This window comes from Malaya genurostris, chromosome 2 (genome assembly GCF_030247185.1).
Source record: "Malaya genurostris strain Urasoe2022 chromosome 2, Malgen_1.1, whole genome shotgun sequence".
Lineage (NCBI taxonomy): Eukaryota > Metazoa > Arthropoda > Insecta > Diptera > Culicidae > Malaya > Malaya genurostris.
In genome coordinates, this window is record NC_080571.1 from 216969438 (window position 1) to 217511098 (window position 541661).

Below are 541661 nucleotides of genomic sequence, written 5' to 3' on the forward strand. Positions count from 1 at the left end.
TATGCTATAACGGTTAATCTGAGTTGTTTGATGTTTTCACGATTGTTACTCAGTTTAGTATGATTCTTTTTAAATCAAACCATGTTCCAAAACTTACAGTAAAGATCCAAAAAAGTCATGTAAGTTATTTATTTTGTTTTCTTAAAATAGCATCGTCTATATCTTCTAAACTATTATCTTATATAGCTTATGTCTTCAGGTTTGTTATTGTACTTGAGTTTATCTAAAACATTGTCCAGAACACCAAAAACGTATTTCTTCAAACCAAAAAGTTAGACTTGTTTGTGTCTTTACAGTTAGTTTGAGAACATGGCGTGTCACTTTAAAAAATCTTCATACTAAGTTGAGTAAAGACATCTAACAACTCAAATCAACCGTTGCAGCATAATAAAATAAAGTCAATTCCCATATAAACTTTAAATCTCGGCGTGGAATTATAGTTTCATCGATCGAGCTGAAATTTTGAATAGTTCTATGGGACCTGAAAGAAACACGAAAAGTTTGGTGGAGCGAGAAAACCTTTCCATCTTATTCCCATACCATACCCTAGTGATTATGTTCAACAGAGAAAAGTGTACAAAAATAACAAATTTGTATCCTTGGTTGAATGATAACAGAAAACAATTCATAGTTACAGAGAGTTCTTGACCCACGTACATAATTTATATATGTACGCACTTTCGAACGATGCCATTACCTTATTTTATGAGAATTATTCAAACTTAATGAACACAAGAATTAATGTTAGAGAGTGTGATAAAGTTTATAGAAACCACCATCAGTTTTCTTTTACTCGGGTGTATCAAACAAATTGGATTGCACTACTACACTACCGCTAATCTGCCGCTGAGAACATGCCTCCGGAGCATAACCAACTCGTTCGCTAGTTTTCTAGTATTATGCTGCAGTTCTTCAATACTCTCGCAACTTATTCTCTCGCTCTCTTTCTGACTCAACCATGATAACAAACTCTGCTGGTAGAAGCTGCTCGAAATTGTTAGACAGTTTGCCTCTTTCGATCGAATTGTATTCATATCATACATTTTCGGTTTGATGCGCAACCAAAAAAAAAACATATGATTTCACTCCGCTCTGTCATTGCAATTCGTTCTCTCTTCATTTTCCACAGCTCTCTCCAGCTCTCGCTCTCTCTATCGCACACAGCATAGACTATGACATGTTGGTCGAATTGCCTCCCCCTGGGTTTAAGCAGGTCTCGCGCCTCACGATTTTCGGATAATACGCTTTTCCTCGTGTCCCCCGCGGCGATGTTTATGAGTTCCAAAGTCTGCAACAAACCGAAACGCTCTTTTGCAGTTGGCAGCCGTTTCAGTCCCGGACACAACGCTCCACGGTACGGTTGAGATTTTCTGTTCAGTTCCGCCCTCTACGCGAGTATGTTTTTTGCCAAGAAAAAGTGAATTTTTCAAGTTTTTCTTAATTGCCAGAAAGCAGTGGATAGGAAGTGACAGATCCCTAGCAGGGCTGGTGGTCCAGATTTGATTTCCTGGATTGTGTTCGGCTGTGAAAAGGAGAGCCTTGTCCGCATAACAATACAAAAGGAAAATTCACCATTCCGCGAGTGTGAACGTTGAGGAGAAAATTGGAAGCACCGCAACCGGGAGTAAATTATCCATAGATTCGTTTTTCTTTGTGCCGTCTTCTATCGATGCTATTGACTAGTCACATCTGGTGTGATCCATTGAAAATCAGCAGGTGGCAATATTGTGCGGAAAACGTGTGAAAAATTAGTGACAACTGTGTTGACAGGAAAGAAGCTTATTTCGTGAAGAGTATTTCAGTGGATAAGCAGTTTCCAGCAGTAAACATCAATCATAAAACTACCAAACAATTACAAATTGTGGACTAACCTACATGGGACTTACCAGAAGGTATGCATTGTTGAATATTGAAACAAATCAACTTTTCATAAAGAAAATATTCTACCACAAATCTCTCCTTTGAAGCTGCCTGAAAAATCTGTCTGTTTCAGAATGTGCTCGCCCGTCAGTCACCACGAATTCGCAGTGACGCTTGTCTCCTAAAAGCAGTAGCAAACAAAAGGATTTGAAATGGAAACAGTAGCACTTGGCAAAATGGAAAAAAATTTCAATGACTGGCTATATTTTCGTTGTTGTAAAACCAACAAAACCTCATCCACGGACTGTCGGTTCAGTCCGTTGGCAAACAGTAGGAACCAACGGTCGGGAAGGGCGGCAGGGGAATGCGTTGTATAGTCAAGTGGGATAAAATCGCTTTCATTTGTCCTCGGATGCCTCATCTCACATTTCATGCTAGATTATCAAGAGGAAAATGGAGAGACTTTTTCGCTTGGTTCTTAAATGAACGCCAATTTTACTCCACATGCTTGTTGTTGCTTATTGTGACGTATGTGTGTGATTTTCTTGCTGAAAGCGGATTAAAAATATCAGGAAGAATAGCTTGTTTGCCCAACGTTTGATCAAATTATTTGTGGTATCAAATTATGGGGACGAAATCTTTTCTACAAAAGCGTTTATCAACATCGATTCTGTCTAATATTGTTTGTTTTGAATTAAATCACTGAATGCTCACTAAATTCGCAAATATATTTAAATTTGAATTTGTTTTATTCATTTTCATTTGTTGAGCATTATAGTTACAACGTGTAACCTAACTTTGCCCGAGTGAGTGCAGACTCTGGTTACTCTGATACAATTTGACGCGCAAAAAATAATTTTAAATGTATTCGATGTAATTATTTCATTTAATTTTTGAACTTTTTTTGTAAAAATAAAATAAATCCTTTTTGAACAATCAATTGTTGGCAGAAAATCGGCTTCATCCTTCTGGAATGGCTCCAATCATACTTAACGAATCTTTTACAGGTAGTTCGCTTCCAAAATATACTGTCTGAACCAATTAATGTAACTTCTGGCGTACCTCAAGGCTCTTATCTATGCAGACGACTATGCTTATGTATGCAGACGACATGAAACTCTTCATGGAAATTAAAAAAATATCAACGACGCTGTAATATTCCAGAACGAAATTAATCTATTCCACATTTGGTGCTGCAAAAGTCTACTTCAACTCAATTTTAAAAAAATGCAACTCAAAACTTTCAGTAGGAAAAACGAAACCCATTCTGTAGACATATTTTTAGGAAATCAAATAGTAGAAAAAAGTAAAATTGTACGAGAATTAGGTGTAATCATGGACTCCAAACTAACATTTGCGGAACATTATAACACAATAATCAATAAAGCAAACAGTATGCTGGGCTTTATCAAACGCTTCAGTCATAATTTCCAAGACCCATATACTATAAAATTGCTATATAGTACATATGTCAGACCTACTTTGGAATATTGCAGCCTAGTATGGAATCCATACAATATTATTCACGAAGAACGCATCGAATCTATTCAAAAACAATTTTTTTTATATGCACTTCGTAAATAAACTGAACAGCATTTCCTTTACCACCATATGAATCACGCTGAACGCCACTACCTTGCAATGCTTTCTTTTATCAGCGACATAATTTCTCAACGCATTCAATCACCTTTTTTATTATCGCGATTAAATTTTTTATACCTAGCCGTCAATTACGAAACAGGAAATTAGTTCTAGAAAGAAACACTAGAACAAATTATGCAAAATATAGCCCAATCAATCGAATAATGCGCCACTACAACAATATTGCGAACATCTTGACCTTGGTATGTCCAAAAATGAAATGAAATCCCAGCTTAGTCATAGAAATAATGCGTAGTATCTAAGTAAACATCGTAAACCTTTTAGAGTCTACATTTGCTTGTCGGAATAAATAAATTAAAATTAAATTAAAAATTAAATATGTCTTAATGTAAACGACATTATCATGAAATTTTATCAATCCTACATAGACTGTATAATTTTTATACGCAATAAATATTTCATTTAAATAGTAAAAACAATCATCAAAATAAATGTCCCCCCCCCCTTCTTCCCCTATCCAGATTTTGTTTTTTTTATAGGAATCTCGGCAAAACAATTTCCGATTATTTTACATTTCATTTGATAAAGTTACATTGTATTGGATATAATTTTAATTTCGATTGCCTTTCTTTGTTTTTCCTTGTGGATGATCCTCAAAGTTTTTCGTCCGGGGGTCGACTCTGTTAAGTAAGTGAGTCATTGCAAAAAGTGAACTTAGTTATGGCGACTTTACGTCAACCCAACTAAAATGAATAAATCGTTCAGAACTTACCCACCATCTGGGCAAAATGTAATGATTATTCCGCCAACAACAGTGATTCCGAACCAATGCACTGGAGCGTGAATAGCGAACCACTGCTCCCACTTCATTCGATGAATAGCAATGAAAGCGCCTCTTTTTCAAACAAGGAAAATAACAACAAGCAAAAAAATAAACAATTAATATTGTTAAGCTTAAATACAAAGGAGCCGAATAAAATAAACTTTATGAAAAAAAACCTTTCACAGACAACAAACATTATTATAACAGCGAAATATTTCAACAGAATCCTTGCAAAAGGAAACTATCGGCACTGAAGCAATACGTCGTTTTTGCTGTTCTGATCAGCGAAGCTAAATTGTGCACGCGTAATTTCAGTATTCCATGTAGTCTCGGAGTTGTAGTAGAGGAAAAAAAATAGTTGAAATCCGTATAACTTATTTTACATTGATTACACATGTTTTTTATCAGGTGTATAACTTTGCTTCCGCCGTTTTCCGATAGATGGCTGTACCGGCTGGCTGGTCAAAATACATAGACAATAATGCCTTCAAAGTGAGTGTGTACAGTGCCTAACGAATTGTCATCGCCATTTCAGTGACAGTTGTTCTTGTTTTCGTATTATTCACGCTCGAAAATGTCTGTTTATGTGCCCAATTCTCGCCATTTGCCATTACATTTCTGTTAGAATAAAAAAAATGCAGCTAAAGCGCATCGAATGCTCTCAGAAATTTACGGTGATACTGCGCTGAATAAAAGGACGTGTCGCGAGCGGTTTCAACGTTTTAAAAATGGTGATTTCGATGTCGAAGACAAACATGGTGGAGGAAGAGAAAATACCTTCAAAGATGAACAACTAGAAGCATTACTTGATGAAAATTCGTGCCAAACCCAAGAAGAGCTTGCCGTATCGTTGGGAGTGAGTCAGCAAGCCATTTCAAAACGTCTCAAGGTCCTGGGCATAATTAAGAAAGAAGGAAACTGGGTGCCGTACGAGTTGAAACCGAGGGACATCGAGCACCGTCTATTTGTATGTGAGCAACTGCTTCAAAGACAAAATCGTAAGGGGTTTCTACATCAAATCATAACCGGTGATGAAAAGCCCGGGCATGCCACTTCGTCGAAGGCAAAACCGAATATTCACGGCGCCAAGGTTATGATTTGTATTTGGTGGGATCAGCTCGGTGTGACTTACTACGAGCTCTTAGATCCGGGTGAAACCATCACAGGAGATCGCTACCGAACGCAACTGATGCGCCTTAGTCGCGCGCTAAAAGAAAAGCGGCCACAATATCAAGAATGACATGACAAAGTCATCCTCCAACACGACAATGCTCGGCCTCACGTCGCAAAAGTGGTCAAAAAGTACCTGAAAACGCTAATATGGGAAGTCTTGCCTCACCCACCGTATTCCCCAGATGTCGCCCCTTATGACTTCTACCTATTCCATTCGATGGCACACGGCCTGGCAGATCAACATTTTCAATCCTTCGAAGAGTTGGAAAAAATGGATTGCTTCATGGATAGCGTCAAAAGAGGACTCCTTTTTTCGAGCCGGGATCCGAAAATTGCCGGAAAGATGGGATAAAGTTGTCGCTAGCGACGGACAATACTTTGAATAAAACATCTGTAAGCACTTTTTCGCAATAAAGCTTTTAATTTAAAAAAAAAAACGGCGGAAGCAAATTGCATATTTTTTGTAAGGGTGATTTTTTATGTTTAAACGAATTTTTATTATTTAATACGAAAAAATATTTTTTGACCCAAAGCAAATTATGTTTATGGAACTCATTAAGGTGCCTAAATTAACCCAGAAGAAAACATCCCGATCGGGAGTTTCATCATTTTTAATGATGAAAGAAAGTATAGAAAATTATAATAAATGAAAGTTTGGTGTAAGTTTTTCTATCATTGTTCGTAGAAAAAGTCAGACACAGTTTTCAGTGTTAACTTTCTACTACTTAACTACTTATATTCGTGGAAAACCCCACTTTTTTAAGCAAAATCCGTATAAAATTCAATGAATGTTACCAATGTACTTGAAAATTAGTTAAATACTGAAAAATCTGATAACCCTGGTTTTGATAGGCTGATAAACCGAAACTCACAATTAAGTATAATCTCTTATTAAGGGGATAGCCATTTTAAAAGGTTTTTCTCATTGTTGATGGACCAATCATTTTATATTATTCTATTTGAACAGCACGTAAAACAAAAAAAATGACCATGACATCCTGAGGCATTTGATATTTCGAATTATCACTAACTTCACTGAAGATCTATCGTTCAGCATAAAGCAAAGAGTGTTCTTTTCTCAGTAATGAAAAAAAACAATCATTTCATATTGATTGAAAAATGCAATTTTTGTAAAGGAAATCTGGGGATTGCTTACCACCTTTTGGTTCTGACTGAAAAATCACCCGAAAATCGTAATGTTTGACAAATGGTAGAAGTATCCAAAATATGCGTTCTTGTGTTACAATTCGTATTGAACAAAGCCTAATATATGTGGTGTTTTTACTGTTGTGTTTCCCCTTAACGGATATGTCACAAATGTCCGGCTAGGAGTGTCGCAATGTCGATCGATTAATCCAGTAATCGATTAATAACCGAGACAATCGAGTAATCGATTAATTGATTAGTTCGAAACCAATGTTCGGTTATTGAACTAATTTGAAACATACAGTATCAATAATCAATAATCGACAAATTGATTACTAACCCAAATAATCGAGTAATATTTAATCGATTAGTTTAAAAAATTGACAACCCTAGTTCCGGTAATTATCTAGAAATCGTCTGAATTTCTTCATTTCAGAACTGCGTCCAGATTGGAAAAATGAATCTTTAATGTTCGAACACATGCATGACATGGTTTGAATGTCTTAGAACATATAACTGCTGCAGAGCATTATTATAATGATGCTTGAAATGCGGGTTTTATCAAATCGACGGATATTTTTTCAGTTCTATGCATATGAAATGAGAAACGATTAGTGAGGGATGGGCGAAAACAGAGCAACACTTTTGAAGCATTCAAACAGGGGCGGACTCTGAATTTCTGAATCAATTACAAAGTGTCCCTGTTGCAGGCGCTCCGACAAATGAATCCATTTATTAAATTATTAATTTCGTACTGCATGGTCTGAAAACTGGGATCCAAACTCCATCGTCGAATTCAGTCCTGCATTATCCGTATATCACTTATAAACACCAACACACCTAGCCGAGCGAAACAAAGGGACTTTCCATGGGATACATCCATACATACAAGGACGCGTACTGGCAGCGGACCACGGACCAGCTTCCCGTCCACCAGTCCGCGCTCCAGTCGATGTGGAGTGGTAGCGGAAGTGCTTTTTGTGACGCTCCGAGGCTTTGGGCGCGCAATTATCCTTTGTTAGGAAGATTTCTCTCCATTCCCGTGGAAAAGCGATCGCTGCAGGGGGAAAATTCTTTTCTCATTGCGAATGAGAGGGTGAATTGTGACATGATAGGAATCTGGTGTCGGGATCGACATTCGACAGATGGCAAAAGGTTCATCGCACAAGCAACGGTCTCTGGACTAGGCCAAGTCAAAACATACTGGATTAGGTGGGACCGCGGTGGGGCAGGCTGTTTCTTTGGCGAGTGTGTAAGTCTGTGTGTGTATGTGGATGTTTTAAGCACCTATTCAAGCGCTGCCGTTGGCAAAAAATGCGAACGTTGCGATTCATAATGGATGCCTGCACCGTATCAGAGATGAGACTAACGATTTGATTTTCTCCCCATGTGCCAACGAAGGACCTGCGAACAGACATGGGATGTTTTGTGAAGTCGGTGAATTGACGACTTACACAGTAGCGCGTAGCGGATAGATTTTTGGGAAACCGTAGATTTGAATGGCCTATCGTTGCTTTTGTTTGTGTTATTGTTGGATTAGATGCCTACTTATGGGGTTCGGATGAAAGGAAAGCGTAACGAATCTCGGAATAACATCGGAGTGGGGATGAATGCGAAAAGTTTGTTGATGGGTGAGACTCCGCTTGATTTATTGGAAATTGATAAATGTGTTTATTGAGTGAATAATGATCAGTTTTCAGCATTCCGATTTATGGTAGCAATTGTTTAGCTGTTGTGAAGTTGTGAAGTAAACAATTGACCGTATGAATAAAACGTAGCATGCTTGAATTTCGGTAGTAAATGCTACATGTGGATCGTGTTCCTGTCAAAAGCAGAGACTTTACTACACAACAACGTTCGAACATGTAGTATTTACTACAATTTTTCGGTAGGTAGCTCCAGAGGTTGCTACTCGTGTGTTTGCTGATAAAGTGAAGTAGAAAAATTAAAGAAAGTGGCATTTTTGCAGCAGTAAGTACTTTTCTTGCTTTGTGCATACTTATTCCAGCTTTTCCGGCTCCGAGTCGATGCAGCATACAATAAATGCTCAAATTCGAAGGTAGCATGAACTATATGTTCGAAATTGTTTTTTTATTCATACCAAACGTGTTTTACTCTGTGGAGTATGTTTTTGAGAAGATACTAAAAACAGCAGACTTTACTACATTTTATTCATACGGTCCAATAAGTCGTACAAGCCGAATAAAATGATGTGCCGATCAATGACTACGATGCAGATCTTAATGAAGTTTCCAAACATTCACTCGACCATCTACGATTTGCATATAGCTTTTCACGTGCTGATATATTTTTTTCAGTGATTCAAATCACCTTGATTCAAAATTATCACGATACATTTTGCAAGTATTATTAAAGACATTCGAAAAAAGGTGGACTTAAAGCAAATTGGAATGTCTTGACGACTTGACATGCGAATGTTCCGGGTAGATTCTAGTTCGTATTTGCCGACAAGTTCGCGAAGAAAGCCATGATTTGGCTAGCGGTTTGCAGTTGTGGCCCGAAAACGGAACCATTCGTCACACCCTCGACGATAATATCCCAACTTTACCCAACTCCCAACATCTTTGAATGCCAGAAAAAGCATGTGTTACCGTTTATTCGTAAGCATAGGGTCAAATTCATCTCTTGGCACGATTTGGTTTGCTACCATCACATCAAGGTGGTTCGGTTCTGAGCAGAGATGCCAGGTAGAAATTTCAAATATATTAAGACAGGGTTGCGAATGTCTGTATATCCGAAAAAAAATCTGCATTCAGCAAGTATTTCTTGTTGGCAGCAATTTCTCTATAAATTATGATACGCTAAACTGACTTGACATACAAAAAATGGCGGGTGGGTAATGTCAGACATAACTGGATGTCGTGAATACGAAAAAACTGGCACGCTCCTATCACTTATCCGAATATCAGTTAGTTGATTGATTGTATGAATTGTGCAAGCTTTCCCCTTTTTCACTAATAGAGTTTGAAGCGATGTACCTACATTAAAGTACAGATTAGTTACATTAAACAGCTACTATTCTACAGCTATATATTCCAAACTTGAAACAATTCCTTTTTAATTTGCCAATATAGGAGGCTAGGTACGACAAATTTGTAGTTTATTTTTATGGAAGCTATGATGATCGAAGATATCTGATTCTTCTTGAAATTTCAGTACGAGACAATTGCAATGGCCTGGTCTGAAATGTATCGACAATCTTCGGTATGCAAGAGTCATTTTAATAATAATAATGATAGTAATAATAATAATAATAATAATAATAATAATAATAATAATAATAACAATACAGATTAATCTATACATATATGTATCTATATATATAAAAATGCAGAGATCATTCTTTGTAATCGCATCACGTAAGAACGGATGGACGGATTGAGATGCTTTTTTTTTGTTTGATTAGTTTTTACCCCCACCGGGTTCGTACATCAAAAAAATTAGGAAAACTTACCGGAAAAGTGGAAAAAACCAATAAAGTTATTTTGTATGGACAATGGAATTTTCCACTGCAAAAGTCGCCAATGATTGCTAGATCATCGATAGGTGTTTGGCGCATAACGAGTTGTATAAGTGTTTGGCCATCGAAGAAAGGAATACTAGATCGTTGAAAGAATCATTTGGCGCGCAACGAGTTGTTTTGTGTGAATTCATGTGGTTCGTTATTTCGAGCCACGTGTTTAATTGGGTATCAACATTATTGATAGCCAAATGATTCAATGATGGAACGCATATGAGTGTTCTAGCTATACCGTAAACATGATCAAAAGTTCTGATACTGTTTACCAGAAGATGCATTGTGTGCAATGTAATCGGTTAGTTGTTTATTGTTGGCCATCGTAGGCGTGAGTTGAACAAATCACCTTATAAATAGAACGACTTTTGTACGAATTAATGATAAGATGCTGCAGTTTAAATAATGAGATCAATCATAGAGGTTTGCTTTGAATTTAGCATGCTGAAGTTCGTTCGCGTCGGGTAAATTCTGGTGGATTGAAAACCATTAGTTGTGAGATTTTATGCATTGACTCGAACGATAAGCTGCATACTGGTACAATCACTCCTCATCTTAACTCCTCTATAACAGAAAAACTGCACATTATTTTCATATAAAACTTTCTGATATAGATTCTCAGTGCCGAACTCCACCATTCATTAATTGTAGGTGGGGTACTAAACAAAATTATGTGGTGTTGACTAATGAGATGACTATTGATAAAACTATTAAACGAATGCAGTGTTCATGTAAAAGTTAATGGATACAATATTTAAAAGAATGGTAACTTGAACTTTCGAATGTCCAAGAATTACTCATTTTATCATTCGATTTTTTAACAATATCAAACTAACCATAGTACTCAAGGAGGACTAAGGATTTGAAGATAAAGTGCGGAAAATTCGACGTAACAAGGTTCATTTAAGTAAGAAGAAGATTTCTTGCATCTAAACTTTTACCGTCTACCAGAGGAGTCGAACTTAGCGATGCGAAACATCCGAGTCTCTGATATGTTAAATTTTTTTTTGCCCACCACACTCCCCCACACCAAAAAATTTACTAAATAGTTACTGACTGACCAGAAGTCATACATTAAAAGTAAAAATAAAGTTTTATCGCTAAATTGTTAATGGAATTTTTTTCCTGTGATTGTCACGCTACGAACATTCATCAAACACGATTAAATAATATCACCAGACTAGCGAGAAGTGACGAACTACAAGCCGCGAGGGCAGCTTTTGTAAATTTGTTCTAATCAATTTAAAGTAGTCATCTCAGTTATTTTTGCCTCACTTTTTATTCCATATGTCGAAACCATAGTCTGAGAGAGATCAACAATCGCTACTCGATGCACTGACTCAAAAGATGATTCGCGGTGCATTCGCTTTATTTTTGCGTAACAAAAGCTTTTAACATATTCACAATTTTTTTATGAATTCATCGCAGCCAAGTAATCAGTAAAATAATGGAAAGATACATTCACAGCATAACGTTTGACAATTCTACTGTCCGAAAACATAAATTTAAAAAAAACGGGCGAGACGAAGTTCGACGGGTCAGCTAGTGTATAAATAAAATACAGATTACCCTGTATATATGGCAACCCTGTATCGCATGGCATATTTTCACACGACCCCATACTAGTATAAAGATGTGTTCAACATCATCACATTCGCTTTCGCATTGCCGTTCGTAATTGAATGTGTTAGTGACGGTACAAATCTGCCTTTTTCCGGTTTTCGGTGCCATCTAGCTGACGGTGTCTCGTACGTTCAGAGTAGCTGCTTTAACTTAGATGACACTATTTCTCACATCACATTTCATTTTACACCTGCTAGTGGCAGCGGTGTATGGACGTCCCCTTTGTTAGAATTCCTTTCCTGTAGGCAGAACGGGAAACAGTGAAACGATATAAAAGAGAGAGTTAGTATAGCAGCAGCCAGTAATACTGAATTGGCTGTCGAGCTGTTAACAGCATCTTGTGGAATTTTTACGCAGAAACACGCACACAGGAGGAAGAGTTAAGGGCAAGGCAAAGTCCCGCTCGAACCGTGCTGGTCTGCAGTTCCCAGTTGGCAAAATCCATCGTCTGCTCCGGAAGGGAAACTACGCAGAGCGTGTCGGTGCCGGTGCATCGGTCTATCTGGCGGCAGTGATAGAGTACTTGGCTGCCGAAGTGTTGGAATTGGCCGATAACGCTGCCCGTGACAACAAGAAAACGAAAATCATCCCTCGCCATCTGCAGCTGGCCATCCGTAACGATGAGGAGTTGAAAACTCCGTCCTTTTCAGGACGACCACATCACTGTGATAAAAAAATATTTAGGATTGCTTTAAGTTTAGCCAGTTCTGTTACGCCTGGAAAGTAGAATGCGCAAATCGAGTGGAAACATTCGTTCTAACAATTTGTTCATCTCTTTCATTTGTTCAATTTGTTCAACTTTGTTTCGCACGGCATATTTGTATACTAGTATAAAGATGTGTTCAAAATCATTACTTTCGCTTACGCATTGCCGTTCGTAATTAAATGTGTGCAAATTAATTTAACTTCCATCTTGATTAATCTTTTGGTAGGAAATATAGAGATCTGAGATGGTTCTCGTGTGTGTCTTGTTTCGGTAATGGGTCTTGCTGGACTTTTTGGCTACCTTTCTACCGGTTTTCGGTGTCATTGTGCTGACGGTGTCTCGTGCATGCAGATCGGGAAACAGTGAGACGACAGGTCCTCGATGTTGCTCTTGTGTGTCTTGTTTCGGGAACAGTTGCTCAGCAAATGGTAGGAAAAATGAACCGCTCATCTTTTATATGAATGATCTTGTATAGATTCAGACATCTCGCGTTCTGATTGGCTGGTGCTTTCATGAGTTAAATCAAACAGGTTTTTCAATAGTGTACTATTGAAAAATTTCAATGTTGTTGCAATACACGTTCAAGTTAAAAATTTTCGATTCTATTGGTAGTTAGATTATATAAATCCTTCTACAGATCACTGAGCTATGAGCTTTCAAAATACGAGAAAGGCAAACGCGCCTTATGAATTATCTTCTTTGATACTCGTTTATACCAAACATTTCAGAAAAGTTTAATTTTGAACTATTTGAGAATATGTCACAGAACGGAAAATTTTATTTTAAAATTGTGATCATATTTCCGATGGCGTGTAGCAAGAATTATATTGATTCATTAGATATAACATGAGATATTCACGATCAAAATCTTATCACTCTCTCAGAGGGTAAATTTTGAAAAGGCGCCCCATAGTAAAGTAAGTCGTATTCACGACAAAAAAAAACAAGGTCGCGACAATTTCCAAAGTCTGCAAATTTTTACGAAAATCTGCGAAAAACTCGATTTTCAAAAGTCTGCACAACAAAAAATGTCTGCAGCACTATGTACGAAATTTGCAGATTCACAGACAAATCTGCAGATCTGGCATCTTTGGTTCTGAGGTGGTGGGCTGCCAACAAGTTCGATTTTGTCTCCAGGCTGATGAATCCTGCAAACTGCCCGGAATTTTGATCAAGTGGAAAATGCAGGGCAATTTTAAAGTGTCAACTTCGGCGAATCTGTGTGACAGTCATGGACATCCCTCAAATGAGGGTAAAATGGAAGAAAAGCACTTATTCCGTGTCAGTTTCCCCTGTGTGGGCGCTGATGTGCTCTATGAAAAGGAAGTAATGTAACAATTTTATGCTGTAACTATGACGTTTCAATGAAAGTACTGTAATGCAAACATTACCGGATCTTTTTGACTGATCATGATTTGTTGTATTCATTGATTTCCAGATTTTGCTATTTAAAGTTAAAGTTCTATGAAATTTTTTGATCCTATATTTGGTAGGAATTTTCCTCCTGGTGGGAAGTTTCTTCCTGCGCACGAAGAACCAGCAGATCTCAAAATTACAATACTGGTTGTTTCAACTAAAATGTTGTTGATTTAACTAACATAGGGTAAAGGCTCCCTATTTCATCTGAGCTCCTATTTCCATCTCATCCCGTCACCTCATTACTTTGAACATAAATAATATCTTACAACGTACCTGAACCAAACTGTGAAATGTTTTAAAATGACTATAAAAGCTATTGTCACACTTTCCCATTGAATGAAATGGTTTTAAATTATTCGGTGATCGTTTTTTTCATTTAAAATAAACTCACTCTTCAATTTAGGACACATTTTCGTCTCAAGATTTACAGTTCGTCATGTTTCTGATTATCTACTAATCGATTCGTCTCAAAACATGAGCACTATCTCGCACAATTACACTACCATTGAATGCTGGATAACTTCATAATTAGTAATGTTCACTTGCCACTTGTTTAATTAACGATTAAAAGCTTCAAAAATTACGCAACAAGAAATAAAAGTCTTCAAAAACATGAGATGAAAGTTTTTCACTTATTTCACTTGATTGCGCTTTGTTTTCGTCTCATTTGGTTTCGCAAAATTGCCAAGTTATCTCATAATGTTTCAAAACATAAAATGTTTTTCTTCTTCAAATTATCATAAAAAAGTATGTTTTTGGTATCCGTGACATTAGTTGAATTATATTATTGATATTAATATTTCAATAAAACTGTTTCGGCTTCGAATATTACCAGACAGAGCTTCTTTATACTATTGAAATAACCATTGTGGCAAATCTAGTAGCACTGGTTTCATGCAGCTATACGTCAACATAACGCTGTGAAGTGTGTGTGTTTCATCGGCTGTGCACAGAGATGCCAGATATTTTCATAGAAAATATGTATTACTTTGCATAAAGTGGTTTTAATCATAATCAATTATCTACATAAAAGATTTCCACTTTAACATGTGATTTGTCGTTGATTAATAAACTTTTAAAGAATCACTGCAATCAAATACTTATTGATACTCAGAGAGAAAAGTCTAATTTTTTACTTTTACTTTTTATGAACCTGAACAAATCTGTAATAAATTTAGGAAATGTGTATAAAATCTGTACATTGATTTAAATCAGTATGCGAACGCAAAAATCTATACAATGCAGATAAATCTGTATAAATAGCATCTCTGGCTCTGCATTTTTTTAAGAAGGGCTAATGCCTAAATAGTAACAATTCCGTGTTTGGTTTTATTTAAAGTTCACCAAATTAACTTTGCAATAAAATTTTGAATTTAAAGCGAAAGGTAACAAAAACGACTGAAAATTTTTTAAACGTTGAAATAATTTCAAACTGGTTCTAAAAATATCGTGTGTTGGCTCATAGTTGGCATTAGGCCGTTTTTTAAGAAGAATTCTGACATTTTGAACCTGATAGTGTAATAGTGGAATATTTTGTTTTGATTACTGTCGCCATTACTAATTTATAGAATGAATAAAGGACCAACGATAGGATGGATAAAAATCCATTGAGATGGAATTAGGAGCAGAGTTGTGAACACATCATAAGTGTTTTAGCTGTATCATGAATATTAGTTAAATTTTCAAGAAATGTGAATCAATTCTCAACGTCGAGCAAGGCGAATGAAGCAGTAATATAAAAAAGTTATAGTGATTTTAGTGGCTGAATCGGGGTTTTGAGCCGACGTTCTCGCAAATGAGATGAAATAGAGAGCCCTTACCCTGTCTGTTGATTTGTCACAGCAATTTAGGTAAACTAAATATCTGTATTCAAATGCTGTCACCTGGTTGAAAACAAAGACAGCAAAACGCAAAACAAAAATCCTCTTCAGTGCACCAGAAACGGTTGAAGTTGAAAATTTTGAATGGCAATTGAATGTCATTTAAGTGAGGGTATGCAGAAGAACATAAGAGTGTAATTGTAAAACAAGTTTTCTATTTGAATAATACACGTGACCTTATTCCTCATACGATGTAGTTCATAAAGACCTAATTCGTCAAATGACGGAAAATTTCATTTGTATTGACTTAATGTTTGATTAGCTTGAATTTTACTGGTTTCGATTGTAACTTGCATTATGCTAGCAGGTGCGTCTGTACGAATTTAAATGCACCTATTACCGACCAAGCAGTTGTGTGCTTCTGTGGCTCAGTCGATTAACAGACGTACATGCGATCCAATGATTCTCGGTTCAAGTCGCGGCGGTTGCTATCAATTATTCTTTTTTTATTTCAACGAATTTCATGTCATGGAGTTTTAGACACAATATTAAATGTTCTTCCACGTGAATTTGCGTGAACTGCGACGCTCCAGTTATGTGCATCTAATAAGATGTAAAATCACAGGGTTTTTTCGAAGTGTGCCAGTACTTAGGCAAAATTTCGTTGTTCAAGCGGTGAACGATTAACTGCTCCCTGTAGAGACTAGTAGTAAAAAAGATATTGCAATAAACGTTAGGGAGTGTTCGGTTACCAGCACCCATTTATTTTAAGCACATAACATCTGACTTAGTGCACATTATGCGGACATCTATACATCAATGGAAAGCTAAAGTCCCTAGCTAACAACTAAATATGAAACTAAGTTGGTTCATTTGATAGAAAAAAACTATATTATCAATTTAGTAAAGTGGTAAATTTTGACCATTTCAAAAAAGGTGTTCGGTTACCGGCACCCAAAAAATTTCGAATAAAATGGAAAAATATAAGCAAAAACTGCAATTGTTCAAAGAAAAAAAGATATTTTATTTTCGGAAGCGTTTTGGACAAAAGTCTTCATTATCTGATGGTGACTTCGCTTACACACTTAGAAAATTTCGCAGAATTCGGTAATTTTTTACCAAATTTTAAACAGCTGAATTAATTAATTTATTAATAGATTACCGATCGTTCGGTAATTGCTGAACTGTCAAACAGCTACCGTAAACTGTAAACCAATTGGATCTAACTGATTGTTCGGTAATTTTTTATTTGTTTGCTTTCCATATGGTTAAAATTCTGGATTTTCGAATTTCAAAAAACAACACAAATTCACAAAAACGAATGAAGGAAATTCCAGCCTGTTGTGGCTATGGTTTTATTCCACAAAAATCAAATCAAATGTTCCGGCTGACCGAAATTATGAACGCCTTCCAAAACACTGCACAATCCGTCGACTCCACCAGAAATTACCCTCGAACGATTTTTGTAGGAAACAAGTGGACAAGTGATACAAAACTATTTTCTGCCTATAAGTAAACAAAAAGCTTTTAATGGTTCTATTGTTTTAAAAACTTTTGCACCTGTATCTCAATCCATTCGATGAACTCTTCAAGATTTTTTTCGTTTGGTTAATAAAAAGACACTTACTAGAACTGTTTGACAGTTAGTTTCATGACAATCAGTTTTCACAGAAGTTCGGTTATTGGTGGATAATTTTACCATACGGACAGTATGGTTTTTACCGTACTCGGCGACTATTCAGATTTACCGTATGAATTGTATATCTATTTACAAAATTATGTAATGAAAATTTACGTAAGACGTCCGGTAAAAATTTGCATAATTATTGTAAAGGAAATCTCATGTACCGAAATATCGGTCATTTCTATAGATTTCTCGTCAAAAATATTACCGAACAAAGGAATTAAATCTTAGTGTGTAGGCTCTCTTGGCCGATGATTGGATGGTAACTCCTTTGGTGTTGATTTGGTAGGTCTTCCAAGTTTTTTTCTTAGCCGGTGAATCTTTGGCTTACTTTGTCTCGGCAGCAACCTGCATAACACTGACAATTTTTCACGATTTGTCGAAAAAAATTGCGTCCCGGTAACCGAACACCTTGAGGTGCCGAAATTGGTAGACATTTTGAAAATGACAAAAAAAAATTTTGTAGCTTCCGGTATTAAATCACGAAATAGATCGATTTCACCTTATAAATATTCAATCCACTCACCTTTCCGATTGATGTTCTTCAATTTATGGTACTATAAAAATAGTTAGAAAAAACTTTTGTGTTGATTTTCACGCAGTTAACATTTGTTTTGAACGCAACAAAAAATTTGTAATTTGTTTGCTTCGGTATTCGGCACAAAAAGAACGGGCTGCTTTTACACACACACACATGACATTTGTCGGAATGACGCTATCTGCTTTCTGTCAAAAGTTACGGTGGGGTGCCGACAACCGAACACCTTCCCCTATTAATAAAACTACCATTGTTGGTTTCTTCGAGCAATAGCGGAGAAAACTGCATTTGCGTTTTTCAATAATGGCATGAGTGGGTTTCACGCATCGTTTTTAGTACGATATACTAAATTTTTTATACACTGTTCAGTAGTAAGTACGATAAAATTTCAGCTTATTTTCGGTAGTCGGCTACCCAGAGCAATAAACGCATGATAATATTATCAGAATATTTACTAACAAACACAGGGGTGATGCACGCATGGATTTAAGCCCGGACGATCAGTTACCACAAATCTTTTCCAATTCGTAACAACTTGTTTTGAACACTTAGAACACGGCGCGCAAGTGGATGTAATTTATACGGATCTTAAAGCTGCTTTCGATACAATTGACCATGATATTCTGCTAGTAAAATTATCTAAACTAGGGATTTCAGAGTGTATTAGTTGGCTGAGATCCAATTAGTTGGCTAAGATCATACTTGACTTACAGAACTCTACGTGTTAAGCTTAGCTCAACTAAATCCTCCGGAGTACCCCAAGGAAGCAACCTAGGTTCGTTGCTGTTCATTCTGTATTTCAACGCATAGATGGCATTTCACCAGAGTGATACACGCTGGCGTCAGATTCTTGTCCACACCGAGGATGCAAAAAACGAAGCGTCGCACAAAGAGGAAAGCGCACTTCTTCTCAGTGTCGAATAGACAGCATTTGAGTGTGTGCTTGTGGTTAAAGCAGCTGGCGCGAGTGCAACACATTCTCTTCGCATGAATCGCTCACACGCGCTCTCGTCTAAATACACCCAAGTGACCACTGGCGCGTGATGGTGAGCGAACACTTCTGTGAACTTCAATTAATAGAGAGTAGATCTGTCCTACCTATGAAAAATTTGCAAGGAAAACCGTTCGTTCGATCTACTAGGATCGAGGGGCCCTATTTAGAATGACTCCGACATATGTTACATAAACAACAAGACAGTAAACGTAATGAAATGTAATACAATATCAGTTCCAGTGAAAAAGTTTGAAGTGTATGTTAAAAACCGCCGTAAAAGGCACACCGAGAATTAGGTACATTATTTTTTAATCTTTGGACCCCTCCCGAAATGAAATCCTGGGTAAGGGCTTGTTGAGGACTGCGTTTGCCTTCAAGCAATATTAGAATAAGTTGTCGAAAGGTGTCATCGAAACAAGCTGACCGTGAGAATTTCGAAATGCATGGTTATGTTCTACCATCGTACCAAACAGTAAATAAGACTCGACTATTTCATCGATAGTGTTATTCTGGAAAGAACTCACCAATTTAGCGATTTGGGTGTACTACTTAATCCAAAGCTTACGTTCAATTTGCATCGATCGACAGTAATCGCAAAAGCTAATCGACAATTAGGGTTTATCACGAAGATATCAAAATAATTTTCTGATCCGTACTGTTCAGAAGCTCTCTACTACTCCCTCGTTAGGACAATACCGGAAAATGTTTTAATTGTTTGGCATCCTAATCAGCCTGGACTCAGACTTGGAGCCTGAGGATCGAAAACGTGCAGCGCAAGTTAATCAGATTTGCATTGCGGTACCTTCCTTGGAGTGACCCGATAAATCTACCCCCGTATGATACTCGCTGATGCAAGCTGCTAAATATGGAAACTCTTCAAAGACGTCGTTGTATCCAACAGGCTGGATTTGTTGCAAAGCTTTTGAATGGAGAAATCGACAGCCCTAATCTATTGTCATCGTTATGCATCCGAGTGTCATCCAGATCTCTGCGTCATAGATCCTTACTCGTACCTCGCTTCCATCGTACATCCTTTGGACTTTACGAACCGTTTACATCAATGATCCGCACTTTTACATCTGTCGAAGAGTTTAAAACAACAAAATATAAAATAAATAAAATGTAGGAATGTAGAGAATTCCTCGGTTACTATTAGTAACATGCATGAAACTAACAATTCTTCCCTTACCATGTACATTCATTCGGACGACATTCGGACGTAGTCGGCGTCAGTATTAATCAGCATACAGGGATCGATGCAGTTTGCACAACGTAAAACAACATATTATTTCCAAGCATGTTGATGCAAAGAAAAATTTGCTACCTCAATTGGTCGTGTTCAATAACACGGGCGGTCTCTAATGCTAATGTTTTTGACAGATGATTACCGAACGGTTGTTGACTGTTGAAAAACGCAAGTGAAAATCTAAGATGATAATGTTTTGCTGATGATCGAACCGGCATCGAAGCGTGCAGTGCCTGTGTATCAAACCCGCCTTAATTGCTTATCAATAAGCTGCCAAATCGCGTAATCAAGTCATCATTATTCCATCATACCAAGGATTGTCCCGATTACCTAAAAACCGATTACGTCCTCACGGACGCTTCGAATGCTTCGAGCTCCTCCCGGAATCAATTGAACTCTCACTCTCGATGGGCGTTACTCCGTCAATCTGTTGCGCTTCTCCTGCCAAAATTAGCAATAGCCGCAGCAGTGGCGGCAGTGGCAGCGGCAACAAAATCAGCTGTAATTTATCTTTCTTTTCTCCGTTTGTTTCTTCGTTTTTTTTACGTAAATAAACGAATAATAAATCACGCCACGGAACAATTAGTCGGCTTTCAAAACGCTCCAAATCGATTTATTTATTTATCGGTCGGGAAAGGCCGTTCAACGAACGTTTCCTAAAACCATGCAACCGCGGACGGCCAACCGGCCTTGTCTTGGCAAACTCGGCGCACTCGACGCTCGAATCTCCGTGAGGCAAATCATTGTATAACAGTAAATTTACAACGTTCGACGCGGTGCGGTGCGGTGATATAAAATAAATGTGTGCATGTTGAACTGATAGTCGCCGATGGTCGACGACGCACATCGCACCATCATCGATCATCGCACGATCCACGGCCGCTGGCGGCCAGTGTGTCGTGGTCAATGCATATTCTATGCCGAACAGTCGGTCGCTCGGTCGGTCCATCCAATCCGTTGTACATACGCATCTCGTTGCTCGGATGAAGAGGGAAAAGAGAGGGAACCGGATGGCCGTTAAAATGAAAGGGGAGAAATTCATCTCTCTAGAGCATTTATTTTGTGCAGCAGCTTGGAACACGTTGAGCTGCGTATGCCGCCGCCTGATGGATTCCGCCAAGCCGACCGGGCGGGCCTGTGCCGGTCGGATCGATGCGCACTCGGTGAGTGCTCGAGTGCAGTACCCGCACTTCGTAATGCTTATTCCTATCCGTCATCGTGCAGTCAGTCGTGGCAGGCTCGGACGAAAGATAGGGCTGGGACGATGCAACGATGATTGTTCTGTGTCAGTTCATATTCACAGCTAGGCTGTCGTGTTATTGACAAAGCCTCGCAGTATAGACTACTGCGATACGATGTTTTCATGATCTTATTAGGGAAGTGAAGTAGTCGCATCCTATTCATGAGTCAGTGATGCGTAGTAGTGCATCATGGTGATAGATTAAATAAGACATATTTATGTGTGTGCAAATGGTGCAATCTCCGCAAGCATCGGGTAAATTGTCATCTGCTAGGACGCAAGCGATAAGAGCCCCTAATTATTAATGTTCTAATGACAATTCCTCATAATATACACAAAGTTAGTTTGCATCCTGCTGCATAACTGATTAATATCAAAACCACGACTAAATGATCCTCGCAGACCAATCATAGCAACGTTCGCACCGTAGTTAGAACGGCGTATGAACAATCTGTGAAAGGCACTGTTATGAAGAGCTCAAAGTCGAACGTTGATATGATGAAGCAATCCTATCTTACAAAGTATTTGCTACCTGGATAAGAAGCGAAATAGTTCCAGTCGCACTTGTAGTGTGTCTAGACCAAATAGTAACCCGCGACTTCCATAATTTGATAGTTGATGAGAATAGCTCCATCCCGAGTAGAAGTGAAGTGATTTGCAAACCAAAAACATTTTATTATTAAAATCAAACATCTTAATGGCAGAAATTAACATTATTCAGTTTGAAATAAGAATTAAAATATCAAAAAGTACGGGTTTGTAATGTCAGAGACATAACTGGATGTCGTGAATACGAATAAAACTGACACTCTTTCTTTATACTTCCGAATATCAATTAATTGATTGATTGTGTGAATTGTGCAAGCTTTTCCCTTTTTCATTACTAGAAACGATACACCTAAACTAAAGTACAGATTAGTTACATTAAACATTCTGACATACAATTAAATATTACAAGCTAATCAGTATAGTTATTTATAATAAAATAATGGTGGATCTGCAAAAAATCTTTTGTGATGGCGTTCGTGATGGAGAGTGACGAGAGTGTCGATTACTTCATTTTAGACTTGAATATTTCAGTGAAAGAAAGGATGCACGGGATTAATTTCTGGCATTCACAAAGGCCAAATCATGCAATTCTCTAAGATATTAAAAACTGTTGCGAATTTTGCACTGCGGAAATTGCACAAAACTAATCAAATTATCCCAGATTTGCACTACACTGATGGTTTTAATTACCGATTTGCAAAGAAGCAATCTTTATAGTTCTTTAGAAAACATTTTTTCGTTGTGTTTTGCTCCAATGCAAACGAACAGCAAAAGGATGATGCAATCGATCTTCTTTGAAGGGAAACTGGCTCTGCGGCCTGTGCGTTTGAGGTTTTGTCCCACGCAAAACGTCTGCGCTTTCATTGCCGACTGCTCCTCCTGGCGACCGAAGTCTAAATGAGAACACGACCAGAGCGTCTGAGGTTTTGTACCACGCAAAAGATTCGCTCTCATTACTGGCGACAGTTACTTCTGACGATCGAAGTCCAAATGAAAGCACGACCTGAACGTGTCACGCTTTATACTTGGTTTGTTCTTACTAATGTTGGTGGGAGAACCTCACCTCGACATTCAGTTCCGTCTGAAGCACTAGAAGAAATGAACGATTTACAATAAAAGTTTACTTTTTATACTCGTTCAGGAGATAATCGGAACTGATATGCGCTTTACTACCTCAAAACCGTCGTCTGGGTGCGAAAAAGGCAAGCAAACGTGATGAATTTTCCTCATTATTTCCAAAAGTTTTAGAAAACTTTATTTTTCAGTTATTTATGGTTATCTGACGCTGTTGAAAATTTAATCACAAGTTCCTGATTATATTTCCGATAGCTTGTAGAAAAAAATATGTTGTTGGGTTAGGTACATCAAGAGATATTCGCGATTAAGTTCTGCCCATTCTTGTACAGGGTAAATTTTGAAAAGGCGCCCCATAGTAAAGTAAGTCGTATTCACGACAAAAATCATAACAAAGTCTGGATGAGAAAATAGCTACACGGAGAACCCACAAATCACAAAATTACAATATTGCAATTGTTGTTTCACGCCCTGGTTGTTTCAATGGTAAATGAACGTCATTTATGTCAGTTACGTAGTGGCCTTTTCATGTAAGTGAAAGTACATAGAAGAATACAAGAGTTAATTGTAAACCAAGTTTTTCATGTACTGAATAGATTTTTCTATGGTATAAAAGTTTCAATTCCACCTGCAAAAATCAAAAAAGCTCTTCCTGCGATCTATTCTACAAGTGGAGCAAAAATTTCTTAACGCCTTGTAAACATATTGCGCGTAAGTTCCCTCTTGAGAATTTTTATCTTTTGTTGCATTTTTATTTCATCTGTGAGTTTAGTGATAACGCTATGAGCAGCTACTTTGGCAAAATTTTTATGTTCAAGCGATGAACGATTAGCTGCCCCCAAAGAAACCAGCAGTAAGAAATAACTGAATAATTGGTTAAAACGATTGAGCTATTTTTTGCTTTCATGCATACAGATAACTTTGCTGGGATTGTGTCATTGCTCAGTTGCACGAGTGACACTTCATTAAAACGTTTAATTTTTCGCTTAGGGTGTATGTCATTGCTCAACTGTAACGTTTCATTTCTCGTTTGTGGTGCCTGTCTTTGCTGGGTATCATTGCTAAATTGCCAGCACGATAAATAAAAAATAACAATTTAGAAAAAAACAACAATCGATTACATGTATCAAAATAAATTAAAAAAAAAACAACTAATTAGTTGTTTTGCGGTCGCTCACTTTTCCGTGTACAAATATAAAATTCTGTCATTGTAATATTAAAACAAGAACAAAATATTTATAGAAGACGAATTTTTTATAATGGTGGAGCACTTGTAGGGACTCACTGTCATGCGATTACCCAAATAGCATTTGTAACTTGTTACAATTTGTAGTTTTAACACATAACAGTTATTTTTGTAGGATATGTTAGTTAATTTTTATGCGTTTTTGAAACACATATAAAAATCTGTGATCACTTCTGTAAAATTCCATTTTGGAATGAAATTATTTAATGAAAATGAAATTTCTGGTCTTCCACTGTCAGTATATTCCCAACTCATTCAATTGGTTTTTGTAGTTATGCTCACTGGATTCAATTCGTCATTTTTTTTTATTTAAAAGATATTTTATTCAGGCCTATTTGCGTACAAGCTTTATGCGGCCGATTTAGCTGAGTTTTTGGATAAATTTTTTTTTTGTATTGGATCTCGTTGTCACCCTTTTTCTAGGGGAAGAGGAGCTTCCATTTCCCTCCTGCGAGGATTGAAGAGCAGTTTGCTCGTGGTTCGTCTCGTCATCCATTGTCGTGGTATTGTGGTTGATTTCGTTGCTAGTTGCTGTAGATGCGTTTTGTTGTACATTGTTTGCAGTTGCTGGTTGATTAGATGGTTGAAGCTGTTAATTGCAGCTGGTGTACTTTGTTCTATAGGGGATACGTTGGATGATTTCGTTGAAGGGGATGCTTCATTGTTGTTGGTGATTGTCACAGGTGTACTGGGGTTGCTTGGGGTTGGTGTGAAGGAAGCACCGTTGTCCTTTGGTATAGTTGTCTCCTTGTCCGGTTTATCACATGGCTTACCGTAGTGAACAGATTTTTGGCAATATTGACATATGGCCATCTGATTGTCATAGGTAACAAGTGATTTGCACGGTATTCTTGTATCCAGACCGAATGTCACATAAGAAGGTATAGGCCTCCTAAAGCGCATGCGTACCAAACGTACGCCATTTAGAATACCGGGGAAAAAATTCTTCCATTTTTCTTTTTCGATAGAGAGAATCTATCCGTATTGGGACATGGTTTTGCGAATATAAGGATCGATGACGCTTGAGGGAAGATCATGCACACGCACTTCTATAGCACTATCTTCCATATATACTGGAATGATGTACTTGATATTTTCATGCTCCACATAGTGCACATTATTATTGTCTTTAGCGAATTGAATTGCATCCAACTCTTTATAAAACTGGATGTAAACAACATTATTGATCTTATTGCATTGAAGTAAATGCACACGTTTAATGTCAAGATGCATTTGCTCTTTAAGCAAACCTTCAAGTTCTCGTATCGAAGGTCGAATTTTGCACTGCCTGAAGTCAACAATAATTGTATTCTTTCGTACCGGCGGTAGCTTTTGTTCGTTTGGTTCACTCATTTCGAGATCGTTCTATTGTTAACTACACAATACTGTACTTGATTTCTTCTGTCCCGAACGTAAGCAGTTTTGGTTTTCACCTGCAGCAATACCAAGCTCCGTTTCGAAAGCAACTGCTATAGTACATTTGACAATTGTTGGGTTGGGAACTGGGTTCGCTTCAACTTCATGCGAAAATGACTTTAATAAACCAACCACCAAACCTTTTGACACTTGCGTAAATTTGGAAATATTTTATTGAAGAACTCAAACGATATAGGTAATTATTTGAAATTTCCTACCGGTTTTCGTGGGATTCCAGAATCGATGTATCGCTGTGCCCTCTTCATGGTAACCGCATATCATAATCTTAACAACCGCATTTCCTGGCTCTCCCAAGTTCAATTCACCTCTGCTACCGTTGCTGCTTTAGCAACTGTTTGGTGGCGAATGTCAAACAAAAACCATAGAAAAACTTTGAACAAATTTTATCGGCCGAACTTTACTGAACGTGGTAGTTACAAATGGCCAAACATAATGAGACCAATAAATCTTTTTCCGGTCCAACCAAATGTCGGAGGTCGTGCCGATAGTTTTAAAGTTTGCTAGCTGTTTTTATTTCACTTTTGTGCTCTTCATCGGCGGTTGTAAACACCACAAACACATATTTTGTCAAATCCTAAAGACTGTTAGAGGAGACCAGGGCTATACTGGACAGGGGGTTAAACCGGATAGCATAATTTTTTTTTAATTTCAATTATAGAGGTTTTAACCTTAAGGTCATTCGCCTCTTCAGGCCAGAAAAATGTTCTGATCCTATGTGCAGGGTTGGGAATCGAACCCTGGTGGACTGCGTAAAAGGCGTCGACTTATCGAACAACTTAATTATTTTATAAAGATGCTATTATTTCGATTCAGGGATTGACTTTGTAAACGCGCTTTCGTGTGAACGACAGATGTCAGTTAGCTGGATGACGCAGTTTGGCGTCAATCGTGTTCATGTCAAAAAGTGTACGTTTTGACTGCAATCTTTGGGTATATTAAATTTATGTGTATCGTAGCTTTGGTCTGGTTAGAAGTTTTAAAAGTCCATTTCGTGCTGAATCCAGCAATAATTGAGTGCTTTCAATTGCGTTCTAAGTGATGCCTCATAGTTCTGATTATAATTTATAAGAGTTTTGTAATTGATTCTGCAGTAAGTGCCAGATTCATGACATAATATAATTAGTGTCTCTTTTGACAAGTAATATAATAGTTTTAAAAGCTTCTATAAAACCTTTTACCTGGACTAATAACAGAACTAAAAATAAAACAACTTGTACAAGAATAAAACCATGCACACACCCTTAATACTGCTCTCAAACATTCTCTTTTCTTTCCAGTTCAATTCTCTCATAAATCTAGTTTCGTGTGTGTGTGTGACAGTTTTATTTAGTGCAAATTCGATTATTCTATAGTAGATTCATAACACACTTGTTGTGGGCTACTTGATTTATTTTTTTTGTCAAGTGTAATTAGGATTAAGGAAAATTTTTTGGCCGCCATTTTGATGTTCTATACCATTGGTTCCCAAACTTTGTTGGTCGAATGCTTATTAATTATATTTGAATATATTTGTTTTTCTACTGCCTACCACGATGAAAAATTTAAAATTTTGGATTGAATAAACGAATTTAAAATTTTGGAATAATAAATAAAAAGAAATGCGAAAATGTAGCGGAAATGCAAGTTATTTTCCAATCCTACAAGGTTAGAAGAACAAGTTAATTCAAGATGCTATTGAACAAACATTGGGTAAGACCATATATCAAGCTCTTTGTACCGGGAAGTCTTCTGAGTTGTGTTTCATAATATCCAGAGTAGTTCAATTGGCGAATTAGTGTCACGAGGTTCCATATTTTGTAATTATTTGATATAGGATTTAGACAAAAATAGCAGAGAGTTGGAAACAACCTATTAGTTTTCGCAGGGCTTATGACAGTACCGTAAAGTGGTAGTTTTTTTGCTATTTTCCCGTTTCAAATTAAATTTTCTTGAAAACTGTGACGAATATAAAAAACCCAACTGACAATCTCTTAGAAAATTAGTTTAGATTATTCTGTGAAAATTTCAGAATGATTCCTTGACTTTAGCGGTCGGGAAAGTCTTTTTTTTCTGAAGGAAGAATTGCATAGCTGAAAATGGCAACTTTCAACTTGTTCGCTGAATATCTCGCCATGGATCAAAAATCTATCCTGACAATGTCTAGATAATTTAATTTAGATGGGATTAGTGCATAAAAACATTTAGGTTGTCGCGATAAAATTGAAGGGAAAATTATTTTTGTAAAGGTAAGTCGATTTCTATGGCGGCGCCATTTTAGTTCCCTGGTGACGTAACGAAACATGAGAAAGAAATAAAATCGGCTCAAAAAGGCTGCCAAACAAGCGGCAGCTTTCTTGGATTGTATGTGATGTAGTCAAACTTGTAACCGAAAATATCAAAACTTTCTTGGCCACCCGACCACATCGAGAGTAATTTTGCACATTTGCGAGAGAGCATGGAGAGAAATGTAATACGCACAGTAAACCACGTGGTTTTAAGCGGCCTACTGGCCTCAGCCCTTAAGAACAACAGTGTGGAATTTGGATTTAAACGACTTAGTGGTTTTTCATGATATCGCTAAGGGCTGAGGACACTACCGTAAAGTGGTAGGTTTTTTGTTATTTTCCCGTTTCAAATTAAATTTTCTTGAAAACGGTGCAGAATATAAAAAAACCCACCTGACAATGTCTTCGAAATTTAGTTGAGAATATTCTGTGAAATTTTCAGAATGATTCATTGAGTTTAGCGGTCGTGTTGTATTGTTTTTCTAACTGAAGAACTGCTGAAAATTGGAACGCTCGGAAATGCATACCTCTACTTGTTCATCGAATATCTCGGCTTTGAAGGCTTGTATCATAAATCTACCGTGACAAAGTCTAGATAATTTAGTTTAGATGCGATTAGTATATAAAAATATATATGTTATAGCGATAAAAATAAAGTCTTATATTTTTCTGTGAAACAAAGTCAGTTTCAATGCATCCGCCATTTTTTCGCTTTGGTTTCCTGCTAGGACAGGACCTGACAATTGTTAATCCACTTTTAGGACCAATTTCGGACCAGCTCGTGATTGGTTGAAACTGACATAAGCAAGTACAAGTTGTTGAAATCAAGATTACTGCAGGGTGGTAGAAAAAGTGTTGTCAGTATCGTCGGTAACAATGTAGCTTGATATTGGATATTTTATTTTTCGGGTCATCTTTTCAAAATTATTGATTTCAATAGGATTTAAGTTCAATTTGTTTTTGAATTCTGTCAATGCGGAAAGTATACGAGTACATTTAACAATCACTGGATGATACAAAGAGAAAGCCTGAAATCACGAAGTGTGATATGGACGAGAATATTGATTATGTTGGTTGAGAATAGCACCCAATCTTTGGATACTTCTGTATGTTATTATTTTTCTCAAATAGAATATGTTGAATACTTCAGTTAATAAAGCTGCAAAAATTAATTACTCAAAATTGAGTGTTTTAGAAAAATTTTATTAAGCTGTTTCAACTAAACGTTTTTTTCAAAACAAACATCTGATCAAAATGAATCCAGAGCTATATTTTTGACCGATATAACATTTGTCTAAGTGTTTTCAAATGATAAATAATTACATGTTATAAGAGGAGAAAGTTTTCAGAATGAACAATTATCTCTACTGGCAACAGTGATCGCGAGGCATTTATTATTTACAGCAGGGAGCAACCGGAATAAGAAGAGAAATATTTTTCTGGAAAAAGAAGCCAGTTGTCTGGTCCTGTCCTAGGTTTCCTGATAGCATTCTGAAAAAGGAGAGAGAAATAAAATTGGTTTGACAAGGCTGCCAAACACACAGACGTTTCATTGTATATAAACACATTTTTTATTTCGCATTCAATCTCTGTGACAGTGGAATATTTTTTCATTGTTCATTGGAATCCATCTAATGTCCAACCCATACGATAGATTTATGTTGAAAAACTTATCATCAAAATAATAAAACGTATGCTGACAACCCGGTACAGTTTGCTCATATACGAGAGAGTACAAGAGAAATACAATGCGCAAAGGAAATTGAGCGAGCCACGTGGTCGATTTAAAACTCAACACACGACCCTCTGTCCTCAGACCTTAATTCCACATCATCCATAAAAATAGCAAACCGTCAGTCAGATTTTCAATTTTCTCTTTTGCAAATTCCTTGACACAAACGTTGAATTACTTCCACTTTTCTAATGTACGGATTCATAGATCAAGATTTTTACTAACAATTATTTCCACATATTAAAAAACAAAAATACCTAAATTTAAGATATGGTGAAATTTCGAAATAAAGTTCTTCAGAGGAAATTTTAAATGTACGCAGTGTTCCTACAGATTTTGTAGTTGGACGAGGTAAAGAGATTCCGAAAATTTCCGACATCCATATTACGCTTAAAATATTCATGTGAAACTCAAATGTTCAAATTAATCACGTCACAATTGCAAGCTAATTAACGTGCATAAAGCACGTCATACCGCCTTTGACCACAAATAGCATCATGCGTGCTGTTTAATTTCGATATTTGCTTAAAGTCGCATCGAAGCGTAAAAATGTTGCTAGTGCATCTCACAAAAAATCCATGCTACTCACATGCAAAGCAGTCGATTTTGATGAATGTGGCCAAACCTACTGTTATTAATTTCTAATACTCACTGAAAGTAAGCTAATTCTAATTTTTATCTATACATTCACGACAAAAATAAAAGCGCTTGAAGTTTTTACAACTCCAACTCGTAATAAAAATCTAACTAATGTTTACTGATTGCATTCAAAACCGACATGACACACAAGAAAATGTTATCGAAATGGTAGTACATTCAGAGCGAATAATATTAATATTGATCGTAAAGCTGGTTACACAATGTTCTTGAATTTCAAATCATTTCGAAAAAGGTTCAACGCATTTAAACCTTATGAAGAATGGTCCACTTAGCAGGATTATACTCTTAGATTGGTTTTCAGTGGGCTTTCGTGGAGTTCAAAGATTTAATGCAAGATTTATTATGTAGCATTGTAGATAACTACAAATGTTTATAAATATAAAAAATGTTACTATAAAAATCTAAAAATGTAAATATCTCAGATATGTTATTGCACAAGGTGCGTTTGTTTCTTTGTTCTATAAATTCTCGTCCGATAAACCCGTATTGGTCATTAGTCGTCACTTTTTTTTTCTCTTCCAAATTCAAATCCTTTAGAGCCATGAAATAAATTAACAACCAGCGACCATACCAATGGAAATAAATTTCGATGATCTGCATGTTGTAAATAATACGAGGCAATACTTTTTTTATACTTATGATTTAAGGTAGTACAAATGGAAGTGCCTAGCGGTTTGTGTTGAACCACTAGCAGCTCAACATAAACTGCTACGCACTGATGAGTCAAAGACGAAACGTAAAATAAAAGTGATAAAGTGTAACTAATAACGATCTATTACCATATAATTGTGATTCTACACATTGTCTTTCAATAATAATAATGTCTATGAGTTTATGTCCCCCCCTATTCTACTCGAAATATTTCTCGCCAAAATATACTCAAATATTAATTTGAAATCAAGTCTTAAAAACTCTCGGTGGCAACTAAGGACCACTATTTTCAAAGAATTCTCCTGTTTTATAATAAGCTGCTGATCCATCTGCAGATTCTTGAGTTAGAAAAATAAAGCTGTCAAAATTTTAATAATTTCTATTTAAAGCATTATTTTTTCAAAATTTGAGTGAATTTTACTGAATTTAAAATTATATTGATATACATGAAATTTACAATTTGGACTATCTTTTCCAAATAGGAAGAGCATAAAAGCGATTGAAAATTCTTCAATTTTAGTTCCCCTAAGAGAAGATTTTCGGAGTTGAACGGTTTTGAAACACCATTATCGAATTTCTCGGTTGGCATAATCGAAAGCAGAAATTTCTATTGAAATTAATGATTGATTAATGATAGCTACGGAAACAGGATCTAGTATCTGAAATGGAAAATGGTATTTTCTTGAATTCCTCAATTCGATATAAAAATATTCTGAGAATAAAGATGTACCGAACAGCGAAATACGTTTGAAGTATTATTTTCAAAGATAAACTCAAAATTGCAATGTCCCATACGATTCATTGAAAAACGTTGAGTCAGTAATAATGTAATTTTATTGACCCTCTGTGAAGAGGCGGGTAGGGTCAAACACTTTTGAAAAATCATTTATTATTTTCTTCATATTTTCTTATAGTAAAACATTTGAAGGATTTTCTGTGAAATTTTCAAGCCTATTGGAACGAAACTCGGGAAGTTATTGACCTTTATCTATGGCTATCTCTTTCTACGAAGAAGCAAGAGCTCGGCGCACAGGCCCAAGATTCTACTTCGATTGACTTCAAAACTTGACAAAACATTCTTGAAATGTTTCGTTATAATAAATTATTAAAGAAAAAATATGATTTTTTGAAAATGTTAGACCCTACGGGCTCCCTGGAGTAATTCATTGTTTCCATTGATTTTATGGACTAAAACCTTTAAACGCGTTTTCCTCGAAAGCAGGTTTTGAAAGTCCGTGTCCATCGTTATTAAAAAACTACTGCACCATTTTTTTTTCAAATTTTGCCCACACTTTCTACATATAAAAAACAAGACCTCAATGTTTTTGTTGTTACTTTGGGGAGGTTTAACAACTACAAAATAGTGGATTTTTTCGTGGAAAAATAGAGTTTTCACTTTGAACAACCACCAAAAATTAAAAAAAATTAAAAAAATCAAACAGAAACGTTAGGGTCTAGAGAAACTTCTACTCTAGTTATGCTGCGTTCGTTTGTTCACTTCTGATTAGTCTGCGCTGAGATACAGTGGACACCGCAAATCACGATTTTTAAGAAGCGTTCTCAAAAATACCTCTTCACCGACTTATTTCTCAATATTTTTCCACGAAAAAATTACAAAATATTGTTCGAATGTTGCTTTTTATCATGCAAAACATTTGAATTTATTTTGTTGAACGACAATTCTGGGAAAATTCGCAAAAATGTTGATTTTTTTCATCGTTTAGACCCTACCACCCCCTTAACTAGCGTCGACTAGTCTCGAAAAAAATGCCATGGAAACAATACAAGTTAGATAAGAAGCAACCATATGTTTACATTCATAATGATTTTTTGCCACAACTGACTTTAATGCTTCGTGGGATGAGGCAATAACAAACTAAATAAATTCTAGGCAATGGTTTTAAGTAGTTATTACTTTCTTATTGTAGGAATTACTGGATATAAGGCAAAATTACTTAATATCGTTCATATTGTAACTTGATATATTTCTAAACATAAACAATCATTGTCATAGTTACGACGCATCTAGTGTTTGCTTCAAAAGACTGAAACTGACAGCTGGTCCTATTCAAATGATACATAAGAAACCGCAGACAACTCTATCTTGAGTTTATCTTTGTTATTTTCACTCAAAAGTTTTCAAATTCAGCGCTTACTCTAATCGACGTGAACAATGCATAAGGTGACATAAACCAATGGTTGTTTCTTCTCTGTTTACCTTCTTTGCTTTTAATAACTTTTTAGTTATCACGTTGATTTACAAAATAATCGTGCAGAACGAAAGCAAATATTTCCATTTTCCAACAGTTTCAAATATATAACGAATATTTGTACAATAAAGCAGATAAAATCGAGAAAGAAAGTTAACTACGACAACATGTCAATCGGCCTTTTGAAATGTTGACGTCGTTATGTAAAATTATATTCGAGATGGAACTTATGGCTGGAGTAAATTTAACTCAAACCGATACTCAAATTTTATCATATTTAAGAATTTGAAATTTAAGAATTTGAGTTATCACAACGCAATTCTTGAGTTAATTTCAATGATCGTGTAAGTTCTTTTGCAAGATTTTTTAAGGATATCGGTGGTATTCCGTCGGATCCACCTCTTTTTGAGTCGTCTAGGTGTATTTTGGACGGTTAAATATTGCTTTTCGTGTAGCTAAAGAAGTTCCTAGAGCATTATTTCGTTTTCCAGGTTTTGAAGGTTAGATTCAGCCTTGTTTCCTAATAATTCAACATAAATTTCTAAAGAACTGTTTAGTCGAAGTCAAAACATAAATACAAACTAAAATGGTTTAGTGCATTTAGCATAAACTTGGTGGTAATTCCACTAACTTGTAGACTTTATCAAAAAGGTAGAACAGTTTCAAAACAATTAACCATCCAGGTTTCTTCTTTAGGTTTCGGATAAATATTTGAAATCCATTTGTGATATTTTGAATCAGCATTTTGGAATACTTTGTGAAAAACCCAATCGATCTTTTGGAGGCATTTAGATTTGTTCAAGCTTAAAAAATACTTTTTGTCAGATAAGTTCTATAACAAATTGAACGTCAAAAGGTGCTGAATTATGAATTAAAGCCAACAGCATCAAGTTTTCTCATTCAGTAAAAACCATTCAAGCGAAGAGGTTGTGTTTCGATTGTACTGGCTCGTGAGTTAACGGCTGCTACCGAGACAATTCTAAGCTTCAGGTAGTTAAACTGCCCATAGCAAACGCAATATTCGGGGCGTTTCCCGACTGGAAAGCTAGCAACGAAGGCCATCCCGTTCATACGCACAGAGGTGTAGAGACACAGAGGTGCGAGAGCATAGAAGTGACGAGTCACAGAGGTGCCATCGCATAAAGGTGCGAAGACGAAGGGGTGCAAAGGCACAGAGGTGCTAAAGCAACCCAGTGCTGATCTACCAGGTACCAGAATTTGTACGCTGCGTAGGATCAAAAGAGACGGCATATATCGCGAGGTGCTACACTGCAAGCATCGCATTTGATCGCCACCAAGAGCAAAAGCACTGTACCTGGGGTCAGGTACAGCAAGTGCAGTGGTGTTCACAACGACGGCAGAGCAACTGAGATAGCAGTAAACGACAGAAGACTGCCAATTGGAAACAGCAAAAGACTGCCAATTGGAAATCGTTGGAAGAGCTTCACGTCGTTCTTCACGATAAAGGAACAGAGACATCAGCTACAAGGTAGATTTAATTTAATTTATTTTTTATTTCTTATATCTGAAATTTTACTAAACATAAGTTTTTATTTTGGTATTATTAATTTACAAAAAAAATTTAATGTAATGGATGATCTCATGGAAGATCATCCGAATCCGATTCCGGATACTAGTAAAAGTTTAAATACTCCGAGGGCTAAACATTATCCACAGGGTACCACTGGGCCATGGATAGTCTATCTTCGAAAAAAAGAAAAGATTTTAAACTTGATGCAAATTACAAAGGATTTGACATCACATTTCTCTGAAGTTAAAGAAATCTGTAAGGTTAATAGAGATAAAATTCGAGTTGTAGTTAACGACTTGAAACAGGCAAACGATATTGTAACCTGTAAATTATTTGCTATTGAATATCGAGTTTACATTCCATCGAAGGAGGTAGAAATTGACGGTGTTGTGACTGAAGCAAGTCTGACAGCAGATGATTTACTTAAAAATGGAGTTGGCCGTTTTAAAAACTCCATGCTTGAGGGAGTTAAGATACTCGAGTGCAAACAATTGTACTCAGCATCTATTGTCGATGGAAAAAAGTCTTATCGTCCCTCAGATTCGTTTCGCGTAACATTTGCCGGATCTGCATTGCCTAGCCATGTCTATATCGATAAAATTCGTCTTCCTGTTCGGCTTTTCGTACCGCATGTTATGAATTGCACGAACTGTAAAAAATTCGGACATACAGCTACTTACTGTAGTAATAAGTCCAAATGTATCAAATGTCAAGGGCCTCATAAGGATAATCTTTGCGATAAAGATGTTGAAAAATGTGTTTATTGTGGGGAAAGCCCTCATGATGATCTTTCAGTGTGCGCTGCATTTAAGCTGCGTAAAGACAAAATGAAGCTTTCTTTAAAAGCACGGTCTAAGCGCACATATGCAGAAATGCTCAAAACGGTCATACATGTCTCCCCTTTGGAAACCGAAAACGGTTTTTCAAATCTTGCGGAGCCAGAGGAATCTGACTCTGACGGAAATAGCGAAGATACCTCGTTTGTCACTCCTCAAGGGTCTGTTAAGAGGAGATTAACAAACCACAAAATACCAAAAAAGACACCTAAAATTATACCTTCAAAAAAAGATCCCCGTGTTAAAGCTAAAAAGCCAAATTTAAAACCAAAAACTGTGCCTCCTGGTTTGTCAAATTCACAAACCAATCCAGGAACTAGCTCAAGAAAAGACAATAATCCAGTGGGCTCCATTTCACATTCACCAACAGGATTACTGAAATTTTCGGAAATTGTAGAATGGATTTTCGCTGCATTCAATATTTCTGAACCTCTAAAGACCATCATAACAGCATTCCTTCCAATAGCTAGAACTTTTTTGAAACAGTTATCAGCTCAATGGCCAGCTCTTTCAGGTTTTGTATCATTTGATGGATAATTTATCATCCGCCGCAAATGATTCAATCACTGTCCTGCAGTGGAATTGTCGAAGCATCATGCCAAAACTTGATTCATTTAAAGTTTTGTTGCATAGTCAAAAATGTGATGTATTTGCTTTGTGCGAAACATGGCTTACATCAAACATAGCCTTAAATTTTAATGACTTTAACATTATACGTCTCGACAGAGACTCCCCGTATGGTGGAGTGCTTTTAGGAATTAAGAAATGTTATTCCTTTTATAGATTAAACATTCCTTCGACTTCTAGTATAGAAGTTGTTGCTTGTCAAATAAACATTAAAGGAAAGGACATTTGCATTGCTTCGGTATATATTCCTCCAAGAGCTCAAGTTGGACAACGACAGCTTAATGAAATTGTCGAAGCCCTTCCTGCTCCACGTTTGATTTTAGGAGATTTCAATTCGCACGGAATGATGTGGGGTTCCGTTTACAATGATAGCAGATCATCTCTAATATATAATATTTGCGACAATTTTAGCATGACGGTACTAAATATGGGTAGCATGACACGGATCCCAAGACCTCCTGCACGTCCAAGTGCATTAGATTTATCTCTTTGTTCGACTTCAATTCGACTAGATTGCACCTGGAAAGTATTTCCTGATTTACATGGTAGCGATCATTTACCAATCATCATCTCAATTAGCAGTAACAAAGGCATTGCTAATTCAGTTAATATTCCATATGATTTGACAAAAAATATTGACTGGATTAAATACCAAAGTAATATTTCAAGTGTCTTAACTTCAATGGAAGAGCTTCCCCCACTTGAAGAATATGACTTCCTCGTTTGTTCGATTCTGGAGGCCGCAGAACAAGCCCAAACCAAACGATTTCTTGGTCCATCGTCTAACAGAAGACCTCCAAATCCTTGGTGGGACAAAGAGTGCTCAGATGCTAAACACGCGAAACAAAATGCTTTCAAGACGTTTTTAAAACGAGGAGGAGGAACTCCTCAGAATTTTGAAAAATTCTTGGTTTTAGAAACCAAGTACAAGAACATACTTCGGGTTAAGAAATGCAGCTATTGGAGACATTTTGTGGAAGGTTTGTCAAGAGAAACCTCAATGAGCACTCTTTGGAATACGGCCAGACGAATGAGGAATCGTAACGTAGGAAATGAGAGTGAGGAGTACTCGAATCGATGGATATTTGATTTTGCGAGGAAAGTTTGTCCAGATTCCGTTCCTACGCATAGCATTGTTAGGGAGTCTTCTTCAAATGATGATTCCATTGATAGCCCCTTTTCAATGATGGAATTTTCCATAGCACTCATGTCTTGTAACAATAACGCTCCTGGATTGGACAGAATTAAATTCAACTTGGTGAAGAATCTGCCCGACCTCGCAAAAAGACGTTTGTTGGAATTGTTCAACAAGTTTCTTGAGCAAAATATTGTTCCACCTGACTGGAGACAAGTGAAAGTTATCGCCATTCAAAAGCCGGGGAAACCAGCTTCCAATCACAACTCATATAGACCCATTGCGATGTTGTCCTGCATCAGAAAATTGTTCGAAAAAAATATTCTACGACGTCTCGACACTTGGGTCGAGACGAACGGTTTGTTGTCAGATACTCAGTTTGGCTTCCGTAGAAATAAAGGGACGAATGATTGCCTTGCATTACTTTCGTCTGACATCCAAATTGCCTTCGCTCAAAAGCAACAAATGGCATCTGTATTTTTAGACATTAAAGGAGCATTTGATTCAGTTTCCATTGATGTTCTTTCAGACAAGCTCCACCAACATGGACTCCCAGCGGTTATAAATAATTATTTGCACAACCTTTTGTCAGAGAAACGCATGCATTTTTCACATGGCGATTTGGCAACAATCAGAATTAGCTACATGGGTCTCCCGCAAGGCTCATGCCTCAGTCCGCTCCTCTATAATTTTTACGTGAATGACATTGACAGCTGTCTAGTAACCCCATGTACACTAAGACAATTGGCAGATGATGGCGTGGTTTCAGTTACTGGATCCAAAGCTATTGATCTGCAAAAACCATTGCAAGATACCTTAGATAAATTGTCCGTTTGGGCTGTTCATCTTGGTATCGAATTCTCTGCGGAGAAAACAGAGCTGGTCGTCTTTTCAAAAAAGCATGATCCCGCGCAACTTCAGCTTCATATGATGGGAAGAATAATCGAACAGGTTTTGACTTTCAAATACCTCGGGGTGTGGTTTGATTCCAAATGCACGTGGGGAGGACACATTAGGTATCTGATAACGAAATGCCAACAAAGAGTAAATTTTCTTCGAACAATAACAGGGTCTTGGTGGGGTGCTCATCCGCAAGATCTAATAAAATTGTATCAGACAACGATACTTTCAGTGATGGAATATGGATGCGTTTGTTTTCGTTCCGCTGCAAATTCTCATATTATCAAACTTGAGCGAATTCAGTACCGTTGTTTGCGAATTGCTTTAGGCTGCATGCATTCGACACATACAATGAGTCTTGAAGTTCTGGCGGGAGTTCTTCCATTAAAAGATCGATTTTGGGAGCTTTCATCACGCCTGCTAATAAGATGTGATGTGCTGAATCCCATGGTAATTAATAATTTCGAACGACTAGTCGAGCTTCGATCTCAAACAAAATTCATGACAGTATATTTTAACCATATGTCACAGGAAATCAACCCTTCAAGATATATTCCTATCCGTGTCAGCCTCCTAAATGTACCTGACTCAACTTTATTTTTCGACACATCCATGCAGCGCGAAGTGCGTGGAATCCCGGACCACCTACGCTCTATGGAAATCCCAAAAATATTTTCAAGTAAGTTCAGGCATATTAACTCTGAGAAAATGTTTTACACGGACGGATCGCGAATGGAAGAAGCGACAGGGTTTGGTATGTTCAACAATAATGTTTCGGCCTCATTCAAGCTTCAAGAACCTGCATCTGTTTATATAGCAGAGTTAGCAGCAGTTCATTATAGCTTGAATGTAATCGTCACATTATCTCCAAACCATTATTTCCTCTTCACAGATAGTCTGAGTGCAATTGAAGCCATTCGCTCAAACGCTGCTGGCAAAAATGAACCGTTTTTCTTGGGTAAAATAAAACAGTGTCTGAACGACATATTGAATAATAATTATCTAATCACAATAGTTTGGGTTCCGGCTCATTGCTCCATTCCAGGCAATGAAAGAGCCGATATTTTAGCCAAACGTGGTGCTATTGAGGGTGAAATTTATGAGAGACCGATTGCTTTCAACGAATTCTATAGCGCGTCTCGCCAAAGAACACTTGCCAGCTGGCAAGCTTCTTGGGATAAAGATGATCTGGGTCGGTGGATGCACTCAATTATTCCTAAAATATCGACAAAGGCATGGTTCAGGGGACTGGATGTGAGTAGAGATTTCATTCGTGTGATGTCCAGACTCATGTCCAATCACTACACGTTAGATGCACATCTCCTTCGAATTGGACTTTCCGAGACTAATCATTGTGCTTGCGGCGAAGGTTACCGCGATATTGACCATGTTGTTTGGACATGCGTGGAGTTTCGTGATGTCAGATCTCAACTAATAAATTCCTTGCGTACCCAAGGTAGACTATCCAATGTCCCAGTTCGCGACATTCTTGCTTGTCGTGACCTTCCATACATGAAACTTCTTTATCATTTCATTAAATCCATTGGAGTTCCAATTTAAATTTTATTTTATGTTAAACTGTTTTCTCTTCCATGAGTTCAACCAATAGCCAACTATAGGATATTGAATATAAGTGGTGAACTGATACAAACAATCCTGAAATAGTTATAAGATCATGTACAAAATAAATGTATTTTATTTAATGTAATTTAAAATAGCAACTCGCTTGATAAAAACAGTGTTTAGATTAACTAATGAGTACCAACATACTAATATGATATTCGAAATGTATTAGGTTTAAACTACTATGTATTGTGGATACCACGGCGAAGAAAAACTTATGTATATTGCCTATGAAATAAACGTATTTATGAAAAAAAAAAAAATCAAGTTTTCTATCACAAACTCAATCAGTCTGGAAATTTGTTGTCATATTTCTTATCCTTGCTCTCGGTTAACTGCGTTGCAGGAAATCCGACTGTATCATTACTATCTCATGTTCCATTTCCAAAAGCGTGTTATTATTCCGGACTTCCAAAATTAGTGGGCCACACAGACTAAACTGTAAATCATATTCCATTCGCCAATTAAACAATCGACGAAGAAACAAGAACTGATGCAAAATGGAACGATTTTATTTATGACATTAATGACTATCGTCACGCGGTCGTGCATTTCTGTACCACCCGAGCAGGTTGTCATTTGCTACCATATTTTCCATCGTGTACCACAAGACACAGTTCTCCTCCATCCATGCATGGTCCACGGAACCTATTTTGATTACGGATCATTGTTAAGTTGCAAAGTAGACGATGCCGTCACCGCCGTTACCCGCGACGAAGACGAAGATGACGACGTCGACATCGACAAACTCGGCGCTACGAGACTGCTGTTGTTTGTAAACAAAGGTGAACCGGCAATGGTTTGTTTGGCTACGCCTGGCAGCTGCTACCGGACCGATGAGTTTGCCTTCCCCGGTTGGCACTCCGTCGCCGGTGTTATTTCGACGGTCATGGGTTTCACTGGATTCCGCGTTTTTCGTCATTCTTTTCGCCTCTTGTTTTGATCTTATCGTCCGTCTTACTTTCCCGTGCTTGATGGTTCCGCTGGGCGGGGTGCCCACAGCAGCGTGCGAGGTTGTGGTTTCAGTTTTCCATTTCCTCTTGAGCTTCGGGTGGTGAAGGTTAGATAACAGATTATGGATGAGTGTTTCCGATTAAATCATTTTCGCTGTTGCGATTGCTGATTTTGTTACATGTCATTTTTTATTATTATTGAAAAGAAAACCAACCAAAGCAACGGTTGTGGGTTATTGTGGCCGACCAAAATCATTTTTTTCCGAGCCGTTCGCATATCCTGATTCGGTGATACGGGGAAAGTTGGTAGGGTAATTAAAGCACTGGATCTATTAGGTAATATTCGAATGCTGACTGGATAGGATTTTGAGTTTCAGATTGGTTGGTATCATTTGATAATCAGCAATCAACATAAACGAACAGAAATCAGTACATGCGTGATTTATTGAAACATTTGTTCAGAACTCTGTATATATTAACGCCAGTTTAGTAGTTGAATTTGTGATCAAACAAAAAAAACACAAACTTTTTTACCCCATCTATCCCTATAATCGATTCTGAAAATATCCTTATTTTCATTGGTTTTCAAGGAATATCGATAAAGCGAAGGTCGCCAGCTTGGATTTTGGAACAACCTCAAACAGGCCCGTGCGCAGGGGGGGGGGGTTGGGGGGTTTGGGGGTTTTAACTCCTCCCATGAAGAATTTTTTTTTAAATTGAGTTTCATGAACAATGGAGTACTTATTATATTAAAGTGCAAATAACTTGACAATTCATATTTTTTGTCAATTTATTATCCAATTTATAAACTGACATAATTTGAACCCCACCCACCCCCCCCCTCTCCCCGGTTTAATGATTTCTGCACACGAGCCTGTCAGAATTCGTTTTACATTGTCAATATAGTGGATGAGGCGCCTTTTCGCATTTTGAACACCCCCCTCTCCCCTTGAAACCCTCCCCCCCCCATGGATGATTCCTGCGAAATGCGAAAGTCGATAGGTCGCCATCTTGGATTTCGAAATAATCCCAAAAACTTTTCAACCCTTGTTCAGCAGACTCAAACAAATGGCCCGGATATTCGCATTTGCTAACTAATTTGCTAATGAAAGAAGTATGAGTGAATATTTTTTTTCTGTATTCTGTTTGATTTTAACATAATATTTAGACCTGAATTAAATTCTTGATAAAAAATGTGAACTATTTGACAAATGTTTGATCGTAGCACTCTTTTAGTTTTTATCTGTTCAGTTTTATTTTCTTTCTTATAAATCAAGAATTAAATGGAAGGAAAAGGCGAATGAACAAAACTGTAAAAACTCTTAAATACAAAAATAAGTTTAAAAATTCACATAAAAATCGCATAACTTGAAAAATTTGCATAAAAAACACAAGTTTGATTGTATTCGTACCCGGAAGTACCGGGAATAGTGGTAAAAAACGCCTACAACGGAACAGAAAGCTTAAATTTTGAATAAATTACTATTCTTATCAGTCCCGAAAAGACATCTGTGTGTTGATAATGCAATTAAAAACAGCTGTTCCTTCTTATGTGGTCTTCGGTAAGAGCACAAGTTGTCCATACAAATTGCTGATCACTTATGTGAAATAGTAAACTTCTTGTCAATATTGTCATAACTATATCGGAGATAAATTCGGTTCAATTATCGTGAACACAACACCCTTATGGACGGTTAAATGCGTCCACACGTGACTCACAAGCCCTTTTATTGAGAAAAAATATGATACAAGCTGTTATTCTTCTGTTTTCTCTTCTTAAAAGAAAGCTTTACCATTTGAATTAGTACGTCATCGTAAAGGTTCGCTAAATGTCAGTGTGTGTATGTAACATTTTTGTGTACTCACTTTCTGTGGAAATGACTGAAACGATTTTTACAAACTCAGATTCGAATGAAAGGTAATGAAACCTTATAAAAAATTTCAGAATTTCATCTTGATTCGATTTTAAGTTCCGGAATTACAGGCTGATTAGTGTAAAAATTTTAATTTCAATTTACTTATGTACTTTCCTCAGAGAACGATTTTCACAAACTTAGGTTCAAATACAAAATCTTATGATCTCATATAAAACTCCTGGATTTCATCCGGATCTGACTTTCGGTTTCGAAATTAGATGATGAAGAGTGTCAAAAATTTTACACCGCCATTTAAAGCGGCGAAGCAGAAAACGTTAAAAAACATTTAAACTGGGTTCAAAACTATTTCAATCGGTAATCATTGCTAGTAGATGGCCAATCAAACCGACTCCGGCTATTCTGGTATCCGGTGTTCGATTCCGGAAATAGTGATAATATACACACAGACCTCCGTTTACGAGCACTTTTTGACGTTACATCTTTTTACAAATCAAATCTCAAATAATGTAACCTTTTTCAAGAAGCAAATCCCAAATAACATATTTTTTTAGAACCTGCTTTTTCCATACGATGAATACGATTTTCGGTTCATTTATATTCCACGGAAACTACTATAACATGGGTACTTTTGGAATTGCTTAGATGTTGAAGTTGGGATTCCACTTGTAATACTCTTCTCGCCACTCTTCTCGGCGTTCTTGCGACATCCAGTGCTCGATTCCGTCCCGCTCTAGTTTTACTAGTTATAGACAAACGATCCTTTATTACATACATTAGGAATTTTTATTACACCAACCGTTAATTTGGTCACATTCATCAATTTCGACAACTTGGCGTGCGAGTAGTATGGATATTCGTGATACACAAGCAAAATTATGACGGAACGCTACCCTTGCTTAGATGCCATTTCCACAACCGGGAAGCAAACATCAAAATCAAATAGTAGGCATGATGTTTGTTGAGCTCGAATGCGATAAAGCGTACTTAACAAATTTGTACTTTAATTTAAATAAAGTCATTTTGCAATTGCATCGCGATCAATTCTATTAAGCAAAATAACTATTGAGTTTTGCATACAACACAATGATCACTTCGTCTTTTAATCTTTTCTTTCTACTTTACATTTTTAACACAAGTTAATAGAAAAAATTCTAAACCGAATAATATAATTTTTGTCAAAAAATTAAAAATAATATATCCAAAATGGACATTCGATCAAAAATTTTTGAGGATCACTGCTCTAGATGAAAGATTGAAATTTTTAACGTATTTCATCCTGCAATTTCGAAACCTGAAGTTGGATCCGAATATAATTCAATAATAAGTTAATACTGAGAGAATAGATTAATACCATTAAGAGCGTTGAGCACTTAATCCCTGTTAGGGGAAAATGCAACTAAAAGAATAAAGTGTTTTGATTTCCTAATGAAGCGCTCGTGGCTTCGAGGTGGCTTCTTTAATCACAGCAATTTATTTCCTAGTGAAGAAACTGTGACAATGGCCAAGTTCGTTTGCAGTTTGTCTCTAGATTTATCTGTAAGCCAACCAAACGCTTTTCGCTCTCGGCATTCCACTCGGTCTATATGGGTGCAAAGAAAAAAAACCTCTTAGCTATGACCGCAATGGCACAAATAACAGAGACCATCATCGCTCATTTCAAATATGTAGGACTGCGATGGGCACGGACCAAAAGGATTCCGCCGCTTCGAAGAAAGCTCATTCTTGGAAACCGATCGAAGCAAGGGTGCTTCAGAAATACCTTGAAGCTGAACGCCAAGCGACTACCCATCCATCACAAATCGAAAGTTGTTTGCAGTTAGTCAGTTTCAGCACTTTGGTTCTAGTTTTTTTTGTGACTTGAATAAATGCGGTGAATATCCTACCGCTGCTTCGCCAATCGGTCAGTTTCGGGGTGAACGACTCAGTTTCCTAATTGGGAAACCTCTTGAAATTCTTAAGCAACATTTAAGATGTGATTATAAATCATGATACAAATCAAATTTCACATTCAGCTACGATCAATCATTCGCATTCCTGTTGAGTTTCGTCAGAATATAAAAGTTTCAGCAAGCTGCTCCGTCTCGTCAAAACTAAATTTTTTTCTACCAATGCAAGGGGGAAAATTGTTGCAACCAATAGTGTTTCGTGCGAAAGAGTTGAACGTTCGGGGTTGCGTTTTCAAAATCGAATCGAAGCCCGTTTATCAGTTCGAGGACTGCGTCTGCAGTAGTTCAGTGCGAAGGCGGAGGAGGCTGAACGGCCACCTCGTCTGACTTGCCTCAAGGTCTCAATGTTTCACTTTTTCTCGGTTGGATGGTGGTTTAAATGAAGAACCGTCGAACGAACAGTGGTTCGCTGTGGTTTGCTACACGTCCTGCATGAACGTTGCATGTCTACAGCGCAAATGTGTGTGGCGATGAGGAAAAACCGGGTCAGGGTCCTTCCGCAGAGCGCTGCCACACACATCCGGTTGGCGACTTTTGCCCGTTGACATTTTCATTGCCACCGAAAAGACACATGATGTAGAATCGATTATTACTGCTGTTGTTTTGCCGCCTTCGAATGCAGGCGATGCAGAGCACTCAGATGAGACACGACGATACAGCTCGTATGCTTCGTATCGAGTCCTGCTGGGTGTGTGTAACTTATCGGCATTGATCTTCCCTTCGTTTGATAGTAGTGCACTGCACTTTCCCATGTACGAGAGACTTGTTCGATCGGTGCGGTGGTAGCCTTGGTGACAAATTGCCTCCAAGTATCCTGTCGCACCGTAATTTACCGTTGGCAGAATTAATCTGACAATCTGAACCGCCATAAATTTTGTATTTTTATTCGTCTTCACGTGACTACCTGTTTCGCACCAACCAAACGGCACGAATGCATGCGGTTATGGTGCGGCGGTGGCGGTGGCGGTGGCACAGCAGCGGCCATTACTCACTGCACTTGATCGGAGTATCTGTCTCAGCCGTTGAGGTATTGCCACTCGTTGGTCATTAGGAAACCGTCCGTCACCATACCAGCGGTGGAAGAAGTAGTTTGTTATGGAGAGAAATTGTTCAGTGACAGTGATGGGGAGCAACTGTAACTAGAAAACTTGCAATTATAGGGAAAATTACGGAAGCAACTGGATGGACTGTTTCTGCTGTTGGCATCGTAGAGCACACAACTGTGCAACGGTTACTGATTGCAGATTATTTATTTTTGCTATAACTTGTGATAACTGATATTAAAATCTGAATATTCGTGAAATGGACATTGGGTTTCCAACTGAGATATCTTTCGTCCGTCATGAGTTCCGTAGATTTTAGATGATTTGTAGGTTCGAAACATGCAGTTTTTTCACTATTGTAATTTCATTGACATGATTCCGATATGAATCAGATTTTTACTTTGAAATCGTCTCACTCTACTATGGGAAGCCTTTTCGAAATTTAGCCCCTGAGAGAATGATGAGTTTTTGATCGTGAATATCTCATCTAACGTATCGTATTTAACGTATCAACACACTTTTTGCTACATGTTTTCGGAAATATGATCAGCATTTAAGCAGTTTTAAGTTCAGACATAAGCACAAATAATTCAAAATTTAAGTTTTCCGAAAATGTAGAGCATCAACGAGTATCAAGGGGGAAAGTTCGTGACACCGGTTTCTCTTTCTCACACCCGCGACGACGGTTTTGAAGTAGTAAGCGACATTTAATTTCTGCGTAATTTACTGGGTAATTATAAAAGCTTAACATTAGATATATTTCATTCATTCTAGCCTGCACAGTAAAAGAAAGTGCCTCATTTCGGTTGGTTTAGGTCCAGAGCTCAGTTCCAATTCCAGTATCAAGAATTTTGTTTCAGATTTCACTTTCAAATGGAGGAGCAATATTTTGCTGTTTCTGCATTGTACATTCGAGAAAAATGACAACAATATAGTGGAGCATTGAAGTGACTTAATTAAACGATTCTTTTGAGAGCCAACATTCAGCTCGGGTGAAATGCACCAACGAGTTCATTAAATTAAATTCACAAATTGGTTCTTCTCAAAGCCATAAACGAACTCTTTCGTTAATCCGAAATGAAGTAATCGACCGCCCATTTGACAAAAAGCTGCAAACGGAATCACGTAAACGGAAAACCCTTAACAAAAATTACTTCTGTACTGAATCAATCCGCACTGAGAGCTGTTCTGCTGCGGGACGGACTTGTTTCGTGCAACGTTTGTAATGTGAGTTTCGCGCCGTTTACATTGTAGCAAAATACACCGAAAAGTAATCAACAAAAAAAAATTACAAATCAGTTTTTTTAAGAGGCGGGTAGGGTCTAACTCTTTTGAAAAATCGTTTTTTTTTCTACGTTGTATTTTATTATAGTGACTGTGACAATTCAAGAATATTCTGTGAAATTTTCAAGCCAGTCGAAACAAAACTCTGGAAGTTATGGGCCTTCACCTTTGCTTATCTCATATGCGAAGAAGAATTTCTATTGGATACTAATCAGATTCGCTTGCAAATACTAACCCGCTCGTACTTTCTTCTTTCCTCCGTCTTCCATCATCTTTTCGATCATTAATTAGATCTACATGCCGATTCAAACCCCGTTGTTCGACCACGCTTACTTTCCACCCCCTCCACCTACCTTCATCATCCATTTACCTATCCCTTTTTCTCCGCCAGTTGAAGCAAGAACTCTATTGCTGCCATGTAGTGCTTCGTGTCATCAACTAGATTTAGGGTTATAGGTTTAGTTTTAATTATTAGTTTTTATTGTTAGTGTTAAGCCTTATTGTATCTGTTGGATCGTTGTAATCTGTTGATACGAAAGATTAGGAGGTTTTATGCCTGCTGGAGAGAGAGATTGCCAAATTTCATCTCCATCGGGCTTTTCCCTGCTCCCAAAAATAACCAAAAACGCAAGAGCTCTGCTCAATTGAAATTAGTACTTCAGAAATATTGTGAAATATTGTTACATCACCTCCATAATTATTTTTGGCATGTCATTTCTATAAGTAATCTTATATCTATTCACCTTCAATCACTTATTTTTCGGAACCTCTCTTTGTAGTTTAGAACTCCAAGCTGTTTATTTTATGTAACTATACGCTACTGCTTGATGAATCTTCAGAAAAGACATCAGTTTAGAACATGTATCCAACAAATTGATGTTTTTCTTTTGAATCTCTGCTCAACGATAGCGGAACTAACTGCTTTTTCGTTTTGTCACAATAACCGTTTTCCTAAAAATGTAAATTGCCCCTTAATGAAAATAATCAGTTCATGCACCTTCAACCATTCGAAGAAAAATCCATTGCCGGTACCATGATTAAAAAAAATATGAAATCATGAAACATTTCTTCTCATGAAATCATATCTATTATTCGTGATTCCATGCGCAGCAAGATTGATATCATGAACAATAACTCGTCTCACATGAAAATTTTCATGATATGAGTCATTTTTCTCATGAAATCATGAATAATTGGCATGATTTCATGGAGTGACTTGTATCATGATTTTATGATTTTCCAATCATCGTACTGGGAATGGGGTTTTATCGATGCATCTCTGGTAGTTTTAAATGTAATAATGTTTTGTTTAAAAAATTTGAAGATTCCTGAAAAGTGTGTAACCAATCAATCAAAAAATCTTTAAAAATGTCTTTATATGAGTCAACATTGATGCCAAATATTAAAAATGATAATATGTGTACTTCGAAAATTAAGAACGGGAATAAATGAAATGCAATATTTTCACTAACGTATTAGACGAAAATTGAAAACTAACCTGCGTTTTTCGAATTTTAATTTTTTAGGTGCTGATGGATGGTAAGGAGTGTATCGAAAATAAGCTATCCACAAATTTTTCTTTCAAATTTTGATCGCATTTTTTGGACGCTTGAGCCCAAGTTTTCTTGAACTTCTGCATGTTCCCAGCTGCCTTACCAGTCTTCTTGAAGACCCTCTTCACGATTGCCCAGTAATGTTCGATGGGTCGAAGCTGAGGGCAATTTGGTGGATTGATATTTTTCTCAACGTAATTTATATATTTTTCCGCAAGCCAATTGAGAGCAGTTTTGCCATAGTGAGCCGATGCTAAATCCGCCTAAAACAGTGGAGGTGTACTATGCTTCTTATATGAAGGCAGCAATCTCTTCTGGAGTCAATAAGATCCATAGATTTCTGCATTTATAGTTCCGGTAGTGTAAAAAATAGTGACTTCAAACCACAGGAACATATTGCTTGCCATACCAGTACCTTTCGACCGAATTTCTCCACTTGAATCGACCTGTCCGCATCGCTCACATTCTTCAAATTCGTGGAATTCACATTACTTTCTCAGAGAATGCTGAGCCGATGGTCTAAAGACTGTCCCAGAAAGTATGGACGCACTTTGATTTCGCTGTAAATAATTCACAAATGTTAGATATTCAAATTTTATTCGATATACTGATAACATTAGACTACAACAACAGAATATTATTCTCAAAATTTGCTACTTAGCCATTGTAGACTAGCTGGCGCACCTTCTTGCGAATGTTCCTCATTAAATTCCGTACAGACTTCTTGGCAACAAGTTTTGACACTTTTTCCCAATCTTTTTGATCTGTTGAATGGTTTCGGCTGCCGAGACATGTTTTCTAAGATGTTAATGCCCAAAATTCCTCAATTGGTCGAAGTTGTGGGCAATTTGGTGGATTCATGTCTTTTGGGACGAAAGTGACATTTTTGGTAGTATACCATTCTACCGTTGATTTTCGAGTAGTGGCAAGAAGTAAGATCTGGCCAGAAGACAACAGGATCCTTGTGGCTTCGAATCATGGGTAGAAGTCGTTTTTGTGAACATTCCTTGATGTATATTCCACTGTTCATTGAAGCAGTGGTGATGAAGGGTTTCGAAATCTTACCGCAGCTACAAATTGCTTGCTAGATCATAGCTTTCTTACCAAAGTTTTCGACTTCAATCGATGTCTCGAACTGGTTTAACACTTGCCCTTCTCGCACCGTATAATATTGTGGTCCCGGCAAGGATTTGTAATCGAGTTTCACGTAGGTTTCGTCATCCATGATTTTGCAGTTCAAATTTCCAGCAAGAATCGTATTGTACAGCTTTCGAACCCTCGGCCTGATCGATGCTTCTTGTTTTGAACTACGTTTTGGTTGTTTCTGCACGAAGAACATTTGACTTCGAAGTGCCCACTTTTTTGGCCACATCCCGAACTGAAACCTCCTTCTTTGGCTCGAACGCCTTCAGTATACGTTTATCCAACTGAGGGTTAGCAGGACCTTTTTTTCGACCCGTTTTCGGTTTATCCTCAAAGGTGTTATCCTCACCGAACTTCCTGATTGCATTTCACACGGCTTTTTCACTTACTCCTTTCATTTTTGCTATCTTTCTCAGTGATAGTCCGCGTTCTGTGCACCATTTGTACACAATTTTTCGACGTTGTTCTGCTGAAAGTCCACGCATTTGGAAACAAACTAATGAAAACGAATAAACAACTGCTCAAGTGGTTAGAGAAGAGTGTAAAAAAAAGGACGCAGCCATAAAAATTGACAGATTCTGAACCATTGCAAAATAGCAGCGGTTTTTGGTTGCGTCCATACTTTCTGGGACAGTCTTCATAACGATACATTAATTTGAAAAAAATCTCTTATTTTTTTGAACTTAAAGTTAAAATGGAAGATTGATCCAACTCGGCGGTTATTATTAATCCGAGGCGCAGTACAAAAGCTGCAGATATTAGCCTTTCTTGTATATAAAAGCCTAGTTTCTTATACCATTCGACTCAATTCGTCGAGATCGGAAAATGGCTATAATTTTCTGTGACAAATAATAACATTAATTCTTACAAATCTTCTAACAAATTTGGGTTTAAATGAAAGCTCTTACTATCCCATACGAATTTTGCAAATTTTGTTCGAATCTGATTTCCGATTACAGAACTACAGAGTAATTCGTTGAGAAAAAAGGAGGGTGAGTAATGTCAGAGACATAACTAGAGTACGTGAAAACGAATAAAACTAACCAGCATCTTTTACACGATCAATAATCGTTTGTATAAGTTGATTGATTGCTTGCATTTTGCTACTTTTACTGCTTCGCTTTCAGAATCGTAACAGTGCATGCTGATCAAATATGAGTAAAAAACACAACAAATAATATTACTGTTCTTTTTATTTTTGTACATTGATTACCTATTCGCATAGATCTTTGGGAATATTTAAATAGCTCTAGAACAACGGTTGGTGAATGGTATGATTCAATGGTAATATCAGAACTCAGTGGTAAAATTTAGGTTCAGAATTCAGTAGCATAATTCAAATCAAGAATTCAGTTCATGAAGTTATCTCCAGAATTCTGGTACCGAACTCATTTTCAGGAACTCTGAACTTGAATTCGGAACCTTATTTAGGAAATTCACTTCCAAAATTTAGCTCCAGAATACAAAAAGTTTGAGAAAACTTCTGTTTGAACTATTTATGGCTGTCTCACACTCCGTATAAATAAATTAAGCATAAATTCCTAATCATAATGCTGATGGCATGGAGGAACGATTATGTTGTTGCGTTCAGTACAAAGCGAGATACTCATGATTGAGTTCTACCCATATTTTTTTAATTTTGCTAGGCCCTCAATAGTCAATAGTTGCAAGGCCCTAAATAGTATTCACATTTTCAAAAGGTTATTTCTACAAGTGAAGATGTGAAGCGATGGGAATTTTTGAAAACCAATAAATTAGCTCTTCTATTTTACTCTTCCTTCGGTTATACTCAACCATTCCCGTTTCGATTGCACCGTAAGTAGTGACGGGACCAATTCAGAGATGACGGGACCAATTTTCACATACTTCACAAATTCAGATGACAGGTGTTTTTGGTTCATAAGTACTTGATGGATTTATTTAGGGGTAGTTTGTTTATTTATTTGTGTACTGGTTTGGGCTTAGTGCACCCTACTATTTTCTTATTGTTACGTTTCGTCTTCGACTCATCAGTGCATTAGCAGGTGGCGTTAGCAGTTCAACATAAACTGCTAATGCAGTTCGTGTTGGCATCTTATCCGACACAGAAAGTCGCTTACGGTCGAGACGACAAAAGCTAAGACAATACAGTATAGTGAACAATAATGTATTCAAAATGAGCAAATACGATTTACAAATTCAATTTATATTTATTTGAAGCGATGCAAAGCTAGACCGGCATCAAGTGAAAGTCTTACTAAAAGTACGAATGCATCTAGATGTATGATCTATGTGAAATGCAATAAAAAAAGGCTTGTAAATCAGTGTATATCATACTTAAAAAATCCAATGAATATATCATGAATGCAAAATCCCTGTGTACGTTGTGTACTTCTGTTGTTCCACAGAAGTTCGTGTACATGAATTTCTCTGAGTCGTCAGTGATCATTACATTCGAAAAAATATGTCACAGTACGGAGAAATTCTTTCCATCAAAAGAGAATTCTGACGGAATTTATCCCCGGTTATGGCACCAGAATGGCGTTACGTACGCTACTAACAAGGTAATTCCATCTTACGTAATTTGTGATCAAGGCGAGGTGCATCTTTGTAAATCGCTGGTTACCTACGAGAATCACCAGATTACGTGCCAGTTTCGTGAACTGTTGCTAGGTTGAGCAAGCTACCATAACAATTAATCCGATAAATCTATGTTCGATAAGTAGCGACACAAAGATACTACATGATATTTTAATTCGCTTGCCTCAAGTGTCCACGATAGGTAGATGATAGCTAATACATTCTTCAGTCAATATCAAATCGAAAAACCTACCCAAAACGTTTTTGTATTTATTCTTAATATGAAAATATTCGTGGATAGTAACTACACTGAAATGAGTTACACAACTCACACCACGGCATGTTCGAAATACGTAGATAATCCTGCAGACCTTGCATGTTCACATTCCAACACTAATCGGTTTCTCGGAAGAACTCAACGTTCGAAACGAAAATCACAAACACGTCATTTTCGTCTCGAAGCCCCCGAAATTTAGCGCATTGGTAATCAGGCAAAAAAAAATAATTTTATTCCACGCATCCAAGATAAGAGAAAAATTGCAACACTGCCACGGTTGTTATCTTTCGCGGGGCGCTTATCGGATTCCGAAACCGGTTTGTGTGTTTGTGTATTTTTTTTGCCTTGTTTACCGTTTCACTTTCAGGCCCGGTAATCAGCTGTTCGTACGTTGCTATCATTAGTGTTCGTCGCGTAAACAGGCTAATCTTCACAACTCAGGAGGTGATGAGGAAAAGATTATTCCGTTAACAAACGCACACACACACGCGCGCGCGATACATTGGCTGGTGGAGGTAACGAACGGTTGGATTTGCTGAGGCATTTATTACACGATGGTAATGAAGCAAAATGTTGTATATCGAATGCAGTTGCTTTGAAGAAAAATGACTTATTAGCTCCATGATTGAATGTTGACGATAAGAAAAAAGCCAACTGAAGATTATCAACAATCAGTACATTTGTGTCAAAGTTTATAGTAGATCTAAGAGTAAATGTCCCGTCAAATAACGAATAATTCTTTTTCAGAACTAACTTCCCCGTTACTGGGAATACCTGAGGCATGACATTCCTACTGCGACAATGAAATCTTGAATCTGCATTCATCGATTATTTACTCAGTCATTAATATTTGTATTTAAATTGTGTGCATTCGAATACCCGCACTGCTACAAATGATCAAATGAATAATGCAACTAGGTTGTGTTGTGATTGTGACTCTGCACCTGCTCTCTGTGCTGGAAGGAAACGTTAATGACGAGAAGAAACTCGGTATGCGGCCAGGAAGAGTTCGTTCATTACACTTCTACGCCTTATCGGTTTGTGATGATGAATCGGACAGTCGTTTGAATTGGCAAACATGGTATGAAGTTGGCAATTACCATTGGAAAATATTAAATTTATAATCTTCAGAGAGAGTCATAATGCAGTCGAGGGATAAGCTCATTACCTGTAACGAGTATAATTTTCTTTACACGCTTCATTTTCGAAGGATTTTTTTGCTGAGTGCCGAGCTAAATGACATATTAGAATAAAATGGTTAATATGGTTATTATTCGATTACAGAGAACCATTTATATGCCTGTCGGGTCAGTAAAACTTTCTACATTTGGGTGTGGGGTTGCAAATCGCATGTAGAGAAACAGCCCAATCAATCGAAAGTTCCACAATTACTGGAAACATTCACTTTGTTGCGATAACCTCTTCATTCGTGCGAAATTACTTACCGATGAGCAGATTTTTAGATTTGCAAACAGCCAGTAGTCGCTGAGAGCCAAATCTGGTGAATAAGGTGGATGTAGGAGCAATTGGAAGTTCAATTCATGTAGTTTTGCCACTGTTTTTATTGATTTGTGACATGGTGCGTTGTCTTGATGAAACATTTTTTTTTCTTTACCCTATGCTGCCGTTTTTTTTGCAATTTTAGCCTTCAAAACCGCTATAACGCTATATAATATTCACTGTTAATAATATTTCCTTTCTCAGCAAAGCCTTGGTATTACATTCCTGTTGTGGAACTTGACCTTCTGTTTCAACAAACTAGTTCCGCGTGAGCTTTCTTCCTGCATAGAAGCCGATCAATGTATTCAAGAAGCTGCATAGAAGTTCGTTCAGTTGCCTATTTTTATATCATTTATTTATACCCGGCATTAACCTAATTTCGGTCGTTCGCCGGATGTTCAGTTGCCTGATCTGCATTTTCAAGTGTGGATAATTACTTAAAAGTGTGTTTTATCCACCCAACAGTAAAATGATACCTTTTTTTTACTGATTCGCTTGCTTTCTGAATCAATATTCGTTGTCACTCGGAAATTGTGGTGAGAAAGAATGGTAATCAATTGCAATAATAATATAAATAGGACAAGCAACCAAATTCTACATGTTTTTGAATGAATTAAAATATTATTAAATACAATAATTTCTCGAATATATTTGAGTAATATGATATTGAGATTTATTTTATGGTGGTTGTAATTGAACGTAATTACAATCAATTTGGTTATAAAATATACGGGTTATCACTTTAAATTGAAAGATTTTCCTGAATTTCCGAACAACTATGTTGCCAAAACGAAACCGTGCTAAAACCAAACAAAAGGGTAGTGGAGACCGGGCTAGTTGGCCAAAGGGACAGGGTGGCCGAGTGACTTTTCTGAAAAGGCTATTATATAGGCACAATGGTGACATTTATTTTGATTTTGGTGGTGAGTTAGGTGACCGATGCAATTTCAAATATTTTTGCATTGTCGTTTGCGCAGGAGCACGTTTTTTTCTTTTTTCGGCGCTGGTAAGTAAATTTCAGTTTTTGTAAAGTAATACGTGTAACGCGGATCAATTTAGTCGCAGTCGCCGTTTGTGCTTCGCCACGACCTTAGCAGATGAAAAATGTCATAGGTTTCATGACATTTTCTTTCGTGAATTTCGCCGTTTGCTCTCATCGATAGCTGTTCTACTCTTTTCAATCTGAGAATGGAACAATAAACAGTAGCTCCTTCCAAATTCAACAACTTTCGAGAGAGAGTCGCCAACAGGGCTCAACTTTGAAATTCGTTTTATGTCGATTCTCATGAGGTGTAGAATACAGAAATATCGATATCTCCGTTAATTAAAGGTGATTTTTTAGGATTTGGTTAAAAAAAATACAAAAATGAAAAAAATATGAAATCTCAATTGGAATCGATAGAACAATCAATATAATTTAATATTTGGAGATGATTTCATGCAAATGTTGGCCGCGGTTTCGATTTAGATGGCCCATGCGCAAATTCCATTTTTGGCACACTCTCCCCAACATATCGGCCGGTTTTCACGAATAATGGCACCGGCCCATAATCCACACCAAACAGTGACTTTTTTAGAATGCATTGGTTGCTCTTGCAATACTTTTGACTGGTTTTCACTCCAGATGCGGCAATTTTGATTGTTGATTTATTCACTCAACCAGAAATGTGCTTCGTCGCTGAAAACAATTTTTCGATAAAACAGTGGATCTTCCTCCAACTTTGACAGCGCCCTTTTTAAATTAAATTTTAGATCAAACGACGATTCTCGATTCAATTATAGACCAAACTGAACAAGTTTGATAATGACACAAGACACGATTCGCACGTGTACTGTCAAACACAGTGTTGCCAGAAAGATACCAGCAAAAAAATCACTCTTTGATTAACGGATTCTTACAATATTTGGAAACATATTTAGTATTCATGGTCGATTGAAAACTGCAATTTTTGTCATAAAAGTTTGTATAACTCCAAAATAAACATCCGATCTAAAAACATAAACAATAGCGAATATACTGCTAAGAAGACCTTTCATTTGCAACTAGTTTGATCAAAATCGGTCCAGCCATCTCTCAAAAACACACCTCTTTATTTTGCACACACATACAGACATTTGCTCAGTTCGTCAAACTGAATCGGCACAGTTTTCCAAAATTTGAGCGAATGTTATACCAAGTTTTATATTGATAAAAAACGTGCTTTATTCATCTAGTAGTGATCTTTCATTCCATTCGATAATTTTTCATCGATCCACATGTTTTTGCATCAAAAATTGTGACTAGAAAAACTAGTCATTAATAGCTTTGTTAAAACACATAGGACAAAATATTTTTTTTAAATAATCAGTACAGTTTGAAAAAGTATACGAATATTTTCGAATATATTTGAATGATACAAAAATGTGTTTTCTCAGTGGTTGTATTTGAAGATAGTTACTACCTTTTTTATTTTTATTACAATAAGACTCTCCGGGCCCTATTTCTTATATCTATAAAAAAGTAAAATGGTGAAAACGGGCTACTTGAAATGCCATTTATTAACATCGTAGGCTGATTACACCAAATCAGTTCCTTTTATCCGATTTTTTGTTAGATGAGAGCACGTAAGAAGTCTTCACAACATCCGTATATGCTTACTAGTTTTGCTTAGTGTACCCAAAAGTTCAATTTAATCTTCACTTTTGCCAATTTGCTCAAGTAATACATACAAACACAATGTTATAATTTTAGATATTTACCTGTTTCGCAAATTATCAAACCAAGGTCTTGTGGTCCTACCAAAAATTTCTGCATATTTCCGTATTCAACTAAAATTTATACCGTCGTTTAAAGTACGATGTCAAAATCATACAAAATCTTCAAAATTTGAATAAAAGCTAGTAAAGTTTGTACGTCATGTTAGTTGATGGCCATACTAATCGACATGGATTATACCGGTTCTCGGGTTTCGGTGCCAGATGTACCTACAATAGCGCAACTCACTTCATTTTCTCGGGGATAACCAAACCGAGCAGAGAACTGTTTTATTCTGTAAGTTATACTACACGGCAGAAAAAATCTGTGAATTCGCTTCTCGACGGATGGACATTTAGGAGCGTCGCAATTGAACTAAGTTTACAGCCTAAAACATGTAAAAATATGTTATGTCAGTAATTTTATACCTAATTTAAGTGAATTTGACATCAAAGCAGACAGAAAGCTCACATTTAAATGGTAATCGATGTGATATCAAGTCGCAACTACAAAAAATGCGGCATGCTTTGTTTTATTTCATGTGTAATTGTCATTTTTTTTTTAAATGTGGTTCATGCATAAACAATTTCTTTCGTTTCTTTCAAGAATCGAAGAGAAACACGTTGAATAGAACACCACAGTATTATATTTGAGAACATGATTGATGTGAGAAAGGCATCATTACACCACTAGGGGGATTGAAACAGATTTTCAGAGCGGAGTTTTTTAAAAAAAACTTGTTGATATTATAAGCTACTAAGCATTTGTTTTGGGGTATCTAACCAAGCAAATGTTTGCAGTATTTTCTGTTAGCTGAATTCAAATAGAAAACCTGTTGTGATCCACCCAGAGGTGTAATTACGCCTGTCCCATACCAATCATACTATTGTATATAACACTGTGATATTCTTCAAAATAATTTACTTTCATTCTTGAAAGAATAACCGGAATCGGTTTGTTTGACCGTCTACTGATAATGACTACCGATTCAATAAATTTTGACGTCGATTTAGAAAGTTTGTTGGGTTTTATGTTTCGCTTCTTTAAGTGAAGGTAAACAATTTTTAACACACATTACCCTATAACTTCGTAAATGGAAGTCGAATCCGGATGAAATTCAGTTTGTAAAAATTGATAACGCCATCTCTGGGAAAATTGAGTGAGTAATTTTAAATTGGTAGTTCTACACTAAGGAGTGTATCGAAAATAAGCTATCCACATACATTTGTGTTGTACGCATGTTTTTGTGATGTTTTTATGCTCAGATCACAGCATACTGTGCGTTTGACTGTCAGCTTTCGTTTGTTCACTTGTTTGTCTGGTTGAAATTCTGCGTTTTCAAAATGTCACGTATTGAAAAGGAAGTGAAAATTAGGATTCTGGACACATGGCTAAGTGAGAAGGGTATTACTAAGCGAAAATTGGCGGTTTAGAATTTATCATGCGAGTGTTAAAACCATCATTAATAGGTTTGGGGAACACTATTCTTTGGCTGAGTTACCAGGAAGAGGCAGAAAACCCGGTTCTTCCAACCCGAAACTGGACCAGAAAGTGGTATCTCTAATCATGAAGAACAAAACAATGTCAATATGTGATTTGGACAGAAAAGCAGGAACGAGTGTCGGAATGATCTAGCGTATCAAAAGACGAAATCACCTAAAGACCTACAAGAGGCAGAAAATCTCACAACAAAGAGTAGAACAGAAGAAGCGAGCAGCAACAAGGACCCGGAAATGGTATTCGCGTCTTTTGCAATGTTCGGATGGACGAGTCTTTTGCAATGTTTTGATGGACGATGAGACTTATGTAAAGAAAAACTCAAAAACCCTTCCAGGTCCACAGTTTTTTACTGTCGTTGTTGGTGAGGATGTGAGCGATGCGGACAGGTCGATTCAAGTGGAGAAATTCAGTCGAAAGGTACTGGTATGGCAAGCAATATGTTCCTGTGGTTTGATGTCAACCATTTTTTACACTACCGGAACTATAAATACAGAAATCTATCGATCTGAGTGTCTCCAGAAGAGATTGCTGCTTCTATATAAGAAGCATAGTACACCTAGTACTGTTTTGGCCGGATTTAGCGTCGGCTCACTATGCCAAAACCACTCCCATTTGGCTTGCGGAAAAGAATATAAATTTCGTTGAAAAAATATCAATCCACCAAATTGCCCTCAGCTTCGACCCATCGAACGTTACTGGGCAATCGTGAAGAGGGTCTTCAAGAAGACTGGTAAGGCAGCGGGGAACGAAAAAATTTGGCCTCAAGCGTCCAAAAAATACGATGCAACACTTGTCCGGAACTTGATGAAGAGCGTTCGATCAAATATTCGAAAATTCGTGAAGGAATAACTTAAATTTCGTCCGGTTTTCATTTTGCTCAAGCTTAACCTCGTACAATATAGGATCAATTTTTAGATTGAATAAAATATCGTTTTTTATCATAATTTGTAAGAAAAATGCGTGGATAGCTTATTATCGATAGACTCCTTAATCACCCAGTAATTCCGCAACCGGAAGTTGGATCAGAATGAAATTCAGGAATTTTATGTGGGACTATATTCAGTCATCTCCGAAAAAAATTTGTACACATATTTTCATTTTGCTGTACATTTTGCCCCATAACTCCGAAACCGAAAGTTGTTTGGGATCGCAATACCTTTTATTTACATCTAAGTTTATGAATATTGTCTTAGCCGGAAAAAGTTTGAGCACTTATATTCATATTTTTGTGCACATTTTACCCCATAATCTCGAGATCTGAAGTTGGATCAAAATAATATTTTTGTTTGAATCTAAGTTTGTGGAAATCGGTCCAGTCATCTCTGAGAAAAGTTACATACATACACTCACAGACATTTTGCGAACTCGACGAACTGAGTCGAATGGTATATGACACTCGGCCTTCTGGGCCTCGGTTCAAATGTCAGTTTTCACAGTGATTGCACAACCTTTCTGTATGAGAAAGGCAAAAATATCTAAACGAATTCGTAGATTATTAATCAATAATGTGAGGTATTCAAAAATATCCTTTCGGTGAAATTTACCTCCCGATGAAATTACTCTTTTGGCGGAAAGACTTTCGGCTAAATGTCGTTTGCAAAACGATTTTCGGTGAAATTGCATTCTGTCAGGCACATACCCAGAGGGGGGGCCCAAAGGAAGAAATAGAAACTAAATAAAGTTTGATACGAAGCAAACAGTGTCAAAACTAAATAATATGGAGGTTAAATCCAGGGCACAATAAACGACAATGATAAAAAGACAATAAATTGTATTGGATGAAATATAAAGAAAAAGAGGAAAGAGAAAGTGCGCATGATTACCATAGTTGGACAAGATTCGGCTGATGAGAAAGTTATCCTGCCGCTGGAACCCGCACATAGTTATTTAGGAGTAGAAAGACGAACGCAAGCGCACTTCGAGTACATGTTTGGCTGGATTCATTATTACATGTTAGAGAACAAAATGATTACTCGACAATGGATTGAAGTCGTGCTTCGAAGCGGCACGAGTGCCTAAAAGGGAGACCCAATGGGTCGGAAAGATTATGATGCGGGTTTTCTGGGATTTTCATAGTATATTTTTGGAAAACTACCTCAATGCAAGTATTAGCTGAGCAATTCCAGGAATGAGTAGACGAAAAAGTGACAAAATCAGAATCGACCTTCTCCGATTTGGATGAAACTTCGCACATGGCTTCAGTATGACAAACCATAAGTTTTAAATCGATTGAGAGGTCAATCCGACTCACGACTGATTTTTAAGAAGGGCGTATATATTTTTGCACAAAAATTGCCTTTTTCAAATCGTTGTAACTCGGAAACCGTTAATTGTACAAAAATGGCGTTCAGGAAGAAGTTGTAGGGAATCGATTGGGCACTCTAAAAAAATATACACTGAAAAAAATTTTTGATTTTTTTTCTCAATAATTACAAAATAATGTGAAAAAGTTGAATGAAAAAAAAGCATGGTTTCAATTTTTTTTGATAATTTTAATTTCAAAGCTGTTATTAAAACCTACAGATTGATGGCTATCTCATCCGTGCCCTTTGAAAAATGAAGAAGTTACAGCTAAAACAGTTAGTTCTTCTCGTTGTAATTCGGAAACCGTTCATCGTACAAAAATGGCGTCCAGGAAGAAGTTGTAGAGAATCGATTGAGCACTCTAAAAAAATATACACTGAAGAAAATTTTTGAATTTTTTTTCTCAATAATTTCAAAATGAATCAAAAAAATAAATAAAAAAAATCAGAGTTTCGATTTTTTTTTTGATAATTTTTATTTTAAAGCTCCTATTAAAACCTACAGATTGATGGCTATCCTATCCGTGCCTTTTGAAAAATGAAGAAGTTACAGCTAAAACAATTTACAGATATATTAGAAATTTCAAGTTCTCGTTAAAAGATAATCATTTAAACAGTAGAATAATATTCTACAGGTTAAAGGCAATAAATTTTTTCATGATATCCTTTCTTCTAAAAGTAGCTGTTTTTGAGATACTTGGATATTTAATTATAACACCATTTTTCATATTTCCATGAATTGTTTATTTGCTTGCAATATCTACAATTATTACATGTACATGAATAATTTTTAATTATATTTCAGATTTAAGAAACCACCATCGTTACAAGACTGTATTCGAATGAATTGTATGACGTAGTATTCATACAATTTCCAAAAACTTAAAACCTTAAATATAGTTAAGAATTATTCATGTACATGTAATAATTGTAGATATAGCAAGCAATGTACGGGTCTGCATTCTGCGAAACGATCCGTTCCCGCTCCGCTCTTCACCCTACACTGATTAAAAAAATAAATTTGAAATGTACGGTTAAGCTTAATTCAGAACTTTTAACTCACTATATTAGGAAAAAGAGACTTCTAAGGATACCGATACATAGTAAAACTTTGAACATCGATTGTGCAGAACGTCCGTAAAGGCATTTCTTTCCGGTGCATTTTATAAAAGTGAACCCAAAGTAGAGTCAAACTTTACGCCTGCCTAGTAGATGGTAATTGGAACAGATTCGTAACTCCAGCAACTCTAGAGTATCGTAAGATTCTTCAAACTAGGACACACTGTTTCACAGCGTACGCATATTATGCACCTGTCCATCAAACTCGCCTGTCCAGGAGCTTTCGTATCATGCCGTCATAGCTCTCAAAACAATTTACCTGATTGTAGCTGGAGCCCCAGGAGAAAACGTACACCTGGTAGTTAATGTCCGCTTGGTGCGATAACGCTTCGCAGACAAGGGACTTAATTAATTTTGTCGCCTTTCATTATTTCCAAGAGCGCTGTTCCGCCGTCACACGCAACATTGCATCACTGGTTCCAATCGGCAGAAAGCAGAAAGCACCACTCACTCACACAAAGGGTTCGGTGTCTCATCCCACAGTCAGTAGGTACAAACCTGTTACAGGAGAAAAGCAAGTCTCATAATTGGACTCGTGTCGCCGCTCAATCGTTCATGGGGTCATGAGGAAGCAGATGATGAAACTGATCTGGACAAACTCTCGACGCAAAGACCTCGGTCGCCATTCGTGGAAGGTCCCGTTATTCTCGCTAGACTACAACGACCTGCATCGAAAATGGCGCATTAGATGTGCGGTTGTTCATCGCGTTCGAGGCAAAGACCTTGTCCCGATCGAAATGAAAACAAACCCCGCCACGCTCAGCCGGGTTACAAAGAACGACGACGACGACGTGGTTGTTGATGATGACGAGAAGACTAATCGACGGCAACCAAAGTGTGTGAGAGCGAACAAGAAAGAGAGTTGAGTGCAATGTACTGATTAACTGAGTCATAGCTAGACCCTGTTTAGGACCATCCTCGAGTGCGTTCAAATCTCATCTAATATTTGCACTCGGCAATTGTCTTCACGTAGTAAGTGGATCAAACGAAACCAAAAATGCAAACAAATCAAAAATCCACCAAACTTTCTTCTGCAGCATCTTTCAAACTTTCGCAATTTCAATATGTTTTATTGCAATACCCTATGCACAAATGCATGTCGTCAATGCAACCAAGTATCAGTACAATTATAATTACAGAGATCGATCTAGTTTCTACGTCGACTGCCCTAAAGGCTTGGAATAACTGCATAACTGTATCGTTAGCAAATTGATGTGCAGCACGGCCGCCTTCCTCCGCTTTTTTTCTTCGCGCAATCTGAAAAACTATTTCTTCAACGATATGGCAGTGCCTCTTCGCTTCAGCAAAACAAGAAAGACAACTTGAAAGTAAAATCTTTTAACCCTCCTTGCGCAGTAAAAAGCGTAGGTACACAGGAGAAGAACAAGAAGAAGCAGAAGCAGACGAAGAGATATTGCCTCAACGATGGATGAGGCAAACTTGAACTTACCTGAGTGTCCGGCCGGGTGTGAAGGGCCCGTACCGGGTGGGCCCCCGTACCGAACGGGTTGAAAAAGGAAATAAAACAAGCTCAGAAACTTGAAAAACAAGTTGCACCTTATGAATGTTTAACTAGTTGCCCGGTGGGTCTTTCTCCAGGTTTCCACGGCCGCCGTGTTTAGCCGCTCTTCGGATTTGACGAGGATGAAAAAAGGCAAAATAGAGACAACTTCTATTGCGTCCTTCGATTTTGCTTAGGCGCAGGGTTGTACCGTCATGAAATCTCTGGATAGGTCCGAAGGGGACAAGTCGATAACCGTTTCTATCACATATGGCCTATGGTCTGTGAATTGACCGTACAAATTCAGTATTATTTATGCTATAAATATTTCAATTCAAGTAAATCTAGCGAGTTATTCCTATCCACGGAACTGGTTTCCTCTTTTGCATCCTACTTGAATGTCAAATAGCAATGTTAGATGTTGAACAACAAACAATTATTGACCGTTTAAAAGCTATTAAAAAACTGTTAAATGCGGTCAAATCAACCGTCTTGAACTTTATCGAGAAGTTTTCAAAAGCCGGAGGTCGCAAAAACGACAAGAAACTAGCTGTTTCCAGCGGAACTCTAACCTCTTCGTCCGAAATGCGCAAGTTAACTGAAAGTGTCATCTATAACCATTCATCGAGATAAAACACGCGCAAAACAGTCGAATTTCGAGAAGCTGGTAACTCCAAAATGTGACGATAAACCAAAGTCATTCCCAGAGCTGTACATAAAGGGCACTGACGAAGATTGATTGCGGGATGATGAAACGTACGTCACGAAAAACTTTAGACACATGCTTTCCGGGTAGAAATACTTTACGACAACTGAAATAGGGAAGCAGAGATTTTCAAACAAAATAAGCTGTCGAAGTTCGCAAATAAATCACAGGCAATCTGTTTGAAGCCTACATCCCAATTGGGATCATCAACCAGAAGATTACCTTCCCTCAAACATCATAACTGATTCACTTTATTTTAGCGGAGTTTAGCTTCGTGCCATTACAGAATATAAGCCCTGAAGAAGCATGTCGCAATTAACGTCCAGTTGATGACCAAGAATATGAACCTTCCAAACACACAAGAGCTCAGCCCCATAGAGAAATTTGAGCCATCTGAATTGAACTGAATCTGGTAATTTAACCAATTGAATTATATCTTTATTGAACAAAAAACGAAAAAGACACAAACAATTCGTTTAGAGTGAGCTTGAGCTTGAGCGACCACCCCTGGTTGCTACTCCGTTACTGATCGGGATTAGCTGAAATTGTACAGAGAGTTTCTAGATGATCCGACCTGGGACTGGTAAATCATCCTTCAATGTACATCTTCTGGTAACCCCAGAATTCATTGATCAGTACCGGCGCCGGCCAGGCCCGAACGTAGATCGTCTAAGGAATGGGAAGGGATGTTAGTCCAACACTTGTTGTTACTAGAGGCCGTATATACTACTGCGCACTCCACAAGTGTCACGGGAGAAGGACATTTGTTAGTAAAAATTTCAGTATCGGTATTATTCGTGCGTGACTCAGTATGTTTCGGTTTCAAGATGCTCGGATGCACCACTAAACTCACTGACTTCCCGACTGAACGTTTCAACAATAACCCGATATTGAAGTCCCGGGAAGTCTTAATTCACATCTCTTATTCGAGGAAACAGAAGAAAAATTTGCAGTACTATCGCGTAAAAAATAAAAACTTCCCAATTTTTTTATAAATGAAATTACGTAATATAAAATAAACGAGTCAATAGGATTTAGACAAAATAGTTGATTCATTGCATTGGCATATTCTAAACAGTTGTTATAAAATCATTTAAATCACCAAATAAAGGTCAACAAATTTCACGCGCGTCTTAATTTTTTATTATTTCCAATTTTTAATTTAAATTATTTATTAAAATTACTAATTGGTTATATTGGTTGATCTGGGCAGCCGGCCGGCCGGTTCATTTTTTTCCGCCGGATTCCACACGCCATCTAGGCTAGTACTGTCCGGAGAGAGATAATAGGTACTATCAATCTCCTAGTGGACCCTAGCCCCTAAACAATTCGTTTAGAGTGAATGTAAAAACAGTTTGTATATATAAAAACCTGTTTTAATCCTCCTAGTGGTAGAATGATGCCTTCCTCATTTTAATTTCTTCCTTTATATTGCAATAGAAATTCTCCAGAATACTACAATTTAAAAAAGCTTAGTATTTTTTTTGAAGATTTCTGTTACATAATACAACTACATTGATATACTACATTTCTATTTAAGTTAGTTAAAATCTATTCAATCATATGGGAGAAAGTTAAGTGAGCTCTATTTTATCACATTTGATTATTTTTGTCGGAACTTCCGGAACCGAAAGCTGAATATCGGCATAGTGATATTCGTCCCGGGTTGGCGGTTCAATGCATAGGACGCTGGTCTTGCAAGCTAGTTCGTATGTTCCAGCCCCGACCTGGAAGGATTCTTAGTGTCAGTAGGATCCATAGTACTAGCCATGCAATGATTCTATACACTTGAAACAGAAAGGCCAAATTCCACAAAAGGAATGTAATGCCAGGACTTCGCTTTGATATTCGGTTCATTAAACTATACATTAAAACAACATTCAAATATTTTTTTTTAAAGATATTTTTTATTCAGGACTTTTTGCGTACAAGCTTTACGGGGCCGATTGAGCCGATTTTTTAAATAATTTTTTTTTTGAGTTGGATCTCGTTGTCACCCTTTTTCTAGGGGGAGAGGAGCTTCCATTTCCCTCCTGTGAGGATTGAGGGGCACTTCGTTCGTGGTTCGTCTCGTCATCCATTGCGGCATCGATGGTATTGTTGTTGGTTTCATTGCTAGTTGCTGGAGATGAGCCTTGTTGTACATTGTTTGCAGTTGCTGGTTGGTTGGATGGTAAGTTGTTAACTGCAGCTGGTGTACTTTGTTCTATATGGGATACGTTGGATGGTTTCGTTGAAGGGGATGCTTCACTGTTGTTGGTGACTGTCACAGGTGTACTGGGGTTGCTTTGGGTTGGTGTGAAGGAAGCACCGTTGTTCTTTGATGTAGTTGTCTCCTTGTCCAGTTTATCACACGGCTTACCGTAGTGAGCAGCTTTTTGGCAATATTGACATGTGGCCATCTGATTGTCATAGGTAACAAGTGATTTGCACGGAATTCTTGTATCTTGACCGAAAATCACATAAGAAGGTATAGGCTTCTTGAAGTGTATGCGTAATAAACGTACGCCATTTAGAATACCGGGGAAAAAGTTCTTCCACTTTTCTTTTTCGATAGAGAGAATCTCTCCATATTGGGACATAGTTTTGCAAATATATGGATCGATAACGCTTGAGGGAAGATCATGCACACGCACTTCTATGGCACTATCTTCCATATATACTGGAATGTTGTACTTGATATTTTCATGCTCCACATAGTGCACATTACTAGTGTCTTTAGCGAATTGAATTGCACCCAACTCTGTATAGAACTTGATATAAACAACATTATTCGTCTTATTGCATTGAAGTAAATGCACACGTTTATTGTCAAGATGCATCGCTCCTTAAGCAAACCTTCAAGTTCTCGTATCGAAGGTCGAATTTTGCACTGCCTAAAGTCAACAACAATTGTATTCTTTCGTGTCGGTGGTAACTTTTGTTCATTTGGTTCACTAATTTTCGAGGTCTATTGTTCACTACACACTACTGTATTTGGTTTCTTCTGTCCTCAACGTAAGCGGTTTTGTTTATCGACTGACTTGGATGAGATGTAAAACCGAACTGCTGAACCAACAAATTTGTTCATGATTCTCTAAGAAGATATGAATTTTGTAAAACAAATGTTCCGGTAGTCGGACTTGGATAAAATTCAGCAGATCATTTATTGGACTATCAATGGTTTGTTTGGTTACAGAATCTCATGGTCTGCAAGCTAGAGAAATTAACTAGCCAATATAAAGAGGTAGCTGGAATTCTTGAAACTGCATTTTTATACTAAGCATCCTACCTCCTACTTCTGAGTTTAAACCGAATGAAAATTGGGATAATCTTATGGTATCCTAAGACCTTTCATTTGAATTTGAGTTTGAAGAAATCGGTTTAGTTATCTTCGAGAAAAGTGAGTGACATTATTTCATATTGTTGGTGCATATCACACTGTATTTCCGGAACTGGGAGTCGGATTCAAATGAAATTCAGGAGCTTTGTATGGGACCATAAGGACTATCATTTGAATCTGAGTTTAAGAAAATCGGCTTCACAAGTTTAGATTCAAAAGAAAGGTCTTGTGGTTCCATACATAATTCCTCAATTTTATTCGTATCCGACAGTTCCGAAATTATGGAGTAAAATGTGCTAAAAAAATAAAATATGGACATCAACTTTTCTCGAAGATGACTGAACCGATTTTCACAAAATCAGATTCAAATGAAACGTCTTATAGTTTTTTAATGAATCCTGAAACTCGTCTTGATCTGATTTCAGGTTCCGGAATTACGGGGTGATTAGTGTAAAAATTCCAATTTTAATTTACTTACTCACTTTTCTCAGAGATCGCGTAAACGATTTTAACAAATTTAGATTCAAATGAATGTTCTTATGATCCTATACAAATGTTCCTAACTTCATCTGAAAATACGTTTGAAAATTTTATAGCATCGTTAAAGGGGTGATAACAAAAAACCGCATTTTTTCTAAATTTCTCTCAAAACTTATCAGAGGACGGTCAAACAAACCGATTTCGGAAAGACCGAAATCAGCATTTTGGCGAAAAATATTAGTTGATTTTTTTATTTTAGTTAGTTAATTTTTGATAAAACTAAAAATATCTTCCTTTTGCTAACTTAGATTTTTTAAATCTCACTCCCTGAATAATGTTAAACTAGTAGTTGTACTAGCTACTTTTTAGTTAAATTCATCAACGTTGAACGTGCTGTCATTTCTTAGCAAAGACATACTTAATTTCCATTAAATTACTTTTTAGTTGAATTGGAAAAATAAAATGTTGTTTTCAACCAACATGAATGCAGCTAACAGATCGGCTGAAAAGTTCGTATCGTTTCTATGAGAGGGCGCCACTAGAATTAAATCCATACCATTTTCAGTTAGTACCAACCTTCAAAAGATACGTGTATAAATTTGACAGCTGTCTGATTATTAGTTTGTGAGATATTGCATTTTGAGTGAAGCTACTTTTGTTATTGTGAAAAAAAATGGAAAAAAGGAATTTCGTGTGTTGATGAAACACTACTTTTTGATGAAAAAAAGTGCCACCGATACTAAAAAATGGCTTGATGAGTGTTATCCAGACTCTGCACCGGGCGAAGCAACAATTCGTAAGTGGTTTGCAAAATTTCGTACTGGTCATATGAGCACCGAAGACGATAAACGCAGTGGACGTCCAAAAGAGGCTGTTACCGATGAAAACGTGAAAAAAATCCACAAAATGATTTTCAATGACCGTAAAGTGAAGTTGATCGAGATAGCTGACACTCTGAAGATATCAAAGGAACGTGTTGGACATATTATTCACGAATATTTGGATATGAGAAAGCTTTGTGCAAAATGGGTGCCGCGTGAGCTCACAATCGATCAAAAACAACAACGAAAAACCATGCTGAAATTGAACGAATTGGGCTTCGAATTGCTCCCTCATCCACCGTATTCTCCAGATTTGGCCCCCAGTGACTTTTTCCTGTTCTCAGACCTCAAGAGAATGCTCGCTGGTAAAAAATTTAGAAGCAATGAAGAGGTAATCGCTGAAACTGAGGCCTATTTTGAGGCAAAGGACAAATCGTACTACAAAAATGGTATCGAAAAGTTGGAAGATCGCTATAATCGCTGTATCGCCTCTGATGGCAATTATGTTGAATAATAAAAACGAAATTTGGCAAAAAAATGTGTGTTTCTATTGAACGATACGAACTTTTCAGCCGAACTGTTATATAGCGCACTGTCACCGAATAAACGTTAACACAGTAATGACTACTAGCCACCAGTGATGGCATTTCACCAGAGTGATACACGCTGGTGTAAGATTCTTGTCTGCACAGGGGATGCTAGAAGCGTTCATCACACAAAAAGAAAAGCGAACTTCATCTCAGTGTTGAATAGACAGAATTTGATTGTGTGCTTGTGGTTAAAGCAGCTGGCGCGAGTGAAACACATTCTCTTCGCATGAATCGCGAACACTTCTGTGATTAAATTTTTAAATTTATAGAAGGTAACGTAGGCCTTACTATGACAATCTTTTTCGCAGCAAGGAAAAACTAAATCCTAAGGATGCGCTTTTGCTGAACATGCGTGCCCCACGCTTCTCTTATGCGAACCGTACACCAGAGTCTTCACCGGCGTGCACTTTTTCAGAGAAAATATCTGCATCCACCTCAGAGAATTTCAGAGCTCTGCTCTAGCAATTCTGAGTGATCCAGTGGTCGAGTAGAAAGAAAATAAACACTCGCTCTCATGATGTGTGCCCACTTTATATAACAGTGGTGTATATGTGTGAAAAAGAAGAGCTCTCGTTGATGTTGTCAGTGCGATGGGAGAAATTAAACTTGCTCTTCGTCACACAGAGGAGATGGACATCTCAGCTAGCCACTAGATGGCAAACTTCTACCGAAAAGGATTTCGCAGTTACTGTCGTCTTTCCTATATTGGCAGGTATAAATACAACAGCGGCTTCCCGTGTTGTATTCACGGAAAAAGACATAAACGAAACATTGATTTCTTTTTCATAAAATGTTTCTACTCATGACATCGACCCTCTTACCGAAAACTTTGAGCACTCGGAAAGCACACACCGAATACAAGTAGTAAGTACTCCGGACGGCGTAGCCCGAGCAAAACATACCGTGAAATAACAAGAAGCTACAGAGAAGAGCAACCGTCTACTACGAGTATTCTACATAAAATGTGAAAGATCTTATTTTCTTGATCCAAAACTAAGTTTTGAACAAATATAAACCTAGCTTTCTTTTTGTTTCGATTGAGTTTTTGACTAATAAGCTTGATAATTAACCAATTTCACAAAATAAGTTTCCAATGAGAATTGCGCGTTGAAATAAAATTTTGCTGGTTCGTGTCAAGGATATTTGCCAACTAAACATATTCTCTAAAAACCCTTCTTAATCCAGCTAGTGGTGTGATAATGCCTTTCTCTTTCTTCAAATCAGTCTCATGAAAATATACTTCATACTTTTATTAAATAATTTCGGATACTAATTTTTATTTACCAATGACAATTTCGTGTTGGATTAAAATTTTGCTGGTTCGTGTCCAGGATATTTGTCAACTGAACATATTCTCTAAAAACCCTTCTTAATCCAGCTAGTGGTGTGATAATGCCTTTCTCTTTCTTCAAATCAGTCTCATGAAAATATACTTCATACTTTTATTAAATAATTTCGGATACTAATTTTTATTTACCAATAACAATTTCGTGTTGGATTAAAATTTTGCTGGTTCGTGTCCAGGATATTTGTCAACTAAACATATTCTCCAAAAACAAAAGTTTTTTTTCCACAAAGTAAATTCTGAATTTCAACTAATTCAATAGTTATTTTGGAAATTTGGTTTTTAAAATCAACTAATTCAATAACAGTACACTGAAGTCTTTTTTATGCGAGTTTACGTACCGCATAAAAAAACCGCATAACTCTGAAACTTTCGCATAAAAAAAACCACATAACTCTGAAAATTCGCATAAAAAAAGTGGCATAAAAAACCACATAAAAAAAGACCTTGGTGTAATACGAATTAGACGCAGAGCTAATTTCGGTCGTTCCGTGTAGCAATCATATGTTCTCACTTACTTTTGTCAGCGATGGTGTAAATACTTCTTGAAAGACCCTTCATTAGGAATCAATTTGGTCACACAAATACAGACACGCAGACATACATTTGCTCAGTTCGTTTTCCAAAATTTGAGCGAATTCTGCACCTATTTTTTCCGCTCAATTTTCTCGGAGATGGCTGAATCGATTTCAACAAGCTTAGACTTATTTGAAAGCTACAATTTGCTCATTGATCAAGTTCGAAGTGAGTATAAGTATAAGTGGCGTAACCGACTAACCGCATTTTTTTCATCGTCTCAATTACCTTGAAGGTGTCCTAACGAATTTCAAAAACTTTGGTATATTAATATCCACAATTTTATTTATATTTAAAAACTACAAGGTCGTTGATCAAGTTTGGAGGGCTATGGCGAACATTTCAGGTTCAGTAGATGTAATCTTATATGTGACGCAATCGACAAATGCGTCAGAATTTCTCGGAGAAGCCTGAAACGATTTCAAAAATCTTGGACGCGTTTGAAAATCTTGTGATTTTTCATCTTATAAAATGCACATAAGTGGAGTGCCATACTTCACACAAACTTATATTCAAGAACATGTAGATTTGTGTGATTTGGTTTGTAATCGAATAAAAATACAACAGATGATCGATAGTTACAGTGCGGCTTGAACCGAGAAACATTAGATCACAGAGTACGCCGCTAATCGACTAAACCGCAAAAGCATATATCTGCTTTATGAATAATTGATACATATAAATCCATACAGCGGCACTTGGTAGCCGAGTGCAAATTATACTCGAAATCAGTAAAATTCTGTACGAATGTATCGTTTGAAGAATTATGTTACCTGTAAATTTCATAATTTTTTTCTGTGTGCTATTAGATTGTTTGATAAGCTCACAGTACTAATGTCCAAGAACATAATCTTACGAATTTATTTGATGATAATAAAAAGAAAAAGGTATTTTCAGATCACTAAGATAGGATTATCAGATAACACGAATTCACGACGATTTACGATTTGCTAAGACGTTAGTGCGAACGCCAGAAAGAAAAATTAATTTGACAGGTGATTTAATCCCTCATACATAATCATTTCATTTTTCGTGACTTAATGTTAGATTAGCATGGATTTTACTTGTTGAGACTGTAACTTGCTTTCTGCTAGCAGGTGCGACTTTATGAAATTAAATTAAACCAACCAAGCAGATGTGTGCTTCTGTGGATCAGTCGATTAACAGATGTACATTGTGACCAAATGGTTCTCGGTTCAAGTCGCGCGGCGGTCGCGCAAATCAGTATTCATTTTTTTTATTTCAATTAATTTCATGTTATGGAATTTAAGACACAATATTGAATGTTCTTCCACGTAAATTTGCGTGAACTTCGACATTATGTACATCTAATAAGATGTAAAATCACAGGGTTTGAGGTCGGTTCAAATATGCGTTAATCTTGCAGATTTGTCCCTGACATGACCTACTCCTACACACCAAAATATGTTGAATAATACAGGTGACTTAATTCCTCAAATGATGTAATTCATTAAGACCTCCTTTGTCAAATGACGGAAAATTTCATTTATAATGACTCAATGTTAGATTAGCCTGAATTTTACTGGTTTCGACTGTAACTTGCATTCTGATAGCAGGTGCGACTGTATGAATTTGAATGCACCTTTTACCAACCAAGCAGATGTAGGGTAAAGTGGTATAATATGTCCCCCTTAAGAAAACATTGAGATATTTCCAAGGGGAGAGTCGCTTAACACAAACTATATTGTGCCTCTAAAAAAACACGTGATATACTGTGAGTCTAAGTGTGCCACGCTGTGCCCCATGAAACAGCTACTTGTCAGAAATGAGCCCTTCGTGTGCCGCAACTGTGCAACTGTATGAAAACTAAAGTGCCTATATTGATAAATGCACCAACGCATTGTGTTAATGTGTGATTGGCACATTGTTCTAAGCGTCCTCCCCTTGGATATTTCTAAATGTACTGATATATTTTCTTCGAGAATGTATGTATTTCTTTGCTATACGTCTGAGGAACATAATTTTCAATGATTTTGGAAGAAGTAATGAGAATTGATTGATACAAACACATTTTCCAAAACGACCACATTCTCAGTTTTTTCGCTTGCCGTTGGCATAATGCCCCAGCAACCGTATAATATGCCTCACAACAAATCAGTGGTATGCCCCACAACAATGATGCAATATGCCCCTTGAAATGTCGGTATAGAAGAAAAGCAGATAAAGAAGATATTATTTGCATCAGAAATCAATTGCATAATCAATTAATTACAATTGGAAACCAACATTTTTAACCTTCCAACGCTACTTTTTGTTTTAATAACCGTTATAAATCTTTAAAACAATATTTTAACCCGAAGCGTACTGTTGAATCGAAGGTGGGGCATAATGTCCATAGAGTGATTGTTATAAGAAAATTCGTATATCAAAGAAATGGCTTTGTTATCTTGTAACAATGCTAATAGAGACATTAGCATTGTTACAAGATAATCACTAAGCTGCAACCGACCATTAGACGTTTTACACGATTAAAATGCTTGTTTAGTCGAAGCAAAACCTTACATCGAAAAGCTATCTAATGACATTTTCAGTTTTTTTTTTCATATTTTCCAGCAAACCACAACTGCTAAACTTGCATACCAGAAAGATCTTACGAAAAGATAACATTAGAGACGAAACTTTTGTTTAGAAAAGTCTTGAATACTTAAAAAAGGAAGGGGGGCGTTTTGGCCAGCAGCGGCGCTTTATAACACTTTCCCCTATGCTTCTGTGGCTCAGTCGATTAACAGACGTACTTGCGATCCAATGATTCTCGGTTCAAGTTGCGGCAGTTGCTATCAGTATTCTTTTTTTATTTCAACGAATTTATGTCAAGGAATTCGCTCCATTTATGTGCATCTAATAAGATGTGAAATCACAGGGATTTTTTTAAGTGTGTACACACCAAACAATTTGAATTTTACAGTTGACTTAATCCATCATACGATGTAATTCGTAAAGACCTAATTTGTCAAATGACGGAAAATTTTATTTGTCATGACTTTAGATTAGCATTAATTTTACTTTTTGAGACTGTAACTTGCGGCTTCTGCTAGCGGCATCTGTGGCTCAGTCGATTAACAGACGTAATGTGTGATTCATAGATTCTCGGTTCAAGTCGCGCAGCGGTCGCAATCAGTTTTCTTTTTTTTTATTTCAATGAATTTCATGTCATGTAATATTTCAGTACAACAAAAGTTTAATCCAAGACTTTCGGTTCACGACATATTCTTTAGTTCCTTCAACAATTCGATTACACGGATCTACAAAGCGCTGTTCACAACACCTATCAGTATACTTATTGTTTGATTCTTGAATGAAATACATTCGCTGCATACCATATGGCCTTCCTGTTTCGTGGACTTCAAATAATAGGTTTTAAATAGCTTTAAAATATTTCCTTGTTTTTTCGCGCGGTGTATCAACTGTTTATAAATTTATCAGGACATTGATTCATATAAATGATCCTAGTATAATTACATTTAGCGTTGTGTGATTAGCTTTCCAGTGCTAGGTCATTGTTTTGTTTGACTGTAACATAAAAGTTAGCCTGATTGCTGTTGAAAAACCGACACCCAAGAACCGGACATTCTAGCTATCATTTGTAAACCCAGCGCTTCAACCTTGCTTAATTGACTAATGCAAATATGTTCCATCCAGTCGACAATGACTGCAACCCTTACCTATGAAGTGCATCTAATCCGTATGACAACTTTTCTCGTTTCTCACTCACTGCATATTTACTTCTCAACTTCCTGATGCAATAATCAGCTTCGAGTAGCTCTTCATCGCCGTAGAGAGTAGTTGGTGTGAATGAGGTTCAGTTTTTCTTGGCAAAGGAAAAAAAAACATACATATGTCATTGCAGCGTTCCTGGTAGGTTGGCATACCCCGCTTTCAACGAGGACCGACAGTAGCTCGTTTTTAATTCCATGAAGCAAAAGCGATCCTTGGTACACTAGAAGCATCAGCTTTGGCAGGAAATTTTCGTTGATTTCAACTATGCCCCAAAGCGATGGCAACGAGTGAGACACTTGGTTTACGATCACTTCCCCCGACATTGCCATTAATTTTATTTTTAGCATCACTGTTGATTCCACATCACGGCATCATGGCAGCATCGGAACACAGGCATGCAAAATTCATTTCCACAGCAGCAGGATGCTTCTCAATCAATCTGCCATGGGCAAACTCACTCGAGTGGGTAACATGCGGTATGACGGCCAGGAGCCCTGGTGCCCGTGAGGTCCAGCAGGACCGCACGGTACATGCGCGTTAGAGCCACAGTTTGCTGGCATGGTGTACGAATCATGCGAACATGCTTTCACTGCACTGCTTGGCCGGTTGCAAACACTGCTCGTGAAGGGTAGGCTTTTGGGCGCCACCAAAATTAGACTGGACTGGGTGTCGGATGCCGGAAAGCAGGACCCATGCCACCTCACCGAACACATCCCCAACGGCAGAACAGATAATCTAAATTGATGCCTGTTTTTATTAGTTGTCAAAACGGGTGAATGAGGTTGAAGGACGTCGCCGATGAACTGTGGATGGAGTCATTAGACAACTTTATGACAAGGGTTCCGAATAAATTAATCGGTATTTATAGTCCGATTCATACATGTTTTAATTCTAATAGCTTTGGGGGAAAATTCATAGAATTGCACTTTTCGTGTTATGTCATTTTTCGCTAATTGGTTCTGTTTTCTATCTATTTTCAGGTAAATGATGAACCTCACAATCAGGTTTGTTTTAATCTCATAAATCCGATTACTATCGAAGCATTATATGAATATTATCGTTTAGAATTGAATAAGTCACTATTTTATGTTACGTTATTCAAGCAGTAAATTTTACGATTATGTAATTTATTAGTGACAACTTCAAACGCAACGTTGGTTGTAATCGAGATTATAAGGGGTACCAAAACCGCGTATGCATCCCTCGTTCGGTATCATGCCGGAAATATCATCATATCATTGTGATGCAATCAGTGTGGGTGAAAAATCAAAATTTCGAAAATAGTGACTGAATTTTTTCCAAGTGATTTTCAGAATAAAAATCATCGATCAGGAAACTAATTAAAGAAAAGTTCACTACTGATTTTTTTGCAAACGCGATTCTAAGTTCACACATTGAATATATCTGATATGATTCTTGAACAGAAGATTTTTGGGGACGTAAATTTTCATAGTCGATATATCTGAACCGGACTCTTTGTGAAAAACATGATGATTGAATTCGTCGACGAACAAAAACTGGACCTTTTGGAAAATGTTCAGTGCGCGTAGGGTGGATCAATAATGATGATGTATGCGAAAATTATTCAACAATACCGTGCTGGTGGAGTAATATCACCAACAAAATCAGCAAGAGCTGTGATTAATTATAATATATTAATTAATTATTTAATTGTGGTTTTGCTGATTATTAGCCAATTTTGCTAGAAGTAACAGAAGCACAGGCTATCGCTACACCAATTCAAACGCTGCCCCCTGCTGTGTGTTCGAGACATGCTGTGACTGCTGCGCTCCTGTTACTTCTATAAATCAAATTCAAGCTAAATAGTATTTTATTAGCTTTAATCTAAATACAGTAGTTTATCAACCATCTGGAAAGAAAACAGCCATTCGTCACTATAATCACTATTCGGAATGTGAAATAAAATATTGTTGTTCATATTGACCACAAAACGTGCATCGACAATATAGCAGTCATTATTTCTTAGTTGTGAATTTATTCAGTAGAGATTTTTTCATTAATGAAAATATAATAATTAAATCCTGCACGAATCACTTCGGTGTGGAACTGAAGCATAGTGGAAGGTTCAGCATCGAAATATCATCGGAGACTCTTCTCCCTTTCAATTATCTTTGTAGCGATATTTCTGTGGATGAAAATTCATCATCTCGTTTCGCTGACAAAACAAAATTCAAATTTTGATTTGAATTTTTTGGCACTAAATTTTTTTAGGCACTCAATTTTTTTAGAGAATCTCTTGAACTGATTTTTCACGAGCGATAATGAAATGAACTTTTTTTTATCGTGCTTTTCCCAACACTGGATTCAATATTTGAAATTCCATAAAACCATTGTGATGGAATACCTGATGCTGAACATACTTGAGTGGTGATTAAACTATGTTAATCGCTTTTCGTTAGGGTTGTCTGCATTTAACTAGGTATCTAGTTTAAGTACTGAAATATCTACGAGGCGTAGGAGATGCGCATTGTTTTGTCTAAGGGAACTAGTTCTGTTATTAGGAATAATTTTGAATCAGTTTGGTAATCTGCTACTTAGTGAATACTTTCAGCTCTTTGAATTGTGGTTCAAAGATATATACCTTATGATAAAAAAAGAACCGGAATTTTCATTTTAAAATTCCCGCGCTTGTCCAATCGGTAAACTTTTATTCTCTCAACGTTGGCAACACATTTATACACATTCTGTCAAATTTTGACGCATATCGTACGATTAGCTTTTGTTTGGCGTCTATACAAAGAAGTTGAAAAATTTTCGTGTGGCGATTTTTATAATGGATGAAAATTTAGAACAACGTGCGTGCATCAAATGTTGTGTTGCAAATGGATTTAAGTGTTCCGAAACGTTGAAAAGGCCTTTGGTGAATCGTGTCTAGGACAAACACAGGCATACGAGTGGTATAAACGCTTCAAAGGTGGTCGTACAAGCTTGGATCATGATGAGATTCCTGGCCGCCCAACAACATCTGTTACTGAAGAAAACATTGAATCGGCGAAGCAAATCGTGTTGCAAAATCGTTCTGTACCGATTAGAGAGATTGCTGTATTGTTGGACATCTCTTATGGATCAGCCGAACACATTTTAACTGATGTTTTGGGTTTGAAACGCGTCGCTTCTCGGCTGGTGCCAAAAAAGCTGAATTTCATTCAAAAACAGCGTCGTGTTGATGTGGCCAAATAGATGATTTCCAACGCAGATAGTGACCCCACATTCATCGAATGCATCATAACTGATGATGAGGTGTGGATCTATGAATATGACGTCGAAACCGCACAACAATCTACCGAATGGCGCTTCGAAGGCGAGCCGTTGTTTTCAATTTTCATCCATTATAAAAATCGCCACACGAAAAATTTTCAACTTCTTTGTATAGACGCCAAACAAAAACTAATCGTACGATATGCGTCAAAATTTGACAGAATGTGTATAGAAGTGTTGCCAACGTTGAGAGAATAAAAGTTAACCGATTGGACAAGCGCGGGAATTTCAAAATGAAAATTACGGTTCTTTTTTTATCATAAGGTAGAAAGATTTATACAAAACGTTCGTTTATGATTTCGTAATGAGAAAATTTAAAAATTTTTTGAACTGATAACATATGGATAGTGTTTTCTTCGGAGCCGCAGCTTTTGATTGGGCATGTTTTGCTACCCAGATATAAATTACTAAACAAAACAATTAAAAAAATTTTGTCTTTAGTAGATTGCGCATACAAAATTATAAAGCATAAACAATACATTGAAGAGCATAGATATACGTAGTGTTCTAAAAATAACACCCATGAGTCAAAGAACAAAAGGCATGCAAACATTTCTTTCAGACTGTAAACAGTATTCTTACGCAATGAATTTAAAGATGTAGAACCTGTTTGGTCTAACGCAAAAGTGTTGACAACACAATGTAGTTTTTAGAACACAAAAACACTAGGGGATCGAAGCATGGTTCGAAATTCGCTAACAAATTTGAATGGGAAGCAAAACTCCTGGAATAAGATTTTGTTAATAAAATATGAGTTATATTATTTTGAATTTAAAAATCTATTCCTTATCCACCTAGTGGTGTGATAATGCCTTTTTTTTAGTGACACAGTCTCTTTAAAATATTTTCGTTCTGTTTATTAAGGTAATGTCAGACACTAAGGGTGTAGCCGGGTTTGCCTAAAAACTGCCCCCAAACAGAAAAAAACATCGATATATGCTGTCTGAAAGATTATGTTATATTGAAGATGATTTTCCCAAAATTTAGCCCTTTAACTGCCATATTGGTGGAGTTAAGGTGGTTCTTCTGATTTTCATTCTATTTAAATTCTTCAAAAGCCTCTTTAGCAAAAAAATTGAATAAAATAATAATACTTAGTATCATATAAAATGAAAAAAAATGTTCAAAATTCTCGAATTTCTTTTTATTTGCACTTACAATTTTTGTACCATTCTAGATTTTAAATAAAAAATAAATCATTTATGAATACATTACGCTGTTTTTTTTTCAGATTTTTAAAAAATGTGGAAGGGTATAATATCAGACTTTAAAATAATACATCATTCCAAAAACCATGCGTCTCCATCAAACTATCATCATCAGATGGAGACGCATGATATTTATTTCTTTAAAAAGTCAGACAGATTTGCCATAATTCCTAAAATATTCCGGATTTTTTTCAATTTTTTTTTCTAAAGAGGTTTTTGAAAAATTTAAATAAAATAAAAAACAGAAGAACCACCCTAGCTCCACCAATATGGCAGTTAAAGGGCAAAATTTTGGGAAAATCATCTCCAATATAAACCCTTTCAAACAGCATATATCATTTTTTTTTTGTTTTGGGGCAGTTTTTATATGCAAACCTCATGGCATAAGATTTTGTTTGACACCAATTTATTAAGAATCCTCAAAAGTATGCTTCAGCAGTTATGTCACGTATTTGGCAACATTTTTCAAACCAAGCGTATCAGCAACATTTGATCACCTTTTCCAGATCACACTCTGAAATAATTATGCGGATGGAAAAAAAATCGGACGATTACGTCACGTGTATGATTATATTTTCGAAACTTCACATATCAGCCATATTATCATTGAAATCGACCCACAGCCTGAAATTGTTGATATCGATTAATCCATATCCGAGAAAATTGAGCGGTGATGAGTATTGACGTTTACGTTACTTATAGAATCATATCTCCGGAACCAAGAGTAACAGCCATTTTATCTTCGAACTTCATCAATGACCCAATAGTAACCTTCAAACAAGCTCCAGTTTCTTGAAATCGGTTCAGCCATCTTCAAGAAAATTGAACATTGAAAAAACAATGTTTTCAGCATTTTCGACACTTATACCATTATATCTCTGGAACAATAGGTTACAACCATTTGATCTTGAATCAATGGCTTGATCAATGGCTCAATAGCAGCTTTCAAACGAACGTAAGCTTGTTGGAATCGGTTCAGACATGTACTAGAGAATTGAGCGATAAAAAACAACGCATTTTGTTGATTACTTCACTTATACCACAATATCTCCAGAACCAGAAGTAACTGCCATTTGATTTTCGAACTTAAGCAATAGCCCAACAGTAGCTTTCAAACGAGTCAAAGTTGGTCGAAATCGGTTCAGCCATCTTCGGTTACGTCACTTATACCAAACTTGATCAATACCACAATAGTAACTTTCAAATGAACCTAAGCTTTTCGAACTCGGTTCAACCATCGCCAAGAAAATTGAGCAGTAAAAAAAAACAACGCGTTTTGTCGGTTACATCACTTATACCAGCATATCTACGGAACCAGAAGTCACAACCATTTGATCTTTAAACTCGATCAATGGCTCATAGTATTACATTTAATAAACGTTTTGTTCAATTTTAAATCCCATCGGATCTAAACTCTGGAACTTATGGGTCTTTATCTATTCTTATCTCGTACTGCGGAGAGGCAAGAACTCGATGCACAGTCCCAAGAGTTCTGCCTGTGGTTGACTAGAAAATTTGACAAAATATTTTTGAAATGTACAAAGAAAGTACGGGTGTGTAATGTCAGAGACATAACTGGATGTCGTGAATACGAACGACTACGACACTCTTTCTTTATACTTTCGAATATCAATCAGTTTTTTTTTTTTATTCAATATTATAGTATAATTTTAAGGCACACTGCTTAAGCTCTAAGATGCCAAGGGTATTTACTAATCTTAATTACGACTAACTTAAAACTAGAAAAGTATCATTATGTAATGTAGCGGAAGCGGATTCTCGAGAAGCTATCGGTAGTGGCCGGTGAATTGAATATCGCATGAGGGTCTTCCATATGCCGTTGGCGAAGATCCATGTTGGCCGCATCCTTCGGTCCGTGTGGGTCCGCGGGAAACACCCCCAGGCTACGAAGGCCCGGCGGGTGGCCCGCATGCCGGTTTTCGACTGGGGCGGCCTTCCGTGGACGATGATGGTGATGTTACGGAAGAGAATGAAAAAAAAAGTAAATATAGTGGAAACGGGGTAAAAAGGGGATGTGGGAACAAAATGTTTGAAAACGATAAAGATCTAATTAGTTGCCATCGAGATGGTGAAGAGACAGGGAAGGGGTAACGAAAAAGTTAGTGACAAAAAAAGATCTTGTTAGTTCCAATGAAGATGGTGGACAGGGACGGGGATCGAGAGAATCGGGCGGATGTTAGTGTCGAACCTGTAGGTGGAGTTTATACTTTCTGAGCGAGGGATAACACATTACACTTGTATATCAATGTGTTTAAGGTACTGGTATATGAGAAGCATATATAAACTATCCCGACTCGCCAACACATCCCGAACCGGAACCTCAGGCGGTCTACCTCGGGCCCTAAGGGATTCCAGTAGCTTCGACCTGGCGTCACGATACTCTACGCACGACCACACGACATGCTCGATGTCCTGATAACCGTCGCCACAGGTGCAGAGACCGCTCTCCGCAAGCCCAACACGCCGGAGATGTGCGTTGAAGGTGTAGTGATTTGACATGAGCCGCGACATAACACGAATGAAATCGCGACTCACGTTCATCCCCCTGAACCAAGGTTTCGTCGATACCCTAGGGATAATGGAATGTAGCCATCGTCCCAGTTCGCCATTGCTCCATGATGTTTGCCAACTTTCGAGAGTTTTCTGACGAGAGATACTGAAAAATTCATTGAAGCAGATTGGTCTTTCATAAATATCACCTTCTAATGCGCCCACCTTAGCCAATGAGTCTGCCTTTTCATTGCCTGGAATGGAACAATGCGAAGGGACCCAGACTAACGATATTAAATAAGACCGTTCAGATAAAGTTCGCAAGTGTTCCCGTATTTTCCCCAGGAAATATGGGGGATACTTTCCTGGCTTCATTGCCCGGAGAGCTTCTATTGAGCTTAGACTGTCCGTGACAATGAAGTAATGGTCTTTGGGCAAGGTTTCAATGATCTCAAGGGTGTACTGAATAGCAGCTAATTCTGCGACGTAAACTGAAGCCGGATCATTGAGTTTGTGAGAAGCGGTGATGTTTTGATTGAAGATGCCGAAGCCTGTGGACCTGTTGATGTTTGAACCGTCAGTGTAAAACACCTTTTCACAGTTGACTGTTCTAAATTTATTATAAAAAATATTTGGGGCCACTTGAGGGCGCACGTGATCCGGGATTCCACGAATTTCTTCTCTCATGGATGTGTCGAAAAACACAGTAGAATCAGAAGTATCCAAGAAATGAGCACGATTGGAAACAAACGAAGAAGGATTAATATTCTGAGCCATGTAATCAAAATACAAGGACATAAAACGGGTCTGAGAATTGAGCTCGACAAGCCTTTCGAAGTTTTCAATCACCATCGGACTCAAGATGTCGCATCGGATTAGCAATCGATATGAGAGATCCCAGAATCGGTTTTTCAACGGTAAGACGCCCGCGAGCACTTTGAGACTCATCGTATGAGTCGACTGCATGCAACCTAAGGCAATACGCAAACAACGATACTGAATTCTTTCCAGCTTGATGAAATGAGTGTTCGCCGCGGATCGGAAGCAAAAGCATCCGTATTCCATCACGGACAATATCGTTGTTTGGTATAACCTGATCAGGTCTCCTGGGTGGGCACCCCACCATGATCCGGTTATTGTACGAAGAAAATTGATTCTCTGTTGGCATTTTTGTTTCAGATACCTAATGTGACATCCCCAGGTGCCTTTGGAGTCGAACCAGACCCCGAGATATTTAAATGTGAAGACCTGAGCTATGGTTTCACCCCCTAGTTGAAGCTGTAATTGTGCTGGTTCTCGCTTCCTTGAAAATACAACCAGCTCAGTTTTCTCCGTAGAGAACTCGATACCCATTTGAAGAGCCCATGTCGACAAGTTGTCGAGGGTATCTTGCAATGGTCCTTGGAGATCGGCAGCTTTGGGTCCTATAATGGACACAACGCTGTCGTCGGCAAGTTGTCTTAGCGTGCAAGATGTGTTGATACATTCATCAATGTTGTTCACGTAAAAGTTGTATAAAAGGGGGCTTAAGCATGAGCCCTGAGGAAGACCCATATAGCTGAATCGTATTGTCGACAATTCACCATGCGCGAAATACATGTATTTCTCGGACAACAGATTATACAAAAAGTTATTCAAAATTGGTGAAAGACCATGCTGATGCAACTTCTCAGATAGGATGTTTATGGAAACTGAATCAAAAGCCCCCTTGATGTCTAGGAAAACTGACGCCATTTGTTCTTTACGAGCAAATGCCATTTGAATTTCGGTTGAGAGCAACGCAAGACAATCGTTCGTTCCTTTGCCCCTGCGGAAGCCGAATTGTGTATCTGAAAGTAAGCCATTAGTCTCGACCCAATTGTCTAGACGAAACAGAATCATTTTTTCGAACAATTTCCGGATACAGGAAAGCATAGCAATCGGCCGATACGAATTGTGATCGGAGGCTGGTTTCCCTGGTTTTTGAATGGCGATAACTCTTACTTGTCTCCAGTCATGTGGGACAATATTATCCTCAAGAAGCCTATTGAATAAATTCAATAAGCGCCTTTTGGCAGAGTCAGGCAAATTTTTCAACAAGTTGAATTTGATTTTGTCTAACCCCGGAGATTTATTGTTACACGATAAAAGCGCAAGTGAGAACTCGACCATCGAAAAAGGTGTTTCGTTTCTGTTTGATGAAGCGACGCGCATGATTGTCTGTTCCGGAACAGAGTCAGGACATACTTTTTTAGCGAAATCGAATATCCAGCGGTTAGAATATTCCTCGCTTTCGTTTGTGGTGTTTTTGTTGCGCATTCGTCGGGCTGTGTTCCAAAGAGTGCTCATTGATGTTTCTCTCGATAATCCGTCTACGAATCGACGCCAATAACCGCTTTTCTTCGCTTTAATCAAGCTTTTCATTTTAGCGTCTAATGCCGCGTAGTTTCTGAAATTATCAGGTGTTCCGTTTTTCCTAAACTCGACAAATGATGAAGTTCTCTCCGCGTTTAATTCTGAGCACTCTTTGTCCCACCACGGGTTGGGGGGACGGATGTTAGTTTTCGCGCCGGGTACACGTTTCGTCTGAGCTTGAGTCGCGGTGTCGAGAATCAAGCCAGCCAAAAACGTGTACTCTTCCTCCGGAGGAAGTTCTTGTGTTGTTTCTAGATTCTCAGATATCAAATTTGCGTAGCATTTCCAATCAATGTTTCGTGTGAGGTCATACGAAACATTGATTGTTTCCGATGGTCTTAATCCGGTGGCGATTGAAATTACGATAGGCAGATGATCGCTACCGTGGGGATCAGGGATTACCTTCCACGTGCAACCCAACCGTAGCGATGTCGAGCAAAGGGATAAGTCCAGCGCACTTGGTCTTGCTGGTGGTGCAGGAATTCGTGTCATTTCCCCCGTATTCAAGATTGTCATATTGAAGTTGTCGCAGATATCATGGATCATAGTTGATCTGTTATCGTCGTGAAGACAGCCCCATCCCGTACCGTGTGAGTTAAAGTCTCCTAAAACCAACGTCGGTGCGGGAAGAAGCTCTATGATATCATTGAGCCGCCGATGCCCAACCGAGGCTCTTGGAGGAATGTAGATGGAAGCAATGCAAAGGTCCTTGCCTTTGATTGTAACATGACATGCGACAACTTCAATACCTGGTATCGAGGGGAGGTTAATGCGATAGAAAGAATAGCACTTTTTGATCCCCAAAAGTACTCCTCCATAGGAATCATCTCGATCCAGACGAATAATGTTAAAATCGTGGAAGTTTAAGGGTATTTCAGAAGTTAGCCAAGTTTCGCACAATGCAAATGCGTCACATTTCAGATTATTTACTAGAAATTTGAAAGGATCTATTTTTGGGATGATACTTCTACAATTCCACTGTATAACAGTGATTGTATCCGTGACCTCGGTGGGTGTCTTAGCCATCGAAGGATACGATCGCTGAAAGAAGGGGCCATTTTGCAGTCAACTGCTTCAAGAATGTTTAAACTGTAGGAATAAAAGCCATTATCAGGCTTTTAAGAGGTTCTGAAATATTGAAAGTAGACATGATCCAGTCCACAATATCAGAGAATTTAACAAACCCAGTATTTGGTAAATTTTCTGACTGATCTTTAGGGACTTTCGGGGGTTTTGAAGTCCCAGGAAGTGATGGAAATTCTTGCTCGGAATTTAATTTTCCAAGGCCTGGAGCTTTTTTCTCTGGTTTTTTGCCATCACTACCAGTTGTTGTAATTTTTCGGAACCCATCAGAGGACATCTTCGAACCCTTACTAGGGAGCTTTTGAGAAGATTTATTTCTTCTCTTTCTAATTGATGAGCTATGAGGGACAGCCGAAGATGTACCTTCGAGGGGGTCATCATATTCGCTCTCGTCAGTTGACAAGTAAGCGTAAGGATTTTCGGTAGGTGGCGTAGCACATTTCAACATTTCTGCAAAAGAGCGTTTGGAATGTTGCTTGAGTGAACGCTTCATTTTATCCTTACGCAATTTGTACACGGGACAATCAGAGAGGTCATGCGGCCCCTCCTTACAGTAGAGACACTTTTCATTGTCTCCACTGCAGGAGTTATCCGCATGACTCCCTCCACACTTTATACACCGGGATTTATTGCAACAATGGGATGCTGTATGTCCCAATTGTTTGCAATTGGTGCAGTTCATGACCCGCGGCACAAAAAGACGAACAGGTAAACGGACTCGGTCCAGGAGGACGTAATTAGGCAAAGCCGAGCCAGCGAAAGTCACCCGATACGAGTCTGATGGGATATAGGACTTAGTCCCATCCTCAGCGGTCGATACTGAACGCAATTGCTTGCAGTCCAGTATCTTAACGTTCTTGAGTAGGGGGTTTTTAAAACCACCTGCCCCATGCTTAAGAACGTCCTCGCAAGTCAGACTCGGATCGGTGATCACGCCGTCTATCTCGACTTCGCGAGCTGGTACGTATACGCGATACTCCCGCGTGAAATGCTCACTTCGAACGATCTCATTAGCCTGTTTTGCACTGGCTAACAAGACCCTAAGCTTGTCCGGGCGTACTTTCTCAATTTTTTGTACAGTATTGTATCGCGAGGACAGGTCATTAGAAAGTCTTAGAAGGTTCAATTTTTTACCGTTGGCTTTGGTCCGGATGTAAACCGCATACGGTCCGGCCGGGAGTGCAAGCCCATCGGGATAGCTTCTAATGCGAGATTTATTGCCATCAGAAGCATCCATTTGATCATCTAGGGGAAGGTCAGGCAATTCTGTGCCTTTTGTCATGGCACGGAAATGTGTCCGTGCGGGTAAATATTAGGGGGCAATAAAAATCTAAAGGTACTGAACAACAGGGAAAAGAAAAAAAATACTTAGCTTTAGCTCTCGAAGGGTGATCGGCCGACAAGGCCCGGTCCTAGGCAACCGGTGAATATTCCAGTTCAATAAAGTGCAAAAAACCTCTTTGAGGAAAAAGCACTTTGTTTTTAGTCTCTCACTACACTGAATATCAATCAGTTGATCGATTGTGTGAATTGTGCAAGCTTTCCTCTTATTCACTACTAGAATTTGAAACGATACTCGTAAACTAACAGATTAGTTACATTGAACATTTTGACACACAATTGAATATTACGAAATAACCAGTATAGTTCTTTATGATAAAATAATGCTGGGTCTGAAAGGAACCTTTCATTAATGGCTACTAAGTCGGTGCTATGCATTTTATAGAGCAAATCAGCAGAAAGTTCAGCTACAAACTACAAGTGGTTGAAAAATGGGCCGTATACAGTATAGTGAAGAAAGTTTCGCATAATTCTTTGGGTATACAATTATTGTTCTAAATAGAATTATACAGAATTTTGATGTCAATTATTTCGTTTCGGATTTAACTGTTTCAGTGAAAAAAGTTATCAAAATGCCGTACGAGATAAATTTCTGGCATTCAGAAGGGCCAAATTGTGTAATTCTCTAAGATATTAAACACTGTTGTGAGTTTTGCCCTGCGAAAATTGCACAAAGCTAATCATATTATCCTGAAAACTGGCTCTGTGACCTAAGCGTTTGAGGCTTTACACCACGCAAAAGGTCTACTTTCATTGCCGACTGCTCCTCCTGACGACCGAAGTCCAAATGAGAGGACGACCTGACTGATGTTGGTGGGAGAACCTCACCTCGACATCCAGTTTCGTCTGTAGCAATAAGAGAAATGAACAGTTTATATTCAAAGATTACCTTTTCTATTTGTTCAGTAGATTCTGATATGTACTACCTCAAAACCGTCGTCCTTGCGCGAAAAAGCCAAGCAAAAGTAAAGAGTTTTCCGCGTTGTTTTCAAAGTTTTAGAAAACTTCATTTTTGAGTTATTTGTGGTTATCTCACATTGTTCAAAATATTATCCTAAATTTCTGATAATATTTTTGATGAAATGGCGAAAGAATTTTGTTGCTGCCTTTAATACAATTCGAGATATTCACGATTAAGTTCTGCCCATTCTTCCATATGGGTAATTTTGAAAAGGCACCCCATAGTAAAGTAAGTCGTATTCACGACAAAAAAAAAACAATTTTTCGAATATGTTAGACCCTACCCGCCAAGAAGAGCGCCGATTTTGTTAAAGCATAAACTTTTTCGAAAACACGTTCCAAAAGTCCATCAATCATTTTCAAATTTTGCACACACTTTCTACTTATAAAATACCCAGTCCTAATGTTTCCTTTTTGCGTTTTTGTTATTTTGGAGAGATTTTACAGTTACAAAATGGCCGATATTTTAGTGAAAAATCACAGTTTTGACTTTGAACGACTATCAAAAATTCAAAAATAAAAAATATCAACTGAAATCTGGCATCTAGAAAAACATTTATTAGAACTACGTTGGTCTGATTTTTTGACTTTTGATAGTTCTGCGCTGAGATACAGTAGATACCGCAAATAATGATTTCTAAAACGCGTCCACGAAAATACTTTTTCACCGACAAATTTTGCAATATTTTTCCATGAAAAGAATACAGAATCCGGCGGAAAAAAAATGAACCAACAATAGATCCACTGGATTCCTGCTTCCATGTCGTAAAAGACGACAATTGCAGGAGTTTCTTTTTCCTTTCAGTTATCAGAAATTTTCAATGTTTCACTTCTGATTACTCTATTTTTCTAAATTATCTCTTCATTCAACCTGTCAATTTCCGTCTAACTTCGAAAAAAATTTTTATTTTGAATGTTTTCTTCATCCATGTTATTGATTGTCTGTCAGGATTATAAATTGAATGATAAAAAAATAAATAATCTAAAACTATTGCGCAAATCCTTTGATATTACAAAGTTAATAACAGAGATAACATATATAGATATATTGAACAAGTAGTAAAAAAACCATTGATATTAATATTTCAAACAATAAATTAAGATTTTTCTTGGTAGCCGGCTGCCCAGATCAACCAATATAACTAATTAATAATTTTATTAACTAATTAAAATAATAAAGCGGAAATAATAAAGAATAATAAATAATAAATAATGAATTTATAACAACTGTTTAGAATATGTCAATGCAATGAATCAAGTATTTTGTCTAAATCCTATTCACTTATTTTGTAACACGTAATTTCATTTATAAAAAATAAGTAAGTTTTTATTCGTTACGCAATAGTATTGCAAATCTTTCTTCAGTTTACTCGAATAAGAGCTGTGAATCAAGACTTTCCGGGACTTCAATATAGGATATTGTTGAAACGTTCACTCGGGAAATCAGTGAGTTTAGTGGTGCATCCGAGCATCTTGAAACCGGAACATACTGAGTCGCGCGCGAAAAATACCAATACTGAAATTTTTACTAACAAATATCCTTTTCCCGTGACACTTGTGGAGTGCGCAGTAGTATATACGGCCTCTAGTAACAACAAGTGTTGGACTAACATCCCTTCCCATTCCTTAGACGATCTACGTTCGGCCCTGGCCGGCGCCGGTACTGATCAATGAATTCTGGGATTACCAGAAGATGTACATTGAAGGATGATTTACCAGTCCCAGGATGGATCATCTAGAAACTCCCTGTACAATTTCAGCTAATCCCGATCAGTAACGGAGTAGCAACCAGGGGTGGTCGCTCAAGTTCAAGCTCAAATTTTGCAATATTTTTCCATGAAAAGAATACAGAATATTGTTCGAATGATGCTTTGTATCATGCCAATTTGGTTTGAATTTATGGTTTTGAACGGAAACAATAAAAAAATCACAAAAATGATGCTTTTTTTTCATCCATTGAACCCTAGTACCTGCCGCCAACCCCTTCACTATTTCACCAATAGTAAATTATTATTCTGGTATGCTTTTTGCAACCATCCTCAGTGTAACAGACTTAGAATTGATACACTAATGAAGGAAAGCATGCCGAAATACTAGTATTTGTGTTTGTTACTTTTTCGTGACATTCGGGGCGAAATAGTAAAGAATATTGTCTATTTTCTCGGAAATTTCTTACCGATTTTGACCAACTAAGATGCAAATGAAAGGTCATGACATTCTTTGAAAAATCCCCGAAAAGTTGATCCAGATCCGACTTTTGGTTCCGGTATTACAGCGCGATAAGTGCAAAATTTTCAATTTCATGAGGATGTTTTCAAAAGTGATAGCGAAATGAGGTTCAAATTTTTATGAATTTTACTACTAAATTCATGCAGTGGGCAGCCCTTATTAGTTAGCGAATATACAAACATACTTTGGGACTACTAGTCCCCGGTCTCCGCTTCCGAAAGCACCGGTAACTCACTTCGATTTCTCAGCAACGGTTAAATCGAATTTCACAAATCATGATCCAAATTGAAGCTCTCTGTGCCATAAAAGATACGGTGCAATTTCATCCAGATCCGACTTCCGGTTCCGTAAGTCTAGGGCAATGAGTATCGAAACATTCAAACTGTCATACGGAATGGTGCAAAATCGGGACATATTGGTACGTGCTGGTACGGAAGAAGAAAAAGCTACCGCCTAGCACACAGCGTGCTTTGCTTAATTTTGTATAGCGTGCAAGGTTACCATATTCCATATTCTACACTACATTGACATAACTGTTTACAAATTGAAGAGGTGATGGAAGTTTATACCAAATAAAGTTTTTGATTTTATTTAATTGACAGAATTTTCTAGTGATGTTTTTGAAAATATAAGTAATATGAGAAAGGCATCATTACACCACTAGGTGGATTAAAAAAGGTTTTTGTGTAGTTATCAAAGGAGCTTGAGGCGCAGTTTAGAGGTGCTCGGTTCACATTGAAGAAAATACTGATTTTATTAATTCATACATCTTCATTGGGCGAACGATAGAAAAGAAAATATATCAACAATTGGATGTAGCTTCTGGATGCTTGCTTCCAATATAAAACAAATATTAAAAATAGATCTACGTCGACCATGAGAAGGGTAAATGTAGAACGCTCTGTTCAATTGTCTTCTACGATAAATTTCATCGCATCCGAAAATAATTAGATAGGAGGAACAGCTCCAGCTATTGGAGAAGTTTTTCAAGTTCAAGTGATGTCTCTGCAGAAAACTTTTCTCGCAATCAAATTGCCTTTCTCAATCTGTCGCCAGTCGTACTGTAGCGCCCGTCAGCAGCTTTTTCTATACACGAAACTCCCGAGAGGTGGCAACCCTAGAGATTTTGATTGCATTTTCTCCATTATATCATCACACAATCAAATGCATGCCTAATGCATAGATGCAAATTTGACAACACACTCAAAATTAGCAATTAACAGCCATGAAGCACAGCGGCATCACCCCAAATCTCCAATTACGTGTAAAATCAGCCCCGTTTCATCTCATATCACTCGACATCAATACCCAGCAGAAAAAAAAATTGCGAGCAACTGAGCGAACATTATTTGCACAAATAATTAACAATTTGCAAACGCAACACAAGCAAGACCCACATGAGAAGTCGGTAAACTCGTTATTATTATTATCACATGCCAGTGAGCCGACAGTGCGGCCAAGCGGCATTCGTCCAGCACACACAAACACATTAACAGGCAATCGAAAGCACCATTTTATCTCGGTTGCATCGCTGGCCATCCTCGGTAGCGTAAGGTAATCAGTGTACATACTGGTCTGGTCCGGGGCTGGTAGAAGGCGAAGGAAAAAAGTGAAATTATTGAACAACGTTCCACACTGGCCCCGATAGGAAATACGGAGGAGCAGCGTCAACGCCAAGTCAGCGACTCACTGCAATTGATAACATGATCCCAATAAATGCTCATTCACACGTTATAAACTGTGGGTGAGTGACACCGACTCCGGTTGGTTCAACAAATCCAACGCGTTCGAGAGTTCATGGATTACGGCTTGCCTTGAAATGTGGTCCCGAAGCAGGTGTAGACCCCGGACGGTTCACGATAAAACGATAAAGGAATGATTTGTCCTTCGAGCGATTATTCGAAACGCATGTGTTTTATTGATAAAGAAATATTCTGTCGGTATGACTAAAACAAGGTCAGTGCAAAAGCATTGAATACGTTGACGTTAGCGATGCTTGTTTTTTAAATAGGAATAGTCGAAAATCGAAGCTACTTGGAATCAGGCTAAGAGTAGACCTTGCGAGTGTGTGTTTAATATTTCTACACGATCGAAAATTTCAATCAGCATATTCAAGTAAAATTCACACACTCGAACGTTTCCATGTAATCATAAAACCCAGACGCTTTAGCTGATACGGCACTGTCGATTTTCGTGTCTACAGAACGGTCATGGAAAAACTGCACCAATTGTGACTTTGACAGTCCTCAGAAATTCATATTATAGTTATTCATTTATTTGACCTCAACCATTTGATCATTAGCCGAGGTCCCTTAGAGAAACAAAAATGTTGATAAACCTTGCATTCATCATTCAATTCAATTTTTCAAATTGTTTTCTATAGTAATAAGCATCAAAGTTTTTTTATAGTAAGAAGCATCAAAACGATCTTGTATATTTTCCTTGTATACGAAAATAGAATTGCCATTAAAGTCTCATCAGCCCCACATGCTACTGTAAAACTGATATAAAACCACAGAAGGCGAAAAATTCAGCTGTAATAATGAAAACGATGATTGTTTGACTTCTGCACTAACGATGCTATTATAAAACACAATGTAAAGAGGTAAAAATAGCAAGACCGAAAACAGGGGTGGTATTATGTATTTCGATTCGACTAAAATTTTATCGAATCGACCACGTTTCATATTATGGTTCTCGATTCAAAGTCGATCATCGAGCTTCGTTCGACTTCACTCGAAGAAGTATTAGATTATCGAGAAGTTTTGGCATTATGGAACCAAAACAATCGAGCTCATAAACGACTTAACTCTATAAGACATGGTCGAAAAGCTTATTACTATCGAGTATGAGTTTTCAAATACGTTTCCCTTTTATTTAAAGGTAGTTATCGATAACATCTTAGGTATTCATAAACATATTAGTATTGATAATCTTTCTATTTAAAAAGTTCGAACTGTTTAAAAAGCATAATAATTGAAAGCTGCGTGGTATTTATTTAAAATAACAAAAGTAAGTCGAAATTAACCTATGCCCTGTAACTATAGTTTGTAATCAAATTTATTAATCCTGTAGACAGAAAACGTCGCTCGAACGGATTGTGGGAAAAAGCTTATTCGCTTGATAACAATGAGCCAATAATGTCTTTACCCATATATCTAACTCAAATAAATTGAAAAATTTGTCCAAACACCTTGAAGGTATTTAGAATATGCCAAAAGCATCACAATCTCGTACTATTAGCGCGTATTTGACTCTTCAATAGTGCCTAAAGAGATTATGAATACTACAAAGAATGGGTTGCTCCTGGTATATTAAAGCTAAAGCAATATCTCCTAATAAAGATGAGAAAATACTACAATGAAAGCTGCAGAACCTAAAAGCCTTTGATTAAAACTATACATATGGATGACGTAAATTGCATTAGGCATGCAACAATACAGGAAAAACACAAAAAAAAAATTATAATAATTTCAAAAATTCATCTATAAATTGTATACAAGACCACGCTTTAATAAATTCTTAACTTTTTCAAATGGAGTGGAAACGAATCTGCTTCTTGATTTAAATTTCGGAAATGTGTTCATGTTAATTTCGTGGCAACTTAAAACCGCAGTATTACAAACATTTTTCATTTTTCAGTACTTGAACCGAATAAATGTAATCGAAAATACCAAAACAATAATTCACAGTTTAATTTTTTTTTCATGATTGCAATGTATAGAGGTTTGTTTACCTTTGTTTGTTATGACAGTTCGAGCAGCGTCAGTCGAAATCTAGTACCACATTGTTAGGATCTCGATCACGAGATCGAAAGCGATATGTAATGCCACAATTTAGTCGAATCGACTTCAAAAATAATCGTTTCGAGCAACTCGATTCGAGATGCATAGTGTCAGCCCAGCTTTGCTAATGCTTTGTTTAAACGGGGCTACCACGTTTGACATTTGTTGTTTGGCATAATGGTTATTTGACATAACACTCATTTGGCGTAACAGATCAACATGCTGCTTAATAGAATTTGTTCTAATTTACTGAGATTTTGAAAGGTCTAACGAGGCTACGCCTCATCGTTTTTGATGACGTGCTGCCCGACCTCGCTGCCACTCGTTCGGACTTAACTGAGGGACAGCCCCTAGTTTTGGATAATCCGGGCAAACGCTCGCAACTAGACAAAGGTGACGATCTGAATCATCTATGACGAACATAATATTGTGCTAGCACTATGTGAGTTGCTTATATAAAATGATAGTGTGCTATTTACTACAGAATTTAAAAAATAAAAAATTTAAATGCTATTTCATCATCGAAATATTTGAACCGAGTTTTCCTTGCAAAACATCACTCGATCGAAAAACAAACAAAATGTCACATTAGAATAAAATATTGCGAGTCCAATTATTATTATGACAAATGGTATTCTGCCAAATGACCATTATGGAAAATAACCATTCCAATAAACTTGAATGGGTGTCGTAGATTCCTTAATGCAGGTGTAATTTTGTTTAACAAATATAAACATTATTATATATTACAAAAGTGATCAGTAATTGAAGTAGTACAAGAATCAATTATGCTTCAGTTCAATTATGGAAAGGATTTGGATTATATCGAATCATTTGATCGACACGTTTCATAATTTTTAAAATTCAGCATTGGTATTAGAGGCAGCAGAGCAAAATACACGTTAAAATGTGCTTTTGATTAATAATTTTGCAAATTTAGCAGATGGCATTGATTCCATCAAAGGTTGTATTGTGCAATTTTCTTATTCTTGTCTAGAAATTCTTTAAAAAGTCCAAAAAAAATTATCCCGATCCGATTTCTGGTTCCGGTATTACAGTGCGATAAGTGAAAAATATCAATTTCATGAGTATTTTTTCACACGTGATGGCGAAACGAGGTGCAATTTTCTTAAAAACTTACTGGAAAATTCATATAGTTAGCAAATCGTGTTAGTTGGTGAATATATAAATCTACTTCGGGACTAGTGGTCCACGGTTTTCGGTTACGAAAGCACCGATAATAGTGGAGAAAAAACCCAAAAACGGTATTGCAAACATCATCAGATGATCATTACTGAATTCAATGAATGAGATATGGAACGACTTGAATAAGATGTTGATTGCATTGCACTCCAATACCCGGGTGTGGAGAAGCCGGTAGGGCTCAACAGAGCTCTGTTAGATTGAACATGTGAGCAAATCACTGATAGCTGCCAAACGATGTTCATCCAGTTTACTCTGTGAGCTTGTGTCGTGTTCGTGTGCGACCTAATGGGTGAGATGATCTGTGAGTGAAGTGTGAAAAGAAGTGCATGCAAGAGTGGTAATAAAGGCCACCGTTTCAGCTCGGGGCTAACGATCGACCAATAATAGAGATAAAAGTAGGGTAACGGTATCCCCTTTATATCACTTCCATTAGCCATCTCATATACGAAAACCATTAGTTACAGTGAGATCTGTTATCTATGTTCGATAGATTGACTTCAAGAGTAAGATGAAATTAGGAGCATTTGTTTCGCGTCTTTATAACAGCAGTATTGAACAATTTTCGAACTACTTTTTCTGTGGAATTGCTTCACAAAACTGAAGCAAAAATATTGTGTATATTATCACAATTCATTGATTGATAGTCTAGTAATCTGAAAAATTACTAATGAGATGAATATTGGTACGTCAACCCTAGTTAGAATCTATTAGAATAGAAATACTAACTCGATGTTAAAATGTTTGCTTGTGGAAAACATGTGTGTATGTATATAAGTATGTATGTATGTATGTATGTATTTATGCAGGGTTTTTTTCTCTTTTTTTTATTCGAAGATTTTTTTTTAAATTTATTTGTTGAGTAGGCCCCTACATTTAGCTCCTATGGTTGATATTTTATCCTTGATGCGTCTTGAACCTAGAATCTTTCTCTTGGCATTCTTTGTTGAAGTGCAGCTTCTTCTATTTAAGCCATGCCGAATATATTTGAGAGTAGTGCTTAATGTTCAATTGAAATCTTATTGCTAATTTGTTCATAAATTTCTCTTCAACAATGCTGCCTACTCGAAATATTTGATAATTCGATTTTGAACGACATTCGATTTGCAATGAGTAGAATTAGCCGACTAAACAAGTGAAAAAAAGTTAGCTTTCAAAACTTCCATTTCAGAAATTCGATGGAGTTATTCATTTGTTTTATAAAGTTTTGCTTTTCGTCAATTCACTATATTCTAATCAGTCCTATTATTTTTTTCAAGCTTTCGTCATGCAAACTGAGTAGTCAAGATTTTTCAGAAAACGAAAACGAAAGCAATATAATAACGTTATACTTGTTCGATAGTTGCACTAAATTAATATTTACAACATAAAATCATCAATGCTTGTAAATTTTATATTAACGCTCAATAACCACATCGAGCCAACTATGATGCTACGTAATTGCAGCGTTTTTATGCATTTAAATTTCAAATATATGGCTTAAACGTAATGTTAAGGTTACAATACGGTATTTATATCGTGCTTGAGTTGATATCATGTCAGTTCAGTTAAATTCCTTAAGGTCTGAGGACAGAGGGTCGCGTGTTGAGTTTTAAATCGACCACGTGGCTCGCTCAATTCCCTTTGCGTATCGTATTTCTTTTGTACTCTCTTGTATATGAGCAAACTGTACCGGGTTGCCAGCATACATTTTATTATTTTGATGAGAAGTTTTATCACATTAATCTATCGTATGGGCTGGACATTACAGGGTCCGGCACTCGAAGTGTAACCAACTTCAGACCGCTCGCGCACGGGCATCAGCTCTCTAGAAATTTGCTAAATGACAGTTCGGAGTTGTATTGTTTACAAGCGCAAGAAAGCATTTTGCCAAAACTGAACGCGAAAAAAAAAATCTTGACTTGAGAGAGCGAAGGAGTTGCTTCGTTTGGCCGAAAGCGGTCAATTTCCGAACATTGTATTTTCTGACGAGAAAATTTTTCCAATTGAGCAACTCGTAAACTCTCAAAACGATAGGGTTTACTTGACCGACCGTTCATACGAGAATTTGAGTCATCGATTGGCCACCAGGCGGCAGCACCCGCAACAGATAATGGTTTGGGCCGCTGTAACCGCAGATGGGCGCTCTCCAATCGTTTTCATCGAGCCTGGCGTCAAGGTAAATGCGACATATTATCGGGAAAGTATTCTGGAGGTTGCTTTGAAGCCGTGGGCAGACAAACATTTCGGTGGCAGACCATGGACGTTTCATCAGGACTGGGGACCGTCTCACAAAGCTCGAGTGAACCAAGAATGGCTGAAAAACAACGTTCCGAACTTCATCACGTCCACACAATGGCTCTCGAATTCACCAGATGCGAATCCAATGGATTATTCTCTTATTCCATTTTGGAGAGCAAAGTCCGAACTAAAAGATACACCAGTCTCGAGGCGCTGAAAAAAGTTATTGTCCGCGAGTGGGCCTAAATACCTGCAAGTCACATTCGGCAACTTGCGATTCGTTTTTTGACCGTCTCAAGGCCATAGTCAAGGCAAAAGGTGGTCGTATCGAGCAAAAGTGAATTGATTCTGAATTTTGTATTACTTTTACACATTTTGTACTTTGAATTAAGTAAAAGTAATTTTCCAAACTGAATTTATGGCCTTTTAAATTGGTTACACTTCGAGTGCCGGACCCTGTACATGGATTCCAATGAACAATGAAAAAACATTCAACTTTCACAAAGATAGACTGTCTGTGTGTTTGGCAGCCTTGTCGAGCCAATTTTATTTTTCTCTCCTTTTTCAGAATGCTATCAGGAAACCAAAGCGAAAAAAATGGCGGATGCTTTGAAACTGACTTTGTTTCATAGAAAAATACAAGACTTTATTTTTATCGCGATAACACATATGTTTTTATGTACTAATCGCATCTAAACTAAATTATCTAGACTTTGTCACGGTAGATTTATGATACAAGCCTTCAAAGCCGAGATATTCGATGAACAAGTAGATGTATGCATTTCCGAGCGTTCCAATTTTCAGCAGTTCTTCAGTCAGAAAAAAAATACAACACGACCGCTAAACTCAATGAATCATTCTGACAATTTCACAGAACATTCTCAACTAAATTTGGAAGACATTGTCAGGTGAGTTTTTTCTATATTCTTCGCCGTTTCCAAGTAAAATTAATTTGATATGGGAAAATAGCAAAAAACCTACCACTTTACGGTACTTTCCTCAGCCCTTAATGTCTATGGTTACTTGGGTAGGTCATTGCCTTGCTCGATTTCCGCATCAATCTGCAACTCCTTAAGGAAGGAGTAAGGGATAATTCTAATCAAAAAACTCTTTTTTTGTAATTCTTTCCGGAGAAACATCTTAAGCAAAATTATTCAAACCTGTTTACTTCGTCTCGCCTGAAATTATTTTTTTAAATTTATGTTTTCGGACAACAGAGTTGTCAAACGTTATGTTTCTTTCCATTATTTTACTGATTACTTGGCTTACAATAAACGAATTACGAAGAAATATCATCATGAAGTATTGTGGATATGTTCAATGCTTTTGTTACGCAAAAACTAAACAAATGCACCGATTGCCATCTCATCCTTCGAGTTAGTGTATTGAACAGAGATTGTAGATCTATCTTAAACTAAAGGTTTGACATCTGACTGGTCCTAGTACGACCGTGAAAATTGGCGACTGCGTTACTCCATCATTCATCGTGAGCATCGTTCCTCGGGGAAGCCATCCAGGACCATTCATACAGGGTCCGGCACTCGAAGTGTAACCAATTAAAAAGGCCATAAATTCAGTTTGGAAAATTACTTTTACTTAATTCATAGTACAAAATGTGTAAAAATAATACAAAATTCAGAATCAATTCACTTTTGCTCGATATGACCACCTTTTGCCTTGACTTGATGGCTTGAGAAAGCGAAGGAGTTGCTTCATTTGGCCGAAAGCGGTCAATTTCCGAACATTGTATTTTCTGACGAGAAAATTTTTCCAATTGAGCAATTCGTAAACTCTCAAAACGATAGGGTTTACTTGACCGACCGTTCATACGAGAATTTGAGTCATCGATTGGCCACCAGGAGGCAGCACCCGCAACAGATAATGGTTTGGGCCGCTGTAACCGAAGATGGGCGCTCTCCAATCGTTTTCATCGAGCCTGGCGTCAAGGTAAATGCGACATATTATCGGGAAAGTATTCTGGAGGTTGCTTTGAAGCCGTGGGCAGACAAACATTTCGGTGGCAGACCATGGACGTTTCAGCAGGACTCGGCACCGTCTCACAAAGCTCGAGTGAACCAAGAATGGCTGAAAAACAACATTCCGAACTTCATCACGTCCTCACAATGGCTCTCGAATTCACCAGATGCGAATCCAATGGATTATTCTCTTTGGGCCATTTTGGAGAGCAAAGTCCGAACTAAAAGATACACCAGTCTCGAGGCGCTGAAAAAAGTTATTGTCCGCGAGTGGGCCAAAATACCTGCAAGTCACATTCGGCCAAACGAAGCAACTCCTTCGCTCTCTCAAGTCATCAAGTCAAGGCTAAAGGTGGTCATATCGAGCAAAAGTGAATTGATTCTGAATTTTGTATTATTTTTACACATTTTGTACTTTGAATTAAGTAAAAGTAATTTTCCAAACTGAATTTATGGCCTTTTTAATTGGTTACACTTCGAGTGCCGGACCCTGTATTTCTCCTATATCTATGAAGCTATCATTCGTCGACGATTTCAAGCTGTTTCATCTTATCTGAGAGACTCAAATTTCTTGCAGTCACAGTTGGATGTATTTTCTAACTGGTGCATCGTCAACAGAATTGTTATGAACGCCTCTGAATGCTCCGTTATCTCCTTCTCTAGTAAACGAACCACGATCATATATGATTACACTATTTCGCAAGCTGTACTAAAACGGGAGACATCAATTAAGGATCTAGGAGTGTTATTGGATTCAAAACTTAGTTTCAAAGATCACATAGAATATACCCTCTCTAAGGCATTCAAGATGCTAGGTTTCATCTTTCGCATCTCAAAAAATTATATTGCGCTCTAGTTCGCTCTACACTGGAGTATACTGTTGTTGTTTGGGCACCATATTACCAAACTGATAAGCTGCGCATTGAAACTGTCCAGCGCAAGTTCATTCGTTTTGCTTTGAGTCGCCTGCCCTGGAGAGATCCATTGAATCTTTCAATCTACGAAAATCGATGTAGGCTCGTACACTTCGATTTGCTATCTGTCCGCCGTGATACACTGAAAGCTGTTTTCGTCGCGGACCTCATCCAATCTCGAATTGATTGTTCAGATCTCCTACAACAGCTAAGTTTTTACATTCATCAGCGTAATTTTCGGTTTAATCCCTTTCTCAGAATTCCTCATGGTAGAACTAACTATGGCTTTAATGAACCGTTTTCGAGTGTGTTTCGCGTATTCAATACTTGCGCTGATGAATTTGATTTCAATTTATCTCGTAACTCCATTAAAACCCGTTTTCTTCGAATTTTTTCCCACTAGTTTTATTAAGGTAATTAAACGATATCAATAGTTGTTAGTTAGCTTTGTAGTTTAAATAAGGGTAATCTAAGATTTCGATATGTATCATTTGGACAAATGTTATCTGCTGATACAAAAGATGAGAAGGTTTTATGCCTGCTGGAGAAGGAGAATAAAAATCTCAGCTCCAGCGGACTTTTCCCTTGCTCCTAAATAAACAAATAAACAGATGGATGAAAAAGAGATGACCAAGATAAATACTTTAAATTGATCCCACAAATTTCCAAAAGCAGCCCTCGGGGATTGTTGTTTGTCATTGCATGTTAAGACTTACTTGTACTGAAGACGTTCAAAAATTTAATAGCAAATCCTTAGGGATTATCGAAAGTAATAAATAGGTTTTGAACGGTTGTCCATAACCTGCTTCACCGCTAGTGATATTACTTAGTCGTGTTTGATGAATGTTCGTAGCATGATAATGACAGGATCAATTTTCGATTAACGAATTAGCGATAAAATGAAAAATTCTTGGACATTCGAAAGTTCAAATTACCCTTTTATTAAATATTGTGTCCATTAATTTTGACATGAACGCTGGATTCATTCAAGAATTGTATCAAAAGGCCTTTCATTCGTCGAACCATCACATCGTTTTGCTTAGTATTCAGTCCTGAGAATCAATAATCTGTTCTAGCGGAGTGAACATGAGTAGTGATTATACCAGTATTCTTCTTATCGTTAAAGCCAGTGTACTAAACAGCAGATCTCACAACTAATGGTTCTTACATGCCACGATTTTCCTTCAGATATGATATTCATGATTCGCATAAGGTAATTCGTCAAGTAATTGAATTGAAAAATTGAAATGATTTGGCTTAAACAGCTTACAAATCTGTATAAAATGTTCAAAACGACGAATGTAACAATGAGAGATTCTCTTTGTTTACTTTCTCTTTGGATTATTACGGTACTCTTAGCAATCCTTCATACTACCGATAATAAAAACTAAAGCTATCATCATTGAATCTGCACTGAATAAATTACCGACAAAAAGCAGGAATGTTTCGCAATAATCGAAAGAGAAAGTAAGAAAAGAGAATCTCTCATTGTTACGTTCATCGTTTTGAACATTTCATACAGAAATGTCATGAATAGCATCCTAAGCAGACCGTTTTGAAGTAAACCACTCTTGAAAATTTACCCGAATCGGTTGAACAAACTTCAGCATACTAAATGCTAGGAAAATATTTTCATCTGAACTCATTATTTCAACAGCAGAATCCTATCATTGATACGTAAAAAAAATCGTTACATTATTTGATTTGTTCAACTCACGTCCACGATGGCCAACATTATTCATCTAACTACATCTACAGGTAAAAGATATTAAAACTTTTGCTTCTGTTTACGGTATAGCTAAAACAGTCATGTGCATTCTACCATAAGTTCATTTACAAGTAATGATTTTGATACCCACGTGTTTCCAAATGACGAATTAATCATGCATGTAAAATCTCCACCCAAATCTACTCGTTGCACGCCAAACGATTTTCCAAAGATCTAGTATTCTTTTCTTCAACGGTGAAATACTGAGCATCTCCTTGCGCGCCAAACATCAATTGTGCATATAGCCTTTGTGTAAGTTTTGTCTATTAAAATGTCTGTGAATGCTCCACACAAAGGTTTTGAAATATTGCCACCTAGTATGAGAATCATCGAGTTGAATCATCTATTCGATTTTCTGCGATAATTGTCAACTTGCGATTTTCTCTTGGGAAATTCCACACAGCAACGATTATTATCAGACTGTAAATTTTTTTTAAGGGCGTGAAATACTCAGAGTATGAAGTGGAGCGAAGAAATGTAGCAAAATTCTCTCAAGGTTCATGCATTGAGAGACTCGAGTTCTTGTAGCATCTTCTACCGGATTCGAAATGTTGTATACAATATAGATAGCAATATAGCAGCTTCTGTCAAATTTTCGGCAATCACCAACACTGATTCAGTTTTCGTTTCGAAAGGCACCCAAAAATTTAATTCGCACTACGATTTTTCAAAGATGTCTACATTGGTTTTCAAACATGTTGAAACAAATGTAAACTATACTGCTACTCAGGTGAATTTGTCTGACTTCGGCTACACCGAATTTCGAATTCTGGTTCCAGTATCGAATCGTTTCTCAAAACTCAATCGTTTTCTCAAAAAAGCCAAATCGAATTTCAGAAACAAAAGTTCAATTTAAAATAAATCCAATTTTATCCAATTCTGACTTCCGATTCTGGAATTGTAGGATGATAAATTTTTAATATTCAAAGCGATATAGAAAATGTTAATCCCAAAATGCTTTAAAGTTGGACTCAAAAATATTTCAATTTATTCGTCATATGGCCATACGAATCGGTTTGGGTTATGCTGGTTCCTGAATACCGTCCAGAGCTGGTACCTCAAATTACCGTAAACTCTAAAGTGGAACTTACTTCGACATATCATGGAATGTTTAATGGATTGTCACACGTTTAGATTCAAATTCGATTCGATTTCCAGTTCCGACATTACAGAGTAATGAGTGATTAAAATCTCAAATTGCCACTTAAAACGACGGACATTAGAATAATGTCATGAAAACTGAAACACCGAAGAATATTTATGCAAAAACCACATGCGGATTGATAAAAAAAGTATCATCTCACTGCTAGGTGGATTAAACACGTTTTTACATTATTACTTTTTTACAGTTCGTGGTATATTTATGCGAAAAACGCGATCTTACGCTAAATTTTCCATCAATTTTGAGTTGAAAAATTACCATAATATGAAAATGGAAATAATTTCAAAAACGTAGGGGGAAGCATTTTATAACAAGAAAGTATGTTCCAAGTTTGAAAAGAATCGGTTCAGTAAATTTTTAGGAAAGTGAGCAAAAAAATATTTTCGGTAACTTACACTGAATCATCGATCCCTGGTCCATAAATGTTAAACTACAAGAAAATGTAAAAAAAACGATTTTCCGAAACTGTTATATAAAACTTCCCACTCGGGAATTACCGAGTGGGTACAATTATCCAGCTATCAATACTATCTGCCGGGTCTGCTAGGAATACATTTCAAAAATGAAATATCTTTCTGCAAAATTGTTAAATATTCCGAGGCACTAGATCTTATTTTAATTATTGATTTTGAAATAAGATATTTATGAAGTAGTTGGATAAGAGCAGAGTCAATAGATCTCTCCCAATCTCTATTCAATTATTATTCTAGAACATCCGAAACCAAACACTGCATACAGAAACCATTTCAGAGTCATCATTTATCCATCAACACCAACTTCAAATGCAATCGGGTTACATGCCATTGCAATTCTGTATCAACAGCTCCGACTCGAATGACCGGCAATCTGCTTTGCATCGTTTTTCGAATACGACGAAAACATCACGTATGGACATTCACGCCATATCTACGGGCGGAAGTAAATTAATCTAAATCATAAAAACTCACCATGCACGGGTAATCATCATCGGTGGTTCTCTTCTGCTGCATCCAGACAAAACCAAACTTCACAATAATACTGCCAACAGTGCGACAAAAAGTTTCAATGCTCCCTGTTATGGTAGAATAGAGAAAAGGTAGAACGTTAATATTTTTTGTTCGTAGTGTGTAGTCAGCAATCCGTTGCGTGGCGCACAGGGAAATAATTAGAACAAATCAGTGGTCAAAAGTAAAACGAAATCTGAGTTTTTATTTCGTTATAATCGAAAAGCTTAAGACTGGAATATTGAGTAAACGTTAAATCATTTGTATGGGGTAAAGCGTCATACCTTTCACGCAGCCCGTCTGGGATCGATTCCCATCACCGGACATAGGGTCAGAAAGTCAGGAACGAATGACCCTATGTTATGCCTGAAACTACTATAATTGAAACAACAAAAAAAACATTTGTAGTCCATGAATGTTTTTGTAACATTGGATCACCATCACTAAGCAAACCAATACTTTTCAATACTTTTCTCTATTTTATTTTAAACACGCCACAGACAGACAGTAATTGATAATGTCAAAAGGTAGGATCATGTTTTTAGCTCTGCAGTTGCCATGTACACTAAGAATTGGTTCCGAGGTGTGATGAAACTTATTAGGATTTCGTATATTTAGTATTAGAATTCAGTATATCAGGCTTGACTTGAAATATTGAAATGTATAAATTCTAATTGTTATCTGGCAAATAGTATGTAATATTTGTATGTAAAACATATTAATCTATCAGTCCCACAGTGCAGTCCAGCATAATGACACGAATGACAATAAGAATAATTTTGACCATTCTACAACTCTAACTACTCAAATGTGCGACGATTGAAGCGGTCTATTGCATTTTACTACCGTCAACTGTATTGCAGTGCGTGCTTTTATCTGCTACAATATGCACAAAAATAAAATGGTAGAACGTTTACAGAAAATGAACCAATTCCAAAAATGAACGAATAAAAATTAAGCCCATGCATACCGGAAACTATTTTCTGCATGGGTTTGTCTCGTTTCGACTAACCGATTAGCTATGGAGCAGAAATGTCGTTAAACTTCTAACTATTATTTTCACTCACTGATGGACGAGTTGCGTAAAGCATGAACAACTACAAAATATGAAATTTACAGGTGATGCAACTTCTCATTCTCATTCTCAGAAAAAGGTTTTGGCATACAATGAAAACGATATCCGGCTCATTTGTGTTCCATGGAAACTATTACAATATGGGTAGTTTTGGAACGGGATTAAAGAATTGATTCCGGATAATATTGTTTGAGGCATTTTGTAAATCCAAGATGACGACTTCCGGTTTCTTGATATTCCTTAAAAACCCTTAGAATATGGGTATTTTCGGAACGGGACGTATGAGTAGATGTCGGAAAACGATGTTCGAGATGGTTCTGAAATTCAAGATGGCGACTTCCGGTTTCTTGATATTCCTTAATAACTCTTGGAATATGAGTATTTTCGAGACGGTTGATTGATGAGTAGATGACAGATGGTGTCGTTTCGAGTTCCAAGACAACAACCTTCGGTTTATCGATATGCTTTGAAAACCATTAAAATAAAGGAATTTTCGGAACAGATTGGATACAAATAAACGATGTTTGAGCTTATTTCAAAATTCTTTGTGGTGACTTCCGGTATAGTGTTTTCAAGGAATGCCAAGTTCAAGGAATACTGGTAAATTTATGTCGCCATCTTGTATTTCTAAAAAAACCCAAACATTGTTTACCGGTACGTATTTTTCACATTCGATCCAAAACTACCTATGTTGTAAAGGTTTTCAAGAAATGTCAATAAACCGAAAGTCGCCATCTTGAAATGCAGAACCTTAAACATCGTTTTCCGACATCTACTCATCAATCCCGTCCCGAAAATAATAATACTCTAAGGGTTTTCAAGGAATACCAATAAACCAGAAGCCGCCATCTTGAATTCTGAAACGACCCCAAACATCGTTTTCTTGCACTTACTCTTCACATCCGTTCCAAAAATAGCCATGGAGGGTTCCCACAGTCTTTTCGCAAATCTTTTTTTACGAACCAAATTCCAAATAAATTTTTTTTACACACTACCTCTTTTTACGAACCCCCGTTTAGTTCGTAAATGGAGGTTTCGGTGTATTTAGTTTACGTTCTTCAGTTTTGTATGAATAATCAACATTCTCTTACCTTACCAATACTCATTCAATGTTTCATTTCTTACCGTATCAAAACCTTCCAAACCTTCAGTCTTCTGAACCAGCCAATTACACCCTTGGAACATAGTATGATATTGCACATTTCTGATTTGTTTTTCATAGACGCTCCTGCATAAAACACTAATAATAAGAATAGAATTATTATTCATATCAGTTACTCTTGCTTATAAGACGTATTTTTCTTTACACGTAATATATGTAAGGACGATATGAAAAATGCTAGTTTATGAATTACAAAGAACACGGCAAACCATTAAGGGGTTTAACACACTTCAGCAATAAGACGTCAAGGCGAAATACTTGACCTATTTAAAGGATTTTCAATCATTTTCGCGTTTCAAATGAATTATTGCATGCAAATAGATTTGCACCCTCTCATTCCGCTACTCACGTAAAAGGCGATAGTACCCAGACTACGCCGTTCTATTGACCAAATGTTATCATGGCCACAAGAGGATACATACTTGTGAGCACTTCGTTATCTCACCCAGTGCGGTAAAATTTCATTTTCAATCGAATAATATAAGATGAAAATGAAACTTATGGCCGCTGACCGTCAGCGTATCGCTTCCAGAATTCATCGTCATTTGAATAATCGTACCTAGTCATTTGAAGTTTTGCTTGCTCAGTTTCGAGTGCCAAGTGGTGTAACTCCTTCATTGTCTTCGCTCTTGGTAGTAAGCAGGTTCGAACGAATAGAATTATAAATGGAGTAAAGTATTAAAAATGAAAACTGAAGGAGGAAACAATTAGTTTATTTGTATTCTGTGATTGATATTTCAGCTATCTGATTAGTCTTTCATCTATTATCTTGAACCAATTCGAATATTTACATGAACCTCATTTGAAGGCCGCTCTCACACTATTGAAAGAGATATTTTGTTACTTTAAAAGATCAACTGACGGTGGTTAAACTGAGCCTCAATTGATGAGAAACGAGTGATGAACTGAATGCTGCTCGTTCGGGCCGTCAGCAAACATTATGTGTGTCAGAGAGTGAAGTTCACTGCAGTGGAGAGATCATCAATATGTTCCACATTCAGTTTCAATTGAATTGAATGAAGTTCTACTGCACTGATCTCACCTGCTGACGACCATTTAATATGTGAGCATTCTGCCTCATGAAACCCATATGCACAGAGTCTCTCACTACGCAACGGTGGTTCTGGGTTAATTCAAATATATGTAGACACAAAATATTGTAAATCAGAACTTCATCAGTTCTAGTAAAAAAAATGATAATAAATGGAAAATGATTTGCTATTTTTGTAGAATGACACCAACATATTCAAAACAATAGCAATGATTCAAATAGTTACTTTTGTCATGGTAATCAGTAATTCATATGTACTTTTTAGTAGTTCTCAGTGTGAAACAAATTGACAAAGTTAGACGAATGAGTTTGAAGAAAAATGCAACTTATAAGAAATACTCTTAAGAGAAAATATACAGACCAGCAAAGCTTCTTGGATTCGTTGAAGCCACCGCGAAAATGTGTGAATGAAGCAACATCGAAAAAGTAAAAGTGTAATGAATGGATTTTTTTTTTATTCAATAATATAATATATTTTTAGGCACACTGCTTAAGCTCTAAGATACCAAGGATATTTTCTAATCTTAATTACAGACTAACTTAAAACTAGAATAGTATCATTAGATTATGTCGTCTCGGATTTTCGAAAATCCAGCATTCAGCTGGCGATCGGCAGTGGTCGGTGAATTGAATATTGCATGAGTCCTCCAGATGGCGTTGTTAAACATCTATGTCCGCTTCCTTTCGGTTCGTGTGGGTCCGCGGGAAACACCCCCTGGATAAAACAATTCTTTCCGTTTCGACATGGTAACTAAAAACGATGTCTGTTTTTAAAAATTTGAAATAATAGTGTTGAATTTCAAGATACAAGCGTGCTTATTGCTAGAATTCTAATAAGGTGTAGAAATCTACTACTCCACAAATAGTTGCCAAAACCTAGACCTATGACGAAAGCTAAGAACTGAATTATACAATTAAAAAGATGCAAGGAAATTAGCTCGATTTTTCCCTAACTGTTTGGCGTCTATACAAAGAAGTTGAAAAATTTTCGTGTGGCGATTTTTATAATGGATGAAAATTTAGAACAACGTGCGTGCATCAAATTTTGTGTTGCAAATGGATTTAAGTGTTCCGAAACGTTGAAAATGTTAGAAAAGGCCTTTGGTGGATCGTGTCTAGGAAAAACACAGACATACGAGTGGTATAACCGCTTCAAAGGTGGTCGTACAAGCTTGGATCATGATGAGATCCCTGGCCGCCCAAAAACATCTGTTACTGAAGAAAACACTGAATCGGCGAAGCAAATCATGTTGCAAAATCGTTCTGTACCGATTAGAGAGATTGCTGTGTTGTTGGGCATCTCTTATGGATCAGCCGAACACATTTTAACTGATGTTTTGGGTTTGAATCGCGTCGCTTCTCGGCTGGTGCCAAAAAACCTGAATTTCATTCAAAAACAGCGTCGTGTGTGCGTTGGTTGTGTCGCAGTTTTTGGCCAAAAACTCAACCAATATCATCAACCAAGCACCGTACTCTGCAGATATGTCCCCAGACTTGCGGGGAACGCGTTTTGAGACCATAGAGACCATAAAAGAGAATTCGCTGCGTGAACTAAAGGCCATACCTTCGGCGGCCTATAAAACTTGTAAGAAAAATTGGATCAAGCGTTGGCATGCATGTATTGCCACAGGAGGAGAGTACTTTAAAGGCGATAATAAAGAAATTTATTAAAAATTGAAATTTTGCGTTTTTTAGTAAAATTCCGGTTCTTTTCTGATCATGAGGTAAACCATTTATAACATTTTTTTTCATTTTTTTAAGGTTATGATAACATCAGATACTGAATGCTTCAAATAAAATCATCTCTTGGTTTTTACCAGTGTTGAAAATTTGCGGAAACTTTTTTCAAAAATTTTCCCGAAAATAAATGTTTTTGCCTTTCTTTATAGGAAGGTATTAGAATTGCTGGAAAACCGACTATCGAATGGAGTCTCGGAGACCCATATCGACTCCGCTCCTATCGACGACGACCGAAAATGATTGTGTGTATGCATGTATATGTGTATGTATGTGCATCTTTTAACGAATTTTTTCAACGCTCAATTTTCTCAGAATTGGTTTATCCGATTTCAATAAGCTTAAGCACGTTTAAAAGCTAGTATTGGGCTGTTGATCTAGTTCGAATATCTAATGACCACGAGTTCCGGTTCCGGAGATATGATGATATAAGTGACGTAACAGACAAAACACATCGTTTTTTACAGCTCTAACTTATATATTGCGAAATTTTGGGATCGTCTCTAATTTCGTAAAGCTGTAGTGCTCAAAAATGTAGGCACCATGAAAACAAAATTTGAGCTAAATTGGAAATGGGTTTAGGGTACTCACTATAGGGGAGAGACATGAGATTTCTGAAATCAAAATTTTTTTGATGCCCAAAGTCTTAGGATTTGCATAAAACGATGATATTTAGTGTCATTAAAAAAATGTATTGAAAAAATCGACTTTCTTAGACTTCTTTAATTTTTTTATGTCCCAGCAAGTCGATTTTTTCAAAAAAAAAAATGCCGAATATGTGACATAAACGCTGAAGTATCGAACTGGAATCTATCTGGATAAATTGGTGCCAAAAATGAGCCCAAATTATTGTCAGAAATTATCCTAATAAACCAAAGCAAAGTCTTGGCATTACATTCCTTTTGTGGAATTTGGCCTTATTGTTCCAACAGACTTCGCAGCCGATTCTTAGTGTACAGAATCATTGCATGGCTAGTACTATGGATTCTACTGACACTAAGAATCCTTCCTAGGTCGGGGCTCCAACATACAACAACTGGCTTGTAAGACAAGCGTCATATGCATTGAACCGCCAACCCGGGACATTCTAATAAATAAACAAACCAAAAATTTCAACGAGACTGTTTCGATGAAAAAGAAAGGCATTATCACACCACTAGCTGGATTAAGAATAGGTTTTTTCAACTGCATTCGGTTTTAGTATAAATAGCATAAAAAAATCTACCTACGTCCATATGCAACAACTTCTAGGATCATCTGAGTAAATTCTACGACTATGAAAATCCGTAAAAGATAAGAAATATTATCCTGAAGGACTATACTGTGCCACAGCAAAAACTACAACGGCTAATGTCTGTTTGTTTTGTTTGGTGTTCGTATTTTTAGAGCTACTTACTTGTTTGTTTATAGCTGTTTGAGGTCTGTTTTCAGTCATCCAAGAACTTCAGCGAAGAAAGGTCTCAAGATTTACTCGAGCAATCCGCAGCTTATGTGTGATTTTCAATGCTTTCTTGAAGCTATATATTGTTCACTTGTTTAGTTTGATCTGTTTCAGAGATATTTTCAGTTATCCAAGGACTTCAGTGAATCACGAGTATAGAACGTAAAGATTAAGTTCGTTAGTGTATTTTATTATTCTAGTAAATCTTAAGGTTTGAACTTCAGGTAATTTTTGGATGGCGTAGATCATTCATAATAAGTGTATAAATTTATATATTTATTCAGGAGTAAGGGATTCTATTTCTCCTTCTCCATCAGGCATAAAACCTCGTCATCATTTGCACCAACAGATTAAATTTATCCGAATTATACATATTACATTTATCTGAATGATACATATCATTGCACGTGGTATCACGAGTAAAAAACGAGAACAATAAGTTCGTTAATGCATTTGGTTATGGTGACAGATCTTAAGGTCTGAATTCCAGGTAGTTTTTGGAAGAACAAACACTTCTTCATAATTCGTCTCAATGATCCCACGAATTGAATTTGATACCACGAGTATGGATCACAAAACAGTAACTAATTATTGTCATAGGTTATGTTGGTAGACATTAAAGTCCTTATTTCAGGAAGGTTTTTGATGAACAAGAGCTTCCGCAGATAAAATCACAGTATGTCAATTTTCTGAATATAGTACCACAAACGAATTTCCAGACATGACAGTCACGATCTTTTTTTTGGCGCACATCTACGGTCTTCCGTGAAACTGGCACCAATGGTGATAAATTGGTTCCCATCATACATCCATAATGAAAAGGTCAAACCGTGAGAACCCTTTCGATTCGGTAGCTCATTTGTATATATTGAGATTTCATGGCACACTTTGGTTGAAATGATAACAATGCAATTAATCCCGCGCTCCACCAAGCGGTTAGTGCGGTCATTTCAGAAGGTACCGGGAACGAACCACATTTTTTAAAAATATTCATAAGCACGTACATGTCCTTATTATTTATCTTTGATAGTACTACCAGCATATACCGTACTCAAAAGCCATACAAAAATCACAAGTCACGCATTTATACACAGATTTTTTTTGCAGAGAATTCTTCGATATCCACGACCTTAACTAGATTCTATGAAACCAAACAATTCTGTAATGTACATTTCAAAATATTCAATTCACTGAAAATTGTTGGATTGTTTTGCATACGTTTAAATAAAAATTTCGTGCAATACGCAAAAACTTTTTTACGCGATCATCGCATAAATTAAATAAAAAAGATCGCGTTATTTAAAATAAAACGCATGAATAAATGCGCATACATTAAATTTGCGTGAATTTAGTTCGCGTACATTGAGGTTTTAGTGTACATTATTTCGCCTAAATAATACATATCTGGTTAAAACTGTTCTTGTTTAAACAAATTATCTCAAATCATTTTATATTGTATATAAAATAATAAATTTAAATACCTAACTAAATTGAGGATTTTCATGTTTGAAAAATAATTACACACAATATTAGATCTATTAACATGAAAAACTAATATAAAACTTTCAAACTTTAGCTAAATTAACTGCGGAGGTAAAGATATGACTTATCTTTACATGCTTTGAATTGTAAACTTAAGTAAATCATGACGCTCCTTTTAACAAGATCATTTATCTATAAAGACGCAAATTTATACGATTTTTTCTAGGTGTGTACTATACGAAAATGATGGGGGAAAATCAACCGTAAATTGAAAATAAGATTACACAATTCGAAAGCCACAGTGCTTCAATAACCAGCAGAATACCCATCGACTGAAAGAAGAAGTTGTTAAGAGCATAATCAGACAACTCAGACAAAACAATGCGTCTCTCCCATGCATCACTGACCATCCAGTAGTTAGATGTTTAGTTAGTTGCATACTTCAAGCTCGAAGAATATTTTATAATCAGTACTCAAGTTCGTCTTCAGCATTGGGTAAATTTTACCAAACTATCCGCATATGACATAACTAATAAAAAGAATATTTTTTCTGATATTCTAATATCAGATTCTAATCGTTTGTTTTTCGGTCTGTAGAGAAATTGATAGTACTATTTCGGAGAATAAACTTCCAATCTGGATGATGTGAACAATGTGAATCTTCGATTAGCCTACTAACTACAAATGAGAATATTGACCTCAAAGACAACGGATTCAATAAAGCTTCCACATCAGTTTCATTTACGAGCCGCGGCCTGTCTGATCCAATTTGAATACCGGTTATCGTCAACCAACCGATCAATTATATTAAATTAGTAGGTAGTTTTAAACTTTTAGGTTATTAACCTTCCCAGACATTCTGTCAGTGAGTAAGAAAGTGTGTGTTTATGTGCATTTCGCTGGTTCCTAGCCAATGCGCGGGGGCCTCTGTCTAACGAGTTCAATTAGTCGATGTTGATAGTTACTAGGCGGTGAAAACGTCAACGAAATTTCGCATGACATGACAGACACATAACAGTTTTTTTTCACCGGTTGAGTGGGTGTATGTTTTGGCTGCCGGATATGTGCGTGTTCGTGTACAGTTCAAAGTGGGGACCGTATTCAATTCGATGTTCCCTCATGTCAACAGCCTAATCGTAACAGCCGTCGGGCAGCCGGGCATGATGATTCATTACTCGGTAGTATTCGTGTGTCACGGCGCGTCGCGACGGCCAAACGCGGCTAAGAACCGCGGTGGGTTGGGGGTGGTTCAAAGCAGCGAAATTAGATTCACCGTTATAAAACTACGCCTGTTTCGTCGGAATCAGCTGGCGGACGACAAATTGGGGCAATAAAGATAAGGAATGGCGCGGTTTTTTTTTCGACTCCTGCTACGGGGGGGAAATTTTTGACAAGTATCTGTTGATATTAGATGGAAACGAACCAAATTAAATCGTGTCATGCGATGTTGGTGATCTATTGATGCGTGGTAAGATCGAAGATTAAATGTTCACATTTCATGCAATCTATTTATATTGACAAGCATTAGGAATGTTTGTTGTGAAGAATAACTTTTTAATCTGCCTTGTAGTGGAACGGAGTTTTCTTTACACGCACTGTTAGAAAAAATGAAAATTACGCATGACGTAAATCCAAGCAAGCCGTATTTTTATAAGTGGTGATAGATCATAAAAATATATAAAATTTAATCAGTTTGGATGTCAAATTCAGATAAATCAACAATAAAGTCAATTGCATGATTTATTTTTACATGCCAGCTGAAATACATGGAAGTTACCTTGGATTTTTGATGTTCTTCTTTTACATGAATGACGTAAAACGTTCTCTCTCTCTCCGAAGTGCTAAAAACGCTTGCAAAAAGACACATTGAAATTTTTCCTATTCATTTGAAGCCAGATGTATCTAGTGCTAGATTTCTTTATTAACAATTTGATATTATTTGAACATTGATGTCAGGTAAACGATGATAATATTCAACTGCAAGCGGAATCCAAAAGCATTTAATTTTTTGCTTTTTGGAGTAATGCAGAAGAGTCTCAACTGCTTCGAAGCGCTTGGTGTCTTAGCACCTGTTCGTAAGATTTAGGGGCCATTTTGTTCTACCATCGCTTCATTTCTGAAGCATTCCCAGCCGGTTTCCGGTAAATCGTTATAGTCACAATATCAGTGAAGTGTGTCCTGAATTTAGTGGCAGCTAGCCAAATCTCACCTAAACTATACTGGAAGTGTGTATTTGTGTGATTCAATGATTGATCTAACGTGACTTTTCAGGAACTCTTTCTTATACAGCTACGAATTCCCAGACATATTTTCTACCTTCATCAAAACAGTTCCTGGAAATTAATCAGAAAATTAAAAATACAAGATTATTAATCATAATCGATATTGTTCTCTTCAAAGAGCTCCCCATCGACTGCAACACACTTATGCCAGCGCTTGATCCAATCCTCGAAACATTTTTTATATTCAGTTTTTGGTGTGGCGCTCAGAGCCATCTACGATTTTTCCATTATCTCATCTCGAGTGCAGAAACGTGTTCCACGGAGCGGTTTCTTGAGTCGACCGAACAGGATAGGTTGCTGAATGGTATTCGTTTCGTTTTTAGCCGAATATTCTCGAATAACGATGGCATTGTGTAAAGTGGCGTTATCGTAGTGCAAGATTCACGAGATGTTCACTCACAAATCTGATCGTTTTCGGCGAATCGCTTCACATAAACGTATCATAATTCATCTGCCTCTCTCTCTTTCTCTAATAGTCAATTTGCGGTCTTCGGTCATCCATTCTTTGATTTTGTTGACGTTTTCATCGGTTTTCGATGTCGATGGCCTACCGCTTCACTAATCATCATTCACAGACTCACGGCCACTTCTGAAACGTTCGTGCCACTGATGCACAACAATTTTCTTCAGACTATCGTTGCCTCTTCTAACATCTGCAATGATATCGCAACATTGAAACCATTGTTAACGCAAAATTTAATGCAAACTCGTTGTTACAAACTCAATTCCATTTTGAAAAAAATGTACGAAATCGAGAAGGCGCACAACCTTAGATGTAATCAATACAGCATAACTGTTACAAATGTCTAGGTATCAAGCTGAAAATTTGATACAACAATAATGACAGATGGGGCAACCTAAAAAAATCGAATCGAGTGACTGAGAGCGCCACACGGCCGGCGATTCCGGGAACCTTTTCATCAAAGTAATATTAATAACTTTAGTTTATTTTGCCCACAACTGCGATCCGCTTGCCGAATCAAGCAAAATTGATGATTACTTATTACCAAAAAAATAGCTTGGCGAAATGTGAGGATTATAAAGTTTACCGAAAAAAAATCTTTTTTTCCTTATTTTTGTCCAACATCTTTGATTCATATTTGTTGTTAAACCCATCACTTGACGCTAATGCGAATTGTGCCTTTAAGCAAGTCCCGAAAACCCAAATAGAACGTATTGATTCGCATCGTCGATTTTCTATACAAACGAAAGTCGTATAGCTTCATTGCGGTTATCGAAATATTTTTTAACTAAGAATATAATTGCTATGTATAAAAATCGAACTAGAAACGCTTTCACAAATATAGTTCATCGAGTTTACTTGCACTTAGTGGTCTTTTTCTGGTGTTTCATGGAGTACTTTTCTCTCGTATCATCTCAAGCCCGTCTATTCTGTATCTAGATGTCGTCTACATACAGCTCATGACCATGACCACTCTTTGAAAGCCATTCAAGACTTGGATACTGCGTGCGTCACCCTTCATTTCTTGAGCTTGCCGAATCACATTCCCAGTCGATCGTAGCTGTCCAATCTCAGCTGTGCGTATGATAGGTGGATCTCCAAGCAGCTGTTGAAAACCGTGGTTTATTCGGTAACTTGGCCATTCATACCATGTGATACAGGTCGTCGACGAACAGTTTACCCTATAACTGATAGTTTTTTTAGATTTCACTTGGTATCTGAGAATACTTTTTTCTGCACAAGAACTATAATTTCAACATTCTTTAGAACTTTTACTAAATATAGCAAAAATGTGAAATTAAAACTGACTACAGTGTATTTGTTGAATTATTTGATTTGAACACAATAAATGTAAAATGACTTATCAGTTCATAAATAAAAACTATAAAAAAATATAAAACCTAAATATTTGTCGGGGACGGGTATAGCGTAATGGAAAAGTCTACCGCCTTTCACGCAGCCCACCTGGGTTCGATCCCCAACCCCGCATATAGCTTTTCTGGCCCGATGAGGCAAATGACCTTTAAGGTTGAAACCTCTATAATTGAATAAAAAAAGAATTATTTATCAATTTATTAGTTCTGATGCATGTTTCTCTTATTGGCCCTTCCTTATAAAATACAACTGTCCGCTGACAACATGTTCACTAATGCGTTCAAACGAACTGTTTCCCTAAATCATTACAAGCTTAATCGAGACACACGTACAGACGTGTGTAAATAATTTTAGGAATGAAATTTTTTCTTAAGCCCTGAACTCAAGTTGTAGATTTCCATCGCATGGTATTTGGTTCTAAGGCCATGTGATATGTGATTTCAGAAATAAATACCATGAGTCTCCATCGGACGATAATTTGATGGAGACGCATGGTTTTTCGAATGATTTTTTTAAGTCTGATATTATAAAAATCTGAAAAGTACATCGTGATGTACTCATAAATGATTTATTTTTCCCTAAATTTCTCTAATTTATTTTTGATGTAAGATCCAGAGTGATATCAAAATTATAAGCGCGAATAAAATAATTCGAAAATTTTGAACAATTTTTTTCACATGATATACATTTTGAAAAATTCTGAAAAAAATCAGAAAGACTTTCACATATATTAAAAAATATTCCTGATTTGTTTAATTTTTTTTATTGGTTTTTGAAAAATTTTTATAAAATGAAAATCAGGAGACTTAACTCCACAAATAAGGTAGTTACAGGGTTAAAATTTTGGGAAATTATCTCCAATACAAACCCTTTCAAACGGCTTACATAGGTTTTAATTATGTTTGGGGCCAGGCAAACCCGGCTACACCATTTCTCTCAATGATAAGCAACGTAGCATACACAGTTCGGAAAATTCTTCTGATTTCACATCTTATCAGATGCACATAAATGGAGCGTCATATGTCACACAAATTTATATTCAAAAACATGTAAAATTGTGTGATTTTAAAATTACATGACTTTAAAAGGAATGGAAGAAAAATGAAAAGATCGACTGCAGCTACGCGACTTGAACCAAAAAACATTAGATCACAAAGCACACCAGTTAGTCGACTGAGCCACAGAAGCACATATCTGCTTGACTGGTAAATCGTGCATATAAATTCATACAGTCTCACTTGCTAGCCGAGTGCAAATTACACTCGGACCCAGTAAATTTTTGTACGAATGGAATATTGCGTCATTTGAGAAGGTAAGTAGTTATAAATTGTATCGTTTGTTGATTTATGCCACCTGTAAAATTCAAAATTTCTTTCTGTGTAGTTTTCTTAGAAATTCCGCTCTGCAACGTGAGTGTTCGCATTTCAGACATTCCTGGAATCCGGGAATATTAGAAATAGTTCAAATAATCTTGATTACTATATTCAGTTTTGAACCAAGCTCAAGTATGTCCAAATCGGATGAGCCATCATCGAGAGAAATGTGCGGATACAAAATAGTGCAGTTTGACGACTTTGCCATTAATTCGATTATGTTTCCGGAATCGGATGTGTCTAATACGATCTTTTTATACATGATCCGAAGTTGCAATCTTTCAAACGAGTCTAAGATTGTCAAAATTGACTTAACCATCATTGGAAAATGCGCTGTGAATTTGATTTGTGACTTCATTGTAGCTACCAAATGAATACAAATTTGCACAAATCGGTTCAGCTATTTCTGAAAGTGCGTAGATAGATTGAAAGGGTAGAAAAAGCAATGAGTAATGTAGCAAGTATTATTCATGTCGTCTGGGGACAAATCCTTGTCCCCTGAATCGAAAATGTTCGCAAAATTTGAAATTTGCACGACATGTAAATCGATAGTACATACTATGAAGAAGACATCAAATAAATCGAATATTTGATTCAAAACCATCATCGATGTAAAACTAAATGAGAAAAAATTTAATTTTCAATGAATAAGACTGCATATCTGAATTAACGCGTAGATCTACTTTCAAAATATATTGAAATTTAAAGCACTGTGAAGTTATTTTTTTAATGTAATATTTATTGAAATATGAGTTAAAATTAAATTATTAGGATTTAAAATGGGTGTTCAGTCACAAGTGGTGACTTTCCAGCCCTATTATGTACATGATTTGGCTATTACCATGAAGACATCATTTGCTTTCACAATTCTGTGATTTTTGTATAGTGAAAATTGTAAACCTACTTGTATTGTGCAATGGGAAAAAAGAACTAATATACTTTAACTTATTGAACAATTATCAGATGATTTATTTTCATAAATTTCAATAGTTTCTCGTTTTATGTATTTTTAGGTGAATATAAACTAAAAAAAATCACGAATAAATCATTGAACATATTTTGCACATAAAATCAGTTATTTTTTCAATGAAACCAATATATTCGAAGATGATTTTGATTTAGTGTTGTATTTTTTGTTTTTGATGGAGACAATTTTCTTTTGTTTTAAATGAACAAAATTTAGCAAAACTTTTGTGACACGCTCTGAACAAAAATGAATACTGAAAAATATATGATGAAAAGGAGAGAAGGAGACAAATCCATTTACTGTTTGCATGTATTTATATTCACTGGGTGTTGTAACTGTCCTTTCTGACATTTTGTATTGATGTATTGCGCTCGATTTCTGAGTTCAGGAGCTGAGTTCAGGAACTGAGTTCAGGAACTGAGTTCAGTAACTGAGTTCAGGAACTGAGTTCAGGAACTGAGTTCAGGAACTGAGTTCAGGAACTGAGTTCAGGAACTGAGTTCAGGAACTGAGTTCAGGAACTGAGTTCAGGAACTGAGTTCAGGAACTGAGTTCAGGAACTGAGTTCAGGAACTGAGTTCAGGAACTGAGTTCAGGAACTGAGTTCAGGAACTGAGTTCAGGAACTGAGTTCAGGAACTGAGTTCAGAAACTGAGTTCAGGAACTGAGTTCAGGAACTGAGTTCAGGAACTGAGTTTAGGAACTGAGTTCAGGAACTGAGTTCAGGAACTGAGTTCAGGAACTGAGTTCAGGAACTGAGTTCAGGAACTGAGTTCAGGAACTGAGTTCAGGAACTGAGTTCAGAAACTGAGTTCAGGAACTGAGTTCAGGAACTGAGTTCAGGAACTGAGTTCAGGAACTGAGTTCAGGAACTGAGTTCAGGAACTGAGTTCAGGAACTGAGTGCGAGAACTGAGTTCAGAAACTGAGTTCAGGAACTGAGCTCAGGAACTGAGTTCAGGAACTGAGTTCAGGAACTGAGTTCAGGAACTGAGTTCTGAATTCTGGAATAGAACTTTTGACTTGGATTTCTGAACTAAATTATAGATCTAAATTCTAGGCCAGGATTCTGGACTGAACTTGAATTTAAGTTCCAAGACTCCGAACAAGATTTTAAAAACAAAATTCAATTAATGAATTCAGTTCAAATATTCAGATCTAGGTCCAGAATTCAGAATTCCAGAATTGAATTTTGGAAACTGAACTCCGAGCTGAAACTGAAGCTGAATCTGGAACTCGAGGCACATTCTGAACTCTGGAACTAGAGTTTATTTCCGAACAGATTATAAAATTACCGACGTGGCGAAGCCGTATGAGATATTACCTCATTTGCAATCAGTAAACGGAAGATACCGCAAACATTTGTCTGGTAGATACACCTAAGCAAATGCTTTGATGCTTAATAGCTAACAAAATTACTCCGTTCTGAGAAATCATGAATCAATCGTTATTGAAGAGAGTAGACTTTCTGGATTAAACGCGGGAAAATGAGTTTATCAGTTATTTTAAATATGAAATATTGCAGAACTCCATTTGTAGGTCAACAAAACCGATGTTAACGCTATCATATTTTATTTGTCTATACACTAAATCAGTTCTATTTACAACATTAACACGATTGAAGGATTCTGTCATTTCGGTGAAATGACTTTCGACAATGATCCTGACTCGAAAAATACAGTAATATTAATGGGAAAAACAGTACGTAGTATTTGGGTCGCAAACACAATACCTTATGATCAAAAAAGAACCGGAATTTTATTAAAAAAAAACGCAAAATTTCAATTTTTAATAAATTTCTTTATTATCGCCTTCAAAGTACTCTCCTCCTGCGGCAACACATGCATGCCAACGCTTGATCCAATTTTCCATACAAGTTTTATAGGCCGCCGAAGGTATGGCCTTTAGTTCACGCAGCGAATCTCTTTTATGGTCTCTATGGTCTCGAAACGCGTTCCCCGCAATGGCAATTTGAGTCTGGGGAAGAGGAAAAAGTCACACGGGGCCATATCTGGAGAGTACGATGCTTGGTTGATGATATTGGTTGAGTGTTTGACCAAAAAACTGCGACACAACCAACGCTATGTGAGCCGACGCATTCTCGTGAAATTCAGCTTTTTTGGCACCAGCCGAGAAGCGACGCGTTTCAAACTCAAAACATCAGTTAAAATGTGTTCGGCTGATCCATAAGAGATGCCCAACAACACAGCAATCTCACTAATCGGTACAGAACGATTTTGCAACACGATTTGCTTCGCCGATTCAATATTTCCTTCAGTAACAGATGTTGTTGGGCAGCCAGGGATCTCCTTATGATCCAAACTTGTACGACCACCTTTGAAGCGTTTATACCACTCGTATGCCTGTGTTTTTCCTAGACACGATTCACCAAAGGCCTTTTCTAACATTTTCAACATTTCGGAACACTTAAATCCATTTGCAACACAAAATTTGATGCACGCACGTTGTTCTAAATTTTCATCCATTATAAAAATCGCCACACGAAAATTTTTCAACTTCTTTGTATAGACGCCAAACAAAAACTAATCGTACGATATGCGTCAAAATTTGACAGAACGTGTATAAAAGTGTTGCGAACGTTGAGAGAATAAAAGTTTACCGATTGGACAAGCGCGGGATTTTGAAATGAAAATTCCGGTTCTTTTTTTATCATAAGGTACAATACTGTAAAATACAGCGCGGATACAAGCAGCATATTCTTAGCGCTTCGAATCATCCCATGGCTGGTGCTACGATCCTACTGGCACAGAAAAATCCTTTCAGGTAGGGGTTCGAACATACGACAACTGGCTTGTAAAACTAGTTTCCTATGCATCATTATTCAGATAAGAGTTTCTTTTGCATTGCTGAAGCAACATTTCACACGTCACTTTTCGGCTCTCAATTTGTCTCTCGATCAGTTCACCCACATTTCACACTGCTGAAGCTTTCCCATGACTTGTAAACGTTTGGAAATTGCAAGCTGTCGTTGCGTTTGCGTGCCATCTTCATCCAGTAATGTTTGCAATTCGGTATCATCAAACAATTTTCACTTGCCGTAGCGTGCGGCGTCGGCGAAAATTTCACCCTTTGAATTATCGAAACCGCGTTTCGCATGTTCGAAGTGTTCGAAGCACCTAAACTTCCAAAAGCGCCGGGTGGAACTCGGATACATGAAACGCAATGCTTTGCTCATATGCTCAAAATTTCGATTCGCACGACGATATCTTTGATTCGCGATAAAAACTTATTAAAGGATTAAAAATTTCAAACACGTAAGATGTCATCTACCGTAAGAAACCGGAAACTTTTCAAAATTATAACTGGTATTATTTTTTTAAATTACCCCGTAATTCTACTATTCGCTGTTTCACTATCATGTCACTATGCTTTTCGAACTACCTGTAGCAATCATCATCAGTGTATCTGTTTACAACATATTTAATAGACCTGTACTCTATGTCTATTATTTATTGAAAACATCAAAACCCAGATATATTTTTTCTAGTGCCGCTCATTTCGCTCCGGTAAGGTTTGATCACTAATTGATAATTCTAATTGAATTCGTGAGTCTCTGACCTTGTTGAAAACAAGGAACAAGAAACTAAAATCAAACAAACAAACAATGAATGGTTTTGCAATATCTGCTCTATGGTGGCACATCATTCCCAGTGTCAGAAGTGATAAGCAAAACAGAATGATAGAATGCACCGTCTAAGTGCTCCCATCAACAAGGTCTGACCTCATTGATAACGGTAAGGCCATCCCGGTAATGGCCGAAAATAAATAAATCACACAAGTTGTCACTATAATTGGAAAATTACGATCCATCATCGTCCGGTATCAGCATTCTGAAGGATGAAAAATACTGCAAATACAACTTGTGGGTGTTCCTTTTTCGCACTCTTCTGGCCAAATCTGGTTGATGTGTCTGAATTTATGAGCTCGAAAACCTATATTTGCTTGACCGCACAAATCGGGCGATAATTTTATAGCAAACCAAACCATAAACTGTCATCTGTTAGGGAATTTTGTGGCCGCCACGAGGGCTACACGATTCACAATAAAGATGTCGGCACGTCGCTTCCATCTTTTATGTTTTTGTTGTTTGTTTTTTTCCGGTTTGATAAATGAGGTTATAGGTTATGACGATAGCGATTTGATAGTGTTACGAATTATAAAATTACCAATGCTCGTCGGTTGAACTGAAAAAAAACAATAAAACAACATATCTGTGATTGCTATGATAGTGAGGCTCATCCAGGATATAGCCTAGCCTACAGAACGGGAAACATCCGGTCGAATGTGTTTTATTTTGCATTCGACAGCTTGAAAAACAAAATATTACGAACGTAGTCTAGCATCACAAAAAAATATATTCATGTTTTCGTCAAACGAAAATTTCACTAATGTTTCGTCTACACTACACAATCATGTGTTGCGCTTGCACTAACTCAAATCCATAACAAAACATCCAAACGACCGGAAGTTGCATGTCGTCCGGAACTTGACTTAATCATGGACAAGGTTCGGCTCCACCGGTACACATGCCAAATAATTCATCAAAGGTCTCGGTGCGAGTGCATATCTATAGTATTTAACGTTTTTCGGTCGGTAGTCTGCTTCTGACAGTTTCAGTGTCGTTAAATATGCTGCCATGATGGACCTGTCAACGATTGCTTCCCTTTGAGTTGTGGTTTATTCGCGCTTTTGTGGGACACTTTGCATGAAACGATGAATGAAAGCGGCCGCTCCGGGTCACGCCGTCGCTTCACGATTTTCGGCCAAAAAAAAAAAACAGTCACGAGGGGAAGAAGGTTGATTGAGGCTCGATGATGCAAGAGAGCATGGGCTGTCTGTTTCATCGTGTTTTTCCCTTTTTTCTCGCTGGTCGAAATGATTTCAATGAAACTGAACTTGACGCGTAAATTTTGCTTGCCACCTTGCTAGCTTTGTTGAATGCATTAAATGGTATTTAACACCTTCTCGTTCCGGCACGCGATTAGTCAGTCAATAATGGGAACATCAGCTGAGGGGCAGATAGAGCGGAAAAGAGTTTTTTTTGTGTGTTGGGGGATGGGGTTCCAATCGCCCAAGGTTGTGAGTGAGAAAGTTTTGGTTGCTATTCGGAGCGGTGAGTTTTTATTAAATGGGGAGGGAAAGGAGGTTTTAGGAAACACATATTTGTGATTCAGGGATGATGACAAAATTAAAACTTTCTTGTAATTGTGTTGAGTTGAATGATTAATCTCATATTCGATGCCAATGTTATGTAATGTGAATGTAGAGTGAGAAATTTTCAAACAACAATTTTTGTTACGGTAGCCTTTTTTGAACATACTTATAAAACAGATACACTGAAGAAGGATGTAAATAACATTCCGAAATACGCGTATCTGTATTGTAACGTTTGTTATGCTTCATTAAAGTATAGTGACTTTGTGAAAGTGTAATAACGTGACAGTGAAATAGTGGAATTAAATGGTACATAAATAGTTCAACTATTGAATAAAAGGACACTAAGTTGTACTGGATGACCGGAAAGAGAAACTGCGTGTACTTACCATAGTTGGTAAATATTCTGCTGATGAGAAAGTTATTTTGCCGCTGGATCCCGCACATAGTTATTTAGGACTAAAAAGACGAACGCAAGTGCATTTCGAGTACATGTTTGGCTGGATTCATTATTACATGTTAGAGAACAAAATGATTACTCGACAATGGATTGAAGTCGTGCTTCGAAGCGGCACGAGTGCCTGGAAGGGAGACCCAATGGGTCGGAAAGATTATGAAGCGGGTTTTCTGGGATTTTCATAGTATATTTTTGGAAAACTACCTCAATGCAAGTATTAGCTTGCATTAATGCAACTATTAAAGATCGAAATCGCATCGTACATGAGCATCGTTACTACGGTTAAAATCAACGGTTCAGGGTTCCGGTCACTTGCCCATCCACCTTGTTCCCCTGATTTGGCCTCTTCGAACTATTATCTGTTCCCAAACTTTAAGTCATCTCAAAGAAATCGATGTGAGTTTCGTTTTGGAATTTTAGACCAGTACTTTCGAGACCTGATACCGAAACCTAAAGTCCGATCCGAAAATATTTTGGAAACATATTAACGAGGTAAGAAAGGAATCGAACCTACCCTCGACCATGTTTTACGTGACTTTGTGAAAGTGTAATAACGTGACAGTGAAATAGTGGAATTAAATGGTACATAAATAGTGCAATTATTTTTTTGAAATGTTTTTGATTTGTAACAGAAATTTAAGTGATTTGTTATTAAAATCTAACCACTAGCAACATACTGAAAATCAATTGAAAATAAGTTTAAAATTAGTTATCAGTTCGTTGCAAAATCATACTAGAATAACTGATTTTTACACAGCATGGAAATAACTTATTCAAAGTAAATTTGTTACCAAAAACGTGCTTAACCCATCTACCAGTGAGATGATACCAGATTTTTATCAATCCACGTGTGTTTTTTGCATGAATATTCTTGGGTGTTTTTAGTTTTTATGACATTATTTTAATGTTCGTCGTTTCAAGTGACCATTTGAAATTTGAAAAACTCATTACCCTGTAATTTCGGCACTACAAGTCGGATCGAAAACAGAAAAAATGTACGAAACCATAAATGTAATCCTTTGAATCCAAGCACACGGAGAACCAGCAGACCACAGTATTACAATATTGCAATTGTTGCTTCACGACCTGGTTGTTTCAACTGAACTGTTGTTGATTTAGCTGACATATCTGTTGATTTTGTCATAATCATTCAGGTAAATGAAACTGCTGTATTCGCATGCTGTCACTTGGCTGAGAACGAAGACAGCATAACGCAAAACAAAAATCCTCTCCATTTCACCAGAAACGTTTCATTTTAAAAATTTTCAATGGCAATTGCACGTAACTTATGTCAGTTACGTAGTGGCCGTTTCATGTAAGTATGCAGAAGAATGTAAGAGTTAATTGTAAATCGAATTTTCTATGTATTAAATAGATATTCCTACAGTATAAATGTTTTAATTTCATTTGCGAGTAATGTATTTTCGGACAGTTTATGTCAATGTAACTTAAAACGATTGACGCTTAAAAATTGGTTGCTAAAGGGAAATGGTACTATTTGTATTTTATTTAAAGTGCATCTTTAGCATTAGACTTATCAGCAACATTCTTGAAAATGAAATCAAAAAAGCTCTTCCAACGAGCCAATTCTGGAAGTGGAGGAAACATTTATTAATGCTCTGTGAACATTTTGTTGGTGAATTCCCTCTTGAGATTTTAAATCTTTTGTTGCATTTCTATATCATCTGTTAGTTTAATGGTAAAGCTATAAGCAGCTACTTAGGCAAAATTTCGTTGTGCAAGCGGTGAACGATTAGTTGCCTCGAAAAAACTAGCAGAAAAAAATATTCATTACAATAGGCGTCTTAAGTTCAAACAACTGAATAATTGGTTGAAACAACTGTGACAGTTTTTGGTCTCATGCATTCAGGTAACTTTGCTGGGAGTGTGCAATTGCTCAGTTGCACGAATGATACCTCATTGAAATGTTTCATTTTCCGTTTAGGGTGTATGTCATTGCTCAATTGTGACGTTTCATTACTCGTTTGTGGTGCGTGTCTTTGCTGGGTGTCATTGCTAAACTGGTTCGTGTAGTCATGAATTACCATGACAAATAAATTGGAATTGTTTTGTGTACAGTTTCAAAGATTTTTTGGTATCGTCATCTTTTATGACGGTTTGAATTTTAAAAACTCGTTACCATACAATTACTAAGTTGAGTCATCTCGGAGAAAATTGATGCGAATGGTATATGCGAGTAAGAAGCTAAGGGTTTTCAGAAATTATTACTGTAAGCAGTTTAAATCAATATAAATACGAAATTGTTTTTAATTCGAAAATCCTGTCATCTTTCTAACACATATGTCATATTCGAACGATGGTGTTGCCAAGAACGAACCGTGCTAAAATCGAAACGAGTCATAATGCCATAAAAAAGGATGCTGTACACAGTCTATTTGGTGTTTAGAAACAACTGCATACAGTATTGAAAATCTTGTTTCACTTTGCTCCTGCGGAGAATATTGAAACATTTAAGAGTTTTATCTGAACTCAATATCCTTAGTCTGGGTTCCATCGCATTGTTCCATTCCAGGCAATGAAAAGGCAGCCAGCATCACCGAGATAGGTTCCAACCCACCAACCATAGCCGATTATGGGGCGGGTATAGCGTGATGGGTAAGTCGATGTCTTCTACGCAGCCCAACTGGGTTCGATTCCCAACCCCGCACAATAGGGTCATAAAAACTTTTCTGGCCCAAAGAGGTGAATTACCTAATGTTTAAAACCACTATAATCGAAACAAAAAACCATAGCCGACTACAATCTGGAGGCAGGATTCCCTATAATTACCAGAAAAAAAAAATTTGTCGGAAGTTATCAATTTCTAATTGACTCAAATATCTAAAAAAAAAAGAGTTTTCGTAATATAGGGAGACCGGGACTAAACCGCAAACTTTTGGAAATTGTAAAAAACATCCATTTTAAATAGGTTTTTATCCAAGTTATCTCTACCGTAGTGTACATTCACCCTTCAGCTACAATTCCCATTTGTGATTTGAAAAAATATGCATTAGTTTTCGTACCAAGTCGCGCAGAAGTGATCAACCCAAAGTCCGATATTTCTGGAACCATGGAGGTAAATCGGACTCGTTATAAGTTATTTGCTAGACACAAACATTGGAAACGAACACAATTGTGTGCTAAATTTCAAGATACCATAATTTTAACCTTTCGTGAAATTGACGTCTCAACCTCCCGGTATTTGACGTCATTAACATGATACATGAAAGCGCGTTGGAAATTCAGTCCATGGATCGAAATAACATAATTTACATAATAAATAATAATAAGATAAGAAACAATTCTTTCCAAAAATAAAAATAAAAATTGTCGGTTGAACCAAGTGATAGTTTAGTGAAAAGAGTCTCCAAAATTGAAACAATGGAAGAATCAGGTAATCTAAAGTAGGTAAAGAGAAACTCCTGCAATTGTCTCCACGACATGGAAGCAGGAATCCAGAGGATTTATTATTGGCCTTGTTTTCGTCGGATTCCACACGGCCTCTAGTCTGGTCCCAATCCCTTATTAAGATAACAATCTAAAATTGTTCCGGACGATTTAATCCATAGAGTACTGGGTTAACAAGCCAATTGTCGTCCGGGCAGTGGCGTACCGAGAAAATTTGGCGCCCGGGGTAAAATAAGATTTGCCGCCCCCATCGTTGGTTTAGTGGCTAAACTCCATTTCCGAAAAGATTACTCTGATGAGAAAAAAATGATTCCAAGGATTTATTTGCCGCCCGGGGCGAATGTCCTCTTGGACCACCCCACTCCTCCCCATAATGTACGATTCAGACGATCCGGCTTCTTCCGTCACCGTCACCGGAACGTCAGCCTCCGTCAAAATTAGTCAAATGAGTTTTCCCTTTGCGCATTCACACGATCCAGCAGAGATCCGGAACGTCAACGTCCGTCAACGGCAAGCTCCGTCAACATTTCTCCGAAAGAATATTTGACGGACTGTGATTATCACACACATGCACGATTCATATGATTACGGTATGGAGCTGACGTTTGTTATGTGTGTATTCGGTGTCAAGATCCCACTCTTAAACAAAATATACCACATCTAGGTAATTCAATTTATTAGTAGATTTGCAAAGTACGTTACGTTGGTGAGTGGAACTGTTTGTTTTGTTTTTTCCTCTTTCTAGCTAATTTTGAAAGTTATTTATTCAATTAAAAGGTAGGAAAACAACAGATCGATTGGCTTCAAAAGCTCCCAGATTTTGTATTAGTGGAATAAAATTGTGCGAAACTAAGTTCTTCAAATTCTGCGTGTAAGAAAATGACATGACGGACACGGATAGGAAACCGGATCGTGTGAATTAGAATGACGGTGACGGACGCTGACGTTCCGGTGACGGTGACGGAAGAAGCCGGACGGTCTGAATCGTACTTAATACGCTACTGCTTCCGTGCTTGGAAAATTTCTTAACACATCGATCAAAAAGTCCTCGGTCGGACAAAGTAAACAACACTTTTATAAATTTCTATTTCATTTATCACTGTATTTTTTCTTGAAGAGCAATTTAATTATTCCAACGGTGTTCCCACTTTTTTACACCTCTGGCATTACCACGATCAACCTAAAAAAACGCAACAGTCTCAGCGATGAACTCATCAATTTATGCAAATCTTTTTGCAACAAACTTCTTTTTCAACTTTTCTATACGTTTCGTCTTAGACTCGTTAGTGCAGAGCAGTTCAAATTGAACTCCTCAGTGTGAACTTAAACAGTTCTACTTGAACCGCTAAGCAGACTTAAAGCTAATGCTGTTTGCAAAACACCTTTTTAATTGGCACCGAAGTGCCATTGGCGTGTTGAACAAAAACGTCGTCATTCTTTTTCGAATCTGAGTACAGAAAATAGTGGTTGGGAGCTGAATCTCGCGAATATGATGGATGCGGTAGCAATTCGAATTTCGATTCATTGGTTTTAGCCATCGTGTCACGGTATATTTGATCAGCTGTGAGAAAACGCGGCATCAACTTTTCCAAACATTTTTAGATTCATCTCAAAGTGCTGTTGCAAAATTGTGCGTACACTTCCTTTTGATATCTTCACGATGTCTACTATTTCCTACAACTTCACTTTTCGTGTTTCCATGTCGATGATATGATCTTTTGAGACCGTTTCCGGGAAAACAACCTCTATTGGACGGCCAGAGCGCGGTACATCATCGGTGTTAGCACGATTATGTTTAAATTCCGCATACCTGTCAAAAATGGTTGACTTGCTGGTAGTAGAGTCCGAATAATGCTTATCAAATTATTTCTTTGCTTATCAATTATGTTTACATAAAAAGCAATGTTTTATAAACACAACACGTTCATTGGTTTTAAATGTCAAAAACTAAAGTGTAATTTTTTAAAAGGGATAGAGTTTGATTTAAGAAATGAACAAAAAATAGAAAAAACTGAATTTTTTTATATCGTTTATTTATACCCGGCTTTAATCTAACTTTGGTCGTTCGCCGGGTTTGTATCCAAGAATGGGGGGTTTGATATCATGGGGAGGGAAGGTATTAGTAAATTACAATATGTTATTTTACAATTAATATTTATCAGAGGCTCTAGAATTTTGATGGCCGCGGATGAACATCCTCGGGGGGTCCAGCCACCGGCGGATGGCCGCAGACTAAGTCCGTCCGGTTCTAGTTCACTGTATTATTCCGACCATCGTTTGGATTGGTATGGCTTGTTTCAACGGGTTGTTCCAACTGTCGGCCACGGGCAACATCCCGCTGTTCTCGTGCTCCATATAATGCACATTGTTATTGTCTTTTGTGAATTGAATTGCATCCAACTCTTCATAAAACTGGATGTAAACAACATTATTTGTCTTATTGCATTGAAGTAAATGCACACGTTTAATGTCAAGATGCATTTGCTCCTTAAACAAACCTTCAAGTTCTTGTATCGAAGATCGAATTTTGCACTGCCTGAAGTCAGCAATAATTAGGTTTTGCACGAACATGACATAACCTCACAAAAATTAACAAAATGAATCAATTTTGACAGCTATCAGTGGTTTGTTTATGTGTTCATTGTGTTCATTCTAATTTGAATACGTGCTAATAGATATGTAAACAAATCACTGATAGCTGTCAAAAGATGAACTTGATTCATCGGTAGTTCTTTCGAGTGGTCATTGTGCAAAACCTAATTGTATTCTTTCGTACCGGCGGTAGCTTTTGTTCGTTTGGTTCACTCATTTTCGAGGTCGTTCTATTGTTGACTACACAATACTGTACTTGGTTTCTTTCGTCCCGAACGTAAGCGGTGAAAGCGAACTGAAAATAAGCTTCGTTGCTGAACACAAATTTTCGATCAAAAAAGGTGGATCTTCCTCCAACTTTGCCAATGCCCATTCATAATTAAATTATAGATCAAACGAAGATTCATGATTGAATTATAAACCAAATTGAACAAGTTTGACAATGACATAAGACACGATTCACGTGTGATAATAATTTAATAATTATTATTGTGAAAAACACTACATTTGTCGGATCACGCGTGAATCGTGTCTTGTGTCATTATCAAACTTGTTCAGCGTGATCTACAGGGTGATTTTTTAAGAGCTTGAGAACTTTTTTAAACAATAAAACGCATAAAATTTGCAAAATCTCATCGGTTCTTTATTTTAAACGTTAGATTGGTACATGACATTTACTTTTTGAAGATAATTTCATTTAAATGTTGACCGCGGCTGCGTCTTAGGTGGTCCATTCGGAAAGTCCAATTTTGGGCAACTTTTTCGAGCATTTCGGCCGGAATAGCCCGAATTTCTTCGGAAATGTTGTCTTCCAAAGCTGGAATAGTTACTGGCTTATTTCTGTAGACTTTAGACTTGACGTAGCCCCACAAAAAATAGTCTAAAGGCGTCAAATCGCATGATCTTGGTGGCCAACTTACCGGTCCATTTCTTGAGATGAATTGTTCTCCGAAGTTTTCCCTCAAAATGGCCATAGAATCGCGAGCTGTGTGGCATGTAGCGCCATCTTGTTGAAACCACATGTCAACCAAGTTCAGTTCTTCCATTTTTGGCAACAAAAAGTTTGTTAGCATCGAACGATAGCGATCGCCATTCACTGTAACGTTGCGTCCAACAGCATCTTTGAAAAAATACGGTCCAATGATTCCACCAGCGTACAAACCACACCAAACAGTGCATTTTTCGGGATGCATGGGCAGTTCTTGAACGGCTTCTGGTTGCTCTTCACTCCAAATGCGGCAATTTTGCTTATTTACGTAGCCATTCAACCAGAAATGAGCCTCATCGCTGAACAAAATTTGTCGATAAAAAAGCGGATTTTCTGCCAACTTTTCTAGGGCCCATTCACTGATTTGCAAGCGTTGCTCGTTAGTAAGTCTATTCATGATGAAATGTCAGAGCATACTGAGCAAATAATAATGCATGAAAATCATAACCTCAAAAAATCTGAGCAAATACTAATGCATGAAAATCCTAACCTCAAAAAAATCACCTTCTATAATTTATTCATGAATCGACTTTCAATCGAACAACGCATGCAAATGAGTGCTGGCAAAGTTAGAGAAAGATCCACGTTTTTATCGAAAGGCTCATTTCTGGTTGAATGGATACGTCAAGAAGCAAAATTGCCGCATCTGGAGAGAAAAAATTAGCCTGAAGCATTGCAAGAACTACCAATGCATTCCAAAAAGTCACTGTTTGGTGTGGATTATGGGCCGGTGGCATTAAATACATGTAATACCGGCCGATATGTTGGGGAGAGTGTGAGAAAATCCAATAAAAATATCATCAATTTTCTCAAAAATTTTTGTGTTTTTTTTTTGAAAATCGAATCCTATACCTCTTGAAAAATCACCCCTTCACAAATACTTTATTTGGCTGGAATTAACGTTGCCGTAACAAGAAAACAACTTAATCACTCCAATTAAAATGTGTTGCCAAAAACGTCAACTTGTTGCTATAACGAGTTTGAGATGCAAAACTCGAATGCAAGAGGTTTTGAGATGCAAAACCCGAATGAACTAAAATAAACACTCGAAAAATAAACTTTAGTTCAACAAACCTTGACCGGGCACAGTGGTTCAAAAGCCCATTTCAACGGTCTTAATTGATAACATCTAAAAAGTCTTTTGAAAATCGGATTTATGTGGTTATTTCCCCTAAAAGTGAGATACAAATATGATTTTGTCTGAGAGTCACTATAGGTGAAAAAAAGCATGTACAAAATCATGTAGAAAGTAAATTCAGTCAAATTTTAAAATGATGTCGTACCAGTATCTTGAGTTGAATTCATGACAGCGGGTGATTTTTAGGAGGTTTAATTTTTCAAAAGGAATTTCTCTATTGTCTGAAAGTTGTTTAGGCAGTGTAACATGACGTCTCTACTCAGTGTTGTTTGGCAAGTCATCATGAATAGGTTAACTCCGAAACAATGCTTCCAAATCGTGAAATTTTCAAATTCAGTGTTTAATTGAAACTGATTATAGCGCAAATATCTTTTCAGTAATTTGGCGCATTTTTCGATACGAACAAAGCTACCGTATTTGGAGTATAGATAATCCACACGCAGTTCGAAAATTCCCGATGCATCCCAATAAATGTACTGTTTGGTGCGGTCTATGGGCTGGTGGAATCATCGGTCCTTATTTCTTTAAACAATGAGAAAGGACGACGCGTTACCGTGAAGTTACCATGATCAATGACAAATTTATAGTTTCTATACTGTTGTATTTCTATAGTTGTTAGGACACAACTTATCTAAATGTGCAATGACTATCATTTCAATTTCATGAAACAGAATAATTTTTCATGTATTCTTTTTACATAAATCCTTGTTGTTTATTTATTGTTTTTTTTTCAAAAGTGACAAGAAGTTGCAGATGAAACCAGTTACTTATATAACAACTTCAAAAGAGCTTTCAAACCGTTGTTGGATTATTCGTCTGCGATCGTCTGCAGGAAAGTTATGTTCTTTTGTTCTTACTAATATCATACATGTCGATGATACTTGCACTGATGCACTTTTGTTTTGGTACAAAAATTTGGTTGAAAAACACTGACAGCATAATTAAATGCCAATAAAGCTAATTAACAGAGCTATTCAAGAAGAACTATAACTGCGAAACTTGCTCGGCTCAAAAATTTCGTGATTCAGTCATTTTAATAATCAATTTCATTCTTCATCTGATTATAATCAAATCAAATCACTCAAAGCGCAGGAATTTCCAAGCCAAACGTAAAAATAAAACTTGTTGACATTTTCGTAATAAACGAAAATTTAAATATTTGTCAGCAGCGCATGATTCCTCAGGCAGCCTCCCCCATGAATCATTCTCCTTCCGCAGAAAAATAACAGCCAATTACCGGAACATTACCAACCGATTAAATCCGTTAGCTGACTAACGAGCCAATTCCTGAACCTTGAGCGGTTGAATCATTAAGATGATTTGTGTTTGTGTTTGTGTGTGCATGTCTCGCTTATTGAGACGAGACGATTTTCCATCTTCGACGTGCCTCTTGTTGACGTTTCGCTTGGTCAAGGCAAAATACTCGCATATTTATAGTGGACGAGTCTGGTTCGAGCACAAATCTGTTTCGCACCTGATATCTGTCAATTTCGATTATACCAGATCTTTCACTAGACACGACGAAATTCCCGCTATGCTAATTGAGTGATCTTTCTCGTGACCTGGAGCTGCCACACAGCGTGAACAGAATCAAAATAAATAGACGACGATTGACGTAAGATCAGTTTGATGCATGGTAAAATTAAACTGCGCTTGCAAGGCTGATTGGGGCGAAGTGACTGTGTCGCTTTGGCGTGGTAAAAATAGTCACTAGAAGTTGACCTACTTGCAGGCGATCTCAAATGAGCATGATGCTGTCTGATCAGCCGCATGACGACGTAAAGTAAAACTAACAAAAGTTACCACTACCAAGCATCACAGTGAGCCGGGGAGTTCGATTCCGAGAGGGAAGCTTAAGCAGAAATAACAATTCGCCAGATGATGTTACATTTACATTACCGCACCAGCAACAACAATAATCAAGACACACATACTAGAAACAGCATCCTCACAAAACTTAGATCAGCGCATTTCGGTAAAACAGCCTTGACAAAACGTTAAGCGTACATCGACACGCTGTTTTTTTTTTGTCGGATGTATGATTGAGTAAAAACATTGTTTATTTTCTTTTCAAATCTTATTCTGTGCTTTTCATAGCCAAGACACTGGCTTACTCACGTGATTAGAATCACTCTACCGATCAGCGATGGACGGTCAAATTAAGATGTGGAACGATTTTATTTTATCTGATTACTATTAGTACCACGAGTAATTCGATCTGCAATTTTGAGATTAGTCCTTTGGCATTCGATTGGCTACAACGTTGTAACTGCAATTATTATTTTACGTAACAAAAAGGGAGCGTGATTGCAGTGCACAGTGGTTTGAATCGACAAAAATGTGAACTTAATTCTCTTGCCGTTAAACCGTTCATTCGATATACATAGTTCCTTTGGAGAACTCATTCACAAAAATATACCTCGTAATTTGATCGCAATAAAAATGTGCAAAGCCTACTACGATAAAAGTTCATTTCAAAAAATTTTTTCCCTTAAGTGATAGAAAAACGATGTCTTCTACAAAGTTTTAGAACTAACGAGGAAAAACTTTGCCGAAGAAGCTATAGGTCTAACGCAAAAAGCTTCGGATATATGAAGCATTTTCGTTTGAAACCACTTAAAATCAATTTTTTGTACATAACTTTCTTCGCAATTATGTTCGAGACAATTACTAAAAACGTAAAATTACACATTTTCGTTGAAGATTGTGTACGGTTTGGCCTTTTCCCTAAAAAGTTATTTAACATTTAAACTTTTATATACACTAACTTTAACTACTAATAGGAAGCAGGGTCGCAGACCAAAAGGCGCATATACTTTTTGGAAAGCTTAAATGAAGTAATATAGTAATATAATACGAAGTGTGTATCGTGGCCCTTTTAAATTATGTGAATGAGGCAACAAAATATAGAGAGCTTTTTTGACCATTTTCTTAGCAAAAACATTTACTAAAACTTTTTTGTTTATTAAAAGGAGCTTTGTAGGAAATGTGCAAAAAATTGGAATCAGTCGTTAGTGTGCTTTGGTGCAATGGTGTTATGATTGAATATAATTTCATGATGCATTCTTGTATGCAATTGATCAAACTAAAGAAGCATCTTAACTCATTAAATTTCGACAAGTTTTACTTATTCTTTTCATAGAATATTCCTTATCCGTTCTTTTAATTCCAATACAATTCATTTCAAGGATGATATCTAACACCATTACCAGTCCGCCTAAAAAAATCGTTTAAATTTAAGTCTTCCGAGATTAATTTTTATCTGTTGAAATGTGTAAGTCTAGCCTGCTTGAAAGGCTAAATCCTTTTTGTAAGACATGATTCTACGAAATACGTTCTTATGAAAAAATAACACTGAAAAAAATAATGAAATTCACACGATTTTTAAATAAATAGAACTATGAAATGGGCATCAGTTAAATAAAAAAATCGATTCAAAACCATTCTCGATGTAAAAATTAATTGGAATACATTAATTTCAATGAATATGACCGTGTATTTAATTGACGCTTAGTTTTACTTTTACAGTATATTGACAAATGAAGCACAGTGAAGTAACTTTATATTAAATGTCCTGCTCCAAATATGCACTATTGGTGGTGAGAGCAGCGCTGCATATTATTTTTAAGAACACTAAAGAGTTGATTGATAATACAAATGCTGGAGCATTTGGTCGATAATAATATTACAATAAAATGCGTGAGTGGTTCAACGTTACATACAGGCGTACACGGTAAAGTATCAAATCAAATTATGTAACAGACTAAGAATAAAGAATAATAATTAACAAATTGTTTGGATTTACGGAATTTGTAACTAATCGTTTGCCTTATTGCAATTCTATTACATTTTCTACTGAAGTCGGTAATATCTTGCGATTTTTTTGTGATAACGGTTAATAGGACACCTATCAACATTCACTTTGAAGAGGAATTCCGAAAGACTCGGTACTCGCTGAGAATAAGTCATAATAGTAAACTATAGTGAAAAGTCTTCTCTTTCGTCTGGTGTTAAAACTAATGCTCTATTTTTTATACCTCGACTGCAATTTCTTGCAAAAGTTGTTGCCTAAAGGTAACTTATCGGTTGATATCACCAAAAAAACGCATGATATGAAGATAAACCATATTATTATTGTAAGTTTTCCTAAGAAAATGGTCAAAAAAGTTCTCTATATTTTGTTGTCTCATCCACACAATTTAAAAAGGCCACCCTACACACTTCGTAACTTTATATTAATTTTATAAGCTTTCCAAAAAGTATATGTATGTGCCTTTTGGTCTGCGACCATGCTTCCTACTAGTAGTTAAAGTTAGTGTATATAAAAGTTTAAATGTTAAATAACTTTTTAGGGAAAAGGCCAAACCGTACACAGTCTTCAACGAGAATGTGTAATTTTACGTTTTTAGTAATTGTCTCGAACATAATTGCGAAGAAAGTTATGTACAAAAAATTGATTTTAAGTGGTTTCAAACGAAAATGCTTCATATATCCGAAACTTTTTGCGTTAGACCTATAGCTTCTTCGGCAAAGTTTTTCCTCGTTAGTTCTAAAACTTTGTGGAAGTCATCGTTTTTCTCTCTCTTAAGGGAAAAAAGTTGTTGAAATGAACTTTTATCGTAGTAGGCTTTGCACATTTTTATTGCGATCAAATTACGAGGTATATTTTTGTGAATGAGTTCTCCAAAGGAACTATGTATATCGGATGAACGGTTTAACGGCTAGAGAATTAAGTTCACGTTTTTGTCGATTCAAACCACTATGCAGTGATTGCATACCCTTTCTATATGAGTAAGGTAAAACGTAAAGATGCTAAATTATGGTTCAAAACTGTTTCAATATTTCGGTTTTAACCAACAGGGAGAGGTATGCTTAAAATTTTAGACCGTCATTTTGAGCGAAGATTAAAAAAACGAAGAATTCCTATTAACTTGGGCCAGATCGGTTAACCTTTTTAACGACCAAGGGAAATATGTTTCCCATCTATAAAATTCGTTATACAGGGTCCGGCACTCGAAGTGTAACCAACTTCAGACCGCTCGCGCAGCTGACGCACGGGCATCAGCTCTCTAGAAATTTGTTAAATGTCAGTGAGGAGTTGTATTGTTTTCAAGCGCAAGAAAGCATTTTGCCAAAAGTGAACGCGAAAAAAAAATCAGTGATGGATTTAAAACGTAATAGTGTGATTGCTTTATATTTAGATGGAAAATCACAACCAGCGATTGTTCGTGAGCTCAAACACCTTAAAGTGAATAAAGTTTTTGTTTATCGCACCATAACTCGTTACAATAATACTGGTAGCATCGCAAAACGTCATGGAGGTGGTCATCAAAAGACTGCAACGTCACGTGAGGTGGTTCAAAAAGTGAAGAAGCGACTTGAACGAAATCCTCGACGAAGTGCCAATCAAATGGCAAAAGAACTGAAAATATCCGACCGTAGCATCCGCCGCATACTGAAAAATGATCTGAAGGTCAAGCCTTACAAGATCCAAAAGGCGCATGATCTCACACCGAAGCAGCAACAAGATAGACTTGAGAGAGCGAAGGAGTTGCTTCGTTTGGCCGAAAGCGGTCAATTTCCGAACATTGTATTTTCTGACGAGAAAATTTTTCCAATTGAGCAATTCGTAAACTCTCAAAACGATAGGGTTTGACCGACCGTTCATACGAGAATTTGAGTCATCGGCCACCAGGAGGCAGCACCCGCAACAGATAATGGTTTGGGCCGCTGTAACCGCAGATGGGCGCTCTCCAATCTTTTTCATCGAGCCTGGCGTCAAAATAAATGCGACATATTATCGGGAAAGTATTCTGGAGGTTGCTTTGAAGCCGTGGGCAGAAAAACATTTCAGTGGCAGACCATGGACGTTTCAGCAGGACTCGGCATGTGAATGTGCCGTGAATTGATTCTGAATTTTGTATTATTTTTACACATTTTGTACTTTGAATTAAGTAAAAGTAATTTTCCAAACTGAATTTATGGCCTTTTCAATTGGTTACACTTCGAGTGCCGGACCCTGTAGATTCTTCAATAATTAATAAATCGATGTTTTTTTTACTGAATGTTAAACAAAACTGCAACAACATGCACGAAATCTGCAGACCTGGCATTTCTGTAGCGTAGTGAAACACAATGGGACTGATATGCATAAAATTTCGCTTATTTTGGTATATTTCTAGGCATAACTGTCCCATCCCAGAGTGTTGGTTCTAGGTAGGGTATTTGATAGAAGTTTGAATTTTAATTCGCATTTCTGTCAGTTGTCTATTTTGGAATATGGGACAAACGAGCGTAGAACGGCAGTATGTATTTCCTTGCCTTTTGCTGTCAATTGGAGGTGTTTTCAGGCTCATTTCTTATAGACCAGAAATATATTTTTTGCATAGATCGACAGCCAATATAATATTAGGAAGCTGCATGGAACTGCAAGTCGATAGATAAATTCAAAATATTGAGAAAAAGTCTCTGGAGTGCCCCTTACTACCCCCTACCCCCCCCCCCCCCCCCCCCTTTTTTCACGAGGTAACCGATTTTTCAATAACTGTTATTGTTTTATAGTATTAGTATCTACGAACATGTTCGTAAAATATTTCGTCAATATTCGATTTCTTATACTATTTTCAGTTACATAAATATTTATATACCTTTTCATTGTAATGCTTCCTGAAACTTGAGTTCTTTTTCAAATTACACGAAACTTTGCAAATGGATAAACAACTGTTTTTGTGCTAGAATGAAGAAAAAATTGTTTAAAAATGTTCAATTTCACTAAATTTTGAAAAGAAATGTTAAATTAAATCTGTCAAATGGAGGGTTTATTAAAAAGTCTTTCAAAAATATGTCTAAACGTTATCGTTCTTCTTGACTATAATTTTTAAGGAATGATTATCAAGATTATCAAAAAAAAAAGTGAAAGAAATCATAAATTTTCGTTTGCGTTATCGTAAAATAATCTATTTCGAATGATTTTACGTTCATATCGATTCTGAAGCCAATGCATTAAGTTAAGCGCTAAGCACGGGGTAATCGAATGGTGCCAAAATAAGCTCATTTATAAGAACCTTGCTTTCCATAAGCCTAAGGGAACAATAAATAGACTGTATCAACCAACAACGATGTCCTTTTCAATCTATTGCTATATTGGAAATGCGAATTTATAGAACAATCAAATTTTCGTGTTAGGCAAACAGAGCCATTGTCAAATGCTCGTGATTGTTTTATTTTTTCAAATAAGAAGCATTTCTTCTTTTTAATCGCTCGTGTTCCTATAAGCATAAGCCATGTACAAATAGCTCCATCAAGAGTTTGATCATAGGCTTCTAATCAACGGTCACAATCCGGTTACTAAAAATAATATGGTCCCTGATCGATGGTGAGGTGGTCTAAATTCTAGTATTTATTTCTGCATTTCGCTGAATCAGTTGAATTTGTAAACTGAGTGATACATTATTGATTCTGTAAATTTGCGGTAACGTTCAGCTGCAAACCACGAGCCTACAGGCAATGCTTATATTTCACAAGCAAAAAACATTCAATTTCCAAGCCAGATTGCATCATCTTACATTTTTGACCAATATATTTTGCACAAATGGCGGTGGCGTGCACTCATTCGCTAACCCAGTCGCTTACAAAACGTTGCCACGGATGAGTCGCGCCTTCTAGCACCATCAGCCAAAGCCCAAAGCCCCTAGTTTGGCCTAAGTTTTGTTTGGACATGATGCCGTACCCTGGGAATTTGTATTCACTAAGAGCTATTCCCGTTGAACTTTTCTCACGTGAGTTGCTGCCAATTTGCAATTACCCGACCGAGCGAGTCTGGCTCGCATCCGCTACAAGAAAAACAAGCCAAATTTACCAATGTGCACCCGTTGGGTGGGTCAGCAAAAGCTTGACCTGGTTTTAGGTGGTTGGTTGTGCTGGAGCTTTTTTTAAACTATTTATTTCGTTCTGAAATGCGTTGGATAATTAAATTAGTCGTCAAGCAAGGTACGCTTGATATTTTCGATTCAAAGACATCAGTAAGAACATTTATTTTTTACTAGTAAAAATATTTTATTTTGTATTGGAAAAGTCTAAATGAGAAAAAAATATTGTTTCAAATAAAAAAAGTACTTACTTTTTTTAAAGTCCCTGGGCATCAGCACAATTTTGAAACAGATTGAATTGGTACCAGGGCTTGTCTGTATCCTTACTCAATGAAGAAGAATGCACACTAATGGTGCCATGGGAGATGTCTGACAAAAAGAGGCAACAATACACAGAAGCGGAAAATTTTACATTGGATACATTGTCCATGCAATACTATGCTTTGATCTGTGGAAGAGAAGCGATCTATTAATCAAATTTAATCTTTTTTGCAGTAACTTGACTATATGATGATCGAATCGTGTCCTTTTTGCTACCTTCGGGCGCCGCAAACGGCGTTGACAACATCGTCTAAAATCTGCACACCTAGTAGTTTAGTTGCATGTTAAATGTAGCACTTCGATTGTATTGTAGAATGCTTGGTACTTTTCCAGAGTATGAGTATATTTTGTCTAATGGCAAAGATAGAAACAATTAGAGCAGATTATGCAAATTAATGTTAATTGACCAAACATTTCAATATCATTTTAAGATAATTAAGGTAATAAGATTTTCCATTTACTATTCGAACCGGTTCGGATAATAAATGGTAAACTACCTTTACTTTCTAACATAACAGAGACTCGGATACTTTGCATCGGTGAGATGCCTAAGTTCGACTTCCCTGGTAGAACGTAAAAGTTTAGAGAAGCCTTAACTGCTTACTTAAATGACCCTTGTCACGTCTCACGTTTCCGCATTTTATTTTAACATCCTTGGTCTTCCTTGAGTACTACGGGCATATAATTTTCATATACTTTCTCCTCTCATAATTTCTAGTTTGTTTGAAAACTCGTTAAAAACCCGAAAAAGGTATGCTTTTTGCAATCTTCATCAGTCAACAGATTTAGAATTGACACACTGATGAAGGTTGCAAAATCCTTACCCAAATATAATGTAGAAAGTCAACAGTTCGTACAACTTCATATTATTGTCCCTTCTAGTTTTTTTTGTCTATTTTCAAACTTATCATGAGATTATGAGCTTGTGAAAATAATGATTGCACCCCGGTAAGCGATTCTTAAGGAATATGTTTAGATTTATAAAATAAATGCAAAAAAAAATGTTTTAGAACAACGCCAACACGAACACATTTTGGCAGTACCCCATGAGATTTGAAGAAAACTTTGTATACATGTAGACTTTGTCACAAAAACACACTCTGCATACTTTGTTGTTCCAAAATTGATCGAGGCTGTCTTTTGAAATCCTTTTTTTTTAATAGTTATAGCGGAGAATGTTTATAGCGGAGTTATAGTCGGTTTTTGATTTTGATAAAATTTAGTCTCAAGATAGGTGATTGAGATCACTACGAACCGTTCATACATTGCTAGATGGGCACTTTTAAGGAAGTGTAGTAGTGAGTGTAATGATGCCTTTCTCATATTATTTATATTTTCGAAAGCATCACTAGAAGATTCTCTCAAGATTTTTTCTTACAAACTTGAATAAAATCAAAAACTTCCTTTTGTATAACCTTTTCCATAACCTTTTCAATATGTAAACAGTTATGTCAAGTTAATATAGATTTCAAGGTGGCAACCTTTTCTTCCGTACCAGCATTTTGTACGCCAGTTCGAAACCGGAAGTCGGATCTGGATGCGGATGGATAATAACGAGCTATGGGACCATGATGCCTTTCTTGTGAATCTAAGTTTGTGAAAATAGGTTCAGCCATCTCCGAGAAAATCGCGTGACATTAATTGTCACATTCACATATACATACATCGACAGTTTGTGATCTCGACGAACTGAGTCGAATGGTATATGACACTCGGTCTTCCGGGTCTCCGTTCAAAAGTCGGTTTTCACAATGATTGCATAGCCTTTTCATATCAGAACAGCAAAAAATGTTTTTTTTAACTATTTCTTGTCCAAACTGAATTTTTTTATTCATCGAAAACTATACTTAAAGACTGTCCCAGAAAGTATGGACGCACTTTGATTTCGCTGTAAATAATTCACAAGTGTTAGATATTCAAATTTTATTCGACATACTGATAACATTAGCAACAACAGCAAGGTAGCCGAAACCATTCAACAGTTCGAAAAAGATTGGAAAAAAGTGTCAAAACTTGTCGCCAAGATGTCTGTACGGAATTTAATGAGGGACGTTCGAAAGAAGATGCGCCAGCTAGTCTACAATGGCTAAGTAGCAAATGTTGAGAATAAACTGGCAACAACAGAATACTATTCTCGACATTTGCTACTTAGCCATTGTAGACTAGCTGGCGCACCTTGTTGCGAACTTTACTCATTAAATTCCGTACAGACTTCTTGGCGACAAGTTTTGACACTTTTTTTCCAATCTTTTTCGAACTGTTGAATGGTTTCGGCTGCCGAGACATGTTTCCTAAGATGTGCCTTCGTTAATGCCCAAAATTCCTCAATTGGTCGAAGTTGTGAACAATTTGGAGGATTCATGTCTTTTGGGACGAAAGTAACATTTTTGGTAGTATACCATTCTACCGTTGATTTCGAGTAGTAGCAAGAAGTAAGATCTAGCCAGAAGACAGGATCCTGGTGGCTTCGAAATATGGGTAGAAGTCGTTTTTGTAAACATTCCTTGATGTATATTTCGCTGTTCATTGAAGCAGTGGTTATGAAGGGTTTTGAAATCTTTCCGCAGCTAAACTTGCTTGCCAGACCATAGCTTTCTTACCAAATTTTTCGACTTCAATCGATGTCTCGGACTGGTTTAACACTTGCCCTTCTCGCACCGTGTAATATCGTGGTCCCGGCAAGGATTTGTAATCGAGTTTCACGTAGGTTTCGTCGTTCATGATTATGCAGTTCAAATTTCCAGCAAGAATCGTATTGTACAGCTTTCGAACCCTCGGCCTGATCGATGCTTTTTGTTTCGGACTACGTTTTGGTTGTTTCTGCTTCTTATAGTTTCGAAGATTCAGACGTTCTTTAGCACGAAGAACATTTGACTTCGAAGTGCCCACTTTTTCGGCCACATTTCGAACTGAGGCCTCCTTCTTTTGCTCGAACGCCTTCAGTATACGTTTATCCAACTGAGGCTTAGCAGGACCTTTTTTTCGACCCGTTTTCGGTTTATCCTCAAAGGTGTTATCCTCACCGAACTTCTTGATTGCATTTCGCACGGCTTTTTCAAGGAGTCCATTTTTGCTATCTTTATCAGTGACAGTCCGCGTTCTGTGCACCATTTGTACATAATTTTTCGACGTTGTTCTGTTGAAAGTCCACGCATTTCGAAACAAACTAATGAAAACGAATAAACAGCTGCACAAGTGGTTAAAGAAGAGTGTAAACAACAGGACGCAGCCATAAAAATTGACAGAATCTGAACCATTGCGAAATGGCAGCGGTTTTTGGTTGTGTCCATACTTTCTGGGACAGTCTTTAACAGAAAGTCATCATCATCCGAGATTTCAACGAAACTCGATTTGTGATTTAAAACGTATACTCTCGAATACTCTATTGCTAGTTGCCTGATGTTAGCGATAATATCAGTACTTTTTGGTAAAAAAACTTTTTCACTTCAAAATGCCCTTTATTATCCACGTTGGGACAAAATTAAATTCAAATAAAGAATTGTGTTTTTGTAATTTGACTTCAAATTTCTGAGATCGATTTTTTCAGTGCTGAGCTCGATGAGTAATTTTTCCAGTATTTTTATACGAAAATTAGACACGTTTCAACAAGTATAATGATCAACTTCACCATAAATATCAAGTAGCACTTAGATTTTGTGTAGATATAGTGAGTTTAAAGAATATTAAATTCTTTATTTAGCCAACTTGACACAAACATATATTTTCTGTTTCATTGTGACTGGATCAAATCAAATATTCGTTACTGAGAAGTTGTTTGAAAACACTTGGTAAACTAAACCCCTCCGTTGCAAAATAAAATGTTCTGTAAATAGCAGAAATTTTACATCTGCTTAGCGGTTTAAATTGAACTGCCGAGTTTAGCACTAAGCAGTTCAATTTGAACTGCTCTGCACTGATGAGTCAAAGACGAAACGTAAAAATAATAAAAACGGTTATGTGCCCTAGCACAAAATTTGGCTAACCCCTAAATGACCAAACCTGCATCGGCCAGAAATAGTCGAAAACACGTTTTCGTTCGGCACGTCAGAAAAGACATTGCACTCCGTTGCAAAATAAAAAGCTGCTCTGCACTGATGAGTCAAAGACGAAACGTAAAAATAATTTAAAAAAATAATAATAATAACCCTTGGTAAGTCGCACAAGCTCCGCCTCTTACGCTTTTCAGGTTACATAGCAGTTATAATGCACGTTGCAAAGTCTTCAAATTTTTCCATGCATTTGGGTCATATAAGTGCTACTTCTGTAGAGTCCTGGAAATAACTATTTGGTTTGGGATAATTACGTTTGTATTCCAGGAAGTAGGGCGCCATTCTAGATTGGCACTAAACTGATTATTTTAACCTCCGATTGGCAAATAAATAATCTTAATAGTTCTTAGGATAACATTAAGAGCCATTAGAATAACTGATTTGGTATAATGTTCCCCATCGTAGTCCGCTTTTCGTTTTCTTTTTCTCCAATGCAAATGACCAGTAGCAGGATGACACAATCCTTCTTGTTTGAATCGAAACTCACACAGAAGAACTAGTTGTTGTTTTTGTGCGTTCAGGCTTGAGGAACGGAATACTCTCGGGTGTAGTTCCATTGTTTGGAGGCTTGCGCCACTCGATGTGTCTCTGTTCATGAATTATCATAGAAGCTAGTAAACGTGGGTCTATTTATAGATTCGGTAGATATTGATGTTTCGTTTTTGGACTTATTTTTGCACTATTTAAACAATGTTTACATTAGGCCCGTACTCAGGATTTCGTTTCGGAAGGGGCCCAAAGATTAAAAAATACTGTTACTGAAGATTGCTGATGTACCTAATTCTTGGTGTGCCTTTTACGGTTTTTTTTAACAGACACTTTACACTTTTCCACTGGAACTGTTATTATATTACGTTTCTTTAGGTTTACTGCCTTGTTATTTCTGTACCACATATCTGAGACCTTCTAAATAATTATATATCTGTTTTTGATTTCGTGACTGGTTTTCATAATAAACGTGGTATTCAAAGAGGGAAGAAGTTATTAGGAAATCAAATCTGGAATAATTTCATCACACTTTCGTGTTGTGAAATTTTGAAAATGAACCCAGATGAGCATAGTAAAGAAAGACGTAGTTCTACATCAAATACACCATTTTCGAATTCAATGAAATTCGTTTAAATGTAAGCAATTATGTTCTATATCAACCTTTCGTATATTGCAAGATGGGCATTTATAAGGGTAAAAAGTTTTTTTAACAAAATCATCAAAATTTTGAGATTATTTTTAAGTCTCAGAAAGTCGATTTTTGCAAAAAAAAAAAGTTTTCGAGGTGACACTAAATATCAATTTTTCATGTAATTCTAAGGCATTCGGCAACACAAAAAAAATCGATTGCGGAAATTTCATGATAATTTTTCAAGATAAAAAATGTTCAAAATTTAACCGTCGAGCAGCACCCCTTAGCCATATCCGATTTAGCTCAAATTTTGTATGAGGACTTGAAATTTTGAGTACTACCGCTTTACCAGATTAAAGGTGATCCCAAAATATTGGCACCCCTATATATATTAGAGCGGTAAAAACAATGTGTTTTGTCGGTTACGTCACTTATACCATCATATCTCCGGAACCGAAAGTCACAGCCTTTTGATCTTTGAACTTAATCAATGACCCAATAGTAGCATTCAAATGAGTCTAAACTTGTTAAAATTGGTGCCATCTCCGATAAAATTACGCATTAAAAAAAATTCGTTCAAAGATGCACATACATACACACACAGACATTTTCCGATCTCGTCGAGCTGAGTCGATTGGTATACGACACTATGGGTCTCCGAGGTTTCGTTCGAAAGTTGGGTTTGTCCAGCAATTCTAATACCTGATAATAGAGAAAGGCGAATAAGGTTAATAAAGTTTGGCCCTTTTCAAGAGACAGACTAGTATGCAACGTGGGTTTTTGTGACAAAGTACTCATGTCCAGAAAGTGTCATTCAAATCTGAAAGAGTGCTGCCAACAACGAACACGATTTTGTCGTCCCTGTGATGTGTTTGTAATGGCAGACCGGAGTCATGTTCAAATACTACAGGGTGATTTTTTAAGAGCTTGAGAACTTTTTTAAACAATAAAACGCATAAAATTTGCAAAATCTCATCGGTTCTTTATTTTAAACGTTAGATTGGTACATGACATTTACTTTTTGAAGATAATTTCATTTAAATGTTGACCGCGGCTGCGTCTTAGGTGGTCCATTCGGAAAGTCCAATTTTGGGCAACTTTTTCGAGCATTTCGGCCGGAATAGCCCGAATTTCTTCGGAAATGTTGTCTTCCAAAGCTGGAATAGTTACTGGCTTATTTCTGTAGACTTTAGACTTGACGTAGCCCCACAAAAAATAGTCTAAAGGCGTCAAATCGCATGATCTTGGTGGCCAACTTACCGGTCCATTTCTTGAGATGAATTGTTCTCCGAAGTTTTCCCTCAAAATGGCCATAGAATCGCGAGCTGTGTGGCATGTAGCGCCATCTTGTTGAAACCACATGTCAACCAAGTTCAGTTCTTCCATTTTTGGCAACAAAAAGTTTGTTAGCATCGAACGATAGCGATCGCCATTCACTGTAACGTTGCGTCCAACAGCATCTTTGAAAAAATACGGTCCAATGATTCCACCAGCGTACAAACCACACCAAACAGTGCATTTTTCGGGATGCATGGGCAGTTCTTGAACGGCTTCTGGTTGCTCTTCACTCCAAATGCGGCAATTTTGCTTATTTACGTAGCCATTCAACCAGAAATGAGCCTCATCGCTGAACAAAATTTGTCGATAAAAAAGCGGATTTTCCGAATGGACCACCTAAGACGCAGCCGCGGTCAACATTTAAATGAAATTATCTTCAAAAAGTAAATGTCATGTACCAATCTAACGTTTAAAATAAAGAACCGATGAGATTTTGCAAATTTTATGCGTTTTATTGTTTAAAAAAGTTCTCAAGCTCTTAAAAAATCACCCTGTATTTTTCTGGTTATGTCGATTTTAATAATTGAAGGAAAAAATCACAACATTTCACAAATAATCATTTAAATATAGTGCAAGGATTGAACAAACATTTGAAGTGTACGGTTTTTAATTCAGCATTGAAATTGGCAACTCAAAAATCAAAATAGATGAATGCGTCCGTTTAGTTTGTGGTATAATTAAACACAAGTTGATGTACTGGTCAAGGTAAAGCAAACGCCTAGACCAATGCCAATCTCGTCAAATCATCACCGTCGACATGCCCACATTTCCCCGGAAGAGAAGATGCGAACCGGCGGCCGACTGGTTCAAGTGGTTTCAATTAGCGGCAATTAGCTGATTTCGCTGAGCCGTTTTCGCTCCAGCCTTCCTATTTTCGTTATGCACCATGTTTCTTTGATGTTAACGACTTTTTTCTACCGTTGGAGAAATGTTTGCCATTCAAAACACAGTGATTGAGACGTGACTGCGTTTGCGATTGGATAAAATTTATGTAAGGATCGTGACTTCCGAAAACCAAAAAAAAAACCGTTGACGGATCGAAGAGGTTTCGTTGACTGAAAAAAAATAGACTCGGCTCTGGAACGGACGTTAGAAACAACCGAGTTGTGCATGTGTAACATTATCAAACGTGATGCGAAGAATTTCAGCATTCTCACATTACATCGAAAAAATGACTAACTGACTAGCAAAGGTTTTTCATTGCTCTTCCCAGCCCGAACTGTCGATTATTCTACCCGGTACCCGGTGTTGGCCGACAAAAGAAAATTACTAATTGTATTATGCTTCACAGTTGCAACGTGTGTTCGTCGATTATTCAAGCAGCTCACGTGCGTTCTCACCATTAGCTATTGTGAGGTGATTTTATTAGTCAAAGCAAAAAAAAATCTTTCTTCAACGGCCGACGCGTCAGCACCATCATTCAAAATCATCATCTCGCTCGCGGTATCGGGGAAGTGTGGTGGGCGGCAGGCAAAGGTGCGATCAACGGGCGAACCGTTGATGCATAAGCTGGATGCATCGTATGCTACACTACATTGTTTCAGTCGCATAACCAATACCGACGGTGTGTATGATGGGAGAAACGATTAGTTCATCGTGTTTACAAAGTTGTAAGACAAAGGAAGTGTGGTAGAATTTTATTGATGGTGGATTATGAAATTTCAAGCCGTTAGGGGATTGAATAATGCGGTGCATGCTGTTGCATGTATTCTGCTTATACTACCAACAATAGTTGTATAGAGCTTACAGCTGAACTGATCTAACCTAACCATTCTGGAAATGAATTACTAAATCAAAGAGCATTTTAACGTTTCAAGGCTAGTGTATTCGATGAGCACAAGCAGCAGTTTTTAATTTCCATGAAGAAGATCCTTCAAAATAGAGCCAGCGGATAACTTAACTTTTCCAAAAATATAAAATATTTGTCATAAAAAATAACAATTTGAATACCTTGGTCAAGCTCATCCAACAGAAACCAACATCAGTTCTTAACCGTAGACCATGTCCCTTTCGATCATTCCATCATCGACTGAAGTCTCGACAGTTTTAGAACGTTTGTTTTTTCTTTCGAAATCAAATTCAAAACTTTATGAATCAAGGTTGGCCGAATGCCGGTCATCCAACGGTGCGCAGCCAAGCGTCCTACCGCGTTAATTAGACGTTTTTATGTGTGCTCATAGATTCAATGGAAGCGTGCTCGTGGCGGTTTCTTTACTTCTTGAAAGTGAATCGGCTAGTTTAAACATGAGCCTTTCCATTTCAGGTCGATGCATGCGAGTTCCACGAGCCGCAACCGAGTATGTTTTACAAATTTATTGCTCAATTGTCGTTCATCAATATTGGTCACTATCGGTTCAACACATGCGAGCAGGAGATTAAAAGCAACCGGTATTCAACGAACGCAAAATGGGTTGGTAGCGACGGGTTTATTCCACGAATCGATTTGCAGACACATTTCATCCTATTCCAAACAAATTTGATTAATCACCTGTTTCGTAATGGTTGCATGATAATGTACCGACCAAAATTCCCTCCCTTTGTCTATCAGCGATTTTTTTTCGAACGCGCTGTATCACAGTCGGAATGAATGTGTGTTCTGTTATCAGTTGCTCGTGACATAGTCTGTTGGGATGAAATTGGTCTTCTTTCGATATTTGATTGGAAGGGCATTTTCGTTGTGGAGCTTCGAGCTTGCTAGCTATCAAGGTGAAATCAAGAGAAGGGGATTCATACATCATTTTCATCGATGTTTTAAACAACGTAATAACATCAATATGTTAAGCATTTTGTTATATTAAATTAAATTTCATAGGTTATTTAAGTAAGGTTATATCGAAAAATTTTACAACTTATGCATAATTCATAAACGAAACCAGGAAACTGTCTAATTTGGAAGTATCGAGGTTTCGTTCAATTTTTTTTTGGTTCAAGAGCTCCAGGTAATTTCCCTAAGGCCCATGCAAAAACAAACAAAAATGGTGCTCACCAAAATTAAACTGATTATTGAATTTTCCTAAAATTTCCAGGGAATTTAAATTGTTGTATTCCTTTCAAGGTTGGCTTTTATCGTATCAAATAACGCTCCCTAGCAACTCTTCACACGATTCGATCAGTGCCATCAAAGAGAGATGAATATAGGGACAGTGCACGAAGGCGTGTTTTAGTGGCACGGCGACGACAGCGCACGAGGCGGCGAATAGAAAAAATAATCCTACCATAACAAAACTTGTTATCTAAGTTTGATAGTACGTTTTAGCGCGTTTCTTGTGCGTATTTTTGTGATATTCTAAAGTTGTTGAGTGGGACATATCTTTGTTTTCTATACAGCAGAGTTAATTTTGTATCAATTACTAATATTATTTAACCTTCTGATTGCAAATATTTCTACGTGTCCATACCACATATTATTAATAATATATGAACTTTTATTAACAGCGTACTGGTCTGCAAAAAAAGTAAACGATTAATCAACCTGTCATTTCATGCAGAAGCGAAACAGTGGATGCACGCAAATCTATAAATGTAAGCGACATTATTTTCAAAGCTTCAGTCTCACATTAAACATGTCAGAGGAAGCTTATTGCTAGACAGTAATCATCACGCAAAGCGCTTTAAAACGATTTGAATCTCTATTCATTGTTGCCACATATACAGATAAATTTGTGATCATGATTCTGTTTATACAGATTACAGGTTTTTGACAAGCAATATAGAATTTGCATTTTGTTTGATTTTGAAAACGTGATTAATAATTCGAATAATTAAGTAGTTAAAAATATCAAAATATGGCATGTTTTGCACGAAGTAAATCGTTGTTGATTTTGTGATACTACCCAAAAGAAGATAAAAATTACATAAAAGGACGATAAACGGTGTTTCTACGATCCCTCTTTTGAAACTATTATAGCGAAATTTTTTATGTTGTCATAAATATTGTCAAATACATCTTATCTAACATTAGTGGAAATTAATAGAAATAAGTTGCCATTTTAAAACCGAATTTTTAATGTTTATCATCAAACCGTCATTACCACTTCATTATGAAATTCAAACGAAAAATGGTCTCTTTAAATTCGGCTTCTAATGACTTTTTCATTTAGTTGTGCTGCGATTTTTTATCATTTTCATGTACTGCTTTTTGATCTCCTGATACAGATTGATAGATTTTTCACCTGAAAAAAAAAATAAATTTTGTAACCCCGTCCCCTAACTGGTTTGCTTTGATTAATTGTCATTAAATTGCACGCGCGTGACTTATGGGAAACTTACAACTGACCCAGGGTAAATCGTGGGTGCTAAAGATTGATTTTTTATTAAAATTAGATTAACTCGGTTTATATTAAGAAAAAGTTTATCGCTTCAACCGAAATCGCAGAATCTCAAATCACTATGTTCCACATTCAAAAGAGAAATTTAACGCTATCAAAATAACTACATGCATGCAAAACTTGACCACAAACTTGGCGAAGAGTAACTTAAATACAGAAATCCATATAACTAGACGGCACACAATTGCATACTTCAATAAAGATTGATTAAAGATTGAAAAAGGTTGATCAATTCGTAGAATGATTCTTTGGGTAAAACACTTATAAAATCCACAATCTTATCCACATCATTTTCAGCTTTTCTTAAAATTAACTTTTACAATTTATTTACAGATGATTCACATTACTGCCATCAGGTGAAAAATTCACATTTTATCGCTATTTTCACGAAATTCTAAGTATGGCGAGGCGGAAAGTTCCGAAAATAGTAGGGATAGTGGACAAAATAATTATTTTTTAATGGAACGGAACGAGTAGAGTGATTATTAATCGTGGGAAACCATATGTTGTTGGTATATAAACAGGAATTTTATGTAAAAAAAACAATTTCTTGATCATACTAACCATCTCCACGTGTACTTAAAATACGTGTCTCAAAACTAACAACGAATAATTGATTTATTGAAACGTTGAACTGTTTCCGATTATTGTATTTAGCGTAAACGAATGATAACAGTACAAAGCCATGGTAGGATTATTTCGTCTTTTCGTCACGAATAGCGCTACTTGATGTCGTGCACGGTGTCTATAGTCTCAGCAACAAAAAACAGACATAGTTCATAGTGATGAGTCGAAGACGAAATGTAAACTTAAGTGAAAATGGTTATGTGCACCTAGCATAAATTTGGGGGTAAAAGTAAACTTTTTGTCGTGAATACGACTTACTTTACTATGGGGTGCCTTTTCAAAATTAGCCATATGGAAGAACTTAATCGTGAATATCTCGACTTGTATTAACGGTAGCAACATAATTCTTTCACCATTTCATCAAAAATATGATCAGGAATTGAGGATAATATTTTGAACAGTTTGAGACAACCACAAACAACTCAAAAATTAAGTTTTCTCAAACTTTGAAAACAACGCGGAAAACTCTACTTTTGCTTGGCTTTTTCGCGCAAGGACGACGATTTTGAGGTAGTCAGGCACATATCGTCAACTGATTGCGTATAAAAGGGGAACCGTGGTCAAAAATCGATCATTTCTTCTTGTGCGTTGGACGAAGACGTCGTGGGACTAGCAGCTTCGGAGAGTGCACCTTCTGCGTGGTTAAAAGCCTCAAACGCTCAAGTCGCAACTCTCATTTGGACTTCAGCCGTCAGGTGGAGCAGTAGTCAATGAAAGCAGACCTTTTGCGTGGTATAAAGCCTCAAACGCTTAGGTCGTGCTTTCATTTGGACTTCAGCCGTCAGGTGGAGCAGTCGTCAATGAAAGCAGACCTTTTGCGTTGTACAAAACCTCAAACGCTCAGGTCGCAGAGCCAGTTTCCCTTCGAAGAAGATCGATTACATCATCCTGTTGGTGGTCGTTTGCATACAACGGGAAATGGACAACAATGTGGAGTGCAAATCTAAGATAATATGATCATTTTTTTTTGCAATTTTCACAGTTATAAATTCGCAACAGTGTTCAAAATCGTTTATATCCAATCAGTGTTTAATATCTTAGAAAATTATACAATTTGGCCCTTCAAGCACGCCTTCATAAGAGGTTCTTTCCAAAACCACCAATATTTTATCATAAAGACTATACTGGTTATTTTGTAATATTTGTGTGTCAGAATGTTTGATGTAACTAATCTGTACTGTAGTTTGGGTGTATCGTTTCAAATTCTAGTAGTGTAAAAGGGCAAAACTTGCACAATTAACACAATCGATCAACTAATTGATGTTCGGAAGTATAAAGAAACAGTGCCAGTTTTATTCGTATTCACGATATCCAGTTATGTCTCTGACATTACATACCTGTACTTTTTCCCCTTCAAATTACCACAATCTGTACGGCCAGTAAGCCGAAACTTGTTTCGTTCGAGACGTCAGGTTAGACGTTACACTTCATGTGTACAAAAAAAGTGTCTTGCAAATAGCATTAACTTTACGTTTGCTCAGCGGATTATGTTGATCCGGGGGTTTGCGTCAGCAGTTCAACATAATCTGCTGACGCACTGATGAGTCGAAGACGAAACGTAAACTTAAGTGAAAATGGTTATGTGCACCTAGCATAAATTTGGGGGTAAAAGTAAACTTTTTTCCCCTTCAAATTACCACAATCTGTACGGCCAGTAAGCCGAAACTTGTTTCGTTCGAGACGTCAGGTTAGACGTTACACTTCATGTGTACAAAAAAAGTGTCTTGCAAATAGCATTAACTTTACGTCTGCTCAGTGGATTATGTTGATCCGGGGGTTTGCGTCAGCAGTTCAACATAATCTGCTGACGCACTGATGAGTCGAAGACGAAACGTAAACTTAAGTGAGACATAGTTCATTTAACATAGAATGGACAGCGAGGAATGCGAGAGCGAGTGTCTCTCAATCATCCGTCTGAGAATCACGGGTTGACACGCTACTGTGGGGATTCGCTCTGAAGCAACAAACTGTCGCTCATTCTTGTTTTGCGATCCTATTCTATACGGGAAGGTGATAGTTGTGATAGAATCATTTTACTATTGTATGGCATCACTATCGCTACATGGACAATATTGGTGCATGTTTGTATGTTTCATTATAACTCTAGTATAATTTAACGTGCTCTTACCAAATCTTGACACAAGTACTTCCAGCTCTTCAGTGATTGTATATTTCGATGGCAGGGAGTATCCCTGTCATGATGGATAGAAGATAAAACTTAGCAAATTTGGCAAAAATTGTTACTACCCAGGTAACCACTAAGTACTACTATTAGCAGTAAAATAGGCTTTTATGAGCATCAAAAATTCTTATAGCTCTGAAAACTCAGCTGTTGTAAATCAAAGTTCAACTTTCAGAATGCTCACCTGTCATAAATAAATATTATCTATGAGTAGCCCTATATTTTGCCAAAGTCAGCTCTAATTCAGTTTCAAGAGCGAATGAAATGCCAATTAACGATTGTTTGCTGTTATAATGCGGTATTAGTATGTGCTTATTGGTTACCTGGGCGTTGACTATCGTACTTTTTGCGCAACTCAGGGAAGATCATAAGAGTAATCATGTGAGGAAGTAATTGTAAGTGCCTATGAAATGGGGGTAGGTAATATACCATTATTCCAACTTCTATATGGGTCTGAATTCACTTTAAATCACCCCGAAAAAACGACTATTGAAATTTTTTGTTAAAGTGTTGGCATTCGGTTCCATTATCTATGGTGTTTTATTCTATGGTCGACATTATTTTCTAAAAGAAACATTAAAAATAAACATTCTAAAAGCAAAAAAAAATTGTTTTGTCGCTTTACCAAAACAATCATACCACTCTGCAACAAATATAAAGAAAATATTCAAAATAATCTCATTTCGAACTAAAATATGGATGATGGTAGCATAAAACCAAAATTGCTATAACCATTATATCAACAAAATGATTCGCTAGAATTAGTCGGGATTTATTTATTTTTACAATAGCTTCTCCTGCGTGTAAGAAATCATTTGAACGCTATAAAAATCATGCACACTGGAAGAAAAAGATGAATGTTTCTCCTAGTTCCAATCCTAGTAACTGAAAAAAAAAGATAAAACCGAGCCTTCAATATTTTTGTTTCAATCTTGTTATTAAAACCAAAACTGGCGTTATTGCGATTAGTGCTATTTGAAAAATGAAGGAGTATTTTTCCAAACTAATGCACAGATATTCGAATAACTTCAAGCTCTCGGTCCGAGGTAAATTATCATGAAAAAGGGTGCTGTACACAGTCTTTTTGGTACTTAGAAACAATTGTAAGTAACAGTATAAAAAATCGTGTTTCACGTTGCTCCCAAGCATTGCTTTGTCATACAGCGCTCAAAACTCCTACTGCTGGAATAGGGGGAAAGGTCGCTTATACAAAAATGTCGATATCTTCGTTGAAAATGGACGGATTTTAACAATCTATGGCTTGTTGGATTACTATTACCGTATGGAATCTAAATATAGAAACATATTCTGTTTTCAAGGTCAAATGTGACAGATACTGTCAAAAAACTGAAAATTCTGACATACAACTTCGTAATTAAAAAAGTAAATATCCGATCTCAAAACCATTCAATAGCGTTCTGGGTGACGGGGAGACCTTTCATTTGCGACTAGTTTGATCAAAATCGGTCTAGCTATCTCTGAGATTTCGACCTCTTAGTTGACAACACACAGACACGCACACACACACACACACACACACACACACACACACACACACACACACATACGGACATTTGTTCAGTTCGTCGAGCTGAATCGATTGATATATGACATTCGGCTCTCCGGGCCTCGGAAAATTTTTCTAAAGTTTGAGCGAATTCTATACCTATTTTTTATATACAGGGTCCGGCACTCGAAGTGTAACCAATTAAAAAGGCCATAAATTCATTTTGGAAAATTACTTTTACTTAATTCAAAGTACAAAATGTGTAAAAATAATACAAAATTCAGAATCAATTCACTTTTGCTCGATATGACCACCTTTTGCCTTGACTTGATGACTTGAGAGAACGAAGGAGTTGTTTCGTTTGGCCGAATGTGACTTGTAGGTATTTTGGCCCACTCGCGGACAATAACTTTTTTCAGCGCCTCGAGACTGGTGTATCTTTTAGTTCGGACTTTGCTCTCCAAAATGGCCCAAAGAGAATAATCCATTGGATTCGCATCTGGTGAATTCGAGAGCCATTGTGTGGACGTGATGAAGTTCGGAACGTTGTTTTTCAGCCATTCTTGGTTCACTCGAGCTTTGTGAGACGGTGCCGAGTTCTGCTGAAACGTCCATGGTCCGCCACCGAAATATTTGTCTGCCCACGGCTTCAAAGCAACCTCCAGAATACTTTCCCGATAATATGTCGCATTTATCTTGACGCCAGGCTCGATGAAAACGATTGGAGAGCGCCCATCTGCGGTTACAGCGGCCCAAACCATTATCTGTTGCGTGTGCTGCCTCCTGGTGGCCGATGACTCAAATTCTCGTATGAACGGTCGGTCAAACCCTATCGTTTTGAGAGTTTACGAATTGCTCAATTGGAAAAATTTTCTCGTCAGAAAATACAATGTTCGGAAATTGACCGCTTTCGGCAAAACGAAGCAACTCCTTCGCTCTCTCAAGTCATCAAGTCAAGGCAAAAGGTGGTCATATCGAGCAAAAGTGAATTGATTCTGAATTTTGTATTATTTTTACACATTTTGTACTTTGAATTAAGTAAAAGTAATTTTCCAAACTGAATTTATGACCTTTTTAATTGGTTACACTTCGAGTGCCGGACCCTGTATAAAAAAAAGGTAAAACAAATGGTTTGTTTTTTGAGAAGATTTCTGAGAAGTTTAGTTTCAAGATAAAAATAATTTATAAAAAAAATGTTGAAAAAAAATTATTGTTGAATAGTGATTTCTTAAAATTATTATTGGCTGCCGTTTACTCTAACTATGTACATATAACTTTTGTAAAGGGTTATTTTTTGCTGATATCTTTTTGCCAACACTGTTTTTGACAGATCGCGCGTAAATCGTATCTTGTGTCATTATCAAACATGTTCAATTTAGTCTATAATGTAATAATAAATCGTCGTTTGGTCTATTATTTAATCATGAATGGGCGCTGGCAATGTTGAAGGAAGATCTAATTTTTTATGAAAAAATTGTGTTCAGCGACGAAGCTCATTCCTGGTTGTATGGATACGTCAACAAGCAAAATTTCTGCATCTATTTAATTATATTCAATTTTCTCAATTTTTTTGAAAAGCAAATCCTATACCTCTTAAAAAATCATCTTTTATAAGTTGTGTCTATGAACATCTCTGTGAATGTTGCGCACACGGGTTTTGAAATATTGGGATCTAGTATCGTCTGCGTTAATTGACAACTTGCGGTTCTATCTTAGTAAATTCCACACAGCGCCGATCATTGCAAAACTGTATCTATTTTTGTCAAATGTCCGCTTCTTCCTTTTCACTCCATCCATCAAAGCTAGGTGCCAAAACAATTCAATACAAACTGTTATACACTGACGAGTCGAAGACAAAATATAAATAAAATAAAACACGGATATGTGATCTAAGTTCCGGGTTGGCGGTTCAATGCATAGGACGCTGGTCTTACAAGCCAGTTGTCGTATGTTCGAGCCCCGACCTGGAAGGATTCTTAGTGTCAGTAGGATCCATAGTACTAGCCATGCAATGATTCTGTACACTAAAAATCGGCTGTCTAAAGTTTTACTTCTCATTCCGGTTTGAGGATTTTTACTCCTTGTAAGTATGTAAGATATGGTTTCGACACAACAATCGACTGACAATTTGAACTTTAAGCGACATTTCCAATTGACATGTTGGATGATTCTCGAACTATTGCACCACTCTTTCGCTCAATATATGAGTAATATGAGAACCACATCATGATACCCTTAGGTAGATTAAAGCAGGTTTTTTTTTTAATTTGGTTAACTTTCCAGTTCTTGAAAAATCATTATACTTTATTCCTTTTGCCGAAAATTTGATTTATTTTTGAAACCCTCGTTGAAAAAGGTAATAATTTTACCTTTTTTTATATATATAAAAAATAGGTATAGAATTCGCTCAAACTTTAGAAAATTTTTCCGACATATGACATATACCATTCGATTCAGCTCGACGAACTGAGCAAATGTCCGTGTGTGTATATGTGTGTGTGTATGTGTGTGTGTCTGTATGTGTGTTGTCAACTAAGAGGTCGAGATCTCAGAGATGGCTGGACCGATTTTGATCAAACTAGTCACAAATGAAAGGTCTCCCCGTCACCCAAAACGCTATTGAATGGTTTTGATATCTGATGGTTACTTTTTGAGTTATACGAAGTTTTTTGTCAAAATTTTCAGTTTTTTGACAGTATCTGTTACAATTGACCTTGAAAACCGAATATATTTTCAGACTTAGATTCCGCACGGTAATACCTATTCAACAAGCCATAATTTGTTAAAATCCGTCCATTTTTAACGGAGATATCGAAATTTTTGTGTAAACGACTATTCTCCTTATTCTAGCAGTAGAAGTTTTGAGCCCTATCTGGTAAAGAAATGCTTGGGAGCAAAGGAAAACACGATTTTTCATTCTGTGACATACAATTGTTTCTAAGTAACAAAAAGACTGTGTTCAGCATTCTTTTTCATGACAATTTGCCTTGGATCGATTTTAGTACGGTTCGTTTTTGGCAACATAATCGTTCGAATATGCCATATGTAAACCAGATGATATCAGCATATTCGAGTTGAAAGTAATTCCATAATTATATTGATTTAAACTACTTACAGCAATAAATGTTGGAAGAACATAACTTCCATATACCGTACGACTCAGCTCGTCGAGATCAGCAAATGCGTGTGTGACAAATAATTTCACTCAATTTTCACGGAGATGGCTAAACCGTTTTCTACAAACTCAGATTCATATGAAAAGTAGTATACTCCCAAACAAGGTTCCTGAATTACGTTTGGATCCGGCTTCTGATTGCGGAACCACAGGATGATATATGAAACGAAATTAAAATAATGCAATTCATTTTTCTCGTAGATGGCTGAACCGATCTAAGATTCAAATGAAATCTAAGAATCATCTATGATTCAAATGAGAGGTCTTAAAAGCCTATAAAATTTAGTCAGATCCGATTTCTGGTTTAGGAGATACAGGGTGATTAGTATAAAAATGTCCATTTCACATAAATTAATCAGGTTGATCGGTTTGCTGATTTGGATAGTCGATTACGAAATAATTTTTTTTTCAGTTTAAGCGGTATTCAGTTTTCGATTCGGAATGTACCTCCAAATTTTAATTCGCACTACAATTTCTTAAAGATGTCTACACACTGCTCAGGTGAATTTAACTAATTTCGGCTACACCGATTTTAGAAGTTCGGTTCCAGTATCGAATCGTTTCTCAAAGCTTAATCATTTTTTCAAAAAGGCCAAATCGAACTTCAAAAACAAAAATTCAAATTAAAGGACTTAAGGTCCCATCCAAAATCGGTGAATTTTATCCGATTCTGGAGTTACAGATGATAAGTTTATAAAATGCCTACCGATATAGAAGATGTAAATTATTTGGCGTATTAATTTATGGCCATTCGAATCATTTTTGGTTATGCTAGTTCCTGAATACCGGCTCTAGAAGTACCATAAATAATTACGAAAAACTTAATTCGACATCTCATGGAATGTTCAATGAGTGATTAAAACCTCAATTTGCCGTTTAAAACGACGATAATTAAAATAATGTCATGAGATCTAAAACACCTAAGAATATCCATGCAAAAAAACACATGCGGATTGATAAAAAAAAAGGTATCATCTCACTGCTAGGTGGATTAATCACGTTTTTTGAATTCCAATGATTTGAAGAAAATGTATACTTTTTTCAAAAATCAGTCTTTAGTGGAATCGGTCTCTCCTTCCATAAAAAAAAACAAATGCATTGCTGCACAGCAATTCCATGAGAAAACGATGTACGGTTTCCTAGAATTTCGTAAAATTTGGTAGAATCGCTCTTCATCAAAAGATTAAGGTCCTAAATTTTTCATGCTTGCGTGAAAGGAATCGAATTTATGCCCGTTCCTTAATTTTGCAATATTTGCATACAGTTTTTTTTTTTCAAAAAAAAAACATGCAATTCTAATAAGGGTCAAAGAAAACTCGATCAATCAATTCAATGTTAAATACTGAAAGAGAAATCTTTTGTCCAACCCGAATGAATGAAGAAAAAATATCCCAAAGAGCAATAACAAAATAAATATTAATTTTAAATTTAAACGAACGAGTAAACTTCCGTATCTTGTCTGTTAATGTGACTAGTTCGCTGTGAGCACTGAAGTCCCTTTCGAAGCAAAATTTAATGGGCCTATTACTGGCCGTCGTTTCAACCATTTTCGGTGGAACGTTTTTCAATTTTCCCGAAGAAGTGGCTTGTTGTTTTATAAATGTATTCATACTTTTCGAAAATGTTTATGCTAATTTGCACTATTTCGATCTAGGATCGTTTTGTTCTCGCCTTTCGGACCATTCAGGGGTAATAGAATAAACCGCGATCTTTAGAAATAACACCTTTAACATTAGACCTAATTTGCCTTCTTGCCATAACGAGATTAGCTTCCAATTTGCATGACGAGAAATCTACAATCGTCTTCGCGTCGGTCGTTTCCTTCACTCAATCGGTTCCACCCTTTGTACGAAAACAGAAGATATCCGACGCCAGCCCTGTCAGACTGGGCGTTACATGCATCTTTAATAGCAGCAGTACTGGTTAAATTTAGAACGGACTTCACATAACCAAACCGCAGTGAACTGGCCCGAACTGTGCACAATCAATCAATTCGCATAGTGCGGAATTTCTTGGCATCGAATTGTTTAGTTTGAATGGCCAAACTGCGGGACGCGTAGATTTTCGCAGCATCGGACTTGTGCAACCGGAGCAATCCGTGCTTCTCCGCATGGCAATCCGCCAACGGCGGTAATCTTCAACCCCCCCGATTTCGCGCTGTCCGCAGAAATTGAGTAAAAAATAATCAATCTCGGGTATTACGAGTAAAGCAATTACCTTCGTGACCCTCGTGGCATTGTTCGTTTCCCTCTTGGCTGGTTTGAACTGTCGTAATTGGTGAGGTGACATTCCCGTGAAGCGCCAACGTTTAGCTTGAACACAAAGGGTTACCAGACCTTTGTCTAACCACAATAGATTGGCTCAGGTTTTCAAAGGATTTCGTTCGAAAACTAAATTTACAATTCACACCATTCGATGTATTCGATACATTTGAATTAACGACAACCCAACAGGTGAAGTCAACCATTTACCATTTCTTTCCGGTTCGGTAGTTTATAGACTCAACATACCGCCCACGTAACATCATTTTACGGTACTATCCTTGATGGTGCTACGAAATTCGATCCTATGATTAGATTTACGACATCGTGTTTCTCCGACAACGAACCAAGAATCGATACCATCACCGCATGGGAGTTCAGTCTGTAGGTATTTCTTCTTTTTCGTCGTCGTGAGCGGGGTACTGCATGGGAGTTCTGGTGCTGCCAGAATGCCATTCCGTGAACATCCATGAATGATGATAGCATCCAGAGTCTGCCGGTGCCTGGTGGAGATACCAGATAAGGAATAATTTATTAAATTTCTGTTTATTACTAGATTTCCAGTTAGGACTAGGTAAAAAAGACGATGGGCCCTGGGCTGCAGCACTCTAATAATTTATTACTAGAGATGCCTTCTGAGAGTTTGTTGCACATAAAGGTATAGACGTTTCTGGAGAAAAAGAACTAATTTGATTTTTTTTCTATTTCCTTTCAGGTACTTTTGAACTTCACCGTTTGATCGGAAATCATTAGCATTAATCTTCTGCCATCGGGTTGTGAAGGTGAGCAACTGTAGAATATAACAACTAGATCGAATGATCGAACTTTTGCTGGATATTAATTTATAATGTTCTCTTAATCTTGGATGGAATAAATGATTTTGAACACACTTTTTTCTTCCTATGAACCACCCGCGGTCCCATTTCAACCAGAATATTAGTTGATTTTCTGAATTCGATTGGTTAAAATTTGGTACAACTATTCGATTGTTGTTTTAAACTAAACTGTCATTTTTGTTTTTCGATTAGCAGAAACGATGGTTGAAACAACTAATTTAACTGTTTGAAAAAAAAATGCTGTCAATTAGTGAGGACACATACCTTTCAATTTCAACAAATATTTTAGTTGAAATTACTGGTGTTGTTATTGAAACAGAATTCTGTTAGTTGGAAAATAAATCAACTCGAACAATGTTATTGATTTGCGAAAATAATCAAAATATTCTTACTGATATACGTCATGATCTATTTGAAAAAAGTTCAGTATGTTGAGATACATGAAATAAATATCGTTGTTAAAATATAAACAGTATTTTATTTATTATTGCTGATTTTAAGTGATCTTAACCAAGGAATAAATTATCATTACGAAATCAGAACTGATCTGATCTCTAAATGATTTTGTTTTTTGTATGATCATGATCATGTCAAGTCGAGATCAGTAAAGATCTAAATTCTAAAAAAAAATACTTCTGATTCGATCGGAAATGATTGATGTGGAAAAACGTTTTTATTCAGCAAAAGTGCCCGAAGGGGCGAGTAAATTAGCGAAATTATTAAATTTACCTAAAATGAGTATTGAAAGATGATGCCTTTAAACGATTGAATTAAAGTTATGCACTGATAATTTTAGTCAATTTATATGAGCTTGGGTGCATCAACCGCTGGGAATTGAAATTTTGCTACGGCAATTCAAACGCGCCATTCAAACGCAGCGCGTTCTGTGTGTTTGAAACCCTTCGCTCCTGTTACTTTTATAAAATAAATTCATGTCAAAAAGGGTTTTTTGCTAATGCACACGGAAAGACCGAAGTCAGCATTTTGGCGAAAAAATTAGTTGAATTTCTGATTTTAGTTAGTTATCTGTTGAGACAACTAAAAAAATCTTACCTTTGCTAATTTCGATTTTTTAATTCTAATTCCCTTAATAATAATAAAATATTTGTTGAAATGGCTATTTTTTTTAGTTGAATTCACCAATTAAACGTGCTGTCATTTCTTAGCTAAGGCACGCTTCATATCCATTCAACTAATTTTTTAGTTGAATTAAAGAAATAAAACTTTGTTTTCAACCAACATAAATGGTTGAATTGGTTTCTGCCATTTGCAGCTATATGGCGCTCTGTCACCGAAAAAAACGTTAACACCGTAATGACTACTAGCCACTAGATGGCACACGACTATCGAAAAAAATTTCAGTCACGATTATCTTTTCTATATTGGCAGGTATAAATACGATGTTGTATTGGAGAAAAAGACATAAGCGAAACATAAACTTCTTTTTGAAAATTTTTCTTCTCAATTGCTGTTTTGTTCATTCGACTTCGCGAAATTGACTATCTCACTGAAAACTTTGAGCACTCGGAAACAAAAACCGTATACAAGTAATACACCGGACAGCGTAGCCCGGAAGGTTGGAAGATACAAAAAACATCATTTGACATCGATTTATTAATTTTTAGTTTGACGTAAAGCCGCCATGACTAAGTTCAGTTTTTGCAATGACTGAGCGGAAATATATATTGGAGAAGCCAAGTCGGTCGGGTGACGGCCAGGATGTAGACCATGTTCGATGTACGTTGCTAAGCATGTCTGTGAGTTTTAGTGTGGCTAAAGCAAGATCAGAGTGGCGAAATGGTAGCGCGTATGCACGGAATGCATAAGAACGCAGGTTCGAGTCCTGTCTCTGAGCGTATCTTTTTCCAAAAATTCATCTTTTCTGTTAGTTTTTCTTTCACTTGGCTTCTCCAATATATATTTCCGCTCAGTCATTGCAAAAACTGATCATTTGACATATAAAATTAGAGTGCAATATTCGAAACTCACTTCACTGTTCCCCGTAAAAACATTATTACGCACAATCGCTTTAAATGCGCACAAATTCTGAATAAATACACTTTCCACTAAGAGTTTACGTCATTTTTACATATCGGTTTAGAAATTTATGTATGGATATATCATAACACACGCGAAAAACATTAGAATAATTTGCAAGCAGTTTCAACAAGACTATCCTTTTTAGCTTTTTAATGGATTGTTTTGCTTTGGAACCTCTCATGAGTTTTTGGCTAATAAACTTATTAATAAAACCAGTTTCATTTTTGTTTTCTTTGTGCTGTCTTTCAGTAATGATGGTGATAGATAAATAGACACAAATTTTCTGATTTTAATAACAAAATTTGTTGTCAATGAGAATTTCGTACTGGATTGAAATATTGCTGGTTTGTGTCCAGAATATTCGCCAACTAAACACATTCTCTAAAAATAAGAGTTTTTTTCAGCAAAGTAAATTCTCAATTTTAACTAATTCAAAAACAGTAATACGAATTAGACGCAGAGCTATTTTCGGTCGTTCCGTGCATGAACATCATCATCGGTATCAAACAGCTGGAAGTAAAACAGTCTTTTGTCGCTCTACTCACTATATGCGGTGTGAAATATTTTTTTTACTAATTTCGCATTGGATATTGCTATTGCAAAGAGAATGCTGTCGAATTAACAATATCAATGTGATTACGATCCAAAGTTAGTATTTTCATGAAACTTTCATCTAACATTAATTTTTCTTAATCTGGCATTCTTTTTATTGTGAATCAAACAATCGGTTGTGAATTCGAACACGGGGTGCATCAAACAAGAACATACCTATGTTGAAACTACATAAGCCTTGCCGTAACGAAACCGGTATTTTTCCCAAATCTGATGATAAAGATACGAAATTGACAATTTTCCATGATTTTAAAAATCTCATTGATACGCGTTACCCTTATAGTTATTAATTCCTGTATGATTACTGTTAACACTGATTTTCACACTCCTCAGCGGAAATCAACGATTTCAGAAGTAGATAAATCGGCCCTCATATCTGAACTTGATCATATGCGATTCTCTTCGACAAAGATCAAAGCTGATCGAATCATCCAATGATTGACCTTTCATGAATCATTAATAATTTCTGCTCAAAATCACTATCGATTCTGTGCGAGGAAAGATCAGTACCGATTTTGATCGATGTGATTTAAAGATCACTGATCAATTGATCTTAAAAAGATCAGATCAGTAGTGATCATTATTGGGAAAAATCACAAGTGATCTTCTTTGGCAGCGATCCCACTTGGACGATTCTTTCATCTTGCTTTTCCAGCCCAGGTTATTAATAAATGTATTCTTAACTGTTATCAACTATATGTTAATGTGCGCTTATGTCTAACGCTGCGCGTAGAGCTTCTACGTATTGGAATCTTTGTTTTCATTTTTTGGGCCAAAGAACCGTTTTTTTATAAATCATGAAAGAAGATGGACATTTTTCTTTTAACATTGAATCAATCGCTAAAAGCATAAAACTTTTGCGCATACCTGAAAGATTACGAGATGATCATTCATTAACATGGATTCAACGAAAATGATTGGGTATAGACGAACGCATATACGTTTGATTGATGATATTTGGTTATTAGCAATCTTTTAAATTTCAATATCTCTCAGGAGTACAATTGTATGTGAATTGTTTGATTTTTGTAACACCAAATCAGTAAACATTATCTAATTTGTCATCAAATCTTTTTCATCTATAACAAGGTTAACTTTATCACAACACCGATAGATCAACACTTAGATGAACACTTGTTATGGAATCGTACATTTCTCAAATCGAATGAACACAATTTCACCAAACGCTTTAACCATCGATGATATTTTGAAGCGACGCGAACAGATTTCAACTAAAAAAGTCGTTGATTTTGCATTGCGATCTTTGTTTTGCTTTCAACTGTCTCCGGCATTTGACAGCATTCAAAACAACATATTTTTCAACTACTTGAATATATGCAAATCAAAAACTATATTGGTTGAATCAAAAAGAAATTAGTTGAATCAACTATCGCAAAAATCAAAAACTGCGATATCGCAATTTTATGATCGCAGGGTTCTTCGTGTAGGACTGTAGATATTTCATGTGCAGATGTGAGGTGTTCTTGAGATCATTATACTGTTGAAAGACCGGTCAAACCAATGTCAGATGAAATGGTATTTCGTTGAAGAATATTGTGATAGTGACCCTTCCGTATTATTCCTTCGATTTAGACCAACTTTCCAACACCATCGTAGCTGAAACACTCCCAGGCCATCACGGAGCTTCCGTTCCGTTCCGTTGTTTGACTGTTGGCACAAAAAATTGGAGATTGTAACCAATCAGACACCTAACTTTCGACTTCTTCGAAGAAATCGATTTTGCTGCTCAGCCAATGCGTGGCCCATCGATGAAAACAAAAAATAGTCGTAAGAGACCAAGTCTGGTGAATACGGCGGGTATTATAGTATCTCCCAGACAAGTGCTTTGATTGTATCCTGAACCGCTTTTGCTTTGCGTGGTGATTCATTGCCGTAGGTTAAAGTGTTATAATATTCCCCTGCAAAATGTACTGATATATTTTCTTCGAAAATGTGGGTGTTTCTTTGCAATACGCCTGAGGAACATAATTTTCAATGATTTCGGTAGAAGTGATGAAAATTGATTGATACAAACAAATTTTCCAAAACGACCACATTCTCAGTTTTTTCGCGTGCCGTAGACATAATGCCCCACCAACCGTATAATATGCCTCACAATAAATCAGTGGAATGCTCCACAACAATGATGCAATATGCCCCTTGGAATAGTCGATATAGAAGAATAGCAGATCTAGAAGATATTATTTGCATCAGAAATCAATTGCATAATCAATTAATTATAATTGAAAACCAATAGTTTTGATCCTCCCAATGCTACATTTTGTTTCAATTATTGTTATAAATCTTTAAAACAATATTTTAACTCGAAGCCGTAGAGAGACTGTTATAAAAAAATCGTATATCAAAGAAATTAGTTTGTTTCTCTTTCATACTGTAAATAGAGACAATAGCACTGCTAAAAGTTAATTACTAAATAGCAACCGATCATTAGACGTTTTATACGGATAAAATTATTGTTTAGTCGAAGCAAAACCTTACATCGAAAAGCTGCCTAATGATGTTTTTAGTTTTTTCTTTCATCTTTTCCAAATAAACGACAACTGCTAAACTTCCATAGCCGAAAGATCTTATGAAAAGATAGTGTTAATGATAAAACTTATGTTTATAAAAGTCTTGAATACTTAAAAAAAACAAAGGGGGCGTTTTGGCCAGCAGGGACGCTTCATAATAATTTCCCCTATAACTAAATTGCTTTGCCGTGCTTTCTGACTAATTCTAGTCGATTATCGACCAATTCATTGGTTCAATATGATCTGTTGTTATCTTTAGCGATTAGTATTAACAATTTCACCAGGTTTCTGATCCCACCAAAAACAAAGTATTGACCTCTTGTCAAATCGATCTGGTTTTGCAGTCGATGTTGATGGTTGTTCCGGATGAACCCATGATTTTTTTTTCATTTAGTATTCTTAAAATAAATTCAGTTTTCATCGCCAGTAACAATTCGATGTGAAGCTGATTTTCTTTTGTGTCTTTGAAGAAAAATTTCACTCATATTTTTTTGGTTTTCCATCTATCTGTCATTCAATTCATGTAGCACCCATTTTCCATAAGTTTAAAATGGTCAGAAATCAACAGCAGTAATATGAAAGCTAATTGATTATCTAATTCGGATCTACTGTAAATCTACCTGCATCCGTTGATAATGCCTTGAACTGGCAGTGTCTTCACACATACATACATACATACATACATAGAGATTTTAAATGGTCTGAAATTGTTCATTGGGCAACATTTAATATTGCTGCCATTCGCTTTTTTTACTAGAAATATCATCTTCATCCAATTCGGTGTCTTCAAACTTTTTTGCTTTTGATGGCAATTCGTTAGCTAACGGTTTCGAAGAACTAGTTCTTGTGAAAAAATGAATGATCAATAGTTCTTTTTTCGAGAACGGTAGATCTCTAGAAAGAAAGCTATATCACGATACCCCAGTTCCAATTCCTGCGACTTTGTTTCGTTCGCTTAACCTAGCAAAACTAAGTTCTCGTTTAGTTCTTGCACAAACATACCAACTATCAAAAGAACGAACGGCTCTGGAGAACTAGTTCTTTCAATAGAACTCTGCAGTACTGAACGGTTCTTTGTTGAAATGATCTGTTTTGCCATCTCTACTTTTGATAGAACCTGATCGCCGTGTGCCTCAAATAGCATTTGATGCTACTCTGCAGCACTTTTCTACATTCGACATTTTGTACAATTTTTGGTACAAGACGCTTGAAAAAACTGAAACTGACCCAGGGTGTTTTTTTTGCATAAATATCTGTTTATTAATCTTATTTTTGTGAATTACATCAACGTTTTACAGTACAAGTGTTTCGACCCTTTGGCCTTTCATCTTTGTTGTTCATACGATTCGTTATTAATAATAGGTGTTTTAGTTACTCTTGTTTTACATACTAATGTTTAATCATAATATTTATTTTAATTATTAATAAAATATTTACCTACTTATAACTATCCCTAACCTAATACGTGCAAATTTTGAATTATTTGTATTACAGAGATTGAGCACCTCTATTCAAATTTCGTGCAGTATTGTTCGAATTTTTGTTCTAGTATATCCCGGGAGGCCATCTCATGCCCTTCACTAGTCCTTGTCCAAGGGGGTCGATTTAGAATCATCTTTAAGATCTTAAGCTACGATCAGACCAGCCAGTTTATCTGTCACAGTTTATCTGCCACAGACAAGTAATTTTTCGGCAGTTTAAATTTGGTCTGGCAATGTGATCACACTATTCACAGTTAAATGACTGCAACAATCAAGTTTGACTGCCGACAGTAAATACTTTGACAGTTGTTATGTTTGACTGTGACAGACTTTTTGAGCATGTCTGTATTGTGATTATATTGATCAGACAAATCAAACTGGTTACAGACTTAAATATAGGGAGTGGGCTGTTTATTGCAGTTTTTCTGCACAAAGAGATCACATTGGAAGAAAGTTTGTGGGGCAGAGAACTTTTCACGGAATATTGCATTATGATAAAATATCGATCTGATCTCACAAACGGAAGTTCGTTGCGTTGCTACTTGGTGTGTTGTGTATCGAAGCAATTAAAGAAGGAATATATATGTTCTCCGTTTTTTTATCCTTTTTATAAATATCAAAAATAGGCATAGAAATCGCTCAAACTTTAGAAAATTTTTCCGAAGCCCGAAGACGCATGGTGGATTGGTTATTATTTTAGACAATTTCAAATACTGAACACAGTTTTAAAAAATATGAAACCGAAGCTCTTCGATGTATCTAAAAATAATTCATTAACCAAATATGAAGTGAGCGTGTTTTTGTTAAAATGAAACGTTTATTTTGAATGAGAAAAAAAATAGTCGAAATAGTGATCATCTTTCTGGCAATTTGTGGATACCTCGAGAATCAGACATCCCATTTCGACTTCTTCGTAGGAATTGAAATGGTGCAAAGTCAATGCATGGCTATTCGATAAAAACAAATGGTATTCATTTCATTTAAATTCATATTTGTTTTCCTTCCTTTTTTTTATCTCTGAATGATTTACATTTGAAGTGATTCTATAATAACATATTTCATCTTTGTTACAGTACTTTGGTTGTTCTGTTTGTTATTTTCTGTCTGTATCTTGGTTTTCACTGATTTAGTGTCATTTGATACAAATAGTATTAGGAAATAAATGAATACGACGGTGAGGGAGAAGCTCCCAGTCAAGTGCTATGATTGTATCCTTCCTGAACTTTGAAACTGATTTTGATTTGACCCTGCAGTATTTTTCTTCAAATACAAACATAATTCTAATGCCTTCCCCAAATCATCTCTTTCTAATACAAAATTCGACAATTTTTAAATGATGAAAATATACGATGTAAACAACTATGATGTATATTCTATGATGTATATGTATTTCTATGACTATGATGTATATTTGATATGTTTAGCAGATGTCATAATAACAACAGAAAATTGAGATTCTTTCACATCACATGTTCATTATCTACACGTTTGTGTCTTAACGCTCACATCATACGGGTATATCTGCTATTAGTAAAAAATCCAGAGTGGCACCGAGCTCGAAAGCGTGAAAAAATATGTTTCGCAATTGTTAAGTATTTTTCACGCAACAAATACATTTTCAATAGATTGTAAATGGAGTGGTAGATTCAAAAATCCGTAAATATGACAATTAAAGAGTTCAAACTTTGGGAAGGTTGTCTCCAGTCCAAGCTCTTTCAAATATGGTATAAGCGTATGAATTCGCTTTGGGGCAGAGTTCAGACTTTGACAGATCCACAATTTTATTACCAAACGCTTTGTAATCAATTCAATTATCGAACTAATGAACGAACGTTAAGCTATTGGAAATTCGGTAAATATTTACAAAATCTAGAAAAAAATTTCAATTCAGTACATTTTCTGTTACCGTTCAACATTTTTTAATTTGGAGTAATAAATACTTTTTTCATTAATTCATTATTTAATTTTTCATAACTATTTCATCCAAGTACAAAGCAAAACGTTCCAGTACTATGCTTCTGGAGATCCATTGCACTTTATCGTGAAGGAGGAACTCGGAAAATTCAGTAGTAATTTCTATTAAGAATTCTACGAAATATGCGGTAAGCTTCATTATTTCGACCGGAAATGACGAGATTGACAACGCGGTTCGATGAGAAGTTAGTACACGTGGTTGAGAGATAGAAGTGGTGTCTAATACTCGTTAATCGATTTCGATCGATTTTAAGTACTTTTTTGTAAAATAAACAATATTTGTGTAAAGAACTAAAGAGCCGCAGCATCATATCCAAAGAGCCTTGGGCTATCCTGATTCTCGGCTTCCTGTTCCTGAAATAGTGGTCATATACTCAAAAATGGAACTCACTCACTTTTCGTAGAGGTTACTTGACCGATATTCACAAATTTAGGTTCAAATAAAAAGCCAAAACTCCTGAGCTTCTAAACTTTGCGCGGATACAAGTGTTTAAAATTTCATTTTTGCCATTTCTAAAATTATAAGTATTTAAAATTTAAACCGTCGTTTCAGGTACGATGGCCGAATCATATAAAATTTTATAAAATTTACTAAAATCAATACAGTTTGTAAGTCATGTTAACAGATGGTCATTCGAATCGACTTCATTTACACCGGTTGCAGAAGTACCTGCAATAGCAAAACTGTTTCATTTTGTTAGTTGTTGGATGTGCTAATTGATTTTTTGTTGTTTTCTTTCAAGAAGCAATAAGAATTATTTCGAAGAATACCACATATATGAGAATGTGAGAATATGAGTAATACGAGAAAGCCATCAATACACCACTAGGTGGATTAAAACAGATTTTTTATTACTATCCGGTTTCTACACATTAGAAAAAAATTCATCACGAATCCAACCTTCTTGGGGAAAACCACGTGTACTCACTTCTCACACTGGTGCTAGGACGTTTTGCTTTGTGTTTGAATGAAATAAACAAGTTTTTGGTTGTCATAGAATATGTGGCACAACAGTTTCAGAAACAGTCTAATTTGTCTGTACAGTCATCAACTGTTTGTCTGTCAACTATGATCATTGTCACATATAGGCTTTTATTACCGGTGTCACTACATGGTGAAAACCAAGTGAAGTGACTGTGACCCTTATTATGGGTATCACTTCACGGTGGAAATCAAGTGAATGTAGGTCCTTATTACGGAAGACAAAAGTAATTACTTGAATGAACTTGATGTCATTATGAACATCACGCCACCAACATTTTGTTCAAAAAATTAGTTTTTTCCACCACATTGATCACTTCACTATGCGTGATACCGGTAATAGGTAAAATCAAATGAAGTGACATGTAAGTGAAGTGAATGTGAAAGTGGAGTGAGAACGGTAATAAGGGCCATAATCTGCACACTTTGACTGCATACAGATGGACAGTCAAGCCGATTTTGACTGCTTGCAGACAATTGCGAACCGATTACACCATGATACAGTCAAACTGCACAAATTTGTGCAGATAAACTGGCTAATGTAATCGTACCTTAAATCTTTCTGAAAGTGCATTATTCAGAGAAACCTGGAATGCTCTATCTGCGAGATAATATTTGATAATTTTAATAAGATACATGGGAAAATTATACCGATGCAGTTTAAACACTAGGCCATCGTGCCACACATGGCAGTCGTTTTGGACACTGATTTGTTTTGCTGGATGACGTTGTTAACCCTTGTGAGCTGGTGGATGGTGGATCTTCCTTTCCGGAACCCAAACTGTTCTTCCAGAAATATATCCTGTTCATCTGCAAAAGCAAGAATTCGCCTTTGTATTGACTTTTCAAACAGCTTGGATAGGGCAGAGAGTAAGCTGATGGGTCGATAGCTCTTGGAAAAGGAAGGATCTTTCCCCGGTTTCAAAACTGGGATAACTTTAGCTAACTTCCACATTGAAGGGAAGTAACCAAGCTCCCAGCACCTGTTAAAAAGTTTAGCTAAGAAGACAAATGAGCGAATACTCAAATGTTTCAGCTCAATGTTGAATGTGTTGTCGAAACCGGGGGCCTTCATATTTTTGGATTTTTTCACAAAAGCCATCAGCTCATACGCAGTGACTCTACTATCCTCCGGAACCAAGCTGTCTGATTGGTCAACCTCAGCTACGCTATCAGCAACAGCTCTTTCATGTGGACTAACAATGTTGAGTCCTAAATTGTGAGAACACACAAACTGCTGGCCTAGCGCATTTGCCTTCTCTACTGGTGTGATTAAAGATATTCCTTCAGCTGCGTCCTGGGGTGACATCAGAGGAGAAATAGGCTTCGGTTTTTTCTTAAGCACCTTCGTTAAGGACCAGAATGGCTTTGAATGTGGGAGAATTTCTCGAAGCTTTTGCTGGAAGTTCCTGTTGCGAAGCTCAGTTATCCTTTCCTGGATTATCCTAGTTAAGTTGTTATAAGAAGTCTTCTTATCTAGGATGCTAGTTCGTTGATACTGCCTCCGGTAGATATTTCGAAGTCGGATGAGTCTCTTGGTGACACTGTCAATTTGAAGAGAGGAACTTGGCATATGTTTTACTGGAACCGTCCTATCACGAGCGACTGTGATTGAATGCTGGAAGGAAGATAGGGCCGCATCGATTTCCATCGGGGAATCAAGTGGCAAATCGATACCCAAGTAACAATTTTTGTTACGCTAGCTTGTTTGTGACTAGTTTGCAACCAGATATTTGAGTGATTGTTACTAACATCTAACCACTTGCATGACTCAAAAAGCGCAGTTTCTACTAGTTGTTAATTCAGCTAAAAATAAGTTGTCGTTACGTTGTAATGCCATACTAGAATAACTTATCTTTTCATAACTTGAAAATAACTTGTTTCCAAGTAAACTAGTTGAAACTTAGTCACCATCGACATTATAAACATTGAATGAATCCAGAATACTTTTCTATCTTCAATAAAAAAGCAGGAGAGTGCTTTAAATCACAAACTTGATACAAGGTACAAATTTCACAACGATTTTAAAACTGTCGAGCGGAATTCAATTTTACTTAACTGTTTTTCATGCGCCTTCAATCAGAATCTGTTTATAAAGATATGAAAAATAAACAACAAAATAACGCTATGTTCAGAATGCTCAAATTAGAGTGATTTCTTATCATTTTAAATTCATATATCATGAGAGTTATAATATTATCACAATCGATGCTCAATCCCTATATTATTTTCTTCGTATTTACGACAGTGCATAGAACAAAAATGATTATTCTGCCTTTCACTATTTTCGGCAAAAAGTAGTTTGGAAAAAAGTAATCTCCTGGTTTTATTTACGTTTCATACACTTCTTGAGACTCCATATTGTATTCGCCATATTCAAGCCAACAAAGGTTAACGAAATTGCATTTTCGTTATCATAACGTTGGGAAAACCTACCGATAACTATCTGAATCAATGAAGAATTTTATGTTATAATCTCATAATATCTAAGTTATTACTACATCAATTCACATAGTAACGATTTACATATACGCTTACGTATTTTTAATGGTTTCGCAACCTTTTTTCAACTTGTAGCTAAAACTAAAACTGTGATTAAAGATATGTTAGAATCAAGTAACGATAACTTACTAATGATAGCTAGTTCAATGTTTATGTTATAAAGAAACACTGCCGTCACCTTGTTTTAACCATAACATAAAAAAACATGTTCGTGTTCTTGTTGCAACATAGTTGGGCTAAGTGGTATCAGAACTAGTTACGGGTTGCCAATATTGGAGTCTAATAAACTTATTTTCAACTAGTAGCTAGTAATAAAGTTGCGATTAAAGATATGTTTGGATTAAGTTACGATAGCTTATAATTTATTATTAATTCAATATGACAAAAAAGATGTGGTGATTTGAAACCTAAATAACTGTTTCGTAACTGGCTAGGTTATGAAGAAACATTGCTGTCACCTTGTTTTAGCCAGTATAACATAAAAAACATATTCGTGCTCTTGTTGCAACATAGTTTGGACTTAGTCGCATCAGAACTAGTTGCGGATTGCTACTTGGGTATTAATAAGTTGGTCGGTGATTTGTTGGAATTGGACCCAGTCGGTGCGATAATAGTTCTTCCGAGGTTGAATAGGCACTGTTTCTGATGAAGATCCTAACGTCAATATTATTGGAAAGTGGTCAGAAGAGACCTCGTTGAAGACAACCGGAGAGCTGTCTATGGCGATGTTGCTGATGAATATATCCAAAATGGAATGAACTCCCGATCTGGAAAGTCGCGTTGGTTGATCCGGAGCGAGGATGTTGTACTGTCCAGCTTCGTAATCTTCGGCAAGTACGAATCCGTTTCGATTCTGTCTTTTGTTTCCCCACAGCTCATGCCGTGCGTTCAGGTCCCCAGCAATGATGAATTTGTTCTGTCGTCGAGTGAGCATAGCTAGATCTCGCTTAAATGATGCACACGTACCATCTCGAAGATTGTTTTTGGCATTGAAAATGTCTTACTCTTCGCTATACGGGGCCGGGTGTCAATTAAAAGTTTCAAAAATAGTCGCGTAACCTTTTTGTGTCATAATTTTAAACGTTAATAACTCGATCATTTTTTATTGATTGTTATAATTTAACAACCAATCGATTCGGAAACTTTTAACTTTAACATGTATGACGACGTCGTTTCAGTATTTCAATAGCATACTATTGAAAAAATGGTTGGAATCGACCTATGTTTTCATCCACCAATCCCTGTTGCACAAAATGACGTCAACTTCTTGTTCGGCATAGGAGGCTTTGCGTCATCCATAAAAACACCGTATCGTTATGCGTAGTATGAAGAGAAATCAATAAATATAGGCTGCACAATATTTCTTTGCTAATGTTTGTTAATGTTTGACTGTGAATGAAACAAGTAGCTTGTCCAGTGAGCTGATGACTGGATTGTATATGCGTTCACTTGCTGGATTGTCGCTTTTGCATTATTTGTTGGTGAAATTTCCTGTTGTCTGCGCAACACCGTGTTCGCTTGAGTATCTTATATATCATCTAGATATTGAAGTACCGAATCAGCGTGGTTACCGATTCTTCTGAAATATCACATGTATTTAGCAAATTTTTGGTCGATTTTGCCATTAAAAATGCCTTACACTTCGCTTCCCGAGGCTGGGTGTCAATTTAAAACATGCTAAACTAATCGCGTAACATTTTTCTGTCATGATTTTGAACGCTTATAACTCAGTCATTTGTTGCTGGATTTATATAACTCAACAAACAAACGATTCGGAAACATTTAACTTAAACTTATGAGACAACGTCATTTGAATATTTCAATTGCATACCATTGAAAAATTGGTTTGAATTGAGTATTTTATTTTGGTTCTCTGGTAACTATCAGACCAATTTAGAATTATCGGCGATAGATTTTTCGGATCTAATTTGCAGCGCTTGTTCCTCGATGATTTGTTAATGGATTTTCCTCATCTAAATGATTCCAAAGCTTCAATATTGTAAGATTAAAAATATTTTAATTTGTTAACGGATCGGTTTGCATACTTAAATCTCCATTCCCATACGAACAAAACGTGACAATGTGACTGAACAAGTCGTTGTCCCACAAGAAATTAAACGCTTCAAAAGATTCAAAATTAAATTCTGAAACTTATTTAAAAGCGGTCTCCTCGGTTTAGTAGTATAAATGAGATCCACAGGCTCACTTATACAGAACTATTAGATGCAATATCATATAGTATCAAAGATAAACTCAAGGTAAGTTTACCTGCGATTTTACATGTATCGTTTGAATAGGAACCCTCGTAAAATTTGGTTAACCGCCAGTTTCAGTTCAATTATTATTTGCTTCAAAACAATAAGCGTCTGATGGCTACACGCGTTGTAATTTTCGGAATTTTATTGCGTATCCAATCCATATATTCCTAATATGCCAAAGCGAAAATCAATGTAAGTAACTAAATATTTTATGCGGATTGTTTCACATGTTTTCTTCCTCGTATTGTTGCCATATTATCTACCGACACTTCCCTAAGATTATCGACGTTTTTGAAGGATTAATAAAATTACACCATTACTGAGATTATATTATTAGGTTAAAACTGGGGGTAAATAAACGATATAAATCAAATCAAATTAATAAGTTTGTACGTTTCTAGAAAATTATCATCATAAAATAAAATAGTTTCATTAGTTCAGGTTTAAATCTTTAGGTTGTTTGTATCTAAAATTGAGCTTTCAAGTAACTTTGAAGTGAAGTGAAGTTTAGTGTATCATCATCAATATCATCTTTATTTTGTATTTATTATGATGACCCTAGAAACGTTTCATTTTTAATGTTATTGTGCTCGGTCGTGTCTTGAATACAACCCTCTAATTTTTTTTTTGGGGCATTACGCTGCAACGATGATGATGGGTCCCATCGTCGCTGTAATCTCAATTCCGATGGCTTCTATAATTTGCAATTTAAAGGCAGGCTGAAGCCTGTGCTGAATGGATCGTTCAATGGCAATGGCAACTCCCTCTCCTCTGGTAGTTGTCCTGTAAAGCCTGTGAATTCTGTAATTGGAAATAAAAATAGAAATTTCAGGTTTAGGATGAGTTTCAGTTAAAATAGCAATATCGGCATTCTTCTCTTGAAGAAAGTCGTATAATTCAGCAGTTTGGCTCCTGAGTGAGCAAGCATTCCAATTTACTACAAGTTACTTATTATATTCCACATTCGATGATGAATTTACCTAAGGCGTTGATTTGATCTAACCGCGTTCTGCAGTTTCCTAGTTTTGTTGTAATTGTGTCAAAAATGACGATCAGTTGTTCAGCAGAGAATAAGTCACCAGAGTCATCCTTTTCTTGTGGTTGATTATTGCCCCATCCAGGAGGGATTTTGGAGGATTTTGTGGTCCAGTGGATGAATCTTTTGGATTGCTGTGAGGAACTTGTGGCAAATTTGGAATATACCTCTTCGGTGGGAGCCGTGGGAAATTAATTTCATCCTTCTGTTGAACATTCTTGCACGTTGATTGTTTACGGGACGCCTGTTGTCGAATTTTTGTGAACTCAGCACGTTTGGGACACGGTTTGCTAGTAGATGGATGGTCGCCATCACAGTTCACACATTTTACAGCGATGGCATCTAGTAAGCAATCATTGATATTGTGTGATTCGACACATTTCCCGCACCGACTTTTCATGTGGCAATTCCTCGTTCCATGGCCGTAGTTCAAACAGTTCGTACCCTGTGTGACATCCCGATGTACCGGTTCATACTTTTGCCATTCGATGATTAGATGGAATAACGATTTTATCGTATTCAGTTGACTCATGGTGATGGAGCCCTTCTCTAGATGAACCAAGTACAGTTGATCTCGATACTTTTTGTCCGTGTTGTGTCGTTTGATTTTAAACACCATCACAGGCTTTAGTCCAGCCTCCGTCAGTGCCTGCTTTAGTTCGGCTTCCATCATGTCGGGTATTCCTCGAAGTACAACCTTCATAGGTTTGTTGGCGGCAATATTGTGTGTGAAATATTCCGCTTTTGTCTGCTTCAGGTAACATTCCTCTGCTTTGTAGTGGTTCAAAACCGGAACATTTATTTTGTAGCCTTCAGTACATAAACGGATTGTTGCCTGTAGTCATTTGCTGATCAGCGTGTTGAAATCCGAGCGTAGAGTCGGTGAGAAGCCGTTCAGGTAGAAAGGCGGCATTTTTACCTCGTTTACCTGTACATCAGTTGGCTTCAGACGCTTAGCATCCTTTGGATCCTTTTCGGATCTATGGCGCGTTTTACCCATAGCTCGGGTAGGTAGGCAGATGCGAATAAAAGATAAAACACTCGAACACAATCGAAATTACTCGTAGCAGGTTATTTGTCTATCCACATCGAGTGTTAGATGACGAATGACCCAGAGTAGTTTCATCAAACAAACACTTTTCACGAAACTGTGTTGATTTTGCACTTAGCAACGGTGGTTTGAGTAAACCTGATATAAAAACCAGGTTTGAACTGACTAGATTTTCAGTTTTTCTTCACTTCTGGTGGCGTCACCTCACTTGAGATGACGCCGATTGATGGCACAACGATTTAACTATATATACTATATACTACAAGTGAAACCCTCGCTATGTGACAACGTGGAGTCACCGAAGTACGGATGAAAAACCTTTCTTTCTCGCGAAATACTCGAATTTTCACCGCACTAACACGATACGACGTGTTCACTCGTTAAAGGTTTCACCGGAAGTGATTTTCAGTTCAAGAACGTTAAAACTAGGTTCGAAAATAGCTTCAAACAAACGGTTTGACAGCAGTTAGGGTGGAAACAGGGTTAGGTTTGGTATCAAGCGAAAATATCATTAATATTATTTTTACGTTTCGTCTTTGACTCATCAGTGCAGAGCAGTTCAAATTGAACTGCTTAGTGCTAAACTCGGCAGTTCAATTTGAACCGCTAAGCAGACGTAAAGTTTCTGCTACTGCACGTCAGAAAAGACATTGCACTTCGTTGCAAAACAAAAAGTGTTCTGTAAGTAGTAGAAACTTTACATCTGCTTAGCGGTTCAAATTGAACTGCCGAGTTTAGCACTAAGCAGTTCAATTTGAACTGCTCTGCACTGATGAGTCAAAGACGAAACGTAAAAATAATAAAAACGGTTATGTGCCCTAGCACAAAATTTGGCTAACCCCTAAATGATCATTAATATGTTTGGCATATGTCATACCAACCAAACACACACACACACACACTCGTTCACACCAAATATTCATTATCGACACATTTGTATTTTAACGCACACTTCCTACCGGTATACCTGACAAAACTGCAAGAAGTGTGATAGGTTTGGAAGGTGACATTTCGCAATGTACAAACTTTATAGCTCGTTTCGTAGCTAATGAAAATGTCTGTTGATAGCAATGCCATGGCCTACTAGTTTGGAACAACGGTATAAAACTGTATCTTATACTCCCAATCTTTCAAATTCAATCGAATCAATCTTTTTGTGAAAAAAATTATCGAAATTTTTTAAGCGATAAATTTATTTTTGACTGTAGTTTATCTTTTTTCGAAAAAATGGTGTATGAGACACTCACAGGAATCATCAGAAACCATCGTTTTACTGAAGGTAGAATGTTTCTACGTTTTGGCGTTTAGGAGTTATATGACTTTTTCGATTTTTTGTAAGGCAGTTTGAACACTAATTTTAATAAGTTGAGAAAATAACTCCCTTCCAGATTTCTCTTCAAACTTTACTTTTTTATGATTTTTCAGAAACCGTATGAGATTAGTTGACTAGTTTTTGACGCAAAAACAATCGTAATGGATGGTAGCTTATGTTGAAAAGCTTATTTGAGCAAAACTGTGCGCAATAATTAGCTCGCCAAATCTTTGGAAGACGCTTGTAAAACTGTAAAACACAAAAACTTAGAACAAAAAAGGTGATTTTTAGAGCGCCACCTTACTTTTACTCCGAAAAAATTTATGTAACTTTAGCAAATAAAGAGGTAGGAAGATGGCTTATTCAGCAACGTTGCTCGAAATAAAATTTTCTACAACTTTACTGTGAAATGCAATAATTTTTAAATTCAATTAGGAAAGTAAGAATTCAGACTTAAATCCAAACATGAATCACTCTAATGATCTTTTACGTCAAAAGATGCGCCAGTTGAATACAAACAACTTTTGTGAAACTACCAAAAAATACTATTTAATAGCGAAATTTCGGACCACTGTGCATTGGTTTCTACAGAGTTCTACGGTACAATTTTGAATTCATTCACGGAGTACAATTTTGAATTCATTCGACGACGGAGAATCTTACAATCGATAATGGTGTCTTTTAATGTCGGTACAGCAACAAATTCCCGAAAATGGATGCGAGTTTCATGTCCTTTTTATATGATAAATGTTACGACGTTATTTTTTCGCATACATAAAATTTGTTACACTTTCTCCTTTGACATCAAGATGATTCAACAAACCGTAGACTACGGACTCCGCTGAATCCTCCAGCTGGTTGCGAAATCGAGGAAATGTGAGCATAAATTGAAACATTTACTGGCACGTTGCTACACTTGCCGCGTCGACACGGATATCTCGTCAAGTGCATATTCAAAATATATTATTCCAACACCAGCAGCATGTGACGCTCACGTTGTTGTGTATGTACATATGTATGTATTGCTACTACTATATCATGCATACATTGTCGTCATAAAATTGAGTGAAGACGAAGGCTAATCACAACGTATGTACATATGTACGACTTGTCCCAACCCGTGGAGTCATGCGGCGAATTCCGGACCATCAGCTGGCATACTAATGCGATTGGATAGTAAAAAGAATTACGGTGACACGTGGGTAATCAGAACACGATTTTCTATGGATGCCTTCGGTACGACTGGAAAACACTTCACATGTGTGTTGGCAGAGTGTCAATGTTTCCTGCAGTTGCTGTAATTTTGCTTGGCTTGGGAACGTGAGTTTGGATTTTCATCGGTCAGTTTGACAATTTGCCTTCTAGAGAGATTTTCCGTTAAGATTAGCTTACTCATTACAGCAGTCGGCAGGCGGCAGCAGTGGAATGTTTTGCTTTAATAAGATTAGTAGTCGTGTGTTCTACGCCGAGTGTCTGCTCCACTCAATTCCGGCGTGTTATCTTATGCTCTTTTGTTTACATGCTGTGATGTATACATAACCCACAATAGTTGGCTCGGCAAATATTTGACTGACGCCAGCCGAGTCGAGTCTGTGTGGCCTCTTTCCTTGGTTGATCAAGCAGTAAAATATAGAGAGAATGTTCAATCTCTGTGTTGAAATTGTGTGCATATTTAGAATGCAATGAATAGTCGGCACGAAATGGTTTTATTGCCGTTTCTCTCGCACGCCTTCAAATTACCGAAAGTCAGTTTCGTTGTGTCTATCACCCATTTTTGAAAACTAAATATTTGAAAAATATCCCTAACCGCCATCATTTCCCACTGGTCGGCTCGTTGACACAAATTATTTCATACCACCATCGCGTGTTGACCCAGATACCACAGCTTTCATAAATCTTCATTCATTTCCCTCCCGATCCTAAGCCGAAACCAACTAGTGGGTTGAAGGGCGATGGAAAACAGTAAACCACAACACTAGATCAACACACTGTCGCTTCGACTGCTCAGGAAAACACGTGAATGCTGCCAATTCCAAACGACTGCCTGGGTGAACCATGACTCACTTAGCTCACACTCCAAGTCCAAGCGGAAACAGAAAAAGTACAACCGGAGTGAGAGAAACAATTCACGTTTTTCCAACCCCAGCACGGAAAACACTGCGGGAGGAGATGAACGTAGAATTGGAAGCGAGAAATGACTAATTGGTTCATTATTTTCGAAAATGTTTACCATTACAATTTCCAACGTAGCTAGGATAGCAATTATCTATCACTAGTTTCTGGACTATGAGAATAAATTGCAATTCGGATTTGAACTTTCCGGTCCTCGGAGAGTCAAATAATTGTCGCTAAAGTTTGCTACATTTGTAAAACAAGTTCCAGTTGAAAATAAATGCAAAAAAAAACAAGTTTTTATCCAACTAATGGTGTTATGATGCCTTTCTCATATAATTCATATTTTCAATAATATTACTTAGAGATTCTTCAAAACACTTTACTTTAAATATTGAATAAGAAATTAAAAGTTTGATTGCGCATACATACATACATGATCTTTTCAATTTTTAACAGTTTTGAACCAAATTAATCGGTTTAAAATGTTTAACACATCTCACTCGTTGATACTTTTATTTTAGTCTAAGTTTGTGAAAATTAACACAGCTGTTTCTGAGAAAATAAAGCGAGTCCCGTCTTTGAGTTTTCGACCACTATTTCGGGTACTTCCGAAAACGGGAGCTGAGAACCGACATACTCAACTCCCGGTTCCGGAAGTATCGGAAATAGTGATCGAAAACTCAAAAACGGAACTCGATTAAACGGATTAAAATCTATAGGAATGATTCAAAAGCAAGACAGTTGGGGACTGAACTGAAACTGAGTGACATTCATAGGCGAATTTTCACTTGAGAGCAGCTGATTCAAAGGTACCAAAGAAAGGGTTTATTATGTGGAACACATTTTCTATATAGGGGTGCAAATCAGAAACTCAAGGCAGAATACACGTAGAAACACATTTTTTTGCCAAAATTCGTTTTTATTATTCAACATAATTGCCATCAGAGGCGATACAGCGATTATAGCGATCTTCCAACTTTTCGATACCATTTTTGTAGTACGATTTGTCCTTTGCCTCAAAATAGGCCTCAGTTTCAGCGATTACCTCTTCATTGCTTCTAAATTTTTTACCAGCGAGCATTCTCTTGAGGTCTGAGAACAGGAAAAAGTCACTGGGGGCCAAATCTGGAGAATACGGTGGATGAGGGAGCAATTCGAAGCCCAATTCGTTCAATTTCAGCATGGTTTTCATCGACTTGTGACACGGTGCATTGTCTTGATGAAACAAAACTTTTATCTTCTTCAAACGAGGCCGTTTTTTCTGAAATTTCGTCCTTTAAACGCTCTAATAACGCTATATAATAATCACTGTTGATGGTTTTTCCCTTTTCAAGGTAGTCGATGAAAATTATACCATGCGAATCCCAAAATGCAGACGCCATAACCTTACCGGCCGATTGTTGAGTCTTTCCACGCTTTGGGTTCGGTTTATCGCGTGCAGTCCACTCAGCTGACTGTCGATTGGACTCCGGAGTGAAGTGATGGAGCCATGTTTCGTCCATTGTTATGTATCGACGAAAAAATCGGTTTTATTTCGATATAACAGATCCAAACACTGCTCAGAATCATCAATTCGTTGTTGTTTTTGATCGATTGTGAGCTCACGCGGCACCCATTTTGCACAAAGCTTTCTCATATCCAAATATTCGTGAATATTATGTCATACACGTTCCTTTGATATCTTTAGGGTATCAGCTATCTCGATCAACTTCACTTTCAACGTATGGATTTAATTCTAGTGGCGCCCTCTCATAGAAACGATACGAACTTTTCAGCCGATCTGTTATCAATGCCATAGACGACGGTTTTGAAGAAGTAAGCGTTATATCAAAGGGAGAGCATCGCTCTGATTGGTCAATCGATGCAAAAGCAAAACTGTTGGAAGCACGCGAATCTATAAATAGAAGTGAAATTATAGCTAACGTTTCAGTCCTACGCGTAGTATGCTAGGGGTAGGGTGTTGGTTGTTGCTAGATAGCAAGACAAAAAATGCCATTAAACGATTTGAAATTTTAATTGTTATGCTCTGATCTTGTGTCATGCAAGCTCGGATGAAATTCCATGTTATGTCGTTTCGCCTGAGAAATTGACAACTACCCTAGGGTAAATTTTGAGTGCTTAAGATGAATTTCTAATTTATATAAGACGAACTCGATTGATAATGAGAAAAAGTTTATCGCTTCATCCGAAATCGCAGAATGGTAGAGAAACTTAACGCTATAAAAATAACTGCTGGCATACAAAACTTGAACACAAGCTTGGCGAAGAGAAGCTTAAATATCGAAATTCGTATCGCAAGTATGTACAAAGATATAATTGCATACATTTGGGATATTGGTGTAATTTCGTCGGCCGAACAAACAATGTTCGGTGTTAGTTCCTAATCAAGATCAATCTAGACAGACTCTGCAATTGCAATTGCGGATTGAAGTATGACGATTGATTGAACTGTTTGATTGTAGAACATTAGAAATTTTGGTTACCTTGTTCCACATCAATGGCTCGAACAACCCCGTGAGGCTGATCCTTGTAGTTTTTCATTTTTAATTCACGTTTCAACTTCGACTCATCCGTGCATTAGCTGTTCCTATCGAACTGCTAGTTAACTTATCTGTTCAACACGAACTGATAGACAGGCGTAAATGTTATAATGATTTCAAAGTTATAATGATTGAGGACGTTCAAGAAACACTATTTGTCCAGACTGAAAAGACAATTCATGTTCCGAAACTATAGTAAGTGAAGCCATTTCCATCAAAAATCTGAGCCGAAGACTTGCACCAACCTGATACCGAAACGAAAGAATCGTTGTGGTGTTGGGCACTGAGATCGCGTGGCCATCCAATGTGCCGAGTGCCGACAAAACCACACGTGCCGATTCGGCCAAATCCTGAACGCATGCCGGTCGTTACGGAAAGGCTTTACACAGGAAATATCCCTGGCGTCATCGTACCTAAATACAGGTGTCCTACGAACAAGAACATTTCGATGAAACAGTGCATGCACGGTTGTGGGGAATAATTGAATGCGATGTTTATTTTCCTTCCAAGTGTAATCGGATCAAAGTGGATGAACAAAATCGAATTGGAGCTGGATAATTTCAACACTTATTGTTGAAAGAGGGAACTGGCGACGGAGGAAATTCAACGACAGGCGTAGAATTAAACATCGTTCAATAACAAATTCATTCCTGAGAACGTCGTAATTGTATTTAGATTTTCCACTAATCGTTTTCCTTGGGAATGTAGCTGGCCCACAAACACCCGCACGGGGCACGTGAATGTGCGAGCGGTCCGAAACGGAGATTAGCTGGATACTGCTCGGTTCAGATGCTACCGTGTAGGTCTGCGGCCAGGTTTAAGCAGTACATACTGCTGTACTGACAATGTTTGGAAAATAAATGATAGTGATATATCCTCCTTTTTGAAAGTACGCGTAAAGGAAGCCGAGAGTGGGGCGAAAACAAAAACAATGCAGCCAAAGTAAACATTCGCGGGGCACGTGTAAACGAGGTACGTTCTTCTAGAGGCCAGACAAAGTAACTAATGAAGGAAAAGGCATCCACAGCCTTTGCATGAGTCAGCGACTCTGTTCATATTTTCTGTAGTTGGATTTACATTTTACGCAGTACACGTTACGTTAGGCTTCGGTTTGTATTTTTATGTATATAATTTTTACCGGTTTCTTCGACCTCGACTAATGTAATATAAATATAAAACTTATTTATATTTTAATCTAAGGACAGGAAATCCTGTCCAAACCACGCTTGGCCTCTTCATAACTTCAGGAAGGGTTCTCAACTGAACATAATGGGAACATTGAATGAATAAAAAGAATTGCAGCACATTTCGATATTCTTCCGTTTGAACATGCTTTGAAGCGAACAGTTTGAAATTAACAACAGTCTGCGTCTACCAATATGCGATTGTATTTTGGGAGAAATTTTGTGTGGATCCATAAAAAACATCAATTTAAAAAGATGAAATCATCCCACTCAGACAATACAATGCGCATTTATCAAGCACATCTGAATGAATGATGAATGATTCGTCACCAAAAAATATTCATTTAGATTTAAATTTGGAAATTATGTTAGGGTGCTTGTAGGACCAAGAATCACATCCATAGCTAGCTACATATGTACATTACGTGATGTAATATGCCGGCAGATTTAATCAAAAAAACTCTTTCTAAGTACAAGTAAGTTTCTCTTGAATGTTCACCTAACAAGAGATGTGCCTATAATGAAAACCCTATTAATAACCGACAGGAATGTAGTATCCCTGAAATTATCTCAGTGTGATTCGTATCGTATTTTGCAATACATAAGTCGTTACAAATATTTCAAAAATCAGATTTTTACTTGCCTTACGACCCTTATTGCAGTTTACGTTTATGCATCTATGGGCATAGGGTTACTACAACTAATAAATCATATAGGGAATGGTTTCGACGTTTCAAAAATGTAGATTTCAGCGCTGAAGACAAGCCTTTCTTTGGACAACCTAAAAAATTGACAAGGTAGGAAAAAGTTGTGACAAGCGATGGTAGATACTTTGATTAATCTTCAAGTCCTTTTTATTCTGGAATAAATGCATTTTTGAACAAAAAGAAATTTGTTATCCCAGCGTTTTGGGAGAAGTTTTGTGTAGTTCCATGAACAATATCAATTTCAAAAGATGAAATCATCCCACTCAGACAACACAATGCGCATTTATCAAGCACATTTGAATAATTGAAAACCACATTAAAAAAATATTTATATAGATTTGAGTTCTCAAATTACTCAAATACCTGCGTCATTCGGTAGTGTCCGGCCCAGAAGATTCGGTCAATTTCAATATTATCTTTTCGGTCCTTTTTTGAATTTTGCAAAAATTACTTGAATCCATGTCACTTTTCACTCAGAAACGTGTACCTAGAAAAAGCTGTGTGAATTTACGTCTTTCGAGACCGACAAATTCACTGCACTCACTGACATATTTTTAAGTTCTGAAGCATGCCTACTTGAAAAAAGAGTGTTGCATCAACTGCTTCAGCCCGTAAAAATGAATCAATATGCATGAATTTGGTATTGAATCGACTATAAAAATGTGTTATTTTTTATGCTCGAATATGTCAGTCTGAAGATTCGTGAATTCACACGGATTTTTATAAGTATATAGTTATAAGGGACATTTCGACGTGAGCATTTTATAAGGTCACATAAACCAATGAGATATCTCTTTGTTAACCCACTCTTCTGTTAATAACTCGTTAATTTTCACCTTATTTGCAAAATATTCGTGTAGAATGAAAGCCAATATTTTAGTTTTTTCTAACAGTACTAGATATGTAACAAATAGTTCTAAAATAACAGATATAATCGAAAGAGAATCTGTCAATTGTTTTTAGGTTGTTTTGAAATGTTTACGTCGAGTTCTGTAAGTGAGGACAAAGAATAAAGAAGTAAGAGTATTTCGAGGCTTGAATCAGCTTGTTTTTTTAAATGTCTTTGAATTGATGCGTCAAGAACGTTCGGATATTCGAAATAAATTCTTGTTCCGTTGACATCCCTACAACCACTTCTTAGTTTTTGAATGGAAAATTCCGGTAAGTTTTATCAAATTATTACAAACAAATGTGATGATTAGCATTTTGATCTACCGGATCACATTTGGCGACATCATTACTAGGATAGTATGTAAAGTGTGAAACAGGTAGAAACAAAATCCATTGTCAATATTCGAGGTCTGCCACCTGTTGCTTCATTTGTTGAAAGCGTATGTCGCGTTGGATATTTAAATGCCATTTTCTCCATCTTAGGAAATCTCATGCATTCCCGTTCCCCTCATTTTTTTTTCAACAGTCACAAATAGACAGGCCAGTTCAAATAACACTCTCGAGGCCCGTTCAAGGTAGGGTACCGGTATCGATATTCCCCCGGACGAACTGAAGTGTTTGTCGCATTCCTCGTAATACAAATACTTCGACAGAACTGAAGCCATTCTGGAGGGATGCAATGTTACATTGCTGAATCAAACAACGTTGAATCCTACTGGTAATTATAAGTAGCTTAACTCTTTGAAGCAGCATCAATAGTTTTAACTCGTGGTACAAAGTAAATGTGGTGATGATGTAAAAAAGTTGATAATAAAAAAAATAAGAAATAGGATGCTTCAAGATAAAAACGAAATCGTTGAATAAATCATTGAAAAATCATTTTCCATAGAAATGTCAAAAGTCATATGATTTAGAGCCCATTTCCTACAGCCGTCCTACGTCATATTTCTATGAACATCAAACCAAGTACACCCAAACCTCCGTTCACGTAAGCTTTTTTTACGTTACCTCTTTTTATGTTACTTTTTTTGAGAACAAAATAACGTAATTGGTGCTGGATGTCAGGTAGCAGTAGCATCACATCCAACAATCAGCATCCAACAAGAACATCTAGAGCAACGAGGATCTACACGGCAGTGCAACGGAGATAGACAACAATTTCAAGGTAGAAGTTTTTTCTTTTCCTTTTGATTGAGTACTGTGTAGTGTTGGTTTCATTTTTTACTTTAAAGTTTGATTAAAAATTTTAATGTGATGGATGAATCCATGGACGTAAATCCTAGCATGAATCCTATACCCCCACGAACGAAAAAATATCAGGAGAGCTCTTCTGGGCCTTGGATAGTCTTTTTTAGACGTATATCAAAGCCATTAAACATTTACCAAATTTCTAAAGGTTTGACATCACGATTCTCTTCAATCAAAGAGATCATAAAAGTAAATAACGATAAAATTCGTGTTGTGGTAAATAATTTGAAACACGCGAATGATATTGTCTCTTCGGAACATTTCAATAAAGAGTATAAAGTTTACATACCCTCCAAAGATGTCGAAATTGACGGTGTTGTTACCGAAGCGAGTCTTTCGGTAGATGATTTACTCAAGCATGGTGTTGGTCGTTTCAAGAACTCTATGCTTGAGGGTGTGAAAATACTGGAGTGCAAACAACTGCAAACTACTGAGTTTATGAAGAGGGAAAAAAAGTTTATCGCCCATCAGACTCGTTTCGAGTGACATTTGCCGGGTCTGCGTTGCCGTCCCATGTCTATGTCGATAAAATTCGCCTCCCTGTTCGGCTTTTTGTTCCAAATGTAATGAATTGTACGAACTGCAAAAAATTCGGCCACACAGCTACTTACTGTAGTAATAAACCAAAATGTATTAAGTGTGAAGGGCCTCATAAAGATAATGATTGCAACAAGGATATTGAAAAATGTATTTATTGTGGAGAAAGTCCTCATGAGGATATTTCAGTATGCACTGCATTTAAAGTACACAAAGACAAAATTAAGCTTTCTTTAAAAGCACGGTCTAAGCGCACATATGCAGAAATGCTTAAAACGGTCATTGATGTCCCCCCTTTGGAAACCGAAAACGGGTTTTCAAATCTAGAGGAACCAGAGGACTCTGACTCTGACGAAAATAGTGAAGGTAATTCGTTTATCACTACCCAAGGGTCAGTTAAGAGAAAGAAGTCTTCTTCCAAATTACCAAAAAAGACACCTAAAGTTTCATCTTCAAAAAAAGATCCCCGTGTTAAACAAAAAAAGTCAAAACCAAAGACTGTGCTTCCTGGTTTGTCAAATTCACAAACCAATCCAGGATCTAGTACAGAAAAAGATAATAATCCAGTGGGCTCCATTTCACAGCCACCAACAGGATTACTGAAGTTTTCGGAAATTGTTGAATGGATTTTCTCAGCATTCAATATATCTGAACCCTTAAAGACCCTCATAATGGCATTCCTTCCAATAGCTAGAAATTTTTTGAAGCAGTTATCAGCTCAATGGCCAATTGTCTCAGGTTTTGTATCTTTTGATGGATAATTTATCACCCGCCGCAAATGATACAATCACTGTCCTGCAGTGGAATTGTCGAAGCATCATGCCAAAACTTGATTCATTTAAAATTTTATTGCATAGTCAAAAATGTGATGTATTTGCTTTATGCGAAACATGGCTTACTTCAAACATAGCTTTAAATTTTAATGATTTTAACATTATACGTCTCGATAGAGACTCTCCGTATGGTGGAGTGCTTTTGGGAATGAAGAAATGCTGTTCCTTTTATAGATTAAACATCCCTTCAACTTCTAGTATAGAAGTTGTTGCTTGCCAAATAAACATTAAAGGCAAAGATATTTGCATAGCTTCGGTTTATATTCCTCCAAAAGCACAAGTTGGACAGCGACAGCTTAATGAAATGGTTGAAGCCCTTCCTGCTCCACGATTGATTCTGGGGGATTTAAATTCGCACGGAATGATGTGGGGTTCCGTTTACAATGATAGCAGATCATCTTTAATACAAAACATTTGTGACAATTTTAGCATGACGGTATTAAATATGGGTAGCATGACACGGATCCCAAGACCTCCTGCACGCCCAAGTGCATTAGATCTATCTCTTTGCTCAACATCAATTCGACTAGATTGCACCTGGAAAATATTGCCTGATTTACACGGTAGCGATCATTTACCAATCATCATCTCAATTAGCTGTAACAAATGTATTGCTAATTCAGCTAGTATTCCATATGATTTGACAAAAAATATCGACTGGATTAAATACCAAAGTAGAATCTCTAGTATTTTGAATTCAATGGAAGAGCTCCCCCCACTTGAAGAATATGACTTCCTCGTTTGTTCGATTCTGGAGGCCGCAGAACAATCCCAAACTAAACGCTTTACTGGGCCAACGACTAACAGAAGGCCTCCCAACCCCTGGTGGGACAAAGAGTGCTCAGAGGCTAAACTCGCAAAACAAAATGCTTGCAAGACGTTTCTAAAACGGGGAGGAGGAACTCCTCAGAATTTTGAAAAACTTATGGTTTTAGAAACCAAGTACAAGAGCATACTTCGAGCCAAAAATGTAGCTATTGGAGACATTTTGTCGAAGGTTTGTCAAGAGAAACCTCAATGAGCACTCTTTGGAATACGGCCAGACGAATGAGGAATCGTAACGTGGGCAATGAGAGTGATGAATACTCGAACCGATGGATATTTGACTTTGCTAGGAAAGTTTGCCCAGATTCTGTTCCTACGCAGAGCATTATACGGGAATCTCCTCCAAATAATGGTTTTATTAATAACCCATTTTCAATGATGGAATTTTCTATAGCACTCTTGTCTTGTAACAATAACGCCCCTGGGTTGGACAGAATTAAATTCAACTTGGTGAAGAATCTGCCCGACCTCGCAAAAAGACGTTTGTTGGAATTGTTCAACAAGTTTCTTGAGCAAAATATTGTTCCACCTGACTGGAGACAAGTGAAAGTTATCGCCATTCAAAAGCCGGGGAAACCAGCTTCCAATCACAACTCATATAGACCCATTGCGATGTTGTCCTGCATCAGTAAATTGTTCGAAAAAATTATTCTACGACGTCTCGACACTTGGGTCGAGACGAACGGTTTGTTGTCAGATACTCAGTTTGGCTTCCGTAGAAATAAAGGGACGAATGATTGCCTTGCATTACTTTCGTCTGACATCCAAATTGCCTTCGCTCAAAAGCAACAAATGGCATCTGTATTTTTAGACATTAAAGGAGCATTTGATTCAGTTTCCATTGATGTTCTTTCAGACAAGCTCCACCAACATGGACTTCCAGCGGTTATAAATAATTATTTGCACAACCTTTTGTCAGAGAAGTGCATGTATTTTTCACATGGCGATTTGGCAACATTCAGAATTAGCTACATGGGTCTCCCGCAAGGCTCATGCCTCAGTCCGCTCCTCTATAATTTTTACGTGAATGACATTGACAGCTGTCTAGTAACCCCATGTACACTAAGACAATTGGCAGATGATGGCGTGGTTTCAGTTACTGGGCCCAAAGCTATTGATCTGCATAAACCATTGCAAGATACCTTAGATAACTTGTCCGTTTGGGCTGTTCATCTTGGTATCGAATTCTCTGCGGAGAAAACAGAGTTAGTCGTCTTTTCAAGAAAGCATGATCCCGCGCAGCTTCAGCTCCATATGATGGGAAGAATGATCCAACAGGTTTTAACTTTTAAATACCTCGGGGTGTGGTTCGATTCCAAATGCACGTGGGGAGGACACATTAGGTATCTGATAACGAAATGCCAACAAAGAGTAAATTTTCTTCGAACAATAACAGGATCTTGGTGGGGTTCTCATCCGCAAGATCTAATAAAATTGTATCAAACAACGATACTTTCAGTGATGGAATATGGATGCGTTTGTTTTCGTTCCGCTGCAAACTCTCATATTATCAAACTTGAGCGAATTCAGTACCGTTGTTTGCGAATTGCCTTAGGCTGCATGCATTCGACACATACAATGAGTCTTGAAGTTCTGGCGGGAGTTCTTCCATTAAAAGATCGATTTTGGGAGCTTTCATCACGCCTGCTAATAAGATGTGAGGTGCTGAATCCCATGGTAATTAATAATTTCGAACGACTAGTCGAGCTTCGATCTCAAACAAAATTTATGACAGTATATTTTAACCATATGTCACAGGAAATCAACCCTTCAAGATATATTCCTATCCGTGTCAGCATCCTAAGTGCCCCTGACTCAACTTTATTTTTCGATACATCCATGCAGCGTGAAGTGCGTGGAATCCCGGATCATCTACGCTCGACGGAAATCCCAAAAATATTTTCAAGTAAGTTCAGGCATATTGACTCTGAGAAAATGTTTTATACGGACGGATCGCGAATTGAAGAAGCGACAGGGTTTGGTATGTTCAACAATAATGTTTCGGCCTCATTTAGGCTTCAAGAACCTGCATCTGTTTATATAGCAGAGCTAGCAGCAGTTCATTATAGTTTGAGTGTAATCGTCACATTATCTCCAAACCATTATTTCCTCTTCACAGATAGTCTGAGTGCAATTGAAGCCATTCGCTCAATCGCTGCTGGCAAAAATGAACCGTTTTTCTTGGGTAAAATAAAACAGTGTCTGAACGGCATATTGAACAATAATTATCTAATCACTATAGTCTGGGTCCCGGCTCATTGCTCCATTCCTGGCAATGAAAGAGCCGATATTTTAGCCAAACGTGGTGCTATTGAGGGTGAAATTTATGAGCGACCGATTGCTTTCAACGAATTCTATAGCTCGTCTCGCCAAAGAACACTTGCCAGCTGGCAAGCATCTTGGGATAGAGATGATCTGGGTCGTTGGATGCACTCAATTATTCCGAAAATATCGACAAAGGCATGGTTCAGGGGACTGGATGTGAGTAGGGATTTCATTCGTGTGATGTCCAGACTCATGTCCAATCACTACACGTTAGATGCACATCTCCTTCGAATTGGGCTCTCCGAGACTAATCATTGTGCTTGCGGAGAAGGTTATCGGGATATTGATCATGTCGTTTGGACATGCGTGGAGTATCGTGATGTCAGATCTCAACTAATAAATTCTTTGCGTACCCAAGGTAGACTATCCAATATCCCAGTTCGAGACATTCTTGCTTGTCGTGACCTTTCATACATGAAACTTATTTATCATTTCATAAAGAAAATTGGAGTTTCAATTTAATAAAGGCCCCTTTTAAGACTTAGTTCTGATCCCAGCTGCGTCCATGAGTTCAACCAATAGCTAAATTAGAATAAAAATTATGTAATGATACAAACAAACTCGAAACAGTTTATGAAATTATCAACAAAATGTCTGAAAATAACAGCTTATTTTATAATTTATAGAAGTTAATCGTTTGGTTCAAATAATATTTCCGAGTAGATTTCATAATTAATGACGAGTTACCTAAGATGATATTTAAGCTATAAGAGAATATGTTTTAATAAATTCAAAACGTTGTGACTATGTTAGAATTAAATTAGGATAAGAATATTATGTAAAAGTGATGCTACGGCGAAGAAAAACTTATGTAAACTGCCTTAAGAAATAAACGTATTTATGGAGAAAAAAAAAATAAAAAAATAACGTAATCTTTTTTTACTGATGAAAATGATTTCCGGCTCGTTTATATTCCATGGAAATGACTACAATATGGGTATTTTCGGAACGGATTTGAAGAGTAGATATCGATGTTTGAGGTGATTCTGAATTCCAAGATGGCGACTTCCGGTTTATTGATATTCTTTGAAAATCCGAAATGATTTCCGGAACGGATTAGATAAAAAGATGTAGGAGAACGACATTTAAGGTGATTCTGAATTCCAAGATGGAATAGCCATCTGCTCCAGTTTTTCATTTTCTTTGCAAAATTATACATTATATTATACATATCCATTAAGACATATGTATAAGGAAAACATTTTTTGTGTTGAAAATTTCAAATAACGTTAACTTGTTTTACGTTGAAAATTCCAAGTAACGTAAACTTTTTCTACGTCATAATTCGATTTACGAACCCCCGATTATTACGTAAATGGAGGTTTGGATGTAGTTAGGCGAGGACCTTCCTAAGACCTTTATTAAATGGTATTATAAGTTCATAATCAAACATATTCTACGGTATTTGATAGCTATCGTCCAATGACCAATATTATTCATCTGACTTCATTCCACACAATCCATCAACTGGTGAACGATATCAGAATTTTTGTCGTGAATACGACTTACTTTACTATGGGGTGCCTTTTCAAAATTTACCCTCTGAGAGAGTGATAAGTTTTTGATCGTGAATATCTCTTGTTGTATCTAACGAATCAACATAATTTTTGCTACATGCCATCGGAAATATGATCACAATTTCATGATAAAATTTTCAATTATGTGACATAATCTCAAATAGTTCAAAATTCACTTTTCTGAAATGTTTGGTATAAACGGGTATCAAAGAGGATAATTCATAAGGCGCGTTTGTCTTTCTCGTATTTTGAAAGCTCATATCTCAGTGATCTGTGGAAGGATTTATATAATACAACTACCAATAGAATCGAAATTTTTCAACCTAAACATGTATAGCAAAAGCATTGAAGTATTTCAATAGTACACTATTGAAAAACCTGTCTTATTCGACCCATGTCAACACCAGCCAATCAGAACGCGTTCTGAGGAAGAGAACAAAATATCTGCTGCTATACAACAAATCGTTCGAGAAAAATGATCCGAAAAGTGGTGAAAATCATAGTGAGTTCCTCAATTTGGTCCTTCTGAATGCTAGAAACGAATCCCTACAGCATATTGATAGTTTCTTTCACTAAATTATGCAAATCCGAAATGAAATAATCGACATTATAATTCTGTATGCGGCTATTTTTATAGCCGTTAGGACCGCCCATTAGTGAAAAAGCTACAAACGAAATCAGGTAAAAGAAAGCTCCTAACAAAAATTGAGTTCTAATGGCTCTAAAAGTTTTCTGAAGAACTATTAGGATTTGTTGTTCACAAATCGAAAGGAAATATCCTCAGTTTAGTGCAAATCCAGAACAGTTTGGTTAGATTTGTGCACTTTTCGCTGTGTGAAATTCACAGTAATCGAGATCAAGTGAAGCCTTCTTTGTTTTTGCGAAAAATGTGGAAAAGGGAATGCTTGCATAATTCATACAATTGATCAACTAATTGATATTCGGAAGTGTTAAGGAACATGTCAGTTGTTTTCGTATTCACGACATCCAGTTATGTCTCTGACATTACCCACCCGCCTTTTTCTCCTGCCCTCAGCGGTATTTCTAGACCAGTCATATACATTCCGCCAGTCATTTATGTCGTTTTCATTTGATTTTAAACCTAAACCTACCCTAACTGCTGTCGAACCTTTTGTTTGAAGCTAGTTCCGAGCAACATTGTTGAACTGAAGATCAGGTCAGTTTCGAACCTGGTTTTTATATCAGGTTTGCTCAGATCCCCGTTGGTAAGTGCAAAACCTAAAGACTTAATTTAAAGTGTTTGATGAAACTACCCTGGGTCAGTTTCAGTTTTCTCAAGCGAAAACGACATTAGTAAGCAATAATTTTAATACCCAATTAAGCACGTTACTCGAAATGACAAATCACATGAATCAAGTATGTATGGGGAATTTCCACACAAAATAACTCATAGCGTGCCAAACGATTTTTTCGACGATCTAGTATTCTTTTCTTCGTCGGCCAAACACTTATGCAACTCGTTATGCGCCAAACACCTATAAATGATCTAACAAGCATAGGCGATTTTTTCAAAGGAAATTTGCTTTGTCCATATAAAACAACTTTATTGATTATCCTCACCTTTCCGGCAAGTATACCTAATTTTTTTGATGCACGAACCCGGTGGGTATAAAAACTGATCAAACAAAAAAAGAATCATGTAAATCCGTCCATCCGTTCTTACTTGATGCGATTACAAAGAATGATCTCTGCATTTATATATATGTACCTAGATTTCTCCGAATAAAGTACACCAATGTCATTTTTTTACCAATTAATTAATCTATAACACAATTTATGACATTGTCACTTTCAGAAGGTTCAAAGCGATAAAAAATAAGTGGAGTCTCGTGTTTCGAATAAAATAATTTCAAAATTAACGCACTTTACGACCATGATGGATTTTCATAGTTGGGTTACAATGGGTTACAATGGTTAGTTTCATGATGTTTTAATCATGACAGCGATAACGGAAGTGGTGAATGGGAACTTCTCTCTTCTGGATATTATTTTGCTTCTCTTGAATGTAACTGAATAGTATTTCACAAGATTTGCTTCAAGGTGAATAAAATTATCATACGATAATTGGATTATACAGTATTGAATTGGCCATTCAAAAACTATTGAGATACCGCATCCGAGAAAAATTGTATTGATGTGAAAGTACAACTATTTCTCGGGTTCACATTGTCAAACTGCATTTTATGATAGTCACTATTCGATTTTTTTATGATTTTGCAACTTTATCGAAACAAACAAACTTTTTCCTTCGGGTTAACCGATTCTCTCCAAAATTCAACCGAACTGAGCATTCGGTGTTTATCTGTTGTTCGATGTCAGAATATTGAATACATATAGTAGCTATCACATATCAAAAGAACAGTTCGAAAAATAAACAAAATAAACGCGTTGGCATGTAGCAGCTGATTTTTATCACTCCGTTGGTGTAGAACCAGGAACTGAACAAACTTTGGTTCGTGTATCGCACACTCCACGTTGCTCACCGTAATGCACATTTCAATCGATGCACCCTCCTTTCCTTGCCTTTGACCCTGCAATGCGCCTCACCAAAGTTGTTTTTCTTTTTCTCTCTTTCTCGTTTCATGCTTCCTCCGGCTGCCGCCAACCGTGTGTGCCAGGACAGAAATTAGCCAGAATACGTACGACTCATGCTCCAGAGATATCCATGAGCAGCACGTGTGCCCCGAAGAACATCAAGAGCGTAAACCGGTTGGGCCCCCTGATTCGATGCAACAGCGGCTCCCCTTGCGACCGGAACGACCCAGGCACTAGTGTTAGCACGTATGTTTGGTAGTAGTGACAGGGAGCTAGTGACTGCCACCCAAACCAAACCAAACAGCTGCTGCTGCTGCTGCTGCGCGAGAGTGAGCAAGTGAGCCAACTGACAGCCGAGGCAGCATAGCACACTCGCGCGTATCGAAAACCGTCGAGGGTTTTTGCTTCAGCCAACAGTCAGCCTCAAGCCGTCAATCGGAGTTGTTGCACAGCTGATCTGTTCCGAAGCGCTCGTGATACGCGGCTACGCGATAACCGATCGTGACTAGCGGGTTCAACAAAGTGGTAATCACGACAAGCGGTCGAAACTTGACTAAAACAAGCAAATTTGATTTGATCGCGCGCGAGTGTTCTGAATTTCAGACTTGCAGTTTTGTTTTGTTTCGCCTGTGTTCTCATCGCACCAGAAGAAAACAAGTCAATCAATTAACTTCTGCTGTAGCTAGATTAAGGTAAAAGCAGAACGAAAAGTGCAAAAGTTCCGGTGTAAAATTGATCCAAAAAATTATTCCAGAGTGTAGCCAAATAGAAGTGAATAAAAAGAGAAAAAAAGAGTATAAAGCCTAAAAGCACCGTTGCTAATGCTAATGTGAAAGACTGAGAAAGCGATCAATAATTGCATCTAGAGTAAATCAAATCCTCCCTGCTCTCTATTTCTCAAGCCTGTATGTGCAATCAAAAAAGTGTTTGATAAGTAGCAAATTATTTTTGTTCGGTGTAAGCAAGTAAATATTACTGCTTGCTTGGAGTTTGCTGTGGGAAGCGAAAAAAAATATACAAATAAAAGAGGGTCGAGTGTAACCTTAGTAGGTGGAATCGCATCGGAGTGGGTTAGGCAAGAAGTTTTTGCCCCTTCACAAGTAAAAAAAGAATAGAAGATAAGAAATTTACACACAACACACTGCAAGAAGAAATTAAATGTGCTCAATTTGCTGCGTGATTTGTGGCGTTACTTCAACCAAATACTGTTGCTTCCCGTAGACATTACAAGCTAATCACTAGTAACTAGCTAGCTAGCGCTATACTACGGCACAACCTACAGAAAAGCGAGAAAAAAACAGAATAAGAAGCAGTTTTACTTAGGTTTAAGCTGCACCTTAGCCAGTTAGTAAACCTGCACGCCATCGCTGCAAAACTGCAATCATGTTGGATCGTGGACCAGTAAGTATCTTGCAGAAGTAGTGGAGTTTACTGACTACCTACGTGTGCGCTTCCTCCTCGCGGGTTGCAGCTAATTTGCATTGCTATGCAGTGTGATCGAATGTGATGCAATTATTAATGATTTATTAATTTAGATTGCCACTCCGGAGTCCTTGTGCTGTTTTTGTTCTTTTGTTTGTTTTAACTACTCCGAGCGATGGCCCAAGAGCTACAAGATCAACACAGGCTAAATGATAGTTCACGTTTTTTTTTTGCGTTTCGCACATGCCATATGGATACAGATAATTACAGCCGAATTGTTACCGATTGTTCCGTAATATTTTTTTTTTTTGCTGAATTGTCAAACAACTACCGTAAATTGTAAACTGTAAATGGAAATTCTATGTGTAAATTTAACGATTGATTCGGTAATTTTGTTGTGTTTGTTTTCTTTTGATTCATATTCTGAATTTCAGCTTTTAAAAAACAACACACATTTTCAACTTACGATTATGCTTTCGGATATTTTCCACAGAAACGAGTAAACTCGGATTTATATTTCTCGAGGGGAAAGTAATTTCAAATCTGATCCAAAACAGTTTTGGTTTTATGTTCGGAATAAAACGTCTTCTCGTGGAATTCCTGGAAATGTTTTCTACGGAAATCACTAATCTACAGCAGCTTTGGATTCAGCAAACCTATTCGCGTCCTTTTTTCTCAAAGTGTGCTAAGTAATAACTCACCACCTTTGACAGAATCGTACCTGATGTATAATCTGAACTTACCAGCGATTGTGTTCAGTGTATACAAATGTGCAACGTGTCAATGGATCGAAAGGACCAGAATAGGAGGGATTGCCACATTCACTTATAAAAGAATGTTCTTCTGCTTTAGCTTTACCTACATCACTGCTTTTCAATCGTTCCTTAGCTGAGAGTTATTTTCCGGCGAAGTGGAAAGAAGCTGTAATCGTTCCTATTCATAAAACTGGTAACGTTCATAACGTCGATAACTACAGAGGCATTTCCATTCTGAGTTGCTTACCAAAAGTTTTCGAAACGTAGTAAAGTACAATATCAACACTGATCAGCGTGGCTTTGGCAGAAAACGATCAACAACGACTAATATGATGAACGACGACAACAAGTTGATGCGTTGTACGTCGATTTTTCGAAAGCTTTCGATTGTGTTCCCCATCTGCTCACAATAAGGAGTGTATCGAAAATAAGCTATACACAAATTTTTCTTTCAAATTATGATAAAAAACGATATTTTATTCAAACTAAAAATTGATCCTTTATTGTACGAGTTTAAACTTGAGCATAATGAATACCGAATGAAATTTAAGTTATTCCTTCACGAATTTCACTGTCCGCATCGCTCATATCCTCCCCAACGACGACAGTAAAGTATTGTGGACCTGGAAGGGTTTTTGAGTCCTCCTTTACATAAATCTCATTGTCCATCAAAACGCATGTATCCGGACACTGCAAAAGACGCGAATACAATTTCCGGGCCCTTGTTGCTCTTCGATTCTTCTGTTCTACACTTTATTTCTAGATTTTCTGCTTCATGTAGGACTTCAGGTGTTTTCACCTCTTGATATGCTGGATCATTCCGACACTCGTTCCTGCTTTTTTTGTCAAATCACGTATAGACATAGATTTGTTCTTCATGATTAGAGATACAACTTTCAGGTCCAGTTTTGGGTTGGAAGAACCGGGTTTTCTGCCTCTTCTTGGTAGCTTATCCAAAGAACAGTGCTCCTTAAACTTATTAATGTTGGTTTTAACACTGGCATGATGAATTCCAAATCGTTTCGCCAATTTTCGCATAGTAATACCCTTCACACTTAGCCATGTGTCCAGAACCATAATTCTCACATCCTTTTCAATACTCGCGTATTTTGAAAACGCAGAATTTCAACCGCACAAAAAAGTAAACAAACGAAAGCTGACAGCCAAACGCACAGCATGCTGTGATCTGAGCATAAAAAAACCATCACAAATACATGCGCACAACACAAATGTATGTGGATAGCTTATTTTCGATACACTCCTTGAACAAAATTGAGGCGCAGTGGTTTCCCCGACTGGCTGACTGATTGGATTTTTTCGTATCTCACAAAACGCATGACCTCAGTTCGTGTAGGATCTATTCTTTCTGATCCTTTCAACATCCAAGGAAGCCACCTAGGACCACTACTTTTTGCACTGTTCGTGAATGACCTCTTTAGAGAATTATCGTCGCCTACAGCAATGTATGCAGACGATTTCAAAGTGCTAGTAGCATCATTACTAGCCTTGTGGATTGCTGTGCCTTACAAATGGACGTTGACAAAGTTATTGACTGGTGTGACAGAAACGGTATGAGTATAAACATAAAAAAATGCAGTGCATTTACTTTTTCACGATCGCAATTCCCGATCGTACTTGAATACTCTGTGATGGCTATTCCAGTTAAACGCATTTCTGCTGTTGAAGATTTGGGCATCTTCCATCTCCGGTTACTTAAAAAATGCACATTGATTGTATGATTTATTCGTCAAATCAGATCAATGGTACCTCCCTTTGTTTAGAATACTTATTCTCCCTCTTTCTAGTGAATATTTTTGTGACCCTCACTCAATTGCTGGAAATATGCAGTACTGGTCAAGAAGTACCATTTTATTTGTAAAATCGAATCAATTTTACTCTATACTTCCCATGTTTGAGGCACTTGCTACACTCCCTCTCCCTCAGAATAACCTTATAATCCATTTTGAAGTGAAAGTAGTATCTGTATTAGTCAAGGAGTTTCAAATCAACACATGGCTTTTTGGTCAATTGGTTCCTTGTCAATACATTTATTTTTCGTTAACGGCCAATGGGTGTGGGAAGTGCTTGTTGTAGAATAGCCATTTTTCAACCAACTATTTTAAATGTTATACCATACTTGACGAAAAATATTTATTTTGCCCTGAAGATGAAAGTATAACCTTCGAAACTGTGGCCGGTAACAAAAAATAAATGTTTTAATGATAAACCAATTGACCGAAAAGCCATCTTTTGATTTGAATCATTATTAATTGGTCGCACCCGCATCAAATAAATTAGTCCAGAAATATCGTTTCTCGTAGAATAAATTTTACATCGAACTCCCCTTTTGTTAGTGAACTTATTACAGTTCTCTGCCCTATGAGTAGTGCAAAAAGTTTCTGTGCTTGCCAAAAAGTGTCGATGGGGGGAGATGAAAATTGATTTTTAAGACCTCCTTCTCCTAATCTAAATCTAAATACGATAAATTTTACAATAAACACCCCTTTTAGAGGCACATGCTACAAACTTCATCCTTTTGTTCAATAGAAATCTGATCTTGCCAAGAAAATAAAAAATACCCTTATTACCAACTCAGGATTGCAAAAGGTACCTGTACCAAATTTGGTGATAATTTACTAAGTTGTTATGAAATTATTTGGATATTCACAAACAATTGAACTTAGAGCTTCTTTAGAGAGACGCTTGCTATCTTTTCACGTGTAAAAATATCCTTACGGATCATCTCTTAGTTGTAATAAATATCTGTGCCTATCATAAACTCTCGATTTCGCAAAATTAGAGATATTTCGCCTGTTAGCAAACACTTACTATAACCCACCTCCTCCTTAAAGTATCCCTTATAGCAACCTATGAACAGCAAGAATTACTTGTGCCAAGCAAGGTAATAATCTATAGAGTTGTTTTGGAGCTATGGTCGATCATACAAATAATTTATCCTTTAAAACCTCTTTCTCCTCCTCATACATTTCACATTAAATCACCATTTTTGGATCCACTCAATATATCCTACTGACACTAAGAGTCCTTCCAGGTCGGGGCTCGAACATACGACAACTGGCTTGTAAGACCAGTGTCCTATGCATTGAACCACCAATCCGGGACGTTACGCCTTTAGGGACATTTTTTACAACCCCCTTCCCCCACGAATACCCTTATAAACATCTCTAAATTGTGCATAAAGTATCTATGTTCTTTAAAAAGTATGAATTCTCGTCATATTTTTTTCATGGCCCCCTCTGTTAAGGACTCTTGCTACACTCTACACACTTGCTTCTCGTCAAATTAGATACATTTTTTCATGAACCCGATTTAAGGACACTTGCTACACTCCTTTACCTATGAAAATACCCTTATGGCCTTCTCTAAAGAGTAAGATATATATTTCCCAAGTGTGTTAGCAATTCGTTTAGTAGTTTCGAAATTATGCCGTTACAAACACTACACCCCACTTTTTAGAGGCACTTGCTACATACACCCCCTATATAATCATATTTAAGGTATGCTAAAATGTTTCTCTGGACTTCAAAAAGTGTTGATTTTCGTCAAATTAGATAAATTCTGTCACGATCCTTCAATTTAACGCCACTTTCTACACTCCCTCTCCCATAAAAATAAAAATGTTTCGAAAACTTGTGCACCTGTACCTTAATCCATTCGACAAACCCTCAAATATTTGTTTTGTTTGATTAATATAAAGACAGGTACGGAAATTTTTAATGACTGTTTGACAGTCAGTTTCCACGACAATCAGTATCTACAGAAGTTTGATTATTCAAAGATAATTTTGCCATACGGACGGTATGATTTTTACCGTAATCGGTGACTATTCCGATTTATCGTATGAATTGTATATCTATTTACAGATTTCGGTAATGGAAATGTGTCAATTCATTACACTTTGAAAAAATAAGTTCCGCACCAAAATTGGCAATAAATCATTTAAACCAATGCAGGCTTAGGAGGAGCCGAAACATACAATTTACAAAATTTTAATGTTTTCAAAGAGCCACAAAATATTCTATAACCAAAAATATTGCAGGTTTCATCCAAAGCCGAACTTTTGACACAATTTCTTGATCACACCCTTTTTTCACAAACATGGTTGCCGAAAAAAATAGTTTTTCTATGGAACTTTCTTGAACATCGGCATAATTGCTAACCCTGCTTACGAGTTTGACAAAGAGCAGAAAAGAAGCAATAAATAAACCTGTTTTAGGCTGCCTTTCTCATATGAGTCATACTATTTTATTTAACACTGTGGTATTCTTGAAAATAATTTTCTTCGATTCTTGACAAAATAACCGAAATCGGTTCGTTTGGCCTTCTACTGATAATGACTTGGGCTAGTTTTGAGACCGATTTAGATTTATTTTACGTGTTTCGTTTTGCCCCTTCAAGTGATGGTAGAAATTTTTTTACACAATTTACCCTATAATTCCGGTTGCAAATGTCAAATCCAGATAAACTTCAGAAGTTTTGTAAAGGATCATAAGATCTTTCTAAGTTTGTAAAAATCGATACGCCATCTCTCAGAAAAGTTATTTTCACATTTTTTACACATTTCCGAACCCATGATTCCGAAGCCGGAAGTCGGATTCAAACAATATTCAGACATTTTGAATGGAACCATAAAACCATTCATTTGAATCTAAGTTTATGAAAACTGGTCAATTCATCTCCGAGAAAAGTTAGTGCGAAAACAAGTTACATACACACATACATACACACTCATAAAAACACCTACAGACATTTTGCGTTTTCTCGAAAAGTCGGTTTTCACTGTGATTGCATATATGATACTATGAGAAAGGCGAAAGGAACCGTCAGAGTTCTGTCAGTGCAGAGTAGTTCGAGTTATGATCCCACTTTTAATTCAGAATACTTTAATTCTGTACAGTTTGATTTGGTTTGAACTGTGCAATAAATAGTATTTGAATTGAATGTTGAGGATTTCAATAAGGTAGTTTTCAAAATATTGGCCATTTGCATCATCGACTATGGCAGGGAAATCCATTGCTTGAATTACGTCGATCATTTTCAGCACCTAACATATTTTTCGATTGTATTATTGTGGAACACATTTTGGTTTTCTATATAGGGGTGCAAATTAGAAACTCAAGGAAAAATACACGTAGAAATGTGGTCAGGTTTTGAACAATTACAGCTTAGTCAATTTTATATAAATTATTAATATTATGTCACCATTTGATTGGAAATATTTCTACGTATTGATTTGAATGTTCATAGGCATGTATTTTTAATTGTGTATCATTGAAATGTTGATTAATAGCTAGCAGTGTCCTATTTTGTCTGCAAAAAAATCTCCGGCATACTGGATTTCCCTGCCATAGTCGACGGTTTTGAAGGAGTAAGCGATATATCAAAGGGAAAGCATCGCTCTGATAGGTCAATCGATGCAAAAGTAAAGCTGTTGGAAGCACGCGAAGCTATAAATAGAAGCAAAATTATAGCTAACGTTTTATCAGTTTGTGTTCCGGAAAGGAAGATCCACCATCCATCAGCTCACTAGAGTATCAAACATCATTCGACGGAACAAGTCGATTTCCAAGACGACAGCAATGGCGATCTTGGACATCGAAAAAGTGTTCGACAATGTGTGGCACGATGGCCTGTTGTACAAGCTTCATCGATACAATTTTCCGATGTATCTTATTAAGATCATAAAAAGTTATCTTTCAAATAGAGCTTTCCAGGTCTCTCTGCAAAATGTTCAATCGAACGAATTTTCCATCCCTGCTGGTGTGCCCCAAGGAAGTATCCTGGGTCCCATTCTGTATAATATTTTCACATCAGACATCCCACCTCTCCCGGGGGGTGGTGTCTTGTCACAGTTTGCTGACGATACGGCCATCCTTTATGATGGGCGAGTCGTCAGTACTCTGAAGAACAAATTGCAGAGGGGTCTGGATGCTCTAAATGAATATTTCACCAACTGGAAAATTGTAATCAACGCGGCGAAAACTCAGGTCATCCTGTTTCCGCATTCGAGATCGACTAGACTTGTTCCGTCTGACGAATGCAGAATTCGGTTCGGTGGCGCTGACGTGCAGTGGTCCGACGAAGTGGTCTATCTAAGACTAACGTATGACAGACATCTGATCTTCAGGTCACATGTTGAAAAAATTATCATCAAATGTAACATACTCATCAGGTCTCTGTACCCGTTGATATGTAGAACATCAAAACTGTGCCTGAAGAATCGGATGGCTGTCTACAAACGAATCATCTACCCCGCAATCGAATACGCAGTCCCCGTTTGGCGGGGTTGTGCACGAGCACACAAGGTAAAGCTCCAGCGAGTTCAAAATAAAATTCTAAAAATGATCCTAAATCTGCCCCCTTGGACGAGAACCAGTGAAGTGCATGAGTTGGCTTCCCTGGATACCCTAGAACAACGTTTCGAACATCAAACTGTAAAATTTGGAGAGAGGTGCTCAACCTCAGAAATACCAATCATTCAAAGATTGAATGTTTTAGGTTTAGGTTAGATTAGGTTAGATATAAGTAGGTAGGAAATTTCAATTTAAATTATCTTCCATTAACAATGTGTTAAGACACAAACTTAAATTTTCATGAACAGACTAAACTACAAACACCATGTATTACATGTACTTAATTTCATTGAAGATGTAGGGCCAAAGGGCCAAATCACTTAAAATGTAAAACAAACATTGTATAAAACACACAACAAATAATGAATAAATAATACTTTACACACATACACAGCTAACGTTTCAGTCCTACGCGTACTATGCTAGAGGTAGGTTGTTGCTAGACAGCAAGACAAAAAGTGCCATAAAACGATTTGAAGCTTTAACTGGTATGCTCTGATCTTGTGTCATGCGAGTTCGGATGAAATTCTATGTTATGTCGTTTCGCCTGAGAAATTGACAACTACCGCAGGGTAAATTTGGAGTGCATAAAATTAACTTCCAATTTATATAAGATGAACTCGATTGATAATGAGAAAAAGTTTATCGTTTCAATCGCAATCGCAGAATTGTAGTAATGGTAGAGAAACGCTATAAAAATAACTGCTTGAATACAAAACTTGAACACAAGCTTGGCGAAAAGAAGCTTAAATATCAATATCCGTATCGCTAGAGTGAACAAACATATAATTGCATACATTTGGGCTATTGATGTAATTTCGTCGGCTACAAAACAAATACGAATCACGACAAATAGAGTATATTCTGGGTTCACGTGTTCGGTTTTGGTTCCTAATAAAGATCAATCTAAGCAGTCTCTCGTGCATTTGCGAATTCAACTGTGACGATTGATTGAACTATTTGATTGTAGATCATTAGAAATTTTGGTTGCCTTGTTCCACATCAACGGCTCGAACAACCCCATGGGGCCAGGCCCGTGCGCAGGGGGGGGTTTTGGGGGTTTTAACCCCCCCCCCCCATGAAGAATTTTTTTTAAATTAAGTTTCATGAACAATGGAGTACTTATTATATTAAAGTGCAAATAACTTGACAATTCATATTTTTTGTCAATTTATTATCTATTTATAAACTGACATAATAACCCCCCCGCCACCCCCCCCCCTTTTTACATTGTCGATATAGTGGATGGGGCGCCTTTTCGCATTTTGGACACCCTCTCTCCCCTTGAAACCCCCCCCATGGATGATTCCTGCGCACGGGCCTGCATGGGGCTGATCCTTGTAGTTTTTTTTAGCATTGATGTTTAGGCGTAATATATTCAAAAAATGAAATACGCTCTAAATTTTTGCTGATACAAATAATCAGAATATACATTACATTTACGGAATCATCCGTGTTACCGAACACTTTGTAGTCAATTCAATTGTGGAACTTTCGGTGAAAATCTGCCAAATACTGTAAAAATTTTCAAGTAAACATCCAAAGAGCCACACGTGACTCGCGAGTCGCAAGTAACAAACCCTCGGTTGATACAATTGATACACTGACATAGCTTATAACACTCAGTTCTAAAGCATATAAGAATTGAATACGTTCGAGCTGTCATAACTGATTAGATTTTAGTATGCATATATACTAGTAATCTAGACCATTCAACGCCTTTGAAACAAAATGTACACATCATCGGTCGAAGAAAATTATTTCATATCACCTACACACTTTCACTTCATTAGCCTGTAAAGACTAACGCTATTAGGTTAGGTCGTAAAATTTTGCAGCCCTGTCGCAAGCTGGATCCCAACTTTATAATTCAATCCTGACAAACTGGTGAAGCTGACGCTGACGGAGTCGAGACCTTTTCTATAAATGCTGCTACACTTTGGAAAACCATTTTCAGAGTTCGATGCAGAAAGGCAGTTACTTGCTGATGAGAAATTTTACTGCATATGCTATCAGTTTTACGATTATTATGACTACAACAGAGCCACAGACGAGGAATGAGTTTTATGATCTTAAGTTGGTTAATGATGTTTTTTTTCCTGCAACGACTTCATAGATTTACTTATCTTGCTTAGTCGAAGTGACTGCCTTGGCCGTAGTTCCGCCGTTATTACGTAACAAAGGTTAGCCAAACTAATTTCGCTAGGCATTTTTGCTAATTGCCGCAGTGCGCGGTAGTCGCGGCTTCGATGGAGGAAAACAAAAAAAAAGATAATTCAATTTCCAGCACAGACGGCCAAAATGAATGTGTGGGCAAACAATTATCTGCCATTTCTGTTTTGCATGGTTCGGGATCGAACATATTTTAAACCGATCGCAGGAAACAATCGAAACAAAAATGCCATGCACTCGTTCAATGTCAATCGAACTCGCTAATGATCCTCACGGTGCTAAGGCCATCCGCATACTATGAAAGGAAATTGAAAATCCACATCGTAGAGTTGCTATGACTGATTGAAGGCGACTATTGCCTCATATATACTATGTAAAACGAAGGCTTGATTTGGCAAAAACATAACTAACTTCCTAACAGGCTAAAATTTGAATTACCCAAATAGGTTGCGACATATAAATACTGCTGTGTTATGCAAAACTTTGGTATGAGTTCCCCACAAATTCAATCCATTTAACGATTACATTTAAAAACTGTGACTCACCAGTTAAAAGGAAATATACGGTAACGGTGATATTTTGCGTACACAAACTTTATCTGATGTCGTCAGCAATAAAAAAAAGTCGGTTTATCATAGTCTGATAAATGCATTGTTGGCTGCGCTTTTAAATGACGACAGAGAGTTGACGACCCATTGAAATTCAGCTGTACGATTTTTATAAACTACAAAATTCTATTTATTTAACTTTTTAGAAATGTATCTAAAATTGAAAGTATCCTAGAACTATATCAGTTTAGATCGAATTGAATTTATTTTCGGCAAACATACGAATCAAGATTGACATTCCGTTCCATGCAGTCCAGTTCTCCTAATGGAAAAGGAATGATAAGTCTGTACGTCGGTGGTTCCAAGATGGCAAGGAATTGCACAGTTTTTGGAGCAGGTGTATTAGTACAAAATAAAAATACAAATATATACCATTTTTCATCTCCAAAAGAATGCTGGTGCCAAAATTACCATGTAACAAAATCTTCATCCCTTCAAAGAATTTAGAGATTCTATAAAAGCGACACTATTCTGCATTCCCGGAATAGTGTAGAACAATTCGAAATATTTAAAAGCTGACGTAATTTCGGTGTTTCCGAAAATGTTGATAAATTTTTATACGAATATAAATATTTATATACTTACATCAAAAGTTTTTGGTTTTAAAACCTTTTTTCGGAAATTATTTAATTTTTATTTGATTTAAATATTTAAAAAGAAGAGATTTTATAATCTAATAATTTCTCTAGTTTCGGAGGGGGTTTGAACCCCGAAAACCCCCTTCTTTAAACGCGCCTGCACATGAGCGATGCCAAACATTCTGCAAAACTATTTAGGGTTCATCATCCTTCTGATTATAGATCCTTGCAACATCGGGTGAAAAAAGATAAAATATGCATCAATTATAGATCACCATACACAGATTCAACAACGTATGGAGAACCAAAATCTCGAATATGAAGTTACATCAATGCAGGGAAACTACGTATCAAATAACATGAAGAATCGTAATCTACTTCACACAAATAATACTCACCTCGCTGAACAGTCGCTTTGTGATTGTTGAGTTTGCAATAGCTCTGACCAGAATACTGCAATGGTTCTTGGAAAAATGTGCACCAGATTTTTGGACATTTTCAGATTTAGGTCTGGTCAATAAGCTTTTGTCTAAGTGCAAAATTTGCAAGCTTCGACATTAGCTGGAAGAACGAATTTTGTGCTTTATCCATCTTGTTGACAGTGATAAAGCTGGTTCTGGTCCAAGCAAGTCATTCGTTACACAAGCTCTTGCCAAATTATCAGCCCATTGATTTCCCTTAATAGCAGAATGGCCGGCTACCTATAAGAAGAAATAAACCGTGTTTAAAATACTGAGGTTTGATTTGAGTTCTACATGTGATCACTAAACTCGACCGTGAATCATTCAAAATGAGTGCCTTTAAAGCTGTCTAACTGTCAAAAATACTCAGAATCGCGTAGATTTTGCTTGAACACAGTACACAGTCCATCATTTTAATGAGATAAATCTAGTCTCATTTCGCGATAGTAGACACCAGCACGACTATCCAATAGAAAACAGTCCGTATCGCTATGTGGTCTTCAAATTATTGTTCCAAATAGCTGATAGCTGGACATCCACTCCTCACGGCTGGTACTACGATCCTACTGACACTAAGGATAGCTACAGGTCGGTGCTCGAACATACGACAGCTATCTTGTAAGACCAGTGCCCTATGCATTGAACCGCCAACCCGTACTACTTACGAAAAAAGCGTACGAGTTTATCAGTGACGAGTTGGTAATCATGCAAAACTCTATCAGAGAAGAAATTTTGGTCCAAAATATGTTATTCTCGTCAAAAATTGAGGGTGGGTAATGTCAGAGACAAAACCGAATTGACGTGAATAGAAATAATTTCCAAATGATTCAGATGTAATGATCAATAAAATCATTAAAGTATAAAGTGATAAAGTCAACGAAACGCATTCATACCAATACACACAATGCATTTTCATCAAATGCAAAGCAGCTGAATGCTGGTGCGAAGTTCGCATTATAAACGGTTCACCAAATTTATTATTTCCATTTTCGATTTACATATTTCAACAGTAGAACATTTCTTATAGCTCTTTTGGAAACATTTTCTACGTCGTTGTTCACTTTTCGGTGTATTTGGCTCCAATGCGAACGGCCAGCAGCTGAATGCTGATGTAACTGTTTTTGTTTGAAGCGAAACTCACACTGTGAACGGTGCACAAAATAAATCCCGCCGTAGTTTTTCCCACGCCAACACTGCGTAAACTGCGAATGGCGTAAAATATCAATATGCAAAATGCCGCTTTGCTAATAGCACAGCAAGGAAATATCGTAGTAATTCATTGCGAAAAATGATGCAGACTGAAAAAAACCTATAATTAACTATCATTTCGATGCTCCACAATATTGATGCTATTTCCCACGATTGTACAACGCAGGAACAGAAGAATATTTCTTCTCCATTTAAAACTGAAATCTGTGGAATTACATGTTTGATTCTGTATTGATTTGAATTCTGAACCTGTTACTATATTCAAGAACTGATCATTTACATACAAAATACCCTTCCTAATCCACCTTTTTTTAGATGACACTAAATCTCGACGTTTCATGCAGTTTTAAGAGTTTCGGCATCAAACAAAATTTTCGATTTTATAAATTTCATGTACTCCCCCCATATGGTGCCTTTTCAAGATCGATAATTTTCAAACCTTAATCGCCGGGCAGTACTCCTTACGCATGTCCGATTTAGCTCAAATTTTTCATGAGGACATTTTCGAGGTGCTTAAACTATTGAACAATAGCGCTTTACGAAATTAGAGGTGATCCTAAAATAAGAGTGGTAAAAATCAACGTGTTTTGTCGGTTACGTCACTTATACCATTATATCTCTGGAACCAAAAGTCACAGCCATTTGACCTTTGAACTTGATCAATGGACCGATAGTAGCTTTCAAACGAGCCCTAGTTTGTTAAAATCGGTTCAGCCATCTCTGAGAAAATTGAGCGCGTATAAATACAACGCGTTTTGTCGGTTACGTCACTTATGCAATCATATCTCCGGAACCAAAAGTCACAACCGTTTGATCTTTGAACTTGATCAATGGCCCGACAGTAGCTTTCAAACGAGTCTAAGTTTGTTAAAATCGGTTCAGCCATCTCTGAGAAAATTGAGCGCGTTCAAATATCTTCTAAAAGTGTACACACAGACATTTTCCGATCTCGTCGAACTGAGTCGAATGGTATATAACACTATGGGTCTCCGATGCTCCGTTCGAAAGTCGGTTTTCCAGCAATTCTAATACCTTTCTATAGAAAAAGGCAAAAAGGAGCGCATGTAACGCTTCGAAACATTTATAGCACACAGAAGACTAACCAGTGTAACGCTTCGTAACATCTACAACTTAGAAAATGTAACGCATGTAACGCTACGTTACACCTATAACATACAAAACAGTTACGCATGACCCCCCTTCGTAACACCTAAAACATATAAAAAAGGAACGCATGTAACGCTACGTGACACCTGTAACAAACAAAAAAGAAACGCGTGTAACGCTACGTAACACGTCTAACTCACAAACCTCTAACGTACAAAAAAGAAACATATGTAACGCTTCGTAACATCTATAACTTACAAAAAATAACGCATATAACGCGTTAACGTTCAAAAAAGTAACGCATGTAATGCTACGTAACACCTATAACGTATAAAAAAGTAACGCATTTAACACTTCGTAACACCTCTAATGTACAAAAAAGCGATTTCCTGTGATGGTTTCACCCGTTTTTAAGAGCTCGTAGTAAATTGTTATTCATCTTTGAAGGTTTTTCCTCTTCCACCATCATGTTTGTCTTCGACATCGAAATCACCATTTTTAAAAAGTTGAAACCACTCCCGACACGTTCTTTTACTCAGAGCAGCATTACCGTAAGTTTCTGAAAGCATTCGATGCGCTTCAGCTGCATTTTTTTCGAATTGTAACAGGAAAGTAAAACTTCCCGCAAATGGCGAGAATTGGGCACATAAACAGACATTTTCGAGCGTGAATAATACGAAAACAAGAACAACTGTCACTGAAACGGCGATGACAATTCGTTAGGCACTGTACACACTCACTTTAAAGGCATTATCATCTATGTGTTTTGACCAGCCTCAGCCGGTACAGCCACCTATCGGAAAACGGCGGAAGCAAAGTTGTACACCTGATATAACAAACAAAATAAGTAATGCATGTAACGCTTCGTAACATCTTTAACATTTAAAAAAAAGTAACCCATGTATCGCTACGTAGCACTTCTAACATAAAAAAGGAACGCGTGTAACGCTACGTAACATCTATAATTCACAAAGTAACACATGTAACGTTACGTTGCATCTATAACAAATAAAAAAGAAACGCGTGTAACACTACATAACGCCTATAACTTATAAAAAAGTAGCGCATGAAACGCTTCGTAACATCTATAACATACAAAAATGAACGCATGTCACACTTCGTAACACCTATAAAAAACAAATGAGTAGCACACGTAAAGCTTCGTAACTTATAAACTATAACTATAACTTATAAAAAAGTAACGCATGTAACGCTTCGTAACATCTATAACCTACAAAAAAGTAACGCATTTAACGCTACGTAATACCTATAACTTGCAAAAAAATACCCCATGTAATGCTTCGTAACACTTATAATTTAAAAAAAATATCACATGTAACACTTCGTAACACCTATAAATGGATTCTGGAACCAACCAAAATGAAGTGCTTAAGATCTACTTGTTTTACTTCAACTACGCAGGATAGAATGAATGAATTATATCAAATGTTATGAAGTGTTATCAAGCTACCCAGTTGGTAAGGTAACGCAGAAATTAAATGCCGCTTACTATCTCAAAACCGTTCTTGCGGGTACGAGAAAGACAAATCTTTGATGATACATTTCACAAAACTTCAAATTTGAATTATTTGTGGTTATGTCATACAACTGAAAATTTTATAATGAATTGCTGATCATATTTCCGATGGCATGTAGCAAAAATTATGTTGATACGTTGGATGAAACAAGAGATATTCATGATCAAAAACATATCACTCTCCCAGAGGGTAAATTTTGAAAAGGCGCCCCATAGTAAAGTAAGTCATATTCATGTCAAAAAGGATACGACTTGTAATCTTGATTCAAATAAAGACTGTCCCAGAAAGTATGGATGCAACCAAAAACCGCTGCCATTTCGCAATGGTTCAGAATCTGTCAATTTTTATGGCTGCGTCCACACTCTTCTCTAACCACTTGTGCAGTTGTTTATTCGTTTTCATTAGCTTGTTTCGAAATGCGTAGACTTTCAGCCAAACAACGTCGAAAAATTGTGTACAAATGGTGCACAGAACGCGGACTGTCACTGAGAAAGATAGCAAAAATGGAAGGAGTAAGTGAAAAAGCCGTGCGAAATGCAATCAGGAAGTTCGGTGAGGACAACACCTTTGAGGATAACCCGGAAACGAGTCGAAAAAAAGGTCCTGCTAACCCTCAGTTGGATAAAAGTATACTGAAGGCGTTCGAGCAAAAGAAGGAGGTCTCAGTTCGAAATGTGGGCACTTCGAAGTCAAATGTTCTTCGCGCTAAAGAACGTTTGAAACTTCGAACCTATAAGAAGCAGAAAAAAGAAAAACGTAGTCCGAAACAAGAAGCATTGATCAGGCCGAGGGTTCGAAAGCTGTACAATACGATTCTTGCTGGAAATTTGAACTGCAAAATCATGGATGACGAAACCTACGTGAAACTCGATTACAAATCCTTGCCGGGACCACAATATTATACGGTGCGAGAAGGCAAGTGTTAAACCAGTCCTAGACATCGATTGAAGTCGAAAAATTTGGTAAGAAAGCTATGGTCTGGCAAGCAATTTGTAGCTGTGGTAAGATTTCGAAACCCTTCATCACCACTGCTCCAATGAACAGCGAAATATACATCAAGGAATGTTTACAAAAACGACTTCTACCCATGATACGAATCCACAAGGATCCTGTTGTCTTCTGACCAGATCTTGCTTCTTGCCACTACTCGAAATCAACAGTAGAATGGTATACTAACAAAAATGTCACTTTCTTCCCAAAAGACAAGAATCCACCAAATTGCCCACAACTTCGACCAATTGAGGAATTTTGGGAATTAACGAAGTCACATCTTAGGAAACATGTCTCGGCAACCGAAACCATTCAACAGTTCGAAAAAGATAGAAAAAAAAGTGTCAAAACTTGTCGCCAAGAAGTCTGTAAGGAATTTAATGAGGAACGTTGGCAAAAAGGTGCGCCAGCTAGTCTACAATGGCTAAGTAGCAAATGTTGAGAATAACATTCTGTTGTTGTAGTCTAATATTATCAGTATATCGAATAAAATTAGAATATCTAACTCTTGTGAATTATTTACAGCGAAATCAAAGTGCGTCCATACTTTCTGGGACAATCTTAATGTCTATTCAGATTATTACCGGCGCACGATTAAAAAGCAAACACATGAAACGTATATAGGTTTTCATTTCCATAAAAATCTGCTGTGGAAAATATATGTATTGTAATTTTTTTGGCAAATGCTGATAGCTGATAGCTATTATAAATTCAACTAGCTATGTAACAGCATTTTACCAAAGTTAATGCTAACAAATAGTTTATGACTGCAAGCGTTAATGCTTTTGAAAATATTTTACTTTCATCCATGGTACATTTACATAACGTTTATTAATACATCAAGTCTCTATTTGACATTTTCATTTCCTCATCCAGGATACGTGTATTGTCCAAATATGACCGGCAGGAATTGAAAAATTAAATCTTCTGCTGCTTCACAATATCATTCTCACTTAACCATCAACAAAGTCTCACATTCTTTGTTCAGAATAACTTTGTTAACAGTCAATAGATGGAAATAACCATTTTCCGCCGCCGCGCCGTACCGAGTAACAAAGTAATGGAGAGCTCCAAGCTGGATCGACCTATGCACAATTGCAGTGGGGTCCAACACAAAGCCAATGCAAAGTAAGGCAGCTGACTCGGCGTGTTATCATCGGATTGCTGTTGTGTGTACTTTTTGAGACACCACCACGTTAAGCCGCACCACCGTAGAGAGGAAGTTTGCATGAAGGCAAAAGTGCAAAATCGGTCAAAAGCACAGCTGTTGCAACGGTAGACGACTCCCATTTATGCACCCAGAAATGCACTAATCAACTTTTCTGTGCTGTTTGCTGCTTGCGAGCAGGTCCAAAATCAGTGCCAATCCGTGCATGTAATTTTTATGCTTTATCAAGTATTTATTCCGTGGTCCGTCGTCCGTCGGGGCCGCAGCGGCCGGGAACTCTGGGAAGTGTGTGACGGGCTTTGGCGGGTCATTGATCACCGGCGGCTTTTACAAGCAAATGGGGGTTACCGGCCAAGCAGCGACAACAACATGCAACAGCTTATTACGGCTATGCACTTTCTTACATAACACAGCTGAACTCTTCACCGTAGGTTGACCGTAGCGGCTGGCCGTGGCTTGAACATCGGGCGGCAAGATATGTAGATATTACACGGCGTTGGACATTCAGCGGTGGATTGTTGAGCCGCGGCAATGCACATCAGACAGGGGGTCTGGTGTTACAAATTGTGGTTTGCTGTGAACACGTGCGAATTGCAATGGGTCTGTAAGAGAGAATAATGAGAAATCACTTGTCACTGGTTCAGGCGCGTACACAGGGGGGGGTTTTAGGGGTTCAAACCCCCCCCGAAACAAAAAATTATAACCCATGGGAAACATTGTGATATAAATTGTACATGTGTTGATTTATCACCATGTTCTAAACCCCCCCCCCCCCGAAAATTTTCTCTGGCTACGCGCCTGCACTGGTTCATTGTAGTTAATATATTGACTGAGATTAGAAGGCATTTCTTTGTTCACTTAATCAAATTCCTATGGCTGAGTAATGTTTCAAGTAAGCTCGTAGCATTTCTGTATGCAGCCTGAAATTAACCGCAGTTGCTTGTCTATGATTACATTTTCTTCCCCCGGCTCTCAACTGCTCGATGAAAGCATTTTATTTTATTTGCTCAAGTGCAGTGGGTTAATTTCCGTGTTCAAAAGCAACATTGTAATCATGACAAATTTTCTTGTCACGGCAAGGCCACTTCTTTTCCGGCTACACCTCTGGTGGGTCATTTAGCCAGCTCCTATCGCACTTGTAGTATCTCATAAGCCACTCAATAGCTCGAGTAGGCCGTTTTTTCGCCTTAGGTTCTACATTCGTCGTTTGCCAGCAGCAGGAGCGGGTAGAATAAAGCAACCGTTGATGAATGACTTGTCAGCGTTTAGTATTTATTTAATAGCATAGAAACTTCGACCACCAGCCGAGTTGTCCGAGAACGGAGTCAGACTTTTAGCGTCGTTTGAAAAATAAGCCTTTGAATGCTTTATCAGCAATGCACGCCACATATGCCGCCACTAATGTGTGTATGTGTGTATGTGCGTGTGTTCGTTAATTCGCAACCAGTTCGATACCAACAGGCAAAATACGAACAGAAAGCGCCAAGCCTCAAACAAGTTTCTGCATGTTCCAACATAGTAACGAATAGATTCAGCGGTTGGCGAGAGCCGGTAAATGATTCAATTTCAGTGCAATTAGATCCGCGTTAATTTGCAACTAACGCCTGTAGTACGAGCACGTAGTGTTGATACTAGACGAGAAGCCCGTAGTATCTAATTGGTTTTATTAATTTAACTAAATTGTTCCCTTCGCACTCTCGTCACCGAGACGTTCTGCTAATGGCATAGGATTTTCGAAGCTACACACTTCAAAATAGATTCTCGATCTCGGCACATTGAAATACCAAACTAGATTGAACATTTGACTGATTGTTCGGTAACCCACATGCATTTTTTTCCTAAATTCGTTGAAGTAATATTCTGATATCTCGGTAGAGTGCGTCTTTTTGCCGAAGTTTGACATAATATCATGCTGAACTTGTCAGTAAACAAAAAATATACCGAAATCAGCATATCCGTTTTCCGAGATTTCGAACAGTGTGTTAGCTTTTACTGAAATTCGGTAAGACATTTGTCATCTGACGTCTCTTGTCGGTTTTGCAAGGCGCCACGTCGACATTGCTTGATGAAGGAATAAGATTTTTACACGGAGAACCCTTCGATCATAAAATTGCGATATCGCAGTTTTTGATTTTTGCGATAGTTGATTTAACTAATTTATTTTTGATTCCACCAATATGGTTTTTGATTTGCATATATTCAAGTAGTTGAAAAATATGTTGTTTTGAATGCTGTCAAATGCCGGAGACAGTTGAAAGCAAAACAATAATTGCAATGCAAAATCAACAACTTTTTTAGTTGAAATCTGTTCGCGTCGCTTCAAAATGTCAATGAAAACAACATCGATGGTTAAAGCGTTTGGTGAAATTGTGTTTATTCGATTTGAGAAATTCATGATAACAAGTGTTTATCTAACAGCGGTGTTGTGATAAAGTTAACCTTGTTTAAGATGATAAAGATTTGGTGACAAATTAGAAAATGTTAATGAATGATCGTCTCGTAATCTTTCAGGTATGCGCAAAAATTTTATGCTTCAAATTCGATCATTGATTTACTTCCAGCAGACTGTTTTACTTCCAGCTGTTTGATACCGATGATGATGTTCATGCATTAGCAATAAAACGCTTTTTGACATGAATTTAATTGATGAAAGTAACAGGAGCGAAGGGTTTCAAACACACAGAACGCGCTGCGATTGAATGGCGCGTTTGAATTGCCGTAGTAAAATTCCAATTCCCAGCGGTTGATGCACCCAAGCTCATATAAATTGACTAAAATTCTCGCAAATCAATAACATTGTTCGAATTGATTCAACTATTTGCAATGACTAAAACAAATAAAACCGATTTATTTTTCAAATAACAGAATTTTGTTTCAATAACAACACCAGTTATTTCAACTAAAATATTGGTTGAAATTGAAAGGTATGTGTCCTCACTAATTGACAGCATTTTTTTCCAAACAGTTAAATTAGTTGTTTCAACCATCGTTTCTGCTAATCGAAAAACAAAAATGACAGTTTAGTTAAAACAACAATCGATTAGTTGTACCAAATTTTAACAAATCGAATTCAGAAAATCAACTAATATACTGGTTGAAATGGGATCGCGGGTGGTTCCGTGTATATTTCGTAAAAAGATAAGTGAATTAAAAGGCTATCTGCTTTTCTTATAAACTTACAAATATCTGCTTTTTTTCTTCAGATAAAGGCGTTGAAAAGCACTTTGAATAATTGTCCTTAGTCGTGATGTTTTCTTTTGGGGATTGTTTTTCTTTTTTTTTTTGTATGTTGAAATTAATGAACCAGAGGTGGAAATAAGCCCATTTTGCGCAGGAAAATGTGAATCAAGATTTCCGATTGTGAATCAGAAAACCGAACACCGTGAATTAAAAAAATGGGTAACAAAACAAAAATTAGCGCATTTAAGTACCGCGGCAGAAATTGATGTACAACGGTCCGTTCGTTCTCAGCGCATTTAGCCAAGAACGGAGTTCGAGTGCTCCATTTGCATGAGAACAGGTGTAGCAACTTGTGCTAATTAACTCTCCGACAAGTCCCCGAACACAATGTCATATTCATACAATTTTGTAATAATATTAAACCCTACATTTTTTGGAAGTTGTGTTTTCTGAGACTTGTTCAATTACTTTCCTTGGCGTACGGCACAATTGTTAATAATTAGAGTTTCAAAGGGGAAAAATATCTGTAGCTATTCAATCATTCTAAAGTTTTTTTTATCTACTCTTGAAAATCCTGATGCGATCTTGCTCAACACCACCATAAAATTCATTTAAAATTGTTTGCGTGGTACAAAAAAATCATTCAAATATGATCTAGAATTAAATATAGTAATCACGTAAGTAATTTTAATTATATTAAACTACTTTTTAAACCTGAAAATATCGATAATTGAAGTAATTTTTGACGCTTTTATGAATTTTGATTCCGAAAAATATTTTAATAGACATATATTATCGAGCCTAATTCGTCAAGATAAAAATATATCTGAATTCTATACAATTACATTAAAATGAAAGGTTCGTCATCAATATCCAGTACGCAAAAAATCTTTTAGATCTCAAACAACATGTAAGTTAAAAAGTGGAGTGCAAGCGCATACGCTTAAATAATACAGCAAACTGCTTTGAATCTGTTCAACAAAATACATAACATTCAATATGTGGAATGAATTCCGCAGCCAAGAGAAACGCTTAGAAAGTTTCCATGCAAAAATCAACATATTTGCTCTGAAAGTATCGGCTAAGATTTTATCCGGTTATCCCATTCAAAGTGCAAAAAATCAAGAACAAACAATCATTTAATCGTAATCTCTAGCAAAGACGATCGATTGTGATCTTTCCCAATAAAGATCACTACTGATCTAATTTTTTTAAGATCAGTTGATCAGTGATCTTTGAATCATATCGATCAAAATCAATACTGATCGGTAATGATTTTGAGCAACTATTTTCACTGATTCCTGTAAGATCAAATTACTGGACGATTCGATCAGCTTTGAGCATTTTGGAAGAAAATCACAGATGAGCAAAATCAGACATGAGTGCCGATTGATTTACGTCTAAAATCGTTGATCCCAGTGAGGGGCGTGAAAATTAGTGACAACAGTAATCCTACAGTAATTTTAAACTAAGGATAACGCGTGTCAATGAGACTTTTAAAATCGTGGAAAATTGCAAATTTTGCATCTTTGGTGAGTTTAGTGATGGGTGATAAGGAATATGAAAGGAGTTTGTACATCAATGATTTTTATCAATTTATATGCATGAGGGTACTCAAATTGGGGAAAATTGTCAATTTGTAACTTTCCGGAATGCTCGTTTAACAGTCTTTATCACCGGAGTTGGGAAAAATGCCGGTTTCGTTACGGCACGGTTTACGAAGTTTTAACACATGTTCTCCTTTGATACAAACCGTATTCTATTTCGCAAGCTGTTGTTTCACTGCAGTAAAATTAATACTAGATGAAAGGAAATGAATGCTAGAAGAAGGTTTTATGAAAATAATCAGATTGGATCGTAATCCAATTGATAAAGTTAATTTTACGGTTTTCGCTGCGCAATATCAACACGCAGTGCAAAATTAGTAAAAAATTATACCTTACCAAATAGTGATTATAGCGACTTTGTTTTACTTCCAGCTGGTTGATGCTGATGATGATGTTCATGCACTATCTAGATTAAACCCAATGAAACGCTATTTGACATGAATTTGATTTAAAGAGGTAACTGGAGCGCAGCATTTGACGCAGCGTTTCAATTGTGCGTTTGAATTGGCGTAGTCAAATCCTGCACTCCTGTTACTTCTGTGTATGATACTCAAGCTAAATAGCACGCTTTGTGATGCTTTGACATGTTTTTCTTATAGTTATAATTATTATTCATTGCAGTATGTATGTTAATATTATTAGCTGTTTTGCCTTTCTCAATGCTATGCTATGCAATCACTGTGAAAGTCGACTTTTTAACCGAGGCCCGGAGGGCCGAATGTCATATACCATTCGACTCACCTCGACGAACTGAGCAAATGTCTATGTGTGTCCGTGTGTGTATGTGTGTATGTATTTAACAAAAGTTTTAGTTTGCAGAGCTTGTTTGTTTGTGGGCGAAACGGTGACGGATGTCTGCTAATGGTGTGTGATATTGGTAAAAGACGGTGATGCGGTTGATAAAATTTTTAGCTATTCTATGATAAGTGCGATTGAAAGAATAAACGAATGTCATTGAATTCAAATTTATTTGAAAAAATATGCAATTTTCACAACCAATAGTGCAGTAATACCGTGTCGGTGGTGTAATGATGTCAATAATAATAATAAAAGTAATGATCCTACTACATGTTTTATGCTGCTGATTCATGCTGTTTAGCTTGACTTACATATGCAGAAGTGACAAAAACGCAGGTTAGCTTCGTTTGTTAGATTTTGTCTAATTGGTTTAATCGAAATAAAGCATGAGATAGTAAGTCTAGGTTTAACTAGTTTCAAAACTGTTCCAATTTGTTGGTCATATTTGTTGCTGGCAAACAAACCAGCTTCGGTTACTTCGGTCACCTGAATCCGGTTTTTGGAAGAATTGAAAATGGTGATAAAAACTGCAAAAGAGTCTCACTCGCTTTCCACAAACCAAGCGCAATATTTGATAAATTGTCAATTGAGTCAATTGTGAGTCAACAACAAAATTTTGTTTACAACGAGTGCCTCTTAATTTTGCCTAAAACTGTTCTTCATGTTTCGTTGCGTAGCATACATAACTGACAAAAAAAAGAAAGTTTGCACGGAGTAAAATCTTTGTTAAAAAACTACAAACACAAAAATCATGTTCACCGGATATCTCAGAAACATTCAGAAAAACAAGATCTGAGAATTCGTTAGGATCGCTAAAGAATGAAACACAACAATGGAATCTCATTTCTAATATTTATGCTACACAATTTATAATTTTTATAACACAAGTTCTTAAATGCATATGGTTACTTCGTCTATCCATCTTCGCTAGAAACTACGCCGTCTATATTGTTCAAGAAGGTAATGCATTCTGCTCACAATAAAGGTTGTTTACTTTAGCTGGTAAATGTTAGCACAACTATCACTAATTGAAAGTTAAAAAAGCAGAAGATGAAAATGCTAAAGAATGAATAAAGATAATTCCATTTGTTATCGCTCTTGTAGTTGAGTCCCGAGAGAAAAACAGGACGATCACAGTGGAATTCTAACATGGAAATATTATCAGGAGAAAAACGTTAATAAATGGCGACTACATTTTGTTAGTTACTAGTTTACAGAGTATGTATAAGAAAGTTTTAGCATATTCTGCATACAATGGCAAAAAATATTTATTTTGAAAATGTCTTTGTCTGTATTCAATTTTGATTAAGATTTTATGATTAAGCAAAGGTAATTGGTTTCGTGTAATTTTAACGAAATAAAGTACAACATACTTGATTTATATTTAGATTATTTCTTCCTTCTCGAATAGATTGAAGAATTCGGTAAATAACACAATAAGTAACAAATTAGGTAAAACGTTTAATCTGCTGCGGAATCAGTTCACATAGTTTGAGAGCTAAATGTCTTCAGTCACTAAATACCCATCGGACGAAAAAATATTGCCAAGACGCGAATCAGCCAGCTTAGACAAAACCATGAGTATCTCCTACGCATCGTAGATCTTTTGGTAAATAGAAGACTAATGAAATACATACACACCTAACAAAATGTGAATAATGTGGTGTAAAAAATTCTCAAGTACGTCTCCAACATTAGGTACTGCTACGTTTTTTTTAAAAAGCTCCCTTCAATTGCATGATCATTTTTCTTTAAACTACTGCCGAACGAGGTATGCATTCGAGGTGGTAACATTAAAAATTGCTCTACTTCTTTTCTTAAACGAAACAATAATCACATTCTCAAATTGAATGGCTTGGAATTGACATGGTCTGATCAAGCTAAATACTTAGGTTTAACGTATGACAAAAAACTCACTTTCAAGGATCACATTGAAGGAATCCAGGCAAAGTGTAATAAATATATTAAATGTTTATATCCTCTTATAAACAGAAATTCTAAGCTCTGTCTTAAGAACAAATTGTTAATTTATAAACAAATTTTCAGACCAGCCATGCTTTATGCGGTACCAATTTGGTCAAGCTGTTGTTCCACCAGGAAGAAAACGCTTCAAAGGATTCAGAATAAAATTCTGAAAATGATTCTGAAGCGTCCTCCCTGGTTTAGTACAAATGAGTTACACAGACTCACAAATATAGAACCATTAGATGTAATGTCAAATAATATTATAAGCAAATTCCGACAAAAATCGATGCAATCTTCAATTGAATCGATTCGCTCTCTGTATTAGTTAGTAAGTTAGTATATAAGTTCCTTTTCCCCATTACACAATACAAGTAGGTTTAGAATTTTCCCTACACAAAAATCTCAGAATTGCGGAAGCAAATGATGTCTTCATGGTAATAACCAAATCATATATATACAACAGGGCTGAAAAGTCACCACTTGTGGCTGAACACCCAATTTAAATCTTAATAATTTAATTTAATTTTAACTCATATTCCAATAAATAGTTATTTAAAAAAAAAAAAAAAATTGCTCTATATCATTAAACTGAAAAGATAGCGACATAGTTTGTATTGTATTTGAGAAAGTTGTGTAGGTTTTAAATATGAAAAACTTTGTATAACATAAAACAATTATAGAAATTAAAGTTTTACACGTTTTGTTACAAATACTGGTCTTAGGGAACAATTTCCAGAAAATGCATTAAAACATGAATTCTACTCACGTTACGAGAACAATATTTTCTACAAATTTGTTTGAAATAACTTTTTGCACAACTTTGTCGAAGTGATTTAACCCCTATGTTGATCCTGAGCTGAAATAATATTTTTTTATTTCACTTTTAGGGGTAATCAATCACATACATAAAATTTTCAAAAAATGGCGCCTATCATTTGAAATCCACGTTTTCAATTAAGAGCGTAAAAATGAACTTTTGATCGACTGTGCAATCAACAAAATTTTATATGGTGAAACAAGCAATGAATTGGAAAAATATACTTCGAGAGTAGTCTAATCGAAAACATTTTGCTGATCTTGGAATGTTGGAATGGATGATGGCTGATGTTGGAAAACTTGAAAACAAGACTTATTCTGAATTAGTCAGTTTGACTTGAACGAAACTTAATCGCTAAAACAAATTCAAATAGAAAGTTAGAGTAATAAAGTATAACAGACATTGTGAACATTTCTGCTAGTTGTGTTTTGCGTGTGTGTATATCATAGTATACTATGTAAAGCTTTCCCTCAATGGGAAATCAGATTCCACAAATCATGAGCCATACGTCTCCTCTAATATGCTGACTATTCATCGATTGAAACATTGTTGTTAATCAAAAGATAAACTCACTTAGATAAAACAATGCGCATCTCCCACACAATGTTAAATATCTAGCAATTAGATCTATAGTTAGTTATATACATTCCATACAAATGGATAATAATAAGGTATAATTAGCACTCAGTTACAACTTCAGCATTAGGTGTTACAACGCAAGTATTGCATAATATGTTATATGAATAACTCTCTCCAAATTCAAGAATTTTTTCATAAAAATATATTCCCGGGTAAGGAATGCATCCGAGGTGGTAATCCTGGCACGTAATAAACATTTGAAGGAACTTATCAGAACATCATTACGTAATAAACATTTGAAGGAACTCATCAGAACATCATTACAATGCACAGAAATCGAATATACCCAAAACATTTGGAAAGTTTTCAAAAAAAGTTCAGTAAAAAACGAACACGATGGACGCCAGACTGAATTGACTCAGTGTCATTAAGTTAACTCACGTCTATCTGTCACATGAAAGCGCGTTTATAAAATCAATCCATGGAGCGAAATAATTGCTGGTTTATAATATATTTGAACGGTCCGGTTTAGTCCCATGTCCGGACTAGCCCCGATCTCCCCTAATTGTGCTCGATTGAGACTTGCATACAACCCTGTAATTTTTCATTGAGATGTTGCCTTCTATAAATTTGCTATTATATCAGCATAGTTTGTCAACAGTATTATTATAAGATACCGGCTTGAGGACATTTTACTACTAATGTCGTTTTCGTTTTTAAATTGCACTACACTGGTGTAGCGAAAGCTGCACTGAAACCGTTCGTTTTTGCCAATTGCACTACACCAGTGCTACACTTTTTCTGCACCGATACCACTGGTGTAGCACTCATTGAAAGTTTGGTGTAGCTCTGTGCAATGGAATCGTTAATTGTAGTCAATGGTTACTGTTTATGTTTTCGTCATTTTTGTTCGTTTATTCATGCCTCAGTGTAGCACTGCACCGGTGTAGTGCAAATTAAAAACGAAAACGCCATAAGATCTCATCATATATTGTAATCTGCAAAACAATGTACCAATCTATAAATAAACTTTAAGTTTACGATCAATTTAAAACACGATTTTTCTCTAGTTGAACCGGTATTGTAAAATGCATAAAAAACTTTGAAAAAGTTGTTGTATAAATAGCAAATGCTAATGAAAACATTATCAGTATAAAATTCCACTTAGCCGATCGCTTTGTAAACATCGTCAACGGCACCAGTAGCCTAACAATTAATTACCTGTCTCAGGTGTGTGCTTCCTTTCCGGCACAGTGGGCCAGTGATCAGTTTACAATAAAATCAACCTCCTGATTGATAGAGTCTACCTCGTGCTACGGATTAATTATGCATCGCTGCTGCCGCCACCGGTAACAGGTGTTGAATTACCAATGAAAATTGCAATTTTGCGGTAATTAATGTACCTGCTATCTTCTCTGTTTCTCTCATCGTGTACTTTTCTTTCCCGCATCACCACCGACGACTTGTACCATACTCGAAGCTGTTGCAGTTGTAGAATCGCGGGAAAAAGTCGTTTACTTGAGCTCGTTGCCTTTGTTGTTCTCAAAGTTGTTGCTAATACGCTTGCCACTCGTCGTGTTGTACTTTTATCCACGGAAATCGTGCGTATTTATGTAGCACAACAAAAAAAAACAACACCACCCTCCAGTACGACTCAATATCAGATTCATGGACAACTGCAATTAAGACCTGATAAAAGCTAGAGCGTCCGTCGAGAGCAAGCGAGCTATTAAATAAGCATGAAGCACACACACATACACTCTCGCAGCGAATGTGTACACGGACTAGTGTTTTTCGTTTCGTTTGATGTTTGTTGTTGTTTCGAATGCATATTTTAAACAGACCGTGCAGGTACCTACAGAAAACCCACTTAGAAAAAAACGTTCAACGGTGGTCCTTCATTGGTCCAATACGTTGTATCATTGGTCCAATGAAAGTCCAATCAATCGTTCAACGGGAGGCCAACACGGGTCCTTCGTTTGCCGATTTTGAAACAGACCGCCCACTTAGAAAAAAACGTTCAACGGTGGTCCTTCATTGGTCCAATACGTTGTATCATTGGTCCAATGAAAGTCCAATCAATCGTTCAACGGGAGGCCAACACGGGTCCTTCGTTTGCCGATTTTGAAACAGACCGTTGAACCGAATGCCATTTATTTCGTTCAACAAACCCGGCAGACAGAGGTCCATTGTTGAGCCTTTTTTAACATGAGGAGTTGGAGCCCCGTTGGACTAGTTTTACTGCAGAATTTCTGAAGTTTTCTCCACTCATTTGTTTAAACTAACAATACATACCTGCACAATACTTCTACTTCACGTAGAATAACAACAAATTTTCTTTCTATGTAAAGGTAAAACTTAATTTTCACACTATTTTTGCAAGAGAAAAAACAACAACAAACCGTTCCAGCAAATTGAACGAATATTTCGTGCAATATATCGTTCAACAAGCGATCAAAAATCAACAAAATTGAACGGCCTGCTGAGAGGGCGTTGAACCGAATGCCATTTATTTCGTTCAACAAACCCGGCAGACAGAGGTCCATTGTTGAGCCTTTTTTAACATGAGGAGTTGGAGCCCCGTTGGACTAGTTTTACTGCAGAATTTCTGAAGTTTTCTCCACTCATTTGTTTAAACTAACAATACATACCTGCACAATACTTCTACTTCACGTAGAATAACAACAAATTTTCTTTCTATGTAAAGGTAAAACTTAATTTTCACACTATTTTTGCAAGAGAAAAAACAACAACAAACCGTTCCAGCAAATTGAACGAATATTTCGTGCAATATATCGTTCAACAAGCGATCAAAAATCAACAAAATTGAACGGCCTGCTGAGAGGGAATGAACGCACCAACGACAGCGAAAGTGCTCGACTGCTCGCATAAAGGGGTTTGCCAAGCGCCTAGATGTATGCCGATAAAAATTTCATTTCCATAAAAAGCGCTTTATAGCATCTTGGGCTTTGGAGAGTAAAACAGTGACTCATATGATTACACTAGGCGGTACGAGATCACTTAATTAATGTATGCAAAATATAACATTCATGAAGGCTGAGCATAATAAAGAATTTTTGCCTAACGAAATTATGATTTGGCTTAAGAGCTGTTCCAGAAATTAAAACGGAGGAAAGGGAGAAAATCAAGGTAGACTTTTCTACTGATCTTCACCCTCTTAGAAAAAAAACGTTCAACGGTGGTCCTTCGTTGGTCCAATACTCGTTGGTTCAATGAACGTCCAATCATCGTTCAACGGGAGGCCAACACGGGACCTTCGTTTGCTGATTTTGAAACAGATCCTTGAAGCGAATGCCGTTTTTTCGTTCAACAAACCCGGCAGACAGAGGTCCATTGTTGAGCCATTTTTAATATGAGGAATTGGAGCCCCGCTGGACTAGTTTTACTGGACAATTTCCGAAGTTTTTTCCACTAATTTTTTAAAACTAACACTACATACCTGTACAATACTACAATTTTCACACTGTTTTTGCAAGAGAAAAATCAATAACAAACCGTTCCAGCAAACTGAACGGATATTTCGTGCAGCATGTTGTTCAACAAGCGCTCAAGGACCAACATAACAGAGCCACCTGCTGAGAGGGCAGTATGGTACATCATTGGTGTTACACGTATGGAGAGGCCGATTCGACTCAATGCTGGGTTTTAGAAAAGGGAATGTATTTTTCGCATGCAAGCTAATAACACAATGTTCAAACATGAAATTCAAAGAACTCGGACTTTTGTTTAATCATACGAACGGAATGATATGTTTAACAATCATCATTCTATAACTGCGGAACCGAAAGTCAAATCCTCATGAAAATCAAAAACTGGACACAATTTGAAAAAAAAACCCTGTGAATTGGCATCTTATAAAATGTACATAAATGGAGCATCACTGTTCACACAAATTCACGTGAAACAACATATTCCATGACATAAAATATATTGAAATAAAATAAAATATATAGGGTAACGGCTCCCTATTTCATCTGAGCTCCTATTTCCATCTCATCCCTTCACCTCATTACTTTGAACAAGAATAGTATCTTACAACGTGCCTGAACCAAACTGTGAAATGTTTTAAAATGATTATTTGAACTATTGTCACACTTTCCCATTGTAAGAAATGGTTTAAAGTTCTTCGTCGTTCGTGTTTGCCTTTCTCATATAGAAAGGTTATGCAACCACTTGAAAAACCAACTAGTAAAAATTGTCATATACCATTCGACTCAGTTCATCGAGCTAAGCAATGTCTGTGTGTGTGTGTATGTGTCAAATAATCTCACTAGGTTGTCTCGAAGATGGCTGATCCGATTTTGACAAACTTAGATTCAAATGAAAGGTGATCCCATACGGAATTCCTGAATTTCATCCGGATCCGACTTCCGGTTCCGGAGTTATGGGGTAAAGTGTGTTCAATATTTACACCGTCACTTAAACCGGTGAAACAAAAAACGTAAAAAATGTTGCAAACTGGACTCAAAACCGTCAATATTAGGGTCAAATGGTATTATGGTCCCACCAAAAATTACTTAATACTAAAATTGCATAAAATTTTCAAAATTTCAATAAAAACTAGTAGAGTTTGAACGTCATGTTAGTTGGTGGCCGTACGAATCGACTTCGATTATACCAGTTTTCGGGTTCCGGTGCCGGAAGTGCATATAATAGTGAACCAACTTCGTTTTCTTAAGGATGACCTACGCGAGCAAAGTACTGTTTCATTCTGTATGTTATACTACTTAATGCACAAGCAATCCCTTGGTTTCTTTCATAAATCGAAGAAATTTTTTTGAATAGAATACCACAGTACTATACATGAGAAAGGCATCATTACACCACTAGGTGGATTAAAACAGGTTTTTTCATTTAAAACAAACTCCCTTTTCAATTTAGGACACATTTTCGTCTCAAGATTTACATTTCGTCATGTTTTTTGAATATCTACTAATCGGTTCGTCTCAAAACAAGATCACTATTTCGCACAATTACATTACAATTGAATGCTGGATGACTTCATAATTAGTAATATTTACTTCCACTTGTTTAATTATCGATTAAACTTTCAAAAACTACCCGACAAGCAATAAAACTCTTCAAAAATATGAGATGCAAGTTTAACACTTAGTTCACTTGATTTCGCTTTATTTTCATCTCATTTGGTTTCGCAAAATAGCCAAGTTTTCTCATGATGCTACAAAAAATATTGTTTTTCTTTTTCAAATTATCATCAACAAATATTTTGTTTTTGGTATCCGTGACATTAGCTTAATTCTATTATTGATATTTACACTTTAATAAAACGGTTTCGGCTTCGAATATTACCAGAATGAGCGTATTAAATACTAATGAAATAACCATTGTGGCAAATCTAGTGGCACTTGTTTCTTTCCGCTATTGAGTTTTTTACCGTCTCTGCTAACCTCAATCGGATGAACACATTTTGACAATTCAGCGGTACTGTTTGTAAACAGACTTTTTTGTTTGTTTGTCTGTTGACAAACGGATGAGAACGTTCACGGTCCATATCGCCTAAATAGAGTTTCAAAACATTTGTTAACGATTCTTTTCAGATATTTGTTGAATAAAAGTGGCTAGTTGTGAAGTGAAAAGATGATTGTTTGAGAAGTGATTCTCGATTTTGTTTAAGCTTGTTTGTAACCAGTACCGCTGAACTGTCAAGGATGAATTCTTGTTCATTTGTGACGTCACGATAAAAAACCTAATTAGGTTTTGCACGAACATGACATAACCTCACAAAATGAACTTTTTCTGACAGTCGACGTGTATTTGTTTACAGTTTAAAAGTTCATCAGAGGTTCATCGTTTGAATATAACAATTGCAAGTCGCCTCACACTAAACAGATTTATACAAATATCGCTCCTTGATGCTGGAAACGCATACAGAGCAATCTTTTTAGTTCTTTTCACTGAGGAACACGTTTTTAATAGGTACTTTTTAGTCATTTTTCAATTTTTAATTTGCAGTCGCAAAACAAAACAAACACACGGCAACTGTCAAAAATGAACTAGATTCATCGACAGTTCATTTGTGTCGTCATCGTGCAAAACTTAATTAGGTTTTGCACGATGACGACACAAATGAACTGCCGATGAATCAAGTTCATTTTTGACAGTTGGCGTGTACTTGTTTTGTTTTGCGACTGCAAGTTAAAAATTGAAAAAAATGACGAAAAAGTGCCTGTTAGAAACGTATTCCACAGTGAAAACAACTAAAAAGATTGCCCTGTATGTGTTTCCAGCATCAAGGAGCGATATATGTATGAATCTGTTGAGTGTGAGGCGATTTGCAATTTTTACATTCGAACTATGAACTTCTGATGAACTTTTAAACTGTAAACAAGTACACGTCGACTGTCAAAAAAAGTTCATTCTGTTCATTTTTGTAAGGTTATGTCATGTTCGTGCAAAACCTAATTAGGTTTTGCACGAACATAACATAACCTCACAAAAATGAACAGAATGGACTTTTTTTTGACAGTCGCCATGTATTTGTTTGCAGTTTAAAAATTCATCAGAGCTTCATCATTTGAATTTAAAAATTGCAAGTCACTTCACACTAAACAGATTTCCACTGGGGTTTCTTTATACGCGGATTTCCGAAGTTACGCGGTATTTTTTTTGGTATTTGTGTCATTTTTCCAAATTCGATTTTGGAAGTCTCAAAATTTTTCTGTCCCAAAGTCGGTTTTCAAAAAAAAATTTTTTTGAGATTACACCAGATCGTTTCATGCATTTCTAAGATATCTGGCATCAAACAATTTTTTTTCTTTAGTTTGTAGGTTTTTTTTACGCGAATTTCCGAAGTTACGATGTTTTTTCTACGCGGTACGTATCCCCCGCGTAAAAAGAGACCTCGTTGTATACAAATATCGCTCCTTGATGCTGGAAACGCCTACAGGGCAATCTTTTTAGTTCTTTTCACTGTGGAACACGTTTTTAACAGACACTTTTTCGTCATTTTTCAATTTTTAATTTGCAGTCGCAAAACAAAAAAAAAACAGGCAGCTGTCAAAGATGAACTTGATTCATCGGCAATTCATTTGTCTCGTCATCGTGCAAAACCTAATATGTCAACATAACGCTGTTAAGTGTGCACGTGTTTCATCGGTTGTGCACAGAGATGCCAGATATTTTCATAGAAAATATGTATTGCTTTGCATAAAAAGTCTATATCTGTTCTATATTCTATTTCTCTAATAAAATGAAATTTTAATAATAAAATTATGTTAAAAGATAAACTTTCAAAGAATCACTGCAAGCAAATATTATTGAATACACAGAGAGAAAAGTCTGATTTTTTACTTCTCACTTTTTATGATCCTGTAAAAATCTGTATTAAATTACAAAACAGATACAATACAGATAAATCTGTATAAATGGCATCTGTGGGCATCTCTGGCTCTGTATTTTGTTTTTAGAAGGGCTAATGCCTAAATAGTAACAATTCTTGTTATGTTTTTTTTAAGTTTACCAAATAACTTTACAGTAAAATTTTAAATTTAAAACGAAAGGTATCGAAAACGACCTAAACACGTCGAAATGATTCCAAACTGGTTCTAAAAATTTCGTGTGTTGTCTCATATTTGGCATTAGGTCCTTTTTAGCAAGAATTCTGATATTTTAAACCGGAAAGTATAATAGTGCAATATTTTGCTTTGATTGCTGCCGCCATTGCTAATTATTAGGATGAATAAAGGACCAACGAACCGAGCGGGTTTTTGAATACTAGTTTGATTTCCAACAAATGTTCAATCATTTCCCAATGTAGAGCAAGGCGAATTAAGCAGAAATATAAAATAATTATAGTGATTTTAGTGGCTAAGGGAATGTTCAGGAGTGTTCCAGTTCTAGATGTAGAATTTATGTCAATTTTATAAGTTAAATCTGGAAATTATAACAAGAAAAACTGGCAGCCCACGCAGCGATTTACTCGTGTTTCGAACATCCAAAAAATAGAACGACCGCGTATATCAGTTTTAAATTAGACAGTAGAATAAATAAAACTAAGACTGCTTGCTGGAGATACGTTTTTTCAGTTCAACTATACATCTTCCAGATAAAATTTTAAGCTACTGAATTTGCTTTCAATTTGGTTTTTTAAGGTAACGTCCCTACAAATTAGATGAAACAGGGAGCTGTTAGTCTATACTGAGAGGGACCCGACTGAGCAACAGAAGCACACATCTGCTTGGCTGGTTTGTGGTGTATATAAACGCACTTACTAACCAAGTGGAAATTACAGTCGAAAACAGTAAAATACAGTTTGATTCAATATTGAGGCTGTGAACAATTTCGTGATATATTTTAACTTTTGATTGAAATATGACACTTGAGCGGTTATTTTGTGTCGAGTAGTTAAATTTAACTAAAACTGCGGCACATTTCAAAATTTGACGGACGAAATGTTATTTGGGTTTAATCTCCACTGGAAATAATTTCAACTAAAGAATTAAGTAGAATTTGCATTGCAAGATTTTTCCAGTGTCGGAAAATAACCATCGATCTGTCAAAAATAATCATGCTCTCGAGCAGGGTTATTTTTGACAACATCAAATCAAACGCTCGAGTGTCAGATTTTAACCAAAAGTTAAAATTAACCACGAAAAGGTTCATTGCAAATGGAATTTTCCGTCATTTGACAAAAAATAGGTCTCTGTGAATTGCATCGTATGAGGGATTAGGGCATCTGTAAAATTCAATTTTTTATTGTGTGAAGTTTTGCTGTCCGAAGAGTATCCAATAAAATATCGTCAATTTTTTTTTAATTTAAATATTAAACTCAAAAAATATATTTATTTAAATGTTGCCATTTACTATAATCGACATTTCTCCGTTGATCTTTCCGAACCAGGTACAGTTAGATAACGACAAGTGTCGTCGCGAACGGGATCCACATTTGACCGGATCACGCCTGGATCTCGCCAGTTTATGCGGACCACGGAACGCGTCTCGATCCGGCAGAACCAATATGGTCGATTCACACGGAAATGCGCTGCCCCCGCTCAGTCCGTCTAGCAACAATAATTCGTCCTCATCGACAGCGGCCAGCGACATCGACCAGAAGCCAGTTCCGCTGACCCCAACCGGTGAGTATTTCATGTACATTATGTCTCCACCGTTTTCCACTGGACTGGGCCGTATAGGAAAACCTCCTCAAAACGGAATTTTTGCTTCGATAGAAAGCAAAGGGCAACAGAATGTGACTCTGCTCAAACCATATTTCACACGGGTTGTGGATGCCATTTTAAAGACTGCTACCGGGAACTCGCTGCCTAGTTCTTGCATCGAATTCAACGAGCCTAACATAAATAAAAATTACTTTTTACGATCCAAATCGAAATAACGATAATAGATTACATCGGCAATAGAAAACGCTATCGCTCAAAACAGTTCGGTCCCCCTATGGATCAGATCTTATTCCTCCCCCCAAAAATAAATCCAATTATGCGACCGTGAAACAGAAGGAATGGCGCATACTGACGGACGGAGCTCATGAATCTACCGTCGAACTGAATGGCGACGAATAACAACTGCCGCTTGACAACGTGGTTAGGCTCTGGGTTCACTCCCACCATTATGAACTATTTAAAATTATGCATTGCCCCCACAGACTTATGTTACTTTTGACGTGAGCAACCGCAAAGCTGTCAATATTTACCTTACCGACGCGACTACGAGCATTGAAAATGTTACTACCAAATACGACATTTCATTCGGTTATATCGTAGAGCGGAAATACAGTAAATCCTGAGGAGGTTTTTTTTTCGGGAACGTTATCCGTATCTTTCCTTAGTAGCGCAGCGATTTCAAACGAATGTTTCGCAAAACGTAACAACCATCATTTTCTCGGTTCTGCGCTGAAAATTTTTGCAGAAAGCTAATCGTCGTCCTGTCATGCCACCAATAGCTCGAGCACGTGTTTTGTGATCAACCGAAAGAGCAACATTTTTTCCTGGATTTTATGATAGGTTTTCACTTGAAAAATCGAACCGAACGGGAAGGACAACACAAAGAATTTGCAATCTCACGTTGCACTGCAGTGTCAATCCGAAAAGCTTGTTTTTTTATGCAACCAATGAATCTCGCCGCAGTGGATGGTGCAACGTGAGCACCGGATTGGGCCTATAGATTAAGCATGACCGGCATGACGCGTTCGACCGTTCGGCGTGAACACCGGGACAATGCGGAAATCGGGAAAGGAAAAATAAATACTTTTTCGAAGTAACGTGAGCGGCTGCTTGCGTCACAAATAACCACATTTAGACGTAGACCAGTGCGGTGAGTTCACGTGATGAGCCGGCATTACGGGCTGCATTCTTTTACCATCAGCCTATAGCAGTTCCGAGGATAAACATGTGCACCTAATGGTAAATAATGAGACCAAATACCACAAAATCAATGAGGATGATTTCTGATACGTAGTATCGATAAATTGGAAATATTTTCATTTGGCTACACATCACTTTCAAGTTGTATGGACGATGTTCCTGAAATGGGATGCTAGTCATCAAAATATCATTCTCCGATCTAGGTGGAACTTTATTCACGTTGATGTTATAATTGAAATTAACATTTGCTGTTAGTTTGATTAGTGCACGAATAAAAATCTATTGCTGAAACCAAGATTAAAAATCATGAAAAAATGAATCATATCTATCATAAATAATAAGTCATGATTTCACGATCAAAACCTTTAATATCATTAACAATAACATATCTTTTATGAAAATTTTCACGATATCAATCATTTTGCTCATGAAATTTCATGAGAAGACATGGTTCATGATTTCATGATTAAAAAATCATGGTACCAACAATAGATTTTTCCCCGTGTGTCTTCTCAAAACTACAAATAAAACAGCTGGAACAAATGACAGGTATTTGCAAAACATCAAGTTTTTGATCGAAAATAGTCATTTGAACACAAGACTCTGATTTAAAAGCTTACGGCAATGGATTTTCTCATACAGCAATTCCACGAGAAAACAATATAAAATCTCTCAGATTTTTGTAATATTTAATAGAATATGATAAATTTGATAGTTTTGCTTTGAAAAATATTAGAAAAATATTTTTCATTCTGTCACTTCCATGTTAAGAGGCGGAGGAGCATAATACAAAAAAAATCAATCGAACAACATTTTGTAATTTTTTCGTGACAAAATATTGAGAAATATCGAAGACGCGTTTTAGAAATCATGATTTGCGGTGCTCCGTGTATCTCAGCGCAGAATTATCAGAAGTCCCAAAATCAAAGCAACATACACGCAGAGAAAAATATTGTAAAATAACCAAATTTGGGTTTCACACAATGATTTTTTTTTATTGAAATAGTGATAAAAAAAAATCTGAATTAATATTGCAAATATTGCTGCTTGAAACTACAAAACATGATCATTAATTTTTCTTAGTGGATTCGTTTGTTTCAATCAATATTTTGATAAAAATAACAAATATTTGACTTGTGCGTTAGTGTCAATTGCTTGACAAACAAATTCACAGTAAGTTATAGTTGACCATCAATGTCAATTTCCCTCTCTGAGCAGCCTAGATAGCCGTGTAGTGTCGGTAGCGGTTTCCCAACTGGCTAAGAATAACGCTACGGTCCACCTGTACCGGTGGTATAAGTCCACCAAACAGGTAAGCCGTGTGGCATCCGGCGGAATTATTTTTTACCAAGAATTGATCCACTGGTTTCCTGTTCCATGTCGTAAAAGGCCACAAAATAGGAACTCCTAAGTCAAGGTGTATTTCCGTGCCGATGGCTGAATGGCTGCAGGAGGTTAAACAATGCAGTCGTGAACGGAATATCTTGGGATTTTCCCTTACTGTGTTAAGCGAAGCTCTGGCACAGTGGACGACTTCTTTCTTCGCATCTCGTGGGATTTAAATGATTAAAACATTAAAAAAAATCCTTACATGGTTCGCTATAGGCGATTATAAGCCAATATATTTGGTTTCTTGTAGTTGTTGTACGGTAAGTGCTGGAGGTGGAGTGTTCGTTACTTTAATTGATAATGGTTAGAGTAGCACAAATCAATCTCCAGCATAAACGTACAGCAACTATGAATCTATCCAGATTTCTGCAAGAAGGTAAAGCATCTATAGCTTTGGTTGAAGAACCATATTTCCAAAAGGGAAACTTCTACGTTGGAAAATTGTTAAACCCAGTCTTTCTTGCCTTCAACAAGACCGGTATGACTAATCCACGTGAAATGCCTCGAGCATGCATACTTGCAAATAGTGCTCTCGATGTTTCTCTCATATCGGAGCTCACAACTCGGGATATTTGTGCTGTCACAGTTGGTATGACTACTGATGGCATAGACAGGAAATATGTCTATTGTTCGGCATATTTGCCGCATAACCAACCTTCGCCAAGCGATGACTTCAAAAAGGTTGTATCATACTGCTGCAAAAGTGATTTACCGCTTGTAATCGGCAGTGACATAAATGCTCACCATATCATTTGGGGCAGCACAGATATAAATTCGAGAGGCTCTGATATGATGGAATTTGTGAGCAGTACAAACCTGCACATAGTCAATGCAGGAAACCGTCCAACTTTTGCGAGATCTGGCAGAGAGGAGGTTTTGGACGTAATTCTCTGCTCTGATAGAATTGCGCATGAGTTGGTGAATTGGCTCGTCTCCGATGAGCTCGAACCTTCGTTGTCTGATCATAAGTACATATTCTTTGATCATTCAAACGTTAAATTTGATATTATCACATATCGTAATCCCAAATCTACAAACTGGGACCTCTATGAAGAGGGCTTGGCGACTAGATTTTACGGGTACCAACCAACAATTGAAACCCCAATTGATTTGGAAAATGTTGTCGACGAGACAAACTCACTCATAGTTGCAGCATATGAAGAGGCTTGTCCACTTCGGATTGTGCGAGCTACTAGAGGAACTCCTTGGTGGAATGCTGAACTTGCTAGACTAAGGAAACTATGCAGAAGAGCTTGGAACCACCGTCGCAGAAATGGGTCGGAGGCATTCGCGTTGGCTCGAAGGGCTTACAAAAATGCTCTTCGATCGTCTGAGCGAAGTGGTTGGAAAAGCCTCTGCACAAATGTCTCTAGTCTCAACGAGGCTAGCAGATTAAATAAGTTACTTTCGAAGTCTAAGGACTTTAATGTCAGTTTCTTAAGAACTTCAGATGGTGAACACTTGTCTGATGAAGGTGATGTACTTCACTATCTTTTTAACACTCACTTTCCAGGATGTATGGATCCATCACCGACAGCTCTTCCCGAGACTTTTTCAGGTAGTTACGATTCTTGGGCCCTTGCTCGAAGCGTTGTGACGATTGAATCGGTCAAATGGGCAGTTGAGAGTTTTGCTCCGTACAAGTCTCCTGGAAAGGATGGAGTTTTCCCAGTGTTACTGCAGAAAGGGTATGAACATTTCAAACATGTTTTGAAGAAAATACTTACTTTTAGTCTTGCGACTGGATATATTCCAAGAGCCTGGCAGGAAATAATTGTCAAATTTATTCCCAAAGGCGGTCGCGACACTTATGAGGAAGCGAAGAGTTTCAGGCCTGTCAGTCTAAGCTCATTTCTTCTTAAAACAGTGGAACGCATAGTCGATCACTATATCAGAAATGTTAGTTTGGGCCTGCATCCGCTACATGGAATGCAACATGCTTACCAGCGTGGAAAGTCCACTACAACCCTGTTACATGATGTTGTGTACAACATTGAAAAAGCTTTCTCACAAAAGCAATCTTGCTTGGGAGTTTTCCTAGATATTGAAGGTGCCTTTGATAACGTGTCTTTCAATTCAATTCTGGAAGCAGCCCGTGGTCATGGCATACCTTCAAGTATCACAAATTGGATACACGCAATGCTTAGCAATCGACTTCTTTGTTCTTCGCTTCGGCAAGCAGAGATTAGAAAGCTGAGTGTCTGTGGGTGTCCTCAAGGTGGTGTATTATCCCCACTTTTATGGAACCTAGTCGCTGATGGTTTGTTAAGGAAACTTAATAACCTTGGATTTCCGACTTGTGGTTTTGCCGACGATTATCATATATTGATGACCGGTATAAGCATTAACACTCTCTTTGATTTAATGCAGCAAGCCCTGCGATCTGTTGAACAATGGTGTTGTCAGGTTGGATTATCTGTAAATCCGGGCAAAACATCAATGGTGCTTTTCACCCATCGTAGGATAATCACAGGAGCTCGTCCGTTGCAGTTCTTTGGTTCAGAGGTCACTGTGGTCGAACAAGTTAAATACGTCGGGGTTATTCTTGACTCAAAACTGAATTGGTCTGCTCACATTGACTTCAGAATTAAAAGAGCTTGCATGGCTTTCAGCCAATGCAGACGAGTTTTTGGAAAATCATGGGGACTCAAACCCAGAAATATTCATTGGATCTACACAACTATTGTTAGACCAATTTTAGCATATGGATGTCTTGTATGGTGGCAGAAAGGAGAAGTCGCGACAGTTCAGTCAAAGCTAAATCATCTCCAAAGGATGGTCCTAATGGCGATGACAGGAGCATTCACGACAACTCCTACTGCTGCTCTAGAGGCGCTACTGTGCATTAAACCACTACATGTGTTCCTAAAACAAGAAGCATTATCTTGTGCATATCGTCTTAAGGTTACAGGGCTTTGCACGGAGAACCCTTCGATCATAAAATTGCGATATCGCAGTTTTTGATTTTTGCGATAGTTGATTTAACTAATTTCTTTTTGATTCAACCAATATGGTTTTTGATTTGCATATATTCAAGTAGTTGAAAAATATGTTGTTTTGAATGCTGTCAAATGCCGGAGACAGTTGAAAGCAAAACAATAATCGCAATGCAAAATCAACAACTTTTTTAGTTGAAATCTGTTCGCGTCGCTTCAAAATGTCAATGAAAACAACATCGATGGTTAAAGCGTTTGGTGATATCGATTTGAGAAATTTAATATAACAAGTGTTTATCTAACAGCGGTGTTGTGATAAGGTTAACCTTGTTTAAGATGAAAAAGATTTGGTGACAAATTAGAAAATGTTAATGAATGATAATCTCGTTATCTTTCAGGTATGCGCAAAAATTTTATGCTTCAAATTCGATCATTGATGTACTTCCAGCAGGCTGTTTTACTTCCAGATGTTTGATACCGATGATGATGTTCATGCATTAGCAATAAAACGCTTTTTGACATGAAATTAATTTATAAAAGTAACAGGAGCGAAGGGTTTCAAACACACAGAACGCGCTGCGATTGAATGGCGCGTTTGAATTGCCGTCGCAAAATTCTAATTCCCAGCGGTTGATGCACACAAGTTTATATAAATTGACTAAAATTATCAGTGCATAACTGTAGTTCAACCGTTTGAAGGCATCATCTTTCAATACTCATTTTAGGTAAATTTAATAATTTCGCTAATTTACTCGCCCCTCCGGGCATGTTTGCTGATTAAAAACGTTTTTCTACATCAATCATTTCCGATCGAATCAGAAGTATATTTTTAGAATTTAGATCTTTACTGATCTCGACTTGACATGATCATGATCATACAAAAAACAAAATGACTTAGAGATCAGATCAGTTCTGATTTCGTAATGATAATTTATTCCTTGGTTAAGATCACTTGAAATCAGCAGTGATCGGTGGTTCTACCATCCCTAATGATATTGCATGTCAATATAAAATACTGTTTATATTTTAACAACGATATTCATTTCATGAATCTCAACATTCCGAATTTATTTCAAATAGAAAATAACGTGTATCAGTAAGTATATTTTGATTATTTTCGCAAATCAATAACATTGTTAGAGTTGATTCAACTATTTGCAATGTCTAAAATAAATAAAACCGATTTATTTTTCAACTAACAGAATTTTATTTAAATAACAACACCAGTTATTTCAACTAAAATATTTGTTGAAATTGAAAGGTATGTGTCCTCACTAATTGACAGCATTTTTTTTTCAACCCTCGTTTCTGCTAATCGAAAAACAAAAATGACAGTTTAGTTAAAGCAACAATCGATTAGTTGTACCAAATTTTAACCAATCGAATTCAGAAAATCAACTAATATTCTGGTTGAAATGGGATCGCGGGTGGTTCCGTGTGGAACAGTAACCCATTAGATTATGCTACCAGCCACACTCGCTTGTGGTCTCAAATGGTTACGTGGGATGAGTATTTACTCGCTCCTAGTGACCTAACTCTCACATGCAGTTTTCCTTTCAAAACATTCAATGTGAGCTATCCTCTTCGTGAGGAATGGTTGTCTGGTTGTCTGGAACGACAACTTGATGAACACATAGTTTGTTATACGGACGGTTCTCTGTTGAATGGTCGTGCTGGTGCAGGTGTCTACTGTCGTGAAATGAGGCTGGAGCAGTCTCATTCACTTGGTAGATACTGTACTGTGTTTCAAGCAGAAATCTACGCGATTCTGTGTGGAGTACAATCGGCACTTCAGCAGAGGATCTGTGGTAAGCGAATTTATTTTTGTTCCGACAGTCAGGCAGCCTTAAAAGCACTCAGTTCGAATGACTCACGGTCGAATCTAGTGATCGCATGTCGAACTCAAATTGAAGACCTCAGCATTTCAAATGCTGTTTACTTCTTATGGGTACCCGGCCATTCTGGTATTACTGGAAATGAATGGGCTGATGAGTTGGCTAGAGCTGGTGCAACGAATGATTTCGTTGGTCCTGAACCAGTTTTACCTCTTTCAACTAGTTGGATAAAGCACAAGATTCGTTCTTGGGCTGTATCCAAACATGCCAGCTACTGGCGCAGCTTGCAAACTTGCGCTCAGACAAAAGCATTTCTACCAGATTTAAATCTGAAAATGTCAAAGTGTCTACTGCATTTCTCCAAGCATCATTGCAGTATTCTGGTCAGAGCTCTGACTGGACATTGCAAACTCAATTATCACATGGCGACTATTCAACGTGCTGAGTATTATTCGTGTGATTTGTGTGAATGCGATTATGGTACTTCATATCATCTGATATGTAACTGTCCCGCATTGACGCAGCTACGTATCCGGGTTTTTGGTTCTCCATACATGGTTGAGTCTGTGTATGCGGAGCTAAAATTGAAGGATATTCTCTCGTTTCTTACCCAATGTGGTAAGGAGCTATAGTCAGAAGGGTTCATCGTTCTTCCTGGAGTGAATAAATCCCTTCTGTATTCACCTTAAATAGGGTTTAGCAGATTGTTTGGCATCTTTTAGGGGGTGCCGAATTTACTTCTGCTCGTACATACTGCGAATCGTTCTGCATTCTTCCGGGAGTGCAGAAAGGTGTCGCTTTTGTAAGATCTTCAAATCCTCTCGGGGGTTGGAGGTTTTATTAACAGCAGACTGTTCGGGACCTCGTAGAGGTTCAGAATTTACTTCTGCTTCCACTAAATGTGATCCTCAGCAGATTGTTCAGCATCCCTTAGAGGTGCAGAATTTACTTCTGCTTTTATGTGTTTTTGTGTCGTCAATTTTTCCAATCCTCCTAGTCCAACCCTTACCATTTCCGTTCAATCCTTCCCTCTTATATATCGGGAAAATGATGCTAAAAACAAATTGATGGCAAGGCACAAATCTCCTGATTCCTGAAATTCAATTTAAAAAAAACCGATCTTAGTGGTGTGATAATGCCTTTCTCTTCTTTCATAGCAGTCTCATGGAAATATGTTTCATACTTTTAATAAATAATTTTGGACACTAATTTTGACACCAATTGATTCAGATTGATTCGAGTAGTTCACAAAAGCACGCTTCAGTGTTTATGTCACACAGTCAGCATCATTTTTCCAAACTAGTGCTTGACATTTGCGTTGCCTATTTCTATGAGAACAGTGATGCTAATCTAAAAAAAACCCTTCTCAGTCCACTTAGTGGAATTTTCATATATCTTGAAAAATCATCATAGGGGGGAGTACATGGAAATTTTGAAATCGAAATCGAAATTTTTTGATGCCAAAAGGCTTAGAATTGCATGAAACGTCGAGATTTAGTGTTATCTCGACAAAATTTATCATAAATCATATCAAAATTTTTCTAAGTCACAGAAAGTTGATTTTTTCCAAAAAATTTTTTTTTTGAGATGACACTAAATTTCGATGTTTTATGCAGTTTTAAGAGTTTCGGCATCAAAAAAAATTTTTTCAAGATCGAAAATTGTCAAACCTTTACCACCAGGCAGCACCCCTTACGCATGTCCGATTTAGCTCAAATTGAGCGTGAAGGCTTTTTCGAGGTGCTTAAACTTTTGAGCACTAGCGCTTAACAAAAATAGAGGTGATCCCTAAATTTTGGCACCCTTATATATAAGAGCGGTAAAAATCAACGTGTTTTGTCGGTTACGTCACTTGATCAATGGCCCGACAGTAGCTTTCAAACGAGCCCAAGTTTGTTCAAATCGGTTCAGCCATCTCTGAGAAAATTGAGCGCGTTCAAATATCCTCGAAAAGTGCACACACATACACACACACAAATACATACACACACACACAGACATTTTCCGATCGTCGAGTGGTATATAACACTATGGGTCTCCGAGGCTCCGTTCGAAAGTCGGTTTTCCAGCAATTCTAATACCTTTCTATAGAGAAAGGCAAAAACCAACCTACTGGTACTATAATCAAATACAAATAATCATTTTTCAAAAGGCACGGATGGGATAGCCATCAATCTGTAGGTTTTGATAAGAGCTTTAAAATAAAAATCATAAAAAAAATAAAATCCTGATTTTTTTTATTCAACTTTTTCGGATTATTTTGTAAATATTGAGAAAAAAAATCAGAATTTTTTTTAGTGTATATTTTTTTAGAGTGCCCAATCGAATCCATACAACTTCTTCCTGAACGACGTTTTTGTACAATTAACGGTTTCCGAGTTACAACGATTTGTAAAAGGCAATTTTTGTGAAATGCAAAAATACATACACCCTTTTTTACGTTTGTTCAAAACTAGTTCATTTTAAACTGATTTCGCAATTTGAATTTACTATGAAATTGTTAGTTAAGAAATTGACAGGAACGCACAAGTAAAATGTTTGTTGGTATTATCAAAATATTTATTGAAACAAACTAATCCACCGAGAAAAATCAAATATCTAGTTTTGTTGTTTCAAGTTTTGATATATTAAACCAAATTTTCTTTTATCACTATTTCAATAAAATGAATCGTTACGTGAAAGCCAAATTTAGTTACATTTACAATATTTTTCTCTGTGTGTATATAGAAAATAAGGATGCGCTCCACATCAAAAAATCAATTCATTTTTAAAAACAAACAATAATATGTGATTATGACAAATAAAAGCGTTAGTTGAAAAAACTACTTTTAAATTCACTTATTTCAACTAATTAGGAAGATGATTAGTCGACCGTACAAATATTTTACATTAATTATGATTTCGGCTTTAGCGGTCTGTTGAATAAGAACGGCTGTTATATATTGCCCGACGTTTCGACCACTGGTTATGATCTTTTTCAAGGGAAACTGTAAGTTTATTGGTTATGAAAGATATTACAAAAATATTAAAACCTTTGTGTTAACTCACTATCTTATCGCTCCTCGTCTAAAAATCGTATGCCCACGAACGGTTGTTTACATAATAAAAAAGCTTCTTTCGCCACTTTTATAAAATATACAAAAAACATATGTGCGATCACCAAAACTGTTCATTTAAATACATTAACATATTTTATTTGAACTGATTTCTTACGTTGCACTAATAACGTTTGTTTTAAACTTTAGCCTGTTTTACCACTATGCACTACCTAATGTCACTTTCAAAGATGGTGGGTAAATGATGAGATGGTGCTGAATTGGGTGAACTTATTTGCGTGACTGAGCTTGAGCGAGAATGGTGAGATGATAATTTATCATTCTGTTGTGCTTTTGATCTAGAGATATTATAGTGTGTATTGTGTGGAGTACAGCTGCGTATGTAGTAGTTAAACCGTATATGTCGAAACGTCGGGCAGTATATAACAGCCGTTCTTATTCAACAGACCGCTAAAGCCGAAATCATAATTAGTGTCAACTAATTAGTTAGTGCGCTAAAAATAATTAACTTAAACTAGACTTCATTCATCTAAAACTAATTTTGCCTTTCTCTATAGAAAGGTATTAGAATTGAAGGAAAAACCGACTTTCGAACGGAGCCTCGGAGACCCATAGTGTTATATACCATTCGACTCAGTTCAACGAGATCGGAAAATGTCTGTGTGTATGTATGTGTGTGTGTATGTGTGTGTGCACTTTTAGAAGATATTTGAACGCGCTCAATTTTCTTAGAGATGGCTGAACCGATTTTAACAAACTTGGGCTCGTTTGAAAGCTACTGTCGGACCATTGATCAAGTTCGAAGATCAAATGGCTGTGACTTTTGGTTCCAGATATATGTAACCGACAAAACACGTTGATTTTTACCGCTCTTATATATAAGGGTGCCAAAATTTAGGGATCACCTCTATTTTTGTTAAGCTCTAGTGCTCAAAAGTTTAAGCACCTCGAAAAAAGCCTTCACGCTCAATTTGAGCTAAATCAGGCATGCGTAAGGGGTGCTGCCTGGTGGTAAAGGTTTGACAATTTTCGATCTTGAAAAAGCACCATAGGGGGGATACATGAAATTTCCAAAATCGAAAATAAATTTTTTTTGATGCCGAAACTCTCAAAACTGCATGAAACATCGAAATTTAGTGTCATCTCAAAAAAAAATTTTTTGGAAAAAATCAACTTTCTGTGACTGTGAAATTTTGATATGATTTGTGATAAATTTTGTCGAGATGACACTAAATCTCGACGTTTCATGCAATTCTAAGCCTTTTGGCATCAAAAAATTTTTTTCGATTTCAAAAATTTCAAGTACTCCCCCCTATGGTGATTTTTCAAGATATATAAAAATTCCACTAAGTGGACTGAGAAGGGTTTTGTTAGAGTAGCATCACTGTTCTCATACAAATAAGCAACGCAAATGTCAAGCACTAGTTTGGAAAAATGATGCTGACTGTGTGACATAAACACTGAAGTATGCTTTTGTGTACTACTCGAATCAATCTGAATCAATTGGTGTCAAAATTAGTATCCAAAATTATTTAATAAAAGTATGAAACATATTTCCATGAGACTGTTATGAAAGAAGAGAAAGGCATTATCACACCACTAGGTGGATTAAGAAGGGTTTTTTTTCTATCCATTGCATTGTGAATTTTCTTATTCTGTTTCAAGGGGTTCAATTCCTTACGGAAAAGGCATCACTGAATCGGAAAAACAAAAAAAAATCACTTTAGGATGTATTAAGCTGTCGAACTCCATTGTAGATGATAATGTTTCTGGTACACTTGGGATTCGTTTAAATTTTTTATTGGCAAATATTCGCAAAATAAACCAGGAGAAAATCTTCCGAATGACGACTTCGAAAACAATTTTCAAAAGCAAGCTGAAAATGCTGGAACAAATATTTCCTCCAGCTCGCACTGATTCGATTGAGTTACTTCCTGTCGAAGTTTTCGCGTTGCGGAATAGCTTCTTTATTTGATTTTTTTATTCCTACTTGGTTGTCAATTCAATTCAATTATTTTTATCGCTACGAATTTGGTTTGGGCCGTGGGTACAATAGGCGAAATTCCGCGTTCGAGTTCCGTCGGTTCCGAAAGAAGTAATAAACGAACGTTTTGCGTGCCGTGTCATTTTTTTCGTATCGTCTTTTGGTAACTTATTTTCCATAAGCGACCCAGCCACCATTCCATCGACACCGTCGCGATGGAGATGGTAATGCATTTTCCTTTTTGGCGTTTTTTTTTTCTATTCTGCTGAAAACAGGTGAAACGGTATCCCAATGGAACCACATAGGCTTCGTCTTGAAATAGGACAATACAGTGGAACAAAAATTTATCGAATGACGGGGTTTGTAATCCCTATGGAAAATAAAATGAAATTGGTGTAAGTTTTCTAATCTTTTTATTACAGAACTTTTAGGTTTTCTGTTTACAATTCAGCTTTAGGCGCAAAAAACAGACGTTGCTTGAATTCTTCGTCTATTGAACGTGTTGATCAACCAACGCAGGATACTAATCACTCGAAAATTTTTGAGGTGGGTAATTACCCATCTAGAATTTCGAGTGGAAATCAATAGTGATACTAATAATATTAATAACAATAAGGATATTTGGTTGTAATATGAGGATATGAGCTGCTACGCACTGATGAGTCAAAATCGAAACGTAAAGTCAATTCAAAGAGGATATGTTCATCCAAGCATATATTTAAGGGTAAAAAAAATTGTTTACCCCTTTCGAGCTACTATTATATCGTAAAAAAACATTTCATTTTTCAAAACATCGAAACCAGTGCAATGACAACTTGAAAAGGGGGGTTTCAAACAATTTTTTTCTTTGAAATCTTATTCCGAACGGATTGGAGTCTTAGTTTGTGCGTTCGAGCACAGCTTCGCCGTCGTTTATAAATTAGTCTAGTTTACCATACTGACGTATGCAAAGTTTTATCCACATTGGAGAAATACGATCTTTTCCGATGATAATTTCTGGAATTGTTCATCATCGTTTTCAGTGCACAAATTGTAAATTTTTTTTTTCAGGTTATCCGAAATGAAATGAGTGTTAAGATATGATGTGTCGTTGATGAACATTTGGTGCGAACAATCCTTATTTTTGTTATTTATTATGACATCTGAAAAGCTTATTCAATAAACATCAAGTAGTTGAAAAATGTCAAATTTCGTACCAGAAAGTAATATTTTGCGTAAAGTATTAATTTTTTATTTCCATTTGAAGAAAAGTACTGCAGAGTCGCGTCGAATGCATCCCGGTGGTACAATTGTCATCTGCATGCAATTGGCTTGAAGTTAGAATTCTTGGTTTCTTTTTTTCAACTTCACTGTTAGACGTTGTGTTTAAGCAATGTTCATATCTTTCTTTATGCGGTTTCACCAACATAGGTAAGCTGTTTCGCAGCATTATAATCTTCACGAAAGTAAACAAGATACCAGTCAAATTGTCGGTTGTATAAAGAAACAAAGAAATTATGACGGATTTCGATTTTATTTATATTCCCAAATTAATATAAAACTATTCGACTCTTGGGTTTTCTGTTCAGGATTGAGAAACATATGATTTATGACGATAAAGTATCAGACAGTAGTTCTTTGCCATAATCATATACTGTGCACTCCAAAATTATATGAAGGTAGTTTAACATATTGATGAGAGCAATGCCACCACAACAAGATGTGATGGTTTCAGGAACTAGCATTCGTAGCAGAGAGTTGACCTAATGTTTGTCGGAGCCTTTGATTATCATGGATTAAATGTTACAGAGAAAATGATTGATATTCATGAAAGTTGGTAAAAGACCAAAAGTTTAGAAAATGGGTGCCGCATGAATTGAATGAAAGACAGATGGAATACCAAAAAATCACTTGTGAAATTTTGCTTCAAAAACAAGAAAGAAAAGCAGTTTTGCATCGCTGAAAAATGGAAACGGAATAAATCATGGGTTAATCTGGGACAACCATCAACATCAGGTGCAAAACCAGATCGATTTGGAAAGAAGACAATGCTCTGTGCCCCATGGGATCAGGAAGGAGTGATGCACGAAAAAGCCAGCGATCGCAAAACAACTAAAATATTAGTTGTTTTTCTGAATATGATTAGTTAAAATTTCGTACAACCAATTGATTATTGTTTTACCTAAACTGTCATTTTTTATTTATCGTGCTGGCAGTTTAGCAACGACACCCAGGAAAGACACGAACCACAAACGAGTAATGAAACGGTACAGTTGAGCAATGACATACACCCTAAGCGAAAAATGAAACGTTTAATTGAGTTGTTACTCGTGTAACTGAGAAATGAAGCAATGAAAACATAAAATGTCTCAGTTGTTTTAACCAATTATTTATTTATTTGAACTTAAGACGCATATATAATAAACATTTCTAACTGTTAGTCTCTTCGGGGGGCAGCTAATCGTTCGCCACTTTTACAGCGGATTATTTTTTGGAACTCACAGATGATATAAAAATACAACAAAAGATAAAAATTCCCAAGAGGGAATTCACCAGCAATGTTCACAAGTCCACTTGCAGAAATGGCTCGCTGGAAGAGTTTTTGACGTGAATACGTTTTACTTTAATATGGGCGCCGTTTTCGAAATTTATCATACAGGAGAGTGATAAGTTTTTGATCATGAATATCTCTTGTTTTATTTAACGTGTCAATATAATTTTGTCTCCACGTCATTGGGGATATAATCAGCATTTTGTGATAGAATCTTCAGTAGTATGAGATAACTACAAATAACTCGATGCAGGTCTAGAATTTGGCTCCACAATTCTGTTCCACTATTCTGGGAGTGTAATTCAGGAACTAGATTTCAAAGATTTTTGAACTAAATTCCAGTATGAATCCTCGAACTGAGTGTTGGAACTGAATTCTACATCCGAAGTTAAAAACTGAATTGTGTAACTAATGCCATTTTCGTGTGAGAAAACTGAAACTGACTGAGGCTAGTTACATCAAACACTTTTCACAGAACTGTGTTCGGCCCAGAGGTTTGAAATTGACTCGGTTTTTAAATCAACAGCGTTGAAACTAGGTTTGAAACTGTCTTCAAACAAACGATTTGAAAGCAGTTAGAGTGGAAACTGGGTTAGGTTTAGCATCAAGTGAAAACGACAGAAAATTCAGCTTCAGAGCAGAACCCAGATCCAGAGTTCAGTGCTCGGAATCGGATTCAGTGGCGAACCAGAATCGTACTTTCAAATTCAGTTCCACAATACAAGTTCCGTGATTAGTTCAATATTCCAGATCCAGAATTCACTTCTAGAATTCAGTTCTGGAGTTCGGATTCTGAATTCAGTTCTTGCATTCAGCTTCAAAATTCGAATCAAAAATTTCAGATCCAGAATTCAATTTCTTCAACATCAAAGAAATTGAAACATACATTTTATTCGTATTAACGTAATCCGGTTATGTTTCTGACATTACTCACCAGCCTTTTTTTTTATTCTGTTTTCAAGAATGTTGCTGATAAGCCTAATGCTATAGATGCACTTTTGAGAAAATACAAATAGCAACACTTCACTTTAGCAGCAAATTTTGAAGCGTTAAGCGTTTTTAATTGAATTGACATAAGCAGTTCGAAATTTTACATCACTCGCAGATGAAATTAAAACATTTATGCTGTAGGAATATGGATTACTTTCCTTTATTCGCATGAAGCGGCCACTAAGTAACTGACATAAATGACGTTCATTTGCCATTCAAAATTTTCAATATGAAACGTTTCTGGTGAAATGAAGAAGATTTTTCTGCGTTTTGCTGTCTTCGTTCTCCGCCAAATGACAGCATTTGAACAAAATCAACAGATGCTAGTTAAATCAACAACATTTAAGTTGAAACAACCAGGGCGTGAAACAACAACTGTAATTTTGTGATCTTCGGGTTATCCGTGTGTATCATAAGCTTTAAAACCAAGGTAAACTGTTAATACTAATAGCTACATACAACAAATGATCAATTTGAACCATAAACTGATCGAAAAACGACCAGAATGGGTCAAACACACGGCAAAGTAATTTTACATACACTTGTCTGGGGGCTGCTACCCTACCCGTCGTATTCACCAGACTTGGCCCCTTCCGGCTACCATTTGTTTTCATCGATGGGTCTGTTTAAGGTAACGTGTAACGAAATTACTTCAGATTTGATTCTTCGTAACTTATTTCCTGTTTGAGTATTTTCTCTAATTATTTCACGAAACGAATGGAAGAAGGTGTAAGATTGTTGTTAATACCACGTTTATTACGTAAACATTGTTCAAATAGTGAAAAAATAGACCCAAATACGAAACATCGAAGTCAACTAATTTATAACATAAACTCTATTGCACGTTTATAATCCATCAACGGAGACACATCGAATGCGCAGGCCCTCATTGACGTCAAGACAATGGAACTACACCCGTCATTATTCAACTGGTACTTCAGTCAATGGTGAATATGAAATTCCGTTCCTCGAACCTAAACGCCGAAAAACAACAACTAGTTCTAGTGCGAGCATATCTGCTGTTTGTCATTCACAGTGTGAGTTTTACTTCAAACAATAGCGATTGCGTCATCCAGCTGCTGGTGAAAAGTGGACAATGATGGGAAACATTATACAAAAACAGCCGTTCTAATGACTTTAAACGTTATTTTAAATGTTATTTAAAGAACTATTAAGATTAATTTCTTTGCAAATCGAAGGAAAAATCATCAGTTTAATGCAAATCCAGAACAATTTGAATTGCTCTGTGCACTCTTCGCTGTGCGAAATTCGCACCAATCGGGAGCAAATAAAACTAACTAGCATTTAGTTGCATCGCGTTTGAGAAAAATGTTCCGAGCAGTGTTTAATATGGTAGAAAATTCCATAATTTGACCCTTCTGAAAGCCGTAAATGAATCCCGTACAGCATTTTGATAGTTTCTTTCACTCAATTATTGCGATGTATGAAATATTGAAATATATAAGCGATTCTACGATTTGTGTTACGGTTACACTTATGTAATGATGTTCTCTAGGACAAATGTCTTTAACTGGTGCCCTTCTTCCTGGAATACAAATGTAATCATCCGTAACAAAATAGTCCTTTCCAAGACTCTAAAGCCCCCAAAACTAATGCAACTGTCTTAAACTGCCGCTCTATTTCCTAGAATAAAAACGCAATGTTCCGAAACCGAATGGTACTTTTCAGAACTATAATATCTTAAAGGGTATCAAATCAGTTAGTATCTTTACACATTTCGACTGCAGTCCTACGTCAATCTCGCGGTTATGTCTCAAACATAACCTATTCCTTGTTTTTTTATTTTCCCATTCAAAATTAGTGTTTTATTTTAACAACAACAAAAACGCTCACTTCATACTAGTATCTCTGAAACGGAATTCGTAACGTTTTTGAATAAATGATTCCATTAATCATTTTTGAATCGTAGAAAGAACAAATGGCGCTTACACGCTAAAAACAAATATACCTTGTTTGGTTTCGGACTGCAAAAAATAATAGTAAAATTCACACTTCGCTCTAAAAAACTGTGCTTCAACATTTTGTTTTCGAAAGTCTTGGAGTTTTCACATACGAAAAGAGGTACAATATAATTACCGTTGTTGTCGTTGACTAAAACCGTTGAGACATAAACATAGACATAAAGTTTGAGTTTTTTGCAAAGGCTGAGTGGAAACATATATTGGAGAAGCCAAAGTATTGTATCGGTCGGGTGACGGCCAGAATGTAGACAATGTTCGATGTACGTTCTACCATGTGAATTTACGTTTCTACTAATTACGTCGAAAAGCAGTGAAAACTCTTGAATGGAAGCTTGCCTAATAAATATCAATATCAATATAGATCGTCTTGCCATATGATTTCCAGTCTCCGGTTAGTAATAGTCGTTAGCATGGGTGGACAGGTATTAGTTCTCCAGTAACTAAAACGAAAACACTAACCAACACATACATGAATATGAATATACATCTGAGTGAAGTTAGCACGCTATTAGTTTTTCTGCAGCATGGATAGGAGGTTTCACTTAGAAGGAAATTCCCTGTCGTTAAATCGATTGATATGATCAGTTTAGTGCATTAAGGAAATTGATGATGACTCATAAACAAACAGGGTTTATTGGCGTTGGACTACTTCACCAAGAGGCGATGGAATATGCATCCGTAATAAATGTTATGGTTTCTAATAATTCATGTTCATTTATGCGGTTGTATCAGCAAAAGTATGGAGATTATACGGATGCCACCCGAATGTTTCGAAAAATATTGAACAAGAAGGAAAGTTACTCCGACTAACACGAGCAACATATTCATATTCATTTATATTTTATTATTATTTTATATTATTTGAATAGAAACGAATTGTTTCCCATTTATTATTATAGCTGAGTATGATTTTAACTTAGGAATTGAAAAAATTATCATTACAAACCTGATTTCTATTTACTGTACGTATCAAGGTAACAATATAAATTTATTGACTAAATTACAATACTGCATCTGCCAAATGAGGATTGCAATTGAGTCGTTCCTCATAACCGTAATCGCCTAAATGTAAGCAACCATCCGACTACCCAAGTTGCCATAAAACAAGCGTCACTGCACAAATTGAACGCGCCTGCATCATAGAACCACATTTTGATGGAAACTGTCGGTAGTTTGCCAACTAGCGTCATCAGTGATGTGACGCTGAATCAGCCCACACACACACAGACATACCCGGAGACTCTAATTTTCCCATTACTGCAGCAAACTTGTGCTTTCTTCAGTTTATCAAATGCTTGTTACGCGTGACTAGAGCCCCAACACCCCGCCTGGACTGGATGCAATTTATATTCCACCTTGGCGGAGAATAATTTTCCACCAAACAACATCAGCGCAGCGCGCGCTTCATCGACGAGCAGAAACAAATTACGAACAACGGAAGAGCATGCTTGTAAATGGAGGAAATATTAAATTACCGTTTCTTCACAACGACTTTTCCTGTCGGCACCGTCTCGCGTCCGCTGATGGCTGCCCGGGCAAGCAAGGATCCGGTAAAGCGCTCACTGGAAACTAGCCATTTAGTTTGTTCGCCGTGAAAGAGATATTTCCGCACTTTCCATTTGCATTACTAAAGACTAGTCGGTACATGCGACCACGCGGTGACGAAGCGTTCGCCGAGAAAACATACTGCAGGAAACGGGAAACGAGAGGAGGGACCTTTCATGGCTGATTGTTTTCATAATTCATGATTTTTCAGCACGAGACGAGAGTCCCAAGAAGGATGAATAGAGTTCGAGCAAACTTCCCAAAGCAACATACATGCAAAGTAATGCTTGACTGCGGCAGAGCGCTTGTTTGAACTTTTAACTCGCATTTCTCGCAATGGGGTCGAAGAGAAGGCGAAGGGGTTCTGCCGCAGTTAAGAAATAAGATTCTTTCAAAGTACTAAGTGATGTCGATTGCATGATGTGAGTTCTGTTTTCTCGGAAGCGAGTAATGAATTTTCAATGAGATTGTATTTCAAAACAAGCAAATATAAGAACCATTTGTTTACATAACATATCTGACATTGACATTTTTATCATATTTTTTTCAGAGGCACTCAAGTACCATGGAACCGGACTGACGGACTATGAGAAGCAGGAAATTGAAAAGTATCCGGAAGTGTACTATCTGGGTCTCGATGCCTGCAAGATTAACGCCAAACCGGGCACCGCACTTAACTCGGGGTTTGACGATGACAATGGCAGCTACAATAAGGTAAGTTGTCAATCCTTTGTGTCGACCTAGGAAACGATCGAATCCGGTATCCTTCACAGGTGATCCACGACCACATCTGCTACCGGTACGAGATTCTCGAGGTCATCGGAAAAGGTAGTTTCGGTCAGGTGATTCGGGCGCTGGATCATAAAACCAATAAGCATGTCGCAATCAAAATTATCCGCAACAAGAAGCGCTTCCACCATCAAGCCCTCGTCGAAGTTCGGATACTAGACGAACTGCGGAAGAAGGACGTGGATGGGTCGTACAACGTGATACACATGCTGGATTATTTCTACTTCCGCAATCATCTGTGCATCAGTTTTGAGCTGATGAGGTAAGTCATAATCGAAAAAGCAAATTTCTTGTTGGAAACGGTAATCACGATTGAACGGAAACGTAACAATCATACGCGTTTATTAACGATCATAATATTCTATACGGGAACATGGACTGTTTGGTCCCCAGCAAGGCGCGTACTGAATACCGCGTGGTCTAAACGGAGTGCGTGCCCAACCTAATCCACACGGTCCACCAGGTCCGTAAGGTGCGACGAACCGGCCACATCCGGGTGTCCAGCAAAAGTTGGTCTAATGATAATTTAAAACACGTTACAGTATGTCTTAGAGCAGTGTGAAAATATTTACCGATGGGCATCCGACATAATTACAAAAAAGCGGCATCGCCAAGATTATATATCTTTTTTCGAAGAAGTCAGTAAAATGACAATTTAGCTCCTGCTTTGACCAAAAAAATAATTATAATGACTCTTTTCGAATATTTGTGTTACGTCAAAACGCTCAAGGCTTGCCACGATGAGTAATACACATTTCAGCTGTTTTTTTTAAGAAGGGCGAATAACATTAACAGTAAATTAGGTTTTGCTCGAAAATGACATAACCTCAAAAATGATCACGATGAACATCGTTTGATAGCTATCAGTGGTTTGTTTACTTGTTCATTCATATTATTCTTCTATCATTTCATCGTGTGCTTTGTCATTCCAATGAAAACAATCCACCGATAGCTGTCGAAAAAAGAAATCAGAGAAAATAAATGGTTTGAGTCGATTTCAATTTATATTCAGAAACTGACGTATTTTTTTCCTATCAGTATTTGAGAATTCGATGAAGTGTTGGTCAATATTTATGGCGCATGCAAATTCTTTTTAATTTTGACCGAACAAATCAACAAAAGAGTAACACCTTTTTCCAATTTTTCACGCTAGCATCATATGCAAAACATTTAAACCGACGACACGACCTGCCTCTCGCTATTCAAAACTGTATCACAAATTTAACTACCCCTCAGTAACTGATAATGTTGAAATGAAATCGCTTTAAAAAATTAGAAACTGGCAACACAAGTTGAAAAACTATTGATTTTGAATAACAGTTACTATTACCTTGGTTACTGCGTGTGGAAAGCATAAGGAATGTAAACAAAACTAATTCCGACTTGCTCGAGTGGAATATTGTCTTCTTGCGGTAAGTTGTGGTAAGACATTCTTCATTAAATTCTGCACAGTTACTTTTGTGACTTTCCTGGTGGCAGCTGTCCAGTTTTTTTTTACTTCTGCATGTTTTGGGACATTGTACCTTCCTTCCGAAAGTGCCGCTTGACAATTGCTCAATACCTTTCAATTGGCCGAAGATCCGGGCAGATCAGTGGGTTGATGTCCTTTTCCACGAATTGTACATTGTTTTTTCACAACCATTGTAGAACGGAGTTGGCGTAGTGGGCTGAAGCCAAATCCGACCAGAAGAGAGGAGGAGCCTTATGCTTTCTGTACAGTGGCAGCATTCTCTTCTTCAAACATTCTTCCTCGTACACCTTGGCGTTAATTGTGCCCTTCGTGAAGAAAATCGACGACCTCAAACCACAGATACAAATTGCTTGCCAGACCAACACCTTCTACCCAAACTTTTCCATCGCCACCGTGGTGTCAGCGACGTCCAGATCCTGGTACACCGATTTCGTATAATATTGCGGTCCGGGCAGCGCTCGAGAGTCTTCCTTGGCGTATGTTTCGTCATCGATTAGGATGCATCTGTCTTTATTCTGTAAAATCCGGTTATACAGTTTTCGCGCTCTTGTTTTGTCCTGAACTTGCTGTACCAAGGACTTTTTCAGCACCTTCTGTTTCTTGGACGTTTTCAGGGAGTTCCGAACTTTGATCCGTTTAATCATCCCGATGCTGGTGTTGAACTGCTTGGACAAATCCCGCGTCGACGCCGATGGGTTTTCCTGATGTACTTAACCACTTTTAAGTCCCGACCGGGCTGGCTGGGATCCGTTTTCCTACCGGATCGGGGCGAATCCTTCATGGAAAGGGTCTTACCGAACTTCTCGATAATATTTTTGACACGGGTGTGGTGCATTTTCACCCGTTTTGCAATTTCGTTGTGCGTGACACCACATTCTGAGCACCAAGTGTGCAGAATTTTCTTTCGCGTTTCCGAATCAATTCGACTCATCATTGAAACGATAAACCGTAACGAAACCAATCGATTGCACAGCTGTTATTGACATATAAACAAACATGTCACCGCAAAATACACTGCAAAAAATTAAGCCATTTCAGAGTAATAGCTGTTTGAATGTTGCTAACTACTTATCAATACACTCGTTACTTTAAAGAGAAGTCATGGGCCAAGCGCTTATCTTTCTCGGTGAATATGGAACCCGTTTTGGATTACCTACTCTAAGCCCACCCAAACCACTGGTAGAATTTGCCAATAAACCGATATTGAAAATATGAGATGGCAGATAGAGGCACCCGTTGAATTTAAGGTGAATCAGGTTAGTTACAAATAAAGAATAATGTATTGTAAAAAAGTACAAAGATGTAATTCATTACATAGGTACATGATATTGACGGAATCGTATTTAATTTTCTCATGAAACCGCACCACTGAGAGCAGCTGACCTGACAGCAGATTTGAAATTTATGCTTACCCATATAAAGGCTTGAGCCAAAAGCACCAAAATGGCAGAATGAAAAAAGATACAATATAGAGTTTGCTCTAACTAATTATTTGGTACGCTATTTTTTTTTATTTAATGTCGAACCAACTCACACCTAATATGAAATGTAATTACTGTTGATTCAACATGCCCAATTTATTTTCCGTGTACTTGAATATTCCTTCTCTTTCGTGAATAATAGAAAAGTAGTCGACTTTTTTTATAAGAAAAGCCAAAATTTACAACTAACCATTCCGGACAAAAATGATCTGCTGGGCCTAGTCATTATGCGATTCATTTGGAATCGATTTACATTTCGATGGATTTGAAAGTCAAAATCTGGACGAATACCATATGAAGTTGAAGATGAGAGTAATCATTCTTCTTTGAAAAGACGACCATCTCTATTTTCTCCGCAGAAAATTTGATACCTTGCTGAACAGCCAAAACGGACAAGTTGTCCAATTTATATCACAAAGGATTTTGCAAATTAATAGCTTAGAGTCCAGTAACTGATACCGTCAATGTCGTTCACGTAAAAATTATAAAGAAGCTGACCTATACGAGACATTTTAAAACACACAAATTTATTTTGCAATTTTATGTTTATAACCAGTTTCTGAACCATATAGTGAACTATAGTCGACCTTCATTGAGTTTTCTTATTGGAGTCATTACAACTATTCTTGAAACACTAATCAATATCAATATCTACTATCTACAAATTGTTTCACATTTTAAATTTGTGTTGTTTATACGTATCTGAAGCGCTTTCAAATGTTCCTTTATTCTCAAGCTCCTTAGTAACTTGCGAACATAGTAACTTGCGAAACATATCAGACACAAAAAAGGAAAACACATCTAGACTAAGCGAAAATAAAAAAAACCTTGTATCTTAAGCGAGGGGAACGACACTTAAAAATTTCACTTTAAAAGTGATGCTTAGCAATAAATACTTTCTGGATCACCAATATTTCTTTCATTCATGCCACTATCAAATCAACTTCATATTCGGCACAGAATTAAAGTGTGGATCTCCGGTACTGAACATCACATTCAGTACAATAAAATTTAAGTTGTGACCAAATCGAGTCGAATATTCAACAGTAATTCTCAAATCTTAAATAAATATTGTTCAATATGTCTAAACTTTTCGTAAAAAAAGTAACATTCATGTCATAAACTAATATATGGCACTTTCCTCAAATGCTATTAGGAACTTAAGGTTATGACAGTCTCACTAATGCGAAACCAATATTAATTTACTCTCAGCATTATGTGTGTACATAGTTTGATTGGTTATCGAACTGTAACTACTGTATTTTAAGATTCATTTCAAGGATCTTAAAATAGAATAAATGTATCGGATTTCCCAGATTTTCAAACGTAATAAAATATAATCATAACCCAAGCTGATTCATACTATTTCTCAATAGGTCTTTGCTCATGATCACAGTTCCGAATTCTCGTTTTCTAGTAACTATCAAACCAAATTCTCATGAAATTTTAATTACGTACATAGCTCTATGATTTAAGCATCACTTCTTTTTCCTGATTTGTGGCGTAATGTTGACAACACGTCAAATGTCATGAATGAAAAATTAAAAGAGATCACATGTGCTTCGACGTTCTTTTCAACGGTTAGATATACTTTTGAACGGTTAGATATATTTTTCAGGATAAATGGAATTTGATTAGAATCTAACGACTTTTTGTGTTTTATTAGGAAAGTTCAGGTTCTGTCGTCCCCCTCGATCTTAAGTAAAATTGCTATTTTTATCAGTGTAGTATTATATACACCAGCATACGCATGGCTGCCAGATGGCTGACTAAACGCAGCCAGCTGGAAAAATATGGCTGGCAGACATTCTGGTGACCGACTGCCTCACCGCTACCAGATATACAACTCAAATGATACAACCGTATCCACCAGGATTTTTCCACATTGAAATCTTTGACATTTTCAGCGAAGGTGAGAAGATGAAAACGCTCGGCTAACTTAGATACAGGCGACTTTGTTTTGTCAAATTGGATTTGACAACCGTCACTGAATCAATTTGGGTAGCCGTCTGGTGGCCATGGCTGCCCAGGTAGCCAAAACGCTATGCGGGCACCAGTGCTTCCCAAACATTTTCGGTCGAATGCACATTTTGGATATAAACTGAAGTCTTTTTTTATGCGAGTTTACGTACCGCATAAAAAAACGCATAACTCTGAAAATTCGCATAAAAAAAACCGCATAACTCTGAAACTTCGCATAAAAAAGCATAACTCGGAAAATTCGCATAAAAAAAGTCGCATAAAAAAACCGCATAAAAAAGACCGCATAAAAAAAGACCTCAGTATTATACTTTCTACCGCCCACAGGTGAAAAAAACCCGTGTCAATCAATTTAGCCCTTTTGCAGTAAGCTTGAATTTAAAATATGAATTAGAGAGCAATGGTGAAAAAACTAGTATTCTTCGCTACGCTACAAAGTTAAAGTAAAATGTAAATAATGTAACATCTTATCTAGTAAATATTGGGTAAGAAAATTAGACAACAACAGAGACTCAACAATATCTCACATTATTTGTCTGTAGGATAATTACAGTGAGATTCGATTGGCTCGGCAAAGACTTGAAAAGTGTTTATTGGGTAGTATTAGATTACAGGGGTGAGATTTTATATTTGAACTATTTCAGCCGTTCATAGTCAGATAATTTATTTAGTTCATTTCTACTGTCTTCTGAATTGCGTTTCATAACATCCACAGTAGTTCAGTTGAAAGAGCAATATCCGAGGATTGGAGAAGGCTGCGAATTAATAGCTCATTATTTTCATTTTACCAGTCACATTTTAGTCTGGCATAGGGTAAAATAAATTATATACAAAATAGTATGTCATAATAGGGTTTCGAAATCTTACCGCAGCTACAAATTGCTTGCCAGACCATAGCTCTCTTACCAAATTTTTCGACTTCATTCGATGTCTCGGACTGGTTTAATACTTGCTCTTCTCGCACCGTATAATATTGTCCCGGCAAGGATTTGTAATCGAGTTTCACGTAGATTTCGTCGTCCATGATTATGCAGTTCAAATATCCAGCAAGAATCGTATTGTACAGCTTTCGAACCCTCGGCCTGATCGATGCTTCTTGTTTCGGACTACGTTTTGGTTGTTTCTGCTTCTTATAGGTTCGAAGATTCAAACGTTCTTTAGCACGAAGAACATTTGACTTCAAAGTGCCCACTTTTTTGACCAATCCTTCTTTTGCTCGAACGCCTTCAGTATACGTTTATCCAACTGAGGACCTTTTTTCGATCCGCTTCCGGTTAATCCTCAAAGGAACAGAAACCGAACCGAACTTCCTGATTGCATTTCGCACGGCTTTTTCACTTACTCCTTTCATTTTTGCTATCTTTCTCAGTGACAGTCCGCGATCTGTGCACCATTTGTACACAACTTTTCGACGTTGTTCTGCTGAAAGTCCACGCATTTCAAAACAAACTAATGAAAACGAATAAACAACTGCACAAGAGGTTAGAAAAGAGTGTAAACAACTGGACGCAGCCATAAAAATTGACAGATTCTGAACCATTGCGAAATGGCAGCGGTTTTTGGTTGCGTCCATACTTTCTGGGACAGTCTTTATGTGGCTAAAACCGTGTATTTTGGTAATGTGCTTTTGTGAAAGTTTTTACATAAGACTGAGACAGAAACAACTAACAGTTTCATATAACCAATTAGTTTTCGCAACTAACTACGCGCTTATTAAATTATCCGAAAACAGCTGCCCGTTTGTAATTTAGATTCGCAAATTTCCTCATTTGCGAATTCCTTGTTGCAAACATTGGGTAACTATGATTTCAGAACTGTACCGTTTCAATTTTTTTAAACAATCAGGTATCTCCACTTTTAATATGGAAAACCTTACCGCATATCAAAACATTATCAATTTCATGGTGTTTCCTCGAACAAACAACAATTGACAAACACCTGAAAATACTTACAAAGAAAGAAACATGTTTAAAAATTTATGTTGCTCAGTAAGTTACAGCACTTGGTCGAAAATATTATGGTTTGAAACTGGAATTCAAATTATTGACATACATTTACGGAGTTTCATTTCTAGACTAGCATTTTTGCGGTTTGCATGTCATTTTTTCAATCTGTTTTCCTTGTTAGATACTGATTAAATATAAAATTCAGTTCTGTGGATTATCGAATAGCAATTGGAAATCCCCAGTTTGTTTTTATTTTTGGCTATATTTCACTGGTTCGATCGAATTCTATCTGGCCCTTACTTCCGTTATCACTTCCACTTTCACATTCACTTTGCATGACTTTACCTATTACCAGTATCACGCTCAGTGAAGTAATCATTGTAGTGAAAAAAAATCGTTGGCCCTTATTACTGGTATCACTACACGGTGAAACCCAAGTGAAGTGATCTTTGCCTTATTATCGGTATCACTTCACGGTGAAAACTAAATGAAGTGAATGAAGGTCATTATCACGAAAGTCACTTCAGAAAAAAAAGTAATTACTTATGTCGTTTTCGTTTTTAAACTGCACTACACCGGTGGAGTGCTACACCATGGCATGGATAAACGAACAAAAATGATGAAAACATAAACAGTAACCATAACAACCAGTAACCAGTAACAATAAACGATTCCATTGCACAGAGCTACACCAAACTTTTGATGAGTGCTACACCAGTGGCATCGGTGCAGAAAAAGTGTAGCACTGGTGTAGTGCAATTGGTAAAAACGAACGGTTTCAGTGCAGCTTTCGCTACACCTGTGTAGTGCAATTTAAAAACGAAAACGACATTAGATGAGCTTGTTGTTATTACGAACATCAAATCACCAAAATTTTGTTGGAAAAAAATGATTTTTTTTTCACTACAGTGATTATTTTATTAACCGTGACACTGTTAATAGGTAAAATCAAGTGAAGTGACATGTGAGTGAAGTGAAAGTGGAAGTGGAAGTGAGAACGGTAATAAGAGCCATTGTATTCAAAAAAATTGTTGTGATTTGATGTTCATAATAACAACAAATTCATCTAATGCCGTTTTTCATTGAAAAACACTGGTGGCGTGGATTGCTCTGATTTTGCACTTTCGAGCAGAAATGCAATATTTTGATTGTGTTTCATTGCCATTTCTGCTCGAAAGTGCAAAACCAGAGCAATCCACGCCACCAGTGTTTCTCAATGAAAAACGCCATAAGTAATTACTTTTTTTCTGAACGACATCCGTGATAAAAACCTACATTCACCTCACTTGATTTTCACTGTGAAGTGATACCTATTTTAAGGACGACGTTATTCGGAATAAGGGTGGTTGTTGAGAATTTCCTAGCGTCACTCAAATTCCATTCGCAATTGTACGGTGAAAACCAAATGAAGTGATTTCGGCTGATTACTTCACTGTGTCAAAGGCAGAGTACATCAAAATAACATCTATTTTCAATCTATGATCTAAGAATAAAAATTTAAAAAATTCAATAATATTTTTGAAAGCATTGTATTTAGAACCATTGTTGTTTGAATTTTATCCTATCTCGATTTGGACTCCCCAGTTCTTTTCAGCATCCGTTATTAGTATCTCGGCAGGAGCCCCAAGGTCCACAAGGGCCGCATGGCCCACAAGGTCCACAGGGATCGCATGGTCCACAAGGTCCACAAGGCAAACATGGACCACAAGGCACACACGGTGGTAAAGGTGCCGATGGTCCGCACGGCAAACATGATCCACAAGGGCCACATGGTCCACATGGTCCACAGGGACCACATGGTCCACAAGGAGCACAACCAATCTGTGAACAAGTTCCAAAGCAGGCATCATATGGACCACACACCGGAGGACAGCACGGATCATAGCACGGCCCACAGGGACCCTATAAGAGAAACGTAGATTTAGATCTATTTTATTATGCTAACATTCCATAATGCATTGAGGGGCAGTGTTCAAATATCGAAGAACAGCAACTGTTGAAAAACTGTAAAAGCAGTTTGTTCCACTGTTGGTGAGCGGAAATTTAATAAAGGAATATCAGTGTATTTGGTAAATTCTTCCTATTTCGCTTGAAGCTACAACTATCCCAGCTCCAACCACGAACCGCTGTTAAATCCATACATTGGACAGTATTTGGCGTCAAAACTGGGTTGGGTCTTGCATCAAGCGAAAACACCATCAATAAACTGTATTCTTTTTTGAAGATTCATCTAGCAGTAGCAGAGAAAACTGCTTTTGCGACTCCCAACAATGGCTGTTTGCCAAAGATTGTAGATAAAACTCGAAAATGAGAACTTACACATGGACCACAAGGTCTGCAGGGTCCACAAGGTCCACACGGCAGGAAGCACGGGGAACAACGTATTTTCTTCGGCATTATGTTTGTTTCGTCACTGCTACTTGATGATGAATACGCTTGTCAGATTCACTACGGCTGCAACTCAAATACTCACTTCTAAAAATGCTTTCTTACTTTTATTATTCACATAAAAAAATTTAGCTTCCGAACGGGCCGAAAAATTGAAACTGAATGAGCTTTGGTAGATGGAATTATTCACTGGCAAAGGTGAAAATTTCCTCGGACTGCTTTGTTCAGTTTTATACAATAGCGGCTTTTAAGCGACCCATACACCTTCAATTTTCCGGACAGGTTTTCGTCAATCACAGTCCAAACGCCAATAAAATCGTCCGAAATTTGAAACGAAATTCATTGAAATTTTGTCTCAAATTTCGATCGAATTGAATGGATACTCGTACAATTGCGTTGAGATTCAGAATGATGAAAAACTGTCAAGAAAACTGAATGTGTCTGGGGGTCTTAAAAATCGAATACAACCAATCTGTTAAGCTTTTGAGAAAAAACTTATTTCCAATTAAATTGTAAATCATTTCTTGTTTAGGCCCAAATAAAAACTGAAATGCAATATAATACAATATCAATAAACTACCTACTATGTTCGTCGAGGGCTATTTCCTAACATCTTGCGTCTGCAATCAGAACAACAGTTGCACACAAAGCTTGCACTACAGCCCCGGTGGAAGTCCTAGACGATGTTTCATACCAATGAACCAACCGAAAATTCCATTCATTGTCAAGATTGACTCTTATTGTGTTTGTTTGGACAGCTAACATTTTACTATTACGGACCGATTCGCTACAACTTCGAGAAAAACCAAGTACATGATTGCAACGGCCCGGAAAAGCTCACCTGATTTTGGACACCAGTTGGACGTAGAAGGTTATAATCAGCGCTGATGGGGTGGGTCTGGTGTCAAAACGTTCGTTTCAATAGCACGAAAAGTCAAGTTCACCAACGCTATTTTCTATGCTGCTGGCTGGCCTAGACTATGCTACGGTGAAGGTCGGAAAGCTCGCTCGCCATCGCTGTTCACTCACGCACACTCCTTCCACCACCCCTGAAGCGATTTCATTCACGCCTGGAGCCTAATTTAGACGATTGATTGGCAGAACAAATGTTCGGTGCCAAGCGAAAGTGAACGGAATTAGAAGCACTTTTCTATACTTAGAACAATGAGCAAAGTGTATTGGTAAACAAACAAAAAACTTTTTGTTCATCGAATCCACAATTCCCTAAACGTGACGTTGAATTCATTTCCTGAAATAGAAAGAGTGAAGCTCTCTCAGGCAGGACATTGGCCCCTCGGGAATTGAATGTTATATGACTTGTTTCGATAACTGATAGAAACAGATTTCGAAAAAGCTTCTGTTCTCTTATTTGCTATTCAATTCTCATCAATTGTTCAGTTCAGTGTAGAAATTTCTATAACGAAAACTATCGCAGTATTTGAATGTCAATTCGAGACCCTGTTGCATAAACTGTTGGATTCATAAAAATATTCAACTTGTCAAGCTCTAGATTGATGCCCAGTAATATTGAGACAGCATCGATCAAACGATTATTAATTTACTGTCAGAAGTACCAGCCAGGCATGGAAAACATTTTGCACCTTTCACTTGACAGTCTAAAAGCACTGCCTGATCCATCTTCCACTAAACAAACTTTGTTGACTAAGTGATTAAAGATGGCTCGGCGATCCTGTCAGGAGCAACGATTGAAACGAAGGGCTCCGTTTGCGCGAAGAGTGCCACGCCACCACCTGTTCGGGCGGAACCCTGAGGCCCAGCAAAACAACTTGATTATTTGCTGAACCGATCTTAATCTGTTACCATCGTTAGCATGTAAAATGCTTACTAAACTCGAACTGCCAACATAAGTCTGACCTCTTTGACATTTCGATACCGCAAGGAAGCTAGCGACGACTCGCTTTTAATCTTGTACCTTTTAAAGTTCACCCGGCTCGTGCTGGCTCAGGTAATCCATTAAAACTTAGAACATAAAAATATAAACACATCGAATTAGCAAGAGTTAAAGTTCAAGCAAAATGCTGTGCGGGGCAGCGTACACAAAACAAAAAGTTAAACAAGCATGAAATGGAGAAAACTTTTTCGGCGATGAACCGATAAAAATAACTTTCCGGTTGTGACGTCGGTTGGCTCGGGAATCGGATAGCCTTGGTGATTTGTGTTTTTTGTTCTATGGATGTGGCTGTAGAACCGTTACCCATTGCCCAGGAGTAGAGAAAAATTCGGCAATGCGTATTAGTATCGAACTTTACTGAAATTTGCAGTCTCAGTTGCATTTAAAAGACCTCTTTTAGTTCAGTTCGTCTTCAAATCTCTTTTATAAGTTTTCTAAAATGTTCGATATGAACAAACATTGAGGTGAAATACAGTGCCAAAATAAGGCGCGTAAAGTTTCAACCGCATGAATTGAACGAATCATCGCACAAAACGTATACTGCAAAATCGACACATAGAAATACGGAATATTTCCAGTGGTTGAATGCAATGGGGCTCCGTGGTGTTTTGTTCGCTACTAAAACAGACACTAACTATGTATGCTAATAAATCATGAACATGTTTTAGTTGACTAATATTAAGGAGTCACATTGGTGCATGGTGTTCAAGGCAGTCAATTTGTTCATTCAATTAATAATCAAAATGATTTTTATTAAAAATATCTAGTTTGTGAAGTGCATATCATATCAGTATATAAGTGAATAATATTTTACCATTTCTTTACCATGAATTTTTGAAGGAATTAAAGATACTTTTCGTCCACGCCTGGCGAGTAGATATCAATAATTTATTTTCTATAATTATTAAACTTCGTTTCTGGATTCTCTTTCAATTCGCAATAAAATTTGTATTTTCGAGACAGGTTTGACAAGTAAGTTCTTGAAATTAATGTTATATAAATTTCTAACTTCAATTTATAAACCCTAGATGGTTAGAAATGATTTGTTGTGAACTGTTTTAAATTTATGAATGAATTTGAACATTACATTCTTGTCCATACACAGGCCCGTATTTAATTGCTTTCGTATGTTCTACCTTATAATTGTACCGTTAAATTATGCAAGTGACGCGTTGAAAGTTTGCAAAACTCATACAATCAATCAACTAGTGTGGAAAAGCATGCCAGTTTTATCCGTATTCACGTCATTCATTTATGTTTCTGACATTACCCTCCCGCCTTTTTTCAATAACAATATATTTCTACGTAACATCTGCATAAAAATAGACTTCAGTGTTTTTGTGTACGCAGGTTTATGAACGGGTGGTTGTTATTCGGAAGTGGCAGTTTTATTTGTAAAAGGTGATTTTTTTGAGGTTAGGATTTTCATGCATTAGTATTTGCTCAGATTTTTTGAGGTTATGATTTTCATGCATTATTATTTGCTCAGTATGCTCTGACATTTCATCATGAATAGACTTACTAACGAGCAACGCTTGCAAATCAGTGAATGGGCCCTAGAAAAGTTGGCAGAAAATCCGCTTTTTTATCGACAAATTTTGTTCAGCGATGAGGCTCATTTCTGGTTGAATGGCTACGTAAATAAGCAAAATTGCCGCATTTGGAGTGAAGAGCAACCAGAAGCCGTTCAAGAACTGCCCATGCATCCCGAAAAATGCACTGTTTGGTGTGGTTTGTACGCTGGTGGAATCATTGGACCGTATTTTTTCAAAGATGCTGTTGGACGCAACGTTACAGTGAATGGCGATCGCTATCGTTCGATGCTAACAAACTTTTTGTTGCCAAAAATGGAAGAACTGAACTTGGTTGACATGTGGTTTCAACAAGATGGCGCTACATGCCACACAGCTCGCGATTCTATGGCCATTTTGAGGGAAAACTTCGGAGAACAATTCATCTCAAGAAATGGACCGGTAAGTTGGCCACCAAGATCATGCGATTTGACGCCTTTAGACTATTTTTTGTGGGGCTACGTCAAGTCTAAAGTCTACAGAAATAAGCCAGTAACTATTCCAGCTTTGGAAGACAACATTTCCGAAGAAATTCGGGCTATTCCGGCCGAAATGCTCGAAAAAGTTGCCCAAAATTGGACTTTCCGAATGGACCACCTAAGACGCAGCCGCGGTCAACATTTAAATGAAATTATCTTCAAAAAGTAAATGTCATGTACCAATCTAACGTTTAAAATAAAGAACCGATGAGATTTTGCAAATTTTATGCGTTTTATTGTTTAAAAAAGTTCTCAAGCTCTTAAAAAATCACCCTGTATTTACGTCATCCAGTTTGGTCTCTGACATAATCCATCCGTCATTTTTTTCACAACGAAAAACTATAACTCTAGTACCATTCATTCTAAAATATCTTCAGTAATATATACTGAAATTTTGAGGTGTGCGAGAAAAGCATTAATTGTGTTTTGGTCAATAAGTCCTCTCTCTGAATTACAGAGAGCGCCACTTATTGAAAATTCCTCTAGCGAAAAATAGATCTTAAAAATCATTTATAAATTTTTGCTGCTTTTTCGGATATCGTCTCAAAGATTCATTCCATCGTTAAGGAAAATCGAAAATGAAGTACAGGAAATAGCTGATAGAGATGTCATAAAAAGGTGTGTTCATAATTCTGCATGAGCACTTGAATATGAAACTATTCTTGAATATGAAAACATTCTTTAGTGAGTGCTGCATTTTCTCACAACTGTTCAAAAACAACTTATAGTTCCGATGGGTAAAATTCGTTAATCGAAATTCGAATAGCTTTTCTTCGATTCTCCATCTTCTGTGCACTTTCTTTTTAGCTTCGAAAAGTTTCTTCTGCTTTTCTTTTTATTTTTTTGGCCCTCCACACTCCCCCGCATCAAAGAGCTCAACGTTCGGAGCCCCCTGGTAACGGACACATACAATCCTCAGCTTGGAATAAATTAAAACTTTACAAAAAAACAAGAGACTACAACGCGATGTTAACAATCTGAGGGTATTACAATTAACGGTTCTTACAAGCGAAGAAGGCAATAAACTATTGCTACAAAACAAGAGCACCCAGTGGAATGTACGATTCCTTTTAAGGGGCTCTTTTAAATATTTTAAAAACTAATAATAATTTACAACAAAAATTATATGCATTTATTGGAGCAGGAAAAAGCCCCCTTGAGCTGACTGTTATACCAGTACAATCTCAAAAGGGCACAAAAACCTCCTCATCTTTTCGTTATGTATGTGGAATAATATGTGAATAAATGAAACTTTAAGTGTTAATCAGGCCCGTATCCAGGATTTCATTTCGGGAGGGGCCCATTACTGAAGATTGCTTATGTACCTAATTCTGGGTGTGCCTTTTACGGCTGTTTTTAACATACACTTTAAATTTTTCCACTGGATCTGATATTGTATTACATTTCATTACGTTAACTGTCTTGTTCTTTCTGTAACACATGTCTGAGACATTCTAAATAATTATATGTTTTTGATTTCGGGAGGGGCCAGGGCCCCTCGGGCCCCCCCTCCAGGTACGTGACTGGTGTTAATTAATGAGTGGGTGGATAAATAGATGAATATATAAACGAGTCAATGAATGAGTGAATGAAAGAATGGTTTGATGAATGAATGTATGAATAAGTTAATGAATGAATTATGGATGAGTGAAAGTGAATGAGTAAAAGAATGAATGAACGAGTGACTTGTTTGAGTACATGAATGAATAGATAAAGTTGATAATCATGAGTTTAGTAAATGCATGCGCTAGTAACACAGTTTGACATCACTACAGGTAACATAGTATAATATAATCTAATATGCATTATACGGTTGATACACTTAAACGATATAATCGGCTATGTTCGATTTCAAATGTTGTTTCAGGTTAGTTTTGAATATGTTTATGTTTGTTATTTGTTTCAAAGTATTCGGTAGAGAATTATAGACTGTTGGGCCATGAAACATTATTCGGCTTTGGCCAAAGTTAGTCGAGGCGCATGCTTTATATGGATATCCCAAGAGAGTGTTGAATCTAAATGTATGCCTAAATACTTAAAATCGTTGGCTTTTTCGATCACTGTCGAGCCCAGACATAGATTTGCATGATTTTGTAGTTTTTTTCGTGGGGAATGAAACACCATGTATATTGTTTTTGATAGATTCAAAGAAAGTAAGTTCGCATTAAAGTAATTTAATTATATTTGAATGTCGTATTGAATCAACGAGATAACTGTATGTACGTCATTACACGGATAAAAAAGTGCAGTATCGTCAGCAAAAAGCCTTGGTATACCTTTCAATTTCAAATTTTCAATATCGTTGATAAAAAGTAAAAATAGTAAGGTTCCAATGTTACTGCCTTGTGGTACCCCCACATTGATTGGACGGCAGTTCGTGAAAATGGTGTCGTTTCGCAAACGCATAACATCATCAACCTTACAAATAAAATGATCAAGGATGTTCCCACTGGCTGGTCGAGTCGGGATAGTATTTGTACACAAAAAGCCATAAGATTCTAGTAAACTGCTGGTAACGTGAGACAAGATTGTTGTTTGGCATGTTCATAGGTATATTAGTATCTCCCATAATGTAACATGCTTTGTTATTTTTTGCATTTGAAAGCCATGTTTCCAACAGCTCAAGAAATCGACTCGAATCGAAAGCGGGAGGCCTATAAATACCAATGATATCTGAGCTGCATCCGTTTTTGTTGTTTTCAACATGGATTGTATGTAGGCCATCGACAACCTCATTATTCAATAAATTTTGTTCTATTTTTTCACTGACGAACATTGCCAATCCTCCGTGTGAACTAGCTCTGCATGAGAAAATGGCAAAATAACCAGAAATCTTGTAAATTGTAGTATTGCCTTCTTTGAGCCAAGTTTCGCCAATGACGATTATATCAATAGTTGAATCGCATTGGGTCAAAAAGTATTTTATGTTATCAAATTTTTCCAGTTCGTTCATCCCTCGTATATTCCATTGAAGTATTCTCAAACATTTTTTATTGTTATCATTATAACGTGCATTAAAATCTTCTAAACTATCATGAAAAATATTAACTGAGCTTTCCATTTCAAAGAGAGAGAAACAAAAATATCCCGAGGCTATGATAATATCTCAACGGTTTTATTCGAGCGAATTACCATTTCTTTTCCTCTTAGGAGATGGCGAAGTAATAGAGACTGAGTTGTTCATCAGACGTGTAAACAATCGGCTTAAGTAATCTCTATTATGGATCATGTCGGGTTTTGAATTGTCGCCTTTTTTCACTAACACCACTCCCCCTCTACCTGACCATATGTATTTAATATTGAGAGCTTCCTGAGCTTCCCTCAATTCTTTCAGAAGTTCAAGAGAGAGCGGTGTCAGTTCGTCGCGAATTGAAATATTTGTGGGTTTTCCATTTAGTAGTAATGAATTTTGGATCATCGTTGACTGCATTTTTTCAACAGTTTCTTTTTATTCAGTGCTTCATCTTTAGTGGTTTGATTTTTAAAAACAATTCTAATTGGAATTAGCGAGTTAGAAGATTTGTTCGACTCAAATATTCTAGCTGCGGACACAACGGTGTCAGATTCCAACGTCATACCAATTAGTTCCAATATTTTCCTTGCTATTGCAGAAACATTTTCATTGGGATGCACCGGTATACCGAACAATATGACATTGTCCCCGACAGCCAGTCTATTTGCCTTATCAACATTTCCTTCTAACTTGTGCACAATTCCAGCAAGGTTAGCATTTGACTGTTTCAACGTACAAATCTCTTTCTTCAATTTTTCGTTTTCAACTTTTATTTCGTTAAAATCAGTTAAAATATCATCAAACTTAGAGGAAAGAAATTCTTGTGAAGCCTCTATTGCCGTAGTTAGTTCACAGATAAAAATATTTTGTGAATTTACATTTATTTTCATGCACATATTTGGAGCAGGCAATTGAATGGAAAGTTACATTACAAAACTTAGCGGTTTTTAAATATACAGTCTTGTTCAATGAAAAATTAAATGAATCTTAATGTAATTTTACATCAATCATGGTTTTAAATCAGATTTTCGTTTCAACTGATGTCTATTTCATAGTACTATCGGTTTACAGGTCGTGTAAGTTTCATCTTTTCTTTCTGTGTTGTTTGACTTCCATCCTAACACTATTCACAGTATTGCCTTATACTGTTCCAGGGCGAGTTTCGCTTAGTGACAAGAAGTGAACTCAGGTCAAAACAGAGCAGGAGAGTCGTGGCTTCTGATAAATGGTAAAAACCGCTTTTGCAGACATTCCTACTTGTACACATCTTTATTGTAAGTGCGATACGATACTTTGAAATTTTCGACCGCAACTACATATGGTCTACTACAAATCAAATACTTCTTTGGGAATTTGGATACCTTCTTTGTCTGGAAATGCTCGACAACGACGTTCTTTCATATTTCGGGAAAAAAAAACAATGCCAGATGCTGTTTAATGTCTCCGAGTTCGTTTACTGCATCGTACAAGAAAAATTTTGTAAAAAAATGATGCAAAGCTCCTGAGCACAAATATTTTTAGTAGCGAAATTTCGCTTGTCATCAAGGCTGGGCACCTTTTTCACATCGTACGCCCTCAGCCCTTGCCACTGTTTCATTTTTTTAACGTATAATCTTAACTCTCCAACTTTGCGAGCCGTATTTCGTACTGAAAGGTCGGGATTTTTCTCAATAATGGCTACCACTTTCTTGTTCATTTGTCGGGAGCATATTTTTCTATTTTTACCGCTTTCAACCTGTTAATCCACAGTCAAGCGCTGGTCAAACGATTCGCAATCACACTAGAGAGCATTTTTTCAAACCCAAACCCGATCCGTACCCGATCGTGAATAAAAAACTTTTACTAGTATTCCATCCGAACCCGAGATTAATTTTTCTTCCAAACCCGAATCCGACCCGTATCCTATATTAAAAAATAAAATTTTTTACCCGTACCTGAAAAAAGTTTCAAACCGCGAAAAAAAATCGAGACCCGACCAATTTTTTTTAACCCGAACCCGAACCCGTTGAAAATGAAAAAAAAAACGGTACGCGTACTCGACCCGAAACCGACAAACTTTTTCTGTGCCCGAACCCGATCAATACCAATCGAGTTCGGGTCGGGTTTCGGGTACAAATATTATCTCTAAAGCACGCGCGGTATGTTTTTGGTAGTTTAAGTTTCTTGGCCAGACCGTGACGTATAGTTAAAAATTTGGTTGAAATAGTTATTTTTAGTGATAGTGCAGATGTGGCAAGTGTGTGTTTAGTAGTGAAAGTGCTATTCATTGAATAATCATCGCGAATCTAAAGATGTCCAAGCGGCGGAAAATGAGAATTTACCGCCCCAAAATTCAACGATGTTAACCGATCGAAGCACCGTCTGCATGTCATTGTCGGTGTTGTCGGATTTCTATGGAATGTGTGAAAGTTTACAAGTCGAACATGTCATTCAGACTAAAGGTCTAGGGTTTGTTCTGCAAAGGATCCATTCGCGAGTGTTTTTATTTTATTCTTTCAGTGGTCGTGTTTCATATTGCGTTGTTGACAGCAAAGCGAGTGGGAGAAAAAGGATACTGGTGAGATCGTTCCTTGGATATATTTTTCTTACTTATTATATTAATCCTGAGTATCAAAAATAAGATTTTGTTGAGATCATATTGTTTACCAAAACATATCCGGATCTCTTTCCCTCCCTATTAACAAATCTCCTATCCCGTGATGCTCGTGGAGATACAGTGGTACCCGCGGTCTCTAGAAACAACGAGTATCGGACTAACATTCCTTTCTTTCCCTTAGTAGCACAGCCTTTGGTCGTAGGCAGTGTCGTTATTGATCATTCAATAAAAAGTGAGTGCATGGGTATGTACAGTGAAAATGATTTGCTTCCCCAAGCTTCATTTTCTTGGTTCATTGTACATTTCCACTCATTCGGTCGATCACGAAGTGCAACTACGGGCGATCTACTTCAGCTCAGCTCAGTTTCAGTTTCTTGGCCGTATTTTCTGCCGTTCGAGCAAAATTCGTTTGTGCACTTCCCACTTGATTCGATGTCATGTTACTGAATGTAAGCAGAATTGACTCATGTTGTACTACGAAATAAAGTGGAGAGTTTTAGATGTCATATATGTATCAGGTGTACAACTTTGCTTCCGCCGTTTTATCCAAAATTAATAGCTTTATTGCGAAAAAGTGCTTACAGTTGTATTATTCAAACGGACAATACCGTTGCTAGAGACAACTTTCTCCTATCTTTCCGGAAATTTTCGGATCCCGGCTCGTAAAAAGGAGTCCTCTTTTGACGCTATCCATGAAGCAATCCATTTTTCCAACTCTTCGAAGGATCGAAAATGACATCTGGGGAATACGGCGGGTGGGGCAAGACTTTCCATTTCAGCGTTTCCAGATACTTTTTAACCACTTTTGCGTCCTAAAAAAAGGTGACTTTTAAGAGGTATAGAATTTGATTTTCAAAAAAAAAACAGAACATTAGAGAAAATTGATGAAATCTTTATTGGAATTGATAAAAAGATCAATATAATTTAATGTTTGAAAATGATCCCATGTGATAGCCGCGGCTCCGCTTTAGATGGGCCTTGCGCAAGGGCTAATTTGGCGCACTCTCTCCAACGCGTATTACACAAATAATGCCACCGGCCCATAATCCACTCCAAACAGTGACTTTTTTGGATGCATTGGTAACTCTTGCAATGCTTCTGGCTGGTCTTCATTCCAGATGCGGCTATTTAACTTGTTGACGTATCCATTCAACCAAAAATGAGCTTCGTCGCTGAAAACAATTTTTCGACAAAAAGTGGATTTTCCTCCAACTTTATCAGGGCCCATTCATGATTGAATTATAGACTAAACGACGATTCACGATTAAAGTATAGTCCAAGTTTGATAATGGCACAAGCCACGATTTACGCGTGAACTGTCAAAAACAGTGTTGGCAAGAAGATACCAGCAAAAAATCACCATTTATATCATTTTAACGATTGTCAAATTATAAACAGAGATCCCTTCAATAACAATATTGCATTGTGATATGAGTGACATTTTAATGGCAAGTAATCGTCACTTATGTAAGTGACGTAATTGTTAATTCATGTGAGCAAATGTTTACAAAGCAACTTAAGAAAATAAATAATATTTTAGATGTTTTGCGATAGCTTTTTCAATTGGCGCTTCTCCCTCCGCTCAATTTTCTCGAGGACGACAAAACCAATTTCTACAGTCCAATCTGGTTTAAAAGCTACTTTTGGATTATTGATTAAGTTCGAAGATAAAATCGCTGATACTTCCGATTCCGGAGATAACATCGCATAAGTAACGTTCGGGAAATTGGTCAAATAAGCGATAAAAGCGCACTTTGGTGAACTAACCGAATCAATCTAAATGAATTTGTTTCAGGAATTATCAGCCCAAATTCTTGTCAGAAAATACCTAATGAAATCTACAAAAAATGAATTAAAAAAAATGTTATAAAGAGACTGTTTGAATTGCAAGAGAAAGGCATTAACACATTACAATGAAGATCAAGAAGAGTTTTTCTAATAATGTGGTGAAAATTTTAAAATTATAAATAAGCCGACAAACAATCAGAAATATTACAAAATTCTTCTAACGTATTACAAAATTGATCTGGGAAAAGCACCTTTAATCATAAAGTTATTTAGTAAAAATGGATACAGCAAGGGGTGAATTCATAACAACTCATCAAATCCTATATTGCCGAAAACCAGTAAAATAACTCAATCAACAATTAACAGTACTGCGTCACGAGCATAAGCATTTTGATGACAGCAGAATAATAATCTGCAATCATTGAAAATTGTAGAGCCATTCCAGTAGTTCACAGTGGAAAATAATGTACAGTCGTTAGCTTTATAAGTAATTGGCATTATCATTCTGAATCGAGCTAGATATACGCTGCTCCATGTTCCGTGTTTGTGTTGCATCACGTAGTCATAAAAATTAGATAAAATTTCAAAATATATTGCCATGCGGCATGACATGCTTCCATGCTTTCACGTTCATGGCAACCGGTCGTTCTTGGGGACAATGTCGAACCAAAGTTTAAGGTGATTAACGTAGACAAAAACTCCTGCTGAAAGCCCATAGTTTGTACCGTACTGTCACTAGATCGATCGCCCACAACCGCACACGAACGGCCCACGGTGCAGCACAGCCTCAAAACGAAGTTTAATCGTGATTACTTGGGTCCAATCATTCACCCGCGATCTAGTGAAAAAAAAAGTCACTGCGAAATGGACTCCTCGCACGAAATCGCTAAAATAGAATGTAAACTTATTCCGTGTTTTTGTTGTTTTTTTACTGTCCTTTCCAGTCTGAACCTGTACGAGCTCATCAAGAAGAACAACTACCAAGGATTCAGCCTGAGTCTCATCCGGCGGTTTTGCAATTCGATAGTCAAATGTCTTCGGTTGCTGTACCAGGAGAACATCATTCACTGTGATCTAAAGCCCGTAAGTGAAGTGGTGTCATAAATTTCCAAAGAAAAAATCTGTAATTTTTATTTGCCATTTATTTTCCCTTGGAACCCCAAATAGGAAAACGTTCTGCTCAAACAACGAGGCAGCAGTTTGATCAAGGTCATCGATTTCGGAAGCTCGTGCTACTCACACCGGAAAGTCTACACCTACATTCAGTCCCGCTTCTACCGGTCGCCGGAAGTTATACTGGGACTGTCGTACGGAACGCCAATTGACATGTGGAGCTTAGGTAATTATTTTGCTTACTAAACTGAAAGGTACAATTAATGATATTGCCAATGTTTCGAAAGACGATCCAAAATAATGTTAATAACTCTTCCGGTTCATCTGAGAACTTATCTCGTAAGAAACCACAATTTACGGTTCATTGTATTCGTATTTAACTACAGGATTGTCAATTTAGTCACTAAAACTACGCTACCATTTCCTGCCCACCCATTGGGTGATAATTGAATCGAACATGCAACAACATAGTTGAAGCTATTCACTAGCATTAGCACCGTCTCATCCCCGAGCCACTATTTGTGTTCAGATCGCAAACACAATAACAGTTCAGTCGTGTTCTTTTCTCTACATGCGAATGAAATTGACCAGCAGGATGGGTGCTCGGTGAATGGCCCGGATAGCGCGGAAGAGGATAGTTCGATCTCGATTCTACGAATGCAATAAAACACCACATAATCATCGGCATGTCGTATTTCTGAGAGCTCCAATAGATTAGTAGGGAAAATGTTTCTATGTTTATCTCGTTATTGAAGGTAGCACAAAATTTTACTTCCATTGCACAAGAAAGCTTTATTATCCTGGCAAAATTGATGTGAAAAAATTCCGAAACGAAAGCATCATCCTAATTTGCTGAATAATTCATTGATAGGATGAATGAAACAGCACAGATCAATATTGGCACCATTTTCATTTTATTTTCATCAAACCGAAAAATGAGAAAACCAACTGCGAACAGAACTGGCAGGGAATCGACCCTGCACAAGGACGCTACTATGACTGGGTACGCAGCAACATGCGAAAGCTTTCAGCCATTGTTCTATGATCCTTGAAAGTACGTCGAATATTGATTCGTTTACCAAGGGAGCGCTCGTTTGGAGAGTTCATGGCCATACTGGAACGGATATTAGTGAAGTGAGAATCGATCAGCGAACATCAATAACTTCAACGGTTTCATGTTTTCGTAATTCTGCTTCTCATAACAGAACAAAATATTGGTACTATATTTCAACGCGGATTTTGACCGGCTTCTCTGTGGACTCTTAATTTTATACTACCCACTACTACCCCAAATCGGGGAACGAAAACAAACAACAAAATATTTACAAAAATTTCATGAAATATTTGCTCAACGAGATATTACTTCTTTACAAAAGGTAGATCAAAAAATTTCATTTCATCTCCAAGGACGTAGGTTGCGTTCACGAAAAATAGCGCACTGAAAATCTTGAAAATTTTGAAATGAATAAATTTTGAATGTCATAAAGAAACATAACCGGAAAACGAATAAAATGGCTGTTTCTTTGATGTTAAAGAACCCGAATTCCGATTCTGGAATTCAGGAACCGAATTTCGGAGACGAATGCTAGAACTGTATTCTGAAACCGAATTTTTATACTAGATTCTGGAGCTAAACTTTAAACCTGATCATTGAACCGATCACTGAACCTGTGTTCTGGAAATGAATCCCAGTATACGATTCTGGTTCGACACTGAATTCTGAATCTAAATTCTAGCACAGAACTATGGATATGGATTCTGGTAAGCAGCTGAATTTTAGCCTGATAATTATGGTCCAGGATTCAGTTTTCAAATTCGGATCCAGATAGCTGAATAGCTCTGCAATTAAGTTCTAGAATCCAGAATGCGGAATAGAACTGAGTTTTGAGAACAAATTTTAAATTCAGAACCTGGATTCGTGGGTTCATGGCATGTGTTTTAGAATCGAACACTGAAAATCACTTCATGATAACATTTTCAGTTGTATATCATAATCACAAATAATTCAAAATTATCTGAAATGTTCGGTATCAACGCGCATCAATGAAAAAAAAACTTATGACACGTTTCTCGTACCCGAGCCGACGGTTTTAATGTAGTTGATGGGAGTTTCGTTTCAAACAAGGGTAATTACATCGGGTATTTCATATGTTGATCCTTCGCATTGGAACAAAACACACCGAAAAGTAAACAATGACCGCGAAAATTCTGCAAATTAGCCCTTTTAAAGACGATAAATGTTTACAGAAGAACTATTAAAATTACTTATCTGTTGGAATATGCAAATCGGAAGTGAAAATAAATATTTCAATGCACCGTCAGAAATGAATTCCGTGTAATATTATAATAGTTTCATTCGGTGAAATCGGCAAATCCGAAATGAAAAAATCAATATCAAAATTTAGCATGTTGCTATTCCGCGAGGATATCCCTTCACCGAAATTGCTTCAGTATTGAATCAATCCGCACAGGAATCAGTTCTGCTGCGAGTCGATCGCAGTGCGAGTTTCGTTTCAATACAACTGAATTTTGGATCTAAATTCTGGTCCTGTACTTTAGTCATAAGTTCCAGAACTGAAACTGAATTTCGGATAGCAAATCTGAATTCTGACCTCATGTACTAGGATTCAGTTTCAATATTCAGATTCTAGTCCCGAACTCATTTCCGAAATTTAGTTCTTGGTATAGAATCAAGATTCCGTTCTCAATTCCAGATTTCGGTTCCAAAACCCAGGCTTAGAGTCAAGTTCTGGAATTTGGTTTCAGTTCCAGAACTCTGCAACTCGAATCTGGTCTAGGATTCTGAATGAGGAATTAAATTTTAGATTTGGATTCTGAAAATCTGGTCTTGGGTCCGAAACTTAGTTACAGAAAGTCAACAAACGCAATCAAATCAATACACAAAATTCCAATTTAAAAAGAAACGAGAAAATTATGCGAATATTTTCTAATTAAAGTCTATCATACTGTAAGATTTCACTAAACTTATCATTTTAGCTTCCAATTTGCATATTTTTACAGATAAGTAATTCTAATAGTGAACATTTATAGCCCGTACAAGGGCTGATTTGCAAAATTTTCACGGCCGTTGTTCACTTTTCGAGGCATTTATCTCTAATGTAAACGGCCAGCAGCTGGATGACGCAATCACTCTTGTTTGAAGCGCAACTCGTACTGCGAACGACCCGCAGCAGAACTGATTCCTGTGCGTATTGATTCAATACAGAAGCAATTTCGCGAAATAGCAACATATTAAATTTTGACATTGATTTTATCATTTCGGATTTGCCGATTTCAACGAATGAAACTATTATAATATTACACGGAATTTATTTCTGGCGGTGAACTCAAATGTTTGTTTACACTTTCGATTTGCATATTTCAACAGATAAGTAAGTTTAATAGTTCTTCCGTAAACATTAAACTTACTTACTGCTCTTAAGTGGGCTGTTTTGTAGAATTTTCGCTGTCATTGTTTACTTTTCGGTATGTTTTGTCAAATGAGAAGGATCAACAGATGAATGACGATGTTATTACCATTGTTTGAAACGTTTGAAACATCAACTACACCAAAACCGTCGGCTTGGGTACGAAAAATGCGTCATAAGGTTTTTTCATTGATAGGCGTTGATACCGAACATTTCAGAAAACTTTAATTTTTAATTATTTGTGATATCAAACATACAACTGAAAATGTTATCATAAATTAATGATTATATTTCCGAAGGTATGTATCGAAAATTATGTTGATACGTTAGATATATGCACGATAAAAATTATGGTGTATTGTTTGAAACTATTACGTTCTAAGACAGAAGTTCCCAAACTATTTGAGGCAAATGACACAGTTCATCGGAAGGGCAATTTTGTAACTTCACGTAGGATTACAAAGTAGATTAGAAACACGGACGAGATTTCGGGTTCCAATGCAATTGTCTAAAAGTCAAAGTCAAATAAGTTTGCTTCTGCTAAGCGGTTCCGAAATGAAAAAAATCAATATCAAAATTTAGCATGTTGCTATTCCGCGAGGAATTCCCTTCACCGAAATTGCTTCAGTATTGAATCAATCCGCACAGGAATCAGTTCTGCTGCGAGTCGTTCGCAGTGCGAGTTTCGTTTCAATACAACTGAATTTTGGATCTAAATTCTAGTCCTGTACTTTGGTTTTAAGTTCCAGAATTGAAACTGAATTCCGGATAACCAATCTCGGAACTGAATTCTGACCTCATGTAGCAGGATTTAGTTTCAATATTCAGATTCTAGTCCCGGACTCATTTCCGAAATTTAGTTTTTGGTATAGAATCAAGATTCTGTTCTCAATTCCTGATTTCGGTTCCAAAACCCAGGCTTAGAAACAAGGAATTTGGTTTCAGTTCCAGAACTCTGCAACTCGAATCTGGCCATGGATTCTGAATGAGGAATTAAATTTTAGAAGTTGCAAAACTATTTGAGGCAAATGACACAGTTCATCGGAAGGGCAATTTTGTAACTTTACTGAGGATTACAAAGCAGATTTGAAACACGGACGAGATGTCGGGCTCCGGTGCAATTGTCTAAAAGTCAAAGTCAAATAAGTTTGCTTCTGCTAAGCGGTTTAAGTCAAGAGTGGCTTTGTTTCAACTGCTGATTCACCGATGGATCGAAGGCGGAGCCTAAAGGAAAAAAACGCAAACCTTAAGATATTTTAAAACACACGACCACATCGACAAACCAATCCATTTTTAATGCTATCGAATCAACAAATCATCCAGATACAAGCACTTCAAATTATGCCCGTAAAATCTATCACCGATAGTTCAAAATTAGCCTGCTAGTTAGTGGAGAATCTAATTTAACAGCTAATTGGTATTCAATAAACTCAAGTGAAGACGGTGTGCAGTTTGCTCAGTTTTGTCGTCCACTCACTGGACAAGTTACCAATTTCGTTCGCAGGCAACCTCAAACTAAAGTGGAAATTGTGACAGGACTCATATTTATAGGTTGTGCGTATGAACCTACTGGGCAGAACGAAGTGATATTTGTTCATGCATGATGTGAATCCTCCCTACATCAATCGAAGCAGAACTGCTACTGAAAGAAATGCGAGGTGTGGAGTAACGATCGAAACCGTCGGCCGTGCGAGAGAAATCAAAATGGTGCCATGATTATAGCATGCTGTGATTGGTGAACCCATTTTTCAATAGTATACTATTGAAATACTGAAACGGCGTTGCCAAAATATTTTCGATTCGATTGGTTGTGAAATTATGTGAATCAACAAATGATTGAAATATTATCGTTTAAAATAATGACAGAAAAAATTCTCGCGGCTGGCTTTGCGGCTGTATACTGAAGAGTAAGGAATTTTAATCCCCCCCAAACTTACAAGCTTGGCATTACATTCTTTTAGTGGAATTTGGCTTTTCTGGTTCAACAGACTTCGCAGCCGATTCACAGTTTACAGAATCAATGCATGGCTAGTACTACGATCCTACTGACACTAAAAATGTCTCCAGGTCGGGACTCGAACATACGACAACTGGCTTGTAAGACCAGTGCCCCATGTATTGAACCGCCAACCCCAGCGAATAAATAGCGCTCCCTTAATCACTTCCGAAATAATCAACGGTTCACGGAAGAGTACCTCAAGGCGCATCTTTTGCCATTCATAAGAAAGAACAACGGATCAAGTATGATTTGGCTTGTTCTAGCATCCTGCCACTACGTTCGAAACGTGTTGAAGTGCTACCGAGCGAAGGGAGCCAGTCTTGTACCGAATAGTAGATAGTAGACGTAAAACTACACAACAATAGTCAAAATCACTGCAAAATTTTGTCGTGAATACGATTTACTTTACTATGGGGTGCCTTTTCAAAATTTGCCATATGGAAGAATGGGCAGAACTTAATCGTGAATATCTCGACTTGTATTAATGGCAGCAACATAATTCTTTCACTATTTCATCAAAAATATGATCAGGAATTTAGGATAAAATTTTGAACAGTGTGAGATAACCACTAACAACTCAAAAATTAAGTTAACTCAAAATTTAAAACAACCCGGAAAACTCTTTACTTTCGCTTGGGTTTTTCGCGCAAGGACGACGATTTTGAGGTAGTTAGACACATATCTTCAACCGACTGCGTATCAAAGGGGAACCGTGGTCGAAAATCAATCATTTCTTCTTGTGCGTTGGATGGAAGCGGACGTCGTGGGAATGATTCAATCAACCAGCAGCTTCGGAGAGAGCACCTTCTGCGTGGTTAAAAACATCAAACGCTCAGGTCGCAACTCTCATTTGGACTTCAGTCGTCAGGTGGAGCAGTTGGCAATGAAAGCAGACCTTTTGCGTGGTTTAAAGCCTCAAACGCTTAGGTCGTGCTTTCATTTGGACTTCGGTCGTCAGGTGGAGCAGTCGTCAATAATAAGAGCAGACCTATTGCGTGGTACCAAACCTCAAACGCTCAGGTTGCAGAGCCAGTTTCCCTTCGAAGAAGATCGATTACATCATCCTGTTGGTGGTCGTTTGCATTGGAACAAAATACAACAGAAAATGGACAACAATGTGGAACATTAGGCAAAATCAACCCTTCTAATGGCTCTAAATGTTACCTAAAAAACTATAAAGATTGCTTCTTTGTAAATCGAAAATTAAAATTATCAGTATAATGCAAATCTAAGATAATTTGATAAGTTTTTTGCAATTTTCACAGTTCTAAATTCGCAACAGTGTTTAAAATCGTTCATATCTAATCAGTGTTTAATATCTCAGAAAATTATACAATTTGGTTCTTCTGGGATGCCAGAAATTAATCCCATACAGCATTTTGATAGTATCAAAATTCTCTAAGGTGCCACTTAGAACCATAATTTTATACCCACAGAATTTTGCGAAATTTTACTTCACTATACTGTATACGGCCCATTTTTCAACCAGTTGTAGTTTATAGTAAACTTTCTGCAGATTTGGTATATAAAATGCATAGCACCGACTCAGAAGCCATTCATTTCGAATTCGGCTATCGTTGTCATCGTGTTGATTATGGTGCGATCGAGGAATCTCCAAGCGAAATACAAAGTTTAATGTAACTAATCTGTACTGTAATTTAGGTGTATCGTTTCAAATTCTAGTAGTGTAAAAGGGCAAAACTTGCACAATTCACACTATCGATCAACTAATTTATATTCGGAAGTATAAAGTAAAAGTGTCAGTTTTATTCGTATTCACGACATCCAGTTATGTCTCTGACATTACACACCTGTACTTTTTTTCTGAATATTTAGTCAACAGTTTGTTTTTCTTCCATATGAACTAATAGAATTTTTTTTCAATTTTAAGTGCCCAGAAAGAAGATCGTTGAGTTTGTTTGTGTTTGTGATTAAAAGTGTTGATCACGATCCTGCGTTTTTCTCGATTCTCGCCGAATTTCGGTTCTCGTGCGAGGTAACGACCCACAAAACAATTTCACAAATAGTCCACTTGCTGATGTGCACTGCAACTATAGCTAATAAAAGTCACTTTTATTTAATCAAAACAGCGGAAAATTACAAAAATAATTCTCAGCTCCGTTTAATATCCAGCTCCATTTCATATCCAGTCAAAAGCAAAACAGTGGTTTTAAAATTGTGTTCTTTCTTCCGTTTTCCCTTTCCGTCATTTTCGGTTTTCGGTGAAAACTGTATACTGTGCAGTATCAATATTTAACCGAAGCTTCGAGAATCGTCTTAAAACGATTTACAATGATTTTGTCGTGAATACGACTTACTTTACTATGGGGTGCCTTTTCAAAATTAGCCATATGTAAGAATGGGCAGAACTTAATCGTGAATATCTCGACTTGTATTAAGGACAGCAACATAATTCTTTCGCCATTTCATCAAAAATATGATCAGGAATTTAGGATATTATTTTGAACAGTGTGAGATACCCACAAACAACTCAAAAATTATGTTTTTCAAAACTTTGAAAACAACACGGAAAACTCTTTACTTTTGCTTGAATTTTTCGCGCAAGGACGACGATTTCGAGGTAGTCAGGTACATATCTTCATTTGAATGCATATAAAAGGGGAACCGTGGTCGAAAATCGATCATTTCTTCTTGTGTGTCGGATGGAAGCAGACGTCGTGAGAATGATTTATAATTTGCTTCCGGTCATCGAGGGAGCGATATCATCAACCAACAGCGACGAAGAGTGCACCTTCTGCTTGATTAAAACCTCAAACGCTCAGGTAGCAACTGTCATTCGCATTCTGAAACTGGATTGTGGAACTATATTCCGGAACTGATTTCAGTTTCGAAATTGTAATTCTAGAATTGCAACTGAAGTCTGAGTCTGCTCTTAGTTCTAAATTGAACTCAGGTCCAGTTCCTTATTCCAAAATTCTTCTGTTGGATCCATTTTAGAATTATGATAATACTCCCAAAGAATTATGCGACATTTTGCTGTACTCTATGCAACCCATTTTGGTAGTCGAATTTCAGAGCCTGCGTGCTGAAGTGGATTCTGGAAAAAGATTCCGGAACTGATTTCAGTTTCGAAATTGTAGTCTACTAAAATCCAGATGAATTCTGAGTCTGTTCTAAGTTCTAAATATAGTTCTTGAGCTCAGGTCCAGTTCCTAACTCCAGAATTCTTCAAATCGGTTCTTTTGTCCTGAATACGACTTAGTTTACTATGGGGTAACTTTTCAAAATTTACCCTTTACAAGAATGGGCAGAACTTTACCACGAATACCTTTTGATGTACTTAACCCAACAACATATTTTTTTCTACAAGCTCTATCGGTAATATGATTAGGAATCTTTGAATAAAAACTGTTCATTTCTCTTATTGCTACAGACGAAATTCGATGTCGAGGTGAGGTTCTCCCACCAACATCAGCCAGGTCGTCCTCTCATTTGGACTTCGGTCGTCAGGAGGATCAGTCGACAATGAAAGTAAACCTTTTGCGTGGTGTAAAGCCTCAAACGCTCAGGTCACAGAGCCAGTTTTCATTATAATTTGATTAGCTTTGTGCAATTTTCGCAGTGCAAAATTCGCAACAGTGTTTAATATCTTAGAGAATTACACAATTTGGCCCTTCTGAATGTCAGAAATTTATCTCTTACGGCATTTTGATAACTTTTTTCATTGAAATATTTAAATCCGAAACGAAATAATTGACATCAAAATTCTGTATATTTCTATTTAGAACATACATTGTATACCCGAAACATTATGCGAAATTTTCTTCACTATACTGTATACGGCCCATTTTTCAACAAGTGTCAGAATGTTTGATGTAACTAATCTGTACTTTAGTTTAGGAGTATCGTTTAAAATTTTAGTAGTGAAAAAGAGGAAAGCTTGCACAATTCACACAATCGATCAACAAATTGATATTCGAAAGTATAAAGAAAGAGTGTCAGTTTTATTGGTATTCACGACATCCAGTTATGTCTCTGACATTACACACCCGTACTTTTTACCCATCGTATCTATAGTAATTTTTCGTTTTCAAAAAGGTTCTGGGGTGTAATAACTTTGATATATCGTATCTTAGACACTAATATAGCCAAGCTTCACAGATTTTCATTTTGTTGAAGAAAGGATGAAGATTGAAATTCGACTGAATTTCTCTGCAGACGATATTTTGGTTCCGTCTTGTTTTAGGGAAACGAGTGACGAAAATGGTGCGTCTCTCTTCATTTGTTTTGTGTTATTCTTTCATTAAAAATACGGGACAATTTTCGGTTCTGGTTCTTGTAATTTGTTTTTCAACAAATTTATTGCAACTGCCAGCCTATCGCAACATCAACCGAAACACAACCGAAGTCAAACTATTTTTGTTACTCCTCAATGGCTGATAATCAATTATTTCGATTACCCAACTGGGTAGCTTGGCATACAGATAGCCATAATAATCGATGATAAATTATTAGCCTTTCGTCACAATATGTCATTATTAATGTACAATCGTGCATGCGCATTATTCAAGTAGCAGGTAGTTACCACACAAAGAATTTGTTCTTTATACAACAAAGATCAAACACGTCTACCGTGAGCTTTGTCGTAATTTGTTCAAACTTGTGCTTATGACATAACTAAAATAAAGGTGAAAATGATTTACTCATAGATGGAGTTTACCTAAAATTTTTGAAACATTTTCAACACATTTCCAGGATTGAAAAGATAATTTCTTCCAACAAAGATGGTGTCTATGAATATGCAATGTTGTTTTTTGTTGAATATTTTAAAATAATCAGTTGAATAAACATAAAATCCCACATGACAATCCAACGATGATCTGTTAATTACATTTGCCACCCCTAGCAGTCGCAGTTTTCATTATGTGTACAATTTCTCCACCCCTCTCCCACCAGGTTGTATACTGGCAGAACTGTACACCGGATATCCGCTGTTCCCCGGGGAGAACGAAGTGGAGCAATTAGCGTGTATTATGGAAGTTCTGGGCATTCCTCCCGATGATCTCATCAATACTGCCACCAGGAGGAGATTATTTTTTGGTTAGTTCCGTACCCACTTTTTTTGTAACAACAAAAAAAAACATTTTAACAAATAACCCTTTTCTGTCACTCTTTGCATTTCGTCCATAGATTCCAGAGGCATCCCACGGTGTATAACGAATTCCAAGGGACGCAAGCGGAAGCCGGCATCGAAAACCATTTCCCAAGCGCTCCGCTGCAACGATACCGTATTCATCGATTTCGTCAGCAAATGCCTAGAGTAAGTCAAACACATAAACTATAGCAGAAACAAAACCCCAGGACGTTTCACGTGACTCCGGAAAACTTATCTGGCTCACAATTACCAGTTCCCGCACTAGATTACGGGCACCCTATCGGTTCCGAAACTGTGTGTCAACTTGAGCTGAAGGGTAGCGCATTTTTACACGAACTTTATTTACTCATAGCTACATAACAGTGGAATACTTCTGCAATGGGGTAAACAAAAGAACTAGTCCAGTAATTCGTATATCCTGCGCTCTGGTGACCTCGTTATTGTAATACTCGAGCAGGGTTTTAATTTATCGTATAAATTAACACGAACCCAGAAGCAGTCTGCAGCAGCAAAGTTCAAGGATTTATGCACAAATCGTTTCCAATTCGATACATTTCATGAATGAAGTGGGTTCGGTTTGCGTGTCACGTTATTAAATTGTGGCAACAAGCGGTAATTGTTGTAGCAACTTGTGGATAAATTAATACTTTCCGAGTGGCCCAACAATCGATATGATGGTCGTTTCGGAAGCAGGTTTTGTCATTCAGGTGTGTCTACCTCAGCGTACGTATACTGAACTGAGTAGTTCCTTTTGGTGCCACTTTCTCAACCGCCATCACAGTTCCTATTGGACACGTGTCAAATTTAGGTTATCTAGTTTTTGGTTGACAATAGCTCTAAAGTGAGTACCTGAAAATTGAACAACTGTTTAGTGGGTAAAGTTAGATTTACTCACTTTTGCCTAAGGATGGCTTTAGTCAAATTCGTAATAAACGTTCACTCAGTGCTAGAAAAAGGAAAAATTAACTCTAATAAGCAAAGGTTTTCACAATTTTCGTCGAACAACTTCTAACTTACCTGTGACGGAACGGACGGATTAAGCCCTCACCACAACGGTGAAAAATCGGGGCCCAGTCCGGCAAGAAATCCAATCGATACTTATTGTCCACTTCAAATAATTGTCGAAAACATATAAATGCTTCTACGATCAAGTTTGCCAAATTTTACTCGCACAACATTCTCAAAACACGGCGAGTAGTATTTGTTGTCAATTTATAAACAGAGTAGAAGTTACTCAGTTCTCTAAATCAGCATTACTCACTTTTTGACATTTGAATTTAATAAGCAAAAGTGAGTAAACATTGCTCACTTTTATTCTCAAAGTGAACGCGTGTGTAGTCTTTCGAGAATGTATATTACACCTTTGGTTTGATTTGATATTTTGTAGCATATTTTGTAGCAGATACAAAATGCACGAAAAGCAAAAGTTAATTATATAGTTCAGAAAAAGTACTGTAAAACGATCTTTTTTCTTATATTCGACACGGATGACACGGAGGCGAAAAAATGGTGGCTAGGTAATGTGAGACATAACTTGAGCACACGAATTCAAACAAAACTGGCATGTTTCTTTCACACCTCCGAATATCAATAATCGTTCATATTAGTTGATTGATTGTGTGAATTTTACAAATTTTACTGCTTCACTTCTAGAATTGTAACGGAGCATCTATATTGGAGTATGACTAGAAATTAATTCGGAACATGGGACTGGCTCCGAGCTTAGTTGCAAAATCCAGATCAAGAATTCAACTCATAAATTTATACCGTTTTTGTACCTACACGCGGGCGACTCTGACTCCGAGTAAAACGAACAAGTGGTACGCGCTCTAAACAACAACTCATACAAAAAAGAAAAAATAAACAATCTCGCATGGATGCATGATGCGACCCGAGAAAATTTTAAGAGCGAAACTACGCGATTGGAGTCTGATCTAGAGCGACCCCAGGTTGCTAAAACAAACTCATCAAAAGTTGTTTTGGCGACTCTGGGTCAGCTCTCGTGCTGCTCTGGTCAATAAATGAAAACGGTATTAGTTTTAGAATTCTCTCTCATTTTTAGAATCCGAATTTAATTCTAGAACTAAATACTGAACATGAGTTCCGAACCGAACTTAAAGCTTTAAATCCAATTCCAAAATCTAAGTTCCAGAACCCAAGTTCCGAATTCAATTCCAGCAGTTTCAAAATTCTGGTTCAGATCTAAAATTTGATTCCAAAATTCGGACCTAGAATTCATATCATATATTATATTCATATCAATTCAGTTCTAGAATTATGATTCAGTTTCCGAATCTTAGTTTTATTTTTTAAACCTGTATTATGGAACTACATTCTAAAACTAAAATTAATTGCACTCGATTTTTTTAGAAACCGCTGAACGAATTTTCACAAGCTTTGGTTAGAATGAAATGTCTTATATTCTCATAAAGCTGACACGATTTTCGGTTCCGGAGTTACAGACTGATAAGTATAAAATTTTCAATTTCAGAAGCGTGTTTTATACATAACTTGAAAAAAATGTGCCGAGTACCCTCAACTTTAGTTGGACATATCTAGTTAGTTGATGACCAAATACGTTGATTTTTACGTCCCCGGTTCCGGAAGTACCTGAAAAAGTCCAACTCGCAAATTACTTCAATTTCTTAGAAACTACCGGACCGATTTTAACAAACTTATATTTAAATGAAAAGTATTATGTTCCTTTAAGTTGATGAAGAATTTAATCCATATTCGGCCTTCGGTTCCGGAAATACAGAGCGATAATGCAGCGACAATCTTCTAAATTTGCTAATAGTACTGTTGTTGTATCGTTGAATTCCACTATGCCACGTCATTACACTCTCACAATGTCACTATTTTCACAGTCACTATTTTTCCGAAAGTGTATCAAACGTTATAATACAGATACGTATTTCGGAATGTTATTTACATCCTTCTTCAGTGTATCGGTTAAAAATTGTTTTAATTTAAAGATTACGCTAATTGCTGGCCAAACAAACCGATTTCAGTTATTCCAATTCAAAGTTCCAAGTGTCAGAAATAGTATTTAGAAACTCAAAACATGGAACTCTCTTTATTTTCTTAGAGACGGTTAAGTATATTTTCACAAGATTAGACTGAAAAGAAAGCTTTTACGGTCTCATAGGATGCTATTGACTTTTGTTCGGATCCTACCTCCGGTGCGTGCCCATACCAACTGTTTCGTTCTTATTCAAGATTCAAAAAAAAAGTTTTTATAAGATTTCCTTAGTAATATTTATGAAAACTTGAGTTATACGAGAAAGGTATCATAACACCAATAGGATGATTAAAACAGGTTATTTATATTTTTATTTTACCTCGGTTTCAATTATATTCGCCGGGGCATATCCTACTGGAATTGATTTAATATAAAGAAATATGAGAAATTATGGTGTTATCCGCCAGTCGGTGTTGAACAGTCGTTCGCACCGCATGCGAATAGCTCTTGGCTCCTGGAAATTTTTTCTGGCTACCTAGAGTTTTATTGATTCAAGGCTTCAATCTCTTTCAAGGCTACCTGAATCACTAACAGTCTTTTTGAAGACTAACAATTAGTCAGCCTTTCTCAAAGCTATACAAAGAGTGATATTCAAATATAATCAGACTTTTTCAAGACCAAGAAATTAATCAGCCTTTTTTAAGGCTAGCCATTCAAAGAATTATTTTTCGAACTAATCAGTCTTTATTAAGACTACCACAAAATCAGTCTTTATCAAGACTTTTCCAAACTAGGAGCCTAATCGAAGACTAATTTAGGCTAGTTAATTTATATTTTTCAAAAATGCCTGCATCCAACCGGAATGGCAATAAACCTAAGGCTAAAAATAATTCAATACGGAAGAAATCTCAATCCGTTATTATAAATTTTTCTAATAACCTAGACGATCTTATAGAATCGGAATGTAAAAAAAAACGACAACGGACGGACTTCCCTTCCGTTTTTCCTATTCCATCTAACAATATTTACGAGATTCTTCCTGAATCGGATTGTAGCGACATAGAAGAAAATTCTTCAAAAATTCCCTAAATGGACGCTTGTCGTTCTGGGAAGAAACAACAATCTATGCCACCAGTGACGGTGATGATTTCCGACTTCAAAGCATTCCGTACTGAGCTTTCTACTTTTCTCCCGGAAGTAACAGTCTTATGTCAAATCGGACGACGAGGAGAATTTCGAGTCTTGGAAGATTACGAACGTCTTACCCGATATTTGTCCGAGAAACTTCATAAATTTTATTCATGTGATATTAAATATGGCAGACTTTTAAAGACGGTCTTGAAAGGCTTATCAAATGATCAAGATACCGATGAAATTAAAAATGAACTAAAAGAATTTCTTGGTTTTGCCCCTTCCCAAGTAATACTTATGAAAAAAAAAAAGAGCGAATGGTACTTCTAAACCACGCTCTGGAATTTCCCATGAACTTCACCTAATACACTTCAATCGAAGTGATGTAAACAATTTGAAAACTTTAGAAAAAGTACGTTTCATTTCCCACATTAAAATTCATTGGGAACATTATAAACGGCATAATCGTATTGCAAATTTAACGCAATGTCGTCGTTGCCAAGGCTTCGGCCATGGAACCAAAAATTGTCATATGGATATACGGTGTTTGAATTGTAGTAAATCGCATTCGACGTTTGTAAAATGAATGAAACCACTGATCAATTTTCATGTTCAAATTGCGATGGAAATCATAAATCCAATTATTTGAAATGTCCTGTCAGGGAAAAAAATTTAAACGCTCGTTCGCTTAGACAACAAGTCAAATCAACGACCTTAAATTTACAGAACATACCTGAAAATCAAAAAAACCGTTACAAATGCCACGCCTAACGCAATTATTTCTTTGAATTTAAAAAATAAAACAGGTACGCCTTCCAATTCGTCTTCTAACGAAAACAATTTATTGACAGGTAGATCGACCTCGTCATCATCTTCTTCTAATGACAGTTACGCTTTGGTAACAGATCGAAAACTACCACCTAATTTTTCTAATGTAAATAATCAAAACACATGAACGCCTTGCAGTTCATCTTCTAACGAAAACAATTTATTAATAGGTAGATCAGCCAAATCATCTTCTTCTAATGGCAGTCTACCTACAAATATTCCATCAATGCCATTCGCTTCTTTAAACGAAGTCGATTTAGGCGATATAACGGAAAATAAAACGATCTACCTACAAGATCAACTTTTTCAAATTATCATCCGAATGAATTCGACTTCATCACTTTTTGAAGCATTTCAAAACGGATGGCAATTTGCAAATAATATTATAATGAATTTTAAATTTAACAGTGATGTTAAATAATTATTTGAATATTTTAAATTGGAATGCTCGATCTTTAAAATCTAGTGAAGATAAATTTTATAATTTTCTCAAATTTCTCAAAACTCTGATTGCCATTGTGATAGGAACATTTCTTAAACCAAGCGTCAAATTGAAAAGCAATCCACAGTATGTGGTTCATCGATTTGACAGGTTTACTGGAATGGGTGGTGGAGTTGCCATTTTTGTCCAACGGCAAATTAAACATCGAATATTACCTTCTTTCAATACTAAAGTTATTCAAAGCTTGGGAATCGAAGTTGAAACCATTCATGGAATTTGTTTCATCGCTGGAGCATATTTGCCATTCCAATGCACCGGCGAACAATTAAATTTCTTTAAAGACGATTTGCAAAAACTTACACGATTTGCAATTGATAATTTGAATCATTATCGAAGCTAGAAATCTTTCAGTTTCCAAAGCTCAAACTAAATTAAATTCTCCTATCATCGATGACAATCTTCAACTGCTCATTCGGTTGAAGAATGTTCGTCGACGACAATATCAACGTTTTCGTGATCCTACTATGAAAAACATAGTTAAGGATTTACAAAAAGAAATTAAACATGGATTTACTCTTTTGCGAAATGAAAATTTCGCTAAAGAAGTTGAACAAATTAAACCATATTCTAAACCGTTCTGGAAACTTTCTAAGGTTCTTAAGAAATCTCAGAAACCAATTTCTGCTCTCAAGGAAGGAAATCAAATACTTCTTACGAATGGCGAAAAAGCTCAAAAACTTGCTCAGCAGTTCGAGAGTGTCCACAATTTTAATTTGAACGTTGTGAGTCCTATTGAAAATGAAGTCTCACTGAAATATGATCATATTTCAACTCAAGTGTTATTACCAAATGACATTATTTAGACGAATTTTAGTGAAATTAAGTCAATCATTAGGAAACTTGAAAACATCCTGCTAATGATGGAATTAACCTGTCGATCACTAGTTTCGATTTTTATCAAAAATTTCTCGTCTGAAAATCATTAAAGACAAAATCATCAATCGAAACGTCGGACAGTAAAATAGCCGTTATATCATATCATATTAAAAAATCAATGACATTTATGCTCGTTTCGGTATTTACGGTTGAAAAATTCTTTTGACGAAACGATCATTTCACCGAAAAGACCCTTTCGGTGAAATGACTCACTTTCAAACCCCACTGTCTGATAGCAGTTTTCAGAAAAAATACGTTTCCATGTGTTTTGTTTACATTAACTCTGGACTCGGCTAGGTTCGAGTTTCGATGATCCATGTCGTATAATTGGTCATTCGTTAATCGTCCAGCCCCGTCCCAATGCAGTGCTACAATCCAATGGATTTAAACATTACCAAGAGACTTTCGATCTTTTGCGAATGGCAAGCTATCGATATGTATGTAATTCATTCTTTTTGCTTCCAATTTCATGTTTCCTACCAATCGAATCCTAACCTTTAGTTATCAAATTCAGCTAACTATAGCTTCTAGACATCTCCGAGAAAACCTAGTGAGATTATTTGACACACACAACACAATGAGAGATATTGCTCAGCTCGATGAACTGAGTCGAATGGTATATGTCACTTGGCCCTCCGGGCCAACTTTTACTAGTCAGTTTTTCAAGTGATTGTATAACCTTTTTATATAAGAAAGGCAAAAAGAAGAATACCCGTTTTGGAGATGCATAAATAAAATTTGACGGGTTTATGAAAAACAACGTATTTTCAGCAAAGAAATATTGGAAACACGATTGTTCTTCTGTAGCTAAGATAGAGGGCCATTGTTCCTTAAAATGTACATTTTGACCTTTGTTCCACTATATGAAACATTTAAACCGAGATATGTAAGTTTCCAACATATTTCATTTAGCAATATCTATTTTGGCTCCGATTGTGATAAATCGTCGGATATGAATATTACTCTGATATAGCTTTCAACCCAGATTTCGTCTGTTCGAACCTCCCTCCGAAATAGCTTTTAGAGGTTATTGGATCGTAACTCTGTCATATAATTATGATGCACTCTGAGAACCTGCAGCGAAGTCCATTGGAACGTAAGAGCAAATTTCGCATCGAAAAGTAATACCTTCACACGAGTACACTTACATCTTCTATGACCGATATATTCAAGCATTATAAAATGACATATTTTCACCGAATACCTAACATAAGATTCCTGTATTTTGATACAATTCAAAGTACTGAAACTTATAACTTTACGTGCCTGTGGTGAAGACTAGGTGTGTATGTCACTGATTCAAGTCGTTCTTGAAAAATCGAGTCATTTGACCAATAACATTTTTATGAATTGTGCCATACGAGGATTTATGTGACCTGTGAATTTGATAATTTTTTACTGAATCGCTTTTATCTCGACCAACCGGTTCTTCTTTACTAACGGGATCCTCTTGAATTGTCATTTTCTGCAAGTTTCGTCTGCGTCATATCAGTGCATTATCAGTTCAAATTGAATAGCCATTGTCACCAAGTAGTTCAACTTGAACGGCTAAGCAGGCGCAGAGTTTATTCTACTTGATTGACGCTTCAAAGCACAGATGAGCTATATATTTTCTTATGGCTTAGACGTAGATGAATGATGATTTGCAGGCCACCACAGATAGTTGATATTAAGGGGTTTTCGGTTGCAAAGTAACCGTATTGTACAACAAGCAAATATTTTTTCATTCTCTTCACGTTTCGCCTTCGGCTCATCAGTGCCATTAGCAGTACAACTTGAATTGCCACTCGTACACCTAACAGTTCTGAGTCATCAGAAAGAATATAGTGCTTTAGTAGAGTAAACATTCTGTCTGCTTAGCGGTTCAAATAGAACTGCTAGGTGGCAGTGGTAGTTCAATTTGAACTGACAATGCACTGAGCCGAAGGTGAAACGAGAAGAAAATGGAAAAGTATGTGCTGTAATGTACCCGAATCGTTGTTTTTATATTGTTTTTCAAATTATTATTAAAAGTGAGAAGTTTCAATTGATGTTGATGAATAGAAAGCAAAAGTCGTAGAATTTTGCTATTTATTTTTAAACGGTGACTCGGTTTTAGAAAACTCTAAAAAAAACAATACTAAGTTTTCAGCAATTTGAATCTTATTTTCTTAGGGACCATAAAAACATGTGAAACGATTTTAATTTATTCCCAAATTTCATCTAAAATCGCCTTTCCACTGATTATTCTCCGCATTCAGTATAGCTTTCGTTGATTCAATTTTTACTGTTTATTCATATTCATTGAATTCCACAGCCAACTAGTAGTTTACGAAGCAACCATTGTTTGGTGCTAATGCGGCCTCATCCATTGCACCCTAGACAGTGGTATTTCAACAACTATGGGAGGCTGCAAAAGTTTTTTTCGTTCAATGCAAACGAACCAGGCAAAACTTTCCCTGTATAGGAGCATACATACAAACTGGTGGATTCAGTTTGTGCTCTTGTTCTATCCTATCTGCTTTGCTGTGGCAGTTGACATTACTCCCTAAAGTTATTTAGTTAGCTTCGTGAAGGTTCCTTTTCTGTGTTGAGTTAATGAATTTGCGGTTCGTTCCAATTTAGTTCTTTTTTTTTTTGTCCTTTGTCTCCGGATGAGCCTTGAACTTTAGCTTTTCTTGGTGTACACCAGGATTGGACTGCTATGTCAATGGACAATTTAAATTCAAACCAATGATTTTTTTGTTAAATGAATACTTGGCTAGAATCAAACCCCAGAATCATCAGCTTTCACATTGTTATTCAAACCAATCCATTTAATGCAATGCAGAAGAGTACATTTGCGATAAGCCATGAATCTTCTGGTAGCAGTTTATTCTCTATTCATGCACTAAACAACATTCGATCAATAATTTCACAAATCTCAACTTCTATCTCACTATTCCAATTCATTGCACTATTCCGGGCCGGCCGGTTGGCCTGTAGCGTTTGAGATCGCAGACAAGAAAATCCTTTTATCCCCCTCATTACCACAGTCACGCAGACAAATTTTGCGGTCGAATGGCTTGCCCTATCAAAGTTTACGTCCGCTTTACTGGCCTCGGCCGGAGCTGGCAAAACAGAAATTGGTCGTAAAATTAACATCACAAAAAATAGTGCGATGAACAAAGTGCGAGTTACGATTTTTGCGGTTTCACATTACATATTCAAGCGAATCCAGCCCAGGCTGTTCGTTCCCGAACCCGTTTGGTTCTCAAGTCGTATTTTTGGGAGTATTTTTATGGGTTAAAATATTCATGCACCTTGTGTACAGTTTTGGTTTTGTATTTAAGAATCTTCAATGTGGCAATGTTTATGTAAACAAATCAAGCAAACGACGTCATCGATTCAAATTTGTAGTCTTCGGAAAACTAAAAATAGAAAGCTCATTTTGCGTCGTTAATAGTCAATATAGACGAGTTCCGTTGGGTTCCGGTTTCGTGAAAGCACCTACATACACACACACACTAACTAACCTCTTCGTTGCTTTTTACCAATTTCAGGTGGGATCCAAAGAAACGCATGACACCGGAGGAGGCAGCTCGCCACGAATGGCTTCAGCCCAGCGCCTCATCTACGTACGTCTCTTCGAAATCGAAAGAAAACAGTGATCATAATCAGCTCAGCTTTATGCAGAAATTGCAACGATCTCAGCCAATGACACCAAATACGATTCTTCCGGAGATTAAAACTCCATCCACCCGCCAGCGCTACGTAAAGGAACGGGTTAAAGGTGAGTCCTTTTCCTAACGGTTATCCAATCATTTAAACTCCTACGTCGATTGCGGTTTGTGGGTGCGTATTGTTCGCAACATTGCTTTCAAGATTAAAGCTCGCGCCTCTCGGCGTCATTCCCATCTTTATTCGACGAAAGCTCTGACCAATCCAGCGGAGTATTTTTCCATTCTCTTTCTCACTCACTCTTACTTTCACTCGTTCTCGTGCGCGTGTGAAATATTTCCCTTGTCGTTACTGAAAACCAGCAGGAAAAAAGAAGCAATCAAGAGAGTCCAGCAAAAGCTCGGGACAAAAACAACTCACGAAGCTTCTCGTTAGCTGCACCACCGTGAAAGATCTCATCTCTGTTTTCGATGTCCACAAGAAGGAGGGTAGCAAATGATCCAACCCGAAAGCAGCTTCCGGTGCACAACCAACCTAGCACTTTTTTCTAAGAGTAGCGATACTCTCTGTTTGCACTGGTGAAAATGATTTTTTTATTTGGTTTGCTGCTCGTAAGTTTTTGTTCGTTTTTTTTTCGTCTGTCAGAATCATCACCTTCATTCTGTAAGCGTTACGAATGCCACCGTGTCATTCATAAATCTCATCGAAATCGAAATTGTTGCTTGAAGGAAATGCTACAGATGGAAATTCGTTTGAGTTGCTATAGTTTTATGTATTCGAAAAAAAAAGGTTGTGTATTTTTTTATCAAATCCAGCGTAACACACGTCAGATAAATGCGAAAATGTAAAAAGTATCCTCCCTCAAACTATTTCCAATTCGGGGAAATGCTTTGTCATTGCGCTACCCTGGAGATATTTTGAAACATATCGAAGAACATTTAGGGGTTTTTTGGTTTGTACAGGAAAGCACATACTTTATTTCAGCTTTCTTCACGTTTCGCCTTCGGCTCATCAGTGCTCGAAGCAGTTCGAATTGAACTGCCATCTTCGTCTAACAGTTCAATTTGAACCGCTTTAAGCATTGATGAGCACACTCACAATGCAAGCAACATTTGCGGATATTGTAGTGCCTACATTGACTCATCTTTTTCATACATTTAGTTCACTCAAGTGTTTTTAAGCGGAGGATACGTACGCATAGTTTCGCAAATTCCCCAAAAAAATCCACCTTAGTTACTTCGAAAATTCACCTAATTCTGCAAATTCGCATTAAAAACCGCATATCTGAAAAAATAAATTGTTGACAGATGCCTTCAAAATTCGTGAAACATCGAGATCTGGTGTTATCTCGAGAAGAAATTGTTTGAAACTTATCGACTTCGAGACTTTTAAGTTTTTCGAAATCAATGTTTTTTCATGTCGAATGTTTAAGAAATTCATGCTACGCCGAGATCTTATGTTACCTCAAAACAAAATATTGAAAAAAATTATACGTCCCAGAGAGTCGATTTAACATCATTTTTCCGAGATAACACTACATCTCATTGTTTCGTGCATTACTAAGATGCAACAAGGAAATCGCATAAGTTGCAAATTCGCATAAAAAACCTTTTTAACCCACCTAGTGGTGCAAAGGTGCCTCACTCGTTAACACTTCACGAGGAATCGATCCAAATTTCATAATGGACTTTTTGAGTCACTGTGTCCGGAACCGGTATCGGGAGAAGTTGAAGTAAATCTTTTGGGTCATTAAATAGCCTGGCCTACAGGTTCGAATATTTTTACAATCTGTTTCGTACTTTTTTGTGTCGTCAACTATATAAAGGTTAGACATATTTATCTTTCATTATCCTGTGTTTACCTCAGACATTCGTGCCTGTACCTAAATGTTTTTTTTCAAAACATTTAAAAACTCGGACTGAAGTGTGATCGGTGCCGATGGAGTCGTTTGTGTATTCAAAATCGAGCCCCGGTGTTGGTTTTTGTTTTCATTATCGCGTGCGCGAAATCAAACACCACACACAGCGTGCTTCGTTCGTAGAAGCGCTGTTGTGTTTTTTATTCCGTACCAACGCATGTACGTACCGGTGCGCTTTATAGGACGGTTTGAAACTTTGGACACTCATAATCATGGCATTCCGTAACCGGAAGTCAGACCCGGATGAAATTAAGGAATTATGTATGGAATTACAAAACCGTTTTATTTGAACCTAAGTTTGTAAAAATTGCCAACCACGAGAAAAGTGATTTCGTTCAATTTTAAAACCATGAGAAAAGTGATTTCATTCAATTTTTTTATTCAAATTAAAGCTCGTCTTCAAAGATACTGTGCAATTTCATCCAGATCCGACTTCCAGTTCCGAAATTTTACGGCGAAAAGTGTCAAAATTTTAAAAATGTCATACAAAATGACGATGCAAAACCGCTACGTGCTGGTACAAAAGACGAAAACATCACCGGGATGGCAACGTAGCCCCGGCATGAATCGTCCGGACGCCAGTGAATCGGAATTCATCCTCCAACCGGAATCACTGAAGCTACCCAGGTATCCTGCCGATCGATCCGTTCACGGGTATCGGAGGTGACGGTTACGGAAGAACATTGGGGAACTCTGCGTCGGTGTAGGCTAGATCTTTCGTCCGGAACTAGCCGAGTAGAAGACACAGTGAGCCGGAAGCCATGCTCCAACCGTAATCACAGGACCAACTTCGGCACTCATTCGAGTGTCCCTTGTGGCGTAACACGAAATTCGGTATCGGTAGACATTCTTTCGTCAGGGAGCTCTCCGTTCGGCGTAGTCTAGTTCCTTCAACAGGGATTAAATGAGTAGATGGCGACGTAACTCCGGTATGGATCGTCGGGGTGCCAGTGAACCGGAAGTCATCCTCCAACCGAAATCACTGGACCTACCCAGGAAGCCTGCCGTTCGAATCGTTCACGGGTTTCGGAAGCGTCGGTCCCGGGAAAATTTCCATCGTCGGGGAACTTTTCCGTCGGTGTAGGCTAGATTCATCGTCGGGAACTAGCCGAGTAGTTCGTGACGTAGACCATCTCTGGGTCATCGCGGTGCCAGTGAACCGGAAGTCATGCTCCAACTGGAATCGCTGGACCGACCTCGACATCCTTCTGGTCTAGATTCCCTGCAGAAAAGCGAGTGTCTCATATTCGAGAGCTAAATAGTCCAACAGTAGGAGAGAACGATGTAGTCGTCCATGGCGATGCATGAGGTCATAAAATGTGCTTTGAACAACGATACCATTCCATCCCGAAGTAATACCTAACGGTAGTTCCAAGGAGGTAGAGTTGGGGATCCAAGGTGTTTTAGTGGGTAGTTAAAAATATACAATGGTAGTCCTTTGGATAGTCCCATACTCTGTACGTAAATGCATTTCACCTTGTAAAAAAAGTGTGTGAAAATCGGTTGAGTCATTTCTGAGAAAATGAAGTGAGTTCCGTTTTGGAGGTTTTGATGGAAGCCGATTGGTTTGCCCAACAACTAACATGACATGTGCCCGAAGTAAAATACAGGGTTGTTACGGTCGCGTGGATTACGCGGTTTTCGCGGATCTCGCGATTTTCGTTGATTTAGCACGGTTTCTGCTAAGATTTCGATGCTCGGGCGCAGATTTCGCGCGAATTTCAAAAAATATCATTCCACATTTCATTTGTTCGAATAAAAAAAATCTTTGCTGGCCGAATTGATGAGTTTTCACCTTGATAAAACTGAAATTTACTAGAAGGCGGTTCTAGCAAATGCTTTCTTCAGTGGACAAAATTTCGATTTTATGCTTTTCGATCTCGAGTGATACAAGTTGCTATTTCAACAGAGCTGTTACCAGGAATTACAAAAACTTTTCGATATATGTGATTGCGTTTTCCCATTCCAATGCGGAAATCGAAAGAAGATTTTCGCACTCAAGGATATTGATGTCTGATGGCAGATATCGTCTCAGTGAAAATACATTCAATAATGCAAATAACGTAATAAATGGAATGCGGTTATTCAAAAATATGGTAACAAATTTTGTGTATGATAAAATTCGCATTCTTAGAGCAAAATTTGCACGACATGCTTACAAAGCGAAGTCTGACAATTAAAGAAACGAAGAAGTTCTGGGATTCCATCCGTGGTGATAAGAAAGTGTTGGTTCCACTATCCAACATTTTCAATTATTCTTTGCGTTCTGGAATTTTTCCTGAAATATGGAAGAAATCCAATGCGAACAAGGGTATAGTATCCAACTACCGTGGAATTGATGCGTTGTGCGCTGAATCGAAGCTATTTGAAATTATAGTTCGTGATTTTATAACACATAGTTGCTCTGACTACATATCTGAGACTTAGCTTGGATCCATGCCAGAGCTTTTAACTTCCCCTGCTGCGTTTGACGAAATTAATCATCACATAACATAAGTTAAGTATACTGGGATTACACGGATCGTTTTTCAATTGACTTCGATCATATCTAACTGGTAATGAAATGATAGTGAAAATAGGAGCCTGTAAAACCTCACCATGTGTTGTTACTTCTGGAGTTCCTCAAGGAAGTCACCTTGGATCGTTCATAATTTTATTGTATCTCAACGATCTAAATTTTTCGATCAAGTGCATGAAACTATCGTTCGCCGATGACTTTCACATTTCATATTCCAAAATGGTTTAAATGCCACTAAATACTCCGTCATCTCTTTTAGTAGCAAAAAGTCTGTATTCAAGTTCGACTATAATATTTCACAAACTGTTCTCGAACGCGCATCATCTGTTAAGGACTTGGGTGTTCTGGAAACCAAGTTAAATTTTAGAGAGTACATAGAGCTTGCAATTGTACAATTTGATATTCGACGTCGTAGTTTTCCTATTTTTTCTTCGGATTTCCTATGTTAGAACTAATTATGGATATAACGAGCCCATTGCTAGCATGTGCCGCAACAGATGTTTCAATTCTTTCGACTTTCATTTATCACGTAATGTTATCAAGAAATCGTTTCTTATGTTACTGTTTCATTAGATTTAGTTACTATAGAAGCACTAGATTTAAGGAAATGTATCATTTGGATTATTTTGATCTATTGATGCAAAAGATGAGGAAGTTTTATGCCTGCCGGAGAACAATTTTAACAGAAACTAATTCCAGTGGTCTTTTCCCTGATGTAAATAAAATAATAAGAGATGAGGAGGAAATGAAAGACATTCAGAGTAAATTCTATTATAATTGAAACTGAAATTAAAAAGAGCGAATCAGATCATCCTGATGTGGTCTAGCTTAAAATTTTTCTTATCAAGAAGAAAATGTCTGCCGAGCAAAGAGATGTCGAAGCAAAAAAAATATCTTCGGTAAAACCTGTTTAACTTCTTTCAAAATCACAATTGTACGCATTTTTATTTTTACTATAACATTTTCCGTACATCAGAGAGTATTAATTAAAGATCAAGAGTAAACCAAGTTAACTTGTGTTGGTAATTTGTGTATTTTACGCACATTTTATTTGGTACGTATGTCATAGATCTATGTATTCGTATATGTAGTGCAACGAGTTTATCAAAGTGACTTGCAGGATAGAGTTTCAAACAATTTTTTTTTCTGACAATAATTTATTCTCAAATGAATGTTAAGCCTGACATTTTGTATGAAATATCAGTTTTGAACAATTTTTCACCAACGTTCGATGGAAAATTGCTTACATTTTATGAATGTAGATTCTATTCCCCTATAATAAAAGTTAGCAACACTGCTTCAATGCATTTGTATTAGATTGCGCTAAACAAAATAAACAAAACTAAACACTTTCTGTTACAAAAGCAGTATTCCGGAAAAATAAATAGTTTTACGACAACATTCCATATCCATTGCCTTTCGCGTGTTAAATTAAAGGTTCCAATTTTACGGGTTTACTTATAGAAGGTACGTAAATCCTTATATCGCAATAATTTCTGCAAGAGGAAATCCACATAGGAATGTGTTTGTTGCTAATCAAATGTGTTAGTGAATGTAAGCTGAAACTGAGGTATTTTTTCTCGAGCAGTTTTAAGGAAAGCGGAAGAGTTTTAGACTAAGATTTTCGCTTTTCTTGAACTGCAATTATAAGCAGTATGAACCGATTGGTTTATTTTTTAACCATATGGAAGATTTATTGAGAAAAATCAGGAAAATAAGCGCCGGAATTGGTTTTACACACATATTGTTGACATTACACATACGCTTGCAAAGAGTCTTGCTCCTTATCTAAGGACATCGAAATAGATGGAGAATAAAACTGAAATCGTTTTCATGGTTTTTAAATTATATTTAAGTGAATATTCAAGTATTGCGGAAAGTATCACCTGCATAAAAATAGTTGTCTAACGCTTCGCTCGAATACCGCGCGTTGTAGTGTTCGACTTCGCGCGGATTCCGCGCGTTTTGATTTTGAAATTTTTCGTAACAACCCTGAAAATAAGAATTGTCGCACATCGTTGGCTTAGTGAGCAAAAACAGGCTTAACTCCATCTCCGGAGAGATCGCATGGAAAAGCAAAAAAACAAGGTCTACAGGATTTGTTTACCACTTCCTAAAACCGACGCAATGAGCTTTCCGACTTATTGACATCCTGTTCTCTTAAGTGTAATAATAGAGCCATTAAATTTCATCGACGATTCTCCAATCGATACAAAAAAACACCCAATTCCGTATCAGTATGACTAAACATGCTTACGAAGTGCGCTCGCGTTCGAATTTTTGATCCGGAGACAACATGAGGGGTAGAATTGTTTTTTTCCAAAATATTTATTGAGTGTCTTCGTAGATTTTTCGTACTTAAGATTCGGCAGCCAAAACAAAATAAATGATTGAATCGCGGTGGAATTGGCATGTCTACTTTAACATAAAATTATCATAAAGCATCATAGACTTTTTGACAATTGCAGTACTTTTCGGCGACCATCTCATCTAGTATTGGATTCAAAATTGGAGTGTGAGAACAAGTTAATAAACACACAAATAAAACCCTTACGATGCAAACCTGAACCGTAGTGTAGTAATTATATTCACATTTAACAATAAATCTTGTGGGTTTTATTCAAAAGTTTTATTTATAGAATACCATTGTGGCGCACAGTAAATGATTCGGGTAGCGTTCGTTTGTGCATTTAGAATCTTACATGAGTTTGTAAAGGACAATTATCACATTGCTTTTTTTTGTTAATAATTAAGAGTTATTTATTTTCATACAGTGAGAAACTTTCTAAAACGACAGAAATTCTTGACCCGTCAAACTCAATATTCGAAGTGAAAATACATCTTTACAAAAACTAGTTCAATCACAAATCACTCACTTTCAATTGAATAAATTGCGTCCATTACAGCTCATTTATCAAGTGGTGTTTCGCAGTTGAATGTCGTTTGTGTTTTCCTTACTCTATGTTAAGTCACTGCCAAAAAAAAAACGGAAATATTATAATTGTAAATTGTTTTCTTCCCAGCAACAGATCTCGAATCAGCACAACAGCAATACTCGTTACATCGATTGTACCACGCCCGCAAGACAACGTTGAATGCATCCAACAACAACAACAACAATCACTCCAGTAGTACCAACATTAGCAACCATAACAACAACAACAACAACAACAACAACATCAACAACAACAACAACATGGGCATGCATCATAGCGGCAGCAGTCAGACAATAAACTCCAGTAGCAGCAAGTACTCCTCGAATCATCACGTGGCTGGTGGAGGCGGTGGTGGCAGTGGTCACTACCATCATCACGGAGGAATGCCGCACTCCCAAAGCACCGGGGATGTGTCCGCCATTTTCGGACGTGCATGACATGGTACTCTCAGTAAGGTCAGGGACACCAGCAGCAAAATGACCGGCATGGTCTAGACGAACCCAATTTCTTCCTCCAAAAACAAAACAAACAAAAAAAATACCCGTACCGTACCTTACGTTGACACGACTGTAGGATAGAGGCCTACTAGGTTCAGGTCGTACCTAATTGTGAATAGTTTTGTAGTGATGTGTATAGTGTATGGCGAAACGCGCGAATCTAGATGAGGTAGAACGATAGGAATTAATCGCTAATCAGTATCCGTAATCCTCAGAGAGTTATTATCCTTCCACTGCCTTCCTCCCAAATAGTGGACCCGACTGTTTGCCATTCAGTTTAGGATCATCCGAAGTAGACCCGTAGAAAACGTATGACAAAGAAGGGGATGTGCAAATCTGTTTTCCATAAGAATCTCCTCATTTCAGTTAGGTTTTCTTAACAATTTTGTTGCTGCCAAAAGAGAGAGAGAGAGAGAGAGAGAGAGAGAGAGAGAGAGAGATGCTAAACATTTGTTCAAAAACGGCTTAGTTGTTGATTTACTTCAAATTTTCATTCCAATTTGATTCTTCAAGTTTCTAAAATCTATGCAAGCAAATGTGAAATAGGGAAATAATTCATGATGAATCATACAGTATTAGAACATTACAGTTTTCTGAGGTAAAACCAAGCAGAGGACAAACACACACACACAAACAAATCTTTGATCAATGTTCCAAATCGACGGACAAACAACGGAAGTAGGCTGCATTCGAATAAAAAACAAATGGAGACGGAATGATCGTGATATCTTGAAATTTATTTTTCATTTTGAGATAGCAACTATCGCTTCCCCCCCAGTTGACCCCTGATGCTAGAATTACGTAAGCAAAAAATAAATCAACAGACCAATTGAGACAGTGTTGTAGATTAGAAAACCTAAATTGACTAGCATTCGGATCACATCAGAACGGAAATCAAGGACCGGAATGAAATTTCGTGACGAACAGTGTTGCAAATGCATCAAAGTACGACTGACTTTTAATAACGTAGATTAAAAATGTATAGCCGATAATCGTAATTTATTGTTTAGTGACAGCCAGAATGCAAATAGCAGCCCTGAACAGAAATAGGATCAGTTCTAATGCCAGATTCAAACAGATAAATATATTTAACCTAATAATTCAGGCGTCGAAGTAAGTGATTTCTAGTGAGTAGTGAAAATGTTTCATTTATGTAATGTTATGACAAATCATCTTCAAAATAAAGTAATACGTTTGAAATTGCTTGCAAACCGAAAAACAAAAACAAACATTCAAAATAAGCGCTGATCTATAAAGTTACTGGCTTCGATTGAGAACTTTTTCAATGTTAAGTAAGTTAAAGGCACCGCTAAATTTCTAGAACAAGCAAATGTCGAAGCTCTTCTTTCAGACACCACTATGATTGATGCGGAAACGCAGAATTACTCTTAAACGAAGTGAAATATATGACTATACATATACTTATATATGGGAACATTATTTTATGTACATTCTTGTCAAAACCGCAATATCGGAAATATAAAGATTCAATTCAATGCTAAAATTTCCATTTAACTAGTGAAAAGAAACCCCACAAATGTAACAGCTCTTTTCAGTTGAAGGACCCATCCGAAAGACCATCCAAAAAATTCACTTTCGTTCGAGTGGCGACTTCTCTCGACTGGCCAGTGAGATGTAGGAAGGAATGTGCCTATAAGAGTAGATGGGATTAAACGCACACCCGGAGCAAAGCTTAGTTCATGCTTTTTTTAGAAGTTACCATTTTTTTCGCTGGAGTTTTATTAAAACTGGAAGTCTAACGTAACAAGATATTACTAGAAAATTTTGGTTGCTTTAGACTAATAATAACTGGCGAAATAAACAAAAATAAATTGCGTTGTTATTACACTGGACCAAGGTTGCTGATCCTATCAATGAAACATTACTCGTGAACTATTCTCTTCACCGGCGATGCTCTACCCGTGCGGCGAGCAGTTTGTATATATTCCGTGTCTGCTTCATTCATTCTCTCCTTCCACTCAGAGAATTGTACCGCTTGGCAAAGCAAGTAAGCATCATATATGCACTCTGTTCGCTCGCAGTGAGTTCGTTTCGAAGCGTTTAGGTAGAAAGCTATTCGGTGGTGCTGATGACTCGCGTTGAGTCGAATTTTCTACTCACGGTGATTCGTTCTCTGCGACGTATGGCGGTACAACTGAATGACCGCCCAGGATAAAATTTTATTCCTGTATAAAGCTTATAAGAAAGATGTCGAATCTTTTTGAATTGTCTTCACTGCACATTTCTTCGGTGTTTGCTATACTTCAATCGTGATTTGTAGCGTTAAGGACAACTTTGATACCTGCCAGAATATGTTATTGATTAATCATCAAACTGTAAAGGGTTATTAATAGAGCGTTTTTGTGTGTCGTAAATATGTAACTTTCACTCCTATTCCGTAGTTCTATAATAAATTCATTTTGTGTTTCGATCGAGTTCGACTTTTCCAAACAAATTATACCTCATTCGAAATGCCAAATTGGTATTTTTCATTCGGTCGAATGTAGGGTTGTTTATTATGCCTGAGAAGTAATAGTCCCAAGTTTTTGTCAACTATTATTGTTTCTCATGATCGTGAAACTATTTATATACCGATTACAAAGCCATTCGACGATCGTTTCCTTAATAATTATAAACATATGTGATGATTCCCGCGGACCCACACGGACCGAGGGATGCGGCCAACGTCATTTGGAAGACTCATGATATATTCCATCCACCGGCCGGTGCCGATCGCCAGCTGAAGGTTGGATCTGCCAAAGTCGACCACTGCGACCCCAATACAACATTATCCAATCATACTATCCTAGTTTTAAATTAGTCGTTAATAAAATTAGAAAAAGTCCTTGGCACCTTAGAGCTAAAGCAATGTGCCTTAAAAATAATTATATTATTGAATAAAAAAAAAAAAATATGTGATGATTGCTTTTAATTTCATGTTAATCATTCATAATAAACTAATAGTATTTGTATTGACATCGAGACAAGTTGTTTCGAACCAAGTCAACTACCAAAAAAGTTGAGACCAACTTTGATGATAAACACTATCAGTTCGTACAAATACTAGAAGAACCATAAACACCAAATAATTCCGTCACATTCAATAGACAGGGCGTTAGAGCTACAATATAATAGAAACTAAAACCGAAATAGAACTTCTATAATTTTGTATAAGGCACTAATTTGGAGGACAACATAAGATTTTACTGAAGAATTATCAAAAACAAACAAACTCTCTACAGTTACTTGTTGGAAACTGTGCCATGGATAATCGTGCAATGAAGACCTTCCGCAGTTTCCAATAACGAAATAAATATCTAAAAATCAAGTATCATACAATCAAACACAACAAAATTATCTGTCTCGTGACATTAGTGACGTTAAATAAAGTGGAATTAAATGCATTTTGTTTTTCTTGATCCTATATTCTCCTACTATCTCCTGATTATGTGATAACAGAATTATATTTCATTTGGACTCTTTGTATGTGATCCTTGAAGTATTCACGTAAAAATTTTTTTGCTCAACACAGTTTTAAGGTAAATAATACAATGAGTAGTTTCAAAACTGAATGTGTGATATGAGTAACAAAAATTCTAAACCATTCAGTAAAAACCATTCAAGCGAAGAGGTTGTGTTTCGATTGTACTGGCTCGTGAGTTAACGGCTGCTACCGAGACAATTCTAAGCTTCAGGTAGTTAAACTGCCCATAGCAAACGCAATATTCGGGGCGTTTCCCGACTGGAAAGCTAGCAACGAAGGCCATCCCGTTCATACGCACAGAGGTGTAGAGACACAGAGGTGCGAGAGCATAGAAGTGACGAGTCACAGAGGTGCCATCGCATAAAGGTGCGAAGACGAAGGGGTGCAAAGGCACAGAGGTGCTAAAGCAACCCAGTGCTGATCTACCAGGTACCAGAATTTGTACGCTGCGTAGGATCAAAAGAGACGGCATATATCGCGAGGTGCTACACTGCAAGCATCGCATTTGATCGCCACCAAGAGCAAAAGCACTGTACCTGGGGTCAGGTACAGCAAGTGCAGTGGTGTTCACAACGACGGCAGAGCAACTGAGATAGCAGTAAACGACAGAAGACTGCCAATTGGAAACAGCAAAAGACTGCCAATTGGAAATCGTTGGAAGAGCTTCACGTCGTTCTTCACGATAAAGGAACAGAGACATCAGCTACAAGGTAGATTTAATTTAATTTATTTTTTATTTCTTATATCTGAAATTTTACTAAACATAAGTTTTTATTTTGGTATTATTAATTTACAAAAAAAATTTAATGTAATGGATGATCTCATGGAAGATCATCCGAATCCGATTCCGGATACTAGTAAAAGTTTAAATACTCCGAGGGCTAAACATTATCCACAGGGTACCACTGGGCCATGGATAGTCTATCTTCGAAAAAAAGAAAAGATTTTAAACTTGATGCAAATTACAAAGGATTTGACATCACATTTCTCTGAAGTTAAAGAAATCTGTAAGGTTAATAGAGATAAAATTCGAGTTGTAGTTAACGACTTGAAACAGGCAAACGATATTGTAACCTGTAAATTATTTGCTATTGAATATCGAGTTTACATTCCATCGAAGGAGGTAGAAATTGACGGTGTTGTGACTGAAGCAAGTCTGACAGCAGATGATTTACTTAAAAATGGAGTTGGCCGTTTTAAAAACTCCATGCTTGAGGGAGTTAAGATACTCGAGTGCAAACAATTGTACTCAGCATCTATTGTCGATGGAAAAAAGTCTTATCGTCCCTCAGATTCGTTTCGCGTAACATTTGCCGGATCTGCATTGCCTAGCCATGTCTATATCGATAAAATTCGTCTTCCTGTTCGGCTTTTCGTACCGCATGTTATGAATTGCACGAACTGTAAAAAATTCGGACATACAGCTACTTACTGTAGTAATAAGTCCAAATGTATCAAATGTCAAGGGCCTCATAAGGATAATCTTTGCGATAAAGATGTTGAAAAATGTGTTTATTGTGGGGAAAGCCCTCATGATGATCTTTCAGTGTGCGCTGCATTTAAGCTGCGTAAAGACAAAATGAAGCTTTCTTTAAAAGCACGGTCTAAGCGCACATATGCAGAAATGCTCAAAACGGTCATACATGTCTCCCCTTTGGAAACCGAAAACGGTTTTTCAAATCTTGCGGAGCCAGAGGAATCTGACTCTGACGGAAATAGTGAAGATACCTCGTTTGTCACTCCTCAAGGGTCTGTTAAGAGGAGATTAACAAACCACAAAATACCAAAAAAGACACCTAAAATTATACCTTCAAAAAAAGATCCCCGTGTTAAAGCTAAAAAGCCAAATTTAAAACCAAAAACTGTGCCTCCTGGTTTGTCAAATTCACAAACCAATCCAGGAACTAGCTCAAGAAAAGACAATAATCCAGTGGGCTCCATTTCACATTCACCAACAGGATTACTGAAATTTTCGGAAATTGTAGAATGGATTTTCGCTGCATTCAATATTTCTGAACCTCTAAAGACCATCATAACAGCATTCCTTCCAATAGCTAGAACTTTTTTGAAACAGTTATCAGCTCAATGGCCAGCACTTTCAGGTTTTGTATCATTTGATGGATAATTTATCATCCGCCGCAAATGATTCAATCACTGTCCTGCAGTGGAATTGTCGAAGCATCATGCCAAAACTTGATTCATTTAAAGTTTTGTTGCATAGTCAAAAATGTGATGTATTTGCTTTGTGCGAAACATGGCTTACATCAAACATAGCCTTAAATTTTAATGACTTTAACATTATACGTCTCGACAGAGACTCCCCGTATGGTGGAGTGCTTTTAGGAATTAAGAAATGTTATTCCTTTTATAGATTAAACATTCCTTCGACTTCTAGTATAGAAGTTGTTGCTTGTCAAATAAACATTAAAGGAAAGGACATTTGCATTGCTTCGGTATATATTCCTCCAAGAGCTCAAGTTGGACAACGACAGCTTAATGAAATTGTCGAAGCCCTTCCTGCTCCACGTTTGATTTTAGGAGATTTCAATTCGCACGGAATGATGTGGGGTTCCGTTTACAATGATAGCAGATCATCTCTAATATATAATATTTGCGACAATTTTAGCATGACGGTACTAAATATGGGTAGCATGACACGGATCCCAAGACCTCCTGCACGTCCAAGTGCATTAGATTTATCTCTTTGTTCGACTTCAATTCGACTAGATTGCACCTGGAAAGTATTTCCTGATTTACATGGTAGCGATCATTTACCAATCATCATCTCAATTAGCAGTAACAAAGGCATTGCTAATTCAGTTAATATTCCATATGATTTGACAAAAAATATTGACTGGATTAAATACCAAAGTAATATTTCAAGTGTCTTAACTTCAATGGAAGAGCTTCCCCCACTTGAAGAATATGACTTCCTCGTTTGTTCGATTCTGGAGGCCGCAGAACAAGCCCAAACCAAACGATTTCTTGGTCCATCGTCTAACAGAAGACCTCCAAATCCTTGGTGGGACAAAGAGTGCTCAGATGCTAAACACGCGAAACAAAATGCTTTCAAGACGTTTTTAAAACGAGGAGGAGGAACTCCTCAGAATTTTGAAAAATTCTTGGTTTTAGAAACCAAGTACAAGAACATACTTCGGGTTAAGAAATGCAGCTATTGGAGACATTTTGTGGAAGGTTTGTCAAGAGAAACCTCAATGAGCACTCTTTGGAATACGGCCAGACGAATGAGGAATCGTAACGTAGGAAATGAGAGTGAGGAGTACTCGAATCGATGGATATTTGATTTTGCGAGGAAAGTTTGTCCAGATTCCGTTCCTACGCATAGCATTGTTAGGGAGTCTTCTTCAAATGATAATTCCATTGATAGCCCCTTTTCAATGATGGAATTTTCCATAGCACTCATGTCTTGTAACAATAACGCTCCTGGATTGGACAGAATTAAATTCAACTTGGTGAAGAATCTGCCCGACCTCGCAAAAAGACGTTTGTTGGAATTGTTCAACAAGTTTCTTGAGCAAAATATTGTTCCACCTGACTGGAGACAAGTGAAAGTTATCGCCATTCAAAAGCCGGGGAAACCAGCTTCCAATCACAACTCATATAGACCCATTGCGATGTTGTCCTGCATCAGAAAATTGTTCGAAAAAATTATTCTACGACGTCTCGACACTTGGGTCGAGACGAACGGTTTGTTGTCAGATACTCAGTTTGGCTTCCGTAGAAATAAAGGGACGAATGATTGCCTTGCATTACTTTCGTCTGACATCCAAATTGCCTTCGCTCAAAAGCAACAAATGGCATCTGTATTTTTAGACATTAAAGGAGCATTTGATTCAGTTTCCATTGATGTTCTTTCAGACAAGCTCCACCAACATGGACTCCCAGCGGTTATAAATAATTATTTGCACAACCTTTTGTCAGAGAAACGCATGCATTTTTCACATGGCGATTTGGCAACAATCAGAATTAGCTACATGGGTCTCCCGCAAGGCTCATGCCTCAGTCCGCTCCTCTATAATTTTTACGTGAATGACATTGACAGCTGTCTAGTAACCCCATGTACACTAAGACAATTGGCAGATGATGGCGTGGTTTCAGTTACTGGATCCAAAGCTATTGATCTGCAAAAACCATTGCAAGATACCTTAGATAAATTGTCCGTTTGGGCTGTTCATCTTGGTATCGAATTCTCTGCGGAGAAAACAGAGCTGGTCGTCTTTTCAAAAAAGCATGATCCCGCGCAACTTCAGCTTCATATGATGGGAAGAATAATCGAACAGGTTTTGACTTTCAAATACCTCGGGGTGTGGTTTGATTCCAAATGCACGTGGGGAGGACACATTAGGTATCTGATAACGAAATGCCAACAAAGAGTAAATTTTCTTCGAACAATAACAGGGTCTTGGTGGGGTGCTCATCCGCAAGATCTAATAAAATTGTATCAGACAACGATACTTTCAGTGATGGAATATGGATGCGTTTGTTTTCGTTCCGCTGCAAATTCTCATATTATCAAACTTGAGCGAATTCAGTACCGTTGTTTGCGAATTGCTTTAGGCTGCATGCATTCGACACATACAATGAGTCTTGAAGTTCTGGCGGGAGTTCTTCCATTAAAAGATCGATTTTGGGAGCTTTCATCACGCCTGCTAATAAGATGTGATGTGCTGAATCCCATGGTAATTAATAATTTCGAACGACTAGTCGAGCTTCGATCTCAAACAAAATTCATGACAGTATATTTTAACCATATGTCACAGGAAATCAACCCTTCAAGATATATTCCTATCCGTGTCAGCCTCCTAAATGTCCCTGACTCAACTTTATTTTTCGACACATCCATGCAGCGCGAAGTGCGTGGAATCCCGGACCACCTACGCTCTATGGAAATCCCAAAAATATTTTCAAGTAAGTTCAGGCATATTAACTCTGAGAAAATGTTTTACACGGACGGATCGCGAATGGAAGAAGCGACAGGGTTTGGTATGTTCAACAATAATGTTTCGGCCTCATTCAAGCTTCAAGAACCTGCATCTGTTTATATAGCAGAGTTAGCAGCAGTTCATTATAGCTTGAATGTAATCGTCACATTATCTCCAAACCATTATTTCCTCTTCACAGATAGTCTGAGTGCAATTGAAGCCATTCGCTCAAACGCTGCTGGCAAAAATGAACCGTTTTTCTTGGGTAAAATAAAACAGTGTCTGAACGACATATTGAATAATAATTATCTAATCACAATAGTTTGGGTTCCGGCTCATTGCTCCATTCCAGGCAATGAAAGAGCCGATATTTTAGCCAAACGTGGTGCTATTGAGGGTGAAATTTATGAGAGACCGATTGCTTTCAACGAATTCTATAGCGCGTCTCGCCAAAGAACACTTGCCAGCTGGCAAGCTTCTTGGGATAAAGATGATCTGGGTCGGTGGATGCACTCAATTATTCCTAAAATATCGACAAAGGCATGGTTCAGGGGACTGGATGTGAGTAGAGATTTCATTCGTGTGATGTCCAGACTCATGTCCAATCACTACACGTTAGATGCACATCTCCTTCGAATTGGACTTTCCGAGACTAATCATTGTGCTTGCGGCGAAGGTTACCGCGATATTGACCATGTTGTTTGGACATGCGTGGAGTTTCGTGATGTCAGATCTCAACTAATAAATTCCTTGCGTACCCAAGGTAGACTATCCAATGTCCCAGTTCGCGACATTCTTGCTTGTCGTGACCTTCCATACATGAAACTTCTTTATCATTTCATTAAATCCATTGGAGTTCCAATTTAAATTTTATTTTATGTTAAACTGTTTTCTCTTCCATGAGTTCAACCAATAGCCAACTATAGGATATTGAATATAAGTGGTGAACTGATACAAACAATCCTGAAATAGTTATAAGATCATGTACAAAATAAATGTATTTTATTTAATGTAATTTAAAATAGCAACTCGCTTGATAAAAACAGTGTTTAGATTAACTAATGAGTACCAACATACTAATATGATATTCGAAATGTATTAGGTTTAAACTACTATGTATTGTGGATGCCACGGCGAAGAAAAACTTATGTATATTGCCTATGAAATAAACGTATTTATGAAAAAAAAAAAAAAAAAAAAAAAATCTAAATCGCACTATCTGACTAATCGATAAACCACGCGGATTGTGTTATTTTTCAAATTGAAATCGTTTCCTCTGTAATATGAATATTGTAAAATGTTATGAAATTGAATTTACAATTTCTTCTAGCGGATGTTCTTTTTTAAAAAAAAGCTAAACCGATCACTTCGGGAGTCAATTGTAGAACATTTTATTTTCAATACATTTTTGACAGCAATATCAGATTGTAATCTTAATTTGATTTCAGCTCATCAATTTCTCAACTGATATCACATTACGTTATTATTTTGCTGTTTGCTTTTGGAAGAAAAACTTACGAGGCAATAGTTTTGTGAAACTCCAAAAATGATAATATTAAATGCAAAAATTTAATGAATGCATTAAAATAGGACTAAGTTAATAAGGCGATACAAAAATGCAAAAGTAAATTTCAATGGAACATCTATTCCTCCAATTTTATGTTGCGTTTTACAAAATGCTTCGACATCCTGTGGCAGTTGGCCGGAACCACAACCGTGATTCTCAATTTAAAAGTCTTAATTTCCTGATCGTAGTACAGTTATTCTAATCGATAATTTGCGTAGATGTATGGTAAAAGATGCTGAATGAGTATTTAGTTAGTAATGACTATTTCTTTGTTAGCCATTCTTCTTAATTGCTTTGATTTTTGCAGAGCAAGCAGTTACATGGCGTCTCAGTAGGTTCAAACGTTGTGGAAAACCCTGCACTCCTATTACTTCTATAAATCAAATCTATGCGAAGAAGCGTTAAATTGTGTTTAATATAATAAAAACATGAAAAAATAAATCATCCCAGGAATTAAAAGATTAGACTTGCCTCTATAATCAATATTCAGAATATATTTTTGTCTATTTGCATTGCATATTGATATTGCGTATTGGACTTGATCATTCATAATCATATGTGATTTTAAAAAATATCACTGTAGATATTTCAGTCCATTTTAAAAATCATAAATAAAATAAATATCAAACCAACCCGAAAGAGAATCAAAAGTGTTGCTACAGTTATATGTGGAAAATAATTCCTTTTATTTTATTTCTTATATAAGCCATATAAACTGCAAAATTTTCACTTTACAAAAGTGATTGCCCTCAGGTGATTCAACTCCAGCTTTTTTAAAATCTATCTGCCATTACTTGTCGCAAAATTTCAACAGCACGGAGTACGAACGTGAGAATAGTATTCGGTGAAATCTGAATAAACTGTTTCATTAGTTTTATTGCAGTAGGAAGTACATTATATGTACATTAGTATACGATTTTAAACAACGTTTTGAAGTGGACTATCAGTTTTATTTTTATCCAACCCAATCGTTTCGCCATCTTCCAATAATAAGTAATGATATTACGTTTAAAGTTTTCCAAGCTAATTTGTGATGTTCAACGCACACTTTTTATCAGGGCAATATCTACGAGACAATTAAACTAAGCAAAATAAAAAATTGCTTCCATCGCATCGCTAATTTTTGTCTTCAATTTTTTTCGTACACTTGCATTTATGATTGCTGGCATTTTGACTCGCAGTGAGTCAAAAATTGATTCAATGTAAGCGCTATTCGTGCCTGATGATACCTGCTCTTAAAATGGTGGAGAATGGCTCACGGCGGAATAGCAACAAGCATGAAAAAGCAAGATCTCTTCTCTCTTGCGAGTCGCTCAGGCAGTCACATATTAAGCATAGCTTTTGCCTCGTCCGGCATTACATGCTTTGCTGTCTCCGTTCTTGAATCGTTCGCAGGCGATGAACGTTAATGAGTTGCGTGAGGCGAATTTCAGCAACCCTGCACTGGACCTCAATTTAAAAGTGTTTTACCCGGTTCCTGCACTAAAATCACATTAAACGTTTTCTGTTTTGAAAAGTTTAAGTTCGGTTTTGGCACACAAAATATTAATTCGATTTTCTCATTCAAAACTACTTAAAGGGGGTTTCAACGTTAAGTTGCACTTATCAGCCGATCATATAACGCTCTACACTTTTTGAAGTCTGCTACGCTTCAAACAGTATCAGTAGATTTTTTGATAAAAAAGCATTCATGTCTATTCATGTTAACTTGAATATGAGTATTAGGCCGCAGAATTTTTTTTTGTGGTCGCTCATTTGAATCGCGATTTAAAAATTTAAAATTATAGTGTCCTATATTTCCAAAATGGAATTGGTATCGATCGATTTTCACGAACTTAGATTCAAAACAAATTTATTTCTAATTAAATTTCATTCAGATCCAACTTCCAATTCTGAAATTCCAGAATTATGAGGATTTTAAAGTCTCCAGATCACAAAAACTCCTACAGCAAAATTAAAACTGGCTTATAAATGAAAACACAAAAAGGATATAAATCTTCAAAACTGATCGCACACATACATGTCAAATTACCTTCTATGTCGAATATATAAACAGAATCAGGATTATATTAAAAAAACCTGTTTTAATCCACCTAGTGGTGTAATTTTTGCTATCGAATGCTTTCAGAAACTTACGGTGATGCTGCTCTGAGTAAATGAACGTGTCGGGAGTGGTTCCAACTTTTTAAAAATTGTGATTTCGATGTCGAAGACAAACGTGATGGTGGAAGAGAAAAAACCTTCAAAGATGAATAACAATTTACTACGAGCTCTTAAAAACGGGTGAAACCATCAAAGAAGATCGCTACCGAACGCAACTGATGCGCATTAGTCGCGCGCTAAAAGAAAAGCGGCCACAGTATCAAGAGCGACATGACAAAGTCATCCTTCAACACGACAATGCTCGGCCTCACGTCGCAAAAGTGGTCAAAAAGTACCTGGAAACGCTGAAATGAGAAGTCTTGCCTCACCCGCCGTATTCCCCAGATGTCGCCCTTCTGACTTCCACCTATTCCGTTCGACGGCACACGGCCTGGCAGATCAACATTTTCAATCCTTCGAAGAGTTGGAAAAATGGATTGCTTCATGGATAGCGTCAAAAAAGGACTCCATTTTTCGAGCAGGGATCCGAAAATTTCCGGAAAGATGGAAGAAAGTTGTCGCTAGCGATGGACAATACTTTGAATAATACATCTGTAAGCACTTTTTCGCAATAAAGCTTTAAATTTTGGAAAAAAAACGGCGGAAGCAAAGTTGTACACCTAATATAAGTATATTATTTTGCGTAGTTTTTTAGTAAGAAATCTTTATAGATTTTTTTTCAAATTAACTTTTATTTCTTTTTCATATATTTGAGAACGAGGTACGTTGCCCTTATTTTATTTGAGTAAAAATATAAAAAAATAATAGAAAATTTTACTTCTTTCTTATGTTTTCAAGACATATACTTTTAAAAGCTTATTAGATTAATTCAAATTTAATTTTATAATTTATCTCAATATTTTAGTATTAAGATATTAATAAAAAATTAAGAAAAATGTAAAATAGTTAAAATTTGACCTGTCAATACAAAAGGAACTTCTACTGATCGAGCTCCAATTCAAGTTAATAAAAGAAAAATAATTGTTAAATTTTAAAAATGAAATTTGATTAATTGGATAAAATTGGATCCTTTGAATTTATTTTTATGAATAAAAGGTTAAATAAATAAAATAGATATTGAGGCTACAAATACAATTACGTCTTCTTATTGATTAGGAATAGATCGAAGAATAGCATATGCAAAGAAAAAATATCATTCAGGTTGAATATGAACTGGGGTTTCTAAAGGATTGGCCGGAATAAAATTTTCTGGATCTATTTATAAATAATTAAATTCTCAAATAACCCAGTGAACGACCGTAACTAGGTTAAAACCGAGTATAAATAAACGATATAATAATAATAATAAAATTCTCAAATATAAATTATTAAAATGCAAATAAAAATAATAAATCCAAATAAGGATGAAATGGAATTTTGTCAATATTTCTATTTAATCCTAAAGGGTTATTAGATCTAGTTTGATGTAAAAATAATAAATTAATAATTGTTAAAGCTAAAATAATAAAAGGTAAATTAAAATGGGAAGTAAAAAATTGAGGTTATGTAGCATTGTCTACAGCAAATCCACCTCAAATTCATTGAACTAAGTCATTTCCAAGATAAGAAACTGCGGATAATAAATTAGTAATTACAGTTGCTCCTCAAAAAGACATTTGTCTTCAAGGTAGAACATAACCTAAGAATCCTGTCGCTATAACTATAAATAAAATAATAGGTCCTACTATTCAAGTAGGAATGTAATGAAATGAATTATAATAAATTCCTCGTCCTACATGTAAATATAAACAGGCAAAAAGAAGGAAGCTCCATTTGCGTGAGAAATACGTAAAAATCAACCACTATTCACATCTCGATAAATATGATTTACTCTATTAAAGGTGGTTTCGATATCTGCAGTATAATGTATTGCTAAAAATAATCCAGTTAAAACTTAGATAATTAAGCATAGTCCTAATAAAGATCCAAAATTTCATCAAGCAGAAATAGTAATAGGAGTAGGTAAATCAATTACAGAATTATTTATAATTTTAATAAAAGGTTGTATTTGACGAAAAGGCTTAAACATAAATTAAAATCAATTTATTGGCCGTAAAGAACCAAAAAATATTACTGTTACTAATAAAGTTGAAAATAAATAATTGATTAATGATAATGCCATTATATTAGTTGGAAAATTAGAGAGTTTAGTTTAGAGTGTGAATTTTTTTTTACAACCTGTTATAATGTTGTCAAGCTAGCTTCCATGTAAGTAAATGTTGCAACAAAAATTGTTGGGCGCGGTTGAAGTAAATTCACATGTGGTTAGTGAAACAGTTGGGAATCGAAAATTCGAATATGTTCCGTGTGGTAAAATTGATTAAGGAGACCCAGTTGATCCCGCAGCCATCTGGTAGCGAAATAAAAGAGAAGAAATGCAACCCTTTGAACGCAAGAAAGATGAATGATCACATCAAGAACAATCCGAATATATCGTTTCGACCAAAGAGGTCCAATAAGTAACTCTTTTCTAATACAAAATCTTAAATTCACCAAAAAAATTGCTCCCGGGTGAGGACTGAATCCTTGCGGAGATCGGAAACATCATTGATGTGCTGTTTTAATTATTTTCCGCAAGTTAGACTTAACTTCTCAGACCAATCACAAATTTTTATTGTTCATTTTCGATTGCTTTAAACTAGTGTCAATATTAGGCACCAAAAATCTTCGCTATTTCATAACGCGTGATCCAGTGATTCGGGAAAATGTGTCACAAGGAATGCCTGCACAAAAAACGGTAATTTCAAATCTGGACTCATACGGTTCCAAAGTTGTTTTGCAGTGGAAACGAAATGCTGTTGATCTTCGAGTCGAAACCGAGTCGGATCTGCTTGTTCGCCAGATTCAGCCTGTTCGAGGTTCACGACAAACGGTCCAATTTCAGCTGAATCTGACCGTCTTTTCGACTTTGATTGCTTTTTGTGAAGGTCCAAAAATATCAGAAATGGATCGGAATGAGTCTTGGCTCTGTTGGCTTGCGACAGAATCGATGCCTTCACAAATTGCTGCTGAGTAGCAAGAGGTTGATCGAAAAACTTCTGAATGCTTGTTTGAATCAGACTAGTATTATTCCGTATATCTTTCACGGACATTGCCATTTTTTGAAGTTCACTGCAAAGAAATGATAGATGTTCTAATTAATACTAAACACACTTCAATTAAATACCTTGTAATGAACAAATCAACAGCATTTTGAATACTTTCATCATGCTGGGGTAGGAAGTTTTGGGCAACTTTTGCAATACGTTGATTCGCAGCTTTCAAACACCGTTCGATCACTGTTTTCCGAGAGCGGCTTTTCCTTTCGCTAGCTCTGACCAACTCCTGCTGGACACGTTTCGCATTCCGGTTGCGCGGTGATCGTATAGAAAATTTGGCCGTTTGCAGTAGTTCATAATTTGATTTTGGCATAATTAGATTCAGTTGAGTTCACAGAAAAGTTTTGGAAAATAAAGAATCGATTTCTCTTTCCAAACGCAAAAAAAACAAAACAAAGTTAGCACTGGCTTTTTGCTCTGAATAAACGTGGTTGCTTAAATTTGCAATTTCACGAAACACAACATGCATTTATATGTCGTTTTCGGTTGAGAAAACTGAAACTGACCAAGGATACTTTCATCAAACAAAAAAGGCGGGAGGGTAATGTCAGAGACATAACTGGATGTCGTGAATACGAAAGCAACTGACATGTTCCTTAACACTTCCGAATATCAATTAGTTGATCAATTGTATGAATTATGCAAGCATTCCCCTTTTTCACATTTTTCGTAAAAACAAAGAATTCACTTGATCTCGATTACTGTGAATTTCACACAGCGAAAAGTGCACAAATCTAATCAAACAGTTCTAGATTTGCACTACTGACGATATTTGCCTTCGATTTGCAAGCAAAAAAACCTAATAGCTCTTTAGAAAACTTTTAGAGCCATTAGAACGGCTGATTTGATGCTCTCCACCGTTGTCCACTTTTCGTTGTTTTTTCACCAATGCAAACAACTGGCGGCTGTGACGTAATCGCTCTTGTCGGAAGCGAAACTAGCTTTGCAAATGACACAAAATACATCTGCTCGCAGTGGCGATAGAATCTAAACTGATCCAATTTTTGTTAGGAGGTTTCTTTTTACGTGATTTCGTTTGTAGCTTTTTCACTAATGGGCGGTCCTAACGGCTATAAAAATAGCAACATACAGAATTTTAATTTCGATTATTTAATTTCGGATTTGCATTATTTGTTGAAAGAAACTATCAATATGCTGTAGGGATTCGTTTCTAGCACTTAGAAGAACCAAATTGTGGAAATCACCATGATATTAAACACTGTTCGGAACATTTTTCTCGAACGATTTGTTGTACAACTGCAGATATTTTGTTTTCTTCCTCAGAACGCGTTCTGATTGGCTGGTGTTGACATGGGTCAAATGAGACAGATTTTTCAATAGTGTACTATTGAAATACTTCAATGCTTTTGCTATACACGTTTAAGTTGAACAATTTCGATTCTATTGGTAGTTAGATTCTATAAATCCTTTCACATATCACTGAGCTATGAGCTTTAAAAATACGAGCAAGGCAAACGAATGAATTATCCCCTTTGATACTCGTTTATACCAAACATTTCAGAAAAGTTTAATTTTGAATTATTTGAGATTATGTCACACAACTGAAAACTTTATCATAAAATTGTGATCATATTTCCGATGGAGTGTAGCAAAAATTATGTTGATTCGTTAGATACAACAAGAGATATTTACGATCAAAAACTTATCATTCTCTCAGAGGGTAAATTTTGAAAAGGCACCCCATAGTAAAGTAAGTCGTGTTCACGACAAAACTTTTCATAAAACCAAGTTGAATTCGCACTTAGCAACGAGGGTATAAGCCAGTGATTCCCAAACTGCTAGCTTGTTTTTAGTGGGCAGTGAAGTCTATAAAAAAGACAATGAAAATGATGGTGTTATGATCAAAAGTTTTTCAAACAAGACTCGAATCGTGTCGTGTCGTGTCGCCGCTCGAATCATGCCTGTATTCTAAGTTCAATTCATACAGAGTATAGAAAAAATATTCACTTATGCTTTTTCCTAAGCAAATGCAATTATTTATGCCTTTCGCTTAAATTTTCCCAGCAAGTTTTGTACTTCATCATTGGTAACTTCCCTCGTCAGAGTAACTGCATCTTGTTAGTTTTACTTGAATTGCAACTCGCTGACAACAGTCTGTCGATTCTATTTATGTTGTCACTTGTCTGAATGACAAATATTCATATTGGGTGTAGCTCGCTCAATTTGAACTGTTATGCACTGACGGATCGAAGACAAACCGTAAAGAATAGTGAAAAACGGTTTTTAGCCAAACCCTTGAATAACGACTTGATTTCTTATCACACGATTTTGAGTTATCACATTTTTTGTTGGACGACAGTCCTGCTAGGTTTTTAATTCGACGCATGGTTAAAGATGGTATTCCCTGCTTGATTGCGAAATCTTGGATGAAGATGTTGAGATTCCACTTGAAACAGATGACCATTCTTTTCGACAATTTCGCGACATTCGACGTTTGATTTCAACCCCACCCGATTCAGTCTTCCTGGCGATCAACAAACGTTCTCCGAATACTTTTATTACATTGGTAACAGTTAGTTTTGTCACATTTAGACTACGTCGCATGCGAATAGCTTGGATTTTCACGGTGGACGAGCAAACTTTTGACACGCTACTACTCTTGCTTCGATGCCATTTTAACAATCGAGAAGTAAATACCAAAATTAAACAGTAGACACGATGTTTGATGAGGTCAGCTACAACATAACGACTAGCAAGCCGAAACTAGTTTCGTCCAAGACTTCAGTTTAGACATTACACTAGGGTGTAATAGCAAGAAGTGTTTTGCAAATAGCATTAACTTTACGTCTCCCTATGTTGAGCCGTCAGGTTGGACTCGTCAGGTAAATTTCAATGAAAATGTGTAGCATAAATTTGAGGGTAAAAGATAATTCATTCCCTTTTAAATTACTTAAAACTTTTGAAGTTTAAATGCAATATGGGATGTCGGAAGTTAACATAGATTTGTCTTTTTATCATTATGTGGAGATAATTGTTAACAAAAATCTTCATCAATAAATCGGTTTCATGCATACCCCACCTAGGTTCGATTCTCAACCCTGCACATAGGTTCAGAAAGCTTTTTTGGCCCGAAGAGACAAATGAATAAGGTTATCGGATCGATTCTGAAATTTTTAACTTAAACATGAATGGCAACGTCGTTTCAGTATTTCAATAGCACACACTATTGAAAAATTCGTTAGTATCGACCTATGCATTCACGAGCCAACCACAGCATGCCATCATGATGTCATCCTTTTGATTTCTCTCGCATGGCTGACGGTTTCGATCGTTGCTTACACCTCGAATTCCATTTAGTAGCAATTCGGCTTCGACCGGGGAGGATTTACGTCATGCAAGATAGAGATGGTCGGGTATAGAAATTCTTATACCCGAACCCGACCCGTACCCGAGTGATCAGCAAAAAAATTTACCCGTACCCGACCCGTACCCGATTAAAAATTGAAAAAATTACCCGTACCCGACCCGTACCCGATCAATAATAAAAAAAAATTACCCGTACCCGACCCGTACCCGAAAAAAAATAAAAAATTTTACCCGTACCCGACCCGTACCCGATTAAAAATTACCCGTACCCGTACCCGACCCGAATGAGTAGTAAAAATTTTACCAAAATTCAGTATGGGAAAAATAAAGTGTTTTAGATATCGAGCCGTATCAGGCTCTAGTTGGTAAGAAAAATACATTATAATGCTTGTTTACTTTTAAACATATAAATACACTGTGAAGCATGAATAATGTAATGTAACTTTTTTTAAACATGCAAAAAAAAAAAAAAAACAAACGGTTCATCCGAATTCAAAATTTATTTTTTCATATTAAAGTACAATCCTTCCGGGTAAATGTGGAATATAATTTCATTCAAATGGTTGCCTCGGCTGGCCTTGCAGTACGCCATACGGTCGGTCCAGCTTTTTAATACATTTTCGATTGTATGCAGCTTTATTTCAGCTATGGATGTACGAATGTTATCCTTCAAGGCTTGAATTGTCTCTGGCTTGTCCACATAACACTTATCTTTGACAGCCGCTCAAAGATAATAGTCTAACGGTGTCAAATCACAGCTCCGTGGCGGCCAAACGACATCCGAATTTCGACTGATAATTCGATCTTCAAAGACTGTGCACAGATGATCGATCGTAGCGTTGGCTGTGTGGCACGGAGCGCCGTCTTGTTGGAACCAAAAGGTGTCCAAGTCTTCCTCTTCAAGTAACGGGAAGAACCAATCGCTAATGATGACGCGGTACCGCTCGCCATTGACCGTGGTGGCGGCTCCTGCCTCATTTTCTAAGAAAAATGGCCCAATGATGCCGCCAGACAAAAATCCGCAGCAAACCGTCACTCTCTGAGATCGGCTTCTCCATGATGACGTGCGGATTTTCCGTCCCCAGATGCGACAATTTTGCTTATTAACATACCCGCCGAGATGAAAATGTGCCTCTTTCGAGAAGATGATTTTTTTGCACACATTCCGCAACATTACCATGATTTTGAAAGTAAAACTGCACTATTTTCACGCGATCCTCAAGCGTATACACAACCATTTTCGTTCAGCGGAAGGATACAACTAAGTTTCTGTCAAATCAGAAGTGACATTGAGGTTACCAATGTCGAAATAACCGCTAGTTCAAAAATAAATGTTAGATGGCGGACCCTGTAGATTTTCAATGTCTTTGGTACTTTATACTTATTTACAAATGTCAACAAAAGGGAGTAATATCAACTCAAATTTTTCTAGAAGCATATTTACCCAAAATGTCGTAATACCCGTTGTATTCAATTTTGGGTAGGTATGGTTTTTACGAAACAGTGCGACTTTTGATCCAATTCTTTAGAACCACAAGTAAGCGTGCTCATTATCTTGACACACAAATAAAAATTCACATTCGAATCACTTGAAAAATCACGTAAAATAGTTCCAAATGTCAAATTGAATATTATACGTGGCGAAAATGAATATTATGCGAACATCCCCTAAAATGAATAGTGTGTTATCAGTTCGTTTAAGTGAATTGACCAAAGAATCAAACAATGTACGTGTATTCCCGGTGTGAAAAATTCAATTTTGAACATGGTGAACAGTGAGTCCTTCAAGTGTAAGTAGTTTGACCATTCGTAGGAAATTTTTTTGGTTACAATTTTTTACTACAAAGCAAATTGATTTTGATTTAAATTAATCTGTCAACTATGCCCGTTTTGTAAGCCTCACAAACCCACACCCACGATGTTATCGGTAGCTGGTGGTTTTTACAGCCATTGAACCGGTGGAACCCTTAACGAGTGAACACGGTGAAAATTTGAGTATTTCGCGAGAAAAGATTTTCATCCTTACTTTTGCGACTCCACGTTGTCACGCATCGAGATTTTCACTTGTAGTTCAGTGAAAAGAAACGAAAATTAACTAGCAATATAGCCCAACTTGCTGCGCCATCAATCGGTGTCATTTCAAGTGAGGTGACACCACCCAGAAGTGCAGAATAAGAAGAACTTCTATGCAGATTTTCTGAAATAAATGTTCATGTTTTTATGGTAAGAATCATAATGATTTTTATGAAACTTTTGAAAATCTCCAACCAATATTTAAAATAACAGTTTTCTGGTATCTGAATGTGATATGAGTACTACACTACATTTTATATACTGCCCATACTTGCATATCAGTCCCATATGGGAAATCGGCATGTTGAGAAAAAGACGATCAAAAGTTTATTTCCGAATTTTTTTATTTATAGTGCTCCCTAATGCTGGTCCCGGGTTGGCGGTTCAAAGCATAGGACGCTGGTCTTACAAGCCAGCTGTCGTATGTTCGAGCCTCGACCTGGAAGGATTCTTAGTGTCAGTAGGATTCATAGTACTAGCCATGCAATGATTCTGTACGCTAAGAATCGGCTGCGAAGTCTGTTGAAACAGAAAGGCCAAATTCCACGAAAGGAATGTAATGCCAAGACTTTGCTTTGCTCTCTAATGCTAAATCTTGGTATTAATACATGAAATATCCGTAATACACCTTTGCTGTTCCAATATTGCAACAAATGAAATTATTGAAATTTTGCACTGAATGGGACTGATATGCGGGTACTTTAGCATATGGGACACAGAAATGAGTTGATATTTTTTTATATTTTACTGAACAAACCCTCAACTTTCATTGCAATTTCTGATAGTATATTGAGGAAAGACTCCATTCCTCAAGCTAACTCAAAATTGGCGAAAATCGATATGAGACTGATATGCGAGTATGGGCAGTATATGAATCAAATAATTTTTACTGGATTGTGCATTAAACAGCTTTAAAATGGTAGTCCATTAAAACCTACGTGAAAAGTAGATTCCGACCGCAACATCATAGAGCTAAGGCAGTGTGTCTTATTAAATATGTTATAAACAAAGTAGGGCGGAAAATATTCACATTACTTTTCACGTAACTATGATCTTTTTTTTAAATGAAGAAAAAAATGTTTTTTTTTCTGGAAAAATATGCCAGTTGACAGGTCTGGTCCTAGGCGCGAATGTCAAAACCCCTTGATTCAAATTGATTATTTTTCGGAAGAACTGTTTTGCAATGAAAAAATCTCGTCAACGTGTAAACATATTTCTGTGAAGTACAAATGGTCGGGTAATCGATCCGAAAAAAAAATTTACCCGTACCCGACCCGTACCCGAGTGAGCGGTAAATTTTTTTACCCGTACCCGACCCGTACCCGAGTGAGCAGTAAAATTTTTTACCCGTACCCGACCCGTACCCGATTGAAAATAAAAATTTTCACCCGTACCCGACCAAAAACCCGTCGGGTACGGGTACGGGTCGGGTTTCGGGTAAAATACCCGATACCCGACCATCTCTAATGCAAGAGAAAGTATCGCTATCTTCTGCATCGTATGAACCATCACCAGGGTTGCCACATATACAAGTTAATCTATATTGTACACTTAGGTGTAATATCAAAGAAGTGTTTTGCAAATAGCATGAACTTTACGTCTGCCTAGCGGTTTATGTTGAACCGTCAGGTCGGAGGTAGCAGTTCAACATAAACTGCTACGCACTGATGAGTCTAAGACGAAACGTAAAATCAAGTGTATTGTACAGATTTTTCAGATAAATTGGTGACCAAGATTCTGTACATGCAGATTACAGATTTTCGGCCAGATATACAAATTTTATAGATTTTTAATAGCGTGAATTAAAAATTGAATAATGATCGGAACTATTTTTTTTTTAAGTAAAACCATTATCCTGATGATGTATTGATTCCAAAAAGAGAATAAAATTTACATTAAAGAAAATATCAATAACGATAAACACTACAAATGCTCTCATCTGCTAGTGAAAATAAAAATCTATGTTCATTCTATCTTGCAATTAAACAAACATATGCTTATCAAAAATTTCTTCTGATAAGATGAAAAGATAATGCCTCGGTCATAATGGCCCGGGTTGGTGGTTCAATGCATAGGGCATTGGTTTTACAAGCCAGTGATCGTATGCTTGAGCCCCGACCTAGAAGGATTCTTATGCCGTTTTTCATTGAAAAACACTGGTGGCGTGGACTGCTCTGATTTTGCACTTTCGAGCGGAAATGCATTATTCTGACGGTGTTTTATTTCCATTTCTGCTGGAAAGTGCAAAACCAGAGCAATCCACGCCACCAGTGTTTTTCAATGAAGAACGCCATTAGTGTCAGTAGGATCGTAGTACTAGCCTTGCAATGGTCCTGTACGCTATTAATCGACTGCGAAGTCTGTTGGAACAGAAAGGTCAAATTCCACAAAAGGAATGTAATGCCAAGACTTTGCTTTCGGTCATAATGATGGTAAGAGAGAAAGATAGCCAATTTCATTATACCCAATAAACGAAAGTGAAAACATACAGAATAAGTTATCATTTTCAGATGGGATTTGAAATGTTTTTCATAAAATCATCATTTTGGGACGCTCAAATGCAAAAATTACTTCCAACGTTCTTTCATCTACAACATCATAAAGCACAAAAGAAGAAAAGTTTTGGTGTCTGAAAATTTGGGTTCTGCAGATTATTTCATTCCGTTGTGCTTCGATTTCTTATCATTTTCATGGACAGATTTTCAATACAGTGATTTGATGTTGCAACCTTGACCATTGCACAAAAGGGAACGCATGCCTTAATATGCCATTTTACAATTTTAACCAGTCGGCAGATAGCTACCAACGAAGCAGGTAGCTTGTAGCTTACACATATTCGCTCGCTGCTTTATGTGTGCAGTGTGTTGATGCCGTGTTCACTTGAGTATATTGAATATCAATTAGCGGTTTATTTTGATTCTTTGGTAACTAGCAGGCCAAAAGTTGTACCTAATTCAGCCTGTACCTCGGTGATTTGTGGATGGTTTTGTCGAATTTAACATTCAAAGCGTATATGGGGCATTCCACGCAAAATCAGCCACCCAATTTTTTTTTCATCTAACTATTTTTTTTGATAAAGAACTCGAAAGTATTCGACACGTATTTTTTTCATTTCAATATGGTACGTGGAATTTTCGAGATATGATTTTTTGAAGTTTCGCGTTCACAACAAAGAGCATTTTTTCAACAGCCTATACTGCAAAATCTAATAGAGATACAAAAATTCGTTCCAAGACATGAAATGTGCGTCTTTTCCTTAGCTTTCAAATAAACGATTCCGTAACAATAAACTGTCAAAGTTAGGATTCGATCAGTGGCACGGCAAGTGTCGACAAGTTATGCCCGTATCCGAGCAAGTTGCGCTGCGGTACGTGATTGAAAAATTCACTGCTTCAAAAGTATTAATCTTTCCACTCTGACACTTTGAGTTAAACTCCTAAGGCTTTCTTTTATCAACAAAAAAAAGAAAAATAATTAGACCCAAGTTTGATTTTTTATATTTGTTTATTATCAGGTGTACAATTCGCTAAAAATGCAGCTGAAGCGCATCGAATGCTCTCAGAAACTTACGGTGATGCTGCTCTGAGTAGAAGAACATGTCGGGACGTTCAACGTTTTAAAAATGGTGATGGTGATTTCGATGTGGAAGACAAACATGGTGGTGGAAGAGAAGAAACCTTCAAAGATGAACAACTAGAAGCATTGCTTGATGAAGAGCTCTTAAAACCGAGTGAAACCATCACAGGAGATTGCTACCGAACGCAACTGATGCGCCTTAGTCGCGCGCTAAAAGAAAAGCGGCCACAAAATCAAGAGCAATATGACAAAGTCATCCTCCAACACGACAATGCTCGGCCTCACATCGCAAAAGTGATCAAAAAGTACCTGGAAATGCTGAAATGGGAAGTCTTGCCCCACCCGCCGTATTCCCCAGATGTCGCCCCTTCTGACTTCCACTTATTCCGTTCGATGGCACACGGCCTGACAGATCAACATTTTCAATCTTTCGAAGAGTTGGAAAAATGGATAGCTTCATGGATAGCGTCAAAAGAGGACTCCTTTTTTTCGAGCCGGGATCCGAAAATTGCCGGAAAGATGGGAGAAAGTTGTCGCTAGCGATGGATAATACTTTGAATAATACATCTGTAAGCACTTTTTCGCAATAAAGCTTTTAATTTTGATGAAAAAACGGCGGAAGCAAAGTTGTACACCTGAAATTTTTAACTTTTTTCATTAAATTAACTTGAAAGGTTGTTTTATGGAAGCGCTTATTTGAAAGCTAAGGAAAAGAAGCACATTTCATGTCTTTGACGAATTTTTGTATCTTTATTAAATTTTACAGTATAGCCTGTTGAAATTTTGTAAACGCGAAACTTCAAAAAATCATATCTCGAAAATTCCACGTACCATATTGAAATAAAAAAATACTTGTCGAATATTTCCGAGTTATTTACCGAGTTAGAAGTTAGATGAAAACAAATTTTTTGAGTGGCTGATTTTGCGTGCAATGCCCCATACGTATTTATGGAAATTGTCCTGTTTATTTTAATTAATATTTTTTCTTTGATATTTCAATAAAGCAATTGATTACCATTTTTTCTAGTCACAATTATTGAGATACAAACAAATATTGTTGCAGAAATTATGTGGATCGACCAAAAACATATCATCTTACTGTTAGATGGATAAAGCATTTCTGCCTTTCTCATATAGAAAGGCTATGCCATCACTGCGGAAACCGTCTTTACAACCGAGGCCCGGAGGGCCGAATGTTATATACCATTCGACTCATTTCGTCGAGATCACAAAATGCTTGTGTATGTATGTGACAAATGATGTCACTCAATTTTCTCAGAGATGGCAGAACCGATTTTCACAAACTCGGATTCTACAGGATAATAGGCACAAAAAAAAGGAAAAAAATAGTCACACACGTTTCTCAGAGATGGCTGAACCAAATTTCATAAACTTAGATTCAAATGAAAGGTCTTATGGCCCGGTTCCGGAATTACAAGGAAATATGTGCAAATCTAATAAAAAATGCGCACTAAATTTTTGAGGAAATTTCTTAACTGATATTCACAAACTATGATGCAAATAAGAGGTTTTAAAATTCTTCAAAAAATACCCGAAAAAATGATCCAGATCCAATTTCTGGTTCCGGTGCGATTAGTGAAACTTTACAACTTCATGAGTGTTTTTTCACAAGCGATGGCGGAACGAGGTGCACATTTTTTTTTAATTTACTGCTAAATTCATCTACTTGGCAGAACTTGTTAATTAGTGAATATATATAAAACTACTTCGGGACTGCTAGTCCCCAGTTTCCACTCCCGAAAGCACCGACAATAGTGAAGAAAATCTCCAAAAACGGAACTCACTTCAATTTCTCAGCAACGATTAAGCCGATTTTCACCAATCATGATTCAAATCAAAGCTCTCGTTGTCTTTAAATATACTGTGCACTTTCATCCTGATCCGACTTCCGGTTCTGAAGTTATAGAGCGATGAGTGTCGAAACATTCCAATCGTCATTCAAAACGACGATGCAAAACTAGTTCGCGACGGTACGTGCGGCTTTACTCCATTCGCAGCGCGCTTTGTTCAATTTCGTATAGCGTGCAGGGTTGCCACAATAAAGTTGATATTTTTCAGGTGAAAAAAATGTAAATTTTTTGTTCTTTTATTCAATTTGTATCTACTTCTTAGTGTTATTACAAGATCATGATAACAATGATTTTCTATTAAAGTACACTTATTACCTTTCTCATATAGAAAGTTTATGCACATGGAAAATTGACTAGTGAAAATTGGCCCAGAGGGCTAAGTGTTCTATATCATTCGACACAGTTCATCGAGCTGAACTATGTATGTGTCTGTGTGTGAGTATGTGTCAAATAATGCCACTCATAAAATAAAAAATCTCGTAGTCCCATAGGTTGCTATCGAATTTCACTCCGTCATTTAGAGCGACGAAGCAAAAAAGGTTAAAATTCATCTAGATTTGGCATAAAACTGATTCAATTTGTAGGCTATATTAGTTATTTACTAAAAGAGCCGACTTCGGCTATACTGGTTCCAAGTTCCCGATTCCAGAAGTACCGGAAATAGTAGTCAAAAAGTTTAAAACGAGACTCACTCAATTTTTTCAGTGATGATTTGATCGATTTCCACAAACAGACTCAAACAAAAGTTTCCATAGTCTCATAGACTGCTGTTTAATTTCATCCGGGTCAGACTTTCAGTTCCAGTACAATTCTTCTTGACTTGATATAACTGCTTACAAATTGAAAAGGTTATGTTAGTTTATACCCATAGAAAAGTTTCTTATTTTATTCAAGATTGAAAAAAAAAATTCTTCACAGATTCTTCTAGTGATATTTTCGGAAATATAAGTGATATAAGAAAGGCATCATTACACCACTAGGGGGATTAAAACAGGTTTTTTAGTTTAAATGGATATATTAAGTTAGTTTTGTGTAATGCATATGCATTATAAAACAGTTTCCAGTTTGATTTTTTAAATAAAACCTTCTTCCACAGTCCTAAGCTTTTATCGTACTGTGATGCGCAATTCATGTAACGGTGTTTTACAAAGCAAAACATATTTACTGGATTTTATGTTATCTCCGCTCTAGAAGAGTTAAAGCTTATAGATTCAAGTTGAACTGCAAAGTTTCGCTACCATCTTAATGATGAATCGAAAACGAAACACAAGAAATACAAATCTTCATTTTAACACCATTACCTGGGAACAAAAGCGGCAAGATTAATAACTGTTGATGCGTAATTTATGGATTGCAGTCCCGGTAACACTAAACGCAGGAAGGCATCCTTCCTACCCATCGTGGCTTCGGAAAATCCCACCGATGCGAATATGCAAACAGTGAATGAAAGAGGGCGTAATGCTGCGCGTTGTTTCTCATTAAACTTGACGCCCCGTTGCCTAAGGTTCGGTTATGACGGACGAACCCGTGAGACGGGCACCCCATCTATGACCAAACTAGACTGAACTGCTTTTGTGCACTAACACTAACACCAGCTAAATATGATATTACGAACCGACCGGGAGATCGGCGGATGGGTTGGGTCTGGGATGGTTAGTTATCTGAATGACTGACTGACTACGCGGCTTTCAACTTCTTTCACTCCATCAGTCTTACGACCCGATCCTAACCCAGCTTAACTGCCGTAGTTTTACCCCATCAGTTGAATGGTTTAGTTACGTGATGTGAACTTTACGTCATATTGGATTGGATCGGATTGGATTGGTTTGGATTTTGCTCTGCATGCGAATGCGAAGAATGGCAGAGTCGCGGTTCATGAATAATTGAAATATATTTGTGAAGATGGCTAACTTCGACGGCAATATTTATGTATCGACGATTGAGATGTTTATTTACTAATGCTAATTAGATGCCTATTTATTAGTACCAAAACAATCCATTTTGATTGAGTATACGGTAGAGAATTTTGCGTGTATAAAAAGTTTTCTTTGACAACAAAACGACCCCGGCTCTTCAGTAGTTCGAAGGTTAAACTTCCACAAAATTTTAAATACTTTCTTTAGAAATAGTTACTTCTTCGTCAGTTGTCTCGAAGCCATCAAAACAACCGCTTCACTGTTATGCGAAGTTTCATCATGGCCTCATGAAGAGGACACTTTCCGCAAGCTTCTCCTCGCATTAAAGGGGCCTATTGGCAGTCGTTGCCCAGTGAAGAAAAAAACACGTACCCGAAGATAAGAGTTGTTGTGAGAGGATTGCATTTTTTTTTTTGCTACTTTTCCTTTTTCGTTTGATACTTTTGCTCACACTTTTAAAGTCGTTCGTTTCTTCTTAATTCGATTAAAGATAAATTTTCATTTGATTGAAGATGAGCACTTGTTGCGCATGCCGGTGCTGCGGGCGGCACTGGATGCGGGTGATGCCGATGGTTGAAACGCGGACAGAAGTGTCCAAGTCCGGTGTCGAGATTGGTAGGTTTCGCGTATGATGTAATGAGCCGTGCTACTTGGTATGGACACGGAGAAAGAGCCCACACATCTCCGGGCTGAGGCTGTCCGATTACTACTGGATTGGAAACGAAATCCTTTCACTTCTCGTGAGCCAATGGCCGCATGAGATATGCGTCGGGTCAGCAGAAGCGACAAATGGGTTGTTTTTGCCAAGTGATTCCTTCTTGAGTCGATTATGAGCGACGATGACGAGGGACAATCGAATCGATTCGTAGCGGCACTCAATTTGTCAGGGTTCCGCTGATCATGCAACCAATTGCAAAATATATGAATTACTATTAGAGTTGGTTTTTGCCACCACGAATCCATTCGGAATGCTGTCTACTTCTAAGGCCTGTCAATCAATCGAAACATTATCTGAATGCCTGTGCAGTGACGGCATTTGTCTACCTATTGGTAGTTCATTAGCTGATTTATTTCTTATATGGAAAATGTAAATAAATAATTTAATAATTTCCAATCAGTTTTGATCCGCTCATTGGAGTATTGAAGCCTTTCTCATAAATTTGTTCATTGCTTTTTTCCTCAATTTGCCTTTTATCATTACAAAAAATAATTCAAAAAAAACTATTACAAATAGTCAGTACGTTTTTATATCTTTTTACTTCACGTTGAGTCTTTGCCTTCGCCTTATTTCAATGGAATTTATATTTACAAGATACCCGATCTTCCACCGCCATTTGGCAAGCTGCACACTTCCGTTGCACTTATGTCCCTTTTGATTATATATGTGCAGATAGAGACTGTCCCAGAAAGTATGACGCACTTTGATTTCGCTGTAAATAATTCACAAGTGTTAGATATTTAAATTTTATTCGATATACTGATAAAATCAGACTACAACATCAGAATATTATTCTACTTAGCCATTGTAGACTAGCTGGCGCACCTTCTTGCTAACGTTGCTCATTAAATTCCGTACAGACTTCTTGGCGACAAGTTTTAACACTTTTTTCCAATCTTTTTCGAACTGTTAAATGGTTTCGGCTGCCGAGACATGTTTCCTAAGATGTGCCTTCGTTAATGCCCAAAATTCATCAATTGGCCGAAGTTGTGGGTAATTCGGTGGATTCATGTCTTTTGGGACGAAAGTGAAATTTTTGGTAGTATACCATTCAACCGCTGATTTCGAGTAATGGCAAGAAGCAAGATCTCGCCAGAAGACAACAGGATCCTTGTGGCTTCGAATCATGGGTAGAAGTCGTTTTTGTAAACATTCCTTGATGTATATTTCGCTGTTCATTGAAGCAGTGGTGATGAAGGGTTTCGAAATCTTCCCGCAGCTACAAATTCCTTGCCAGACCATAGCTTTCTTACCAAATTTTTCGACTTCAATCGATGTCTCGGACTGGTTTAACACTTGCCCCTCTCGCATCGTATAATATTGTGGTCCCGGCAAGGATTTGTAACAGAGTTTCATGTAGGTTTCGTCGTCCATGATTATGCAGTCCAAATTTACAGAAAGAATCGTACTGTACAGCTTTCGAACCCTCGGCCTGATCGATGCTTCTTATTTCGGACTACGTTTTGGTTGTTTCTGCTTCTTATAGGTTTTAAGATTCAAACGTTCTTTAGCACGAAGAACATTTGACTTCAAAGTGCCCACTTTTTTGGCCTGAGACCTCCTTCTTTTGCTCGAACGCCTTCAGTATACGTTTATCCAACTGAGGGTTAGCAGGACCTTTTTTCGACCCGTTTTCGGTTTATCCTCAAAGGTTCGGTTATTCTCACCGAACTTCCTGATTGCATTTCGCACGGCTTTTTCACTTACTCCTTCCATTTTTGCTATCTTTCTCAGTGACAGTCCGCGTTCTGTGGACCATTTGTACACAATGCTGAAAGTCCACGCATTTCGAAACAAACTAATGAAAACGAATAAACAACTGCACAAGTGGTTAGAGAAGAGTGTAAACAACATTACGCAGCCATAAAAATTGACAGATTCTGAACCATTGCGAAATGGCAGCGGTTTTTGGTTGTGTCCATACTTTCTGAGAGAGTCTTTAGTGTGAAGTTTTTTTTCGGTCATCAATAATTTTAGTTAGTCCGTCTTCCATATTATAAGGTGTTGTTCCTAATTGCTATAGTTAGTTCGTAAACGAAGGTTTTTGCAAAAAGAGTGTTTTGCCTAATGGACACCGCATAAAATAAATCATTTGATGTTCTGGAAGTTGAGTTTCCGTCAAGAATTAAATGACATTTTTGTGCAAAATTGTATTCCTCTACTCACGCTCTAGCTATAGCACTAAAGAACAATATCTTGATAATTTCAAATAGAGACCGGGGCTGGACCGAACACGGGGTCAACCGGACAGCATCAAAATCTGATAAACTAATAATTCCATCGATGCATTGATTGACAAAGTACTCGAAAGGCAGGGGCTCGAGAGAAGATAATGTCAGCCACCCATGGCGAGTTCTGATTGGCGGTGATGAAATCGAAATGGTCGACGAGTTCGTGTCTTCGGGCTCACTGGTGACTACCGATAATGACACCAGCAGTCCTGAACAATGCTTGTCGAGGATGGGGACGGGTATAGCATGATGGGTTAGTCGCTGCCGTTCATGCAGCTCACCTGGGTTCAATACCCAACCCCGCACATAGGGTCAGAAAGTTTTTCTTTAATATTAAAACCTCTATAATCGAAACAAAAAACATGATTGTGGAGGTGGGTATTGTTTAACGAAAGGTGTTGCGGAGTGCGGATGGAAGATGGTACGTGGAGAAGGTAAATGAACCATAAACTGCGTCAGTTGCTGGGAGGACCAACCCTCGTCCAAACGGCCAAGGGCGGGCGGTTTCGGTAAGCCGGGCATGTTGCTAGAATGTCCCGATAATGTTCCGACCGGTATAAGAAGAAAAAGCGCACAGCGGACAATATGGGGATCGATCAAGTTTAGAACGACCTGCGGACCCTGTATACAGCAGAGACCGAGGTGGAATATAACTAGAAAAGTAGATAAGAGTATTTAGCGAAACAATCAAATAGCCTTCAATAAAGATTATTGAATCGGTTTCAGCTTAAATTATTTGATACAGCAGGGCGTCAAGTATCGAACTGGATTATGTCTCACAAAAGGTTGAAATCAACAAAGAATCAAATTTGGTGACCTACTGTATTCGTTTATTTTTGGAATGAAATTTCTAGTCCGGTTTTACCTCACGGCTCCTGAAATATTGTATTTTGGATTGGTGACTTCATCGTGACTTGGTACGAAAAAGGCATAGTTTCCTAAATCACAAAATCACTTGGGTACCTAGTTTCAATGGAAATTTTTTTTCAACTTTCAAACAGTGTCCGTTTTAGCGTCGGTATTCCCTAATCGATTTATTGGTTTTTGCCTCTCTCATATCTCGGTTGATTTTTCATTAGGGCGTATAAGCAAGTGACAGTTTCTCTTTGTTTACTTTGTCTCCTATTAATTACCAAGCGGTTTGCACGTTTATCACTCAACTCTTTGCATAAAATGATACCTGAAACTTTCGACTTTTAAGCAGAGTAGTGAAATCAAAGAAAATCTTTTTAAACACATCACAATAATCGAAAGAGAGAGTGATTAAAGAGAAACTGTCACTTGCTTATACGCCCTAATGAAAAATCAACCGAGATATAGAAAGGTTATGCAATCCCTGTGAAAACCGACTTTTGAACCGAGGCCCGCAAGGTCGAGTGTCATAAAAATGTCTGGATGTGTGTATATGTGTATATATATGTGTGTATGTATTTTTTTTATAGGAGGTGAAAACGCCGGATCATCAAGCTACCTGCACATAAGTGAACTTGGTATGTGGGAGTCGAACCCGAACTAAAACACCCCCTAAGCCTCGTTCCCCTCTTCCTACCGGGACTACCATAAGGTATTACTTCGGCAGGGGGGCAGTGCTGAAGCACTACCACTCTCGATTCGATGGCGCATCGACTACCCCGGACTGGTATATGTCGCGAACTACTCGACTAATCCTCGATGATGGATCTAGCCTACACCGACGTAAAAGTTTCCTTACGATGGAAGTTTCCCCGGACCGACGTTCCCGACGGTCGGTCCAGTGATTCCGGTTGGAGGGTGACTTCCGGTTCACTGGTGCTCCGACAATCCATAACAGAGATGCGTCGCAATATACTCATCTAATCCCCGTCGAAGGATCTAGACTACGCCGACGGAGAATTCCCGGTAAAAGAGTTCCTCCCAACACCGAATCTCGTATTTCGCCACGCGGGACACTCGAAGGAGTGCCGAGGTCGATCCGGTGATTCCGGTTGGAGTCTGGCTTCCGGTTCACTGACGCCCCGACGACTCGACTTCGGTGCTGTGACTTCTACTCGGCTAGTCTCCGACAAAGGATCTACCCTACCCCGACGATGGAAGCTCTCCCGTAACCGTCGCTTCCGATACCCGTGAACGGATCGATCGGCAGGATGCCTGAGTCGCTCCAGTGATTACGGTTGGAGAAAGGCTTCCGGTTCACTGGCGCCCAGACGATCCATACCGGTGCTACGTCGCAATCTATTCGTCTAATCTCCGGCGAAGGATTTAGACTACACCGACGGAGAGTTCCCCGATGACTGAAAAATTCCCGAGCCGACGCTTGTGGCCCGGCGGTAGATTGTTTCTCCCGGATCAATGTCCGGCTTTCTCTTGTCTTCGCGCCACTTCCTCTGCAGCGCGCACATCATTCCCTTTACTGCTCTGTCAACAACGTGCCACGTTTCTTCGTTGCAGCACATCTCCTCGACAATGTTGTCAACTGTCACGTCGCGCATATCTCTGCGTAGTTCCGCGAACCTATGGCATTCAAAGACGACGTGGGCCGGTGTTTCCTCCACGTTCACACACTCCGGACAAACAAGGGAAGACGCGTGACAAAACCGAAACAGATACTTTTTTTTACAAGGTGAAATGCATTTACGCACAGAATGTGGGACTCTCCACAGGACTACCACTGTATAATTAGAACTACCCACTAAAACACGTAGGATCTCCAACCCTACCTACCCGGAACTACCGTTAGGCATTACTTCGGGGTGGAAGGCTATCGGTGTTCAAAGCACCCTTCCCGGACTTATGCATCGTCATGGACGTCTGCGGCGTTCTCTTCTACTTTAGGGGCATTTATCTCGATTTTGAGCAACTCATTTTGCTACAGGGGATCGACCAGGAGGATGTCGAGGTCGGTGCGGCGATTCCAGTTAGAGCTTAACTTCCGGTTCGCTGGCGCCTCGACGACCCAGGGCTGGTCTACGTCACGAACTACTCGACTAATCCCCAACGATGGATCTTATCTACACCGACGAAAAAGTTCCCCGACGATGGAAGTTTCTGCGGGACCGACGCTCCCGAAAACCGTGAACGGTTCTAACTACAGGATGCCTGAGTCGGTCCAGTGATTCCGGTTGGAGGATGACTTCCTGTTCACTGGCGCCCCGACGATCCATACCGGAGTTACGTCGCCATCTACTCATCTAATCCTTGTCGAAAGATCTAGACTACGCCGACGAAGAGTTCCCCGACAACGAAAAAACTCTCGACGCCTGTTCGCTGATCTCTCTTGGTTTAGCGTCCGGTGGTCGCGGCTGCCTGTTGTTCTGCGCTCCAATTCCACTACAAGATGCTTACGATCTGAGAGGTCGCGGTCGACACTTCGTACCAGTTATCTTCATTGTGGCACATCCTCTGAACTAGGTTCTCTGGTGTAGTTTCTCTACCACATACATCCAGTAGACCATTCCTTTGTGTCACAAAGCGGGGACAGGCAAACAGGACGTGTTCTGCAGTTTCAAGCTCATTTGGGCAGCCAGGACAAGCAGGAGATGCCGCGTGGCCGAACCTGTGGAGGTACCTCCTAAAACAACCGTGACCTGTAAGGAACTGCGTCAGGCCAAAATTTACTTCGCCGTCGAGTCTATCGATCTATTCGGAGACTCTTGGAATGAGCCGATGTGTGTATGTATGTATGAAACATTTTTTTGCACTCACTTTTCTCTGAGTGGCTAAACCGATTTTTATGAACTTACATACAAATGAAAGGTCTTGTAACCTCATACAAAGCTCCTTAGTTTTATTCGAATCTAACTTCCGGTTCGGGAATTACAGCATATGTGCATAAAAAATATGAAAATAAGTGCACTTACTTTTCTCAGAGGCGGCTGAACCGATTCTCACAAACTTAGATTCAAATGGAAGGTACAACTGTCCCATACAAAGTTCCTGAATTATATTTCGATGCGACTTCTGGTTCCGAAATTTTAGGGTGATAAGTAAAAAAATTCCTATTTCAAATTACTTTCTCACTGAAAAATCTCATAGTTCTAAATAAAACACACAAATTCCATTCGAATCTGACCTTCGGTTTCGGAATTTTAGGGTGAAATGTTTTTAACGCCACCAATTTCTAATCTGACCTCGAAACTATTCCAATCGGTAGTTATTATCAGTAGACAACAAAAAAAATCGATTTCGGCTATCCTGATTCCCGATTTCCTTTTCCAGAATCTCCGTAAATAGTGGTCATATATTCCAAGTTGGATCTCACTTTTGCACAAACTCAAGTTAAAATGAAAGATCTTGTAGTTCCATATTGAATTCCTGAATTTCGTCCAGATCAGACTTCCGGTTCCGGAATTAAAGGGTGAAGATTGTTAATATATGTATATGTACTAAAAGCGGCGAGGTAAAAAACGTAAAATAATTTCTAAACTCGCCTCAAAACTATTCCAATTGGTTGTCATTGTCTGTAGGAATCAGAATTTCTCGAATCAATTGCGATGGGACCACAGGACCTTCCATTTGAATCTAAGTTTGTGAAAATCGGCCAAACTGTCGCTGAGAAAGGTAAGTGAGATTCGTTTGAGAAAATATTATGCCTGAATCGAGAACCAAGATAGCCGAAATCAGTTTGTTTGGTTGTCAACTGACAATATCTATCGAATGGAGTAGTTAAGAGGTCTATTTAGAAATTTGTACGCCTTCTGTTCCGCCCTTTTAAGTGATGATATATAAATTTTAACATATTTTACCGTATAATTCCGCAATAGGATTCAGATGAAATTCAGAAGTTTCTTGTAGGACCAAAAGACCATTCATTCATCCATTCATTTGAATATAAGTTTGTAAAAATCGGTTAAGCCATCTCTGAGAAAAGTTCACATGTTCTCATTTTATTGTACATTTTAACCCATAAATTCGAAACCGGAAGTCAAATCCAAATAAAATTCAGGAATTTTGTATGAGATCAGAATACCTTTCATTTGAATCTAAGTTTGTGAAATTCGGTCCAATCATCTCCGAGAAAAGTTATACACACACATTTTGTGATCTCGACGAGCTGAGTCGAATAGTATACAACACTCGGCCCTCCGGACCTCGGTTCAAAAGTTGGTTTTCACTGTGAATGCATTACCTTTCTATATGAAATTTTTTCACCTATTGCGCTGTAATACCGGAACCGGAAGGCTAATCTAGATCAACTTTTGACGTAGGATTTGCCTAATAACTTTTTCCCTTTTGAGTATTTTCGCTAATTCTGATTTTCTGCATAAATGATGGTGTCATGGTCAAATCATTTAGTTCCAAACCATTTTCAGTGTCTCTACATAGATTCAAGCAAAGAGTAAATTGGATTTCCTCATATACATTAATTTGATTTTCAGGCAGATTTACTTTGTGCGCCGTTCTCCAAAAGACAGGCAGCCGATTTGTTCGGGATTTGCTCGTGGAAAAAATTGTCAACTGTGTTGTAAGTTAGAGAAATGGTAACTTTCGGTTCATTTCAGAATCCAAAACATTTTACAAAGAACTAATTTATGCTCAACGACAAACGAGCTCAGAAAGAACTAAGAGTGTGTATGTGTTAGCTCTCTTTCTCCTCTTTCTGCTAGTATTTTCTGTTATGTTCATGCTTGCTCAGTTCTGCTCAAAATGCCGTCGAAACAAGAAGTATTTCACGAGCGCATTGTACAGTTCTACGAACTGCACAGAAATCTCGGCAAAAAGTATACGGTACAACATTTTAAAAGCGAAAATGTTGCGGCTTCAACAGTTTACAATATCCTAAGATGCCCAACAACTGCTCGTAAGGAAGGTAGTGGGTTCTCTTTCTCGTACCTTCGACAACAAGGATTCACTGAGTCAAAGGGATGCCGCAAAAAAATCAACTGTTCTCACCAGTACATCTGCAAAACATTGAAAAGACTCGGAATAAAGTACCGAAAGAAAACACGAGCCCCGGGATATACTGACGCTACGTGAATCTCGCGGTTATGTCTCTACAGTTACCTACTACAAGTTTTTAAAGAATTTCAATACCTTTTAGTTGCATCTTAGTTTGTATTAATCGGTTAAGAAATTTCCGAGAAAAATGAGCGAAAATTTATCCATAGTTTTCTACATATTTCCTTGTAATCACGGTACCGGAAGTCGGACAAAGATAAAATTGAATAGCAAACTATGGAATCATAAGACCTTTCGTTTAAATATAAGTATGTGAAAATCGGTTCAGCCATATCGGAGAAAAGTGAGCAACAATTTCAGTTCATTTTTTTGTGCATATCATCCTGTAATTCCGGAACCGGAAGTCGGAAGCGGGATCAAATTCATCCGAATTCGGTGTCTGGGTCAAGAAATACAGAATTTTGAGTGCTCAAAATCTCAAACAAGTTTATGTTTCTTAATTGACTTCTATTAGATTTGAAGAAGTACTCGTCTTCTTTTACAGAGTCGGTAGGTTAATGAGGACACCGCGATTCTCGTAACGTGGTAATTGAAGACGATTCAGTCAAGACCGATATGAACGTGAGCCCAAATTGTAACTCCGTATTCACGAATGTGCAGTGTAACGTTTCTTGAGACAACAAGCATCATAAAAACTTGGGCAGAGGTAGACAGAGCTCGCGAATTATACCCACGTTTTTAACAGACAGAACTTCTTCAGTTGGAACTGTTCTTATGTATTGCATTTATATTACATTTCTTAACGTTTACTGTCATTTCTGTCACACATGCCTCAGACCTTCTAAATGTCCATTTATAGAGCACAACAATCCACAAGACTTGTGTTGATGTGATAGATTTTGTAAGATGGTCCGAGATAGCTCCCTTACTACGATTCATGGAGAACGAAAAATCTCTACTAAATTTGTAGATCATATTATTTGATGGCCATACAAACTTACTTTGGCTATACTGCCTTCGGTTTCTGAATCCGGAAGTAGTGGTCTAAAATTTCAATAATAGATAATATTTTTAGGAAGCAAGATCAGGTGAATAAGGTGGACGAGCCGTTAATTTTAATCATGGTAGCGATGCCCCTAGGCTTCATGTAAGGCCAATTCACAATGATTTTGTCCATCAATCGCTTCATGAATATACTTGCATTTCTATTTTGAAGTGGTCCTTTCAAGTATACCATGAACATCCCAGAAAACCGACATCATAATCTTGCGAACCCATTGAGCCTCCTTTGATCCTCGTACCTACTTCAGTTCATTGTCGATTAATTATACTGTTCTCTGGCTTATAATAATGGACCCAGCCAAACATGTATTCGAAGTGCGCTTGCGTATGTGTATGCACTGAAAGCGGGATTCAGCGTTAGAATATCTTTCTCATCTCCAGATTTTTACCCAACTATGACTCGCTCACTTTCTTCTTTCAGTCACCCAGTACAATTTTGTGTATTATGCCGGGTGTCAATTAAAAGTTTCAATAATAGCCGCGTAACCTTTTTTTGTCATAATATTGAACGTTGATAACTTTGATAATAATTTAACAACCAATCAATTCGGAAACTTTTAACATAAACATATATGAAGTAGTATGAAGAGGAATCTATAAATATATGCTGCACAATATTTATTTGCCTAGTTGATGCTTGCCTGTGAATGAAACAAGTAGCTCGTCCAGTGAGCTAATGACTGGATTGTAATATGCGTTCACTCGCTGGATTGTCGCTTTTGCATTATGTGTTAGTGAAATTTCCTGCTATCTGCGCAACACCGAGTTCGCTTGAGTATCTCATATATCATCTAGCTATTGAAGAACCGAATCAGCGTAGTTATCGATTTTGCCATTAAATATTCTTTACTCTTCGCTACACGAGGCTGGGTGTCAATTTAAAACATGCAAAACTAATCGCGTAAGATTTTTCTGTCATAATTTTGAACGCTTATAACTCAGTCATTTGTTGATGGATTCATATAATTTAACAACCAATCGATTCGGAAACATTTAACTTAAATTGTAAGTAACGTCTTTTAAATATTTCAATTGCATACCATTGAAAAATTGGTTTGAATTGACCTATGTTTTCACGAGCCAATAACAGTGCGTGAATGATGTCATCCTCTCGTCCGATTTGCGAAGCATGAACTATAGCACAAAAGGGAATCTATGAATATATGCCCGAATACATTTCTGCTTTAGTTAACCCCATGCTGTGAGCAAGCATGCCTCGTAGGCCGGTGAAGGTGTTTGAATAGTGAGTGGATGAAAGTCACATCCATTCGCTCGCTGAATAGTCGCTTTTGTATGTGTGCGGTGTGTTCAGTATAATATAGTAGTATTTTATTTTGGTTCTCTGGTAACTATCAGGCCAATTTAGAATTATCGACGATAGATTTTTCGGATCTAATTTGCAGCGCTTGTTCCTCGATAATTTGTAAATGAATTTTCCTCATTTAAATGATACCAAAGCTTCAATATTGTACGCTTAAAATGTTTTCATTTGTCAACGGATCGGTTGCATACTTAAGGTGAAGTGTAGCGGAATGCGCGAATCGCGTTTTTGATCAATTATTCAAAAACTAGACCGATTTTCGGAAAACCAAGTATTCGAAATCAAATTAATCACAACTAAGTATTCTTAGAATTTTGAAATTTTGCTTTGCCGAGCCGTAATTGGTTTTCGAAATGTATAAACGGTTACTGTTTCGTTCCACGGGGATGGTTTTAGAACTGAAAAGAATCTGAAGATGCAACTCAAAGTTATAAAACTTTAGCCAAAACAAACGAAATCAGAAAAAAGTGTACATTAACTTTTCCGCATTTTTTATGGCTTGCGCGCTGCTGTTTCGTATTGAAGTGGTGTGCGAAATGCACGGTGGACTCGGTGGCATTATATCGTGAGCAAAAATTACATTACAAATAATGACGCGAATTTATGTATTATTGGGTTTTGCGTTGAAATGAAAACGAGTTGAATACAATAAAATGAGTATTGTAAGAAATCGTTTATTTTCTAAGTAACTGTCATTTATAATGCTAAAAATGTCCAACTCTGTTGAGCTCAATGCATTGATGTTGCTGAAGCAATAATACTTGGCTGTGTAATAACATATAATAGGTATAATTTTAGATTGTAGCAATTTTTATAGCAAAACTAAAACTTCAAACTTGACAGGCTACTGAATGAAATGAATACAAGCCAAGTATTATCGTTCATGTAGATAATTTTAAAATATAACTTTTATATAACCTGTGATACAAACAATGTGGCCTGATGAACTATTGACAAAGATATCGAAAATACTTGAATGTTCTGTTGTCTTCAATCGTTCTTTTGAAGAAGAATCCATGCTTGCTACTGAACTTAGGCATATACATTGTTATCAAGTTAGTCAATACATATACATATAACCTCATGTTAGTCATTCATAATTACTCATGATTCGAAGCTCTAGTGTAAGAGTAATCACTAACAATAACGATTGAATTAGCATATTTTTAAAGTATGAAGGATTTAAAAATGCATTACGTCCAGTCTTTTTTACAAGACAACAAAACGAGAGGTAAGCCAACTGCGCTCAATTACTGAAAAAAGTTCTGGTTTTTATGTGTCGGTTTTTCTTGTTATGCTTTGTGCGACGGTTCGTTCAACTGAAGCAGATGAAATTTTGCGCGTATTTTATGACGCTACATTTCACCTTAAATCTTCATTCCCTTACAAAACGGTGGTGCGCAAATGGATTCAGTAGAAAGTTGTGTTATGATGATAATCATAGATACTTCATTTTCATTAAATGTGCCTACAGTATCAATTTGAACAAGTTGTTGTCCCACCAGGAATTAAACGCTTCAAAAGGTTCAAAATCAAATTCTGAAACTTGTCTAAAAGCGGCCTCCTCGGTTTAGTAGTATAAAAGAGTTCCAGAGGCTCACATATACAGAACTATTAGATGCAATATCATTTAGTATCAAAGATAAACTCAAGGTAAGCTTAAATGCGATTTTACATGTATCGTCTGAATAGGAAAGCTCGTAGAATTTGGTTAACCGCCAGTTTCAGTTCAATTATTATTTGCTTCAAAACAATAAGAGTTCTGATGACTACACGCATTGTAACTATGACAATGTTCATCTAATGGATAAACAGGACATTCATTACCTAGTGGGTCATACAAAAAACACTATTCGAAACATCAATCCAGTTCTTTTAGTATCAGGATAAGTGAACTCGATTAGAATTAGTGAATTAGTGAATACGAACTCCACTGCAATACCATTAACAATATTCTCTACGAGCGATACAAACCAAGCGGTTTAAAGCAAATCAAAATGCATGATTCGATTAGTCAAAAGAACCCATCGTTTTGTAGAATTTTTCTACGCAATTAGTTATGCGCTTGAAAGGCAATGGCGTGCGAAAGGGAACACAATCAAAGCCCTAATTTGAAAATCAACTACCTAGCGATTATTGCAGTATCCGTTAGCATTAGTGCTACTCTTTTCGGTCGAACAGCCATGAGCTGAATCGCATTTCACCGTGGCCACGGAGTTTCCTTTCCCAGTTGGTTTTCGGATTGCCTACAAATAGGAAGCATCAACATTCATTTTTCTTCATAATTAGCATCTCCAGTAACGAAGCTAAACCACATACCAACGCATACGAAAAATTTGCATCAAAATCATGGCGAAATCCAAACTAGCTCCGCTAGCAGCTGCACTCAAGGGTTAACCTCAAGCATCCACGAAGCATCCTAAAGATTGTGATCTTCCACACACATGCCAATCTCCTGTGCACTCCTCCGTCTAGCGTCCGACGTTATCAGCTGGAGGCAACGATGCATTTTGAAATTCCACAATCTGAGCATAAGGCTATCGTTTAAACTGTATCTAGCTACCGGTGTAATCAGTGGTATTAGGATGTTTGCCGTAGCCCGGCATGTACACTTTTTCCACTCCAATCGGCGTCGGGAATATCTCTTTTGGTCTAATAGTTGCCGAGAGCTCGCCGTGTTGAACAGCCACGCGAACCGATTTGCAACCAAATCAATGCGATTATGTTCGTCTGTCGATTGGTATTAACTATTCCACTTTCATCGGCGTGAGGAAAGTGCAAGTTGTTCTACCAATTCGATAATTGCGGACATGATAAGCAATACATTTAACAACCGTTCATTATGAAATTATGAAAAGGCATTGGAATCGAGGTGTTCTTTCGAAGCGTTTGAATCGATAGTTAATTTGATTTACATGGACTTTTAGTTCATTGTATTTTTTTATCATTACTGATTGACTTCACGCTTTATTACCAATCGTACTCCAGTTTTCTGTAGTATTTCGAAGGAAAATAGCAGGCTCTGACCCTTCAGAAACAAAAACGAAAGAAAAAGTTTTGAAAAATATTATAGGGCTTTTGATGCTGTAGATTACACCGTGAGATAGAGATTTTTTGAGAGTTTCAGAGTAATAGCCACATAAAATGGAGGAAGTAAAAACCACATAAATTAAAGTGTTATATTTGCCGCTCTTTTGTAAGTTATAGGTGTTACGAAGCGTTACATGCGTTACTTTTTTCTAAGTTATAGGCGTTACGAAGGGTTACATACGTTACTTTTTAGTAAGTTTAAAACGTTACGAAGCGTTAGTTGCGTTACTTTTTGTAAGTTATAGGCGTTACGAAACGTTCCATGCGTTATTTTGTAGTTAGATATAGGCGTTACGAAGCTTTACATGTGTTACTTTTTTATGAGTTATAGGCGTTACAAAGCGTTACATGCGTTAGCTATTATTAAAATATACGTGTTACGGAGCTTTACGGAGCGTTCCTTTTTTGTAAGTTGAAGGCGTTACAAACCGTTACACGCAATATTTTATTGTAAGTTATAGGCCCTATGAAGCGTTACATGCATTACTTTTTGTAAATTATAGGCGTTGCGGAGCGACACATGCGTTACTTTTTTGTGAGTTGTGTCGTTACAAAGCATTAACTATAAGTAAGATATAGACGTTACGGAGCGTTCATTTTTATAAGTTGAAGGCGTTAAAAAGCGTAACATGCGTTCCTTTTTTGTAAGTTATAGGCGCTACGAAGCGTTACATGCGTTTCTCTTTTGTAAGTTAAGTTGTAAGTTACAGGTGTTACAAGGCGTTACATACGTTACTTATTAGTAAGTTAAAGGCGTTACAAAGCGTTACTTTTTTGTAAGTTATAGGCGTTACAAGGCGTTACATGCGTTACTTTTTTTATAAATTATAGACGTTACGAAGCGTTACTTTTTCGTGAGTTATAGGCGTTACAAAGCGTTAAATATGTTACTTTTTTGTGAGTTATAGGCGTTGAGAAGCGATACATGCGTTACTTTTTTGTGATTTGTGTCGTCACAAAGCGTTACTTTTAGTAAGATACAGACGTTACGGAGCGTTCTTTTTAGTAAATTAAAGGCGTTACGAAGCGTTACATAAGTTACTTTTATGTAAGTTATAGACGTTACGAAGCGTTTTTTTAGTTATAGGCGTTACGAGGCGTTAAATATGTCACTTTTTACCATTTTTTGTATATAAAAAATAGGTATAGAATTCGCTCAAACAAATTTTCCGAGGCCCGGAGGGCCGAATGTCATATACCAATCGATTTTTGTGAGTTGAAGGCGTTATAAAGTGTTACATGCGTTACATTTTTGTAAGTTATTGGCGTACCGAAACCTTACATGCCTTACTTTATAGTTAGGTATAGGTGTTACGAACCGTTACATGTGTAACTTTCTGATGAGTTATAAGCGTTACAAAGCGTTACATGCGTTAGCTTTTAATAAAATATAGGCGTTACGAAGAGTTCTTTTTTGTAAGTTAAAGGCGTTACAAAGCGTGACATGCGCTACTTTTTTGTAAATTATAGGCATTACGAAGCATTACATGCCTTACTTTTTGTAAATTATAGGCGTTGCGAAGCGTCTCATGCTTTTTGTATGTTATAAGTGTTATGAAGTGTTACATGCGCTACTTTTAGTGAATCATGGGCGTTACTTTATAGTTAGGTATAGGAGTTACGAAGCGTTACATGTGTAAATTTCGGGGAGTTATTGGTGTTACAAAGCGTTACATGCGTTATTTTTTGGTAAATTATAAGTTTTACAAAGCATTACATGCGTTCCTCTTTTGAAAGTTAAAGGCGTTACGAAGCGTTACATGCGTTACTTTTTTTGTAAGTTATAGGCATTACAAAGCGTTACATGCGCTACTTATTTGTACCAAAAAATGGTGACCGAGGTTCATTTTGATGAAAAAACTACAAGGATCAGCCCCATGGGGTTGTTCGAGCCATTGATGTGGAACAAGGCAACCAAAATTTCTAATGATCTACAATCAAACAGTTCAATCAATCGTCACACTTTTGAATTCGCAAATGCATGAGAGTCTGCTTAGATTGAACTTTATTAGGAACCAAAACCGAACACGCGAACCCAGAATATAGACTTTATTTGTCGTGATTTGTTTTTGTTTTGTAGTCGACAAAATTAAACCAATAGCCCAAATGTATGCAATTATATGTTTGTACACGATACGGATATCGATATTTAAGCTTCTCTTCGCCAAACTTGTGTTCAAGTTTTGTATGCAAGCAGTAATTTTTATAGCGTTTCTCTACCATTACAACCATTCTGCGATTTCGGCTGAAGCGAGTTTCTTATTATCAATCGAGTTCATCTTATATAAATTGGAAATTATCTTATGCACTCCAAATTTACCCTGGGGTAGTTGTCAATTTCTCAGGCGAAACGACATTACATGGAATTTCATCCGAACTTGCATGACACCAGATTAGAGCATACCAATTAAAGCTTCAAATCGTTTTATGGCACTGTTTGTCTTGCTGTCTAGCAACAACCTACCCCTAGCATGCTACTCATTGGACTTAAACGTTAGCTATAATTTTGCTTATATTTATAGATTCGCGTGCTTCCAGCAGCTGCGCTTTAGCATCGATTGACCAATCAGAGCAATGCTTTCCCTTTAATATATCGCTTACTCCTTCAAAACCGTCGACTATGGCAGGGAAATCCAGTATGCCGGAGATTTTCTGCAGACAAAATAGGACACTGCTAGCTATTAATCAACATTTCAATGATACACAATTAAAAATACATTCCTATGAACATTCAAATCAATACGTAGAAATATTTCCAACCAAATGGTGACATAATATTAATAATTTATATAAAATTGACTGAGCTGTAATTGTTCAAAACCTGACCACATTTCTACGTGTATTTTACTTGAGTTTCTAGTTTGCACGCCTATATAGAAAACAAAAATGTGTTCCACATTAAAAATATAATACAAAGATTCCGCAACCACAATTGGCCATTCCTAAACAATCCAAAATTGAAAATCGGTATTTATCTGTATCAACAATAAATAATCTGTCTTTCTGTATTACTGAATAGTTTCTCAAACAAGCTGTTCAAGCAATAATATATACCTACAAGAGTAGCGTTTATTGAACTTAACTTTGCGTTCAATATCTCCAAAAAGTGATGTCAGGTCTGCTCATTATTTCAGTTAATGGCAAATTATACACAAGTATTCTAATTGAGTTTTGTTATCATTGCGAATATAATGTTGTATTCCTGCAACTTTTATGATGATGTTCGCATGTTTTATTTCTACAAATGTAGAAATTTACACACACTGTTCGAATTTTTTTTTATGCGGCCAAAACTTTGCAGACTCAGCAGAAAAATAATTTTCATAGCAAGGCTCTCATTCCGGCTTTCCGTTTTTTTACCTTACGGAGATTACCATTCTTTACATTTTTCTTCTACAAAAGTTTTTGAACAATTTCGGCATATATTGTGTCCCATACAAACAGCCTTTTGAAAAATTTTCGAGTTACCTTTGCACAATTGTTATAGTTATTTCTTTTTTACAAGACGATGTGAAATTTTTTTCAAAACCTCTTAAACTGCTATTTCAACATGGACAAGTTTTTTTTTTATTTAAAAGATATTTTATTCAGGCCTATTTGCGTACAAGCTTTACGTGGCCGATTTAGCTGAGTTTTTAAAATAAAGATTTTTTTTTGTATTGGATCTCGTTGTCACCCTTTTTCTAGGGGGAGAGGAGCTTCCATTTTCCTCCTGCGAAGATTGAGGGGCACTTCGTTCGTGGTTCGTCTCGTCATCCATTGCCGCATCGGTGGTATCGTTGTTGGTTTCGTTGCTAGTTGCTGTAGATGCGCTTTGTTGTACATTGTTTGCATTTGCTGGTTGGTTGGATGGTAAGCTGTTAACTGCAGCTGGTGTACTTTGTTCTATAGGGGATACGTTGGATGGTTTCGTTGAAGAGGATGCTTCACTGTAGTTGGTGACTGTCACAGGTGTACTGGGGTTGCTTGGGGTTGATGTGAAGGAAGCACCGTTGTCCTTTGGTATAGTTGTCTCCTTGTCCGGTTTATCACATGGCTTACCGTAGTGAACAGCTTTTTGGCAATATTGACATGTGGCCATCTGATTGTCATAGGTAACAAGTGATTTGCACGGTATTCTTGTATCCTGACCGAATGTCACATAAGAAGGTATAGGCCTCCTTAAGCGCATGCGTAACAAACGTACGCCATTTAGAATACCGGGGGAAAAATTCTTCCACTTTTCTTTTTCGATAGAGAGAATCTCTCCGTATTAGGACATAGTTTTGCGAATATAAGGGTCGATGACGCTTGAGGGAAGATCATGCACACGCACTTCTATAGCACTATCTTCCATATATACTGGAATGTTGTACTTGATATTTTCATGCTTCACATAGTCCACATTATTATTGTCTTTAGCGAATTGAATTGCATCCAACTCTTTAAAGAACTGAATATAAACAACATTATTGGTCTTATTGCATTGAAGTAAATGCACACGTTTAATGTCAAGATGCATTTGCTCCTTAACCAAACCTTCAAGTTCTCGTATCGAAGGTCGCATTTTGCACTGTCTGAAGTCAACAATAATTGTATTCTTTCGTACGGACGGTAGCTTTTGTTCGTTTGGTTCACTCATTTTCGAGGTCTATTGTTCACTACACAATACTGTACTTGGTTTCTTCTGTCCCCAACGTAAGCGGTTTTGTTTGTCGACTGACTTGGATGAGATGTAAACCCGAACTGACATAGATAAGTTGATGATTTGTTGCACAATTGTTTTAGGTGTACTAAAAGTTTTTCTACAATGATTTTAATTTTTATGAAGCAATGTCAAACTTTACAGTGATAAGTTGCACAATCGATTTTTATATATTTAAAAATCCTTCTGGACATATTTGATTGGAATACCAATTATAAAACAATTGTATAACAACTTGAAATTTCAATAAGGTAACTCTGTTACTTGGATTAGGTTACCATGAAATTTTGGACGGATTCGACTTCCGGTTCCGGTATTGTAAGGTAAAAATGTTGAAGCCTTGATTTAAAACGATGATGCTAAATACTTGACAAATCGTTTAATGGGGTGAGAAAATAGGATCTGAATTGTGAAAAAACATAATTTTTGCGATTTTTTTTATTTTCAAAACTATCGTTCAACAAAATATACTCAAATGTTTTGCATAATACAAAGCATCATTTGAACAACATTTTGTAATTTTTTCGTGGGAAAATATTGAGAAATAAGTCAGTGAAGAGGTATCTTCGAGAACGATTCTTAAAAATTATGATTTGCGGTGTCCACTGTGCCTCAGCACAGACCAATCAGGAGTCAACAAATCAAATCAGCATAGATAGAGTAGATGTTTTTCTATATTCCAACGATTCTGTTTGATTTTTTAAATATCTTTTTGAATTTTTGGTGGTTGTTTAAAGCAAAACTACGATATTTCACGAAAAAAAATCCGTCTTTTGGCAGCTATAAAACCCAAAGTAACAAAGAACGAAAAGGAAAACGTTGGGGTCTGGTATTTTACATGCAGAAAGTGTGAAAAATTTGTTAAAAAACTCGGGACAGTAGTTTTTGAATGACGATGAACACGGACTTTCAAAAACTGCTTTCGATCGAAACGCGGTTAAGGTTTTTGGTCTATAAAATCGAAGGAAACAATTTATTACTCTAGGATGCCCCTAGAGTCCAACATTTTCAAAAAGTCATATTTTTTGTATTTTGTCATAATGAAACATTTCGTCAAGTTTTTAAGTTAACCGAAACAGAAATCTTGGGACTGTGCCCCGAGCTCTTACTTACCTTTACTTACTCTTACTCTTATGAGATAAGCTAAGATAAAGGCCCATAACTTGCTGGGTTTTGTTTCGACAGGCTTGAAAATTTCACAGAATAGTCTTGAAATGTTTTACTACAAGAAAATACAAAAAAAATGAATGATTTTTAAAAAGTGTTAGACCGCCCCTCAACTGATCTAATACATCTTGTTCTTGGTAGTTGATAGCCATACCAATTTATACCGATTGTGAAATTAAAGGTAAAAAAAAAATCTGAAAATAAACTAGCATCAATTTCTAATATTAGCGATTATGAGAAAGACACCATTCACCACTACGTAGATTGAAACAGTTTCACCTGTGTGTGAACATTCCATATATGTTTCTTTCCGCTCAATTTTCTCGGAGATGCCTTAACAGATTTCAACATGCTTAGGCTCATTTGAAAGCATCTCTCGGTTTGTGAATCAGTTTTCAATGTCACATGACTGTCACTTCCGGAGATATAAGGGTAACTGTGGTAAAACGTACCCTCTAAGGAAATGTTTCTATATCTTAACTAAAGAGAATAACAGATGAGAGTTACATGCATGACTAACTTCCTTCACCATTACTACCATAATTACGAACAAATACTCACTGAATGCATTGAAAAATACATGAAATATCTTATTTTTCAAAACCCTGTAAAATTGTCCATTGATATATATGCGGGGCATGACGCCCGTTCGTGGAAAACATGAAAAATATACATTTTAAATTGTGCGAAATCACGGTTATCTGAACCAGTCTAGTAAAACTTCATTCAATTCAATTGAAACTGAATGTGGAACACATTGAAGATCTCTCTACTGCAGTAAACTTCACACTCTGACACACACAACGTTCGCTGACGTACAGAACGGACAGCATTCGGTTCATTACTCGTTTCTCTTCCAATCGAAACTCAGTTTAACCACCGTCAGTTGATCTCTAGAAGAAACAAAATATCTCTTTCAATAGTGTGCGAGCGGCCTTCAAATGAGGTTGAAGTAAACATTCGAATTGGTACCAGATAGCTGAAATATCAATTACAGAATACACATAAATTAATTGTTTCCTCTTTCAGTTTTCATGTTTAATACTTTTCCCTATTTATAATTCTATTCATTCGACCTTGTTCACTACCAAGAGCAAAGACAATGAGACAGCTAGACTACTTGGCACTTGAATTTGAACTAGTAAAACTTCAAATGACTAGGTAAAATTATTAAACTGACGATGAACTCTGGGAGCTTCACTTGAAAATGGCAGCAAAAGTCAAATGAACTAGTAGGGATACTCTGTCAGGCAGTGGCCATAAATTCCATTTTCTTCTGATATTATTCGATTGAAAATGACATTTTACTGCACTAATCTGAACATAGAGGCAGGATAATCTTAAGGGGCGGGTAGGGTCTAACACTTTTGAAAAATCATTTTCTTTATATTTTCTTATTATATTTTCTTACAGTAAAACATTTCAAGAATATTTTGTGAAATTTTCAAGCCTATTGGATCGAAACTCTGGAAGTCATGGACCTTTATCTATGGCTATCTCATTCTGCGAAGAAGCAAGATCTCAGCGCACAGGTTCAAGATTTCTACTTCGATTGACTTCAAAACTCGACAAAACATTCTTGAAATGTTTCATTATAATAAATTATATAAGAAAAACATATGATTTGTTTAAAATGTGATTGATTGGAGTAATTAATTGTTTCCATTGATTTTGTAGACAAAAAACTGTAAACGCGTTTGTCTCGAAAGCAGGTTTTGAAAGTCGGTGTCCATCATCATTCAAAAACTAATGCACAAATTTTTTTCAAATTTAGCACACACTTTTTACATATAAAAAAAACAGACCCCAACGTTTTCCTTTTCATTGTTTGTTACTTTGGGGAGGTCTTACAGCTACAAAATGGCAGATTTTTTCGTGAAAATCGTAGTTTTCACTTTGAACAACCACCAAAAATTTTAAAAATAAAAAGAATTAAACAGAAGCGTTGGGGTCTAGAAAAACTTCTACTCTAACTATGCTGTGTTCATTTGTTCACTTCTGATTGGTCTGCGCTGAGATACAGTGGACACCGCAAATCATGATTTTTAAGAAGCGTCTTCAAAAATACTTCTTCACCGACTTATTTCTTAATATTTTCCACGAAAAAAATACAAAATGTTGTTCGAATGATGCTTTCTATCATGCACAAAATTTGAATTTATTTTGTTGAACGATAATTCTGGAAAAAAAACGCTAAAATCATGATTTTTTCATCGTTTTGACCTAATTTTATAGTAAAAAATTCAAAACTTTATAGTAATCTTTTGTTATGTCGGACTTTCAGTATCATGAAAATTTTATTGAAAAAAATCGGTAACTTCTGAGACAAGCAAGAGGTGCAATTTGCCTAGGATTTTAACAAACTTGGACCTGTTTGAAAGCTACTCGTGGATCAAATTTGAAGGTCAGATGGAAAATATTTCGGGCTCGGGATATATGAGTGACGTTACCGACAAAGCGGACTTCTGGGCTCAATCTTTTTGGAGGTGCCTGAGCCAATTTCAACAAGGTTACGCTCGTTCGAAAGCTACTATCGCGTTGTGGATCAACTCCGAAGGTCAAATGGCAGACACTCCTGGCTGCTGATATATAATAGTACAAATGACGTAACCGACAATAAGCACTTTTTTCTCTTCAATCAATCAGCAACCTGTTTACCTAACAATCCGAATTCTATGGTCGAGTTGGACATTCTAGAGGAGTTGAAGTCTTTATCAACAAATATTGCTGGAATCCAAATGGCTGTATCATCATCATCGACACCTGACTCATGCCCCAGTTTGGATGACGAATTGAACTGTAAAAAACCCGACTATTCTGGATGGCGTTTATTAGGCACCAAAAAAGTATGGAAACAGATTGGAGTGAGTACGACGCACGCCAATCTAGGTTCCGACGTCAGCAAAATGAGGCTGACAAGTCAAGAAGGCGCAAAAAGCGAAATTCAACAAAAAATTACAATAACAGATCCAATATTCTTTCAACGCATCATTCATCTACAAAACGATATTGTAATAACATTATTAGTCACAACATGAATAATAATAGCAATAACAATAATAACAACAACTATAATAACAACAACTACAACAACAGCCGAAATAATCTAAGCTAAGGATCGATTTTCGGGACCACCAACAAATTACAGACCTACAATTAATTTTCAAAGAGGACCGACGATTAATCCTTATCGAGAGCACAACCTGCAACTAACGATGCCGAATCAAATGTCTGCTGAATGTTCGTCAACTGATACGTGCGTGGCGTGTCGTGCTCAACATTCGTGTTTTCGACAATTTTGACGCATTACCCAGAAGAAGAGAATAATGACAATATTATCATAAGTCAACAATCATGTTCAATAAGATCTCCTCATCTAGCGTCGTCGACAGAAATCGTAGCATATTGTCAAAATTTTAACCGTATGAAGAGCGCACTTAAGATTAATGAAATCCATAAAAATATTTTAGGGTGTTCGTATGGAATTATTCTAGCAACCGAAACTAGTTGGGATGATAGCGTTAACAGCACGGAAGTCTTCGGAAACATTTACAACGTTTTTAGAAACGATCGTGAGCTCCATACATCTGATAAAAAATCGGGGGGAGGTGTTCTCATTGCTGTTTTAGCAAAATTTGACGTCGAAATGATAACCACTACGAAATTTAAAGAATTTGAACACGTATGGGTAAGAATTCATTTAGCAGGTGAAACACATATTTTTGTTTCAGTATATTTTCCTCCTAACAATGCCCAAAAAGCCACATATGAAAAGTTTTTGCATGTTGCTGATGAAATAATTACTAAGCTTCCATCGGAAGTTAAAGTTCATATATATGGAGACTTTAATCAGCGCAATATCGACTTTATTCAAGACGCTGAAAATGATAGCATTTTACTACCTCTCGTTGGGGAGAATGAAACACTTCATTACTTATTCGACAAAATATCTGGTTTAGGTCTTAATCAAATTAATCATGTAAAAAATCAGCAAAACTGTTATTTAGATTTTTTATTTACTAATATTCACGATGATTTTTGTGTAATAGAATCACCAACTCCATTGTGGAAAAATGAAGTTTTTCATACAGCAATCGAATTCTCAATATTTATACATCAGATTAATAGACCCGACGACTACGAGTATGAGGAGATTTTCGATTACCACTCAGCAAATTATGATAGTATTAGTCGTAAGCTACGAGAAATAGATTGGCAAGAACTCCTTAGAAACGAAGGAAATGTCGAAATTTCAGTCGATATTTTCTACGCACGGCTGTACGACATAATAAATGAACATGTCCCATTAAAGAAAATTAGGCGACAAAATAATTCAAAGTATCCTGTTTGGTATAACGAGCATATTAGAAATTTAAGAAATCGAAAACAAAAAGCTCATAAAAAGTACAAAAGAGAAAATAATAGTGACAATTTATCGAATTACATACACATCTGTGACCAACTAAGTTTAGCAATTGATACTGCATTCAAAGAGTATAACTCAAGAACTGAACAGGAAATAAAGTCTTGCCCAAAAAAATTCTTTAGTTATGTTAGAAACAAATTGAAATCAGAAAACTTTCCGTCAAGAATGTATTTACAGGAAAACATTGGTAATAACTCACAAGAAATTTGTAATCTTTTCGCTAAATTTTTTCAACAAATCTATACGAAGTTTTCTGAAGATGACCGCGATCGTGAATATTTTAATTTCTTTCCAGAGTTTACTGAAGATATTAATGTAAATCAAATCGAAGTGCTAGACATAATAGATGCCCTAAACAAATTGGATGTCTCTAAAAGTGCCGGACCTGATAGGATTCCACCCATATTTATGAAAAAATTAGCATTAGATCTTGCAACCCCTTTGTGCTGGCTTTTTAATAATTCGCTTCAGTCTGGAGTTTTTCCAGATACGTGGAAAAACTCTTTCCTTATACCAATTTTCAAAAATGGGAAAAAAGCAGACATATACAACTATCGCGGGATTGCTATTCTTTCTTGCATTCCGAAGCTCTTTGAAGCGATCGTTAATGACAAACTGTTTAGTCAAATAAAAAATAGAATTACTCACATGCAACATGGATTTTTCAAAGGACGTTCCACTACTACTAATTTGCTTGAATTCGTCCACTATACCCTGACCTCTATGGACAAGGGAAATTACATTGAAGCTCTTTATACAGATTTCAGCAAAGCATTCGATCGTGTTGACATACCCATGCTTATGTTCAAATTACAGAAATTGGGAATCTTACCAGGTCTTCTTAAATGGTTGGAATCTTATCTAACAAATCGTCAACAAATTGTAAAATTTAAGGGTAAAAAGTCGAGCCCCATTCACGTCAGCTCCGGGGTCCCCCAGGGATCTCATTTAGGTCCTCTTTTATTTATCTTGTTTGTAAACGACATTTCCTTTCTTTTAAAAAAAATAAAAATTCTAATATACGCAGACGATATCAAACTATTTTTAGAAATAGAGAAAAGTGAGGATGCCAAGGTTTATCAAGAAGAAATTCTTTCTTTTTATACATGGTGTAACAAAAGTCTTCTTCAACTAAATGTGAAAAAATGCAGTAGAATAACATTAAGTAAAAAACGAAATACACCTGACTTGATACTTACTCTTGGAAGTCAAACAGTTCAAAAATGCGAAAGAATTAGGGACTTAGGAATAATACTAGATTCTAAAATGACTTTTGTTGACCATTATAATACAATCATAAACAGAGCCAATAACATGCTAGGATTCATAAAACGATTTTGTTACTGTTTTCACGATCCGTATACAATTAAAACATTATACATTGCCTATGTTCGGTCAGTACTAGAATACTGTAGCTTAGTTTGGTCACCTTGCTTAATCACATGGGAAGATCGAATTGAATCAGTTCAAAAACAATTTTTGTTATTTGCACTTCGTAAATTAGGTTGGACAAGACTTCCTCTTCCATCCTATAAAGCTCGCTGTATGCTGATCAGTATTCAAACATTAAAAGAACGCAGAGAATTTTCAATGGTCTCATTTGTAAATGACATTGTCTCGAATCGCGTAGATTCCAGTCAACTCCTGTCCAAACTAAATTTTTACATACCATCTCGGCCTTTAAGAAATCGAAATATTTTTATTACAAACCACCAGCGAACAAACTATGCAAAAAATGGGCCAATAAATCAATTGATGGCTGTATACACCAAGCATTCAGAAGCAGTCGATTTCACTATGTCAAAAAACAAACTAAAGCAATATTTCAGTTCTATTCGGTAAGCCAATTATAATTATTTAACTCATAATAAATTATACATTATTTAGTGATCTATTTAGAATAGTTTACTAATTTAAAACGATTATTGTAATTATCCTTATGGTCTACTTTTGATTGACGACAAATAAATAAAAGAATCCTGTTTCTGGATTTTGAAACTGGTTTCAAATTTATTTCCTTATTCAGTAATTCGAATCCAGAGATATCATTTAGGATTTTATCATCATAATTAATGAACAAAATTCTGGATATGAATTTTAGATCTGTATTCTGACACTAAATATTAGGTCTGAACACCAAACTTTCATTTTAAAACCGAATTCAAAACCAGAGTTCAATTCCTGAATTAAGTTTTAAAATTTAATTCATCAATTCAGTTTCAGCATTCGATTCCAGAATTCAGAACCTACATGTTGGAACTAAATTGTTACAAGATTTCTGGAACTAGATGCTGGAACTGAATTCAGTTCCTATATTAAGACTTGGTGTTAAAGTTTAGAATTTAGTTCTATAACGCAATTTGGAAAATTCTAAAAATATCTTCAATTCCTTACTCTTAGAACTAAATTTATGACCTGAGTTTTTGATCTAGATTCCGAAAATTTGCAGTTGAATTTGGAGCGTGTCTCAGATTTCTTTATTAGTTCTTGAATTTTAACAGTTATAAACATTGGACATATTACGCAAAGCGGTGTTTTTAGAACTACAAAAATATTTCCAAAGGATTTTGAGAAGTTTATTTCTACTAGGATCTAAATCTACAAAACTGTATTTGTCCCGTGTTATTTAATTGTATGGTAGAATATGTTTGTAGTCAATCATTCGCACTGTAGTACAGATGCATCGTTAAAATTTTGGAAGCGAAGCAATGAAAGTTGCAAAATATACACAATATTATACGAATGATTATCTTTATTCGGAAGTGAGAAAGAAACATGTCAGTTTTAGTCGTATTCATGTCCTCCAGTTATGTCTGTGACATTACCCACCCACCTTTTTCTTACAAGCTCAATAACAAGTAAAAAGATTTGTGATGAATGATGAATATGAGTTCTACACCCAATTTGAGTTGAGGTTCTAAGTTATAGAAAATCCCACACTCCTTTGGAACGGAGCTCAAATTTCTAGCTATCAAATTTCATATTGATCCGGATTCCGTGTTCCGGTTTCCAAGTTACAGGTTGATCAGTGCGTTAGCATATAAGCTTATTAAATTGACGATAAAATATCTATGAATATAAAACGAAGTGACCGCAGAAGAAGAGTGAAAGCTTGAAGTAGCCCGAAATGTTAGGCAAATTGTGTGTTTTCATTTTATTACTTGCCGAAAAAGGTCGATGGTCTTCGACCAAGATTTGCAAGTCTCGATAAAACGTTGTCCACTGAAAGCCATCAGCATTGCAGCAGGTGAATCAAAACTGGTTTAGATATTTGGAAAAATTATGTATTATTTGCTTGCGTCGTTAGAAACGTGAAGCAAAACAGTTTCTTTATAACCATAATGCAATGAATACATATCCCTCGACAGATTGATCAAGTTTGGTTTCTGGATTACAAAATTTCTTATCATGGATTATGCATTACATTTTTTAACATTAATGTGGAATAGATCCCAATTATTCACAAATTAGTGACATCGATTCAAGTTCCTGATGGGTATTGGTTACCTCTTCTGATCCAATTAATCAATTATCTGCTATTTTCAAACTGTAATTGACAGTAGAACTGTCCTAGAAATATCAACTTCCCAAGCAGCCCCCGTTGGAAATAGTTGGAACCTTCGCTTTCGGAAACGATTCGTTACAGTCAGCTGCTCAGTCGAAGCAAGCGAAGCAGCCGGAGCATGTAACAAACATCCATCCTCCTGCTAGTCAGCCAGCCAGCCAGCGAGCAGCAGAAAACCCAAACACGAACCACACTCTCACTCGCGCTGCCGAAGATGCCCTCCAGCGTCCTCAACCACCAGCAGCCGGTGGCAGCAAACGAGCAGACAGGCAGGCAAGCAGGCAGGGAGCCCCACGGGGATTATCGCCATTCGATTCGTGTGGCGGATTTCTCGGCCTTCGCGGATCGTTCAATCCACCATCATCGGCATTCACCGCATGAAAGTGAGAAGAAATGTATTTTAATAGACGCAACATCAATTTACATACATTCGCCGTGTCGCCTCGATCGTGCGATCATCCAACGTTCGTCGAGGCCTAGCTCCTAAATGTGTGAGTAAGTGAGCACCGCAAGAGGTCTCGACATGTGGACTACCGAGAACCGCTAACGAATACCGTTCCAACGTCGTCGAGGACGCTGGAGAGACCGACCAAATCGGTAAAGCCAATGTCGAAAGTTTGCCAAAATAGGAAGAAAAGTGAATGTTATGGTCAAAGAGGAAAGAGTTCGTAAGGAAACATCACAGGCATAAAACGGCTCAAAACTATTAAACACAGTTTTTTTTAAATTATACGACTTTGAGCTGAAGCACGTTTCTCTGCCAATTACGCGCATAGAATTAATGAAGATTCAATTTGATGCTAGCAACGTACCATGAAATATCATAATCGTGAATATACATATATTGCCATAAACTCACCTTTAAAGTTTGTGGTTCGTAATTTTGTCATTATTACAACCGAAACCGAATGAACCCTTCCAATTCTTGTTCGGAAATTATCAAGGAAAAAAAATCAATATCACTATTTTCCAAATGAAGATGAAACGGTAACTTTTCTAGCAAGGTGAACTGGAAAGGTTAAGAATCGTCACAAACTATTCACAAATAAAATACACCAGCGCCAACAGATTTGAACCTGAAATCTAACTAAAACTGGCAGTTCATGGAAAATTTTTGATTTTTTCATTTTATTATTGATAAACACTCAGAAGAGTTTTCTATGTACGTATTGTAACGAACGATTTTAAAAATGCTTGTTGTCGGTATGACGTATATTTTGTAATTATTTTTTGTTCCGCACATAGGTTTTAATCTTTTCTACAACGTCATGAACATTTTCAGCAAAGCTTGACCGAATTTTTTTGAAGTTTTACGGTTATGTGAAACTGTCTAAATCGAACGCGAAATGTTTTATTTTAAACAGAAAATCGTAAAAAACACGAGTCTGTATTTTTCTTTTTGCCGACTTTTTAACCGTGGCCAGGAGGACCGAATATCATACACCATTCGATTCAGCTCGACGAACTGAGAAAATGTCTGTCTGTGTGTATGTGTGTATGTATGTAACAAAAATGTGCACTCACTTTTCTCAGAGATGGCTGAACCGATTTTCACAAATTTAGATTTAAATGAAAGGTTTTATAGTTTCCTGAACATTTTATCTGGATTCGACTTCCGGTTTCGGAACTAAAGTGTGATAAGTGGAGAATTACCAATTTCATGAGTTTCACAAACGTTGGTTAAAAACAGGTGCAAATCCCATCAAACTGTCTGATAAATTTTTCTAGTTTGCAGAACTTGTTAGTTTGTGGGCATATGAACTCAATTCGGCACTACACTACACATAATGTCAATGAATTGAAATTTATTTAAAAAAATAAATATATATCGGAATTCCCAACTTTGCGATGTAAATGCAATTTTTGCAGTCGGTAGTGCAGTAATGCCGTGCCGGTGGTGTAGTGATGTCAATTATAACAATAATAATAATAATCCTACTACATGTTTTGATTCAAGCTGTTTAGCTTAACTTACATATGGAAAAGTAACATAAACCGTTTGAACTTCGGCTATTCCGGTCAAGTGTATCCGATTTCGAAAATATGACAAATAATGACCATTAACTGCAAAAAGGATCTCACTCACTTTTCTTCAAGATTCAGATTGATTTTCACAAACTTATAGGTTCAAATGAAAAATCTTACAGTTTTATATGGAATTGTTGTGGATACTACTTCCGGTTCCGAAGCTACAGGGTAAACAGGATTTATAAATCTTGTTAGATTAAGTCCGAACAAACTTTCCTATTTCTATTCAACGAACAGTTGTTTTTGAGAATTCCACAGTAATTTTAATAAAGTTATGAGTGATATGAGAAAGGCATCATTACACCACTAGGTCAATTAAAACAGTTTTTTTTAAATAGCGCGACTCTTACACTCCTCACTGCAATGTTACGTGGAAAAGTATGTGATTTTTATCCATAGAACTTGTCTTGTAATACTTATGTGAAGTATAAATAGCACAGAATGAACTAATGAACTCTTAGTCCACAATTGTATCACGTAATATCTACGTGACTTATTTCGTAGATTCTATAGAATAATGTTGTGAAGTTTATACGAAGTTAATTTAAATTGTACCGTAAAATTTATCAGTGATGCCCGAGCTCAGCACACGAGCTGCTCTATACCTGTAGTGTGTGCCTATTAAACTCGTGTGCTGTGCTTTTTAAACCAGACTCATGATCGTGTGCTATTTGTGTAGTCCACCTACTGACAAGAGACAATACAAGGGCGGACATTGTGTGCTTAAAAATTATATTATATTATTAAATTTAAGAAAAAACGGACACTCAACTCAGCACGTGAGCTAGCTCATGAGTCAGCTCACGAGCTAGCTCCCCATCCCAGCTCATGAGCCAGAAGATGAGCCAGCATCGCGAGCTGGTTCTTCGAAGCATACGACTCTCGATCTAGTAGCAACACGGCACACGAGCGTGTGCTTCAGACTTCGTGTGCGCGTTTTTGAAAAGGTACAGCACACGGATTGTATGAGAGCTGGCTCGTGTGCTGGGCCATCACTGAAATTAATTCCATCTGAACTTACTTTTCAACAGAATTTTACTTAATAGTCACATTATTTTTATGTAATTATTACCAAGTTCTATATTGAATAATAATAACGTATATTGGTTCTAAAAACTAATAAATTACATACTCTGTTCATTGCGATAAACTTTAGTCTTAAATGACATAAAAATTTCGTTTCTGTTGAATCACTGATGAAAAATATCAGAAATACAAAACGCAAATGTATGATCAGCTAAAGTGAAGCAAACATTTTTCCCATTAAGGAATGCATTCAGCTGAAACTAGTAGTTCAAGATGTGATTTCGTTAATCCACTTTTAGAAGATTGATGTGCTTGAACACAATCTAGAAGGTTTGCACTTCGAACTTCACTGTAGAAAAAAACAAAATTAATGTTTAATATTAATATTAGATCTGAAAGTATAATAAAAATATGCTGTCGATAAAATTAATCAGCAATTATTTACCCTAAAATCACTGTGCAAAATACCGTAGAAGGGTCAAGAAGGAGTTGGCCTATGTATAGTTTAATCGAGGTGCAACAATAGACGCCATATTGCGAGCACAAAATTTACATGACAAAATAAATTCTAGTAAGCATGTGACACATAAAATATATGTGACAACAGCAATAATTCTGGCATATGGTTCATTTCATATTCAATGATGATCCGATGGTTGTTAAAAAGATCTCGTAAACTCCGATGACAAAGCCATTTTTGGAATTACGTGTTTTTTTCACATAAGGTTAACGTGTGGATTTTTTTGAGTGTACAGCAAAATCATGTTTTAATCTACCTAGCGGTGTATGCCTTTCCCATATTACTCATACTATTATAAATAAGCCTGCAGAGTTCTAAAAACAACTGTCCATTGAACAGGAAAGTTTGTTCGAACTTAATCTAGAAAAATTTATGAATCGAAACACCGTCATCGGATTTATTATCCACAACGAATCCATGATAAGACCTTATCTTTGGAATCTAGAGGTTTTCTGAGAATCGATTTGGCCATCTTGAGAAAAAGTCCATTTGGCATTTTTGACCACTATTCCCAATACTTCCAAAAATTTTGAGGACCGGAATCTCTGAAAAAATAGTCTGAATTTTATTTTGGAATATTTCAATACTATTTTTGGTGCTTTCAATATCGGAAATCGGAAGCCAGGATAGCCGGAACTAATTTGATAGGCCGTCTACTAACAACGACTAACGGTTGGAATAATTTCGAGCCCAGTTCAGAAATATTTTTTCGATTTTTGTTTCGCCACTTAAAGGTTCCTTGTAATTCCTGAACCACGCGGTGTATCCGGATGAAATTCTAAAGTTTTGTATGAGGCCATAAGACCTTTGTTGGAACCTAAGTTTGTGGAAATCGGCCACGCTATATCTGAGGAAAGTACAGTAAGTAATCAACTTTGGTATTTTTATCGTTTGTGAAGGCGTGTTGTGCTTTCTTTTTCTGTGCCAGCACGTACCGTTGCTTACCGGTTTTGTATCGGTATTTCACCACTTTTGGTGTTTCTTGAACTTGAACAAACTAGAAAGTTCTGAAAACTATGAGAATTTATCAGCCAGTTTGCTGGAATTTGTATATGTTTTTGCCATCGTTTGTGAAAAAATGCTCATGAAAATGAAGGGGCGCTCTAGTTTCGAAACCAAAAGTCGGATCTGAATGAAATGTTCAAAAAAATTAGAGAAAAACTTCAATACCTTTCGTTTTAGCCTTGGTTTGTCGGTCAAGCCATGTTCAAAAAAATTGAGTGCACATTTTTCCCTAAAGTTTCATATTACCCTACAACTCCGGATCCGAAAATCGGATTCAAATGAAATTCAATAACAAGCTATGAGACCATAAGACCTTTCATTTGAATTTAGGTATGTGGAAATCTGTTCAGCCATCTTTGAGGAAAGTGAGAGCATATTCCTATTACACACATACAGACAGTCACACACAGACGTTTTCTCAGTTCGTCGAGCTGAATCGAATGGTATATAAAATTCGGGCCTCGGTTAAAAACTCGGGTTTCACAGTGATTGCATAGCCTTTCTATATGAGAATGGCAAAAAGGATGTGGGGTAGAATAACCAAACAACAGATGGGGCAAAATAGCCACATCTCATGATTCAGTGAGATCGAAAATGATTTTTTAGCCATTTTGCCTCGCAAATAAAAAAGAGCATTACCAAAACCGGACGGTGACGTCAAAAAATGTGCTCAGAATGAAATTTTAGGATGTCGAGGTCAACTCTTTGGCAAAAAAGTACGACCACCCGACTTCGTTTGAACAGATTGTATTTGTATTCGAAGAAGTAGAGCGGCGATTTAAGACAGTTTTCTAAATAAGTTCTTTACGTTACTTTTGGGAACCGTTAGTGGCTTTGGAATCCTGGAAAAGACTATTTTTTTAGGAATGATTACGTTCGTATTCCAGGAAGTAGGACACCATTCTAAGTCATTTGGCTCAAACTTGCATTGATCTAGAAGAAATCATTACATAAATATAATCGTAACAAAAGTAGTACAATCGCTCATATATTTCAATATTTCACACATATTTGAGTGAAAAAAAAAACTATCCAAATGCTGTACGGGACTCTTTTCCGGCTTTCAGAAGGGCTTAATTGTGGAATTCCCTACGACATTAAACACTGTCCGGAGCATTTTTCTCGAATGCGATTCAGCCAAATGCTAGCTTATGCTAGTTTATTTGCGTTCGTTATGTGCGAGCTTCGCACGGCGAAAAGTGCACGAAGCTAATCAAATTATTCCAGATTTGCCCTAAACTGATGATTTTTACGTTTCATTCACAAACAAGTGATCTTAATAGATCTTTTGTGTAATGTTCCCCATCGTTGTTCATTTTTCGTTTTCTTTTTCCCAATGCAAACGACCAGCAGTTGGATGACGCAATCGCTCAATTGCTCTATTATTTATTTTCAGGTCAGCATATTTCTATCAAAATGCTGTACAGGACTCATTTCTGGCATTCAGAAGGAGCAAATTCTAGGGCAATGGGTATCACAACATTCAAACTGTCATACAAAATGATGCGAAATCGGTACGCATCGGTACGTACTGGTACGGAAGAAGAAAACGCCACCACCTAGCACACAGCGTGCTTTGTCAAATTTTGTATAGCATGCAGGGTTGCCCATTTAAATCTATATTAACTTTAGATAACTGTTTACAAATTGAAAACGTGATGGTTTTTATACCAAAGAAAGTTTTTGATTTTATTCAAATCTGAAAAAAATCTTGATAGAATCTTCTAGTGATGTTTTTGGAAATATAAGCAATATGAGAAAGGCATCATTACACCACTAGGTGGTTTAAAAAAGGTTTTTTTTTTCAGTGTAAATTTATCGAAAACTTATAGGAACAACGATATTCAACTAAATTAACTGTGAAGTCAAAGATATGACTTATTTTTACATACTTTGAATTGTAAAATTAAGTGTGTTCATGTATAAAGGCGTAAATTTACACCATCTAACATATGGATCAATATGTCCCGAGACTAAAACAGAGATGGCGCTCGTAGTAAACCAGTAACCACGGCTTTGTAGAGTACAAACCTTTGCTTGAAACGGGTCAAAATTTTAAGTCGATCCGACCAGAAACAGCTGAGTTATCGAGATTGGTGTAAAGTCGTTTTGTAGCTTGTTTAAAAAATGGAAAAAACCGAGTTTCGTGTTTTGATAAAACATTGTTTTTAATGGATAAAAACACCGTGCAAGCGAAACAATGGATTGAAAAATGTTATCCGGACTCTTGTCCATCAAAAGCAACGATTTGTCGGTGGTTCGCCGAGTATAAACGTGGTCGTACCGACACAAATGACGCGGAACGCTCGGGTAGACCCGTGGAAGCCGTTACACCGGAAAATGTGAGTGAAGTGACAAAAATTATAATGAAATTGAACATGAAAAAGGTTTTTTCCAAGTGGGTGCCGCGATTGCTTTCGATGGTACAAAAACAGCAACGAGTCGATGATTCAGAAAGCAGTTTATCGCTATTTACTCGCAACAAAAAAGATTTCTTGCGTCGTTACGTGACCATGGACGAAACATGGATACATCACTACACTCCAGAGTCGAAGCGGCAGTCATCTGAGTGGCGCACAGCTGGCAAAAGCCGTCCGAAGCGTCCGAAAACGCAGCAGTCAGCTGGCAAAGTCATGGCGTCAGTTTTTTGGTATACGCATGGCGTGATTTTCATTGACTACCTCGAAAAAGGTAAATCGATCAACAGTGATTATTATATTGACTTACTGGTGCGATTGAAGGAGGAAATCGCAAAAAAAAACGACCGCACATGCAGAGAAAAAAATCCTTTTTCATCAAGACAATGCACCCTGCCACAAGTCGATGAAAACAATGTCGAAATTGAACGATTTGGGCTTTGATCTGCTTCCCCACCCCCCATACTCGCCAGATTTAGCCCCCAGTGACTACTGGCTCTTTGCTGATCTTAAAAAAATGCTCCAGGAAAAAAAAATTTGGCTCAAATGAGGAGGTCATCGCTGAAACTGAAGCTTATTTTGAAGCGAAAGATAATTTTTTTTTATAAACATGGTATTGAAAAATTGGAAAAACGTTGGAACCATTGTATCACCCAAAAAGGTGATTATGTTGATGAATAAAAAAAAAATTTGCAAAAAAAAATGTTGTTTCCATTGTTAGTCTCGGGACTTATTGATCCATGTGTTAAGTGTGCAGTATTCGTTTTAGAAAAATGTTGAAACCATGTGCTAATGGATTGTGTTCAAAAAATTCAAGTGAAAGAAAAAAAAATCTGCATCGGCCAGAAATAGTCGAAAACATATTTTCGTTCGGCACGTCAGAAAAGACATTGCACTCCGTTGCAAAACAAAAAGTGTTCTGTAAGTAGCAGAAACTTTACGTCTGCTTAGGGCATATTCAGTAGTGTTCTAGTTCTAGATGCATAATTTATGTCAGTTTTAAAATTTAAATCTAGAAATTATAACAAAATAAACTGGCAGCCCCAACAGCGTTTTATCTGTGTTTCAAATATAGAAAAAATAGAACGGCAATGTATACCAGTTTTAAATTTGACAGTAAAACTGGTCGAATAAATAAAACTAAAACGGATTGCTAGGGATACGTTTGTTTCAGTTTCATTTACATTATAAACCACCCATATGAATCTTGCAGCTGCTGAATTTGCTCTTAGCGGTTCAAATTGAACTGCCGATTTTAGTATTAAGCAGTTCAATTTGAACTGCTCTACACTGATGAGTCAAAGACGAAACGTAAAAATAATAAGAAAAAAAACGTTTTTAAAGTTTCTGACTTTCGCTACCAACTTTATCTTGGCACCCTGGACGAACGCCTACTTTCCCTATATCTTTTTCCAACCTTGCTGCTCGCCGAGAATACCGATACTGTCTCCAACCCTGACGCCCTGTAGTATCAAGTAATTTATGCAGAAAATTTTTAATTATGACTATTTGATTGTTTCCCTATTCACCAACAAAATTGAATATTACAGGTGACTTCATCGCTCAAACGATGTGATTCGTAAAGACCTAGTTTTTCAAATGACGAACAATTTTATTAGCTTGAACTTACTGGTTTCGACTGTAACTTGTTTTCTGCTAGCTGGTGCGACCGTGTGAATTTAAATGCACATTTTACCAGTCAATCAGATGTGTGCTTCTGTGGCTCAGTCGATTAACAGACGTACTATGCGATCCAATGATGCTCGGTTCAAGTCTCGGCGGTCGCTATCAGGGTTCTTTTTTTATTTCAATGAATTTCATGTCATGAAATTTTAGAAACAATATTAAATGTTCCTCCACTTAAATTTGCGTGAACTGCGGCGCTCTATTCATGTGCATCTAATGAAATGTAAAATTGCAGGTTTTTTTTCGAAGCGTGTAGATATAATGAACGTTTTGCTTGAATTCTAAGCAACGTGTTAATATGTGATACAAAATAGAATAGTTTATATCAAGGAATAGTCGATAGTTATCAAAAGAAAGGCTTGTTTCAAGAAACCGTTAAGAATCTCAATTCGAAAATTATGTGTCCGGTTTAGCCCCAAAGAGATAATAATCTCATTTTCCATGTAAAAAAAATCTCTCAATAATCACTAAATTCTACACGGTATGAACTTGTAAAAACATAAATCAAACCGTAGTTACAATGCACTGGAAATCAAATATACCTAAAACATTAGTAAATTTATAAAAAAAGGAAAGTGCAAGTTTTGTAATCAAAATGATTAACGCTAAACTGAATTGACTCAGCGTTACCCAGTTGACTGACGTCTGTCTGTCACATGAAAGTGCGTTTACAAAGTCAATCTTTGGATTGTAATAATTGCTGATTTATAAGATATTTTAGCAGTTCAATTTAGCCGCGTTCTGCCCTAGATAGGCTTTGAAGCCTTCGAGGTATTGTTGCGCGTATTTCCAGTGAAGATTTAATACATTTCAAAATGTTTGCCTTGTAAATGCTTAGAGTTTTTCAAACCTTCTCTTTCAAATCTAGTGCAGAATTTTATTTTGAATATTTAAGATAATCTTCCACAGTTTAGCTTGCAGTACACAAGAATTAGAAGAAAAGAAATCCTTGTCATTTCATTGAAACCAAAACCTAATAAAGCTGGTAATAATTTTATTTCCTGTTTACTAATTTACCCCCGGAGATCAAATGATTCGAGTTGTCTTGTTACAGTAGCAAAACGAAACAACATTATTAACCCTGAAACCCTTTCGAGTATTGTTCCATACGTAAACGCTTTTGTGAGGTTTATTTGTACCCCACAATTGAAATTTCTCTAGAACAACTGAATATCAATGTATTTACAAAAAAACAGTTTCATTCCCAAATCTTTCACTAAAAAGCTTGTATAATAATATTTATGTTTAATCAATCTGTGAAATGTGTCTCTAAATTACGTCGAAATTATCTTTTTAACTTTATTTTGCTGGTATACGATTGAACCTTAGAGAGCATTCTTGGTTTCAGCTTCTGGAGTTACGGCATACCATTATTGAAAGTATCTACTTCGCACGTCTGGACTTTTCCCATGCTTCATTACACAAACGAAGATTACCGGAAAACCGTGTAGCATAACATCAAGCTAAAAGCCTAGGTACGCTCTTACTAACGGACTGTCGTGCAGTAGTAGTATCGTCGGCGAATGCACATTCAGTGTTTTTTTTTCTGCAGACTCACGTTCGTCGGAGAACTCACTCATGAGATAGTCGCGGATCGAAGAGCGAGAGATTAAAAACCCAATGCAGCCGATTTAATTGTCGGAGTTGTGTTGCTACTCTCATGTTTCTATGCTCAGTAAGGATATTTTTAATTATTTTTATTAAAATATCAAATAAAATCTACGACAAAAGTCCGAACGCGCCTAATAGAAATACCAAAACCAAAGCTTTAAATTTCAACAGATCCTCTGAAACAAACTAGGCAACCAGCAGCAAGTGGTTCGCGACTCTCATCCCCGGCATGCGTCACTGCAGCTGCAGCAAACGAATAGACTTCGATGCGAGAGAAGCAGCATAGCAAACTTGAGCAAAAACCTCCAACTTTAACATGCTGCCGACGTCGTCGTTGCCGTCGTCGTCGTCGTCGTCGTGGTCGCCGTTGCTCTTGGATCACAAAAAAAAATCGAAAAGAGAAAGACTTTTTAGCATTACACTATTGAACGCAGCCGTCAGTTCTGGTGGGAACTTTGCAACGAGTGGTAACGGAACAATTCAAGCTCCGGCGGACTAAGGATTTCGTGCCTGCAGAGATATTCGACTAACAGCATAACTCGGGATCAATTCGACTGTATCTGAGCTCCGAAGTTCATTGGATTTATGATGCCTGGATAGGCGCAGTGGGAAAATAAAGTGTGCTACGAATTCGTGAAGAAAGGATATGTCAGTGATAATTAGAGTGCGCTTGTACGAAATTTGCTAAAAGTGTTTCCCAGATGGATATCATTCATCCTGGATGTTGAGTTGTCCGAAAGAGTTTTTTTTTTTGAGAAAGTGATAATCGAATTGTACGATAAGTCGAAGGAGAAAACCTTAACAGTGGAAAACAAGTGTCCAGTCTGTGCGATCAAATTTTCCAGTTCAATCCAGTGAATAGTGCTTCCTAGTGCCAACCAAACATGGGACGATTGATCCTGTTCGTGTGCTTCCTGATAACAGGTGTGTTGTCGCAAGGATTCCTGCAGCCGCCACCCTTCAGACCGGTGAGTATCGGGCAGCCACTTGATGTGTGGTATTGGTACTTTCTCCTTTTTCGAAGACGATAATGATGATGCCTGGGTTCGATGGGACGGACAGGGGCAGTGGCAGCGGCGGCCGCACGGCAGCTCGGTGTTGCGTTGTCCAATCGCTAGGTCTAAAACCGGTCCTTCCGGATAAGAAGCAACCAAGCGACCAATCAGTTGTTGAAATGAAACCGAAATTTATTCACGGAACCGATGAAACCCTGCTGGTAGAAAAAAACGAAGAGATGGGCAGGTAGAAGTAACGACGAAGATGGCGCTAGTGCAAAAAAAAACCTTTTACACAAAATATATGCGACAGTGCGGTTCAACCGATATCCGCCTTCGGAAACGGTGCGTGAAGTTGAATAGTTAAATAACGGTTGTGTGTTTTTTGGTGAAGTGGTGCCAAACTTAGTTTTCAAGATGTAAAAAAGTGTATTCTGAACACATTTTAAAGTTTCAAAGCAATAGTTTCATAAAGTTCGCTTTCGAACATTGAAACATGTCAACCACGTTGATACACAATTTTCAATCTCAATTTTTTAGACAAATTTCGTGCTTTTTTTAGTCAACAACAAATTAAACTTTTTCGTTTGATGAAATACTGAATTTCAGATATAAATATTGGCCTAAGTATTCTGATACCTGATTTGCAGTTAAATTCACATGTGACTAAATTCATAAAAACCTGTTTTAATTTACCTAGTGGTGTAATGATGCCTTTCTCATATCAATCATGCTATCATATATAATACTGTGGTATTTTTTAAGATAATTTTCTTCGATTCTTGAAAGAATAACCGAAATCGGTTTGTATGACCGTCTGATAAAACCTATAAAATTTCAATACACTTTACCCTATGTTTCGGGATCGAGAAGTCGGATTCGGATGAAATTTAAGAATTCCGTATGGGACCACAGGACCTTTCATTTGAACCTAAGTTTGTGAAAATCGGTCTCGCCATCTATGAGAAAATCTAGAAAACATATTTTCATTTCTATGCACATTTTACCCCATAACTCCGAAACCAGAAGTCAGATCAAAACGAAATTCAGGAATTTTGTATAGGACCACAAGACCTTTCATATGAATCTAAGTTTGTAAAGCCATCTCCGAGAAAAGTTAGTGAAAAAGAACGTTACATACACACACAGACATTTTGCATACTCGACGAACTAATGGTATATGAAACTCCAGGCCTCGGTTCTAAAGTCGGTTTTCACAGTGTTTGCATAAACTTTCTATATGTGAGAAAGCAAAACGTAATTCGTCAAATAACTGAACAAATAAACTTAACTGACTTAAATTTTTTCTAAACGTCCAATCCATCCCTTCAAGCAGATACCTTGGATACCTGGATTAGCGATAAATTTCGGATGTTCCTAAGCTGCTTGTACCACTAAGTAAAACAAAAACATACTTCACTTCATGGCTTACATCACGGGTAGAAGTGATTTACAAACCAATAGCAAGTTTGTATTATCGAAATCAAACATCTCAATGGTAGAAATTAACATAATTTATTTTGAAATAACAGTGAAAATATCAAAAATCATAACAAAGTCTGCTTGAGAAAATAGCAACATGATATAAAATTCTGTCGTTGTAATATCAAAGCAAGAATAAAATATTTATAGAGGGAGAATTTTTCAGTTGTTTGATATTCTATAAGATTTAATAACTAATTTTGATGCTAGACAGATATTGCACAGTTACTTTATATTTTCTTCTATTAAATATCAAGAAAATATAAAGTAAAGCTATGACAGCACAGAAACATCAAGACAAGATATGACGGTAAAAGTTCTTATTATTATAATCTTGCTTTGCTATTTGCATCTACCCGGAGTAGAACCGTAAAGTTTTCATCTGATGTCTCTGACTGGAAATACAATTTTTTAAATTTATTTTTAATTGTAATATGAGTTAAAATTAAATTATTAGAATTTAAATTTGGTGTTCAGTAAAAAGTGATGACTTTTTAGCCCTATGATACACCTAATTGGGTTGTTATCATTAAGACATCGTTTGTTTCCGCCCCGGGTTAGCGGTTCAATGCATAGGACGCTGGTCTTACAAGTCAGCTTTCGTATGTTCGAGCCCCGACCTGGAAGGATTCTTAGTGTCAGTAGGATCCATAGTACTAGCCATGCAATGATTCTGTACGCTAAGAATCGGCTGCGAAGTCTGTTGAAACAGAAAGGCCAAATTCCACGAAAGGAATGTAATGCCAAGACTTGCTTGACTTTGCTTTGCTTTTGTTTCCGTAATTCTGTGATCTTCGTGTAGAAAAAATTGTAAACCTACTTGTAGTGTGTAAAATTGATCAGATTTATTTCATGTAGCACAAAAACTAGTTACTTGCTCTAAATCAGTTACCTCAGGTTTAGCATTAAAAGTATTGTAGGAAAACATTTCGATATAACATATAGGGATTAACCTTGTTTGTACTAGGACACATAACCAACTTCATTATCTTTACGTTTTGTCGATGTATTCGTACTAAACCATTCACAACCACAGCAAAATTCAGCGATTTTTTGCCGAATTTACAACAGCTAATCGTTTAGTAATCAGTTTGGTAATTGTATTGACTACTGAACGTTTGATAATAAAATTTTTATTCAACTATCAAATAACTACCGTAAAGTTCTATAAATTTAAATTAAATTAAATTGCATTTTTCGAATTTGGATGCTTTATACAGTAACGAGTGAAAAAATGTTCAGGCCAGTTTTGTGTAATAGAAATCTATGGAGGCAGCCGGTGCTGTTTTTAATACAATATTTCGGAAGCTGACTTCATGTTTCGGTTGACCAGAATTTTGAGAGCCCTCCAGCATATTGCACAATTCTTCGAATCCACCAAACATTTCCTTTGAGCGGGTCACAAGTGGGCTTTGTGTTACGAAATTATCTTCTGCCCTTAAATATACAAAAAGCTTTAAGTAATTATAATATTTATTTATAATTTAGTTTAAAATGTTTTTATGCATGTGCGGAAATAAAAGGTATTTAAAAACTCCGCCCGATGGCATTTTAGTACACCTCCTGACCTTCACTGTGAATTTTTATCAAACCTATTCTTTTGTAATTCCTACATAAAAATTGAGCTATGACATTTGTTGACATTTCATCCAATTTCATTATTCTTAGCGGAACTGAAGAAAAAACTTTTATTTTGTCAATTTAATGATAAAAAATTTGAAACTAAAAATTTAGATTGTCATCGCAAAACGTGCTTAATCTACCTAGCAGTGAGATGATACCTTTTTTTATTAATCCGCATGTGTTTTTTGCATAAATATTCTTCGGTGTTTCCGTTCTCGTGACATTATTTTAATGACCGTCGATTTAAGCGGCAATTTGAGATTTTAATCACTCATTACTCTGTAATATCGAAACTGCAAATCGAACGAATTTGAATTAAAAAGTGTGAAAATCGATTGAACATTACATGATACGTCGAAGTAATTTCCACTTTAGCGTTTACGGTAATTTAAGGTACTTCCAGGGCCGGTTTGAATTTTAAAAATTCATCATTCTGCAATTCCAGAATCGGAAGTCAGAATTGGATAATATTAAATAATTTCGTCTTCGTAGATCTGGCTTTTTTTTAGAAAACGATTGAGCTTTGAGAAACAATTCGATACTGGAACCGGAATTCGAAAATTGGTGTAGCCGAAGTCAGATAAATTCAGTAGCTGTTTAGTTTACATTTGTTTCAGAATGTTTGAAAATCAGTATAAATCTGTGTAAAGTATCTGTGAGAAATCGTAGTACGAATTAAATCCGAATCGAAAACTGAATACCACTAAAACTGAAATAAGTTTATTTGGTTATCGACTATCCAAATCTGTAAACCCGATAAACCTGATTAATTTATGTGAAATAGACATTTTTATACTAATCACTCTTTATCTCCGAAACCGGAAGTTGGATCTGACTGAAAAACAAGATGTTTTATAGAATCTTAAAACTTTTCATTTGAATCTTAGATGATTCTTAGATTTCATTTGAATCTTAGATCGGTTCAGCCATCTACGAGAAAAATGAGTTACACAGTTTTAATTTCGTTTCACATATCATCATGTAGTTCTGGAACCAAAGGTCGGAACCAAATATAATTCAGGAACCTTGTTTGGGAGTATACGACTTTTCATATGAATCTGAGTTTGTAGAAAACGGTTGAGTCATCTCCGAAAAAAATTGAGTGAAATTATTTGTCACACACGCATTTGCTGATCTCGACGAACTGATTCGAATGGTATATGGCTGTTATGTTCTTCCAGCATTTATTGCTGTAAGTAGTTTAAAACAATTTAATTATGGAATTGCTTTCAACTCGAAAATTCTGCCATCATCTGGTTTACATATGTCATATTCGAACGAATATGTTGCCAAAAACGAACCGTGCTAAAATCGGTCCGAGGCGAAATATCATGCTGTACACAGTATTTTGGGTACTTAGAAACAAATGTATGTAACAGTATAAAAAATCGTTTATGTTACTCCCAAGTATTTCTTTGCCAGACAGCGCACAAAACTTCTACTGCTGGAATAGGGGAAAACAAAACACAAAAACATCTATATCTCCGTTAAAAATGGACGGATTTTAACAATCTATGGCTTGTATGATAGGTATTACAGTGCGAAATCTGAAGTCAGAAAATATATTCGGTTTTCAAGGTCAATTGTGACAGATACTGTCAAATTTTGACATAAAACTTCGAATAACTCAAAAAGTAAACATCCGATCTCAAAACCATTCAATAGCGTTCAGGGTAACGGGGAGACCTTTCATTTGCGACTAGTTTGATCAAAATCGGTCTAGCCATCTCTGAGATCTCGACCTCTTAGTTGACAACACACATACAGACACACACACATACACACACGGACATTTGCTCAGTTCGTCGAGCTGAATCGATTGGTATATGACATTCGGCCCTCCGGGCCTCGGAAAATTTTTCCAAAGTTTGAGCAAATTCTATGCCTATTTTTTTATATTTATAAAATAAAGGTAAAAATTACCAAAAAATTGGTTAACAGCACAATTTTTTTTAAATGATCCTCATAATTACCTAAAGCAAAGTATTCAACGTTTCTGGGATATATATTATTGAAAATTTTCAAGGGATTTCTGCTTAGTCCCTTTCGAAAAGTAATAAGGGTAGAGTTAAAATGCAAACTGATGATGAAAATTGCTTCGTTGGGCCATAAATAACGATTATTCAAAATTTAAGTCAAATCAATAAATACTAAAATAATATATCAAAAAAATCTACCATTTGCGGTGGAATTGTTCTTAATGATTATGTTTGTTCTTAGTTGAAACACAACAAAAAATAATAATTTTTTGTATAAAAATATTGATCGACGTCTTACCCTGAGGTGAGGCATCTCACCCGGATTTGCCCTTTTTATTTAGGTAAATATAAATATCAAGAACTAGTAGTAGGATTTTTTCGCTTTTAATAACAATAAGTTTAGTTCTGATTCAGTGATAGTTTTGAAGAAATATCGATTTTATAAAAGGTGTACCGTCTCACCTGGATTTATACCAGAAGATTTCAAGCATCTACCAGGTTTGAGATATTATACTGTTATACTGTTATACTGTTATAAGAAAAAATACTTCGTTAGGTGCGCAATTCGCAGATGTGGCAGAGAAGTACAAGCTACAATCAAAACCATGAATTCCCACCCCAAGCTGAAATTTTGTTCAATCATGATATTCTGAGTCTTGGGAGTTAATCACGAATTCAACAGAGAGTTTTAACATGAAATTACAAAAAATATAAACATCAGAATTCTAAACAAATCCCTACTGTTTATATTGAACGAAAAGCCTTCTTAGTTTGAACTAGTTTGTTAAAAATCTCCGAGCTCTTTTGTTTTGCTTTCCGTCCCATTGTCAGCGCTTGACCATGGCCACCACGCCGTATTGATACTCAAGATACTCCTCGCCGGAGCCGGAGGTTTTCCGATTGCTTTCGCATTCCATCCGACCTTGGAGGCGGACAAGCATCGAAATCGAAAGTAATCGAAATAAGTAATGTACTTGCGGCGGTGTATAAGCACTTTCCAACGAGATGCACGTCGAACCGATCGTCGATGATCGAACCATGGATGATCATGGATGAAGGGAGGAGTGTGCTGCCAGCTTATTTTTTTCTACCTCTTAAATGTTAATATTTTTTTTTCTCTGTCATCGATTGCTGTGAAGTGCAGTAGCATTTTGTTGTCGTTCATGGCAATCGTGAGAGATGAGATGCATGTCGCGGGATAAAAATGCGATGCTTTCGATGGGATGAGCCTGATGGTGATGAAATCCGTGACAATGCTTAGTTTCATTTTAGCCAATCTAGTCAATATGCAGTTGATCTTCACTATTTGAGATTTCAATAGATGAGCACTGCTGTAACAAACGTTTTGAACATTGATTCAATTACTAATCATTCTACTTGGTTGACAAATTCGAAGGGTACTGCAAAAGAAAGATTGTTTCTCTTTAATGCACCTTTTTTCAATTTAGTCAGTGAATGCGGTTCGAGTATCTTTACGGCCCACTCGGCTGATTCAATTCAATTACAGATCCAAGGCTGGTAAACTAAGATTAAGTGGCTACAAACGAGGGAAAGGAAACTGTTTCAACACTTAATTTTTTGTTGTATCTTACCTTCCATTTCGAATGTGTAATTTATTAATGTTGCCACTTACCTAGTTTTTTTTTTAATTTGTGTTCAAGAAAATTAACAATCTTTATGAGCAGTTCATGTGATGATCTAATAAGTAAAGTTTGACTGGAGATGAAAAATAGCAACATCTCGTGATAACGAGATTGATTTTGATTATTCCACACATCATGTTACATGGCAGGAAGCAATTCCATCGAGCCTACGAATACATGCGCATCAGGTGAGTGTGGATGTCGTTTCCGATTCTACTCGAGCATAAGCATCGAGATGTGTCTGAAGCTAGCACGCAAGGTTTACTTAGTTGGAATTGCTTAATTCAATGCATCACTGCATCATCATATGCAAGCCGATCGCGAATGCACTCATTACGGTAGATGATGACAGATGAATTGGAAAGGACCATCACGCTCACCTGAGTTCGTTGCAACTTGAGCAATCGGACTTGATGCGATGAGGCAATCATGTCGCAACATCTGATATTTCAAACGAGGTGCATTTTATTATAAGGCTTGCAGCCAGTAATTTGGGTTTTTCACCTCATTCCACTGGAGTTTGTTTGATTTGGATGAGTCACGAACAACTCCGCTATTCTGCACAAGCAAACTCTGCGACCTCGACTGGTGCACGTCCTCTTGTAAATTTCTCTTTTCTGCTTACGTAACTTTGGTGACGGCCTTCCCCGCCGCAAAAGTGGGTGAGATAATTCCCTCATCCACCTTCTTTTTCACCGCGGCATGCCGTTGGCACCGCGTCACCCCAGCCAATCGCGGCTAGAGATTTATTTCTCTCGTCACTGTCATATTGTCGTTTCTGTTATAAATCAACATCGCGAAACGATTACAATTCAACCGTATGAAAAATGTTTGACAATTTCGAGCGACACGAACGAACCGCATGGAAACTGGGAGGACAGCAAGCGGATTGTCGTGACGGCGTTTACGAAAATGAAAACGATATCCCGTACCATTACGGTCGGTGAGTCGAAGGAGAAGAAGAAAAAGAAGATGATACCTCCTCAACTGACTCGACGACGGAAGCAACAACGGGACTCAACGACTCGGAAAAACATCCAACCTACAGCTCACTGCATCCGAACGACACCGGCTAGCCTGGGAAGAACGAGTTGGAGATGGAGAAAATGCAAAAAAATAAAACCTTCGAAAAAACACCAGCAATCACACGATCATCAAAAGTGAAAACTATAAGACACGAGAAGACCTTAAAGGTCAAAAGAAAGAAGAAATGTTTTCGCCTGTTGCTTGTTTGGTATGCTGCCGGAGATGCTTATTTTGTTTGTCGTCGCTTCTCGGCGGCTGTGCATTTTATTATCACATAGCGTCCGTGTTGCCAGCATCTAGTCTAAAGAGAAATTGGTCATTTCCAATAACTGTGTGTCATTTGAAATTCCAGTAGCAATTGAAAAGCTGTTACTACCGAACAGGTTATAAAAGTGAATCAATGAATCTTTGAATATCAATGTTAGCGTTGAAACTCATGCCAACTTCATGCTGAATAGTTGGTGGATATTTAACATAAACTGAAAATCTTCGGAAACACGAAAATACTCAAGCTTGCTGAAAAATTATTATAAATCGTCGTAAATATAAAATTGAAATTTGTAAATAATGCGCGAAACTTTACCAAACTCTATTGTTATCACAAATCATGATCCAATAATTTAATAAAAATTAAAAAAAAATCAATTTAAACACAAACAGCTATAAGCGATTTCAACCATCCTATGAGGGTAGAGAATGCACGAGTAGAAGTGATTTGCAAACAAATAACAAATTTTGTTATTAAAACCAAGCATCTCAATGGTAGAAATTAACATTATTTAGTTTGAAATAAGCGTCAAAATATCATAAATCATAACAAAGACTGAATAAGAAAATAGAAACCAAACACAAGAAAAAGAAAAAAAATTTCAATTTCACTATGACAGCACAGAAATATCAAGACAGAATATGATGGTAAAGTTACCTGGGTGGTAAGCCCTTTTGAAATGTAAATTGAACGACCACGTGGTTAAAACTACTACACCCAAACCCCGTTTACGAACACTTTTTTTACGTTACCTCTTTTTACGTAACTCTTTTTACGAACCAAATCCAAAATAACGTAAACTTTTTTTACGAACCAACTTCGAAAAAGAGGTTTTTGCATCCAATGAAAACAATTACTACAATATGGGTAGTTTCGGAACGAGATTGATGAGTAGATGACGGAAAACGATGTTTGAGGTGGTTCGGAAATCCAAGATGGCGATTTCCGGTTTATCGATATTCCTTGAAAACCTTTACAATGTGGGTATTTTCGGAACGGGATTGATGAGTAGATGACGAAAAACGATGTTTGAGGTGATTCGGAAATCCAAGATGGCGACTTCCGGTTTGACGATATTCCTTAAAAACCCTTACAATGTGGGTATTTTCGGAACGGGATTGATGAGTAGATGACGGAAAACGATGTTTGAAGTGGTTCGGAAATCCAAGATGGTGACTTCCGGTTTGTCGATATTCGTTAAAAGCCTTTACAATGTGGGTATTTGTGGGTATTTTCGGAACGGGATTGATGAGTAGATGACGGAAAACGATGTTTGAAGTGGTTCGAAAATCCAAGATGGCGACTTCCGGTTTGTCGATATTCGTTCAAAACCTTTACAATGTGGGTATTTTCGGAAAGGGATTGATGAGTAGATGACGGGAAACGATGTTTGAAGTAGTTCGGAAATCCAAGATGGCATCTTCCGGTTCTTTGATATTGCTTAAAAACATTTACAATATGGGTATTTTCGGGACGGGTTTGATGAGTATATACCGGAAAATTATATTTAAAAGCGTGAGTTCAATTATATCGGTATTCGTTGACGATCATTACGATATGATTATATATCGTTTAAAAAAAAGTTATACTTCTGACAAAGGTGTTTCCTGCTAATCATTATTGTTTGAATATTATACTATATTTTCAAAATGACCATAACAAGTAGACGTCTGAACAGCTATAATAATTTTATATTGTTATAGTTATATTGTATGCTTTCAATATTTTATTGAACAACTGGAAGTCTCAATCTAAAATTTAGAAGCAACCATAAACATTCTAATTTGGTTTCAAATCAATGACTGTTTTCTCATTTTTTTTATTTTCAGTGTTACACTTATAATTTCAGTTGTTTTAGTGTACGTGATAAAATCGAAAAAAGTACTGTTACTCTCATCACGACACATTTGTTTTTATTTAAACTTGTCAAAATCTCATGTCAACTGGCCCGTCGGAATATGATTTAACATTTTGTAAGCCATTGAGAAAAAGGGATATCGTTTGACTCGTGTGGTAAGAGTCAGTTAGACAACTGAATTTCTAATATTTATGAGCAATTCCAAAAATAAATAGCAGATAAACTGGCAGGATCGACTTTCTCCGAATCGGATGAAACAATGTACACCACTTCAGTATGGCAATCTCTTCTTCCTGATAATGGAACCTTTTCGACTCAATATTAATTTTTAGAATGTCGAAATTTAAAACCGTAACTAACCACTTCAAACATCATTTTCCGTCATCTACTCATCAATTCCGGTTCGAAAATACCCACATTGTAAGGGTTTTTAGGAATATTGATAAACCGGAAGTCGCCATCTTGAATTTCCAAACCACTTCAAACATCGTTTTCCGTTAACTACTCATGAATTCCGTTCCGAAAATACCCACATTGTACCGGAAGTCGCCATCTTGCCGAACTACTTCAGACATCGCTTTCCGTCAACTACTCATTAATTCCGGTTCGAAAATACCTACATTGTAAAGGTTTTTAAGGAGTATCGACAAACCGGAAGTCGCCATCTTGTATTCAAAACTACTTCAAACATCGTTTTCCGTCATCTACTCATCAATCCTGTTCCGAAAATACCCACATTATAAGGGTTTTTAAGAAATATTGATAAACCGGAAATCGCCATCTTGGATTTCCAAACCGCTTCAAACATCGTTTTCCGTCATCTACTCATCAATCGCGTTCCGAAAATACCCACATTGTAAGGGTTTTTAAGGAATATTGATAAACCGGAAGTCGCCATCTTGGATTTCCAAACCACTTCAAACATCGTTTTCCGCCAACTACTCATCAGTCCCGTTCCGAAAATACCCACATAGAACAGTGGTTCAAAAGTGCAATTTCACGCTCTTAATTGATAACTCATAGAAACGTGGTTTTTGAGGTACAGTATCTTCAGCAAAGTTGCTCAGAATGATAGACACCAGCTTTTGGCAAATTTTATTTATGTGATTAATCCCCTTAAAAGTGAGTTAAAAAATTATTTTTGCTCAGGGCCAACATAGGGGCTAAGTTACTTCGGCAAAGTTGTGCAGAAAGTTATTTCAAACAAATTTTCTGAAGGTACTATTCCCGTAACTTGAGTGTAATTTATGATATAATGTATTTTCTGAAAAGGGTGTCCTAAAACCAGTTTTTGTACGAAAACACATATATTTTCAATTTATATGAGTTTTTCATGTTTTATAAAGTTTTTCATCATTAAAAACCACACAACTTTCTCATACATACTATACTGCTATCATTTCAAGTTAATGAAATAGAGCCATTTTTCATGATTTTTTTAACAAAATTCCAACTTGTCTATCATCAAAAGGATCAGAAAGGTGCAGATGAGATTACTCACACATTGAACTACGTCAAAAGAGCTTTCATACCGTGGTTGAATTACTCGTCTGCGATCGTCTGCAGGCGAGATATGTTCTTTGCAAATATCATTGTCCTTGACATTTACAATGATAAGGTTCATTGTATGTCAGATCAGATTTCAGTATATATTCGTTACCATGGTAACTCTCACAATAAATGATTTTTATGGACATCGAAGTCTACATATAGAAAAGTTAAGTAATAATTACAGACGTTTTTTTTAAAATAGCTGTCCGACGTTTTCTAAATGTTAGATAAGAAGTCACGACTTTGAAAAAAGGCAATAAATTACGTTATGTCAATTTTTGGTAAGTTTTTTTTTAGAAAAGCTCTGCGGATAAATATCCTCTATTCATCAATTCTTTCTGCGCCTTTTGATGATAGACAAGTTGGAATTTTGTTAAAAAAAATCATGAAAAATGGCTCTATTTCATTAACCTGAAATGATAGCAGCATAGTATGTATGAGAAAGTTTTGTGGTTTTTAATGATGAAAAACTTTATATAACATGAAAAACTCATATAAAATATATGTGTTTGCGTACAAAAACTGGTTTTTGGACACCCTTTTCAGAAAATACACTATATCATGAATTACACTCAAGTTACGGGAATAGTACCTTCAGAAAATTTGTTTGAAATAACTTTCTGCACAACTTTGCTGAAGTAACTTAGCCCCTATGTTGGCCATGAGCAAAAATAATTTTTCTATCTCACTTTTAGGGGGATTAATCACATAAATAAAATTTGCCAAAAGCTGGTGTCTATCATTCTGAGCAGCTTTGCTGAAGATACTGTACCTCAAAAACCACATTTCTATGAGTTATCAATTAAGAGCGTGAGATTACACTTTTGAACCACTGTGCATTGTAAGGATGTTTAAGGAATATCGATAAACCGGAAGTCGCCATCTTGGATTTTGAACCGACCCCAAACATCATTTTCTTGCACCCACTTATCACATCCGTTCCGAAAATGGTCATGTGATTGGGGGTTTCCACATTCATTACACAAAACTTTTTTTTACGAAGTAAATTCCAAATAACGTAAACTTTTTTCACGAACCAAATCCCAAATAACTTTTTTTACGAACTACCTCCATTTACGAACCCCCGTTTTGTTCGTAAATGGAGGTTTCGGTGTATCTCTTCTAACTGACTAAAGCTATCGATTCGGTGTTGATACAATTTAAACAACAGCACGGTGCAGAGTGCTTTACCAAATTACCAAACGACATGATCAATATCAACAACTTTCACACAAAGCACAATGATTAGTTTCGGATAGTCCAATTCGAAGGAGATGTGCATTTAACGTTTAGTGATTGGACATGAGCCTGGACATTACACGAATGAAGTCCCTACTCACATCCAGCTCCCTAGATCATATCGATATTTTAGGAATAATTCAGTGCATCCACCGACCCAGGTCATCTTTATCCCAAGAAGCATCTCCTATTCTCCGAATTCCACGCGCTAAAACTAACTACGGTTTCAATGAACCAGTCTCCAGTATGTGTCGCTTATTCAACAGTTGTTCTAACGAGTTCGATCTTCATTTACCTCGAAATACTGTCAAAAACCTATTTATTGGGTTCTTTTCCAGCTAACTTTATTAGTTTTACTATTCGAATACCGTTTAAACATACATGACTACATTAGCGTTGAAGTTTTTGATTAGGTTAGTGATAGCCCAAGATAAGATAAGATGATTGTCACCTGTCAGATTAGGATTTGTCTGGAACCGTTAACATTTTATTTTCATTCAACCCCCATTCCGTCTCTCACTAATTAGATCTACATGCTGATTTCAACCCCGTCATTCGTTTTCGCTCGTTTAGCATCCCCTCCACCAACCCTTGTTTTCAATTTACCCAACCACTTTTCTCCTCTCTCTCACCTTCTAAGTAAGAGTACTAATACTGCTATACTTGGTGTCATCAACTAGTTATAGTGTTATAAACTTAGTTTTAACTGTTAGTTTTAATTGTAGTGTTAGGCCTAAATGTATCTGTTGGATCATTGTAATCTGTTGATACAAATGATGAGGAGGTTTTATGCCTGTTGGAGTGAGAGATTGATAAATTTCATCTCCACCGGGCTTTTCCCTGCTCCAAATAAATAAATAAATAAATAAATAAAAGCATGCCAGCTGGTAAGTGTTCTTTGGCGAGACGCTCTATAGAATTCGTTGAAAGCAATATGACTCACATGACATTTGTCGGATTGCGATTTTATATGGAAGTGCTCTTGAGCAAACAAAAAATAAATATCCATACTTAATGGTCTCTTCCACAAAATAATTCATGAATCGCAAAAAAAATCAATGATCTCCGAAACATGATTGAGAGTGTAGAGTTAATAATAATATATTTTCGACTGACAGAAAAGAGCAGCTATTACATATGCTTTCTCTTGCGTGATGAAATACATGACGTGGCATCTCACCCGGATTTACCCTACGGCATACGTTTTGTCGTGATTTTATAATAGTAATTTGCTTGTCGTAGCGATTGGGCACTGTTTTTGCTTTGTAAATCTTCAAATGCTGTCTATACTTTGTTCTAAATTTCTAATTTATCATTGAACATTTATTTCAAATGTACGCTTATCGTTCACATCTATGTTGTGGTTCTTCTAATCAAATTAAATTCAAAGACAAAATTTATTAAGAAACACTGTGCACCGGACCCGGACTTTTTCAAGGGGACCAGAAATTCAAACATTAGAAATTGTTTTTTTATTCTTCATAATAAATTTAACATGTGATTTATTTTGTTAAGTTAATGTATCCAAAAATCTTTAAATTTAACGATAGAGTCATACAGTTTAACGACCAATATGATAGTAAACAATCGCATACTTGATCTGTGCTTTGTTAGTCTTGAGCTCATAACTCATGAAATACTCAGAGTATGAAGTGGAGCGAAGAAATGTAGAAAAATTCTCTCGCGGTTCATGCATTGAGAGACTCGAGTTGTATACAATATAGATAGCACTATAGCAGCTTCTGTCAATTTTTCGGCAATCACCAACACTGGTTATAACAGTTCGGCTGAAAAGTTCGTATCGTTTAATAGAAACACACATTTTTTTGCCAAAATTCGTTTTTATTATTCAACATAATTGCCATTAGAGGCGATACAGTGATTATAGCGATCTTCCAACTTTTCGATACCATTTTTGTAGTACGATTTGTCCTTTGCCTCAAAATAGGCCTCAGTTTCAGCGATTACCTCTTCATTGCTTCTAAATTTTTTACCAGCGAGCATTCTCTTGAGGTCTGAGAACAGGAAAAAGTCACTGGGGCCAAATCTGGAGAATACGGTGGATGAGGGAGCAATTCGAAGCCCAATTCGTTCAATTTCAGCATGGGTTTTCGTTGTTGTTTTTGATCGATTGTGAGCTCACGCGGCACCCATTTTGCACAAAGCTTTCTCATATCCAAATATGCGTGAATAATATGTCCAACACGTTCCTTTGATATCTTTAGGGTGTCAGCTATCTCGATCAACTTCACTTTACGGTCATTGAAAATCATTTTGTGGATTTTTTTCACGTTTTCATCGGTTCACAGCCTGTTTTGGACGTCCACTGCGTTCATCGTCTTCGGTGCTCATATGACCAGTACGAAATTTTGCAAACCACTTACGAATTGTTGCTTCGTACGGTGCAGAGTCTGGATAACACTCATCAAGCCATTTTTTGGTATCGGCGGCACTTTTTTTCATCAAAAAGTAGTGTTTCATCAACACACGAAATTCCTTTTTTTTTTCTTTTTTTTCACAATAACAAAAGTAGCTACACTCAAAATGCAATATCTCACAAACTAATAATCAGACAGCTGTCAAATTTATACACGTATGTTTTGAAGGTTGGTACTAACTGAAAATGGTATGGATTTAATTCTAGTGGCGCCCTCTCATAGAAACGATACGAACTTTTCAGCCGATCTGTTATGTACTCAAAAACCATCAATCTAAAAGTTTAATTGCTTTCTTAGAAAGTCTGCTCCAATTCTCCGTCGATTTTTCATTCAAATAAAAATCACCCTTAGATTCGTCCTAAGCATCCGCTCGACACTCTTCATCCCCCGGCTGACCACCATATTCTGCGAAATGAACTCGATCTTTGTGAAGTCACCAAAGTTTTTGCTCCCCCCTTTCCTCATATCTTCAACATCTTTGTTGTTAATTACCAAGATCTTTTGCCGCTTTTAACTTTCGACCGTTTTTCACAAACCTAGATTCAAATGCTTCCATGTCTCGTGGTCCCATGCACAGTTCTTGGATTTTATCCGGATCCGACAGCCGGTTCCGGAATAACAGTGCACTAACTTTTCTTAGAGTTAACGGAACCGACTTTCAACGGAAATAGCTTAACCTCTTGAATTTTATCCTACTACAACTTCCGGTTCAGAACTACAAAGTGACCAGTGAAAAAAAATTATTTAATAGGATTTTTTTTTTCGAAAACATGAAATTCCCTTGAAAATTATTCCTTAATTTCTCTAGTTCTTGTTGGCAGGTGAACAAATATTCTCATTTCACCGGTCCGCATTTTCCGGTTCCGGAAGTACCGGAAATAGTAATTGGAACTCTCCTAAATTTCTCAGAGATGGTGAGGCCGATTGTCACAAATTCATTCTCAAACTTATCACACAGAATTTTAATCAGGTTTAAATTCCATCCGGATCCGACTTTCGGTTCCAACACTGTTAAAAATTTCATAAAGTCAGTGACGATGCAAATAACATAAAAACTCAAATATAAATAACATAAACACTCAGATTTTTTAATTAGAAGTATTATTCAAAAAAAAACTTAAGCACGACGATGCGAATAACGAAAACACTGATTACAAATTGAGAAAGTTGTACTATTTCATACCCAAATGAACATTATATTTTATTATTCACGATTTTTTTAAGAATCCCGTAGTAATATTTATGAAAATATGAGTAATATGGGAAAGGCATGGTTGCATCACTTGGTGGATTCAAATAGGTTATTAATATACCTTTCGAATCTGAATGCCACCCGCAGGAAAAAAATACTCCGGCTACTTGCGTGATAGCAGCTATCCAGTAATTCAACGAACATTTCTGCAAACATAGAAGGTCAAGTTCCACCCCTCTCCTCTCCATCGAAGCATGATTCAATCAGTGAATCTGAGTACATACATCAACCAGGCGAGTAATTTCTATCTACCGTTCCGCTCGACTGCACCTACGAGATGCCACTTTTCCCATGCAGTTAGTTAGGACCCGTTCAGCGGAAAATTTTATTTCACTTGCACTCAGTTGTCGGCTAACCGCAATTTTCGTTTAGCTAAACAACGCTTCTTCAACGCTGATGAACGGTGGGGATACAATGAACACGCTCGCTACGGTCCGGATGCATCTTCGGAACGAATCAACTCCCCCGTACCGAAGCTACCCCAATGGGATGGTTTTTTTCTTCGCTACTTCAACCAAAGCTTTCATTGCTCGTCGTTTGGCATTTTGCAACATGCCAACGAAAAGCCTTATTTCTCTGTGTTTGATGCCAAACGCTAGGCTCGAACACATTTGCAGCTAAATTATTGATTTGCACACGGAACCACCAACGATCGCAATACAACTAAAATATTAGTTGTTTTTCGGAATTCGATTGGATAAAATTTTGTATAAATAATCTATTGCTACTTTTTTCAAAACTTTTTTTTTGTTCTGGTGGTTAAAACAAGAAAAATCTAATTGAATTTTCCATGCTGGCCGTTGAGCGAAAACAACCAAGTGCCATATAGTATATCGACGAGATCACAAAATGTCTGTGTGTGTATGTGTCAAATAATGTCACTCAATTTTCTCAGGGTTGGCTAACCCACTTTTCACATACTTAGATTCGAATGAAAATTTTTATGGACATATACAAAGTTCCTGAATTTCATTTGGATCGGACTTTCAGTTCCGGAATTGCAAGGTAGGGTAACAGAGGTATTTTGGTCCACTTTAGGATTGATTTTATATCGGCTCACTTTGCAAAACACAAATATCATATTAACCTAACTCGGCTATTAATTACTCCAAATTCAGGGGTGAATTTTACAAGCGCAATGTTTAATATCATACATTACACTGATCGCAATCCGTTATTCCAATTTTTTCTAACAACATTGACGATCTTACAGAATCTGAATGTAAAAATAAAAAAATATTTACGATATTTTTCCTGAATCTGATTGTAACGACATGGCAGAAAATTCTTCTAAAATCCTAAAATTAAAATTGTAACAGAAATTACACTGAACAGTATTCGGACTAGAAGCGGACTCAAGGAGAATGCTCAATATATTCAGACTAGAATATGAACATGTGGTATTAAGATGTACTTATAAGAAAACTAAAGAGTGGTTGTTCTTCGAGTCCACTGATCTTTTATATTGCAAATTAAACTACATACAGGTACAAATGTAACCGTGTTCGCGAACCATTAAAAACAATAATGTATGAATCCAGTGAAGCTGCAAAACTAATGGCAACTTTCGATGTAAAAACAAAATAAGGAACTCTGCCAACACAATTAAAATTGTAATAGAAATTACACAGTCGCGGCGGAGTATTCAAGAGGACACAAATATTCGGGTTGCCGGCGGATGAAGAAGATCCAGAAATTCAAAACGAAAGCAGCAGAGTTGGATGAAGTGATTACTAAAATGATAGAGCAATTTGCTAAGCCTGATTGCACTAGGAATGAAAAAGTCGTTTGTTGTCAGTCTTACCAAACTCGTGGTCAAAGGAGGAAATAGCCACCCAATTCGGAGGCAAGAGAATTCACGGACGAAAAAAATCCAAGAAACAAACGGGACGCAGCATGAACAAAACGATAGAAAACGATGTGCTTCAATATTTCAACAGCGTTGACGTCAGTAGAGTAATGCCGGGATCAAGAGATTGCGTCACAGTCAAAATGAATGGTACGTGTGAACGCAAACAAAAACGATTGCTTTATTCAGCATTGAAAGAAATTTATTTGGGTTATAAGGAGGAATTTCCAGATCGAAATATTGGATTTAGTATAATTGCAGCATTAAGACCAAAACATTGCAAGTTGCATGGAAGTTCTGGTTCACATAACATATGTGTTTGCACAATCCATGAGAATGTTTCATTAATGATTCATGCTGTTGAAAAATATTTCAAATATGATGACAGTGAAATAGTGGAATTAAATGGTACATAAATAGTGCAACATTGAATATATTCCGCTAAAAATAGTGCCAAAATTAAAATTGTAATAGAAATTACACTGAACAATATTCGGACTAGAAACTGACTCAAGAAGACAACATATTCAGACTAGAATATGAACTGAAAGAAAATTAAAGAATGCAAAACTATTGAGTATATTCCGCTAACAGCTCAGATGCCAAAATTAAAATTGTAATAGAAATTACACTGAACAATATTCGGACTAGAAACTGACTCAAGAAGAATACTCAATATATTCAGACTAGAATATGAACATCTTGGTATTAAAATGCACTAAAAAAATTGAAGAATGCAAAACTATTGAGTATATTCCGCTAACAGCTCAGATGCCAAAATTAAAATTGTAATAGAAATTACACTGAACAGTATTCGGACTAGAAACTGACTCAAGAAGAATACTCAATACTGACTAGAATATGAACATCTTGGTATTAAAATGCACTTTAAAAAATTGAAGAATGCAAAACTATTGAGTATATTCCGCTAACAGCTTAGATGCCAAAATTAAAATTGTAATAGAAATTACACTGAACAGTATTCTGACTAGAAACTGACTCAAGAAGAATACTCAATATATTCAGACTAGAATATGAACATCTTGGTATTAAAATGCACTAAAAAAATTTAAGAATGCAAAACTATTGAGTATATTCCGCTAACAGCTTAGATGCCAAAATTAAAATTGTAATAGAAATTACACTGAACAGTATTCGGACTAGAAACTGACTCAACAATATTCGGACTAGAAACTGACTCAAGAAGACAATATATTCAGACTAGAATATGAACTGAAAGAAAATTAAAGAATGCAAAACTATTGAATACATTCCGCTAACAGCTCAGATGCCAAAATTAAAATTGTAATAGAAATTACACTGAACAGTATTCGGACTAGAAACTGACTCAAGAAGACAATATATTCAGACTAGAATATGAACTAAGAGAAAATTAAAGAATGCAAAACTATTGAATACATTCCGCTAACAGCTCAGATGGCAAAATTAAAATTGTAATAGAAATTACACTGAACAATATTCGGACTAGAAACTGACTCAAGAAGACAATATATTCAGACTAGAATATGAACTGAAAGAAAATTAAAGAATGCAAAACTATTGAATACATTCCGCTAACAGCTCAGATGCCAAAATTAAAATTGTAATAGAAATTACACTGAACAATATTCGGACTAGAAACTGACTCAAGAAGACAATATATTCAGACTAGAATATGAACTAAGAGAAAATTAAAGAATGCAAAACTATTGAATACATTCCGCTAACAGCTCAGATGGCAAAATTAAAATTGTAATAGAAATTACACTGAACAATATTCGGACTAGAAACTGACTCAAGAAGACAATATATTCAGACTAGAATATGAACTGAAAGAAAATTAAAGAATGCAAAACTATTGAATACATTCCGCTAACAGCTCAGATGCCAAAATTAAAATTGTAATAGAAATTACACTGAACAGTATTCGGACTAGAAACTGACTCAGGAAGACAATATATTCAGACTAGAATATGAACTGAAAGAAAATTAAAGAATGCAAAACTATTGAATACATTCCGCTAACAGCTCAGATGCCAAAATTAAAATTGTAATAGAAATTACACTGAACAATATTCGGACTAGAAACTGACTCAAGAAGACAATATATTCAGACTAGAATATGAACTAAGAGAAAATTAAAGAATGCAAAACTATTGAATACATTCCGCTAACAGCTCAGATGGCAAAATTAAAATTGTAATAGAAATTACACTGAACAATATTCGGACTAGAAACTGACTCAAGAAGACAATATATTCAGACTAGAATATGAACTGAAAGAAAATTAAAGAATGCAAAACTATTGAATACATTCCGCTAACAGCTCAGATGCCAAAATTAAAATTGTAATAGAAATTACACTGAACAATATTCGGACTAGAAACTGACTCAAGAAGACAATATATTCAGACTAGAATATGAACTAAGAGAAAATTAAAGAATGCAAAACTATTGAATACATTCCGCTAACAGCTCAGATGGCAAAATTAAAATTGTAATAGAAATTACACTGAACAATATTCGGACTAGAAACTGACTCAAGAAGACAATATATTCAGACTAAAATATGAACTGAAAGAAAATTAAAGAATGCAAAACTATTGAATACATTCCGCTAACAGCTCAGATGCCAAAATTAAAATTGTAATAGAAATTACACTGAACAATATTCGGACTAGAAACTGACTCAAGAAGACAATATATTCAGACTAGAATATGAACTAAGAGAAAATTAAAGAATGCAAAACTATTGAATACATTCCGCTAACAGCTCAGATGGCAAAATTAAAATTGTAATAGAAATTACACTGAACAATATTCGGACTAGAAACTGACTCAAGAAGACAATATATTCAGACTAGAATATGAACTGAAAGAAAATTAAAGAATGCAAAACTATTGAATACATTCCGCTAACAGCTCAGATGCCAAAATTAAAATTGTAATAGAAATTACACTGAACAATATTCGGACTAGAAACTGACTCAAGAAGACAATATATTCAGACTAGAATATGAACTAAGAGAAAATTAAAGAATGCAAAACTATTGAATACATTCCGCTAACAGCTCAGATGGCAAAATTAAAATTGTAATAGAAATTACACTGAACAATATTCGGACTAGAAACTGACTCAAGAAGACAATATATTCAGACTAAAATATGAACTGAAAGAAAATTAAAGAATGCAAAACTATTGAATACATTCCGCTAACAGCTCAGATGCCAAAATTAAAATTGTAATAGAAATTACACTGAACAATATTCGGACTAGAAACTGACTCAAGAAGACAATATATTCAGACTAGAATATGAACTAAGAGAAAATTAAAGAATGCAAAACTATTGAATACATTCCGCTAACAGCTCAGATGGCAAAATTAAAATTGTAATAGAAATTACACTGAACAATATTCGGACTAGAAACTGACTCAAGAAGACAATATATTCAGACTAGAATATGAACTGAAAGAAAATTAAAGAATGCAAAACTATTGAATACATTCCGCTAACAGCTCAGATGCCAAAATTAAAATTGTAATAGAAATTACACTGAACAATATTCGGACTAGAAACTGACTCAAGAAGACAATATATTCAGACTAGAATATGAACTAAGAGAAAATTAAAGAATGCAAAACTATTGAATACATTCCGCTAACAGCTCAGATGGCAAAATTAAAATTGTAATAGAAATTACACTGAACAATATTCTGACTAGAAACTGACTCAAGAAGACAATATATTCAGACTAAAATATGAACTGAAAGAAAATTAAAGAATGCAAAACTATTGAATACATTCCGCTAACAGCTCAGATGGCAAAATTAAAATTGTAATAGAAATTACACTGAACAATATTCGGACTAGAAACTGACTCAAGAAGACAATATATTCAGACTAGAATATGAACTGAAAGAAAATTAAAGAATGCAAAACTATTGAATACATTCCGCTAACAGCTCAGATGCCAAAATTAAAATTGTAATAGAAATTACACTGAACAGTATTCGGACTAGAAACTGACTCAGGAAGACAATATATTCAGACTAGAATATGAACTGAAAGAAAATTAAATAATGCAAAACTATTGAAAACATTCCACTAACAGCTCAGATGCCAAAATTAAAATTGTAATAGAAATTACACTGAACAGTATTCGGACTAGAAACTGACTCAAGAAGAATACTCAATATATTCAGACTAGGATATGAACATCTTGGTATTAAAATGCACTGAAAGAAAACTAAAGAATGATTGTTCGTTGAGTCCACAGATCTTTTATATCGCAAATTAAATTACATACAGGTACAAATGTTACTACCTATGTTATACGTGTTCTCGAACCACTAAAAACGTGTCACAAAAATATGATTCCAGGCAGGCTTCATTGAAGTGTAATGACTTTGTGAAAGTTTAATAACGTGACAGTGAAATAGTGGAATTAAATGGTACATATATAATGCAACTATTGAATATATTCCACTAAAAATAGTACCAAAATTAAAATTGTAATAGAAATTACACTGAACAGTATTCGGACTAGAACTGACTTTGTGAAAGTTTAATAACGTGACAGTGAAACAGTGGAATTAAATGGTACATATATAATGCAACTATTGAATATATTCCACTAAAATAGAGCCAAAATTAAAATTGTAACAGAAATTACACTGAACAATATTCGGACTAGAAACTGACTCAAGAAGACAATATATTCAGACTAGAATATGAACTGAAAGAAAATTAAAGAATGCAAAACTATTGAATATATTCCGCTAACAGCTCAGATGCCAAAATTAAAATTGTAATAGAAATTACACTGAACAGTATTCGGACTAGAAACTGACTCAAGAAGAATACTCAATATATTCAGACTAGAAAATGAACATCTTGGTATTAAAATGCACTAAAAAAATTTAAGAATGCAAAACTATTGAGTATATTCCGCTAACAGCTTAGATGCCAAAATTAAAATTGTAATAGAAATTACACTGAACAGTATTCGGACTAGAAACTGACTCAACAATATTCGGACTAGAAACTGACTCAAGAAGACAATATATTCAGACTAGAATATGAACTGAAAGAAAATTAAAGAATGCAAAACTATTGAATACATTCCGCTAACAGCTCAGATGCCAAAATTAAAATTGTAATAGAAATTACACTGACCAGTATTCGGACTAGAAACTGACTCAAGAAGAATACTCAATATATTCAGACTAGAATATGAACATCTTGGTATTAAAATGCACTAAAAAAATTGAAGAATGCAAAACTAATGAGTATATTCCGCTAACAGCTCAGATGCCAAAATTAAAATTGTAATAGAAATTACACTGAACAGTATTCGGACTAGAAACTGACTCAAGAAGACAATATATTCAAACTAGAATATGAACTAAGAGAAAATTAAAGAATGCAAAACTATTGAATACATTCCGCTAACAGCTCAGATGGCAAAATTAAAATTGTAATAGAAATTACACTGAACAATATTCGGACTAGAAACTGACTCAAGAAGACAATATATTCAGACTAGAATATGAACTGAAAGAAAATTAAAGAATGCAAAACTATTGAATACATTCCGCTAACAGCTCAGATGCCAAAATTAAAATTGTAATAGAAATTACACTGAACAATATTCGGACTAGAAACTGACTCAAGAAGACAATATATTCAGACTAGAATATGAACTAAGAGAAAATTAAAGAATGCAAAACTATTGAATACATTCCGCTAACAGCTCAGATGGCAAAATTAAAATTGTAATAGAAATTACACTGAACAATATTCGGACTAGAAACTGACTCAAGAAGACAATATATTCAGACTAGAATATGAACTGAAAGAAAATTAAAGAATGCAAAACTATTGAATACATTCCGCTAACAGCTCAGATGCCAAAATTAAAATTGTAATAGAAATTACACTGAACAATATTCGGACTAGAAACTGACTCAAGAAGACAATATATTCAGACTAGAATATGAACTAAGAGAAAATTAAAGAATGCAAAACTATTGAATACATTCCGCTAACAGCTCAGATGGCAAAATTAAAATTGTAATAGAAATTACACTGAACAATATTCGGACTAGAAACTGACTCAAGAAGACAATATATTCAGACTAGAATATGAACTGAAAGAAAATTAAAGAATGCAAAACTATTGAATACATTCCGCTAACAGCTCAGATGCCAAAATTAAAATTGTAATAGAAATTACACTGAACAGTATTCGGACTAGAAACTGACTCAGGAAGACAATATATTCAGACTAGAATATGAACTGAAAGAAAATTAAATAATGCAAAACTATTGAATACATTCCGCTAACAGCTCAGATGCCAAAATTAAAATTGTAATAGAAATTACACTGAAAAATATTCGGACTAGAAACTGACTCAAGAAGAATACTCAATATATTCAGACTAGAATATGAACATCTTGGTATTAAAATGTACTAAAAAACTGAAGAATGCAAAACTATTGAGTATATTCCACTAACAGCTCAGATGCCAAAATTAAAATTGTAATAGAAATTACACTGAACAGAATTCGGACTAGAAACTGACTCAAGAAGAATACTCAATATATTCAGACTAGGATATGAACATCTTGGTATTAAAATGCACTGAAAGAAAACTAAAGAATGATTGTTCTTTGAGTCCACAGATCTTTTATATCACAAATTAAATTACATACAGGTACTACCTATGTAATACGTGTTCTCGAACCACTAAAAACGTGTCACAAAAATATGATTCCAGGCAGGCTTCATTAAAGTGTAATGACTTTGTGAAAGTTTAATAACGTGACAGTGAAATAGTGGAATTAAATGGTACATATATTGTAATAGAAATTACACTGAACAGTATTCGGACTAGAAACTGACTCAAGAAGAATACTCAATATATTCAGACTAGAATATGAACATCTTGGTATTAAAATGCACTAAAAGAAAACTAAAGAATGATTTTTCTTTGAGTCCACAGATCTTTTTTATCACAAATTAAATTACATACAGGTACAAATGTTACTACCTATGTAATACGTGTTCTCGAACCACTAAAAACGTGTCACAAAAATATGATTCCAGGCAGGCTTCATTAAAGTGTAATGACTTTGTGAAAGTGTAATAACGTGATAGTGAAATAGTGGAATTAAATGGTACATATATAATGCAACTATTGAATATATTCCACTAAAAATAGTGCCAAAATTAAAATTGTAATAGAAATTACACTGAACAGTATTCGGACTAGAAACTGACTCAAGAAGAATACTCAATATATTCAGACTAGAATATGAACATCTTGGTATTAAAATGCACTAAAAGAAAACTAAAAAATGATTTTTCTTTGAGTCCACAGATCTTTTATATTGCAAATTAAATTACATACAGGTACAAATGTAACTACCTATGTTATACGTGTTCTCGAACCACTAAAAACGTGTCAAAAAAATATGGTTCCAGGCAGGCTTCATTAAAGTGTAATGACTTTGTGAAAGTGTAATAACGTGATAGTGAAATAGTGGAATTAAATGGTACATATATAATGCAACTATTGAATATATTCCACTAAAAATAGTGCCAAAATTAAAATTGTAATTGAAATTACACTGAACAGTATTCGGACTAGAAACTGACTCAAGAAGAATACTCAATATATTCAGACTAGAATATGAACATCTTGGTATTAAAATGCACTAAAAGAAACCTAAAGAATGATTTTTCTTTGAGTCCACAGATCTTTTATATTGCAAATTAAATAACATACAGGTACAAATGTTACTACCTATGTTATACGTGTTCTCGAACCACTAAAAACGTGTCACAAAAATATGATTCCAGGCAGGCTTCATTAAAGTGTAATGACTTTGTGAAAGTTTAATAACGTGACAGTAAAATAGTGTAATTAAATGGTACATATATAATGCATCTATTGAATATATTCCACTGAAAATAGTGCCAGAATTAATTAGATATTTGTAATATTGTAATAGAAATTACACTGAACAGTATTCGGAATAGAAACTGACTCAAGAAGAATACTCAATATATTCAGACTAGAATATGAACATCTTGGTATTAAAATGCACTAAAAGAAACCTAAAGAATGATTTTTCTTTGAGTCCACAGATCTTTTATATCACAAATTAAATTACGTACAGGTACAAATGTTACTACCTATGTAATACGTGTTCTCGAACCACTAAAAACGTGTCACAAAAATATGATTCCAGGCAGGCTTCATTAAAGTGTAATGACTTTGTGAAAGTTTAATAACGTGACAGTGAAATAGTGGAATTAAATGGTACATATATTGTAATAGAAATTACACTGAACAGTATTCGGACTAGAAACTGACTCAAGAAGAATACTCAATATATTCAGACTAGAATATGAACATCTTGGTATTAAAATGCACTAAAAGAAAACTAAAGAATGATTTTTCTTTGAGTCCACAGATCTTTTATATCACAAATTAAATTACATACAGGTACAAATGTTACTACCTATGTAATACGTGTTCTCGAACCACTAAAAACGTGTCACAAAAATATGATTCCAGGCAGGCTTCATTAAAGTGTAATGACTTTGTGAAAGTGTAATAACGTGATAGTGAAATAGTGGAATTAAATGGTACATATATAATGCAACTATTGAATATATTCCACTAAAAATAGTGCCAAAATTAAAATTGTAATAGAAATTACACTGAACAGTATTCGGACTAGAAACTGACTCAAGAAGAATACTCAATATATTCAGACTAGAATATGAACATCTTGGTATTAAAATGCACTAAAAGAAAACTAAAGAATGATTTTTCTTTGAGTCCACAGATCTTTTATATTGCAAATTAAATTACATACAGGTACAAATGTAACTACCTATGTTATACGTGTTCTCGAACCACTAAAAACGTGTCAAAAAAATATGATTCCAGGCAGGCTTCATTAAAGTGTAATGACTTTGTGAAAGTGTAATAACGTGATAGTGAAATAGTGGAATTAAATGGTACATATATAATGCAACTATTGAATATATTCCACTAAAAATAGTGCCAAAATTAAAATTGTAATAGAAATTACACTGAACAGTATTCGGACTAGAAACTGACTCAAGAAGAATACTCAATATATTCAGACTAGAATATGAACATCTTGGTATTAAAATGCACTAAAAGAAACCTAAAGAATGATTTTTCTTTGAGTCCACAGATCTTTTATATTGCAAATTAAATTACATACAGGTACAAATGTTACTACCTATGTTATACGTGTTCTCGAACCACTAAAAACGTGTCACAAAAATATGATTCCAGGCAGGCTTCATTAAAGTGTAATGACTTTGTGAAAGTTTAATAACGTGACAGTGAAATAGTGTAATTAAATGGTACATATATAATGCATCTATTGAATATATTCCACTGAAAATAGTGCCAAAATTAATTAGATATTTGTAATATTGTAATAGAAATTACACTGAACAGTATTCGGACTAGAAACTGACTCAAGAAGAATACTCAATATATTCAGACTAGAATATGAACATCTTGGTATTAAAATGCACTAAAAGAAAACTAAAGAATGATTGTTCTTTGAGTCCACAGATCTTTTATATCACAAATTAAATTACATACAGGTACAAATGTTACTACCTATGTAATACGTGTTCTCGAACCACTAAAAACGTGTCACAGAGGCGAACCAACTTATTGCTGAAAACCTCCACAGTTCGAAAAAATCTTGTGATTTTACATCTTTTACATAAGATACACATAACTGGGGCGTCGTATTTCACAAAAATTTATATTCAAGAACATATGAAATTAATTACATTACATGGCTTGAACTCAAATGAAATATAAAACAAAAGATCGATAGCAACAGTGGGATTTGAACCGAGAAACATTAGCACATCGATTAATGTACTGAGCCGCAGAAGCAAATATCTGTTTGATGAATAATTGATACAAATAAATCCATACTGCGTTAATTGGTAGCCGAGTGCAAATTACACTCGGAGCGTGTAAAATTTTGTGCGCGTTTAATATTTCGTCATTTGAAAAATCAAGTAGTTATGAATTATATCGCTTGTAGGTTTATGTCACATGTAAAATTCATAATTTTTTTCTGTGTCTTAAATAAAAACAAAAAAAGCATTATTTTAGAATCCTCCCAAGTTCATAAAACTTAACAGCGTATTTCTTGCTTGATTAAAAATTACACTGAACAGTATTCATGTTCGATAGGACCTATTGAAGAACATTTCTTGAATTAACAGACTTTTAATTAAATTGATAACTCTTTTATTGAAACAACAAAGGCAAGAATCAACAGTTGCAATTTTGTTATTGACGGGTTCGCCATGCAGTACTAAAATGCGCAGACACCGAGTCCATTCAGTAGGTTCTCTCAGCTTTGTTGATTTGATCTAATGAAACTTTTTCTTTGAAAATCTGCACAATTTACATGTGACTTCGAAAACTGTCAATAAGGACATTTGAAATACTTATCATTTGTAAATTACTTGTCACCAAGAATGATAGCGTTCAGAGCTATCACAGCTTTTAAGGACCACAGAACTGCAGTTACAACGCGTCCTACAAAAGAATCTCGATTTATTTCAATTCTATGGAGTAAACCTTTCAGTGAAATCACTGCACCACGATAAGAGAGCCGGATTAAAAAAAGGCAAAGCGATGGTTTTATCAATAGCAGAAAGTAATAAAGAAAGTGAGCTCTCATCGTTTAAAGGGCTTGTTGCTGCAAGGGTGGTACAATCTTCAACAAGTACCGCTTCGTAAAAGCAATCCCCGCGTAAAAGCAATCAGCGCAAAAATGCATAAAAGTAAAACCAAATAATCCTCAATTAAATGTGCACCGCTTGCTAGCCGCAGCGGCAATTAACCGGTGCCGCTGGAGTAGCAAATGAAGCCATAATTATTATTTTTTCTCATGCTAATCAAACGGTTTCGACTGAAGGATGCCAACGAATGGAGATGAAACCGAGTGGAAAATGTGTTCTACAAATAAATGATCATGTTATTGGAATCGAAACAATTTTTTTCGTGCTCATGAGCTAGTGTAGATAAAACCTCGTGATCTTGTTTTGTGTTGTTCGTTTTTTGTTTACTAATCGTAACTCGCTCACATTCTCTCTAACGTTCATGTGACCAAACGAATGGAGAAATTCTTTCCTGTAGACGAGCTTTGTACATTTATTCGGTATTTTTATTTCACTTCCACAACTACAGATGCTTTGTCAAATTATTAGATTACGAGTGGCGGAGTTTTTGAACCGATCCCGGTAACTGACCGGCCTGATTTTAGGCTGGTTCGAAAACTACTATTGAACAATTTATAAGGTTCGAAGATATAAAGGTTGCCACTTCCGGTTTCGGAGATTGACGTAACCGACAAAAACCGTCAATTTTTTAACGCTCAATTTTCTTAGATATGACTGAACCGATTCCTACAAGTTTAGGCTCGTTTGAAAGCAATTGATTCAGTTTGAAGATCAAACGGCTGCCACTTTTGGTTCTAAAGATATAAGGGCATATGTGACGTAACCGACAAAACGCACTCGGAAATGACCTAAATTAACCGATTTTAACAAGTTTAGACTTATTTGCAAGCTGCTATTAACTATTGATCAAGTTCAAAGTTCAAATGGCTGCCACTTACGGTTCCGGAAATATAATGGTAGAAGTGGCGTAACCGACTAAAAATTTTAAAACTGGAATGTAATCATTAATCAAGTTTGGAACGGTAATGGCCATCATTTTCATAACGATAATTTTGCTCATTTCCAGAATCGGAATTCAAGAAGACAATATATTCAGACTAGAATATGAACTGAAAGAAAATTAAAGAATGCAAAACTATTGAATACATTCCGCTAACAGCTCAGATGCCAAAATTAAAATTGTAATAGAAATTACACTGAACAATATTCGGACTAGAAACTGACTCAAGAAGACAATATATTCAGACTAGAATATGAACTAAGAGAAAATTAAAGAATGCAAAACTATTGAATACATTCCGCTAACAGCTCAGATGGCAAAATTAAAATTGTAATAGAAATTACACTGAACAATATTCGGACTAGAAACTGACTCAAGAAGACAATATATTCAGACTAGAATATGAACTGAAAGAAAATTAAAGAATGCAAAACTATTGAATACATTCCGCTAACAGCTCAGATGCCAAAATTAAAATTGTAATAGAAATTACACTGAACAGTATTCGGACTAGAAACTGACTCAGGAAGACAATATATTCAGACTAGAATATGAACTGAAAGAAAATTAAATAATGCAAAACTATTGAATACATTCCGCTAACAGCTCAGATGCCAAAATTAAAATTGTAATAGAAATTACACTGAAAAATATTCGGACTAGAAACTGACTCAAGAAGAATACTCAATATATTCAGACTAGAATATGAACATCTTGGTATTAAAATGTACTAAAAAACTGAAGAATGCAAAACTATTGAGTATATTCCACTAACAGCTCAGATGCCAAAATTAAAATTGTAATAGAAATTACACTGAACAGAATTCGGACTAGAAACTGACTCAAGAAGAATACTCAATATATTCAGACTAGGATATGAACATCTTGGTATTAAAATGCACTGAAAGAAAACTAAAGAATGATTGTTCTTTGAGTCCACAGATCTTTTATATCACAAATTAAATTACATACAGGTACTACCTATGTAATACGTGTTCTCGAACCACTAAAAACGTGTCACAAAAATATGATTCCAGGCAGGCTTCATTAAAGTGTAATGACTTTGTGAAAGTTTAATAACGTGACAGTGAAATAGTGGAATTAAATGGTACATATATTGTAATAGAAATTACACTGAACAGTATTCGGACTAGAAACTGACTCAAGAAGAATACTCAATATATTCAGACTAGAATATGAACATCTTGGTATTAAAATGCACTAAAAGAAAACTAAAGAATGATTTTTCTTTGAGTCCACAGATCTTTTTTATCACAAATTAAATTACATACAGGTACAAATGTTACTACCTATGTAATACGTGTTCTCGAACCACTAAAAACGTGTCACAAAAATATGATTCCAGGCAGGCTTCATTAAAGTGTAATGACTTTGTGAAAGTGTAATAACGTGATAGTGAAATAGTGGAATTAAATGGTACATATATAATGCAACTATTGAATATATTCCACTAAAAATAGTGCCAAAATTAAAATTGTAATAGAAATTACACTGAACAGTATTCGGACTAGAAACTGACTCAAGAAGAATACTCAATATATTCAGACTAGAATATGAACATCTTGGTATTAAAATGCACTAAAAGAAAACTAAAAAATGATTTTTCTTTGAGTCCACAGATCTTTTATATTGCAAATTAAATTACATACAGGTACAAATGTAACTACCTATGTTATACGTGTTCTCGAACCACTAAAAACGTGTCAAAAAAATATGGTTCCAGGCAGGCTTCATTAAAGTGTAATGACTTTGTGAAAGTGTAATAACGTGATAGTGAAATAGTGGAATTAAATGGTACATATATAATGCAACTATTGAATATATTCCACTAAAAATAGTGCCAAAATTAAAATTGTAATTGAAATTACACTGAACAGTATTCGGACTAGAAACTGACTCAAGAAGAATACTCAATATATTCAGACTAGAATATGAACATCTTGGTATTAAAATGCACTAAAAGAAACCTAAAGAATGATTTTTCTTTGAGTCCACAGATCTTTTATATTGCAAATTAAATAACATACAGGTACAAATGTTACTACCTATGTTATACGTGTTCTCGAACCACTAAAAACGTGTCACAAAAATATGATTCCAGGCAGGCTTCATTAAAGTGTAATGACTTTGTGAAAGTTTAATAACGTGACAGTAAAATAGTGTAATTAAATGGTACATATATAATGCATCTATTGAATATATTCCACTGAAAATAGTGCCAGAATTAATTAGATATTTGTAATATTGTAATAGAAATTACACTGAACAGTATTCGGAATAGAAACTGACTCAAGAAGAATACTCAATATATTCAGACTAGAATATGAACATCTTGGTATTAAAATGCACTAAAAGAAACCTAAAGAATGATTTTTCTTTGAGTCCACAGATCTTTTATATCACAAATTAAATTACGTACAGGTACAAATGTTACTACCTATGTAATACGTGTTCTCGAACCACTAAAAACGTGTCACAAAAATATGATTCCAGGCAGGCTTCATTAAAGTGTAATGACTTTGTGAAAGTTTAATAACGTGACAGTGAAATAGTGGAATTAAATGGTACATATATTGTAATAGAAATTACACTGAACAGTATTCGGACTAGAAACTGACTCAAGAAGAATACTCAATATATTCAGACTAGAATATGAACATCTTGGTATTAAAATGCACTAAAAGAAAACTAAAGAATGATTTTTCTTTGAGTCCACAGATCTTTTATATCACAAATTAAATTACATACAGGTACAAATGTTACTACCTATGTAATACGTGTTCTCGAACCACTAAAAACGTGTCACAAAAATATGATTCCAGGCAGGCTTCATTAAAGTGTAATGACTTTGTGAAAGTGTAATAACGTGATAGTGAAATAGTGGAATTAAATGGTACATATATAATGCAACTATTGAATATATTCCACTAAAAATAGTGCCAAAATTAAAATTGTAATAGAAATTACACTGAACAGTATTCGGACTAGAAACTGACTCAAGAAGAATACTCAATATATTCAGACTAGAATATGAACATCTTGGTATTAAAATGCACTAAAAGAAAACTAAAGAATGATTTTTCTTTGAGTCCACAGATCTTTTATATTGCAAATTAAATTACATACAGGTACAAATGTAACTACCTATGTTATACGTGTTCTCGAACCACTAAAAACGTGTCAAAAAAATATGATTCCAGGCAGGCTTCATTAAAGTGTAATGACTTTGTGAAAGTGTAATAACGTGATAGTGAAATAGTGGAATTAAATGGTACATATATAATGCAACTATTGAATATATTCCACTAAAAATAGTGCCAAAATTAAAATTGTAATAGAAATTACACTGAACAGTATTCGGACTAGAAACTGACTCAAGAAGAATACTCAATATATTCAGACTAGAATATGAACATCTTGGTATTAAAATGCACTAAAAGAAACCTAAAGAATGATTTTTCTTTGAGTCCACAGATCTTTTATATTGCAAATTAAATTACATACAGGTACAAATGTTACTACCTATGTTATACGTGTTCTCGAACCACTAAAAACGTGTCACAAAAATATGATTCCAGGCAGGCTTCATTAAAGTGTAATGACTTTGTGAAAGTTTAATAACGTGACAGTGAAATAGTGTAATTAAATGGTACATATATAATGCATCTATTGAATATATTCCACTGAAAATAGTGCCAAAATTAATTAGATATTTGTAATATTGTAATAGAAATTACACTGAACAGTATTCGGACTAGAAACTGACTCAAGAAGAATACTCAATATATTCAGACTAGAATATGAACATCTTGGTATTAAAATGCACTAAAAGAAAACTAAAGAATGATTGTTCTTTGAGTCCACAGATCTTTTATATCACAAATTAAATTACATACAGGTACAAATGTTACTACCTATGTAATACGTGTTCTCGAACCACTAAAAACGTGTCACAGAGGCGAACCAACTTATTGCTGAAAACCTCCACAGTTCGAAAAAATCTTGTGATTTTACATCTTTTACATAAGATACACATAACTGGGGCGTCGTATTTCACAAAAATTTATATTCAAGAACATATGAAATTAATTACATTACATGGCTTGAACTCAAATGAAATATAAAACAAAAGATCGATAGCAACAGTGGGATTTGAACCGAGAAACATTAGCACATCGATTAATGTACTGAGCCGCAGAAGCAAATATCTGTTTGATGAATAATTGATACAAATAAATCCATACTGCGTTAATTGGTAGCCGAGTGCAAATTACACTCGGAGCGTGTAAAATTTTGTGCGCGTTTAATATTTCGTCATTTGAAAAATCAAGTAGTTATGAATTATATCGCTTGTAGGTTTATGTCACATGTAAAATTCATAATTTTTTTCTGTGTCTTAAATAAAAACAAAAAAAGCATTATTTTAGAATCCTCCCAAGTTCATAAAACTTAACAGCGTATTTCTTGCTTGATTAAAAATTACACTGAACAGTATTCATGTTCGATAGGACCTATTGAAGAACATTTCTTGAATTAACAGACTTTTAATTAAATTGATAACTCTTTTATTGAAACAACAAAGGCAAGAATCAACAGTTGCAATTTTGTTATTGACGGGTTCGCCATGCAGTACTAAAATGCGCAGACACCGAGTCCATTCAGTAGGTTCTCTCAGCTTTGTTGATTTGATCTAATGAAACTTTTTCTTTGAAAATCTGCACAATTTACATGTGACTTCGAAAACTGTCAATAAGGACATTTGAAATACTTATCATTTGTAAATTACTTGTCACCAAGAATGATAGCGTTCAGAGCTATCACAGCTTTTAAGGACCACAGAACTGCAGTTACAACGCGTCCTACAAAAGAATCTCGATTTATTTCAATTCTATGGAGTAAACCTTTCAGTGAAATCACTGCACCACGATAAGAGAGCCGGATTAAAAAAAGGCAAAGCGATGGTTTTATCAATAGCAGAAAGTAATAAAGAAAGTGAGCTCTCATCGTTTAAAGGGCTTGTTGCTGCAAGGGTGGTACAATCTTCAACAAGTACCGCTTCGTAAAAGCAATCCCCGCGTAAAAGCAATCAGCGCAAAAATGCATAAAAGTAAAACCAAATAATCCTCAATTAAATGTGCACCGCTTGCTAGCCGCAGCGGCAATTAACCGGTGCCGCTGGAGTAGCAAATGAAGCCATAATTATTATTTTTTCTCATGCTAATCAAACGGTTTCGACTGAAGGATGCCAACGAATGGAGATGAAACCGAGTGGAAAATGTGTTCTACAAATAAATGATCATGTTATTGGAATCGAAACAATTTTTTTCGTGCTCATGAGCTAGTGTAGATAAAACCTCGTGATCTTGTTTTGTGTTGTTCGTTTTTTGTTTACTAATCGTAACTCGCTCACATTCTCTCTAACGTTCATGTGACCAAACGAATGGAGAAATTCTTTCCTGTAGACGAGCTTTGTACATTTATTCGGTATTTTTATTTCACTTCCACAACTACAGATGCTTTGTCAAATTATTAGATTACGAGTGGCGGAGTTTTTGAACCGATCCCGGTAACTGACCGGCCTGATTTTAGGCTGGTTCGAAAACTACTATTGAACAATTTATAAGGTTCGAAGATATAAAGGTTGCCACTTCCGGTTTCGGAGATTGACGTAACCGACAAAAACCGTCAATTTTTTAACGCTCAATTTTCTTAGATATGACTGAACCGATTCCTACAAGTTTAGGCTCGTTTGAAAGCAATTGATTCAGTTTGAAGATCAAACGGCTGCCACTTTTGGTTCTAAAGATATAAGGGCATATGTGACGTAACCGACAAAACGCACTCGGAAATGACCTAAATTAACCGATTTTAACAAGTTTAGACTTATTTGCAAGCTGCTATTAACTATTGATCAAGTTCAAAGTTCAAATGGCTGCCACTTACGGTTCCGGAAATATAATGGTAGAAGTGGCGTAACCGACTAAAAATTTTAAAACTGGAATGTAATCATTAATCAAGTTTGGAACGGTAATGGCCATCATTTTCATAACGATAATTTTGCTCATTTCCAGAATCGGAATTCTGCCCGTGTACTCATCCTCCTAGTCTTATTCCCGACCTAGTTTTGCGTAGAATGCATCCTTAACGTCATCATTGCTTCCTAAGTGAAGACTGTGCACGTTCATTATGCTGATTCCTTCCAGTAGGCCTCCTGTAGCGCTACGATGTTGACTGACTTTCAAAAGATCAGAAAATCTCAGGTTACTTATCTAGAATTTGAAAGACTTACAATTCCATGGTGAATCAATAATTTTTTCTATCACAAGAAATGTGTGATCGTTTCTCTCATGACATTTCGCTTAGATTGCAGAATATTTGGATGCCTAAAATATTGATTATGAATGAAACTTGGCTATCTAAGTTGATTCCGCCATCCTGTCTCTGCGCGGTCCATCTCATTAATTCGCCGGAACACAGGAAACCAACCGGATATCGATTGGACTTACAAATTGCTACCAATTGACACCTTTTACGAATACATCAAACCGTATCGTATGCGAAAGAAACGGACCATGCCTAATCCACGAAAACCGGACCTGATTTCGGCTGTAGCCGAACCACTTTCATCATATTTACACGTGAATGTTAATGAAACCCCCGCGATACTATTCGCCGTAGTGCGAAATTCAAAGAAGTTGCCCCCAACACGTTCCTTCTACCGCCGTTGTTCCCAAAGAAGAAAAATGTGCAGATAACGAAAACACTAACCGGCAAACTTACGCAATGGCGACAGCTATGCGCTTAGCTATCACTCCCGATCTGGGAACGAAAAGAAAAACAATCTACCGATCGGCCTTCTAACTGAACCGAAACGAAATGAAGGCTTTCACCTAGCGCAATTTCGCTGTCGGTGGTCGTGTGGCTGGAATGCAAGATGAAGATATCGAATCACGCGTAAATATCCGATTAGTGCCACGAGAGCACACTGACAGCATCATCAACCGAACAAATGAGCACGTGAACAATGACTGCTTTACGGAACAGCAATTATTAGTCCAGGTTTGGATCTCGGCCACTGTCACATGGGCCGTGAACACACAAAATAAACATCCGAAACTTCGAATTAGGAACAGACCTATACAGAGGGAAGCTGTGACTGAATCGGAACAGGAATTGAACAAACCGAATCATGATTGGACATATGAAGACGAAAACGATTGGGTTGACTCGTATTTGAGATTAAATGATTCATTTATGTAGATTGATTGCAATTCTGTAAACGGAAGTATTAATGCATAAAGATCTGTGAAGTAGTGACGAAGAAAAGTAAATAATTTATTTGTAGTACATGAATTAATGAAATTTCAGGATTACTTTACATTGTGTTATACTTAACACTTGCCTTGCACATAAATGCAGATTGCACAGTTGACGAATGTTTGTCAAATTGTTTTTTACCAAAATGTTGTTAGATTGGCTTTGAAACATAAGCTTTCTAGACAACATAAACGAAAAACGTACTTAATCCACGCAGCAGAGAGATAATACCTTCTCGATTTGAAGAAAGTTAATATTATTCAATTGAACAAGACTAATGACGTTGTGTTCATACAATTCTTCAATAAAAGTATAGCAAGTGATTTAGCTAGACTATGTTACAGTAAAGAGAAATTCTTTCCATCTGTAATTTTTTTGGCGATATCTTCAATGGCGTACGTTTCTTACGCACTTGCTAAAATAAATCTTTACCTACTTATGTGCCAACAAACAAATTACCCAGTGAAATCGCTGTTAGCTTATGACAGTGACTTTATTTCATTTTCTGGATCATTTATGCTACAAGTTCATAATGAATGCTTACACTTGTCATTGCGACACAACAAGATTCTCGCATCCGGTGAAAGGGCATTTTTGACAGTTTCCGACAGCTTTTTACTACGGAATCCGAAGGCAATAGAAGTCGCAAAAATATATCTTCGTTTGTCAACATTATCCATGAATTTTGTGTAGGGATTAAACAAAAGCTGGACCAAATAGGATCTAGTTTCGATTACTAATATTAGTGGATCTAGTTGTTAAAATTTTCCTTGGAAGAGAGGCGCTCTCATTCCTATCAGATGAATTAAGAGAAAGGGAAGGGGATAATGGTTCACTGTTTCCGCACGAATCCATTGATTCGTCGTCTTTCCTGTTGCTGGAAACATCATTATGAGGATTTTTCTGTGGTATTGCAGTTTTTGTTGTTTTTTTCAGACACAGTTTTCGTTGTTAGTAGTAGAATATATTTGGTAAGTTTGATTGCTTACCATTTACCATAGAACAGAATGCAGATTACGCTATTCGTTTTATTTAGCAGAAGCAAATGCACCTATTTCAAATAGCAAATTAATTTGCGACGGTATAATTTCAACGGCAACGGAGCTTTATTGTTAGTTTGGTTTACTCATTTCTAAATCGTCATATTGTTATATTGGTTACAAGTTTGACTACATCACATAAAATCCAATAAAGCTACGCTTATTTGGCAACCTTTTTGAACCGATTTTATTTCTCTTTCATATTTCGTTACGTTACTAGGGAACTGGAGCAGAAAACAATGGCGCCGCCATAGAAATCGACTTACCTTCACAAAAATAACATTCACTTCATTTTTATTGCAACAACATATATGTTTTTATGCACTAATCGCACCTAAATTAAATTATCTAGACATTGTCAGGACATCGGGTCGTTGTTCTACTATCAGACGAACTTCTCTTCAAGACCTGTATGGACTTCGCGCAAGATCTGGGAGTCCGTTCTCGTACCCGGTTTGCCCTTTCTGCCTCCACCATAGATCCGAATGATTTTCGGTTCTGAAGAACTTTCCCAATCGCTACCTCATTACACGGCTGAATGCAAAAATTGGATAAGTGTAATTTTGTTTGCAAACCTCTTTCAAGTATTTTTGAATGCAAAAACTGGGTAAAACATAGAGTGCATACCATACAATTTAGATTCAGATACTCAAAAGTTTTGCATAATCCATGAGAATATTTTCATGGTACTACAAAGAACTGCTTCGCAGAATTTATTCAATATGCACAACCGTGGAGTACTTTTTGCCATAATTTATTTTGCTACACCAGCCCCAAATTCTGAACCAGGGGTAGGAACTAAAACTGAGTCCGAGAACTAGGAGCAAAATTCTCGTTCGGATTCCAAATCAAGAAATCAGTCCATGAATTTAGGTTCAGAAATATGAAACTAAACTCATTTTCAGAATCAAGAAGCTCTAGAACTCAATTCCAAGTTCTGAATTTAGTTCTAGCATACATGTTCTGAATTCTGATAATGATTTCAGGAATTAAATTCTGGTTAGGAAGACAGTTCCAGAATTCAGCTTCATATCCTGAATATTTCTCCAGAATTCTGAAATTGAAATCCCAAATTTGTTCCAGACAATAATAAATAATCGATTTTCGACCATGAATAACCTTTCATAGTCGTCCAGTTGAACATTGGGACTGAAATGTGCCTAACGACTTCAAATCCGTCATGGCGGGTACGAGAATGGCGAGCAAATGTGAGTGTTCCTCATTATTTGGCATGCCGCAAGTGAATTTAAATAACATTATCTCCGAAACTTTGAAATTATGTTCTCAGAAATCATATCTAGAGATTAAAACAATAAATAAAAAATCGAATTTATATTTTGCATCGAATATTGAAATATCAAAACACAAACAATCTTATGGTTTTCCGGTGGAAACTTTTCAAAAACGAATCATCGAATAGTCCACACTCTTAAAACAATTGAAAATTATACATTATTTAACACATACTCACACCCATGCATACACACAGCCATTGCTCAGCTTGATGAACTGTGTCGAATGATATAGAACACTTAGCCATTTGTATAAACTTTCTATGTGAGAAAGGCAATAAGTGTACTTTTATAGAAAAGCATCGTTATTAGATTTTGTGAGAATACTAACAAGCAGGTACAAATTTACATATTTACATTACAAATTTTATCTGAGAAATATACTCAATACATTTTGTATCGATAAAATGAAAGAATAATAGATTTCGCTATACGAAATTGAACCAAGCACGCTGCGAACTGAACAAAGCCGATGGTGTTTCCTTCTTCCATACCGCACGTACCGACACGTACCAGTTTTGCATCGTCATTTTGAATGACAATTTGAATGTTTTGACATTCATCGCCTTATAATTTCGGAACCGGAAGTCGGATCTGGATGAAATTGCACAGTATATATTAAGACACTGAGAGCTTTAATTTGAATCATGACTGAAAAAAATCGGTTTAACCGTTGTTGATAAATCGACCTGAGATCCGTTTTTGGAGCTTTGCTTCACTATTATCGGTGCTTTCGAAAGCGGAAACCGGGGACTAGTAGTTACAAAGTAGTTTTATATATTCACTAACTAACAAGATCTGCCAACTAGATGATTTTACCAGTTAGTGTTATGAAAATGTGCACCTCATTTCGCCATCGCTTGTGAAAAAATACTCATGACATTTAAAATGTTCACTAATCGCACTGTAATACCGGAAACGGAAGTGGGATCTTTTATTTGCCTCTTAGTTTGTGTAAATTAGCTTACAAAATTTCCGAGAAAGTTGAGTACGCATTTTGTTATAAATTTGCACAGATTTTCTTGTAACTCCGGAACCAGATATCGGATCCACACGATATTCAGGAAAATTGTATGGGACCATAAGACCTTTCATTTTATTCTAAGTTTGTGAAAACCGGTTCAACCATCTCTGAGAAACGTGTGTTAATATTTTCTCCTTATTTTGGTGCATGTCGCCCTGTAATTCCGGAACCGAAAGTCTGATTGGGATAAAATTAAACAGCAGGCCTATTTGACCTATTTTAAGGACATTTAATTAATTCTGCAATAAAACTAGACTATAATATGCAACCAAATTGAACCCTCTCAATTTCTCACTAATGCGTAAGATGATAGATTCTAGTCGAAGCCATTCTGTTGACCAAATGGCATGAGATAGGAATTTGTGAGCACTTTTTGTCAACCGAATGAACAGGATATTTTCCAGTTAGCTATTTTATAGCTACCCTCGTGCAGGCGTGTGAAGTGAAATATATTCATTTGTTAGGTTTACCGGTCAAGGAAAAATATATCCAATGCTTAGTGTATACGGAATCGACAATGCGAATAGGAAAATGTTTCCTTCATTGATTCTCTCTTATAATAATAATAATTATAATACATCAATTTTACACAGATTTTTTAAATTTATAAAAGTTATTTATATCAGATTGATGTGAATTAATCATCTAAGCATGGTTTTCAATTATTTCACAATTGATAGACGTCTGAAAGTATATAGCAGCTCCAAATAAAAACAAAACTGCCATTGCCAACAGTTACATTGAACAATTACATTGGTTGTATTAACAAACTAGCTGACCCGTCGAACTTCGTCTCGCCCGTTTTTCTTAAATTTATGTTTTCGGACAGTAGAATTGTCAAACGTTATGCTGTTAATGTATCTTTCCATTATTTTACTGATTACTTGGCTGCGATGAATTCATAAAAAAATTGTGAATATGTTAAAAGCTTTTGTTACGCAAAAATAAAGCGAATGCACCGCGAATCATCTTTTGAGTGCATCGAATAGCGATTGTTGATCTCTCTCAGACTGTGGTTTCGACATATGGAATAAAAAGTGAAGCAAAAATAACTGAGATGACTACTTTAAATTGATTAGAACAAATTTACAAAAGCTGCCCTCGCGACTTGTAGTTCGTCACTTCTCGCTAGTCTGGTGATATTATTTAATCGTGTTTGATGAATGTTCGTAGCGTGACAATCACAGGAAAAATTTTCCATTAACAATTTAGCGAGAAAACTTTATTTTTACTTTTAATGTATGACTTCTGGTCAGTCAGTAACTATTTAGTAAATTTTTTGGTGTGGGAGAGTGTGGTGGGCAAAAAAAATGTTTAACATATCAGAGACTCGGATGTTTCGCATCGCTAAGTTTGACTCCTCTGGTAGACGGTAAAAGTTTAGATGCGAGAAATCTTCTTCTTACTTAAATGAACCTTGTTACGTCGAATTTTCCGCACTTTATCTTCAAATCCTCCTCCTTGAGTACTATGGTTAGTTTGATATTGTTAAAAAATCGAATGATAAAATGAGTAATTCTTGGACATTCGAAAGTTCAAGTTACCATTCTTTTAAATATTGTATCCATTAACTTTTACATGAACACTGCATTCGTTTAATAGTTTTATCAATAGTCATCTCATTAGTCAACACCACATAATTTTGTTTAGTACGCCACCTACAATTAATGAATGGTGGAGTTCGACACTGAGAATCTATATCAGAAAGTTTTATATGAAAATAATGTGCAATTCTTCTGTTATAGAGAAGTGAAGATGAGGAGTGATTGTATCAGTATTCAGCTTATCGTTCGAGTCAATGCATAAAATCTCACAACTAATGGTTTTCAATCCACCAGAATTTACCCGACGCGAACGAACTTCAGCATGCTAAATTCAAAGCAAACCTCTATGATTGATCTCATTATTTAAACAGCAGCATCTTATCATTGATTCGTACAAAAATCGTTCTATTTATAAGGTGATTTGTTCAACTCACGCCCACGATGGCCAGCAACAAACAACTAACTGATTGCATTGCACACAATGCATCTTCTGGTAAACAGTATCAGAACTTTTGATCATGTTTACGGTATAGCTAGAACACTCATATGCGTTCCATCATTGAATCATTTGGCAATCAATAATGTTGATACCCAATTAAGCACGTGGCTCGAAATGACGAACCACATGAATTCACACAAAACAACTCGTTGCGCGCCAAATGATTCTTTCAACGATCTAGTATTCCTTTCTTCGACGGCCAAACACTTATGCAACTCGTTATGCACCAAACACCTATCGATGATCTAGCAATCATTGGCGACTTTTTCAGTGGAAAATTCCATTGTCCATACAAAATAACTTTATTGGTTTTTCCCACTTTTCCGGTAAGTTTTCCTAATTTTTTTGATGTACGAACCTGGTGGGGGTAAAAACTGATCAAACAAAAAAAAAGCATCTCAATCCGTCCATCCGTTCTTACGTGATGCGATTACAAAGAATGATCTCTGCATTTTTATATATATAGATAGTCGCTTCATCGCAAAAGAAATTTCCTGCCTTATCGCAATACCGCCAACGACACGCTCTAAAAGCTAGTAAAGTTGCACCTTCGGTTTCACTTAGCTTCTCACGAAAGATCAGATTGCCGGTGTAAAGCTAGGCCGTCATAACTAGGATCACATCCATCACCGGCAGCGTTTGATTAGCACCCAGTTTCCCGATGCACTATTTTGCACTCATCACCGCCCATCTATCATATCTACTGTTTTCGCTCATCGTATTATTGTTTTTTCATACTTTTGTAGCGATCTCAGCAGCATCGTTGGCTAATCGACTATTTTGCTGTTAAATTATTTATTTCTACCAATGAAAATCCTAATCATTCCATTGAGAATTATTTGTAGATTCATAAAGGTATCGTTTCATTTAATATCTTCGATTGGTAAGGCTCTCTTTAAATACTGCGTTTTAATAAGATTGCAGACAATAAGGCGGAGCAAACGAATTTCTTCACATGTGGGAAGTACCAAAGCCAAAATTTCCTCACATGTGGGACGTACGGAGCTCAAGTAAATCGGCAGTATGTCTTTTTTGCCTTTCAAACAGAAGAAGCTATCGTAGTGAATGCTTTAGAAATCGATCAATAAAAATTACTTCGATGTTTCACAATGTTTGACGGAATTTCATTCCAATGCGTATTCCTGCACTCTTAATCAAGACTCTGGAGCTCGAGTTTGGATCTGGAACTGGATTCGGGAACTGAATTCTGGTACACAACGCAACGATTCTATCACAATTTAATAATTGCAATTGATACTTGTCTTATAAAAGCAAAATATTTATTTGAATTTTTGGTTTTCTTTCTTTCCAGGTGAGTTATACACGTACTATAAACCAATTTCTTATGAATGTGAATTCGTCACTTCAACGCCGCCGGGTTATGATTGTGTAAATTATAATCAATCAATGCAGGGTAAGTGATTCAATAGTGGCTATAAGTGAAATCTGTTCCTACAAGAGATGTTAAAATGCTTTGCTTTAGAAATATTTGTCAATATTTATCATATTACATCAGCCTGTCCATTTTCAATTTTATAATTGTTCCGTTCAAACGAACGAAATTTGGAATTACACTAAATCCTATGGCCATAACTGGAACATATAGCCTACCTACGTTGGAATCGTGTTTCCACGTGAAAGTACCAGTTGTAGCTAATGTGAAGGAATAGTAGGAAGCAGGAACTACAAAAATACTATATGTTTAACGATCCAATCCAAAACAACAAAGCAACAACCAGATCAAAACAGTAACAGGTTGCTGTGACGATGTCGAACATGGCAAAGCCGCTGTCATCGTCACCGTCTCGTTTTATTGTCACCATGTTGAGTTACACTCACAGCCGTGTGTTTGTGTCGATGGAATTGACACTAGTCACTGGGCTTATGAATGAAAATGAAAGTCATCGGGTTTTGTGTTGTACCTTCACTACCCTGCTAATCTCACCGATATATCCTGTAACAAAAAAAAGCAGTATGAATGCCACCGCACTGTACAAATCTGCGGTTAATCGAAGAGATTTCAGTTACCTGTCGATTGTCATTGTCATTGTCATCAGCATTCCGGCACCCAACGTTCACTCAACGGTAGGCAAATCCATCGCGCTATCCGTGATGAAAAGGTGGCGGCTTTTTCTTAGTTACATTCAGGCAGCCAAACTAAATACGACCAAATGAGAGAAAATTCATTCCTTTTAATCAACCGATGTAGGAAACGTATTAACTATCATTAAACAACTGAGAAAGAAACCCTTTTTGCTGACACCTGCTTGACTTTGGATTGATGAAAGCGTTCGTTTTTTTGTGGTCTTATGCAATATTTCTTTGCAATTACAAATCAACGAATATGACAGCATTTGATATATCAATACCATATTGAAGATGATTAACTTTCTTTCGAACTTTGAAGATTTAATTACTTAGTTTTATTTGGCATCAAAATTTTCAGAATTTACACGCAATTTTGTCGTGAATACGACTTACTTTACTATGGGGCGCCTTTTCAAAATTTACCCTCTGAGAGAGTGATAAGTTTTTGATCGTGAATATCTCTTGTTGTATCTAACGAATCAACATAATTTTTGCTACATGCCATCGGAAATATGATCACAATTTTATGATAAAATTTTCAGTTGTGTGACATAATCTCAAATAGTTCAAAATTCAACTTTTCTGAAATGTTTGGTATAAACGAGTATCAAAGAGGATAATTCATAAGGCGCGTTTGCCTTTCTCGTATTTTAAAGCTCATATCTCAGTGATCTGTGGAAGGATTTATAAATCTAACTACCAATAGAATCGAAATTTTTCAACTTAAACGTGTATAGAAACAGCATTGAAGTATTTCAATAGTACACTATTGAAAAACCTGTCTCATTTTACCCATGTCAACACCAGCCAATCAGAACGCGTTCTGAGGAAGAGGACAAAATATCTGCTACTGTACTCTGAAAGGCAGTAATGAAAACCCGTACAGCATCCTGATAGTTTCTTTCAATGAATTATGCAAATCCAAAATGAAATAATCGACATTAAAATTCTGGCTATTTTTATAGCCGTTAGGACCGCCAGTTAGTGAAAAAGGTACAAACGAAATCACGTAAAAAGATACCTCTTAACAAAAATTGGATCAGTTTAGATTCTATCGCCACTGCTAGCAGATGTATTTTGTTCCGTTTGCAAAGCTAGTTTCGCTTCCGACAAGAGCGATTACGTCACAGCTGCCAGTCGTTTGCTTTGGTAAAAACAACAACGAAAAGAGGACAACGTTGGAGAGCATCACACATAATCAGCCGTGCTAATGGCTCTAAAAGTTTTCTAAAGAACTATTAGCATTTCTTGCTCGCAAATCGAAGGTAAGTATCCTCAGTTTAGTGCAAATCTAGAACAATTTGATTAGATATGTGTACTTTTCGCTGTGTGAAATTCACAGTAATCAAGATCAAGTGAAGCATTCTTTGTTTTTACGAAAAATGTGAAAAAGGGGAATGCGTGCATAATTCATACAATTGATCAGCTAATCGATATTCGGAAGTGTTAAGGAACATGTCAGTTGTTTTCGCATTCACGACATCCATTTATATCTCTGACATTACCAAACCCGCCTTTTTTTGCACGGTTTTTTATATACGACTTTTTTGTAACATTATAAGTTGCCACATAAAATATAAGAATAAGACCTTCACCATTATCACCAACATTACTTTAAGAATAAAACATTCACATGTCTAGCACTCAGCTGTAGCTAGTGCTGCTGAAAAATCATATAGGATAAGGGCTCCCTATTTCATCTCAGCTCCAATTTCCATCTAATTCCTTCACCTCATAACTTTGAACATTAATCATATCTCTAAACGTACCTGAACAAAACTGTGGAAAGTTTTAAAACATTTATTCTAGATTTTGCCACACTTTCCAATTGAAAAAAAATAGCTAAAAAACCATCAACGATCGTTTTTTTCATTGAAAATAAACTCATTTTTCTATTTAGGAACCACTTTCGTCTGAAGTTTCACAATGCATCATGTTTCTGAATATTTACTAATCGATTCGTGTCAAAACATGATCACTATTTCACATAATTACACCACTTTTCAATGATGGATGACTTTATAGTTAGTAATGTTAACTTTCCACTTGTTTATTCAACGATTAAAGACTTCTGAAACTACCTGATAAGCAATAAAAGCAATGAAAAATATGAGATGAAAATTTGCACTTAATTCACTTGATTACGCTTTGTTTTCATTTCATTTCGTATCGCAAGGTTGCCAAGTTTTCTCATAATGTTAAATAAAAGAAATTATTTTTTCTTCTTTAAATCATCATCAACAAGTATTTTTTGGTATCCGTGACATTAGTTTAATTATATCATTGATAAAATATTTATATAAAAATAAAACTGTTTCGGATTCTAATATCACTAAATAGAGCGTGTTAAATACTAATCAAATAACCATTGTGGCAAATCTAGTAGCACTGGTTTCTTTCCGCTATACGTCACCATAACACTGTTAAATGTGTGTGTTTCATCGGCTGTGCACAGAGATGCCAGATATTTTCATAAAAAATATGTATCTGCTCTATCTGTTTTCACTAATAAAATGAATCAAATTCAAATTCAAATCAAATTCAAATTGGTTTTAAATTTTAATATAAATCTTTATCAGTGTTCATCATCAAACATTTGCACAAAAGATTTCCATTTTAACATGTGATTTGTCCGTTGATTAATAAACTTTTAAAGAAGTACTGTAATGAAATACTAATAGATACTCAGAGAGAAAAGTCTAACGTTTTACTGCTCACTTTTTATGAACCTTTACAAATCTGCATTAAATTTAGAAAATCTGTAATTTGATTTAGGGAACGCAAAAATCTATACAAAACAGATCTGTATGAATGGCATCTCTGGTTCTACATTTTGTTTTTAGAAGGGCTAATGCCTAAATAGTAACAGTTCTTTTTTTTTTTTTTTTTTTTAAGTTCTCCAAATTAATAGCAGAGTAAAATTTTTTTTTGAATCGAAAGGTAATAAAAACGATCCAAAAAATTTTAAACATCGAAATGATTCCAAACTGTTTTTTTTAATATTGTTTCATAGTTGGCATTAGGCCCTTTTTAAGGAAAATTCTGACATTTTGAACCTGAGAGTGTAATAGTGCAATATTTTGGTTTTGATTGCTGTCGCCATTGCTAATTTATGGGATGAATAAAGGACCAACGATAGGATGAATAAAAAACCTTTGAGATGAAATTAGGAGCACAGTAGTGAACATATCAGAAGTGTTTTTAGCTGATTTTTTAATTATTATTTTAATTTCCAAGGAATGTTAATCAATTCCCAATGTGGAGCAAGGGCATTAAGCAGCAATATGAAAAAATCGTAGTGATTTGATGGCTAAATCAGGTTTTTTAAGGTAACGTCCTTACAAATGAGATGAAATAGGGAGCCCTTACCCTATCTAGACTAGACAAACTACCTGTCAAGCAGATATGTGCTTCCGTGTCCCAATCGATTAACGGACGCACGATGTGATCTAGTGATTCTCGGTTAAATTCCCAGTTACCAGTGGAGACCGGAGCTGGTTGGCCAAAGGGGCAAATTGGTCGAGTGACTTTTTTGAAAAGGTTCCTATGCGCAGTGGCAACATCTATAGTGTTTTTATGTTGTACTTTGCACAGGAGTATGTTCGTTCTTTTCTTCGACGCTGATGAGTAAATTTCTGTTTTTGTAAAGTAAGACGTGTAACGCGGAACAATTTACCTCCGATGTTCAAAAACATGGTACCATTGGAAAGGATACACTGCGTAAATTAAATGAAACATCGCATTATTTCAAGTTAATTCCATTCGATTTTGGTGTAAATAACATAAAAACTCTAACTACGTTCATACGCAAAAGCATCTATAATCATTTAAGTGTATTCTGAGGCTACAAGATATTCCAAGATCCGATAACTTCTTGGAATATTGTCCTTAGAGACAGCACTGTTCCACAACAAGAACTACAACGGCTGATATCTATTTTTTGTTTGCTGTTCATATTTTCAAAGGTACACATTGCTTAGTTGCCTGTTCATAGTTATTTCAGGTATGTTCTCAGTAGTCCAAGAACATCAGTGAAAACAGATCTTAAGATCTAAACGAGCAATCAGCAACTTATGTATAATTTTTCAATGCTGTCCATAGTCGTGGAGCTACATATTGCTTACTTGTCTATTCTGATATGTTTCCGAAATACACTAAAACCTCAATTTATGCGAACTTCTTTTACGCGAATTTAATTTTCGCGACTTTTTTATGCGCTTTATTTGAAACTAGCTGAATTACCTGGCGTTGCTCGGAAATGTTTCGTAAAGAAGAAACCGAAAAAACTTCTAGAAGTTGTCCTGCTTAGTGAAATACACTTTTAGTGAAACATAACTTAGACGGAAACCCGATCGAACAATACTCCGTTCATGTTCAGATTGCGAATGACCGGTGATCTCACAATAATCATAATTTTCATGCTATTCTCGACAAACCTCACTTAGTTGCTAGAAATATACTGTACTCGTAAAAAAGTACCCATTTTTCGTAAAACCCGATCAATTTTCCCTTTCACTTTCTTTGTTCGGGGCACTTACTCCACTCTCTCAGCCTCTAAATAACCTTATAATCTATTTTGGTTTAACTTCCTTATTGTCAGTGAACTCACTACAGATCTCCTTCATGATTACCCTGAGTAGTGTAGAAAGTATCTCTGCTTTTCAAAAAATATCGATTCCCACCTTTGGTACATCTGCTAAACTTGATGGCGATTCGTTTAGTTGTTTTTGTAGTTATGCTGAGACTTGAATACACTCACGTTCATAGGCAGACAAAGATTATTTCCCCTTAGTTCTTTGAATTCCCCGGCAAAATGGAACCGGATCTTTTGAAATTATTTAAAGAAAAATACGACCTTGGAATTCTTGTTTTATAAAAAATGGGAGTTTAAAATTTATTTTCAAAAACCCCTCCTACTAGTCTAAAGGTCGATTCTCTTCAAATTTCGTCATCGACCCTCTCCCCCCATGTTAAGGACACTTCCTACACACTTTCCCTCCTGGAATTGTCCTAATGATCATTTCTGAAGAGCTTCTTTGTGGCAAATTTGATAGCAATCCGTTCAGTAGTTCCGGAATCGCGCCGTCACAAACATCACATCCTCTTTTTAGAGGGACGTACTACATCCACCCTATACGAATACCCTAAATTGCGCAAAAAGTATCTATAGTCTTCAAAAAGTTCCGATTCTCGTCAAATTAAATAAATTTTTTCAGGACCCCTGTTAAGGATAGTTGCTACGCTCTCTCCCCCATAAAAATACCCTTACAACTATCTCTGAAGAGCAAAAAGCAGCTATGCCAAGTGTTATAGCAATCCGTTCAGTTAGTGTCGGAGCTATGCCGTTACATCCCCCTTTTTAAATGCACTTGCAATATCCACCTCCCCCCCCCTATATATCATATCTAAGGTATGGAAAATGTTTGCATGATCTTCAAAAATTATCGATTCGTGTCAAATTTTATGAATTTTTTTTCATGGCCCCTCCTGTGAATGATACTTGCTACGCTTCCTCCCCTATAAAAATACCTTTATGGCTATTTCTGAAGAGCAATAAATAACTGTACCAAAATTTATAGCAATTCGTTCAATAGATCCGGAGTTATGCCGTTACAAACATTACACTCCTTTTTTTAGAGGCACTTACTGCACCCTCTCTCCACAGAATATCCTTATAATCTCATCTAAGTTGTGCAGAAAGTGTCTTCAAAAAGTACCGATTCTCGTCAAATTAAATAACATTTTTAATGACCACCTCTGTTAAGGACGCTTGCTACGCTCTCTCCCCCCATGGAAATATTCTTATAACCATCTCTGAAGAGCAAGATGTACATGTACCAGGTTTGATAGCAATCCGTTAAGTAGTTTTGAAGTTATGCCATTACAAACATTACACTCCCCTTTTTAAAGGCACTTGCTGCAATCATCCCCCATTAAATTATATCTACGGTATGCAAAATGATTCTAAGATCTTCAAAAAATATCGGTTTTCATCAAGTTATATGAATTTTTTCATGACCCCTCCTTGGTTATGACACTTATGACCATCTCTGAAGAGCAAGAAGTACATGTGCCAAGTTTGATAGCAATCCGTTCAGTAATTCCGGAGTTATGCCATTACACACATTACACCTCCCTTTTTAAAGGCACTTACTACATCCACCCCTATATAGTCATATCTAAGGTATGCAAAATGTTTCTACAGTCTTCAAAACGTATCGATTCTTGTCAAGTTATATGAATTTTTCCATGACCCCCCCTTGGTAACGACACTTGCTACGCTCCCTCCCATATAAATATACTCCCTAAACCATCTCTGAAACACAAGAAGTACCGACTATTAACAGCATTGAAAATTTATTCATAACCTGCTAATTGGACGTGTAGATCTGTAGGCCTGTGTTCACCGAAGTTCTTGGACGACTGGGAACCTACCTGTAACAGCTATAAATAGACAAGCAAGTAATGTGTAGCTCTAAAAGTATGAACCACAAGCAAAAAAGGCATTAGCCGTTGTAGTTCTCGCTGTGACACAGTGTAGTCCCTAAGGACAATACTCCAAGTAGTTCTTGGATAATGGAACATCTCTTAAGCAGCTCGGCTCAGCGCGTAAATTGAGATTCCAATGTATTATCATACATCCAAAGACTTCAGTGAATCACGAGTATGAAGATTAAGTTTTTTAATGCACTTTGGTATTCTTGGTTATTCTTACGGTCTGAACTACAGGTAGTTATTGGATGGCGTAGTTCATTCACAATAGGCCTATTAACTGTATGTTGATTAACGTAGTTCCTTGTGCTGGTAGATCTTAAAGCCAGAGCTAGTAGTTTTTGGTTAACCCAGAGCATCTACAATAGATCTCTCAATTGTAAGTTTAATCACGAGTACAGACCGTGACCAAAAAGTTCGTTATTCCAGTTTGTTATGCAGGTAGGTAGGCCTGAGCTCCAAGTAGTTTGTGGATGAACAAGCACTACCTTGTAACTTATCACAATGATTCAATTAATTGAATGTTATATCACGACTATGGACCACAAAAAAGAAACTCACTAATGTCATCGGTTTCGTTGGTAGACCTCAAGGTCTATTATGTTCCAAGGAGGTTTTGTATGTACAAGTACTTCCACTGACATTACCACAGTAGTTCAATTTGCTGAATACTACGAGAACATACCGCACTCAAAAGTTACGCACAGGTCACCAGTCACGCGTGGATGTCCCCGATCTTAACTAGATTTTATGAAACAAAACAATTCAGTAATGTACATTTCGTGAACCTCAATTCCCTGAAGCATGTTGGATTGTTTTGTATACGCATTAATAAAAATGTCCTTCATCATGCAAAAACAAATGTGTTGATGCCGGGGGAGCGGGTATAGCGTGATGGGTAAGTCGATGCCTTTCACGCAGCCCGCCTGGGTTCGATTCCCAACCCCGCACATAGGGTCAGAAAGTTTTGCTGGTCCGAAGAGGCGAATCACCTTGAGGTTAAAACCTCTATAATCCAAAAAAAATGTGTCGATCCGCGAGGTGACATTAGCAGTCCAACATATTCTGCTAAGCAATGATGAGCAGTGCTGGGACAATCATGATCAGAAAGAGTTCATTTCATTATCACTCGTAAGAAATCAGTTAAAGGGATTTTCTTTTTAAAAAACTCATTGAATGAAATTTTCCCTTCCCGAGAAACATCCACAAAACACTGATGACGAATTTTCACCCACATAAATAACGCTAATATATAACGGTGATATTTCAATGCTGAATTTCCACTACGCTTCAGCTCGACACCGAAGAGATTCGTTCAAGATTTAATTATTATAATTCCATCAATAAAAAATATTTACTGAATAAATCCGCAACTGAGAAATAATAACTGCAATAATTTCGAAGTACATCGATAATTATAGCGACTAAATTCTGTTTTAATTCCAGTTGGTTGAATATACTGCACTACATATTTAGATTAAACCCAATAAAACGCTACTAAGTATGAATTTGATTAATAGAAGTAACAGGAGTGCAGCCTTTTGCATGTCTAGAACACGCAGCAAGCGCAGCGTTTGAACTAAATTTAGATACCCATTCTCGAAATCTTCGATCTTATCAATTCCTGAGAATTGAAACCGCTCGCACTAATTCTGGCTAAAATGAACCTTTCTCCAGTAAGTGTCGTCTGTTCAATCGACGTTCTCGTGTATTTAATTTTACCCTATCTCACAACACCGTAATAAGTTTGTTTTTAAACACAATCTCTAACAGTTTTTCCACCTCCAATACATAGCTTTAGGGTTAATTTAGTACCTAATACATAAGGTTAGTTCGATCTAAGGGTTTTTCTGCGTCCAAAGTACGCACGATTATCTGCCAAAATACGTCTATGAATTTCTCTGCTGGTGTTATTATCGGCGGTCACCAGTAAGCCCAAATACACGAACTCGTCAACCACCTCGATATTGTCACCGTCTATTAATATTCGTGGTGGGAGGCGTAGTGTTTCTTCTCTACAGCCTCTTCCTCTCATGTATTTTGTTTTTGACGCATTTATGGCCAGTCCGATACGCCTAGCCTCAGCTTTTAGTCCGATGTATGTTTCCGTCATCTTCTCAAGGTGACGTGTCACAATATCAATATCGTTAGCGAGGCCAAAAAGTTGTACGGACTTTCGGAAGATCGTGCCACTCGTGTCGATTGTCGCTCTTCGAATCACACCTTCCAAGGCAATATTAAACAAGATACAAGAGATACGGCCTTCAACGACACGTATTAAAGTCACAGTCCAACCAACTTTTGACCCTCGCCTAAAGGCAAAATTTTACTTAGTATTTAACCCTTAGTGTTAACCAATATATCTGTTGGATTTTTAGAATCTGTTGATAAAAAAAAAGATGTTGAGGTTTTATGCCTGCTGGAGAGAGATTGTGTAAGTTTCAGCTCCAGTGGGCTTTTTCCTGCTCCCAAATAAATAAATTTAAAAAAAAACTTTTCTACGCGATCATTGCGAAAATCAATAAAAAATCTCGTTATTTAAAAAAAGGGTAGAAAAAGTCGCGTAAATTACATTCGCGTACTTAAGTTCGCGTTAATTGAGGTTTTAGTATATTCAAAACCATACAAAATGGTATAACGGTTTCCAGTTTTTCATCAAATCGTAGCTGGCGATGAACAGTGAGCCAATTGCGATAATTCAAATTACGTTACGATAAAGCAATTTTGCAACCTGACACGGTGGACCGAAACGGGAAACTATCGATACAGAAATATTTCCGCTATTAAGTGTTATGTTTTTGTAGTTGGTGTCTTCACAACCGTTTTGTGTAATCAAATGACGAATCTTTTGGTGTAAAATGTTGTTAAGGTGGTCCATGTTTGAATTGAAATCCGGAATATAACCTTCTTTTTTGTATACTTTATGTCTCGTCTTCGACTCGTCAGTACATAACAGTTTATGTTGAACTGTTATGAAACCTAGCGGTTAATGTTAAACTGCTAGGTTACATAACAGTTCAACATAAACTGTTTTGTACTGACGAGTCGAAGACGAAACATAAAGTATAGAATTCGGTTTTGTGCCCTATGCACGAAATAGGATCACCCCTAAATGACCTTCTTTTTTTAATTTGAAATTATTGCATTTCACAGCAAAGTTGGAAGAAATTTTATACCTTCTAAGCTCTTGATTTCATTGAGTTACATCAATTTTTCGGAGTGCAAGTAGGGTGGCTCTTAAAAAATCACCTTTTTTCTGTTTCTAACATTTTTGTAAGCAGTTTTACGAGAAAATCGTTTTCCGAAGAGTTGTCAAGCCAGTACAATTTTGCTCCACTAAGTTTTCCAATATAAGCAACCGTTCAAAAATTATGATTGTTTCTTTATCAAAATCTAGTCAACTTTGAAATATCAATTTTCAACAGATGCCAGATCGATCAAAATTGAGCTATACGGTATTTGAATGTTTATAAAATAAGGAAAGTACGACGAGCAATCTGAGAGGATGTTATTTTTTCAACTCAATTAGTGTTCAAATTGCCTTGTTTAAAATAAGATTTCCTCCTACTTTACTGTAAAGTGCAAAATTTTTTTAAATTCGATCGAGAAAGTTAGATTTCAGATTTCAATTCAAACAGTGGTCCACGACTTTTTACATCAAAAGATGCGCCATTTGATTACAAACAGCTATTGTGAAGACACCAACTACAGAAGCATAACATTTAATAGCGAAAATATTTTTGTCTCGCTAATTTCCCGTTGCAAACCACTGTGCAATGCTCGCCCACATGTTGCATCGGTAAAACATACTTAGAATCGCTCAAATGGGAAGTTCTACTTCATAAGTGCTCCTTTCGATTACTATTTATTCCGGTCGATTTAGTATGCCCTGGTTGACAAGAACTTCTTCCATTATTACGAAGTCAAATAGTGGGTCCATTCTTGGATTGTGGTCAAACCGGTCGAATTTTTGAAAATGGTTTCCGTGATTTGCCAGAAATATACGAAAAAGTAGCGGATAGAGATGGACAATACTTTGAATATTGAAAATGGTACCTTTATTTGTACCTTTAATATCTTATGGCAATAGGAAGAAAAAAGGTTCCTTAGATCTTAAAACACATTTAGCTTGCAGAGTGCTATTTACATATCAACCGGGCCCAACAACCAGGAAATTTATATGCTGAAGTGCTCGAAAAAACGTCTGTTGCCTTTCTAAAAGCAACACAATTGTTCCGCTATGATTTGGTTGGATTTGGCATCTTGTCATTACGGAAAAAAAACCATAGAGTAATATGCCGAGGGTGATGTGTGTGTGGAACTCAAAACTTATATTCTCAGATATTCCGATTGTCCGATCCTTTTGGAGATTGTGAAATACGTTATTATGCAATTTGGTATCACGGCACCACACGTACAATCTCTTGGGGGGACCAAAATATCGTCAATCAAATAAAAAAAAAAGAAGCCAGCGGACACAGACAAACTATGATGTAATTTTCCGCGAAAGAAATAAACCTTGTTGCATTTTTATCGCTGTTGTAAAATACGATCTTCAACTCAGCAGGTGCTATCAACAAACGCAACACGTATACTTTAGTGCAAAAAAAAACACTTAAATCATCAGAAAAAGATAATCAGTACCGACGGTTTCATGTCATTTTTCGCTGTACGATCCAGCCTACTGGATCTGAAACCGTCCACACAACGCTGGACCGACTGAACACCGTCATCCGTTAGATCAATTAATCGAAGAAAAGGCTGAATCAAAACAGAAACGACGGGTTAATATCGAATCAATCAGCAAAGAGGCAACCGTAATATTCCAGATGAAAAACCACGTTCACAAAGATGTGTAATTAACTAATTTCAATGTAAGCAGCGGTGCTGAGCGGCACAAGAAGAAAGCAGGAAAAGTTACACGAAACGGCTTTCGGTCTTTCTTTCTTTTCTTTTCTTTTTTTTTTTTTGATGGCCGTACTACCGTGATAACGCCTGTCTTCCGCTACGGTGCGAGATTTGAGTTAAACCTGCTTTGGTATTCCACAATTAATTTCTTTGCTGGTTTATTTGTGCAATGACAGCAATTTTCTTCGTTTAATGGTAATGAACCGATGATAACTTAACGATAATCAATCAATCTTCGAAACAAGAGTAATACAAGAATGAAGGTGTAACCTTATAACGGTTTTTGCTTGAAGACAAAACTCTACTCAGAGTCGGAACTGGATAAGTTACTGCTCCGCAGGCTAAGACGTGCCGAGGATCCCTTCACGAGGTTGTCCGACGATGATAGGTTTGAAGGAGTTCCAACGTCGAACCTTTTAATTAGTTGACCTAATTTCATATTTTAGGACTTGTAGGTCCAAGCCAAGACTGTTTTCAAAATACAAAATTGAATTCGAGGAAACGCCCGGAAAGAAAGTGAGACTTGAGTAAAGTTCCATTTTTGAGGAGATCTTTTGTGCGTTAAGAAATATTTGTAAAAATGATGGCATTAAAAAGTGATGAACTGATGGCAATTAAAATGGAAATTTGAACAAAGACTTGACAGAAAATGTAACCCCTCAAATCTTCAACCAATATATGCGCAGACTACCAAATAACATTTCTTTTCACATTCCATTGCCATGTGTAAGTTAAATACTTGAATACTAACAAGACATTTCTTTTGTTGTTTTAACCCAACAAACTCGCCAATTAACACGTAAAGTTACATAATTCGACGAAAACTTCACTTCAGCCTGTTGAACTGAAACGCTCCTTGTGTCATTCATAATGTAGGAACTGTATTATTTTCGCGATGACCAATTTAGGGCGGGTCACTTCTACACTTCACTTATAGACACGTCCTCGTTTCGGGCTTTGTGCATGGGTGTAAGCCGACCCGGCACTTCGTGAGCTACATTCGAAACAGCAGGTTGCGCAACAAAGCAGATGTACAGCAAGAAAAGCCAGCCTAAAACAAGATGCAAGCAAAGATAGACATTTGTCCGTAGTCACGTGACTCGCCGAAATTGCGCTACTGCTAGACTAGGACAGAAACTCATTAGCGCGGAAGTAATCAACACGACCATTACGCTTTTTGGTGTAATTTCTCAAGTTGAACAAACATTTTCCTTGCGCAACCGGTCCATCGGATCTGATTTGTTCGCACTAAAGCACTGCTCGCGGGGTGTAGCCGGTCGGGTATGAGCCGTTAAATGGTTGCTCTTTTCACATCTCATCACGTGGGAGGAAAACCCAGCCCGGAGGCTATAATTTTAACCTTTTGATAGTCGCTTCTCATTAAAAAATAAGATAATTTTAGGTTTGCTTTCAATCATTTTCTTTTGCACAGAGCTCCGACATTTGCATTCTTCTTTTGCATACCTTTTCGATAAATTTTCCACTCATGTGAGCAATCATAAAAGTGGGTAAAAAACCGTTTGATAAATCAAAACCAACCGGTTCTTTTGACAATATGATTATATGCCTCTAATTGAAAGAGCGTTTAACTTTTTTTTTCATATGAATTGCTACAATTGCTTTAATGCGCGATACTACCGGGTCTTAAATAGACTATCAACAATGTTGAAACTATTTGAAATAGTAGCAAAAAATGTTGAACTATCTCTAACAAAAATGAACATATTGACTGAACAGCATTAATTCATACCTGTACATAGAAATTATTTAAAGTTAACATCCTCATGACTCACTCTGACAAATCTCATACAATTCGACAAAGATGTAACAGCAACCCCCTCTCGTGGTAAAAAGGTAACTAATTCGAAAATGCTCGCAAAATTGCATTCAACTTACATTGTAAATTGAAATGTCTATTTACTTGAAGGATGTCCAAATAGAAGTCCGTTCATTTCTATCATGAAATGTCTGTGAAAACCGACTCTTTAACCGAGACTTGTAGAGCAAAGCGTCATATACCATTCGACTCAGCTTGACAAACTGAGCAATTGTCTGTGTATGACCATCCGTATGTGCATGTGTGTATGTACAGGGTCCGCCATATATCTTTTACCTTTTTTTATATAAATAAAAAATAGGTATAGAATTCGCTCAAACTTTCGAAAATTTTTCCGAGGCCCGGAGGGCCGAATGACATATACCAATCGATTCAGCTCGACGAACTGAGCAAATGTGTGTGTGTGTGTGTATGTGTGTGTGTCTGTATATGTGTTGTCAACTAAGAGGTCGAGATCTCAGAGATGGCTGGACCGATTTTGATCAAACTAGTCGCAAATGAATGGTCTCCCCGTCACCCAAAACGCTATTGAATGGTTTTGAGATCGGAAGTTTACTTTTTGAGTTATGCGGAGTTTTATGTCAAAATTTTCAGTTTTTTGACAGTATCTGTCACAATTGACCTTGAAAACAGAATATGTTTTTAGACTTAGATTCCGCACGGTAATAGCTATCCAACAAGCCATAGTTTGTTAAAATCCGTCCATTTTCAACGGAGATATCAATATTTTTGTGTAAACGACTTTTCCCCTTATTCCAGCAGTAGAAGTTTTGAGCACTGTATGACAAAGAAATGCTTGGGAGCAACGGAAAACACGATTTTTATACTGTGACATACAATTGTTTCTAAGTGCCCAAAAGACTGTGTACAGCATCCTTTTTCATGACAATTTGCCTTGGACCGATTTTAGCACGGTTCGTTTTTGGCAACATAATCGTTCGAATATGGCATTTATAAACCAGATGATATCAGCATTTTCGAGTTCCGAGTTGGATCCGACTTCTGATTTCGGAACCACAGGATGACATGTGAAACGAAATTAAAATAATGCAAATCATTTTTCTCGTCGATGGCTGAACCGATCTAAGATTCAAATGAAATTTAAGAATCATCTATGATTCAAATAAGAGGTCTTAAAATCCTATAAAAATTAGTCAGATCCGATTTCTGGTTTAGAAGATACAGGGTGATTAGTATGAAAATGTCCATTTCACATAAATTAATCAGGTTTATCGGGTTTGCAAATTTGGATAGTCGATTACCAAATAAATTTATTTCAGTTTAAGCGGTATTCTTTTTTGGATTCGGAATGTACCCCCAAATTTTAATTCGCACTACAATTTCTCAAAGATAACTACACACTCCTCAGGTGAATTTATCTGATTTCGGCTACACCGATCTTAGAACTCCGGATCCAGTTTCGAATCGTTTCTCAAAGTTTAATCATTTTTTCAAAAAGGCCAAATCGAATTTCAAAAACAAAAATTCAAATTAAAGGACTTAAGGTCCCATAAAAATTGGTGAATTTTATCCGATTCTGGAATTACAGATGATGAGTTTTTAAAATTCATACCGATATAGAAAATGTAAATTTTTTGGCGTATTAATTTATGGCCATTCGAATCATTTTGGGTTATGCTAGATCCTGAATACCAGCTCTGGAAGTACCATAAATAATGACGAAAAACTCTAAAGTGGAACTTACTTCGACATCTCATGGAATGTTCAATCGAATGTCACACGTTAAGATTGAAATTCGATACGATTTGCAGATTCGAAATTACAGGGTAATGAGTGATTAAAATCTCAATTTGCCGTTTGAAACGACGATAGTTAAAATAATGTCATGAGAACTAAAACACCTAAGAATATCCATGCAAAAAAAGACATGCGGATTGATAAAAAAAAGGTATCATCTCACTGCTAGGTGGATTAATCACGTTTTTGTTATTAAACATACAATAAAACACAAACGGTTCATCCGATTTCAAAATTTATTTTTTTATATTAAAGTACAATCCTTCCGGTTAATTGTGGAATATAATTTCATTCAAATGGCTGCCTCGGCTGGCCTTGCAGTACGCCATACACGGTCCAGGTTTTAGTACATTTTCGATTGTAAGCATATGGCTGCACGAATGTTGTCCTTCAAGGCTTGAATTGTCTCTGGCTTGCCCACATAACACTTATCTTTGACAACGTTCAAATTAAAATTATTGACACTCTCGAACTGCTGAGCAAGTTTTTGAGCTTTTTCGCCATTTGTAAGAAGTATTTGATTTCCTTCCTTGAGAGCAGGAATTGGTTTCTGAGGTTTCTTGAGAACCTTAGAAAGTTTCCAGAAAGGTTTAGAGTATGGTTTAATTTGTTCAACTACTTTAGCGAAATTTTCATTTCGCAGAAGAGTAAATCTATGTTTGATTTCTTTTTGTAAATCCAACTATGTTTTTCATAGCAGGATCACGAGAACGTTGATATTGTGAGTAGTTGCAGATTGTCATGGATGATAGGAGAATTTAATTTAGTTTGAGCTTCGATAATGTAATGATTCAAATTATCAATTGCTGTGTCGATGTCCGCAGAATTTTCTAAAATAGTTTCATGATCCACATGATTTTCAATGTGAGATCTGTAATCCAACCAATTAGCTGTATGACAGTTGAATATAGAACTAGTTGGATTAATTATAGCTTCGTTGGAAAATCTGAATGTTACAGGAAGATGATCTGAGTCAAAGTCAGCATGTGTAATCGGTTCACTACAATCTCTTTGACTTTGATCTGTTAGAACCAGATCAATTGCAGACAGGTTTCTCACGGAAAAGAAACAAGTAGAATTACTGGGATGAAGAACTGTGAAGTAACCAGCTGAGAGTTGATTATGAAGTATTTTACCATTACTATTATTTTGCCTACAATTCCACTAGACATGCTTAGCGTTTAAGTCCCCTATTACGAAAAATTTCGGTCGATATCTTGTGAGTTTTTGCAAATAGCCTTCAAAGAAATTTAATTGTTCGCCGGTGCATTGGAATGGCAAATATGCTCCAACGATGAAATGAATTCCATGAATGGTTTCAACTTCGATTCCCAAGCTTTCAATAACTTTAGTATTGAAAGAAAGTAAAATTCGATGTTTAATTTGCGTTGGACAACAATGGCAACTCCACCACCCATTCCAGTAAACCTGTCAAATCGATGAAAAACATAATGTGAATTACATTTCAATTTGACATTTGGTTTAAGAAAAGTTTCTGTCACAATGGCAATATGAATTTTGTGAACTTAGAGAAAATTATAGAATTCATCTTCACTCGATTTCAAAGATCGAGCATTCCAATTTAAAATATTCAAATAATTATTTAACATCACTGTTAAATTTTAAATTCATTATAATATTATTTGCAAATTGCCATCCGATTTGAAATGTTTCAAAAAGTGATTAAGTCGAATTCATTCGGATGATCATTTGAAAAAGTTGGTCTTGTAGGTAGATCATTTTATTTTCAGTTATATCGCCTAAATCGACTTCATTTAAAGAAGTGAATGGCATTGAAGGAATATTTGTAGGTAGACTGCCATTAGAAGAAGATGATTTGGCCGATCTACCTATTAATAAATTGTATTCGATAGAAGATAAGCTGCAAGGGGTTCCTGTGTTTTGATTATTTACATTAGAAGAATTAAGTGGTAGATTTCTACCTGTTACCAAAGCGTAACTGACATTAGAAGAAGATGATGATGAGGTTCTACCTGTCAATAAATTGTTTTCGTTAGAAGACGAATCGTACCTATTTTTTGTTTTAAATTCGAAAAAATAAGTGCCTTAGAAGAATTAGGCGTGGCATTTGCAACGTATGTTCAGGTTCAGGTATGTTCTGTAAATTTAAGGTTTCAGGTATGTTCTGTAAATTTAAGGTCGTTGATTTGACTTGTTGTCTAAGCGAACGAGCGTTTAAAATTTTCTCCCTGAAAGGAAATTTCAAATAATTGGATTTATGATTTCCATCGCAATTTGAACATGAAAATTTATCAGTGGTTTCATTCATTGGACAAACGTCTTTCGAATGCGATTTACCACAATTCAAACATCATATATCCATGGCTATGGTGCACACTTGGTCACTGTTTTGTTTGTGCTGATTCAAATAGGTTATATAAAATTGTCCTTATGATGTGTGGTTGTGTTTTATAGTTTAGTTGTTGTATTTGTAATTACAATGGTCGTTTTGTGTTGTGATAATGTAAATTGTGTGCTCGTGTGTCTTAGCAGTTTTTGTAATGGTCTGTATGGAATGCAATGGTAGTAATTCTAACAGTAATGTGACAATTTTATAATGGTAATAGTAATAACAATAATAAGAATCTTTAAAATGGATTTACATGTAGGGAACTTTAGACGCATAAAGTCTCAATCTTAACTTAACTTTTTTCAACTTATCTTTTTTGTATTTTTCCTTCCTTATTCATTCGTTTCTTTTCTTTATTCCTTCTGGCATTATGCATCATTCTTCTTTTCCAAGTTTAATATCTTCTCTTCGTTCGATTCACCAGTTTTCTTAGTGTGCATTAATTTCATATGGAAAAGAAATATTGAGTTAGTATTTTTGTACACATGCAATATACACATACATATACATATGCACGCAAACATACTCACACATATACAAACATACATACATACATGTACTCCACAAGCAAACATCGTAACATTGAAGTACTGTTTCTATTCAAATAGATTCTAACTAGGGTTAATGTACCAATAGTCATCTCATTAGTAGTCACCATGTTATTTTAACGATTACTCGACTTTCAATAAATGAATTTTGATAAAATCGAATACAATGGGCCGTATGAATAAAATGTAGTAAAGTCTGTTGTTTGTAGTATCTTCTCAAAAACAAAGTCCACAGAGTATAACGCGGTTTGGTATGAATAAAAAAACAAGTTCGAACATGTAGTTAATGCTACTTCCGAATTTAAGGATTTACTGCATACCGTATCGACACAGAGCCGGAAATGCTGGCATAAGCATGCATAAAGCAAGAAACGTACTTACATCTGTTAAAATGCCACTTTTTTAATTTCTGTAATTCACTTTATCAGTAAACACACGAGTAGCAACCTCTAGAGCTACCTACCGAAAACTTGTTGTAAATACTACAGTTTGTAGCATGTTTTGACAGGAACGTGATCCACACGTAGCATTTTCTACCGAAATTCAAACATGCTACGTTTTATTCATACGGCCCAATATCTTTGCTTCGGATTTGTGGAGCAATACCGCAGAAAAACAAGTTGAAAATTGTTCATTACTGTTATTAAAGCGATGCGAAAACTTGAAACGAATGCTCCTAATTGCATCTTAGGTTGCTGTCAGAGTGAGCGCGGATTCAATGCGATGTACTGTTTTCGCATCGCTTTCACTCTGACAGGATTGCTTTGATCAAATGTAACTAGCTCGCACGCGCCTAGACGCATAGTGTGACGCTTTCACTCTGACAGCAACCTTACGTTTGAAGTCAATCTATCGAACAGAGATAACAGATCTCACTGGAGTTGAGATAATGGGGGTATTGTGACCCTACTTTTATCTCTACTATTGGTCGATCGTTAGTCCTGAGCTGAAACGGTGGCCTTTATTAGCGTTCTTGCCTGCACTTCTTCTTACATTTCACTCACACATAACCTCACCCATCAGTCATCCTTACAAAATAAACTGGATGAACGTCCTTCCACGGCTATCAGTGGTTTGCTCACATGTTCAGTCTACATTATTTTATTATATTAAACAATATTACATCTCATTCCACTGTATTCTATGTTATACAAACCACCAATATACGTCAAAGATAAACTTGATTTACCGTTCATCTACTGGAATGGTGTGAAACTCAAATGGGATACGTTCACTTCACTTGATTTCCACTTCACACTGGTAATAAGAGTCGGTAGTATGAAAATGAAACATTAAACAGAGCTCAGTTAAGCCCTACCGACCTCTCCAACCCCGGATGTTGGAGCGTAAAGCAATCAACGACTTATTCGGAACGACCGAAAATAGCTCTGCGCCTAATTCGTATTACTGTTTCTTAATTAGTTGATTTTAACAACAACATTTAAAAGTAACTATAAAATTAGATAAAATTGAGAATTTACTTTGCTGAAAAAAGTCTTATTTTTAGAGAATGTGTTTATTTGGCGAATATCCTTGACACAAACCAGCAATATTTCAATCCAACACGAAATTCTCATTGACAACTAATTTTGTTATTAAAAATCAGAAAATTTGTTTCTATTTATCTATCACCATCATTACTGAAGAACAGCACAAAGAAAACAAAAATAAAATTGGTTTTATTAACAAGTTTATTAGCCAAAAACTCATGAGACGTGTCAAAGCAAAACAATCCATTAAAAAACTAAAAAGGACAGTCTTGTTGAAAATGCTTGCAAATTGTTTAGATGTTTTTCGCATGTGTTACGATATATCCATAAATAAATTTCTCAACCGATATGTAAAAATGACGTAAACTCTTAGTGGAAAGTGTATTTATCCAGAATTTGTACGCATTTGAAGCGAATATGCGTAATAATGTTTTCACGCGGAACAGTGAAGTGAGTTTCGAATGTTTCACTCTAATTGTATAGTTCAAATAATGATTTTTGTATCTTCCAACCTGCCGGGCGACGCCTTGTATTCGGTTTTTGTTTTCCGAGTGCTCAAAGTTTTCGCAATGAAATTAAGTTTCGTTTATGTCTTTTTACGTAAATACAACACGGGAAGTCGCTTTCCTTTTTATACCTGTAAATATAGAAAAGACAACAGCGATTTTTTTCGGTTGTATTGTGCCATCTAGCGACTAGTAATCATTACAGTGTTAACATTTTTTCGGTGACAGTGCGTCATATAGCTGCAGATTGCAGAAGCCAATTCAACCATTCATGTTGGTTGAAAACAACATTTAGTTGAACGGAAATGGAGTGTGCCTTAGCTAAGAAATGACAGAACGTTTAATTGGTGAATTCAACTAAAAAATAGCCAAATAGCTAATATTTTATCATTTTTAAGGGAATGAGAACTAAAAAATCTACATTGGCAAAAGTAAGATTTTTTTAGTTGTCTCAAAAAAACTAACTAACTAACTGATTTCGGTCTTTCCGTGTGGTTTTAATCGAAATAGAGCAAGTCAACCAATTGGAATTAATGAAAAGTCTTTGTCTCTATAATCGATATATTCAGAATGAAATATTATTTCACGGGATTTTTACTCTTCTCATATGGAAATGTTATACAATCACTGCAAAAACCGATCTTTACACCGAGGCCCATAGGCCCGAAGTGTCATATACCATTCGATTTAGTTCGTTGAGTACGTAAAATGTCTGTGTATGTGGCATTTTTGTTGCACTCGCTTTTCTCGGAGATGGCTAAACCGATTTCCACTTTCCTACTTTCCTCAGATTTTCACAAACTTAGGTTCAAATTAAAGGTGTTATAGTCCCGTATAATGCTTTTGAGTTGTGAAGAGTGCTTAAAAAATGTTCGGCGACGAGTCAAAAGAGGAAAAAAATCTTTTTAATTAGGCTTAAAATTGTTTTGATTAATAAGTTATATTTATTGCTTGCCCTACGAACTAACTTCGGCTATTCCGGTCCTAGAAATCCTGTTATTGGAAATAATGATACAAACTGCACTTTTCACTTTTCTTTAAAATGGCCAAATCGATTTTCACAAACTTATAGATTCTAAGGATAAGTATTACAGTTTCATAAGAAATTCCTGAATTCGTTGTGGATACCACTTCCGGTTTCGGAACTACAGGGTAAACAGGAAGTGTAGATTTTGTTAGATTACGTTCAAACAAATTTTCCTATTTCTATTTAATGAACATTTGTTTTTGCGAATTCCACAGTAATATTTGTGATTTTATGAGTAATATGAGAAAAGCATCATTACACCACCTGGTGCATTTAGTTCGTTAGAAAGAGTTTCGTAAAAGGAGGTAACTTAAAAAAAGTGTGCGTAAATGGAGCTGTTTTTATCCGTTTTTTGTATTTTTTACCGACTCCCGCTGTGGGAATGCAGTATAGATTGGGTTGCCCAAAATAAACAAGCAATCTATGCCTCGTTCACAGCGGCAGTCGGTAAAAACTTTGAGTGCAAAAACCGGATAAAAATATTTGTTCTAGAAGAACAAGTCAAATTTTTGTCCGTTTTTTTTTTTTGCATTCATATTTTTTGCCCGGTTCTTGAAAAAAAAATGTTTATAAACGATTCTTGCATAGCAAAATCCGTGTCCGGCATCTGCTCTCAATATTTCCATCCGGTTATTCCGGAATTTCCCCAACTAAATTGCACTTTTCCGACTTATTCAATATATTACTTGTAACTGGTTGAGAAATATTAGAAGCATCTTGTTATAGCGTCATATAAGTTTAATGCATTTGAAAGATTTCTTTGTTACCATTAGAACTTCCCAAAGCTGGATTTCTACCTAGACTTCACGCGTTTTTTAATAACGGCCAATACGCCATCCATTTACTTTGAAGAGTAATTTCGAATGACTCGTCACTTGCTGAGAGTAAGTCATAATAGTAAACGGCAGAGAAAAGTTTTCTCTTTCGTCTGGTGTTAAATTTAATACTCTGTTTTTCATAGCTCGCTTTTGCTTCGGCAAAAATGTACCCCAAGGCAAGAAGCAGCAACTGCAATTCTGTGATCGATGGGTTGTCCGAGTATAAAGAAATACATGACTGAAAACAATTTAATTTTATTCTTGAAATCAAACCACTGATGTATGCAATTATTCTAATGAACACCAGCTACGAAAAGCAACACCGTTTCCACCCGACCAGAATTGGCCTAGATTTAAAAGTAAGTTAATTTAACTTAAGCAACAATGTTTCCGCGAGCATTAGCATAGCCAGTGTAATACGAGCATCAGTCGGTTACCGCTGTATGGTTTATGAATAGTAATGACTTACATTTCGTTTTCATGGGTGCTTTTTCAACGTTCGCACCTTTTTGTCCATTTCAGATAGCAGCTGTTAGTGGCAAATATTTTGCAAGCATAGTTTAATCCACTCCGAAACGAACGGACTTACGTCATATTTCGCCAACTTGCCAACTTGAGACATCTGATGGAAGCGCACAATCGACGAAAAAAGTACAGCGATTATTTTATGAATCGTTGGCCGCGAATTAATGCAACAATCGACATTAATAATCTGTGTTTTCACCTTTAGCGCGGTGCTATGATGATGTGACTACAGTCACATCTTACATCGAATTCGGAATTTGAAATAAATGTGTCGATAATGTGTTCCTTCCTTCGTGGTCATTGTTTGGACACTGCGATTGAACGCGAATAGGTGGATTTTATTTCTTATGTCCTTGATGCATTGTTTTGTGTTTCAATTCGATGATTACTTGCAGAATGATGTAAACGTTCGTGTCATAGTTGCACATAATCGGCACTTTTGAATGCGCGGAAACTTTGAGTGTACACAAAAGGTCAAAGTTAAAATCCGATTTAGAAGAAAATCATTCCATGTGACAGCGGCGAAGGACGGGTTCGTCGCTTACCAAGCAGCAGCAGCATTAACATTACTAATATATTAGCGAAAGGTTTTTTTTAATTTTCTACCAACTCGAAGGTACTTTGCAGAGGCAAGGCGCATGCTTCGGACCAGGCAAAAAAAACAGGCAGCCATCGTTTGGACAGTTACATCCTGCACACGGACAGCTGCCACAGTCCGAGGAGACACGACGTAAATCGCCGCTCGAAGCCTCCAAGTCACCGCACACCTGGAAGGAACTAGGCATGGCCAGTCAGTGCGCATCTTTTGCCAGCCTCTTCTGTTCAATACTGGCGCTGTGGTGAATGTTGTTTTCAGTTGGCTCACACACGTACCCTACAACAGAATCGTTGTTTGAATAATGGTGAAATAAATTATTTCGTGCCGCCAAAGCGTGATCCTCCGTAAACATATTTATTAGCCTTTTTTTTTAACTTCGCTGCCAAAGTTGATTCGGCGTGGTGGAAAAACGAAGACGAAACCTGTTGTTTCGAGTACCGCCAACCGTCGGTAGCGTGCATAACTCATCCGACGTCGAGGTTATTGATCCGATGACCACTATCTGCAAACGGGTACTAGTCGGTGATGGTGGTCTCCTCTCGGGACTGCAGTGACTTTTAACATTTCGCCGGGAACAGCAATCTTTGATGAATGTATCAAACAGGCCGCAACCGGAGAAATTGTAGTATTCCACAAAAGAGACGGAACCTTTTACTGTACCATACTGTTTGAGTGCTGTACGCATGAAGTAAATAAATATCGTTACATTTAAGAGCATTATCCAACAATAAACAGATTACAATCATCCATAAAGAATCGAAAGATACCATTTAAATTCCGTGCAACACTGGTACCATCTCTTTTTCACACTGTCATCAACTGTTTCTTCAAATTCATTTCATTTTAGAAGACTTCCCCAGCATTCCTGTAGTAATCGCCCAGAATGTTTCTATTGGGCGAAGTTCTGAAGAGTTTGGCTCATTTACCTGCTTCTGAACAAAAATAAGATCCTGGGTCCGTTTCGTGTAATGGCACGATGCCAGATCCAACCAAAACAAGCTGTCACATTCATGGGACCGTAGGAAAAGCCGCAGGCACGTCTGGAGGCATTCTCATTTATAGTTTTAGCCGTTGATGGTGCCGGTCGTTATATACAGCATCCTGAATTTACCGCCCTCACAGATCGCCTGCCACATCAAGTGCTTCTAAGTAAATTATTCGACCTTCTTCTTTCGAAGCTTATCTGCGACATCCAGGCAAATTTTGCCAGCGGAAAATTCCAGGTCAGGAGTCTGCTTGGTGTCCGCTATATTGTACATCTCGTCGTCATAGAGCACGGCTCTGGTACAAAAATAACATCGTTGATCCGTTTCGTGTAATAATAAAGCGTCACATTCGTGAATTTACCGCACTCACAGATCGCTTTTCACACCAAGTGTTTCTTAGTGAAATATTCGACCTTCTTCTTTCGAAACTTCTCCGGAATATCCAGGCGTGATTTGCCAACGGAAAACTCCAGCCGAGAGATGTGCTTAGTATTCGCTTTAATGGCCGTCATAATTGTACCGGACTCAATATATGCCGAACAGGCTGTATATCTCTTGTGAAGAAAAAATAGTGAAATTATGCTCTCCGCAAGGCAAAAACTGATAAGCCGAATTGAAAACCTCGCAGTAAAAACTATTTTGCTGCCGAGTCCGCATTGTCTTGACTACCTCATGAAATTTTAGGTCAGTGTGTGCAGTTTTCTTCATTTTTAGAAAAACAATTCGAAACTTGCAAATAAGTTGTACCAGGTTTATCTGCTTAAAATGAATGTAAAATTTGCCGACATGAGAATATTATCATAAAAGTTTCAGAAATACATCCTTACATATTTAATGAAAACAAAAATCAAATCAAATAATTTGTATTCGGTTTTCATCTCGCGAAAAAATGAACAGACCTGACATCACTTTTTAAAGATATTGAACGAAATGTTAAGTTATATATTACCGCTTGAGCAACTTGTTTTTGCAACTAAAGCACATGGTCTCACTAAAATAATACCTACAGTGCGTATCAGAAATGTCGGATTCACTAATATGAATGACTGAACTGTATTGTTGTTTAAGTCAACTAGTTTGATAAAACTAAAAACAAAAATTTCTCTTTTTAATATTTACATGTTTATATTTCTATTTATTTAGGTAAAATAAATTATGAATCAAAACGTAAAATAAATTATGAATCAAAACGATGTGGCGCAGCCGCATTAGTATTTTTTCATTTTCACTTAATAAACGGAAAATACCACCTACATTTGCCTAGTAGATACACCTATGCAATTGCTTTCATGCTTACTAGCAAATCGTCAACAAGTTTTCTTGGGAACTACTTTCTGAGGATCATAAATCAATCTTTATTCAAGAGTGCAACAATCAATCATTATTCAAGAAGTACAATGGTAGGTTAACAAAACGGGCGTTAACGCTATCATCTTTCGTTTGTCTTTAATTTAAATCAACTCTAATTACGATTTCAGGACGATTTCAGGATTCGACGAAATGGCATTCGGCGAAGTGACCCATTCGGCGAAATGTCATTCGGCGAAATAACCCTTTCGGCGAAATAACCCTTTCGGCGAAATGACTTTCGGCGAAACGGCTTTCGACGAAATGACCCTGATCCCATCAATATGATTAAAATCGTCTGAAAAGGTGTATGAATGTTTGATAACTTTCTTGTATATATTTTAAACATTCTCCCGATCATATTCATTGAAAAGAATTTGTTATTTTCATAGAAATCGATGTGCAATCATCAAAATACGTACATTCAAAGGCGCTTGAAAATTTCAGGCGAACGAAGACATGTTTCACCATAAAAATGCAGTTCGTTGTCGATTTTCTGTTTATTTAAACATAAAAGATCAATTCTACAATATGTAGTATTGCCATTTATTTATGTGCAGAATATTTCTAAAGTTCCATGTTTGTGTTATGGGCAGTTGTATTGAAAATCAAATGTGAAACTTATTCATTAGAAATTATGTTTGCTATGTTTTTGTAAACATCAATTCAATTCTTGTTTACATTACATAGTAGTTCCCATGAGTTCACAATTGTTTTTCCGCTGATTTAATTGCAGCATTTGTAATAGGATCGATGCATGAGTTTTTGTATCAGTTGCACTTAAATCAAGCATTCAGTTTCAAAGGGCGGAGGAACATTCTGCTGTTCCAGTGTTGTACAATAGGACAAAAATACATCAATATTGCGATTCGTGTGGGTCCGCGGGAAACACCCCCAGGCTACTAAGGCCCGGCGGGTGACTCGCATGCTGGTCATCGACTGGAGCGGTCTTCCGTGGGCGGTGATGGTGATGTTACGGAAGAGAATGAAAAAAAAAGTAAATATTGTGGAAAGCGAGATAAAATGGTGTTATGGAAAAAAAAGTCTGAAAACTACAATGATCAAATTAGTTGCCATCGAGATGGTGAAGAGACGGGAGAAGGGGGAAGGAAAAAGTTAGCAACAAAAAAATCTTGTTAGTTCCAATGAAGATGGTAGACAGGGAGGGGATATACTTTCTGAGCGAGGAATAACACATTACACTTGTATATCAATGTGTTTAAGGTACTGGTATATGAGAAGCATATATGGACTATCCCGACTCCCCAACACATCCCGAACCGGAACCTCAGGCGGTCTATCTCGGGCCCTAAGGGATTCCAGTAGCTTCGACCTGGCGTCACGATACACTACGCACGACCACACAACATGCTCGATGTCCTGATAACCGTCACCACAGGTGCAGAGAACGCTCTCCGCAAGCCCAACACGCCGGAGATGTGCGTTGAAGGTGTAGTGATTTGACATGAGCCGCGACATAACACGAATGAAATCGCGACTCACGTTCATCCCCCTGAACCAAGGTTTCGTCGATACCCTAGGGATAATGGAATGTAGTCATCGTCCCAGTTCGCCGTTGTTCCATTTGTTTGCCAACTTTCGAGAGTTTTCTGACGAGAGATACTGAAAAATTCATCGAAGCAGATTGGTCTTTCATAAATATCACCTTCTAATGCGCCCACCTTAGCCAATGAGTCTGCCTTTTCATTTCCCGGAATGGAACAATGCGAAGGGACCCAGACTAACGATATTGAATAAGACCGTTCAGATAAAGTTCTCAAGTGTTCCCGTATTTCCCCAGGAAATATGGGGGATACTTTCCTGGCTTCATTGCCCGGAGAGCTTCTATTGAGCTTAGACTGTCCGTGACAATGAAGTAATGGTCTTTGGGCAAGGTTTCAATGATCTCAAGGGTGTACTGAATAGCAGCTAATTCTGCGACGTAAACTGAAGCCGGATCACTGAGTTTGTAAGAAGCGGTTATGTTTTGATTGAAGATGCCGAAGCCTGTGGACTTGTTGATGTTTGATCCGTCAGTGTAAAACACCTTTTCACAGTTGACTGTTCTAAATTTTTTATGAATGATATTAGGGGCCACTTCAGGGCGTATGTGACCCGGAATTCCATGAATCTCTTCTATCATGGATGTGTCGAAAAACACAGTAGAATCAGAAGTATCCAAGAAGTGAGCACGGTTCGAAACAAATGAAGAAGGATTAATGTTCTGAGCCAAGTAATCAAAATACAAGGACATAAAACAGGTCTGAGAATTGAGCTCGACAAGCCTTTCGAAGTTTTCAATCACCATCGGATTCAAGATATCGCATCGGATAAGCAATCGATATGAGAGTTCCCAGAATCGATTTTTCAACGGTAAGACGCCCGCGAACACTTCGAGACTCATCGTGTGAGTCGACTGCATGCAACCTAAGGCAATACGCAAACAACGATACTGAATTCTTTCCAGTTTAATGAAATGGGTGTTCGCGGCGGATCGGAAGCAGTAGCATCCATATTCCATTACGGACAATATCGTTGTTTGGTAAAGCCTGATCAGGTCTCCTGGGTGGACACCACACCAACTTCCGGTTATTGTGCGAAGCAAATTGATTCTCTGCTGGCATTTTTGTTTCAGATATCTAATGTACCAGGTGCCTTTGGAGTCGAACCAGACCCCGAGAGTGCTGGTTCTCGCTTCCTTGAAAATACAACCATTTCAATTTTCTCCGTAGAGAACTCGATGCCCATTTGAAGAGCCCATGTCGACAAGTTGTCGAGGGTATCTTGTAGTGGTCCTTGGAGATCTGCAGCTTTGGGTCCTATAATAGACACAACGCTGTCGTCGGCAAGTTGTCTTAGCGTGCAAGATGTGTTGATACATTCATCAATGTTGTTTACGTAAAAGTTGTATAAAAGAGGGCTTAGGCATGAGCCTTGAAGAAGACCTATGTAACTGAATCGTATTGTCGACAAATCACCATGCGCGAAATACATGTATTTCTCGGACAATAGATTATACAAACAGTTGTTCAAAATTGGTGAAAGACCATGCTGATGCAACTTCTCAGATAGGATGTTTATGGAAACTGCGTCAAAAGACCCCTTGATATCTAGGAAAACTGACGCCATTTGTTCTTTACGTGCAAATGTCATTTGAATTTCGGTTGAGAACAACGCAAGACAATCGTTCGTTCCTTTGACTCTGCGGAAGCCAAATTGTGTATCTGAAAGTAAGCCATTAGTCCCATGACCCATGATGATGATGATGATGGTCGGGTTAGTGCATCTGAAAGTTTATTTAGTCCTGAATCCTATGATTATTGAGTGCTTTCGAAATTGTATGTGGAAATTGATATTATTATTGTGTCTCGAAAATTAATTGTCTGTGTTGGGTTAAGCCGGACAAAACCAAATGGGGCACATCCGAACACATAATTTCCGACTTGAAATTCTTAACGAGCTCTTGAAACATACTTTAAGGCTGATATCTATGTTTTATTCAATCTTATATTACTTATTAAACATTCATCATATGTAGCGAAACAATAGCCTTCAATAAACACTCTGTATTCACTATTTTTTATAAACAGTTACAAGGGGCACCAATGGGTAATCCGCTCTCCCCGTTTTTATGCGAATTGTTTATGGAAAATCTTGAAGAACTTTTGAAAAACCAGGGATTATAACCTAATCGCTGGTGGATATACGTTGATGATATATTCTGTATCATCAAATGCAATGATTTATCAACTTTCTTACAAATGATTAATAACTTACATAATAACATTAAATTCACCTATGAGGAGGAGAAAGACAACAGTTTACCTTTTTTTTAGAAATCCTCATTGTCAGAGAGGCAAAAACCCTAAATTTCGAGATATACAGGAAGCCAACCAACACAGATCGGGTCATACCAAATACTTCTAATCATTCCCACCAACACAAAATGGCAGCTTTTCACCATATGATTCACAGAATGCTGACCTTACCCCTTAAGATAGATGCTGCAATAAAAGAGAAAAACTTTATTTTCGAAATTGGAAAGCTCAATGGATATCCGGAGCGTTCAATCCAAACAATCCTTGTTAAGATTGTTGAAAAAACAATCACAACTCTGCCTCCCCCATCGGAAAATTTAAAAAGAATATCGATGGACTTCAATCCAAACATTGAACATCCTTTGAAATCAAAACTAAAAAAATTTGGTTTAGATTTAGTATTCAGCAGAATGAACTGTCAATTGAAAAATTTACTAGGTTCTACAAAAGATCGTACGGATAATTTGAAAAAATCTGGGGTATACAAAATTACGTGTTATCATTGTGATAAAATATATATTGGACAAACAAAGAGAACTCTAGACATCCGTTTCAAAGAGCACGTCGCTGAAATAGCGAAAGCATCTAAAGAATTAGAGAAAGGACTACCACATCATTTCAAGTCAAAAGTAGCAGAACATGCCTTTTCTGAAGATCATGAACTCACTACCAACGACATAAAAATCATAAGACAAATTTCCAACCCATGTAAATTAGACACAGCCGAAAGTTTAGAAACCTTCAAAAATAACTCCGCTTCTTTATTCAATTGTGACCAAGGAAATAAGCCCTCCTGGCTATTCAAGTTATTACCGACACATAAGATACAAATAGGTTTAGAAAATACTTAATCTCTTAATCTCCCACTTCTTCAGTTTGTTGCCCTCCGCTGACAATCAAACTACCGTCCTACCCGTCTGTTACTACCTGTTTCTTCCTGTTTTTACCCGTTGACAATAAGACATTTCGTATAAAAGGAGCAGCATTACAGCATTCATTCAAACAAACTTATAAAACCGGTACACTGAAGAAGGATGTAAATAATATTCCGAAATACGCGTATCTGTATTGTAACGTTTGTTATGGCTTCATTAAAGTGTAGTGACTTTTTGAAAGTGTAATAACGTGACAGTGAAATAGTGGAATTAAATGGTACATTAATAGTGCAACTATTGACTCTGTATTCGTTATTCACTTGTGTGTTAAACTTTACAGTCCGGTTTATCCCCATACCCATATCCCCCATGCATATTTTTCTAAATTAATAATTGGGCATTGTATCTGAAGGTTGAAGATGCACAACAGTATAGATAAATAGCTTATAACCTAGTTGTAATGGATGCTTTTTTTCGTTTCCCGGTTTACGAAAACTCGCCTGCTACGTGTCATGTGGCCGAGAAGAAAGAGTTAACTTACAAACTAACTTATATACCCCTTATATAAATATATACATTGAAGATTGTGCGGGCCCTGCTCCGAAACGCTTTAATGGTTACCACGACATAATGAAAACCCACTAAGTCGTTTAAATCCAAATTCCACACTGTTGTTCTTAATTGTTAAAGCTAGGTCGGAATGAAAGATTTTGCGAACATTTTTGCGAGATAGAATATTTCTTTCCGAAAAAAAACAATATTCGAATCTCACAATCATCGTGAACCTCGGTACTGTGTGAAATAAACTTCAGTTTTTGAGTACAATTGAAATGAAATAGCTTTTTGTTTTACTTTCGATTTTGTGGACAAATGAAGCTTGTTAGCTTTAAATTTCATGCCTCTATAAAACCTCTCGATGAGTTGCGCAATTTCACTTAACCAGGACAACAAAAAAACATTTTCAAAAGATTTCAGTAGCCTTTGTTGGCTGTTCCGTTGAATAGACTCTCAGTTTCAAACAAGATGTCTCATATTGAAAGCATTTTAACAAATCGTACCTGGTGCTTTTATCTACCCCTCTGTCATTAGGCTTTGCTCGACCACTTCTAACCTTTCCGCTAATTCAATATGCATCCGCTTGCTTTGTCCTTCTGAAAAATTTCTCCTCAGTCCACTTGTCGACAAACAAGAAACTCGTCCCCAACCACATTAGCATACACAACATCCGAATCGAATGTGTGACGTCCAGCCATCGGTGAGTGCGACAAAGATCAACCGAGCAGAAAGGGTCACACCGCTTCCGCTATCTCACGGCACATGATGACCAACATTTTACCGGATATCTCTCGACGAGTGGAGTTCAAAGACACCATCACCTGCCCAATCAGGAACAGGGGAACTGCATTCATTTGGCTCGTGACACCAATTTTTTTTGTTGTTGTAAATATACATGCAAACAGTCGCACTAACCGAAAATCGTTGAATTCGATCAGCATAAATTTTGCGGTTGGTTAAGCTCCCACAACCCGCCCCTCGCCCGGGACTAGAGTCATCACGATAAAAGTGTCTCCACTAGCAGATCGGACATCGATACAATCAACCAACGGACCCAGCAGCGCTCACCAGAGCGCAGCCAGAAAGCAGACAGCGAAAAATGCGCGAAGAAAGTGAAATTGCGCGAGCCTCGAAAATATGCTTGGAATTCGAAGCGGCCTTTTAGGCTTTAGTAACGTGCTGGAAGGTTTGTTTGTTTGTGGTCAATCGAGCGTGTCGAGCCGCAGCTTGCGTACCTTTTAATGTGCCTGTATTAATGGTAATGCTTGCCGCCGGTACGGGAATGTTTTTTTTTTTTTTTTTTTTTTTTTAATAACTATTTATTGGAATATGAGTTAAAATTAAATTATTAAGATTTAAATTGGGTGTTCAGCCACAAGTGGTGACTTTTCAGCCCTGTTATATATATATATATATATATATATATATATATATATATATATATATATATATATATATATATATATATATATATATATATATATATATATATATATATATATATATATATATATATATATATATATATATATATATATATATATATATATATATATATATATATATATATATATATATATATATATATATATATATATGATTTGGTTATTACCATGAAGACATCATTTGCTTCCGCAATTCTGAGATTTTTGTGTAGGGAAAATTCTAAACCTACTTGTATTGTGTAATGGGGAAAAGGAACTTATATACTAACTTACTAACTAATACAGAGAGCGAATCGATTCAATTGAAGATTGCATCGATTTTTGTCGGAATTTGCTTATAATATTATGTGACATTACATCTAATGGTTCTATATTTGTGAGTCTGTGTAACTCATTTGTACTAAACCAGGGAGGACGCTTCAGAATCATTTTCAGAATTTTATTCTGAATCCTTTGAAGCGTTTTCTTCCTGGTGGAACAACAGCTTGACCAAATTGGTACCGCATAAAGCATGGCTGGTCTGAAAATTTGTTTATAAATTAACAATTTGTTTTTTAGACAGAGCTTAGAATTTCTGTTTATAAGAGGATATAAACATTTAATATATTTATTACACTTTGCCTGGATTCCTTCAATGTGATCCTTGAAAGTGAGTTTTTTGTCATACGTTAAACCTAAGTATTTAGCTTGATCAGACCATGTCAATTCCAAGCCATTCAATTTGAGAATGTGATTATTGTTTGGTTTTAGAAAAGAAGCTCTTGGCTTGTGAGGAAAGATAATTAATTGCGTTTTTGCTGCATTTGGTTTAATTTTCCATTTTGACAGATAATCACTGAAAATATTTAAACTTCTTTGTAGGCGACTGCAGATCACTCTTAGATTTCTACCTGTGGCTAACAGACTTGTGTCGTCACAGAATAGCGATTTCTGACAACCAACGGGTAGATTTGGAAGATCAGAAGTGAAAATATTATACAAGATTGGAGCTACACTCGAACCCTGCGGAACACCGGCTCGTACGGGTAGCAATTCACATTTACAATTCTGATAGCTAACCTGAAGAGTACGATCAGTTAAATAATTTTGAATCATTTTGATCAAATAAATAGGAAACTGGAAATCAGACATTTTTGCTATTAAACCTTTGTGCCAAACACTGTCGAATGCTTTTTCTATGTCTAGAAAAGCAACTCCAGTGGATAACCCAGAAAATTTATTTGATTTTATCATGTTCGTTACTCTGACAAGTTGATGAGTAGTTGAATGTTCATGACGAAATCCAAACTGCTCTGGTAAAAAAATTGAATTCTCATTTATATGAGTCATCATTCTTAACAAGATAATTTTTTCAAAAAGTTTACTGATAGAAGAAAGTAAACTAATTGGGCGATAACTTGATGTTTCTGCTGGGTTTTTATCAGGTTTTAGGATAGGAATTACTTTAGCGTTTTTCCATCTTTTTGGGAAGTAAGCTAATGAAAAACACTTGTTGAAAATTTTAACCAGGAGTCTCAAGGCAACATCGGGAAGATTTTTAATAAGAATATTAAAAATTCCATCATTACCAGGAGCCTTCATGTTTTTGAGTTTCCTAATAATTGATTCAATTTCATCAAAATTCGTCTCAATAATGTCATCGTGTGATAACACTTGGGTTGAAATATGATCATACTTCAGTGAGACTTCATTTTCAATAGGACTCACAACGTTTAAATTAAAATTGTGGACACTCTCGAACTGCTGAGCAAGATTTTGAGCTTTTTCACCATTTGTAAGAAGTATTTGATTTCCTTCCTTGAGAGCAGGAATTGGTTTCTGAGGTTTCTTAAGAACCTTAGAAAGTTTCCAGAAAGGTTTAGAATATGGTTTAATTTGTTCAACTTCCTTAGCGAAATTTTCATTTCGCAAAAGAGTAAATCTATGTTTAATTTCTTTTTGTAAATCCTTAACTATGTTTTTCATAGCAGGATCACGAGAACGTTGATATTGTCGTCGACGAACATTCTTCAACCGAATGAGCAGTTGAAGATTGTCATCGATGATAGGAGAATTTAATTTAGTTTGAGCTTTGGGAACTGAAAGATTTCTAGCTTCGATAATATAATGATTCAAATTATCAATTGCTGTGTCGATGTCCGCAGAATTTTCTAAAATAGTTTCATGATCCACATGATTTTCAATGTGAGATCTGTAATCCAACCAATTAGCTCTATGATAGTTGAAAATAGAACTAATTGGATTAATTATAGCTTCGTTGGAAAGTCTGAATGTTACAGGAAGATGATCTGAGTCAAAATCAGCATGAGTAATCGGTTCACTACAAATGTGACTTTGATCTGTTAGAACCAGATCAATTGTAGACGGGTTTTTCACGGAAGAGAAACAAGTAGGATTACTGGGATGAAGAACTGTAAAGTAACCAGCTGAGAGTTGATTATGAAGTATTTTACCATTACTGTTATTTTGCCTACAATTCCACTGGACATGCTTAGCATTTAAGTCCCCTATTACGAAAAATTTCGGTCGATATCTTGTGAGTTTTTGCAAATCGCCTTTAAAGAAATTTAATTGTTCGCCGGTGCATTGGAATGGCAAATATGCTCCAGCGATGAAACAAATTCCATGAATGGTTTCAACTTCGATTCCCCAAGCTTTCAATAACTTTAGTATTGAAAGAAGGTAAAATTCGATGTTTAATTTGCCGTTGGACAAAAATGGCAACTCCACCACAGATTCCAGTAAACCTGTAAAATCGATGAACCACATAATGTGGATTGCTTTTCAATTTGACATTTGGTTTAAGAAAAGTTTCTGTCACAATGGCAATATGAATTTTGTGAACTTTGAGAAAATTATAAAATTCATCTTCACTCGATTTCAAAGATCGAGCATTCCAATTTAAAATATTCAAATAATTATTTAACATCACTGTTAAATTTTAAATTCATTATAATATTATTTGCAAATTTCCATCCGATTTGAAATGCTTCAAAAAGTGATGAAGTCGAATTCATTTGGATGATAATTTGAAAAAGTTGATCTTGTAGGTAGATCATTTTATTTTCAGTTATATCGCCTAAATCGACTTCATTTAAAGAAGCGAATGGCATTGAAGGAATATTTGTAGGTAGACTGCCATTAGAAGAAGATGATTTGGCCGGTCTACCTATTAATAAATTGTTTTCGTTAGAAGAAGAACTGCAAGGCGGTCCTGTGTTTTGATTATTTACATTAGAAGAAATAGGAGATAGATTTCTACCTAATATACCAGCATAACTGACATTAGAAGAAGATGATGACGAGGTCGATCTACCTGTCAATAAATTGTTTTCGTTAGAAGACGAATTGGCAGGTGCCTTAGAAGAATTTTCAGGTATATTCTGTAAATTTAAGGTCGTTGATTTGACTTGTTGTCTAAGCGAACGAGCGTTTAAAATTTTTTCCCTGACAGGACATTTCAAATAATTGGATTTATGATTTCCATTGCAATTTGAACATGAAAATTTATCAGTGGTTTCATTCATTGGACAAACGTCTTTCGAATGCGATTTACCACAATTCAAACACCGTATATCCATATGACAATTTTTGGTTCCATGACCGAAGCCTTGGCAACGACGACATTGCGTTAAGTTAGCAATACGATTATGCCGTTTATAATGTTCCCAATGAATTTTAATGTGGGAAATGAAACGTACTTTTTCTAAAGTTTTCAAATTGTTTACATCACTTCGATTGAAGTGTATTAGGTAAAGTTCATGGGAAATTCCAGAGCGTGGTTTAGAAGTACCATTCGCTCTTTTTTTCATAAGTATTTGTTGATGCACAATTGCATGTCAGAAGACAAGTTAAGTGAGCTTCACTGTACATGAAGTAGAAATCGATCAACGTTATTATTCGAGCAGTTTTATTAGTAGTTGAGAGAGTTTGCGATTACATTCGTCTGCGATATAGGCTTTCCGGCATATTCCACGTAATATGCTTTCCGGCAGAGACAAACTTGGTTCATATAATAATGTACGCAGGCTATATAAGGGCAGTGCAGATCAGATCAGACACGGTACTGTGGTATTACGGTACTACAGTACTAAAGTACTTCGATAGAACATTAAGTTTACGTTATATTCGTCGTGATTGTCCTAGTCGTAATTCGATGTCGTCCAAGTGTTGTCCTAGTTCGGTAAAATATATTAGTCAGTTAATCAAGAATAAACGCGTACCAGTTTATAACAACACATCCGAACTATTCCGCGGTGTCCCCATCCGTGCGAAAGCCGTGCCATGGCTTAATGTATTCGAAGTGTACGCAGTGTCCCAATCTGTACGAAAGCCGTCCCAGGCTTAAGTTGGAAGCCGTCCCGGACTTCATATTTCCGTACAATTTAAACACAACGTAGGGTACAGATGAGCCTCATCATAATCGTGTGGTGAGCGCCATCATAAATTTGGTGCCGTGACCAGGATTCTCCTCGCGAGACGAACCAGTTACCAGTGATCAGAAATGTATTTGTTACGACGGTTGAAATGTGAAAAGGCAGTTCGTTCCCCATACGATCGTTTCTCACCGTCATTCCTAAATTGCGTCGCTCAGAACAAAACAGCTCATAGTTACCCTGTGAAAAAGTACAATTGCAAAATTGAAACCGCCATATCCCGAACAGAACGACCTTCATTGTCGCTATAATCAGCTAGTAAAAGGCACATGCCGATTTGAGTTCCTTTGTACAACTTGGTATCAATTAGTGTTGGTAAAAATTGAGGCGAAATTAATCAGTGCCGATAAAACGATAATTCAATAGTACTTAAAATTGGGTCGAATATGTGCAGTAAAATATAAGCATCGTGTGTCGAAAAATGAAAAATGTGGTCAAGTGGAGCTGCAATGGCGACATTATAATTCCCCTGTGATTACCGTTATTGAGACAAATCTCGTGAGCAAGAGAGATAGTATATTTTTGAACTTTAATCAAAATATTCGTGTGTCATGAATCGTATTTTACTAAAACTAAAAGGTGCACACCTTTCATCAAACGTCATGCTCATATGAGCAGAATCCATCTCCGCCGGGTAAGTCTTCGGCATGTACGGAGCGAAAAACGAGCTGTCAGTTGAAGGCACACATCATTCGCATCAACACGTGTTTTTAGTCGTCCAGCAAAATTTCACATTAATTTCGTGAGTGAAATCATTTTCAACATGTCGGTCACCAATCAAAATCACCTCAACATGGTCGTAAGGTTAGCGGAGTATATCCTGTCACTGGGTTCCGATGGCCTTTTGGACGATAGAGAAGTATCATTCTTACAAGCCACATATGATCATCTAACGGAGCAACGTCAGCAGCTAGGTGTGCATTTATCAGCAGAAAAGCCAATCCCATGGAAGCAAACAGAACGGCTTGCGCCCATCGAAGAGGCCAGGGCATGGATTTTGTTATGCCTACGTCGCAGTCGGGCAATAGCAAAACAACCGTCAACAAACCAGCATTCAACAGCAGAGCAGCAGACAGCAGAGCAACAGACAGCAGAACAACCGTCAACAGTAAAACAGCAGTCAACAGTAAAACAGCAGTCAACAGTAAAACAGCCGTCAACAGTAAAACAGGAGTCAGCTGCAAAACAACAGTTATCAGAAAAGCAGTTCTCAATGAAACAGGTAGAAGGTACACCAGATTTAAAAGTGGATCAAGCACAGCAAAAAAGGATTCATCAGCCGGTATGTCATCTATGTGCAGAAAGGCATTTTTTGTACCATTGCCCGCAGTTTCGTGAGTTGTTATCAACAGACCGTTTGAAGTACGTGGAGAGGGCAAAGCTGTGCCCAAATTGCTTTGATGCCAGGCACTCTTCCATCGAGTGCACTAAGGTACCAAGATGTTTGGAATGTGCCGGGGCACATCACACCAAGCTGCACCAAGGAATTATACGTCGAAAATAAGTCACGTCGGTTGCAGCAGTTCAGTTATTTGATCAGCGTTATCATTTGGACGACATGAAGTCGTTATTTCCTTTGTTTTCTTTATTTTCAACAATTTGACACTGAAATACATAAAATCACTTGTTCCACTCTTCTGTACTAACTGAATTCTTTACAAACTGAGCCTTGTTAATTATCCACGTCATTCTCCTGTGCACTGGTCCTATTCATAAAGTCAAGTTCAACACGGAGCAATAGGCTTTGCTATGTCATCGTAACCTATTGTTTACGCGGTGCACCAACGCTGAATTGAGATACCAGCAGTTCGAGTAAAATTTGCTGTCAGCGTCCACTTCTCCGCCGATTATGTATCCGGTCCTTACTCAGGAGGAAGAATCACCACAAGGTCTTTGCTAAAGCTCGGAGGAATCGATCGGTTCCAGAAACGTTTTCGTTGTCGTATCAAAGCACCAGTCAACATCACACAGCTTGTCGTCACCAACATGAAATGCAGCATATAATCACCATCACGTCAGAGAAGCAGTTCAGTCTACAACATCGTCATCGATGCCACCGATGCACTCTCCCATCAGTATGAGGTACAATGCCAACAAAATCAGCGGTTGACAACCACATGCCAGAAGTGGTTTCGAGGTTCCAGCAACGAAGCAAGCAGGGATGGTTCAGTTTTTGATCGAGGTGATCAGAACTACCATCCCAACACTATTCCAAGTTAAGTACACAATCTAAATTGAAAGCAGCAGAAACTGATCCATCTTCCCATACAGGCAACGTTACCGCAGATCATAAGTCATCACCACCAAGGGTGAAGCAGGACTACGGAGTAGGTTAACGGAGAGAATTCACCTAATGGACTTCATCAATCAAAGCGGATCGCTATATCAATTGTCAACGAGATCATCAGCTCACCTGTCCTGCAGCAACAGTCTGTTTCCATGGAACAACACACTGTTCGAGGAAGTTTATACCAGTAAACAACATTGCTACGGTCTTAGCAATCATCGCGGCTCATCGCAGTGGTGGAACCAGCGGAGTCGCTCGGGTCTTGTCTTATCGACGCCGGCTGCATAGCAGTTGACGGAGTCGAATTCAAGTCTCCCGTCCTCGACGCCCATGGTTCGCCAAAGGATCATCGAGTACCAGCAAGCAACATACTAAAATTATTGTGAATAGCAAATACAGAGAACTTGTAATGAACAGGCTAGTTAGGCAAATAGAACTCGTACAGTAATTTTGAAAAGTGATAACAGTAGGCAGTTCAGAAATCGCACACACAGCAGTAATGAGTCTCAATTGTGTCATGCTAAGATAGGTCAGTTCATTGATATCAGATAAAGTTTGTTGAAAGCGTAGTCTTTCAAGGCGGGCGGTATGTTGATGCACAATTGCATGTCAGAAGACAAGTTAAGTGAGCTTCACTGTACATGAAGTAGAAATCGATCAACGTTATTATTCGAGCAGTTTTATTAGTAGTTGAGAGAGTTTGCGATTACATTCGTCTGCGATATAGGCTTTCCGGCATATTCCACGTAATATGCTTTCCGGCAGAGACAAACTTGGTTCATATAATAATGTACGCAGGCTATATAAGGGCAGTGCAGATCAGATCAGACACGGTACTGTGGTATTACGGTACTACAGTACTAAAGTACTTCGATAGAACATTAAGTTTACGTTATATTCGTCGTGATTGTCCTAGTCGTAATTCGATGTCGTCCAAGTGTTGTCCTAGTTCGGTAAAATATATTAGTCAGTTAATCAAGAATAAACGCGTACCAGTTTATAACAACACATCCGAACTATTCCGCGGTGTCCCCATCCGTGCGAAAGCCGTGCCATGGCTTAATGTATTCGAAGTGTACGCAGTGTCCCAATCTGTACGAAAGCCGTCCCAGGCTTAAGTTGGAAGCCGTCCCGGACTTCATATTTCCGTACAATTTAAACACAACGTAGGGTACAGATGAGCCTCATCATAATCGTGTGGTGAGCGCCATCAGTATTACTTGGGAAGGGGCAAAACCAAGCAATTCTTTTAGTTCATTTTTAATTTCATCAATACTTTGATCATTTGATAATCCTTTCAAGACAGCCTTGAAGGGTCTGTCTGATTTTATATCATATGAATAAAATTTATGAAGTTTTTCGGACAAATATCGAATAAGACGTTCGTAATCTTCCAATCCATCCACCAAGACTCGACATTCTCCTCTTCGTCCGATTTGAAATGAGACTTTTACTTCCGGGAGAAAAGTAGAAAGCTCAGTACGGAATGCTTTGAAGTCGGAAATCATCACCGTCACTGGTGGCATAGATTGATGTTTCTTCCCAGAACGACAAGCGTCCATTTTGGGAATTTTTGAAGAATTTTCTTCTATGTCGCTACAATCGGATTCAGGAAGAATCTCGTAAATATTGTTAGACGGCATAGGATCAACGGAAGGGAAATCCGTCCGTTGTCTTTTATTTTTACATTCAGATTCTATAAGATCGTGAATGTTATTAGAAAAATGTTGAATAACGGATTGTGATTTATTCCGTATTGAATTATTTTTAGCCTTAGGCTTGTTGCCTTTCCGGTTGGACGCAGGCATTTTTGAAATTAATGAAATTTTAAATTAAATTAACTAGGCTAAATTAGTCTTCGATTAGACTCCTAGCTAGCCTTAAAAAAGGCTGATTAATTTCTTAGTCACTCTAATATCACTCTTTGTATCACTTAGTCACTCTAATATCACTCTTTGTATCACTTAGTCACTTAGTTAGTGATTCAGGTAGCCTTGAAAAAGACTGAAGTCTTGAATCAATGAAACTCTAGGTAGCCAGAAAAAAATTCCAGGAGCCAAGAGCTATACGCGTGCGGTGCGAACGACTGTTCAACACCGACTGAGGTACGGGAATGTTTATTTTTTTTTCTTAAGGGGAATCTGCGTCCGCCAAAGGGTGACTCCGTGGTGACGAAGTTCGTGTTGGCTTAGTGCCAATTGCTCGACGGTCGCGGGTTTTCGACCCCCTGGAGGTCGATAGATGTGAATGTCATGGCTGTCTTTGCGATCATTTGTTTCCACAATACTATCTATCGATAGTCTATGAATTCATTACTTTCAGATGTCTTCGGTCACCATGCTTACAAAACAATATCTGAAGATTATCCTAGAAGAAAATACTGAGTGCATTCATCATTCCTAATAGAGATATGTTTGTACTTAGCTCTCTTACTTACCTTTGATGAAGACATGTTTGTAACTTAACTGAATAGATTTCCGAGATTGATCTCAACTCAACAGAAATTGCTAAAGTTCGAGTCATTTTCATATTCAACTATCGGATCTGGAATATTTTGACAGTAGTTTGTTTTGAAATGATTTTTCTTGTAGATCTTGTTCTGTTTCAAAGAAATTATATTTAATGGAAGCCGTGATCAGGTCGCGAAATCATTAAAATTCACTAAATCGACCATTCCGACCTCTTTCCGTGAAAAGCATCCTATCAATTTCCAGCTTCACAGCAAGCCTCGTAGTGAAACTAAGGATGTCGGAATGTCGTTCGAATAATCGAGTAATCAATTAATAACTCAAACAATCGACTGAAATATAATTGACTAATTTGAAACTAATATTCGATTGTGGAAGAGCATAGCGTGATGGGTTAGACCATCGCCTTCCACGCAGCCTATTTTGGTTAAATTCCCAACTTCGCAAATAGGATCAGGAAGTTTTTCTGACCCAAGAGGCACATGACCTTAACGTTGAAACCTCTATAATCGAAATATAAACCAAATCGATTATTTAACTAATCGAATAATTCGAAAAATACAACCCTAATAATCGAAAAATCTCACATCACGATGTAGAATTAAGAATTGAAAGCGGTTTTTGGATTCACCAGAGCACAGTGGTCCAAAACTGCATTTTCATGCCTTTAAATATTTGGCGGCATTACCATAATCATTTCCTTGCTGGTGCCTTCTGCAAAGTTGTAGGAGTTATTGACGCGGTCTTATGTGAATGAACGACCATGTTCCAGCACGCGTGTAAAAACAAATAGAAAAACTAACTTTTTACTGGAGGCAGATAGAGAATTTTCGTCTTCGACAGTATTGTAGCAATTGGAATTTCTGCTGTAACTTGCTGAAGGAAATATTTCGCTAACTATAACCGTTAACTCATTATTCGGTAATATAACTAAAAGGTTTTAAAAAAACTGTTTTTTCGTTCCAACTTAGTTCTAGAGAAATAATTTGTTCAACAAAGTGTAAGATTTTGTACAAATAAAATTATCATACAAGATTGAATCATTTCTGATACCAATTTTCTCGAAGAATACAAGAGTCTTATAACAAGAACTTAGAATTTTATTATCATACAAGAAAATCGCAAAAACCTTCAACCAACAGAGATACAATCATGCGACTTCTTTTGTCTACTGACTCCGTAGTAAATAACTGGAAACTATCGAAAACGCCAGGTTTATTAGTTACAATGATAAGTGTAAGCATTCATCATATATTTTTAGTTTGAAGGATTCAGAAGATGAATAAGAGTTTGTTGAACTTATATATGATACATTATGTTCATTTCATTTATGTTTAAGAAAATATTTAAATACGAAAAGTTCTTAAATCTCATATACATCAGATATACATTCGCTCATAGAATTTCAGGATACTATCGGATACAAACCATTTCTTCAAGGGTTTCATGTAAATAAAAAGTACTTTTAAACTAAAGCAGTTTAATCTGCAACTTTTTTGCAACCTTCTGAAAAAATAGGTACGAAATATGACAATTTTTTGTATAAAACTATCCATAACTATTTCAAAAATTGTCATAGAGCTTTAAAATTGTCTACAATTTTACGTCTTTTTACTAAATCTAACACCTTGTCGAACAAATTATTTCTCTAGAATTAAGAGCGGAGCTGAGCTTAAGTAGATCGCCCGTAGTTGCACTTCGTGATTGACCGAATGAGTGGAAATGTACAATGAACCAAGAAAATGAAGCTTGGGAGAATCAAATCATTTTCACTGTACATACCCATTCACTCCTAACTTTGTATTAAATGATCAATAACGACGCTGGCTACGACCAAAGGCTGTGCTACTGTAGGAAAGGAAGGAATGTTAGTCCGATACTCGTTGTTTCTAGAAACCGCGGGTACCACTGCATCTCCACGAGCATCACGAAATAGGAGAATTGTTAGTAGGGAGAGAAAAAGATCCGGATATGTTTTGGTAAACAATATGATCTCAAAAAACCTGATTTTCGATACTCAGGAGAAATATAATAAGTAGGAAAAATATAAAATATCTCCAAGGAACGATCTCACCAGTATCCTTTTTCTCCCACTCGCTCTGCTGTCAGCAACGCGAGATGAAACACGACCACTGAATGAATAAAATAAAAACACTCGCGAATGGATCCGCTGCAAACCAACCCTAGACCTTCAGTCCGAATGACACGATCGACTTGTAAACTTTCACACATTCCGTAGAAATCTGACAACACCGACAATGACATGCAGACGGCGCTTCGAACGGTTAACAGATTAACATCGTTAAATTTTGGGGCGGTAAATTCTCAGTTTTCGCCGCTTGAGCATCTTTAGTTTCGCGGATCAATATTATTCATTAAATAGCACTCTCACTACTAAAAACACACTTTTCACACCTGCACTACCACTCAATATTACTATTTCAACCAAATTTTCAACTATACGTATCAAACAACACATTGAAATTATACTTTTTCGAGACACCGCATTGCACTCCCAGTGATGCCAACTCTAAATGTCTCTAAATGTCTGTCTAAATGATGAGAAAAATCATCATTTTAGAGATTTTTTTCAGAATTATCGTGCAACAAAATAAATTCAAATGATTTGCATGATTGAGAAATAAGTCGGTAAAAAGAGAGAGAACGCTTCCTAAAAATCATGATTTGCGGTGTCCACTGTATCTCAGCACAGGCTAATCAGAAGTGAACAAATCAAAGCAGCGTAGATAGAGTAGAAGTTTTTCTAGACTCCAACGTTTCTTTTCGATTTATTTTTTTGTCTTTTTGAATTTTTGATAGTTGATCAAAGTGAAGACTACTATTTTCACGCAAAAATCCGCCATTTTGTAGCTGTAAAACCTCCCCAAAGTAGCAAACAACGAAAAGGAAAACGTAATAACGTTTAGCAGTGCTAATGTCCCTATTTACAGTATAAAAATCCAGAGAAACAAAGTCATTTCTTTGATATACGAATTTTTTCATAACAGTCACTCTACGGACATTATGCTCCACCTTAGATTCAACAGTATGCTTCAAGTTAAAATATTGTTTTAAAGTTTATAGTTTATAACGATTATTAAAAAATGTAACGTTGGGAGGGTCAAAAATGTTGGTTTTCAATTGTAATTAATTGATTTATGAGAAAATAAAGACCAAAACCTCATCAAAACAAGATCACTGCCGGAGAATCTTTTCATGATCAGTTGTTTAGTGAATTTTAAATCACATCGATCAATATCGGTACTGATCTTCCGTCACACAATGGGTAGTGATTTTGAGCTGAAATGATTCTTGATTTATGTTAGTTCAATCATTGGATGATTCGAAAAGCTTTATTGTTGGTGGAGGAAAATCATATATGATCAAGATAAGACATGACATGATCTACGTCTGAAAACGTTGAACTCCCGCCCTTTTTCAAATGGAGTACAATTGAATAAACTGCATCAGAATCAGATAAGAGAAATTCTTATGATATACTATTATCAATGCTAGAAAATCAAATTACTGGAAAAATTGTCAGTGTATAACTTAAGTTAAACCGTTTGAAGGCATCTTTTTCTTTTTTACTCATATTAGGCAAAATTTATTAATTTCGCTAATTTACTCGCTCCTCCGTGCACTTTTGCTGATCACAACAGAAATGATTTCCTGCATCATTCATTTCCGAATTTACAAGAAGAAGCGTTTACATCAACAAATACACGTTTTTCTATAGAATGTAAACGTTTACTGTGGAGATTTTTTCAGTAAATAGGGCAAAGCAATAATATAATTAGGTATTTCAAAAATGCGCTCATTGAAACCTCCCCCCACCCCTTTTCCCTGTCACAAAAGGTCACGTTTTATGAAACACCCACCTCCTCCTTGCGGCGTGACGTCTTTTATGGACAGCCCCTTACGGCAAACGAAAAAACTGAGAATGTGGTCGTTTTAAAAAATGTGTTCGTTTTAATCAATTCTCATCACTTCTACCGAAATCATTGAAAAATATGTTCCTCAGATGTATTGCAAAGAAATACAATTATGCCCAGAAACAATGATGCAATATTCCCCTTGAAATATCGATATAGAAGAAAAGCAGAAAAAGGAAATATTATTTGCATCAGAAATTAATTGCATAATCAATAAATTGCAATTGGAAGCAAACATTTTCGATCTGCCCAAAGTTACATTTTGCCTTAAGAATTATTATAAATCTATAAAAGTATATTTTAAAATACAGGACACTGTTTAATCGAGAGTGGGTCATAATGTCCATAGAAAGACTGTTATGAAAAAATTGACATTCAGATCACAATGTACTGCTGCTATATTTTACAGTAACAAAAGCTGAAGATTCTATGTTCCTTATGTTATAATACTTCTAATTAGCTCATTTATTACATTAGGCAGTTGGAGCGTTATAAAATAAAACCGTGTAAAACTGTACTACAATGATAGTAGCCGTAGTGAATTAATGTCAGATGGCTCAGTAGAAGTTCTTTAAAATTATTTTAAACACCTGAACTTTTTTTTTACTTCAGCATATTTTTCAATAACCATATACTATATTAAAGTAACAAATCATATCATCTGTATACAATACTTTGTAATTGAAAAAAAGTGTTTACATTTTTAATTATGCGGTATTGAGCGCGTTTTCTCGGTTACGTCACTTTCATCATTACATCTCCAGAACCGAAAGTGACAGCCATTTGATCTTCGTACTTGATCAGTGGCCCAATATTAGCTTTCAAACGAGTTTGATCTCGTTGAAATCGGTTCAGCCATTTCACAGGCATTTTCCGATCTCGTCGAGCTGAATCGAATGGTATATAACACTATGGGTCTCCGAGGCTCCGTTCGAAAGTCAGTTTTCCCAGAAATTCTAATATTTTTCTGTAGAGAAAGGCAAAAAACCATTTCTTTGTTTACTTTTAATTGTTGAAGTCTAAGGTTATGCCAAACAGACAGAAAACTTTTTGCTATCGATTTCGGAAATAACTGACATTTGTCAAATCTGAGAATACTGAGACTAAGCAATTTTATCTTTTACTGAGATGATTATCGAGTACGGCGGTGCGAATCCCGACACATTTTCGAGAGGTAGCGAAAAAAAATTATGTAAGTTCAAATGTTGATGCAGATTACACAATTAGATTACTCACAAGGTTCATATTTCCATAATAGTATAATTAAATTGACAAACGATTAATTTATCATAAGCATATGAAAGCTGGTGTCATTCAATAACATACCGCAACTGTCAGTGAAAGTGAACACTTCACACCAAGCTCTAACTGGGATCCTTCTAGTAGATAGGTATATTTTAATTCGCCTATAGGTGAAGGTTCACACCGAATTCCTGTGACTTCTAAAACGCTGGGAGGTCGACGCATTCGTATGCAACAGTGTGATGTCTAATCAAACCATTATTTCTGGTTTTGGGGGCCGACAGCTATTTTACGTTCGCACTTCATGCGACCTCTACGCATGGCTACAAATTGGATCGACCACGCAACCGCTGGAGGCCCACCATCAATCACCGAGTGTTTTCATGCGGTGCGAAGATGAAAAGCGGAAGTGCTAATCGTGTACCACTTAGCGGCGCCCGCCGAACGATTGATTAATGCACGAAAAATTCATTGATTTGTGGCGGTTTCGACGGACGGACGACTGAGATTAACATAGTTACCGAATTGAAATGATCACGTGTTCAACGGATTGGAAAACAAATTGAGCAATGTCCGTCTTGGATGGAAAGAGCTGTTCAGCATGGAATTCGACAACAAAGGCGCAAGATCACACAATGGTCTCCAGCTAATGTATATTTCCAAGATTTGAATGAACCTCGATTGTATCAATTCTCGATTATGTTCGATTGTCCGTACTTCGATTATTTTTCCTTACGATTCATTATTGTTTTCTTCAATATAATTTATTCTCGTAGATTGGAAATGAAATTCATGCAATGTTTTCAATTCAAACATATTTTACCGACAATCAAACGTCCGTTCCGTTAATGCACGATTTAGGCCTTTAAAAGTTGGCAGTTGAGTTTACGTATGTATGCAATAGAAATAATTCGACGCGTTCTTATCGTATGGCAGTGTGATGATTCAATACTACACGCCAGCATTACAACATTTATCCGAATCTAAGCATAGTCAATGCTTTGATGATAAACATCTAAGTAATAACTATCTATTTAAATGTAGTCAAACCGCTCTTCGTGCAGAATAAAAAATGACTTATTAATATGCAACTAATGAAGATAGTTTGTAAAGAATATCATACTTAATCTCTGGTTAAAAGACGAAGAGTTCAAGAAATCATGAGAATGCTGTGCCCATCGTAAACCATCCCTAGCAGAAAGCCTTTAACATACACTAAGGTCTCTTTTTACACGGGGGTTACGTACCGTGTTAAAAAAATCCGTGTAAAAGAAAACTGTGTTAATTGCGGAAATCGTGCATAAAAAAACCGCGCGGAAAATTTTCCGCAATAATTCCAAAATCCGTAGATTTGATTATTTGTTTGTTTTGTTTTGGATAAAATGTAACTTTTGATAATTTGAAGGGGAAAAAAGATTATTTTTAACCCCCAAATATACGCAAGGTGAACGTAACTGTGAGAATGTAACTGTTATTTCACAATAAAAACGGAAATCTAGAACACAGCCTGAGGTTACGAGAAGGGTCCAGTCATACTTAATTAAAAGCATTGGATGACAAATTAAAACACTTAGAAAACGCGTTGTACGATAAGCAAATTATTCTAAATGGCTCATGCCTTCTGTGTAATGCATTTAGTTTTCAAAAGAACGATAATACGTACAATTAGAACCCATAAACACTTTCACTACAAAAAAAAAAGCTTGAGAATAAGTTCTTTTCAATTCCGAAGGTGCGATGCGTAGTAAACACTAAAGCTACGATCAGACTTGCCAGTTTATCTGTCACAGTTTTTCTACCACAGACAAGTAAGTTTTCGGCAGTTTAAATTTGGTCTGGCAATGTGATCACACTATTCACAGTTAAATGACTGCAACAGTCAAGTTTGACTGCCGACAGTCAATATTTTGACAATTGTTATATTTGACTGTGACAGACTTTTTGAGCATGTCTGTATTGTGATTACATTGATCAGACAAATCAAACTGGTTACAGACGTAAATATAGGGAGTGGGCTGTTTATTACAGTTTTTCTGCACACAGCGATTACATTGGAAGAAAGTTTGTGGGGCAGAGAACTTTTCACGGAATATTTTATTATGGTAAAATATCGATCTGGTCTCACAAACTGGTCTCGTTGCGTTGCTACTTGATGTGTTGTGTTTGGAGCAATTAAAGAAGGAATATAAATGTACTTCGGTTTTTTCCCTTTTATATAAATATCAAAAATAGGTATAGAAATCGCTCAAACTTAAAAAAAAATTTCCGAGGTTATTATTTTAGAAAATCTCAAATACTGAACTTTTCCACAGCTCTTCGATGTATCTAAAAATTGTTTATTAACCAAGTATAAGGTGAGCGTGTTTTTGCTGAATGAAAAGTTTATTTTGAATGAGAAAAAAAATTGTCCAAATAGTGACCATCTTTCTTGAGATTCTTTCACTTCATATGTTCATTATCTACACGTTTGTGTATATCTGCTATTACTAAAAATCCAGAGTGGCACCAAAATCGAAAGCGTGAAAAAATATGTTTCGCAATTGTTAAGTATTTTTCACGCAACAAATACATTTTCAATAAATTGTAAATAATGTTGTGGATTCAAAAATCAAATGCAATGGAAATCCATAGAATCATCCTACCTCCGTAAATATGACAATTAAAGAGTTGAAATTTTGGGAAGGTTGTCTCCAGTTTAGGCTGTTTCAAATATGGTATAACGGTATGAATTCGCTTTGGGGCAGAGTTCTGATTTGGACAGATCCTCAATATTATTACCAAACGCTTTATAATCAATTTAATTATCGAACTAATAAACGAACGATAAGCTATTGGAAATTCGGTAAATATTTACGAAACCTTGAAAAAAACTTCAAATAAGTACATTTTCTGTTACCGTCCAGCATTTTTTTATTTGGAGTAGTTAATACTTTTTTTCATTAATTCATTATTTAATTTTTCATAATTATTTCATCCAAGTACAAAGCAAAATGTTCCAGTACTATGCTTCTGGAGATCCATTGCACTTTATGGTGAAGGAGGAGCTCGGAAAATTCAGTAGTAATTCTACGAAATATGCGATAAGCTTCATTATTTCGACCGGAAATGACGACATTGACAACGCGGTTCGGTGAGAAGTTAGTAAACGTGTTTGAGGGATAGAAGTGGTGTCTAATACTCGTTAATCGATTTCGATCGATTTTAAGTACTTTTTTGTAAAATAAACAATATATGTGCATAGAACTGAAGAGCCGCAGCATCATATTCAAAGAGCCTTGGGCTATCCTGATTCCCGGCTTCCTGTTCCTGAAATAGTGGTCATATACTCAAAAATGGAACTCACTCACTTTTCGTAGAGGTCGCTTGACCGATATTCACAAATTTAGGTTCAAATAAAAGGCCAAAACTCCTGAGCTTCTGAACTTTGCGCGGATGCAAGTGTTTAAAATTTCATTTTTACCATTTCTAAAATTATAAGTATTTAAAATTTAAACCGTCGTTTAAAGTACGATGGCCGAATCATATAAAATCTTATAAAATTGACTAAAATCAATACAGTTTGTAAGTCATGTTAACAGATGGTCATTCGAACCGACTTCATTTACACCGGTTGCAGAAGTACCTGCAATAGCAAAACTGTTTCATTTTGTTGGTTGTTGGTTGTGCTAATTGATTTTTTTTGTTTTCTTTCAAGAAGCAATAAAAATTTTTTCGAAGAATGCCACATATACCGGAATGTGAGAATATGAGTAATACGAGAAAGCCCTCAATACACCACTAGGTGGATTAAAACGGGTTTTTTATTACTATCTGGTTTTTACACATTAGAAAAAAAAATTGATCACGAAACCAACCCTCTTGGGGAAAACCACGTGTACTCACTTCTCACACTGGTGCTGGAACGTTTTGCTTTGTGTTTGGATGAAATAAACAAGTTTTTGGTTGTCATAGAATCTGTGGCAGACAACTTCTGCACAACAGTTTCAGAAACAGTCAAATTTGTCTGCACAGTCATCAACTGTTTGTCTGTCAACTATGATCACACTGTGATTACATTGTCACAGATAATCTGCACACTTTGACTGCATACAGATGGACAGTCAAGCCGATTTTGACTGCTTGCAGACAACTGCGAACCGATTACACTATGATACAGTCAAACTGCACAAGTTTGTGCAGATAAACAAATTTAGGTTTGCTATTCTAAATACTACACGGAACGACCGAGATTAGCTCTGCGCCTAATTCATATTACTATTTTGAATTAGTTGATTTTAACAACAAAATTTCCAAAATAACTATAAAATTAGTTAAAATTGAGAATTTGCTTCGCTGAAAAGAGTCTTTTTTTTAGAGAATGTGTTTAGTTGACGAATATTCTGGACACAAACCAGCAATATTTCAATCCAACACGAAATTCTCATTGACAACTAATTTTATTATTAAAATCAGAAAATTTGTTTCTATTTATCTATCACCATCATTACTAAAGGACAGCACAAAGAAAACAAAAATGAAATTGGGTTTATTAACGAGTTTATTATCCAAAAACACATGAGAAGTGTCAAATCAAAACAATCCATTTAAAAGCTTAAAAGGACCGTCTTGTTAAAACTGCTTGCAAACTGTTTAGATGTTTTTCGCATGTGTTACGATATATCCATATATAAATTTCTAAACCGATATGTAAAACTGACGTAAACTCTTAATGGAAAGTGTATTTATTCAGAATTTGTGCGCATTTAAAGCGATTGTGCGTAATAATGTTTTTACGCGGAACAGTGAAGTGAGTTTCGAATGTTGCACTCTAATTGTATATGTCAAATGATGTTTTTTGTATCTTCCAACCTGCCGGGTGACGCCGTCCGGTGTACTACTTGTATTCGGTTTTTGATTTCCGAGTGCTCGAAGTTTTCAGTGAGTGAGTCGACTTCGCGAAGTCGAATGAAAAAAACAACGATTTAGAAGAAAAATTTTCAAAAAGAAGTTTATGTTTCGCTTATATCTTTTTCTCCAATAAAACATCATATTTATACCTGCCAATATAGAAAAGACAACCGCGACTTAAATTTTTTCGGTAGTAGTGTGCCATCTAGTGGCTAGTAGTCATTACGGTGTTAACGTTTTTTCGGTGACAGAGCGCCATATAGCTGCAAATTGCAGAGGCCAATTCAACCATTTATGTTGGTTGAAAACATCGTTTTATTTCTCTAATTCAACTAAAAAATTAGTTGAATGGATATGAAGTGTACCGTAGTTAAGAAATGACAGCACGTTTAATTGGTGAATTCAACTAAAACAATAGCCATTTCAACAAATATTTTATTATTATTAAGGGAATTAGAATTAAAAAATCTAAATTAGCAAAAAGTAAGCTTTTTTTAGTTATCTCAAAAAATAACTAACTAAAATCAGAAAATCAACTAATTTTTTCGCCAAAAAGCTGATTTCGGTCTTTCCGTGTAAGTTGACTTTAAACGATGAAGATTGAATAGGGTAACAGAGGTATTTTGGCCCACTTCAGGATTGATTTTATTTTGGCCCACTTTGTAAAAATATCCACCAAATGTTGTAATATCTTAGAAAACCCCTTCCGCAATAGGTAATTTGATGTGATTAGCTTCAAATTTATGTAACATGAGTTACTCAACATCGATAAAATCCGATGAAATCGATAAAGTTTGTTGAGTGGGCCAAATTATATGAAGTGGCCAAAATACCTCTGTTACCCTATTCATCGAAAGATCAGTTGTGATCCTAAAAGTTTGTCATGAAATTACAGTGAAATCCTCAGCTGAGTTGAAGTTGTGTCTGCACGAAAAAGCGTTTTACTATAGAGAGGCAGGTGAGAATAGTTTCAAACTCGAACCCGACCCGTACCCGATCGAAAATAAAAAAAACTTCTACCCGTACCCGAACCAAAGATTACGTTTTCTTTCAAACTGGAACCCGAGCCGTGCCCGATAAAAAATGAAAATCTTTACCCGTACCCGGTCTGAACCCGAAAAACGTCCCGAAACCTGAAAAAACAGGAACCCGACAAATATTGTTAACCCGAACCCGACCCGTACCCGTTGAAAATGAAAAAAAATCAACATCAGTAACCGATCCAAACCCGACAAACATATCTTTTTCTGTATCCGAACCCGACCAATAACCCTCAGGTTTGGGTTCGGGTCGGGTTACGGGTGTCTCTATTGTACTAACTCGTATACTGAATCGGCATATACACAAAAATTGATTCAAATGCAAAAAATCACCCCCAGAGGTAATCGGACTTATAAAAACACACTTAATCGCGTAGAAAATGATTTTGCATGATGAAGAAAATTTTATTTATACGTGTACAAAACAATCCAACATACTTCAGTGAATTCAATTTTATGAAATGTACATTATGGATTTGTTTGGTTTCATAGAATCTAGTTAAGATCGGGGCCATCCAAGAATTCTCTGGTAAAAATAATTCAGTATATGAACTCGTCAATGATGCCCTTTGCATAACTTTTGACTTTTTAACTTTTTAACGGTATTTTCTCGTAGTATATATTCAGCAAATTGGCATACTGTGGTAGTGGAAATCCATCCAAAACCTCCTTTGAATATAGGCCTTGAGGTCTACCAACGAAATCGATAACATTAGTGAGTTTCTTTTTTGTGGTCCATACTCCTGGTATCAGATTCAATTAATTGGATCATTGTGATAAGTTATGAAGTAGTGCTTGTTCATCCAGAAACTACTTGGAGGCCTTAAGATCCACCAACGTAGCAAAGTGAACTATCAAGATCCTTGTACTCGGTTCATGTTCGTGATACCACATGCAAATCATTTGCTTATTGTGAACATTCTGGGTCATCGAAAAACTACCTGGAGTTCAGAATCTAGAATCTACAACACTACAATAACTACTTGCAATTCAGATCGTAACTACCAGAATAACATAGTGCATTAAAAGCTTAATCTTCACGCTCCATACTCGCGGTTCACTGAAGTCCTTGGGATGACTGAAAATATTCATGAAACAGATCAGAATAGACAAACAATATGTAGTTCCATGACTATGAACAGCATTGGAAAATTATACATAAGCTGCGGATTGTTTGTTTAGAACTTTAAATTTATTTTCACGGAAGTTTTTGGATTACTGGGAACGTTCCTGGATCAGATCAAAATTGACAAATAAGCAGTATGTAGCTCAATGACTATGAACAGAATTGAAAAGTTATTTTTAAACTGTTGATTGCTCGTGAAGATCTTAAGACCTGTTTTCACATAACTGATAACATATCTGGAACAGTTATAAATAAACAAGTAAGCAATGTGTAGCTCTAAAAGTATAAACAGTAAACAATAAATAGATTTTAGCTGTAGTATTTCTAGATGTGACACAATGTAGTCTCTAAGGACAATATTCCAAGTAGTTCTTGGATCTTGGAATATCTCTTACGGATTCCCGTAGTCTCAGAATATACTCGGCTGGTCCTAGATGCTTTTGCGTATGAACGTAGTTAGATTGTTTGAGTTATTTAAACTAAAATTCAATAGAATTGAAAAAACCTTTTTTAATGCGAAAAATCTGAAATAACGCGATGTTTTATTTAATTTACACACCCTGACCTTGCGCGTAATTTAAGGGTCCAGTGTAACTTGAAGAGTTACGCCTGGGTTGGTGGTTCAATGCATAGGGCGATGGTCTTACAAGCCAGTTGTTGTATTTCCGAGCCCCGACCTGGAAAGATTCATAGTGTCAGCAGGATCGTACTACTAGTCACGCAATGAAGGGTGGATTGACAATCAAAGCTTTGAGTGGGTGGATTTAAGAATCGAAGCTTTGAGTATGATGACTATATATGCATGCAACAAGAGAGCAAAACTCACAGAGATAGCTCGGCAAATGCTTATATTTTGGAACCGATGCACATTAAATCATTTTGGAAAGAATTCGACGAATCTGAGATCGAAAAACAATACAAGCAAGATCCGGTTTCTACTTGTATTAGAGTACATAGCTGAACCCATCTTGCCAAGGACCAACGATCCGTTAATCTTTGATCATATGTATATGTTTAAGTGAAACGTATCATTTGGATGATTGTAATCTGTTGATGCAAAAGATGAGGAGATTTTATGCCTGTTGGAGAGTAAGTTTGACAGAAACTAACTCCACCGGGCTTTTCCCTGCTCCAAATAAACAAATGAAAAAATCCGGTGGGAGAAACGCGAAATTCTACCCGAATTTTTACAACGTAATATAGGAAATATTATGCATCACTTCGACATCCGTTTTTTGCGAGCGAATATTTTCAAAGGCGGATCAAGTTCGCAGCGAAAGGAAAAATCGATTGGAAGCAAACAAAGTATCAAAACTTATTTTTCTCAACCACGTTCCCTGCAAAAGTCCTAAAATCAATACGCTTAAAAAAGGGGATAATTTTTGTTTCTAATTTAGTTTTTATAATACGTGTAAACAGCGTAATAAAATGTGAAAAAAATAAATATAAAGTTATATATTATGTCACGATTTTTCCTCACAATAAATACTTTAAAATCAGAAGAACATTTCAGTGTATAGCTATAAAAACTGTTTTGCCCATCTCCAGTAGGAACTTTTACTTATCATTATCCTTAAACTTATAGTTATCCTTAAACGGTGAACTCAGTATAAATTAATATTTGCTAACATTTCGTATCAACATGAGTCAACGTTTTCCGCTAGTTAAGAAACATCTTTGCTACCCGGGCCGAACATAATCGCTCCTACGTTCCTGCCAGCATACATTAAATAAATCTGATATAACAAACTGCATTCAACAGAATGATCCCAATGAGATAATTCTTTCCGCTTTCATAACTTTCTGCGGAATACAGTGGTTTTTCATCCGCCCATTCAAATTGTGCCCCCTTTGCTACTGTCCAGTTCTGCACAGAACACAAATTACGTGAGTAGAAAACATTATGCACTTTTCGTAACGCTAACAACAATTCATTTTAATAATGATAATCTTGGCACCGCGCATAAAGTTATGAAAACCAACTCCACGGCACTGCTGGTTACCATCGCTCGCAATCTTTGTTATCATTTTCGCTGCAGAGGAGAAAAAACTGGGAATGGAAAATCGTACGGAGATAACTCAGCTGGGTACGCACCGCGCACTGCCTCGCTAGGGGTCCGTGGCGAGGGTGTTGCGACGAAGGGCAGTCAAAGCTCCCACAATTTATGTTTCGTGCCGAGTAGAGCAAAACGTAATCCAACGACGTCGTCAGATACATCGGAAAATAAACTCGTGCCTTAGCGCCTCGGAAAAAAGTGTATCTAGTGGGTAAACAATAATAGCAATAATAATATACGTGAGAGAGTTCCGTGGACCGCCCTGGGGCATTTAAACGGAACGAAACGCACTCCGTGGAGTCATTGAATTGTTGGGCCCAACTCCAACGCTCTGCATACCAGTGACTCCGAGGTACTTTGGTAGGCACACAAACAGTTTTCAGTCGCACTTGCACTTTTCTTTCGAAGCAGCAACAATTTGAACTTTAAGTCCCTTCTTCTGCCGATTTTATTACGCCTCACCGTGTGAACCAAATGTGTACCAAGCACCGTTTTTTTTCTACTCAGTTCAACAAGATAAACCGGGTGGAAGTCTTCCCAGGAGGGGGTTATGAAATAGTAAGAAAATACAGCACGTAATCCATGATGTCATAAATTTTCCGTTTCTAGGCCAAGATTGCCGGGCTTTGCGAGGCCTTCGAGGAAAGCCGGTTTCACAGTTTGCATCACTGAACCAATATGTGCACTAGTTTATTTTCTAATGCGAATTTCTTTCTCTTTTTATTTACAGGTAATATGCCCATTTATTCCCTTCATAAACATTAACATAATGATCATTGCGTGTAAGTACAAATAATTTAGGTTGTAAATAACATTTGATACATATTCTGCATCTTGTATTCAAATAGTCATATGGGCTTTGACAGAAAATGACTTTTGTCAAATAGGTTTATTGATTTACAAAAGCATTTGAACGAAAACACAAAAACAGTTTGTCAGAAACCAAAAATGAATCAAACCATTAGGTAGTTGTGACAGACCATTTAGGGCAATATGAAAGTTGTTAAATAGCATCAAAAGGCTATCGTTTTTTTTGGTAGAATTCAAGATGATATTTTTTTCCTGTTTTTCAACCATATGATGAAAATGTCAAGTTCAGTTATGCTTGAAATTAACCACTCGACACAGTTCGTCGAGTACGCAAAATGTCTGTGTGTGTATGTAACGGTTTTTGTACTAACTTTTCTCGGAAATGGCTGAACCGATTTTCACCAACTTAGACTCAAAGCTCCTGAATAAAGACTGTCCCAGAAAGTATGGACGCACTTTGATTTAGCTGTAAATAATTCACAAGTGTTAGATATTCAAATTTTATTCGATATACTGATAATATTAGACTACAATAACTGTATATTATTCTCAACATTGTAGACTAGCTGGCGCACCTTTTTGCGAACGTTCCTCATTAAATTCCGTACAGACTTTTTGGCGACAAGTTTTGACACTTTTTTCCAATCTTTTTCGAACTGTTGATTGGTTTCGGCTGCCGAGACATGTTTCCTAACATGTGCCTTCGTTAATGCCCAAAATTCCTCAATTGGTCAAAGTTGTTTGGATTTGTAATCGAGTTTCACGTAGGTTTCGTCGTCCATGATTATGCAGTTCAAATTTCCAGCAAGAATCGTATTGTACAGCTTTTTGAACCCTCGGCCTGATCGATGCTTCTTGTTTCGGACTACGTTTCGGTTGTTTCTGCTTCTTATAGGTTCGAAGATTCAAACGTTCTTTAACACGAAGAACATTTGACTTCGAAGTGCCCACTTTTTTGGCCAAATCCCGAACTGAAACCTTCTTCTTTTGCTCGAACGCCTTCAGTATACGTTTATCCAACTGAGGGTTAGCAGGACCTTTTTTTCGACCCGTTTTCGCTTTATCCTCAAAGGTGTTATCCTCACCGAACTTCCTGATTGCATTTCGCACGGCTTTTTCACTTACTCCTTCCATTTTTGCTATCTTTCTCAGTGACAGTCCGCGTTCTGTGCACCATTTGTACACAATTTTTCGACGTTGTTCTGCTGAAAGTCCACGCATTTCGAAACAAACTAATGAAAACGAATAAACAATTACACAAGTGGTTAGAGACGAGTGTAAACAACAGGACGCAGCCATAAATATTGGCAGATTCTGAACCATTGTGAAATGGCAGCGGTTCTTGGTTGCGTCCATATTTTCTGGGACAGTCTTTATGACGCTCCGTTTATGTGCCGCAGCCATAAATCTATTAAGATGTAAAATCACATGGTTTTTACGAAGTGTGTGGCATCGGATCCAAATATTGTGGAATTTGTTCAATATATTTTTAGTTTGCTTAAGACTATGACTTAGATATCATCAGCTCATCAGTAAACATTTTTCAATGTAATACTGGAAAATCAAACCAATCATTTGAATGTATGAGAAAATTTAATTGCAATTACCACAAAAAATTAAGTTTTACAGGAAACTTAATCCCTTAGTCTAATACGATGTAATTCATTAAGACCCATTAAGACCGATGGAATTCATTGTCAAGTTACGGAAAATTTCATTTGTAATAACTTAATGTTAGATTAGTATGAATTTTAATGATTTCAACTGGAACTTGCATTCTGCTAGCAGGTACGACTGTATGTATTGTGCAGATGTGTGCTTCTGTGGCTCAATCGGTTAACTGACGTATGATTCTCTGATCAAGTCATGGCGGTCGCCATCAGGGTTAATTTTTTTTATTTAATTTCATGTCATGGAATTTAAGACACAATATTGAATGTTCTTCCACCGTAAATTTGCGTGAACTGCGACGCTTCATTAATGTGCATCTAATAAGATCACAGGGTTTTAGGTTGAGTGGAAAAAATATTTAATTAGCAAACCCTTGTGGACCTTCTAAGTAGATGTTAAAAATCTCTGAATGGGAGGGGTAATGGTATGCATTCCTAAGACCTGTTCGCCGTCACATAGTTTCGTTTCTTTCGGCACGTTAGTATTGATATAGACATGGAACTTCGGTGCAATAAGTGTAAATGTAAATAGCATTAACTTTACGTCTGCTCAGCGCTTTATGTTGGATCGTTAGGTGGCGTTAGCAGTTCAACATAAACTGCTGACGCACTGATGAGTCGAAGGCGAAACGTAGAAATTAAAAATAGTTATGTGCACTTAGCAAAAAACCGATACCCAAGCGGTATCCAAACCCCCACAAAAAATCCTAATTTCACCATATCACAAATAGAGAATTATGTTCATTTAAATTTATCTACAACCCTAAATCAATATTGTTTAACCATTACAACTACGTAAAAACTTGTCAGGGCAAAATAGCAAAACAAGGATTAAGATAAATCGACATGAGTTTCTTTTATCAGTTTTCAATTTCTATTTCGAGTAGATTATTTGTTTATTTGTTTATTTGGAGCAGGGAAAAGCCCGGTGGAGTTAGTTTCTGTCAAACTTGCTCTCCAACAGGCATAAAATCTCCTCATCTTTAGCATCAACAGATTACAATCATCCAAATGATACATTTCACTTAAATGTAGCATTTCTAAACTAACTAAAACTAATTAGATAGTAACCCTAGGAACAATTTATTGATAACGTTTCGTGATAGATTAAAGTCGAATGAATTGGAACAGTGGTTGAATATTCGGCACATGCTGTCAAAAGACTCGTTATAGGTTATACCCATAATTAGTTCTAGCGCAGGGGGTCCTAAGAAGAGAATAATTTCTAAGATTACGGCGATGGGTATCTATTTGTAAAAGCTGTGAGAGCTCGGAGCAGTCTATTCTTGATTGGAGGAGATCAGCCACAAAAGTAGCCTTGCTGACGTCGCGAAGGACAGATAACAAATCGAGGTCAATCAGTTTGCATCTGACATGGTAACTTGGGAGGTTCCAAGGGTTTCTCCAAGGAAGCTGACGCAGAGCAAATCGAACAAATTTCCGTTGAATTGCTTCAATGCGTTGGATATCGTTTTGGTAGTACGGTGACCAGACAACCGAGGCGTATTCGAGCGTAGAGCGAACTAAGGCACAATATAATGCTTTCAAGCAACGTACATCATCGAATTCTTTAGTAACGCGAAAAATGAATCCTAGCAGCTTGGAGGCTTTGGAGATAGTAAACTCAATGTGTTCCTTGAAATTTAACTTAGAGTCCAGGAGGACACCAAGGTCCTTCACAGACGATGTACGTTCCAGAACAATTTGTGAAATATTATAGTCGAAACTGACTATAGACTGTTTGCGACTAAATGAGATGACGGAGCAATTGGAGGCGTTCAAAACCATTCTGTTGATATTACACCAGTTAGTCAAATTATTCAACTGCTCTTGTAGGAACTCTGCGTCAGCTGTGGATTTGATGACATGAAATAATTTGAAGTCATCGGCGAACGATCCACTTGATCGAAAAATTTAGGTCGTTGAGATAAAGTAAAAATATAAACGATCCAAGATGACTTCCTTGAGGAACTCCAGAGGTAACGGCGAATGGTAAGGTTGTACAGTCTCCTATTTTCACTATCATTTCGCGACCAGTAAGATATGAGTGAAGCCAATTCAGGAATGACCCGTTAAATCCTAGTTTGACAAAGTGAGTGATTGCTTCTGATTTGGAATCATACTTATAAGATATAAATATCAAGATACTGATGAGATATAAATATCAAGATCAGATATAATTTCAAAAGTATCCTGTTTTGCTCTGTGGATCGGGATATCAATCGAATTAACGAATTGATTTTACAGTTGAAGCGGAAACTGAATGTCTAAAACGTTCAATAGTTGTGTCAAACTAATTTGAATATTTTAGTACCACCTCCTATATACCTCTCGAAACGCATCATCGACGAAAATAAGTAAAACTGACCTCTGGCTCAAATGTTACGCAACACTATAATGACAAGAAGATAGATTTGGTAAAAAATATTGTTACCCAGCTTGAGAAAATTGACCATTTTCACATTCAATATGTAATGCTTCATTAGTAAGTTACGTACAATCTCAAGATTACCAATCCCCATATTACGAACGAAAGCGATGGACGAATAATGCCATCTCAACATTGTTTTGTGTTTTCGTGCCCACTACAAAATTTGGTGTTGAACTTACATGAGCTCTCCAAAGTCTTTTGTAATCCACTCACTGACCTTTCAACTATTCAACTCACATCAAAACATGTGATGCCTAACACTTCGAAAGATCATTTATCATCTCGAAACGCATCACTTCGCCACTTCCATCTCTCTCTCTCTCTCTCTCGTTCAAGCTACTTGTCCAGCGATCAACATAAAAGTACTTTCACTCCAAACCTATTGTCTAAGCAAGCAAATAACTCAACATGTTCTTTTGTGTGCCCTTCTCAAAAGTGGTTGGTTTACAGTACCATCCCTAAGTAGGTCCACTCGAAGTGGGTCTCTAGAGCAGGCTCGTTTTTTTTCAGTGATCAAAACGTTGACCAACCAAGCCGCTAAAGACAACAACTCTCGTGTCGTGATGGACTGCGAAGAATTGCAACAGTTTGCTATGATAATGAACCATTCGCATGGCAGCGCGGGAAAAAAACTGTCCATTCGTTAGGTAAACAAACTAAACAGCATCATCATCATTGCTGTTTACTTTTGGATACCTTTCCGGCTTAAGAGATCTCCCGATTTGCTTACCCCGATCGAGACTGTCAATTGTGAAGCCTTCGGACCATCCATCACGTCACAATAAGCAACTTGTGATGCCAAAGACAAAGAGAGGACGACTGTCCGTTAAGCCACTTGCGTTGCATAACTTCGCCTTCCTGGCGGTTTATACTAATAGAAGACATAACCGCTGCTTTCTCGAATTTTACGTGGCGTCTGATGAGTTTATTGACACGAATCACCGATAAGAACTGGGTTGCTGGCTTATCGTCAGGAACGATAGATCAAATAGGTCCACAAACTGCGAAGAGCTAGTGAGAGTTTATTATTTGAAAACCACAAAGTCTAAGATGAATTGAAAGTTTTTTCTCTTCGTTGTTTTAACAAATCCAATACAGCTAAACTTTTTTTAAATAACTCCATTTTTTTTAATAAATGTCGATCAATGTATGATAGATATTCAAAAAGGCATCAATCTAATCACTTATTCTAACTTATCATTTTGTATCGGTTATACACTGTAAATTATGAGTGAACTATGATCAACCGAATAGATTGTTGTAAGCTCAATTCGTTTATAATATTAATATGACTCAAAATTGCATTTATTGCCATTGCCCAGCAGCAGGCTACCTAAACATTGAAAGATTTAGAGAACTACCCAAGCGACCAGTAAGCATCTAAACAATGTCACATTTTAGCTTTATATACATGTATAGCATTGTCATTAAAAACTTATCAGTCCTAAATGCTACTGTATAGCTGATATAAAACCTCTAAAAGTGAAGTATTTAGCTACAATAATGCAGAGAGAGATTGATTGCTCGATTTCTGCACTAGTAATGTTATAGAACCCAATGTAAAAATGTCAAAATAGAAAAAAAACGAAAATAACTGATGCTATTATACATATGAAGTTTGTTGTCCAAATATAACTTTCTCCCGATTCAATTTCTCCTCTAACATTAACAAAACAACAAAAAAAACTGCTCAGATCAGTAACTGCATACCTGTAATATGATGATGATACCATCGGAATGTCTTTATTGTCCCTAAATTTTGCTCCTACGATTTATAATTTATACGACCTTTGACTTGTCTCGAACCGGGAAACCTTCGCTTATTATTCTTTGTTGAAGTTCTGTTTCTCGTATTTGAATCGTGCCGCATATATTAGAGTGCAGTGAAATATTTATAATTTAAGACTCATTATGATTTTGTTTAGAAAATTCTCATAAGCAGTGTTGTGTAGTCAAAATACTATTAGCTGAATAAACAAGAGAAATGAAATCGTCGCTTGATAAATGAAAAGCTGCACTGCGAAAAAAATATTTCCATTTTTACATACATTTTTACGTTCATACATGAAACTGACAGTGTAAATAGTAATTTTGGAATGTTCTTTCAATAAGTCGATTGTTTCGGCCGCAGTATGACAAGTGGCACCATCCTGTTGAAACCACATTTCGCCCAAATTTTGTGCAAACCAATTTTTTTTGCAAAGAAGAAGAGGCACTAGATTGATTTTTTAAACAGCGAAAATGTCTTTTGCGTTCACTTTCTTCGAATCTTTGGAAACTGTTGATTGTACGAAAGAGGCGTCTACGAAAACGATTGAGAACTCTAGAATGATAATACACTAAAAAACCTGTTTTAATCCACCTAGTGGTGTAATGATACCTTTCTTATATCTCTCACATATTCTCATATATAAATGTGTGGTATTTATAAAAATAATTTTCTTTAATTCTTAAACAACAAACAGGTTTGTCCATAAACTAGTATAACCTATAGAATGTACTCAGGTCGGTTAGGCCACCTCTGAGGAAACTAAAAGAGGTTCTTCTGAAACCGGAATCTGGGAACCGGTATAATCGAAGTTGGTTCGAGAAATGTGACTGGGATCCACTTTTGAGTCTCTATGGCCACAATCTTCGGTCGTTTATCAAAAACCCAAGAACAAGAAAAACCAAATTTATGTTTGGCCGTCTACTGACAATGACTACCGGTTGGAATAGTTTTGAGGTAAATTTAGAAATTATTTTACTTTTCATTTCCGGTGCTTCCGAAGTCAGAAAACGAGAACCAGCATAGCCAGAATCGGGCTGTTTGGTTGTCTATTGATAATGGCTACCGATTGGAATAGTTTCGAGACAAGTTAAGAATTTCTTTACGTGTTTTGTTTCGCCACTTCAAGTGACGGTATCCAATTTAAACACACTTCACCGTATAATTCCGGAACGCTATCTTTGAGAAAAGTGAGGAAGTAATTTGAAATAAGAATTTTTTCACTAATCGATGTAACTCCGGAACCGGAAATCGGATCATAATAAAATTCAGGAACTTTGTATAGGACAATTGTACCTTTCATTTGAATCTAAGTTTGTGAGAATCGGTTTAGCCGTCTTTGAGAAAAGTAAGTGTACTTATTTTCATTTTTTTGCTCATATCATCCTGTAATTCCGGAACCGAATGTCGGATCCAAATAAGACCTTTTAAATGAAAGGGTTACAAGACCTTTCATTTAAATCTAAGTTCAAGAAAATCGGTTCAGCCATCACACATACACAAATACAGACATTTTTCGTACTCGACGAACTGCGCCGAATGGTATATGACACTCAGCCCTCCGGGTCTTCGTTCAAAAGTCGGTTTTCACTGTGATTGCATAACCTTTCTATATGAGAAAGGCAAAAAGTTGGAATCGTCTTCGACTCATCGGTACCTAACAGCTTATATTGAGCTATTATTTCACCCAGTAATTCAACATAATGTTCGAGCCACGACCTGGGAGGATTCGTAGTGTCAGTAGGATTGTAGCACCAGCCATGCAATGGTTCTGTACACTCTGCATCGGTTGCGAAGTCTGTTGAAACAGAAGGTCAAATTCCATTGCAGGAATGTAATACCTTGGCCTTGTAGTTGAATATAAATCATCAAGGGGGAATAAAGTTTCTACTACGTGCAGAATTTCCTAGAATTACACAAATCCGATATAATAACAGAAAATCCAGATGGTGGAATCTGGATCGATTAACTACCATTTTTTAATAAACTTTCCACACGTCTCACAGTGGTTCGAATCAATAAAAACGTGGACAAAAATCAGTAGCTGCCAAACCGTTCTTTTAATGCATATAGTTGCTTTGAAGAAATTATTTACAATTATATACCGCGTAATTTGATCATATCATTAATTGTTCATGGCCTACTTTGACAAAAAATGTAACCATAACTTTTTTATCTGAAGAGATAGAATTTTTTTTTCTTCTACAAAGTTTTAGAACTATTAAAAATAATTAACTTTGTCAAATATACCAAAAGTCTAAGTCGCACCGTTTCGGATATACAAAGCATTTTTATGGCAACCCCCTTAAAATCAGTTTTTTATTCATAAATTGTTTCGAGTTATTTTGTTATGCATACTTTGTTTGGAATAATTTTAGAATTTATAAAATCGCATATTTTTGTTGAAGATAGTGCATAGGTTTGTTCTTTCTTGGCAAAGTTATGCTACATTTTACCTTTTTTTACCTAGGATAAAACCTTGCACCGAAGCGAAATATGCAACTTTATGCAGCTGATTTTTACAAAATTTGTAGGAAAAGATGTGCCCAATATCATAAAAAAAATCTAAGTGGAACTCGGTGGAACTTTTTTTTTAGGTCTTTTCAAAGTTAGTTTTAATTACTGAATTATGGCAACCCCCTTAAAACTAGTTTTCTAGTCATAACTTGTTTCGTGTTATTTTTTATGCATACTTCGTTTGGAATAATTGTAGAAAATATAGAATTTCATAATTTTGTAGAAGCCAATGCATAAGTTTATTCTTTTCTGGAAAATTTTTGCATAATTTTACCTTTTTCACCTAGGAAACCTTGTGCCGAAGCGGAATATGCAACTTAATGCAGCAGACTTTTATAATACTTATAGGAGAACATGTACCTTATCCAATTTATTTTCCAATGAGTATATCTTGAGTACTCTTCGTGTGACTCATTTTCACTATGGTTATGCTGAAACCATGAATGGTTAAGAAACAGAGGGCGTCACGCGTCTGCTATTTCTGTAACTCACTTTTGCAGTGAGCGTCGCCCGATCAACATCTCGTCTTAAAAATCGTGTTGCTTCGCGATAACTCAATTTATTTACACGTTTAAACATGAAATCTCTTCGTAAAGGTTTGTACTTTAACAATACTTTATCATATTTTGTCTAGAAAACATTTTTCCATTTTTTAAATATGTGTTGAAGTTTTGATAATTTTTCGGATTTTCAATAATTAAAACTAAATTTGAAAAGGCTTAAAATTGCATCTAGTTCCACTTAGATTTATTCTAATATTGTCAATTGTAAAAAATAACAAAATAAAAATCGCAACAATTTGCTTAAATTGCGCGTGCAAGCATGAACTTGTTTATGCGTGTTTACGCGCGTCCAGACTGGTAGTCGGAAATAGGATAGAAATATCTTTCATATATTTGCATACGTGCATAGCATGTATAGTAATAATCCATGGGGTATTTCACACAAAGCCTTTTTTCAACAGCCTGTAAAATATAACAAAGATACGAAAATTCGTCCAAGGCATGAAATGTACGGTTTTTTCTCAGGTTTCAAATAAGCGATTCCATAAAACAACCTTTATAGTTTATTGAATGAAAAAAGTTAAAAATTAATAAACAAATAAAAAAATCCAATCTTGGGCACGAGGAAAAACAGCCGTGAAAAAAACGATGACAGATGTTTTTTGTAGACTCCTAGTAGCGTCTGACCCACTGATTTCGAATATTTATTACTAACCTATCAAAACTGGAAAGAAATTGTCACTGGAAGCAATTGATATGCTAGAACTTACAACAAAACAAGAAATTAGCGATACGGAAAACTCGGACGATAGCGTGACTGATACTGATTGATCGAATGCAATGCGACTAAGTGACATATTGTAATGATTTATTAGGTAACATTAACTACCTAGTTGATTGATTAGGTTGTGAAAAGTATTGGGAAAAGTTACTCATTTGAATGCTAACTTTGTAGTAGATACTTAGGTAATAGAGATAAATTCTACGTAGGTAAATCCAAAAATAAGCTGTTTTTAAAATAAAGCGAATATCTCAAAAAATATTTTTTATACATTATTCATATCTTCAGCAAAAATACTTGAAATGTTTTTTTCTTTGAAACGAGATAGAAAAAAAAATTTTCGTCAAAAACAAAATTTTTTTTTTTTTCGAAATCGGTGCTTAACAAAAATTAAGGTGCTACTTTCAAAAGAAGCGTTATATAATTTTGTAAAATTTCTTCGAAGACACATTAGCTCTTAAAAATCAGTGAAAGTCTGTACAGACTTGTGACCGTCTTTTTCTAGTTTTGGACCACTGTGCGCCCTCTGTTTCTTAATCATTCATGGTTTCAGCATGACCATAGTGAAAATGAGTCACACGAAGAGTACTCAAGATATACTCATTGGAAAATAAATTGGATAAGGTACATGTTCTCCTATAAGTATTATTGAAGTTTGCTGCATTAAGTTGCATATTTCGCTTCGGCACAAGGTTTCCTAGGTAAAAAAAGGTAAAATTATGCATAAATTTTCCAGAAAAGAATAAACTAAGCTTCTACAAAATTATGAAATTCTATATTTTCTACAATTATTCCAAACGAAGTATGCATAAAAAAATAACACGAAACAAGTTATGACTAGAAAACTAGTTTTAAGGGGGTTGCCATAATTCAGTAATTAAAACTAACTTTGAAAAGACCTAAAAAAAAAGTTCCACCGAGTTCCACTTAGATTTTTTTTTATGATATTGGGCACATCTTTTCCTACAAATTTTGTAAAAATCAGCTGCATAAAGTTGCATATTTCGCTTCGGTGCAAGGTTTTATCCTAGGTAAAAAAAAGGTAAAATGTTGCATAACTTTGCCAAGAAAGAACAAACCTATGCACTATCTTCAACAAAAATATGCGATTTTATAAATTCTAAAATTATTCCAAACAAAGTATGCATAGTAAAATAACTCGAAACAATTTATGAATAAAAAACTGATTTTAAGGGGGTTGCCATAAAAATGCTTTGTATATCCGAAACGGTGCGACTTAGACTTTTGGTATATTTGACAAAGTTAATTATTTTTAATAGTTCTAAAACTTTGTAGAAGAAAAAAAATTTCTATCTCTTCAGATAAAAAAGTTATGATTACATTTTTTGTCAAAGTAGGCCATGAACAATTAGTGATATGATCAAATTACGCGGTATATATTTGTAAATAATTTCTTCAAAGCAACTATATGCATTAAAAGAACGGTTTGGCAGCTACTGATTTTTGTCCACGTTTTTATTGATTCGAACCACTGTGCGTCTGGAGTATATCAAACCATTCGAATTGCACGAATTGAAAGAACAATTTGACTAATTTCAAACTCGTCTGGCAGGGGAAACACATATTTTCTGCACAGTGTATTTTCCCCCAAACAACACCCGTTAAGAAATATACAAAAAGTTTTTTCCGAATTGCTGAAGAAATGATAACTAAACTTCCTTCCGAAGCAAAAGTACACATTTATGGTGACACTTCAATAAACGTGGCGTTGACTTTTTCCCAGGCTCTGAAAATGAAAGCATCCTACTTCCAGTGGTGGGAGAGAAGGAAACTCTCAAATATATCCTTGATCAAATTGCAAGCTTAGGACTCAATCAAATTAATCAAATTAAAAATCAGCAAAATAGTTACTTAGATTTTTTATTGACAAATTCGCAAGAAGACTTTTGTCTCACCGAATGTTTGGGAGCGGGCCATTTCGCTGAAAGCCGTTCCGCCAAATGCCGTTTCGCCGAATGCCATTTCGCCGAAAGGTCATTTTGCCGAAAGGTCATTTCGCCGAAAGGTTAATTTCGTAACATCACATAACGAATTAGAAAACTTTAAATTCTGGTTATTTATCAAAATTATCTATCTGCTTTTGTGTCTCCTGAATAAACGATGTGGCGTATTTTTTTTCCATTTGCACTTAGTTATCGAGAAATACCCGAACATTATGAAATAAAAATGAGATAAAAAAGAAAATACAAAAATCATTCAAGTCTTTTTGGATTATTTCAGAAGTACGATTGTGGTTCAATAAAACGGGAGTAAACATTATCATTTTTCATTTGTCTTTATTTCAAACCAATTCCAATCACGATATGAAGACTATTGATGAATTCGGCGAAATGGCTTTCGGCGAAACGGCTTTCGGCGAAGTGACCCTGATCCGTATGACTTGGCAAATTATGATAACATAAAGTTGAAACTAAGTAACATTGATTGGCAACCAATTTTCATGGAGTTAAACGTTGAAACATCTATGAAAATGTTTTATGAGATTTTATTTGATACTATTAATGACCAACTAAGAGAATCAGATGACAACATAACTCTAAATACACAATTTGGTATTACGATAACATTAAAAATATAATAGGAACATTAGATTCGTCAACTTGGAAACTTACTTACAAACTTGTGATCAATTAAATCTGGCTATTGAAATTCCATCTTAAGAGTACAATTCAAAAACGGAGAGTGACATAAAATCTTGCCCGAAGAATTTTTTCAATTACGTAAAAATTAATTTAAAATTTAAAAATTTTCCCTCAAAAATGTTCTACAAGGGTAAGACTGCCGACAACTCGGAAGATATTTGCACAATATTTCCTAATTACTTCCAAGAAACCTATACTACGAATTTCGAAGAGGATCGAGATCGTGAATATTTTAATTTCTTCCCCGAATATGTTTGCAACATTACTATTCATCACATTAATGCCCAATAAATTAGATATCTGAAAAGGTCCCGGACCTGATGAAATTCCTCCCGTATTTATGAAAAATATATCGTTGGAACTAGCCACACCCTTGTTTTGGCTTTTCAATAAAACACTCATAACTGGCATTTTTCCTAAATTATGGAAGGACTCCTATTTAGTACCGACTTTCAAAAATGGAAAAAAAAATCAGACGTGTGCAGTTATCTCCTGCATTCCTCAACTTTTCGAAGCGATAATCAATGAAAAAATGTTTTATCAAATCAAAAATAGAATCGCTAGTATGCACCATGGATTTTTTGAGGGTCGCTCGACTAAAAGAAATTTACTCGAATTTGTCAATTACTCACTGACTGCAATGGAGAGGGTTAATCATATAGAAGCCCTCTAAACTGACTTCACCAAAGCATTTGATCGCATTGATATACCTCTATGTCATTATTCAAACTACAAAAAATATGAACTACGGGAACTACTCAAATGGCTTGAGTTATATCCGACTGATCGTTAGCAAATGGTCCGATTTAAAGGGAGGACATCCAACCATATTCTAGTTACCTCAGGAGTTCCACAAGGTTCTCATCTGGGTCCTCTTTTAATCATTTTATTTGTTAACGATATATTACATAAAAGTTTTCATACATGCCAATGACGTGAAGCTCTTTCTAGAAATAATAACTAAAATAGATAAGGCGTTATTTCAAGATGAAGTGCAAACTTTCCATGTCTGGTGTAACAGAAGTCTTTTGAAACTAAACGTTGATAAATGTAAAGTGATTAAACTAGGCGATCAAACAGTAGAAAGATGTATCAGAACTAGAGATCTGATAGTAATTTTAGAAAAAAAGTTGACTTCCATCGATCACTATAATACGAAAATATGCAGAGCTAATAGCATGCTTGCGTTTATAAAATGTAAAATGTTTATATATCCTCTCGGCAATTGCGAAACCGAGCTATATTCTATATAAACCATTATCGTACCAATTATGCAAAATTTATCTCATTAAATCAAATGATATCTATTTATAATAAGCATTGCAGAGCAATTGACTTTACAATGACGAAAACCCAGCTCAAACAATATTTATAATCAATGCGATCTAGGTCCAAGATTAATATGCATTATGCTTATTCTAGAAACATGTAATAAAGAATATAATCAATGTAATGTAATGGTCTACTATAATTTGACGACTAAGTGAATAAATTAACTTTGAAAGGGAAAAACGTCAAAGACGAAACGTGAAATCAAAAAAAAATTAAGGTCAATTAACATCTATTTCTATGCGTCGTAACATCCACTAATATTACTATTACTGATAACGAAACTTAGATCTGTTAAAACTATTCGATATGCAGGAATCATGTGCCAAGTGTAAGTATGAAACAGTAGGAAATTTAGTAAAATATTAATGAAGTGTAAATTAAGAGCATCAAAACGTGAGTACTATTTTAATGTCTTTCTGGTCGAAGAATCTCTTACATTTTATATTGAAATTTTGCAATCAAGAATGTATTTTGTCAGTCCATCAAATTCTACACATTCGATTTTGATACCGAATTGCTCCCCTAAATCTCTACGTCATTTCACTTCCCGGCAGTCATTTTGAACACTTTTCAACCAAACATCAAAGATCACAGTCAGAAACCGTCCAGACGAGATAAAATCTTAAATATTACCATAAATAGATAACCACACTTAATTATACATGCGTCCGAGAAGCCTGTAAAAAAAACTGTGAAATGTTCAGACCCAACACATGATTGATTGATGTTCGCCAGCAAAACATTACGTACCAATACCGTCGATAAATTTACTCGACAGTCGGCAGTCGGCAGCTTCGTAGATATGATAGACGACGCAATCTTTGCAGCGAATCTCGAACCGTAAACTGCAACAATTTCGCAGAGCCAATGGTGGGCAGTGCCAAACAACATCAACACACACAAAAAAAACCGCTGGAAATCGTAAATTTCATCTTTCACGCCACATAACTCTCTTTTGCCGCCGTAAGTGTGTTTTCTGCTGCGTCTCTACGGTGCTACCGGAGTTTGACTCCGGTTTCGTTACTGCAGTCGACGGACGATTCAATCGTTCGATCAGATGGAAACGAGTCAGAAAAAATAGTCGAATCAATTGAAACTCCGACGATCAGTTTACTTTTTTTTCTTCTTCTGATGACTAGCGCAAATTCTGCAGTTCAACATCGAATCATGGGTAGATGAAGAAAACGGAGATGTTAATTCATAAATATGCATAGTGCTCATAAAAGCGTAAACAAGTGAAAATTCAGCATCATCGTCAAATTTCAATCAGATTTTCTCATGTTTGCCAATGCAAAAAGATTGACGATGCGATTGTACGTTCATCGTCCCTACTAACTTGTTTTGCAATGTCCAAACAGTAACATAAACGTGCTAAATCATCAACTTGCAAGAGTTCTTGGGCGAAGGATCGAAATGACGATCTACCATCAGATTGGGAAATATTTTACACAAAGCTAGATGTTGATATACAGAAGCATAGAGAACTTGAAGTAAATTTGAATTGGAGTAGGAGATTTTTAAATAATTATACTATCGAATCCAACACCATTAAAGTTTGTAGTTACATATCTATAAGCAAACGTTTGAAAAGGTTTAATAAAATATTCAGACTCATTTATGCACAAGCTTTACCATATTGTGCATTATTTTGAAATATGAAAAAAAAAATCACAGGGATTCGCTGTTTCAGAAAGTCTAAGCATGGTTTTGAAGCGCCTCTGTTGTTCTCAGATGGTGTTTCAACAGCTGATTATTATGTCGTTTTCGTTTGATACCACCCTAACTGCTATCAAACCTTGGTTTTAACTCAGCCTCGAACGTAATTTCAACGTTATTGAACCGGAATTAATTCGGGTGTTCGTTTAAAAAACTGCCCTGGGTCAGTTTCAGTTTTTTCAAACGAAAACGTTTGCTGACTGTTGACCAAAAAAGAGAACTGATGATTCTGAACAGTGGTTGGCCATGTTTAAACGTATTAAACCGGAAAAAATACTGTTTCATCAAGATAACGCACCGTGTCACAAGTCAATCAAAACAATGGCGAAAATGCATGAATTGAACTTCAAATTACTTCCACATCCACTATATTCGCCAGATTTGGCTCCCAGTGACTACTGAGGCCTATTTTGTGGTAAAAGATAAATCGATCTACAAAACTGGTATTGAAATGTTAGAGCGGCGCTGGAATGTTTGCGTTGCTCTTGATTCCGACTACGTTGATGAATAAAGTAACTTTTGTACCAAAATAATCGTGTCCTCTTTGTTAGGCCCGAGACTTTTCAGCCCATGTGTTAGACCTTCTTTCGAGAAAAACGCGTTAACATGTTCATTTTGGTCAGTCAAAAAGAATTGATTCATTTGTATGAGAGCTAGGGGTATTATTTGGTAGGAATTTTGGGCTTGTGCGCCAAGCTCTTACTTCTTCGCAGAAAGAGATAGACATAGAAAAAGGCCCAAAACTTCCAGAATTTCGTTCCAATAGGCTTGAAAATTTCACGAAATACTCTTGAAATGTTTTACTATAAGAAAATATAACGAAAGAAATAAATGTCTTTTCAAAAGTGTTAGACCCTACCCACCCCTTAAACGGACGCAATCTAGCTCGAAGTGTACCAACCTGCTAATTTCGTGAAAGAAATATGAAAACTGATTACAAACAAATATGTGAAATAAAATACAATTATTTTTTAGTTAAGATAATAGATAAGTAGAAAAATGTTTCACTGATTCACTGTCCTCCTCAGGGAAGCAATTCATGCATGTGGAAATGGTGCGTCCGGGCGAATTCTGTGTGAGCATGCAATGCAAACTTTCAATACTAATTCTTGATTAATTTGTCCCAGTAAACGCAGGATTTGTCCAAATCATTCTATGGTTTGAAACCATCTCGCATTTTTTGTGCTGCCGATTCCGAATGTACTTGAAAAAAGTTTAGTAACGCACACACGTTGTCGGTAATACCGTATTTGTGATTATCGATTAGGCACGAGATTTGAGGATTTTTGGACTTTTTTTGGAATGCGAAAATAGTGTTGAACTTCATAGAATCAGCAATAAATTTACGACTCAGACCGAGTCTAGATGTTTATTTTTTTTTTTTTATAAATACGTTTATTTCTTAAGGCAGTTTACATAAGTTTTTCTTCGCCGTAGCATCACTTTTACATAATATTCTTATCCTAGTTTAATTCTAACATAGTCACAACGTTTTGAATTTATTAAAACATATTCTCTTATAGCTTAAATATCATCTTAGGTAACTCGTCATTAATTATGAAATCTACTCGGAAATATTATTTGAACCAAACGATTAACTTCTATAAATTATAAAATAAGCTGTTATATTCAGACATTTTGTTGATAATTTCATAAACTGTTTCGAGTTTGTTTGTATCATTACATAATTTTTATTCTAATTTAGCTATTGGTTGAACTCATGGACGCAGCTGGGATCAGAACTAAGTCTTAAAAGGGGCCTTTATTAAATTGAAACTCCAATTTTCTTTATGAAATGATAAATAAGTTTCATGTATGAAAGGTCACGACAAGCAAGAATGTCTCGAACTGGGATATTGGATAGTCTACCTTGGGTACGCAAAGAATTTATTAGTTGAGATCTGACATCACGATACTCCACGCATGTCCAAACGACATGATCAATATCCCGATAACCTTCTCCGCAAGCACAATGATTAGTCTCGGAGAGCCCAATTCGAAGGAGATGTGCATCTAACGTGTAGTGATTGGACATGAGTCTGGACATCACACGAATGAAATCCCTACTCACATCCAGTCCCCTGAACCATGCCTTTGTCGATATTTTCGGAATAATTGAGTGCATCCACCGACCCAGATCATCTCTATCCCAAGATGCTTGCCAGCTGGCAAGTGTTCTTTGGCGAGACGAGCTATAGAATTCGTTGAAAGCAATCGGTCGCTCATAAATTTCACCCTCAATAGCACCACGTTTGGCTAAAATATCGGCTCTTTCATTGCCAGGAATGGAGCAATGAGCCGGGAGCCAGACTATAGTGATTAGATAATTATTGTTCAATATGTCGTTCAGGCACTGTTTTATTTTGCCCAGGAAAAACGGTTCATTTTTGCCAGCAGCGTTTGAGCGAATGGCTTCAATTGCACTCAGACTATCTGTGAAGAGGAAATAATGGTTTGGAGATAATGTGACGATTACACTCAAACTATAATGAACTGCTGCTAGCTCTGCTATATAAACAGATGCAGGTTCTTGAAGCCTAAATGAGGCCGAAACATTATTGTTGAACATACCAAACCCTGTCGCTTCTTCAATTCGCGATCCGTCCGTGTAAAACATTTTCTCAGAGTCAATATGCCTGAACTTACTTGAAAATATTTTTGGGATTTCCGTCGAGCGTAGATGATCCGGGATTCCACGCACTTCACGCTGCATGGATGTATCAAAAAATAAAGTTGAGTCAGGGGCACTTAGGATGCTGACACGGATAGGAATATATCTTGAAGGGTTGATTTCCTGTGACATATGGTTAAAATATACTGTCATAAATTTTGTTTGAGATCGAAGCTCGACTAGTCGTTCGAAATTATTAATTACCATGGGATTCAGCACCTCACATCTTATTAGCAGGCGTGATGAAAGCTCCCAAAATCGATCTTTTAATGGAAGAACTCCCGCCAGAACTTCAAGACTCATTGTATGTGTCGAGTGCATGCAGCCTAAGGCAATTCGCAAACAACGGTACTGAATTCGCTCAAGTTTGATAAAATGAGAGTTTGCAGCGGAACGAAAACAAACGCATCCATATTCCATCACTGAAAGTATCGTTGTTTGATACAATTTTATTAGATCTTGCGGATGAGAACCCCACCAAGATCCTGTTATTGTTCGAAGAAAATTTACTCTTTGTTGGCATTTCGTTATCAGATACCTAATGTGTCCTCCCCACGTGCATTTGGAATCGAACCACACCCCGAGGTATTTAAAAGTTAAAACCTGTTGGATCATTCTTCCCATCATATGGAGCTGAAGCTGCGCGGGGTCATGCTTTCTTGAAAAGACGACTAACTCTGTTTTCTCCGCAGAGAATTCGATACCAAGATGAACAGCCCAAACGGACAAGTTATCTAAGGTATCTTGCAATGGTTTTTGCAGATCAATAGCTTTGGATCCAGTAACTGAAACAACACCATCATCTGCCAATTGTCTTAGTGTACATGGGGTTACTAGACAGCTGTCAATGTCATTCACGTAAAAATTATAAAGGAGCGGACTGAGGCATGAGCCTTGCGGTAGACCCATGTAGCTAATTCTGAATGTTGCCAAATCGCCATGTGAAAAATGCATGCGTTTCTCTGACAAAAGGTTGTGCAAATAATTATTTATAACCGGTGGAAGTCCATGTTGGTGGAGCTTGTTTGAAAGAACATCAATGGAAACTGAATCAAATGCTCCTTTAATGTCTAAAAATACAGATGCCATTTGTTGCTTTTGAGCGAAGGCAATTTGGATGTCAGACGAAAGTAATGCAAGGCAATCATTCGTCCCTTTATTTCTACGGAAGCCAAACTGAGTATCTGACAACAAACCGTTCGTCTCGACCCAAGTGTCGAGACGTCGCAGAATAATTTTTTCGAACAATTTTCTGATGCAGGACAACATCGCAATGGGTCTATATGAGTTGTGATTGGAAGCTGGTTTCCCCGGCTTTTGAATGGCGATAACTTTCACTTGTCTCCAGTCAGGTGGAACAATATTTTGTTCAAGAAACTTGTTGAACAATTCCAACAAACGTCTTTTTGCGAGGTCGGGCAGATTCTTCACCAAGTTGAATTTAATTCTGTCCAACCCAGGGGCGTTATTGTTACAAGACAAGAGTGCTATAGAAAATTCCATCATTGAAAATGGGTTATTAATAAAACCATTATTTGGAGGAGATTCACGTATAATGCTCTGCGTAGGAACAGAATCTGGGCAAACTTTCCTAGCAAAGTCAAATATCCATCGGTTCGAGTATTCATCACTCTCATTGCCCACGTTACGATTCCTCATTCGTCTGGCCGTATTCCAAAGAGTGCTCATTGAGGTTTCTCTTGACAAACCTTCGACAAAATGTCTCCAATAGCTACATTTTTTGGCTCGAAGTATGCTCTTGTACTTGGTTTCTAAAACCATAAGTTTTTCAAAATTCTGAGGAGTTCCTTCTCCCCGTTTTAGAAACGTCTTGCAAGCATTTTGTTTTGCGAGTTTAGCCTCTGAGCACTCTTTGTCCCACCAGGGGTTGGGAGGCCTTCTGTTAGTCGTTGGCCCAGGAAAGCGTTTAGTTTGGGATTGTTCTGCGGCCTCCAGAATCGAACAAACGAGGAAGTCATATTCTTCAAGTGGAGGGAGCTCTTCCATTGAATTCAAAATACTAGAGATTCTACTTTGGTAATACTAGCTGAATTAGCAATACATTTGTTACAGCTAATTGAGATGATGATTGGTAAATGATCGCTACCGTGTAAATCAGGCAATATTTTCCAGGTGCAATCTAGTCGAATTGATGTTGAGCAAAGAGATAGATCTAATGCACTTGGGCGTGCAGGAGGTCTTGGGATCCGTGTCATGCTACCCATATTTAATACCGTCATGCTAAAATTGTCACAAATGTTTTGTATTAAAGATGATCTGCTATCATTGTAAACGGAACCCCACATCATTCCGTGCGAATTTAAATCCCCCAGAATCAATCGTGGAGCAGGAAGGGCTTCAACCATTTCATTAAGCTGTCGCTGTCCAACTTGTGCTTTTGGAGGAATATAAACCGAAGCTATGCAAATATCTTTGCCTTTAATGTTTATTTGGCAAGCAACAACTTCTATACTAGAAGTTGAAGGGATGTTTAATCTATAAAAGGAACAGCATTTCTTCATTCCCAAAAGCACTCCACCATACGGAGAATCTCTATCGAGACGTATAATGTTAAAATCATTAAAATTTAAGGCTATGTTTGAAGTAAGCCATGTTTCGCATAAAGCAAATACATCACATTTTGACTATGCAATAAAATTTTAAATGAATCAAGTTTTGGCATGATGCTTCGACAATTCCACTGCAGGACAGTGATTGTATCATTTGCGGCGGGTGATAAATTATCCATCAAAAGATACAAAACCTGAGACAATTGGCCATTGAGCTGATAACTGCTTCAAAAAATTTCTAGCTATTGGAAGGAATGCCATTATGAGGGTCTTTAAGGGTTCAGATATATGGAATGCTGAGAAAATCCATTCAACAATTTCCGAAAACTTCAGTAATCCTGTTGGTGGGTGTGAAATAGAGCCCACAGGATTATAACCTTTTTCTGTGCTAGATCCTGGATTGGTTTGTGAATTTGACAAACCAGGAGGCACAGTCTTTGGTTTTGACTTTTTTTGTTTAACACGGGGATCTTTTTTTGAAGATGAAACTTTAGGTGTCTTTTTTGGTAATTTGGAAGAAGACTTCTTTCTCTTAACTGACCCTTGGGTAGTGATAAACGAATTATGTTCACTATTTTCGTCAGAGTCAGAGTCCTCTGGTTCCTCTAGATTTGAAAACCCGTTTTCGGTTTCCAAAGGGGGGACATCAATGACCGTTTTAAGCATTTCTGCATATGTGCGCTTAGACCGTGCTTTTAAAGAAAGCTTAATTTTGTCTTTGTGCACTTTAAATGCAGTGCATACTGAAATATCCTCATGAGGACTTTCCCCACAATAAATACATTTTTCAATTTCCTTGTTGCAATCATTATCTTTATGAGGTCCTTCACACTTAATACATTTTGGTTTATTACTACAGTAAGTAGCTGTGTGTCCGAATTTTTTGCAGTTCGTACAATTCATTACATTTGGAACAAAAAGCCGAACAGGGAGGCGAATTTTATCGACATAGACATAGGACGGCAACGCAGATCCGGCAAATGTCACTCGAAACGAGTCTGATGGGCGATAAACTTTTTTTCCCTCTTCATAAACTCAGTAGTTTGCAGTTGTTTGCACTCCAGTATTTTCACACCCTCAAGCATAGAGTTCTTGAAACGACCAACACCATGCTTGAGTAAATCATCTACCGAAAGACTCGCTTCGGTAACAACACCGTCAATTTCGACATCTTTGGAGGGTATGTAAACTTTATACTCTTTATTGAAATGTTCCGAAGAGACAATATCATTCGCGTGTTTCAAATTATTTACCACAACACGAATTTTATCGTTATTTACTTTTATGATCTCTTTGATTGAAGAGAATCGTGATGTCAAACCTTTAGAAATTTGGTAAATGTTTAATGGCTTTGATATACGTCTAAAAAAGACTATCCAAGGCCCAGAAGAGCTCTCCTGATATTTTTTCGTTCGTGGGGGTATAGGATTCATGCTAGGATTTACGTCCATGGATTCATCCATCACATTAAAATTTTTAATCAAACTTTAAAATAAAAAATGAAACCAACACTATACAGTACTCAATCAAAAGGAAAAGAAAAAACTTCTACCTTGAAATTGTTGTCTATCTCCGTTGCACTGCCGTGTAGATCCTCGTTGCTCTAGATGTTCTTGTTGGATGCTGATTGTTGGATGTGATGCTACTGCTACCTGACATCCAGCACCACTCGATTTCCGATATACTTTTGTCTTCGCCAGCTGCAACCAGCGCAGGTCACCGGTGTATACCTGCGTGTTGTATGGCAGTGGAAAGACCGAGTTGTCTTGTCTCCTTCTTCCTTGTGCTCCGCACCGATATGCTTCTGCACCGAAGTGCCTTCGCACCGGTGTGCCTTTGCACTCTCCTGCTTCTGTGTGCCTTTGCACTCTTCTTCTTCAATGTGCCTTTGCACTCTCCTGCTCAGCACTTGTGGCTGTATATTGTGGCCTGGGTAGAGCTTGGGAAACGCCCTTTGTTGTTTCCTTCACCAGCTTGGCCCAGCACTAGGGCTCTCTTATGCAGCACGATTTTACGTTTTAACGGCTGCTGCCAACAGGTCTCCACCTGTAGTTCAACCGTTGTCGTATTTAACGCGTGTAAACTAACCAGCGTTATTAAACTGTACGCTTCTATACACAACCTTCTCGGTTGAACGGCTATTACTGAATGACTAGATGTTTATTTCTCCCCACTAAAAAGTGACCATTTTCGCCACACTGCTGCGTTTCGATTTGGCGAAGTCATAACATAAACAAAATCGCACATTCCTTGGTTTGAATAATATTTATGTAGGAAACGTAAAATGAATTTTCAAATTCGAAGAATTAGGTTGGGCATTGTTCTGGGTAATTCTTAGATTTTAGATATTAACTGATAAATTATAAACGGTGTGCCGCAGACAGCAGAAAATTGCACCAACACATAATGCAAAAGTGACAATCCAGCGAACGAACGCATATACAATCCAGTCATCGCTTCACTGGACGAGCTACTTGTTTCATAGACAGACAAGCATGAACTAGACAAAGAAATGTTATGCAGCAAATATTCATAGATTCCTATTCGTGCTAAACTTCGATGCGGTGTCTTTATGCATGACGCAAAACCTCCTATGCCGAACGAAGCAGATCTTCTACTGAAATTATAGGTGTACCGATCGGAACCGTCGGCCGTGGACGAAAAATCAAGAGAATGACATCATTTGGGTCAGGTGCGATTGGTGGATGAGAACATAGGTCGATTCTGATCAATTTTTCAATAGAATGCTGAGCTGAGCTGAGCTGAAGTAGATCGCCCGTAGTTGCACTTCGTGATTGACCGAATAAGTGGAAATGTACAATGAACCAAGAAAATGAAGCTTGGGAGAAGCAAATCATTTTCACTGTACATACCCACTCACTCCTAACTTTTTATTGAATGATCAATAACGACGCTGGCTACGACCAAAGGCTGTGCTACTGAGGGTAAGGAAGGAATGTTAGTCCGATACTCGTTGTTTCTAGAGACCGCGGGTACCACTGTATCTCCACGAGCATCACGGGTTAGGAGATTTGTTAGTAGGGAGGGAAAGAGATCCGGATATGTTTTGGTAAACAATATGATCTCAACAAAACCTGATTTTTGATACTCAGGAGAAATATACCCGATCAGATGCACATAACAAAATCATAACACAAGTATATCAACAGTTCATATGTATAACAATTTGTATTATTTTGAGATGTTTAACAAATGAACAGTTGAAAGTTAAAACTTATGATAACAATATAATAACAAAGTCAGTTATGATGTTTTATTTTCATTTGCAAGACTCATGATAAAGTTAATTAATTGAAAAAATGAGTTCTTCCGTTGCTTCATATCGAAATATAATGATCAGAATTTCAAAGAACTAAAATAAGAAACCAGATCACTACGTAAATTATTAATTTAATAAAAAAATTATAATAAATATAATAAATTATATTATTGATATAGTTTTTCTGTGTTAAATTATCTATCTAATTTATTACAACTATTGTTATAAATTTCTGCGTTCGGACTTCTGTAGTTATATCAAATTCAATAATAATTGTGATACAAACGTTTCAAAATCTGTTGCGATTTTGTTCCCTCTAGAGTCTTTTTTGTCATGATTTTTGTTATTTTAACAGCTTACTAGCCAAAAATATTTCAAAATTTGTTACAAAATGTGTCTGAAATAAGTTACTCCAGTTGTCTTAATTTTGTTATTACCATATGATCGGGTAATAAGTAAAAAAATATAAAATATCTCCAAGGAACGATCTCACCAGTATCTCTTTTCTCCTGCTCGCTCTGCTGTCAGCAACGCGAGATGAAACACGACCACTGAATAAATAAAATAAAAACACTCGCGAATAGACCCGCTGCAGACCAACACTAGACCTTCAGTCTGAATGACACGATCGACTTCTAAACTTTCACACATTCCATAGAAATCTGACAACATCGACAATGACATACAGACGGCGCTTCGAACGGTTAACAGGTTTACATCGTTGAATTTTGGGGCGGTATATTCTCAGTTTTCGCCGCTTGAGCATCTTTAGTTTCGCGGATCAATATTATTCAATAAATAGCACTCTCACTACTAAACACACACTTGTCACACCTGCACTACCACTCAATATTACTATTTCAACCAAATTTTTAACTATACGTATCAAACAACACATTGAAATTATAGTTTTTCGAAAGCAGCACCAGGGCACCGCATCGCACTCCCAGTGATGCCAACTCTTTCACTGATCAATTTTTCAATAGAATGCTATTGAAACACTGAAACGACGTTGCCATACATTTTTAAGTTTCCGAATCGATTGGTTGTTAAATTATATCAATCCATCAACAAATGACTGAGTTATTAACGTACAAAATTATGATAGAAAAAGGTTACGCAGATATTTTTGAATCTTTTAATTGACACCTTGCTCCGTATAGTAAAGAATAGGGTATTTTTAATGGCAAAAATTAAAATTGCAACAGTTTTATCACGATGTATACTTACTCTATGTATCCCCAAAAGTTACCTAACACATTGCCGCAAACACCAAATCAATCGTACAATAAAGGTTCAATTTTAAGTTTGAATAAAATATCGTTTTTTTTTCATAATTTGAAAGATAAATTTGTGGATAGTTTATTTTCGAAACACTCCTTACGTCGACGTTTTTCTACAAAATTCTTTCAAACGATTTTCTTTATTTAATTTAATCGATTTATATCGCGTGCCAAAAATGTTGACATACCCTAACGATGCCGCATGCTTTGACAAGCGAAAATTGATTGATGGCACCGATTCACAAGCAATATTGGACGAAGACGTCACACGAACGCAACGATACTTTACATAGATGCGTGCAGTTCAACAACAAGCAATTTACAAACGTCCACGGGTCATTCAGAAAGAAAAGAGGAATTTCTGGTGTTTTATTAACAAAAAAAAATCGGAAATTAATTAGAAGTACATCTGGTAGACCTCAAGTCCATTAGAATCACTAACTCCGTGACACCTATGAATAGTCTAATGAGTAATCGTCCTTCCGTAAAGTATGTGAAGAATCAACTATTCCTCTCTTTCACATGTTTTTTTCTTATCTGTGAATGATGAGGATGGCAGGCAACGGTCTTTATCACTTACAACTCACAATATCATTTCCTAAGTAACTTTTTACAGGTTTTTATCGGTATCTTACGAATACAACTATGAAATGTAAAATCTGCGCAAAAGTTATCGCCGTGATTGGACTTGAACCCGAAACTTTTTCCTACATGAGGAATTCTTTATAGTCAATCAGACCATCGTCACTGTGCGACTTAACCTAGTGCCTAGTTTAGTCATAGCACACACACACATGCCTAACCAGACATCATCTCAAATCGTCGAACTGCAACGATTGTTATACAACAGTCGTTCAGACCATAAAACAATACTATAAAAGTTCGGCTTTTTCAAGTCAAAATCTGAAGAAGAAAAAATCCATGTACGCATTCCTCAACGAAATAATATTAAAAAATCGACACACATAGCGACTATAACCCATCACAAAAGATGCATCACTGTGCTTTCTCTCTGACCGGTTGGCGATGACACGTTTATTTGTGGGTCAGTTATCGACAAAACGACGAATCGGTGGTACAATGGCATTCTCATCCATATCGGCCGGTGGTGTATTACGTCAGTCTGCAACAGGATTTAAATTCCGAAACTCATGAGCCTGCTGCCGGTCTTTGATGCATTGTGAGCTGTCATGCCGGCTTACCACTCTAGCAGCGAGCATTCATGACGATGCCATTTTTGGTCCATTCATTCAATTACAAGATTCAGTTTAAGTTCATGACATTACGAAAGCATGTTGCTTCCGTGGATCGATCTCGAACTCATCGGCAATTCATGTTGAACCATATTGGATTAAATGTGTTCGTGAGCTGCTAAGAACTGGCAAAGAGTTATTCAATTAATTGCAGACTGGCACGCTGGCTTTCTCACACTCCGGAACCGACACCGGAGTGCTACCTGCGAACGGTAATGTCCTTGATCTCGGTCTTGCGTGGAAGGCGGGAAAGCACCGAGAGTTACCAAAAACAAATCCCTTCACTTTCATGCCTTGCCATTAGAAAACGGCTTAAAGCGCATCCAGCGCCATTGAACTGCTTACGGGGAACTGAATCCGTGCTTTTCAACATACAGCCAGGCACGATCTCAGATCTCTCGTGCCTGTAGTTGCTAAGTTGTTTTTGTTGGGCAACCCCCGACGCTATGGTGTTCTTGAAAGTGAAACCTGCGATCAGAGTGCTCCCCGTAAAAGCGCACATTCACTTTGTCAAGTTTGCGGAGGCAAATTGCATCAACGCATAATTATGCTGGCAGGTACGCAGCTGTTACTCGATCGAGTCGGATCAGGTCAGACGAAGGTTTCCGGCCAGAAAAGAGTTGATTAGCTAATTGTTACCTTGCGCCGTTTAAGAGGATAGTACACAACGAAAATGCTTAAAGAAATATAGTGTTGTTTAAGTAAGTGACGTTCACGTCGGTTTTTAGTTTCTCATTGGAAGCGATACGGAGTAATCACTTCTAAATATAGTATTTTATGCTCAGCATGCCCAATAATAATAAGTTTTACAATATGAAACTTCCCGAATTCCACCATTTATATTCAAAATGTTGATGTCAAACGTCACAGGGCCTGTCCAGTCTGAGAGTATGCTTGCAGATAGTACAGATAACAATCATGCAAACGATCTGGTGACTCTTTGTTCAAAGTATGTGTGATTATCATAAATTTAGATTCAAATGAAACGTCCAAAATCTTCATCGTTAGAAAATCCATTAAAATCTGAATTTAGAGTCGGCTTAATATATAGGCTAGCGGCTCCCTATTTCATCTAAGCTCCTATTTTCATCTCATAACTTTGAACTTGAATCATATCTATTAACGTACCCGAAAAAAATTGTGAAAAGTTTTAAAATGTTTATTTAAATTTTTGCCACACTTTTCCATTACAAAATGCTTTTAAATCCTTCAAAGGTCTCTTTTGCCTTTCTCATGTAGAAATTGACTGTCATCCCGATCCGCATAATGAAAAAAATATGTACTCACTTTCTTCAAGATGGCAGAACCGATTTCCACAAACTTAAATTTAAATGAAAGGTCTTATGGGGCTATCGAATTTTATTTGGATCCGACCTCCGGTTTCGGAGTTACAGGGTAATATACGAAAATTTGAGAAAATATACGCGATCAATTTTCTCGGAAACGGCTCAACCAATTTTCACAAACAAAGACTCAAATGAAAGGTCTCATAGTTTTCTAAGAATTTGTGGAACATTTCATCCGGATCCGATTTCCGGTTCCGGCACTAAAGCGTGATAAATGTTAAATTGCCAATTTCATTCGTATTTTTTCACGAACGATGGTCAAAAACAGGTACAAATCCCATAAAACTGTTTGATAAATTCTTCTAGTTTGCAGAACTTGTTAGTTTGTGGGCATAAAAGCCTCATTCGGCACTACTGGTCCCCCCTTTTTCTGTTCCGGAAGCACCGAAAATGGTGAAGAAAAACTCCAAAAATAGAATTCACTTTGATTTCTCTACGATGCTTGAACCGATTTTCACTTTGACTTCAACTATTCCGATCATCTGAATCCGGTTTCGGAAGAAGAGGATTGGTGATTAAAAACTACAAAAAGGATCTCACTCACTTTTCTTCAAGATGGCCAAATCGATTTTCACAAATTTATAGGTTCAAAGGAAAAGTCTTACAGTTTCATACGGAATTCCTGAATTGTTGTTCCGGAGCTATAGGTTAAAAAGGATTTGTAGATTTTGTTAGATTGAATCCGAACAAACTTTCCAGTTTTAATTCAATGAACAGTTGTTTTTTCGAATTCCACAGTAATATTTAAGAAATGTATCGAAAAGTAGTTAGCAACATTGATTATTGAATAAAACCTATTTTAATCCACCTAGTGGTGGAATGATGCCTTTCTCATATTACTCATTACATCATAAATATAATCGTGAAATTCGCAAAAGCAGCTGTTTATTGAATAGAAATAGGATAATTTGTTCGGACCTAATCTCACAAACTCTATAAAACCTGTTTACCCTGTAGTTCCGGAACCGAAAGTAGTATCCACAACAAATTAAGGAATTCCGTATGAAACTGTAAGACTTTTCTTTTGAAGCTAAAAGTTTGTGAAAATCGATTTGGCCATCTCCAAGAAAAGTAAGTGAGATCCTTTTTGCAGTTTTTGATCACACTTTTCCAATTCTTCCGAAACCGGATTCAGATAAACGGAATAGCCGAGGTTGGTTCGTTTGCTACCAACAAATATGACCTACAAATTGGAACAGTTTTGAACGTAGTTAAACCTATACTTACTATCTCATGCTCTATTTCGATTAAACCAATTAAACGAAATCTAACAAACGAAACGAACCTGCGTTTCTGTTACTTCTGCATATGTAAGTCAAGCTAAACAGCATGAATCAGCAGCATAAAACATGTAGTAGGATTATTATTATTATTATTATTATTATTGACATCACTACACAACGTGTACGAAATAGAACAAAGCACACCTTGTCCTTTTTGTGTTTTCTTCTTCTTTCGGTGTTGTACATATTGTCACTCTATATGGCGATTTGAAAACTTTGACACTCATCGCCCTGCAACTGCGGAACCGGAAGTCGGATCCGGATGAAATTTCACAGTAGGTTTAAAGACAGTATAAACTTCAATTCAAATCATGATTTGTGAAAATCGGTTCAAGCATCGCTGAGAAATCGAAGTGAATTTAGTTTTGGGAGTTTTTCTTTTGTTTCGATTATAGAGGTTTTAACCTTAAGGTCATTCGCCTTTTCGGGCCAGAAAAACTTTCTGACCCTATGTGCGAGGTTGGGAATCGAACCCAGGTGGGCTGCGTGAAAGGCATCGACTTACCCATTACGCTACACCCGTCCCCATTTAGGAGTTTTTCTTTTCCACTTCCGGTGCTCTCGGAACAGGAAAAGAGAGGACCAGTAGTGCCGAATTAAGTTTTTATGCCCACAAACTAACAAGCTCTGCAAACTAGAAGAATTTATCAGACAGTTTTATGGTATTTGTACCTGTTTTTAACCATAGTTCGTGGAAAAATATTAATAAAATTGGTAATTTTCCACTTACCACGCTTTAGTTCCAAAACCGGAAGTCGGATGCTGATAAAATGTTCCACAAATTTTTAGGATATTATAAGACCTTTCATTTGAATCTTTGTTTGCAAAAATCGGTTGAGTTGTTCCAGAGATAATTGAGTGTAAACTTTTTCTCGAATTTTCACATATTACCATATAACTCCGGAACCGGAAGTCACATTCAAATGTAATTCAATAGCAAGCTATGGGACCATAATACATAATCCATACCTCATCACCAGTTATGATGCATTCGATGAATGTGGTGTCACTATCTGCGTTGGAAATCATCTCTTTGGCCACATCAACACGACGCTGTTTTTGAATGAAACTCAGCTTTTTTGGCACCAGCCGAAAAGCGACGCGTTTCAAACCCAAAACATCAGTTAAAATGTGTTCGGCTGATCCATAAGAGATGCCCAACAACACAGCAATCTCTCTAATCGGTACAGAACAATTTTGCAACACGATTTGCTTCGCCGATTCAATGTTTTCTTCAGCAACAGATGTTGTTGGGCGGCCAGGGATCTCATCATGATCCAAGCTTGTCGTATGCCTGTGTTTTTCCTAGACACGATTCACCAAAGGCCTTTTCTAACATTTTCAACGTTTCGGAACACTTAAATCCATTTGCAACACAAAATTTGATGCACGCACGTTGTTCTAAATTTTCATCCATTATAAAAATCACACGAAAATTTTTCAACTTCTTTGTATAGACGCCAAACAAAAACTAATCGTACGATATGCTTCAAAATTTGACAGAATGTGTATAAAAGTGTTGCCAACGTTGAGAGAATAAAAGTTTACCGATTGGACAAGCGCGGGAGGTTTAAAATGAAAATTCCGGCTTTTTTTTATCGTAAGGTACGTAGTTCCCAGTGATGAAGAATTTAAAGGGTTTATGATAATCACCCAGAAAATATTGTCCTATTAAAAAAACGATATACTGCACGGCTTTTTAATATTTACTTTTATTTTGATTCGTTCTTTCACAATAGTAACGATAATCGAACGAGTGAATATCTTTTTCTAAACCAGTTTAGCAACCGACGGTGTGGAATATTGTTATGATGATGATTGCCAAATTACGTTTACGCACGCTGGGCATGGTCTTAGTATACGTTCATCCAAACGCGGATTAGCAGGACTCATTTTCCACTATGTTCGACTCTCAAAAATCACTTGATTATCATAGAGAGTACGAAATAAATTCGCCTGTCAGCTAAATCGATGTCAGGTTATGAAAGATGAGATCCCATGAGCCCTGATGAAATAATTTAACTATTTCTCAAATCAATTTTCAAATCCAACTATTATCTACCGGAAACCGTAACTGATTGAACCCCAAAAATCTTCGATCTTCATTTCGTCAATTCAACTACTCCAGCCGATTCATTTCAATTGATTCCTAAGAGTGACATAAACCCATAACCACTGCGACTAATGAATACTTCGTGCATCATTTGCGGTCAATGAAAGATGCTTCCCGAGATCACCCCAACACAGTGGGCGGCCCGTGAGAAATCAGGTTTGTTTTGATGCGTAATCTCAACCACAGTTACATAACTGCAGACCGCAGTCCGGACTCAAATAAAAAAAACCGAGAGCCGACCGACAGACCCACTGCTCTCGGGGAGTTAACAAAATCACTCGAAGGGGGGTGATTTTTTTTTGTTTTCCATGGAATCTTCACATGAGACCCCCGCAAACAATTTCATTTGCAGTACACGCATTAAACAGTGTATGAAAACGAAATAATTTTAGTTTGCAACAAATGCGAAAGCTTTGGTGGAGTAACTTGATAACTGATCAGAGATGATCCTCGTCGAACGCCACTGACTGGACTACTACGAAAGACAAAATTACGTAACGTTCTGTGGTAAACAGTCTCATTAGTGAGTGGAATCGATGAAAAAAAGGTTTTAGTCGGTACTTTTTATAGATGCTCTGTGCTGACGAAGATGTCTCAATGTGTAGAAAAAAAAGAAGATAAATTGAGTGAAGCCACATCTCGCAAACTCTTGAGTGATTACGCTGGCATCATGGTGCAGCATCGCCTCGACGCCACCATGCCGATTCAATGATGTTTAAGGCGATCTTCCATACCCGCATGTTGATATAATAATGACGGGCAGACGGGTCGGTTCGCCATGGGCATCGATTACGCGCAATTATGCGGTCATCTTTCACACCACGGACCAAGATGTTACAGAACCGAATTGGGCTGCTGATGTAATGTGGCTTATCAAAAGTAGGTAAATGGTGGAAGAGAAGCAAAGGTTTAACGAACGGCTGCTAATGAATAGGTGAAAGGCCCGGTTAATCGGAACCATTCGGGTCAAGTTGAGATTGTAATCATCATGATGATGCACTACGTTGAAATTTAGACTGGAATCCAATCACTGCATGGCTCATATATTGATGATGATGAAAATATATCAGAACTGATAATTCACAGTTGCATTACTTGTACACACTTAAAAAAAATCCTGTGATTTTACATCTTATTAGATGCACATAAATGGAGCGTCGCAGTTCACGCAAATTCACGTGAAAGAACATTTAATTTTGTGTCTAAAATTCCATGACATGAAATTCATTGAAATAAAAAAAAAGAATTCTGAGATAGCAACCGCCGCGACTTGAACCGAGAATCATTGGATCGCAAAAGTACGTCTGTTAATCGACTGAGCCACAGGAGTATACATCTGCTTGGCTGGTAAAAGGTGCACTTAAATTCATACAGTCGCACCTGCTAGTAGAACGCAAGTTACAGTCGAAACCAGTAAAATTCAAGCTTATCTAACATTAAGTCATTACAAATAAAATCTTCCGTCATTTGACAAATTAGGTCTTTATGAATTTCATCGTATAAGGGATTAAGTCACCTGTAAAATTAAATTTTGTTTGGAGTGTACAATAATAATAACTCAATTTATGGATTATATTTTTTGCTGACCATTAGAACTCACTTTGACTATGTCAGTCCCCAGATTCGGGTGCCGAGAAGTACTGCAAATAGCGAGCATATACTCCAATATGAAACTCACTAACTTTTCTTTTTTACTCGTTTTTTTAATCAGATCCGATTTCCGGTTTAGGAGATACAGGATGATTAGTGCAAAAATGTCCATTTCATATAGATTGATCAGGTTTGCAGAATTTGATAGTCGATGGCCAAATAAACTTATTACAGTATTACCGGTACTCGTTTTTCGATCCCGGAAGGTACCCAAAAATATTTTTAATGCTCTACGATTTCTCTAAGATAAGTGAATTTAATATACCGGTTTCGCAACGCCGGTTCCGAAAGTATCGGAGTTAGAAAAGCTCAAGCGTTTCCCCAAAAAGGCCAAAACGAATTTAATGAACAAAAATTCAAACTCAAAGACTTACAGAATTGATGAATTTTATCCGATCGCGACTTCCGATCAAAGTCAAAGGGTGATGAGTTTTTAAAATCCATTTTTATATTTTTTTTTTTCATTCTGAATTTAATCCGGATTCTTCTTCCGGTTCCTGGATTACATATCGATAAATGCTTAGCATTCAAAATCCGTATTTAAAGCGACGATACAGAAAAAATTTTAAAAAACTCTAAATTGGATTTATAACTAGTCCATTTTGTAAGTTATGTAAGTCGACCGCCAATCAAACCGACTTCGATAATACCGGTCCCCAGATTCCGGTTGCGGAAGAATCGGAAGTAGTAGTCAAATTTACCAATACGGAACTCACTTCGATTTTTCGAAATAACCGATTTTCACACACTAAGATTCTAACCAGTGTTGGTGATTGCCGATAATTTGACAGAAGCTGCTCGATATTTCTCTAGATTGTATACAACATTTTCAATCCGGTAGAAGATGCTATAAGAACTCGTGTCTCTCAATGCATGAACCGCGAGAGAATTTTTCTACATTTCTTCGCTCCACTTCATAGTCATAGAGTATTTCACGTATTTTTTTTTTTCTAAAATTACGTTTTTTTTTTTTTTTTGAAAATAATTACAGTCTGATAATGATCGGTGCTGTGTGGAATTTACCAAGAGAGAATCGCAAGTTGACAATTATCGCAGAAAATCAAATCGATGATTCGACATGATGATTCTTATACTAGGTTGCAATATTTCAAAACCCTTGTGTGGAGCATTCACATACATTTTCATAGACACAAATCTCCAAATATCAAGGGGAACGTGCCATTTGAGCCAATTTGTTCTGATGTTAAATGAACCATGCCGGTTTTTTGTTGCTGCGATGATATCCGTGTCTCTTTGATGGCCCTGATTGAATCGTGTGAAGAGTTGCTAGTGAGCGTTCTTTGATACGATAAAAGCCATCCTTGATTCTAAATAAAGGCATTTGGTCTTCTGAATTTTATTGAGATTCGAATTAAGGTTACGGAATTACACGATTCCACGAATTTCCTTCAAAGCACGGTACGAAAATCGTATAAAATTCCGGCTCCAGAAGTATCTGAAATAGTGTAACTTACTACGCTTTCTCAGAGAAGGCTTGGTCGATCTGAGACCTGTTTCATTTGGAAAGGCACAAACAACCTTTTCTGATTTCTTTCAAAAAATAAAGAAGAGTATTCTCAAAAATATCACAGTATTATGTCTTAGCAAAGCAAAGCTAAGTTTTGGCATTGCATTCCTTTTGTGGAATTTGGCCTTTCTGTTTCAACAGACTTCGCAGCCGATTCATATAGCGTACAGAATCATTGCATGGCTAGTACTATGGATTCTACTGACGCTAAGAATCCTTCCAGGTCGGGGCTCGAACATACGACAACTGGCATGAAAGACCATCGTCCTATGCATTGAACCACCAACCCGGGACATGTCTGAGAGTATGTGTGATAAGATGTGCATTAAGGGGAAAGAGAACTTGCAAGCGTATAGGTAATGCAATAATGTGTGCGTAAAAACAATTTCCATCATTTTTTCTGGATTTGATCAGATAAAACTATCATATAGTTGAAAATGAAACAAAGCAGTCGTTTCTGCTTAGAATGGCAATTCAAGAAAAGTAGGAACATCGAACGAATCCTTTTCCATTTTGCTGAAAACTGCTAGTGAAAAATAGTTTGATTTCAGTTTTTTTGCACTACCGCACACTCCATCAGCAACTAACACATTTTTGTATGAATTTTCTCTCGCAGATTTTGCTTCAAAATTAAAATTTGCATAGCTTTTATTAAAATTCCAATTAAATAAAAACCTTTGCTCGAAGAAGCCAAAGGCCATAAATACGGTATGTTGTTGAAAAACTCTTTATTCTTTCGGAAAGCTGCTTTTTTATAAAACATGTTCATTTTTGTTTATTTTGTATAGCGTAAACCAATACAGATGCACTGAAGCAGTGTAACTATACTTTCTAATATGTAACTTCAAATGAAAAACTAAGAATGTATGCAATTTTCCATCAAACATCGACGAAATATTTATTAAAATAAATATTTCAATATGAAATCATGCTTTACATTTGTTTGAGCAAATATTATTAAAAAAATAAAATGTTTGAAATTAAATTGTAAACGCGCCTTCAATAAACTGGATGTACTGAACATATAAATTCGGTGTAATACCGGCTGCAGCACATGCGTGTAAGTGTCCCATGCTGTAATGGAAAAAAGTATCACCAATTATTTAGTTCATAGTCTTCTGTTGATGCCAATTTTTTATCACGAAAACAGTTAAGCAATGCAAAAATAATATAATAATCGCCTAGTGCTTCAGAAGATTCATGAGAGACGTGTTAGAGACGAAAGAAAGCAATTTCTCACATAGAGAGGTGTAATAATATATTACCAATTGAATAAAATAATATGGAAGAAATGGGTGTCGTGACGCTAAGCCTCCATTTTTACCTATTTTTATATATATAAAAAATAGGTATAGAATTCGCTCAAACTTTCGAAAATTTTTCCGAGGCCCGGAGGGCCGAATGACATATACCAATCGATTCAGCTCGACGAACTGAGCAAATGTCTGTGTGTGTGTGTATATGTGTGTGTGTCCGTATGTGTGTTGTCAACTAAGAGGTCGAGATCTCAGAGATGGCTGGACCGATTTTCATCAAACTAGTCGCAAATGAAAGGTCTCCCCGTCACCCAAAACGCTATTGAATGGTTTTGAGATCGGATGTTTACTTTTTGAGTTATACAAAGTTTTATGTCAAAATTTTCAGTTTTTTGACAGTATCTGTCACAATTGACCTTGAAAACAGAATATGTTTTCAGACTTAGATTCCGCACGGTAATACCTATCCAACAAGCCATAGATTGTTAAAATCCGTCCATTTTTAACGGAGATATCGAAATTTTTCTGTAAACGGCTTTTCCCCCTATTCCAGCAGTAGGAGTTTTGAGCGCTGTATGACAAAGAAATGCTTGGGAGCAACGGAAAACACGATTTTTTATACTGTTACATACAATTGTTTCTAAGAACCAAAAGGATTGTGTACAGCATTCTTTTTCATGACATTTAGCCTCGGACCGATTTTGGCACGGCTCGTTTTTGGCAACATAATCGTTCGAATATGACATATATAAACCAGATGATGGCAGAATTTTTTTTAATTATTTTGTTTTAAACTACTTACAGCAATAAATGCTGGAACAACATAACATCCATATACCATTCGAATCAGTTCGTCGAGATCAGCAAAAGCGTGTGTGACAAATAACTTCAATTAATTTTCTCGGAAAATTTCTTTTCTACAAATTCAGATTCATACGAAAAGTCGTATGCTCCCAAACAAAGTTCCTGCATTATGTTTGTTTCCGACCTCTGGTTTCGGAACTACAGGATGATATGTGGAACGAAATCAAAATTGTGTAACTCATTTTTCTTGAAGATGGCTGAACCGATCTAAGATGCAAATGAAATCTAAGAATCATCTAAGATTCAAATGAAAAGTTTCAAAGTTCTATAAAACATCTTGCTTTTCAGTCAGATCCAACTTCCAGTTTCGGGGATTGTATAAAAATGTCTATTCCACATAATTTAATCAGGTTTATCGGGTTAGCAGATTTGGATAGTCGATAAAAAAATTAACTTTTTTCAGTTTTAGTGGTATTCAGTTGTCGATCAGAAGGCACCTAAAAATTTAATTCGTGCTATGATCTCTCAAAGATGTCTTAACTGATTTTCAAATGTTTTGAAACAAATGTAAAGTGTACAGCTACTCAGGTGAATTTATCTGACTTCGGCCATACCGCTTTTAGAATTCCGGTTCCAGTATAAAATCGTTTCTCAAAGCTCAATCGTTTTCTCAAAAAAAGCCTAATCAAATTTCAGAAACAAAAATTTTAATTAAAACAAACTAATATACAAAAATTAATTATTTTATCCAATTATGACTTCCGGTTCTCGAATTACATGATGATGAATTTTTAAAATTCAAACCGATATAGAAGATGACAATCCCGAAAAGCTTCAAAGTTGAACTCAAAACTGTTGTAATTTATTCGTCATATGGCCATACGAATCGGTTTGGGTTATGCTGGTTCCTGAATACCGGCTCTGGAAGTACCTTAAATTACCGTAAACTCTAGAGTGGAACTTACATATCATGGCATGTTTAATCGATTATCACACTTCTAGATTCAAATTCGATCCGATTTGCAGTTTCGACATTACAGAGTAATGAGTGATTAAAATCTCAAATTGTCGCTTAAAACGAGGGTCATTAAAATAATGTCATGAAAACTTAAACACCGAAGAATATTCATGCAAAAAACACATGCAGATTGATAAAAATAGGTATCATCTCACTGCTAGGTGGATTAAACACGTTTTTTGTTTCCGTTCGCTGGTTTTGCATGCTGCTGCTTCAAAATTTAAACACTGAATTAGGTTTTTTACCGTCACTGCTAACCTCAATCGGATGAACACATTTTGACAGTTCAGCGGTACTGTTTGTAAACAGACTTTTTTTTGTTTGTTTGTTGACAAAATGGATGAGACCTTTTATGATGCATATCTCCTAAATAGAGTATTAAAACATTTGTTCACGATTGGATTTGTTAAATAAAAGTGACTAGTTGCAAAGTGTATAGACGATTGTTTAAGATGTGTATTTCGATTTTTGTTTAAGCTTGTTTGTAAGCAGTACCGCTGAACTGTCAAGGATGAATTTTTGTTCATTAGTTCACATCACGATAAAAAATCTAATGGATTTTCATTTGCGCTTACGGTCATATCACCCAATCTGAAAATCTCTCTATCATTTTTAAAAGAGAATGAGAATGCTGTTGCTCTCATTCTCTCTCTTCTCATGGGAAGGATGTTCCCTCTTGCACGCTAATTTTTAAATATTCTTAAAGATCGAAATTCGGATAGCTCAGGAGACCTTTTAACATTAAATCGAGGCTATATCTCAACCTGTATTTTTGTCCAATATTTAGTTCTTTATTTATTTATTCAGTATTACTATCTATCAATTTTTTAACTGTGATCATCCAATAGAAATATCCTACAATGGGTGATAAGAATTGTTACATAATTCTTTAGGCGGAGACGAATTAAGATATGGGGGGTTAAGTCTGTTTTTAATTTCGGGTAACTTGTTATGTGCATGACACCTTAGCATATTTCGTGGAATACTATTTTTGAAGAAAAAAAAACATTTTCAGCTGATAGCTTTTCAGTAAGAAAAAAAAAGCAACAAGAACACACAGCATTCATTTTATGGCGAATTATGTTGTTTCTTTGAACAGTTCATACGCGCTCTTGAAAGTTCATTGATGTTCATTAATTTTAGTGCCGAAAAAATATGTGACGATTTCAAAACACAACGGCAGTAATCGAAACAAAAAATTGAACAAAACTGATCTATAGTTATTAGTTGAGTAATGCTGCTAATTTTGGCCATAATTATTCAATAAACGCCGCAATCACTGCACGAAATCAAATGTCTTTCACAAATCAACCGTCTATAAATCAACGACTCTTTTGCTTCTCCTTTCACTACAAGTTGTTGTTTTGAGGAAACGGACCGCAGAAACGCTGGGAACTTGGCACGACAATTCAATGGCCAACACCGCTGAAATGTGTTACGAGAATCCCGCCTAGTGATCCAATTCTCAGAATTATGTCAGACGTAGCAAAATAAAGGAGGAAGTGCTGCATTTTTTTCGCAAACGGTGTTTCGGCCAACAGAAATTCCACCCTCTCAATCAAATAATTCTAAATGCTGTGAAGAAAATCATTGTTCGCGTTCATTTGGTTAAATTACCTAAGTCAAATTTGATGACTGGCTAACCAGTGGGTATTACTTCAGTTAGGATACAAAATCAAAACAATCAAAATCAACCTCAAACAAGTTTGCCGATCCGAGTGAGTTCGGCCGAACTAGTTCCAGAGATATCTCGAACATCAACATCAATACACAAAAAAAAACTTGCTGGAAACGAAAAAGCGAAAGTAAATCGGACTGCCCGGCAGGAATCTACGAATCTACGTTGAGGTGATCGGACGAAGAAAACATACTATTCATCATCATTAAATCATTTTAGCACCTAGGTTTGAAGATTTAAATTCCTTTTTTGAGAGGATCGGCCGGCAAAAGCTTTTCGTTCGGATCACAACCGAAAGCACTTGGCGGAGATGAAGAACCTGTTATGTTTCGTATGGCGAGTGCGGTAAAAGCAGATCTCGGTCGTTAGCTTCATCTCAGATATTAATGTTTCGTGTCATTTCAAGTAGGTTATGCAAACGTACTAAATTAGTTTGTGGTTGATGGTGCGTTAGAAATTTCAAACGATCAACGACATCAAGCTTAAGGGAATTAAAATCAACCAATAGTAAAACGGTTTCCCTTTGAAGTACCTTAAGATTTGATTTTTTTCTTTTTCAACAATTTATTACACAGCTAGAGTTGGGTGTGCTGCACTGCCATTTCAGATGCATATCGCAAATTACAGTCTTAACTACATGATAATTAGATTGCATAGTATGCAACAAATATTCGCGGCAGACCTGAAGCCAGATACCGCATATTAACTTGCTGAAAGTTGTTTCATCGTTGCACTCAAAATGATCGTCGCGGGGGCCCTGTTAGTGGACAGTTTTGAAAGTGATAATTTTGATATTGACTTTATTTCAAAAAGATGGGTTGGTAATGTCAGAGACATAACTGGAGGACGTGAACACGAATAAAATTGACATTTTTATTTCATACTTCTCAGTATAAATGATCGTTCGTGATAATTGATTGATTGTGTGAATTTTAAAAGTTTTGCTGATTCGCTTCTAAAATTGTAACACTAAGGAGTGTATCGAAAAATAGTTAGCAACATTGATTATTGAATAAAAAAGCGAAAAAAACATATGTTGACATCAGTTTTCGATATATTGTAGAAAAATTACATTTTTATGCATTTCACTGATTATATTGAAGAAAGTCCTAGTTTATGTGAAATGCTCGCACTTTGGACTTGACATTCTTCATTAAATTCTGCACAGTTACTTTTGTGACTTTCCTGGTGGCAGCTGTCCAGTTTTTTTTAACTCCTGTATGTTTTGGGACACTGTACCTTCCTTCCGAATGTGCTGCTTGACAATTGCCCAATACCTTTCAATTGGCCGAAGATCCAGGCAGTTCGGTGGGTTGATGTCCTTTTTCCACGAATTGTGCATTATTTTTTGACAACCACTGTAGAACGGAGTAAGCGTAGTGGGCTGAAGCCAAATCTAGCCAGAAGAGTCGAGAAGCCTTATGCTTTATGTACAGTGGCAGCATTCTCTTCTTCAAACATTCTTCCTCGTACACCTTGGTGTTAATTGTGCCCTTCGTGAAGAAAATCGACGACCACAAACCACAGGTACAAATTGCTTGCCAGACCAACACCTTCTGCCCAAACTTTTCCATCACCACCGTGGTGTCAGCGTAGTCCAGGTCCTGGTACACCGATTTCGTATAATATTGCGGTCCGGGCAGCGCTCGAGAGTCTTCCTTGGCGTAGATTACGTCGTCGATCAGGATGCATCCGTCTTTATTCTGTAGAATCCGGTAATACAGTTTTCACGCTCTTGTTTTGGCCTGAACTTGCTGTACCAGGGACATTTTCGGCACCTTCTGTTTCTTGTACGTATTCAGCGAGTTCCGAACAATGATCCGTTGAATCATCTCGATGCTGGTGTTGAACTGCTTGGCCAAATCCAGCGTCGACGCCGATGGGTTTTTCCTGATGTACTCAACCACTTTTAAGTCCCGGCCGGGCTGGCTGGGACCCGTTTTACTACCGGATCGAGACAAATCCTTCATGGAAAGGGTCTTACCGAACTTCTCGATAATATTTTTGACACTGGTGTGGTGCACTTTCACCCGTTTTGCAATTTCGTTGTACGTGACACCACTTTCTGAGCACCAAGTGTGCAGAATTTTCTTTCGCGTTTCCGGATCAATTCGACTCACCATTGAAACGATAAACCGTACCGGAGCCAAACGATTGCGCAGCTATTATTGACATGTAAACAAACATGTCACCGCAAAACACGTTGCAAAATTTAAGCCATTTCAGAGTAATAACTGTTTGAATGTTGCCAACTACTTATCGATACACTCCTTACAAAAGTTTGACTTATTGTCAGCAAACATATCCACACAAATAACGCTGTATTTTTTGTAGATTTACATCCTCATTGGAAGAAACGGCATAATTTATTTCATGAATACGTTTATTTCATAGGCAATATACATAAGTTTTTCTTCGCCGTGGCATCCACAATGAATAGTACTTTAAACCTAATACATTTCGAATATCATATTAGTATGCTGGTATTCATTAGTTATTCTAAACACTGTTTTTACCAAGTGATTTGCTTTTATAAATTACATTGAAAAATACATTCATTTTGTACATGATCTTATAACTATTTCAGCTTTGTTTGTATCAGTTCATCACTTTTATTCAATATAATATAGCTGGCTATCGGTTGAACTCATGGAAGAGAAAGGAGTCTAACATAAAATAAAATTTAAATTGGAACTCCAATGGACGTAATGAAATGATAAAGAAGTTTCATGTAAGGAAGGTCACGACAAGCAAGAATGTCACGAACTAGGACATTGGATAGTCTACCTTGGGTACACAAAGAATTTGTTAGTTGAGATATGATATCACGATACTCCACACATCTTCAAACGACATAATCAATACGCGATAACCTTCGCCACAAGCACAATGATTAGTCTCGGAAAGTCCAATTCGAAGGAGGTGTGCATCTAACGTGTAGTGATTGGACATGAGTCTGAACATCACACGAATGAAATCCCTACTCACATCCAGTCCCCTGAACCATGCCTATAAAAAAGGCATAGTTGTTTAGGAATATTTTAATATTTCTAAAAAGAACCGATTTGTGAAATCTATCCGATGTTTACAACTGTTGAGTATTTTTTGCCACCACTTATTTAAATTAAAGTCTGAACTCTGAACATTCAGAAACTGGAGCTGAATTTAAGAACTCAATTCGAAACCTGAGACTCCGTATTCAGTTACAAAATGCAGGTTCGGAATAAAGAACAAGAATTCAGTTCATAAATTTAATTCTAAAATTCTAAGAACTCCAGATTCAGATCCAAAATCGAATTCTAAAACCTAAGTACCGAATTCAATTCGAGCTTGCAGGTTCTGAATTCTGAAAGCGAGTTTAGGAATAATATTCCGAAGCTGAATTCAGGAAGTATGTTATGAAATTGAATTCAGCAATTAAATAGGTCAGAAATCAGTTCCAAACTACTGCTTGAGTCTGTATTCTGAAACTAAATTCCAAAACTGAATTCTGCAACTAAGTTCTAAACCTAAAATTAAGTTCAAAATTCAGAAGGACCAGAATCCAGATTAAGAATTCAGTTATAAAATTCAGTTCCAGAATCTAACCCAAATGAGATCTTACGCCACGCAGAAGGTCAGCTCTTGGTGCCACGACGTCTCGTTGTGTTGAACGCACAAGAACAAATGAACGATTTTCAACCATGGCTTACCTTTAATACTCGTCCAGTAGAACATCGGTACTCTCGAACAATCGTCGTCGAAGTTGAAGAAAACTGAATTTTTGAGTTATTTATGGTTATCTCACACTGTTGGAGACATAATCATAAATTGTTGATCATATTGAGAAAGAATTATGTTGTTACCTCAAATACCACTCGAGATATCCACGATTCCCATTCTTCCACATGGCGAATTTTGAAAAGGCACTTCACAGTAAAGTAGGACGTATTGACGTCAAAAAATATTTACCTTATAGATTTATCTCAGTCGTTTGATTATCTCATTCGAATAGATTCTGTCTTCTAGAAGCAACCTAGAGTTGCTTCCAGTTTAACAGCATTTCTCTAGGTTTCCCAAAAATATGGGAGAGTTGGCATCCCTGGGCATACGATCAACCAACTTATAATAAAGAAATAGGTCGAAACTGTTATTTCGAGTTATACTGCGGATGTGTTGATTAGTGAAAAGTGTTAAAAGTGTTTTTTATTGAATAGCGCTGATTTGGGAAACTAAAAAATGTTTAAGCGACGGCTACTGCAAATTTACCGCCCATAATTAAACGATGTCAACCAATCGAAAAACCATTTGCATATCACGGTCGTTGTTATCAGATTTATATGGATTGTGTGAAAATGTACAAGTCAATCGTATCATTCAAGCTGAAAATCTAAGATTGGTTTGCAGCAAACCCATCGACGAGTCTTTATTTTATTTTATTTTTCTCAGTAGTTTTGTGTCATCTCGTGTTCAGTAGTTGCCGGTACTGTACGGTTATCCTTGTATTTGGTTGAAGGTGTCAGTTTCTACATTTCAGTACAGAGTATATCATAGTTATCAGGTTGTTCACAACTGAACTGTAGTGTGTTTTCATATAAATTTAAGCGAATTTAAGTTGTGACTAATAATTTTTCTAATAGTGTTTTGACCATACTTTCAAACTTTGTTGAAATTGGTTCTACATATTTCCACATCTTCGAGATATTGATACTTGAATATGTAGTATTTCATAATTAAATTGCTCAAAAACTTTTTAGTTTGTGAGCTTAAAAATATGCAGTCTTTGACAAAAATATGATAATTAAAATATTATTGTAGAGTATCCGAAAATTCTAAAAATTCATTGAAAAAAGTTATGATGGAAATACTTGATTTTAAGGGTCCTTATTAAACAGTGCGTCATATCTCGACACCAATGCATTTGAAATTGTTTATTTCTTTGGCATGTTTTCTTGTTTGAATATGTTCTACAATTTTTCTATAGACATAAATGCTCCATCTCGTATTGTATGCAAAATATTTTTTTTAACTTACTTGTAGATGGATTAATGTCAACTTTGATTATATTGTAAGAAGCGGACTGTTTCAAACAGAAATTCTTCTGAAGACATGAAAGCTTCAAAATTAACCCCTGAAGCACAAATAAAAAAAAACGCGTGCTTGGACATGATTGGGAGGATCGAAAATGTTAAGTTACAATTGCAATTAGTTGATTATACAATTAATTTCTGATGCAAATAAAATTTCCTATTTCTTCTTTTCTTCTATATCGACATTCCAAGGGGCATAATGTATTTTGTTGTGGGGCATACCCCTAATTTGTTGTGGGGTATTTTATACGGCAGATCAATTTCCATACGTATGGAAATATATAAATAAATACTAGGAAAATTTTTGGTTATAAAATCGTTTGTTGAAATTTATCCATTTTATGATTGACTTAGGTATCCGAAGAAAAGAGTTTTCATAATATAAGAGATACCAGGGCTAAACCAGACTAGCTTTTCACAAAAATGAAAAACGAATACAATGCAGTGCCAGATTTCGACATACCTTAACGAGCGTGAAGAAATTGAAGCCATGCTCAAGTCGGTTTTCGGTTGTTCCCAACCTTTCGTGAGACTGACGTTTTAGAAAGTAAAGTTCTGGCATTACATTCGATTTGTGAAATTTGGCCTTTCTGTTTGAACAGACTTCGCTACCGATTCTTAGCGTACAGCCTCATTGCATGGTTAATACTATGATACTATTGACGCTGAGAACCCTTCCTTCGGGACTCGAATATACGACAACTGGCTTGTATGACCTACGCTCGATGCATTGAATCGCCATCCCGGGTGTCAATCCAGCTAAACGACGTCCGGATCGAAATAATTGCTGGTTTATAAGACTTTCAAATTGTCCGGTTTAACCCCGTGTCCGGTCTAGCCCGAGTCTCCCCTAATATTTTTTGGAGTTTTGGGAAGCGTCCCTGATCTGCACCGAGGAAATTATCGAAAAACACAGGAATATTCCGTAATAATTGAAAGAGAAAGAAAACAAAGTGAAATTGTCATTTGCACTTATTACCAAATCTTCCGTTGTTTAGAAATAAGTGCAAAAGAGTTTCCGACATAACACGATTTTGTCGTGAATACGACTTACTTTACTATGGGGTGCCTTTTCAAAATTAGCCATATGGAAGAATGGGCAGAGCTTAATCGTGAATATCTCGACTTGTATTAAAGGCAGCAACATAATTCTTTCACTATTTCATCAAAAATATGATCAGGAATTTAGGATAATATTTTGAACAGTGTGAAATAACCACAAACAACTCAAAAATTACATTTTCTGAAAATTTTAAAACAGCGCGGAAAACTCTTTGCTTGAGTTTTTCGCGCAAGGACGACGATTTTGAGGTAGTCAGGCACATATCTTCAACTGATCGTTATAAAAGGGGAACCGTGGTCGAAAATCGATCATTTCTTCTTGTGCGTTGGATGGAAGCAGACGTCGGGGCAGAAAGACGCATTCAAACAGCGGCATCGGAGAGCGCACCTTCTGCGTGGTTAAAAACCTCAAACGCTCAGGTCGTAGTTCTCATTTGCCTTCCGGTCGTCAAGGCGAGAAGACGCATTAAACCAGTTTCGCATCATTTGGCACTGCGAGCGGATGTTTCGGTTTGTACGCAAAGCTAGTTTCAATTCAAGCAAGAACGATTGCATCAGCTGCTGATGGTTTGCATTGGAGAGAAAGAAAACAAGAAACGAAAAGTGGACAACATTATATAAAATCAGCCGTTCTAATGGCTCTAATTATTATCTAAGGAACTATTAAGATTACTTCTTTGCAAATCGAAGGTAGAAATCATCTGTTTAGTGAATTTCAAAAATAATTTGATTTACTTCGTGCACTTTTCGCTGTGCGAAAATTGTTCAAGAAAAATGTTCCGAACTGTACTAAATATCGTAGAGAATTCCACAATTTGGTCCTCCTAAAAGACAGAAATGAATCCTGTACTGCATCTTGATAGCTTCTTTCAATGAAATATGCAAATCCGAAATGAGATAATCGACGTCAAAAATCGTTGAAAATTTTAGTAGTGAAAAGGGAGAAAGTTTCGCAATTCACACAATCGATCAACTATCAATTCGAATTCGAAAGTGTAAAGAAATCGTGTCAGTTTTATTCGTATTCACGACATCCAGTTATGTCTCTGACATTACACACCCGTACTTTTTTGAGCCGATATCAGGAATACTTGTCAGTTAAAAGAATTATGGAGGTGGCTCAACCGACTAATTTTAATTGAAATGATTACCTTTTTGGTTTCATACAAAGCACCTGAATTCTATCTGGATCCGACTTTCGGCTCCAGAATTACAGAGTTATAGGCGCGAAAATAATGGGAATATCGTTACCCAATTTTAATGGAGATGGCTAAACCGATTTTCACCAACTAAATTCAAATAAAAGCTCCTAAAATCCCATACAAAGATCCTGAATTTTATCAATATTCGACTTCCGGTTCTGGAACTATATGGTGATATGCATCAAAAATATGAAAATGATGTAAATAACTTTTTTCAGAGAATACTGAGGCAATTTTCACAAACTTAAATTTTAATGAGAGCTATTAAAGTCCCATACAAGGCTAGGTAGCGTGTGAATGAAATGAAAATAATGTCACTCACTTTTCCCGAATATGACTCAACCGACTCCAGATTTCCTTGAAAGGTCTTAAGATGCCATAAGGAAAGCCCAATTATTATCCACATCAAACTTTCGGTTCCGGAAATACAGGGTGCTTAGAATAAAAATGACAATTTCGAGAGTATGTTTTGAACAAGTTACCATGTGACGAGTAGCGAATTCTTTAAATTGGCTTAAATATTTCTTGAATTTACGGATCCATGACCAAATAAAATCATATCATATTTGTATAAGTCAGAAAAAAATAAAAGTACTGATAGTCCCGTAAAAAATAACTGAAGTCCGGACTTCCGGTTGGAGAATGATATGATATTTTTTTCAAATTTCAAATCGTCATAGAAAAATGACCAAAATATGATCCTAAAAACCATGAAAACGTTCTAAGTTGGGCTTAAAACTTGATAATTTATACTTCATATAAGTACAAGTACAGGTTGAATACGGTTTACCGGCATCCGGTTTTCGGGTTTTCCAGAAGTAGCGGAAAAAGTGATCAAAATTTTTAAACTGGAACTCGCTCCATTTTCCAATGTATGATTGAATCAATTTCCACTAATTTCAATTCAAATGTATTCAATTTTTTTATACATCCTGTTTCAGTATCCTATATATTATTGATTAAAACAGTTTTTTTATTTCTTCTTTCTGATCGATCATCTCCTAATGCGTTTAACCTGTTACATTTCTGAAAAAAAAATATTTTTGTCATTTCACTTCACCATCAATCAAACGTTGAGTGATTTTAGATGTAAATTGTTCTAAAATATAGCACTTACATTTCAAGTTTATGAACAATTTTAGACAATGACGTTCATCTTACTAACCAACAGGAAAAAAAAAAAGTTTTTATTTACGTTTGAAAAATTAGGATTGCTGATTCAACCAAAGATGTTGCCGTTTTCCGATTTGCTGCATTAATTCTGAGACTTTTGACAGCACCGAGAACAATAACTTCAGCATATCTGTTTAAGACGAAGTCAACAGAAATATGATTTGAATCAAAAAGTTCAAACAGACAAGGCAATAAACAATAATTGTCATATAATCCGGTCAAGTTTTCAAGAGGAATCCAAACAGTTATGTAAGAGATATAACGAATAACTGCGTTTGAGTAAACTTTTCGTGAAAGACGCGAAAACATGTGAAGGTCGAGAATGCACTGAACCGTAACGAACGGCAAAATACGGTGGGAAAATCAGATTCACGTAAGATCTACACCCAGATGTTGACAAAATCGCATAGTCCATTATGGATGACGGGACGTACGAGAAAGCAGACTTCCGGCAGCCTCCGGGACTTACTGCATTTCACTGCTCATTATAAGTTTGATGTCCCATAAGACGTTAGAAAGCAGTAGATGTCAAAGTTTGCTAAAAATACATAATATGGCAAGCAATTTGCTCATGTGGAAAGCGAAGCTCTCCATTTGTGACAACTGGGGTGAATAACAGACAGCAATATACAAAGGCATCTGCTTGTACTTCTAAGATCGTACAATGACCATACACTTTACTGCCCGGACTTAGCCTCATGCCATTACTCGAAAGTTGTTTTGGAGTGATCCAAGACTAACGAGTTCAACTTCGTGCCGAATCTTTGATTTGATTCCCCAAAAGTTTGGAGATAATCGGTTGAATGGGTGAATTTTGTCGAATATTTTCTCGTGATGCTATTTGATTCTGTATACCCATCATAAAGACTGTCAGAGAAAGTATGGACGCACTTTGATTTCGCTATAAATAATTCACAAGTGTTAGATATTCAAATTTTATTCGATATACTGATAATATTAGACTACAACAACAGAATATTATTCTCAACATTTGCTACTTAGCCATTGTAGACTAGCTGGCACACCTTCTTGCGAACGTTCCTCATTAAACTTCGTACAGACTTTTTGGCGACAAGTTTTGACACTTTTTTCCAATCCTTTTCGAACTGTTGAATGGTTTCGGCTGCCGAGACATGTTTCCTAAGATGTGCCTTCGTTAATGCCCAAAATTCCTCAATTGGTCGAAGCTGTGGGCAATTTGGTGGATTCATGTCTTTTGGGACGAAAGTGACATTTTTGGTAGTATACCATTCTACCGTTGATTTCGAGTAATGGCAAGAAGTAAGATCTGCCCAGAAGTCAACAGGATCCTTGTGGCTTTGAATCATGGGTTGAAGTCATTTTTGTAAACATTCCTTGATGTATATTTCGTTGCTCATTGAAGCAGTGGTGATGAAGGGGTTTGAAATCTTACCGCAGCTACAAATTGCTTGCCAGACCATAGCTTTCTTACCAAATTTTTCGACTTTAATCGATGTCTCGAACTGGTAATTTGGATTTGTAATCGAGTTTCACGTAGGTTTCGTCGTCCATTATTATGCAGTTCAAATTTTCAGATAGAATCGTATTGTACAGCTTTCGAACCCTCGGCCTGATCGATGCTTCTTGTTTCGGACTACGTTATGGTTGTTTCTGCTTCTTATAGGTTCGAAGATTCAAACGTTTTTTAGCACGAAGAACATTTGACTTCGAGTGCCCACTTTTCTTTGCTTTTTTTTGCTCGAACGCCTTCAGTATACGTTTATCCAAATGAGGGTTAGCAGGACCTTTTTTTCGATCCGTTTTCGGTTTATCCTCAAAGGTGTTATCCTCACCGAACTTCCTGATTGCATTTCGCACGGCTTTTTCACTTACTCCTTCCATTTTTGCTATTTTTCTCAGCGTTCTGTGCACCATTTGTACACATTTTTTTGTCGTTGTTCTGCTGAAAGTCCACGCATTTCGAAACAAACTAATGAAAACGAATAAACAACTGCACAAGTGGTTAGAGAAGAGTGTCAACAACAGGACACAGCCATAAAAATTGACAGATTCTGAAATATTGCGAAATGGCAGCGGTTTTTGGTTGCGTCCATACTTTCAGGGACAGTCTTTACGTCAAATAATCTACTACAATTAGTGACTATGGTAGAATAGAAAAAAGGCAAATAAAGAATCGATTCATTTTTTGGCATTTATTTATTACTGATTCGAATCTCTTATTTTTGAAAGTAATTTCTATTAAATCGTTCTCCCAATCACTTGACAATGCATCTATATTAACAGATATATCCTTTTTCAGTTTCAGCCGCAGCCAAAACTGCAACGACGGCAACTCACGCAGCATCAGCAATCACACATCCTCAGCGACATCCAGCAGCACCAACATCGGTTCAATTTGCACCAGAATCAGCGCCCCCAGAATGTAGTCATCCAACCATCGATCCAGTTGCCAATTCCTCCGCAACCGATCAACCAGCGGCCATTTCCAAACGTGAACAACAACCTTTTCCAAGCGAACCCACCACCGTTCAACAACAAACCATTATCCCCTCAAGTGCCACCCAACAATTTCAGACCACATCAATCAAGCAGACAACAACACAACGGCTTCGGAGCACAAGTAAATCGAATTTACTTTCAACATCACACACAAACCGCTTTCATACCGAATTTTTTACGACTCTTACAGCAAGAAACACGACACCCACCACCACCACCACCACCACAACCACAACTTCCACAACCATCACAACAACAGCATAGACCGGGTTCAAACACGTTCCAACAACCTCAACAGCAAGTCTTCAACGGACCCCAATCCAACAATCAACATTTCGGAAACAATGCCTTCAATGCAGATGGTCCATCATTCAGTGCATCCCGATTACCCGAAACACGCCCCCCAAATCCTTCTGTACAAAATGCCTTCCTACAGCCACCATCATTCCCTGCACAACAAACCTCCGCTTCACAGATACGTTTCCCTACGAATGTTCAAGCCCCGCAAGCACAAGCTCTTTTCCAAGCTCCACCACAACAAGCATTTCCACCCAACCAACAAACTCCTCACTTCAATCAAGCCATTGTACAGCAACCTTTCGATAGCAACCACATCCGCTCCGAAGTTGTTCCCCTTGCCCAACAACCACTACAGACATCGAACTTCAATCCATTTGCTGCTCAACAAAACCAGCAACAATTCAACAATTTCCCACCAGCTCAAAATGTGCCAGTCTTCGCTCCGGCACAAGTTCTCAACTCCCAGCCAGGAGTGTTCCCTCAAATACCGCAGTTGAATCAACATCAACAATCATTCGCTATCCAGAATCAGCAGCAGCAGCAACAACTTCAACAACTAACATTCCAGCAACAGCAAGAATTCGAAAACCGGCTTAAGGAAGAGAGCGTACGAATTCGAGATCTTCAAGAACGGCAAAAAGTTATCCAAAAACACGAACAGTTCCTGCAGAAGCAATACCAGAAACAGCAAGCGAAAGTCCAACAACTGCACCAAGAATTTATCAAGAAACAACAGAAACAGCAAGATTACGAAACGATTAGAAAAACTCCCGTAGCAGGAAGTCAAATTGTTTCCGCTGAACGAACGCCGTACGATAAAGCGACCAAAGCCCACCAAGTTCAAACCAAACTTAATCCAACTACCGCTTCATCGAATCTGTCACCTTCGACAACCGAACGCAGCCTGTCGGTACTTCCGCTGAAGACGAACAACAAAAAAGATTATAGTACAATTTCCAAAACCGATCTGGATGCTCTGCTACAGTCCAATCGCCAGAACCTATTCCAAAACGTTAAAAACGAAGCGGCAAAACCAACCAAAACTAGACCAACGAAAACAAAATCCACAAAAGCTCTGGGACGTGATGAACTACTGAAACAACTGAAAGCTGCACTGGAAGAACAGGGCCACCAGGATCTCGGAAGCAAGAACTTCAGCAGTACCGATATCGTACTGCCGAACGGAGAAAAGGTACAGGTAATCCGAACCTCTGATCCCGATATTATAAAGCGTGCCAACGTGAACTCAGAAGCTGTTTTAACACATCAAGCCGATTCACCGACCACTTCCAAACCGCTCTCTTTCGATGATATAGCGAAAAGTGGAATTCTCCCACCTGGAGCCGACTTCGAACTGATCAAACAAAGCGAAGACGGACAGATTGAGGAGGTGGCAAAAATACCGCCTCAGAAAAAGGTCACTTTTGTTTATTTGGAAGAGCAAGATGATGGATCGTACAAGGTGCAAGGTGTTAAAGGAAGCAATGACAAGGAAACTAAAACATCCGGTGCGGACGTAGATAGTATTTTGAAAAGGATCAAGAATGGAGAAATACAGCTGCCGCCTCCATCGAACAAAGCTCTAAAAGTACCAATCATTGTAGAGAATCCGTCTACGACCACCACGCAACGAATTGTTCCCGTACAAAAAGCCAGTTCAGTTACAATTATCCCACACAGCACTCCACTCGAAACGCATCACATGGTCAACTTCGTAGCAGACCATAGCATTCCTCGCACAGTTTCGTCTCCTACTTCAACGACCTATGTATCAACTGCCTCTCCGTCTAGCCCAAGTTCCGTTACTGCATACTCGCCAAGCACCCATTCAGGCAGTACAATTCACCAATCCTCGCCAATCGTTTCCACTCAATCCACAATCCCTAGCTACTATCACAATGATAACACTATCCACTACAATGGAGTAAGTTCAACGTATCCTACCAGCACTTCGGCTCCAACTGTTGCTCCCATCCCAGTGTCCACAACCGCCCAATACGGCGGCTCAACGCGATCCGAAAACTATATTTCATCCTCAACATTAGCACAGCAAACGGCCAGTTCCAACGTGTATCAACAGCAGGTCACCGGAAAATTCGATGCAGTGAGTCCGACCGCTTCCACACCGGAGTCAACCGTGACCGCGCAGAACGTCTATCAGCAGCAAAAATCTGAGCAGTCGCTTCCGCTGGTTCAGCAACAGCTGCAATTGCAACCGCAACCGCAGCCGCAACAACAACAACAAGAACAACAATCAGCCCAATCGACTTCGTCACTCACGAACGAACTGCCAGTAATTCTTAGGAAAAACGGACTATTTGCGATGGCCAAATACCTCCGACAGTCTGGCTTAGATACGATACTAAACGAAACCGGTCCGTACACGATCTTCGTGCCAACGGACAAAGCTTTCCGAAGTCTCCTGGTGCAGCTGGGAGGACCGGAGAAAGCCGAGGAGAAATTCAAGAACAATCCGCGACTGCTCAGTGGGGTGAGTTTATCACAGATGACCCAATTAAATCTCTTTCCTAATAAAACGATATTACTTCCCGTTCTAGCTTCTGCTACATCACGTTATCCCAGGATCGTTCGAGATCGGAACACTACAAGACGAAATGACCGGAGTTTCGCTGGCCGGAACACAGCTGCGGGTAAATCAGTACAACATGCATGATTCGGAGTGGAACGATGTCAAGGTAAATGTTTGAACTAGTAAATAGTTCACCATTTCGTGTTTTGATAATTTCAAAAACAAAAATCAAAAGAATGTCATTTTTTGTTTGTATTACAGTGTTTATTCATAAAGAATACCAAACACTTGCTTGCAGAATGTATCCGATAAGATAAGATATTTTAGTCTGTTCCGCATATTGTAGCTTGTTAGTAGATTTCTCAACATGAGTTCTTCTAAGATCAGTGAGGTTACTCAGGGGTTCGAACACATCGTGAGTAACCATTTTGTGTTTTATTTTTGCCTTTCTCATATAGAAAGGTTATGTCATCGCTGTGAATACCGACTTTACAACCGAGGCCCGGAGGGACGAGTATCATATACCATTCGACTCAGTTCGTCGAGATCACAAAATATCTGTGTGTATTTGTGTGTATGTCTGTGTATGTGACAAATAGTATCAAACAATTTTCTCAGAGATGGTTTAACCGATTTTCACAAACTCAGATTTAAATGAAAGGTCTTATGGTCCCATAGACTGCTATTAAATTTCATCACGATCCGACTTCACACACGTTTCTTAGAGAGCTTAACCGATTTTCACAAACTTAGATTGAAATTATGGCCTTATACGATTTTCCTGAATGTCATTTGGATTCGACTTCCGATTCCGGAATTACAAGGAAATATAGGCAAATTTAAAAAAAAAAAAGCGCACTTAATTTTCTCAGAAATTTCGTAACCAATTTTCACAAACTAAGATGCAATTAAAAGGTCTTGAAATTCTTCAAAAAGTCTCCGAAAAGTTGATCCAGATCCGACTTCCGGTTCCGGTATTACAGTGCGATTAGTGAAAATTTTCAATTTCATGAGTATTTTTGCACGAGCGATGTCTAAACGAGGTGCAAATTTTCATAAAACTTACTGCTAAATTCATCTAGTTAACACATCTTGTTAGTTAGTTAATATAGAAAACTACTAATATATGGCACTACTAGTTCCCGGTTTCCGCTTCCGAAAGCACCGATAATAGCGAAGAAAAGCTCCAAAAAAGTAAGTCTCTTCGATTTCTCAGCAACGGCTTAACCGATTTTCACGAATCGTGATTCAAATTAAAACTCTTATTGTCTTAAAATGATACTGTGCAATTTCATCCAGATCCGACTTCTGGTTCCGAAATTATAGGTTGATGAGTGTCAACACATTCAAAAAGTCATTCAAAATGACGATGCAAAACTGGTACGCGTCGGTTCGTGCGAGTATGCTCCGTTCGCAGTGTACTTACCTAACAGCTGTAGGCCTGGGGTGTCCTTTGCTGTATCAAGCATACGTCTCCACAAAACTCGGTCCATGGCTGCTCGTCGCCAGCCACTCAAGGCATGGATGCTTCTGAGATCTTCCTCCACTTGATCGATCCACCTTGCTCGCTGCGCTCCTCTTCTTCTTGTACCAGTCGGATTAGATTCAAGAACCATTTTCACTGGGCTGTCGTCCGACATCCTTATGACATGCCCAGCCCATCGTAGACGTCCGATTTTAGCTGTCCGTACGATGGATGGGTGGTTCTCCTAGCAGCTGTTGCAATTCGTGATTCATACGCCGTCTCCACGTTCCGTCTTCCATCTGCACTCCGCCATAGATGGTCCTCAGTACCTTTCTTTCGAAAACACTGAGGGCGTGTTGGTCCTCTGCCAACATAGTCCAGGTCTCGTGGCCATAGAGAACAACCGGTCTATTGAACGTTTTGTAGATGGTCAATTTCGTGCGTTGGCGTACTTTTCTCGATCGAAGGGTTTTTCTGAGTCCAAAGTACGCACGATTCCCTGCCAAAATACGTCTATGAATTTCTCTGCTGGTGTTATTATCGGCGGTCACCAGTGTGCCCAAATACACGAACTCGCCAACCACCTCGATATCCTCGCCGTCTATCAATATTCGTGGTGGGAGGCGTAGTGTTTCTCTAGAGCCTCTTTTTCTCATGTATTTTGTTTTTGACGCATTCATGGCCAGTCCGATACGACTAGCCCGATGTAGGTTTCCGTCATCTCTCAAGGTTACGTGTCACAATATCAATATCGTTAGCGAAGCCAAAAAGTTATACGGACTTTCGGAAGATCGCGCCACTCGTGTCGATCCTCGCTCTTCAAATCACACCTTCCAGGGCAATATTGAACAAGATACAAGAAAGTCCATCACCTTGACGTAGCCCTCTCCGAGATTCGAAGGAACTCGAGAGCGTCCCAGATACTCGGACGTAGCACATCACTCTATCCATCGTTGATTTGACCAATCGCGTCAGTTTATCCGGGAAACCGTATTCGTGCATAGCTTTGAAGTCAATGAATAGGTGATGCGTGGGTACGTTCTATTCACGACACTTCTGGAGTACTTGTCTTATCGCGAATATGTGATCCGTAGTGGTGCGGGCTCCAGTAAATCCCGCTTGGTACGGCCTTACGAATTCTTTAGCTATTGGTGATAGACGACGGCAAAGGGTTTAGGAGAGTACCTTATAGGCGGCGTTCAGCAATGTGATAGCGCGGTAATTGCAACAGTCTAGCGTATCGCTCTTTTTGTAGACGGGACATACCATTCCATCCATCCATTCCTGCGGTAGAATCTCCTCCTCCCAAATCCTAGAAATCATCCAGTGCAGCGCTCTAGCCAGTGCCTCTCCTCCATGTTTGAGCAGCTCGCCTGGCAACTTTTCATTGCCCGCGGCTTTGTTGTTCCTCAGCTTGCCGATCTTCTCACTTATCTCCGACAGATCAGGGGCTGGGAATCTGTCGTCGGCTGAGCGTGCACCCAGATTGATTCTTGTACCGTTCTCTGTATCTTGTGCTTCGCCATTCAGATGCTCATCATAGTACTGCTTCCACTTGTCTCACAATCGTTCGTGAGAAGGTTACCACTGGTATCTCTGCACATTTCGGCCTGTGGCGTGTAGCCTCTACGTGAGCGGTTCACCTTCTCATAGAACTTCCGTGTGTCATTTGCGCGGTACAGCTGTTCCATCGCTTCGCGATCTTGGTCTGGTGGCGCTTTTTCTTCCGGAAAACCGTGTTCTGTCTGTTCCGCGCCTGTCTGTATCGTTCCTCGTTCGCTCTAGTGCGATGGTTTCGATAACCTCGTACCTAGAACGGTTGCAGCAGTGCTACTCACGGCGGACCTTATGTATCTCCAGCCGTCTTCAAGAGTCGCCGCGCCAAACTGCTCTTCCGTTGGTAGCACTAACTCCAGTTGTTGCGCGTATTCCTCTGCAGTACGAATGCTACGTAGCTGCTTGAGATTTAGTCCCGGCGTTCCTGTGCGACGAGTGTTGTGCACCGTCGATAGTTTTGAGCGCATACAAACTGCGACAAGGTAGTGGTCAGAATCAATGTTGGCACTGCGGTAAGTGCGGACATTGATGACGTCGGAAAAGAATCGCCCGTCGATGAGAACGTGGTCGATTTGAATTTCTGTATGTTGATCAGGTGATCTCCAGGTGGCTTTGTAGATATCTTTGCGGGAGAAGAAGGTGCTTCGAACTACCATTCCTCGGGAGGCTGCAAAAATAAGCCAAGCGATTTGCAGTTCCATGTGCTAAACTTCCAATCGTAGTCCTTTGTTCGTTGCGTAGATCTTTGCCGATTATTCCGAGTCGTATTTTTTTCTTGATCGTACATAACATGTGTTTTCCGAGCGGCTTGTTAGGCCTGCACCAACCTCCTGTCTCGCCAGAGGGCCATCGCGTCAGCACTGTTTAGAGTCTCACACTGATACAAGGACGGTAATCAGCCGCTCCTAACATGGAGGACAGACGCTGTTTCGAGCCGCCCCAGCATGGAGAACAGACGCGGGGTAGGCTCGCTCTCTGTAAAGAGAAGGCAAGCCCCCTCTTCCCTGTCAGCATACGACCGCGGTCTCACCGGGGTTGGTTACCCGATCTTTCCTATGGTTACTCGTACCCCAGCCGGCACCGCGGGGAGGTAGGGATAGGAGTTACTGGACAAGAGACTAAGAACCACATTGGGGCCTGAATTGCGCATTGTCCAGTCGTTTACCAACCGTTCGCAGCGTGCTTTGTTTATTTTCGTATAGCGTGCAGGCTGCCACATAAAAATCTATATTTTTCAGGTGAAAAATATGTAAATTTGTAAATCTTTTAGTAAATTTGTACCTACTTGTTAGTGTTACTAAAAAATAATGATAACGATGCTTTTCTATAAAAGTACACTTATTGCAAGTAGTTCATGCAATCACTTAAAAATTGTTCATAGAGCTGAGCAATGTCTGTGTGTATATGTATGTGTGTGAATGTGTGTCAAATAATGTCATTCATAAAATAAAAAATCTCATAGTCCCATAAATTGCTATTGAATTTCATCATGCTTTCATAGGGAAAAGTGTGTTTAAAATGGCACACCGTCACAAAAGTTTCTTATTTTATTTAAGAATGAAAAAAAAATTCCTGACAGAATCTTCTAGAGATATTTTTAAAAATATAAACTATATGAGGAAGGATTAAAAAAAGGTTTTTTAAAATTATTTTCACTTGTATCATATTTAATGAGTCAGTGTGGTTGCTTCTAAATAGTAGTACGCGATGCGCTTGTAACATTAGATAACAGATAACACACTTTTAAATATGAAATTATACAAATAATATGTATAATTAACTATTAAACTTATTTACCATACAGATAATATCGGTGTAGACGTCGATCTCAGGGTAATGGAAGAGGCCGGGCATATTTGTTAAAGTTTTTTTGTTGAGATAATATAATTGATTAGTCTTCTAAAATGCTATTGGTTTTAATTATTAACCATAAACTACGGTGTATCTGAGAAGAAAAGTAGGTTTGAACACATCTAATATATATTATTAGCAGAATTCCCAAGTGTTGCTTCGTGAGAGCCAGACTGTCAATGAAACTGAAGAAAAAAACATATCTAAAATGAAATCTTTCAATAAAAAGTTTCATCCTGGAGACAACTTTCCCCATCCGGGAATCGTTCTGCCAGTTAGTTATCAGTCTGCCAGTAGACTACGATCCTACTGACACTAATGTCATTTCGCTTGAGAAAACTGAAACTGATCCAGGGTAGTTCCATCAAACAAACACTTTTCACGAAACTGTGTTGGTTTAGCACTTAGCACTTAGGGGTTTGAGCGAGCCTGATTTAAAAACCGGTTCGAAACTGACTCTATTTTCAGTTCAACAACGTTAAAACTAGGTTCTAAACTAGCTTCAAACAAATGGTTTGACAGCAGTTAGGGTGGAAACTGGGTTAGGTTTGGCATTAAGCGAAAACGATATAAGAATCCTTCCAGGTTGGGACTTAAATACCTATATGACAACTGGTTTGTAACACCAGCGCCCTATGCATTGAAGCGCCAACCCGAGCTATAAAGAGATACAAACGTATATACCCTGAAAGTATTCGAACAATTTCTATTTCTAAGCTTTTTATACGCTTTTTTGTGGGTAGCCAGTAACGCATAAACAGTAACAAAACTATGAAAACTTTTTTACGCAAATATCTCTAAACATAATTATTACTCTAAAAATACTGTATATAATGTGATGTCATCAATATCATAGATATTTACTTTAACGTCAACACTTGTCTGTAGGGCTTCGAATGAATCCTGTAAATGTTCATTTAATCAGCCAGGCCCTCATTCAGCATTTCGTTTCGGGAGAAGCCCAGAGATAATAAAAGTTCCGGGCCTCTCGCAGAAAAGACGTTAATAGTTTCGAACCGTGTATATTTTTGTTGAGGACAAGTCTCTAGAAAGCTCAATACCAAATTTCATGGCAATCTATCCACTAGTACTTGAATAATAGCTGTTCGTGTCAGACGAGATATAGTTTTCATCAAGCTATGGAAAAAGATGCACCAGCACATTCATGCATAAAAGCAGCGGTGAAATTAAATGGTTTGCGGTACGGATCGGTCCACCATCCCCCGTATTCTACAGACCTGGCCCCCAGCGACTATTTTTATTTCTAAACCTGGAATGGTTTCCCCAGGGAAAAAAAATTTCGTTTAATGCTGGGGTTCTTGCAGAAACGGAAGCTTATTTTGAAGGTCTTGTTAAAACATTTTTTTTTTTTCAAAGGGCATCAAAATGTTGAAGGACCAATGGGTCAAGTGTGTTGCTCTAGATGGAGATTATACCGAAGAATAAAAAAGATTTCAAATTGAAAAATCGAGTTCAATGTAGTATGTATACAGGCCTAGGTGCGCCTTCAGTACCTTTTATAATTTGGCAGCTTGAGTTCACTCTAATGGAAAAGAATTTCAATTAGCATTGAAATTAACAATTTAACACTCCGAATACCGAATACCGAATATTCTGAAAAATGGGAACGCTAATTTTGACTGACTACATACACTGTGATGTGATCACAGCTACTTTTTGACCGATTTCGGTAGTTTTATAGCCATTTGAAAAGTACACTCATTAAGAATGAAGAGTACGTAGGTTCATGAAAAATTGAGTTGTTACCCAAAATTATAAGGAAAACTGCAAATCAAAGATGTTTGCAAAAAAGTAGGAACGATTACTTTGACTGACCATATCTCAGCCGTTAGTAGCCCGGTTTTAAATTTGTTTTACCTTTTTTGAATATATACAAAAAAGGTTTCGAATTTGCTCAAACTTTGGAAAATTTCTCCGAGGCCGGGAAGACCCGGTATCATATACTAATCGATTCAGCTCGACGAACTGAACAAATGTCTGTTTGTGTCTGTATATGAGTACAGGACAAAGAGGCGTAGATCTTATTATCTTGTTTTCGTTCTTGAAATCGTTGTTTACATTTTAAGTTATACAAAGTTTTTTGTTAAAATTTGCAATTTTTTGACAACATCCGTCTCAAGTGGCCTTAAATTCAAAATAGATTCCAAAATTTAGATATCGGGTTATAATACCTAGGTTATAATAATTTTGCTTGTTCACCAAAGTATGTTGCAATTCGTTCATTTTTAACGGCGATATTGACACTTTTGAGAAAATGAATTTTCCTCTTTATCCCAGTAAACGGAGTTTTAAGCGTTTCATGATGAAGCCGTGTTTGAACGCAAAGTGAAACAAGATTTTAATACGCACTTGAAAAACTGTTTATAGCACTTAAGGGGCGGGTAGGGTCTAACACTTTTGAAAAATCAAATATACTTTTATTGTATTTTCTTATAGTAAAACATTTCAAGAATATTCTGTGCAATTTTCAAGCTTATCGGAACAAAACTCAGCGAGTTATGGGCATTTATCTTCGTTTATCTCATACTGCGAAGAAATAAGAACTCGACGCATATGCCAAAGACTTCTGCTTTGATAAACAAAATATTCTTGAAATGTTTCATTATAACAAATTATAAAAGAAAAAAAAAGATTTTTTGAAAGTATTAGATTCTACGGGCTCTTTTGAGTAGTAAATTGTTTCCATTGATTTTATAGACAAAAAACTTTAAGCGCGTTTTTCTCGAAAGCAGGTTTTGAAAGTCCGTGTCCATCGTCATTCAAAAACTACTGCACCAATTTTGTTCAAATTTTGCACACACTCTCTACACATAAAAAACCAGACCCCAACGTTTTCCTTTTCTTTGTTTGTTACTTTGGGAAGATTTTGCAGCTTTGTAGCTTGCGGATTTTTTCGTGAAAAATCGTGGTTTTCACTTTGAACAACCACCAAAAATTTTAAATTTATTTATTTATTTATTTATTTCGTCAAGCAAATGTAGACTACATATAAATAGTTTACAATGTTTACTTAGATACTACGCATTATTTCTACGACTAAGATGTAATTTCATTTCATTTTTGGACATACCAAGGTCAAGATGTTCGCAATATTGATTGTGGTGGCGCATTATACGATTGATTGGTCTATATTTTGCATAATTTGTTCTAGTGTTTCTTTCTAAAAATAATTTCCTGGTTCGTAATTGATGGCTAGGTGTATAAAAATTTAGTTGCGATAATAAAGAAGGTGATTGAATGCGTTGAGAAATAATGTCGCTGATAAAATACAGCATTGCAAGGTCGCGGCGTTCTTTAAGTGTTTGAATATTGATGAGCATGCAGCGTGCTTCATACGATGGTAGAGGAAATGCTGTCCAGATTAATTTACGAAGTGCATATAAAAGAAATTGTTTTTAAATAGATTCGATGCGTTCTTCGTGAATAATATTGTATGGATTCCATACTATTCTGTAATGTTCCAAAATCGGTCTGACATATGTAGTGTATAATAATTTTATTGTGTATGGGTCCTGGAAGTTATGACTGAAGCGTTTAATAAAGCCCAGCATGCTATTTGCTTTATCGATTATGGTATTGTAGTGTTCCACAAAAGTGAGCTTGGAGTCTAAGATTACGCCTAAATCTCGTACAATTTTACATTTTTCTACAAGTTGATTTCCTAGATGTATGTTTGTGGATATAGTTTCATTTTTCCTATTGAAAGTTATTGAGTTACATTTTTTTACATTGAGTTGGAGTGGACTTTTGCAGCAACAAATGTGGAATAGATTGATTTCGTTCTGGAATATTACAGCGTGGTTGATATTTTTTATTTCCATGAAGAGTTTCATGTCGTCTGCATATATAAGCACTTTCAGATTTTTGAGTACGAACGAAATGTCGTTTATATGTAAAATGAAAAGGAGAGGCCCTAAGTGAGAACCCTGAGGTACGCCAGAAGTTACATTCATTGGTTCAGACAGAATATTTTGGAAGCGGACTACCTGTACACGATTCGTTAAGTATGATTTGAGCCATTCAAGAAGAGTATGTTTTATGCCATAATTTTGTAGTTTGTGTAGAAGTAATGGTATGTCAATACGATCGAAGGCTTTGCTAAAACCAGTGTCATAAATTCTAAGAGATTTGTTGTAGTTGAGCGGCCTTTAAAAAAGCCATGTTGTTTGTTTGTTATTACATTTTTGTGTTGATGGAAAAGTTTTTCGTTTACAATTTTTTCAAATAATTTTGGAATGCATGAGATAATGGCTGTTCCACGGTAGTTCCGAATGTTAGATTTTGCACCAGATTTAAATATTGGTACAAGAAAGGAAGATTTCCATGCTCAGGAAAAGTACATTTATTAAGTGATAAGTTAAAAAGTAGTTGTAGTGGTAGTGTAAGTTCTTCAGCAAGATTTTTTTTAAATATTAGTGGTATACTGTCAGGTTCAGGCCCTTTTGAGGCGTCTAAGTTTTTCAGTGCTGTCGAAATGTCATGTTCTGATAGATAGTTTACAGAGATGGAGTTGGAAAATGCAGGTATGAAAGAGAAGTATTCACGGTCACGGTCAGTTTCTGAATAAGATGTATAACATATACTTCTTGAAAAAAATTCTCAAATTGATTGCAGATTTCTGTACTATTTTTCCCTATTTGTTCGTCGAGGTGCATTTGAGATGGAAAATTGTTGCTTTTTAGTTTAATTTTTGTGTAGTTAAAAAAGTTCTTAGGACACGTCTTTATTTCGTTTTCAATTTTGCGGTTATATTCTTCATGTGCTGTGTTAATGGCTATGTTGAGTTGATTGCATAGGTTTAAGTAATTTTGAAGATGAGCATCACTTTTTTCTTGTTTGTAAGTTTTGTGTGCTTTTTGTTTCCTATTTTTCAAATGTTTTAGTTGTGAATTGAACCATACAGGTAGTTTGTCGTTATGATTTTTTCTTCTTCTTTTCATAGGTAAAGTTTCGGCTAATATTTTGTTTATAATGTGATAGAATTTGTTTATTTCGACGTCGACATTTCCTACTGTACTCAGTATGTTACGCCAATTGTTTATACTTAGTCTACACTTGACTTCTTCAAAGTCAATTTTATTGTATTCCGGCACTTCCTCATATTCCAAGTTGTAGGGAAGGAATATTCAATTGCGGTGTGAAATGCTTCATTTTTCCATAATGGCAGGTTTGATGCATTCACACAAAAGTCTTCTGTGCAATTTGTGAAGAGAAGGTCTAAATATGCGTTTTGTTGATTTTTTACGGAGTTTACTTGATGTAGGCCAAAATTAGAAATTTTGTCGAAAAAGTAGTGCAATGTTTCGTTTTCTCCTACGACTGGAAGTAAGATTGATTCATTTTCAATATCAGAAATGAAGTCCGCATTACGTTGATTGAAGTCGCCAAAAATATGAAGCTTTACTTCAGGTTCCATATTCGAAATAATTGTGTTTAAAGATTGAAAGAATTATTCAAAAGAGAATTTGTTCGCATTTTCGGGTGGGAAGTAGACAGAGCAGTAAATATGTTCTTCTCCCAGTATTGAGGCCCATACATGCTCAAATTCTTTATATTTAGGAGTAATAATTTCTTCAGAAGTAAAGCAAGAGTTAATGGCTATGAGGACTCCACCTCCAGATTTTTTCTGACAGAGAGATAAATTTCGGTCGTGCCAAAACACGTTAAAATTATTTCCAAATACTTCTTCGCTTCTAACACTTTCATCCCAGCTGCTTTCAGTTCCAAGGATTAAGTCGAAAGAGGGGATTATTAAATTTTGATGAATTTCTTTCATTTTGGCCGAGCTTTTCATGCTGTTGAAATTTTGGCAATAGACCAAAATTTGAGTCACATTTTGTCTGTGAAGCGAAGAAGTTTTTGAGAATTCTGGAATACTTATATTACTAATTTTTGTGTCTATTCCTTCGTCAAAGGGCGTCGTTATTTCCGAAAATTCGACCTTGTAAAATTGTGTTCGGCTTCCCGGATTATTGGAGTCGGCGGATATGTTCACTTGTCAAAAATTTCGATGAAGATTCGTAGGAGGTGGTCAGGTGTTGTTGGAAATATGTAGTTACTTTTCTCGGAGTTGACTGGACGAATTTTCACAAACTTAAATTCAAATGAAAGATATTTTGGTCCTATAGACTGCTATTGAATTTCACCTGTATCAAACTGCTCAATTATCTCAGAGATCGTTTACCCGATTAGATCCAACTGAAAGTCCCGTATCCTGCTATTCAATTTTATCCGGATCCGACTTGCGGTTTTGGAGTAAAGCGGTAAAATGCACAAAAAAGTAAACTGTTGACAAAGAGATCGAGATCTATGAGACTGGCTGGACCGATTTTGACAAACTATTCGCAAATGAAATGTCTTCCATTCCATCATTTATGTTATAAGCCTGCAAGGTGAATTCACTGTATGTAGCCGCTTCCTAGCAATAGAAGAATAGGATTCTATATGAAGTCGTGAAATACACAATTTCCATAACAAAATCTGTTACGAAACTGAGATACATTTTTGATGTAATTGTGTAATGTCCGGCTGATCAAGAAGTGTATTTATTCTTGGATTTTTTTGTTATTTTCTGCAAATTCACAAGGTCCTGCCAGAATTCCGAGAATTTAGTAATTGTCGACGAAAGTAAGAAACAAGTACAGTTTTGGTCTAAACAGTAGGACTGAAATATGTTTTTTTTACATTTATGAGATCATATCATCTAGTTATTAGTGTAAAACAGCACTAGTCGGACAATCTCACTGTTGTAGCATCGGGGTGGAAAACGAAAACGCGTTTGTAATAAAATTCTTGATTTTCACTCAGGTTACGACAATCAACGGTGCCATGATCGTTCCCGACAAGCAAGATATTGTAATTCCTCAAGGCATTGCGCATGCCGTAGATCGAGTAATGTTCCCTCTGCCAGTCGGTGACATCCTACAAACGCTTCAGTCCGACCGAGAACGAAGATTCACTCACTTCCTGCGGGCATTGTATGCATCGGGAATGTCCGATACACTACAGAACAAAGGCAAGTAGACAGCATGGTGCTTGTTTAGACGAACATTAGATAAACACATCTCGTCACTGGTCACAGGTATCAAAACGTATACAGTATTCGCCCCGACCGACGCAGCCTTTGCCAACTACTCGACGGACGAACTGAACAAACTAGTCACGGACAAGGATCAATCCGAAGAATTGGTCAAAAAGCACGTGATTCCAGGAACACTGTTCACCGCCGGTATGAGGTTCTACCAGGTCAAGGATGCCATGGCTGAGGGTAAAACGGTGACGTTACAAAAAAGTGGAGGTACATTTAAACCAATCGAACTCCCCTAGAATACCGACTAACGTCTATTGGATCGCTTTTTGTTTCAGGAAAAATTAAAATCAACGATGGTTACCTGCAGACGTCAAACATCCCCACTACGAACGGTGTGATACACGCTGTCGATTCACTGCTGTAAAACTGTGCCTATTTCCAGCATCAACGATCCTTCCTTCATGCCACCTCTTCCACCCGCAAAACTGTTACGGGCAGAGGTGACCCTCGACAAATAAAAAACCACCTAATTTTCCGAAAACTTACGCGAAAATTATCAGTGAACGAATAATCACACACTGGTCTATCCATTTTGATTTGAAAGACTATTTATTAACAGCGAATTAAATTCGAATCTCTATATTTTTCAAACAGAAATTGACTGCAAATCTTGAGCCAATTTCTCGTTACGGATGGTCATAGAGAGTAATAACCTTTAGGTCAAAAAATGAAAACGAACAAATAACTGTTAAATTTGTTGGAACGATGTCACAATCGTTTAAAACCGTATTCGTAAGTGGCAATGTTAATTTATTATTAAGTGTAGTTATTAGTTTCTAAGCAATTTTAAGGCCAATCTTGTACATACAGTTCTCTAAAATGTAGTTGTAATAAAACACAGAATAATACAAAATTGAAACCTATGGTATCCTTGAATAACTCATTAGCAAAGCTAACATATACTGTCAGTGACGGGAATTTAAAGCATCCATCACAGTGAAGCACATCATCGGTAAGTGAGCATTAGTTACAGGTAATTCTTATGGAAACATTCACACACAACCTCACCGTCACGGCACATTTTGAAATCCGGCACGTATGTACGATCCGGTGAAAAAAGACTTGAACGCATTTTGACGGACTCTGACGTTCCGGTGACGAAATTATTAAGTAGCTGTATAAAGAAAAAGTTACAAACTAACAACAAGTTCGCCGAGCTCTTACTTCTTCGCAGTATGAGATAAGTAAAGATAAAGGCCCATGACTTTTTCTCCGATAGGCTTGAAAATTTCACAGAATATTCTTGAAATGTTTTACTATGAGAAAATACAAAGAAAATAATAAATGATTTTGTGTTAGACTCAAGACCCCCCTCCCCCCCTTAAGCAACTTACGAAGCTCATGAACAGTTTTTATGCAATGAGAAATTTAAAGCGGAACGTGTGTTGCTACTCCGTTATCAATCAAAACCAATTAAGCTTGCAAAATATTTTTCCGAAAAAACTTGCTTGGGTATAGCACGTAGTTTCACATTGTGTAAACTGCATTAATCCCTGCATGCTGACCAATACCGACTACTTGGGAATAAAGGATTATTTGTTCAATCAATGTTGCTACTAGAAACCGAGAAATCCTCTGCATTTCCACATGCATCACAGGAAGTAAATTGTTTTTAGTAAATTTTCGAATAATATTTTCATGTGTTTTTTGCTCTGGGTAGCCGGCTACCAAGAATACGCTGCAATTTCATCGCGTTTTGTATTTATAAGTGCTTCATACTAAAATAAGAAATTTTGTAAAACTCCGGACAGCCGGCTGTCGGTTCACTATAAATACATACATACGAAGTAACGTCGTCCAAACCAAAATAATAAAATACCAAATGGATCCTCCTCGCAGCCTAAACTTCACACATGCACGTATTTTCATACATCCTAGTTAAGCACGGGCACAAGAAATATCTACACGGTTTACTTCTCGCGCGCGTCTTAACCTTAGCGTTTTATCCGAAGAAAAATAAATCCATTGATTAAACTTTCCCCGAATAATCGACGGAGTATTGTCGTACCCGATTTTTAGTAAGAAGAAAAATGTGAAATATCTCTAAAAAACTATTTCACCGTATCCTGCTTCTCCCAGTCGCATTACTGTAAACAACGCGAGATGACACACCACGACTAAAAAAAATAAACACTCGCGGATGGGAATGCTGAAAACCAAATTTAGATTTTCAGCTGGAATCACACGATCAACTTATAAATTTTCACCCATTCCATATGAATCTGATAACATAAGGGGTCCTGGCCTCTCCCGAAATCGGACACCGTTGTAGATTTTAAAAAATATACTATTTATTCATTTATTTTTTATACATATAAAACTAAAAAAAAAGATTTTGGCCTTGTTTGGGAAGCGAAAAGGCGAAGAAAACCAAACAAAAGTTATGATACGAGATCATGAGTCTAGTGCTCCTTTGGATTGCACCGTAGAAATTGTGGTTGTGAGAGTTTTGTGGTGATCGAACCCGCAGCGGTGAGGGCTTCGATGCGCTTACAAGGTCAACATTACATGAAATGATGATGGATGACTGGAAAAGAAAGGTAGACAGTCTAACAGATGCCACAAGGATTAGTACTGAGCGCACTTACCATAGCTTAGGTAAGATTCTGCAGATGAAAAAAAAATTCACTGGATTCCGCGTATGCATACTCTGGACTAACAAGACGAACGCGAGCGCACTTCTGAAGCATGTTTGGCTATGCTGATGCAGATTTGGTTAGACTTTTGGTGTAGGTTAATAATTATTGACGACACCTTGATCTCAATCGATTAGGTTGGACGTCAGTTTTCTTGGATTGTCATGGCAAACTTTCCATGAACTACCTTGAAAAATGAAAATTAAACCGTACACTCTTATACCGTTTTCGTTTATTGATCAGAGCAGCCCGAAAGCTGACCCAGAGTCGCCCAAACAACGTTTTATATGTTCGTTTTAGCAACCTGAGGTCGCTCTAGATCGGACTCCAATCGCGTAGTTTCGCTCTGAATATTTTCTCGGGTCGCACCGCGCATCCAGCCAATTTTGTTTATTTTTTCTTTTCTTCATTAGTTGTTGTTTAGGGCGCGTACCACGTGTTCGTTTTACTCGGAGTCAGAGTAGCCCGCGTCTAGGTTCAAAAACGAAAACGGTATTAGACAAAATGAAATTTACGCTTGATGTAAATTCAAGAATGCCGTAATTTCTTCGGCGATGCCATAATGTCACATCTAATAACATGTAAAAATAAATTTTGCATCTGTATCAATGTAAACCTTAGCTAAATTAACAGTGAAGTTAATGATATGATTTATCTTTACATGCTTTGAATTGTGAATGTAAGTGAATCGCGACGCTCCTTTTATGTGCATCTATTAGGATGTAATTTTTTCTAAGTGTGTAGTATTAGTGTGCATTATTGGAGCGATTGAATACCGAATATCTCTACCACGGCAACATAAGAACAACGCTACCATCTACGATTTAGAGTTCCTACTACTTCACTATCCACCTTATTCGCCCAATTTGGTTCCAAAATATTAAGAAATCGATGTGAGTTTCATTTTGAAGGTATCGATCGCTATTTCCGGAACCTGAAATCGAGAGCCAGTGGAGTAAGGAGTTCAGAAGACTTTCTGTTTCTCACTAGTCCAAACAAGGGAGCATCCTTGGACCACTCATTTTCATGCTATTCACAAATGATCTTTGCAGTGAATTCTTAAAATATATCGCATCATCGCAAATCCTTGCTGATTGAGGTGGTCTTCAAATGAAGAGGGTTTCCGATACATGTGTTACCGAAACGGCATCCAGACTGTTTCTGCTTATGCAGTTTTGGTACTCATCACATGCAACACTCAAGACTTTAATGGCGTGTATTTTCTCCGGACATCGATCGGAACGAAAGGGTACGAAAGTAAAGAGTGTTTCGTCCTATTCGATCTTCAACTACCTTGGCTGAATCACTACGTTACGAGAATCGTTGTGCTCTCATCAACCAACATGCACTCTGAAATAGATGAATATTTCTTCAGTGGTTCTTCGTTTTTTATTCACTTGCAATGTCGCATTCCTACTAATATATCATAATTTACTTAAAGGGTTAATGATGTTCTATGCGAATACGAAATTACTTTTGAATCTGCATTTATGTTACACTTCTAAGAAACAAGAGGTACTAAAAGCGCACCAAGAATTAGTAACATAAAAAAGTTAGAAGTTTTATGTTCGATCAGGGCCCCTCCCGAAACGAAATCCTTTGTAAGGGTCTGACATCGATAATGATATGCAGATGGCGCTTCCATCGCTTTCAATTATTCGTGAAATAACACTTTTACTAACCAACACGCCCTTGCCACAGCTGTACTATCACTCAAACTGTTTCCACCAATTACTTTGCAATAAGTTGTTTGATACACATTGAAATTAAACTTTATTAAAAGCAACGCATTTTGTCGTCAAAAATTACCCTACACTCAAAAAAATCCACACGTTAACCTTATGTGAAAAAACACGTAGATACCAAAAATGGCTTTGTCATCGGAGTTTACGTGATCTTCTTAACAACCAGCGGATCATGATTGAACATGAAATGAACCATATGTCAGAATTATTGCTGTTGTCACATATATTTTTTGTACCACTTACTTAAATTCATTTTGTCATGTTCATTTTCTGCTCGCAATATGGCGTCAGTTGAAAAACCTTAAGCAAACAACATTGGCCAAATTCTTTTGACCCTTCTAAGGTATTTATCACAGTGATTTTAGGGTAAATAAAATACGAAACTGAAACACAAAAAACTGCTCCAAAAATACGAAACTGAAACACAATTCAATTTTGTTATTTTTTCTACAGCGGAGTTCAAAAGGCAAAACCTCTAGATTGTGTTCCAGCACATCAATCACATCTTGAACTTGAAAGTGTGCATTCCTTAA

General features: G+C 36.7%; 3 protein-coding genes, 1 long non-coding RNA gene and 1 pseudogene across 8 annotated transcripts; 2 read left to right on the forward strand and 3 right to left on the reverse strand.

Moving 5' to 3' along the window:
- Positions 1 to 1321: 1321 nt before the first annotated feature.
- On the forward strand, positions 1322 to 304909 carry LOC131427563 (dual specificity tyrosine-phosphorylation-regulated kinase 2). 5 transcript variants are annotated; one of them, XR_009229283.1, is made up of 12 exons: positions 1322 to 1892; positions 196692 to 198004; positions 232813 to 233047; positions 253087 to 253250; positions 253310 to 253587; positions 274895 to 275033; positions 275118 to 275289; positions 285408 to 285551; positions 285642 to 285771; positions 295427 to 295656; positions 295907 to 296155; positions 303010 to 303147. XR_009229283.1 is itself a non-coding variant. In XM_058590874.1 (11 exons), the coding sequence occupies exons 2-11, from the start codon at positions 197987 to 197989 to the stop codon at positions 303351 to 303353; spliced, it is 1860 nt and encodes a 619-aa protein (XP_058446857.1). In that variant the 5' UTR covers positions 1322 to 1892; positions 196687 to 197986; the 3' UTR covers positions 303354 to 304909. The 5 variants fall into 5 exon arrangements, 3 of the variants coding, with proteins under 3 accessions (XP_058446857.1, XP_058446856.1, XP_058446859.1); XR_009229284.1 differs by having other exon boundaries at positions 295907 to 296122; positions 303010 to 303146; XM_058590874.1 differs by lacking the exon at positions 295907 to 296155 and having other exon boundaries at positions 196687 to 198004; positions 303004 to 304909.
- LOC131427564 (uncharacterized) lies at positions 261714 to 262874 on the reverse strand. Its single transcript, XR_009229285.1, has 2 exons — positions 262523 to 262874; positions 261714 to 262105 (listed from the first exon to the last, which is right to left on the reverse strand). It is a non-coding gene; the product is annotated as an uncharacterized LOC131427564 (long non-coding RNA).
- Positions 304910 to 316435: 11526 nt separating the features above from the next.
- LOC131429128 (cytochrome b-like) lies at positions 316436 to 317578 on the reverse strand (annotated as a pseudogene).
- Positions 317579 to 318182: 604 nt separating this feature from the next.
- Positions 318183 to 319003, reverse strand: LOC131432627 (uncharacterized). Its single transcript, XM_058599018.1, has 2 exons — positions 318716 to 319003; positions 318183 to 318660 (listed from the first exon to the last, which is right to left on the reverse strand). Exons 1-2 carry the CDS (start codon positions 318958 to 318960, stop codon positions 318225 to 318227), a joined length of 681 nt encoding a protein of 226 aa, XP_058455001.1. The 5' UTR covers positions 318961 to 319003; the 3' UTR covers positions 318183 to 318224.
- A 51291-nt stretch (positions 319004 to 370294) lies between these two features.
- On the forward strand, positions 370295 to 537585 carry LOC131427565 (putative mediator of RNA polymerase II transcription subunit 26). Its single transcript, XM_058590877.1, has 7 exons — positions 370295 to 370809; positions 521734 to 522054; positions 522124 to 524724; positions 524792 to 524929; positions 536465 to 536672; positions 536739 to 536954; positions 537023 to 537585. The coding sequence occupies exons 1-7, from the start codon at positions 370726 to 370728 to the stop codon at positions 537109 to 537111; spliced, it is 3657 nt and encodes a 1218-aa protein (XP_058446860.1). The 5' UTR covers positions 370295 to 370725; the 3' UTR covers positions 537112 to 537585.
- The last annotated feature ends 4076 nt before the right edge of the window (positions 537586 to 541661 follow it).

Excerpts from the sequence above, each read along its gene's own strand:
- LOC131427563 (XM_058590874.1), top strand. Across the intron at positions 275,034-275,117 it reads TTCACTGTGATCTAAAGCCC|GAAAACGTTCTGCTCAAACA; the intron begins GTAAGTGAAGTG and ends AACCCCAAATAG. Across the intron at positions 285,772-295,426 it reads TTCGTCAGCAAATGCCTAGA|GTGGGATCCAAAGAAACGCA; the intron begins GTAAGTCAAACA and ends TACCAATTTCAG.
- LOC131432627 (XM_058599018.1), bottom strand. The coding sequence starts at position 318,960 with ATGCCAAAATCAAATTATGAACTACTGCAAACGGCCAAATTTTCTATA. Across the intron at positions 318,661-318,715 it reads GTTGATTTGTTCATTACAAG|TGAACTTCAAAAAATGGCAA; the intron begins GTATTTAATTGA and ends ATTTCTTTGCAG.
- LOC131427565 (XM_058590877.1), top strand. The coding sequence starts at position 370,726 with ATGGGACGATTGATCCTGTTCGTGTGCTTCCTGATAACAGGTGTGTTG. Across the intron at positions 370,810-521,733 it reads AGCCGCCACCCTTCAGACCG|TTTCAGCCGCAGCCAAAACT; the intron begins GTGAGTATCGGG and ends ATCCTTTTTCAG. Across the intron at positions 524,930-536,464 it reads CGGAGTGGAACGATGTCAAG|GTTACGACAATCAACGGTGC; the intron begins GTAAATGTTTGA and ends ATTTTCACTCAG.